The sequence below is a fragment of the Myotis yumanensis genome, unplaced genomic scaffold (genome assembly GCF_028538775.1).
Source record: "Myotis yumanensis isolate MYYU_CA2020_CCGP unplaced genomic scaffold, mMyoYum1.0.hap1 SCAF_10, whole genome shotgun sequence".
Lineage (NCBI taxonomy): Eukaryota > Metazoa > Chordata > Mammalia > Chiroptera > Vespertilionidae > Myotis > Myotis yumanensis.
The window spans coordinates 56,675,486-57,252,201 of NW_027223761.1; the positions used below are offsets into that span (position 1 = coordinate 56,675,486).

At 38.9% G+C, this 576,716-nt stretch overlaps 4 protein-coding genes, 10 non-coding genes and 2 pseudogenes across 18 annotated transcripts; 3 read left to right on the top strand and 13 right to left on the bottom strand.

Annotated features, from left to right (window-relative positions):
• The first annotated feature begins 23,376 nt into the window (after positions 1–23,376).
• TYR (tyrosinase) lies at positions 23,377–116,351 on the top strand. 2 transcript variants are annotated; one of them, XM_070425835.1, is made up of 6 exons: positions 23,377–23,426; positions 48,398–49,248; positions 55,634–55,850; positions 78,023–78,170; positions 108,020–108,201; positions 114,309–116,351. In XM_070425835.1, the coding sequence occupies exons 1-6, from the start codon at positions 23,390–23,392 to the stop codon at positions 114,542–114,544; spliced, it is 1,671 nt and encodes a 556-aa protein (XP_070281936.1). In that variant the 5' UTR covers positions 23,377–23,389; the 3' UTR covers positions 114,545–116,351. The 2 variants fall into 2 exon arrangements, with proteins under 2 accessions (XP_070281936.1, XP_070281937.1); XM_070425836.1 differs by lacking the exon at positions 23,377–23,426 and adding an exon at positions 37,729–37,808.
• On the top strand, positions 42,546–42,652 carry LOC139019188 (U6 spliceosomal RNA). The gene has a single exon (XR_011473067.1). It is a non-coding gene; the product is annotated as a U6 spliceosomal RNA (small nuclear RNA).
• An 11,112-nt stretch (positions 116,352–127,463) lies between the features above and the next one.
• On the bottom strand, positions 127,464–288,470 carry NOX4 (NADPH oxidase 4). 2 transcript variants are annotated; one of them, XM_070425837.1, is made up of 18 exons: positions 288,414–288,470; positions 287,676–287,771; positions 264,032–264,142; positions 262,377–262,461; positions 258,151–258,248; positions 254,713–254,740; positions 247,345–247,417; positions 243,099–243,179; positions 221,666–221,882; positions 218,669–218,833; positions 218,222–218,284; positions 206,305–206,365; positions 181,145–181,226; positions 155,192–155,311; positions 153,256–153,364; positions 145,834–145,902; positions 144,173–144,273; positions 127,464–134,966 (listed from the first exon to the last, which is right to left on the bottom strand). In XM_070425837.1, exons 1-18 carry the CDS (start codon positions 288,468–288,470, stop codon positions 134,846–134,848), a joined length of 1,737 nt encoding a protein of 578 aa, XP_070281938.1. In that variant the 3' UTR covers positions 127,464–134,845. The 2 variants fall into 2 exon arrangements, with proteins under 2 accessions (XP_070281938.1, XP_070281939.1); XM_070425838.1 differs by lacking the exon at positions 288,414–288,470 and having other exon boundaries at positions 264,032–264,138; positions 287,676–287,758.
• Positions 138,108–142,374, bottom strand: LOC139017630 (glutaredoxin-3 pseudogene; annotated as a pseudogene).
• Positions 288,471–326,794: 38,324 nt separating the features above from the next.
• On the bottom strand, positions 326,795–451,852 carry LOC139018468 (PHD finger protein 10-like). The gene is given in 7 exon segments (XM_070427051.1): positions 326,795–327,255; positions 327,258–327,416; positions 328,411–328,586; positions 329,556–329,675; positions 334,005–334,129; positions 375,939–376,028; positions 451,703–451,852. Coding segments are annotated over 7 exon segments (1,233 nt in total). The 3' UTR covers positions 326,795–326,842.
• Positions 328,703–329,500, bottom strand: LOC139018231 (mediator of RNA polymerase II transcription subunit 8 pseudogene; annotated as a pseudogene).
• A 961-nt stretch (positions 451,853–452,813) lies between the features above and the next one.
• On the top strand, positions 452,814–505,165 carry FOLH1 (folate hydrolase 1). Of its 3 annotated transcripts, XM_070426885.1 has the most exons (19): positions 452,814–453,047; positions 455,495–455,603; positions 462,287–462,473; positions 467,817–467,918; positions 474,059–474,184; positions 475,437–475,623; positions 478,223–478,316; positions 480,458–480,556; positions 480,854–480,939; positions 482,838–482,957; positions 485,189–485,271; positions 486,708–486,771; positions 488,868–488,935; positions 491,833–491,924; positions 493,190–493,280; positions 496,763–497,027; positions 497,316–497,397; positions 502,511–502,603; positions 504,722–505,165. In XM_070426885.1, exons 1-19 carry the CDS (start codon positions 452,930–452,932, stop codon positions 504,909–504,911), a joined length of 2,256 nt encoding a protein of 751 aa, XP_070282986.1. In that variant the 5' UTR covers positions 452,814–452,929; the 3' UTR covers positions 504,912–505,165. The 3 variants fall into 3 exon arrangements, with proteins under 3 accessions (XP_070282986.1, XP_070282987.1, XP_070282988.1); XM_070426886.1 differs by lacking the exon at positions 502,511–502,603; XM_070426887.1 differs by lacking the exons at positions 452,814–453,047; positions 462,287–462,473 and having other exon boundaries at positions 455,523–455,603; positions 504,722–505,163.
• A 6,879-nt stretch (positions 505,166–512,044) lies between these two features.
• On the bottom strand, positions 512,045–512,151 carry LOC139019197 (U6 spliceosomal RNA). Its single transcript, XR_011473075.1, has one exon. It is a non-coding gene; the product is annotated as a U6 spliceosomal RNA (small nuclear RNA).
• A 9,464-nt stretch (positions 512,152–521,615) lies between these two features.
• LOC139019083 (U6 spliceosomal RNA) lies at positions 521,616–521,724 on the bottom strand. The gene has a single exon (XR_011472986.1). It is a non-coding gene; the product is annotated as a U6 spliceosomal RNA (small nuclear RNA).
• A 5,425-nt stretch (positions 521,725–527,149) lies between these two features.
• On the bottom strand, positions 527,150–527,256 carry LOC139019198 (U6 spliceosomal RNA). The gene has a single exon (XR_011473076.1). It is a non-coding gene; the product is annotated as a U6 spliceosomal RNA (small nuclear RNA).
• Positions 527,257–538,949: 11,693 nt separating this feature from the next.
• Positions 538,950–539,056, bottom strand: LOC139019208 (U6 spliceosomal RNA). The gene has a single exon (XR_011473086.1). It is a non-coding gene; the product is annotated as a U6 spliceosomal RNA (small nuclear RNA).
• A 5,414-nt stretch (positions 539,057–544,470) lies between these two features.
• LOC139019199 (U6 spliceosomal RNA) lies at positions 544,471–544,577 on the bottom strand. The gene has a single exon (XR_011473077.1). It is a non-coding gene; the product is annotated as a U6 spliceosomal RNA (small nuclear RNA).
• An 11,685-nt stretch (positions 544,578–556,262) lies between these two features.
• LOC139019071 (U6 spliceosomal RNA) lies at positions 556,263–556,369 on the bottom strand. Its single transcript, XR_011472975.1, has one exon. It is a non-coding gene; the product is annotated as a U6 spliceosomal RNA (small nuclear RNA).
• Positions 556,370–561,802: 5,433 nt separating this feature from the next.
• On the bottom strand, positions 561,803–561,909 carry LOC139019210 (U6 spliceosomal RNA). The gene has a single exon (XR_011473087.1). It is a non-coding gene; the product is annotated as a U6 spliceosomal RNA (small nuclear RNA).
• A 5,435-nt stretch (positions 561,910–567,344) lies between these two features.
• On the bottom strand, positions 567,345–567,450 carry LOC139019207 (U6 spliceosomal RNA). The gene has a single exon (XR_011473085.1). It is a non-coding gene; the product is annotated as a U6 spliceosomal RNA (small nuclear RNA).
• A 5,452-nt stretch (positions 567,451–572,902) lies between these two features.
• Positions 572,903–573,008, bottom strand: LOC139019072 (U6 spliceosomal RNA). Its single transcript, XR_011472976.1, has one exon. It is a non-coding gene; the product is annotated as a U6 spliceosomal RNA (small nuclear RNA).
• Between the last annotated feature and the right edge of the window lie 3,708 nt (positions 573,009–576,716).

A 576,716-nucleotide genomic window follows, 5' to 3' on the forward strand; every position in this document is an offset into this window, starting at 1 on the left:
CAAAGATAAGCAGCTCTAGTCCTTTGATGTTCAGTAAGGCCCTCCAGCTCTAAAATTCTATAATTCTTTCCTAAAACCAAAGATTAAAATCTAACCAATTGAAAGGACTCCAACCTAAGACTTAGAGTGAGATGGTAAATTAAAAGTGAAAATTGACAAGAATAACAGAAACCTTTAAAATATTTAGTGTTATTTTTTTAAAGTGTGCCCTTATAGTGAAGACTTATTTATATTATATATGTTTCATAATAAACTATTATATAATAAGAAATATACTACATCATGTATATAATACCTGAAAAGAAAATTTTAATATATATATACATATATATATATACACATTAAATGTATATATATGTATATACATATGTGTACATATATTAAATATACATTTGTATATATATTAAATGTATATATGTATATATTAAAATATACATATATTACATTATATATGTATATATACACATATATATTACATTATATATATGTATATATACAAACATATTATATTAATGTGTATATATATATATTAAATCAATTAGGTTATATATAATTTAATCAATTAGGTTTGCATTGCAAACTATGCATTAACACCTTAAATAGGGTATGAATTATATTATAAATTATTTTAAAAATGATAATCTGATAGCAATATATATGTGTATGTCTATATATATACTAGAGGCTTGGATGCACAAATTCGTGCACCAGCGGGATCCCTCAGCCTGGCCTGCAAGATTGTACCAAAACCAGCTCTCTGACATCCCCTAAGGGGTCCCAGATTGTGAGAGGGCACAGGCCAGGTTGAGGGACCCCATTGGTGCACAATTGGGGCCGGGGAAGAACACGGGAGGTTGGCCAGCTTGGGAGGGACTTTGGGAGGGCTCCAGGGCGTGTCCAGCCCATTTTGCTTAGTCCCAATCTACCAGACCCCAGCAGCAAGCTAACCTACCGGTTGGAGCATCTGCTCCCTGGTGGTCAGTGCACGTCATAGCGAGAGGTTGAGTGGCCTTAGTATATCATTAGCATATTATGCTTTGATTGGTTGAATGGACAACTGGACACGTAGCATATTAGGCTTTTATTATATAGGATTTTATATTATATTATATTATATATATATAGGATTATTTATATTATATTATATTGTGTGTATATATGTATATGTGTGTATACACACACACACACACACACACACACACACACACTCTCCTGTAAATTAGAGATATTGCCATCAGTAAGTACTTACAATCTATTCATATCCAAGACTTGATCTATTTAAGGACTCTGTACATAGTTTGCAACTCAAACCTAATTGATTAAATGTGCATGTGTATGTTTGTATATGTGTATCTATACCTATACATAGAGCACGATTTCTTTTCTGTTATAATATATTGCATAAATATATATATATATATATATATATATATATATATATATATCCTATCTAATAAAAGACAAAAAGGGTAATTGACCGTACCTTCGCTACGCCTCCCATTGGCTAATCAGGGCAATATGCAAATTAACTGCCAACTAAGATGGGGGCTGGCAGCCACGCAGCTGAAGCGAGCAGGAGGCTTGCTTGCTCCAGTGATGGAGGAAGCAAAGGTTCGCTGCTTGCTGCAGCAACTCTGAGCTCCGAAAGCAACAAAGTTTCAATTATAGAAGCTAAACAAACCCTAGAAACCTGCTTTCAGCAGGCTGTGGCCCCAGAGCTGGAGGGAGAGGAGCTGGCTCTCAGCTCCAGTGACGGCAACAAAGTTTCAATTATAGAAGGTAAATAAATCCCAGAATAAAAAAAAAGAATAAAAGGAGTGATTGGGAGTTTCAGTTGCCGGCCAGCCTGAAAATGGCCCTCAGCCCCTCACCCAGGCTGGCCAGGCACCACAGTGGGGACCCCCACCCTGAAGGGGTTGTGACCAGCTGCAAACAGCCATCAGCCCCTCACCCAGGCTGGCCAGGCACCCCAGCAGGACCCCACCCTGATCCTGGACACCTTTCAGGGCAAACCAGCTGGCCCCCACCTGTGCACCAGGCCTCTTTCCTATATAGTAAAAGGGTAATATGCAAACTGACCCTAACAGCAGAATGACTGGGAATGACTGGTCACTATGACACACACTGACCACCAGGGGGCAGACGCTCAATGCAGGACCTGCCCTCTGGTGGTCAGTGCGCTCCCACATGGGAGCTCTGCTCAGCCACAAGCCAGGCTGATGGCTGCCAGTACAGCAGTGGTGGTGGGAGCCTCTCCTGCCTCCTCAGCAGCGCTAAGGATGTCCAACTGCAGCTTAGGTCTGCTCCCCGCTGGCAAGTGGACATCCCCCAAGGGCTGCCAGGCTGCCAGAGGGATGTCTGATTGCCAGCTTAGGCCCATCTACCGGGGAGCAGGCCTAATCCAGCAGGTGGTTATCCCCCGAGGGGTCCCAGACTGTGAGAGGGCACAGGCCTGGCTGAGGGACCCCCCTCCCCTGAGTGCACAAATTTTTGTGCACCGGGCCTCAAATATATATATATATATATATATATATATATATATATATATATATATATATATTTATTAACCCTGATTGGGTGGTTCAGTTGGTTGGAGAGTCATCCCATGCACCAAAAGGTTGGGGTTCAATCCCCCATCAAGGCACATACCTGGGTTTCAGGCTTGATCCCCAATCAAGGCATGTATAAGAGATAACAGATAAATGTTTCTCTCTTACATCTCTCTCTCTCCCCCACTCTCTTTCTTTCTCTTTCCCTTCTTCTCTCTCTAAAAACAATAAAAACTATCCTCATGTGAGAATTAAAGAACAAAAGACATTATGTGTATAATGCTTTTATTCAGTTAAGTATAAAACAAAAAAATAAAAAAATGCTACAGCATGAGTATACAAATTTGACCAATTAATCAAGACTAGAAACATTCAGACATTAAAGTGAATTATTGAATTATAATTAATGTTTCCATGAACAATTACAATAAGCAAATGAAATATATCCAGCAATGATCTTAAATAGCATTTAACATCAACATCCTTTCATTTGTAACAGACAAACTGCAATCAATGGTAATCATAAAGTACTTGTGTAATCCATCTTACCACACACCATGCCAGCCTGAGTGATGCTGATGAAGCCTCTGCAGGCTCTGCTCAGTGTATCTGGTATTGCAGACAATGCACAGGGTAAGGCTTGGGCACTTGTTCATCAGGGTGAAAAGCATTATGATCTTAACAACTCACAACATATTTCCTCGTAAGGAGTGAATTAAACTTTAGGAAAACCTTTTGAAAAGTCACTTGGCCTGGTAATTGAGACACTGGAGACCTGACCAGACAGTAAATGAAAAATTGACAAAAAAGGCAATAAAATTGCCCTGTGTTAGAACTGAACAGAAATACAAGACTAGAGAATAAAAGGAAAAAAGCGAGGAGGGAAAGCCGAGGACCAAGTTGTAATGGCCAATTACTTTTGAAAACAAGCATATTTAATATTTTATTTGGTCTATTCATATTTGATTTCAAGTTATTTGAGTTGCCTTAGAGAGTATCTGAACAGCTTACATTCTCATACTCACAACTATTCTATCCATTGCCCATAACCTTAGCTTGTCAAATTGCTTCTCTGCTTTGGGAGTGTGTTATTTTCCTTCAGGTTCCTCAGTGGGTCCCTGGTGAGCTAGCTATACTGTCTGTCCTGAATGTCAGTTGCTCTTAATTTTCCAATATTAAGCAATATGAATTTTCAATCTGGGCTCCCAATTTATTTGCTCCCAATTTCAAACATGGCCCATGTATGATTCCTAGATATTAATCTCAGAGAAGTAAAAAAAAAAAAGTGTTTTCTTGTTGATCCTAACTCCCTTGTGGTAGTACTGGACAGACAGACGGAAATTTAGCATTTTTATAAGTAATTACAATATGACAATGTGTCCCTAATCTGCTCCTTGAAAGAGCAGGCTAGAAAGGATGGAAAAGAGCTGGATGAGAAGACAAAACGAGAGTGGTTGACTATAACTATGAGTGATATTAACATCAAGAGAGTAAACACAGATAAAAGTCATTTAGGGTAATGGCTCAGACAAGATTACTAAAACAGATAGGAGAAGCTAAATAAACCATCAAAGAAAACATCAAAGCCAGAAGCAAAATTTGAAAATAGGAATTAGAAAGCCTGAGAATGGACAGCAGGAAAATCCGTGAGGGAACTGTTACTGGACAGAGACCAACCAGAAGTAGGTCTGCCTCAGGCTGGCCTGTAGCATGTGGGTTGACTTCCTGTAGGAAAGATTTTATGACATGAGTCCAGGTGATTTTGAGAATACGTTTATTAAAGCTGGGGACAACAAGACAAAGGAAGGACTTAGGGCAGAGGAAGCAATAAGAGAGAGCCTAGGGAGTGCTCTGTTATAGGAAAGAATGAGCCAAGGTGGGGTTGCTGTTAGCTCACTAGGAAGTCAGAGAAAAAGTGGGCCTTGGAGGCAGGATCAGGAGGTACGCCCAGGATGAGATGCTGTGCCTGCTGCTCCCTGGGTTGCAAGTCTAACAGGGACCCTTAGAGTTTAGGAGGAAGTGAAAAAGTTCATGCTGGGGAAGGGACATGGGTATGCTCTGGAGCAGTGGTTCTTAACCTTCCTAATGCCGCGACCCTTTAATACAGTTCCTCATGTTGTGGTAACCCCCAATTCATTGTTACAAATTTAACATAATTAAAGCATAGTGATTAATCACAATAACAATATGTAATTATACATGTGTTTTCCAATGGTCTTAGGCGATCCCTGTGAAAGGGTCGTTTGACCCCCAAAGGGGTCGCGACCCACAGGTTGAGAACCGCTGCCCTAGAGTGAGCCTGCACTGAGTCTTTGTCCTGAGGGGTTTTTTTTGTTGGTTTTTTTGGTGTGTTTTTTTTCCCCTGCAGGTGAGACTCTTGGGGGAGGGTTTCAGCAGAATATTCAGCAGCTTTCCAGGTGTGCTTTTAATATGCTGATGCATTAAAATGAGGTATCAAGGAGTTGGGATTATTCTTTGTCTGTTTTACTCTTTTACTTTTATCTTGAGTCTGTCTGGCTCTAATGGGGTTTTTGATATTTGTTCCCCGGACTTCATCTACCCTTGGGTTTAGCTGGCACAAATGGTATTAATTGGGTCTCTGTTCTCTATCTCCCCCACCAGAGTGATTTAAACTATGTATTCTCTGGTTAGGGAGATGTATAAACCACTTTCTCTCCAGTGCTCTAGATTAGGGGAGATAAAGTCTTGTGATTCGCAAGCTGGCTCTAAGCTTTTCAAATTGTTTGGCCATATTTAATTTTCTTGTCTCAGTTTCCCCGTTCCACTTGCCCATGAGTTTTCCAACTTCTTACTATCCTGCCACAGAACAATTTATTGATCCTGGGAAAAGCTCAGAAAGACTGTTTTTTAAATGGTCCTCTAGTTGCAGAGTTCATGAAATGGTTGAAAGCATTAAAATTTTGCATTTCAATTTAACATAGTAAGTGAATATTGATAATGTATCAAATAAATATATCATCAAAAATTAATCTTTCATTCAGTTGACAAAAATATATGAGGTATTTTCTATGTTTCATACTTTTGTCTAGGCATTGTGGATATAGCTATGAATACTAGATCCTGAATCCCTGGAATTTATATGCTAAAAAGGAAAATGGAAACAAATGTAAAATATAACATCAAGTTGTTGATAAATGGCATGAGAAAAAATAGAGAGACAAACTTAAGAATTTAGAATTGTCAGACAGACATTCTGAAAAATGAAAATTTGAGCAGAGAACAAAATTTAAAATAAAAAGAGTAAATCAAGAAAATATGTAGGGTACAAGCATTTCAGTCAGAGGGAACAACCAGAGCTTTGTCTTAAGCCCTTTTCTCATCCAGGTCCCAAATAACAGACATAATAAACCAAAAGGTAGCCTCAACAGAGATGAAAGAATAGATTTATTAACAGACAAGTAAACTCTCAAATATCCCCAAAGGTAAGATTTCTGAAATACTGGATTAGAGAGTGTGATTTAAATTGAAGTTATAGTGGGCCACCTCTCTCCTTGAGTCTATAAACCTTGAGGCATATTGATGGGGGATCAGGAATCTGTGGCACAAGCTATGCTTAGTACCCGCTCATGCACCAAATTGCCTCACAATGGAAAGATCAAGAATAGCAGGCCAAATTCTAATGGGGAAGTAGTGTAGTTAGGGGGTGGATCTTTCCCTGTCTGATGCTGTATTTATTGCATGAAAGCAATGCATATTAGAGAGGGCAAGAGAATGTGAGCACCCATAGTGCTTTAGAGCCAATACAGTGCAAAGAAGAGACCATATCTCACATGAGCTGTGATTGTGAATACGGAACACCAACTTTAGAGGAAATATGGCCTCTTGAGTGACGAATTCTCACCAGTCCAATTATTACTTATTCTTATTGCTGCATGGACAAGTAAGGGGAAAAGGTAAGATAGTAAGACAGAAATTCTCTTACAACATCTCCAGAGGGGCTAACGTAAATAAGTAAGTAGATAAATAAATAAGTAAATAAAGTTTCCTTTGATACTCTTTAGGGGTTTTTTTTCTTATACCAAAGGCAATAGTAATATCTATGGTCAATGAGGAATATTTATAAGCCCATTGGGGAAAAAAACTAGCAACAAATCAAACTTGCTCTGCACTCACCTTCATCCCTAATCTCTACTATCCTAATTTCTCCTCCTAGAACAAGATGTGGGTAGTTCAGTGTTTAGATTCAGATGAATGAATCTAAAATAGATAAAGAAAAGGTATCAATTATATTTTATTCCAACTTAATTTCCATCTTAAATTTCCTTGTCATGTAGACCAGTGTTTCTACCCAGAGCATGTAGGACAGTGAGTGCTGTGAGGTGACATAAAAGTATTCAAAAATAACACAGTTTTTGCAATATAAAAAATTCATGTTTAAGCAATATTAATGCCCTCCTATCAGTAAGGAAACTTAAGTCCAGAAATATGAAACACCCACTCTTTATAGTTTAAAGAAATTCAAATAAGAAGTTTTTAAGTACTTATATCTTAATATGCTCAATCTCAACCTCAAAAGTTTCTTTCAAATAATATCTGCGTTTCTCTGCATAACTATGACTCCTTAAGCATCCTCAAATTTGTAGTAATCCTATTTTAAGGCTCTTTTAAGTTCTACTTCTATAAAAAGTCCAAACATCAATCAGACTCAGAAAAATATCACATAATCAGCTCTACATCTATGCATGTTTTTTCTCTCTAAAAGTGCAAAAACAACATAATATTTTTAAAAATTATGCTAAGCAAATTTTTTTTCAGCAATAAAACTTACTACAGTTTAGATTATCATACCAAAGATCACAGGATAACACCTAAACGGTATTTGAGGAGATGAGAATTAGAGACAAAAATCATATGAAGGATCTCAAATGCTCTTGTATTCTTTCACAACTTAAAAATTTGCTGTAATGTAACATCTTGACACCAGGTCTCAATGAGGCTGCATTTTTTCTACAGTATCTCTCTACATCCAGCCTAAATGTCTTCTAACAGTAATATCTTAGTATCCTGGTATAATCCCAAGAGGGTCTTGGGATTAATGAAACCTGGTTTCCTTTGTAATACTTGCCTTCTGTAAAACCAAGCTTTCTTATTTATTCTGCATTTCCAAAGAATCAGAATCAATATATAACCACTCTTGAGCTGCTGCCATCTTTTTTTCCCCAGCATCCCTTGCAACCACCATCCTCCAATATACCAACATGCTGGAGAATAAGGGGAGGATTCTATACAGGTTCTATCTAATGGAAAAACTAGAATTAAGAAAATATAAACAAAATGAAAACCTTTAATCTGCCAAGCAAGTGCCCATTTACCTCAAAGCACAAGTCTCTCAAGGTAAAGGCAAACTAAAGAATGTGGCTTGGATATAAGTCAAATAGTCTTTTTATAATCTGCCCATGTTTATACTAGTAGTCTTGTTGGAACACCCACCTATAGAAAGGAACTGCCTTCATCAGCTGCAAATAATTCAGGCCTTTAACACATACCAGCTATTCATTGAGAAGGATAGAAGACAGAGACAGAGAGCAACAGAGAACATACACATATGAGACAGAGGAGGCAGTCCAGCCAGTGTGGCTCAGTGGTTGAGCATCGACCTATGAACCAGGAGGTCACATTTTGATTCCCAGTCAGGGCACATGCCTGGGTTGTGGGTTAGATTTCTTTCTATCTCTCTCTCCCTCTCCCTTACTCTCTAAAATAAATTAAAAAAAAAATTTATAAAAAAGAAAAAAAAAGGAGGCAAAAAGCAAAGACACACACACACACACACACATCCACATGGGATTGGGGTGAGAGACAGAAAGAGAAAGAGAGAGAGACTGAGGTTACTGTTTATAGAAGGCAGTATTAGGACCCTGACCAAGGATTCTTCCCACATGGAAGCAAGAAACAGGAAAATCCTTCCACCAATCTTCTTACTTAGGCAGAACAAGGAAAAAAAAAGATATATTATCTAATACTTAGGCAAAATAACTAACAGCTGGTTGACCAATGTTGCTCATTACATGTCAGAGTCTCCCAAAGTGGATTAACTACTCATTCTCTCACAAGCAGGGGTAGGTGAAGATGGAAGCTGCCTTCTCAGCCTGATGCCGGGACACAGGGTCTGCAGAAGTGCTCTCCTCTAAGAGCCCACGTGGGACTGTGGGAATGGGAAAAATATATTGTCTACCATACCCGTCACTCATTATAATTCTAGGTGGATCACTGCCATGGATGGTAGTCTGAAGCTATGAGCAGAAAGAAGTAGAAATGTTGGAGAAATTTTTGCAGAGATGTGACATTTATAAGATGTTTTGAAAGTTAAGTGGGATTTTTATTAGGCAGTCAAGTTGAAAAGGGCATTCCAAGTAATAAGATCAAAAATTTAGAGATATAAAGTACACAGTTCATTTGGCAAACAGTGATAATTCAGTCAGAAAAATCTCATGTTACTGGAATTGACACACAGAGAGAAATAAAAAGATAGCAAGTGTATATGAGTGTGTGGGTGTGTGTGAAAAAGGCAATTTGTTCATATATTATAGTTCTTTTGAAATGTCACACTGTGGATCTAGATTTTAATCTTTAGCAATGAGAAACCAATACAATATTTTTCAGTAGAAAAAATGACATAATATGATCAGTGATTCAGGAAAAGAATAATTCTAGTGGGCATGGGGAAGATGAGGATAGAAAGCTAAGACTGATGCAATCTCAATGGCCCAGGCAATTCAGTCCTCGTCATTGGTGCAATGCTCCCCATTAGGTATGGAATATTGTAATCTTTGTACGGAGCAGAACCCTTATGACAACTTTGGGCCTCTATTGCTCTTAGAAGTGCTCTGCATGAGGGCTTGGCACTAGCAGGGATCAATGTTTTACATAATGGTCCAAACAAAAGCAACAAGAAAGATTTAGACCAATGTTAACAAGGCTCAGAGATTTTTCGTGAAAACCATTTCCAATTGGTATACTTGATCACCCTTATTCTTTATACCTAATGACTAGATAGTTCTCAACCTGAAGTAGTATCACACCCTAAAAGTATTTAGTAATTTATGGTGGTGCTTTTAATTAACAGGGCTCAAGGATGCAAAACATTCCTGAAATGTGTAGGACAGGCCCTTCATAATAACTACCATTATAAATATGCCACCCAAAATGCCAGTAGTTATCCTGTGAGAAACATTGTTATACCAATTATTTTCCAAAGTGTGTTCTGTCAAACTTTTCAGTCCTAGAAAATACTATTGAAACACACAAATTAAACTGAAATGCATGGTTTTCCTCTGAGTAGGATACAAAGGTGGCTTCCTTCCCAGATCCTTGTCCAGGTGGATTCGAAGAATGAAGCCACGGACAAAAGGTGGTATAGGAAAGGTGGAAATTTATTGGGAAATAAGCACAGACTCCCAGGTGGGGAGGGAGAGACACCCACTAAGTCCCTCTTTCTAAGGTTCATAAAGGTTGTGGATCTTTGTGTCCTGATATCCCCTCTGATTGGTCACTACAGCAGCTTCAAGACTCAAACCCCCCTTTTTCTTCCCCTTTTGTGGTAGAATTTTCTATTCCCTGTGAAAAACTGTTTTCCTCTTTCTCCCTTTTGTTTTTCTATTCCCTGTGGCTTTCCCCTTATCTTCTGTGAATGAGTGTCTTCCTCTCCCTTTATTCTGTGAAGGTATGCCTTTTGGCAATTCCCAGGCTCCCAGCTTTGCAGCCCTCCCCCAGGGCCCCCTTTATTTCTAGAAATCCCTAAACCTGCCTATTTTACCCCTAAAAACTCCTTTCACTATCTATACTAATAAAAGGGTAATATCCTAATTAGACTGGGAGACCTTCCCGACGTCCTTCCGGACAAAGCCATGGTGGCGGGGCCAAGGTAGAGGCGGTTAGAAGCGATCAGGCCAGGAGGGAAGGGCAGTTGGGGGCGAGCAGGCTGGCAGGGGGGGTAGTTGGGAGCAAGCAGACTGGTGGGGGGGCAGTTGGGGGCAAGCAGACTGGTGGGGGGCATTTGGGGGTGAGCAGGCCAGCAGGGGGGCAGTTGGGGGCAATAAGGATAGCAAGGGAGGGCAGTTGGGGGTGAGAAGGCCAGGGGGGGAGGAGCAGTTGGGGACAAGCAGGTTGGCAGGCAGAGTGTTTAGGGGCGATCAGGCAGGCAGGCAGGTGAGCAGTTAGTAGCCAGCAGTCCCGGATTACGAGGGGGATGTCCAACTGCTGGTTTAGGCCTGATCCCCTGTGGAATCGGCCCTAAACTGGTAGTCGGACACCCCCCAGGGGGTTCCATATTGGAGAGGGTGCAGGCCGGGCTGAGGGACATCCCCCACCCATGCATGAATTTCGTACACTGGGCCACTAGTGAAAAATAAACCAACAACTCATAAAACAATGTAACAGTATTCTGTGATAAGCAAACTTGTTCAATTATGAATACCATACCTCTTCTTAGAGAGGAATTTAATACATTTGAAGTATTAAAAGCAGTGAACAGTTCTATTTAACTTAGCATAATCTAATGCTCCTTAAATATATTTCTCTGTAACATCTCATGGACCACTTTCATAAATTGCCTTAGAAATATAGAATCACGGGTCACATCCCAGATCTTGCATTTCTAACTAGCTCTGAGAATAAGACTGTTGCTAGCAGTCAGAGTGAGAGGGTATGTGGCAGTGAAACAGCTGCAATCCATAAAAGCTACAAGAACTGTCAACAAGGAAGTAAGACCACCCCCCACTGGATTTCTGAGTTGAAACCTACAGAGACCAGCTATATCCAACATGGTGACTAATCTCACCTAAGAGTAACCCCTAGCTCATTGTGATTCATTAGCATACTAATTGACACACCCTGAGCCACTGTGGTTGGAAATGGAAAGTCCATGTAAGGATGAAAAATGTCTGACAATGCTCCTCCGAGAAATCTTCACCCCTTTCCTGAATATTCCTCCCTCTTATTGAGTCCCCTACCCCCTGATTAAATGAACCTCAATAAAGAAGCAAATTCTGCTAAAGAGGGGCTGCTCTGTCTGTGGAGAAACCCCTTCTCTGCCTCACTGCTTCACGAATAAACTTACTTTCACTTTAAATGCTATGTTGGCTCTTATTTGAATTTTTTCCTGTGTGAAGCCAAGAACCCATAGGTCATGAACCTTTGTGTCCCCAGGCCCTTGGAACTCCTACATCAAGAGGATCACACAGGAGAGGTTCAGAACAGGCCTCCCCCAAAGGTGTCACTTTGGTATGTGGACTAACTGAAGGCAATCAAGACACTGCAGGCTCTTGAGAATCTTTGACTTATCTCCTGAAGCATTTAAATTAGGGGCCTTGCCTATAATAAAAGTTCTAATCAGAAATAACTTCTTTTGACCTATCTATATGTCAGAAAAAACTACTAATTACTGAAGCTCTTCTTATTGTCCTTCAATGACCTTCTTCCCCTCTGAATCCCCAAGACACTTTACTTCACCCTTGGCTCAGAATGTCACAAAATATCTCATTTTCCCCTTATCTCTGAACCTCTTATGAATGTGGGGTCTCTGACTCTCTTATGTATGTGGGTTTCCCATACATATGTGTGTAATTAAATTTGGTTATTTCCTCTTGTTAATCTGTCTCATATAAATTTGATTATTAGACCAGCAAAAAGAACCTTGACGGTAAAATTTCTTCTTTCTCCACAACACATTGAAAAGCAAGGAAGACTGTTGGTTCTCAATTCTGCTTGTGATTTTAATCAGTTGAAATATTTTTTAAAAAATACTATATATAAAATACTATATATATCTGAGACCCATCTCCAGAACTTGGTAAAGCTTATGCCTTAACTTAAAAATAAAACAAACAAAGAAACAAAAATCTCCCTAGGTGACATCAATATCCAGCCAAGTCAACAACCCCTACTTTAAACTCTTACTATCTTTTATTGAATGGGTACAATCCTATCATGACAGATGCCAGTGACATTTACTTATTTTAGTGTGTATTTACTCATTTTTAAACTGTCTGAGAATAAGTACAACTAACCAGCATGATAAGCAAATATATATATATATATATATATATATATATATATATTAAAATCCAGATTATAATCTTTTCAGTTCCATTTTTAGATCTCAGAGCAATCTCAGGCTTATGTGTTTAGAGTTGTATTTTTCCCATTTGTGAAATGGCAACATAAGCAGAAATTGATCTATCACATGATAATGATAATTTGAAAGAGAAACAGATCTTATGTTCAGTGAAGAGCTTTGCAAAAATCTCCAGGAAGAGATGTGTTTAGGCCTGCATTTAGAGAGAATACTGTAGTTAGAGAAACAGATGCAAGGAAGATAAACTGAAGATGTAGAGAAGAGTTAAGAGACTGTTTCACTGTCTAGACAAGACATTATGAAACTATAAAGAGAAATAAAGCAGTGAACTCTCAATGAAGGAAATGAATTCAAGAAGATGTATTTTTCAGTTAGCCTTGCTTAGATGTTTTAGAGGAGAAATAATAATTTTCCCTTTACCCTTCTAGGTTTCTGACTGGAACCACCTTGTAACAAAAAGACAGATTAACAGAAGAAAAATAAACCGAAATTTAGTAAGATGTATACCTCCTGTATACAAGAGAGAGACCCAGAAAAAACTGACCAACTTTCTAAAATGGCACAAGCTGTTAGGTAGGAAGTTAGACATGAGTGGCTGGGTGAGGCCTGCCCTGGGGACCTGACAGGAGTTAGACCAACACTGCCTTCAGGCCACCTCTCCATGGGCCACCTCTCCAGCAGCCAGCAGACCACCAGGGAGCAGGTTCAGAATAAGCTGGTTCTTGGCCAGCTCAGAGGAAAACTGAAGGACCTTAATGTGACCTTACTAGGGCCCTGGACCAATAATAAATTTGCATTATAGTTTTGATCTCCCCCCACGCCCCCCCTCCCGTGAGTTTTTCTGTATGTGTTATGGGTAAGGTCATGTACAGAAGAAATATATTTATACTAGAGGCTCAGCACACGAAATCGAGTGAGACCTGCTATGCCGCAAGACCCGCCGTGCTGCGCTCGCAGCCTCACCCACCCACTCGTGCCCCACCCACCCGCCTGCAACCCTGCTGTGGTCACAACCCCACCTGCCCGCCACCTGCCTTGCTTCGATCAGAGCCTATGGGCTGCGGAGGAGGGACCAAGAGGTTTTCCATGCACCTCATTATGACCAGTTGTTTGGTCATTTCGGTTGTGACACCTCTGTCCTTTTATTATTATGACTAGAGGCCCAGTGCACAAAAATTTGTGCACTCGGCGGGGAGGGGGGGTTCCCCCAGCCCGGCCTGTGCCCTCTCACAGACTGGGACCCCCTGGGAGATAACGACCTGCTGGCTTAGGCCTGCTCCCGGGTGGCAGAGGGCAGGCCCAATCCCTAAGTGCAGCCCCTGGTCAGGCTCAGAGCAGGGTCGATTGGGGAGTTGGGGCGCCGCCCCGTCATGCACAGAGCAGGGCGGATCGGTAGGTTGCAATGCCACCCTCAGTCACGCTCAGGGTAGACTGATTGGGGGGTTGGGGCACCGGCCCCCGTTACGCACAGAGCAGGGCCGATCAGGGGGTTGGGGCGCTGCCCCCTGTCACTCACAGAGCAGGGCCAATCAGGGGGTTGGGGCGCTGCTCCCTGTCACTCACAGAGCAGGGCCAATCAGGGGGTTGGGGCGCTGCTCCCTGTCACTCACAGAGCAGGGCCGATCAGGGGGTTGGGGCGCTGCCCCCTGTCACTAACAGAGCAGGGTCCATCAGGGGGGTTGGGGCACTGCCCCCTGTCATGCACAGAGCAGGGCCAATCAGGGGGTTAAGGAGCTCCCCCTTATCACTCACAGAGTAGGGCCGATAGGGGAGTTGGGGCACCGCCCCCTGTCACACACAGAGCAGGGCGGATCAGGGGGTTGGTGTGCTGCACCCTGTCACACACAGAGCCGCAGGGCAATCGGGGGATTGGGGAGCTCCCCCCCATCAGGTACAGAGCAGGGCTGATCAGGGGGTTTGGGCGCTGCCCCCTGTCACGCTGATCCCGGTGCCAGGAGCCTCGCTGCTCCCCTGATCCCAGTGCAGGGAGGCATATTACCCTTTTACTATATAGAATAGAGGCCTGGTGCATGGGTGGGGGCTGGCTGGTTTGCCCTGAAGGGTGTCCTGGATCAGGGTGGGGGTCCCCACTGGGGTGCCTGGCCAGGCTGGCTGAGGGGCTGAGGGCTGTTTTCCCGCTGGCAGTTGACTAAAAGCTTCCAACCACTCCTTGTTTTCTTTTTTTTTTCTTTTTATTCTGGGCCAGCTTTAGCTCTGAGGCCTCGCTGCTGAAAACATGGACACAATGTTGCGGTCCGGGGCTGACTGAAAGCCGGTTTTGTTTAGCTTCTTATTTGCAACATAGTAATAGTTGCTTAGAGTTGCAGTTGAGAGTCCGGCAAGTGAGGCGGGGAACGTTGGAGTCTGCAGTCCCTGGAGGAAGCAAGTCTCCCTGCTCGCTTCAGTGCATGGCTGCCGGCCGCCATCTTGGCTGACAGTTAATTTGCATAAGGATACGCTGATTAGCCAATGGGAAGGGTAGCGGTCGTACGCCAATTACCATGTTTCTCTTTTATTAGTGTAGACTAGAGGCCTGGTGCACAAAATTCGTGCACTGGAGGAGGGGGCTCCCTCAGCCCAACATGCCCCCTCTCACAGTCCAGGAGCCCTCAGGGGATGTCCTACTGATGGTTTAGGCCTGATCCCCATTGGTCAGTCTGGCCTCCCTCTGCAGGAGGCAACCAGGTTGATCAGGGGAAGGTGCCACCTTCATCACCCCGCTGCTGTTGCCACTGCTGGCCATCACAGCCACCTAGGTGTTTTCATCAACACAGACTCCAGTCCCTTCACCACAAAAAAATGTCTGTGTCTGCTCCAGGCTTGCTCAAGCCAGGCCAGGGTGGCTTGGGCAGTTCCCCATGTCTGTGTCCACACCCACCAGCTCCTGCCTGCGCGTGCCTCCATCGGGAGTGGCCTCCACCTCCAAGGCAGCATGACATTAGCGCTGGGGAAGCTTGTGTGCGCCTCTGCTGGGGGTGGAGGTCCCCGCCCCCATCCCTGCCCACCAGCTCCTGTGCATGCGCAGCCCGTTGACTGGTCGTGACTGGGACACCATTAGGACCAATTAGCATATTACCTCTTTATATATATAGATAACCCTTTTCTGTCAATCATCCCTAAATGAAAATGAAAGTCCCTCATTTAATCCATATAACCCAGGAATTTGGGGCCATCATCTCTCTCCACTGGCCTTCTCCTTGCATGCAGTCTATTAGTATCTTCAAAAAATTGCATTATGCTTTACTTTCATTTTCATTGACCTTAAAACCTTTTCAGTGTTGTTGCGAAGAACTGAGGTCCCAGCCAGTAACCCCAATTGGTAACAAAATCATCACCTTAAATACTATCTCCAACTAAACATAAAAGAAGAATTTAGGAGGTGGGGAGCCAGTTATGGGAATTTACCAGGAAAAAAATGGTAAATAAGGGTATGGTTGTTATGTAGATTTAAGTCCTACCTTCTCTACTCATAGGAGTTTCTAGAGATGGTAATACCCCTCCTTCTGTTACAAAGTGGGATACATCCTTACAAATAAACATTTCCTTTATAAAAGTAAATAACCCCTTTCAAAAAAGTGTAACTTCTACTCAGTTTTCAAAGTTTTTCTTATGTTTGCATTTCTTAAAAAATAATCAGCTAAAGATAATTTTTATGCCAAAGAGGCATATTTTGGGGTGGCAAATTCTGCTCCCATTCAATGTTTATTAGTCTCAACGGGGAGAATGAGAGTGGAAAATTCTACAAATAGCACCCAGGTTTTTTGCTTGAGAAGCTAAAATACAGAAAGAGAAACCATTTAGGAGATACAGATTTTGAAATTTTATTTTAAGAAGAGGTACTAAAACTGTCACCAAGCCCAGAAAACTAAGTTTGTCTGCCTGCACACAATAAATGCACAAGCAGAGATTTGCAGTAAAGAAAGGAATTAGTTTCTTAGAATTGGCCCACCTGGAGGTGGGTGCACATGTGCTCTGAAAGACCTGACTCACTGATGGCATGTAGGTTACAGGTCACATAAGGCAAAATTACAAGACCCTGAGAGTTAGGGGTTCAGGGTCATGTTCGGGGCTGATTGGACAGAGGTAAGACAAAGGTGTTAGGTTTGATCAAACAATTGAATCAGTATCCTCTCCCCTGGGATTTGACCTTTACACCACTTCACAATGGATATTCCACTTGCCTAGACTACATTACACTTGCTAAGACCATTATCTCTCCCCTCCAGAGAATTCTCCGCCCAGAAAAAGCCTGCCAAAAGTCCTTTTAAAACCCCCGACTCTGGTCACTGGGATGCTGGAGCCTTCTGGGGCTCAGCCACCAGGTGTGTGGATGATGGAATAAATTCCTAATCGCTCACAATTCTGGCCTCGTGCATTCCTCCTTTGGCAACCTAACTACAAAAGGTAATAAATCAATTCCTCAGGTCTTGAGGATAACTCTGAGGTCAGCTCCCATATCCAGAACCGGTTTCAAGGGGGTCCACCTGCCTTGGAGCTCAGGAGCGGAAAAAAAACCTAGTTTTGGTTGTTATCTGTAGCCTGCCAGGGGCTTAAATCTGGGACCATAGTCAGAACTGGGCTATTGTTTTCTGCTCCGCAGAGTCATGATCATCAAGGGTGGGACTAACGTCAGGTCAGTGAAGTGTGTGATGAGAGAGAAGAAGGATAAAATGACTGTGTGGCAGGCAGTTAGACAGACATGAGTAGAGCAAGGACAATGGGCAGGTACGGAAGTCACCAGAATGGAAAGTCCTAGGTCAGTGGTCAGCAAACTGCGGCTCGCGAGCCACATGCGGCTCTTTGGCCCCTTGAGTGTGGCCCTTCCACAAAATACCACGTGCGGGCGCGCACATACAGTGCAATTGAAACTTCGTGGCCCATGCGCAGAAGTCGGTATTTTGTGGAAGAGCCACACTCAAGGGGCCAAAGAGTCGCATGTGGCACGAGAGCTGCAGTTTGCAGACCACTGCCCTAGGTGCCTAATAATGAACAATCAATTGTAAAGTGGGACCTCATCCCCAGGGTGTTTTTTCCTTCCCTGGCAGGTCCCTGGCTATGCAGGTTGGATCCCCGGACATTTCCTCCCTAGAGATAACATCTATGCCTCAAATTGTATTTCAGCTCTAAGCTCAGATAAGCAACAAAACCAGCCCTGCCTGAAGTCAGGACCAGTTGCATCAAGTAATGACCCCCTGTCCTGGTGCCGGCCAATCAATCAGTGGAGACCACAACCCTGAAACGTCACACCTGGAAAACTGCTGAATATTCTATTGAGATCTTCCTCTGAGACCTCCACTAAATGCTCTCCTGCCCGCCCCTAGCACATCCGTGCCTTCCCTTTCCCTACTCCCTCCGCCCTCTCTACCCCAGCCACATCACCATTAGCTTCCTCACTCCCAAGCTACAAAGGCCTTTCCTTTACTCTAAAACCTGTTTCCTAAGCCCATTTCTTCTAGAAATTACTTCTTTTACCTCTGTGATTTACCAAACAAAAGTTCTAATTATTTTTTTCTACCTCTGTAATTTACCCAACAAATGTTCTCTTACAGTTTGGGTCTGGACTTTGAATCTTTCCTAGCCAGAACCCAAACACCGAGGTCACTGATCTCAGGTTTGGTCTGACCCCACTGGTCAGACACCTAGTGCCATTCTCATTACCTAAAAAATATTCACCTTTCCTGAACCTGTCTTGTCTTTTTGCATCTACAATAACATACCTGATAAACAAGCCTTTCTAATAACCTTTTCAATAACCGAGACTACAAACCCTGCCATTGTTATTGTCATTGTGTTCACTGTTGAATATTAACTATCCTGTACCCACCTATGTAAAAGAAGTATGTGTCTATTTTACTTTTTATCCAATCACAAGGGTACCCCCTCCCCTTTGCTGTCTCCTGCCTCCCTAATCTATCACCAGTGGATTTCATGTAACCCACTTATGCCTCCTGTTTTGATTGTAATGTATAAAATAATATGCTAAACTGCCATTTTCCAGCTCATTTTCTCAATCCATTGAGGTTTTGCTTCCTGGAAATTGTCGTCAGTTTGGCTCAAATAAACTCATAAAAATTCTTACAGGTTTGGACATTTCTTATGTTGAAAGGAGGAAAATAACAAAATCGGTCTGCAGGGAGATGTCAAAGAATGAAAACTAAGAAAAACTCATTGTTTCAGTCACTAGGAATCTACTGCTGACCTGTGAGAGATGAGCTTCCTACCATAAAAGGAACTTTAATCAGAGTAGAGAGTAGGAAACAAGTGGGATTTTAACTATGAAATGAAGGCCAAAAAAAACAATCCTGAAAAACTCAAGAGGTGGTTTTTCCATGGAGGGAAGACTTGATGAGCTTTGGGGCAAAACACAAAGACAGTGCAGGGTGTGATGGGGGTGGGGGGGTGGGGCATGGGAGGGGATACCAAAGAACAAAAGAGCAAGTTGTGAGAGAAATCAAAGAATAGGAAGAAGGGTAGAAAGTCTCCTTCCTATTGAAAGGGAGAAATTTTCCAGCTAAAGTAAAAGTTCCAGTCATCTGCTAAGAGAAAGAAAGTGTGTAAAAAACAGGTCTGGTGTATTCTTTGTAGAAAAGATGAAGGGGAATACTGGAAGTCCAGTTAAGTTCAGCAAATTTAACTTGTATTTGACCAGAGGATCACAGGCCTATTTGTTTCCCCCCTAGCAATGTCACTCTGGGAATGGAATCTAGGAAATATTATTGATGAATCTCACTGGACTTCCTGCTTATCTACACTAATAAAAGAGAAACATGCAAATTGGTGTCACTCCACTATGCCCACCAGCCAATCAGGATGATTATGCAAATCAACCCAACAAAGATGGCGGTTAATTTGCATATGCAGGCACAGAGCGAAGACTGAAGGCTCCAGCCGAGTGAAGACTGAAGACTGAAGACTGAAGAGGCTTGGCTTCTCTGCTGTGGCCGAACCAAAGGCCTGGGTCCAAGGTGCCATAGGAAAACCGGTGCTGGCAGACAGGGGAAGGAAGGCCTATTGCATGAATCTCTTTGTGCAACGGGCCTCTAGTTTTGAGTATAAAATGTGGGGAGAAAGTGTTATCAGTGCAAGTGGAATTTCTGGGTTTCCATGAGGAAAAGAATTTCCCAAGGCCCCCTGAGGAGGATGGGGTTTCATGGAAAGCTTTATTAAGGGGATTCCATTGGAAGGTCCTATCTCCATCCATCTTGCCATGGAAGAAGTCCAATTTTGTATTCAGTGGGGTCAAAATTAAGGCCACCACCCAGAATTTCTGCTCCATATTAAAGTGCTGTCCAGTCCAGTATCCTGCTAGCTTAGTTTGTGTTCAGGCTATAATCCATTGCTGTGCTGCAGTATCCAACCTCCCACCTGGCCACAGCCATCAGCCATGCAGCTTCTAGAGCAGGGGTGGGCAAACTTTTTGACTCAAGGGCCACAATGGGTTCTTAAACTGGACCAGAGGGCTGGAACAAAAGCATAGATGGAGTGTTTGTGTGAACTAACATAAATTCAAAGTAAACATCATTACATAAAAGGGTACGGTCTTTTTTTTTTTTTAGTTTTATTCATTTCAAAAGGGCGGGATCTGGCCCGCGGGCCGTAGTTTGCCCACGGCTGTTCTAGAGCCATGTGGCTATGGAGAGAGAACAGGTAAGCGCATAGGAGAGTGCAAGAGCGAACAAGCAAGAACAGAGAGGGAACTCTTTGGGGATTTTAACATTCCAAGATTTTGTGTTTTTCCAATGGGGCCCATCCCCTAGCCCCGTGGTCGGCAAACTGTGGCTCACGAGCCACATGCGGCTTTTTGGCCCCTTGAGTGTGGCTCTTCCACAAAATAGCACATGCGGGCACACGTACAGTACGATTGAAACTTCGTGGCCCATGCGCAGAAGTCGGTTTTCGGCCTGGACGAGTCTATTTTGAAGAAGTACTGTTGATATTTGGCTCTGTTGACTAATGAGTTTGCCGACCACTGCCCTAGCCAATCCATTGTTCCCCTGACTAGACTGACAGGCAATCATCTTTCCTATGTCACCCCAACTTCACTGCACATGTGCCATCTCCCCCTTTGTTCATTCCCTTCCCTCAGTGATCTGCAGGGAATGGACCCATAGTTCCCTGGGAAATATGAAGCTATAGCTTCTTTGTGAAGCTGCCCCAATGACCATGCTTATAATGTCTGACTTTCCCTTTGCTCTTTTTCTATTGTAGTAAAACCTCCATATAACAGACTAATTCGGGGGAAGGGTTGTCCGTTGAAGCCAAAAGTAATTCTTCTGAAACCTTAAGTTAAAAAATTGACAAATTAGTTAGTTTACTTTTTACTTAGGTAACATGTCTGTGTAATTAAAAGTAAGTATGTATGAAAAGTTTAAGTCACAGAAAAGTTTTCTATATGTATTATAGTAATTTTAAGTTTATACTGAATAGGTCCAGTCAATGCGTGCATTCACCAGGCACTGGGAATAAGCAAATGCACACAGCAGGGGTGAGGCTTAGCACCTGTGGGAACACAGGGGACACTCATTAAAACTGCTGCAGAAAGTCACAACACTAGACAACCGAACCAATAACCCGCCGAGATGCAGTGTGGTCACGTACTAATCATTCACCAAACACTGTTTACCACTGGTGACTCTTGGATTTCAAAATGTAGACTATAGCTGTAGATATGTAATATTTACGTTGGCAAATGATTACAATATTTTTCCAACATATGGCCCACTCACTAAAATTTGTTAAAAATAACAATGAATAATTTTTAAAAACCCATTAATTTAATTATAAGCAAGTCTTGTAAAATTAACAGATGTGTTAATTTTGACATATGGCAGACAGACCTGAAATTTTGTCCATTAAGTCATTATGAGTTTATGTGAGTCTGTTAAATTGGGGTCTGCAAAAGCAAGGTTTACTGTATTAACATTCATTGACTAATTATGATAATAACAGAAGGACTTATGAAATTAATAAGAATGTTTTCTTGGGCTGTGTAGCAAGATATGAAAAAAGAATCTCAATATCAGTATCTTCAGTATCCCATCCCCTTTATGACCACAAAACAGATGACAAGCGATATAAGCCATGAGTTCAGTAGCCACTCTAAAATTGGGATGAGTGTGAAAGCTCTTGCCATCTAAGGAGAAAAATAATCTGTCATCAGCTTGCTAGAAGAGAGATTGTTGACACCTCCTCAAATACAAAAAAACACACACAACAGGTTCAGGTGATTTATTACCTGTCATAACAGATTCAGGCTCAAATTCTGTATATACCTTAGTCAGTGTCAATCTGATCTGCAGAAAAGATAAGTGATTCTCTTGTAGGTTTATGGACAGGGAGGGAAAAAATCAGGAAAGGGGAAATGAACTATAAATACCGTAAAGTCATTTCTCTTTACTCCGGTATCTACTGTTAGAGCATGCTTGAATAGATGTTCAGAAAGTAGTGTGGCATTACAGTAAATTAAAAAACACATACATATACAGGGTAATTACAAAGCCCTCTATGACAGGCTTGGAGCATATCAATCTTTAAACTCTCAGGGACTATTTTGCACCACAATATGCAGTTTTTTCATCTCATGAGGTTTTACAAAAACTAAGATGAATAATTAAAGTTGATTTAATAGTAATTATCAAAAGTGTCCCTATAGTGATTACAAAAATAATCATCACTTACTTTTTCCCACTTACTGGGAATCAATTGTGTTCCTGTTACAAGTACTCTAAACTTCCCCTTTTAGTAGATGTGGCCTTTTTGAGGAAAGGGGACATCCTGAAATGAAGAAATATTATATGGTTGACCCTTGAAAAACACGGGTTTGAAATGTACAGATTCACTTATAAGCACACTTTTTAAAATAAATACTGTAAATATTTTTTTCTTCTTTTTGATTTTTCTTAATAAAATTTTCTCTTCTCTAGTTTACTTTATTTTAATGTTAATGAAAAGGGGCCGAGCTAATGACAAGCTCAACTGAGGGTGAGGGTAGGGGCACATGACAAGCCTTACAAGGTGGTGACCTGGAGACCAAAAGTAACCACACAGGTGGGTCTGAACATAAAAATTACTAAATAAGCAAGCAAGGTATGGTGAGTAGTGACATCTTAGGCTTACTATTCATTTCTTGATCAACTTTAGTCTTTACCTATAGCGAGACCTGTTTTTGTGCATCTAGTACAGCATACCTTTGAAATGTTAAGAGTGATTTTCTTTTCCAGATCTTTCTAAGACACAACTCTGGCACCAGAACACAAGGCCATCAGAGTAGGAGATCACAGAGCTCCTAATTGTTATCTTGTAGCCCACATACCATCTCTATATACTGTAAACCAGGGGTCCTCAAACTACGGCCCTCGGGCCACTTGCGGCCCACAGAAAACATTTATCTGGCCCGCCCGTGTTTTTGCCACCGGCCCTCAGGCCACATGCGGCCCACAGAAAACATTTATCTGGCCCGCCCGTGTTTTTGCCACCGGCCCTCAGGCCACATGCGGCCCACAGAAAACATTTATCTGGCCCGCCCGTGTTTTTGCTGCCAGCCCTCGGGCCACATGCGGCCCACAGAAAACATTTATCTGGCCCGCCCGTGTTTTTGCCTCCGCTGCCTGTTGCTTAGCAGCCGACTCGTCCTGGCCCGCAGTGCACATGTGTGGAATGTACCCTGCACTCTCTGACTCCCCTCCTTCTCTCTGTTTCTCTACTCCTCCTCTCAGTCTCGGGTGCGATCGGAGGAGTCACGAGCATGCCTGTGCAGAGCCTGCTGCTGCCTGAGGACCGAGGTAAGAACAAGTTAGGATTTATTTATTTTTTTTGAAGTTAGGAGGTCTATTTTATTTTTTTTATTTTTCAGTTAGTAGGGCCGTTTTTTTTGAAGTTAGGAGAGCCCTTTTTTTGAAGTTTTGTTTTTTTACTTCAAAATAAGATATGTGCAGTGTGCATAGGAATTTGTTCATAGTATTTTTTTAAACTATAGTCAGGCCCTCCAACGGTCTGAGGGACAGTGAACTGGCCCCCTGTTTAAAAAGTTTGAGGACCCCTGTTGTAAACATTAAATACTGTATTAACTATCCTGTACCCACCAGTGTGAAAGAAGTATGTGTGTCTCCATTTTACATTTTATCCAGTCCTAGAGATTTCCCTGATTAGCTTTCTCCCCCATCCCTAATCTACCACCAATGGACTTCATGTAATCCTCTTTACATCTTCTCCTTTGATTCTAATGTATAAAATAAGCTGCAAAACTGCCATTCTCTGGGGCATTTTCTATTGAGATTCTACTTCTGGGCAGGTTCTCAAGTTTTTGGCTCAAATAAACTCTTATAAAACTCTCCTATAGGCTGGACATTCTTCAGTATATAATACATATAACATAAAAAAATATGTTAATCGACTGTTTTTGTTATCAGCAAGGCTTCTGCTCAACAGTAGTCAAATAGTAGTTAAGTTTTGGGGAGTCAGAGTTATATGTGGATTTTTTTACTTTATGCAATCCATATAATACAAAGGATTAAGAGGAAAGATTTCTAATCCCAACTTTTCCACCACCCCCCCACCTTATCTTTCCAAGTCTTACTCCATTACCAGAAATGTGGGCCCTGGGCTTTGAACAATAAAGTTACTAAATTTTATTTCTTTAAGGTATTGATTCCTATGCAAGGGCAAGGGCTAAAAATATACCAGTGGTATTCTAAGACAATTGTTAGAAAAACAGTTCAAACTATTCAGATAAACTAGAGTTCTAATAGTAGTAACCACTCTCTCCCTGGAAGCACCATGGGAAATTTTGGAGGGCAGTTAGTCAATATTAATTCTGGATATGTTTCTTTAATATTCTTTAAAATGTATTTGGAAAACAAGGGGAAAACACAAAAAGTGAAAATCTGTAATAAGCCCAATATTTAAATTTTAGTTCTATAAAGAAGTCAAAGTCACTCTTAGGTTTAGACTTCAAAACATCCTTGCTTAAAGGATGCATATCTTTTCTCAAGGATGCTTACCTTTCTGGTAGTACCTAATAGTTAACTTTAGTTCAAGCTGTTGCTAAAATAAAAGCCTAAGGAGGCAGGTGAATGGGGCTGTTTGGTTCCTATAGCCAAGCAGTCCCTTGGCCCTCTCTTACACAGAAACGTGTGTCAGAGTAATCCATTCATCCGTCGCTCAGGGTCTGTTGGTCAGTCCCGGCGTGAGATGTGTTACAGTGTGTAAGGACTTGGTAAATAGATTATTTAGACCCTACATATCCAGGGTTTTAGGACTGTATGTGGGCAAAGAAAAAGAGAGGAGTACAGAATAGGGTGTCCAGGGGTAGGAAAATAAAGCATCTATACCACAATACCTGGTTAAACTTATAAGAAGTACAAAGGTAGGGGAAGTGTTAAGGACACTGAATTAGAGTTAGAAATGTTGTATTCCAACATAATAGCTACTTTAAAATATAGTCTCCTAAACTCAACTTGAGCAAGTCATTTTATCTTCTCAAATTTTAGTTGCTTTATATTAAAAATTTTAAAAATCAGTATTTCTAGCCCTACTGGTTTAGCTCACTGAATAGACCCTTGGCCTGCAGACTGAAGGGTCCCAGGTTCGATTCTGGTCAAGGGCACATGCCCGGTTGTGAGCTCGATCCCCAGTGGGGGTGTGCAGGACATAACCAATCAATGGTTCTCTCTCATCATTTATGTTTCTATCTCTCTCTCCCTCTCCCTTCCTCTCTGAAATTAATAAAAATATATTTAAAAGAAAAAAAATGGGTATTTCTTCATAGAGTTGTTGTGACAATTTTATAAAATAACACTTATAAAAGCAATTTTAAAGTGTAAATTCATAATAAATACAAGGGACTTTTATTAACATTGTGAAAATGAAAAGCAATGGCTTAGAATAATTTATATCCCATACGCCGGGCCAGAATTTAACCCAAAACTAAATCTTTTTCTTATTCTAAAATATTTAACCTATGAACTTTACTATCATATTTAGATAATGGGAATGTAAAAATTCCTAGAAAAATATAAGCATATCAAACACAGTAACTTATAAAAAGTAAAATGCATTGTGATCAAGTAAAATTTATCTAGAAATAAAAGGTTTAATCAAATATTAAACATCAAACTTTATAATTTACCATACACACTGATTTAAAAAGAAAAATCATACAATCATCTCAACAAATGTAAAATTAAATATTTCACAACATTCAACATCCATTCATGACTATCCCCACCCAAAAATATCCCTTTCAAATAACTGGAAATAGAAGGAAACTTCTGACTTTTTCAAGAAGGAAGTATCCTGACTTGTCTCTGGATCTTCTGAATGAGAAACTTTGAAAATGGAGCCTGGGATTCTGTATTTTACTGTGGTTTGCTGGTGATTGTCTTGCTGTCATGGCTGAATTGTACAACACTGAACTAAAAAGTAGGGGTTTTTGTTTTGTTTTGTTTTGTTTTTTCCAGTTTAAAAGGAGGCTTTTACTCCCTCTCTCTTCCCATCAAGTACCTCTTAAATATGTTTCTTATTCCCCCAAGCTTTCAGCCGATGCTTTTACCCAATATATACTAGTAAATGTTGACTTGCATAGAATGTTTTCATATTAAGCATCAGTGAAAGTATAGGAATTAAGAAGAAAGGGGGAATTTGTTGGGTCCTGGTATTTAATACTGCTCTATTTTTGATCACTCTAAAATTATACTCTGAACTGAGTATAAGGCTCACAAATTTGTGGAGAGTGGCAATGCAATAGTCACTGCACATGGAATCAAATTGTTGCCAGACCAACATCTGGTAGTGAGCAGGGAGGTCTCTTCATGGATAGAAGTTACATTAATTTAAACATCATTAATGGTTCAGAGCAACTATTTTCAACTTTTTTCATCTCATGGCACAAATAAACTAATTACTAAAATTCTGAGTCACACAGGAAAATATATTTTTTGCCGGTCTGATAAAAAACAGGTACAAATTTGATTTAGTCACACTGATAGCTATTGTGTTGGCTGTTGTAGTTTTTTTATTTGATAATCTAAGGGAAAATAAGTCAATGCCCCTGACTAAATAGTCAGGTACTGCATGTTTTAAAAATTCTTGTGGCATACTAGTTGAATATTGCTGCTTTAAAGGAAATAATAAAAAGGGGTGGGAGAAAAATCTTACAGTGGCATGAACTCTGGAGTGATTCATAAGAAAACATACACCAAGAAGTTGCTCTCTGTTTATAAATAATAGAGACAGGCAATTTTCAAAGCCTTCATATCCTGAAGTCTTTCAAGTTCCTCATAACAGGTGGGAAATGAAGAGTTCAATTAGATAGCATTAAACAAGAATAAGGAAGACTGGATTCTGATACTTGCTCTGCTCTTATCTGACTGAGTATAATTTTAGCTATTAAAAATGTTTTTATTGATTTCAGAGCGTGGAAGAGGGAGAGAGAGAAATATCATGAGAAACATTGATAGGCTGCCTCTTGAATGCCCCCTACAGGGGATTGAGCCACAATTGGGGCATGTGCCCTAACCAGGAATCCAACCAGTGACCTCCTGGTGCATGGGATGATGCTCAACAAACTGAGCAGCACCAGCTGGGCTAATCTTAGTTATTTTATTACACCTCTTTTGTCCCTAATTTCCTGATCTATAAAATTAATGAATAAAATGAAATTATCTTTAAGTTTCTTTCCTGTTCCAGGAAAATGGGCAGTGAATGAAGTATGTGAAACTGAGATTTGAGTGGATAACATATGTATCAGTAAGCTCTTGAAAGTTGACAATAAAATCTTAAGATATTATTTTAACCTCATTAGGCATAAACATTGCTCTAAGAAACAAGGGAATAGAAAGAGAAAGTGTAACCAAATTCAACTTTGGATCTTATGACAAAAACTAGAGGCCCGATGCATGAAATTTGTGCAAGAGTAGGCCTTCCTTCCCCGAGCTGCTGGTAACGGCTTCCCTCTGGCACCCAGGACCTGGGCTTCCCTCTGGCCGCCAGCAGGCACCCGGGACCCAGGATTCCCTCACAGCCCCAGCTTCATCCGGAAGGTCGTCTGGAAGGATGTCCAGTTTAATTAGCATATTATGCTTTTATTATTATAGATAATACAAAGGCAATAATACCAACAGTGTCATAGTAGTGATACTCTATTGTGGCACTAAGAAAAATGCAATGTAATCTAAATCTTGAAAAGCTTGAAACACTTGAAGAAGGAGGGGAAATTTTTTGTTGTCCACCCTGCAGTCACTGCTGTGTTTTGTTTTATTTCTCTTTCTATATCTCTGTTGGTTTGCAAATTGGCCGCCATACACAAAAGGCAAGGAGAGACTGATAAAAGAGGCAGGCCACTCCAGATAAGTAGGTGGCAGGTTTAGTAAGGAAGGGGATTTACATATGAGTCTTGTCTTGGGTGGCCATAAGACAAGTAGAGCTGCTAACCTAGCACCAGAAACTTAAGTTTATATAGAGGTCTTAACTGGTTCAGCCATACATACAATTCAGCCATATATACAATCCAGCCATATATACAATCCAGCCATATATACAATCCAGCCATATATACAATCCAGAGTTTAATAACACATTACCCTCTTGAGGTTGCATCCTTGAAAATGGACATTCTAAAAACAGGAGCGGTGGGTCAGGATCCTCCAAATTGCCCAGGTTTAGCTCCTGGGTCAACTAGAGGTCACGTTTTTTTGATGACCTCCTCCAAAAATCCCCATGGAACCTCTCATGGTGTAGGGATGGGAAGGATTGATGCTCAGCAAGTTTAAACAAAGAGACATCCTTTCCTCTGTTGAATTAAAAGTTATACTCTGGAGTTGTTTATTTATATTTTCTTTTTTTCACTTTTTTTCTTGTATTTCTCTTCAACCTGGTAAACTTCTGAATGGTAAAATAATAAAAATCAAAGCCAGTTCCAAAGCCTTATATTTTCTCAGATAGGCCTATAATCTGAGAGACTTGGGGGAACATTTTGGAAGGAGAATGTGGAAGAGTATGTCTTGTTGACAGTGCAATTGAGGTAAGCAGAAGTTGGTGATTATTGCAATCCTATCCTGTTTTAGATTCCTTAACCTCAAAGTCTCAGAACACAGACAGCATGGGGAGACTACCCACATATCAGCACATCATTACTTTTTATGGCTGAATAATATTCCAGTGTAGGGATATAACAGATTTTGTTTATCCATGCATTCATTGATAGATGTTGGATTGTTTCCACTTTGGTCTATTATGAATAATGCTATTATAAATGTTCATGTATATATTTCTGTGTAAACATATATTTTTGTTTCTCTTGGGTATATACCTAGGAGTAAAATTGCCTGGTTTATGGTAACCCTATCTATAATAATAAAAGGGTAATATGCTAATTAGACCAGACAGCTGAATGACCTTCTGGACGTCCATCTGGATGAAGCCACAGAGTCGGGGGCTAAGGCAGAAGTGGTTAGGGGCGATCAGGCAGGCAGGCAAGCAGGCGAGCAGTTAGGGGTGACCAAGCAGGCAGGCAGAGGCAGTTAGGGGTGATGAGGCAGGCAGAGGCAGTTAGGGGCAATCAGGCAGGCTGGCAGAGTGGTTAGGGGCGATTAGGCAGGCAGAGTGGTTAGGGGTGATCAGGCAGGCAGGCAGAGTGGTTTTGGGCGATCAGGCAGGCAGGCAGGCAGGTAAGCGATTAGGAGCCAGTGGTCCCAGATTGTGAGAGGGATGTCCGACTGCCAGTTTAGACATCCCCCGAGGGGTCCCAGAGTGTGAGAGGGTGCAAGCTGGGCTGAGGAACCACCCCTACTCCTGTGCACGAATTTTGTGCACCGGGCCTCTAGTGTTTAATGGAAAACAAGCTAGTAACACAAGGCCACATACTATATAATTTAACTCATTTAAAAGTACAAATAGGGAAATCTATAGACAGAAAGTGTATTAATGGTTGTGTAAGGCTGAGAGTGAAGGGGAAAGTATAGGGGAGTGATAGCTAAAAGGCATCTTTTTGAAGTGATGAAAATGCTCTAAAATTGACCGTAATGCTGGTTGCACATATCTGTACATATATTAAAAACCAATAAAGTATTCAATTCACTTTAGGTGAATTGCATGATATGTGAATGGTATCTCAATAAAACTGTTTAAATAATTGGGAAACACATTCTCATTAAACTAAAAAAAAAAAAAGAAGTATATAGGAGCCTTTTCTAATCAGAGCCATCAATCCATGATTAACCTGGTTGTTCCTTCCAAGAAATCTTCCCTGATTTCCTAGCTGACCTAAGTGAGGCTCCCTACTGCTGACCATTATTGTAGTTCCTTCCACTTGCATTGGATTGAATGTATCTGTTACTAGGCTGTCTTCACCTTAACTTGTTATCTTTTTGGAAGATAAAGTAATAACATATTAATGGTTGATTCCCTGGGGTCAAATACAGAGTCTGGAACATAATAGACAAAAAATAAATATGTTATATGGATGAATACTCCAAATAATTTTCCCCCACTGCAGAATTATAGAGTTTTACCATGAAAGCAAATACAAATATATAATTTTAAAAGGCCAATTCATTTAAAATGGTACTTGATTATCAGCTCCAGACATGGCCTCTTAAACTTATCACTAAAGTACTTACTTGTAAAGGACATAATTAAAGATGGAATTCACACCATTATTTAAAGGGACAATGACAATTTAGGAGCTAAGAATTTCAACTAATTATAATACTGATGGAGCTGGTTAAAATGAACCAATACATAAACAAACATCAGTAAGTGCCCTGTTCATACATTATCTCTTGAAGTAGAAGAGTCCAATCCATGAAAAAAGTTAAAGAGATCATTTATCTCTGTCCTATTGATTTAGAATTCTCCAACTGACAGATCCAGGCTTTTGTTAAACAGGAAAATGGGCATCCACCTTTCCATGAGCAGCCATTGCTTGGTGGAGGTTATGCTTGATACACAAGAATACCATTCCACACTCCACATCTCCAAATATAAAAAAATATCCATAAAGATATAGCAATTCCAAAGACACATTAGGGGAATGTTGGCATTTATTTGTATCCGTTAGCCAAATATAACTGGGTCACTTTGTGGAGAGTCTTAGAGACATGATATTCCAGCAAAACAAACTAAATATTGCCCAGCTGGTGTTGTTCAGTGGTTGAGCTATGAACCAGGAGATCACATCTCAATTATTCCTGGACAAGATGCATGCTTGTGTTGCGTGGCTTGATCCCCAATAGGAAGTATGCAAGAAGCAGCCAATCAATGATTCTCTCTCATCACTATCTATCTTTCTCTCTCCCTTCCCCTCTGAAATTAATAAAAACTATACTTAAGAAAAACTAAATATTGATATCAAAATTTTGAAAAAGAATTATATGTTTTTATTTAACTATTTTAAAGAGGAAGCAAAGGGAAAATTACATTGCAAAATTTCATAATAATCTTTACCAAAATTTTCTTAAAAGAACTACAAGCAAATGCTCATGATATTTCTTTTTTTCTCTATCCTACAAAGTTTTATAAAATTCTGATTTTTCCTATGAAAACAAAAACAATCTTCTAAGATTCCATATAAAATAAGTTATATGTGAAGAAATAAATAAAAATAAGGATGGCATCTCACTTCTCCATGAAATCAAATGTCTCAAGTCAATGGATTTTCATCTTTATATTTTGATAGAGAAAGCTTCCTATGCTACAAGTTTCTACAAGACAAAATATTGTTTGTATCAGTTATGGTTCACAGTTATATCTTTGCATTAGTCTATTTCACATTAGAGATTTCTTCAGGTATTGTGTGATCTTGGCTCACATTTCAACTTAAATTGCTAAAAAGCTTATTGAGTATGTTGGGTGCGGGTATAGGCTTAACAGAGAGGTCTCTGAAAAAGCTGTTTCATTTGGAAACCCCACATTGTTTTCTAGCACTGGTTAGATTTCTCAGAGAAAACTGCCTATCTCTTCCCAGAAATAGAAAAAAACAAACAAACAGCTGTTAGAAATCTAGGAGTTAAACTGGAGATGAGGGTTGACTTTTGGGGACCATCTTTGAATAGGTAGATGGGCTTCTTCCCAGTTCCTCTGTGTTCAGTGCAGTACTCCCACCTGCAGCTGGGCATTTCATCCCTTGGAGAAGATACAGAAAAGGTTCTCAGAGAGGAAGGTATCTTCTGTGCTTCTGCTGGCTGGCAGTGGAGTGCTGGAGGAGACACTTAGACTGTGGTTCGAGATCTTGGAATTAAACTGCATCTTCAAAAGACTTTCCAGGAATCATACCGTTTTCAGTGTTTCCTCCACACTCACTTCCAGAGTTACATTGTGTTGTCAATTCCTGCGTCTTGCCGATTTCCCTCAGTACACCTTGCATAGGTTTGTTGATTTCCTTCCTTCCAGTTTAGGGCTGAGCGCGTTGAGGACTGCTACCTTGCCATTCATCTTTTGCATCGCATCTTCCCAACTGTGTTACTGTCTCTTCTTTCACTCGTGTCCTTGTGAATTAATTCGTTTACGAATCCCCTTTATCATTTATTTGTACTAAATTTTATCAGGAAGTGAAATTGAAGTACGCTTCAGCCAAATCTATTGCTGTATTTATAATTATAAATAATCTAGCTACTAAGATGAATTCTAGTTGGTCACAATGCACTATTTTTTAAAATTAATTTGCTGGTTTTGTTTGCTAAAATTTTATTAAGATTTTTGCACTATGTCCATAAGTGATATTTCCTTTTGGTTTTCCTTTTTCATACGGTCTTGGTGTAGTTTCAAAATAAAGGGAACTGGACTGTTTTTATTATCTATAAGGATTTAAAATAGGAAATATGTGTTCCTGGATGTTTTGACAAAACATAACTGTGAAACTACCTGGGAATATTGCTTTTTAAAAAGACATGGATATTTTGCTACTAATGAATTACTTTAATTGTTTTAGAGTTTATTCAGATTTTCTATTTCTTACAAAGTCAGTTTTATTTATTATATTTACGCAAAAGGCGAAAGAATCTAAGCCTTTAAATTTTTAATCATAACTTTATTCGTGGAATTCTTATATGATTTTAATATATATATATATATCCTATCTAATAATAAACAAACATGGTAATTGACCGTACCTTTGCTACACCTCCCACTGGCTAATCAGCGCAATATGCAAATTAACTGCCAACAAAGATGGCGGCTAATTTGCATACTACAGGCAGGGCGGGACAGCGCGAGCCGCCAGTGCGCAGCCATCCAGGGCAGGCCCGGCCCCGCCTTGCTGCCCAGCCCCAGAAGCCCCAGGAGCCGGCCCCGCCTTGCCGCCTGGGACCCGATCGGCGGGTCCCGGGTGGCAAGGCAGGCCAGCCCCAGAAGCCCCAGAAGCCAAGACAGATTATGAGGGTGAATCTAAAACAAAACCCACTTTAAATATAAAGACACATATAGATTAAAAGTAAATGAATTAAGCTGCAGCCTGTTTTGCTCAGTGGATAGAACATTAGCCCGTGGACTGAAGGGTCCAGGTTCAATTCCAGTCAAGGGAATGTACCTCAGTTGCTGGCTTGATTCCCCAGTCCCTATCAGAGCATGTGCAGGAGGCAACCAATCAATGTGTCTCTCCCTTTCCCTTCACTCTCTCTAAAAGTCAATGGAAAAATATCCTTGGGTGAAGATGAACAAAAACAAAGTAAATGGATTAAGTAACATTAAAGAGATTATAAGAAAAATATATTCCAAATTTTGTTAGTTGTATAATAGTTATGTTTAAATTATTAATATCTAAGAAATTGGGTGAAGGGTACATGTAATATGCTGTAGTATTTTAAAGTTTTTTTACATGTATGAGATTATTTCAAATTAAAATATTAAAAAATAAAAATTAATAAAACATTAATTGAAATGTATCTGCATTACATGAAAAATCTCCTAATTGCTTCTGGCATAATTTATTAAATTGTGCTAAAATTTACAAGGGTTCAATTAAAATATATCTTAATTCTAAATGATATAATAGAAAATATATAATAGTGCAGTTATAAGCACTTATCTGAAAATAAAAATTTAAACAAGTGAATTTAAAGAAGGGATTAGCCAAAGAAAATATATGCACAACCCATGGACACAGACAACAGTATGGTGATGGCCAGAGAGAAGTGGGGGGCAAGAGCTGGTTAGAGGGGACAAAAGGGGGGAAATAGGGACATCCTATATCCTATCTAATAAAGACAAAAAGGGTAATTAACTGTACCTCCACTACGCTTCCCATTGGCTAATCAGGGCGATATGCAAATTAACTGCCAACCAAGATGGCGGCCGCCAACCATGCAGCTGAAGCGAACATGAGGCTTGCTTGTTCCAGTGATGGAGGAAGCCAAGGTTCCCGGCCTGCGGCAGCCCGGCTCAGAGCCCGAAAGCAACAATGTTTCAATTATAGAAGCTAAACAAACCCCAGATACCTGCTTTCAGCCGGCCACAGCCTCAGAGCTGGAAGCGCCAGTGACGGCAACAATGTTTCAATTATAGAAGGTAAATAAATCCCAGAATAAAAAAAAAAGAAAAAAAGGAGAGGCTGGGAGCTTCAGTCACCAGCCAGCCTGAAAACGGCCCTCAGCCCCTCACCCAGACTGGCCAGGCACCCCAGTGGGGACCCCCACCCTGAAGGGGGTGTGACCAGCTGAAAACAGCCATCAGCCCCTCACCCAGCTGGCCAGGCACCCAAGCGGGACCCCACCCTGATCTGGGACACCCTTCAAGGCAAACCAGCCCACCCCCACCCATGCACCAGGCCTCTATCCTATATAGTAAAAGGGTAATATGCAAACTGACCCTAACAGCAGAAAGACTGGGAATGACTGGTCACTATGACACACACTGACCACCAGGGGGCAGACGCTCAATGCAGGACCTGCCCTCTGGTGGTCAGTGAGCTCCCACATGGGGAAGCTCTGCTCAGCCACAAGCCAGGCTGATGGCTGCCAGTACAGCGGTGGTGGAGGGAGTCTCTCCTGCCTCCTTAGCAGCACTAAGGATGCCTGACTGCAGCTTAGGTCTGCTCCCCACTGGCAAGTGGACATCCCCCAAGGGCTGCCAGGCTGCCAGAGGGATGCCTGATTGCCATATTAGGCCCAATCCCCTGGGGAGCAGGCCTAAGCCAGCAGGTGGTCATCCCCCGAGGGGTCCCAGATTGTGAGAGGGCACAGGCCAGGCTGAGGGGACCCCCCTCCCCCGAGTGCACAAATTTTTGTGCACCGGTCTCTATTATATAGGGACATCCTATATAATAATAATAAAAGGCTAAAATGCACATTGACTGAATGGCAGAATGACTGGTTGCTATGATGTGCACTGGCCACCAGGGGGCAGATGCTCAATGCAGGAGCTGCCCCCTGGTGGTCAGTGCACTTCCATATGGGGAGTGCCACTCAGCCAGAAGCTGGCTCATGGCTGGCCAGCGCAGTGGTGGTGGCAAGAGCCTCTTCCACCTCCGTGGCAGCACTAAGAATGTCCAACTAACGGTTTAGACCCGTTCCCTTGGGGGCCTAAGCCTTTAGTTGGACATCCTCTGAGGGCTCCCTGGCTGTCAGAAGGATGTCTGACTACAAGCTTAGGCCTGATCCCCCGGGGAGTGGGCCCAAGTTGACAGGTGGACATCCCCCAAGGGGTCTTGGACTGTGAATGGGCACAGGCCGGGCTGAGAGACTCCCCCCGCCCCGGAACAAATTTTTGCGCACCGGGCCTCTAATATATATATATATATATATATATATATATATATATATATATATATAGTAAAGATGTATATATATGTTTATTGTAAAGATTAAGTTTATTATAAAGCATGCTGAGAATCTGCATCAGTTTTTTACTTCATGTTTCTACAACTACATATTATATTTATAACCCGGAGAGGAAAACAATCAAATGAATCCCTAGGAGTCTCATAACAAAAAGCTTATATGTGACATATTCTCATTTCTCCTTAATTTAGACACTAAAAGAAAATAAGGAGACTTTCATTACAAAAATAAGTCTGTTAACCCAGCCCTTGTGAAAAGATTCTAAGCCACTAAAGAGTGGCATAGACAAGGTAGACTGACTCTGCTGTAGGGCCCAGGCTGTCAAATCAAAGAAAAGCTCCCCTGTTTTCTGTCATCCTGATGTAGACTCAATGTCCTTAGCTCACCCTTTGCACAGTATGTGCATTTAGTCATTATAACACCAGGAAGTAAAACTGAATCATACAGTTAAAAGTATCTGAAAGCTGTCAGTGCTCTGTACATTCCTAGTTTGTAATAAACCATGTTTTCTTGACAGGGTGAAAGAAGGGAAGCATGTTGGGAAGACACAATTGGATTGATGTGGTATATAATGTGGTATAGCTAAAAGTTTCTATGGGAAACTAGCAGATTTTCCCACAGTCTCTCTTTCCTCAGGACTGCTTCATAAACTGTATTGATGTGGGGCAATTGGCTCATCCCAGCTTCTTTTATGCTAACATAAAGCCCAACACTTCAGGCTGCATCAGAGTTGCCTTCCTACGGCATAAAGGATATATTTTCTCTGTGTTTCAGTGCTTCTGATCATATGACATAAATATGACTTTGTGTATAGTAGCAATTTTTATCTGATGATATCAAAGGCTTTGTAAATATCAGATCCTTTAGGAGTTCAAGTGGTCACAAAGAATGGGGAATTGTATGTTTGAGAATTCAGTTACAGCTACAGACCACTCAGAGGATCAGGGAAAAGTTTCTTACTCCCTTAGACTGTCTGATTCTCTATCATATAAAATAGAAATAATATGATATAGAATCTAAGTAGCCCAAAGATATACTTGTTACTAAGCTCAACTATGAATAAATTGAGATCATCTGAGATGAAAGGGAAGTTGATAATTCAAAATTTTATTGTCTGACATTTTTAAAGAAGTACTTCATATAAGAAACAAATGGAATATATATATATATATATATATATATATATATTCCATATTTAAAAATTTTACCTGTCCTTCTTAAGTCAAATAATGACATGACCTTCAGAAAAAAGATATATAAAATACAAAGTGAAACGGGTATGGGATTTTTGAGGAACTGAGGGCTAGAAGCCTCCTATTTTAAAGACATTATCTAAGTTTATTCTCATAGTAATTCTGTGAGCTGATTTTATTATCCCTATTTTTCAAAAAGAAAAACTGAGGATCAAAATGAGGGTAATGGCTAGTATAGGGCAAAACTTTGGTCTTGAACAAAAGCCTATTGTTTTTTCTTATGTGTTTGATTTTGCTTTGATCATGATTGATTCTAGATAAAGGCTATATTATTGGTCAATCATTGGGTAAAGGGAGATGTTTGACAAAAATAACAGAATTTATATCTAAATGCTATGGGGACCAAGCTATATCCAATCTATTATTATAGAACTCTCAGGCTAAAGCCTTGCTAATCCCATCATAAATACAATATTATTTATAATGGGTTTAGGACTATGAGCCACTTTTATAGCACAAAGTTATTATAAAACTGTGCACAGTAATAAGAATTTTACATGTTATAATGATACACCTTCTAAAAAATGTTGGCCTAGTCCTTGAGGGTGATGAATTGAATTCCAATGAAAAAAGAGTTGGGTTTCAATAATGAAGAAGCATTTTGTGCTTTTGTTTGTAATGGTCTTTCTATAAATCTTCTTTTATCTTATTTTCACCTAAAATAATTCTATTCATTTGTCCACATAAGCTTTAATATCTATACACCGTGAGGTAATAGCATGCAGCCTTTAACTCACCTAAAAGTTCCCAAGTCATATCTATTTTTTACATGCTGGTATAGAAGTCATTTTTTCTCATTTCTCCTGCCCTGCCTCTTTCAGTCATAATCAATTACTGGAAGTCTTAAATTCATGTTGTCATCTTTGTGTTTTGCTTCTCCCTCTGCCTGAGCTATACTTTCTTCCCCTTCTTCTGTTTATTTATATCATTCTTCTGTCGAAATTCGATTCAGGCATTCTCTCTCCTCAGGCAACCTTTCCTGACAATCTAGTCTCCCCAAGTCCCTTCATAGATGATCTGGGTTATATGTCTTCACTGTGTTTCCATAATTTCCTTCACACAAATTCCAACATATAGATCTCGTAACCACACTGGTGTGTTCATTCCCTGGATCCATCAGTTATCAGTTGCATCTCCTCGGGTAAGTCATTTAACTTTTCTGAACCCCATTTCCTTGATCATAATAACCATTTCATACAGTTCATTGCAAAGATAAATGATATGAAAAACAGAGAGTAGGCATTTGTGCTAGATACCATTCCTTCGGCCTCCTAGGCCCGTTCTTTGCCTTCTTTACCCTGTTCTGGGCTCTAGGAGACTTACTGATAAGACCCTCAGTAAGGGGCTCCAGGCTCCTTTGGCTTGAGCTTGGCTTCATCCACAGAAGTGCACAGGCAGAAAGATCAGAGGACAGAGGAAAGTGAAGTCAGGGTCAGGGTATTTAGTCCCCAAATCCCTCTTTGCCGGTTAGCCAGAGGTTGTCTGTATCCTTCTGCAAGACTCAGCTCCTGCCAGCTGGCTCAGTCAATACAGTGACCTTTGTGTTCCAGTAATTGTTTCCTTCCCTTGCCCTTCTTGCCGAGGGTACTACATTATCCCTTGTTCACTTTCTTTAACCCTGCTCCCAAAATTGTAAATAGTTCTTTTATGAAACTAACCCTCAAAAAGTCAGCTTGAGTGTGTCAGCTGTTTCCTGCCAGGACCCTGACTGATACCACATTCAATATTATTAATGACATGCACTTCACAAGCTGTCCTGTAATTGTCTCTTGATTTCTCTGAATCTCTTGCCAGAATGTGAACTACTTTAGAGCAGAGACCACGGCTCATTTGTCACTGTTATTCTCTGTTGTCACACACATTGTTTGGAAAAATAAAAACTCTCAATATTTGATAATTGATTAAATGAAGAAACAAAGGAATATGTGTTATTCTGACTCCTTAAAAGTAGGACTGCCCTTTATTCTTCTGAATACAGTGTGAAGCACTGAGTAATACAGGATGGGGCAAAAGTGAGTTTACAATTGAGTACATCCCAAACAGAGTTTATTCTTCTATTATTATATATTTAGTATTGTATTATTCTTCATATGAACAACTGTAAACCTATATTTGCCTCATCCGTATAAATACATGTTTGCTGTAGTGAATGTGATTTTTTCCAGAAATAAAATTAGAAAGATGATTTAAAATTAATGTTTTCAGTGCAAATTAATCTTGGGAACAGTCAACAGACCATCAGATTAAATGTCATATGAAATTAACTTAAAAGGATAGGCAGGACTCTAAACTCTAAAGACAGCACAAAAGTTGGGATTAGGTAAAAATGTTTATAAGCCTATACTTAGCTCAGTAATGTATGTAACTACTTGAAAAAAAGTGAATTGAGAAGGGAAGCATTCTATAGGCTATTTAGGTAAACATGTTTTCAATCATTGTCTTATATAGGACATTCTGCATCCATTTGAAAAGATATCACTTGAAGCATAACCACTAGGTTCATTTCTGTTCTTCATCATAAGTGATAGGCAAACTATGTTAATTTAGTGGGAGTGGGAATAATGTTAGGAATTACACTCTTTATTCTATTTATCACAGGGATCACGAGATATGCAGGAACAATAGGAGCTGTTCAGAAAAAGACAATTGGTTTCAAATGGCCAATCTGAAATTGTGGGTTGTGATGGGAGCTCAGATTTTAAATGAAATAGTTTAAATGTTAAGACACAAGGAGATTGATTTTGTGAGTGTACTTTGTTATTTATACTAAAGCTATGGAAAAGCAGCATTATTTTAACATTTGGAAGTGGACCAGGTCAGCATTATCACTTCCATTCTAGAACTGTGAAAGGTTAAAATTAGAGAGGTTAGGTCAGCCATGGGCAAACTATGGCCCGCGGGCCGGATCTGGCCTGTTTGAAATGAATAAAACTAAAAAAAAAAAAAAAAAAAGACCGTACCCTTTTATGTAATGATGTTTACTTTGAATTTATATTAGTTCACACAAACACTCCATCCATGCTTTTGTTCCGGCCCTCCGGTCCAGTTTAAGAACCCATTGTGGCCCCCGAGTCAAAAAGTTTGCCCACCCCTGGGTTAGGTGCTTGGCAAAATATCACAGAACATGGCAGAACCAGAACTAATTTGAATTAATGTGTGACCCAGTGTTTTCCAGCTTACCAGGTTGACTCTTCTAACCCAGAGTTGACCAGTTGTCTACCTGACTCTATCATAGATCCATTTTTTTAAACCTATTTTCTTTCTAAGAGTTCTATGTGTTTATTTTCCATTATAATACATTTATTTATGTTGTTTTTTACCCTTTGATGATAATAATAGATTTTTTTTTTTATGAGGCACTGGCTGTGCTGTCTCTCAGCATCCCCTACAGTTCTGTCTGTCTTCCTACTTACCCATTTTTTATGATGTGTCTAAACTAATACCCATTGTTCCTGCAATGCATATTTTGCCCTTTGTTAATGCTATTTAGATCATTAAGCGATAGTAAGACTAGCTCTGGGTGTAGTAGAATAGTGCACAATCAGGAAATGGAAAAAGGTTAATACCCTCTGGATAATTTATAGACAGTCAATTGAAGCAAAGAAAATACAAGTCATTCAGCACTGTGGTAAGCACAATTTGCTTAACAGCCAACAGTCTATGAGAACCAATGTTGAAGGGAGATTTAGTGTATGATTGAGGTAATCTATTGCAAAAGATAACCTTTAAACTAGAACTGGAGATAACTAAGATCATCTATCTATACATCTAGAAGCTTATCAAAGATAAGGCAAGTACCCAAAGATGACCTTCATAATAGTTATGAGCATGAGAATATGGCAGAAGCAAAATATGACATCAAGATCAGATAGAAACAGGATTAGTACAGCAAAGTATAATCAGCAAGTAAAATTGCATTAACATAGAAGGTAACAATAAAATAGAGTATTTTTGTGAGATTTTAAATTATACAGACAGATATGACCTCTGCAATTTAATGGTAGTTTGATCTTAATTATTAACATCAGTTTTCATGACTATAGGTGGTTACATGTACCTTGCAGGCTTGTTTGATTACATTTTTAAAAATTGTATGTGAAATGCCTAGATCAAAGTGGACATCCGATAAGTAATTTTGCATGAAAATGATTGTTGAATAAATCCTACGAAATACTGGTCCTCACCTTTTGTTTAGCTAAACTTCTATCAGAGTACTGGCAAAATGTGTCCCTTTCTTCCATCAATCTCTTTTCACAGGGGCCTTCTCACTTTTAGCAGTTACGCTGAGTTTACTGCTGGATTCTGCTCTCCTGACTCAGTATCTGATACTATGTTCAAAATGGGAGCTAGTATCATTTATACTTTTTCCTATCTTCCTCCAACTCCGCCTTTCCTGTCTCTAAAATGGTACAATCTGATCTTAAAAAATCATTATTAGCCTAAAATGATATGATTTATTAAATCAGTATAGTGGTTTTATGGATACTCATTTTATTTTTTATCTTCTACATGTTTAAAATTTTAGAACTTTAAAATACATTTCACAAGATAAGGAAAATGAAGAGCAAATAGATCTATCCATTCATCAATCCATGCATTTGCCATCTAATGAAGATATTTTTAAAGTGCCAGACACTACACCAGGTACTTGGCATTAAATCACATTTTTGCCCTCAAAGGATTGGTCTGAAGGAAGCATCAGACAAATTAATAGATTATTGCAATGATGATTACAATGACAAAGGTGAACTTAGGTTACAATGAGAGGATAAAAAAAAAAAAGAAGTCCCTCACCCATCCTTGAAGGAGACCTGTAGTTACAGTGTGACTAGATTGTGCAAGTGAATAAAAGAGAAAAGCATTCTTAGAAGGACAAAGAGCATGTGCTAAACTCAGAATTCTAAGGAAGCATGACATCTTGGTGTAATGGCCAAAGTTCAGTATCTTAGAGAATCAGGTTTTAATTAGAAGAAAAGGGAAAGTGAAAATGTCAGGTAGAGAAGAAGGGGCGAATTTATAATAATGAAAACTAATTATATATAACTATTAAAGTAGTTATTTGTTAGTTCTTAACACTGAGAAGGTCTAAAAGTAATGAGAACCCTGTAGCAATGAACACTATAAGCACCCGATTTGTGGTTTTTAATAATAACAGTTAACATTTATTGAGTACTTATATGTGTCAGAATTTGTATTATGTGTTTAACATGTACTATAACATTTTAAAATGCATGTTAAACACTCCAAAGAGCTCCAAAGAGCCTTATGTGACAAGGCTAAGAATACTCTGGCAGTAATATCTTAAACTATGAAACAAATCGTAAGTATATGCTTCAAATGAAATTATTGAACAAATCATAAATATATCCTTATTATCCTTCCCCTATTTTTATTGCCATGGGGCCTAAGAACTAATAACTGGCAGACTTTGGATAAAAACTTAGGGAGTGCCTTCATACCTTCAAATCCAGGGGAAATTGAGGCTTGTGAATTACACAACTTTGTATCCCCCAGGTATCTAGTATAGGACCTTGGCATGGTCGATGTTCAATATTTATTGAATAATGAATGAGTCTAAACTTAAACTGTAGAGAGTTGATAGCTACATATTTTCCCTTCAACTCTACACATGAGTACACATAAACACAATCATGATAATTATTACCCAACATATCATAATGTAGCTTGGTTGATGTCTACCAATTAGCTGAATATTGGGCAAAGATGTATCAATTTTTACCTTGAAAAGAAACATACCAAATACATAAAAGTATAGAAGTCATCATGATAGTTAAAACAAATATGTATATAAGTTATGATTAGAGGTGGTTAAGGCACCAAATCATTATTCTGGATATTGATAAAGAACAAGAATTGAGTGATCGCTTCGGCAGCACATATACTAAAATTGGAATGATACAGAGAAGATTAGCATGGCCCCTGCACAAGGATGACATGCAAATTCGTGAAGCATTCCATATTTAAAAAAAAAAAAAAAAGAACAAGAATTGAGCATTTACCCTTCCTTTTTTGTATGTATGTCAGAGGAAAAGTTATTCTTTACAAAAAAATACAATTAATAAATGCATGTAAAAGTACAAAGTTCACTATTATTGTATTTTTAAAAAATGTATTTTATTGATTTTTTTTACAGAGAGGAAGGGAGGGGGATAGAGAGTTAGAAACATCGATGAGAGAGAAACATCGATCAGCTGCCTCCTGCACACACCCTACTGGGGTTGTGCCCCCAACCAAGGTACTTGGCCTTGACCGGAATCGAACCTGGGACCCTTGAGTCTGCAGACTGACACTCTATCCACTGAGCCAAACCGGTTAGGGCTATTATTGTATTTTTTAAATGAAACAATGGATGTAGGAAACAATTATCAGTAAATAATGAAACCATGAGGTAAAATTTTGTCATGGAATTATACAGTAGATAAGAATTGAGAATTGTTCAGACAGTCTGAAAGCACTTCAAACCACTGATAAAATTAAAAAAACTGCTACTGCAAAGGAACCATACAATTGGTTCCTCTGCTGTCTTTGAGAAAGTAGTACACAGCAAGACTGTGAAGTAACCCTTAACAAAAACAATAACAAAATTGACGCTGAATTTAACCAACTCTCTAGATCTAATTCCTAATTATAGAAAATGCAAAAGATTGTTATTGAAAACCTATGAGATGATAGAAAATACAGGATAAAGAAACATGTCTAGTGATACCATAGGGATAAAATTAGGCAACCCTGCAAAGTGGGGAAATTCTACAGGACAAAATCCAGTTTCTTCTCTATATAAGTTGCATATAAAAAGAAGAAAAAAAACCCCACAGATATCTTTAAACTTAAGAAATACACTAACCGAAAGCAATGCATAGACCTTGTTTGGATCTTGAAAAAAATTTTTTTCTTAATATAATTAAAGTAAATTAATCACAGACTTAAAATTAGATGGTACTACTAGTAAGGAATTATTGTTCTCTCTTTTTGTCTGAGATGCTGTACTGCTATTGTGGTTATATTTTTAAGTGCTTACTTGTTAACTATGTATACTGAGAAGTTATAGAGAAAATATGAAATTAGTTTTAAAATACTAAAGAACTTCTTTTTATTTTGGTGGGACAGGAGAAACAATGCCTAGAGAAAGGTAATAGTTGATGATTTTTTAATTGAATTTATTGGAGGGACATGAGTTCACAGAACCATACAGATTTCAAGTATGTAACTCAAATTGTTGAATCTTGATGATGGGTACAGGCTAACTCATTATTTTTTTTCTAGTTTGACTATTTTAAGTATTTCCATAATAAAAGTTATTTTTAAAATGGGAGTTATTCAAACTGAGCTGATTATGTTACTTATATTCAATAAATTGTAGCTACTTTTAAAATTGAACAAGCCTAGAGAAGAATGTTTAAACTATCATCAAATAAATAAGCAGAGACAAATGATCAGAGTGAGGGAAAAGAGCAAGGTTGACTAGGTCAAAACCAGTGAGTGTGTGAATGATCAATGCAAACTTCAGAAAATAGAGGACAATTGTGGCTAGACAATAGCTTAAACTTTCAAATTCAATATGTTTAAAATGAACCCATATTCAATTCCCATGAACATTTTACCCTTGATTATTTCTTATTTTAGTTAATGGCACAAGCCAGAAACCTAGATGTCAACCCCAAATCTTGTTCCCCTTCCCCTTTCATTCTTCTTGAATTCATCCCCTATATATCTCTCAAATCCACTCACTTCCATCTATCTCATGGATCATCACTCTGGTTCAATCCACATGATTTCTTGCCTGGATTATTCCAAAAATCTCTAACAGTTATTTCTACATCTACTCTTGCTCCCACCCCCCACATCTGTTGTCATCTCAGCAGCTTGAGTAGAATTTTTTAATTTGCACATGATAATTTCAAAACTCTGCTTTAAACCATTTAAGGACTATGCTCTCATCTACATATATACCTCCATACTTATATCACATCAACATAGCTTTGTGGGTTATAGCCACCCTAAATGTCCTTGAACATGCCATGATTCTTTCACTTTGGGGTCTTTTCTTATGATATAACCCTTTTATCTGGAATGCTCTCATATCCACTGTTCTCTTCACTCACCAGACTTCTACTCATCTTTCAGAGGTCACTTGAAATGTAACTAATCCTGGAAAACCTTAACTCTAATTCATGAGACTAGATAGGTCCTGCCATCTTCCCTCATAGTTCTGTCCATAGTAACAGCTTAAAAAGTCATTTAACCAGAGGGGGGAAACTATGGAAAATCTATGTACATAGTTATAAATATGATTTAAAATTACTAAAATTAAAATATTATCATAGACATTAACATGCTTCACAAGGTAGAAACCTCTCTATTGTGCTTACCATGGCATCCCCATTGCTCAGCATATGCCAGATAATAGATGCTCAACAAATATTTGCAAAGTATTTACTGAGCCTCTAATTTTGGTTAATAGAGATTGCATTAACTGACAGATTGACTCATATAATAATCCTCCAGGAAAGGATAGTGAGGAGATAGAAGAGGGCTAGGTAGTCAGGGATGAGACCATAGGCAGGAAAGACTAGCCCGTGGTCGGCAAACCGCTGCTCAAGAGCCACATGCGGCTCTTTGGCCCCTCAGCGTGGCTCTTCCACAAAATACCACGTGTGGGCGCACACGTACAGTGCGATTGAAATTTCATGGCCCATGCACAGAAGTCGGTATTTTGTGGAAGAGCCACACTCAAGGGGCCAAAGAGCCGCATGTGGCTCGTGAGCCATGGTTTGCTGAGCCTCAGTTTGCCGACCACTGGATTAGACCCAGTTAGGCAGGAGTTGCTAAGGCAATCCGGCTAGGTGGGAAGAAGGTGCATCCCAGAGATGTGAGCTTTAAAATGTATGGATGTTGATAAGGCAGAATTTTGTGAAAGAACCAATCAGAAGCCAGCAAAACATAAATCTACCCCTAGACAAAGAATCATAACCAGCAACTGCTTGGGCCCTCTCCCTGCTACTCTCTGCTGCAGGGAGTCCATTTATCTTTCAATCAACTTTGCTTTTCTTAACATCTTTTCTGTGAACTCATTCTTGATTTTGCCAGACACCAAACGCGGACCCGATCACAGCACTTTGGTTTCAATAGGACACCCAATTCTATAAACCAGACACCTAGAGGATGTACAACTATAGTTCAGAGAATAACCAGCCTAAATGAGGTTTGACCTTTAAGAAGTTTGTATTGACAATAAGACATGTACATATGGGCCAGAGGAGTTAGTGTCCTATATTTCAGAATAACAACAAGGTCTGTTAATTTAAAGAAATCAACCTTGTAAAAGAAATTAAGAGGACAAACTACATTTTAGCCATTCCTCTGAGCACACTTTGAAGATTAAGAAAACAGACTTGGGGTTGTAGTCACAGAAGCCCAGGGGTGTGATGGAGGCTTTCTAAGTTATTTACTGAGAAGCCTGATAGGGGGCAAGTGTAAAGCAAAATTCTTCATTAAGTTGAACATGAGAAGTTGAATTCTGTCTGCAAGTAGATGGAACAGAATTACAAAAGGCCCCATGTGGTTAAAAGTAATACAGATTCAAGACTCCCCAGAGACAAGGAGCATGTTTTAATCTCTTTGTGGCTGTGAAAGGAGGAAGAAAAAAGATTAAGCCTCCTTGTGGAGATCATGTGATGACTTCCTGATCCCAGCCAGAGGCAGCATTCCCATGGAAACTTCTCTTCCTTCTCACCCATACTGCTCTTTCCAACCAAAAAGGCTGCTTTGAGTCTCAGGAGAGTTGTATGGAGGGACCTTGACATTTTTCACCAGATCCACTCCAGCAGAAAAGGAAGAGAGCAGACAAGGCTGATATTTCAAGGTCACCAGGATAATGATGACCTTCCCTAGAACCCTGCAGCCAAGAGCCCTGGCACTGCTGCTTTCCTCCATTTTCACTTCTCTCACTTGTTCTTTATATTCCTGGGACCACCCAGCTTTGAGTATGGAGTAGGATAAGGAAAGTGAGAAGTCTCAGAGAGGCAACTTTGATTTGACTACTCTTATCCTCTAATTCACCTTAGTTCAAACTAGCTAGTTTTTAAGCCCCTCCATGGGGAGCCTATCTGAATCCAACGCTCTAACTCTGCCAATGAAACACAGCTCCCACCTCCATAGTTTTGCCTACCTGAAGTAATGTCTCAATTCTCATTAGTCTTTCAAACTTATCCCCACCATTTAAGGTTTTATTCAAGGCACTCCCTAAATAAAATGTGAATACTATTAATTAAAAAACAACTACTATGCAATTCTTTCAAGGATCCTCAGTTCACAAGATGTCCTACCATTAAAAGTCTTATGTACTGCCTGGCTGGTGTGCTTCAGTGGTTGAACGTCAACCTGTCAACCGGAGGTCATAGTTCAATTCCGGATCAGGGTACATGCCTGGGTTGTGGGCTCAACCCCCAGTAGGAGGTGTGCAGGGGCAGCCAATCAATGATTCTCTTATCACTGATGTTTCTCTTTCTCTCTCCCTTCCTCTCTGAAATATATTCTTTATATATATGTAAAGAATATATATATATATATATATATATATATGTATATATATACACACACACACACACACACATATGTAGAGAGTCTCAGGTACTTATGATCTATACTACTCATTTGAAAACTAGTGTAAGTGGTAAAGTTATATTTCTATTCATGCATTTTAATTTATCCAGTTCACTATACACCCAGAGAAAGAATTCCTGAAAGAATTTATATGATCAATAAATATTTGTAGAATAAATATAGGGTGTCCCAAAAATGTATATGCACACATTGAATAATTATAAAGGCTGTGTTTATTAAAATACATTTCATTTTTAAAATTGAGCTATCAGCTGTTAGAGTGTATATACATTCTTTGGGGGGGGACACCCTGTATAATAATTTTTTTTCATTCACTCACTAAATTGAAAACTTTGCAATGACTACAGCATTAAAAACAAAAAGAGTTTCCTTTGGAATTTTAAATAGTAAAAGTCCTCAAAATAAGACAGGTCATCTGCTTATCAAAGTGACTTATCCTTAGGAATTGTCAGAAAATGAGTACTTAGAGAGCTAGCAAGCAGCCAACTGCACCAAGATAATCAGGGAGGAGTAGCAGAAAGATTTTTGTCTTTATAGAAAATAAAGAAGCTGCAATATAATCACATATAAGAAATAATCTTTAGGCTCTGAAAAGATTTTTTTTTTCCAAAGCTGACCTGCAAATGCTGTGGCCTATTCTATTTACGGTCTCTGAAAAGCATCTACCTTACAACCATTATATCTAACACTTCCTGAGTTTTCTTAATAGGAGAAGCTCTGTTACTGACACTACTTCTTATTTTCAAATTCAAAGTATCATTCACTTCATAGTCAGTGAACTGGGTTTACATAGATCCGGCATTACTATCATTAATAACATTATTTTATTAGCATTCTAACCATGAGAAACTATTAATGGTGAACAGTGTTTCTCACTTTAACCTAGGGCTATCCCACTTGCAGGATACATGCCAACTCTAAAGAAAAGTTAGTCATGTGGGTTTCAGAAGATGAAAGCTTAAGATCATCAAACACTGAGAGTGTTTGATGCTGGAGGAGGGAGTGGCATTATATAGGACTTAGCCAAAACATGTGATAGTCACTGGAGGGTTAGCTGAAAGAAAATTGTGTTGCTCAACTGCACAGCCCAAACAGGCCTTGTGAGGACTAGAGGAAGAATGCTACCTGCTGTGTTGTACTGCCTGCTGTGGAGTTTCCAGACCTCCGAAGGCCAATTCCCTCGAGCCTGTGTGTCCTCCAAGAACCTGATAGAGAAGGAATGCTGCCCACCATGGAGCGGTGATGGGAGTCCCTGCGGCCAGCTTTCCGGCAGGGGATCCTGTCAGGACGTTGTTCTGTCCAATGCACCCCATGGGCCTCAATTCCCCTTCACAGGGGTGGATGACCGGGAGTCTTGGCCCTCCGTCTTCTATAACAGGACCTGCCAGTGCTCTGGCAACTTCATGGGATTCAACTGTGGAAATTGCAAGTTTGGCTTTTGGGGACCAAATTGTACAAACAGACGACTCTTGGTGAGAAGGAACATCTTTGATTTGAGTGTTCCAGAGAAGAACAAATTTCTTGCCTACCTCAATTTAGCAAAGCGTACTACCAGCCCAGACTATGTCATCCCCATAGGCACCCATCGCCAAATGAATAATGGGTCAACACCCATGTTTAAAGACATCAGCATTTATAACCTCTTTGTCTGGATGCACTATTATGTGTCAATGGACACACTGCTTGGGGGTTCTGAAATCTGGAAAGACATTGATTTTGCTCATGAAGCGCCGGGTTTCCTGCCTTGGCACAGATTCTTCTTATTGCTGTGGGAACAAGGCATCCAGGAGATAACAGGGGATGAGAACTTCACCATTCCATACTGGGATTGGAGAGATGCTGAAAACTGTGACATCTGCACAGATGAATTAATGGGAGGGCGCAACCCAGCAAACCCTAACCTTCTCAGCCCAGCGTCCTTCTTCTCCTCTTGGCAGGTAAGGTGTGCTGGACATACAGTATCAGAGCATAAAGGAGACTTAGTAATCACTTCTTCAGACAGGGCTGTGTAAACCTCCCTCCTCACCTCTTCTGCCAAGAATAGAAAAGGTCTCCCATTAAGAACTCTCAACATACCTTGTATTTTTCCTTTAGCGCACACTTCACAATTGTAGTTACATAGATATCTGTGAGCTTATTCGTCTGATATCTTCTACCAGGTTCCTAAGGTCTAATAAATAGAGTATTTGATTCATCCCCCAGAACCTAGGATGGTGACAGGCAAATGGTAAGGGCTTATTAAATATTTGTTGAAAGAATGGATGAATGAATGTTTAGATGATTAAATAAATAAATGATCTACATCAGTGTTTCTGAAATTTTCTTCACAACAAAATCCATACAGAGCACATATTAAAGTACAAATCCCTGGCCTTATCCCAAACCCTTTGGTTAGAATCTTTAGTGGAGGGTCCTAGGGAAGTATTATCATTTGCTAAATGTCTGGGGATTAATAGGCAGGAAAATTGGGGGAATATTCTTTAAATTAAATCTTCTTCTTAAAAAACATATAAGAACCCTAAGGCTCAAGTAGGTAAATCATAAAAACAGCTGTTTTGGCTGGTGTTACTCAGTGGTTAGAGCGCCAGCCCACACATCAAAGGGTCTCGGTCGCTGTATAATATCTGTGGTCACTAATGTCAGCTATTTACCAAGATTAATGAGTGTATTTGTGTAGGAAAGTCTGGAAAAAGAGGTCCTTGCAAAAAAGAAATCTATTTCAATAAGCCTTCAGACCTCCTGCCTTAATCTATAAAGTACAAAACTCTCATCTAGCTCTCACAACCTCTGCTACTGCTTAAAATATTGCTAACGTTGGATGTGGGGTTTTCAGTGAGTTATAATGCTTTCCTTAACTATGCAGCTTCACTTGACCCAGAAAGTCAGGAGGATTATCTAAATTACCAAAAAAAAAAAAAATTACAACATCTAATAGATGGATATTAACTGATATTTAATTACATGAGATGCATACTCCTTAGTGATACCAGAATTATATTTGTAATTATTTTCAAATCATTTATTAATTATCGAGTGGAAAATTGTTCCCTTTTTTTTGCTTTTATGATTGCAGCCAATTTTATTTCTTTTTTTTTTTAAGATATTTTATTGATTTTTTACAGAGAGGAAGGGAGAGAGATAGAGAGTTAGAAACATCGATGAGAGAGAAACATCGATCAGCTGCCTCCTGCACATCTCTGACTGGGGATATGCCCGCAACCCAGGTACATGCCCTTGACCGGAATCGAACCCGGAACCTTTCAGTCCACAGGCCGACGCTCTATCCACTGAGCCAAACCGGTTTCAGCCAATTTTATTTCTACATAAAAATTATTGGGTCTAATAAGTAAGTGTTGGACTAGGTTGTTATAACATTAGGTTCAATGTAGTTCTATGTTTAACCTGCTATGTAGTAACTGGTGTTAAAAAATGAAATAGGGTGTAGGGTGGACAAAGGCCATTGAAGAAAACTAAGCAAATGGTAGTTTAAATAAGGAAGGTGAAGTGAATGAACATTTGTATTCACCTACTGTGAGTGGTATCACTGTGTGAAGTGACAATGAAAACCAATTCTAGTTGTTTGTTTCCATTTATTCACACAACCTCTTGTGTTATAGTCCTTTTAAAATTAAGACCATTTCTTAAAAATATTTTAATTGATTTTAGAGAGAGAAAGGGAGAGAGATAGAGAGATAGAAACATCAATGAGAGAGAGACATGGGTTGTCAGTTGGCCGCCTCCTGCACACCCCCTACTGGGAATTGAGCCCAAAGCCTGGGCATGTGTCCTAACTGGGAATGAAACTGTGACCTCCACGTTCATGGGCCGATGGGCAACCACTGAGCTAAACGGGGCAAGATCAGTTATTTATATTGATTAATTCAGTAATTCTCAGCATTGAAATCATGTAGGGAGCTTCAAAAACCAAAACAAGCCCCAGCTGGTCTAGCTCACTGGATAGAGCGTTGGCCTTCTGACTCAAGGGTCCTGGGTTCAATCATAGTTAAGGGCACATGCTTGGGTTGCAGGCTCAATTCCTAGTAGGGGGCAGGCAAGAGGCAGCCAATCAATGATTCCCTCTCATCATTGATGCTTCTAACCCTCTCGCCCTTTCCCTTCCTCTCTGAAATCAATAAAAATACATTAAAAAAATTAAAAACAAAACAAAACAAAAAAAACCTAAAAGCAATTGCATGGGCTCCACGCATCGAATTTCTAACGAAAAATCATATTCAATTGGTCCACTGCGAAGTTTAGGCACCTGCATTTTAAAGCCTTCTCATGTGGTTTTAATGTGCAGCCAGCACTGAGAATCACTGATTTAATTAACATGAGATTGTTCTGATATTTCTTCCACTTCATAAACTCAGCTTCTGTAATAAACACACCACAGGAGTCAATGCTTTTGCCTGAATTGAACACTCAAATCAAGAACTGGACTATTTTGTGTGAGATAAAATCACAAAGCCTTCATACGAATTAACACCTTCCAAATCTGCTAGCTTGATTGTTCCTTTGATACAGAGCCTCCATTTCCCCTCCTCCCCCCACCCTTTGCTTTCAGTAGGTTTAACTGAAAGCAAGGGGGGGAAAATAGAGGTTTTAGAGATTCATAACATTTGTGAACTCTGAGACTAAGAGACCGGTCACCAGTATCTAGTATAGTGCCCACGTTTTATATAGGAAGGTAGGCCCCAAATGGCAGGATGATTTGCCCAAGGTCACCCAGGTGAGGACTAAAACCCAGTGCCTCTGATTCCAGTGCCATTCCAAGTCAACCATGTCGTTCCCAGTTAGACTCAAATTATATTCCAAATAAGCCACTAATTAATGGATGTAGAATTTGGGTTGTAGTCACTCTGACTCCCTTAAAAATCAATTGTACAGACAATTGGGGCAGATACACTAATGTAGTCCTTTCATTCATACTGTAATGAAAATATTCTACATCCTTACTCAAGTAGAATTAACTCTAACCCCTTTGTGCTAGCATTGTTACATTTTGCACATTTGGTCCATTACTTATTTAGTCCAGATCTATGGCACAGCATCTATAACTCTGCAGGGCATGTCATTATTTTTAAACCTATATTTGTCTACCAGGTTGTCCGCTGCTCCAAAGTAGAGGCCATCACTCATCTATTTTTATATCCAAAAAGCCTGGGACAATACTCTCTATACATGGAATGGGCTTTATAAATGTATTTAAATGGAACAAAATTAAAACTCACAGAAATGTTAACTCCAATGCTAACAAACAAAAATGAAACTGCATGGCTGGATTTCGTTAGAACCTTACTCACACTATTCTTTGCATTAGATAGTCACGGCTAATACAACAGGCCATTATAAGCAGCAATTTACTTAAAACCTGAAGAACACATTTTGTATAGTTCTATCTCCCTGGGTTTCTATATGTGTGTGTTTGCGTGTGTGCATGAGAAAACTAAAGAGAGAGCTCACACAATAGAGAAGACCAAGAGAGTTACAACATATCTGAGTGTTAATTAAAGTGGTTAATAATATTTAATGGTAGGTATTTCTATGAAATAAAATAATATTTTAAAAATCAGGTACTTAATGTTAGTTTCCTTAGAAAGCTTTTATTCAGAATTCACATATTTTTTGTATGTCTGTTCATTTATCTGTTTGTTTAGTGCCCAAATCTTTTTAAGTAAAAGCATGCTTGTTATCAATTAAAACAGTCTAGTATTTCCAGAGATGGAGGGGTTCTTAATAGTATTAAAGTACAAATACCTATGCTCAACACGATTAGATCCAGTGTTATGCAAGCAGCAGAAAAGCTAGCCATAAAAAGAAAAGGTAGATCAGGGGTAGCTGTCTTGATTGATTAAAATAAAGAGAAAAAAAAAACATTTCCTCAATGACAGACATGAGTGAAATGTGGCCAGGAAATTCACTCATCAGGTGAAAAGTACATCACATCACATGGAAGCAAACAGAAGGAAGAAAAAAAAGTCACATTTTAGCAGACAGTCATAGGTTTTATGTAACCATGGCAACAGCTCAATGAAATAACAGCTCTTTTTTTCTTTATGAAAAAAGATTCTGTGGAATGTCATATGTCTTCTGTTTTTTTCCAGTTAAAACTTCTAATGCCACAAGAAGACTCTTTGCTCCTGAAAACTTTTAATAAATGACAGTTTATTGCTATTTCTTTACATTTAAGAGAGCACTGTCTAGGTTCACCTTCTCCATTAATACATGTGTTTGTTCTATTTCCCTTTTTCGTTCGACTTGAGACACTTATTTTTCCCCATCATACATTATAAATCACTTGTGTTAAAATAGAAAAAGAACCCTGGCTTGTTTTGCTCAGTGGAGAGGGCATCGACCTGTGGACTGAAGGGTCCCGGGTTCAATTCCGGGCAAGGGCACATGCCTGGGTTGCAGGCTTAGTTCCCAGTAGGGGGCATGCAGGAGGCAGGCGATCAATGATTCTCTCTCACCATTGATGTTTCTATCTCTTTCTCTCCCTCTCCTTTCCTCTCTGAAATCAATAAAAATATATTTTAAAAAAATAGAAAAAAAACTATTTTTTGTCCGAAGTTCGCTGCCATTACCAGATGATATTAAACAATTTATTTAGAATCTTTGACCTTTGATTTTTTTAACAACCAAAAAAACCTGGGTTACAATTATCATATATGCTTGTTTTCTGTGTTAATGGAAAAACTAAATGCAATAGAAAACAGAATAAGATAGTGGAAAGGGTATATAATCTTTTGGTCATATAAACATGAGTTTCAGTAGACCAGTGGTCAGCAAACTCATTAGTCAACAGAGCCAAATATCAACAGTACAATGACTGAAATTTCTTTTGAGAGCCAATTTTTTAAACTTAAACTATATAGGTAGGTACATTGTTATTAACTTAATTAGGGTACTCCTAAGGCTTAGGAAGAGCCACACTCAAGGGGCCAAAGAGCCGCATGTGGCTCGCGAGCTGCAGTTTGCCGACCACGGCAGTAGACTATTTTAACTTACTTAATTACAAGATCCCAGAGAAATTATTTATTCTGAGACCTTTTCCTTTAAAATTAAAATAATATACATAAAGCATTATTATGATGAGATTTGATGAAATCTGTTAGTGCAAAATGACTAGTTTAGTATATGACATATTCTTTGAGTTCCATGTGTAGAAATTACTATTACAATATATCTTTATATATCAATTTTAGTTACTATAATAATGAATATTCAACCAGTATTATAGAGCCAGAGTTAAACAAATTTGGTGGCCTTCCGAATGATCTTATATTCAATAATAATTATAAGAGCTATTATTATTAAATACTATATACCTATCAGTATATACTAAGTGCTTTACACAGATTAGTTGGTCCTTCATAAAAAGTTGTTACAATCCCCATTTACAAATGAAAAAAATTGATACTCAGAGAGCTTAAGTATTTTGCCCAAGGTCATGTAGCTAATAAAGAGTCAATATTGGGAACCAAGTCTTTCTTACTGTGATCTATGTGATCCTAACATTAGTGCTAACACTCTCTTCCCCTGCCTCCCCTCTGTATCAAATATAAAGACAATGATTTGGGATTAAGTTTTCAAATTATTTCTGGAACATCCCTCTCGCAATCCAGGACCACTGGCTCCAAACTGCTCACCTGCCTGCCTGCCTGCCTGATCATCCCTAACCACCTCTGCCTGCCGACCTGATCAACCCTAACTGCCCTTCCCTGCTGGCCTGATTGCCCCTAACTGCTCCCCCCTGCCAGCCTGATCACCCCTAACTGCCTCTGCCTTGGCCCCTGACACGATGGCTTTGTCCGGAAGATGTCCGGTCTAATTAGCATATTACCCTTTTATTAGTATACATAGTGGGCATGTAAGCCATAAAACTGGTTGTTATAGCCAGAAAAGATCCGAAAGAGAAAAAAGAAGAGGGTACACCTCTAAACTCTGGGCCAGGCCAGATTTTGTGGCATAAAACCAGTGAAGTCACATGACAGTTAATTAACAAATATTCCTCAAGCTAATTTTCTCATCAAATAAATATCTTACAACAATTACATGAAATAGTTAATATTATCCCCATTTGACAGGGAATTTAACATGTTTTCTTAAGTAGATAAAAGATTACAATTCTTTTCTAGATTTTAACTTTCATGGTTTACTCTGCAACCCTCCGAAAGCTGCTTTCTTCAGCAATTGACTTTAAACTATTAATCTCCTAATGATTAGAAATCAAAATATGGTGACAAGGAACTTCAACGTCGCTACTTTCTCCTTTGACCTAGAGGTGGTGACAACTCCTTTAACATCAGGTGTTTTGTGCAGGTCATCTGTAGCCAACTGGAGGAGTACGACAGCCGCCAGGCCTTGTGCAATGGGACTTTGGAGGGACCATTACTGCGCAACCCTGGAAACCACGACAAAGTCAGGACCCAGAGGCTCCCCTCCTCAGCGGATGTGGAATTTTGCCTGAGTTTGACCCAGTATGAATCGGGGCCCATGGATAAAACTGCCAACTTCAGCTTTAGAAATACACTGGAAGGTAACCGCCCTCTTTTTCACTCACCTAAAATTTCTTTTTTTCTGAATATATCTTTACAATCTTATCCAACACCCTGAGTGCAGAAGAGCTTGAGAACTTAGTATTTTCTTAGTTGAGTAAGGGCATGTGGCACATGTACGTCAGTGGCCAATAACCCTAGCAGAGTCTGGGCAGCACACCATAATCCAACACATCAATAACTCTTCAGCAATATGCATGACTATACCCACTATGACAATAAACAGAGACAATGGCAGCCTGATAGTAAAGAAAGTCAGGTCTTTCCACTAAAAGATTACTGGTGCCAAACAAAATTATACATTTACAGAACTTTTTGTATTTTGGGGATTACAGATATAGGACTGTAGATCTATAATACTTTTTTTTTTAGTTTAAGTATTTTACCTAGTATACATTATATTGGACACTAGGATCTTTGAGGCAGGTCCATTCCTTTAACTATTATAAGGATAAAACCCACACACAGGGATTACGTTCCTATCCCATTATCCCTTAAGATTATTTGCTTCATCAGAGATTCCTTTTCATGGTCTCCTTTGGGTCCTACTTACTTCTCCTGCAGAGCTCTCCATCTTGCTTGCATCTTCCCTCCAGCACCTGTTCATTCTTCTCTGCTCAAGGCTGCCCAGTCACCTCGATTTTCATTATGGAAACAAACCTATAAACAAAACAAACAAACAAACAAAAAACCAAGAATATTAATTCAAGGCCCAGATTTAACTGGAGGGTTGGAAAGACATCAGGTACTGACGTGTGGCAAGAAAAACAAGTCAGGATTTGCACTAGATGGTCCACCTCCTAAAACTCTGGCATCAGCCATGTAGACAAACCTCACTCTCTTTCCTTACCTCGCTACCCTTAACTTTTTGTCTTGTTTTGCTTTTGTCCTTTTGGTTGCTGTGTTACCCTTTAACTTCTGTTGCTGAACAATGTAGTGTAGGTTCCCTGTCTCTTTCATTTCCCTGGATCTTTCCAATCTATAACTCCAGGCCTTACGCTCCCCCAGAAGCAATTTCAACAAGGAAAATAACACCCTAAAGAGAAATCCTGGTGCCAGCTGTTAAAATAAGAAGTACGATTATTTCCCTAAAGTAATATGCATGACTATCATTTTCCAAGTAATCACTATGTACAAGGCACTGTGCTAAACATTTGCATAGCACTATCTCACTTAACCCTTCCAATCACCCTTTGAGGAAGATGGCATCATCATTTCCAGTTTAAGGAATTAAGAGAGATATTAAGTAATTTGGCTACTATCGCCCATGTGTTCAGTGGCAGAGCTAAATCTGTTCTTAGATTTGTCAAGTACCAAAATCCAAGAGTCCTATCTGACGACCCAGAGTGCACGAGTTTCTTGAAGATGGACAATATAAAGTTGGCCCTTCAATAATATATGTGAAGGCAACGCGTGGTGCCCAGAAGTCTCAGTCACTACAAGCTGAGACAAAGGCACACACAAAAACTGACAGTCACCATCTGGGAGGATTGGGTATCCCCGTGGACAGTGCAGGGCTTAACAGAACCACAAATGCTGACTTAATGACACTGCAAAGAGGGGCTCCACACTTAAAGAGACTGGAGAAAGCATGAACTTTGTTCCTATTTTTGGGCTGGTCACAAAAATACAGTAGAGGAGCCTCACTTCTCTGGGCCTCAAATCAAAAAAGAAAAGTGGCTTGAGCTGTGTCAACTTAGCCAGCGGCTTTCAAATGAGTTTCTAATGCACAGAGATGAGTAGAGAACATGAAGTTTATTGCAAATAATTTGCTGTCACTAATAAACTGTGAATTCTTTTCTTCTTTCCCAATAATAATCAAGTATGCTTTCTTGAGGAGAGAAAAGGCATATTATACCACATTATCTGGCACATGATACGTGTTCAATAAATATTGATAACTGAATACATACATACTATCTAAGGTACTTCAAATTGCACCTCACCTACTGCTTAGCTTAACTATATCTGTTATATGAAACCAATGTCCTGGTAGGAAAATGTTGGAAAACATTGATTTGATCTAACAAGGGCTTTTCCTCACCAGGGAAACATTTTTTACTCTTTTCTTTAAACACTGATTCAGAAATAATGTTAAACTTACAGAAAAATTGCAACAGTAAAAACAGTACCAAAAAACTCACACATATACTCTTTACTCAGATTTCCGACTGTTCATATTTTATCTTGTTTGCTTTTCCTCCTGTCTCCCAATCTGAACCATTGGAAGTAAGTTACATAGAGCAGAATCCTTTAATCCTGGACATTCTAGTGTGTTTTTCCTTAGAACAGGAATATTCCCTTACATAACCACAGAACATTTATCAACTTCAGCAAAGTCTCTATTGATAGAATGCTTTACTCCAATCTGATATTTATATTCCAGTTTTCGTCAATAGACCTAATACTAGCCTTTATAGCATTTTTTCTTTCTTTGTAACAGGATCCTGTCTGGGGTTAAGTAGCATTTAGTTGTCATGCTCCTAAGCCTTCTTTAATCTGAACTATTTCCACACCCTTTTATTTTTTATGAGATTGACATTTTGAGGAGTACAGTCCCTCCCCACATTTTAAAATAGAATTTTCCTCAGTTTGAGTTTGCCTGATATGTCCTCATGATTGGATCCAAGTAATATATTCTTAGCCATAATTCTACACAGCTGATCTGTGTCTTTCTCAGAGGGTGTCATATCTGAAGGCACATGCTGACCATCTATCTCACATTGGTGCTCATCTGGTCCCAGATTTCACCTGTGAGTGCACCTTCAAGATGGTTCTTATGTCTCTGGTTTATATCTCCATCATTATGTTTAGCACCTTCTCTCTAGTATAACAAAATGTTTTAGAGTCATCTTGTACCATACTACCCCAGGCCTGGAATCAGCCACATCTCCAAGAAACATTGGTTCCTTTCAATGGGGAAGGAAGGATATTAGAGGCAAAGATCTGGAAGTAAGTTTTGCTTGTCAGAGAGGCGCGTTTGAACTCAAACCCAGACAGAGTGGGGGTTGGGATGACCTGGCCTACAAGGAGAGCCCAAGTAGATGTAGCTGTGAGGAGAGCAGGACTGGAGAAGCAGGAGCAAAGGCAACCATTGCACTCTGCCGTCTCCAGAAAGGCAGGCGGAATTGAATGATTGGTTTTGCTTGAACCTCACAGTTATTGCTCTTTTTTATTGCGAGCCTTGTGAGCAGTATGAAATGTATGTCCCACAGAAAAATTCTCAGTCAGTCCTGGATGGAGAGGCAGTTGTGTTTTTGTCTACTGAAGTTATTTATATATCCTCTTGGATTTATTGCTGGAGGGGAAAAATATAGTTAGGCCCCTTAATATACATTCACAGATCCCTACAGAATTATGAATCTAAAGTTTGTTTTATGCAAATGTCTTTCACATCTTCCCTGTAAAAGAGATATATTAAAAAACCCAATGTTTAAACATCATGATATAAGGTTCATATCTTTAAGAATATGTCTAAATACCTTGTCTTGTGAAACATTTCTATAGACAATTGAAGTCGTGAGAGGTTTTAAGCATTAAATTGATACGATTCTACCTATACTTCAGAAATATATGAAGCTAGTGGCCTTAGCAGAATGAAGAAAGATGAAATGGGGGACAATAGGTGGTGAGGGCTTATTTTAAGATAAGGATGAAGATGAGTTGGTTAGGATATAGAAACTCTTGTATACTCTATAGTATAGAATACTAGAAGCTTTTGGTGACTGATTATGAGGTAGAAAGGTGAGCAACGTATTAAGAATGATTCTGAAATGTTTGCCATTGATTTCTAATAATTTGTCCTAGTTTTCTCCTCTTAAGCCATACCCCATTAAAAAAAACAAAAATGAGTTTGTCTTCATATCTTCTAAACACCTGCTATTATGATTTTATAGAAACTTTTCTTTCCTGCAGCCTTTTCTAATTTATTGTGACTGTCAAGTATGTCACTTGGAAATATCTTAACTCTTCATTTGCTAGGATTTCTTGAGGAATCATCTAGAAAGTGGTAAATCAGCTCTGAACTTTAATGAAAGATTATAGAAGATTTGAAATTTTGAATGAAGTTTTAAGGTAACAGTGTGTATATCTGAAGATATACTAGTGGCAAGTCACAATAAGTCTCAAAGGATGGCCTATTTTTCAGACTCCCTGCCTGACAGATGGACTTTCTTTGGACATCCAGAAGTGATCACAATGACTCAAAAATAAATTCAGTTGAAACTGATTATGTAAACCAGAATGCCAAGAAGATTATTTAAGTAGGGTGAGACATTCTAGTAATGGGAATACTCAAGTCCTTTCCTACATATCTGTACCTATTCGGGGGAATGAAAAAGCTGAGTAGCTTGGTATAGATTGGTGTACACTGACTCAGAAGAGAGGTGGGGGGTGGGGGGTTTGACAGAGAATTCATCCGGACCAGAAAAACCTTTCCAAGCCTGGATTACTTAACTCCCCAGAATAACCACCTTGCCAATCTTGTTGGTATTCTAATCAGACAATAATTCTGATCATATTAACTACGATAATAACCTTTATGTACTATCCATTCTAATTTCTCACATTATATTATTTAATCCTTACAACAGTATCACAGTTTAATATTCACTGATTAAACTAAAACACCATCTTCAGTGAAGTAGTTATTCCAATGAATTTAGTGACAATCTGTCTCTTTACCCTTGAATGAGATGACTCAATTCATTTGACTCAAAGGATAATCTCTTTTCTCTTTATTATCTTTATTACTCAAGGCAAATAGGACCTGCCCTATAATATTTAGGAAATTCAAGCAAGTGTCCTGTTTTTCACTTTCCAAGTGGGTTTACTTTGAATATGATTCCTTAATCAGGAGATTACATTAACTTTTTTTAAAGTCTCACATAAAATAGGGGTTGCTACATGATGGAGAAAACTTTTTTGATGTGAATGAAGGGCTTGATATATCAAGGGCAGAAGTTACTCTCAAGAAAGAGTTAATACTTGTGTACTAGATTCACAAAAAGTGAGTGAATAATAATTTCTATAGACACAAATGCCTGCTAAAATGTCAATCAATGCCTTGTTTCCCAAAGCAGAAGGGTGGCAAGACCAGAATATATTTATTTTATCTGGTTGTTAGGAACTCTAGTCAGCATGCAGTGATAGCCTGCTAGAAACTGTAACTGTGTGAACATTAGGGGGCATTTTAATTTTTGCGGAGACAGATTTCTTTAGACTCAAAGACACTGTTTTTATATCTAGGCGGTAGAAACTCAGTTTTTGTTTTTCAGAAAGAAAAACAACAACTCTAAAACAGGATAGTTTGAAGTTCGGGGATATTATTGCTTGATACTCAGTAAACTTTTAGCTGCAAGTATGATAATGACATAACCTGAGCAATCTCTGTAAAAAAAATTAGAGTTTCAATTTTCATATATTTCTTCCATATTCTACTAGTAGTAAGGGCATGCAAATTGTTCTTACCAATGTGAATATTGAGAAAGAAAGTAAAGTAATTTATTTAAGGCATGTGTCACTTTTGCTATGAATTAAAAGGTGCTAGCTGTTAGAATACAATGCAATATACAGGTGTTGTATCATAGAATTGCACACTTGATACCTATATTATTTTATTAACTAATGTTACCCCAATAAATTAATTTTAGAAAAGAAAGTCATCTGGAACTTTGGAGAACTAAAAACTGCAGCAGAAAACCACAGTTTTCATTAGAACCATACAATTTTATAATGGACATGTAGTATTTGAATAAAAATTCAAAAAGGTAAAATGGATAAAAAGGTGTTGGTATTAGCTACTGGCAAACTCTATTTCAGGAAGCTACATGGGAGAGAGAAACACAGAGCATTCCCACACTGGAAAAGGGCCCTTTAAAGTGCATTGAAATGCCTGGCCACCTTGGGTCAGTGGTTGAGCACCAACCTACGAACCAGGAGGTCATGGTTCGATTCCTGGTCAGGGCACATTCCTGGTTGGTAGGCTCAATCCCAAGTAGGGAGTGTGCAGGAGGCAGCCAATCAATGATTCTTTCTTATCATTGATGTTTCTCTCTCCCCCTCTCCTTTCCCCTCTGAAATCAATAAAAATATATATTTAAAAAAATAAAGTGCATTGAAAGACTGATTTTGAAAGCATAAAGTATTATATTTAAGTCTCAATTCTAACATTATGAGCACCTCCTCCTTCATTTTATTTATTTTTATTTATTTTTTTCTCCTCCCTCGTTTTAAAACTGGATTTAAAACTTACATGTTGAGGCTATTGTGAAGATGTATACATACCTAGCTCCTACTATCTACACAAGAAATCTTTCCCTTTTCCCTACTCCTATCTTTTCTGTAATCTACAATTGTCTTCTCAACTTTCCTTATAATTTAGCATGTATTTATTCATAATAGATAGCTTTCATTTACTTTTTCATCATTTGAATTCACTGTTGTGGAAATGACTGTTTGTTAAAGCATAATCTCATTTTTCCAATAATTCGACTTACAACCTTAGAACATTTTTAAGGAGCAAAATAATAATGCACCTCTTCTAAGTATAGAATTTGGCACTGTACATATAGAGATCTTACTTCTTTGGGACAAATCTTGGAAAAAGATGTCACCACTCATTAGCAGTAAACACTAAGAGAAAAACCAAAATTCTATTTTTATGCATTTATTCATTTAGCACATATAAGAGATTCAGGATACCAAAGATAAATTAACTATATCCCGTGTATTTATAGAACTGCTTTGTAATATTCTACAGTGAATAATCTAAAATATTTTCTAAAATATTTTGGTTTCAATATCTATTTAGAACTCTTATAATATGTGGATAACTCAAACAAAGTTTTGCTTATGTGGGCTATACTTATAGCTACTCACCATTTTTAAAAACTTAAATTGAGAAAATTTGAAAATACTATTTATTGATTTATTAAAATGACAAAAATTAATCATTACATGCTAGTAAAAGTAACATAAAATATATTTCAAAAAATAGTAATTGATATGGCACTGCCTTATATTTTTGAAAAAAGAAGACATCTGGATTCTATGAATGCTTCTATACTCAATATTTTATCATATGGTATTTGGTTCAAGAACTTGATGAAAATCCAGCCTCACACAGATATAAAATTGGAATAAGGAGCAATAAAATCTCATACTTCAGTGAAAAAAGACAATCAATATATGATATTACTGAGATGACAGGGCAGGACATTACATAATGATAAATGAAGCATTCCACCAAGAAGACATTGCAATCCTAAATATGTATGTACATATTATTTTGGAGCTCCATATATATGAAGCAAAAGCTAATGGAACTGAAAGAAAAAATAGAAAAATCCACAATTATACTTGGAGACTTTAATAACCCTCCCTCAATAATTAATAGGACTTGATAGAAAATCTACAAGGATATCGAAGAACTCAACAACACCATATACCAAAAGTATTTAATTGATATTTATAGAACACTAGAGGCCCGGTGCACAAAAATTGGTGCACTCAGAGGGGGAGGTGTCCCTCAGCCCGGCCTGTGCCCTCTCGCAGTCTGGGACCCCTCAGGGGATGACCACCTGCTGGCTTAGGCCTCTTCCCCGGGGGATTTCGCCTAAGATGGCAATCAGACATCCCTTTGGCAGCCCGGCAGCCCTCGGGGGATGTCCACTTGCCAGCGGGGAGCAGACCTAAGCTACAGTCAGACATCCTTAGTGCTGCTGAGGAGGGAGGAGAGGTGCCCACCACCACCGCTGTACTGGCAGCCATCAGCCTGACTTGTGGCTGAGCAGAGCTCCCCCAGGTGGGAGCTCCCTGACCACCAGAGGGCAGCTCCTGCATTGAGTGTCTGCCCCCTGGTGGTCAGTGTGTGTCATAATGACCAGTCATTCCCAGTCATTCTGCTGTTAGGGTCAATATGCATATTACCCTTTTACTATATAGGATAGAGGCCTGGTGCATGGGTGGGGGCGGGCTGGTTTGCCTTGAAGGGTGTCCTGGATCAGGGTGGGGGTCCCTCTTGGGTGCCTGGCCAGCCTGGATGAGGGGCTGATGGCTGTTTTCAGGCTGGCCACACCCCCTTCAGGGTGGGGGTACCCACTGGGGTGCCTGGCCAGTCTGGGTGAGGGGCTGAGGGCCGTTTTCAGGCTGGCGGGTGACTAAAGCTCCCAGCCTCTCCCTTTTTTCTTTTTCTTTTTATTCTGGGATTTATTTACCTTCTATAATTGAAACATTGTTGCCGTCACTGGCACTCGCAGCTCTGAGGCTGTGGCCGGCTGAAAGCAGGTATCTGGGTTTGTTTAGCTTCTATAATTGCAACATTGTTGCTTTCAGGCTCAGAGCCGGGCCGCGGCAGGCCGGGAACCTTGGCTTCCTCCCTCACTGGAGCAAGCAAGCCTCATGTTCGCTTCAGCTGCATGGCTGCTGGCCGCCATCTTTGTTGGTGGTTAATTTGCATATTTCCTTGATTAGCCAATGGGAAGCATAGAGGAGGTAGGGTTAATTACCCTTTTTGTCTTTTATTAGGTAGGATTTTACCAAACAACAAAAGAACAAACATTTTTGAGCATCCTAAAAAACAACAAACAAAACCCCACATATTAGGGTAAATCATATTCTATACCATAAAACAAACCTCAACAAAATAAAATAATTGAAACCATAGCTTGTGTTTTCCTACCATAACAGTATCAAACTAGAAATCAATAATTTAAAGATAACAAAAAATATCATTCAAAAAATAGAAAAGAAAGAAAACCACACACTAACTACCCTCATGTAAGTAGATGTAAAAATCCTTAACAAAATATTAACAAATAGAATTTAGCAGCATATAGAAAGAATTCTTCATCATGAATGAAGTGGGGCATATTCAAAAACTGCAAGGCTAGCTTGATACCAAGTATTTTACATCTTGACTTTTTCAATCCTGGCTGTCATACTGTATTATAGTTTTTCAATGTGTTACTACTATTGGGGGAATGAAATAAAGGGCAATGAGATCTCTATTATTTCTTATACTTGCCTGTGAATCTAGAGTTATCTCAAAATTAAAAGCTTAATTAAAAAATTACTCAACAAGAATACAGACAAAACTTTTCAGGTGAATATTTGAAATTTACTTTTAAATGGGTGAAATAAGAGGCCACCATACTAAGAAACTTCCTTTGGTCAAGCAATTGGCAATACTTTTATGCATTGGCATTTATTGATTCAGAAAAGTTGATCAGTAGGCTAAGGTATTTTGGAAATAATAGGTGGTACATACCTTTTTAGAGCTTCAAAACACAGTATAAGGGATCTGTGAAGTTCTACAATATAGAGGTTTGTTTAACCCCAAATATTTCCAACTAAATTGACCATAAAACCCACCCACCAACCATCACCTTGTGTCTTTGATTTCCCCAAACACTCTTTAAAAATCTTTGGTTTTATAAATTTCCAGAAACTTACTTGGGAAAATCTGGTCTAAAATGAAAATATTTGTATCTACAAATACAAAGGATTACCTCTAGTCTCCATCTTTTTTGGTCCAATCAATTACATTCCAGAAACTATGAATAATTATCCTTTTCGTTTTTACTATTTTGTTTAGGCAGATCAAAGTGATTATTCATTTATTTAAATATAGACTTCAGTAGGGATTTATAGCAGAGCTATAGTTAGACCCAAGGAAAAACATGTGAGCTAGAAGCTTATCTCCAATGCTAAGTATATGGTGAGATGCCACTTTTCTGAAGATAAAACCCATCCAGTTCTTAAAATTCATTAAGGTTACTGCATTTTACAACTTTAGGAACACCATCCAAATTTTATTGTATTGTGATCTAGAGAATAAATTTATCATAAAACATAACTAGTACTCCCTAGGGTTTTGAATTTTTACTGCAGTATAAATCTATCCCCATAAAAACTGAAACCTAAGAAAATAGCTAACATTTATTAAGAGGTTACTAAATGTTAGGCAGTTTAGTATACAGTTTATACACCTTTTATAAACCACATCCTAAGTGGTAAGTTCTATTTATTGTCCCCATTATATAGATTAAAAAATATGTCAAAAAGGCAAAGTCATCTCTTTATAGCAACATAGCTCATAAGTGCCAGAGCTGGAATCTAACATTTAGAAATGTGATCAATATGCTACCATCCTTGGAAGAGATCATTTGAATTCAAGACATGAGACCCTCTCTGAGTAAGTCATTCACCTTCACATAACACATCTTTTTTTATCTATAAAATGGAGATAATTCTCTATCTGTGTCTTGAGTGTTTATGTGAGTATCAAATACAATGTTTGTTAAATGTGGAGAGCCTCTGTTATATTCAATGAAGAATATCTTTGTTAGAATTTATTCAAGGTATTAGAATTTTGTTCTTTTATCAATAATTTTAACTTAAACTATGTTGATTTTTCTTTTTCCTCCTGTAGTAAATTCAGAATATTGTGATAGTAACCTCACAGTAGGTGGCTTCCCAATAGAATCTTTGAAAGCTTGTGAATGTGGGATTATAACTTTAGTGCATAAATAAGTAGAAGAGAGAGTATTAATAAAAAGGATAAGTTTCATAGGCAAAAAATGCTTGCAACATGGCAACTGATCAAGATAAGCAGCATCATTTATATAATCACCAAACACAACTGCAGTTCTACGTATTCCTTCTGAGATTCCACGGGCCATTAGTTTCATAGGTTATTGCTGAATTAGTCTAGTTCTTCTTCTATTAATTAAGATTCACTTGAAAATAGTGGAAGAAAGAAAACCCAAATAATTTTAAAAAGATAAGATGTTCATTTTGTTCTCATGAAACAACACAGAGGTAAATAATCCAGGACTAGTAGTGCAATTCTACCATCCTCAACTCCCAGCTAGCTCTAGACCTTTGTTCTAATATCTTCATCTTAGTTAGCAGGAAGAGCAGAATGTGGGAAGAGGAGTGCATGCTCATTCCTATTTAAAGACATAAGTGAGAAGTGTCTGTTATCAATTCTGTTTTATCTCTATAGCCAAATAGGCATGGCCACACTTAGCTATAAAGGCAAACTGGAAAACGTAATCTCCAGCCAGCCATGTACCCTACTACATTTAGGAAATTCATTATTGGGAAAAAGAAGAAGAATTAGTAATATTATGGAAAAATGGCAGTTTCTTACACAATCCTCTTTCCTAGTGTTTGAAATAGGTGCAATTAAAGTCAAGAACTCTTACCCAGCAGTCTGTTTACTAAGTGTCAAATACAAAAACTTTAAATATATCATGGTAAATGAGGTGTCAACATATTCTTTTACTCCAGACATTCCAAGTTATTAAACTTGTAAACATTTATTATATAACTTAGGGCAGTGATGGCGAACCTATGACACACGTGTCAGAGGTGACACGCGAACTCATTTGTTTGATTAATTTTTCTTTGTTAAATGGCATTTAAATATATAAAATAGATATCAAAAATATAAGTCTTTGTTTTACTATGGTTGCAAATATCAAAAAAATTTCTATATGTGACATGGCACCAGAGTTAAGTTAGGGTTTTTCAAAATGCTGACACACCGAGCTCAAAAGGTTCGCCATCACTGACTTAGGGAATTGGAATATATTACAGTAACATGCCAGAATGTTATGAACTTAATATTTGTGTCCCCTTCAAATTCCTATGTTGAAATCTTATGCCCCAATGTGATGGTATTGGAAGGTGGACCTTTGCAATTTTATTAGGATTATATGAGGTCATGAGGATGCCACTGTCATGAATAGAATGGGTGCCATTATAGTAGTACCACAGAGGTCAGCTGTCCACCATGTAAGAAGTCACTATGATCCAAAAGTCAGCACCTTACAAGTTGAAAGAGGACCCTCACCAGAACTTGACCATCCTGGCTCCTACTCTCAGACCATCAGCCTCCAGAATTGTGAGGAATAAATGTCTGCTGTTTATAAGTCACCTAGTTATGCTACTTTGCTTTAGTAGCCCAAACTGACTAAGACATAGGAGCTGTAACAAACCACCAAATCTTAGTGGCCTAACCTAATAAAAATCATTCAATTTCTTATTCACACATGTTCAGTTTCGATATTGATATTTGGTGAGTGGTCTTTCATATGGACACTTCACTGACTCTACTATCCCCCAGGTCTCTGATGGATCTTCTACATCTTCTTGGGAGACAAGGGAACAGGGTGTTTACAGGCTCCTACAGAAGGAATATATGGGTCAAGCCTGCAAGTGACTACCTCCCTTCTGCCCACATTCCACCAGCCACAATACAGTCACAGGACCACACCTAAACACGCAGTTAGCTGTGCATCCGGGAGTCTGAGGAAATGGGTTTCATGAACATATTGAATGAATGTGTTGGATCTTTCTGTTTGAAAATTTCAGTATTTTCCCCTCCAGGATCCAGTAATTGATAGGGGTTTTAGTTTGGGGCTCGGATACCTCATTTACATTCTAGCCCCAATTCTTGGTTGGAAAAAAGATAACTTATTTTTCTCTCACGTGACATTGCTTCCCCCCCACTTCTTTCTACTTATTCAATATTTTTTCACTTATCCAATTTTTCACCAAGTAGAAAAAGGCCATGGAATTCTGTTTTTATTAGCCAGTATGTATTCTTCTTTCCCACTGGCATCTCCCAAAGTGCATTTCATAAATTGTGGTGGATAATTGTTTTTATTAACATGCTTTGTTTGATTGAAAATTCACTTATCTCTTTTCTCCGATCATCTCCTCCATGCTGAGCAACATCACAGATATCTTTCCTACAAGCTGCTTAGGCCTTTCTCTGTATACAGTCAAGGATCCCATCAGGAGGATATTGAGAGAATGGCCTATTGAATAAAAACATGAGCCAGCTTCAGACATTATCCATCTTAGTCACAAACCTTGGAATGTAATGGACACGTTTCAAAACATTTTAGCTTAACTGATTTTAAAGTTGTGTTAGCCACTGGAGCTCCATGTTTTAGAAAGAGAAATAAATATCCCATGTCTGTTTACTCAGCAAACATTTATAAAGCATCTACAGTGTGCAGGCACCTTGCAAAACACTAGGAATACCTATGAGTATAGTGCAGGTCCCTCTCTTTTGGAACTGACAGTCTAATTAAGAACTGAACCATGAATAAGTAATTGTAATCTAAAGGGTTACAATTTAATAATTTAATAAATGATTAAAAAGAGGGAAGTATAAATGTTATTAAATAGGGGGGCCTACCCAAGTGTTCACTGTCAGATCCTCAAGGATGTGTTGAAGCAGATCAGGGAAAGTGCTAAAAAGAAAAGGAGGAAAGTTACAAATGCTTTCTAATACTCTAACAAAATAGTCTTAATAACTTGACAATGTTATACAGCTAATAGGCTGCAAAACTGGATCATCAACAGGGGAGGTCATGTCCCCAAGTCTTCCAAATACAGTGTCCTAATTTTAAAGGAAGCAGAGAGTCAAGGTTAAGAGTCAGACTACCGGGGATAAAACCCTCATACCACCTCTTACTAGCCAGACGACTTTTGATGAGTTGAACTTGTCTTTACTTAGAGTCCTTCATTAACAAAGTGAAGATAAAAACAATACCTACCTCATGTGTTGTTAAAAAGATTGCACGAGTTAACATTGTAAATTACTTAGAACAGTCTCTGTAATAGGAAAATTTCATTAAATAATAAAGTCACTCTTGCATGCTGCTGCACTAATTTTCTAGCTCCATATAGAAAACAAATTTTAAATGGAGTAGACTAGTGTTTGAGACCTCCAGTTGGGGGGGGGGGGGGGGGGCGGAAATTGTTTCAGAAAAGCATTAGTCCTAAATTGAACTGCTAGACAAAATGTAACGAAATGATAGTACTTTCTACTTAGAATTGCTTTTTTAAAGCAACCTCTGAGATAAAATTATAGCCTTCTACAGATTTTTAAAATTCAGTGAGGAAATGAAATTTGACAGAAACAAAAATTGGTTTTATGGAGATGAACATCTGGCCTTATACACTGGTGGCACTACCAAAGGATTCTAGCCTTCTCTATGTTTTGTGACAGGGATATGATTGATCCAGGTAATAGTATGCCATCTGAAGTCCTGTAATAGGAAGCTTCTAAAGTACTCATCCAGCCCTGGACTCTCTGGCTAGTTGGTTGAGCATTGTCCCATGCAATGAAAGGTTGCTGGTTCGATTCCTAGTCAGGGCACATGCCTGGTTTGCAGGCTCAATCCCCAGTAGGAGGTGTGCAGGAAACAGCCCATCAATGTTTTTCTTTCTCTCTCTCTCTCTCTCTCTCTCTCTCTCTCTCTCTCTCTCTCTCTTTTCTTTCCTCTCTCTTTCTAAAAAGTCAATAAAAAACAGTAACAAATTTTAAAGTATTCATCCAAAGGAAGAGGAAGAGTGGGAACCACCATGATAGGGCTTTCTCTACTCTGATCAAGTATATTATAGAAAACTGTTCTGAATCAGAAGCCTCAGTTTTTTCAGAAAAAAAAAAATAAGGAAAACAAGGGTACTATTGAAACTAGAAAAAAATAGAAAAGAATATTGTCATCTTTATAGAGTTATTATGAGGATTAAGTTTCATAAGAACATAAGGGAACACTTAGCCCTAATGCCTACCACCCAGAAGTTGAAAGTACAGTAATAGCAGTAATTTGTTGCCATATGGTAATTAAGTAGTAACAAAGAAAAATAGAAAATGTATGAGTCATACTTCATTTATAATTAAATTGCGAAGATGAGGCTTTGTCATAAGGAAGACACTATTTGAAATTGAAGATTGATAAAAGAAAACCCATCTGTGAAAAATTCAGGTATTTTCAAGTGATTTTAATCAAAATGTCTTACAAATAATTATCCTTATTTTAATACAAATAAAATCTTTATTGTGTTTTCCTGCAACTAACTTTACTTAACACTAATTTTTTAGCCATGGACTACGTATGCTAATCCCTATATTCAAATTTATAGAAATGAAAGATAAAAACAAAGTAGTCTAATAAGAAAAACACGGGATTTGAAATGAGAACACTGAAGATATAGCTTTGGTATTAGCCATTCAGAAGGCATGTGACCTTTAATATGTCATCTAGATTACCCAAGTCAGTATCTTCATCTGCAGTATAAGCATGCTCATACTTACTCTATCTCCCTATGTGAGGAACATACAATAGTGTGCTGGAGCTGATACATCTGCTGTGAGAACTGGGAGCATCTTTTCCCAACTCTTTACTCAATCACATTAAGTTGGTACTTTGAAATTAACAATCATGGAATATCTACACCATGAAAATTGACAGGTGCTACCAATCAAAATATTCTCCATATTACGCCCCCCCCCCCCCATTTCTCCTTTGAGATTTAGTTATTAATCTCTTGCTAGTACACTACTGGGAATGTCTAATGAGAAAATGTGCCTGAAAGTGTTTTGTGAACTACAACATGTAATGCAAATATGCTATAATATTCATTATGAAAAATTATAGATATGGAACCTATGACTTGCATATTGATATCATTAAATGATCTTGCCTAATTAAAAGCAAAGATATGAATGAGATAGGGTACATTTAAATGATTTAATTGACTTGTATATTATAGAAATGGCCTATCAAATCAAACCAATGAAGGGTTGTTACATAGAACCTTGGAAAAGGTACTTAACCATCTGTTTGCCTGGGACTCATATGGCCTTTCTGAGGACTAGGACAAGCTATATAATTTGTAGGTCCCAGTGTGAAATGAAAACATTGTGCACCTTGTTAGAAAATTATTAAGAATTTCAAGATAGCAATAGCAGATCATTAAATCAAGTATGGGCAGTCTGGGTAGGGTACACTCAGTTGCATGCTTATGAAACTGGCATACCTAGGACATAGGACTTTCAGTGCTAAAACCAAACAGAGACTAGAATGGTTAGTTATCCTACCTTTGCTTCAAAAAACAGCATTAATATATTATTAATGTTTTAGCACACCTAATAAAAATACACCAAAGATATACCAAGTACTATCAATTCAATCATAAGTAAAGAGCAGGAAGAGAATATGACTAAAATAATACATCCTATATAAGCATAATATGCAAATCAACCAAATAGCCAAACGACCGGTGGAATGACTGGTCGCTCACTGACCACCAGGGGGCAGATGCTCAACGCAGGAGCTGCCCCCAGCCCACAGGCCCCAGGCCAGTCAAAGCAGGTTCCAGCAGCACCCCCCACACCCCCCAATCGCCCTGCAGAGGGAGGTGATCAGCGGCGGTGGCGGTGGAGGCGGGCAAGACCCCCAATTGCCCTGCTGGTTGCCCTACAGATGGGCCCTGATCGCTGGCCAAGCCTAGTGACCCTACCCATGCACAGATTCCATGCACAGGGCCTTTAGTATAGCTATAAAGATCTTTGCTTGTTTCAGTTGTACAAAGTGTACTAAATGACTGCTGTGTGTTTCAATATTCCCAAGTCTTTCCAAACACACAAATCTAATCTTAGAATATAGAAAGCCATTATAAAATTTTACCTTAAAACAAATTTCAGATACATTTTAAATGAAGAAAATGGACCATTATTCTTGATGTGTAAGATCATTCTATAGGTATGTTTATAAACTGAGAATAAGATCTATGAATATTTAAAAAAATCACTGGATGATGTAATTATACATATATACTGTGCATTTATAATATGTATGTAAAGAAAAAGCTTAGACATGTGCACACATACACAATGCACACACACAAACATGGAGGCTACCTAGAGGAGAAATTAATCTGATGTTTAAAATAATAAACAATTTAAGGTGATAACACATGAAGTAGTTCTGTTGCTCTCCTTTATTGCATTTATGGAGAAGACTGTGACTAATTCTGATGGACTCAACCGTTGTCTTTGTGCAAACAATGAAGACAATTAGAGCAGTAGTTCTCCAACTTAGTGCATATTAGAATCACCTTGAAGACTTCCTACTGACATTTTGATCCATAATTTTCTAGTAGGGTCAGTATATTTGCATTTCTAACAAATTTACAGGTGATATTTCTGGCTTTAGGACCATACTTTTGATGACCCCAGAATTTGTGGTGCTTTTGAGATCTTAACTATCATCTAACACATTATTATATGGTAGGAAACCATCACCAACCACTACATTTACTTCATTGCTCTGTTTCCACAATTGAAAGAATTTCCTGAGTCAAATTAAAAGTATTTTCTAACAAACATAAATGCTAATTAATTACATTTATGGCTGTAGAGCTGCCACTTTATTTTATAAAGCTTGAATTGGATTGAAAATTAATGCTTCCATTATACCTCAGGACTAGCTTAGATCCAAAATCTTTTTTTGATCTATAATTTTATATTTCTGCTGCAAGGAATTTAAATTACAAGCCTTTTAAAAGTACTCAGCCATCAAATTCAACCTCCTAAGATGATTGTGTGTAACCTTGTGAGGCTATGCACTTAGATTCTGAATTAAGTTGCACATTAGGAGAGTATATTAGGGGGAATGTAGCCAGTGGGTCTGACAGTCACTTCTCTTCAATCTTCAGACACATTAATGTACATTTTTGTATCTTATTTTTGGTTCCTGTTCTGCAATTAAGTCTCTGGAACTCCATGAAATGTTATAATTGGTTAGAGATGGACTTAAAATAAAATTAACTCAAATAAATTAAATGTACTGTGTTCTGAAGATTTAACTACGTACTTTTTTTACATTCCCAATAGGCAAGATAAAGTGTGACATTTAAAATCCAGCTTCCTTAGAAAGGAGCATACTGAATAACATAAGATGATGTGTGAAAATATCCATCCAGCACCTGGTACTTAGTAGTTCCTCAATTATTAAACATCATTTTCAAGAGTCTTCTTTGGAACAGTTATCAGTATGAACATATTTCAAGGCAGAAGTGCGTGATGTGGAATTTTAAAGGCAGAAGCATTTTTGGACTGTCAGAACATAAAAGGAAAAAATTTCAAGTGAAGGAAATAATATATTCAGATAAATAATCTATATATATAAAAGACTAAGTGACCCACTGTATGTCTGTCCGACTGGCTGGTACATCTGATGCACACTGGCAATTTAAAAATAAACATTGACTCTCGTATGCACAATACATATAAAGCTCTTGCTGGTGCCAATCGCGTGCATGTGTTACTATCTGTCATTGTCATTCATGAATTTGGTTGACACTTCCATTATAGAGAAAGAGCAAATAGCAACATTAAAATATTTCTTCTAATTAATTTCCTTTCAATGTGCACGAATCCATGCACCGGCCACTAGTATACTAGTATTCAATAAAGTTTTTAAAGTGTGTGTTCAAGTTTATAGGAGGGAGAGCAATTTAGCCTAAATTGGTGAATTTAAACCCTAGTTGCACATTAAAATCACATGGGGTGTTTTGAAAACTCTAGGTGCCTGAGCCCCACTCTATACCAATTAAATCTGAATCTCCAGGGATCAGAGATAGGCATCTATATTAAAAGACAAAGGAATGAATTAGAACACTCTCAGAGCACTATTGGGAAAGAAATGAAAAAGAAAGAGATGGATTGACAAGTTGAAGTTTTCTCTTGTTATCATCAACCTGAAACTGTGTTTATGAATTTCCCATAAGAATGTAGCATGCGGATTTGAAGGCATAACACTGTCACCATCCTTCACAAAGAGGTTTGAACCATTTTGGTATCTGTAACTGCTAACAAGGTCCCTGCTGGCTTATTAGATTTTCTATCCACGGGGAATCCTTGGACAAGAGTGAGGCAATAAAACATTCTGCACCTCGCTGTTAATGGGTGAAAAAAGCAAGTCAATAAACTCACTTCATAGTACATAGGCAAAGAGGTTCCTAAGGTATGTCAGCAAGTTGGTACAGACACAACCCAACTCTAGTGTACGAAAAAACCCACAGGTTTTGAAATCCATGAGATTTCAAATCCAATTCCTTGATTTCCTCTATTTCCTTGAATTTAGATGTGTTATTTAACTTTGATAAACTTAAGTTTTCTCATCTGCAAAATTGGGAAAATAATAATATTTATATCACAAGCAGTCCTGGGATTCAAATGAGATCACATACAGTAGAGATATTTGAAAAGCTTGCCGTGTGAATTATTACTACACACATGATGCCAAAAATTTCTTCTTCGACTTGCTCTTCAAAAAGAGAATAAAATCTCAGCAAGAGAAGCTACTGATTTGGTGTAGACATTTCTTATTTTCCCAAGATGATTTATCATCCAAAAAATAAATTGTGTAAAGAAGTAAAAGAGAAAATAGTTTATTCACATTTTTACATTATTCCCATCCATGACATTTTCTCTATTTTGTCACTTAAATACTAGAGTAGAGTGAAGGACCCTTATAGACTTTATGGGGAGAAATGTATCTTTCCTTCCCAATCTCTATAGATTGTGTAAGGACTAATAAGTATTTAATATTTGATTTTCTTTTAAATACAAAGATAGCCTTAACCGGTTTGGCTCAGTGGATAGAGCATCAGCCTGCGGACTCACGGGTCCCAGGTTCGATTCCAGTCAATGGCATGTACCTTGGTTGCGGGCACATCCCCAGTAGGGTGTGTGCAGGAGGCAGCTGATCAATGTTTCTCTCTCATCGATGTTTCTAACTCTCTATTCCTCTCTGTAAAAAATCAATAAAATATATTTTAAAAAAATAAAAATTAAAAAAATTAAAAACAAAAATCATCATTCTCCCCTTTAAAAAAAATAAATAAATACAAAGATATACAAGGCTCTTTAAAAAATATATATATGTATATATTTATTGATTTCAGAGAGGAAGGGAGAGGGAGAGAGAGAAATATCAATGATGAGAGAGAATCACTGGTTAGCTGCCTCCTGCATGCCTCACACTGGGGATCAAGCCCACAACCCGGATATGTGCCCTGACCAGGAATCAAACTGTGACCTCCTGGTTCATAGCTCAATGCTCAAACACTGAGCCACACCAGCGGGCATGATGTAATAGTTTTTTTTAAAAGTATTTCAAGAATAACATATAACATTTATGCGTAATTCTGTGGGAAAATAAAATAAAACATGAAATTACATGAAAAAAGGAATCCCCCCAAAAATTCAGATATAATAGTTATTTTAATATGAACGATGAATAATAAGATACATTTTCTAAAAGTGATATTAAGTTCTTAGTTTTAAATTTACACTTTTTGTAATATCCCTGAAATTTTATCCTCCAAAACTATTTATAATTATGATTAAAACAATTTGGAATCCACTTAAAATTACATGAGAGCATATATAAAATGTAGTTTTAAATTTTCATTTGGTGCTACTCAAGAATAAAAGCTTGAAGACCATTGCTCTATGGAACTTTGCCCTCCATGATATGTGATTTATTGCTACATAATAAAGGCAGTAACCATGCACTTAAGAGCTTAAGCTCTAGAACAGTGGTTCTCAACCTTCTGGCCCTTTAAATACAGTTCCTCATGTTGTGACCCAACCATAAAATTATTTTCGTTGCTACTGTTATGAATCGTAATGTAAATATCTGATATGCAGGATGGTCTTAGGCGACCCCTTTGAAAGGATCGTTTGACCACCAAAGGGGTGGCGACCCACAGGTTGAGAATCGCTGCTCTAGAATAAAACAGGCTTGTGTTCCAACCTTCACTCTTTTCATTTGTTTTGTAATATTAGACAAGTTACTTGACCTCTCTAAACCCCTTTTTAAAGTCTATATAATGGAGATAATGAAGGATCATTCTGAAGGTTATGTAAATCAATTATGTCAAACTCTTAGAAAAATTTCTGAACATAGTGTCAATCATAAAAGTTGTCATAGACAAGCAAATTCAGATGGAAGTGATTGTCCTTAGGCTACTAGTAAGTTTCCTGAGGGGCCAGGGCTTAGTATGATCTCTAAGAATGAATTCAAAAAGCTCAAAAGGAGGGGATAATAAGTCACCAGCTGAAGGGGCAGAAATACTGTGGGCCACAAAGCATTAAATGCAAAAGTCAAGAGCTATACCTTTAAAAATGAAGAGGTAGATTACAAAATAATTCTAATTGCATGAAATGTAGTTAGACCTCCCCTGTTCAAATTGTGGTGCCTTTACTGTGTCTATCTTCCATCATCACCATATAGTTTCTGCTTGCTTGATTTTTCTAAATTCTGAAATTCAATAATACGCCCTTGGCCATATTCCCTCAACTGGGTTCCAGTGTAGAATTTAACTTCCTTTTGACTTGAGTTCTGCTTATGTTTTATGTTTTGTCTGAATGGACTCAAATAATATCTTACTCGACCTCTTCCCAGTGAGTGAGTGAGAAAGAATATAAAATACCAAGACCTCTAATGTTGAAGCTTAACTGAAATAAGTTAAAATCCCAACTCTACCACTACCTCTGTAGCCTTGGGAAACTCAGCTCTTCTCTGAGCTTCAGTTTTCTCTTATTTACAGTGGGGATAATAATTTACAATTGATAGGGTTGCTGTAGATTGAAGGACATATATCACAAAAATGCATTTAGCCCAATTAACATTCAGAAAACAATAGCTCTTATTAAAATTATTATTCCCACTATTAGTATTCCTGATGCAATGGATGGAACAATTTCATCGCGTTCTGATGAACTTTGAAATGAGTATTTTGCAAAGCAAAGACATTCTGACCTGATGCCCGCAGAGTGTTGACAATGCATAGTGATGTGGAAGGTCACAAATATTATATTTTCTCTGAAACCAGAAAACAAAATTTAAAGTAGCCAGAACTGGTATGCAAAAGGACAAATAACAGGCTGAAATGATATGCTCTAAGTACTGTTACAGACTGAAGTGAAAATCACTATGCTGATTATCATTAATAAGGTCTTGCTACTTTTCAGTATCTAAAGGAGGAATAATAAGCAGAAGCAACAGGAAGGACCACAATTTGGCTCTACCTATTTCATCTGATTAACAGTTCTTTGTACCCAGGTTAATACCAATCAATTCCAGGAAGATTTATTAAATAAATACTCACTGGGTATTCAGAATGTAAAGAATCCCAATACAGAATGAATTTTATTATTTTATGACTTTGAATTAAGCTTTCACTTCTTATTATAAAACAAATGAAATAACTGCTTTTCAATCATTAAGGCAAACTAACTCCCCCCCCCCCCCAATTTTCTTTTTACCAACAGGATTTGCTAGTCCAGTTACTGGGATAGCAAATGTCTCTCAAAGCACTATGCACAATGCCTTGCACATCTATATGAATGGAACGATGTCTCTGGTCCCGTCATCTGCCAACGATCCCATTTTCCTTCTTCACCATTCATTTGTTGACAGGTTGGTGGACACTTCTTCATAAGTCGTGTGCATATTAGTGTGAAACGTATTGTGACGTTAGCTGTTACTTAAAAGCTAAGGGGCTGTGGTGGTCTCTTTTCTCAGATCAGGTTCTTCCAGAAATAGAACTTAAACTAAGGATTTGAATGTTTTATGAAAACGTTTTATTACACACAAACCAGTATGAGAAAGAGTAAAGCAGGTAAGAAGGAGGAAGAGTACAATTTCAGTTGAAGTTCCAGACTCAACCAGATCATGGTAGAGTATGAAGTATCCCCTCAGATTGTCTTGCTTTAAGACAAAGGGACTGAGTTTTTGTATTCCCATATTTAAGAACCTTTGGTACAGGTTGCCATGAGGTAGGAGCAGTAAAGCTCCCAGGCACTAGCTAATTCCAGGCAGGCTAAAGTCTTCAGCGTCCAATGGTCATCTTCTAAAGGTTTTGGTGGAAGTGGTTAGGATTAAAGCATGTAGAGTCAGGAAGGTGGGCACATAGCACTGGTGCAAACCTATCTGACACCATCTGGACAGGGCACTAATCTGCTATTTGTCACATATACATATGCTTTTTTTTCTCTCTCTCTCTTTCTGATAATGTATTGTTATTTCTTCATTTCCAACCTCAGACCTTCACATATAAGCAGATACAGTCTTTGATCTCAAACACTAGCCTGAGCATTATATGAGCAGTTCTCCAGATAGGATGCACTATGGCCCAACCATCCTGTTTAATGTGATTTAATTCTCCCATAGTTTTTTTTTTTTTTTCTCCCTTATTAACCTTCTCCCGGGATAGCAGAAAAGAAAGTAGGTAGAGAATGGTCAGTTCTCTTTTTCTAGAATTCAAGAAGAGAAAAGATAATAAAGCATCAAATTATGACAGACAAATGTAAGGCTCTTTTTTTTCGTCCCTTCTAAGGTACTTTTCTTGCAACAGCTAATGAATTAAAGGCACAGATTTATACCTACCATGAAAATAATGCTGCCATTTTCTTCATAAGTATAACAGTTTCTATTTTTTCCTGTTGTAAAAATAAGGAAACCGAAACTGAAAACTAAAATTTTACTCATCACCATTTCCACCTCACTCTTGTTCCTAGGAATGTGGATATAATATCAAATAAGAAAGTGACCATTAGCCTGGAAGATTATGAGAAAAATTTTTATTGCCTCTCTGGTCACTCTAATATTACCGAAATTCATTAATATCCAAGTCCAGTTTTATTTAGAAAACATTTTAAAAAAGTGTATAAATACCAAAATTACGATAGTAATATAATACTAAAACCACCCATACCCATATATAAAGAAGGGAGGGAGAGGGTTGAATAAACATCTTACCAGAAAAGATAGCTTGAACTCTTTTTACTGAGTCATTTTTACATTGTACTGTCCTGGAGAGTTTTGGGCATTTTTTAATCTTTAGTGTTATCTCATGAACTTTAAAGAATTCTAGATTTCCTAGACACCTTGATGCCCTAAGCAAGGAATCACAAACTATGGTTTATGGGTCAAATTTATGTTTTACCTTCTTTGTAAATAAAGTTTTATTGGAGGATAGCAGCAGCATTTATTTACATACTAGAGGCCTGGTGCACGAATTCATGCATGGGTGGGGTCCCTCAGCCTGGCCAGCAATCGAGGCCTATCAGGGGGCCGGCCCAGTGGCAGGGACTCCAGGAAGTTGGCTGGCCGGGGGGAGGAGCTGTGGGTGGTTGGCTGGCAGGCCCTGCCCCCAATCGGGGTTAGAAGGGCCCATCAGGGACAGGGCTGGCCAGGGGGAGGGACCGTGGGCAGTTGGGGCGGCCCATCATAGCGACCGGTGGAGCTCCCAGTTGGTTGAACTCCCACCCAAGGGGAAAATTTGCACATTAGCCTTTTACTGTATAGGAGAAGAGAAAAAAAAATTGACCTTTAGCTAGCCCACCAATTATATATATATATAACTGCTATATACTGAATTGAATATCTGGAAGCATGTTTGTTTAACAGAGATAAAGCCATTATGCAGATATAAGGCTTTTAGATACTATTCCGCCACCTCTGAAAATTAAAAATTTCTGTCCTCCCAGAATTCTTGGTTAAACCAATCTTAATATTAGATATCTGTGTGATTATTAAAATAACTCAAAAAATCAGCCCGTAGCAAAGTAGTGTCTCATTGAGACCGCACAGCCAAGCTAATGAAGATTCTGTGCATGGAGAGGGGAAAAGGAGCAATAATATAAAGAAGGATAAAGACCTCTGGATACCACAGAATACCGTGGCATCTGAACTTGCCTCCCACGTCTCTTCTCACAGAGACTCATTTCTTCAATCAGAGGTCTATTCACTGCCATTCAATTAGTCACAAATATATTTATTGAGCACCTACTATGTGCTAAATGTATTTGCCTGAATATTTTACATTCTTCCCTGCCTCCATGCAATGCTTATTCTATATTCCAAACCTGAAACATATTTTCCTTGCGTTATCTAATTTCTATACAAGCTTCAAGACTAGTTTTAATTTCACCTCCTCCATTAAGTATACCCAGACCATGTCTGTCTATAACCATATCTCCCATTAAAAGTGTGTTGGAACCAGCTTACACAGGCTAGCAAGATCTAATATGTACATCTTTTCCCAACTTTGCTTTAGTGACTTCAAGCTGTAGCTTGAAATCAGCTATGGTAGGAGTATTTATACAATGAAATTGGCAAATGCTACAAATCAAGGCTTTTATTCTGAGAGCTGGTTATTAAAATAATAGTCAACACACCACTGTTCCTATTTATTAACTCACATCACTTCCTCTCTCTACCCTTCATTTTGGACACATAATTCACATTGTTCTTGTTGGTTATGTTACTCATTTGTGTTTTATCTCTTCCACTAATCTGTGAACTACTTAATGGCAGGGCCCATGCCTTTTATTATATTCATTTTTCTCAGTCTTTTGTCTAGTACATAATTAGTAGACATATAATTAATTCTTATCAATAAAGGATTTTTAAAAACATTAGCAAATTACATTTATCATAGCTGCAAAAGGAACTGCGGAGGAGCCATTGTAATTGAAGAAATTATTTTTGCAACTCTTGAAAAGCAAAATGTAATAATCATTCAATGCTATGAACATGTTTTAAGATTTCAGCATGTCTCTAGACTTTTTGATATGGCTCTAAGCACTGAGGAAACCGAATCATGAGATAGGATCACTGGTCTGAAAAAGCAGTCTAATGGGATATAATCAAGTAAACAACTGTAGTATATTATGATTGCTGCACAGTCATGGAAGATATTCTTAGAAAGTCACATAAAAAGGAGGATTGATGAGCTGAGCCCTTAAGAAGAGGAGGCTTATAAGACAAGGATGGATATTCAAGGTTGGGAAGCACAACTTATAACTCATTAAAACCAATAAGAAAGTGGAAGTATGAGCTGAAGAAGAAAATGGAAGCATGGCATTTAAAACAAGAAAATAAGCCTCAAAGCTCATATGCAGAGAAAGCTATAAAAATTCCAGTGGACAAATAATCTGCCATCAAAAGGTACCCATGTTGGGCAAATAAAGACAGAAACTAAAAGTGTCTAATAACAACAACAAAAACAAAAAGACCAAAACTATATAAACTAAACCAAATTCTCTTTGCCACTTAAAAAAAAAAATCAGAGCATGGATCTAACATAATAATTTAAAATATATTTAAGTTTTCCTATGTTCTAGGCCCTATTCTAAACTCTTTATAAGTTTTGTTTCATGTAATCCAAAACAAGTCTACAATGTAGGTTCTAGTATTATTCCTACTTGATAGATTAAAAAGATTACAAGGCCTTGAACATGGAGAATCCCAAACCCTTGCATCTCTCAGTGAGCTTTGGTTTCTAAGCTGCTCTGAAAACCCCATGTTCTTGTCAGCCAAGTATCTAACACATGTTTCTTTACCTGCCACCCACTTTTGTTTAAAATACAGACAAGAAGTGAAAAATAATCCTTTATATTGTAGGCAAAGGCAATAAGCAATAAACCAAGGAAATAAGGCCATCAAAATTGAGAACACTTTGCTACAGTTTTTAAACACATTTTATAACTTTTTTTAACTTAAGCATTATAAATCAGGTCAAATAAAATTCACTTTCCTAATTGCGTCCCTTATTAGCTCTTTCATATTTTGGAACACACTGACATTTTAAAACAGATTTCAGATGCTCCACAAAATCAACACACATTTTATTATAATATTATGATGCTCTTAACATGAAACATGTTTATAATTGCTATCTTTAACTGAAACAATACAGGTTTTTAAATAAGAATGTCATTGTATAGATATGTCATAATTTAGTAATCACTTATTAAGGGGCATTTTAGTTGTTTCTCTTTTTCTAAACATATATATACACACACACACACACACACACACTCACACACACACACACACACACTCACACACACTCACACACACACACTCACACACACTCACACACACTCACACACACACTCACACACACACTCACACTCACACACACACTCACACACACACACTCTCACTCACACACACACACACTCACACTCACACACACACACACACTCACACACACACTCACACACACTCACTCACACACACACTCACACTCACACACACACACACACACTCACACACACACACACATATACACGTGTATATACAATTCTGATTTGTGAGTGCAGCTAAAGAACAAATTTTCAACACTGGAACTGAAAGGTGTTTATTCCATTTAAAGTTGTTAGATATTTCCAAATTGTCTTCCCAAATTGATTGTTCCAGCTATCTTCCCACAACTAATAGAGAACGAAAATATGTCTGTGACCCTGTACCAGGTGCTATAACCTTGTTAATCTTTGCTACTCTGGGAAGTAGAAAAATATTTGTTAGAATTCTTGTTGCTACTCTGGAAAGTAGAAAAAATATTCATTTGAATTTCTCTACTTCCTATGTATGTTACAGAATGTGTTTTTTCTAAAATGTCTGTTTAATTTTCCACTATTTTGCATTGGGTTTGTGTGTCTTTTTATTCCTGAGCTGTATAGGCTCCTCATAATTTTCTTTATTGGCCATTTTGTCATAAAAATTCCCAATACTTTCTGCAGTTCTTAATTATCTTTTACAGTTTTAGGGGTATGCTTTTAGCTATTCAGAAGTTGTTTTTATATGGTTCTTTTCATTCAATCTTTTGTTCGTGGCTTCAGAGTTCTTAACTTTTTGTATTTTTATCTACAAAAAGATTGAATTGATCTAAAGCTCCAAGGTCCTTTCTGGACTTTATAATACTCTGGGTAATGTTTTTTGAAAAAAAAATGACAGTAGAATGCATTAGTACAATTACAGGGCTTGAGCAGATTTTTTAGTGACAGCTTAATCATGCTTTTAGTTATGATTAATAGGTAACTGACAAATAGATGAGACCAATTCATAGTTAAAATTATTTTTCTCTACTATTCAGATTAAGGTCTGACAAGGCCCTCTGTGCTCTTCTCAAGGTTGTAAAATAATACCAAAACTTTCTGGCAAGGAGAGAGTGTTGAGGAACAATCAATGTAACAAAAAGAATAGGTTGGAGTTTGTTTATTCTTTTAGTCTAAGAAGATCAGATCTGGGCCATGATAAAGACAGAAGCATTTGAAACTTTAAACCAACCTAACAGCACAAGACCCCTCAAGCAAAGCTTGATGTTTTCACAAGGGAATGAAGAGCTTTTATGGCTATAGCTTCCTCAAGAAAGAAGGGGAACATTAGTGCTGAATGGTGCCCTGTAAATAAATGTCAAAGCAATAGAAAGGGGGCTTTGGCAAGATTTCCATTTCCTTGACAGGGCCTAGGTGGACAAAAGCAGGCAGGCCTCTGCATGCTGTGGTCATTCATCGGTTTCAAGGGTGGGGAATGTTCGGCCTATGCATCATATGAGATCAGCAAAATGATTTGGTCTGGCCCTGCCAAAGCATTAGGGGTGAGTTAATTAAATATTTGACCAAATATAGCAGGGTAATTTTTAAATTAATAATTTTCTATGGCCCAGGGATCCTATATAATAAAAGCCTAGTATGCTAAGTGTCTGGTCGTCCGGTCGGCCATTCAACCAATCAAAGCGTAATACGCTAATGATATGCTAAGGCCACTCAACAGCTCGCTATGCCATGCACTGACCACCGGGGACAGACAGTTGACCTGTTCACCAGTTGCTATGACATGCACTGACCACCAGGAGGCAGATGCTCCGACCGGTAGGTTAGCTTGCTGCTGGGGTCTGGCCGATCGGGACTGAGTGAGATGGGCCCGACACGCCCTGAAGCCTTCCCATGGTCTCTTCCTGGCTGGCCAATCTCCTGCGCCCCTCCCTGGCCCCGATCGTGCACCAGTGGGGTCCCTCAGCCTGGCCTGTGCCCTCTTGCAATCTGGGCTGAGGGACCCCCACCCCCACCCTTAGTGCAGGAATTTCGTGAACCGGGCCTCTAGTGACATTATAAATATCCAAATAGCCCTTGGCAGAAAAAAAGGTTTCCCACTCATTTAATTCAACAAACCTCAAGTGTCCTCTATGTGTTGCATGCTGTATTGGGCATGGGGATGCAGCAGTCACTAATACTATTCCTCCCTACCTAATGCCTCCCAGTGTAGGTGTGTAAATAACAAAATGTAACTTCTGCAGTAATAGTGGTTTAACAGGCTAGAGCAGCTGTGGGCAAACTACGGCCCGCGGGCCGGATCCAGCCCGTTTGAAATGAATAAAACTTAAAAAAAAAAAAGACCGTACCCTTTTATGTAATGATGTTTACTTTGAATTTATATTAGTTCACACAAACACTCCATCCATGCTTTTGTTCTGGCCCTCCGGTCCAGTTTAAGAACCCATTGTGGCCCTCGAGTCAAAAAGTTTGCCCACCCCTGGGCTAGAGTATGTGGGAGCAAAGAATAGAGCACCAAGGAAGTCAGGACCCCAAGAGCAGTCTTTTTCAAGCCTTGTGACTACAGCGCCTATCACCACACCTGGCACTGTAGGGATATTCAATGTGTAATCAGTTGTTAGATTCTGTTGTTTGGAACACTCTTATGACTGGCAGCTTTTTGAAGAATGAGTAGGATTTTGACCCGTGAAGTCTGATAATAAAAACAGTCAATTTATAGAAAAGAGAGGCACAGAAGTGTGAGGTTAAAAGAAACTTCAGGAAATAGGCAATAATTAACACGCTACTAAAATGCTAAAAACACAGCTGATATTTGAGTGTTTACTATGCACCAAATGCTAAGTGCATTGCAAGCATTTAATACTTAGGGCATTCTACCATTCAAGTGTTGTTGTCAACCCCATCTTATGAATGAGTGGACTGAAACAGAGAGGTTAAGTAACATGTCGGGATATGAACCCAAGCTCTTCATAAAGGATTTAGAGAGAGAAAGGTTTGCATATATATAAACTAGTTCTTATAAAGAGAGTCAAGTATAAGGAACCTTTTTAAAGTACACAATGCTTTTGTTCTTCACTCACTCTTTTCTCAGGGCTCTACAATATTGACAGCACCTCATTGGTTGTCCTGTAGCTTTTCTCTCAAATGCATGGGAATCCCGGTGAGGTCCGAATCTAAAGCAAAAGATTTCCTGGGATGGCAAGCCTGCGTCATCCTCGCTGCAGATTAATTACATTTTTTGGAATGACTTCTTGGCTGTATTTGCCACTGAGGCTTCCCCTCTGCTCTGCTCCGTAAGCATCCCCTGGGCCATCCTGCTAAGAAGGCTGCCTGACCCATGCCCACAAGCCAACTGCCTACCAACGTGGCAGCCCAGAAACAGTCCAGGCAGAAGGCAGGTCCCTGCAGCTTCAGGAATGAACAGCAGATTGCTTGCCTGCTGGGGATTGCGAGGCTGAGCTTGCTCAGAAAGGCAAAAATCCCAGGGTTATGGGAGGGGGTGAGCTCAGAAACCAGAGAAATGTCTGCAAGCCTGCTCTAGGAACCAGACAGATGGCCGAGGAGAATCTGTTTCTTGGTTTCTTTTCATACTGTTGGGTTGTGGCCAACTTTAAAAATGCTCCCTGTTTGTTTTCTAAAGCAGGTGAATTAATTCCCTAGAACAAGTAGCATTTATGCCATTAGAGTCATCCTTATCCAGTCTCACAATTTTTTCTGTTCTTGCTGCTATTGTTGAATTGAGTTCTTTCACCAATCTGTTTTGTTTGGACTTATTTGTAGGTTTATCTAATTCTCCCACTAAATCTTGAACTCCATGAAGACTGGCTCTATGTATTGATCATCTCTCGCATTTAGCACAGACCCAAGCACCTAACACAGATCTTAGCACATAGGAGACATTCATTAAACACTTACTAAAGTGCTGTATAATTGATAACTTATTTTCTTGTGGAACAAAATATTAATCTAAGGGAATTGAATTGTACTCTATTAGTTGATAAAGAAGCCATATGCTAATCTAAATAATGTTCCCTGTACAATGTAGAAAATCTCCCAACTCTTTGCCAGATTAATATGTTTTAGTATTAGGGAAGTTAAATTGTTTAAATTAAAGTATATTGACAACTTAAAAATCCCAATGAAAGAGGATAAAGAAACGTGAGTTGTCATCGATGTTTGTGGAACTTTTAAATCTGAAAAAGAATATTAAGACCAATCAAAACCCCTTATTTTACAAATAAGGAAGTCAGGGCCTAGAGAAGGTAGCTGCCCAAGGAAACAGTATTTTGCCAAGTAGAGGGAATAATGCGTCGAGGTCTTGTGGTACAAGGGAGGAGGTCCCAGAAACAGAATGGAATGTTTAACATGACAGGGGATATGTAACCAAGGGAGGCAGAAGCAGCATGACTATAGGAAGGTCCTCACAATCATTATTAGAGAGCCAAGGTCAGAACTGTTGAAATGGCAGCAAATATCAGGTTTAAGGGATGAGCAGGCTCTAAAATAAATTAAAAATCTGGAAATCAGGACACTGGGAATCAATAAATCATGTAATCAAGATCACAGATTTTAGCATCAGACATGCTTACTTTGAGTCACAGGGCTGCTACATCTCGCTGCTTACTGTCCCCTAAGCTTTCCTTTTCTCAGCCATGAAATTCTGCTAATAATAGCAGCTACCTGAAGTTGTAGGTTTGAATAATTATATAAACACATGCAAAAGTTCTTAGCACACAATTATAAGACAGCTGAGGTCCTTGACATTAAGATTCTTATATTCTAGTAAGGAAAATCACAAAGTAAAGAAATAAACACAAAATTCAGTTAAGTACTATAGCTTGATATAAAATATGTAATTTATAAAGAATTACTTGGAAAGTTTCCAATTTAGATAGGCTAGTCATAACAGACTTTACCAAGAAAGTGAGCTATAACTTGACACTCAGGTCATGAGAAGGAGTCAGATATAAAAAAAAAATTTCAGAAGTGCTTCAGAAAGTGAGAACAACAAATTCAGAAGGACCATGGGAGTAAGGAGCTTTGCTTGCCTCAAGGAGACAAAGCTAAAGATGCTAAACAAAGGGAACATGGTACAAGATGAGGCTGAAGAGATGAGCAGAAATCAGTAGAGGCCTAAGTATAGTGGAAAGACTTTAAGTCATTTCATCAGGTACTGAAATAATTTTAAGAAGACCTACATTTTTTAAAGTTATCCTGACTGCTGTATAAATGGATTGTTGGGGTGAGAACTTTAGTAGGGATGCAGATTACTCTATTGCAATGGTCAAAGTGTGAGATGATAGTGATTTCAAGGAGATGGGTGACAATGGGTATAAAATTGAGTCCATGTGTCATTTTACATTTTAGAGGTAAAACCAAGAGGATGTGTCAGTATACTAGGCAGTGATGTAAATATAAGTAATGCCAAAAAGGAAAGAAAAAAAAAGGTGCCTGAGCACATGCCCCTGGTGGGGGACTTGCAGGAGGTGGTCCATCGCTGTTTCTCTCTCATATGGATGTTTCTCTCTTTCCCTCTCTTTTCCTCTCTCTCAAATCAATAAAAATATATATTTTAAAAAAAGATGATTTCTAGTTTTAGAAGCATTAGCATTAGGGAAGAAAATGGGGCTGAAAACATGGGAGTAGGAGGTATGACCCTGAGAGCAGCAGTTTCAGTAGAATGGAACAATCAGGAGCCAGAGCAAATGGGTCCTGAACAGCTCTCTTAAAAGGTCTGACAAGAAAAGAAGCAGAGAAATGGGAAATGGAAAGAAAGGAGGAGTCAGAATTTTTTAATTTCTTTAAGAGGATATTAAAGAATGTTGTATGCTATTAGAAATGAAAAGAGTATAAAGGGAAAGACACAGTTATGCAAGGGGAAATCTGCCAGAGCAAGGTTCTTGATATTTAAATCCTAAGACCATTGGAGGGGTGGGCCTTTGTGATAACTAGAGATGGGTCTTCCTCTACGCCTGGACTGAGACAAAAGGTAGAAAGGGTGTATGTATGTTTGTAAACTTGGTGTTAGAAACATTAGGGCATTCTGATCTGATTACTTCTATATAATCAACAAAATATGAGGGGAGGTCTTCAGGTGTAAATGGGGTGGTTGACTGAGGGGATATGAATGGGAAAGGAAGAGTTTGTGGAAGGCTTGAAAAAAATATTAGATACATCATCTAGTATTTATATCATTCAACATGGCAGTGGTCTCTAAATTAAAGAAACATGCTAGTTGGACAATAGGAAATAAATAAAACATCAGATGTTTCACTTACTATCTGCTTGATATATGCAAGGTATTTCCATATGTACCATCATTTTTTTTCTTAAAAAGTATTTTTATACCCTTTTTTAAAAGTTTAAAGAGCAAAGCTCAGAAAGATTAAATATTTACCCAAAGTTTCAGAGCTCTTCGTTGACTGAAAAAGGATTTTAATTGACCAATATTAATTGAAAGTTCCCATCTTTGAGTTATATTGTTATGCCAATTAGGAGGTCACTCGTAATCACATCAGAAACATTATCTGTGGAGTGGTATATTAGTCTTCCAGGGCTGCCATAACAAACTACCTAGGATTCTGTGGTATAAACAGAATTTTTTTCTCAGAAGTCTTGAGGCTAGAAGTACAAAATCAAGGTATTGGCAAGGTTAGTTTCTTTCTCCTTGGCTTGTATATGGCCATCTTCTCCCAGTGTCTGCATATGGTCTTCTCTCTGCTTGTATCTGAGTCTTAACTTCCACTTTTTATAAGGTCGCCAGCCCACCCTAATGACCTCATTCTCAATCACCTCTTTAAAGACACTTCAAATACAATCATATGGTGAGGTCCTGTGGATTTGGACTTAGGCATATGAATATTTTATTTTTTCTTAATCCTCACCCGAGGATATATTTCCCATTGGTATTTAGGGAGGGTGGGAGGGAGGCAGGGTGAGAGGGGAGAGAGAGAGAAATAGAGAGAGATTGGTTGCCTCCTGCACATGCCCCAACTGGGGCCAGCGATAGAACCTGCAACCCAGGGAGGTGCCCTGAACCTGGAATCAAACCTTTGTTTGACCTTTCAGTGCTTGGTCTGATGCTCTAACCACTTAGCTACCAGCCATGGCTCAACACATGAATTTGGGGCAAGGGTTATAAAGCACAAATCAGCCCTAACCGGCTTGGCTCAGTGGATAGAGCGTCGGCTTACAGACTGAAAGGTCCCAGGTTTGATTCCGGTCAAGGGCATGTACCTTGGTTGCAGGCACATCCCCAGTAGGAGGTGTGCAGGAGGCAGCTGATCGATGTTTCTAACTCTCTATCCCTCTCCCTTCCTCTCTGTAAAAAAATCAATAAAATATTTTTTAAAAAGCACAAATCAGCCCATAATAGGTGGTGAAAATAATTCAAACTGTAGTAGGACAGATATAAAGTAAGAATTGAAAAATGTCAAATTAGACCAAGCTTTTAAAATTGGGATGACAAAATACAACTGAGAAATAGGACAGCAACTTGTTTGAAAGGAGGAATAATTAAGAAAAAGAGTTTTAGAATGGCCTCTTTTCTTTAACAATAAGAGACACCTGACTGAATTTTAACTTAATGGAAATTTGTTTAATAAATGAGAGAGAAAAAACACATTAAAAGTGAAGTACATTGAAATGCTTTAGAAAGCCTTAAAAATCTATATGACTTCAATTCTAAAAGATTCTGTAGGGTAAATTTTTCCATATTTTCCTTAACAGAAAACTAATCGAATAATGACGATATATAAACTATGCATAGGACATGCTATATTGAGAATCGCATTGGTCAAATTATTTATACAATGTCTTTTTATTATTTGACTTTTTTTATTAAGATACTTCAGGTTATATAAGGATTTCTGAAAATATAAAAAAAAATTCTGCTTATAGGAGTGGCAAAGCAGAGAACAGAGAAAACCAAGGATGTATGATACAAATGTTATTTCCACCCTGGAGTTAAGAAGGACCGAGATAACTGTTGTCAAGTACAAAATGTCACAATAATCTAGAAATAACAATGCGGATGAGAATCTGTTGGAAACTCAGAAAAGACAGATCATTAAACTCAAAAATGTCAAAATGGTAGCAATGAAAGGGGTTTTCTGTAGCCGTGTCCTTATACAAAGCAATCCATCAAGAGAAAGATACCTATATATTGATCAAAGGTGGAAAAAAGTGTATTTTTTAAAGCACTTTTCCCTTAAGAAAAGCACCAGCAAAACCCCATCAACTCAGAGAGAAAAAGACAAGCAGAACAAGTTTCAAGATTCATATTATGGGTTTTGCCTAGTGTCTGTCAGCTCAGCTTGGAGTTCGGTGGCAGAATTCTTAGCTCCCTCCCAGGGGCAGCTAATCTTTGCCTGGAAACAGGGCAGGAACTGGGGTGTAGGTGCAAATGTTTCCTCCCATTTCCTAGCAGCTGATATTTTTTCTTTATATAAAAACAAAAGCCTTAGCTGGCTTGGCTCAGTGGATAGTGTGTAGACCTGCGGACTGATGGGTCGCAGGTTCAATTTTGGTCAAGGGCATATACTTGGGTTGCAGGCTTGGTCCCCAGTAGGGGGCGTGCAGGAGGCAGCCAACCAATGATTCTTATCATTGATGTTTCCATCTCTCTCTCCTTCTCCTTTCCTCTCTGAAATCAATCTACACTAATAAAAGAGAAACATGGTAATTGGCGTACGACCGCTACCCTTCCCATTGGCTAATCAGCATATCCTTATGCAAATTAACGTCAGCCAAGATGGCGGCCGGCAGCCATGCACTGAAGCGAGCAGGGAGGCTTGCTTCCTCCAGGAACTGCAGACTCCAACGTTCCCCGCCTCACTTGCCGGACTCTCAACTGCAACTCTAAGCAACTATTACTATGTTGCAAATAAGAAGCTGAACAAAACTGGCTTTCAGTCAGCCCCGGACTGCAACATTGTGTCCATGTTTTCAGCAGCGAGGCCTCAGAGCTAAAGCTGGCCCAGAATAAAAAATAAAGAAAAGAAAACAAGGAGCGGTTGGGAACTTTTAGTCAACTGCCAGCAGGAAAACAGCCCTCAGCCCCTCAGCCAGCCTGGCCAGGCACCCCAGTGGGGACCCCCACCCTGATCCAGGACACCCTTCAGGGCAAACCAGCTGGCCCCTACCTGTGCGCCAGGCCTCTATCCTATATAGTAAAAGGGTAATATGCCTCCCGGTACCGGGATCAGCGGAGCAGCGAGGCCTCCCGGCACCGGGATCAGCATGACAGGGGGCAGCGCCCAAACCCCCTGATCAGCCCTGCTCTGTGCCTGATAGGGGGGGAACTCCCCAATCCCCCAATTGCCCTGCAGCTCTGTGTGTGACAGGGTGCAGCGCACCAACCCCCTGATCCGCCCTGCTCTGTGTGTGACAGGGTAGAACCATAACCTCTCCATCGGCCCTGCCCTGAGTGTGACAGTGGCGGTGCCCCAACCCCCTGATCGGCCCTGCTCTGTGGGTAATAGAGGGTGGCACCCCAATCCCCCTCCACGGGCCTTGCTCTGTGTGTGACAGGGTAGAACCATAACCTCTCCATCGGCCCTGCCCTGAGTGTGACAGGGTGCAGCGCCCCAACCCCTTGATCTGCCCTGCTCTGTGTGTGACAGGGGGCGGTGCCCCAACTCCCCTATCGGCCCTACTCTGTGAGTGACAGGGGGCAGTGCCCCAACCCCCCTGATGGACCCTGCTCTGTGAGTGACAGGGGGCAGTGCCCCAACCCCCTGATTGGCCCTGCTCTGTGAGTGACAGGGGGCAGCGTCCCAACCCCCTGATCGGCCCTGCTCTGTGCGTGACAGGGGGTGGCGCCGCAACCTCCCCATTGACCCTGCCTTGAGTATAACAGGGGGCGGTGCCCCAACCCCCCAATCAGTCTACCCTGAGCTGTGACTGAGGGTAGCATTGCAACCTCCCGATCCGCCCTGCTCTGTGCATGACAGGGCAGCACCCCAACTCCCCAGTCGGCCCTGCTCTGAGCCTGACCAGGGGCTGCACTTAGGGATTGGGCCTGCCCTCTGCCACCCGGGAGCAGGCCTAAGCCAGCAGGTTGTTATCTCCCGAGGGGTCCCAGACTGTTAGAGGGCACAGGCCGGGCTGGGGGACCCCCCCCCCCCGAGTGCACAAACTTTTGTGTACCAGGCCTCTAGTATATATATAAAGATCTGTGATCTGAGCAGTTTTTCTGCCTCTTCCTCACTAGCAGCCAATGAACAGCCTGCACTCATGGAGCCCAGAGCACAAATGCACATGCCCTTAACCTTCAAACCTGAGCAGGCCCACGTGTCTTCTATTTTGCCCCCTGTTCTTTCCCATGGACTTTCAGTATAGGCCAATGGAAAAGGGTGGGTAAAGGGTTGTGTACTCTGTGCCTTAGATTCCTAGGAATTCTAAACAGTTCCATAGCCCACAGGTAGCTTAATTAGTTAAAACTAGTTTCCCTCTGATCCAGTTTTATGGCTTTTATTCTTTCCTTTCATATTCTGCCAAAGTTGAAACAGGTCAGGTCACCTATCCTGGCTTTCCTCAACATGTCTTGCCACCCACTAGAATCTGTTTGCCTCATTTCCCTGTGACTCTAGCTAGCTCTCTGATGAGGCAAAAATGTGATTTTCAAACTGCAAATTTTTTCTTACTGTTAAATTGGAATGATGGTCTCTAGCAAGATTTTTACCTCTTATGCAGAAGCAGACTGATTGCTGACAAGTATTAATTTTCTCCCCTCTTCTCAGTCATAAAGTGAAGGCAATACCAGTGTCTGTGATAGGTGTCAAGATGGAAGTAATCAAGCAAAATCCTTGGGCAAAGAATAGGGAGTGAGGAATGGATCCTGAGAGCAATTGATGAAGCTAACACGTGACAGTGTGTTCAGATGCCGACTCAAGGCTGCTGTCAGAGGAACCTCTCAAAAGGGCTGGTGTTAACGTAGGAATCAAAGTTCACAAGTTAGTATTAGCACTCAGAATAATTCTCGTGGTGCATTATTATTATTATGGGATTCACATGGAAGAGCTGTGATTCCCTTCTTAGGCAGTCAATGAGCCCATGTGGAGGCAGACGAAAAATGAAAATACTACTGAATAGTAATATTTTACTTGTATTCTGATCTTTGGCATCTGCAACTGACATATATGGCTCAAAACTAATATTCATAGGTTGTTATGTCATCAGGATGCAATATGAGTAAGAAAGCCAGTGATCAAAATCTGCACTTATAGGTATTGAACACTCAAAATTTTGCTAGTGCAATTCAAGTATGTAGGTGTGTTGTTGTTGTTGTTTTTTCTTTCAGGTAATTTCAATTAATCCATTTTAAAATATGTCTTTTGGCATTTATTGCCCATTTGTAAAGATTCACTTTAATTATTTAAATTTGTAATTATTTTACAAATTTCTTAGTAAAAATTAGGAACTTTCTATACCACCACAATTTATACACTCCCCTCATGCTGAATATTTATATTCTTTTTCAAATTTGGCTATTTTGTAGGATATGTGTAATTTTTCATTTGAGTTTAAAAGCAGATGTATGCTTCTGTTATTGGGAAACTTATAGGTATGTTTGGTACAATTTGAGTATGTGAATATATGTTTCATGTGTAAAATGTGTGAAATCTAAATGTAATTACTAGCTGGGTTTTTCCTAAGTTATATGTAAAATTTTTCTTATCTTGTAAAATATTAACTTATCACCAATTAGCCAAGAAAAACTTAATTTTTTATAGTTTATTATAAAAAAAAACAATACGGATGTGTGTGTGTGTGTGTGTGTGTGTGTGTGTGTATTCTCTGTTAGTCAGGATTCTATGAGGGAAAATAGAAATAATGGCATTCATTTTAATGGAGAGAATTTAATACAATAATAGGTTAAATAGATTAGAGAAATAAAAAGTGAAAAAGGAAACAGAAAGAATGAGGGAGCTGACCAGTAGACGCTGAACAATGGATGAATGGATTACTGTGAAACAACGTTTGCTGTGAAAGAGAGGGCTAAGGAACTGCCTGGCTAAAGGAACCAGACAGCCTCAATTGCCTGTCTTGTTAGGCTTTTATTGTAGCAGCAGTTTGAGATAAAGTTTATCCTTTAAATACAATCAGTAGGGTAAGTTATATTGGGAGGACACATGTGTTTGTAGTGTCCTTTAAGCAAGGACACCCAAAGATTAAGCATAAGAATTCCAGTAAACACCTGGGGGTCTGCACATGCACAGACTTGTTTGGAAAGGTCAAGGAATAATTAGGGGCTCCGCCTTCGGCACTCCCCTAAGTTGGAATCCTGATAAACAGGGCGGGTGACCTTCCCCCACTTCCCTTTTCTCAGAATGTCCTCCTTACAAACTTTCCAACCAAGTCTCATGCTTACCCACAAAAGAACAAAGGGATATGAGCTGGAGGTACCAGTGCCATCCTTAGGGCTAGAGAATGATTATAGGTACTGGAATCTAGTGGCTTTTGAGGACCCTCCCAGAACTGGACTCAGACTTCTGATGAGGAGACATTGTTCAGTTACTGTTGGTATCTTGTGGCACTACTTAGTATTAAAAGAGGAGGCTCATGGAGCAGAAATTCAAACCTCTGAGTAGCGCTCTAGTGAGCTGGCATTGATACTGCAGGAATTTAGCAATTTCTTATAGAATTAGATCTTGGACTTCTGAGGGGGGATTTTAGCCCAACTCATGTTGAAACTTCTTAAAGGGAATGATGCTGATTCTGGGAATGCTGATAAAAAAGCTGGAGGTTGGACTCTACGAGTCTTCTTAGGATAAAGAGCAGTTGCTGGAATAAACAAGAAGAAACACGTTCTTCATTCTTCTCATCTATTGCCAGTGTCTGTCAGAGATCCAGCTAGCAACGGAGTCTCAGCCCCAGTATCACAATGTGAGGGAGAGTGCAGAGTCTTTGGGGCTGAAAAAAAACACTGGCTAATAACTAGCAGAGTCCACCCTCTGGCCATTTAGAATCAATACACACACAACCTCCTACACGTGGTTCAATTTCCTATTAAACCAATGCCATGCTTACACTTTTCTTCCCTTTACAGAGATTCTCACATTCTATCACCAAAAAGCGATAACGAAAGCCCCCAAAGCCATTATATCAATTTCTGATTAATCCTCACAGCATCCCTCTCTGAGAGATGTTACATAATTCTCCAGAATATCACAGTCCATATTGGATATTCTGTACTAAAAACAAAATTGTAAAGTTAAGTATTATTGATTATTCTTATATGAAAGAACAAAAAGAAAGGAGACATGAAAAAAGTTAACATACCAAAATATGTCTATATACATACCCAGACACAAATTAGGTAGTGTGTAAAATTACACTGAGAATAGACAGGGAAGAACATAAGCATGGCTGCTGCAGACCTCATTTCCATAACAGATTTTAATGCCCTGGTTGTTATTTATTATGTTTTCTCCTAGCCACACCATGTTCTGTTTGCCCTCAGCCAGTGTCTCTGCTAGCCAAGCCCCTAGCAGAGAATGGTCCTAACTTCGATGCCTAGAGGATCTGATTTCTAAGCTATTTTGCTTTTTTTGGTTACTATATATAGTCTTCCATTAAATTTTACTGTTTAACACAGAAATGCTAAAACTCCCCAGAGGATGCTCTGAATTTCATACTTAAACTTTCCTCCACTACTGTGTAGCAACCCTCCAAATATACCTTGATAGTCAGGACCAATCACTTCACCCAGTGTAGTATCCCTATTTATTATACACATGTTCAGTGGCATGCAGTGCCCAAAATGTCCTTCAATTGATCTTCAAATTCAATGCAATATTACAATGTATCCTTGTAGAAGCAGTCCTACTTGAAAAAAAAATACATAAAAAGCAGACAATTTCAAAGTCTGAATGACTGGGGAAAAATTTGTATGTGGGTTACAAGATGTAGTTGTGAAAGGAACCATTCCCATTTCTACTCTTATTTCTAGCACCTTCAGGGAATGCACATGGGAGAATACTTGTCAGTAATTCAAAGCATCTACTGCCTTTGTAGCATATACTGCCTTTGTCAGACATGACTCAACTCTTCAGGATGTTTTTGCCCGACCGGTACCCTAGCTGAATCTTGAATGGCCAATCCATTTTTTTATTAAGCCAGTTGCTTTTAGGGAATGTACTGCATGGCAAAGCTAAATTCCATATGAAATAGCACAGAGCTGCAATGCTTCTGCTGTGGAATGAGTTCTGCAGTTAGAAGCAAAGTTGAGTAGAATTTGTGATAATAAAGAAACATTCCATGGGTCCATGGTGATGCTGGCAGAAGCCCTATCTACAGAGGAAGCAAATCCATATGCAGATATTCATCTATTCTGGTGAAAGCAATTATTGTGTGCTTTCTGATGATAGGAGTCCAATGCAATCAATGAATGAGGTGAGTGAATTATTCCCTGCTCCCAAGGAATAGTGTGTCATCAGAACCTCACAGTTGGTCCCTAGTATTAGCATATTTGGCACTGCAGAATGGTTGTAGCTAGGTCAGCCTTTGTGAGAAGGAGAGCTATATTGTTGAGCTTATGCCTAGCCTCTTCTGTCACCATGGCTACTTTTTACCTGGGTTTATTGAGAAAACACTGTTGCAACTTGAGAAAGAGGATGAATGAAATCAACAGAACTTATCAACTTGTCCACCTTATTATTTATAACTAGAGGCCTGGTGCATGAAATTTGTGTATGGAGGAGGGGGTCATCCCTCAGTCTGGCCTGCACCTCTTGCAATCCAGGTCCCCTCAGGGGATGTCCAACTGCCGGTTTAGGCCCAATGCGGGATCAGGCCTAAACCAGCAGTCGGACATCCCTCTCGCAATCCGGGACCACTGGCTCCTAACTGTTCACCTGCCTGACTGCCTGATTGCCCCTAACCACTCACCTGCCTGCCCAATTGTCCCTAACCACTCTGCCTGCCTGCCTGATTATCCCTAACCACCTCTGCCTCAGCCCCCTCTATCGCAACTTTGTCTGGAATGACATCTGGAAGGTCGTTCAGCTATTGGGTCTAATTAGCATATTACACTTTTATTATTATAGAAGGGAGGGTGCATTTGGACCTGTAAGATAATAGCTTCATAACTATATGTTCTAAATATAAACTTTTATTATTCTATAACATGTATTTTCTCCTCAAATATAAATTCCCTTAGATATCCCTCCCTTGAGAATTCTTTCTATGGAGAAAGGCAAGTAAAATATTTTTCAAAGTTTCTTTCACTCTCTCAAGACTGACAGAGCCCCAGTATTTTGGTATATCATATTTGATTATGAAGTTCCTTACTATCTGCATACAGGTCTCTAAATGCAGAGAAAGGTGGTGAAGATCCTTTGAGGAGAGAATGAAAAGTAGACACCCTAACTGAAGTCACTGAAAGTTGAAGGCAAAGTACACTCACCTATCCCCCAGCGGGGGAGAATCCTAAATGGAACCATGGGGGATGTGCCACTGTTCCAGGGGACCATTGTGCAAACTGTTCTCTCTTCCTTGAAATTCTCTACGAGGTTGTCCCTCTCTCTCCATCCACCAACAGAGCCTCTAGCAACTCTTCAAGCCCCAGCCCAAACAGTACTTCTTTTTCCTTCCCATCAGTCAGAGCTGATCACATCCTTCTTTTTATTGTCTGTTACTTATCTTCACTGTAGTGCCTATTAAAACTGCTTGTTCATGTATCTGTATTCCCTTCCAGACTGTGGGTGCTTTTCAGTGCGGGAACACTATTTCTAAGGTCTTTAGGTACAAGACTCATGGCAGCCACTCAGAGATATTTGCTGGATTTTGTGTGGGGAATTGGAGTTTGGGGATTACCAAACACTGCCCCGATTTCAGATAGAAAATGTGCCAAATTCAAGGCTTCTGTTCTATGCAAAGGATGTCCAGGTACCACACACTATTAGCAGCTGGGCTCAAGGAAAAAAACTGCCAGGATGGTTGCCATGTCCATTCCAGCCCTCAGCATTCATTCCCTGTTTTCTGCCACTTGGTTATGGAGCAGAATGTGTCTCTGTAGTCCCTGTTTCTCCTTGATGTGTTTCTCATTTCATGAATTTCACTACAATCACTTGGGAAAATAGGAAAGAAGTGATGACCACCTGGGACATTTATAGGGATCCCAGAGTTCTCACTGTCATAGACCCTTCAAGTTTAGTTTACATTGACTCTTCCTGAGACGGTCTGCGCTTGCTCCTTCGATTGTCTATACCCTGTTATTCATTGTTTGCTTTATGGGCTTCACTAGTTTCTCGCCTTTCTAGACATTATTTCTTAGCACAGAACATAAGGATGCTTTCCTTTGCATCAGTTCCCTCCCCATGGTGGAGGGAGATACAGTACAAACAGAATAACCAAGTTCTTTTCCTCAAGTGGCAGTTTATATTTTTGACTACAGAATGGGTGACACTCAGATCACTGACCTTGGTGAGAAATACATTTGTCAAATGTTCACAACTGGCATAGAAGGTTAGAGGAACAGAAAGGGAAAAAGACTTGGAAATCTTGATATATGAAGATTTGGCTGCAAAAAAAAATAAAATAAAAGGAAGGTAGGTAGGTGGGTATATAGCTACTATTTTAGAGAAAAACACACAGAAGAAAATTTTTTTCAGGCCTTGATCTATCTTTTCGTGGGCGCCTTCCTTCCAGTAGTCTGAATCATTCGCTGTGATTAGGCTGTCAGGTTGCCAGTCTAGATGGGTCTGCTTTCTGAAAGTTGTTTTGTATGATCTTCTTTGTTTTTTAGGCAAGACTTGAACACATTATATTTTTTCTCATCTAAATTTCCAATGATAACTAGTATTATTTCTCCATAAATTACTCATGTATTTGTGTTCCTTCAGTTTCTATAATTGTATATCATACATATCCCTGGGTATCATGGATGCTTGCTGCTCATTAAAAAGAAGCATTTGAGCTCATGCTGAATTTTCCTTCTGCCAGATGGCACCCCTGGTGTTCAAACACTTGTGACCTTCTTTGCTTTCTTGTTTTATTTACAGATATTACCTTTGATTTTTCTTACATTTTTAGTATAGGCCCTAGGTACTTAGCTACCAGTGTTGGTCCCTTGCTTCCCATCTCTCCAATATAAACTCCATCCTGAACAACACTTCCCTATAAATATTTCTATGCACAACTTTTTTTTCATGTCATTAACTTTCTCAAATGGCAACAGTGACTCTCATTACATATGGAGTAATTCCAAATGCCTTGGGCTGACACCCATGTATTTTTGCTATTTTGTTCCTGTCTGCTCACATTTCTCTATATAATTAAATAAACTGGGCAAAGTTATTTAAACTCCCACTTTTTATTTGCTTGCTTGTTTTTTATGCCTCTTAATGTGAATACTATTGCCAGGAGATATTTCACTGAAGCTAAGAACATGTACTGCAACTAAACGGCCTAGTTTTGAATCCTGATTCTGCTACTTGCCACTTCCTGGCTGTGTAACCGAGGGCAAGTTTATTATCCTCTTTTTCTTTGGTTTTCCCATCCGTAAAATATGGATAATAAGAATAAAACATATCTCATAGGATTGTTTTGATGAGATGAGAAATACTTAGAATAGTACCTGATATATAGTTGGTATGCTAACTCTCACTACTGCTACTAATAACTCTGGCAGTATTGTTGGAAAAAGAGTATGAAGAGTACCTATTAGATGGAAATTACTACTAAATCAACTAGCTCTTTTTATATTATTTTATGTGAGCCTCAGAAGCATTTTTTTCAAATATATGTTTATTGATTTCAGAGAGAGAGAGAGAGAGAGACAGCAATGAGAGAGAGAGAATCATTGATCAGCTGCCTCCTGCATACCGCACACTGGGGATCGAGCCCACAACCCATGCATGTGCCCTGACTGGGAATCGAACTGTGACCTCCTGGTTCATAGGTTGATGTTCAACCACTGAGCCACAGCAGCCAGGCACTCAGAAGTATTTTCTAATGAAAAACAGAAACTAATGAAAAGGTTCATGTTAAATGAAGAGAAATTTTGAAAGGAAGTGGGCAGCCTAACCTTCTTAAGAAAAGTAATAGTTGTCTGCTTATACAGAAGTTCCCTTACTTTTCGTCTAATGATACATTGTGATCTCCAATAGATGGAACTAATACATTTTGATCAATTAATATTTAATGTAGATCCTCAGTAAATTGAATATATTTTATTAATATTGAATATAATATAATAAATATAATATAATATAATATAATATAATATATACCCACTATATTTCTAAAATTCAAATCCAATTATGGTCACTCTTTATCTAAAGTAACTACTTAGGTGGCAAATTAATTCTTAGGATCAAGTCCAAATTACCTACCCCAGTTGGTATACAGAAGGTCTTTCACAGTATGACCCTTCTCACCTATTCAGTCTCACTTCCTATAGATCCTACATTTCTTATATTTCATTCTGACCCACCAAAACCACTTTCATTTTTCAACAGCATCAGTGTCCAGGCTCCCTGTGGGTCTGTGTTTTAAATGTCATGCTTCCCCATAATCTATCTACTCACCACGTTTAAATGCATCCCTGCTGTGAAGCTTCCCTTCACTTTGACCACTAGCTGTTCCTGCTATAATTCCATACTTTTCATACACATGCTCCAGGAGTGTCCATTACATCACTTTGAAATGTATGTATCTCTTCATCACATCATGGGGTGAGACCCATGAGGACAGGGATCCATGCTTCCCCATCCTTGGAGCTTGATATGTAGTGAATACAAGACAGAATATATAATGAATAACTAAATGGACAATTTAGTGACAGGGGACAGGTAAGCTGCACTATCGCCATGTCATAGGTAAGAGCACGGAGGACTTGAAGGTCAATCAGTAATATCTATGGAGAGCTCAATGAATAGTCAGTTCCCTACATACATTCAGCTTCCTCTGGAAGGGAAGGCCCTTTGTGATACCTTTTCACCGATACATTCTTACTCGCTATGTTCTTGTGAGTGCAGCCTGGCTCATTTGATTTGAGTTCAATTTCTGCTTAATGCAGTGGTTCTCAATCAAGGTTGCCCATTATCATCACATGGGAAGCACCATGGCTTGCTTTTAATGCGCTCACAAAACAGTTCATAGCAGGGTGCCTTGGTACTTAATGACACCCGTAAGTGTTGATGGGAAAAGGAAAAGGAAATGGCCTAAAATGGCCTTTTTTCCTTAGACTTGTAGTTCTTTGGTTCTTTTTGGTTCATTATCACTGACATTTTGGTTGTTACACTAAATTCCCTCAAGTTTCATCATTAGCTTAAGTGATTTTAATCTGGTTTTCACTCCTTTCCCTATTCCCTAAGGACTAGTTTGCCCTTTCTACAACTAAGCAGAGAAGTTTTCAAGTATACATTTGAAATTATACTCAATTGAGGTTGCGCCCGGCTGAATTTCTTAGCTGTATAATAGGCTTTTCATTTGCAACTAGTCAGCCCTGACAATCTATGCTCTTAAAGTGTCCATTTCTTTTAAAGGTGTTGTTTTCCATTAAAAACTTCCTAATGCTTCTTAAATGAGTTCTAGCATTAGCCAGGAGCATGAAAAAAAGGACCTACTGGCACATTGTTATTTCAAACTCAGAGGGAGGCTCTAAATATTTCCAGTATTCACAGCACAGCAGGTCATGAATCTATTCAATGGTTGCTCTTTCGGCCTCCAAATTCAGCTGTTGGTTCATTTAATTATACGCTCATTTAAAATGGTTACTTCACTCCTTGCTTAAAATCCTCCACTGGCTCTTCATAGATTTCCGACTACTATTCAGACTTTCTCCCTTTCGTAATCTGTAGAAAGGCCCTACACTATCTTGGTTTAGCCACATGTACCCACATACATCCTTACTTGTAGCCCTTCTGAACTACTTGCAAGGCCCTGATGAAAACCTCTTTATGCTTGTGCTTTAGTCTTCCTACGCTGCCTTTCCCTTTCTATTTCTGTACCCAGACTTCTGCTACTCAGTTTTCAAAACTAAGGTTCCAGTATCTTCTAAGATGGGGCACCTCCTTGACAGCACCTGTACTGGTTTATATTATGTGTCAAGGTGTCTAGGCATGGCACTCAGCCATTTGGTCAAACATTATTGTGTGTTTCTTTCTTTCTTTCTCTTTCTTTCTCTCTCTCTCTCTCTCTCTCAACAACTCTGATTAATACACCACCCATTCCCCACTCAGACGCTATCTCGCTATCTAGTCTTTCTCTGTTCCTCTTTTTCTGCCTACTTGTTTATTTTGTTTCCACTCTCTCTTTAGTTGTATTTGCTAGGCTAGTGCACACCCTTTCCTGATCTTTTTGTATTGTATTCATCTCTGTTCCCTGAGTATAAACTGTGAGACCTGTGAGTCCTTAGAGCAAAGGAACAATTTTTGGTAATTACTGTGTAATTAACGCACAAAGAGCTTGCATTTCAAGATGAAGGTCAAGCACAGCCCCTTCCAAGTTGCCTTTGAGAGATATAATCTGCACATCAGTTCTTGATAGAAACACATGCATTCTCACAACTGCAGAACAAACACTTCCGTCACCCTATGAAAACACACAGAAGGCAAGTGCATTTTCTATAATTAGCAACAGACCACTCAATTCCAGTCTTGGTTGTGTTACTAACTACTGTGATGTTTAGATTAGAATTATTTACTCTGTAAAATGAGGGGTTTGGAAGGAAAGAAAACATAAATTATTACCTTTCAGGAACTAGGCCAAGCACTTTATGAATATTCTTTCATTTTATCCTTAAGCATTATTCTACTTTTCACTTTATTTCATTTTGGTTCTCATAACTATGTTAAAATAAATAGTTCCATCCCCATTCTACAAGAGTAGATTTCTTTAAATTGAGAGGACTTGAAGGAATTCTCTAAGTTTAAATGAAGTTATTTATTGTCATTTATTCATTAAGGTTTGGTTCAACAGATAAATGTTTCAAAACTAGAGCTATAGGGTAAAACAAATAATGGAAAAGAAGTGAAAAGATAGGAATCCACTCAGTATGTTTTGAGTAACTAGAATTTTGCCTGGATTTCTGGAGGCATCCCTAGGTGTAGTTTTCAAAGACAATGTGATTATCACTTCGTCTGCCCTGGCTTTTCAGAAAGATGACATCTGAGAAAAATAACCCCATACTCTCTTCTTTTTATTGTCTCCCTACACTCATAGCTTCCCTTATTTACCACAGGCTGATAGGGTCTCCATTTATATTTCCAGAGTAAATCTTGCTCTGAAATCCAGACCCAAATATCCAGCTTCCCACCTGACATCACCACTGGAATGTTCCAAAAGCATTTTCAAGCACAGCCCATCAACACTCAGGATGTTAACATCCCTTCCTCATGCCACACTTCTCCAGCGATCTACATCTTGGGAAATAAAGATATTGTTTCTCACAGCATAAGCCAGAAAATATGGAGTCTTCTGGCACATCTCCTCCCCCAGCTGTACTGCTTGGATAGCCACGCATCATCGCTTGGCCTAACCATAGCGTTCTCACTGGTTTCCTCATTCCATGCACATCAACTATTATAGTGCCCATCAGCCCCTTCTCCACAATGCAATCTGTGTAATCTTTTAAAAATGATGATCTGTGCCTCAGTTGGTTTGGCTCAGTGGATAGAGAGTCTGCCTGTGGACAGAAGGGCCCCAGGTTTGATTCTGGTCAAGGGCACATGCCTGAGTTGCAGGTTCAATCCCTAGTGGGGGCGGTGCAGAAGGCAGCTGATCAATGAGTCTCTCTCATCATTGATGTTTCTACCTCCCGCTCCCTTTCTCTCTGAAATCAATAAAAATATATTTTAAAAAATTATGATCTGTTTATGTTAATACCCACCACCCCAGATACAAACAGTGGCTTCCTAGTACTCTTAGGAAAAACTACAAATATTTCTCATGTAGCATCCGCTCCCTTTCACGATTCGGGTCCTATTATTCTCTGTAGCCTCATTTTGAATGATTCTCTCGTCACTCTCCATCGACATAATGGTCATTTTTTAGTTTCTTGAACTTATTATGTACCTCTCATCAAAAACCCTTTGCAAAATATATCCTAGTCTTCTGGAACACCTCTACCATTTCTCTAAATACTCATTCTTCAAATCTTGATTTAAGATACCATCAAAGACTTTCCCAGAGTCTGGAGAGTAAATGAGGTCTCCCTAGTTTAAATGAATCTTTGGTAAGAGGATATTCATACCCTCCCCCACCCCCCCAAATGGCAGTGTGATTATCTAAGTTAAACATTAGTATTCCAAAGTGAGGCATTTTAGACATGGTTCGATGAAATTAACCGATGATGAGAACCACCAATGGAGAATTTAATCAAGATTAATACCTTCATTTTAAAAGGTTGATAAGGTGTGTGAGCACATTAATGATTTCATCCATTAAACCTTTTGGTGCTAAGAATTGATGTCCTTGTCTTATCTAGGTAAGGAATTTTTTATTTCTGGGCAGAAGCAAGATTTATAAATTGAACTATAGTAGTCATTTTTCTCAATTGACAAAAGGCACAATTTTTGCCTTGGGCCTTTGTCTATTAACTCATTGTATATTGGGCTGTTCCTAAATCAGTCAGTTTAATAGGGATAGGGGAAAGATTAATTATCAGAGAACCTCCTTCCCATTAAAAATAGATTTATTACCAATTGAATACCAGTAAACATTGATTAAACACGGTTTAGTACAAATAAAATGCCTTGTAAAACATTATCTACAGTATAATTATTTTTTTTAAATATATATGTTATATATACATAGTTTTAAAACTAGATATAACAAAATATGGAGAAATTAAATGTAATTTTATGTTGTTCTCTTTTTTGCTTGTTTATATTTTTTGAACTGTATATAGGGTTGGGCAAAAAATAGGTTTACAGCTGTTCATATGAAAAATAATTCAATATTGAATAAATAATAATACAAGACTAACCTCTGTGTTTTGTATACTCACAACTATAAACCTACTTTTGCCCAACCCTGTATAATGAATAAATAACACTTGTGAATAGAACAATATAGAAGTTAAAACAAAAAGACTAATTCATAACATTTTAGAAACTGAACAGAATTGGGGGTTTATTTGTTAAGCCAGTTTCAAATTACTGGAGGAAATGGAGGCACACATAGAACAACTAATCTTGAATCCTCTCCCTTCACATTTCTGCCTAGCAAAATAATAACCATTCTTAAACATCCAGCTCACATATACATGGCTTCAGCATCTCTGTTACAGCAGGTCTCATGTCTCTCACCAATTGGAAAGTTCTCCAGGATAACATTAGTAATGAGGAGGAGAAAAAAGGGGGCTGGGATGATGACAGTTTCTGCTCACCATTTGTCAAGCACTCAGTCATGTACCCTAGGTTATTTTAATGAATCCTCACAATACCTGCATGTCATAAATATTATTCTCAGTTGGAAGATGCAGAAAAGGAAAGTCAAACAGGTTAAGAAATTTTACAAATTTCCCCTTGTCACAAACAACAAAACTCAGGTTTTTACAGTTTCATGTTTCTCTAAAACTTGACATACAGTAGGTACTCAGTCAACATTTTAATAATTGAGCAATTTAGGGAGCAATTGATATTTTCAGTGTCTATCTGTGGCCTGCTGATACCTCAGTTAATTCACAATTAAAAATCAACTTTGACCAGAGCTAGCATTTGAAGTCCAGATTCCCTTTGCAAATATAAGTGTTTCCATCACAGAAAAATGATCACCACTCTTGCTGTCTGGCCTCCTTCTTCTCTTCTTTATTGTCTTTCAAACTGTTCGAAATGTGTGGGGGGTGTTTTAAATTTTTTTCAAATTCCTGTTTCAAAGCATCACGTTCTTAAAAGACTTCACCCTGTGACCATGTACCAGCCTTTTACCTCCTACTTTAAACTAAGTAAAAATAGCTTTGCTTATTTTTCACTCTCATAAAAACTATCACATTGAATAATCCCTTTGGAAACAGACAGGACAAATATTATTACTTTGATTTTAAGGATGAGAAGGTTAAGTCTCCATGAGTTTCAGTGATTTGCTTAAAGTCATACAGTTCTTAAACCACAGAGCTAGAACTCCTGGGAGTTCTCTGACCCCAGATCTAGTGTTCTTCCTTCCGTGTTACATACAAAGCCTGATAATCCAAAGGCATTCTCCTTGTCACACTACTAATGACCCACTGTGAATTCTGTGAGAGCTTTAGCTTCTACTTCATTCTTACTGGACCTTTGTGGTCTCTTAATATTTTAGCTATTGCTCCAGAGTTTAATTGAATGCAAGAGAAACTAACTTCCCTGATTTAAATAGGAAAATAATTTGCTGAGAGGATATTGGATAGGTCAGGAAATCATGGAGAAGCAGGTTCAAAAACAGGTGGGAATAAGGGAGGAGGGCAGTGCCGAAACCGGTTTGGCTCAGTGGATAGAGCGTCGGCCTGCGGACTGAACGGTCCCGGGTTCGATTCCGGTCAAGAGCATGTACCTGGGTTGCGGGCACATCCCCAGTAGGAGATGTGCAGGAGGCAGCTGATCAATGTTTCTAACTCTCTATCTCTCTCCCTTCCTCTCTGTAAAAAATCAATAAAATATATTTTAAAAAAAAAAAAAAAAAAAAGGGAGGAGGGCAGCAGCCAAGTCATTTGCCAAAATGATGCTGTAGAACACAGGGTACCCCTGGACAGTAAGTACTTTCCTGGTGCCTCTGGCCTTGCTGACCCTAAAAACTGGATGTTGTTATTGCAATTGCCACTGACCACTACTCAACTGGTTTTCAATAGTCCTTGCTTCTTTGTGTCAGTATGTGTTGTTTCAAAGTCTTGGAAGGGTATTATTTATTGGCTGAATAGTAATCATTGGTCAAACTCTAGCTTAGGAGGAGTTGGGAAACCAAGTAAGTATTTTTAGCCTCTTGTGGGAGGTGAGCTTTTTCTCCTCCAAGATTCATTCAGCATATACATCACCAAGCATAACAAGAAGGTTGAAATAATTAAAGTTCCCAACCATGACCAAAAAAATGACCAATAATTAGTAATTCCATTATGAATTTCAATTTAGTTTTGTATGTTCTTTCTTTGGGCTAACTTTCTTTGACACGGGAACATATTTATTTTATACCTATGACTCAGTTGTCACTCAACCAATAATTACCCTTGTTCTGCAGCATTCTGAAGGATCTAAACCTATCATGTAAGTATCATTTATCTTCTAAAAAAATTCCTGTTTCAAAGTTTTCTCTAATATTTCTTTCAAACAAATGAGTTTCATCAGGGCCTGACAGCATGAACTGGTGCTTTACAGAATACTTGCAAAAAATGAAAAATATATTTGGCATCTTTCCAAAGATATGTCTTGTTATTTTACTTTAAGAAATCCAAATATTTTCTGTATAAATGATGTTTCTGAGTCTGAATAATCCTTTCCTCTGCAGTATTTTTGAACAGTGGCTCCGAAAGTACCGTCCTCTTCAAGAAGTTTATCCAGCAACCAATGCACCCATTGGACATAACCGGGATTCCTACATGGTTCCTTTCATACCCCTCTACAGGAATGGTGATTTCTTTATTCCATCCAGAGACCTGGGCTATGACTATAGCTACCTACAAGATCCTGGTAAAGTTCAATTTCTTTCACATAAATTGCTGAATAAAGTGTGACTGATTTCTTTTGAGAGAATACAAAACCTATGTTTGTACAATGTTATCACCAAATCCTTTAAATTGGGAAAGTGCATTACAGCCCCAAACTTATTACCAATTTATTACTACATGAACCAAGTTGCAAGGGTTTTCCAACTCATATTCATTCTGCTTAATATACATTTCATACAGGAAGGCCATGGAAAGAGACTAGAATTAAAATCAGTGGGGAAAATGGGCTTGAAATATGACTATCTGCTGACTGTGGTGTGACTTCAAGTCCATGAATCTCAGTTTTTAACCTGAAATACTGGGATCAAAATATCTCATATAGATATTTTGATTAAAGAGCCTAGTGCATGTAGCAGTTTTGAAATCATCTTTGGGAACTCTCTGCTGGGTTACCAAGAAAAAATCTGGACATTTTATTATTCAAACCCAAATAATAATAACAACTTATGATAACTGCTATGCTATGATTAAGATAGAGATAAAAAACTCTAGAATTGTAATTAGGTCTGTGTTTTAAATACTTTTTTTAGTAGATCTATATCAGTAACTTCTTGATAATGAACAGAGAGTAATGTCTCCCCTCACGCGAGAGTTTGCTACATGCAGATTCCATACATGTGTTATTAACCAACCTTATATTAGGTAAGTCTCATTATCACTAGAAAGAGGTGAGAATACCAATATGAAGAGAATTTAAGTGACTTTCCCAATATTAAACACCGATGTGTAGAGGAGTGTGAGATCAACACCGTACTACACAATGCTTCCGCTCTAAGAAGGTCAACATCCAAAAGCTGCAAAACAGCGTGTGGTTTGTGGGTAAGAGGCATTCAAACACGCATTGACGTTTTATTATTTTCATTGATAATTTGTGAAAACATAAATGGATAAATAAAATGAACGAATGAGTGACTTTTATCAACTCTTGTGCTAGACTTTAGTGACATAATGACTGACCTAGTTCCAGACCCCAAAGAGCTCTAAATTCAAAGTGAAAGTCAGACAACTGTGCAAGAAAGCATGAAACGTAGGCTGTGTTAAGTGTAGTAAGAGAGTCATAACCTTTACAGAGAAGAAAACAATGACTTCTGAGTAGTTCCATCTAGAAAGACAAGACAAGGCCTTGAAGGAATAGCAGGAAGGTTGCAGATAAAAAAGGGGCAGGGAATACCCTAAACTAAAAGGATAGCAGGAAAAATAAAGGTGGAAAGTGATATCATATATATCAAGTGCTAAATTCCCTTATTTGAGTAGTATGAATTATGGGAAATTACACTGAAGAGCTAAATTTAGCTATTCCACAGTAACTAACACATAGCATTTTTTTATGTTCCAAGAACTCCTCTAGGAGGCTGTGTACATTATTTCCTTTAACATTCATAACTACCCTGTGAAGTAGGTACTGTTAATTCTTTTTCCTTTTCAAGGTGAGAAAACAGTCTTAAAGAATATAAACAACTTGTCCTAGTCCATCTAGTATGTTGCATAGCAGAACCACAATTTAGGGCCAATGAGAGAATGTGCATTTTATCCTTTTCCTCTCCTTTGGGGAACTACTAAACAGATGTGAGTTCAACTGACCTATTTTGATTTATCTGAATATCATAGCCAATGGAAGGCACACTGAAATGGCTGGCAGAGAAGATCAGATCTTTGAAAACCTTAGGGGATTTTGCAAACTGTGGAGGTGTGGTAAGGGGAGTGGGTCATAAAGAGGGGCAGTCTCATTTAATGCTTTCCCTTTCTTGTGTAAATACCCATAGTACATAATGAGGGCAGCATACTGATAATGGCTTTCCAAAGAAAACGCTATGATTTTTATGATTTCCATTTTAGAACATGCCACTCTTTCATTGACTCGTGTTTTTGAATATGCTCTTCTCTTTGGCTAAATTCTGATGCTATTTATTCATCTGTCAAACTCTCGGATATCAAATCATTTATACATATATGTAGCCATGTTTATTCATTCCTTTACTAGAGTTACATGGCTCTTTTCCTGAGGATAAATCTTTCCCTTCTCCACCTTGGCTGGGAGCCCTACAAGATCAGGATTGATATCTTGAAAGCTTTTCCTAAGTACCAACTGGTATCTGGTATGGAGTGAAATCAACGAATTAGTTTGAGTTTAAGTGATATTTATCACAAAGGGTGGTATCTCTTAACCAATACAAGTAAAGCTTGTTAGAAAAATGTCATCCCTCCTAACACCCAGGTCATTTTTTGATATGTATTTTTACATGTGTCAAGTCTTCTATTACACTAGGTTTTTTTCTACGTGGTTTTATTGATTTATTTATCATTTCTGCATACATATGTTTAATAACTACCTTGAACAAGATGTAGTCTAAGATACTGTGGATACAGTGTCAAATAACACAGCCTCTATCTATACAGAGCTTACATCCTAATGGAAGAGAAAGGCCTTAAACAACTACTTACCTAATGACTCATTTAGAGATGTCCCATTTCTAGAGATCAACAAAGCGACGTTTCAGAGGATATCAGTATGAGAGGAAGAATTAATTATTTGATAAAGGGCTCCTCTTGATTATGGATTTTGGCCATAATGTTAGAATACTGGAAGCCTTAATAAACTTTAAACAGATCATGGTCAAATTAGAGTTTATAAAAGATCACTGTTCCTGCAGCATATAGAAAGTTTGTAGCAGTTGCAAAGCATATTTAGGGAGGCCAGTGAAAACACTATTATAAGTGTCTGCGGGAGAGATGAAGGCAGTTTGGCTTGCAGTGGTGGTGGTAGGAAAGGAGGCAGAAAGCACTAAAGAATTTGATATTATTTTGCAAAGAAAACTTACATAATTTAAAAAAAGGATTTTTATATGAGGTGAGAAAGAAAGAGATACTAGGGTTGCCTTTAAGCTTTCTGGGCTGTGAAAATAACGAATGGTGATGTAATTCACAGAGATAGTAACAACAAGAGCAGGGCCAGACACAGAGGGAACCTCTGTGTTGCTTTTGTTACAGAGTGAAAGGGAGTGATATGAGACAGCAGGGAAAATAAGTTGCTATGTCATTTCTATTCTGTTTGGTAGGTGAGTAAATTGAGACCAGAAGGATAAAGTGACTGATTTTAAGTCACAAAGCTAGTAAGTGGCAAATATTATATTCCAAACCAATTATCTCTCTATTACTCCATGGAAGAAAGGGTCCTCCTTAACCCACACATGTCTTTCACACACATGTTTCACCTCATTGCTCCTTCTCTTATGTCCAAATGGGTACTTTTTACTGAAAGGCAACCAAACCCATTGGAGGAGTAAAGGAAGAGGAGACTCAAGTCACAGGAAGGGCTCAACAGTATTTATCATTAATTTCTAGTTAAATTCTTTTAAAATTAAAGGAAATCATATTTATTATGTAACCTCTATTTACTCTGCATTTTGTCAGATATCTTAAATGCACTATATATTAAAGTGATTAATAGCAACATATACTAGGCCTTTGCAGTCCCATTTTCAAAATAATTTTAAAATATATTAAAAATTGATGAAAAAAGTTTTCACATTTTAAAATTTCTTTTTTTTCTTTTACCTTTGTTTGCTTTCATTGTTTAGATATAAATTACTATGATTCCAACTTATAAATCTTTTTTAATAATTTACCTCATGTGTGCCATTTGCAAGTGATTGTCCCTTCCTGATGAAAAGAAACACTAAATTTCAATATTGTTCGAATTATGCTTAATGAGTCCTAAGGTGTTTTAGAGGTATCTTAGTGACAGCAGGCAAAAGGACAGTGCCCGGGAAGAAGACAGCTAGCAGCAGTGGACAGGGTTTTAGCCCTATAGCCCCACTTATACCACAGGAGCTGCACTTTTATCTCCTGTGAATGAATACTGGGCTTTAATATACAATCAGTTTTTAATAAATTCCCCTGATTACAAAACAACACCCCTGTTTTAATTTTTCTGAGCCTTACTTAGTTTATGGTTCACAGTGAGACTCTCATTTTAAATTTTACTTTGTGTTGCTACCCAGATTTTTGTTTAGTCTATTAAACAAAAATTCCTTTTCTCCTTGGTTTGTGGATCTCATTTCGACTTTATGTAAGTCTTACATATAATTGTAACTCCAGAATATGTGAAGATGCTTCTCTATCTTTATTGTAGTAGGCATATAATTAACTTTTAAAAATAATTAGAACTTTTTGAAATTCAAAAGGCAGAAACTTCACAGGAATGAACTTAGATGAAAAGGGAATTTACTGGTTTATAAATTCAAGGAAAGGCAGAAATTGGGCTGACACTGAGGGACAGGGAGAAGCAGGGAACTAAGCACCCTAAAGACGGCCTCTCTCATTCTCTGACTCTTGTTATTCTCTGGCTCTGGTCTCTGCTTTTGGGAGTGTGCTGCCTTCTTCCTGTCTTCCACATGTTGAGTCTGTTATCAGCTCCTGAGCCATGGACTCTCAATCACAGCACAGTGAATCCTGAGTAATGATTATGATTGGCCCATCTTAAGTCAATGGTCCACCGCATATGAACTGCCTATCACGGAGGAAATGGGTCATAAAGGAAGGTTATAGTTCCTGCATCAGCAAGGGTGGACAGGTGGAGATAGGGAGCAGATCTAGTTTCAAATATCCAAGGCTTAACTAAGTTAATGTATTGCTCAAATAATAGTCTTGGTATGTTGTCCAGTTTCCATTTTATAATTTCAGGAACCAGAGCCACTCCTTTCTTATAGTTCCACAAGACCTGGGGTTTAACTTGGACCATGTGATCCATGATGGCTCTCCAAGACACTAACCACAATCCAGCGAAATAAGCAACAATAAAGAGGCATGCCATTTCTTTTTAAGGAAACTACCCAAAAGTTGCACATATTACTTTTGCTCAACACTTGAGTCACATAGCCATAATTTGCTGCAAGGTGAAGCCCAATGTGCACTCTTCTTTCCTTTGTATTACAAAATGGATGTAGAATATGTTATATTATCTGATAAACAGTGATGGGTACTTTAAAATCAAACAAAAGGATACCATACATTATTATTACCTTCAAGGAATAATAATGTAAGAAAGGAAATGTAATCATAGCATAATACTTGGTTCAACTTATGAATAATACCTAAATACTAAAAATAATAAAAATCATGATTTTGTTATATTGAAAAGATCAAAAAAAGAAGTTGTAAGAGAAGCATCGAACAGACTGACAAACATCAGAGGGAAGGCAGGGGAGGGTGGGAAGGGGGTCTAAGAGATCAATCAAAGGACTTGTATGCATGCATATAAGCATAACCAATGGATAGAGACAGTAGGGGGGTGAGGGCATGTGCTGGGGGGTGGGAGCGGGTGGGGAGAGGTCAATGGGGAAAAAGAAGGCATATGTAGATATGTCTTCACAATAAAGAATTTAAAATTTCAAAAAAAGTTGTAAGAGAACCAAACTCATTATTTACATTTGAGGAATTCCAGAGATAAACTTAATAATTAAGAGATAGCAATATTTGCTGTTATTTAGAAATTGGGAGACAAATACTAGAATAATAGCTTGAGTTTTAGTAAACTGTCTTGGGGCCAGGCACTGTGTAATTTACAGATTATATATTATCTATATACTCTAAAACATTCCAACAAGGTGATATTATTGTTTTCCTATTTTCCTGATGAAGACACTAAGGCAGTGGTTCTCAACCTTCTGGCCCTTTCAATACAGTTCCTCATGTTGTGTCCCAACCATAAAATTATTTTCGTTGCTACTTCATAACTGTAATGTTGCTACTGTTATGAATCGTAATGTAAATATCTGATATGTAGGATGGTCTTAGGCAACCCCTGTGAAAGGGTCGTTCAACCGCCAAAGGGGTCGCGACCCACAGGTTGAGAACCCCTGAATTAAGGTCTAGGAATATTAGGTATCACCTCCTTAAGCTCTTACAGCTGATAAGTATCAGGGCTGACTTTCAAACTCAAACATCTGACTCCAAAGTATTATGCAAGGATGATGATGATGGTGGTGGTGGTGGCAGTTTGGTGGTGGTGATGGTGATGGTGGTGATGACCACAACAACTGTAAAACATTGAATGCCTTTCTATTTCAGATCCAGACTTTTTTCAAGACTACATTAAGCCCTACTTAGAACAAGCGAGGCAGATCTGGCCATGGCTCACTGGGGCGGCTGTAGTGGGGTCTGTCCTCACTGTTGTGCTGGGAGGGCTCATTGGCCTGTTGTGTCGTCGTCATCGTCGAAAGAGAAAGCAGCTATCTGAAGAACAGCAGCCACTCCTCATGGAAAAGGATGATTACCACAGCTTGTTGTACCAGAGCCATTTATAAAAGGCTTAGACACTAGATTAGGGCCAGAAAGCCAGACCTCTATCTGATTCAGATGCTGTTCAAGTCCCCAGGGCCTGTCCCCACAGAAATCCCTGGTATTTGCCTGTGAAGACCATTATCAGAATTGTAATCTAATACAAAGTGAACCCCTCTTCTATCTCAGATAGAACACACCCGTGCTGGCCTTGCTGGTTTTTGTTCATCCTTTTGACAATTTTTCTCAAGCCCCATATTTTCAAGGAAAGAATGCTATTTGGTCATTCATAACTGTTACTTGTATCTGGATAAACTTATAAACTGTGGGAATCCTTTCAATTCTTTCCTTCTCATTGTTTAATGGTGTTTCTTTTTTATTGTCTTTGGCTTTAATAAAATAGTAACAAATTTATACTGAGTTCTTTGAGCTTCAGAAAGGCGTTTTTATTTTTCTCAGGAAGCATAATGTTTCCCTTACATTTTATAGTCCTGCTCCAAAATGTTTATAAACATTAAATATAAAACAACCTTCCACTCTTTCCTGCCATAGTCCTGACTATACTTTTGAAGGTCACTGAAAACAAGGGCCTTGCCCTTCAACAGATATGGCTATGTGCCTGTCTCAAAATGTGCTCGTTAAATATGTTGACAGTGTAAGAGACAGTAGATAGGCATAAGCAGCGTAGGAACAATAGGCCAGGTACACAAGGTCACCAGGGCAGAAATTCCTAGGTATCTGGCAACTAGCAAAATTGGAAAGCTAAGACCTCTCCCCCTGGTGACTTCCTCCCCTGGCATACTGCTCATCATGCAGTTCAGAGCCCTGACCTTTCATCTCACTGGTCATGTGATTAAGACCCTTCCCTGACCTTTCCTCCCCTAGCATGTGGCTAATCATGTGATAGACCCATTAGAAGAGGAACAAGGAGCCCAAAGAATAGCCTCATAGGATTCCCATAAAAGCCCTTGTGCGATTACTCCCTTAAGCACTAAATCCTCAGAACAATGAGGTTCTGATCTGCATCAAGTAATTTTAAGAACAAAGCCTCTGGTCTGTTGACCACAGAGACAGAGTTTTAGACAAACTAGAGAGAACATATAGGCCTCAGTTGTGTTTTAGCTCCAGTTCCAAAAAAGCAGCAAAACCAGAGGAAGTGACACCATGGCTGACATCAGGGCCACATGCAAAGACTAATGACCCCTTACCCTAGTGCCAACCAATCAGTAGAGACCAGGACCCTGAGAAAATACACCTGAAAAACTGATATTTCATTGAGATGCTCCTCTGGGACCTCCCCTCAGATCCCCACCTTTAGAGAAAGGATAAAACCCTCAGAGGGGGACCAGTGCTAGATCTTGCTCTCTCTGGAGAACACCTGTGCCTTTCCCCCTTCTTCCCAGAAAGTACCTTTACTCTCTTCCTCCTAAGCTCCAAGGGCCCTTCTTTTTCCTCTGTAACTTTTTTCATGAGCCCACACAGCCCAGTTGGCTGACTTCTTCCATGGCTCACTTCTTCTACCTCTGTGACTTTCTAAATAAACTTTTGCTGGTATTTGAGTCTTGGCTCTGAATACTTTCTTAGCCAAAACTCAAGGACCAAGGTTGTTGAACCAAGGTCTGGTGCCATTTCTTTGCTAACAACAATGACAATAATAATCCTATTAAGAGACCTTTTGTCTCTTAAGAAGAATTTTATTTAATTAGAGAATGTATAAAATGCTACAAAACATTTCAAGGTTGAGAACAATTATGTGAATATCAGTCTGTCTTCAATTTTAGTTAAATAACATTCCTATTTTTCTTAACTATTAAGACCCTACATTAAAATGTCTAGATAAGCCGAACCGGTTTGGCTCAGTGGATAGAGCGTCGGCCTGCGGACTGAGGGGTCCCGGGTTCGATTCCGGTCAAGGGCATGTGCCTGGGTTGCGGGCACATCCCCGGTGGGGGGCGTGCAGGAGGCAGCTGATCGATCTCTCTCATCGATGTTTCTAGCTCTGTCCCTCTCCCTTCTTCTCTATAAAAAATCAATAAAATATTTTTTTAAAAAGTCTAGATAATCCTGCTATCTGAATTCAACTGGGTCCAGATGAATTTCTAGAAATACTCCAATTTATGTGAGAGCCTGGGGGAGGAGGGGATGAGAGTGAGCTGGAAGAGTCTTATGGGGTAAAAAGGAGGACCTATGTAATACTTTAAACAATAAAGATATTTTTTAAAAATACAAGAACCAATAGATAGAAGTTATAAGTATCCAATAAAAGGAAAAACTATCCAATACTCAGAGCATTCAAAACAAAATCAACATTCTTGGAAAATAGTAAGTAGTTGCCACTGTAAGTTTTCACATATAGTGTGGATGGCTTCTTCAACATGAATTCTATAAAGAGACTTTAAGTATTGAGTCTATAGTAATGCTTACTTATTTATTTTTAAAATTAATAACTTATTATTATCTTCAGTTCCCTTCTACCTAGTTTGTATTTGTCTGCTCATTTTATTTTTTTCTTTCAGTTTGACTACTTAATTTTCAGCGTCATCTCTGAACAATGTCTTTCCACTCTGTATTCCATGCTTTGAAGACAGAATGATCCAATCCAGGCTCCCAGAAACCTGTGTGGGTCTGGCGCCTGAACCTCTGCATCTATGGGAGTATATTTAAGAGAACACACCTGTATGGTACCTTTCACCTAAAATTTTCTACAATCCCTGTAAAGTCTGAATTTTAGTGTTCAGATTATTTATAAATGCATTTTAAAAAGGAATTGACTGAAAATAAATGAGCTCTTGAAAATGCCTTTATCTAGAAAAGACTGATCTAAATCAAGATCATGTAATTTTAAATGGTTACATTTCATTTAGTCCCAGTTTGAATTCAAAGAAAAGTAGACATCATTCTATTATACACACACTAGAGGCCTGGTGCACGAATTCGTGCATGGGTGGGATCTGGCCAGCCTATCCTGATCAGGCCCATTGGCCACGCCTGCCAGGGGGAGGGGCTGCAGGCGGTTGGGCGGGCGGCCCTGCCCCCAATCAGAGAGGAGGGGGCTGATCAGGAGCGGGGCCAGCTTGGGGAGGGGCCGTGGGCAGTTGGCCTGCTGGCCCCACCCCCTGGTCGAATTCCCAGTCAAGGGGATAATTTGCATATTAGGCTTTGATTATATGGGATGATTTTGGCTAATTTTCATCTAGAATACATAGAAATGTACAAATATTGCTGACGTGATATCACTGGCTCTTAGAAATTACTAATAGTTAATAAACTCAGTAATAGAGCAGTATTCCTCTCCTAACTCTCATTAGTTGTCAGACTTACCATTGGCAATCTTGTTTAATTTCTGATGCCTATTGGAGAAAAGTCAGACAAGGGATGAGGAGCAGCGTATTTATTAACTCAGTAGGATCTGTGGGACCAGGGCAAATACTGGGAAGTCTATTCTCAACTTGGTGCATAACCAGGAAAAATACTTTTTTAAATAAATTAGCCAGGGCATCTAAGGAGTGGATTCAATTTAGAGAGAAATTGGAGAAACATAAAACCAGTAACAATGAGTGGGAAAGGAAACCTGGCTAATGGTCTGCAGAAGACGCTGGAGAAGCAGTAACCATGAATGTGGTTGCCTTCAGCCTGATCTCAGAACACAAGTACTTAGCTGGGTTTGATTTGAAGGTGAAATTTTAGTGTAGGGGTGTTTTTACAAAGTATCTTGAATATAATCCACTCAAGGAATTTTCAAGATCACTGACAGGAATCTGTATAAAGTCATTCTTTTCTCTATCATGAGGCAATTCCCTCCTTTATCACTGCACTTCAACAGAGAATACTGTTTTGTTTCTACAGAGGAGGGGTGGGGAACCTTTTTTCTGCCAAGGGCCATTTGGATAGTTATAATATTACTAGAGGCCCAGTGCACGAATATCGTGCACTGGGGAGTGTGGGAGTCCCTCAGTCCAACCTGCACCCTCTCCAATATGGGAGCCCTCAGGGGAGCCCTCTCCAATCTGGGAGTTTCTGTCTGTCTTTACAATCATGTGAGCGAATTGTCTGAGACCCCGACTCAGTTTGGTTTGTTGCTCACAGAATAATAGAGGCTTTTTTTTTTCTTTGCTTCATTGGTGGAGATTTCCTGGAAGTTTTAGTATATCTTCCCTTTAATTTTTCCTAGACACTCTGATTTTACTTATGTCTCTCACCTTTGCTTTCCCTCCATCCCCCACCGCAACAGTAACTTGTTCCAGGTTCACTTTGCTCTAGTGTCTAGGTACAGTGGTTCTCAACCTTCTGGCCCTTTAAATACAGTTCTTCATGTTGTGACCCAACCATAAAATTATTTTTGTTGCTACTTCATAACTGTAATGTTGCTACTGTTATGAATCGTAATGAAAATATCTGATATGCAGGATGGACTTAGGCAACCCCTGTGAAAGGGTTGTTCGACCACCAAAGGGGTCACGACCCACAGGTTGAGAACTGCTGCTCTAGTGTCTAGGAACAGCCGTGGGCAAACTATGGCCCACGGGCCGGATCCGGCCCGTTTGAAATGAATAAAACTAAAAAAAAAAAAAAGACCGTACCCTTTTATGTGATGATGTTTACTTTGAATTTATATTAGTTCACACAAACACTCCATCCATGCTTTTGTTCCGGCCCTCCGGTCCAGTTTAAGAACCCATTGTGGCCCTCGAGTCAAAAAGTTTACCCACCCCTGGTCTAGGAGATCCGTCTGCCACCAGAACTATGATTCCCAGCATTCCTGGTGCTCCCCGCACTCTGGGCTTCCACTTCCAGACCTGGGGCTGCCACCAGAACTACTATTCTCAGAATTCCTGATGCTCCCCGTGCTCTTGGTTTTCCCTTCCTGCTCTGTCTCTGTCCCATGGCCTCCCACTCTGCCAAGTCCTCCAAGCCGCCAGCTCTCCCTCTCTGCTCTCCATCTGGTGGCTTGGGGAGCCAAGTTCCCCAAGCTGCTCCATTCTCCGCCGGCTCTCCCACTCTGCTCTCCACCCGGCGCCTGTGTATGCAAATTAATCCACCACTTTTGTTGGGTTAATTTGCATACTCACTCCTGATTGGCTGGTGAGCGTAGCGGAGGGACAGTCAATTTACATGTTTCTCTTTTATTATATAGGATTCTCAGGCCATAGAAAATTATCAACTTCAAAATTAGTCTGCTTCGGTCAAACATTTAATTAATTCACCCCTAATGCCTTGGCAGGACTAGACCAAATGATTTCAGGGGCTGGACATTCCCACCCTGGCTATAGATGCTCAAGGTAACAGGTGTAGCAGCAATCTATAATAATGAAAACGTGATATGCTAATTAGACCGGAGAGCCAAACGACCTTCCGGATATCCTTCCAGATGACCTTTCAGATGAAGCCAGCGCTGTGAGGGCTGAGGCAAGCCACCGTGGATGTGAGGGCCAAACCCCTTGCATGAATTTCATGCATCGGGCCTCTAGTATTTGTTATAAAAGCACCACCACGTTTGATACCTTGGTTTCCTCAAGGAGGTACCAAAATTACATGAGTGATATTTCAAGACACCTGAAAGTTTTATTTAATTCTAATTAACATTATATTCTGTGGCATAGTTTTATAATATGGCTTTTATAAACTGATCCATTTTTGACTCTGCCCTTTTTCACATTATAAGTCACATTTTGTCACAGAGAAAGAAATAAGCAGCTGCCACTTTTTTGTTCTTCGTTCTGTGATTTACATAAAAAAAGGATTTTTGTACCCAACCTTTCCAACACGTCAAATATATAATTCTCCATCTGTAAAAATAAATATGTGATGGGTACAAGTCATTTCAGCCACTGTCTCTAGCAGGCTGACAAGTGGCATTGATTGTGAATGCTTTAACATAGCCTTTTCCTTGTTTATATGGGCTTTGATTTGTAGCAACCCTTTTCTTTGTCACCATAAAAGGGCCTCGTTGGGGCCACCTATTGTGAGCCTGTGCTATTTTGGAGGATGTATCAGGAGAACAAAGTTCCACTCCCCTTCTGATTAAACTTCTGAAAGTTGCTGAAATGCAAGTAAAAATCGCTTTTTGCTTGTTTGTTTGTTTTAATTTTATGTTGCTTATTTTTAAAAGCCTTTGCTAGTTTGTACAAAATAAAGAAGATAAAATTGCCCCTAGCATCCACTGGAGACCTTAAGGCAGTGGTTCTCAACCTTCTGGCCCTTTAAATACAGTTCCTCATGTTGTGACCCAACCATAAAATTATTTTGTTGCTACTTCATAACTGTAATGTTGCTACTGTTATGAATCATAATGTAAATATCTGATATGCAGGATGGTCTTAGGCGACCCCTGTGAAAGGGTCGTTCGACCACCAAAGGGGTCACGACCCACAGGTTGAGAACCGCTGCCTTGAGGACTTCCAAATCATTAAACTATAACTTTTAAATAGGAATAGTTTAGAATCTTCTTTTAAATAAAAGCATTATTAAAACTCTATATAGTCCATGTTTACCTAATTGTTTTGTGCCTTGCTTTCTTAATGGTAATATAAGAAATTATTCATATGACTTCATGTTTATCTACCAATTCTTGTAGGTTTCACAATCATAATCATACAGTTTTCTAATTCTGTATTTAAAAATAAATAACAAAAATGTTACAAGATAGTGACTGGTTATGATGCTCCAAGAACTGTACTAAGTGCTTCATGTACATGTGAACTTATTTAATCTTCATATTATTGATATGAAAATAAGTATTATTTTTGTGTATTCATATGAGGAGCCTGTGGCTTCCATAGGAGATATACTTTACCCAGGCTTACATGTCTGTTCAGTAGTTTAGGTAACTGAGGTGGGATTTGAATCCAGTGTCTCTTAGATGATTCATAATTATAAATTTCATTGTTGTTTGTATTCAATTATGTTGATGTGTCATAACTTACCAGGTTCTTGCTACTAGATAGTTAGGCTTTACCTAGCTTTTAAATTATGTTCAGTGTTATAAGGAATATCTTGGTACATTTGGCATCTGATTTCTCTTAAATTATTTTCCAGTGGTATGATCTCTGAGTCAAAGCATATAAATAATTTTATGGTTTTTCTAATGAATTGCCACAGTGCTTTTGAAAAGGGTTGGGTGGATTTAAAAATGCAAAGAAAATTCTAAACATAAGAGATCAAAAGGAATAAAGAAGAAAACGAAAAGATGAAGGAAGACTTGCAATTCTCTTTGAGAGGAGCTGAAGACCCTAATTGGAGCTTGAAATAGTGCTTCCTCTCATAAAATATATAGTTTTCAAATTAAAACCTTTATTTGCTGGATACTTTTCCCCTCACTAAAATTAGAAGGAAATTCAGACTCAGGCCATCTTAGAGAGATAGGGAATAACACGAATATAAATTGGTCCCAAAAGAAGATATTTTCAGAAATGTGTACATCTTGGCTAGGTAAAGAGGTATGTGCGCCTCAAGAATAATGCAGAAATAAAAACAGCAAAACCAGAAATCCACCCGTGGAAGAATAAGCGCAGGGCATCAAAACAGTGTGAATCAAAGCAGAGTCGGGTTCAGCTGATGGGATACACAGAGACCACATGACAGGGGTCTGGAAGGCAGGGAAGGCCCTGAAAACACAGCCCAGCCCGAGACCAGTTTGAACACCTTGTTTGTATCGCTTTTTGAACAAAAACTGCCCTCTGCTTGGGATCTGGCCAGTCTTATCAGATCATGTCATTTTTAACAGTCTTGCCAGAGTAATTGTAAAGAATGGATGTGTTTGTGTCCGTGTGCATGTGTTTGGAAATAAAGTACAGAAAGACTAACATTTTCCCACCTTTCTCCAATATCAAAAGGAACTTTGCTGCTGATTGTATCATTGCTACTGAAGTCAATTACCACAAACACAGTGGCATAAACGACACGGATTTATCTGGTAATTCAATAAACCAGAAGCCCCATATGGGTGCCACTGAGCTAAAATCCCGGCCACATTAGTTGTGATTTTGGGGGAGACGCTAGGGAAGAATTAATTTCCTTACCTTTTCTAGCTCCTAGAGACATTCAAGAGGTTCTCCAACAACCTTGTTTCATTCCATCTCGTTTCATTATAATGATGATGAAGAAAAAGACCAACTCGCAGCCGGGTCACTGCCCCTATGGAGTTTGCACGTTCGTTCTCCCCATGTCTGTGTGGGTTTCCTCCGCGTCCACCGGTTTCCTCCCACATCCCCAAGATGCGCCCGGAAGGTGAACCTGCGCGTCTACACTGTCCGGGTCTGAGCGAGCGTGGCCCACGGGAGTGTGCCCCGAGATGGAAGGCGTCTGTCCACGGCGGGCTCCCGCCTTCCACCAAGCTGCTGGGAGAGGCCGGGCGACCCACGTGACCCGGAACTGGGCCAAGCTGATTGGAAAAGAATTATCTTGTTTTTATAAACCTTTCTTAAATGTATGTGCAGCTCACATTTATTTTAATGTCTAATGTTAGAAGTGTTGTAGGTCTTTGTTTAAAAATTTGGTGACGTTTTCGTAACCAGAAATATGCCATAGAAACGTCACTCTTGTTTATATTAATTAGCCCAGGGTTCCATTGGTTTCATGCACAAAGTTTCTCTTAAAGTCGCAGATTACAAGAATCTCTGGAAGATGTTAAGTGAGGACTTAAAGTGCATTCCTTGTCTTGTGGCCTCTCTCCATCTTCAAACACTGGAATGTTGTTTTGCTCTCATCATTCTTTTGTAGTCACATCTCTCTGTGACTGACTACAGGCAGGGAGATTATCTGCTTTCACACATTCATGTTTCAACTTACCTGGTGCTCCTGCAGACTGCATCTCAAAGTCCTTACCTTTAACCATATCTGAAAAGCTCCTTTGCCATGTAAGGACATATAGTCATAGGTTCTGGGGATTAAGACAGGTACATTTTTGGGACGGGTGTACGGAGAGCTTATTCTGCCTATAATACTGACTTAAAAACTAACAAGGAAAATTGGCCAGGTGATAAAGTACTCTTAATGGGAGGTTAGCACAGCACAGGCTGTGATATTAAGTACATTAAAGATATACAAAAACCTTCAACATATGGGGGATCTGAAGTCAGACTTGATGAATTTGATTTCTGGCTCAATCTCTCATTAACTGTATGACCTTGTCTGAATTATTTTACCTCTCTGTTCCTCAGTTTTCTCATTTTTAAAATGTAAATAAAAATAGCACTTTGCTCAACATATTCTAAAGAATAAATGCAAAGCATTTACAATAGTGCATAATAAGTCCTCGGTAACTGTGAGTTAATAACTTTTCACAGAGCAGATTAAGTTACCATAAGTTAACTGTGTTTTAAAAAAAAGAGAAATGAAAATATAACCTTATATTTTGTGTATGCTAAATTGTTTTGCATTATCTTGAATATTAATATAATACTAGAGGCCTGGTGCACAGATTCATGTACCGGTGGGGTCCCTTGGCCTGGCCTGCAGGGATCAGGCTGAAACCAGCTCTCTGACATCCCCCAAGGGGTCCTGGATTTCGAGAGGGCACAGGCCAGGCCGAGGGACCCCACCAGTGCAGGATTGGGGCCGGGGAAGGACTGCAGAAGGGCTCCAGGGTGTGTCCAGCCTGTCTCATCCAGTCCTGATCAGCCAGACCCCAGCAGGAAGCTAACCTATCGGGTCAGAACATCTGCCTCCTGGTGGTCAGTGCGTGTCATAGCAACTGGTTGAATGGTTGAAGGAAGGGTCAGACACTTAGCATATTAGGCTTTTATTATATAGGATAACTATGTTCCCAGTTTATGTCAAATAAGGAGCCACTCCGTGTTCTTGTTTCAATTCTGGCACTGTAATCAAGTATCCTTTTCATGGTCTGATAGTGCCACATTTTTTGCTTGTTTGTGCTTTTTGCTGGTGATTTCATAGTTTAAACTGGCCCCCAAGTGCAACAAGGCTGTGATTTGCATTATGAAGAGCATACATGTGTTGGAGGTGGTTCTATAACAGGTGATCTGAGGCACGTAAGAATCTAATTGAGAGCAATGGCTCAGTATTTACTAATTCAGTGTGTGACATCTTTATAGAACAAAACGAGGGAGAGAGAGAGAGAGAGAGAGAGAGAGAGAATCACTTCTTATGTTCATAAAATCTACCTATAAGCCTACCATAAAGACACTTGGTTCTGCAGTATGTACTTTGATGAATAGCTACAGTGACCATGACTGTACACATACATTGACCTGTGGCTGGGCAGGGCCAGTGTCTGGGTGACTTCCCTAAACCCTGAGACAAAGGAAAACTCCAAACCAAAGATAGTAGGAGCTGAATGAGAAACAGACAGAAGCAAAGCCTGGGTTAATCCAAAGACCCAAATAAATAGGCCGTGCTAAGTGTAGCATAGGACCTGGGAGTTCTTAGGTCTATAGCTGGGCTTGAAAAAACAGGAAGAACAAACAAAAAACATGCCTGAGAGGCCTGACAAAGGTTCCAGGTTAAAGCGTTTACTAATCACAGTATGCCTTCAGAGAATGGCTATGGCGCCCTGCTGCCTGCTGATCCAATTTGGAGCAGAGCAGCCTTATATTGTTTTCATCTGCTTTGGGAGACCAAAATTTGTTGTTTTCCCCTCCTTCTAAGTATCCCATTAGAGCAGTGGTTCTCAACCTTGGCTGTACATTAGAATCACCTGGGAATCTTTTTAAAATCCTGATTTCTGGGCCTCACCCTCCGGAAATTCTGTTTCTTTGTTATGGGTTGAGGCCACAACATTAGTAACAAAGAAACAGAATTTCCGGAGGATGAGGCCCAGAAATCAGGATTTTAAAGATTCCCAGGTGATTCTAATGTGCAGCCAAGGTTGAGAACCACTGCATTAGAGATTTAAAATAAATAATTAACCATTTCTCACCACCACCACAAAAGAAACTCAAGGCAAATAGACAGGTATTTAAAAAACTTGAAATCTGAATGTTGATTAATCCAAACCTCCCAACAAAATTGTTTGTCAAACGAACCTGAAATTTAATTTCAGGAATCACCTTGTCAAAATGCAGGCAAGGTTTGAAAAATCTGTCATAATTAACAGTCACTTTAAGTCAAAAAGTACTTGTCACAATACCTTGGGTCTGTATTTGAAATGCAAAACCAAGTTTTGGGTGTTTTTTGAAAAAACTATTTTATTATGTATCTGTTTGTTTTTTCAACATCATTTTTTTAAATCGTCACCTGAGGGTATTTTTCCATTGATTTTTAGAGAGAATAGAAGAGAAAGGAAAAGAGAGAGAGAAATATCATCGATGTGAAAGAAACATTGCCTGGCTGCCTCCTGCACTCGCCCTGGAGCCTGCAATGGAGGCAGTGTGCCCTTGACCGGAACCAAACCTGGGACCCTTCAGTCCGCAGGCCGATGCTCTATCCACTGTGCCAAACTGGCCCGGGCTTGGGTGTTTGTTTACATCTCCCAGTTGATGACACATTTACCAGCAAGCTGCAAAGAGGGCCTCTGCAACACAAGCCACTTAAAAAGATTTCTTGCAGGTTTCATTGCCCAATAAAATGTCTGATGAGAAACTTTTACTGTCATACATTTTCATATTTTTGAGCTGTGGAAAGCATTCCTGACAGCCGGGTAATCAATATGAATTACAGGAACTTTGAGTCTTCAGATTGATATATTGCCCTTGATTTGTGCAACCCCCCAAAACATTTTTCCCAATTATCTTTTGTGTTCTTCCCACACTGGCTGCTGCTGCTGAGTATTTTTACAACACTAATGCTATTAAAGCATGCACTCAGGACCCCACTGTGACACAAAGCAAATAATGCACAGAGGCAATAAATGCAAGCTCATAACTGTTAATATTGCCTTTCAAATGCATTTGAACTTGACCTGTTGAAATGTCCATTAGAGAACGCACGACAGCTTTGCAAACGACGGGAGGCAAGACACCATCTCAGGAAAGCAGATTCTTTGGAAATAAATCACTTGAAGGACTGCAGTGTGGTAGGAACTGATTGAGAGCAATGCAGAACCAGATAGTGAAGTAACCTGCTTAAACCCTATAAGCAAGTCACCACTTCTAAAAGCCCTATAAATTAAAGCACTGCGGCATGATTTGACCTATGAATGATTTTTAGATTAAACAATAAATAATAAGTTAATATAAAGAACATAGATTTAGAAACAATGCCACGATGTCTTTTACTCTAAAGGAAATACCTTTTCATCCTGCTGATGCAAGAAGGCTTTTCAATTTTGTATACCTTATTAGGTTTATCCTAGGAACTAAAAGTGACCACAATCATGTATGCTGAAGCATTTGCATTCATCCTGTTCACTATCAAATTATAGGTTTACAGCCAACACAGAAACACAAAATGGAATGATCTTTGAGAAAATTCCAGTTTATATTTTTTTCTTAAAAAAAAAAAACTTGTATTGATTTCAGAGAGGAAGAGAAAGGGAGAGAGAGATAGAATTGGCTGCCTCCTGCACGCCCCCAATTGGAGAAAGAGCCCACAACCTGGGCATGTGTCCTGACCGGGAAATGAACCCGGAACCTCTTGGTCCATGGGACAACGTTCACCCCATGGAGCCACACCAGCTGGTCTGGTCTATATTTTTCAGATGGTACTGAAACACAGGTCTCTAGGACAGAACATATGGCAAACTGCTCATATCCCGCCTATGTAAATGTCAGACAAAACAGTTGCTCTACTATTATTCTTTACTTGTGTAATTCACAGATTTAAAAAAAGGGAGATGGTGATATATTGAAAAAAAACACAGTAAACAAAATCCCTTAAGCAGGAGTTACTACATGCATGTAAATATTTATAATATATTCAATGTTTAGGTAAAATTGAAAACTTTTAATGATCAAGTATAAAAACTCAACATTTGGACTTCATAATGAATATACTGTATTTTATTAGTTTTCTGTGCAGAAAATATGTATAATTGGCATCATAAAACTGTATAAATATTTTGATGTTTTAATGGACACAATTAGGAATTTTGAGAAGACCAAAAAGCAAACCAAAATCCCAAATTCAGGGTATTAAATTTAAAGATTAGAATTATTTAATTCCCAATGATAAATACAGTTGAAAATTATAAGAGTGTTGACATGCTTGGAATTTAGACCACTTTCAAAATTTTTCAAAATAACATTTTTTTAAAAAATTACTTGTTAAATGTCTTCACATGAAAGTCTAGTGTAATCATTTAGTCTTTCATTAGGATCAAAACAAGAGTAATTCAAAACACAAGCAAAACAACAACACATTCATTCCCCAAACCCTGGAGAAAATTCTTGATTAGTACAGCCAAAGGTGCACAATTAGTTTACAATAAAGGACATTTTAAAGTATATTTGTCTAACCTGTATTTGTTTAGCTTTTACACTGTGCTGTGAGCCAAAAAGAACGAAGGTTTTCTACAGAGAATGACTTACAACAATACAATTACATATAAAAATAAACATACTTTTTCTAGTTCTTCACAAGTACTGGACCTGAGCGCTGGCTTCCTCTCCAGCACTGTGTGCACTCAATTCCGTTCAGCCAGACAGGAATCAACTGCACACCTGGGTGGCAGAGTGTCTCCCATTGTGATAGAGGACCACAGGTCTTCCCATTGCAAACCTGCCATGATTGAATGCTTATTATGAATGTTGGAAAGTGTCATTTCACATTATTGCAGAATGTCTTTTTCATTCAGGCAATTTTTCTTCCAATCCATGGCAAACACTTTCTCTCTCTTTCTCTCTCTCTCTCTCTCCCTCTCTTGTTCTCCGACACACACATGTAATTTAAACATAAGTATCTACAAAATAATGTGAGCTTGGATGAAAATACATAATGTAAAGTATCTTTGGAAACAGTAAGAAAAATATGAAATTCTTTTTTTCCATCTAGGAAAAAGATAGCTTCCATGCAGTGCTTTTGTCTTTTCTATAATTATTTCTAGTTCTACAATATAGGCCTTCGTCTTAACTCAGTAGGCTGTCTCATAAACAGCTGCTTTTTACTCCATTAAACTTTAAATAAGGGGGGTAAGTTATATTGCCTTCCAGCAATTCCTAGCTCAGTTCTCATAGATCAATACAGCTAACTCTAGCCACATTGGGCCTGACCAAAACCAGTGTAAGAGGAATTCAGAAGGCAGTTACACTGGACAGAACAGGCAACTTTGTTTATCAGAACCTCAGAACAGATCAGTGGTACTGATTTGTTTGTGGGCGCTTCTCTATTTGCCCAGAAAACAATTAACTACTAAATAAGTTACAATGGACTGTGACTCATAAACACCTGTGTTTTCACTTTTACATAACTTTTTACTTTTACGGTGTTTTCAAAAACCCACTTAAGATTTATTTTACCTGGGAAACTTCTTTCTCATCACTCCTTTCCTCCTCTCCTCCACATTCTTGCCCTACCACCTCCACGTAAGTTAGGCAGAGCTTGATAGCATTCGCCTTTTTATGCACGTGGTCTAATGCTTTGCAGGGGTGAAGGTTGCAAGTCTGATCTCTAACCCGGGATCCTGTTCACGCCACACACTGGAGGGCAGCTGGATAAAATGACGACACTGGTAACCTGCCCCCAACCATTCCCACATTTCAAAGTGATTTTTACTTCTCCCATCTCTGAATTTTAACCTAATTTTATGGAATAGAGAAGAAAATAAAGACACTTTCCCGCTCTGGCCATTTGGTAAGCAGATAACGGTCACCTTTAATAAACGTAATTACATCTGGTGGGCACCCAGGTATGTGGTTAAAGATGCCACGCTGACTCAACAGCTGGTCTTTTCCTGAACCGGAGAGTCCCTGAGACTCTGGAGAATTAACCATGCATCACGTCAAAACACAGAGCAGGGAGTGCAACCCAGGTCACATTCCAATATATATATATGTGCGGCAAGGTATTTTACATTCCTTTAGGGCTCCGCTGGAGACGAAAGCCTGGAAGATTTAACTGCTGTCTCCCTGGCCAATGTGCTGGCTGCCATATATTTTTTAGCAGGCAAGCCCGGCTCTCGTTTGATGCATTGTGGAGATCTCTCACCACTACAATAAAATATACAGCCATCCTAAATCGATAACGAGGCTCCCATGAATGTGCTGATACAGATGAACAGACACCCTGTTATGATACAACAGAGAGAATATCTGTTTCTCAGTGTCTGCATTATTAAGAAGGTTTCATCCCCTGGGTGGACGGAGAAGAGCGGAAAAGAATCTGACCTTGCCATGACAGTGTTCATGGGTGGCGTGGGGAGCGGAACGGGTGCACGGCAGCCTCCGCTCCTTTATTGCCACATATATTAGAGCGGTTTTGTAGTGCTGCTTCTCATCAGAAGGTCAGGTTGCCTCTAGGTCAACCAGCAGCTCATCAAGGCTCAATCTTCTCAAAGAAGATTGTAATTCTGATGAAAGCTTCTCCTGTAATTCTCGTGGCAAAGAAAACGGGAAAGGCTCTCTAAAAACAAACCAAGGGCCGTGTTGTTTTACATTTCCCCAAACCAGAGGAATAGCCAGTCTTGTCACACATATGAGCATCTATTAAATTATGAAAAGAAAAGCATTATCATGTTCTGATGTATTAAAATAATTTTTCTGTCTTTGAGTCCCCTTTTCCCTCCTAGTTTTGCCCCTATGAGACATTTCTTATCTTTACCAGTTCTTAAGTTGTATTTTAACTCTCTGCATTAAGATTAGGAGTGATTTTGCTATAACGTGAAATAAACGTAGAAATCTATGTTTAGATTCTATAAACAAAAATTAAAGTTTTGTATAAGGAAAAATAAAAATCTGTATGTTCACATTAAAAAAATTACTGGTCTCTATTCTAAAGCAACATTATTTAACTCTGATAATTTCAACTCATTCACGTGGCCTTTTTCCTGTTCTCTCTTATTGGACCCTTTGCTAAGTATCAAAATTCTACTGTGTCTTTTCTTTGGAAAACTTTATCTAGCTAGCCTTGGAACTCTGTCTTCTGAGAATACTACAGAATGGAATAAAGCTGCTGGGGTAATGGAGGGGAGATGTAGACAGAAGGAATCAGTGAATTCTCACTGTCCGGGGTGGTTGAAGTAAACGCAGATCTCATTATGCTTGGTATCATTTATTTCCTGTCTCACTAGTTTACAAAAAGATGGTTCTTTTCTCCTGAATAAGAAGCATGATATGGTCCTGTGAGTAGAGAACAATAGTCATCTGTTTCAATAACAACAGTTCCCTAGGGGGTTAGAAAGTTGGTGAAGTTATGACTTTTGTCTATGAACCTAAATTTAAAAATGGCAATATTAACATTTCCCAGAAACTATATACTATTACAAATTTCCAATACAGAGTCCCAAAGAACAAAATCTTTTTAGCACAATTGTCCTGTTTTAAAACTAATATAGGAAAATAGATTTTAGTAGGAAAAGACATGACTAATGAATTTAGAATCAGAAGATATATTGGGAAGAAGAGTGTGATTTTCTGCTATGAATCTGGAATTAACATTCACTACCTATTTTCCAGCTAGCGCTAGAGTTTACAGGGAGATTCAAACTAACAGTACTACCGGTGTCTTATCAGATGCAATATTTCATGGGGCAGGGAAAAGAGCCTTTCAGTAGCAGAGATTACGAAAGCTGAGCTCCAGGTGACTGTGACAAACTCAGTGGGTGACTTGAAGCAAGTTACCATCTTCCTTTGGGCCTTAGTTTCATCAACTACAAAATAACAGTCCTCCTAACTTCAGCATTTATGTTTCTATAATATGACTGGATATGCAAGTGTTCTAGATAGCATAAGAAAAGGGAACTGTGCCATGAGTAGCCATTGAAAATGTGTCTTATTGGCTTGCTAGAAAAATCACTGTTCAGCTGAGTTAATCACCCTTAAGGAAAATAAAGTTTACCTGCTTTTTTTTCTTTTCAATATAATGAACATCCTTTAGCATCAGCATCATCTATTGATGACAATGGTGGCCCATTTGTGTCTAGCCAGCCTCTTTAACAATGCCTTATAAATCAATTACTTGCTTTGAATGCTCCAAGTAAACACTAGTGTTTTGTTTTGTGTGTGTTTTTTTTTCGGGGGGGGGGGCGGTTTTAAATAACATGGAGTTATTTAAAATATATGGAGTAAATCAATTCAGACTATGCTTTGTCTACATTGCTTTTATTTCTTTGTTTTAAGAGCTTGTACAATCAGTCACCCAACTAGCATTTAAAGTCATGATATGAAAAAACTATCAATCACTTCACATTTAACCTGAAATTTAAAAAAAAATAAATAAAAAAAAACTAAGGCCCAAATTTATGTGTGTGTATGAATTTATTTTTATTTTATTATTATTATTCATATGTAAAATCAAAGCCTTACCTTGCATAAAGCAAGAGACCCAAGAAGATTAAATAACAGTGGAAGAGCCCAAAGATGTTACTCAGTGGTTGAGCATAGACCCAGGAACCAGGAGTCACAGTTCAATTCCATGGTCAGGGTGGGCTGAGAGCTCATCCCCAGTGTGTGTGTGTGTGTGTGGGGGGGGGGGGGTGGAGGAGGGGGGCGGTTTACGCAGGAGGCAGCCAATCGATGATTCTCTCTCAGCATTGATGTTTCTATCTTTCTCCCTCTCCCTTCCTTTCTGAAATCAATAAAAACATATTTTAAAAAATTATATTGGGTTCTCTGTCCAGAGTTAATTTCTTAGTATAGTCCATAAAAATTGATAGTTACTTCCAAAAAAAGAAATCAAAGAAAACATAGGTAGAGTTTTAAAATACCTATAATGATGATAATTTTGTTCAGAGGTTTTTAAACAGGGGTCCTGGCTTTTGGAGACTGTGGGCCCCCAAGATTGTCTGTATATTTTGTATGTATGTCAGAATATTTCTTTTCACTCAAGGCCTCAAAAAGATACATTATCTAAAAAAGATTAATTGACTACTGATCTAGTCCAAATGAGAAGTCCCAGAGTGAGAAGCGATTTGCCATCGTCACACCATTAGCCAGTGAAATTGCAAGTCCCAGAACACAAATCCCTATGACTATTCATGCTGATTTGCACTCAAATAAATGATGTTTCTAAAACTTGCATTATCTGGTGAAGAAACTCTGCCTCCTTTATTTGTTGGGAAGATAGATAAAGTAAATTTATAGAGATTTTGAGGATACCATTTCAATTTTAACATTTATTGCCACTAAACTTACTGTTTTAAGACCTGTGTGACAATAATGAGCTAGAGAGAAAGGCCCCCTCAAAACAAAACATAAATAACTCTTCTACAGGCATTCCTGTCTATAGAAGCAAAAATTACCTACGTTAACACAACATTTGAACATCACCTGGAATTTAAAATAGGCAAAAAGGCTCATCTAGAATAGCAGACCTACTCACTCCAAAAGATTACTTCTTCTTCTGAAAAATCTTCCACCTGTTTTAGTGAAATTAGGTGTATTAATTAATCACTTCAATAAATTATGATCAGTAAAGAGTCAGTATTGCACATCAAGCCTGTACTAAATTTCTTTTTAATGGTTCTTTCTGTTATGTGTTTTTATGAAAATTATTAACTTAGAAAGTGTTGCCAAGATGCACTGTTTATTAACTATGTCTTCAGAGCTAAATCTGCAGGAGCATTGCACATTTCCCATGTCTTTTTCTGACTCACCTTCCACAGAAGGGAGAAGAAAGAATTCCAAAGAGAGGAAGAAACATCTGTAAGTAATGTGTTTATGGGAATTCAATGCTGGATGGTTTAACATGCTTGTTTGTTATTGGTGAATCAGAGCAAAAAAAAAATGACAGTAGCATCTATCAACTTATATTATGCAAAATTTTAACGAAGGCAAGAGAAGTTATGCTGCTGATTTCAGCAATGTGCTATATTTGATAGCAACTGATAAAGGATGACAAAACAAAATCACTGAACTGTAAAAATGCCTTAATTCTTAAGGTAGTGAAGTGACTCTTCCTGTGAGCCAGTATAATGGCCAGGGAACGTGAACTGATAGGATCACACAGAGTAAGCCTAACAATGACTTAAAACCCAATAATTCCCTATTGAGACCCAGAATACCAGGTGGTGCAGCAATAATGTTGCTTGATTCTGAACTTGAATTTGAGTAACTAATGAAATTTTTTATCTTGTGTAGGAAGTAGAATTCAGATTTCCTATTAGGGATGTGACTACACTTTTAATATCTTCAACATAACCAATGTGTGACAAAAGAGAGATCTTGTATCTATCTCAATGACCACTGACAGACATGATGCCCTTTGGTCTCAAAGTGCAAATAAACAAAGTACCTTAAGAGGTTGAAGCCTGGTGGGTGTGGCTCAGTGGTTGAGCATCAACCCAGGAACCAAGAGGTCACCAGTTTGATTCCCGGTTAGGACACACGCCCAGGTTGCAGGCTCAATCCCCAGTAGGGGGCATGCAGGAGGCAGCCAATCAATGATGATGTTCCTCTCTCAACAATGTTTCTATCTCTCTATCCCTCTTTCTCTAAAAATCAATAAAAATGTATTTTTAAAAAGAGATTGAAAACTAAGACAAACTATGCTGTGGGAAAAGTAAATAAAAATAGTAGAGATCACAATGCTGAAAAGGGAAAAAAAACTTATTAGGTCTATATCCCTTTATAACTTATAGTAATAATATTTCCTCATTACTATGCAACAGTGATTAAATAAATTGAGGATAATATGACTGATTAAATAATTATGCCTAATGCATGCCAAGGGAGGGAAGATTTCCCTAGACAGAGGGGGGATATAAAAATAGATACAACATCTGTAAAAGATTCATTCAGCATAAAGTCTAAAGACATCAAGTAGAGTTATTAGCTCAGTAGTGAGGAAAATTAGATATTGACACAAAGTACCCGTATCAATAGTCTTATGCTAAATCTTCAAACATCTAATATATTTGCATGGAGTTTTTCTAAATCAAAGCCACTCTGTTATTAGGTGAAAAATGTAATCTGAGTTTCAATGAATTTTTAAATTTTGTTCAATCTTCCATTTGTTCAACCAAAAACAATTTAAAGAGGACCAAGGCTATCAGCCTCACAGTGAGAAAGTGTAGCTCCTCACTAGGGAGCTCTTGAATTGGTCATAAAAATCAACAGCGGGCATCTGATAGTTTTAACTCACTTGAAAAGTGAATCATCACATCAGATATTCTTCAGAGCCTCTTTGGTGTACTATGACCTGTCATCTTGCCTCATTCTCTGCATTTCCATTTTAAATAATCATAAATAAGAAAGCCTGGCTACTCTTTGGCAGAGGATAGCTGTTTGAATTTCAAAGTGTTAGCAATTGCACTCATTCCTTCTTTAAATCCCAGGTTTTCAGCTGAAAGATTCTTTATTGTATTCAAATCTTGTCCCATACGAGTTGTTTCGGTTACTCAGTTTACGAAGAGTCTTAGAAATTGATCGGGGTCCACAGCAAAACACACCGACTGTTTTCCTGGGAAGGAAGAGGGAGAAAAAGGAAAATCAGTTGGAAAATTTGGCAGAACATAACAAGAAGTATGCTTTATGAGCATGTGCACGGTATTAACAAAGTTAATTTCCTGCTGCTAGGCCTACTAAAAGCAATTTTTTTTAGTTATTTCCAAATGTAGATGATCACCAGGAAGATATTTTATTTACCTCATGCTTTCCATACTAGAATTCAGGTTAAATTCAAAGAATATAACTATGAGCACATATTTGCTTATTATTAGAGCGTGAGCAGTCTGCCTTAGCCTTTTCATTACACGCCACTGGTGAGGACAGAAACTATACCAACAGCAGTAGTTGATGAATGTTCTTCCACACTAGATCATGTCAATGTTCTTTTACAGTTGTTTTATATATATTTTTCCTAAAGGTTCCATGAATTTGCATGGGCAGTGATGAATTTGAGAAGAGAAAGAAAAGGCATTACTGATTTGAAAGGATAATTTTAAGTGACTAATTTATATCTACATTGAAATAAAAAAACATCAATCTGGATACATTTTCTTTTTCATTTATGCACTGCAATAATTATAACAAATGCCAAGCAGCTTTTATTATTTGCTAACATAAAATTTTAGTAGATAAATTATACACATCCCTAACAAATAGTCTAAATAAATCCCAGAAAATGACAAATATTTCACAATAATCTTCTTCCATATTTGTTGACTTGCTGGAATTCTTCCTAGGACATGATTAACAATTCATATATCTTAGACAAATACAGTATGTCCTCACTGTCTGAAAATAATTGGTGCTGAAAAGAAAACAGTGAATTCATTTAAATGGGTACAAAAATTTATAACAAATACTGAAAAATGATTTTATTAAAAGTTTTCATCTTGAAAAATAAATCAAAGAACTATGAAAATTAAACTTTCCCTTGCAGTTATGATTGAATAATGGGGACTAGATTTACCCTACGGGATTAAAAACCTAGGGAAAAAAAGATATATGAAAAAAGTATTTGCAGAAACTGGACAATAGGTAGAAAAGAACAGTGAACTCCGAGAAAGAGAAAAAAGCAATGGGATCCAATAACGGTCTCTGCTTATTGCCTGGAGGCAAGCTACTGGCTGCAGCACTGATTAGTGGTCTCTCTGAGTTCAGGAGGCAAACAACAACATTTGTGCAGGCCAAATTAGCTAGAATGTAGAGAAGAACATGGAAGGGAAGAGATATCTACAGAAGAAGCTCTGGAGATCTATAGAGGATTATCTTTTAAGTGTTGGGTTCAATACTGTTTTGCTCATGTCTGAGAAAAAAAATCACATGAATCCCAGGAAAGAACTACCAGGAAGCAGTATGTCAAGCGCAATCCAGAATTTACACAAGCTTGAGAATAATTCATATACCCATAAGCCAGAATGGAAAGATCTATATACAATACATGAGCAATGGGTAGCGTTCTAGAAAGGTACCACTTTATTTGTTAAAAAAGTAGAGTGGATATTGGTAAAATCAGCCTCAGATTGCAGGCTGCTCTTGACCTATACTAACAAAGCTCAAAAGCAATCCTTGAAAAACTTAACCCAAGTAACGAAACATTCTGCCAAACACAAATCCAGCAATAGAGAAAAGAATAAATCAAAATTTGGCATTTGACATTTGAACTTCATAGTGTACAGCATCAAAAATTCAAAAATTACAAGGAATGCATAGAGCAAGAAATTATGAACTATAACTAGGAGTGTTAGGGGCTGATTTGTGCCCCATCTCAATTCATATGTTGAATCTCTAACCCACAGTAACTTAGAATGTAGCTATATTTGGAGAAAGGACTTTTATACATGTGACTAAGTTAAAACAAGGCTGTTAGAGTGGACCCTACCCAACTTGACTAGTGTCTTTATAAGAAGGGGAAATATGGATATACAAAGAGACACGAGAGGGGCACATGCATAGAAAAATGTCTATGTAAAGAGGCAATAAAAGGGTGGTCATCTGTAAGCCAAGGAGGGAGGTCTCATAGGAAATCAACCCTGCTGGCATTTCGATCTTAGACTCCCTACCCCCAGAACTGTGAGAAGATAAATTTCTACTATTTAATCCATTTAGTCTTCAGGATATTGTTATGGAAACCCTAGCAAACTAATACAAGGAGAAAGGTAGGTCAATAGAAAAAGGCCCAGAATGGTAGAAATGACAGAATTATCAGACATGGTCATCAAAACAATGATGGGAATCATGCTTTATATATTTAAAGAAAAAAATCAACATGATGAGAAGAGAAATAGAAGGTTTTTTAAAGACCTACATGGAAATTGCAATGATTAAAAGCAATATTTAAAATGATACATATACTATGGGTTAACAGAAGACTAGGCGCTGAAGAAGAAAACATATATAAGCATGAAGACAGCACTAGAATCTATCAACATGGAAACATACAGAGAAAGAAATATTAAAAAAATGATAACAACAAACAAAAATACAAAGCTTCAGTGACCTATGGGACAATATCAACTAGTCTAAACTATATGTAACTGTGGTCCCAACAATGACAGAAGGAAAAAGAAAAAAAAAACATTTAAGAGTAACTGATAGCCAAACCGGTTTGGCTCAGTGGATAGAGCGTCGGCCTGCAGACTGAAAGGTCCCAGGTTCTATTCCAGTCAAGGGCATGTACCTTGGTTGCAGGCACATCCTCAGTAGGAGGTGTGCAGGAGGCAGCTGGTCGATGTTTCTCTCTCATCGATGTTTCTAACTCTCTATCCCTCTCCCTTCCTCTCTGTAAAAAGTCAATAAAATATATTTTAAAAAAAAAAGAGTACCTGATAACATTTTTTCCAAATTAAATGAAAACAAACACATTGACTCAAGAATAAGAATTTAATGAACCCCCAAGGAGAATACACAAAAAGAAAATCACATAAGGCAACTTATAGTAAAACTATGAAAGCCAGTGACAAAGAGGAAAATATACAAACAGCTAGAGGGGGGGAAAGACACATTATAAATAATTAGCAAAAGATGAAAGGTGAACTTCTTTTCACAAACTATGCAAATCAGAAGGCAACGAAGTGCTATCTTCAAAGTGCTGAAAGACAAAAGGAAATGTCACCTATTGGATAACGATCAAATTCTTTTTTTAAAAAAATTGAATTTAAAGATGTTTAATGCATTCTATTTTTGGTGGAACAAAACATAACATACATTTATTTAGCACAACCTTCTGGGGTGCACAGAGCCAAGCTGGGGAAGAAGGCTTTTCTCCTCCTCGTCCATGTCTGAGGATTGACTCATAAGCTGTTCCACTGTAACTACTCCCTGCACTAGTTGGGTACCACATTTTACATTTATTTTGTCCTTTCCGTGGCAGCATCAATTCACCATTTTCTTTCAGGTCTTTAACCATGGTCAGCCCTCCAAGCTCCCCTTTCACATACAGCTGAGAGTAGGTTGGGCAATTGGAGTATGTTTTCAATCCTTGTGGAACTTCTTCATCCTCCAATATATCAAATGGCCCGTTTTCAGTATCAGTCCTATTGAATTTGTTTGCTGCATCCACATTTAGCTTCCTGTGTGTTTCCTTGCATGGAGCATCACAGAAGCTTTATTTGTCAGGACTGTGAGCCTTGCCTCTACTTCGGGAGCTTTGAGTAAATTGTATCTAGTTCTTCAGATGCTTCCAGCTTCTTAACTATGTCAAGTCCTCCTTATGAACTCGCCAGAAACATAGAGCTGGGGAGAGGGGGGCCAATTGACGTAGGTTTGGAGGCCCTAACGAACTTCCTCATCTGAGAATATACAAGCACTCCTAAACTGGATATTGTGTTTGTTGACAATTTCCACCATCCGCTTGCTGAAACCGCACAGTGAGGCTCCTGCAGAGTCCCTTTCATAAGCATCACTCAGGCAGCAGCATGAGTTCATTTCTTTAGGCGAAGGTTGAGGTCTTCTTTGGATGCTCATGACCACTGGGTGGGAAGTTGCCCACGGGTGCATGTTGTCGAACATTTTTGGCCAATTCTGGTGCACGTGCACCATCTAATCAGTAATTTTTTTCAGAATTCTTAAAAAACAGAAATAATTTTATATTTTTTAGATAATTCAGGTAGAGCTTCCAACTTCAAAAATACTTGTAGGTGTTCTTTGGCTAAGCTGCCATCACACTATTCATCTGATCACACTGTGGAGCCCATGGTGCCCAAAAATGGACCACAGGGGGACATGGGTCAGAGGTACAGCAGCTCCTCAAACTGTTATGCTGAGATGACCTCCACCGCTGCCACTGTGGCGTCAGCCACCCAGCCACCCCACTGCTACTGCCAGACGACTCTATACCAAGCAAATTTGATATCAAACAAAAATAACTTTCAAAAGTGAAGATGGAATACAAACTTTCGAACAAAAGGTGAGATAATTCATTGCCAGCCAACCAGCACTATAAAATATATTGAAGGGAACTCTTCATAATGGAGAATAAAATCAGAGGGAAATTTGAACCTACTACACTCTCTCCCCAAATTAAGAGGATCAAAAAGGTGAATGGTGAATAAATAGAATGTATATTTTGTCCAATTTTTATGTCTTTAAAATATGATTGATGTTTAAAACAAAAGCAATAGCAACACATTTTATAAGAACAAAAGCCAAAAAGATGCAGGGATGCTGGAAGTACATGCGGTGGTGTAACAGTATCTGAAGTATACTGTGATGAGTTAATGATGTACACTGTAAACCGAAAACAATGTTTCTCCAACTTCAGCTTTATCAGAATCACCTGAGAAACTTCACAGACCACAGATAGCTGAGCCCCATCTTTAGAGCTTTAGATTCAGCAGATCTTGAATAGGGCTCAAGAATTTTCTTTTCTAACAATTCCCAGGTGAAAATGGATCCAAAGAATGCAGTTTGGAAAACAATGCCTTAGAGAAATAACTCAAGGCAAACAGACAGGTATGGGTAATATGCCACTAGAGGAGAAAAAAAAACCACACACAGAATCATAAAAAATACTCAGTCCAAAAGGAAGTACACAATGGAAAGAAAAAAAAAAGGAAAAGAAAGAACAAATCAAATAAAAGGAAACTGCTAGATTTAAACCCAATCAAAGGGAGTCAAAATACTCAAAGAGAAAAAGATGGTCTCTTCAATAAATGGTGCTGGGAAAACAGAATATTTACATGCAAAAGAATGAAACTGGACCCCTATCTTATACACTCACAAAGTTAACTCAAAAAGACTTCAAGACTTAAATGTAAGACATGAAACCATCAAAATCACAGAAAACCTACAAAAATAGCTCCTTGAAATTGGTCTAATCAATGATTTTATGGATGTGACACCAAAAATACAAACAACAGAAGCAAAAATAAACAAGTAGGACTACCTCAAATTAAAAAACTATTATACAACAGAAGAAATGATCAGCACAACGAAAAGGCAACCTATGAAATGTTCATGTCTGAATTCTGACTCATTAACCATAGCTTTAAACTAATCATTATCTTTTATGGATCCTAGCTTCTTCATTTGTAAAATAATGATGAAGGCAAGGTGACTTCAAAAGCTCCTTCACCTTCCTTAACCATATAATACTGTCACATTCATTTTCTAAATTTAAAAAGTCATGCAAGGAAGGAACCACTCTCATACACAAGTGCAAAGTAAATTAAGTATACATTGATTTGGCTTTTGCATTTTGGTAGGACAGTATTGAAATGTGCACACCCTTTGATCCAGTAATTCCATTTTAAGGATCCTAACCTATTGGAATACTCTCACATGGGTATGAGAATGTATGTGCTGTATGTGCAAAGATAATTACTGTCACATTAAAAGACAGGAGGCAACCTAAATATCCATACAGGATAGTAATGGTCATATCATCCATATTTTAAAATACTGTGGAGGTATAATGCTATAAAAATTTCATGAACAATATATGGTATATCTGAAAAAGACTAAGCTGAAGAATTATATATTATAGATTCATTCAATTGTTGTTCAAATTAACTTTTATATTTTCAATATATATTTAAATGTATATGCATTCAACATATACTCATGCACTCATATATTGTATATGTATTTATATATGTATATGTACTTATATGTAAATACATACTTTTATACATGTGTATATATCTAAGTGTATGTGGTGTGTGTGTGTGTGTGTGTGTGTGTATGCCAAGAATTGCTTAATCCAATTTAAATTTGTATTCTATATAGTTTATTATATTAATACCAACTGTTTAATATTCTGAACATTAAATTGTAGCTCAGCATATAGTATTAAACTTATTTAATTTATATCTTTCTTCTTTATCCCTATCTCTATATATTGTTTATGCAATTTATGTACACAAGGTTAACCAAAATTACACTTCTAAAATGAACCCTTCTATTTAAACAGTACCTTTTTCTAGTTAATGAACCCTTAAGATATTGATTCATTCTTTTCCAAACTATGCTACATAAAAATCCCTTACTATAATGTGTTGCCCTGGCCAGTGTGGCTCAGTTAGTGTCATCCTGTGCACTGGAAGGTTGCTGGTTCAATTCCAATCAGTGCACATGCCTAGGTTATAAGCTTGATCCCCTGTGGGCGGCATGCTGGAGGCAGCTGATAGATGCTGTTCTCTCACATTCTCTCTCTCCTCCTCCCTTCCTCTCTCTCTAAAAAAAATCATTAAAAATATATTTTTAAAAAGTAATGGATTTCAGTTGCCTGCCCAGAGCAAATACAGAAAGTGAAAGTTGTGCAGAATGTGAACAGTAGGTGGTGCACATTTGCTCATCATAAACCAACTTGAACCAGCTTGCTGTTTAAAGACAATGAAAAACCAAATAAACACACAAAATCCCTCTAAATCACGAACAGCATAACAAATACAAATTCTTAAGAAATAACGAAAGAAACCAATAATCCAAGTCTAATTCCCTGTAAATGATCCTCTATTGTTTTGGGGTTTGGTTTCAAAATGAAGCAAAAAACAAAACAAAAAAAATCAATGTTTTCAACAGTATACTATGAAAACTAATAAAAGAATGCTTCTCAGAGGTCAGTTAAATGTCAGCAAAGAGGAATGAGTCGTTGGTGGTGCACAGCAAGACCCGGGTCAGTCTGACAAGATGATCACACATAGGTGGATGATATCGGGGAAAGATGAAAAGTACTATAACCAAAACAGGGTTCACCTTTAACTGGGGCCTTCCACGTTACAAAGGATCTCTGCTTTCTAAATAATGCTTCCTTCTTCAACCCCAAACTACTTCTTCAGGGGAAGGGAATACAGAACATGGCTGGTTTCAAACATGGCAAAAATCTTAAGCACATGAGTATATATTCCTTTTTAAATTTTGCTTTTGGGGCTCCACACCATAATTGCTAAAACAAAACCTCTGAAGATGGAGCCAAATGCCATGATGAATCTGATTTTTTTCAATACCTCATGAATTGGGATTTTATTAAGTTTCTCCACCTGGCCAGTGTGGCTCAGTGATTGAGTGTTGACCTAAGAAACAGGAGGTCACAGTTCAATTCCCAGTCAGGGCACATACCCTGGTTGTGGGATTGATCCCCAGTGGGGGTCGTGCAGTAGGCAGCTGATTAATGATTCACTCTCATCATTGATGTTTCTCTCTCTCTCTCTCCATCTCTGTTCCTCTCTCTGAAATCACTAAAAAAACATTTCCTTCTCCCCAAAATCTTCATCTCATAAGCTGTCTCATTCATTTGTAATCAAATATCCTTTTTATATTTATAAAATATATATTTAAAATTATGAATGAATCAACTACACACTAATAATTATAATGATAACTAAATCCAGAAAAATAATTAACACTAGATCCTTAGGGTAATAGGAGATTTTCAAAATTAAACAATCAATTTATGCACATTATTGTTGCAGAAAATGTTTAGTTAGCAACAAACAAAATTAGTTAAAATATAAAAATATATTGAATTTTGATAAAATTTTGCAGCTTTATCAGGATAGAAACACAAGTTCAAGTAAAAAACAAAATTGTGTTTAATTTCCAACTGCTAATGAAAGCTTATTTGTGTATTTATAATATACTAGAGGCTCAGTGCATGACATTCGACATTCGTGCACTGGGGGTGGGGGGGGTTTCCCTCAGCCCGGCCTGCACCCTTTCATAGTCCAGGACCCCTGAGGGGTCCTTAGTGCTGCTGCAGAGGCAGGAGAGGCTTCTGCCACCACCATTGTGCTCGCCAGCCGTGAGCCTGGCTTCTGGCTAAGCAGTGCTTCCCCTATGGGAGTGCACTGACCACCAGGGGGCAGCTCCTGCATTGCATGTCTGTCCCCTGGAGGTCAGTGCGCATCATAGTGACCGGTCGTTCCGCTGTTGGGTTGATTTGCATGTTAGCCTTTTAGTATATAGGATGAGGTTGGTATCCAGAAACTATGATATTTAGATTCCAGTAGATATATGTTTAAAACAGTTACATTAATATAAAATACCAACATCTACAATATGTTAGAAATTACAGCCTTAGCAACTACTTAACCTTATGATGAAACTATTTCAATGGCAACTTTAAAATGTGTGAATGGGTATATAGTTTTCAAAATTCTTTTAGATTAGAAGACAAATGGGTTGTCTACTCTACGGCCTAAAGTGAATTCTTTCCTTCAATAGTAATCTCTACCGATCATAGATAGTCCGTAACGCTAAGATTCTTTACAGTTATAGCTCCCAAGAAAAATAATTTTGTTTAAAAATATTCCTGACTTAGAGACTGCAAATAACAACTAAGAGCTTCAAATAATGTATTCATTCTGATAAAAAGGTACAAAAAAGTGACTTTTAAGTGCATGCATTGTTAACATATTTGTAGAGCTCCCTTGTTTGCCAACGTGATTTTGAAGCACTTTTCCCATGATCACCTGATATATGCTGTGGGAACGAACACTCATTTTAATATGGGCCTATGTACATTTAAAAGTAGGTGGAAGAGTCTAGTTCATAAATAATTTATAGACTATTTCTAAGCCAAATTTTAATTATTTGGGATGACACTTTCGTGAGGTGTTCCCTGTCTTGCTTCCTCTTTTGATAGTGATAAGTGAGTGTTTAAGTGGCTTTCTAATTTGTAAACCCATTACTAAGTCATCTTAAAAACTCCCTGTAATGACTTGGGAATATTTTAATTGGATCATTAACCACATGTCAAATTTGCTGAGGAATAGCACTTACCCTCTGTTACATTTTGCTATTTCATCAAACAGGAGTTTCCACTGAGGACGTCCAATATAAAGTCTTGAATTCAGCGCTTGATATTTTTCTCCAATTATTTTCTGCCACAAAGAAAGCATTACATTTTATATGACACAGAGTTGGCAAACTGCCCATTTCATTTCTCTAACCTCATTTCTGCTGGTGCTGTGGCTTCCTACCAAATTGCTGTGATCTAAAGAATATAAGTGGCAAATGGCAACCATGCCACTTATGAAGTACAGTAAGTTAGAACATCATTTCCTTCCTGTTTTCCTTTAAAATCCGTTCTCTTCCTGAATGCCATTATTACAAATGGCTGATTTGCTTCATTTTTAAACAACTGCAATGTTGAAGAATGCATTCTAATTGCCTACTTTCAAAAAGGGCCTCAGCACATAAATTTTATTGAACTGTTTTTGCACTACAAATACAGTTGTCATATTCGGCACATTAGATAGGTAAAATACTACAAACTGTAATCATAAATTTGGGGAAATGATCTTAGACAAGACAACCTAAGATAGAAGAGCTCCAAATCTCGGGTCTATTAACAAATAACTCATATAAACTGGTTTTTGCAATGAACAGAATATGAGATCTGAAGAATCAGAGTGAAGTGAGAATAGAGGAACAAGTGTCTGAGTCCCAGGCAGACAAACTGAGAACCAAATGCGATGTATACTCTATACCTACATTAGAGCAATACCATGAAGATAATGATATCGACTTGCTTCACGAGAGCAGTAAAATAAAATATATTTACATACCAAGTAGGGAAGAACTCTGACTAAAAAAAATAGGGTGAAATTAGTTTTGAAGTAACTGACAAGCATTCATAATTTGTATTCAAAATACTACAAAAAATGTATGATAGAAAATACTAAAATAAAGCGTGTGAAAGCAGTCATGCCCCGATTTACACAATTGTGCAGCCCTTCATGGTGTATGTAAACATCAATTTCTTCATCTATAATATGGGATAGCAATATCTCCTACCTCTTGAATCTGCTGGAATTCCATGACTGTGTACATGATTGCTTAGCACAGTGTCTCACACAGTGAATAAATAATGTGATTGCTACTGCTATTCTTTTTAGTTTCCCTTGAAAGGAAATAAAACTTTTTTGTGTATGATCTTATTTTTTTCCCCCCACAAAACCTCCTCTTCATGCATACAGTCACAAGACTGTTCAGTTATGATCTGGCATCTATAGGTAAAGAACTTGAGGCAATCGTGAAGAGGAGAGAGATGAAATACTCGTAAGGTCTGCTCTATCTCCCTGTGAGGTGGACAAAACAATCTCCCAAAAAACAAACAAAATAAAAATAGCAAAATATAGGGTACCCCCCCCAAAAAAAGTATACATATTTTAACAGCTGGTAGCTCGCTTTTGAAAATGTAATGTATTTTAATAAATACTGCCTTTATAATTACTCAAAGTGTGTACATACATTTTGGGGGACGCCCTATATGTTTAACTCTAAGGACAAGCCATGAGTTTTCTGGACACATTCCAAGAGGCCTTCCTGTGGGAAACTTCTTCAGACCACCTGCAGAAATGTTCTCCCTGCACAGCCCTGCAGTAAACCTCCTATTACCGAGAGACTCGTTTCATTTACAGTAACATCCAGCCACATACCTGCATCCCATCTGTTTGACTGAGGTGCAGCTGGATGTTGACATAGTCAGGTCTGTTCTCTTGCCAAAGCTGAGAGGACATAAAAATAAGCAGACATTAAAATTATTTCTGTAGACGTAGACTTCCTCCTATTCTAACACATGGGATTCTAGAATTTGTTAAAATGTATCTTGTCTAATCACAGTCAATATCTACAAGCAAATACATATAAAACTGCATACATATACAGGGGTGGGCAAAAGTAGTTTACAGTTGTTCCTACGGAAAAATACATGAAGGTTTTCATTATTACAATAGCTTCATTAACTTGTGTTTTACATACTCACAACTGTAGATCCACTTTTGCCCACCCCTTGTGTAGTGTGAAAGCAATGATTTAAAACAAACTTATATACTGGGACTCAAAGTAGATATTCTAGGAATGCAAAAGAAGTCATTTTGCTGATAGGGAGTGATTAAGTAGGGCTTCATCACCCCTCTGGCACCCTTTACAATCTTAAGGGCATGCAAGAAGTAACTGAGAGACTTCTATTGCCATGACTACCTGGCCCAGAGCTTTCTAGAAAGTTACTTAACTTTTTTAGGCTTCAGCTTCGTCATCAGGACAATTATACGGTTGAAGGACATTATTTCACAGATGGCAACTCTGAATTATAAAATCCTAATAAAAACATATTTTACCTTATAAGTGATGAGATGCTTATCAACACCCATAATACTTTGTTTTCCTTTGCATTTATTTATTTATTTACTTATTTACTTATTTATAAATATATTTTTATTGATTTCAGAGAGAAAGGGAGAGGGAGAGAGAGAGAGAGAAACATTAATGATGATAGAGAATCATTGTTTGGCTGCCTCCTAATATTTGACAAAGGAGGCAAAAACATACAGTGGAGTTAATCCAGTCTCTTTAATATATGGTGTTGGGAAAGTTGAACAGATACATGCAAAAAAAATGAAACTAGGCCACCATAATACTTTTATAATATAATCTCTAGTAATATCCCATCCAATAGCTGCCTCAAGTTATATCCAAATGCTAAATTCTTTTTAAGGCCCTTTCTGAACTGAATCAGGATTCATGGATTTTAACTGAGAAGAAACTGAGGGTTTTCCAAGTCCAGTAATGGGTAGCATCTCACAAAATACATGTTTTGTGCTGATTCTTATCTTAAACTAGAGGCCTGGTGCACAAAAAATTGTGTGCACTCGGGGGGGTTCCTCAGCCTGGCCTATGCCCTCTTGCAGTGTGGGACCCCTTGGAGGATGTCCACCCCAGTGGGGGCCCTCACCCCATGGAGGTTGGGCCAGCCTGGATGAGGGGCTGATGGCTGATTTCAGGCTGGCCACACCCCCTTTAGGGTGGGGGGTCCCCACTGGGGTGCCTGGCCAGTGTGGATGAGGGGCTGAGGGCCATTTTCAGGCTGGCCAAGCACCCTGGCGACGGAAGCTCCCAGCTTCTTTTTTTCTTCTTTTTTTTTACTCTGGGATTTATTTACCTTCTATAATTGAAACTTTATTGCCTTTAGCAGAGGCCTATGGAAAGCTTGGCTTCCTCCATCTCCAGGGGCAACCCACTCCTGTTCACTCCAGTTCCGTGGCCACGGCTAGCTGAAAGCAGGTATCTGGGGTTTATTTACCTTCTATAATTGAAACTTTGTTGCTTTCAGTGGAGCTCAGAGCTGGCCGTGGCAGGCGGGGAAGCTTGGATTCCTCCATTACTGGAGCAAGCAAGCGTCCTGCTCACTCAGCTCCATGGCTGCTGGCTGCCATCTTGGTTGGGTTAATTTGCATATAGTCGCTATGATTGGCTGGTGGGAATGGCTTAAGGCATAGTGAAGGTATGGCCAATTTGCATGTTTGTCTTTTATTCGTGTAGATGCCTACCAGGATGGTGCTCAAAGACTTCTACCTCAAAAACTGGTGTTTGTTGCCCGCAGCCCCCAGAAAGAACTATGAAGATTTGAATAATGTCCTTAATGATTTCAGTGTCTCCATTTTAACTTCTCCCTCACAGAAGATACATAATAATACATACTAAAGCAACAATTTTCTTCAAGTCCAGAGAGCAGTAAAAATAACAAATACATGGATGGACACAATCTTGTAAATGGATTAGGATTATAATATCATGCACAAAGATTATGCTTTTCATTTTTACTTCTCCTACCTGTCACTCTTCCTTATTTCCCTCACAAATAAAAAAAATAGCAGAATGTAACTCCTGAAAGGAATTTTATAGATCACTAATAGGAATGATAGCCATCATTTATTAAATACATCCCATAGATTCTTTGAATAAGCTAAATCTCACATCAGACTTCAAGTGCTGTTATCCTCATTTATACATTGAAGGCATCAATGGGGTTTATAAAAGTCAAGTGATTTACCCAAGGTCTCAGAGTCAGTATGAAGCAGAGCCAGTGTCCCATTTTATTTTATCTTTTTTGTTGTTAATCCTCACCTGAGGATTTTTTCCACTGATTTTTTTAAAGAGAGAGAACGAAAGGGGGAGGGAGAGAGAGAGAGAGAGAGAGAGAGAGAGAGAGAGAGAGAGAGAGAGACATCGATGTGACATTGACTGGTTGTCTCCTGCACATGCCCCAACACAGGTGGCTGGGATTCAGCCTGCAACCTACATATGTGCCATTGACCAGAATGGAACCCAAGATCCTTCAGTTCCCAGGCTGGCTCTGTAACCACTGAGCAAAACAGGCTAGGACCACTGTCCCATTTTAAATGGAACTCCAAATGCCTGATGTAGCCCTGCTTCCTTTTTTATTTCCCCAGTGTGATCTATAGAAGTGAAGAGATGTGAAGCGAGGCATGTAGTTATTGGCAGAGTTGGTATCAGATCACCTGACATCTAGCCCTGCACTCATTTCTAAACTCACCAGGTTGGACAATCCAGTCAAGCAAAAGAGCCACTTAAGGTGCAGCTTTTGTAATCATTTCAGATAGTCTGACACTAAGACTGAGCGGCTAGGGCAGCTAGATAATTATGTTCGAGGCATTCTAGAATGATGCATAAGAACTCACAGTTGGAAGATTGATATTATTATTTTTAGGTTAAAATATCTAATTTAATTTTCAAGTTAAAAATACCCTTGCAACCCAGTCAGTGTTGCTCAGTGATTGAGCATCAACCTATGAACCAGGAGGTCATGGTTGGATTCCTGGTCAGGGCATATGCCTGGGTTGTGGACTTGATCCCCAGTGTGGGGTGTGCAAGAGGTAGCCGATTAATGATTCTCTCTCATCACTGATGTTGCTATCTCCCTGTCCCTCTCCTTTCCTCTCTGAAATCAATAAAAATGTATTTAAAAATACCCATTCAAATAAGTGAGAATAAAAACTTTAAAAATTGAGATTGCAATTATATTTAGTAATTAATGGCATAAGCAAAATATAGCATACCATCCAATATGTCTAAAACGTATTTGGATTAAAAATTCAACTCAGAAAGTGTGGGCTAGAATAAAATACTATTTTTTATTTTTCAATTATAGTTGGTATTCAATATTATTTTATATTAGTTTCAGGTGGCTAGATACTAATTTAAAAATGATATATGCATCCCCATGTTCATGTTAGCATTATTTACAATAGCCAAGATATAGAAAAAACCTAACTGCTCATCAATAGAGAACTGGGTAAAGAAAATGTGGTATATACTATAGGCCAGCCATGGGCAAACTACGGCCCATGGGCCGGATCTGGCCTGTTTGAAATGAATAAAACTAAAAAAAAAAAAAGACCGTACCCTTTTATGTAATGATGTTTACTTTGAATTTATATTAGTTCACACAAACACTACATCCATGCTTTTGTTCCGGCCCTCCGGTCCAGTTTAAGAACCCATTGTGGCCCTCGAGTCAAAAAGTTTGCCCACCCCTGCTATAGGCAATGGAATATTACTCAGCCATAAAAAGAATGAAAGCTTACCATTTTTGACAACATATACAGTCCTAGAGGATATTATGCTAAGTGAAATAAGTCAGAGAAAGACAAATACCATTCAATTTCACTTATATGTAGAATCTAAAGAACAAAATAAATGGACAAACAAAACTAAACAGATGCATAGGTACAGAGAAGAAACTGATGGTTGCCAGAGGGGAGGGAGTTGGTGAAAAAATTGAAGGGATTAAGAAGTACAAATTAGCCTGGCCAGTGTTGCTCAGTGATTGAGCATCGACCCATGAACCAGGAGGTCATGGTTTGATTCCCAATTAGGGCACATGCCTGGTCTGTGGGCTTGATTCCCAGTAGGGGATGTGCAAGAGGCAGCCAATCATTGATTTTTCTCTCATCATTAATGTTTCTATCCTTCTTTCCCTCTTCCTTCCTCTCTGAAATCAAGAAAAACATATTTTTTAAATGAAGTACAAATTGGTAATTACAAAATAGTCATGGGGATATAAAGTGCAGCATAGGGAATGTAGTCAATAATATTGTAATAAATATATATGGTGCCAGAAGACTCTATATTTTCATTTAGTTTTCAAAAATACTTTTACCTACTCTCACTGAGACTGTATGTAAAGTCACTATGCATTATGCATTATTGCTTCTGGTCTCTCTCTCTCTCTCTCTCTCACACACACACACACACACACACACACACACACGCACACACACATACATGCATCAAATTGTTACTTTGCAAACAGAAAATAAAAACCTTTTCTTTTTAACATCATCCAAATGTAAATTGTTTTAATGTCTTCTGGGGGAGTTTTTCCAGTATTACTTAAAAATAAATTTTAATTCATTCACAGCCTCCAACGCCAGAAAATTGTCTCTGCATCAACCTAGAAAAAATACTCACAAATTGGAAAGTGGTAAGTTTACTCCTCTAGACAATTTTTCCTTCCTTAGCCTCAAAGACAGAACTCCCTTTCTCTCTTGCTACCACCTCACTGACCACTGGGACCAGTCTCCTTTGTTAGCCATTACACACCTTTCACTTCTCTGGAAACTGCAGTATCCCAGCGCTTGCTACCTTCACACACATTCCCAAGATGATCAGCAGTCAGATCAGTCTCGTTCATAACCTTGCAATGGCTACTCATCTCTCATTCAGCAGGTCTCTAGTGTGTCCCAGAAATGTGTCCCTTTTTTTTTAAGTTGTGATAAAACATATTATAAACTTACCATTGTAACAATTTTTAAGTGTACAGTTCAGTGGCATTAAATACATTCATATTGATGAGTAACCATCATTACCATCCATCTCCAGAACTTTTCTTCTCAAACTAAAATTCTATCCATTAACCAATAAATCTCCATTTGCCCTCCCTCTCATGCCCTGGTGACCAGCATTCTAGGAAATTGACTACTCTAGGTATCTCATATAAGTAGAATCAGATAATATTTGTCCTTTTGTGTCTAGATTAATTAAATTAGTATAATGCTTTCGAGGTTCATACATATTGTAAAATGTCTCAGAATTCTATTCTTTTTCAGGCTGAATAATATCCCATTTTATGTGTATGCAGAGTTTTCTTTATCCATTCATCCATCAATAGACATTTGGGATGTTTCCATCTTTTGGCTATTGTAAAAAATGCTGCTATGACCATTGGTATACAAATATCTGTTCAAGTCACTGCTTTCAGTTATTATGGGTATATTTCCAGAATGCATCTCTTTTTTTACATAAAATCCAAAGGCCTTATGTAATCTGTCCTTTTCCCAGAAAACACAAACGCTCTCTCTGATTGCTGTTCCTACTAATTTTCCTCTTGCTTACTCGGCTCTGCCCACCAAGTTCACTTTCATCTTGCTCCAGTCTAATACTATTGCATCAGAGTGCTTGCCTGTGAAGTTGGGTCCCTCTGCCCTAAAATTTTTTGCCCAAGATAACTGCCTGTTCATTCACTTTACTCAGGTCTCTGCTAAAATACCAATGTTGGTGGGCATTTCCAAATATTCAATATATATTAATATGCCCTCTAACATTTACTCTTTGTTGCTTTACCCCACTTTCTTTTTCTTCTTTGCCCTAATCAGAATCAGACATCCCATTTCTTTTTGGTTTATTGTCTTTCCTCCCCACTTAGAAAGTAAATCACATGAGATCAGACACTAGTTTTTATTTTGATCTCTGATGTAGCTCCATGTCCCAGAATAGTTTCTACTTCATAGTAGGCAGTTAATAAATATTTGATGAGTGACAGAATGACTGATTGAATGGGTGAATATCTGCACAAAATGGCATGTATGATATTCATCGCTATGCTCTTTATAATAAAATTATAAATACCCATCCTGAGGGAATCGTTAAATAAATTAGACACATTCATACTATGAAATACTATATAGCAGTGAAAAGAATGAGGTAACTCTATATGTACTACTATTAAAAATGTTCAAGAGAATAGTCATAAGTTTAAGAAAGCCAACTTCCAGAGCAATACAAATTATGCTAGAATTTATAGAACACGCGGGACTTCCCTCTTGTTACATAGACTGGGTGGGGAAAGTAGTTAGGGAAGATTTTGCTTTATCTGAATTATCTGGAAAAATTGCACCAAAGATGCAAAAAAAAATGTGTATTACTTGTACAGCTTGAAAAAAATGAAGATAGAGGGGGCAGGAGGGAGGGGAGTAAGAGATCAACCGAAGGACTTGTATGCATGCATATAAGCATAACTAATGGACATAAGACACTGGGGGGTAAGGGAGGGTAGGGGTTTGTCAAGGGCGGGGGGGAAAAAAGGACACTTATGTAATACCCTTTGTAATACTTTAAGCGAAAAATAAAAAAAAATAAAAAAAAATAAAAAATAAAAAAAAATTAAAAATGAAGATAGATATATTAATAGATAAATAATAGGTCACATGTAGGAGAGATGAAGAATGTCTGCTTTCATACTTATAAGAACTAAAACTTAGAATTTGAGATTTTGGAAATTCTGCATAATGTGCCAAAAGTCTGGTGATGGTCCATTTAGAATAGCAAAGGTGAAGATAAAAGTTAAGAGCTATTAGAACAAAAGATGTGAAATGTACTAGCAATGGCCTGCTGATGTTTCCCTCTATTTGCCTTCCCTCACCACCCCATATGCATGCATTTGCATACATCATACACATATATATGCCCACATTAATAGTGCATGCATTTCTATGTTAAAATATTCCACGTTAGAACGTATCAATCATCATTTCGAGGTTAAAACATGTCATAGATACATACACATAATCATAGATATCAGTATCTAAAAAGATGTGTACCAAGTAACAAATGTTATCTCTGAATTGTTTTTTAATTTAAAGGATTTTTCCTTCATACTACTATTTGCATATTTATTTTTATTTTTTCTGTAGCAATCATTTAGTACTTAGCAATTTGAAACATAATAACTATGTTTTTAAATTTAAACACTGCAAAATTAGAAACAAACCTAATTTTACCTTATTATGCAACACACAGAGTAAGTCTGCAAACCAACGGAAGGACTGGATATCTCTGCACACCCAAATAAAATACAGTCTCCTAAGCTTGTAAGGTTTCCAGTCATCCCTTTAAGATAAAAATAACACGGTAATGATTAGGATGGCAAAAAGTTAAGAATCCCTGCATCTTTGAAATTTTTATTTTCACTAGTAAGTAACCAACAGCAAAACAGCCATTTACATTCAAGCATCAGGCATAGCACTTACTGTAACTCCCAAAGGAATGTAAAATGAATATTCTGAGTCAAAGACAGGATATGCTCCATAAATTCAGTGTCCATACTTGTGAATATTATATGCATATCACCCATTTCCAGTTGAAGGTAATAAACTAAACTCTTGGATCAGAATACTTTTAGCCCTACATCTCAGGAAAAAAAGTTCCCTATTTTCTTTGAATTCAATCACACAGCAGGGCTCCAGTCTAGTCCTCATCACTCTTGCCCTGGTTTCCAGGCAAAGGGGACCAAAACCATTCCAGAAATTGGTTGTTTATCCCCTTCTTAATATCATTAAAGAAGGAGATTTCATAACTGCCTACTATGTAATGCATTCCAGTACCTCATGACTCCAAGTCTGGATTCCTACTTATAATTAGGAAGTAGACTTGAGGTTAAGAAAATATTCTTTTCTTTTCATAACTTTAGGTGTCCAAGTAACTTGCAATATGTTTTCAGAAACAAATGATTTCTGGCATGCAATATGGTTATTTTTCTAAGAACCTCCAAAAAGGCCCAAATTTATATCAAGAATTTAAAACTGAAGTAAAATATCATTAAACACATCATTTCAAATTACTGGTTCTTTTTTGGTACTCCATAAAACAGATTTTTAATGCAAATCATGTCTTGTAAGTGAATGTATGTAATAGAATTGAGAATAATTTCCTACTGTCATTTTGTTTATGTTTTCATGAGAATTACTAAATTAATTTTTTCTTATAATCCTAGGACAGAAATAACTGTAAAAGTCTATCCTGGTTAAGCAGTCTTACCTCTGAAATTAATAGTCTTCTGTCTTATTTATTTATTCATTTTTGTTAATCCTCATCCAAGGATATTTTTCCATTGATTTTTTTAGAGAGAGTGGAAGGTAGGGGGAAAGACAGAGAGAAAGAAACATGGACTTCAGAGAGCCACATCAACTGGTTGCTTCCTGCATATGCCCCGACTGAGGCCGGGGATCAAGCCTGCAACCGAGGTACACGTCCTTGACTGGAATCAAACCCAGGACCCTTCAGTCCTTGAGTTGATGCTCTATCCATTGAGCCAAACTGGCTAGGGTTCTTCTGTTTGTTTTAAATTTGCCAAGTAATAGATCAAGGAATGATGGGCTCATTCTGTCATCTCAGAAAAGCTCTCCCTGATCATATTTACGATAGCTTTAGCCCTTATTTCTATATCCCACGAATACCTCTTCTTATCATAGTTCTAATATTTTCTTAAGTAATATTATTCATGAATTTCTCACTGGTTTATTTTTATCTCCCCCTTTTGAACTAAGCTTTTTAAGGGAAGGGGCTCAGTTTCATTCATTGATGTATTACCTGTACCTACCTATAAGATAAATTGGCACATAGGTGCTCAAAAATATTTGTTGTGCACTTAACACTGATGAGACAGTAGAGAAATTAAGGCTGGTGGAGTAACTCTAATAAGGATAAAGACAGAAGAGTGCAGAGCTGCAGTACTGACATATTTCACAAAACATCATGCTGAAAGCCAAAGACCATATATTGAGAATCACTGAATTATTCCCTTCATCAATCAGTAAATGAAGTTCCTTCAATAGCAAGTACAAGGAATCTATAAGGAGACACTTCATATAAAAGAGAGATGTCTAAAATATCGACAGTTCTTTATATGGATGAATAAAATAGATCAAAATGACATACAGCAAGGTGTTGAGTATTGATGCAAATGGAGTTACTCCAATGCCTCCGGCCACGCAGAGGCTAACCTCATAGTTCAATGATTCCTCAAATGGACTTCCAAATGGGCCATCAATATATAGCCTATGGAGAGGAAGACAAAGGTGGAAAAGATGAAAATAAATAAAGTTACTTTATTGTTTCTCATAGTGACAAGCCTAAAAACAAGAAATGTTGTTTATGAACTGTCAATATTAACAGTACATCTGTTTCTAAGCATGCCTCTTTTGAGGGAAATATTAATTAATCATATAAAAATATACATTGGACCATGAGAGATAGCTAACAATTTAACGCTGATACTATTATATTACTACTAAAGGCCCGGTGCACAAAAATTTGTGCACTCAGGGGAGGGGGGTCCCTCAGCCCGTCCTGTGCCCTCTTGCAGTCTGGGACCCCTCAGGAGATAACGACCTGCTGGCTTAGGCCTGCTCCCGGGTGGCAGAGGGCAGGCCCAATCCCTAGGTGCAGACCCTGGTCGGGCTCAGAGCAGGGCTGATTGGGGAGTTGGGGCGCTGCCCCCTGTCATGCACAGAGCAGGGCGGATTGGGAGGTTGCGATGCCACCCTCAGTCACACTCAGGGTGGGGCCGATTGGGGGGTTGGGGCACCGCCCTCTGTCACACTCAAGGCAGGGTCGATGGGGAGATTGCGGCGCCACCCCCTGTCACGCACAGAGCAGGGCCAATCAGGGGGTTGGGGCGCTGCCCCCTGTCATGCACAGAGTAGTGCCAATAGGGGAGTTAGGGCACCGCCCCCTGTCACACACAGAGCAGGGCGGATCAGAGGGTTGGGGCACCACCCTCTATCACTCACAGAGCAGGGCCGATCAGGGGGTTGGGGCGCCGCCACTGTTACACTCAGGGCAGGGCCAATGGGGAGGTTATGGCTCTACCCCGTCACACACAGAGCAGGGCCTGTGGGGGGGGGGGGGAGTTGGGGCGCCTTCCCCTGTCACGAACAGAGCTGCAGGGCGATCAGGGGGTTTGGGCGCTGCCCCCTGTCATGCTGATCCCGGTGTTGGGAGGCATATTACCCTTTTACTATATAGGATAGAGGCCTGGGGGCTGGCTGGTTTGCCCTGAAGGGTGTCCTGGATCAGGGTGGGGGTCCCCAATGGGGTGCCTGGCCAGCCTGGATGAGGGGATGATGCCTGTTTGCAGCTGGTCACACACCCTTCAGGTGGGGGTCCCCACTGGGGTGCTTGGCCAGTCTGGGTGAGGGGCTGAGGGCTACTTTCAGGCTGGCGGTTGTTGACTGGAGCTCCCAACCGCTCCTTTTTTTTCTCTTTTTTTTATTTTATTCTTGGCCAGCTTTAGCTCTGACTCTAGCTCTGAGGCTTCGTATCTGGTTTGTTTGCCGTTCTATAATCGAAACAATGTATAACTTCAGCTCTGAGATCCCTGCAGGCTGAAAGCTGGTTTCTGGGGTTTTTTTTAGCTTCTATATTTGTTACAAAGTTTCTTAGAGTTGCAACTCAGAGGCCGGCAAGTCAGGCGGGGAACGTTGGAGTCTGCAGTCACTGGTGCAAGCAAGCCTCATGTTCGCTTCCAGCTGCCTGGCTGCCGGCCGCCATCTTGGCTGACAGTTAATTTGCATAAGGATATGCTGATTAGCCAATGGGAAGGGTAGCGGTCGTATGCTAATTACCATGTTTTTCTTTTATTAGTGTAGAATATTTGACTAAATTAAAATACCAACTGCTTTATGGTGTCTATATTCAATAAATAATGTTCTCTTTAATAGCAAAGTCAGTAGCAGAAGTAGTTACTGAAAACATTTACTATGTGAACAGGAAAGTACTAGAAAGAAAGAAAAGAAACTAATCTAGTTCCTCCTGTTGCCCCAGTTAGGTTGTAATAGTATAGAAACAGATGAAGAACAGTCTCAAAGGAATATTTAATTACTCTACTTGTGATTAAATATTTAACTGTGTGTGAGACAGTGAATCCTTCTTAACTGCAAAAATACTTGTTAATTGTTAACTCAATATTCATCTTCCCATTCTTTCCTAGTAACAAAAAACTCATTTCATCCAGGGAAGCAAAGTACCCAGACAAAAACACTACTAAGGGAGCCAGGCTCCCTTATCTATTTTGGTTGTGTGACTACCTTCTGGTTAAGGTGGTGTAAATGTAAGCGAAATTAGAAAAACTGGAAGAAGCTCTCAGTTGAAAGTTGCATATCTCTCTCTCTCTCTCTCGCTCTCTCTCTCTCTTACTTCTTTTTGTTTGTCAATCTTCACCCAAGGGTATTTTTCCCCTTGAGATTGGAAGGGAGGGGTAGAGACAGAGAGAATAATTGATGGGATCGAGCCTGCAACGGAGGTACATGCCCTTAACCCAGCAGTTCTCAACCTGTGGGTCGCAACCCTTTCACAGGGGTCGCCTAAGACCATCGGAAAACACATATATAATTACATATTGTTTTTGTGATTAATCACTATGCTTTAATTATGTTCAATTTGTAACCATGAGAATACAACCTGCATATCAGATATTTACATTATGATTCATAACAGTAGCAAAATTACAGTTATGAAGTAGCAACAAAAATAATTTTATGGTTGGGGGTCACCACAACATGAGGAATTGTATTAAACGGTCATGGCATTAGGAAGGTTGAGAACCACTGCCTTAACCAGAATCAAACCCGAGACCCCCTGTGGGAAACTGATATAGGGTTGAGCCTGGGACTGACCTGCTGGCAAAGTCACAAACAAGTCCCAGCTTAGAGGGCTCAGTCCTCTTAGCATAATTAGGCTTGACCTTATAACACTCCCCAGATCTTACCTGGGAAACTAATGGGCTGAGGGAAGTGCAGGGAGTGTAAACATGATCAAACAGGTGAAACTCACAAGAACTGTAACTATGGAAACAACTGCATTGTTTACCTCAGACTATAAAAGGTCGGTGCGGCCTGACTGAGCACAGGTGGAAGTCCTTCCTCTTGAGTTGGACTTACCCACCTGGTCCTCCAATATTTCCAAATTATCTCTTGTCTTTTCTATTTCATTTGTGTGCAGCTCCTCTTCCAGATATTGAACCCTGAACCACGCAGGACGTGGAGGGAAACATTTACGACAACCCCCCAGTCCATGGGGTGATGCTTTATCCACTGAGCCAAACGGGCCAGGGTGAAAGTTACACTCTTTATCACTCCCCATTTCTTTCCTTTTTCCTGGTGTCTAAAATGTTGACTTGATGGTCTAAATATTTATCTTTTATGACTACAGAATTATCAAACCCTCTATGGCTACCTAGTTCCAGATATCTTTATGTTAAAGAAAAATAAATATGTATATAGGGCACTGCCATTTTAAATCTTTTTTTTTTTCTGTTATAAAAATAACTTTGCTAAAAAATAATAACAGTCCTAAAAAGTACATTTATGTTGTCAGTCTTATGATATACATGCCTCTCATTGCTAGGAGTGATTTTAAGAGACCCCTTAAGATTAGGCATCTATGGGCTTACCAGTGAAGTGTTCAGTAAATGTTTACTAAATGAATGAATGAATGGATCGTCTTGTGACCTCTGAGGTCTATGGCATGTAGTCCATGGATACTATTAGTCATTGCCATGATCTGGTTTCCTCTGGACTACACTTCCTGGGCTTTTGGTAGTTATATTGAACCTTATGTCTAATTCTGACCACTGGGCTGTAAGTGGAAGCAATATCCGTTATTCCTGGAATGAGGCAAGGAAAACTCTGTCCCTCTCATGGAAACTAGAAAACAAAGCCAACTAAATCCTTGAAGGAAGCTGTCCTAGAAGGTGACTTGACCCTCAGGAGACACTTTATGAGCAAGAAATAAATGGGTTTCACCACATTTTCAGGGATTTTTCAAGGTTAACTAGTTACTACAGCAGAACATAGACCCTCTTGACTACTACATGTTCAGTACATACTTAAATCCTGCAAACATGCAAGAGTAGTGCTTTAAAAATACTCCATCTATTTTAAAAACTACTTATTGTACCTCAAGAAAAAATTACTCAAAGTTTAAATGCTTAAAGTAGTATTCCCAACATAGCAAAAATTCACAAAATACTGATAGATCATATACTCACAATATGCTTAATTCTTATTACATCTGTTTCATGCTTTAAAGCTTATTTACTCAACAAACAAACATATATTTAAAAGTTAATGATACAACATATTGGATTCTTAATAAAAATCTCAATATATCAGTGGCTCAAAAGCAACATATGTAAATTGATTCTACCACTTCCACCATGTGAGCAAATTTAGAACATAAAACATTAAGCAATAAAATTGGGATTAAAACTAAGTATTTCTAATTGCAAAAATAAGATTATTGTAAATCTCTACAATTATTTTGAATCCATTAGACTTAGTTCAATCTTCTCTTAAGCATTCATTACTTCATTCAACAAGTTTTATTTCCACTTGCAATGTACCTGATACTGTTCAGTGTCTGGGATACAAAAGTGAACAAGTTAGAACAAGCCCCTGACCTCATGGATCTTTGACTCTAGTGGGAAACGGGCTAGCTCATAAATAAAGATATAAAAAGATGTGTGATATAATGCTACATAGTGATATATGCTTTTTTTCAATTATTATTGAAGCTAGGTGATTTAGTGCATAAAAGTTCATTATTCGGTTCTGTTTACTTTTGCATTCACTTTAAATTTTGCATAGGCAGTTTAAAGGCATACTCAAAGAAAGTCTCTCTCTCTCCCTCTCTCTCTGTGGCGTTTGAGCAGAGATCTAAATGACATTAAGGAGCTAGACATAAAAGCACCTGGGAGAAGAATCTTTCCAGCAAGATATAAAAGCATCTGGGAAAAGTAACAGGAACTGCAAATAAACAAAGCATTCTTGGCTTAAGTATATTTAAATATATATGCTAAACCCTTCTCAGGAACTTTCAACTCAGTTTCTCTGCTCAGGCTACTGATAATTGTGTTTATGAATTTTCCTTTGTCGGAACTGATGCTCTGTTTGGGCCATTCCATGCCGGTTCCAGCTCTTTAACAAATATTTTAGCACTTACCCTATAAAAGGCATTCAAGTACTAGAGATTTTAGCAGTGAACAAGAGAAAAAAATCCCTCTCATTGTAGAGGGCTACTCTTTGATGTGATTATCTAACACATCCTCCATTGGCAAATACTTATCAAGTATCTTCTATATGCAAAATTCTGGAGCTAGAAAGTAACTCCTGTCCTTAGCAGTCTTGATGCTGTTCACGTCTCTATGTATGCCTGCTTTCAAAAAATCTGACACAAGGACATTGTATTTGACCAGCAAAGGATTAGCAAGAAGAGTCATTAGGCAATTATGTTTCCTATCTGTCTGGTTTCCAGCCCACATGCCCACACACACATCCTCCTATACCCCCATACAGCTACTCTTTGGTGTTTCAGAATAACTTTGGACAAGAGGACAAAAACTCAGAGGGTTCTAGCCACTTACGAAGGCTAGGATCATCAGTATGTTAATTTCCCTGTCTAAATCTGATTTCTTACATCTCTAAAAGGAGCAATTAGATATGATAACACAGAAAAAGCCTGCTAATAAGTGTAGAGAGCCACAATGATCCGAATTTTTTGTTAAAGCATCAATGAGCACCTAGAGTCTACTGTCATGCCATCTGAGAAGTCCAACATAAATATAAAAAATGGACTCAGTTCAGTATGAGATGAAAAATGTAAATGGGGATGTGGATTAAAGAACCATAGAGAATCATCTGTTTTTTTTCCACTGGAAATGTTTTTGCACAAGAATAAATAAAATTTTGATTTTTTGAGAGGAGGGATGAAAAATAAAACTACTAATAATTGATTACTTGGCAACACCTGTGTTTTTGAGGGAGGCAGAAATAGGAACTACTTAAGTAATTTTTTTACATATTTAAACTGATTCATGTGCAAAATCCATTGCCTTTAATTTATGAGCAGTGATTTTTCTCTCTATCTTAGTACCTTGTCTTTAAAAGAATGCTGTATTACTACTATCATTATATCTGTGAAAAGATTTCAGAAAGTAAAGGCAGCTATTCAAATCTGCAGCAACACAGTGGAGGGGAGATCAACCTGATACATTTTAAAGTTCAGTTGATGACTAGTGAAAAATTTCTTTATGAAGATTGTGAATCTAAGCGAATTCTAGGAAAAGGAGGAATCCTCTTCCCTGGCCCATTCAGAAATACATGAACATTTTTTGAAATATTGAAAGTAGAATCCTTTGAAGGTAGAATCCATTAAATGTTAATGAATTGAATTGTTTTAATGAGTAACATTGATGATCTGATACACCAGTTATATAAAATCTTTTCTCAGTGGAGAAATCTATGAGCTACAAATTAATTCAATTACATTAAAAATATAGCCAACACTTCCTATCACATCCCCCAAAACACACTGATATCATAATAAATTAAAATTGAACTTTTTAGGTAATCTGAGGAGAGAGCTGGTCATAACTCATAAAATTATTTTAAGAAAAACATTTTAATTAAAAAGAATAGATATTGGACAGCTTGGCATTTTGAAGCTGCGGACACACTGATTTTGGACCAGTATCACTGAGATAAGCACTGCTAAGGGTCAGAAACATAAATTACAAGCACAGGATGAACTAGGAAAATTAACAGTGGTGGGAGAGATTTACAAAGGTGGTTCTTGTCCCAGTCATGTTGGCAATAACCTTTCAGTAATTTGGAGATTCCAAAATGGCGGCAGAGTAAGTGGAAACTACACTGATACACTTCCAGGACCAAACTGGAATTACAACTAAAATACAAAAAAACCATCCTGAATAATCAACTGAAGACTAGATGGAAAGAACCCTAATGACCAGGGATGGAAAGTGGAGAGCACATAGACACTGGTAGGAAGGGCGGAGGCACAAAACTGCTGGACAGGCTCCCAAAGATAGCAACTGAAGTTCCGGAGTGATATTTAAGCTGAGGGGGGTTCCCACTGAGAACTCAGGAGTCTAAACCCCAAGCCTGGCTCCCAATACCAGAGCATCATAACTGAGAAAGGTGCCCACATAACATCTGGCTGTGAAAAGCAGCAGGGTTGCTGTATGCTAGGGAGAGATGGCTGGAAATACAGGCGCCCTCTTAAAGAGCCAACACATAAAATCCTGTGTGCAGCCACTCATCTTGGGTTCTGGCAGAGGGATGGTAGAGTTGATTGGAGCTGTGTGAGCAGAAGCCAGGGGCTAGAGCTTGAAAGGCAGACACCCTGGTTTCCTTTGCTGAATCATTCCCTCATACTACAGAGGACATCTTTGTCTGGCAGAACTTTACCATCCAGGCAACTTTTTGCCTGATAAAAAGCAATTGCCCCACCCAATTGGAAAAACGCTTGCCCCACTCTGAAGTTTCTGAAGCCCAAAAAGAGAATAGAAATAACAATCAGCCTGTAGACAGAAGAAATTACACCCCCCTCTTTCCCATTGAAAAACCTCTCCCCACAACTGTGGGCAATAGCCTGAGGCTACTCAAGACAACACAATCAGTTAGCAGGCAGAGGTGGGTCTCAGGATCTTTGAGTCTTTACCTGATCTAATTCTGAGCTAGGGGCTAGGAAAAGCAGACCTTAGTGTACATCATGGTCCTTTCCAAAGGTACCCAGTCCCAGTATAGGAAGCCACAGCTGTGAATTGCTGATAGCTCCAAGCAGGGTACTCAGGGCCAGACACAAACAGCATTTGAAATTGTACTGCACTAGAGATTGAGAGTCGTAGAAGATCTACCTAATCCATAGACACATAAAGCCAAACAGGCAGCCAAAATGGGGAGACAAAAAACACAAGCCCCAAATGAAAGAACAAGAGAATTCTCCAGAGAAGAGCTAAATGAAATGAAGATAAGAAATTAATCAGATGTAGAGTTCAGAATAATTATGGTAAGGATGCTCAACAGCATCAGAAAAGATATAGTAACTATGTAAGAAGACCAGTTGGAAATAAAGAATGACATAGCACTAATAAAGAACACATTGGAAGGAATAGATAGCAGATTAGGGGAAGCCAAGGATTAGATCAGTGGATTAGCAGACAGGTTAGAAAAAAATCATTCAATCAGAGAACCAAAAAGAAAAAAAGGAAAACAATTAAAAAACAGGAGGACAGCTTAAGGAAGCTATAGGACAACATGAAAAGTAATAATAGTTGCATCATAGAAGTTCCAGAAGGGGAAGAAAGTGAACAAGGGATAGAGAACTTGTTTGAAGAAATTATGGCAGAAAACTTCCCTAACATGGTGAAAAAATAAGTCATAGAAGTTCAGGAGGCACTGAGAGTCCCAAACAGGAAGAACCCAAACAGGCCAGATACATCTTAATTAAAATACCAAAAATTAGAGACAAAGAGAGAATCTTAAAGGCTGCAAGACAAAAGCAATTTGGTACCTACAAAGGAGCTCCCATAAGGATGTCAGCTGATTTTTCATCAGAAATTATACAGACCAGAAGAGAATGGCATAAATTATTCAAGGTAATAAAAAGCAAAGATCTGAAAACAGGATTACTATATCCAGCAAGGCTATCATTCAAAATAGACAGTGAAATAAATAGCTTCCCAGACAAAAAAAAAAAAAAAAAAAAAACTAAAGGAGTTTGTCACCACCAAACCAGCACTGTGAGAAATGCTAAATAAACAAGAAAAGCCCTGAGTTAATAGAAAGGAGAAAATAATAAAGATTACAACAGAAATAAACCACATAGAGACTAAAAAGAAACAATACAAAAGAACAATGAAACCAAGAGCTGGTTCTTTGAAAAGATAAACAAGATGGATGAACCTTTAAGAAAAAGAGACTCATCAAGAAAAAGAAAGAAACCAAAGGAATAAAATCAGAAACAAAAGCTGTGAAGTAACAACTGACACCACAGAAATACAAAAGATTGTAAGAAAATACTATCAGCAACTATATGCCAACAAACTGGACAATATGGATGGAATGGACAAATTCCTAGAAAAATTCAATATTCTAAAAGTGAATCAAGAAGAATCAGAAAACTTGAATAGGCTAATAACAATTGAGGAAATTGAAGCAGTAATCAAAAAATTCCAGCAAACAAAAGCTCTGGTCTTCACAGGAGAGTTTTATCAAACATTCAAAGAAGAGCTAACAATTTCCTCAAAAATCCAAGAGGAACGAACACTCCCAAGCTCTTTTTATGAGGCCAGCATTATCCTAATTCCAAAACCAGATAGAGACACTGCGAAGAAAGAGAATTACAGGCCGATATCCCTGATGAACATAGATGCTAAAATCCTCAACAAAATATAACAAATCAGATCCAGCAATATATTGAAAAGATCTTTCATGACCAAGTGGGATTTATTCCAGGGATGCAAGGATGGTACAATATTCGCAAATCAATAAACATGATGCATCACATAAACAAATTGAAAGACAAAAATCACATAATCATATCAATAGACACAGAAAAAGCATTTGATTGACTCCAGCTCCCATTTTTGATAAAAACTCTTAGCAAAGTGGAAGCAGAGGGCTCATACCTCAACATAATAAAGACCATGTGTGACAAACCTACAGCTAACATGAAATTCAATGGGCAAAAATTAAAAGCATTTCCTCTAAGAATGAAAACAAAACAGGGATGCCCGCTTTCACCACTCTTATTCAACATAGTACTAGAAGTGATAGCCACAGTGATCAGACAGGAGGAAAACATAAAAGACATCCAAATTAGAAAGGAGGAAGTAAAACTCTCATTATTTGCAGATGACATGATGTTGTACCTAGAAAACCCTAAAGACTCCACCAACAAAGTACAGTGGGTCCTTGACTTATGAGTGTCCCGACTAACGAGTTTTTCGAGATACGAGCCATCTCTCAGCCGATTTTTTGCTTTGAGTTACGAGCTAAAATTCGGGTTACGAGCCAGCTTTAGATACCCCACCGCTAGTTGGCACAGCGAACGGCACAGTGAACGCCACAACATCAGCCCAGCATCACGTGTCTCACTCGTTCACTTTATGATTTGACATACAAGTAATTTGAGTTATGAGCTCCGTCATGGAATGAATTAAACTCATAAGTCAAGGCCCCACTGTACTAGATTTAATAAATGAATTTGACAATATAGCAAGATACAAAATTAAAACCTAGAATTCGATGGCATTTTTTTAAACTGTAGAATTTAGTTCAATTATGTTGAATTACTTACCAAAATATTCTTATACTGTATGTCTCACTTTTCCATGCTTCTTACCTTTCCATTTCTTTCCTTGACTACTTTTACATTGCATTAGTCTCTGCTTTTAGTTTTCTATAAGTAAATTATGATGTTTCCCATGGTGAATTTATTTTTATTATGTTGCATGAGATTTATTGGTAACCCTGAATTTGAGCTATTATTTCTTCAAATAGTACATCTCCTGCACGCACTTTCTTGTTCCCTTACTTTTAGATCTCTAATGTAAAGAAATATGGGAACTTCTCACTCCTCCTATTACCTCTCTCTCAACCTTTCTTTCATATTTTCCATATCTTAGTCTCTTTGTGCTGCATCCTGGATAATTATTTCAGTTCTATTAGACAATTCATTCATTCTCACTATGGCTATGTTAATTTGGTAAGTTTGTGATATTGTATCTTTTATTTCTAGAAGCTCTGTTGGCTCTTTTCAAAAGTGCCTTGAGAAATTTCATTGTCCCATGTGTCTTAATCATTATTTCAATGCTGTTTTATTTCTTTAGTCATAGTAAGCATGTGTTTTATACTTTTTGAATATATGATTTCTACTAACATGTGCTCATGGTGTTTTGTTCCCTCATTTAAACAAATAAGAGTTCATATTCCTTGGTGCCTTATGTAAAGGAATCCTTTGAGAGTTAAAATGTGTCCCCTACAGGAGCATTTTCATTTTCCTCTTCTGGGCAACAGGAGAGCACCATAAATCTGAAATCACTTTAAACTAAACTTTAGTATCTGGGTTTATTGGGCTACATATACATTATGAATTCACTGTTCCAACTCAGGTGAGATGGAGCTTGTGGTTAGTAAATATCAGGGGAGATTTTTATTACCATTTTTCTCAGAGCCAGTGACAAAATGAGTCAATTATCCCACCTATCTCCTGCAGAGCAGACTATTTAGTCTCTACCTTATCTGGTGATGATGTCTCACTCAAGGAGTTTAGGCAATTTGCAGGGGTCTCTGATCTGCTCCCCAACTGTCCGGAATCCAGGACTTATCTCTGTCCACCACACATCCCCCATTAAAATCAGCCTTATATTTGGGGGAATAAATAAATGTGTTATAGTTTATAATTCCAAGCAATTTCCTTCATGTCCTACCTACTATTTAAAACATGCACTAACAAATATAAATGTGGCTTTGGTTTTGTTTGTTGGTTGTCAGATGGGAGGGGAATGGGGAGCTGGATGAAAAAGGTGAAGGTATTAAGAACTACAAATTGGCAGTTAGAAAATATTCACAGGATGTAAAGTATAGCATATAGTAAGAATATAGTCAACAATATTGTAATAACTATGTATGGTGCCAGGTGGGTACTCGACCTATTGGAAGGATCACTTTGTCAGTTTTATAAATGTTTAACCATTATGCTATACACCTGAAACTAGTATAGTATTGAATGTCTACTATAATTAGAATATATGCCCTCTAAGAGCTTTCAGAGATAATATTATTTCAGGCAGAGTTGCAACTGTGTTTGTGGGGTGTGAAATTTGGCTACATGTTACACTTAAAAATTCACTAGGGGTTGTCAGTTTATGATTCATGTTACAGCTAACTACCTAGTGGAACAGTTTGAAGAGTTGGGTAGCTTTTATTTGAAATAGTGCATATTAATATATATATTTCAGGCGATCAATGATTCTCTTATCATTGATGTTTCTATCTCTCTCTTCCTCTCTGAAATCAATATATATATATATATACATATATATATATATATATCCTATATAATAAAGAGGTAGTATGCAAATTAACCCTCACGCCCTCACAATATGGCTGCCTATGAATAGGCCGGCAGGGTGGTTAGTGAGGGATGACCAAACGACTGAATAGCAGGCTGTGTGGGGCGACCAGGCCGGCAGAGGGTTTCGTGAGGGATGACCAATGACTGAACATGATGACCAGGCCAGCGGGGGGCCATGAGGGACGACTAGGCCAATAGGGGGGCCAGTTGGGGGAAACAGGCCAGTGGGGGGAGCAGTTTGGGGCGACCAGGCCAGCAGGGTGGGCAGTTAGGGGCGACTAGGCCGGTAGGGGGGGAAGTTGGGGCAACTAGGGCAGTGGGGGTCAGTAAGAGGCAACCAGGCCAGCGAGGACGTGAGGGTTAATTTGCATAATACCTCTTTATTATATAGGATATATATATATATATATATATATATATATATATATATATATATATATTGATTTCAGAGAGGAAGAGAGAGATAGAAACATCAATGATAAGAGAATCATTGATCGCCTGTCTCCTGCACACCCACACTGGGGATCGAGCCAGCAACTTGGGATGTGCCCTGACCAGAAATCAAACCATGACCTCCTGGTTCATAGGCTGACGCTCAACCACTGAACCATGCCAGCTGCCCCCCCCCCCCCCCCCCGCCCCTTTCTCTACATGGCAACTTCTCCTCCTGCAAACAAGTGCATATATAGCAGGTCTTTATCTTAATTGCTGGCTAGTCTTAGCTTACACAAACTTTCAAACCCCAACTTTCTTTATGCCAGTATATTTAGTTTTGCCATTTCTCTTCCTTTAGTTTAGAGAGCTCAACTTAAATAAGAAATAGACCATGGTCTCGATCATTATTACACATCTTCACAGACAAAATAAAAAAAAGAAAAAGAGACAGAGAAGGTTGAGGAAGAGAAAAAAAAAGTGGAATGGAACAAATAAACACTACAAAACAATGTAGAATGTAACTCAATGCAAATAAACTAAGATTTTCAGTGCAAAGGAAAGGTGTGCTTTCAGATTTTCCTTTGTAATCAAAGATAGGTTGCCCTATCTTGTTTGCCTCAGTGGATAGAGCATCAGCCTGTGGACTGAAGAGTCCCAGGTTAGATTCCTTCCAAGGGCACAGGTATGGGTTGCAGGCTTGATCCCCAGTAAGAAGTGTGCAGGAGGCAGCCGAACAATGATCCTCTCTCATCATTGATGTTTCTCTCTCTCTCTCTCTCTCTCTCTCTCTCTCTCCCTTCCTCTCTGAAATCAATAATGTGTGTGTGTGTGTGTATGTATATATGTATATGTGTGTGTATATATATATATATATATATATATATATATATATATATATACTAGAGGCCTGGTGCACAAATTTTGTGCACTCAGGGTAGTCCCTCAGCCCGGCCTATGCCCTCTTGCAGTCTGGGACCCCTCAGAGGATGTCCACGTGCTGGCTTAGACCTGCTCCCTGGGGGATTGGGCCCAAGCTGGCAGTCAGACATCCCTATGGCAGCCTGGCAGCCCTCGGGGGATGTCCACTTGCCTGCGGAGAGCAGGTCTAAGCTGCAGTCGGACATCCTTAGTGCTGCTGAGGAGGTGGGAGAGGCTCCCGCCACCACCGCTGTGCTTGTAGCCATCAGCCTGGCTTGTGGCTGATCAGAGCTCCCCCTGTGGGAGCGCACTGACCACCAGGGGACAGCTCCTACATTGAGCATCTGCCCCCTGGTGGTCAGTGTGTGTCATAGTGACCAGTCATTCCCAGTCCTTCTGCTGTTAGGGTCAGTTTGCATATCACCCTTTTATTATATAGGATATAGGCCTGGTGCCCAGGTGGGGGCTGGCTGGTTTGCCCTGAAGGGTGTCCTGGATCAGGGTGGGGATCCTGCTTGGGTGCCTGGCCAGCCTGGGTGAGGGGCTGATGGCTGTTTTCAGGCTGGTCGAGCCCCCCAGTGGGGACCCTCACCCCATGGGGGTTTGGCCAGCCTGGGTGAGGGGCTGAGGGCCATTTTCAGGCTGCCCAAACCCCCTTCAGGGTGGGGATTCCCATTGGGGTGCCTGGCCAGCCTGGGTGAGGGGCTGAGGGCCGTTTTTAGGTTGCCCACAGCCCCTTCAGGGTGGGGGGGTCCCCATTGGGGTGCCTGGCAGCCTGGGTGAATGGCTGATGGCTGTTTTCAGACTGACCAAGCCCCCCGGTGACCAAAGCTCCCAGCCTTTCCTTTATTTGTTTTGTTTTTTATTCGCTCCAGCTCTGTGGCCATGGTGACTGGAAGCAGGTATCTGGGGTTTATTTACCTTCTATAATTGAAACTTCGTTGCTTTGAGTGGAGCTCAGAGCAAGCGGGAAGCTTGGCTTCCTCCATCATTGGGGCAACCATGCCTCCTGCTTGCTCCAGCTCCGTGGCTGCTGGCCGCTATCTTGGTTGGATTAATTTGCATATAGTCACTCTGATTGGCTGGTGGGTGTGGCTTAAGGCATAGTGAAGGTACGGTCAATTTGCATGTTTGTCTATTATTAGGTAAGATGAAGATAGGTGACTATGAGGAGAGATATTTCTTTTATCTACTCTCTTGTTTTCTGCTTAAGATGCTGAGTACTTCTCTCTTCCCTGGTGACAAATGTCCTTGAAGGGAATGAAAAGCCTTTCATTAGGCTTTTACCAATATGATGGGGTATGTTCCTATAAAAGTGTGGTTCTTGGGCCAACAGTATTAATTTTATCTGAGAACTTATTAGAAAATCAGAATTGTAGGCTCTACCTCAGACTCAATGAATCCAAATCTGTGCTCTATTAAGATCTCAGGTTAGTCGAATGCACATTAGTCTGAGAAGCTGTGCTCTCAGGAATCTTTTCAGGTAACTCCACAAATTTAATAAGATGCGATTTTTTGCTCTATTTTCCTTTTGCTTTCCGTGAATATTATCTTTGTTGAGACTTGATAAAAAGTGATGATTTAGTGGTTTCAAATGCTGGGGGATAATGTCTGCTACCTGAATATGAATCTTCCTCCAAACAAAAACTACAAATAAAACCACACATAATCCATGCCTTCAGCATTAGTAGGACAAAGAATATCTATCCTAGAAAAATGATCACTAAATATTAAGAGAAAAAAAAGGAGGTTGAAATAGAAGACAGGTAAGAAATGTCCAAAATAAGATACTGTTTACTAATTAGATTAAGTAGATGTTTGGGTTGGGGATATGAGGAGTTTCTTGAAAGGGAGGTTGGCTCAGTTTGCACGGACCTTTTATGCCCTTTGCTCTTCTTTCTTCTGCCTGGAATAAGGACATGACGGTGAAGGGGTCATCTTGAGATAATTAAAGGGAAAACAGAGACTTGAAGACATCTCAGATGTAGCATACTGACATTACCAATACCATGTCACTTATCTTGGTACTTTTAGTTACATGAGAAAAATTAGTTCCCATCATTTTTACTACGTTTCTGTTTTATGTAACTGAATGCTAATACATTTGATAAGCTTTTAACATAGTACCTAAACACAATAAGCACTTGATAAATGTTCGATATTATTAATAATAAAGCTTTATAATTTACATCCATTTAATGTTGATATAAATGCACATTTTTTTTGGAAGAATTATTTATCCTTATCTTTATCTAAGTAGCTTGGACTTAAAAAAAGTTCTAATTTTTTTTTTTAAATCAAAAACTATCTTAGACTCTTACCTCCATAAACTAAAATGAGATATAAGAAAAATTGAAACTCTTTACTGAAAATTTAATCCAGGGCCTATACTAAATGTTCTGTATACATTTTCACTCCTAATCCACACAAAAACTTTCTCAAAAAGGTTTAACCTCTTTTTTACTGAAGTGGAAACTAAAACTGAAATATGTTAAGCAATTTGCTCAAAGCCACCTTTCTATTAAGGGGAAAGACTATTGTTAAATTTATGTGCATCTAACTCCAAAGCTCATGTCCATAAAAAAATCACATATTAATCATTACAGTCAATTACACATTATTTTGGTTAGAAATAACACACCTTGGAAAATAACAAAAAAATCTGAAAACGGTACATTGTGTCAAGAACTCCTGGAAAACCCTGCTTTGCAGGCTGGAAGGGTTCAAGATTATCCTTCACAAGTCTTTCTTCATCTCTGGAAAAGATGAATGTAATTAAATGTTCCCCCAGAGAGGGTGTCATTTCAGTCTTAAACCATCCCATTCCCAGAAGATAATCATATCAATAAACACAACAAGAAGGAAGGGTGGAGTTCAAAAGTCTGAGAGTCTTCAAAATGTTTCTCCCCTTCACTGGTGGTCCTCAAATGCTGGTACACATCAGAATTTCCTGGAGGGCTTGTTAAAACAGAGTGCTGGGCCCCAACCCCAGGTTTTCTGAGTCCATTAGTCTGAGAATCAGTATTTCTAAAAATATCCCAAGCGACACTGATATTGTGGTACAGCAAGCAAGGAGGCCTGGCAGGGAGTGAGCTGGCAGAGGTGGTGATCAGGGTAAGCCCTTCACGTTTTTTGAATTCACTTGGTGGGAGGTGGGAGGTAGCAGTCCACACTGTTTGGATTTTAGGAACAACTTAAGAAAGGAAAATTCACCAGAAGAGTGCTAAGAAATCTCTGTAGTTAATGTTTGATCATTACTTAAGGCAATCTCGTGCATAAATAAAAGCAACATTGTTTGGAAAACTGCTATAATTGATGTTTGTTTCTTGGATTTCTGACTCATTCAATCAAGGTCTTATAAACAGAAGCCATGAGTTACTTAGGGTCTGTAGGGACAACTCTTTGGCAAGGAATTCCTATAAAACAGACATATTATCAAAATTATACTATCTTAACCATTATAAATTGGTAAATGTAATATAAGACAGGCTTTTAACAGCTACTCTAATAGTCATTCAAGCTATAGAGTTCATACATTATTTCTAAAATCACGGTTTAACTCTTATAACATCTCGCTTGTCTAGAGCTAAGAACGTTGTTGAGAAGCTACAACTTACTTGATGCAAAAAGGAGGCGTTTCTATCCAAGACCATTAAAATGGGACTTTAAGATTTTTAACAAAGAGAGAACTTAGGACCACTTTCTCAACTGATAGACAATCTCTGAGTCAAAGCAGAAAAACAATAATACCAAAAAGTGAGAAACATCCGATGCATGACAGCTGAGATTGTAGGACAGACAGAACAAGGAAGGTAAATAGCTCTCAAAGGCACTGGATGGAGCATCACACATGCTTATCTCCTAAAACAGTGGTTCTCAACCTTCCTGATGCCGCGACCATTTAATAAAGTTCCTCATGTTGTGGTGACCCCCAACCATAAAATTATTTCCGTTGCTACTTCATAACTGTAATTTTGCTACTGTTATGAATCATAATGTAAATATCTGATATGCAGGATGTATTTTCATTGTTTCAAATTGAACATAATTAAAGCATAGTGATTAATCACAAAAACAATATGTAATTATATATGTGTTTTCCGATGGTCTTAGGCGACCCCTGTGAAAGGGTCGTTTGACCCTCAAAGGGTTGTGACCCACAGGTTGAGAACCGCTGTCCTAGAAAGTGTTTACTTCCTCAGCTTATTTTGAGATGTCAGCTTCCTGACCATGCCGTTATAGGCTGGCTCATCTTGGCTTTATCCTTGAAGCAGTTCTCATCTGAGCCTAAAATGAGTTCTGTCAATACTGAGGCATCTTGATTGCATGCACTAAGAGTTCCTTCACTTATCATATGTCTGAGTCAAAATCCTTACATTGCAGCAGTGCTCAGTTTTGGCAGATTTTGACTTTTTTGTTTGAAGGACTTAGGGTTAAAATGCTGAGCTCTTAACCTGTGGAGTCTGCGCTAACTCCAGTTAGTCTCAGAATTACATTAAATTGCAGGATACCCAGCTGGTATCAAATAATTGGTTGGTGTGGAAAAAAACACACCCTCAAATCTGGTGTCAGAAGTATTGTATGTAGGAATAAAGGAGAGACGGGGAGTTTTTCCCATGCTACTACTTTTATCTCCATTTGAAATACAGAAAAAGTGATGCTGAGAGAGACTTGCCACTTGTTCCCGGTCATGGGGCCAGTAAACTGATGCAACTTAAGTGAAAAACCTTGAACTCCTTCCTTGAACTTTTTCCTTGCATGCTATCCTTTTTCCTTCCCTCCCCTCTCCTTTTCATCCCATTCATTCTCCCTCTTCCTCTTGTTCAATAGTCTTCACATTATTATGCCTCCTAACATTCTCAGACATCTATCTGCTCTTCCTTCTTACTATTACCACAGTATTAACCCTTTATCACTTCCCTCCTGAGTATGAAATTGTCAACTAGCTAGTATGCAGGCCCCATGTGTTGATGTATGTCCCTATCTGGCTCCATGATAAATCATGAAAATACAAATCTAATTATTTTGTTCATTTGCTTAAAATTATTTTATTGCTATCCATTATTCCACAATAAAGTCTAAGCTACTTTAAATGACATACAGTAGTCCCTGCCTTCATATCTCCTATACCCCTCCTTGAATATATGTTTGCGCATGTACAGACACACAGACATATAGTTTTTCAGCCATAGGAAGGTGATGTCTCCATGAACCATGCACTTCCATGGCTCCTCATGCTATTATGCTCCTTGCTTCATCTAAAAAGCCTCTTCATCTGGTTTCATACATAGCACCTTTCAAGATTTTACTTAAGGGGGAATTCAACTTCATATGAATAAACTACAGAGGAAGGCACTTTCTATTCTCTTCTCTCATTAAATTTAGTGCATTTCTTAACATGAGCACATCTTATCACATTGCTATAATTAATTTCTCCATTTAATTCTGATTCTGCTCCCCCCGACCCCATGACTTCAGGCCCCTCAAAACCACACACTATGTCCTAACTATTTTAATACTAGAGGTCCAATGCATGAAATTCATGCCAGGGGCTTGGCCCTCACAGCCCCGGCTTGGTCCAGAAAGATGTCTGGTCTAATTAGCATATTATACTTTTTATTATTATAGATTCTCAGTAATTGTGACTGCTTCTGGTTCACAGTAATTATTCAACAAATACCTGAAGAATGGATGAACAGATGAATAAATGAGAAGTAGTATAGAGCAATCAAGTATAATTTGGGGGCCAAAGAGACCTGGGTGTGAGATCCAGCTCTTCAATGGGATTTTGAATAAGGTACTTAATCCACTTAGATCCCGTTCCCTAATATGTAAAATTTGAACATTGAGGAAATAGTACTCCCTAACTCATAGGGAAATGGTAAGGATTAAGTAGAATAACGCATGTAAAGCATTTAACACAATTCTTGGCATGTAAAAGCTTTCATTAAGTGCTGTTATTTTTACTATGAATGGAGATAACTTAGTTCAAATATACTAGTACTGTAGACATGAGATTGAACAGAAATTATTGAAGAGGGATAGTTGTTTAGAAGAAGAGCTCAAAACTTTCTTTGAGGAAAAAAGGAAGATAAACTGAAGAATAGATGAAATTGGGGAAGGTCATTTGAGGCTCTTCAGTTTAAGCATATTGCCCAACATCACTGTTGAAAGCCTATTTTAAGCAGCCCATTGGAAAGGACATTGGGTTAAGACACTGCTTTTATTGCTCAAGAAATCAAGTGTTCTTTGGTGTCAAACCAAGCCAAACAGGAACAACTCTGAATTTGTCTTAAATAATATTCCTCTCTCTAAACAGTTCTGACACTAAGCATAAAGACAACTTGATCTTTATGAGAACCAAACAGAGATATGCAACATTTTATTCCTGTATTTTCACCATATTTTTATTTTTATTTTTTTACTTTTAATTTCTTTATTGATTAAGGTATTACATATGTGTCCTTATCTCCCCATTACTCCCCCACACTCATGCCCTCACTCACTGTTGTCTGTGTCCATTGGTTAGGCTTATATGCATGCATACAAGTCCTTTGGTTGATCTCCCAGTATTTTTATACACACGATGTTTAAACTTTCCAGAGTGAATGGATCATGTTTTGCTGGCCTAACTGCTAAAATGATTGGAAGTCATTTGTGATTAAAAGTATGCCAAATGTCCTAAACCATTTTACATCTCCAAGGACAGGGGTATTTGCAGCTACCTTCTAGTCTAAATGCATTTTAACCTAAGTCCTTCAAAGTTACTAGCAATGACACCAGCTAAGGTGCCGGAAGCCGGTCCATCCTTGCTGCTTGACACAGTCGCTGCAGGAAAGAAACATCTGCACAGCGTATGTTTCAAGGGACCTGGCATATATAGCATATTGTTCTTAATATGTTTGCTTTCCTTAGCGCCATGTGTTTTAATCAAGGTCACCTCTCTGAGAAAGGTTGTTTCCCCAGGTGGGGATTTTTCCCTGAGGTTAGGGAGGGGATACAACCCCTTAATTAAGTGCCAGGCGGGTAGTTAATCTACGTAATCTTTACTTCCTGGAATGGAGATAAGAAACGCCCTAACCCTTCTAATAGAAATTGACAGGATTAAAATAGGCTGGTATAAATACCGATGTAACAAGACATCAGTTCCTAACCAGAACTCCGACCAGAACTTTGGCTGGAGATCCTAGCTAGAGGTCCTGACTAGGCTGCTGATCAACTGAAGGCTGTCTTCATGTCATTCCTTCTTTGCCGACTCCGTCCACACCTTTGGGGACCCCTGGACCCGCTGGGGTTGGACTCCCGCACTAAGGAATGATCAACAAAACTTAAGATTCATTATCTCCATTTCTTCCCTCTAATTTATAGATCAGCATTTTCTTCTTTTAGATCACCCACCTGTTTCTGTCTCTCAGGAATGGCCACCCCTATTCACGCTCTGAGAATTTTCATGTCACGCTGTACTCAGTTACATGCTGATTAGAATGGACGTGCCTGGCTTTAGCAATGGGTCAAGTTCAAGTTCACGAAAGTAATAATGTGATTAGTGAACAATATGTTTTAGAAAAATGTTTCCCACCACCATTGCATGTAACATTTGTTTTTAAATGCCTTTCCCTTAAAACGTGGGTGAGTGCACATGCGCGCACGCACATACATTTCAAGAACTAGTTAGTTCTTCATGATTAATTTTCTTTTTCTATTCTTTTTTATCTTTCCCCCTTTTTAAATAAAGAATACCCTTTACCTTTTACCGTGTGCCATTATCTATTAGGTGTCTCTTGGTAACAAGATGCTTTAGGTTATAAATACTATGCTAAGTAGAGAACCCACCCCAATCCAAATTACCACAGTCCCTTCAACAGCTACATTAACCAGTGTCGAGTGAGTCTCACGGAAAGGCTGGCTACAGTACGCTCTGTGAATATCACTCTGTGACACTACGTAACATAGGGCAAATAACTTGCTTCTTCACCCATGTGTTAGCTCTGAAAACATATCTCTCATTAAGAAAAACTATATTCAAATAGGTATACTGTGCTGAGATAAAAGCAACAAATAATAACGCTTTGATTAAATGTTCAGCTTTCCAGAAATTTTTGTGTGTCACAAAATGTGAAGTTCCTTTGTTTTTTAGTTATCTTCAATAATGAATAAATGAGAATAGTATACTTGAGAGTGAATATTAATGAGAATAAAGGAGGATATTTAAAAGGATAAATAATCCAAAATTTGTTTAAATTAGAATGAGACACACACAAATCCCTGCCCGCTTGTATTTGTTAATTGGCCCTTACCATAGCTCTCTCTTCTCCTTCCCCAGCAATTTTCACATGGGCATTGCTTCCATGCCCATGCCCTTCCCTGGACCAAGGCAACACTCCCTGGGCACAGCACAAATAGAATTCTATTTTTTTTTTTTCTTTTTTTTAATATATTTTATTGATTTTTCACAGAGAGGAAGGGAGAGGGATAGAGAGTTGGAAACATCGATGTGCCCGCAACCAAGGTACATGCCCTTGACCGGAATCGAACCTGGGGCCTTTCAGTCCGCAGGCCGACGCTCTATCCACTGAGCCAAACCGGTTAGGGCACAAATAGAATTCTATTTCCCCCCTCTCTTCCACTAACACCTTCTAAAATTCTACTGCCAAACTAGACATTAAATGTGCAATCGGAAGATGTGAAGTTTAATATTATTTAACTTAAAGAAACAAACTCTATTTAATTTAAGATTTTTATATAAATACTAGAGGCCTGGTGCACAAAAATTTGTGCACTCGGGGGGCGGCGTCCCTCAGCCCGGCCTGTGCCCTCTCACAGTCTGGGACCCCTCAGGAGATAACGACCTGCTGGCTTAGGCCTGCTCCCGGGTGGCAGAGGGCAGGCCCAATCCCTAGGTGCAGCCCCTGGTCAGGCTCAGAGCAGGGCTGATTGGGGAGTTGGGGAGCCGCCCCCTGTCATGCACAGAGCAGGGCGGATTGGGAGGTTGCGATGCCACCCTCAGTCATGCTCAGGGTGGGGCCGATTGGGGGGTTGCGGCACCACCCCCTGTCATGCACAGAGCAGGGCCAATCAGGGGGTTGGGGCGCTGCCCCCTGTCACGCACAGAGTAGGGACCATCAGGGGGGTTGGGGCTCCGTACCCTGTCATGCACAGAGCAGGGCCAATCAGGGGGTTGAGCGCTGCCCCATCATGCACAGAACAGGGCTGATCAGGGGGTTGGGGAGCTCCCCCCTGTCACACACAGAGTAGGGCCGATAGGGGAGTTAGGGCACCGCCCCCTGTCACACACAGAGCAGGGCCCGTGGGGGGAGGGGGTTGGGGCGCCGCCCTCTATCACCCACAGAGCAGGGCCGATCAGGGGGTTGGGGCGCAGCAACTGTCACACTCAGGGCAGGGCCGATGGGGAGGTTATGGCTCTACCCTGTCACACACAGAGCAGGGCCTGGGGGCGGGGGGGGGGGGGGGTGGGGCGCCGCACCCTGTCACACACAGAGCTGCAGGGCGATCAGGGGATTGGGGAGCTTCCTCCTATCAGGCACAGAGCAGGGCTGATCAGGGGGTTCGGGCACCTTCCACTGTCACAAACAGAGCAGGGCGGATAGGGAGGTTGTGGCCCCGCCCCCTGTCACACACAGAGCCACAGGGCGATCAGGGGGTTTGGGCGCTACCCCGTCACGCTGATCCAGTGCCAGGAGGCCTTAAGGCTCCGCTGATCCCGATGCTGGGAGGCATATTACCCTTTTACTATATAGGATAGAGGCCTGGGGGCCGGCTGGTTTGCCCTGAAGGGTGTCCTGGATCAGGGTGGGGGTCCCCACTGGGGTGTCTGGCCAGCCTGGATAAGGGGATGATGGCTGTTTGCAGCTGGTCACACACCCTTCAGGGTGGGGGTCCCCACTGGGGTGCCTGGCCAGTCTGGGTGAGGGGCTGAGGGCTGCTTTCAGGCTGGCGGTTGTTGACTGAAGCTCCCAACTGCTCCTTTTTTTCTTTTTTGTTTTTTATTCTGGGCCAAGGCCTCTGCTGCTGAAAACTGGTATCTGGTTTGTTTGGGTTCTATAATCGAAACAATGTATAACTCCAGCTCTGAGATCCCGGCCGGCTGAAAGCTGGTTTCTGGGGTTTTGTTTAGCTTCTATATTTGTTAGAATGTTTCAAACTGCCAGCTCAGAGGCCGGCAAGTCAGGCAGGGAACATTGGAGTCCTCCTTCACTGAAGCAAGCAGGCCTCATGTTCGCTTCCAGCTGTCTGGCTGCCGGCCGCCATCTTGGCTGACAGTTAATTTGCATAAGGATATGCTGATTAGCCAATGGGAAGGGTAGTGGTTGTACACTAATTACCATGTTTCTCTTTTATTAGTGTAGATTACAGACCCAGAAATCTTTAATTAGCATGCTTTCATTTGATGCTTTAGAGAACTTAACCTCATAAAAATGTTAAATGGCCACCAAAGCAGTGTGTCACACTAGTGTTAGTAATAATCTAGAAATAGTGAATAAACAAACTTCCCTATGTATTAATAAGGGCAGGTTGATAAAAGTTATGCTGATATAAGAGCTATCCTCCAAGATGGGTCAATAATCTATTTCCCTAAGATTCTGGAAATGGGCAAACCTAGTTAATTCTGTATGCAATTTTAAGTGAATAATAATAAAACCTGCAGTTAGAGTGAAGTACTCCTATGTGTAAACTGGGTTTTAAGTATTTTTTTCATTTTCAAAAAATATATTTCTTTATTGATTGCAGAGAGAAAGGGAGAAGGAGAGAGAGATAGAAACATCAATGATGAGAGAGAATCATTGATCGGCTGCCTCCTGCTTGCCCCCACTGGGGATCGAGCCCGCAACCCAGGCATGTGCCCTTGACCGGAATGGAACCAGGGACCCTTCAGTCCGCAGGCTGACACTTTATCCACCGAGCCAAGCCAGCTAGGGCTTACGTATTTTTTTTGTTTAATTTATTTAATCTTCATAACACCCCTGAGTGTAGGCTTTGTTAACACCCCTTTGCACACAAGTGGAACTGAGGCACAGAGGGTTAAGTTGTCTCAGGTCACATCAGCTGGTGAGGCAGTCTGCTTCAGATTCCACACTCTCAACTGCTGTAATATGGTGTGTGTGGCATCTATAGATGATTTTTATTCTTTTAATCCACAGAAACCAAAAAGAATATATCTACCCCAAGGAACAGAGTGGCAAAAGATTGTCACATGGTGTCTCTCTTAAATATTAGAATGAATCACATCACTATCCAAAAAGTAACATAAGAACAAGAAGAAAACAGGTAAGGCCATGCAGCTAAGAAAACCTAGGGAAATAGCAGCAAACCGGTCACCAGCTGAGAAACCACTTGATTCCTCTCTTTAAGCAACAGTATCAGGAAGACAGTAGCCTAGAGGAAGAAAAGCAGGCCTCACTGGCCTTTGCAAATAACAGCCTTGGGAAAAAATGAAGGTAGACATGCATCAGTCACTTCAGGCACCTCCCTCCTCCCCGTCAATATGTCCACGGAAGAGGAATGTATTAATTCCAGGCTATCCAGGCACATGTATGTCCCTGTGTGTTGTAAGGGCATTGCAAGATTATTGCTAGAGATTAAATAGGGATTCATATATAAAACAATGAACAAATAATTTGAATTCTATATTTATTTTTGTTTTGAGAGTTAAGTAAATATTATTAAAGCTAGTTATTAGGGGGGAAAGTTACCCTAGAAAGAGAAATTCAGTGACTACTTGAATAAACTGCCCAACCAATCAAAGAAGGAATCATTTAGCATAGTGATTTTGATGAAAAATGTGTGAACCAAGCTTTAGCTCTTTAACTTGGTGACCTTTCTTTTTTATTTACGATATTAGTTTATTCATCCTTTAGCCTCTTGCATACTAGCTAGTAAAGAGTGTCAGACATTCATAGAGTAGAGGGAGCTTGGAGCTTCCCCAGGAAGCATCAAGATAGCAGCATCTACCAGCCTTTAGAAAGAGGATGCCTAATTGAAAACAAAACAAAAATCCCTGGTAACTCTTTATTCTCTGCAAAGATGAAGGACTATTCCTTCAGCCAAATAAGTACACCTGTGGCATCTAAGAGAGCCAAGGTCTGCCCCCATTTAGAAAGGACCAGGAGATAACACATCTCATAACTATAAAGACAGTACAGAGGAATCTGTGGAAATTGCTAAAATCACATCTAGCACATGGGTATTTGAAAACCACTTATACCATATGAATAAACCCTTGCATTTTTAAAGAATAGAAACAGGAAACCAGACGGACACTCAGAGTGTCTGTGTCTGTTGATACAGCACCAAGCAAAGAGAAACACACGGCCAGACACTAACGCAGACCGTTTGGTTTGCACTCTCAACAGTTCCCAGCCACAGCTGGCTGCACTTGCAAGCGAGTCTTTTTTTCTCTGACCCAGCTGTGCAGAGCCTGGGACATTATATTGCAAAAGATGCCCAAATTAGTTAGGCTAAGTTATTCTGGCTTTTTCAGAAATCTTAAGAAAGAACACATTTTGTCTTTGTCCTCCCAAATCTCTCCCATTACTTACTTGCCCACTCCCTTTTCAATACCCAGTCACTCCTATTGCTTACTTGGGATATTTTCTAGACTGAATGAAGGGCAGAATCTCAGAGTCTTGACTAGATGAAGGAAGTAGTAAATCTCGAAGTCGTTCTGTCAAAAGAAAAATGAACACCAAGCTGTAAAAAAAATGTCATGAAAATAATTTCAAAATAGAATTATTTCCTCTTCTCTCACATTTGTTAACTATTTGACTGTGCATCCTTTATTAGAAGTTTACTCACTGATCTCTATACTACTAAATTATATCTATTTCACTTTAATGATTATATATCTTTTTATGATTAAGATACCGCAACTGCGAATATAAAAATATCAAGTATTTACTAGTATAGACCAATAAAATCTTATAATTGAAAGATTAGATAAAATAGACATGACCAATAAATATACCAAGAGATGCACAATCTCATTAGTAACCTGTGAAATGCCAACCAAAATCACACACCATTAGATAGCATTCACGTTACATGGCATGGAATTGACAGACATTAATCTCACAAGACCAAGTGTTAGAAAAAATATAGATCAATGTGAGCTTCCTATGCTTCTGGTGGGAATGCAAGTTGGCCCAATAGCTCTGGAAAAACGATTTGGCATTATCTTTTAAGTTTAACCTTTGTACACACTATGAGCCAATATTTCCATTCCCAGATAGAAACTCTGAAGAAACCTTCAGATATGTCTTAGGCAGCAAGTAAAAATGTTCATAGCAGCCACTGTTCACAACTGCACAATATAAACAACTGAACTGCCCATTGTCAGGAGAATGGACAATCTGTGGTATATTCACACAATGGAATGTTAATTGAAAGAAAACTGAATGAGATCAGTTACAAATAAAAACATAGTGAATCATATTAGTATGTTGTTGAGTGGAAAATAGCAACAGAATACATATATAGAAGAATATCATTCTTCTGTTGAGTTAAATAAACAACAACTAAGCAATGTATTGTTTAAGTACGTTATATATGAAAAAACACACAAACAAACCAATGATAAAAGGGATGATACACACAACTCAGGATAATAGCTACCTTTTAGGCGGAGTAAGGGGATTAAATAAAAAAGCAAAGGTGTAACTATTAATATTTCACATGTATTAAGTGTAGCATCATAAATGAGTGAATGAATAAGTGAATGAAAGCCAGGAACTGGCCAATGATAATATTAGCCCATGAACCAAGAATCTATATTATAAAAGGCCTGTGGGCTTAATACCATAACGACCAAAGACCAGCGCATGTGGGTGAGGCTGCGCGATTTCTTGCACTGGGCTTCTAGCTTGATGAATAAAATTCTGTCCTTATGCAGTTGGTAATGAAGGGAGGAGGAGGAGGTTAAGAGAGAGGGAGGAAGAAAAAAAGGCAGGGAGGGAGGAAGGAAGAGAGAAGAGTGGGATAAGGAGGAAGGGAAGGAAAAAGAAAATGAGAAAGAAAGAGAAGGCAAAGCAGAGAAAGGAAGAATCCCAGTCCTACCTTAGATCTAGTTAGACTGTGCAGTTACCTGCACTGTGTAATCTACCACTCTACTACAGGTCCCATGTATCTAGGACTAGAGCTATTCATTACCTCCAGAGGCATTCCTAATGGGAGGCTTCCCTGATCCCGGCTTTCTTCCTCTCCTACCATATCTGGGATAGATGTCCCTACTCTACTCCTAGTATACTCTGTGCTTACACTCTTACAGAATTTATCACACTACATTTTTATTGTTATATGGTAGATACATATTCTAGTATCTATGGTACAGTGTCACCAGAATATGGAACATTATCTGTTGCATTCACATTAAGGTGCTAGATAAGTGTTAACTGAAAGAATATTTACAATTTCCACTTTTTGCTGCATACAGAAAACTGTTTGCCACGGTTAATCACAGTGCCTTTACAAGAGCACAGATGTTATCAACCATGAGAAGCAAGGAGACCTGTATTTCAGCTGTGATAATCACAACATCAGGCTGAGACAGAGCGTAACGCTGGAACTCCAGGCTTCAGTCAATCTGTCACTCCCTGAAGGTGAGCAATTTCCACAAAATACTGAAAATCTACACTTGAGGACATTCGCCATTTCCCAGTTACTGAATAGTTACATGTTACACATTTGTGAGCATCATGGCTACAAAGTATGGCTGAGAAGCAGGATGTGGATTTTTATTAAAACATGCTGAATCAGATATTTAGCTCACTTCCACTGTTCTTTGTGTTTTCACCACTCTGACAGTTGTTATAAAACACTTAAGGAAGAACTAAAAAAATCTAAAACACGTGGTTTTAATCCCCAGTTCACATGAAAACACAATTTATATTTTTCTCTTTTAGGTATACTTATTCTTTAATTTGAGTTCATATTTTTTTAAAAAATTAAGCTACATTATTGACTGATACACTGCAATTTTTAATCAACAGAATTAAAATTCATTTCAATGAAATGTCTAGTAATTCTTCTGATGATACTACCCTTGCTTTTCAGTCTACTTTCCAATTTATGTAGCTTTTCATTTAATGAGTTATTTGTAGTATTTCTCCTTCTCCTTGTTCCCTTCCATTTGTCCCCTTTTTAAAAAGAGTCTTATAGAATAAAACCTGTTACCCAACATCAAACATGATGAACTTTATAAAGATTCTGCTCAAATGGCTACATTGAATATGATATAACCTTCAGTGCAAATAATAAACATGAATTAAAATATTACTGTGTGATTCCCAAACTGATTTTAATGCAAAGAAAAAACAGAATTCTTAATGAAAACAACTATAATATAATATAGCTATAGGTTATTCCCTATTTATATAACCACAAAGTACATTTGATTATAAATCTGGAAGAAAATCTCTGAAGATAACTGAAACAAAACAAAATAAGACAAACAAACAAACAACTCCCCCCACATATACAAAGAACCTGCTACTGGGGCATGTGCCCTTGACCAGACTTGAACCCAGGACCTTTCAGTCTGCAGGCCGACACTCTATCCACTGAGCCAAACCAGCTAGGGCTCAATGGCAGTATTTCTTTTCTTTTCTTTTTTAATCCTCACCAGAGGATATTTTTCCACTGATTTTTGGAGAGTGGAAGAGAGAGGGAAAGACAGAGAGAAATGTCAATGTGAGAGAAACACATTGACTGGTTGTCTTCTGCATGTGCCCTGACAAGGGCCCTAGTATGGGAGGAGCCTGCAACCAAGGGTCGAACCCGGGACCCTTCAGTCTGCAGGCTGAAGTTCTATCCACTGAGCCAAACTGGCTAGGACTCAAATGGCAGTATTTCATCTTTTCTTATGACTGAGTATTATCCCACTGTATATATGTACCACATCTTCTTTATCCAGTACTCTACTGAAGAACATTTTGGTTGTCTCCATGTCTTGGCCATGATGAATGATGCTGCAATGAACACAGGGGTGCATATATTTTTGTGAATAAATGTTTTCAAATTTCTCTACCTGAAAATTATATTCTTTTAAAAATTTCTATTTTTATTATATTAATAAATTCTTAAATGTGAAGAGTTAACTCTATCTCATTTCTCAAGAATAAAAGTAAATGATTAAAATTGTTCTTAGAAAAATTCAAGTAAATTAATATTGTTCATAGTTCTTACATTAATCATTCTTTAGTTTCCCAGATTATGCCTATTAACTATTTAATTAGTATCCTGTTCTTTATTTGGTCATAGGAAAAACAGCTAAGTAAACTGCTGCTTCATTTGTTAAGTAGCAAAACTTTTAAAATAATACTGTCCTCTTAAGCAAAATGTCAACCAGAGGATTTTATTTCTTGTTAAGTCCAAAGTCTAATCCTTAAGAAAATGGTAGTTATCCAAATACTAGGGCTAGGTCTATTAACAGGGCTTCTTAAAACAATGTCATTAAAGCCACTGAATGAAGGAGAGGATTTTCTACATACTGATATTCTGATGAGCTGATTAATGATGTGATAAATGCCTGAACAGGATTTTCTAACAGTAGGAAATATATCTTAATGAACACAAGCTTTGGTAGACTTTCACCCAGTCTTCCTTTCTCCCATTCAATCAACAAAAAGACTCTGAGGCTACCAGAACTGGTTAACATATTGCACACAATTACATGAATTTGGGTTCCCTGAACAATCAATTGTGAGACATTATACTTAATTATTTAAAAACAAAGGCAAGGAAAATAAAATGCTCTCCAGTTTTAACCCAACTGTTTTGCACATTTACTGTGACAAGTTCTTTAATTTCCCCTTTGTGCAAAATAGCCCAGCTGTAATCCTCCTCAATATTCAGACTGTAGCAAATGAGATAAGGATTTGCATAACATGACAAAAAGGTATGCAAATATATTCCTGGGCTGAGAATAAAATACGATCTTCTTGCTACCACTATAAAAAAAGGAAGAAAGAAAAAGTTAAATACAGAATAGATATATAAAGGTGATGCTGATTATGCTATTCTTTTATAATCTAAAAGTCCTTTATGTCTAGATACATGATCACAGCCACCTAATTAATACCTTTAACAAAAACCTAAGAAATTGTTTGCTGGAGGAACTCAAGGTTTTACCAACTCCTAGTCATTTTTTCCTCCCAGGTAAATCCTTACCTTTGCCTCTCCACATGAAAATGAGTATTCTAACTTCTTGAATATCAGATTATAATGGGCAAGTAAAGAAAATCAGATAGCAACTCTATTTAGATTGACAACATTGCTCTAAAAAAATAATTAAAAAGAAGTTCTTGGCATTTTTATTAATAGATACAAACTTTCTTCTCCTCCTCTTACTGCTCATATTGTACTAAATTTGCAAGTTTTAATTCTTTTTCAAAAAGCACCGAAATGAAATCTTTGAGGGACCTGAAGCAGACCCATTAGAGACTTAACCTTAGGTTTTACAATGACTAGTATAATGTAACATAGAGAGCTACAGAATAAAAGTTTCCCAAAAACAAGACACTATTTCTATAGTTAAACTGAAAAATAAAACAAGATCAGTAAATGATTACACCATAATATTTATATGATTTTACAAGAAACACAGTTATCTCATAATACAGGCTGTGTTATAAGTGAGTACACATAAGAAAGGATCTACCAAAGAACGCATCTTTCTTTACTCATACAGTCTGGAGTACTTAGAAGCAACAGGTTACAATAGAAGATATCAAATTGGATGTCAGAAAGTGAATCCTCTACCAACTTTCCATCTCTGTTCTTAATTCCTTTTTTTTTTCAATTGAAAAATGAGTCAGATGAGTTCAGTGATCATTTCAACTTTGAATCCCTTGAAGAACAATATGCTTAAGGACAGGAAAGGAATCTTGCCAAAGTCACTGTTATGGAAGGAGGGTGGTCCTATATCTTGGTTTTCCTGGGACATTTCTGGTTTATGCTTTTTAGCAACCTGCTTAATTTGGTATTCGTCTCAGGATTTAATTTTTTAATTAAATGTTATTAATAAAATATGCTGGGGGTGCTATGGTTGATATAGAGGAGAACCCTCCCCCGCCCCAAAATTCTGCTTCAATTAAGTACTTGACCAGCTGTGGGGAGTGCAGTAAGCAGGTGGGCTGTGGCTGTCAGCTACATCAGGGTCCGCCTCAGGTGCTTGGGAAAACATACCTTTCCAAGAAAGGCTCCTATCCAGTGGATGAACAAGGCAGGGTATTTTAGCTCCTTGCAGGCAACTCTGATGGGTAATATTTGCTCCAGAGCTTCTTACCAGTTTGGTCCAGGCTTTGTAGACCAAAGCCTGGAACAGCCTGCCTGGCTGTTCAACACCTTCCTCCATCCAGTCTTCCTTCCTACCTCTTCCCTCCATAGGTGTTGATACCTTATATGCATTTTACATTCACTTACCAGTAAATTACTTCTCAAAGTCAGTTTTTGAGGAACCCAACCTGTATCTATCATGTTCTCAGCTACTATTAGGTGAGATTCATGTTCACATAGTTATGTCAGAATAAACCATTTCTTTCCCACCAATTTTCAGAGGTAATGTAACTAATACCTTTGTTGAAAAAACAGGTGCTCATCGTTAAAATGAAATGCTCTCAGACATAGATTCCTTTGTACAAGTAACAGCACTTAGTCTGGGCCAATGGGGGAAAAGTAAGCTAGTATCCCTGCAGGTCCACGAGGTGTACTAGCCAGTTGCACCATGCCCTGTGTATCTCAGCATTCTCAACTGAAATGCAGCTTTTACTCTCCTACGGTCTCTAGCTTATATTCTCCAGTTGGTAAGGGACAGGTACCTGTTTTATTTCTTTTTTTTCCGCTTTCCTCTCTAACTCAATTCCCTGTTCTTTCTTTCTTTAAAATTAAATCCAGAAGAAACTAGACTTAATTTTAAAGAAATAAAAATTCCTCTTTCTCACTTCTCCTTTTAGTTATTTTCTACCCATCCCTTATTGTATCACAAAAACCCCAAAATAGTTCCAAAAGACATTCTTTTCTTTAAGAAAGGCAATATTATGGAGGAAAGTAAGCTGCTAAAGGCTGGGGGTGAGGTCTCTGAACACATACACATTAATAATTTTTATACAAATACAAAAGAATAGGGTGTAACTATTAGGGTTAAAGAAGAAACAATGGCATGGATAAAGAAGTCAATTTAAGACTAACAATAAAACATGGAAAATATTCCTTTCTACCTAAAAGTACAAAATAACAAAAATAAATTAAGAAAAATCCTATATAATAAAGAGGTAATATGCAAATTGACCATCACTCAAACATGCAAGATGGCTGCCCCCATGTGGTCAAAGATGGCCACCACAAGATGGCTGGCAGGGGAGGGCAGTTGGGAGCGACCAGGCCTGCTGGGGAGGGCAATTGGGGGCAACCAGGCCTGTAGGAGAGGGTAGTTGGGAGTGACCAGGCCAGGGGGGGAGGGCAGTTAGGGGCAACCAGGTGGCAGGGGAGGGCAGTTAGGGGCAATCGGGCTGGCAGGGGAGCAGTTAGGCGTTGATCAGACTGGCAGGAGATGGTTAGGGGGTGATCAGGCTGTCAGGGAGAAGCAGTTAGGGGCAATCAGGCAGGCAGGCAAGTGGTTGGGAGCTAGCAGTCCTGGATTGTGAGAGGGATGTCTGACTGCCTATTTAGGTCCGATCCCTTCATTAAAGGGGTTCAGATCTATGAACTGACTCAAGTCTGGGAAATGGATAAAGGGCTGTGACTCTCTATTGAGATGATTCAGGTCATGCCTCTATCTGCTAACCCTAGAGTTTTCTTTTCATTTGTACAAATTAAATTATAACTTAGGAGGTCATCCACCTATTTGAATCCTAAGGACACCATGGTCTGTCAGTCAACACCAAAGGTCTCTACACATCAATCCATTCTGATCACTGTTTCAGCCATGCTGCCCATTATGGTAACCACACCCATCTCAACTCTATCAATTAAATGCTGCCTCTTAGCCCCTGCCTATCAGAAACCTCATCTTCTCCACTGCATTCAAGGAGCCCGCTTCAGTGATGGCCTCTTTCACTTGTCATTCTCAGCCCGCAATCAGCCACCATGAGCTTTTCCAGAGTTTCAGAATGCCTGTCATTAATATATTTCTCAAAGCTGCAGTGAAAGAATTCTTCATGAGAATTTAGCTAAGGGGTTGACAAGCTGTCATAAAATTCTCTCCAGCATTCCAGTCTCTCTAGGATGTTAGATAACTTCATCTACAATTATCTAAGAAGTCTATAAGCATATGCACCAAAGAGTAAAGAGTAAATATGTCTAAGGATTTCAGATGAAAAGAAAAAAGGGCCCTGGCCTATTTGCCTCAGTGGATAGAGCCTGTGGACTGAAAGGTCCCGGGTTTGATTCTGGTCAAGGGTACATGCCCAGGTTGTGGGCTTGATCCCCAGTAGGGGGTGTGCAGGAGGTAGCCAATCAATGATTCCCTCTCATCATCGATGTTTCTCTCTCTCCCTCTCCCTTCCTCTCTGAAGTCAATAAAAACATAATTAAAAAAAGAAAAAAGGCATTAACTTTTGTTTTATTGATATCTTGTTTGTATTTTTTTAAAATATATTTTATTGATTTTTTACAGAGAGGAAGGGAGAGGGATAGAGAGTTAGAAACATTGATGAGAGAGAAACATTGATCAGCTGCCTCTTGCACACCCCCTACTGGGGATGTGCCCGCAACCAAGGTACATGCCCTTGACCGGAATCGAACCCGGGACCCTTGAGTCCACAGGCCGACGCTCTATCCACTGAGCCAAACTGGTCAGGGTCTTGTTTCTATTTTTATAGTGCTTATTTAAGAGTAAGAAATTTTTTAAAGATAGATTTGTTATAGCCCAACCGGTGTGGCTCAGTGGCTGAATGTAGACCTATAAACAAAGAGGTCACGATTTGATTCCTGGTCAGGGCACATGCCTGGGTTGCAGGCTCCATCCCCAGTAGGAGGCATGCAGGAGGCAGATGATCAATGGTTCTCTCTCATCATTGATGTTCTTTCTCTCTTCCTTCCTCTCTGAAATCAATAAAGAATATTTTTTAAAAAGATAGATGTGTATAGTACATTATCACAAACATAAAATATCTTCAATGGTACTTGTGACTCACAGTCTCTACATTATGGCTGTCTGCTCCTCTACCTGCTGAGGAGGACACAACACTCATGCAGAAACACACACACACACACACACACACAGAAATAAAAACAGAAGGTACAAATTAATTTTCTTCATAAAACTTAGGAAATACTATTTAAATATATAAACAAAATATGCACGTCTTAAAATTTATTTTTTCAGCAAATATTTATTGATCATGTACTAAATATCAGCTACCAAGTTAGGTCCTTAATATGCTAAAACTCCAGGAAAGAACATATGCATTATCAAAAGATACACACACTAAAAATAAATAAGTGCTATGTGCAGACTCCAAGAGTCCAAAAGAACAGAACAACCAACTTTGCCTGGATACATTGGTAATTAAAAATGAAAGAATCAGCAAAGCTTTATTTTTAAAAAGTGAAAGAAACTAAAAAAGAAGTCCTTCTGATACATGGTGCTAGACGAAGTGAATAATTTTGCTAACATTTTTGCTGTTTTCTATATATTAATATCTATGGCAGAGAATTTAAAATTAGTAGTCAGACTAGAATTGTGAGCAGAAGGAAATGTTATTGATTAAACCATCCTTCATTTATCCACTTTCAACAAACTTCTAAGTACCTATTCTTTACCACACACTTATTCTCAAGGGCAGCCTTGTTTACCACAAGGAAATGTTAGCACAACAAAAGAATAGCAGTGCCATTACAGCTACTTGTAAAAGAATTTAGAATGTAATTACAAAATTACTTGAAAAGGGAATGAAAAGCTATTCTAGGGATTCAAAGAAATTAATGGTTTGTCAAAATGTAATGTATTATTTTCGCTAGGAAAAGAAATACGCACACTAATCTTAGAAAAACAAATCACTTCAAAAAATAAAAAGCCAAAGAATTAAAGGGCAGACTTGGTGAAGAACATATAAACCAACTCGAAAAATATAGAGTATCCATTTTCCTTTTCTGAAAAGTTTAAATCAAGCGAATGTTTTCTTTATCACCATGGTGATTCAGTATTGAATAACAATAGTTGCTATTTAAAATATTGCTTTCAAAGCAACCTCAAAGGTATTCAAATTAATACTAGTTTATTATTTTTTTCATTATTGATTAAGGTATTGCATATGTGTCCTTATCGCTCCATTGACCCCTCACCCCACACTCATGCCCTCACCCCCCTGTTGTCTGTGTCGATTGGTTAGGCTTATATGCATGTATACAAGTCCTTTGGTTGATCTCAATACTATTTTAGATAAATCAGAAAATCTAGTTGCAAAACAAGAACATTTCCTCTTAAAGACATAGATAAATCTTCTGTTGATAAAATTCAAATGAAAATGGACTGCAATTCTAGAAAAAAAATAATCAGCTCTGGTTATAGAAAACGACCTTTTCTATAAATATTGAGGTAAATGTAAAAGAAATATAAAATACAGAATGTTATACATGTCTTATACAAGAAAAACAAAACAAAACAAGCCCACCCTTGCAACTTAAGATGAGAACCTAATGAGCACAATTAATACATAATCAGAGCTAATTAATGAATGAGAACCTTAATAGGAGATAGAAACATAAACATAAAAACCCTATACTTGGCACATATCCTCCACCATATTCCCTGTGAAATCCGCTCAATTTTACCAAAATTGATCTATTATCATTCCTACTGTATGTGGAATTAAATGATCCATATTCTAGAACTTATTTCTCTGAAACGCATTACCGTATACAGTTTCACATCAGCAATGAGCTGAGAAAGGAGAAAACAACTCCCTCAATGCAATATATTGTAGGGGAAGAAACTAAAAGCCAGACAAGTTGGCTGGCTGGCCGAAGGTCATATGCAAGAGGCAAAATGATTAAAAAACAAAACAAAAACAAATCCCAAAACCCTCACAGTCCAGTGTTCTTTTCACTGCATCATACTGCCTCATTCTTGGGAGAGAAAATACTGTACTCCCTTTTCACCCCTCCTCCCTCCCTTAATTTCTTTTTGCCTGAGGATTAAATAATAACAGGAAAACACAGCAGGGTCATATACAAGCTGTATGCCTCCACAATTGGTGCTGTTAACATTGTAAGGTCTGAAGGTAGGCATGCAGTAAAACACAAAGGAAAATTATTTAATGGATCTTTTTAATTTCAGAGGAAGCACAGCGATAAAAGTCCATTTCTTTAATACTCATTATTCTGGCTCCTACTTGTTAAACATACTATTTTTAAAAATCAAAAGCAGCTTTTGAAAGAACCGTAGACTTCCTGGCCTCTAAATACATCAGTGAATCAATGTCTATTGCTGACTTTCTTATAAAATATAAATTCTCTTCTGTTGCCACTGAGGCTAACTACAACAAAAAATGATGGGGGTGGGGGTGGGGGTGGAGAAAAGAACAGAGATTCAAGAAAAGTGAAAGCAAAGAACAAAGGTATTTTTGGATAGACACATTATTGCTACTAAGCTTTCCACAATCCACCTTTTAAGGAAAATATTATATTTTCATTTGTCACAGCAAATGCACATTTTTAACAATGTAGGCATTCAACAAAAGGAACACCTCAAAGTGATCCAGGCTCAGCTTGATGCTAATTCAATTCCTGCTTTCTACATAAACCCTGAATACCCACTGCGTGCACATATTCAAAAAGGAACAGGCAATTTTATCCAAGATCCAAAGAAACTGGAGGTTTTCTTTTCAGTTTTTATAACGTTCTAACCCAGCGGTTCTCAACCTGTGGGTCGCAACCCCTTAGGCGGGTCGAACGACCCTTTCACAGGGGTCGCCTAAGACCATCCTGCATATCAGATATTTACATTATGATTCATAACAGTAGCAACATTACAGTTATGAAGTAGCAACGAAAATAATTTTATGGTTGGGTTACACCATGATGAACTGTATTTAATAGGCCAGAAGGTTGAGAACCACTGTTCTAACCAAAAACCCTGGGCAAACAAAATTAATAGCATATGATGTATGGTCCTTTGAAACCTAGCAAAACCAACCATGAGTGACAGTCTTCTCTGTTCTTAAATGCAGGACCTCCTGGTCAAAGCCCACACCTACAAAATGGTGGATTAGGGAAAAGCAAACATATGAATTCACTTCCTTTGTTAGGTTGTTTCATTGAACAAAATTGGGTTTTCTTGGACCCCTCTACCAGGACTGCTTGTCCTTCCTTTAACTCACACCTGTCCAAGATTTAATGGCCAGCTTAGATTCCCATTCCCTGAAGAGGCCTTCGCAGACTACACCTACCAGTAGTAATCAGCTTCAGCAAAATAAGGTTAGGTATTGAAATAGAGTATCTAACCTTTTTAAAATATATTTTTATTGATTTCAGAGAGGAAGGGAGAGAGATATAGAAACATCAATGATGAGAGAGAATCATTGACTGGCTGCATCCTGCACACCCCACACTGGGGACTGAGCCCATAACCAGACATATGTCCTTGACAGAAATCGAACCGGGACCCTTCAGTCCACAGCCCAATGCTCTAGCCACTGAGGCAAACCAGCTAGGGCTGGAATAGAGATTCTTCATCTCCTGTAGAATATAGAATAAAGTCTAATTTATTCAGTTTGATGCTCAACATTCTTTTAAAAAATGACTCCATGTTTCTGCAGCCTCTCGCCCAATACTTCACTGTGAATTCTAAGCTCAGCTGCATTAACATCAGATGTTTCCTAATGACATCATGCCTTTTATTGCAATCAGTGTTCTTTCCTCCTACAGTACACTGTCCTGCCTAGAAAGCTCCTACTTTAACCTGTTCTCCAGCACATGCAAGTGCACCTTACCATGCTCATATAAATTTTAAGATTTCCTAAGACAGAATATGTTGTTTCCCCTAAAGAACCCTAATCATATATCCTTGAGAGTAAAATGTTAATATTTTGCATCCACACCAGTAATGGATATTACCAACAAAGGCAATCTTTGTTAATTGATAGTATATAGTTATTCTAATTAACATTTATTTCAATACTAGTATGATTTACTCTGTTCACATAGTGTATCCATTTCTTTTCTCAGCTTATTTCATTTTGAACTGAAGTAACTCTTTACATATTGAAGATATTAATGGGTAATTTCTATATAAGTTTCTGTTCAATTTGTTTTTTATTTCTAACATAATTTTTAAATATTTATATAGTGAAATGTAGTGACTTTTCTCTGAGAATTCTTCCAATATAGGATGGTCTTTTACTTCTAGAATTGGTGATTATTTACAGACTAGAGGACCAATGCCAAAATTTGTGCAAGAGTAGGCCTCCCTTCCCCCGGCTGCCGGCACTGGCTTCCCTCTGGCACCTGAGACCCGGGCTTCCTTGGCAGCCCTGGCTTTGTCTGGAAGGTTCGTCCAGAAGGATGTTCAGTCTAATTAGCATATTATGCTTTTATTATTATAGATTAACATTTAAACTTAAAGTACTTAACCTATTGGAATTTTTTGTCATTTAAAGATTTAATTTTTTAATAGTTAAGTGCCAATTGTTTATTTATAAACTAACTAGAGGCTCGGTGCGTGAAATTTGTGCACTCGGGAGGGTCCCTCAGCCCTTCCTGCGCCCTCTCACAGTCCGGGAGCCCTTAGGGGATCTCCGACTGATGGCTTAGACCACCAGGGGGCAGCTCCTGTGTTGAGCATCTACCCCCTTGTGGTCAGTGCATGTCATAGTGACTGGTTGTTCCGCCATTTGGTTGATTTGCATATTAGCCTTTTATTATATAGGATAGTTCATATTGATTTATGGAGCTTCTTTTATCAAATGATATGTGTTTCCATATATTAAAGGTCTATTTCTCGGCTATTTTCTTTTGTTAACATATTCCTTGCTCTAGTATCATAGTACTTATACTATTTGCACATTATAGGAGGCAGTATAGTAAATTAACACATGCTTTTGCATGAGATGAGCTTGAGTTCAAATCCCAATGCATTCACTTAATAGCTTTATGTTCCTTGTCATATTATTTAGCCTTGTAAATTCTTAGCTTGCTTGTAAATTTTATTTCATTTTACAGCATATTTTAATAGGGCCAGTACTATCTTGTTATTCAAGATTTTCTAAGTTTTCTTGTTATTTTTAATTATTTTCTTATGTTTCTTTCAAATAAATATTGTTATATTTTTGTTTTGAGTTTTGATTTTGATTGAAATTGTATTAAGCCTATAGTTTATTTTGGGAAGAATGAACAGTTTCACCATATTCAGCTTTATATCTAGAAACACAGCATGTCATTCTAAACTATTGTACTTTTTAAAAATATCTTTCATTTTCTTCATATTGCTTGATTCTCAATACTCATTAAAGTTATATCAATTTTTTTCCTGTGACTTCTTTTTAATATGGAAAACATAATAATCACCAAATGAATATATTGGAGAGGCTCAGGGAATGTGAGAGGTTTTCATTGTAAAAGCCAACTCATCTTGTTAAATAATAAACAAATATATAATAAATTCAAGTAAAAACCTCCGTTTAAAAGATGGTTTAGAAAAATACTGCCATCTGTTCCTGCCCTATGGGGAAAGCAGGAATAGAAATAAGGAATATTTATTTGTGTAAATGCATTTACAAACCGCAAAAAAAGATAAAAAAGGTAAGTTCCCATTTCCATTGGGTTTGGATGTTGGCCCTGGTTGTCTTTTCCACTATGCTCGCTGCCAACTTTGAAAGCCTGTGGGTGAGTGCTGTATCTCAACCAGAGAGGACACAATACCCCAAACCACCACTGAACAGTCCGCCATTCCAGCACCAACAAGAGATCTGCGCTGTTACTGTGCAAGTGAAAGCTCAGAAGACTATGTCACAAATGACAAGAGGGGGAAGAAAGGAGGAAAATCACTTGACCATTCCTGAAGGACAGCCCCACATTTAAAACACATTTTCTTATTTGTTCCAATTGGAGGCCTAACTTTCTGCTAGGTATTATCATAGAACATACTGGGATATGCAAAGTTTTCTGTGTGAATTTTCTCTTCGTTTTCTTCCCTCACAATTATGTGGATAACCCCAACATGTTACTAGTTTCTCAATACTATGCTAACAAAAAATTATAATCACCTTCTACATTTAAGTTCTTCCTTACACCGCAACAAACCATTTTAACTCTTCTTTACTAACTCCACTAACTATTGTACTTCTCAGTCTAGGTCCATTTCTTGGGGTTCCCTAGCATTCCATGTCCATTATTTAATTGTCACCTCCAAGTTTTCTCAAAAATCTCATTTTATAGAAGAGTTTTGTTTCCCCATACTAATTATATATGTTTATGAAATCCCACTCTCCTTCTTCATTAAAGTTCAAAAATCATAATAAGAGCAGAAGTATTTTTGTTTCATACTATTCAGAAAGTTCATTTTCTCAATTGCCTTTGAATCCACAGAAGATAAGTACCTTTCTTTGGAATTAAGATATGTAATGTTTTTGGTGTGTTCATATGCATGACGTTAAAGAACCCTATCTGCTTCATTATAATCCATCAAGTCACAATTTTGCTTTAAAAATTACAATTTGTTTAGGGAACAGGAACTAATTCATTACTTCATTTGTAAAGTGCTTAGCAAGGGCATAAAAAAATTAGTACTTAAAAATGTTCCTCTCAATAATAATGTCATAAAACCCTTGCCCTCCTGCCTTCTTTGAAATTATTTAGTCCATTAACACTAAAATGACTTGGCAAAATGACATATGCCTTCCTGGCCACCTACTACATTACTGTCATATTTTTGACATTGCTTGAGAAATTACGTTACCAAGAAAATTCCTTACTATTCTTTTTTCCTTCATATTATTTATAGTAAAATAAAACAGAAAATGGTAGATAATAGAGAATTCGAACTTCTCTTAGGAACAGAACAAATCTTGATGAAAACATAACAATCTACAAAAACAAACCACTTTGCTGTAATAACTCTATTTCTAGGTCCAGAAATTATGTAATCTGCTTATTTTCAAGAATAAAAAATAACGTTTTTTATTGGCCAGAAAACAAAAATTTTGTGTTTTTCTTCATTTTGGGAGTTGTAAAATGACTGACCTAGAATAAAACTTTATGAATAGTGAACTCCAATAATTTACTAAGCAGTCTCTATATTTTCAGTGGCATTATAAGTGAGCTGTCATCTACTAAAAAATGATAGCATAGATTTCATGTTCATAAACTGAGAAACCAAGGAGAAAACAATTTATTTTATATCCTGAGAACAGATGGTCATTTAAATTGTAATATAAATTTTTCATTTCCCTGATAGAAAAATTTCATTGATTTCTGAGTTTATGAGGAATTTAACACCAGCTCATATTCATTGACTGACTTAGTATAATAGAAAATAAGTTATGCTAAATTCTATCAAGTTAATTAATTGTCTGCAATGATTTCCACATTCCTAAAAGTTTAGAATTAAATATAGTGATTCACTATATAAGTAATATACACTTGAAGATATAATATGTTAATCCTCATTTTGACCTAGATCTACTTGGATGGATACACAAGTAATTTGCATATGTATTTGCTAACTCATCTCTTTCTGCTAATCACAAGCCAGAACAGTATAAATTCAATCACTCTCAGAGTTTTGGGGGAATTTAGAAACAGGATGACTTTAGAAATAGGCCCATTGCCATGTGCTTCTTTTTATTACCAACTCTCTACTTTCTGATCTCCAATTTATTCAGTAATCCAAAGCAGTCTATACCATTCCCAAACTTATCCCTTGATTTTTCCCCATAAGATGGCCTTTATAATATTAGCAGTAATGCCACTCGCAAAATTATTGTGTGGTCCTAGTCCATTCCTGACACAGAACTTTTTTCTCCTCAGCTTCCTTGACACGATGACAAATCTCTAATTTGGCATCTTTGCTTCTAACCTGGTCTTTCTCCTTTCCAATCTGCATACAGCCATCACAGTAACCCATATAAAGTGTACATTGATTTCATTTCCTGTTTAAAAAGCCTTCCATTTTTCACCATTATCTTTAGGAGGAAAGACCAAGCTTCTTAGCGATTCCCTCAAGCTCCTCCATGACATGACCTCTGGATAACATCCCAGCCTGGCCTTCCAACACCATGACATTTTCCTGGCACTTCATGATCCTTCTCAGCCACTAATTCAAGCTATTTCTCTCCCTGGAATAAACTCCCACTCTGAGCAAGTCCTATCTATCTTTAAGACTCAGTTTGGCCTGAAAAGCCTCCCAAATCTTCCTCGAAGAAGCCATGGCATCCTCCATTTTGGTGGGCACAGTATTACACTGGTTTATATAGCTGACCACTGCCCCACTAACTTGTGAGTTTTCATGAAGGAGAGGATATGCCTCCTCCCCTCCCCCTCCCTCTCCCCTCTTTCTCCCCCTCTCCCTCTTCCTCTCCCTCTCCCTCTCCCTTCCTCCCCCATTTTCTCCCTTTCCTTCATAAATGTTTACATTTATTATGAACAATCCTTTCAATAGGCCCTTGAGTACACTGGTATGCAAAAAGAGTTACAGGTTCCTACAATGATAATGCTTATAGCCTATGGAGAAAATGTGTTACACCAATGTGCACACTTTCAATGTATAGTTACCAATGGAGATAAGTGCTCTTAAGGAAAGAAATACAGTGGTGGCAACATATGTAAGAAACAATACCAACAATTCAGGCTTCTCAGACAAAGTTACTTCTGAGATGTGATTTAAATATACTAGATACATGTGTGGGTAGGGTGGGCAGGAGTGGTGGAGAGTAAGAATACATGGATAAGGATAAAAATAAGGTGAGAGGAAGCAAGCAAAACAAAAGGCATTGAAAGACCAGTGTTGCTGTTGTGCAGACAAGAAAACAAATTGAGTCAAGGTGAGAAGGTTGACAGAGCCAGAGCACGGAGGCCCTTCCAGGCCATTGGAAGGATTTTTTATCTTTATGCTAGGAGAAATGGGAAGCTATTAAAGTGTTTGAAGCAAGAGAAGCGATTTCATTTGATTCATGTTTTGAAGTTTCTATGGCGACAGTGCAGAGAATGGGTTGGAGTTGACAACTATAGTGAATTTAATCAGGAGTAGAGCAATGCTGGTTAAATCCAACTCCCCACCTGCTTAATAGCTAATCTGAAGAAGTGGACCATGCCGGGTTGGGGAGCGGGGGAACCTCACAATTTTTTTGGCTTGTCTCACTTTAAATTTTGGACCATGTATCTCAGTAGACCTCTTGGCACAACCCATAAGGGCCTCCATGCTTCACGCATCAATTCACTATTTTGAATGGTACATGGCACCTTCTTCCTTATCCTCCCCCATCCTCAATCTCAGTGATAAAAAATAGGATTTCTCTTCTTCCTTCTATTTTCTGCTCTATTTTTAATGTAATTTTACATCCAAACTCCTTAGAATTTGTCCATTGGTGCTTTAGCAAATATTTAATAGCCAGGACTTACATTATTTTAAACCCCACTTTATGGTGCTTATCGATTTCTGTGGGATAAATAATCACACTATGAATGACTGAAAGCTCCCAAACTTGACTTTACTGAACGTAGAATTGGAAGAGAAGCCCCCAGTGACCCAATAAGCTGATAGGAGCTGGCTCCCACATACCTCTGGATTTGTCTATACTTACCATCTCCACTTCTCTTACTACCATTATCTCTCAAACCTACTTCAGTCAAGTTTTGTTCTCAACGCTCCGTTAAAAACACAATTCTCAAGGTCATTAATTTAGCCATTAATTCAGTTTCTGAAACACTGTCCTACGATGCCCAGGACTCAGACTTTCCTGGTTTTCCTTGTACCTCAGTGGCCACTCCTTCTTAGTCACCTTTGCTGAACTCTACATGTCAAAATGTCCAAGGGCACAGTGCCTAGTGCTCTGGGTTGCAGGCTCCTCCCTGACCCAGTCCCCAGTAGTGGTGCATGCAGGAGGAAACCAATTGATGTGTTTCTCTCTCATCGATATTTCTCTCTGTCTTTCCCTCTCTCTTCCACTATCTCTAAAAATAAGTGAAAAAATATCCTTGGTTAAGGATTAAAAATAAATAAAATAAAATAAATACGAACTGAAATTTCCAGGAGTACAACCACCATGTAAACTGCAGTAATATTGTATGCTATTGTGTCTAGAATTTAACCAAAAGATGTTCGCCATTTTGCAGTGCTCACAGTGTTTCAATTATATTGGGAGCCTGTATTTAGAACTGTCTTATTTGTGATAATTCTGCATGTGGGTACAAGTCACTTATTTCATTATGACTTCTAGTGCAGTCATGCTTGAAATTTGAAATATTGGATGCAAATCATTTACTATTTATCTTATTTTTTCATCTTTATTGTTGAGAGTATTACAGATGTTCCCCTCTCTTGTCCCCTTCTTGCCCCCCCACTATCTTGTGCCTGCCCCACCTCTGGATTTCACCACCCTATTGTCATTTATTTTTCATTTTAATAGCTTCTTTATAATAAGGTTAGCACAATAAATTTACTTTTATAATGTATTTGTAGATATAACATCTGTAGATTGTATATTAACAATGTAAAGTGGGCATATAAGATGTTATAAAGCAATGTTTTGGGTTTTACATGGTTGAGAATTCCTACCCTAGATGATCCTATCCAGCTTCAAGTTGTTAAGTCCATGAATGTACTAGTGATTCCCAGGTTTAGATTTCTAACACAGAATTCTCCCTGACCTCTGGGCTCACATATGGAAAGGCCTATTCAACTCCACTTCTTGGAAGTTAAGAGGCATCTCATATTCAAAATGTGCAAGACTGAACTGTGAATGTCCACTCTTGCCCTCCCCTGCTCCCCCTGCCCCCCAATATGCCACAGGGTTCTTTATCTCAATAAGCAGCATCACTGTCCACTTACTTAGCTAAAATCCTTGCAGTTACCTTTGATACCTAAATTTTCTTATACCCCACCTCTAATGTGTCAGCAAAACCTGTCAGATATACCTTTAAAATCCATTCATTTCTCATGACACAATCACTATCCTTTGTGTAACTAGTATTTTCTCTTGTCTAGACATCAGCAAGAGTTCCTCTTGTAACTCACTACTCAGGCCCACTCCCACCATATTCTCTATATAGTAGCCAGTTACCACTTTAAAATGTGAGTCAGACCCCAATCAAAATCCTCCAATGGGTTTCCATAACATCTGTAATAAAACTAGTGTCTGCAAGTATCTATCTTATGTGATCCATGGGTATTTCTCAGACTTTATTCCCTGTAACATTTCCACTTACTCAGTTCTTACTGCATTTCTTACCAGTCCTTGAACACAAACATTTGACTGCTTCAGGGTTTTTTGCATGTCCTCTTATCCTCCTATACATTACTCCTCTGGATTTTGTACTCTGTTCAGAGACACTCTGCTGATCTCCTGTAATAGTCTGGATCCAGCCAAACCTGGAATGACTCTACATATTTTAAATGGAAGGAATTTAACACAGGGAACTAGTGACTAGTGAGGGAAGGACTGAGAAGCCAAGTCAAAAGTGATAAAGAAATCCAGAGAGTAGCAGGAAGCTACTACCATCCATAGGAAGTAACTGGACATAGGGGGTAGGTGAGGCTACCAGAACCCATATTTAGAACCACCATTCCAAATAATGACATATCATTCCTACCCACACAACTAAAAAAGTTTGACCTACTTATTACAATGTTTAGATTTCTCACTTTTTCCACCTTCCTCCTAAATTCAGTCTTTTTAACCAGTCAGCCCAATACATTTAATAAAATCAATAAGCCAAAACATAAAAAAATAACCTCAGCCTGCCAACCCCCAGGTAGTATATATTAGAACAAAATTAATATTGATTCAGATGTAGTCTTCAAAACCAAGTCCTCTTATAGAGTCTGATAACCCCTCTGATCTCGTTTTCTACTATAATCTCCCTCAATGTCTGTATTATGGCTATAATGGCCTCCTTGCTGCTCCTGGAATATCCAAAGTAAAAATAAAAACTAAGAAAAAAATAAAAATGTTTTAATTAAAATTTTAAATTAAAAAGTAAAAAAAAAAAAGTGATAGGGACTTTGCACTTACTGTTTCCTTAGCCTGACTATACCTCTTTCTGAAATCCACCTTATTTGTCACCTCACCTATTTACATGTCTGCTCAAAAAGTCTGTAACTAAACAACCAATTTAAATGGCACTACCACCTTTCATCATTCTTACTTCCTTACCTTTCTTTATTTTTCTTCATAGCATTTATTACCCTCTAACTTGTTACATATTGATCTGTTCTTTTTGTTTATTGGAGGTCTATACTGACTAGAATACAGACCCTATCAGAGCAGAGACCTTTTTAGTTTTAGTCAATTTCCAGAGACTAGTGCAGAATCTGGCACATTGTATGTGTTTAATAAATATTTGATTATTTAGCAAAGTAACAAATAATTTAAACGTTATTTTCCACAAATGCCTAACCATTATAATTTGCTGGCCATAGCCAAAAAGCAAACAAACAAGAAAAACAGTATTTCTAGTCACTCCTTTGCAGATATTGCAATTAATAATTCATATTTATTATGGGTTTAGACTAAAGTTTATAATGTGTGAACATGAATTATGTAAAACTCATGATGTTTCGTATATTTGAATATAATCCATGATGAAGTCAGTATGTTCAAACTTAGTTTGTATCTCCTCTTTTGGCACGTCCTTAAAAAGCAGCTCAGTATTCAATGGGAGTATTTTGGTTTTTACCATTTTGCAGCAACCAAAAGCTAGTCACCGACATAAACAGTGTAAGGTGGATGCCATAACTGTTCCAAAATATGCAGTCATTATAAAATAATGACATTATTATTATTTAATAAGTCATTAACCGGCATACTAACTCCACTTGGAGTTAATCCAAATGACAAAAAAAAAAAAAAACACTTTAAATACTTCACACATACTATGTTTTAATCTTTTAATAAACAATCAGCTAGATAGGTGGTTCTCAACCTGTGGGTCGCGACCCCTTTGACAGTCGAACGACCTTTTCACAGGGGTCGCCTAAGACCATCCTGCATATCAGATATTTACATTACGATTCATAACAGTAGCAACATTACAGTTATGAAGTAGCAACGAAAATAATTTTATGGTTGGGTCACAACATGAGGAACTGTATTTAAAGAACCAGAAGGTTGAGAACCACTGAGCTAGATGAAGTTTGAGACATACCTGGCTAATAGAGTGATACTGAAGTAAGTAGAGACAGAGTAATTGCCTCCTTTTTGGCCCTCCCTTTAACTAAAGCTCTATCTAAGCCTAGTTGTACTATAAATATTAATGTATTATGTGATCAAGGCAAAGAGATGATATTATATGGCCCTGTTTTCCCACTGTGAATTCTCAAAGTTAACCATATCTTCTGATTGTAGCAAGATTTTCCAGTAAAAAATATGGGAATGGATACCCAAGATTTAAGAAAAGGCTGTTATGAGCTCTTCATTGCATTTTTATCCAGTTATTGTCAACACACTAATTACTGAATGGAACAATGACAATATTTTTTAATTAATTACATATGGATATTAGGTATATAATGCTCTTATAGTACAACTCAGACCCCTCAAGAGTAAGCTGCTATTTAGATGATTAAAATAATTATGGTGTAACATTATCTCAGACATTATTCAAAAATAATGATATCTAATGAAGAAAGAAATAAGCTATTTTGAACAGTTAGATCAAGCTAACAGGCAATCTGTCACCATACATCTGACTTTGATTCTAGAAGAACAACAAAATATTAATTCAATTCATAGAGAAATCTACTCTGATAATTCACTACAACTCCCCCGCCCCACCACCACCATCATCATTTCAGGGAAAAACCTGAACTACTTCAGAGGTTTGAAGAGACTTCTAAACTTCAATAAATCTTTCACACACTTAGGAGATGCAACTACAGGCCTGGGTAAAATAAAAGGCTAAACAACAAATACAAAACTTTGATACTGTGCTATACAGCTGCTCCATTTGCTGCATGGACACTCTACAGCTGGGTGTAGTTGATTAATCTTAGAAAAATCGTGCATGTGGTGGTCTTAAACCTGTTCATTAGACCTGTCCAGGCAGAACATATTTCAGGGAAGAGAAAGTCACTGTGGAATATTTCTAACTGATTTTTAAAAAGTAAAACTTGATATTTGAATTCTTAAGTATCTCCTTAGTATTTACTATAACTACTGTGCTTAAAACTGAGTTTTAATCAATTCTTTCAGAATAAAAACCAGTGATCCTTGATCTCAGGAGCAATGTCCCCATTTCCCCTCCATAATTATAATTCCATTGTTTAAAGGCCAGATAGTGGCACAATTATTTAGGGGTTCTCTGCATGAATGCTTGACATTTTTTTCAAATCAACAAATATTTAAAGTCAATAACCAAGAAGGTCTCTATTAATTGAAAAGCAACTGACTGGAACTGAACTCTGAATAAAATGATCTTGTTTATCCCTCAATGACATAGTACATGAAATAAGAGGATAAAATTTAAACTATTAAGTATTCCTAATAGAGATTAAAATAAATGATGACATAATTTATTTTAATGAGCTGCTGACAATAGAAAATATGAAGAAACTCAGTAGCAATAATTAGCAATAAACCATCATGAAGTTTCTGCTTACACTGATGAATTAAATTATACCTTCATTGTGCTTGTTTCCCTTCAGATGTAGAATTCTACCAATTACCGTTCATTACTGAAGTTAATCCTTACCATGTTGATATTTTAACCAGAAAAGAACTTCACTTATTCTTGGTCAAAGGGTACAAAACAATTGTGGTTACATCAAGTAGTTGTCATAAGAATTACTGTTTCCAAACTATACCAGTGTTTTTCTAACCCTGTACTATCATGAGCTCTTTGAATGCTATCACATGAACCAAGCCTGGTTTTTCATGATTCCAAGTAGGTCAATACTGCTCAAAGATCTTTTGACTTAATTTCATTGTTTTCCCATGAGATCCTATGTTACATATTTCTCCATTTTCTTCAACTTTCCAACACCAAGCCAGTTGTCCTTTCTATAGACAAAGAATTTTATACTATCATTTCTTAATTGTGTGATATAAGCTTTTCAATTGTTCTTCTTCCTAAAATATTTCTCTTTTATTATACAATACATATATTGTCTTTTCTTATTTTTACAAAAATTAGTTCCTCCTTTTCAATGTTAACTTCTCAACCTGAGCTTACAAATTCATTGCTTCTACTGCCCAGTTTCCATCCCCTCTCCGCCACTGACTCTCTTCCAGCTTCCAGCACCATAGAATCTTCCCTTGATTCTAACTGATTCAACTAGCAAGTTATTAATACTATTTTCATTATGATGCTCCAAATTCTTTAAAGGTTCCCTAGCATCTCTATGTTATTCTAATATCTTGTCTAGGCATTCAAGATCTTCACCAAGCTGACCCTAAGAGGATTTTCTAGACTATTTCCTAGAACAAAATCTTTGCTTTTGCTAGGCTGATTGACTTACCCTTCTTAAATATGGTTTAATCATTATCTTCCCTGGTTTTTGACAATGCTGTGAATTTCACTTAAACGACCTACTTCTTCCCTCATGTCCCTGATTTTCCAGGTTCAGCTCAAATTACATCTTCTCTGTGAACCTTTTCTTATAGCCCTAGACTACATGTTCTGATTCCCTATAGTTTTCAAAAACTAATTCCTAGTTTAGCACTCAATTATAAATATCTTTATTTACATCTGCATTCATGTTTATGCCTGCATCTTTTCCTCTGAGGAATCAACCTAAACAGTCAAGGGAATATTAAGAATGAATGTTTCTTTTATTTACATAGAACTCTTAATATAACCTCTCAAATAAAAAAAAAGTATTTATTGAACAAATGAGTAAAATACCACCACCAATAGGCCTGCTATTAAGAATGACCACTATTTCAGAGATGTAGTAGGTGGATACCACAGGAAAGGTCATGCAAGAACTGGAAGATTTGTGTGATATCAACCCCAAGTGTCAATTATTTTAAGAGTAAAACCAACCACCAATTTTAAAATAATGTTCTCTAAAACAAAGGAAAAAAATAGTTCAGTGTTCCCACTATTGCCAGTACATCTGTCAAGTAGGTGGAAACCTGCGATTTGCAAACACAATGAATAATATATAATTAAAATGTTCTACATCTTCTAGAATTTTATGCAATATACAGTACTTTCTAAGGCATGGGAACTCTGGCTCTTTTCATTAACCATGATTATTTTGAGATTAATCCATCTTGTTACATATAGCTATAGTTTGTTCATTAGTATTGTTAGGTATTATTCCATTATATGAGTATACCACAATTGTTTTTTTTTATCCATTCAGCTGTTAATAGATATTTGGATTGTTTCCAGGTTTTGGTTATTACAAATAAAGCTGCTGTGAAGATCTGAAAATAAAAATTACTAATATCTGAAATATTCTAATTCAAAAATTCATCTTATAGGAAGAAAACATAAATATCAAAACTGTATAAGTAAAGAAAACAAACAACAGCTTAAGAACATACATACATTTCTATACATGCTGGCAATTCTGCTACTTAGACACAAATTATTGTATGATTCATTATTTTCAAAGCATGTACCTTAAAACAAAATGTTCTACGTACCTGTCCAGTCTCCTACTATTTTAAGGTGGACCCCGAATGTTGCCTTGGTTTCAGTAGGACACTAAAAAAATAAATAAATACTAGAATAAATTCTGAATAATAATTATGTATTACTAGGTACGATTGAATTGCAACTTTTAGTCTCATTCCAAGTCCCCCAAATCAATATAAAATAGAAAGCAATGGAATAAAAATGTATATAGGTAGTCATTAGTGGAAGTAAAGAGCAATGTCAACTAGTCAATATGACAATATAAATTTCTCTAAAAACCTGTATTTAAATAAAACAATTTAATATAGTCTCAAACTGCTAGTATATTATATCTTACTATAAATCTTGCTTAAATATCTTCTGAGTTAAAATATTTAAGAGATCACAGCTTTTACTACAAAGGCAGAATGTACACTAAAAATTTTGATGTCTTTTTCTCTCCTGATATTATCATATGCTTCGCATTCTAACAAATTTTGGAGAACAGAAAAATATAATTCTCAATGTGACTTAAATATCCAATATCCAAAGAGGAAACTGATACTGAAAGCATTCCATTTCTTTCTATTTCATTCCTTTAATTCTCAGAAGCTATCTGGAGTGCTATCCTCAGAAGATACCTGGAGTGATATCCCCAGGCAGGGGCACCTGGGAGGAGAGTGAGTTATGGTAACAAAAATAAGAAAAAGAATCTTTGGCCCATGTTTGTAAGATCTAGAAAACACCCACATAGTAAAAATGAGAGAATAGTATAGTTCACAATAAGAAAATGCAGAATCTCCTTTTACTTTCCAGAATCCCAATCCCTTATTCATAATTCCAAAATTCAACAGTTCTGAAAAATGAGTATTTTTATAGCTCGGTGGCAATATCTGACTTGAAGTGATGGATGGGTAATGATGGGAGGCTAATACTTCTCTATAAAAATTATAGAGAAGTATTTCCCTACAGAAATATCATTTTGTTTAGAATGCTGCCTCACATCCTAATAGAGATCTTATATAAGGAATATGCACACCCTTTAAAATCCACAAGATTCTGAATTCTAAAAATACATCTAACCTAAAGGTTATAGATAAGGAATCACCTGTCTGTGACTACCCAGTGGTCATTGAGTATCATGTGCCAAGGACAGTGCTAAGTGCTTCAGTTTCAAACTATCACAATAACCTTAGAGAGTTGTCTTTTATAGCTAAGGAAATAGAGTTATTGAAATTAAAAATATTAACTTGCCCAAGATCATAGAACTAGTAAAAAGACAAGGCAGAGTTCAGATCCAGATTTATCTAACTACATAGTTCTTAACTATAAAGGTCACTATCTTCATTAAAATAAATATATGGCAAAAGATAAGGGTTGTTTGAGAAATCAAATGGAGAAGGAGGAAAGAACATATTGGTTGAAGATTAATTGAACCAATGTACAACAATATATATTAGAGGGGATATAGGCTGAAGTTAAAGCACAGATGCAAGAAAATGGCAGTGGTTCTGGAGGCCCCTGCCAGAGAGAATGGGTTACATAAAACAAATTTAAAATCCTCAAGCTCACCAAAACCGGTTTGGCTCAGTGGATAGAGCGTCGGCCTGCGGACTGAAAGGTCCCAGGTTAGATTCCGGTCAAGGGCATGTACCTGGGTTGCGGGCACATCCCCAGTAGGAGATGTGCAGGAGGCAGCTGGTCGATGTTTCTCTCTCATCGATGTTTCTAATTCTCTATCTCTCTATCCCTTCCTCTCTGTAAAAAATCAATAAGATATATTTTTAAAAAATCCTCAAGCTCATTGTGGTGACTAATTAACACAGGTCAGGTAGGCTGTTATGAGGAGAGGAGATAAAAGAAGATGAAGATACCATGGAGATATGTAAATGACTTATCACAGAAGTAAAGAGGCTTGGATATCAGTGAAAAAAGTAAATTAAAATGTAGGTATTAATCATATGCTCATGACAAATCACAAACAAACTAAAAAGCATATGATCTAATATATGTTCAGAGCTGGGCATTAATGTAACATAGATTTCCAAACTACAATTCTGCAATTAGTGTTTCTAATAGGATTGTTACTGCTTGCAGTAATAGGAAATATTAAAATAAATCAAATATACACTATTAAAATATTTCCTTTATAATTATGAGTCTAATATTTATTTAATTTACATCCTGATTTTTAATAATTCTGAGATCAATCAGTATTGTCATTAGTAAGTCTCCAAATAAAATGATGTGATATGTAAAAATCACCCACCATTTTTACTTCATACTACCTAAGACTGGCTAGAACCTCTATGCAGTAAAAGTTGTAGTTTGCAGAAAGCAAGAATCCCAACAGAGCTCCAAGATACCAATATAATTATCTATATGTTACTTGATATTTAACTCACTATCTTAGGTTATGTAAAAATCTAATCCAAGAAAATAGAATAGGAGGCAAAAAGGTCTGTCTTCACGTGACTAAGTGTGCATCTAGCTTGACTTAATCTCATAATGTATTATTCTAAAGGAAAACATAAACATTTGCCAAGTATTCATACCCCTGTTCTATTCTTTCAGCACAGACATTGTAAAAGATAATTACATACGATGTTTAACATCTCCTCAGGTCTTGTAGGAGCCTATAAAGCTTCCTCTTCTACTACCTGGACAAATGCATTAATACAGCTTTTTTTAAAAAAACATATTTTATTGATTTTTTACAGAGAGGAAGGGAGAGAGATGGACAGTTAGAAACATCGATGTGAGAGAAACACCGATCAGCTGCCTCCTGCACATCTCCTACTGGGGATGTGCCCGCAACCCAGGTACATGCCCTTGACCGGAATCTAACCTGGGACCTTTCAGTCCGCAGGCCGACGCTCTATCCACTGAGCCAAACCGGTTTCGGCAAGCTTTTAAGGCTAATCTGCTTTGAAAAGATAAAACACAATATTGTTTCTCTCAAATTCTTGGTAATGATGCCTTTAGAAATTTCCTCAGACTAGTTAAGAATTAAGAAGACAGATTTTAAGAGAGACTTTGGCCAATCAGAGAGCCTCCAATTTGAAGGTGGCCTGCACAGAGTAACTCAGAACGGTTTCAGCATGGGTGGTTTAAAAGTGACTAAAGATCTCAGAATCACATTTTAGTAGTGTTGCCAAATTAATGTTCATATTTACTAATGTTGCTTAAGGTACAATTTAGTGATTCTTTAATGTTTTCTTATTATCTTCTTTTTTTAAATGATAAATATGTGTTGTTGTTTTTTTTTTAAATATATTTTTATTGATTTCAGAGAGGAAGAGAAAGGGAGAGAAAGACAGAAACATGAATGATGAGAGAGAGTCATTGATTGGTTGCCTCCTGCATGCCCCACACTGGGGATCCAGCCCGCAATCCAGGCATGTGCCCTGACTAGGATTCGAACTGTGACTTCCTGGTTCATAGGTGGATGCTCAACCACTGAGCAACGGATAAACACCCAGTTATTTTCCTTCCTATATGGCCAACCACATCTGTTCCAAATTCTTTCCAACATTATATTCCATGTTTCTCCTTACTATCTTTTTAAAAATATATATATATTTTATTCATTTTTTACAGAGAGGAAGGGAGAGGGATAGAGAGTTAGAAACATCGATGAGAGAGAAACACCAATCAGCTGCCTCCTGCACACTCCCCACTGGGGATGTGCCTGCAACCAAGGTACATGCCCTTGACCGGAATCAAACCTGGGACCTTTGAGTCCGCAGGCCGATGCTCTATCCGCTGAGCCAAACCAGTTAGGGCATGCCTTACTATCTTTTTAAGAGTGTTTTGAAAACTTCTCAAAGGAAAGAAATAATAAAGTATTAATATCCATGGCTATCTTGTTTCTCCCAGAACATTAGTAAAGAAATATATGCTTATGCCAATTTTTCAGTTTAAAAAGTTGCAAGACAGTATGTGTAGTTAAGTTCATATCATTAAAATAAAAACGGATATTAGTGTTTTTTCTCTATACATAGAAATTTGTTGAAGAGAATATATAATACTCTATTACTCAACATTAACTTCTGGGAAATTAAATTAAAGATAGAAAGTAAGAACTCATTTCTTACACATCTATTTTTTAAAATTTATTATTAGCTTTTACAATGCTTATAATTTTAAATGTTTTAAATGTTAAATTTAAAAGTAGACATTAAAACATTGCTGAGTCTTCCTTTAGTCTCACGTAAGTTACCTAGATGAAGAGAATGGAGTTTGGCTCTTGTAGACCGTACTATACCACAACATCTAGTTAAGTCTAAGAAAATAAAGTGACAAAATTTATAACAACAGATCTTAGAAAATGTGTACTTTGCTATCCTAGAGGGAATAAAACACTTTTCCTTCAAATTATTTGCTCAATATGATGTTGAGATTTTAATGTGCTCAAAAGATTTTATAACAGTCCCACAAAAATACAAACAGATATTATGTAATTATCTTACATTTTGGGAACAAAATGTAAAAATGATGTCACTGCACAAGGATTTACTCAACATGGAAAAGAAATTTAAAAGCCACAATGTGTTTGCTTTTAAATTTATTAAACCAGAGGAAATGATCACAGAACATAATGTTCTTTAATCATTGTTGTCGGGACTTTATTGTTAGCTTTTTCTTCCAAAGATCTAGTTTCACATTTTCTATTCCTACTAGACATTTCCACCAGAAATTCACTCTAAATGTAATATATCTCAAATTGCTGTTGTTTTACTTCCCAACTTATATTCTCCTTCTCCTTCTCCTTCTCCTATATCTGGCCATAGAATCCAAAAAATCCTTATCAGAGCAGAGCCTCAAATCCCAGAGTAATATCAGGTATTTCTCTTTGTGCCAACATTCAATCAATTTTCAAGTCTTCTCAAATAATCTTCCCAAAGAAAGGGTCTGATCATAGCAATCTCCTATTGGTTAACCATTTGTGTTCCCCCTATGGACAAACACCCAGTTATTTTCCTTCCTATATGGCTAACCACATCTGTTCCAAATTCTTTCCAACATTATATTCCATGTTTCTCCTGATCCACTCTAATAATCTACCTAAACCAACATGGATCAACTAAAACATGTTCCTGCCCCTTCATTTCCGCACTTAACTAGTCTACCTTCAAAAAGGAGATCTACTTTGAGAAGCAAGCCCATCTTTCCTACATGGTAATGAGAAATCTTAGGTCCCAGAAAGAGGCTGGGTGTGGGCCCATGATTTTAAAAAATAACTGTTCGTGTCTGTATATGGAATAACTGGACCCCCAGATTCACCTCACTGCAAGCACAAGCCGGGCAATTACCCCTCCACAAACCCAAAGATAAGCAGAGGCGAGACAAAAAGGGCTCTAGATGCAGGAATAACTAGTACAGTGGAAAGGAGAGCCCAAATGCCTGCCATTCATCAGCTCAGTAAATATTTTTTAAAGGCACACTAAGTGCCATCTCAAATTTACCTGTCCAACACTGAGCTCTAGATACTCTCCTCATAATCGGCTCTCCGCACAGCCTTCCCTATCTCGGTTAACAAAGCTCTAGTTGCTAAGACCAAAAACTGAACGATAAGCTCGAGTCTTCTATTTCTTTCACATTCCATACGCAATCTATCAAGAAATCCTATTAACTCTAACTTTAAAATGTGTTAAGAATCTGACACTTCTCACCAGCTCCACTCTGGGACAAGCCATCATCATACCTCAACTGGATGACCACAACGGCCTCCTAAGTGGTCTCCCTGCTTCACTTCATTTAATATTAACATAGCAGCCAGAGTGATGCTGTTAAAAATTAAGCTAGACATGTCATTCCTCTACTCAGAACCCTCCAATGGCTCCCTCCTCAAAGCGAAAGCCAAACCCTGTCCATGCCCTATAAACCCCACATAATCTGACTCCTAAGGAATTCTCTGACATTATTTCCTACCACCCTTCCTTTTCCTTAGTGTATTTCCAGCAATAGTGACCTCTGACATCCCCTCTTACACACACACACACACACACACACACACACACACACACTCACACAGATGCAAGTCAAGCTATATTAAGTATAACTCAGGGTGAAAACTACCAGGTTTTTAAACAGATAAATGACATGATCTAATCTGCATCTTAAAATAATCATCCTGGCTGTTTCTTAAGATTACTTGATAGGTGAGTAAGGGCAGACAGAGGGAGACCAACTAGGTGGCCATGCAGATGGCAGTGGATTGGGTGTGTGAAAATTATGGACATATTTTAAAGGTAGAGGCAAGAAAATTTGTGGACAGATTGTTGACTGCAGTATTTTTCTTTTTAAAAAGAGGGTACAAGTTAAGTTTACGTCCAGATTTTCAGCCTGAACAACCTGGCAGTAACTGAAGAGGGTTGGAAGAGTATGGGTGGAATGGATTTGGAAGGCTAAAGATTAAGAATTCAATTTTAGACATGCTAACTTATGATTTTCTTTAGAAATCCAAGTGGAAGTTTTGGGTAGACAATTGGATATATGATCTTGAATTTTAGAGTTGAAGCTGAGCTGGAAATATAAATTTGGGAAACAATAACACAGAGATGCATTAATAAGATTGAATAGGATCACCAGAGAGAAAAAGGTTTCAGGGAATGGACACTGGAGTGTTCTAATATTTAGAGGTCATGGGAATGACAAGGAACAGTAAAAAAATTTAAAAAGAGTTAGAAAAATAAGGACAAAAACCAGGTGAATGGATGTCCTGGAAGCAAAATGAACAACACATGTTAATAAAGCAAGTGATCAGCTGTGTCAAGTGCTCCTGAGAAGTCAAACCCATTGAGAACTGGGAAATGACCATTAGATTTAGCAGTAGCATGGTCATGCTGACCTTGGAAATGTTTTAGTAGAGTGCTGTGGGCAAGCATTGGTGAATTTAAGAGCAAATGAAAGAAAAGGAACTGAAGAACTGAAAAATGGGGGAGAGGCTGGAAGGAGATGTGAGTCAAGAAAGGGCTTTTATCCATCATTTTCTCTTTGATACCTCGTTTAAAGGAGGCATCCAAAAATACCAATTGAATAAATCAAGTTTACTATTAAACAGCAGGTTTGCTCTGAACACATTGACCGATTAATGTTCATATATTCAGGCTCTCATTATGCACTGAAGAAATATATTCTTTTTCCCTGGAAAAGAGCCAGCCTTGAGCAATTAGATGATGTTTAACTTTCAGAGAATTCAGATGTCCCGTTATATTTCATGAACATTAGTGACCTTCTGTGGCAACTTCCACCACTGTGCATGGTCTGTAGTTAAGACACTTTATTGCCTTGCTAATCTGTCATCTATCCTAGTTGAGTTTCTAAGCTGTCCAAGCAAAAGATTTGTAAAGCCCTAGAGGAAAGCAATTTTTAAGAATTAGATAGATGAAAGCAAGACAGAAGATCCAAACCACTAAAGCAGATTTCCTGCTTATATTTAAACCCATGAAATGAAATAAATATTTTCAATATTTAAGCCATGCATGGCCATTCTTGTCTGGTTTTCATTGAAAACTGGAAAGACTATTCCCAAAGTGACTGGTTGAGAGATTAAAAACACAAAGCAAAACAATGATGGCAAGTGAAGGCATGCTATGTTAGAGTACAGACAATAACAAACCAACAGCTAAACTTGCCTCTGACTCATGGAAAAATATGTGAAATTAGGTTATCCAAGCTTAAGAGTCATGAGTCACACAATTTAGAATACAGCTGTCAGGAAAGTACATGTGTACTTCTGAATTAAAATAATAAGGAATGGATATAGATATATTTATGTAAGCTTCAATCTGTTACCACCATAAAAAAAGTAGATTGTGCATTATTTCCTTGAGAATCTCTGAAAAATATCAATAAGCATAACAAATGTCTGTCTCTGTGAAATACTAAGAGAAGCTACATTTTGTAGTAAGCAGTAGGTTTCATGCTTTAAGTTTGAGTTTTTTAAAATCATATCTGATTCCTACATCTAAATTAGATGATAGCATACTTTAATAGATTTGTTTTGGTAGAAAATCCAAACTTGGCAATTACAGAGCATAGCTGGAAAACACTTAGAGATCCAATACATAGTTGAAGAACAACACGTAAAATTCTACCCAGGTTTTCAGCCAATAAAAGTTCATCATTCATCCTAACTGCTAGTAAACCACAAGAGGCAAATAAATCATCCATCCCAGAAATAACTGCTCCTAAACCAGACTGTGGCCAGAGCTTGGTCAGTTAGTTCATGCTGCAGAATGAGGCAAAAAATTCAATGTAATCCGATTGTCTAGGTTCTACACTCATGATCTAAAACAACAACCATAACAAATAAAAATAAAAAGCATAATAGCAAAGGTGACGTGGGGAGTGGTGACACAAATAGAGAGGTGTCAACAAATTATGAAAGGTAAAATGTGGAGGAGACAGTGGGTAACAACTTCTGACTTACTGAGAACTTACTATATTAGCACTTATTATATCTTTTATAATTCCTACCCACAGTAACTCCATAGAGAAGTCACTATTATTAGCCACACTTTATAAAGAAGCAAACCAAAGGTAAATATGTTAATTTTCTCATCCAAGGATGTAGTACTAATAAGTGGGGGATCCAGTCCTCCAACCCGGACTGTCTAGGATTCCAAAATCCATGTTCTATTAGTATAGGATTACCTCCGCTCTCCCTCAGTCTTGACACCAAACATGTGCCTGCTGGTTCTGCCCTAGGAGATTTGTAGGTGCAATAGCAGAAAACAAGCACAATGTCCTAGGAAAACCCACCCAATTATCATGTCTTTGTGTAGGAAAAGAAATGTCAAGTGTAAAAATGCTGAAGCACCTTAAGGAATTAAAACTCCAACCTTTGGGTATCTAATAGAATCAGTACTCAAAACGTAGCTTTACCATGACTGAAATGGTGAAAATTACTTTCGTGCTTCTGTGCCTTAGCTTTTGTACTTATTTCTCATATTTTCAGTTTTAAAAATTTATTCTCCATTTAAAAAATGAGTTGAAGTTCCAACTACAGAATTTGTGAGCATTGCATATTTTATAGATTTGATTTTTCCTTCTACTGTCACAGTTTTCTAGCAGAGAACTTATTTGACTTTTAACTCTCCACAGTATTCGAAGAGCTTAGTACTACAGAAAATCCAAAACTTTCAATTGCATATTTCTCTTGAAAATGCCTCTTGGTAATTTCAGTACAGTTCTCTCCTAAATGGCAATACATTTTGGTTGTTTGACACCAACAACAAGTATATCTACAACCAATAAGAGTTTTAGAAATATGAATGCTCTGAACATCAATGAGTGGTGAGGCAAGAGAGAGACTGTGCAGAATAGCTGACAGCACGCCTTTCAGCCAGGCAGGTCTGTGTATCTCACCTGTGCCACCAACCAGCAGTGTGACTTTATTTCATCTCTTGCAGTCACATTATTTTCTACATAAAATATAATTTGCAGTACACGTGTCATAGAAATATAGTAAGAATTAAACAATATAATATTTTCAAAGTTTATGAAGGAACTTCTTAAGCATTTAATTAGCAGGGACTATTATCTTTGACAAAGATGGGGTATGTACACACTTTTTAGTGGGAATCAGCACGTAGGAAATTACTGTTTTGCTTTGTTTATATCAAAGGAACCCTTTCTAGTGAAAATATTTAAGAAGCACGCATTTTACATGTAAGTGCCAAATAGAACTAATTGCACAAAAGGAAGGGAATTGGCAGGAAAACATAGTGTGATTAATAAACAGAAACCCCTCTTAAATTTGAGCTGTGAGAGCCCATAGGAGGAGCACTCACTCACCACTTACATCCAATTACTCCAAACAGAAAGAGACATACTTTCCATGTCCAACAGGAAGATGTTTTTCTACTTAGCTACTCCAACAGGAAGAAGTAGGACCTTCTCCTTGCCCAGCAACCACTCAGCCAATGAAAGACTGCTACAACTCAGCCAATGAAAAGCCACTACACTTCAAACTCCCAGCCTCCTTCAATGGACTCTGTTTACAACCCCTCTGAACTCCCTTTTCCTCTGCAAAAGAAAGTTTATCTCTCTTGTTCTTTGGACATGCATATGGTTTACCATTAGACCACATGTTCCAAATTGCAGTTCTCTGTTGTTCCTGAATAAATACAATTTGCTGGAGAAATATCTGGTTGCTGTCTGTTTAAAGTTAACAATAGTAAATTAACAAAACAGCATAATGTAAAATTTATCTTAAAAATGTTTTCTCTACTAAAATCCATTTCTAGATAGCAGCAAGATTTGCCCCTTGGGGGATAGTATGAGTGAGCCAGCTATTAATTCTCCCAAATCTGGGAAGGGTACAAACCATTTCCTAGACCTATATAGAGTACGGTGCACATATGGTCAGATAAAAAAACTCATGAATATAGAATTCTAAGCATCCAATCTCTTTGCCTCCATCCAACTCACTTCTGAACTTAAATATTTCTTGATCTAATAGAATGTTGTCAGTTATTTTACTAGATGCCAGACTACATATTATTTTTTTCAAATTAAATTGGATAATAAAATTATCTAGGTTTCAAGTGTACATTTCTATGATATATCATCTGTATATTGAATTGTGTGCTCACCGCCCAAAGTCAAATCTTCTTATATGACCATATATTAGACCTCTTTTACCCTTTACTATCCCCCACCTCCCTTCCCTTTGGTAACCACCATGCTTTTCTCTTACTTATTAATAAATAAATTTATTACATACAAACAGAATGCAAAATTTGAAGCAATGAAGAAATTTTTTCCTTTAAAGAATTGCAATTATTTATTCAAATAACTTGTTTTTTCTCTAACCATTTGACACTCCCTTTCTGTTTCTTTTATCCTCTAAATATAGATTTTTCTGGCCTAGCTGTCTCCACAAGTACTATTTTCAAGAGGCATATTAAACTTATAGCAGTTTCCATCCTAGTAAACCCAATCTTACATCTCAGAACCAGTGTCAAACCAGTTATTTATCTGCCTCCCCACCCTATAATTTGTTCAATTTTATTTGCATATCTTAAGCACACACTTAAACATGCGGTCCCTGTTCTGTTACCTTAGTTAGAAATGGAATAAAATCTTAATCCCATCATCAATGGGGAATATTAAATAACTTATAAAATTTTATGTAGTCATTAAAAAGAGTGAGGCATATAAAACATAAATGAAAAGTTTTCCATAATATATTGTTGAGTAAAAAGAGAAAATGATAAAACAAATAAAAATTCATCAAATATGCCAAACACCTATATATGCCAAATTATAAAGTAAAATGTCTAGAGGAATATATGTTAAACTCTAAAGAAAATAATTGGAAAGGGAAAAATGAGGGAAAGTTCCAATTTTATCTTATTCAATTGTGAATTATTTACTTTTTTATTTCATGCCATTTTTAGAATGCATAAAATAATGTAAACAATGTGCTAAAATATTTGGTGATTCCATTATTTAGCTAGCCCCCTCCATTATTATTCCATTTTATTTTGTTTACCTTATTTTCCTTTTACTCCTCCATATACAGGACTATTACACTGGACTTTTTCTTGTCTAAACACTGCCTGGATTTTCTTATGCTGCTACCACAACTCAATCTCTTTAAAGAAGTTCAGTTTCTTTAAAGAAAATTATGCACAGATTATGTTTTGGTACATAATCCACAAAACAAAAAGTGCAATTATAAAAAATTATGCATTTTGAATAAAAAAGATTTAATAAATTTTAAATATGTTACTCTGAATTTTAAAATAGCATAAAATAATAAATAAATAGTTACAAGGTTTCTGTACAGATAAACATATTTCTCTGCAAAAAGATGGCTTACTTACACAAGGATCTTGTGACAGCATTGAATGATTTTTAGAAAGAGGTGGGAGTATAAAAAAGTAAGATATGCATTTCATTCTAAAAAAATTAAAAAAACAAGTTTCTTACCATTGTGAGGGTAAATGGATGATTTTCTAATGCAGACACACTGGGGCAATGTAGAGTGATATACTGAAAAGCAACAAAAAAAATTTTAAATGACCAAGAGAGAAGTTTTAATTTTCCAATATGGCACTTGTATGCTAATTTTCAAAAATTACATAAGAATAAAAGGTATTTTATGCCCTGGCTGGTTCTCTCAATGGTTAGAGTGTTGGTCCTTAAACTGAAGGGTCTTGAATTTGATTCCCAGTCAAGTGCATGGACCTGGGTTGCAGATTTGATCCCCAGTCCTGGTCAAGGCCAATTTATGTGTCTCTCTCAAATGGATGTTTCTTTCTCTTTATCTCATCCCCCACTTCCACTCTCTATAAAAAAAATCAATGGAAAAAATACCCTAAAAATAACACAAAAAAGAATAAAAGGTATTTTAAAAGTTGCTGAACAATGACTCACCTGGCCAGGTCTTGCTTTAAAATTTTCTTTGACCATTCGAATTTCCATAACATCTGAAGGGTGACTGATAACGGAGATGATGGTGACTGGCTTATTACTCCGGATGCACCTGTAAAGCCTTTCAGCACAATATAGGCACAAAGGTCCAGAAATCCAAAGCCAAGTCTACGGAGAATTTTTGAAATGCACTTTAAAAAACGCTTGCATTGTAAGACTCATATCCTGTCTAATTGTTTATTTCACACACTACAGTAAAAATATTGTAATCTGTTATCTACAATAATAAAAGCATAATATGCTAATTAGACCGGACAGCCAAATGACCTTCCCAACGTCATTTCAGACATCCTTCTGGGTGAAGCCATGGCAGTGGGGGCTGAGGTAGAGTGGTTAAGGGCAATCAGGCAGGCAGAGTTGTTAGGGGCAATCAGACAGGCAGGTGAGTGGTTAGGGGCGATCAGGCAGGCAGGCAGAGGTGGGTAGGGGTAATCAGAAAGGCAGGCAGGTGAGAAGTTAGGAGCCAGTGGTCCCAGATTGCGAGAGGGATGTCTGGGCCTGGCAGTCGGGCATCCCCCAAGGGGCCTTAGATTGCGAGAGGGTGCAGGCTGGGCTGAGGGACCATCTCCCCTCCCCGCCTCCCCGTACACAAATTTTGTGCACCGGGCCTCTAGTTTTAAATAATGTATAAACAAATAAAAGGTTCTTACAGCAAGTTATTCAAATAAGAGTAAAGTATAAAATAAAAGGTATAGTAATATCAAGACCCTATCCTCAAACCATTGCTCAGGCTCTAACTACCCTCAACAGTAAGTCATACATTGTTTCATATATCATTCTATATACACAACTCATATATAATGTATTTAGATTATACTTTTCTCTAAAGAGAGATAAAAGGGAAGTTAAGCCTGGACAGAGTGGCTTAGTGGTTGAGCATTGACCCATGAGCCAAGAGGACACCTGTTCAAATCCCAGTCAGGGCACATGCCCCGGTTGCAGGCTTGATTCCCAGTGAGGGGTGTGCAGGAGGCAATCGATCAATGATTGTCTCTCATGGGTGTTTCGATCCCTCTATCCCTCTCCCTTCCCCTCTCTCTAAAAATCAGTAAAAAACATTTTTAAAAAAGAAGCTAAAGCTCAAATAAATTTCAAGATGATTTTAGAAAAAAAAGTACCAGTCCAATGTTTGTTAAAAAAAAACACACAAGTAGATATTTTTAATGCATATGTATATGCATAATGCACATATACAAAATGTACAATATGTGAACATATTTTTAAATATGGTATAGGCTAGGCATGTTGTTTTCAACTTACTTTCAAATGATAAATCTAACATGAACATCTAAGATTATATTTAGAATCTGGAAAGCGTAACAATTTTGCACGTGTGCTGAGAGATTGCCCTGATCCCAGGATAACTGCATACTCTGGGGAGTCCAGAAGGCTGTGTAGCCAAGCTTTCTCCTACAACTGCACACTATATTTCCCTCAGCACTTGCCGACTCCTAACCCAAACTTACCTTAATGGTCACTTTCTAAAACTTACTTACACAGTTACCCCGGACCTTCCTCCTACCTCAGGCGGATCATGCCTTTTCCTGACATTTAGTTTGGCACCATGTGTAAGCATCACAGGACAAGTTCTGCAATGCAGCAGCAGTTAGGCAACTTTGGGACAGTTACCCTTTGAGCATCAAGTTGCACATAAGTAAAATGGGAGTCACGATACCTGCCCTTCCTAACATATTGCAAAAAAGTTTGGGCAATTGTAAAGCTTAATAGAAATCTAGAGGATTAATAATAAACACAAGACTAACACACATGCCTTAACTGGTATGGCTCAGTGGATAGAGCGTTGGCCTGCGGACTGAAGGGTCCCAGGTTCGATTCCAGTCGAGGGCATGTACCTTGGTTGCGGCCACATCCCCAGTAGGAGGTGTGCAGGAGGCAGCTGATTGATGTTTCTCTCTCATCGATGTTTCTAACTCTCTATCCCTCTCCCTTCCTCTGTAAAAAAATCAATAAAATATATTTTTTCTAAAAAAGACTAACACACACACATTTCAAATCCATCAACAAATCACTCTACTTTTTGACTCCTCTTTCTTCTTTTTTTAAAAATTAAATTTATTGGGGGTAATACAGGTTTATAACACTATATAAATTTCAGGTTTGCAACTTTATAATACAATATCTGTATACTCTTACCACCTGAAGTCTAGTGTCTTTCCGTCACCTTGTATTTGACTGCCTTTATTCTCTAATTTACTTTCTTCTTCTTAAAACAGACACTCAACATCACTATTTTCCCTATTTCCACTTTGTACAGATAAATATTACAGGGCATAATTCCCACCTGGGCAGCTCCCACACCCTCTCGGGGGGAACATTATGGCTCTTACTCAAAGACCTAGTTTTGCACTCTACTTCTGCCGCATGTTTGTTTGTAGAGTTTGCTCAAGGTATTTTATATATTCAAGCAGGAATTTCCTCATCAGAAAATTGAGGATGGTAGTAGTTGAGGATTATAGTAATAGTTATTGTGACTATTGAAAAAATTATGCATACAGTGCATTTTAGCACACTGCCTAGCAGATATTAAGCAGTCAATAAATTAATTTTAATTTATTATTTATAATATTGTACATATTGTATCACAAATATTATTAGTATTAGTTCTTTCACTATTGTTTTTAATATTCAACCTATTTTTCTCAATGGATGGGGAGCATGTCTTTGTTACCTTTCTTGTGGCAAACACCAGTGCCATAGTATGCAGAGATCATATGGTTGGTTATATTCCATAATGCTATAGGTCTTTCTCCTGGAACTGTCAGCTGCCTATCATGTAATGCAGTAACTTGCTATTGAAACATCCTAAATGTTCTGTTCTGTAAGAATAATTGCTGTATGTAACTTCAAAAACATGTTTGATCAATTGCTATGGAAATACCCATTTTGCAGAGACCATCAAACACAGAAAATTAATCAGACCTGTGGAAAGTTAGCTTGAAACCTGGGTTCTTCCTGACAAATCTTCACAGATGTGTTCCGGGTAACCTCATCTGGTTTTGAAAACCCTCCAGGAAAAGATTCATGAAAATGTTCTGAGAGATTTTCAGGTAAGTGAGTATTCCAGGACCGGGTTCCATTAAGATTGATGCAGCCTGGAGGGTGCGTATCTATATTGGTTTGATACTTCAACAACCCTCTAAAATTAAATTAAGAAAAAAACAGGAGGATGAAAAGAACAATTGAAATCAGGGAACACAGTATAAGAAAATAAATCCTTCTTGTTAACTTTATGTAGTATTTATTTAAAAAGTGTTTCTCATATATCTTACTTAAGAGCAATAGAGGAAATTTTAAAATTTTAATATATTCTTTACTATTTTACTAAACCAGAGATGTAGCTCCACTCCCCCTCCCACCCCCAAAATGCCACAAATGAATTGAAGGGACAAACACATTTGATCTTTCTAAGTATTTTTTAATTTGCTAGTATTTTTTCTCAAATCCATTAAACATTCATATAATCACAAGTTTCACTTCAATAAATGCTATAATGATGGGTACTTTGCTATATCTCCAAGCACAAATGAAAAAAACACAGGAATCATATTTGGTTTGGCTAATATTGAATAAAACAGGCCTTACTGGTTTACAGAGAAATGTTAAATATACATGACAGAAAACTGGAAGCTTGCATCTCTTATGGTCTGAAAACAATTAATACATAGTAATCAGGCCATAAACCATTTGTGTTTTTATTTCTCCATAAACAAGATCACATAAAAGGCTCAAAATAAGAAATCAGGCAGGCCAAAATCCTAAAATCCCATTCAGATTGTTCCATATTTTGTGACACTCTAAATATGATATTCAACTTTCTGTTTTCTGCATTTCTTATCAATAAGGAATAAAGTAAGATCTATATCATGGGGATAGTGCATCAAATTATAGATTGTACAGAACATCATTTTTTTTAAAAAAAAAGATAAGATTTTGAAAAGCATTGGAAGTTTTTCAGTGTGTTGCCATTTTATTTTAAAGATATTGAAATTTTTATTTCTAAAATTATGTTTCCTGGTTGGCAAAGGTATGTTTTAAAATTTCCCTTCGTGCTTCCAAGCAATTAATTTTAATACATTAATAAAGTATATTTTTATTACATCACAGTTATAATGATTTCATGAAGATACTATTGTAAAACCACAAAACGGTATTATGAATAATGAAACTAAATAGCTCCACATATAAAAGCTAGAAAAGCAATAGCCAAGACAGTCACAGTGGAAGGCACCACCTACTCGACTGATCATTCTCCTTTTTACCCTTTTGCTTATGTTTAATTCTCTTTCTTCTTTTTTGTTTATGTTCTTCCTTAGAAATAGTCACCATTAAAGAGCATGGTACATATCAGGGCATCTAAGTAGGGGGCTGTATTTCATAATAATCATGAATAGGCCACACATATATTTTTTTTAAAGTAAGGCAATAGACAGGGCCTAGGTACAGAATAAATTAATGGATAATTATATAAATGTGAGCCAAGTACATAATCCTTCATAGAGTTCTAGTCATATCATGTAATTGTTATGTCATTATGCTTGGAAAACCCATTAATTTGACTCAGCTTCCATTACAAGTAATGATTTATTAAAACCTATTGCTCCTATTGGCCATCCTGAGGGTGGAGGCTGACGAATGGGCAGGCCAAACATCTCAGGCATTTATTCTACTAGCCAGAAGTTGAACAAACATTGGCGTAACACACTTGGTACTAGTCTAGTTGGTTCTATAAAGTTCAAAAAGGAGTCAAATCTGGCCTCTAACCCTCCAGAAATTTATAATCTAGTGGAAGATACGTTGGAAGTAGCTAAATGTAAGTTAGACCACAGATAATAACTGGAATAGAGTGTTTTAGTAATATGTTATTAATGTATGGGAGATACCAGGACTAATACAGAACAGTTATATACATTTCACATTACCCCCATAACCACTGAATTAAGTAGGAATTATTATTCCCACTTTACAAATTAAGATACTATTTTAATAAATACCCAGGGACACACAACTGATAAGTGGCAGAACCAAGATTTGAACCCAGGTCTCACTCAAATTCTATGTTCTTTCGTTATACAGCATGTTAGTCCATTGGATCCTAACAACTTCCCTCTTTAAAAGGTAAAGTAGGGAAATATTAATATTTATTAAGAAAGCATGTCAGGATTTTTTTAAACATCCATTTCTCACTTAAATTTCAAATCAAAATTATCATACAAGGTAAATGTTTTTATTCTCATTACACAGATGAGTAGTAGTCAAAATATGGGATTCAGAAACCTCATGTCTCTAACTCTAAAAACCTTTCTCATGCAAAGCAAATTGGTTAAAGAAGTAATAATCAAAGAAAGGAGTTCAAATGAATAAAACCCTGGAAATAAGGTCAGATAGAGTGTGTGTGTGTGTGTGTGTGTGTGTGTGTGTATGGTATGTGTATGCGCATATGTGTATGTTTGTGTGTGTGTGTGTGTGTGTGTGTGTGTTAGAAGGGGGTATTCCTCCTGTGTGTGTGTTGGAAGGGGGCTAATTAACACCAGGCAAAGGAATGTTATTTATTCCTTCTCCAAAGTCATAACAGTGTTGTTCAGGTGAACATGACCCGGTGTGCTAATGGTTCTTAGAATGATAAATGTTGTCACTATGCAGCACAACTCTTCAGGTCAGCTCAGTCAAATAATCAGTGTTGCTGTTCTTGGTATACAAAGTGACCCATAATATTCTAGAATCCTTCTTAATTCTGAGGGACTTCGGCTATTTTAAGCTCCTCTCGAGGTAAATGGCATAGGCTACTTCTGTCTTAAAACCCCATTAAAGTGTTCTTTTCTTTGTCTCAGTTTGTAATTGTTGCCATCAAACTAACATGTAAAAGAGAAAAGGTCTATAGACAGACAATGACAACAAACAAAAATGTAATGAAGAAAATATCAATCAAGTATGGAATCGCAGGTAATTTGGCTAAATTAGGTGGTAAAGATAGAGATGGGTTCACAAGGAAGGACACCAGCAAATTCTGAGCTCAGTATTGAAAGGACAGGCACTGGGCGTGTCAAAGAGGTGCTTGATGCTTCAATGCCTATTTTCATAAACTTCACAACAACTGTGTGTGCAAAGATCAGTGGCCCCATTTTGAATGAGGGAAAACTTTTGGAGTTCTTAAGTAATCTGCCCAAGACCACACTGTCAATCGGTGGCCAAGTCAGAGCCTAAGGCCATGTGCCTGCAACAGGCCTACTCCCTGCAGAATTCCCATCCTGATTATGGACAATATTCGGACATTAAAGACCGATGTATGCACTGAACAAAAATTTATGGAAATACATGACCATTAAATCAATACTTTAATGTTATTCTTCAAGTTTCATTAAACACAGTAACTTACTTTTGCATTGTACTAGTAAAAAATAGGAGTGCTCATTTTTTTTGTAATAATCCAGAATTTCTTAGCATTTGTAGAGGACACATTTTAAACAATATACTATTTCTTTAAGATTATATTTCAATAGTTTCATTCAGAAGAAATTTGAATAGGAATGTAAACTAGATATTCTGGATACTTGGGTTGGTAAATGAAAATCAAATATCTCTTTAATCCATTTACTTCATTGTGACCACATTTGTTAAAATTGAATGTGTGTGGTTTTGATGATTTTTTGAATCACTGTACCTACATAATATAATTTAAGCAGATATAACTTACTTGTCTTCCTTCTGAGTTTAATGTTATCTTCCCAAATACAAGAGAGTTTTAAGTATCATGCAGCTCTGTGTCCATATGCCAAACAATCCTGATCTTTCTTCTTGCCCCACATCACCACAGAGATATTCATATTTTACATGTATTATTTTATTGTTTTGAACCTTATTAATTTAAATGATATAGCCCCTACCTTCAAGAAGCTTACGATTTAACTTTCTGCGATGGTGAAAAGAGTCTAAATCTGCGCTGTCTGATATGGAAACCATGAGTTACATGTGGATATTGAGCAACTGAAATGTGGCTAGTGCAGGCAAAAAACTGAATGTTTCATATTATTTCATTTTAATTAATTTAAATTGAATAGCCACGGCTATAATGGGTATAATCAGACGTGAAAGCAACAATAACAAAAAAGCAAAATGAGTAATGCCATGTAGATATACAGTGACCTCATAAGGGTAGATGAGATAATGAATTTAGTTTATGACATTCTGGAAAGGGCTTCATGGAGGACGTAATGAAGGATGCAGAGGTCTCAATGGTTAGAGAAAAGGAGAATGACATTGCAATATGAGGGAACAAGATGAACAAAGCAGGTGGTTTATTCCCAAATTAGAAGAGGGGATCACCTCTTATTCATTGATATAAACCCCCTATGTCCATACTCACTGCCAAACCTCGTGAGCTGAGCCCTCCAGCAAGTTTCTTGCACATGAGAAACCTTCAATGCACTTCTAGTGAATAGAAATAACCATATAATTTGGTTGAATATAATAAATATATCTAATAGTTAAAATATAGGCAACATTCTTGCACATGTGTATTGTATCTTTCGTAATTAAATGATATATAATTTGAAAGCAGAAAACAGGAAGGAAAAAGGATGTTAGTGAATGGTAAACAGAAAATCTTGCCAAGTAAAGGCAGTGATACAGTTGGGGGCAGGGAAAGGAGGCTCACAGAGCATGTGAGAACAGGAATGCTTATTACTTATTTTTAGTTATAGTGAACTATGTTCCAAAGGAGAGATTTTGAAGTCTCTTTGGAATTTCGAGTGTTCTATTAGGAGACATCAAAGATTTTGTCATGTATCAAAATACACGTTTGTGGATGCTATTGTTTTTGCACATAAGAGTTTCAAGATATGCTTTCAATACTCAACACTGTTTCAAAAATAGGTTTTTCTTCTTTATCCCCTTTTTTTGAAGAGATATTATAGTTATACTATCATGGCTGTGATAAAAATAATAAAAAATGTAGTACTCAGAATAAACCCTAGTGGTTACAGCATAGAACTCATAAAAAAAATATGTTGTGGCAAAAGTTGAGTATTACAAAATACCATCCCTGCTGAAAGGAGAATTGCGAAATCATCCCTACTTTAATTGCATGTGTAAATTTCTAATAAATGCAATGTCATTCACACTACTTTTGTTTGGGTGCTTTTATAAAGTGAAGAAAAAATCCTTGTCCCACGAGGAACCTAATTTTTACCTGGTTTCTGTTAGTCAAAATGTTTCTATTATTTACTGAAAAAGATAACTTGTTTCTCAAAGTTCTTTTAACTTTGCTTCAAGTACAAAAAAGAACTTAAGAAAATACACTCAAATTCAATATTTCAAAACCTAATGGAATTCACTGGATTCTGTACTCCACTAGAATGTACACTACTTCAGGTCAAGAATTTGTCCTGTGATCGACCCTGCTATTTTTCTGGTGCTATAACTGTGCCTGTAACTTATAGAAATGGTTCAATGAATATTCATTGAATGAATTGGTGAATGTATAGACAACATTTTGTGATGGTTGTTGTTGAAATACATGATTGAGGAGTCATCTGTTTTGTGTGTTTTTGTTGTTGTTTGTTTGTTTTAATTAGTACTCTTAGAGAGAGAAACGGAGAGACAGAGACAGAGACAGAGAGAGAAACATTGATACATTGATATGAGAGGGAAACATCACAGGTTGCCTTCCGTATGTATTTGGACTGGGGATTGAACTAGCAACCCAGGTATGTGCCCTGACTGGGAATTAACAGGCAACCTTCTGGTGCACAAGACAACACTCAACCAACTGAACCACTCCGCCTGGCAAGTCATCTGGCTTTAACAAACACAGAAGTGAGTTTGAACTCGTATTCTAACTTTAAACATGTCTAGATTTTGCATATGGTATTTAATAAAATAGAACATGTATGTACATTCACCTTGGTAGGAAATAGCATTAATTCAGTCTGCAGCTCGATCAGTGTGGCTCAGTGGTTGAGCATCAACCTAGGAACCAGGAGGTCATGGTTCAATTTCCGGTCAGGACACATGCCCGGGGTTGCTGGCTCGATCTCTAGTATGCGGCATGCAGGAGGCAGCCAAGCAATGATTCTCTCTCCCTCTCTCTCTCTCTCTCTCTCTCTGAAATCAATAAAAATATGTATTTTTTAAAAAAAGTCAGTCTGCAACTTACATCATCCCTCTTCACCCTCCAATATTGCCAAGTCCAATCTGAGAACTTAACCCTGCCCTGACCCTAGGCCAATTCTAACATCAGCAGACACCTGGACTGGGGATTGACCAGCAACCTAGGTATGTGTCCTGACTGGGAGTCAACTGGCAACCTTTAGAGCAGCATCTAGAAGTAGAGAGATTTCCTAAACTGGGGACCTAATGTGCCTCGAGGAAACCCTAATCACCTGTTCCCCTCAAACCAAAGCTTTTACTCTTATCCCCACTGGCTCTTGCTGCTATCTTCTTTCCTGGGGTTTTACTACTGACACCTGAGTGTGTCTGCAACCTGCAGCTTGAGTTGCGCATGCACTGTGTCTAGTTCTTACTGATGGCACTACCCAAGATGCAAGACGCGGCAACACAGACGGGCCAGCATCATGGGTGTGGCCTATGCAGTCTCAGGAGACCCAGCTCTTAGAAAGGTCCTGTGATTGGTTCAATTCTCTGTTGTCACCATGTTGAAACGCTTAATAATTTTTTATCAAGAGACCCCACATTTTCATTTTGCATTGAACCCCGCAAATTAAGTAGTCTGCCACAGGCACTAGGCAGCTAGCAAAACTAAACCTTGGAGTAAGAGCATAGGATAAAGACATGAACCTCCCCGAAATGTCTGAATTAAAATTGGTCATTTTACTAAGTTTCCCCAGCTGACAAAGAGGGAGGGTACCTGTTACTCTCTGCTTCATTAATATAGAAAAATAAAGATTTTGACCTTTGGAAAAGGAAAAAATAGGTAAGGATCCAATATCTCTCAGCATTCCTTCTGCTTTCAGGCTTTACTAAAATGGCAGTGAGAGATAAAACACTAATGTAATAAAAACATTTCTTAAAATAAATGTAGCCCTTGTTCCTTCTCCTTCCTCCCCAACTTCCTCATCCTGTACTTCCAGCTGGAACCACTTGTTATTATAAATAATGTCCCAAGAGAAAAACTGAGGTCAAATTTATGTAAAAAAATATTTCGTCTGAAGCTCACTATTTCAATCCTAAAGTGGGAATAAAGTAAACTCACAGTTTAGAAGATTAAAATTCATTAGAATATGTAGCTTATAGCATAAATGAATTTATGTACATGGAAATGCTCTGTATATAGTATATCTATCTATACCTATGGTATACTTAAGGAAGAAAATACCATGTAACCTTAATTCCCACTCCCACCTAGCTTCAGAATAAAATATCAGCAAAAATAAACCAATTTTACATAAAAATAAAAATTAATCCCACAAATGGGAAATTATAAGTAGGAAACACACACACATGTCTAAAAGGTCATAGTTTTAGAACACTATATGTATTAACATATGGGAAATATGTAAATATTACTATGGGAGGGGATTTGGATTTCATATAAGAAAGACAATTCCTCAGGAATTTTATTCAATCTATATATTTAAGTGAAAATTTCAAAACCCAAAATGTGAAAGAAAGCAAAGAGAAATTAATTTTTTCCTTCTGTGTTTCAAATAAGTTATAACCACAGAAGTACAGAAAAATTCCCAACAAAAATGTGCCAGTCTGAATACAACCAAAATAGTCAAGACTTAAAAGCTAATTCCTCTAGCACTGGAGTTGATATACTAGTTGCCATAATAACTTATTACCTAGATAACACTAAATATAAGTGACAGTCCCAAAATGGGAATCCAAGTTACACTTAAAAACACACAGATTATTTTTTATTACTACCTGCAATAAGAATTGGTGAAAATTGAAAGGGCATAAAAGGACAGCACATTCCTAGCTAAGATCCAATCAATAGAATTCCACTTCAGCAAATACTGAGTGAGTGATGACTTGTGAAAGGGATTCAACTGATAAAGACAGTCAAAACCATCCCTATCCTGAAAAACACTTTAGTTCATCTAGGATACATTACTCTGCTGTGTTTTCTCTTCCACACTGGAACTCACAGATACATCATGGGGGCAAACAGAAGAGAACACTGGAATTTTCCACTACTCAACTGCAGCATCAGCTATAACCTGACTTTCTCCCTTTTATCTAAGCTTTTATATAGTGTATAATATTCTGCACTTCTGTGTGTATGGTGTTTATGTGAAGTTATCTTTCCCCTGGACATTTTCAAGGAGTATACATGCAGGTTTCTTCTTTTTTCCTACACAATTCCCATTCCTATCCTTATTTTATGTTGGTAGACATGGCAAGTGCCCCCTGAGGCTTCTAACAGACTAGAAAAAGTGTGGAAATCTATACTCTGAGTGAAGAGATACAAAGACAGATGTAGCAATAAATAATACTGATAAGAGTGGTTCTTCCACTGCATTTTTATTGGCTGTAGCCCAGAATCTAGCCTTTAATTATTATTTCCAATTTATGTAGAAGAATTTTAGAGATTAAAAATAACACATAAGTGTAATTTTACTGTTATTTTTATTAATAAATTTATTATGTGCCATGACGAGGTTGTACATTTTAAGAAATGGTTATGGCCTGCCCAGTGTGGCTCAGCTGCTGAGTGTTGACGAGGAGGTCATGGTTGGATTCTCGGTCAGGGCACATGTCTGGATTGTGGGCTAGATCCTCAGTAGGGGGCATGCAGGAGGCAGCCAATTGATTCTCTCTCATCATTGATGTTTCTCCTCTCTCTCCCTCCCCCTTCCTCTCTGAAATCAATAGAAATATATATATTTTTTTAAAAAAAACAGTTATAAAGCAGTACTAAAAAGAGGGCATTTCCTTCTCTGTTTCCTTGGAGGACAAAATTTCACCTTCAAAATCTTGAAAGCTAAATAGCTTGTAACAAAATTTGATTTCTTACTCAAAACACAAAAGCATACGCATACACGCTCACCAGCTTATATAGATAAACTAGAGGCCCAATGCACGAAATTTGTGCAAGAGTAGGCCTTCCTTCCCCCAGCTACTGGCACCGGCTTCCCTCTGGCACCCAGGACCCAGGCTTCCCTCACATCTCCGGCTTTGTCTATAAGGGTGTCTGGTCTAATTAGCATATTATGCTTTTATTATTATAGATTGGAATGATAGCCTAGATATTCACATGACATGGATATATTTCATTGTAAACAAGAGCACCTTCTAAAACATGAATAAGTAATTCAAGAATTCAAGAAAAGGGTAGGAATTAAATGCTTAGAATGGATTCTGAGGTCAGACAGGTTCAATCCAAAGCCCTATCATGTACTAAGTGGGTGGTTTTGGGTAGTCATTAAAAACTTTTTTTTCAATCACAGTTCACATTTAATAACACCATTCTTTTTTTAAAATATAGTTTATTGATTTTTTACAGAGAGGAAGGGAGAGGGATAGAGAGTTAGAAACATCGATGAGAGAGAAGCATCGATCAGCTGCCTCCTGCACACCCCCTACTGGGGATGTGCCTGCAACCAAGGAACATGCCCTTGACCGGAATTGAACCCGGGACTCTTCAGTCCCCAGGCCAATGCTCTATCCAGTGAGCCAAACTGGCTAGGGCTTTAATACCACCATTCTGCATCAGTTTCAGATGTACAATAAAGTGGCCAGAAAACCATGCACTTCACAGATTGGTCTCCCTGCCACCTCAAGCACCCACCTGACCCCATACATATTTATCTTGATATTATTGGCTATATTCCTTATGCTACAATCCATATCCCTGTGGCTATCTGTAACTACCAATTTGCACTGCTTAATCCCTTCACCTTTTCATCCAGGCTTCCCTACCTGCTCCCTCTGACAGCTAAAAGTCTGTTCTCTGTATCTAATTTAACCTTCTGTGCCTCCTTTTCTCACCTATAAAATGAGGACAATAAGAGTGCTTACTTCTTGCCGAGGCCGGTTTTGCTCAGTGGGTAGAGCGTCGGCCTGCGGACTGAAAGGTCCCAGGTTCGATTCCGGTCAAAGGCATGTACCTGGGTTGCGGGCACATCCCCAGTGGGGGATGTGCAGGAGGCAGCTGATCGATGTTTCTCTCTCATCAATGTTTCTAACTCTCTATCTCTCTCCCTTCCTCTCTGTAAAAAATCAATAAAATATATTTAAAAAAAAAAAAAGAGTGCTTACTTCATAGTGCTGAATTTATGTATATGTATACACATAAAGAGCCAAGAACAGTACCTGGAATATCTATAATAATAAAAGTATAATATGCAAATTAACTGAATGAGCGAACAGCAAAATGACTATCTGGATGACCTTTCGGACGACCATGCTATGACACACACTGGCACCAGGCCAGCGAAGGCTGGTGCAATGCGATTGGTCGGGGGCTCCACCATCGCCCCACAATCAACCCACAGAGGGAGGCTCAGGCCACCCTCTGTGGGGTGATTGATGGGGGGGCTCCGTAATCAATCACCCCAGAGAGGGAGGCCCAGGCCACCTGGCTGGCGGCGCTGCAGTGAGTGGGCAGGGCCTCCCTCTGTGGGACAATCGATCTGGGTGCCCCGGGATCAATTGCCCCACAGAAGGAGACCCAGGCCACTGGCCAGCAATGCTGTTGCGGGTGTGTGGGGCCAGCCAGTGATCATCCTGCAGAGGGAGGCCTAGGCCAACCAAGCGATCGCACCCCACCCCACACCTGTTGCCCATACAGGGAGGTGACCAGTGGCAGAGGGGGCATCGCCACACAGATCGCAAGCAGTGGCAGCGGCAGGGGTGGGGCCAGCTGCTGGCAGCCAGGGGAAGGAAAGCCCCGATAGGCCCTGATCGCTGGCTAGGTCTAGGGACCCTACCTGAGGGGTCCTGGGTTGCGAGAGGGTGCAGGCCGGGCCAAGGGACACCCTGCCCCCATGCACAAATTCTTTGCACCAGGCCTCTAATCTATATATATATATAAAAGCCTAATATGCCAAGTGTCCAACCAATCAGTTGACTATTTGGCCGACTGCTCGACCAGTCGCTATGATGGGCGCTGACCACCAGGGGGGCAGATGCTCCGATTGGAGGGTTAGCTTGCTACTGGGATCCAGTCAATCGGGACTAGGCAAGACTAATTGGACACGCCCTGGAGCCCTCCAGCAGTCCCTCTCTGGCCTACCAACCTCCCATGGTCCCTCCCCAGCCAACTGGCCCCCATTGGCCCTGATCAGGACTGGGTGAGACAGCCCTGATGGCCCCGATTGCCGGTCAGGCTGAGGGACCCCACCCGTGCATGAATTTGTGCACTGGGACTCCAGTATTAAATATTATCTAAACCAGCCGTGGGCAAACTACGGCCCGCGGGCCGGATCCGGCCCGTTTGAAATGAATAAAACTAAAAAAAAAAAAAGACCGTACCCTTTTATGTAATGATGTTTACTTTGAATTTATATTAGTTCACACAAACACTCCATCCATGCTTTTGTTCTGACCCTCCGGTCCAGTTTAAGAACCCATTGTGGCCCTCAAGTCAAAAAGTTTGCCCACCCCTGATCAAAACCCTGAAAAATATTACAAATAGTATCATTGTTATCCTCTAAAATGATGGTGTGGAATGATTTACAGGTCCATATGGACATTTGTCTTCTAAGTTCTCCTTATAGTTGCCTTCATGTGAGAACAAAATTGACCCAGTGGTTCCTATTTTTCCCACAAACCCATTGGTTTTAACTCTGTATAAAACTTAAGCTAGAGATATATGTTAATGTCATATTTTAGCTGTCTAGAAAAATATCTATCTTTAAGAAGCTTTATTCAGTTAAATTATTTTTAACTTCTTTTGGGGCCACATACAGCTTTGGGAATTGAGAATATATATATTATTAATTGAGGATATATAAATATATCTTAATCATACATATGCATACATGTATATACAGCGTATATGTGTTTGTATTTCATAAATCCATGGATTCCCTGCGTCCCTTAAATAATTCCCAGAGATTATGAATCCAAGTTGAAAACACATACTCTATTGAAGAAATAGGACTTCATGGTAGAAATAATGGGCATAAAATTTATAATAATTTTGTCAACATATCAGAAATTAAGCATTTAGAAAGTATTCAGAAGACATCATCTGTAAGTGATGGATGGTATACAAAAGATTTAGCCATAATCATGGGCACGAAAATCCTCAACCACTGCCCACCATGTTAGAGGACATTTAATTACAATCTCTAAAGCAGGACAAAGTTAGGCATATTTACCGTGTCTATTATTTAAGGGCTCTGGACTCCCAAATACCCATGTAGAATATTTGAAGTAATGTCTCCTTTTGTGTTTCTGGCTCTAGGTCTACCTTAAAAGCGGTTCATCAGCCTCCCTAGGACTCTCCTCTATGCCTAGGAATAGCTAGAATAACCATAGGTACAGGTTTATCCACATCCACAGCTTAATTATTAATAGTAACCCATTTCATTCTCAGAAGTGTTGGCTTTGAACAACTAATCATGTAGTCACTTAAAATCAAGAGGCAAGGAAAAGAAAACTGAATAGAAAAGACAGGGAAAGAAATTTTTCTCCCTCAGGACTAGAATAGAATTTGCTTAACATAAACCTTGGGGCCTTCCTTTTCCCTGGGCTTCACCAAGTTCCCACTTGATGCTATAAGGAAGAGCAGGTGCCTCTTCCCAGTAGGAAGCTCACACAAGCCTCTCCTGCCAGGTCCATGTGGGTGAAAAGAGCCCATAATGCAAATGGCTTCTAAAAGAGAAGACCCTTGGGAATCAGCAACTTTTAACGCTTACTTATGTTGCATGAACACCTCTGCCCTACAATAGTATATTCTTAGTTCCCTCCTCCAAGGAGCCATGCAGAGGGAGGATAAGCCAGTACAATGAGCCTATCCTCATAAATATTTGTCTAACCCTGGTTAACTCCTGAGGTGAAACTCCTATGAAGTTGACAGTGCATCTGGTTCATGAATGCTGACAAAGGCTGCCCACTGTGTTCCCCTGGCTTAAAGGACACATCTTTTAGAAACATGCACATAGAAAGCCATTCCTTTAAAATTCCCTTAGACCAGCGGTTCTCAACCTGTGGGTCGCGCCCCTTTGGCGGTCGAACGACCCTTTCACAGGGGTCGCCTAAGACCACCCTGCATATAAGATATTTACATTATGATTCATAACAGTAGCAACATTACAGTTATGAAGTAGCAACGCAAATAATTTTATGGTTGGGTCACAACAGGAGGAACTGTATTTAAAGGACCAGAAGGTTGAGAACCACTGCTAGACAAAGTGATTCAAGTAGAATATAAATCATGCTCTAAAACAAACTCTTGCCTGCAAGTAGTCCCAAATGGCAGAGAGTTCTGTTTAAAGGAATAATCCAGGTAATCATTTATGAGAAGCCCAGCAGATCTGGCACAAGAAATTATTTACACTATTAATTGGCTCTCATTGCCATTCATACATTTGAGAAGGGCCTTCCTTTTGTCTTTTTCAGAATTATCACATTATAATTTCTCCCTTGTGTAAATACAAAAGTGAAATACAGTTACTACCAACAAAACACTCCAGATCTAAAGCCAGTGGGAGTGTTGATTACAGTGAGATTGTGAGGTTAGAGTGCCAAATCTTTTACAATGCATTCCCTTCACATGTCTTTGAAAGGAGTAGGGTTAGGCTCTCCAGGCTGAGGCTCTGTGATATTCATAACTGCTTTTCCCTCCAATATCTTTTTTATCAGAACGTGAGAAAAGCAGTATATAACTCCTCCTGATGAGATTTTTCAAATGAAAATGAAGAAAGAAATATTCAATTATATTCATGTCCGGAAAGAGGAAACAGTTTGGCTCCTCTCCCCGCAGATGTCTTAGGAATTGAAATGTCTTTAATATAGTAAACAAATAGCAACCTCTTAGAAAGATGTATTAAAAATCAGAAGAAAAAAATTCCTCAGGAGGAAGCTGTCTTGCAAATCCCAAGATAAATTATTTGTCTTTCAAAGAATATCCTTCCTTTTCTCTTCTTTATTGAATTTATTGGATGGCGTTGGTTGATAAAATGATATAGGTTTCAGGTGTACAATTCTATAACACATCATCTGTATATTGTATTGTGTGCTCACCACTCCAAGTCAAGTCTCCTTCCATCACCCCATGCCCTCATCTGTCTTCCCCTTTCCTGCTGGTAATTATCATACTGTTGTCAAGTTGTTAGTTTTTTGCTTAAGTGCTTCACCTTTTTTCAACCAGTCCCACAACCTCCCTCCCCTCTAACACCCGTCAGATTGTTGTCTGCATCTATGAGTCTATTTCTATTTCGTTTGTTAGTTTACTTTGTTTTTTAGATTCCACTTATAAGTGAAATCATAGGGTATTTGTCTTTCTCTGATTGGCTTATTTCACTTAACAGCCAAGATTTGGAAGCAGCCCAAATGCCCATCAGTAGATGAGCAGATAAAAAAGCTGTGGTGCACTTACACAATGGAATACTACACGAGCGTAAAAAAAAAAAAAAAAAAGGAAATCTTACCTTTTGCTACATACAGCATGGATTGGACCTGGAGAGTATTATGCTAAGTAAAATAAGCCAGTCAGAGAAAGACAATACCATATCATTTCACTTATACTTGGTATGTGGAATCTACTCAACAAAATTAACAAACAAAATAAAAACAGACTCATAGATACAGTGAACAGACTGACAGTTGTCAGAGGAGAGGAAGCTAAAAGGTTGGGTGAAAATGATGGAAGGGATTAAGAAAAAATAAATAAAACTGACACAGACAAAAGTATGGTGATTGCCAGAGGAAAGGGGGGGTAGTGAGAGGTGAAAGAGGGCAAAGGGGTGATAAATGGTGTTGGAAAGAGACTTGACTTTGGGGCTGTGTGCATGATGCAGTATGCAGATGATGTGTTATAGGACTGTACACTTGAAACCTGCATCGCTTTATTAACCAATGTCACCCAAAATAATTCAATAAAAAAATGTAAAAAAAATTGCTATGTTTTTTTCAAGAATTAAAATAAATTGATTTTCAAACAGTTAACTGTGGTGTTTCTTCACTTATACAGCTATTAGCATTGGTACAAATATAGATTTTTTCCTATCAGTATTTATTGAGTATGTGTATATTCTGCCTACATTTATTTGTTTACTTATATAAACCTAAGATAACCCTATAATGTAGGTAATTTTATTGAGCCTGTCTACTAGATAAGAAAAAGAAAATATTATCTGTCAAGGCCGTGCAGCTATTAAGTACTGTGTTGTTTAAGAGCCATGCTAATCTAATCTTTTGGAAAGGAAAATTAATGTATTTTTAAAAGATCCATTTGAACACTGAAAAGAAACACCTGAGTTTAGTGCATATAAAATGTGTTTTTTTTAGCGTGTCATGCAATTAATTGGCTTATAATGAAGAAAAAATCTAAAACATAGGTAACAGCAATGCAAACTAGGTGAACCTGAGGACACAAATAACCATGGAACAAGGATCTTGAATAACATTGATTGCAATATTTAGAATAAAGAAGGTAAGACTTCCACTTTGCAAACATCAGATCATATGCCCAAAGAGCCTGCATTCAGTTTTGTTCCCAGCTTTAAAAGTAATACAGGGGCCTGGCTAGTGTGGCTCAGTGTTTGAGTGTCAACCCATGAACCAGGAAGTCATGCTTAGATTCCCAGTCAGGGCACATGCCTGGGTTGTGGGCTCGATACCCAGTGGGGCGCAAGCAAGAGGGAGCTGATTGGTCATTCACTCTTATTGATGTTTCTATCTCTCTCTCCCTCTCTGTCTCTGAAATCAATAAAATATATATTTAAAATCAATACAGGGAAGCCGAGGCAAACTGCAGCCAGCATAATGTACTGGGTTAGAAATGTGGGCTCAGAAATCGGATAACTGGGGTCAAACCCAAGCTCTTTCTAATTGCCATGAGTTTTGGCAAGTTATTTCACCTCTCACTGTCCCTGTTCTCTCACAGAAATAACAACAGCAGCAATGCAGCAGATTTTACCAGGGTTGCTGGGAGGATTTAATGAGATAAACATTAGTAAGATACATGATAAGGGCTTAATGAATTTTACTATTAATATATTCAAAGGATGAGATTGAAATATCAACATGCAAGAAACAAATGAACAGAATTTAGAGGAGAGTGATTCAGTTTCCATAGCCTCTAGAGTCATAGATTTTTTAATCTATCTAGAAATTAAATTATGGTTCAAAAGATAAAGAACTTTGTGGAAATTACAGCTTCCCAAAGACAATGGGCTCTTCAGTATGGAGATTCATAGAGTCTTTGTCAAGATATCCTTTACCCTTCCTTCAAAATTTGAGATTCTCTAAAAATAAAAGTGACCTTGGAAAAGCATATGAAGCAATTGCTGCTAAGGTAGAGACATCAGCAAACAATTTCTAATCACTTCATTCTTAAAGGTAAAATTTTCTAAAATTTCTAACCCACATTGATCCTTCAATGCCCTAAGTTATAGAATTCTTGAAAACAAAATGTTTACATATGTAAAGTATTTAGTCTAAAGGTATCTTTAGCTATTTCAACTGATTGAGTTAAATTCCAAACTGATAACCAATGCTGGGAGGCTAAAGATCACACATTAAATTATTATTCTATACATTATTATAGTACTGACCATATTGATTAAGAAAGTAAATTCTCAGCAAACAGTGATTTTTCTGTTCAAACTTAAATTATACTCTTTAACAGGAATCTCAATATAAATACGAGTAACCTGTTTTGAATAACTGCACTTTACTCATGTAACCAAAAGCTAAAGAACGAAACTATCAAGTCATTTCATAGGTAAAGATATGTGTAAGTCCTCAACATTGGCACAGAGGTTAATAACTTCAAGAGATTTACTTACAGACAGAGCCTTTAGCAATGAAAAAAAAAACATGTTGAGAAATGTCCATTTTGAAAAGCTGCACAACTTATCAATAGTAGTTTGTCACGCACTAGAAGCTTTTATTCAAAATTAAGCTATATAGGCTATAAACTCTTAGTAATAAGATGAATAAATTCTGAGGATCTAATGTACAGCATGGTGACTATAGTTAATAAAATTATATTGTATACTTGAAATTTCCTAATAGAGCAGATATTAAGCATTCTCACAAGAAAAACAACACACACACAAGGTAAAAATACTACGTGATGTGATGCATGTGTTAATTCATTTGATTGTGGTAATAATTTCATAACATATGTATATCATAAAATGATATTTTATTTATTTATCTTGAAGACTGTATACTGTAAATAATATAATCTTATTAGTCAATTATACTTTAAAAAATTAAACTTTATTTAAAAATCTTCAATCTAGACTGCTCATAGCATTGTGTTTTTATTGCATAATACTTATTATAGTATTATGAAATTCTTTTTTATTTATACCCATAATATGTAAAGAACTATTACTTCAGTTGATATGATTACATTTAATTCAGCCAGTAGATTCCTTTCGTTATTTCTCTGTATAAAGTAACTTTCTGTTTATGACCCTTGATCTATAAAAAAATAAAATCAAAATTTAACTATGCCTTCTTTAATTTTCAAAAACAATGGAGAAAGAACTCTCAATATAATCTATTTAAACTTAAGTCTGTTTGAACTTCTGAACCTTTAAAAAAAAATGACTGTTTTGAACTGCAAAGAAACATGTTTTTTTTCAGAGTTTTAACTTAGTATAACATAAAGGCCAAAGAATGCATACATAATTAAATTAACAAATAATTGCATTTTTCTCAATCTGTTATAGATCTGTGTGTATGAGAGAGAAAGAGAGATCACAATCTCAGATACATCAAGATATTGACCCTTTTTAAAAATCTAAGACCAAATTCTCAAAAGTACTGATCTCTCCTAATAGTGAAAAAAAAAAAAGTAAGTTTTTCGGCCAGAATGTCAGGATTTGAAAACAGAATCCATCATTAAGTAAACTTCCACAAGTTACTTACTCTCTCTAAACTTCACTTTTCCCACCCGTAAAGGGGGGGTTGAATTATTATTTATCCTTAAAAAATCATGATACTTTAATGAGATAAAGCATCTAAATCATTTTGAATTTATACTTGGCATATAGTAAGCACTATGTAATTGTTTTCAATTACTGTTCATTAGTAGCATCTGCTTGCTCATAGTCCATTTTATGATAATAGCTCTGGGCAGGCAAACAGGCCACTTAAGGAAAAGAATGCAAAACAGATTTTCTTTACCATGAGCTTTCCTTGTATCCAAATTCTCCACAGAATGTTATCCCTACAAAGGAAAAAGCTCCCATTGGCCATGGCCCTTTCCTGTGTAGCAAGAATGGCTAGCTGGAAGTTGGGATTACAATGTGTGGCTATGTTTCTGATACTCTGCAGTTATATGGTCTAGAGTCCAGTGATGGCGAGCCTCTGACACGCATGTCAGAGGTGACACGTGAACTCATTTTTTTGGTTGATTTTTCTTTGTTAAAAGGCATTTAAATATCCTATCTAATAAAAGACAAAAGGGTAATTAACCGTACCTCCGCTACACTTCCCATTGGCTAATCAGTGAGATATGCAAATTAACTGCCAACAAAGATGGTGGCTAGCAGCCACACAGCTGAAGCGAGCAGGAGGTTTGCTTGCTCCAGTGATGGAGGAAGCCAAGGTTCCCCGCCTGCCACGGCCCAGCTCTGAGTTCTGGAAGCAACAATGTTTCAATTATAGAAGCTAAACAAACCCCAGATACCTGCTTTCAGCCAGCCGCGGCCTCAGAGCTGGGAGCGCCAGTAACAGCAACAGAGTTTCAATTATAGAAGGTAAATAAATGCCAGAATAAAAAAAAAAAAGAAAAAAGGGAGAGGCTGGGAGCTTCAGTCACAGGCCAGCCTGAAAACGGCCCTCAGCCCCTCACCCAGACTGGCCAGGCACCCCAGTGGGGACCCCCACCCTGAAGGGGGTGTGACCAGCTGCAAACAGCCATCAGCCCCTCATCCAGGCTGGCCAGGCACCCAAGCGGGACCCCCACCCTGATCCAGGACACCCTTCAGGGCAAACCTGCCGGCCCCCACCCGTGCACCAGGCCTCTATCCTATATAGTAAAAGGGTAATATGCAAACTGACCCTAACAGCAGAAAGACTGGGAATGACTGCTCACTATGACATACACTAACCACCAGGGGGCAGATGCTCAATGCAGGAGCTCCCTTCTGGTGGTCAGTGTGCTCCCACGTGGGAGAGCTCTGCTCAGCCATAAGCCAGGCTGATGGCTGCCAGTACAGTGGTGGTGGTGGGAGCCTCTCCTGCCTCCTCAGCAGCGCTAAGGATGTCCGACTGCAGCTTAGGTCTGCTCCCTGCTGGCAAGTGGACATCCCCCAAGGGCTGCCGGGCTGCCAGAGGGATATCTGATTGCCAGCTTAGGCCCAATCCCCCGGGGAGCAGGCCTAAGCCAGCAGGTGGTCATCCCCTGAGGGGTCCCAGACTGCGAGAGGGCACAGGCCGGGCTGTGGGACCTCCCCCCCTGAGTGCACAAATTTTTGTGCACCGGGCCTCTAGTATAAAATAAATATCAAAAATATAAGTCTTGATATGGTTGCAAATATAAAAAAATTTCTATATGTGACACGGCACCAGAGTTAAGTTAGGGTTTTTCAAAATGCTGACACGCTGAGCTCAAAAGGTTCGCCATCACTGGTCTAGACCTATGGTACAGAACAAATCAACCAGGACTTATGAGGTAGAGATCCATAAAATAGTGGTTTCTAAACCAGTGGTCTGCAAAATCAGGGAGGAGGAGGGGAGGATTTGAACATGTGCCCTGAAAATAATATACAATTGATGTATATGACCTAATGTACTGACAAAGTACACTATAAAACATTCTGAAGAAAGAATGAACAGCAGGTCTGAACCATTCTCCAACACTTCCCTTGGGTACACCTGAGATTAAGATAAATGGGGAATGCCAGATGTGTACCAGGCAACACTATTTCTTATTGGTGCAATGCATCTGGACCAGAAGGTTCTGTGAGTGAATTATAAAATCATTTTAGGACTCACAACCTCAGCTTCGTATGTGCAGTGTGTTCTAGCAACTGAAGGCATCCCTTGAGGAGACCTGGGCTGTTACCAAGATACTGGCTCCTGTGGAATGTGAGCCTTATCTAAGGCAAAGTAGCCCATGTCTATCCATATGGTCTTGTCATCTTAAAACAGAGTTACTACATTGGGGGTAAGGGATGGGAGATGGAAAATGGTTTCTGAACAATAATAGAGACTCCCACTGAAGAGGCACCTGGCTTTATCCTGTTGACATTCTGTGTTGCCTGCCCCGCATCCTTCTGCTACACGAAGTGAATGTCACCAGACAATGGCCTACTGTGTCATATTGGTGTGAGTGTCAACACAAAAGTAAAGTCCCCTCTGGTGATCATGAAGATGTATACATCCACAAAAAATATACCACTTTCTTCCTCTGACCTAATGGATTATTTCAAGCACCATACTTTTGAGAACATTGCCTGTGTCCACATACTTTTCAGAACAGTTGGGGTATATTCTTTGTGACAAGCTTAGGATACTTTCCTTTTTCCCTGTGTGATTTTTTAGTGTTTTGACACATCCTTGTCTTTGGTCATTGTAAATCTTTGGCTCATTGCAACTATTATTGCCTCTAGGCCATTTAAAACTAAAAACTGGTAACTCCATCATTACAAATTCCACAGTAGTGAGACATAAGGAATTTCTGGAAATACAAATACTAAAATATCTTCTGGATGTTCTTTACTTCTTATTTTCTTAAAGAAGTTATCAGGATATAGCTATAGGGGCTTTAAAAATTATAAACCAAGGGAAAAGTAACTCTTTTTCTTAATTTTAATATAGTTTGCTACTAGTTCCATTAAACATGCTATGCTAAAAATAAAATTATTTCTTCCATTCTTGACACTACCCTCAATTTCAAGTAACCAAATAATTTACCACTCCCAGTGAAAATTCCTGCAGGTATATCTTTCATTACCCCATTTTAAAAATTATTTATTTTATTGTATTTTACTGTTTAAGGTATTACAAATAGTAGTACATATATCTCCCTTTTTTTTCCTATTGACTTCCCCCTGGCCTCCCCTTACCTCCAGCACTTGCCCTCACCACTCCCACCCCCCGCTCCCCCCCCTCCCCCCCAGTGTCTTGAGTCTGTTGGTTGTGCTTATATGCATGCATACAAGTCCTTTGGTTGATCTCTTACTCCCCACCTCACCCTCCCCTACCTTCCTGCTGTAGTGTGACATGGTTTTAAAAAATATTTTTTATAACTTACCCTGAAACATGCAACATCAGCAGCATGTAGAAGACAAAGAAGAGATTATGAGTGTACCAGAAGATGTCATAGTTAGAAACTCTGAAAAAACAAAAAACTTAGTTTCAATGCCACTTCATATTCCATCTCACTGAAAAGAGTGTGTGTTTCAAACATGTCACAATTGAAAGTTCAAATATGAGATCATCTGAGATTTATCTGTCAAAGGATTTACATGCCATGCAAAGACAACTGACAAAAAATTATACATAACACTATCATATTTTTGTATTTGAAATAAAGACACATGAAAAAATTAAAATATGGTTTACTTTAAAGATATGATGTAAGGCTAAGGAACAGTTATTCTCGGCTCCTATGTCTATTTGCTGTCTTTTCTATAAATATTCTCCATTTTCAGATGACTTCTAAAACAACTAATGTTCCTATCACAATAAATATTTTGAGAGTAGTTTAAAGAAAACTCAAATTTAGAGAAATTAAGGAAATTCTCATTAAAGTTTTATATTATTTTCCTGGACAATGTACAACCTTGGTGCTACTGTCCTGCAGGAGAACAAGGAGCCTGAAAATAAAGGAGTATGATAAACACAATTTCTAGAATGTTTGAGACAAGTAAAAAGAAAAGTAACAGTTATTTTATTTCATATATCTGGGTGGATATTACTGTATTTGAATCTTAGAGATGGAGGGCAGATATTTGTAAAAACTTCTGAGAAGATTTGAATATAACCCTTCGATCCTTTTAAAGCCTTGACTTAAGCAATGGCCAATTGATTCTCATTTATTTAATTCAGTTCCTGCTATCACCAACAAGGTCATTAAACACCCTTGTCACATATGCCTTTTGCACATATCTAATTCTTTTATCATTTAAACTCCTATGAGTGGAATTGCTAGGTCAAAGGGTACACATATGCAATGCTTTTGACACACATTGTCCATTGCTCTCTGAAAACATGTTTATCAATTACAAATCCAACTTTAAGAGTGTCGTTTTCCTCAAACCCATGCTCCACTTATAAGTTTTCATTACTTTGGATAAGTGGAATTGGGTATTATTTCATTTGTGTGTTACACACTTTTAATTCTATCACTTATCAATTCATAATAATTATCCATTTCTATAGTGAATTTTCCTTAATTGTTGTGAGTACACTATTCCAAATTTAAGACTGTACTAGTTCCACATAACTGTAATAATTTGTCAAATAACATGTTTACATTTCAATTTTTATAACATATGTTGTTTTAGTTTACCTATTTTTAGAAAGTCAGATATTTTCTATATTTTTCTTGTCCATTAGGAGATCTGATAAATAGAGATTTAAAGTCTCTTCTAAGTTTTTAATGGTGTGATTTTTAATAGCTAACTGTAAATTATCTTGAATTTTATTCACTTACTCTTTTTTTTCATCCTAAATTTGTGATGGCACCTTTATTATTTAGTAGGTTCTTATACACAACGAAGTGTCTTAACAAGGCTTTCTATCGTCTCTATCATTGGTTCAATGTCTTGGTTATTTTTGCAAGTTCTATCTGCTTTCAGTTATGGAAGCTTAATCACTTTAATGTTTAGTGAGCCATATACCCCCTTTTATTCCTCTTTGGGAACACGTGCTTGGATATTCCCTCAGATGAACGTTAGGCTCACTTTGCTAAATTCAATAAGCAAACAGTATAATCTATCTTGGATTTTGACTTGAATTGCAACAAACTTATAAAATAATTGAAGAAGAACTCCATCTTTGCATTATATAGTCTTTATTCAAATCTCTACTGATTTCTCTCAGTGAGGTTATGTTTTTTCTCTATAACTTTCACTTAGTTTCTTCATAAACTTATTGGTAGATATTTTATGTTTTTGTTAAAATTATTAGTGCTATCTTTTTATTTTACTCAATTTTCAAACTGATAATAGCTATTATAAAAGAGATTTTTAAACATGTGTTTTGTAATCATTTACTCATTTTAACTCCTTTAGTTGATATAAATAAAATTTTCCATAATCCTCTTGAATTTTCTGGCTAGGCAATTATACCTACCTTTTTGGAAGTAATGATAATTTGTTGTTGCATTCTTTCTAATAATTCTAAATGTTTATAATTTAGAATTTAATAATTCTAAAAGTTTAATTTCTTATCATAATGCCATCCTTTAAAGAAATTAAAAACATCACTTTGTCTGTTTCATGATTTTCATAGGAATGTATCTCATATTTCACTGTAAGTATGAACTCAGTTCTGGCTTTTATACTTTTTAATTCTAAAAAGGAAATTAACTTTTAGTTAACTCTGATGAGAGTTCAGATTTAACAACTGCCATTTCTAAGTCTATTGAGATGAGAAAATATTTTTCTATTATTGTCCTCTGTTAGACAAATATATTACTTATATTAATAATTGACCCATGTTGAACCATTGGTGAATTACTAGACTACAATCAATGCCAGAAATCAAATAGTGAAGTCATATTTATTCACCTGATTTCTCTAATGTTTTATTTCCTTACTAGTAAAGAGAAAAAGTAAAAGATTATTTCCATGATCCATTTAAGAATTTCATTATTCTCAAAATGAAGCTTGAAGAAAAGCAGAGTTAGTTTTATAATCTCTTTTAAACAAATGAAAACATTAACAATTAAGACACAGTCACCAAATTATTTACGTAAAGGCTCACTTGAGAACAGAAAGTGATCTTTATATTCCTTTCTACAACACTATCTCTCAATTATGGATTCTTTTTCTAGATATAGAACATTTACATATCCTTAATCTTATAAGTAAATATGTTAGATACCCTAATTTTTCTTCAAGAGCTCCTAAAACTGAAAAAGTAAGTTTTTGAATTATTGACCTAACTAAAATTAAATCTCTCCCACAAAATAGGCACCCTGCTGCACTGTTAGAGGATGTGCCTTTCTGTAAGGTGATTTTTAATTCTTATAAAAAGTCATAAAAATGGGCTTACCATTTGACAGCCATTCTCTCTCTAAGAATTTTTCCATAGGACATAATTAAAAAGTATGCAAAGAATTATGGAGACTGTGTTTGTCTCACAATTGAAATACTGAAAAAATGGAATCAACCTGAAACACACAAAGATAGGGGGCTTGGAGAGTAATGTATATCTACATGGTAATATGCTGTGCCAATAGTAAAGAGAAAAAATGCTCATAACAAGATTTAAGAAAAAAGGAGTTTTAAAATAGCACATATAATAAAATGGTCCAATTTTGGTAAAATGCAGACTTGAAAAGACAGAGATCAGGAGTGTGAAAAGGGGAGAAAAAGAGTGATTTTGTTAGATGTATAACATGGGGCATGAGTGAGAAAAAGCAGGAAGAATGAAGTATACAGACATAATACCAGGAAGTGTATAGTGTTAATCTGATTGGTGAGTTCGCTTGTGAGACTTTAAGGTGTGCGTTTGTGAGATGTGTTCAGAAGTGCAAAGATAGACTCATTTGAGCATGGTGTGGAGGACGATTACTTTCAAAGTGTGTGTGTGTGTGTGTGTGTGTGTGTGTGTGTGTGTTTCCATTATATTTCACACCTCAATAATTAGAATGACTATTTTTGAAGATTATATATTGTTTCTTCTTTTTGCTTTCTTAAGCAAGAAGTTTCACCAGTAATGTAAGATACTGTAAAATATTGTGTAAAACAGATGTATCCACCAGAAAGAACATGTGAAAGTGTTCATAAAAATGTGTGTCTGCAATTGCTCAAAATCTCGTAACTAGAAGAATACTGTGAATGCAGATATTTCTGATTATTTTAGCAGATGTCAACTAACCATTTCTCCTAAGCTTTGTTTGGAATATTACATTAAATTACAGCAAAACGAACTCATAGCAGGAAATGAGTTGTAAACAAACTGTAAGTGCTATGTTCCTGTGCAGACATGTTTAATTCAATCCCATGTCTCATAGACACATGATTCTCCAGAAGAACGCTCCTGGAGAACTTAAATTTCTTTGTTTTAAAAAGTCTCCATACACAATTCCTTACCAACCTAGACTATTTGACTAAAACAGAGATTCTTTTTTCCAAAACAGGAAATGATGTATATAGAAATGTCTTTACATCACTCTTTGTTACCCACAATAGTCTATTCATCGGAATACTGCACCGGCTAAGCATTCTGGCTAATCAAGAGTTTTTCTACACATGAAAATGAAGATAATCTGAAGAAAATGAAATAATCTGACCCAAAAATATTGAGGTTGTTGCTCTGACACTCACCGGATAGCATATGTAGAAGCTGTAATCATCAGGAACAGCACCAATACCATAAAGACGCCTGTCAGGCCAGGAACTATAAAAATGTACATAAATACATTTTAACATAAGTCATACTGAGAAAAAAAAAGTACAAAAATCATTGCCTTAACATCCAAAGTATCATGCTGCTCTCTGGGAAGCCCAATTCAAATCAGATATCTCCTTGTATATCTTCTCTCAAAAGAGCACTTTTTTAAATTAGCACAATTTCAAGGAACTTAAGACAAAATAGTCCTTTCTACCTTTAATAGAGGGTTTGCTTTTGTATTTTCATATATTCTACAGGTACCTACTATATTAACTGCTAGTAATTAATACATGGGAAAGGATTGATATTCAACACCCTTACCAGTTTGGTTATCCCTATCATGGCAGTAAACTCCTATTCTCTCCTCCCCTCTTTTATGTAACTAGCAGCTCCTTCCATTTTAATTTCAAATAATTTCTTTTAGGCTTCTTATCTAGAATGAATTTTTAAAAATGAAGAAAACCTAAAGATTCCTAAAAACCACAACTTCAAGTGTAAAACAAAAAATATTGGAATTCAAGAAAAAGAATGACAGTGCTGATGTTTTCAGAACACTTGCAGAAATATTTCTTCTAGTAGGAAAACATGCTGAAATCAGTCCTTCTGATGATATAACATTTTTAAATGTGAAAACATGTTAGTTTTTTTTCCTCTTTTTTTTAATTGCTTAAAATATTACAACGAGTAGTACATCTGTCTCCTTTTTTCCCCCTTGACCTTCCCCCAGCCTCCCCTACCCTACAAATCCAGTGTTAGCTCATATAGCATGTCTAAAATGAATAGCTCAATATTCTATATCAAAAAGAGCTAAAACCAAAATATTCTCATCTCGTGTTATCTTTTTACTACCAAATAATCCTGTCTATAAATTACCTTTATTTACTCTTAAAATCATATAAGCAACAGTAACTTCTAACTGTCCTGAGAGATTTCATCTTAAATCCTCATAGAAAAGCTAATGAAACAATTCTGTCTCCAAAAGTATAGATATCTCCCCACTTCCCTGCTTTACCAAGGAACCACCTATGAAACAGAAGGGCCATCGTGGACTGTAGCAGAAGCAGAGAAGCTTGGTACAAAGTAAGAGCAATACAGTGCATTACTGTATTAGGATTCCAGAGGGTTAGAATCTGAAAAATTTAGAAATCTCAGTAGAAATAAGTTTCTACATGTAGAGGGCCACATGAGAAATAAGGGATTTAATCTTTGGATGGTTAATACTTAGTACTCTTTCCTCCACTCTTACCAATACACAAGTTGGAAACCAAACCACACTTGCCTTTCCCTGATGATATGCCTAATCCAAATCATCTCTTTTCTCCACTTCTTCCCCAGGGTACTCCTTTTCCCATCCACTTCCCTGTCGCCCCCAGGCGAGGACTTACTTTTTAGGGGTAAGATAACCACACTAGTTTACACTAAAAGACTAATAGTTCAGAACAATACTACTTAAAAAGAACAGCATGCCTACAAAATGGCCCAGTCTTCCCACTCCGAAGATATTTACCCAAGAGAAACAAACACATATCCACAAAAGATGTGTTCAGAAATGTTCACAGCCATTTTATTTTTAATAGTTAAGGTCTGTAAACAACTCAAATCTCCATCAACAGATGAATGGATAAACAATTGTGGTATTATTAGCTGTACGTGGAAAAGTAATCAGTGGTAAAACACACACACACACACAAAAAAGCCACAACCATGAATTGTTGATATATACGCAACGACAGAGATGAATCACAAAACTATTATGCTGAGTGAAAAAAGCCAGATCCTCCTAAAAGGAAACCCAAAGAACATAAACTCTATGATTCCTTTTATATAACATTCGAGAAAATTCAAATCATTCTTTAGTGATAGAAAGCAGATTAGTTGCTAGGAGGGATAGAGGGCAGGATGCATTATAAAGGGGTACAAAATTTTTTTAGAATAATAGATATATTTGTTCCCTTGATTTTGGTCATGGTTTTACAAGTGTAAACATATGTCAAAACCAATAAAGTAGAATAATTTACATATGTATAATTTAATGTACTTCAATTATAACTCAATAAATTTTAAGAAAAAAGAGGTCTTTCTAGCTTCAAGTAATTAAAATAGATCCTTATTTGACCAAACAAATAAATAAATGATAGAATCCCAGATGGCTCCATAATGTGAAATTTGTGGCTGAAGGCCTTTCCAGTTATTTTATTATTCCAGAGATTTATTAACGTCTGCTGTGTCTACATATAAGATTTCCTATGTGGTTCTAAACATGTCAAGATTAGTTATGGAATGTTTGCAAATCACTTCATGAAGAGGACACCTGAAAAAAACTGAGTGTGTTTAGAATAGAGGCATAATTTCCAAAGTGTATTATTGGAACACTAATTCTTTGGGATATTAATATCTATTACTTAAGGATTTTGAAACCATTCCTTGAGAAGTCACAGGGCACATTAGTGTTTTAAAGTCTCTGAGAGGTGCTCAAGCCAAGAAACCAGTTTAAATTTGAACAGATATTTCCTCAAACATTTAACTAGAGAACTTCTTTTATAACAGAAGGTGAAAAATATATTCAAAAGACCTGAGAGGGTAAAACAGTTGACTTCAGTCATTTAAAGATGAACTAGAAACCCCAGACAACTTGAACAATGGTATATTTATTCTGGCAATATGACCCTGTTACTGTCCTTTTAGGCCAAACTGTGATCTCACTGAATCTCATCTGTAAACTAGGGAGAATCAATTCAATGCTTTTGAATGTTCTCTCAGACTTATGAAGTTATCTATTTTATGCAAAGAATTCATCTTTTTTTCTATCTCCCAGAAGTATAAAAATACCAGAGTTTATAATTTACAAAGTAATAGACTTCAGGTCAGTGAAGAAGAAAAAATTACATATAACTAGCAATAAAAAAATATTGCAATTAGAGTGGTCCAAAAGAAGGGGTGGGGTGATATCTTAAGAAATTATGATTTTTTTTTTTTTTTGGTCACTGGAATTAAACAGAGTTTGGCCAAAAAATTATCTAGGATATTGTAGAGAAGGCCTATGCATCAAATAGTAGAGTTAAACAAGTGGCTTTCATTCTTTCAGTGAATATTTTCTGGGCATCTATAGTGTACCAGAGAAAAAATGAATCCTGCTCTACAAGAGATTTCATTCTAGTCTTGGAGACGAGACACACAGGTAATTGCAAGTAGGGCATTATGTGCTAAAAGAGAGCTAAGCTTTATGTGTTTTTGAGGTACATCAAAGGTTACCGTAACCTAGCCTGAAATGACAGCTTAGCTAAATCTGAGAATATTAGCCTCTATTCCTACACATAGTCCAAGAGTCAGGAAGCACAGGTTGGAAATTATTGGGTTAGTCTAACTTCACTGGGCAAAGTCACTTGCCAAAGTGAAGTACAGTGTGAACTCTTTGAGTCCGTCAAGTTATGAAGCAAAATCTATACTCGTTTCCTTAGAAAAAGACATGCATGAATTTTATTTTTAGTGCTTTTTATCTATGCATATAAGATCCATTAATTCATAGCCTTTAAATGAATTATTTCACTGTACTGCCATTTCTAGAAGAAACTAAGAGATCATTTTCATTTATACACAGATATGGTCAGAAATATACTATCTTGTATTTAATGTCCTATTCTTTCCAACCAGAACCATAACTGGAACCAAAATTGTATGTTTATGAGGGTTTTTCTAATAGGAATTGGATATTGTGCATTTACCAAATTTGGTGATAGGTAGTAAGTATTTTTGAGTGAATGAGTAATCCAATCTTTTAAATTTATTTTATTTCTTAAATTCTTAATTGCAATATTTTAAATATTTTTTAATTTAGTGAGTCTAACTATACCATATTTTGTGTCACTTGCACTGCCTTTATTTTCTATAAGATAATCTTAATTTCTCAGACCTAGGTTACACTGAAAATTTTTAAAGACAGAGAGAGAAAAGACTATGTAACATTAAACAAATTAAAATCCAAGAAACATGTCAATCAATACAAAAATATTCTTTATCACTAGAACAGCTGAAAGCATGTATGCACTTCTTCATCAGGAACTAAATATTTTCTAGGCGTTATGCCTGACAAAATTCAAAGATAGCTATAAAACAGTTTAGACAGAGATGTATTAGTAAAACAAAACTAGATTAAGCCTATTTGTAGAAAGCAATGTCACCTATCCCATTACTATCCTTAGATTTTGCCTTGTTCTCTTACCTGCTACTATTCAGTGGGGTTATTCAGATGCCAAAGGAGCTCTAGCCTCATGCTTAGAGGGGTCCCACCCCTCTTTCCAAGCTGAACCCCTGGGAAGTGGATGGCTTGCTTTCATTAAATGATGTGGACTGAGACACCAAATGATGCTAACATGCTGATTTTGGGTGATGCATGTGGTTTGCACTAACAGAAACTCCACAAAAATATATGCCTGGGTCCTTGCATGCCCTTGGGACAGCACTGTCCCACCCTGGAAAAGTTCATGTTCAAGTGGAAAAGACAGTCATATGTAAGGAAATAAATTATTTGACAACATAGTATTTTTACTATGTATCTTTAGAAACACAGATCAAGAAGAGACCAGCTCTGCCTAGTGGAATGCAGGAGGAATTTGTGCAAGGCAGCTGAGACTTAAAGGTTGAGTAGGAGTTGACCAGGTAATAAAAAGACAGTAAGCTAAGAGAGTAGGCAAATATAGGTGACAGTGAGAAGTTATGCTCCAGAGGTCTGTCGAGATGCTCCATAAGGGTAAAAGAGAAGCTCCCAAGGTCAATAGGAAGATTAATAAAGCACATTGCCAGATCCCAGCCCAACAGACTCTCTAGGATAGAGCCAGGAAATTTGTGTTTTTAAGCATCGTCTCTACTTAATCCAACATCACTCATGAAAATCTCTGGGAAAGAGCAGAGGTGATGGGGTTTCATGCATAGGTGGAAAGATCACCTGTTTATATAGACCAGTGATAGCGAACCTATGACACGTGTGTCAGAGGTGACAGGCGAACTCATTTTTTTTGGTTGATTTTTCTTTGTTAAATGGCATTTAAATATATAAAATAAATATCAAAAATATAAGTCTTTGTTTTACTATGGTTGCAAATATCAAAAAATTTCTATATGTGACACGGCACCAGAGTTAAGTTAGGGTTTTTCAAAATGCTGACACGCCGAGCTTAAAAGGTTCGCCATCACTGATATAGACACTAGAGCAGGGGTCCTCAAACTACGGCCTGCAGGCCACATGCAAATACAAATATTGTATTTGTTCCCGTTTTGTTTTTTTACTTCAAAATAAGATATGTGCAGTGTGCATAGGAATTTGTTCATAGTGTTTTTTAAAACTATAGTCCGGCCCTCCAATGGTCTGAGGGACAGTGAACTGGCCCCCTGTTTAAAAAGTTTGAGGACCCCTGCACTAGAGGCTCAGTGTGCGAAATCGCACAAGACCCAGAGCCGCCGCTTTGGCGGGACCCCAGACCTGCCATGTGCGAGTAGCTCGCCACTGCAAGCCACTGCGCCATGAGAGCTATGAGCCCCACCTCACCACGCAAGCCACGAGCCCCGCCTTGCCACATGAGCTGCGAGCCCCGCCTCCCCACCTCAAGCACTCGCAGGCCGGGGGAGGGACCAAGAAATGCTCCATGCACCTCCTGGTGACCGGTCATTTGGTCTTTCTGGTGTTTCAGCATTATGGCCACTGGCCTTTTATTATAGATATTAACTATACTAAGTGTCTTAATGTAACATTTTTATCATATAAAAACATTTTTTATATCTTTGTAAACTAAACATTTAAAAACATTTCAAATGTTCCAAGGCTTCAACTATGCTGTGTGCTATAGAAAATAAATTCAAAACAAAGTTTTTATTTATTTCTCTTACATTATTCCATATGAACCAAAAACTACATTGATTTATACATAAGGTTTTATTTTTCTGCTTTTTCTTCCCTCCATTTCTCATCCAACTCTTAGGACTTAAATAAAGAACCATGTTTCAATGAACAAAATTGTAAAAAAAAAAAAACTAAACTGCATTCCTAAAAGAAAAAGGTGAAATACTTTGCAAAGAGCAAATATCATAAGCCAGAGACAATATAAATATATATATACAAGACCAGCGACTAGAATGGTGGAATTACCAGAACGACTGGAACGACCAGTGGCTATGACACGCATTGCAGCAGCCAAAGAGCCTGATCTGGGCCCTGATCGCCCACCCATCCCCAGCTGGTCCGGCCCCCAATCGGCCCCCAACTCCACGAGTGGAGGCAGGACCAGCCGCCAACTGCCCGCAACCCTCACCCCCTGCCAGCCTGATAGGCTCCCATCGGGGTGGGCGGGCCAGACCTCACCCGTGCACGAATTCCTGCACTGGGCCTCTAGTATTTTATAAATCTAAACATCCATATAATTGTGATATGGATGGGGAAATCAATTGATTTATTGTTCTTTTTCATCATAAAATTATTGAAAAGAAAAACAATGCATTTGACAGGGCCATGCCTCAGTTCCATATACAACTCTGATCTTTAGTAGGATGTTACAGCCAAGCCTTTATGATACACCATCTCAACTACCCACAAGTCCTAATCTCTGAAATAGGTGCTAAAAATCCTCCAAAATACAGTTTTCTCCTTTCATCGGTATAAATGTAAAGTTGAAAAGAGTAAAATCTTGGTATAAATTTTACTAACATCACAGCAAAATTTTTGGGTATTCATATGTGCTTTGAATAACAAATTAACAGTCTAGACTGAGATTTCATGGACAATATGCTTGAGAAGAAAAAGTAAATTACAAATAAAAAGGGGACACATTATAAGAAAAATAACTGATTTTAATGACTGTTTCTCCTGTTTTATGGATTTGAAGATTATAAAATATCCTACTAAATTACTGAATTATCAAAGCTACAATGATACCCAGAATGTTTGGTGTTCCTTTCCAGCACCTTGAGGCCAGGAATCTATTCCACATGTATTATCTCTAACAGTACTTGCCACAGCAGTGTGCAGAAAACAGGTACTCAATAAGCATATGGCATTATATTGCTTTCATTGGGAGAACATATGAAAAACAAATGCATTTGTTTACTTTTTCTCTTCATTCTAACCACAACTGTTCGCCTTGTCCCTCTGTTGTCATTGCAACTTTATGCTTGAACTCCTCCTACTATTTGTTCTGATATGCAAACATCTATATGTTATATTTTAACATACATCTAACTGCCATACAATTTGATGATGCTTATTTTCAAAAATTTTCCTGAATCTTAAGAAAGAGCAATGAATAACAACTTACCACTTGTGAAGAGAAGTTTTCTAGGATCCTGAGAAAAAGGGGGGAGAAAATATTTGACTGAAAGATAAAACATTGGTAATATCAAATTCTACAAGGAATTGGGATGGGTATAAAGATCCATGATTTAAGCATTTAGAATACTATTCTCCCAATGGAAGTAAGGCTCAAGTTTTGTAACGGTTTCATGATGCTAAAGGAGATTATAACAAGTGCAAATTCAACTCAGAGAAGTCTATCCATCTGAAAAAATGAGAGGATGAGGAATGAGAGGGCTTAAGCTTTCATCTTGATGGCTAATTAAAAGCCAGGGGCTGTGGTCTGAAGTCCACTCTTTGACCAAATTGAAACTCAATATTTTAGGCTCTAATGTGGAAACATTAATACCAGGATTATCAAACTGCACCAACAATGTGTCAAGACAGTGGGAATCAAAAGTGGTAAAACATCCAGGAAGGGTTGTATACTGTAAATTCAGTGCAAAGACTACTAATTAAGAATTTATGTTTCAAATATTGTGAAAAGTAGTGAGGATAAAAAGCTTCCTGTTACTCAGAAATGTAAAACATTAATATTGTGTTTTATTTAAACTACTTATCTCATGGTGTAATGAACCTTAGTCAACTGCTTTTCTATCTTCTGGGAAACTTAGATTAATTCCCAGTAAATTTATGAATTTATTTTTTTCAGCCTAATGGTGCTTGATACTGCTCAACTTGTGAATTTCTGTCCTAAGCCTCCAATGAGTCTGGGATCAGGCCAGGCATATACAAAGTAGGAAGCCTTTGTCTGATACAATTTCAGGGGCACTGAGTAAGGACCACTGGCTTAGGAATAGCTCCTCATCCAGTTTAGGTCAATTGACTTCTACACCTGGTTAAAGAGTAATATAGAGCAACCAAATATATAAACAACTGCTAAAAATAGAAGAGGAGCTGAATGAAGTGTAATAAATAGCTATGGAAACTCAGAAGATGGAACAATTAATATAGCCACAGAAGAAAGATGGAATGTGAGAGTAAGAGATGGTTTCACAGATGACAAAATGAGGCAGATTCAACTAGGCCAAGAATTTGCAACCGTCACAAGTTCAAGGATGGGTCACAAGTCCAGGAAGACCTGGAGGAGGCAGAGTGGAAACACAAAGCAAGAACAATACAGTGAAGGGCACAAACCCATCCTTTTCAAAGACAATTCATGGAAGAATATATCTATTTATGCATACAATGTATGTGTGTGTGTTTTTCATCTTTATTTGGCACACATTGCCTTTATCTACAAGGTGCTCAAAAACATTTATTTTAAAAAAAGAGGGAAGAGAGATAAAAAGGGACAATGGAAGGAAATAACTAAAGAAAGGAGAAATACAAATTTAAAAAATTAGTTACCTTTTTTCATCCATCAGTTTGGCAAAATGTTTTTTTTAAAATGAGGTGTAGAAATAAGCATTCTGATAAACTTGGTAGAAGTGTGTCAACTGGTGAAGCCTTTTTGAAAGGAAATTTGGCAATGTCCATTAAAAATTAAAAATGAGTATGCCTTTGAAACCAAACGCTACTTCTATGAAAATGCCTAGCAGTAATGTGCCAAAAAAAATAATTTATTGGCAAGTGGATCATAAGAAAAACTAGAAATCAACCTAAACATCTGTGAATAAGGAAAAGGCTAAAAAGATATAATAGCCTGTTAATAAGAAGGGAATAAGATATATATTTCTGATATAGCAAGTCACATTACATATATTTATGGAAACAAGTAAATTGCTGAGAAATCTGGATCAAAAAATACCACTTAAAATATCTTAAGAGAAAACATAAAATAATTAACTGTGGCTATTTTGGGAGGAGAAGCTTTTATTTTTCATATACTTGATAGTTTTAAACTATTTTACACTGAGCATATATCCCTTTTAAAATAAAAAATAAATTTAATGACTACAAGTATTGAAATATTAAACAAAATTATATTACATTTTTAAAGTAATATAAGCAGTATAGTTATTAAAGACATACTAATTATAAAAACAAAAGAGAGAAGCAAAGAAGGCAAAGTTAAAAGAGGAAATTGCAGAGGATAGAGGGATGGATGGATGCAGTGGTAAGTGGGGAAGCGATGGCTCTGATCTGAAATCATTACATGAAAGAGCTTCCATTGTCCTGCTACAAAGTTGGACTTTTCAGTGGTTTTTAATGCCAGGTGCACACTGCAATCACCCAGTGAGCTCTCTAAAAATAACAATGCCTGCCCAGCTGGTGTGGCTCAGTGGTTGACCATCAATCTATGAACCAGGAGATCAAGGCACATGCCCAGGCTCGATCCCCAGTCGGGGGCATGCAGGAGGCAGCCAATCAATGATTCTCACTCATCATTGATGTTTCCATCTCTCGCTCCCTCTCTCTTCCTCTCTGAAAATCAATAAAAAAAATACATTTTGAAAAAATAACAATGCCTGACCCCAAACCAGATCAATTAAATCATACTGGTGGCTTCAAAAGCACTATTATAGTCAAAGGATTTATCAAAGGCTGCTTGCGATTTGGGTTTTGAGATTTGTTTCTATGTTTGTTGTTATTTTTTTTGTTTTGATTTGGGAGGGAGGTCAAACATACGAGCGGTATTAATCTAGCTAAAACTGGTGATATGTGGTAGAGTAAACAGAGTGAGAGAGTGAGAGGAGATGGGGAATAGCTCATTAAGTCACTACCAGCCTTAGCATAACAGGCAGGGTTCTGATCAAATGGAAAACAGAGCAGTGGGGTTTTAATGCCGTCTTGGCATGAAGCAAGGGCTGCCCGAGGACAGAAAGTACTGAGCAACAGGATCCAACCAGGGCTGTGCATATGCTGCTCATCAGGCTCTGGCCTGGCCCCTCCCACACATGATTTCATTTCATGGGCAGCCGCACATGGAGAAAGGCACCCCTAAGACAGGCACTGCCTGCTACAGAATTCAGCTCAAGGTCACCTGTTTCGAGGATTAAAAAAGAAAACAAATGACTGAGTCATTAAAACTCAATAATGTCCTTATTATCCAGGACCCTCAAATGATCCACCTGCTTTTCTGCCCTGTTTCCCCCAAGCATGGTTTCCGAGCGAAGGACTGTTACCCTGGAACGGCACTGTGGACAGTCTCCACTGCATGACAGGAATTAGACAAAGGCTGTGGGGAGGCAGCAGGCAGGCTTGTGTGGCAACCATCTGAACACTGCACATCATAGAAAGCAGACACTCTCCCAACTCCCATTTCCAGCAGAAGAGGCTGTGAAATAGTGACTACCTATATTTCCAATGGAAAAGGAATAAAACTCAAGTTGACAACTGCATTTAAGAGCACTCAAAAGAAGCGGCAAGGTACACATTTTCTGTGAAACTGGCATTCCCTCATTAGTCATCTCAGGACCATGACGAGTGGAAGAAAAATGAGGAGACAGACACCACCCACCTCATCTCGATATCTTGCTACATTCAGTTCAAGGAAATCCTCACGGTAGTTCTCTGAGAAACTGAGGACATTCACCAGGTGGGCAGCCACATGCACACCTACGGAATCGCAACAGGCACAAGTCAGTGGGACTGATTTTCAGGTCAATGGAGAGGAGTCAGTTCTTCCCTCTAAGTAAATACAGGATCAATCTTTGACCGCTTCATGAGCAATACAATTTTAAATTTAAAAGGGGGGTTTTAAAGACACGAGCAATCTTAATTACAGACAGTTTCAGTATTAAAAATCAAGTAAAGAAACTGAATTTCCAAAGGCTAGAATAAAAGAAACTTTGTAAGCCAAGGTTCTTGGAATGGCACTGTGGACAGTCTCCACTGCAATGACATGCACACACATTCACACAGGCAAGTAATATAATATGGACATTTATTTATTGATTTTAAGCAGCTCCTGGATGTTTTAGATGTTTCACACCTTTCACATCTCCCCTAACTCCAAACCTATTATAGATCTTGTACACTTCACTGCCATATAACCTAAAATATAGGTTCACTGAAAGGCTTTTAGCCAGTGAACATTTTTCACAATCTACAAATTCAAATCATAATGTCCTAGACCCAATAGCAAAAGTGTTTGGTAATGCCCAGCCAGTGTGGCTCAGTGGTTGTGTGTCAACCAGGAGGTCACGGTTGGATTCCCCGTCAGGGCACGTGCTCTGGTTGCGGGCTCGATCCCCAGTGTGGAGTATCCCACAGTGCAGGAGGCAGCCGATCAATGATTCTCTCTCATCATTGATGTTTCTGTCTTTCCCTCCCCTTCCCTTCCCCTCAGTTGGAGAACAACCACAAGACTGAGATAGTATAGAGTATTGCCATTTAATGATCAGTCTGCAATGGCACAATAAACAGAGTGCTCAACTGACTTGGAGCTCATACAAAATATAAAAGTGTTAGGAAATTGAGGTGAAAACCAATTCATTTTGGCATGCCAGGGAAAAAAGAAAATTATATTGAGGAGGTTGGACAAGGAAGGAGTAAGTGACTTGTGTATTAGATGACTCCAATGCCCTCCTCCCTTTCTAACCTTTTCTTATAGGTGAAATGTGGCTTTAATTAACAGTACATCATAAAGAACAACAGCTATTTAGTTGGGAACCTGTCTTCCTGGCTATTGTATTGGCATACGAGCACCTCGAATTACTTCTCTATAAAATGACAGAATTACTGCTCTGGCTGGTGGCTCAGTCGGTTGGAGTGTCATCCTGTAAACCAGAAGGTTGCAGGTTTGAATCTCAAGCAGGCACCTACCTAGGTTGTGGGTTTGACCCCGTGTTGGGGGCGTAACAGGAGGCAACTAATCTATGTTTCTCACATCAATGTTTCTCTCTCTCTCTCTCTCTCCCTTCTTCTCTCTCTAAAAATTATAAAAACATATCCTTGGAGGAGGAATGTTTTTAAAAAATGACAGAAATAAGAGACTTAATAAGTGACTCAAAATTGCTTAGGAAACCATTATAGTTTACACAAATACATGGAGGCAGTGATTCAAAATAAGACATGGCCTAGAAAGTACAAAACTCTACAATTCCCTCAAACCTAACGTTTGAGATATAGATAGGCCAAGAGCTCTGAGTTACTCACAAAGACAATCAAAATGAGAGAGGACTAGAATACTAAATAACCTAAAAATTATTTAAAGGATTTATAAGCTCCTTCTAGTGATCAAGTTAGAGAAGAGAAGAGGGTCTCATAAAAAGCTTACCAGGGCCCTAGCCAGTTTGGCCCTACCTCAGTGGATAAAGTGTTTGCCTGTGGACTGAAGGGTCCCAGGTTCAATTCCAGTCCCAGCACATGCCTAGGTTGCAGGCTCGATCCCCAGCCCAGTCGGGGCACATGTGGGAGGCAACCAATTGATGCATCTCTCTCATATTGATATTTCTCTCTGTATGTCTTTCCCCCTCCCTTCCACTCTCTCTGAAAATCAATGGAAAAATATCCTCGAGGGAGGATTAACAACAACAACAAAAAAAGTGACCAGGGAACTAGAAGTGGATTAGTTAACAAGCAATGGCAAGGTTTCAAAGAAATAAAACAAAGAACATTTAAGTGAGACTCAACTTTGGCAAAGGTATAAAACATTATTTAAGCAAAACTATCTCCTACAGCTTCACCACTTCAGAAATTAATAGTAAAAAAAAAAAATCCCTTTATTTAAAATTAAAGATTTATATGTTAACTACATACTTAATTGTCAAAAGCATAAAGGCTTCCTTTGAGGAATAGCCATTCTTTCTGAGTTCTCCTGAGTAAAAGTTCTAGGTCAGTGATGGCGAACCTTTTGAGCTCAGCGTGTCAGCATTTTGAAAAACCCTAACGTAACTCTGGTGCCGTGTCACATATAGAAATTTTTTGATATTTGCAACCATAGTAAAACAAAGATTTATATTTTTGATATTTATTTTATATATTTAAATGCCATTTAACAAAGAAAAATCAACCAAAAAAATGAGTTCGAGTGTCACCTCTGACACGCATGTCATAGGTTCGCCATCACTGTTCTAGGTGGTAGCTATATGAGATACATTCACCTTCTTTATAAGGCCTTTTAGGTCAAAAGAATTCAGAGCTTCTGATTTTAGTCAGCAGGGAGAAAGCTATGCCAGGCACTTTGTATAGATTTTCCATGTAATTTTAACAATAAAACAGTGAGGTAAGTAGAATCATCCCTGTTTTACAGATAAGAAAACAAAGGTTAGAAAGGTAATTTAGCTAAGGTCAGACCACTAGCCAGGGGCAGAATGTAGACCCCCTGGAAAACATGCTCATTCATGGCAATACTCTACACCAACTCAGTTGTGGTTATTCTGCAACTGAACCAAAGAATAAATGAAGCTATGAATGTGCCAGTGTTTCATGATCCCCCTCCCTAGCTCTAATCCATCCCTAACCCTTATCACACCCTCGGCCCTCATCTCTTCCTGATGCGTGCTCCATCCCCAGACTCGGCTACATCGGAGTTCTAATCCCATCCCTAAGCCTCTCCCCATCTCTCACCACCAAAGGGGGCAACTACCAATGGAAAGACAGATGTTCAGGAATGAGAAAGTAAAGAAATGCTTGGTAATAATTAAAAAGCTTAACCGTTTGAGTCCCAAGCAGCGCGATCGCGCTGCTGAGATTTTATGTCGAGAAAACATACGATTCGTTTGAGTCCCAGGGGGTATTGAAAAAACAAGGTCGAAGAATCCCAAACAGCGCAACCGCGCTTTCTCTAAATGAGTACGAAAAGACCCAAACAGCGTGATAGCGCTTGTTTTATTTTATGTCGAGAAATACCAAGCAGCGCAATCGCATGCTTGGGACTCAAACGGTTAAAGTTTAATATATCTTGGTAATAGCTGTATCCAAAGACTCCTGGTTCAAAATGGCCTTACATAACTATCCAGACCAAAGGTCCTTAGCACCAAAATAGCTCTATTCTACAAATAACAACCAGATGAAAATGGAAGGAGCTATGCCGCTGAGATAATTAATCCCTCAGACTGTAAACTATTATAACAAATTCTACCCTAAGAACTTCATATACGCATGTTCTCCAGGCAGAAGGGCAGCTGGGGATAAAACCTACATAATCCATCTCCAGAGTCTATGCACTAAATCATATATTTATTACTTTCTGCTCCAAAATATTTTAAAATATTATAGAAATACTCAGGATAAAAATTTATTTTAAAATGATTCTTAAAAATCAAAAGATTCTCACTTTATATTTTAACTTGGAATTGAGCAGGATGAATTTCCACAAACTTTTGAAATATGCTCCTCTAAGCAAGTATCATTTTCAAAGAAATATTTATCAACTATAATTTTGGCTGGTATCGTATTCAATGAATGTACATTTTGCAATCCAATTTTGATGCATTTACACTCCTATCATATCCTTATTTTCAGAGCTTAAAAACTTTTAGTTTGCTTCTTTCAATCTTTTTAAATTAAATTATTGACCTGTAGGAAGCAATCATTACCAGCTTGGAGGTCAAACTTAGCATAAGACACACGTATTTTCTGTAGCACCAATAGACAACCCTCTTTAAAAACATGGAAGAGAAAATTAAGCTGTGTAAGAAAATCACGAGTTTGTGACAGTAAATAATTTATAGAAAAATAAAAATACCATTTATAACATATGATTCTAACATAATATTCAACAGCTTTTGGTTTTCTCACCTGAGAAAATACAGATGGTAACACCACAGATGATATGGAATGTTCTGCTTTTATCCAACAACCTTCTGGTTCTCCTGCTTGGAACCTACATGACAACCATTTACTATTGTAAAAATGATGCAGTAAATAACGCATGTGTACAAAGCTTTTCACTACAGCATTTTTACAATATCAGTGTTTTAGAAACATGACAGAGGCCTATCAAGTTAAAAAGCAGTGAGACAAATTATGATATATCTAATCAAGGGAACACTCAAACTATTAAATAGAATGTGAGAAGACTTATTATTGATATGAAGAAATGTGCAAGATTTATTGTTAGCAAGAGTTATAAAACAGAAAATCTTATATTGCTTAAAATTAGTAGCATTCTATGTTAACATATCCGTAGGTATTTACCCCAAATTGTAATCAGCAGTTGTCCTGACAGAGAAATGCTAGGAGAAACCTTCACTGATTACTTCAGATATTTCTGGAATTTTTGAATTTCACTATATATATATGATTTCCTTTTGCAGTAAACATAAAGAAAGATTATTTTTTAAATAAAGCAATTCCATTTATGGTTTTAAATGCCTGTTTGGTCTTAAGAAAAATAAAATGTCAAGCATCTTTGAATAACTATGTTTCATACTCAGGGACAATTCTTTAAGACATTAAAGACTGAAGGACTTAGGTGGGCACTTGTCTTCTCCTGCCATTTATCTTCTTTCTTCATGCCAAGCCAATGGCCAGCCACAGAGATCACAACCTGGCATTTTACAATTAGGCAACCAAGAGTTATTTCCACAAATTGCCACAGTAAAAGCAAAGAGTTTCCAAACGTAATCACATGAAAAGGTTGAGAACTTTTACTGGAGTAAATCCAGTCATATAAAGTTCACAGCACAGCAAAGTGACCTCACATTAACAACTCGTTTTAAAATATCCGTATCTACCCAGTGGTGCCTTAGCATCTTAGAGAAGAAATAACCACAGCACAGCATGCACCACACACACACACACACACACACACACACACACACAAGGATACTGGACAAAAGAATTTCAAAGTGCTTTTCTGTTCTCTCAAATCCTTCATTTTACAACACTAAATATCCACACATGACACCACTACTTAATCAAGACGTTTTCTAAGCCTATTACGTGGCGCAAAACAGGTATGTATTTCAAGAGATAAATTGCCACCAACACTAACACTCACTCTATGCATTGCCCAAAAACCACAGGCCTTGAGTGTGTTTGCGGGCACTGAACTAAATGAAAAACAGGATCGCGGTGAGGCGGAGTGCTGTGGAAAGAGCTCAGGAGTAGGACTGATCTTAGCTCTGCCTTTCATAGGTCTCGTGATCTTTAAGTTATTTAAACCCTCTATGCCTCAGCTTCTGCATCTGCAATATCTGATTACAGAATCATTGTGAGGCTTCACAGCTATATATATGAAGTGCTTAGCATAGTCTATGACCCTCTGTCTTTAGTGCTGTTTTCCGGAATAGTTCACTAATCATCTTGGCAGGGAACATGGTCTTCCCTGTCATGTTTGAAGCAATCGCTCTAGCAGAAAATCAGAGCACAAGAACTAAGCAGGACTAACCTGCTGCTGTTGCACTGGATTGGCATGCTGCAATCTGTGACTAGAATTCTATGTTTCTTACCTTCTGGGATCCTCGAAGGTAAGCAAGGAGTGTCCGGCACATGGGTAACAGGATGAGGCTGCAGTTGAGGTTTAGAACAGATGCGGAGGCTCTGCTTAGACACAATCCTAGCTGAACAAAGAAAGCCAGGGTCAAAACACAGCCAAAGACACAGGTAAACTGAAAGCATGCTGCAGACCTCAACCTGCTCCCTTTAAGGATTGTGGTAAATGCCAAGTGTTGAATAACCTCCCACTTTTCCCTCACCAAAACCCCAAGAGAAACTGGTTTCTTTCTGCTCTGCACTGCCATGAAAGTTAGACCTCTCATTTCTACTACTGTTATTCTGGCCTGAGTACATTTTCCAGCACAAGGTCAATTTCTTGTTCCGCCCCACCATGCTGTTCTGGTATCCAGAGCCCTAGAGAGCCTCCATCTATTCTTCACTTCCACACTGCCGCAGTGTTGAATCCTTTGTTCGTCGATAAGATACCAAGAATGTTAAACGAAGCTTTGTGTTTATGCTTTCTATATATATTTAAGGTGTTTTTTTTAAAAAAATTGCAGTTGACATTCTCTCTCTAGAACACTCTGAGCCTCCACACAGCCCCCTTCCACACCACCACCTGCCTGTAAGCTCTTCACCTTACTAACTACCCATCTTTCAGGTTTCATCGTCAGCACAACTCTAGAGTTTGACCCTGACACAAAATTAGGAGAGGTTCCAGATCAGCTGTGTCTCATGCAAAGCTAATCAAAACCACATTACACTTTTCCAAAAAAAAAAAAATTGTTCCCCTTCGGTATTGATGCAATACTTTTTGACAACTAATTTTAATCCAATTCTTGCTAGATTGTCATCTGCTATTGTCTGGTACTACCCACATTCTTCATATGAATAGTTTATCACTTGAAAACAAGAGACGAGGTCATATCTGTACACTTGTCCAGAAATAAGCATAAAATTACTATTTTAAGGATATTGGCTAAGAAGTAAGTGCAACTCAGATGCTTTTCTTATGTTAAAATGGTTCGTGCCCTGAGATTTCCAACTTAACTCTTGGCAAAATAGCAAGTCTGTTACACATTCTTTATTGTCAGTATATGAAATATTATTCCTGAAGGGGAAACCAGGTAATAAGTAGTGTCAGAAAAGCAATAATTTTCATTGACTTATATAAAAAATTTAATATTTCCAGTTAGGCTATTTCTATACCATAAGTCAGAACACCTTAGGGAGACTGTTCATTACATGTACCAGTAACTGGACAAATAGAATAATCCTCTACAGACTATCTTAAAAAATGTTAAATATAATTTTCTCACCTCAATCAGAAATATCATTATCCTTTGAAAGTGATGGGTTTTTGTTATTTAGGACTCCAGAGAAATAGAGTAATTTTTATCTCTTTTGACCTGGCTTCTGTACATAAAAAATTTTTTAGCTCAAAGGATTTTAGATAATATTTTTGCCGGCAATATTAATTTAGCAGGACAATAATTAATTTAAAATATATCAGTTAAAAATCTACCATATTAAATTTAGGACTTAAGAGATACAAATAAGTTATCCAAATTTCCTTTGTGGTTCAGTGCGTTAAAGAAAATTCTTATACTTCATTTTCTAACTATTTTTGTGTGTCTGGAGTGTTTTATTATGTTGTTTACATTAAATCACTCAGCAATTTAATTCAAAGTGGCTCTAAGTGTCCCCTTGGGATAGATGGAGTTTATTTTGGCATTCCACTTCTTCCTTTAGATGCTGCAAGATCTAACCAGAAATTTTACCCAGGACTCATTTCCTCATCTGTTTGTTCTTGAATGTGCTTAGCTCTTTAAACTAAGATGAAAACACTTTGTTAGGTTATCAGAGTACAAATTCCCTCATTCAGAAGCTGTGGTGAAAGTGAGAAAAATGGAGACAGATCAAAATCAAGTGGCACAATCGCCGGCTTACTACCTGGGTAACATTCTACAAACCAGGGCATCTGCTTTGTTTATTATTCATTCATGACTCCTTAAGAATAAACTGCCTCAAATGGTTTCTGAAAAGAAATGACAGCCTAACTTATGCGCCCTTCCCACTCATGGGAATAACTTGCTTCACCATTCCTTGGGGCCTTAACCAGCTAGTCTAGTTTTCAAATTTCATTCAGGTTAGTTGTCACTAGATGGCAGTGTTACTTTCACATTTAAAATCCTACCTGTCAAGGTCTCTAAAATATAATGGAGAATACCGTATGTAGTTTTTAAAACTATAAGTATGATTTAGATAGATATTAATAAAACATAGCTTAGTTCTTGCTGTAGACGGAATGTCTGTGTCCCAAAATCCACATGTGGAAACCTAATGCGATGGCATTTGGAGGTAGAGCCTGTGGGAGGTAGTGAGGATTAGATAAGATCATGAAGGTAGAACCCAGGTTATAATTAGTGACCTTAAAGAGGAGAAAGAGACCAGAGCTCTCCTCCCTCTTCTACATGGAAAGACAAAGCAAGCCAAGAAGAGATCCCTCACCCGACAGTGAATCTGCTGGTACCTTGATCTTGAACTCCCCAGCCTCCAGAACCGTGAAAAATTAATGTTTGTTGTGTAAGCTACTCAGTCTATGGTATTTTGTTATAGCAGCCCAAATTAAGACAGTCCTATAAAAAAAAATTGTAAGACACTATGCCATTTGAAGCAAGTGATGAATATAACACCTAGGTATATCAAGTGGCTGGTTATTTTCCTAAAAATCTCAAACTCCTGGTTTCTTATCTTAAATCTGCCACTTAATAACTACGAGTCTTGATCTGGTTAACTACCCTAATCTGTAAAGTTGACAAAGATAAAATGTCTTTACCTTTCAAGTCAATATAATGTAATATACTTAGCTCTTAGGACTTTTGTGAAAAAAGTCTTTAAAAATGCAAGCACTATATAAAATGAATGTATCGCCTTAGGGTCACCATATCCCATTCTTTCTCTAGATGTTCTCTTCAGTACTTTATAGGATGTGTTCCGCTTACATCACTCACTCAACACATATTAGTGTGATTTGCACATATTGCAAGGCACCAGGGGTTCAACAGTGAACTAAGAACAGAAAATGCCTTTTGCCTTCGGATGCTTATATTTTAGCAGGAAAAGCAGATATTGAATCACAGAGTTACATAATCAAATGTAAATTGTAACAGTGGTCAATGCTGTGAATGAGATATACAGAGTATGAGCATGTGTGACAGGACATGAGATCTCAGTAGGAAGGTTAGAAACACTTCCGTGCTTAAGTTAAAAATGAACTGAGGCCTGGAGGGTGACAGCAGGCGTCATCTAGGAATAAGAAGGCCATCCATGCAGAAAAATAACAGCATGACAACTGATGTGTGGCAAATGGGAGCATGGTGTGCACTTGAGAAATTACTAGAAGGCCAACATGGTTGAACTGGAAATGGAGGGCGATACAATATAAAACTGGAGAAGCAGGTAGCAGTAGACCTTGCTGGACTTTGTGGGCCACGTTAAGAATGGGTACCCTTATCCTACAATGAATGCAGAGTGACTGAGTCTTAAGCAGGGAGGTGGTATGAAGAGACTAGTATTTGATAATGATTACTCTGAATGAAGTGTGAAGAACCAATTGGAAGTAAGTAATTTTGGCAATTATGTTACCTTATGTAATCACCACAAAAGCAAAATTTTGTTTGAGACAGGACTACATTTTATGGCAATTATATCTAAGTCTGATATAAAAAAAGGGGGAGGTTCAGTTTTGACTAAATATTTTACTAAATTTATTTTTTGCTAATTCACTAAAATATACTTCTGGAAAAACTCACACACACACACACACACACACACACACACACAAACAGCCTAACCCACATCCTACTATCCACCCAGTGTCTACCCACAACCCTGACCGAAGGTTGCATTTTCCCACAGACAGCAGCTTATCCCATCGTCAAATCTTCTCTTTTGTTTTCTTACACTTAGACGAAATCTGTCCCTGTAACTTCCATCCACTAGGTTACTCTAGATATTCCCAAGACAGACATTCAAACATGGAAGAGAAAAGTGGAATGATTTCCTAGTCCAATTTTGTTTTCTTTATGCTAAACAAACTGGGTGCCTATAAAATTCTTCATACAATTTTAAGACTCCCTTATCATCTCAGTGTCCTTGCCCAAGACACAGACTAAATGTACACAGCAGCACTGAAGATCATCATTTCGCTCACTAAGGACATGGTCTGCTTATTCAGTCTGGGGTAACTATGTCACATAATGGCTCATCTTGAGTTTGCAACATATAGATTTTCTTGCATGAAATATTACTAAGCAATAACCCCCTCTATCCTATAAGGAAAAAATGGAGGTGTGAGAGAGCACATATAAATGCAAGAACTTATTAGCTTTAGCCCATTATATTATACTAGAGGCCTGGTGCACAAAAATTTGTGCACTCGGGGGTAGTGGGTTCCTCAGCCCGGCCTGTGCCCTCTCGCAGTCTGGGACCCCTTGGGGATGACCACTTGCTGGCTTAGGCCTGCTCCCCAGGGTATTGGGCCTAAGCTGGCAATCAGACATCCCTCTGGCAGCCCGACAGCCCTCGGGGAATGCCCACTTGCCAGCAGGGAGCAGACCTAAGCTGCAGTCGGACATCCTTAGCGCTGCTGAGGAGGCAGGAGAGGCTCCCACCACCACCACTGTACTGGCAGCCATCAGCCTGGCTTGTGGCTGAGCAGAGCTCCCCGCTGTGAGAGCGACTGATCACCAGAGGGCAGCTCCTGCATTGAGCGTCTGCCCCCTGGTGGTCAGTGTGTGTCATAGTGACCAGTCATTCCCAGTCTTTCTGCTGTTAGGGTCAGTTTGCATATTACCCTTTTCCTATATAAGATAGAGGCCTGGAGCATGGGTGGGGACCAGCTGGTGTGCTCTGAAGGGTGTCCCGGATCAGGGTGGGGGTCCCACTTGGGTGCCTGGCCAGCCTGGGTGAGGGGCTGATGGCTGTTTGCAGCTGATCACACCCCCTTCAGGGTGGGGGTCCCCACTGGGGTGCCTGGCCAGTCTGGGTGAGGGGCTGAAGGCCGTTTTCAGGCTGGCCTGCGACTGAAGCTCCCAGCCTCTCCTTTTTTTCTTTTTTCTTTTTTATTCTGGGATTTATTTACCTTCTATAATTGAAACTTTCTGGCTGTCACTGGAGCTCTGTGGCCACAGCTGGCTGAAAGCAGGTATCTGGGGTTTGTTTAGCTTCTATAATTGAAACTTTGTTGCTTTTGGAGCTTAGAGCAGGCCGCTGCAGGCAGGGTACCTTGGCTTCCTCCATCACTGGAGCAACCAAGCTTCCTGCTCGCTTCAGCTGCGTGGCTGCTGGCCACCATCTTTGTTGGCGGTTAATTTGCATATTTCCCTGATTAGCCAATGGGAAGCGTAACAAAGGTACAGTCAATTACCCTTTTTGTCTTTTATTAGATAGGACTAGAAGCCCGATGCATGAAAATTCGTGCAAGAGTTGGCTTTCCTTCCCTGGGCTGCCAGCACCAGCTTCCCTCTGGCACCTGGGACCCCGGGCTTCCCTCCTCTGGCTGCCAACAGGCACCTGGGACCTGGGAAGCTTCCCTTTGGCCCCCACTTCATCCAGGAAGGACATCTGGAAGGACATCTGGTCTAATTAGCATATTACCCTTTTATTATTATAGACTAGAGGCCTGGTGCATGACATTTGTGCACTGAGGCCAGGGGTTCCTCAGCCCCGCCTGTGCCCTCTCATAGTCCAGGAGCCCTTGTGGGATGTCCCCATGGGGAGCGGGCCTAAGCTGGAATTCAGACATATTTAGTGCTACCATAGAGACGGGAGAGGCTCCTGTCACCGTGAGCCCAGCTACTGGCTGAGCAGCACCCCCGCTGTGGAAATGCACTGACCACCAGGGGGAAGCTCCTGCATTGAGCGCCTGACCCCTGGTGGTCAGTGCACATCATAGCGACTGATTGTTCTACTGTTTGGTCAATTTGCATATTACCCTTTTATTATATAGGACTTGTTATGAATCCTATATTCTGATGTATTTCCTTATTAATTTGCCTTAGCTGAAAGTTTTACAATCACATTTTCTACATTCTCATCCAAGTTCTTGACAAAGCTATAAAAATGTAACAAAATCCTACTGAGATAGTTTACTCTAGAGAGAACTTGCAAAGTACCTTTTCTGGTAAATTAACTTTTAAGTAAACATTTTTCTTTCAACTGGGCATTTTTGCAACAATTGGGGAAAATATAAAATGACATTCTACATGTAAATACCTATACATAACTATTATTTAAAGGGATCTGAAAAGGCCAGAGGAGTATTAATAGTAAGCTTTAATAATTAGTCATTTTTCTAGCTATCTCTTGGTAAGTCAACAATTAATCACTTCCAGGGAAAAAATAAGGATAAAAATTACCACAGAGGTTCATTTATAAAATATTTTTATATTCATATTTGGTATTTCATGTTAGTCTAAAATTATGTAAATTTGTACTCATTAAGGTCAATTTTTTAGACTCTTTTTCCACAAGAAAATATCTTTATTCAATCCAAATGAAGCCTACACAATACCTAATTCTTACCTATTTTATAATCACAGAACTGTGGCTCTTTCATGAGGACTTACAAGTCACCAGTCCAACCTTCTTTTTGCCTCCACTTACATCCTTAGTTTATAAAGAAGCAAGGGCTGGAAGCCTCCCTCCATGCTCTCTGCCATTTCCCTAACAGCACTTCACTCCCTTGAACAGAGATGTGAATGCAGACACCTTGTTTGGGGTTCTTTCCAAACCACAATACTTTCTTACTCATTCAGCTGCTTACACTTTTATTCAACAAGAACCTTTCCCTATCATTTTAGGTAAATCTTTACGCAAGATTTCCCTAATCTGACTGTACACTGAAATCACTTGATGGATTGTGTAAAGATAAACATACTTCCTGAAATTCTGATTCCTGAGATCTGGAGCAGGGCCCTCTAGAGGTACAACCCAACTTAGCAATCGCTGTTTATATTTTGATATCAGACAAATTTGAGTTTGACTCACCTTTACTAACTATGTGGCCTTAGGTGAATTTCTTACCCTGTCATTTTCCTCATCTATAAAAAAAAAAAATGACACTGCATCCACACCAAAGTTTTTTATATTCAACTAGAGGCCCGTTGCACAAAATTTGTGTACAGTTAGGGTCCCTAGACCTGGCTGGCGATCAGGGCTGATCTGTGGGGTGACTGGTGGGGTGATCGGGGGGTCCCCCACTGGCACCGCCTTGGCTGGCCTGGTGCCACGCACTCACTGGCCCCACCCCCTGCCATTGCCACCAGTTGCCTCCCTCTGCAGGGTGATCAAGGGGCCCCTGCTGGCACCTGCCGTGGCTGGCCTGGTGCCACCTGCTCACTGGTCGGGGCCTGCGGGCAGCTCCTGCATTGAGCGCCTGCCCCCTGGTGGTCAGTGCACGTCATAGCAACCAGTCATTCCACCATTCGATTGATTTGCATATTAGGCTTTTATTATATAGGACTAGAGGCCCGGTGCATGAAAATTCATGCACTGGAGCGGGCGTTCCCTCAGCCCAGTCTGCCCTCTCACACAGTCTGGGAGCTCTCAGGGGCAGGAGGCAACCCAGCGATCAGGGGAAAGCGACACCTCCATCACATCTCTGCTGCCGCCACTGCCAGCAGCACAAGCCTCAGCCAGCCCTGGTTACCTGAGCTTCGGGTGGCCCTGGGCAGCTGGGCAGCTGCCATCCAAGGCTTGCCTGCATCTCAGGCCAGCCCTGGGTGGCTGGGCAGCCGACATCCGAGGCTTCCATGCGCCTCAGGCCGGCCCTGGGCGGCTGTGGGGCCGAGGGGACTAGGTGCTGCCATCCTGTGGCTATGGGTGCCGCCATCTTTGAGGGCGTGGCAATTAGCATATTCCCTCCTTATTTGCTGTGGGCACTGCCATCTTTGAGGGTGGAGCAGTCAATTAGCATACTCCCTCCTTATTAGATAGGATGAACTTATATGGTATTTAGTGCATGCCTGACATATAGTAACAAATCAACTGAAGCTATTATCATCACCCTGGTCCCTGGTCATCCACAAACCAGACCTAGTTCCAGAATTTAATTGCTCTTCTGGCATAGCTTCCTGCATATGACTCTTCTCAGCTCCAGAGGGTGATGCTATAGTTATAGCTCTGGAAGCTGAACTTTATTCCACTCAACTGTATCTAAAGAATTCAAAGAAAGTTCTAATAGCTGATAGGTATTCAAAAACATGTGACAGGTGAATAAATGAATGAGCCTATGAAATGATCCTTCAATGTCCTCAGTTTGAAAACTAAGGAAAAAAAAGAATCAGAACTAAAAGTGATGACTACCTAGAGATCTATCTAGCTCATATCTAGGATCAGAGCTCGAGACCTGCTCTCCTCATCATACCATATTACCCAGGATAGATACTCTGCCTCCACTTCCCTACCTCCCACCATTCTGGAAAATGGGATTTACTCTATGAAACTAAGCAACACCCATTTGAATAATTTAGAATATAATGGACATTCCATGAGAACAAGATTGCACTTAAGAATTAAAAACTGCCCTTGCCGAAACCGGTTTGGCTCAGTGGATAGAGCGTCGGCCTGCGGACTGAAGGGTCCCGGGTTCGATTCTGGTCAAGGGCATGTACCTGGGTTGCGGGCACATCCCCAGTAGGAGATGTGCAGGAGGCGGCTGATCGATGTTTCTCTCTCATCGAGGTTTCTGACTCTCTATCTCTCTCCCTTCCTCTCTGTAAAAAATCAATAAAATATATTAAAAAAAAAGAATTAAAAACTGACATTTCAATGAAGGCCTATTTCAAAAGATTTAATATAAAACCAGTAATGAATAACATGTCATGCGCAACCAGAAAGCAGTTAATAATAACTGGAGTATTATTTCTTTTTTAAAAAATCCCAAAATAAGCTACCAATTCAGCTCTTGGGGTATATCTAAAAGTTCATGAATGTCCCTTCATGACATAATAAACTGCAATTCATTCCAAATGACTGAATGGATCATTAGGTACAGACAATTTACCTAAACTTCGTGATGCACACATACCGTAGTCCCTCGTTATCCACAGGAGATACATTCCAACACCCTCTGTAGTCTGCAGATAGTACCAAACCCTATGTACCAGTATACCATGTTTTTCCCCATACAGTTTGGCCCTCTGTACCTGTGGGTTTTGCATCCACAGACATGAAGGGCTAACCAAGAGACTTGAGCATCTGCAGATTTTGGTATTCTCGGTGGTCCTGAACTAAACCCCCACAGATACCAGGGGACAACTGTATGTACATACTTATGATAAAGTTTAACTTAAAGTAGGTATAGTAAGAGTTTAACAACAATAACGAAGAATAAAACAGGATAACTGTAACAATATACTGTAATAAAAATTATGTGAATGGGGCATTGTTAACTAAAATAGGGTTGTGTGACAACAAGCACTGCAATAACAGAACAGTTGATCTGATAACCTAGACTAGAGAGCTACTAAGTGCCTGACAGGCAGGAAGCGTATACTATGTGCATTCTCTGAACAAAGGGATGATTCACATACCAAGCAAGACATGGCAGAACAGAGATTTTATCATGTTTCTCAGGAGAATGCACAATTTAAAGCTTATGAATGTTTATTTCTGGAATTCTCCATTTGATAGTTTCAGACCTCAGTAGACCATGGTTAACTGAAACTGTGGAAAGCAAAACTACAGATAAGGAGGGGAAGGGGAACTGAATTTAAGCAGTAGACTCTTCTGACAAACTCTTCAGAGTTTAATTGGTCAACATGCAATGGCTCACACTAGTTCCACTCCTGATAAAACAATACAGTAAATCAAATGTAAGATGATATCCTATATAATAAAACCCTAACATGCAAATCAACTGAACAGCAGAACGACTGGTCACTATGACGTGCACTGACCACCAGGGGGCAGATGCTCAACGCAGGAACTCCCCCCTGGTGGTCAGTGCACTCCCACAGGCAGAGCACTGCTCAGCCAGAAGCCTGGCTCATGGCTGGCGAGCACAGCGGTGGTGGCAGGAGCCTTTCCCACCTGCCTCCACTGCAGGAGGGCAGTAAAGAGTGAGGGGTCCTGGACTGTGACAACCCCAGACTGCAAGAGGGATCCCAGACTGCGAGAGGGCACAGGCCAGACTGAGGGACAAACCCCCTTCCCCCACCAGTGCACAAAATTTCATGCATCAGGCCTCTAGTATTAGTATAATAGAGGAACTGTAAATCAAATTAATTTTTTTCTTAAAAATAACTAACATTGAATAAAGCCAAAGTATCACACCATGGCCTTTCTTTTCAAAATAAAATAACATACAGACCTACTAATTAAAATGCTCATGTAAATTCCTACAAGGATACTCAGTACAGTATGATCTATAATACAAAACCAAAAAGAATAGGACTAAAATGGCCAATGGTAGAAAGATGTAAAACAAATTATGGTACACATTATGGGCTACTATGTAGCTATTAAAAATAAGTTAAGCTTGCATAAGAAAAATTAATAATAATATGTGTGAGATATTACTGAATTAACAATATGCATGTATATGTGTGTACCAAAAATGCAGACATAGATATAGATGTAGACAATGACATAGACTATATGGATACAAATGGTTACTTCTTAGAAGTAAAGGAAATTTTCTAACTTTTTCAACTGTATCATCAGTATTCAGTATTCAAAAGCATGTTTTTTGAAGTGTAATGTATTTTATCAATTAAGCATAAAGAACTAACTGGACAAATAATAAAAATACACAAGAAATGAAATCAATGGGTTAGTATATTTGAAATCATCATCATAATAATAATGGCCATATTACCCAAAGCAATGTATAGGTTTAATGCAATCCCTATAAAAACTTTCATGGTATTTTTTAAAGATTTGTATGGAACCACAAAAGACCCTGAATAGCCAAAGCAATCCTAAGGGAGGAAAAACAAAAAGCTAAAGATATCACATTCCCTGACTTCAAATTTTACTACAAAGACACGATAATCCAAATGCATGATATTGGCAGAAAAACAGACACGCAGACCAATGAAATAGAATTGAGAGCCCAGAAATAAATGCACGTGTATATCGGCAAATAATTTTTGACACAGGAGCCAAAAACATACAATGGAGAAAAGAAAGGCTCTTCAATAAATGGTGCTGGGAAACAGTGGAAAGCCATATGCAAACAAATGAAACCAGACTACTTATCACCACACACAAAAATCAACTCAAAATGAATAAAAGACCTAAATATAAGACCTAAAACAATAAATTACATAGAATAGAACAGAGGTACTAAACTATGGACCTTGGTCTGAGAGGGGATTTTATGAATTTGACCGTAAAGAGAATTAAAAGCAAAATAAACTAATGGAACTATATCAAGCTAAAAGGCTTCTGCACAGCAAAACAAACCACCAACAAAACAAAAATGCAACCAACTAAATGGAATAAATTTGCAAACACAACCACTGATAAGGTGTTAATATCCAAAATATATGAAGAACTCAAACAACTGAATATCAAACATATAAATAATCCAACAAAAAAATGGGCAGAGGACCTGAACAAATACTTCTCCCAATAAGACATACAGCCAGCCAAAAGATATATGAAAAGATAATCAACGTCACTAGCTGTTAGGGAAATGTAATCAAAATTACAATGAGATAGCTCATGCCTGTTAGAATGGCTATTATCAACAGGACAAATAAATGTTGGAGAGGTTGTGGAGAAAAAGGAACCCTTGTTCACTGCTGGTGGGAATGTAAACTGGTGCAGCCACTATGGAAAACAGGATAGAGGTTCCTCAAAAAATTAAGAACAGATTTACCATATAACCCAGTAACCCCTCTCCTGGGTATCCACCCAAAAATCTGAAAACATTTAAACATAAATTCACTATGTTTATTGCAGCATTATTCATGGTGGCCAACACATAGAAACTATCAAAGTCTTTCGGTAGATGATTGGATTAAGAAGATGTGGTACATATATACAATGGAATACTACTCAGTCATAAAAAAGGATGAAATATTGCCATCTGCAACAACTTGGATGGATATTGAGAATATCATGCTAAGGGAAATAACTCAGACAGAAAAAGTCAAGAACCATATAATTCACTCATGTGGAATATAAAACTGAAAGCAACAAATGAACAAACAATACAGAAAAACAAAAACTCATAGACACAGAACAGTATAGTGGTTAAAGGAAAAAGGAAGGTGGGGGAAGTTAAAGTATAAAAGTTGTCAAATATATGGTAACATAAGGAGGTTTGACTTTGGGAGGCAAACACGTAATGCAATATACAGATGATGTATCATAGACTTGTACACTTGAAAGCTCTATAATTTTATTAACCATCGTCACCCCAACAAATTTAATTAAATTTTTTAAAAAAATAAAACCCGATAGGCAAAGTTTTTACATTATAAAACCAGTAAACTACCTTATAATACTTACACTATGAGTATATTTCTTATCATGACACTATTTGAACTAGCAGGAAATTTGAGATCATCTAAATGTTCAGTTTCTCGAAGAATAGATATCTGTAGCAGATACAAACCATAGAATATGAGGCGGCTATAAGAAGCAAAGGACCAAGAAACACACAGGCACATCTGTAGACTTTGAAAACATAATACTGGGTGAAAAGAAGCAAGAAACAAAATGAGTTCTATGCACAATATCATTCTTGTGGATTGAAAGAAACATATGCATAAATACCAAAAGAAGAATACATGTCAGCACATTATTAGAAAGGTTGCTAATGTAGAGCGAAAGGAATTGGAGCCTGGAGTGTGAGAAATAATGAATGAATGAATGAATGAATGAATGAAGAAAAGAGTAAAACAGGAGCCTTGAACTGACCCATGAAGATAATGTGCTATGAACTGAGATTATACGTTTAAATCCTCTGTCCCTAACATCAAAAACCTAGGTATTTTTAAATCTTTTGTTTTTACAAAGAGGATTCACTGCTAATCCTATATAATAAAAGGGTAATATGCAAATCGTCCGAACGGCAGAATAACCAAATGCTATGACGCACACTGATCACCAGGGGGCAGACACTCAATGCAGGAACTTCCCCCTGGTGGTCAGTATGCTCCCACAGGGAGAGCGCCATTCAGCCACAAGCCGGGCTGATGGCTGGCGAGCACAGCAGCGCACCTCCGTGGCAGCGCTAAGGATGTCCATCTGCGGCTCAGGCCTAAGCTATCAGTCATCAGTTGGACATTCCTGAGGGCTCCCAGACTGCGAAAGAGATCAGGCCGGGCTGAGGGACATCCCCCCTCCCCCAGAGTGCATGATGGGCCTCTAGTGTCCTATGAAATTAGTCTTCTCATGTGTACCTAAATCTTTGGTTTGCTTGACAGACATTTTTTAAAGGCCAAGAAATTTGGAGCTAAAATTTAAAAACCAATGCAAAATGAAAAGCAATTAATTGTGAACTTAGATATTCTTGAAATTATAATTAGAAAAACAAAAACAACATAGTGTCATTGGTAAAATATCTTTTTAAATTTTCCAAAGTTAGAAATAAACTTAGTTACTGGAAACCTTTAGTGATTAGCAAACATTAACAAATAGATTTCAACATAAAAACAGTCTTAATTCAACAATGTTTTCTGAAAGAAATGAGTCTATCATCATCATAAATTTGTTTACTACAACTTTGTATTAGAAAGAAGGAAACTATTGATGACAGCCATTCTTACAGGTGTGAGGTGACATCTCATTGTTGCTTTAATTTTCATTTCTCTGATGATTATTGACAGTGAGCATCTCTTCATATGTCCATTGGTCATTTGTATGTCTTCTTTGGAAAAGAGTCTATTCAGGTCCTTTGCCCATTTTTATTTTTTTAAATATATTTTTTATTAATTTCAGAGAAGAAAGGAGGAGAGAAAGAAACATCAATGATGAGAGAGAATCACTCATCAGCTGCCTCTTGCACGCTCCCTACTGGGGATCGAGCACGCAACCTGGGCATGTGCCCTTTACCAGAATCGCACCTGGGACCCTTCAGTCTGGAGGCCAACGTTCTATCGACTGAGCCAAACCAGCTAGGTCCATTTGCCCATTTTTAAATTGGACTGTTTGTTAATTTGGAATTGAGCTGTATGAGTTATTTATTAATTTTGGACATTAACCCTGTATCACCTATCAAAATGGCTATCATCAATAAATCCACAAACAACAAGTGTTGAGGAGGATGTGGAGAATAAGAAACCCTCGTGTACTGTTGGTGCAGCCACTATGGAAAACAGTATAGAGGCTACTCAAAAAGTTAAAAATAGAACTGCCTTATGACCCAGTGATTCCACTTTGGGTATTTATCGCAAGAAACCCAAACACTAATTCAAAAGAATATATGCACCCCTTTGCTTATTGCAGAGATTCACATTAGCCAAAATACAGAAGTTATCCAAAAGTCTATCAGTTGACAAGTAGATAAAAAAAGTGGTGCTACATACATGCAATTGAATATTACTAGGCCATAAATAAAAATGAAATATTACCATTTGTGACTTAGAGAGGGTATTATGCTAAGGGAAGCAAGTCAATCAGAGAAAGACAAATACAATATGAATTCAATTATAAGGCGGAATTTAAAAAACAAAATAAATGAACAAACAAAATTGAAACAGACTCATAAACATAGAGTATTTAAACATATATCCTCAGATTCATAGACTAAACCATCACACACTGATGGTTGCCAGAGGGGAGAGGAGTTGGGGGAATAAGTGAAAAAGGTGAAAGGATTAGAAGTACAAATTGGTAGTTACAAAATATAGTCAATAATATTATAATATTGCTGTACACCTGAAACTAATACAAAATAAGAATGAATGTATACTATAATTGAAATATAAAAATTTTAAAAAAGAAGGAGCCAGCCAGTGTTGCTCAGTGGTTGAGGGTAGACCTATAAACCAGGTCGCGGTTTGCTTCCCGGTCAGGGTACCTGCCCAGGTTGTGGGCTCAGTCCCCAGTGTGGGGCATGCAGGAGGCAGCCAATCAATGATTCTCTTTCATCATTGATGTGTGTGTGTTTTTTCTCTCTCTCCCTACCTCTCCTTTCCTCTCTTAAAATAATAAAAATATATTTTAAATAAATGATGAATAAAATTAAAAAGGAAAGTAACACTTTTCTAGGTGCTCACACTCATTTTTTCCTCATCCTATTTAATCCCCTCCTTTTAAAAAATCATACCAGAGAGAAATTAGGTGAAACTATGCAAAATGGCCATTTTTGTAAATCAAAATTTTTTAATACTGGAATTTTCACATAGTTCAATTTAATAATATAATTCTCAATTTAAAACTGAGAAAACTAAGGCTTTGAAGATTTCAATACTTAAAGGCATAGTTGCTAAGAGTTAAGGTCGCTATTTCAACTTCAGTCAATTTGTTTACAAAACATGTTCTTTTCAGTACATTATGTTACCATTGAATTTTCACAGGTATTACTATATTTGAAATTTAAGCTAATAGTTGCTTCATGCTTAGGAAAAAAGCAATAGTAGACACTGGGTTTTAACTAGAATTAGAATGAATGTCATTCAAAACTTTTAACAATTTAAATTTTATACATTTGTAATCTGTGAATTAAAAAAAAATTCATTTTCTTCTTTAAGGATGACACACTCAAGCTTTAAAACCAGTACAATCTAAGACATGTTTTCTTCAGGCAAACCAAAACTAAGGAAGTCTTGTAGACCCATTATGATCCAAGACTCTAAACTCTTCCAAGATTTTCATTTGAGTCATTCTCGCGCTGTTTTACATTTTCAAAAATATACAAGATCAAAATAGTTGAAAAGTTCAATGATGGGTTCCAGAAAGAATGAGCCAAAACCCAACCCCCAGAAAAATTCCATGTAGGTAACAAATGTCATTCCACCAATGCCAAACAGCAAATGCCATTTGTCAAGTAGAACTTTTATACTGTTCTACATTCCTGTGGTTTAATATGAGTCATTGTGTTCCAATTGAAATCCATTAATATAGACCACTGATGATATCTGCTTGGTTTTCCATTTAGATATTCTGAGCTATGAAAAAAAAAAAAGGAAAAAGAAAAATGTATCTTCACCTTTGTTGGCTTTATAAATGTGCTTTTGGGCCCATGCTTTTCAAACCAAGAGAATGAACAAAGCTCAGAGACACCCAAAGTAACTTATCTAATGAAACTTGGCCAAGGAGAATCAGTGGGAGGTAAAAGCAATCATCATCCTATCTGTTCTGTATTCTCAATAGGTGGTTCTTATTCTATTGTTCCACAACAGTCTCCTTTTAGGGTACCCTCACGAACCTTGAAATCCGTGTTCTCATAGGAGAGGGGGTTTACTCAGGATAAGATGCTAACTGGAAGGCATGTAAAAGAGAGTGTATTTGGGGGGACAGGAAGTTAAAAAAGAAAATCAAAATTATAGCAAGGGGAAAAAGAAGCTTGTTTGGATCACTGCCACTTCAGATCCTCCAATGGACCTGAGCTTTCCAGATTACATTAAACAAACTACTTGCAATTTTTTAAATCAACTGTTTGAAAATCCTATCATAGGAAAAAGGAATATGGTCAGAAAGGCTTTCACCATAGATCATTTCATTAATTAAATGGTGTTAATGCACCTACTTAAAAAAAAAAACAACCTGATATATAAAATGCTTTCACTTTGTGTACATTTCTCATCTCTTCTTGTCTCAAGCTACATCAGATCCCTAATATTCTTGATGTGTCTAGACCTTTAACAATTTCCAAATCCATGAAAGCCTTAAAAGTATGCATTTTCCCCCTGTAGAACATGTATTGGATTTATTCATCCGTAGATAAGAGTCATTGTCAAATTCAACTTTCCCATTTCTAAAAATGTAAACAAATTCTAGTGATCATGAAATGTCCATCTTTTCCTTACTCTATCTACTTTTTTTTAGTCCCATTATTAGAATGCAACAGAAACTACTTTTCATCACATGGCTTAACCTTATCACATTACAAAGTTACATTAAGACATGGAAACGAAGAGGTGAAGTAAGCTCACTCCCATCTAGGTAATTTACCTTTCTACTAAGGTCTCACTCTTAGTTCATGCCTTTGCAAAATCATTAATTATAATATGCCACAGGCCTTCCAGATCCCACATAAGTAGTCACCACTGTAAGTGTAAAGCATACTGGATGTTATGAGCCATGTAATGCTTTTCTGTCATGAATATGAAATCTCATTCCTTTGACCAAAGTATCTTTTATGACTCCTAGATGGGCTCTGATAATGGTACCATGGCTGGAGCCTTAAAATCTGGGAGGAATTAACAGAAAAGTCTGTGATAACAACCATTTTTTTTAAAACATCTGTGATGCTTTCAGTTCTTCAAAGTAGGTCTGTATCCATTAAGTCCTCTAATCCTCAGCACAGCACTCTGAGATAAGGGGGTTAGTTTCATCACGTTTCACTGGCTACAGACATGTTAAGTGAATAGTTGTATATGGCTATACAGGATGAGAGAAGAGAGAAGGAAAAAGAAAAGCAGCATTTGGGGACTCTTATTAGATAATGGGCTTTATGCTAGGAATTGTAATCCATGAGAAAGTTATTTATAATTTCCATGTTTTAGCTTCCTCTTATGTAATAGCACCTACCATTTAGATTAGATAAGGCACTGACACTGAATGTATAAAAAATTTAACACCATGTCTGGCCCATGAGAACATTTTAATGAATGTCGACTCTAACTATTATTATTATGTATTTATTTTAATTTTCTCTAGGTTTCACGATGATTTTGTGAAATAGCCATTATTTCCCTTGTTTATATATTGAAGACTCCAAGATTTTATGAAGATTAATAAATGTTCCTTTGAATGAAATGCATTCTACCTCAAACTGAAATTCCATCCAGCAATCGTAACCAAGTTGCCATAAAATGTGTGCCAATTACAAATTTCAGCAGATAGCTGATATCAGGGTCAGGGAGGAAGCCAGAGGTCAACCAAAGGAAAGAATGTTTCCAGTCCTACCATCTGCTATATGCTCACTAAGTTCCTTCCATCTTTACATTTCTATAAATTCTTTTAATATTTTACTTATAAATAATTTATAGTATTATGATTTAGTACTATTAATAGTATTATTAGCATTAAAACTAAACCATATTACTTAGTATATACAATAATAGCTATCTTTTGCTGAGTGCACATGCACCAAGTGCTAAGCATTTCACCTGCACTAACGTAAGAGGAAAGTTTAAGCCTAACTTTCTTTATAGATGATTTAAACTTAGGCTCAGAGAAATAATTTGTCACAATCATAAAGACAGATAAATGCCTGAGCCAAGATTCAAACTCCCATGTAGTTCCAAAGCCCATGATCTTGTCAGAAAGGAATTAGAGTTGTTTGATTTTCTTCCCCAGAATTACCTGGGCACTTTAAAAATCAATTTTATGATCAATGAAATGCTTAGTATGATGAACTAGAAACACTGACTAGAGATAGAAGACCTACCAACCACATTGAACTTTCCAGTGAGTCAATAAAGAAGACATTTAACTATACCAAGTTGATCTGTCAAATGAGAAATGAACTAGAACAATCCCCAAGGTCCCGATAACATTCTGAAAGTCAGCAAGCTCCTCTCCCTTAGACTAGGTGTTCCCCAGGGGAAAGCATATAATATGCAGCCTCCAGAACTGTGAGGAAATAAATTTCTGTTATTTGAGCCACCCAGACTGTAGTACTTACTAGTAGTTATGGAAGCATCGGCAAATTAATACAATAGGTATCAGGATACCTACTAACTGTACAAGTCTGACTCAAGCTTAAGAATAAAAATAGAACTCCCGTGCACTGTTGGTGGGAATGCAAATTGGTGCAGTCACTATGGAAAACAGTATAGAGATTCCTTAAAAAACTAAAATGTTAGATGATAAAAAGACAACAAAGAATTATGGCACATAGAATGTGATTAATAAATTGTAATACTTATAATTAGGTTGAACCACTTGAAATGGCTGATACTTGGCTATTTTTGTTCTATCAAATGGCAATTCCACATAGCTTAGCTTATTGTTGCAAAGAGGCTGAGAGCACAGTGGTTAAGAACCGGGATGTTTGGGCTAGAGTCCTACCTCTGTGACTCACTAGCAAGTCACAGAACTTTTCTATTTCAGTTCCTTAGCTGCAAAATTTAAATATCTACTCCATAGGATGGGTGAAAGATTAAATAAATTAATCAACACAAAACTCTTAGATTAATGCCTGATACTTAGTTCTCAATAAATGTAATGTTATTGATATTATTAATAATGAAATGAAGAAGGTACATTTGAAAATCTCTGAACTTAACTCCAACACCCAATTCTATGCTGTTTTGGATGGTGTTGATTAAAGAGGATTATACAGGGGCCATTTAGCTGTATAAAACAAAGAGGTTAAACATTAAGTGCTAAAATACTGTAGAATCAGGAATTATTTAAATAAAAATGTCTCATATTTCTTTAACAATTTGTCTGAGAAAAGTCTGAAACAACTGGAATACTGAAAATATGTTACGTTGGGGATAACTTAGTACTTTTCCTTAACTTCTTAAATTACTAAACGTCTTTAAATATCATTTCATATAAGATGAAAAGCTGCCGAAACCGGTTTGGCTCAGTGGATAGAGCGTCGGCCTGCGGACTGAAGGGTCCCAGGTTCGATTCCGGTTGGGGGCATGTACCTGGGTTGCGGGCACATCCCAGGGGGATGTGCAGGAGGCAGCTGATCCGTGTTTCTCTCTCGTCGATGTTTCTGACTCTCAGTCTCTCTCCCTTCCTCTCTGTAAAAAATCAATAAAATATATTTTTTAAAAAAAAGATGAAAAGCTAGAGGTCTATTATGTATAAAGTTTAATAGGTTCTTTCACAGGTTCATAGAGTTGTTCATTGTAAGAGACTAAGTATTGGACTGACAGGATGAACAGATCAGAATGGTAACAAACCCACTAATTGAGTGGCTGATAGTGAGCAAATCACTTCAACCTCATTTTTCTATTTGGGAAACTGAGGAAGAAATCTAAGATATTAAAGCTCTCTTCTAAATCTAAAAGTCTATGAGTCTCTATTTTAAAAAATATATTTTATTGATATTTTTACAGAGAGGAAGGTAGAGGGATAGAGAATTAGAAACATCGATCAGCTGCCTCCTGCACACCCCCTACTGGGGATGTGCCTGCAACCAAGGTACATGCCCTTGACCTGAATCGAACCTGGGACCCTTGAGTCCGCAGGCTGACGCTCTATCCACTGAGCCAAACCGGTTAGGGTGAGTCTCTATTTTAAACAGATTAAGAATATAATGATGGCATCAAAGTAATACAACCTATTTTGCCTGTCAATAAATAGGAAGTAAATTATTTTCAAACAACAGAATATTAAAAAATAAAAGGAAACAAAAAATACACTTAGTTAAAAATATCCCAAATTGAAACCACAGTACAGTATTCTGTGCAATAAAGGGGGAAAAGTTAATGATCAAGCCTTTTCTGAAATTGATAGGAGGCATATACTCCTCCTCAGCAGAATTCAAGCTGCCTAGGCTAGCACTGAAAACAATACTGACTTAAAATCCTAGGTCCATTGGTCCTTAGACTCCATTCTCTGACCTTAAGAAACTTACATGACATCAGATTTCTGTCTCTGAAATATGTTAATTATGATATAACTTCTAGGTCTCTTGAGAGGGTAAATTAGTTAATGTTTCTAAGTCACTTAAAGGATAATGATTGACCAGAGAAAGATCATCATTGTGAAATCAGAAAAACAAAACAAAACACTCAATGCTCAAGACATTCTTCTAATTAACATAGGTATCTCAATAAGAGCTTTAAAAAAATGATCTTTAAAAAAAGATCTTCATGACCATGACCATGTAGAAGATCTAAAATAATAATTGCAAGGCAAAGCAAAACAATTTACATTCTCATTATGGCATTATAAGAATAAGTAGGTTAAAAGTGAACAGTCCATATACATATGTTAGTTTTGGGGGAAAGATATAAAACCAAGACACATTGAATCTGATATCATTAAACTCATTCTCTTCTCCAATTAAAATGTTTATATCAATTAAGTGATATCCTTTAATTGTTAAAATGTCAGAAATACAACTCAAATAGGTGACTACAAATGTGAAGGTTTCTATAAATAGTATTCTCAGTTAAATTGCTTTGACATTTCAAAAAATTTAACAAATTAATTTTTTAGAGTTGGTCACAACACATTAGTTCTTCCATTAAAGTACGAGCAACTACATTTTCCAACACTTGAAAATAAATAAGTCTCAAAAACAGATTTAATCTTAAGTAATCAATGGAGTCCTTTATTTAAAAAATAATGTTACCCCAGTAAATGGAATTTTTAAAATAGTTGCTATAGGAAGATGGAGAAAGTTACTGTTTGGTTTGTTCATTTGTTTGAATGTTGCTTTGGCTTTCCTCAAAGGATTGCTTTTCCCTCTTACGTAATTCTAAGATTCCAATATTCACAGCATGTCATAATTAAACATCTTCTAGAAAGTACACAGTCTGATTAGAACATTAACTCAGGCATAAACCAGCCGTGACCATGCTGCCTCCAGGACTGGGTCAAATCAGTCTTGGAAAGAACAATCATGATGAAACTTGACATATTAATTCCAATATTTTTTTATCTTCCATCATTTAAGGTCTTCTTTTCCCTGTCAGTTCTTTTTTTTTTTAATATATTTGTATTGATTTCAGGGAGGAAGGGAGAGGGAGATATAGAAACATCAATGATAAGAGAGAATCATTGATCAGCTGCCTCCTGCACACCCTACACCAGGGACTGAGCCTGCAACCCAGACATATGCCCTGACCAGGAATCAAACAATGACCTCTGGGTTCATAGGTCGACAATCAAGCACTGAACCACACCAGCTGGACTCCTTGTCAGTTCTTACTCTTTAATTTTGGTGAGAACAATCTCTTAGCCTACTAGTAATAAAAATGGCTATCTCAGTTCTGAAAATTAAATACCTTTACCTTCATTCTCAAAGGCTCCCATTACCAGATTAGGGAAAAGTCAGAGATGTTTTTACAGTTACGTATCAATAACTAAAGCCCACAACTTACCCTCCAATATCAGCTCCTATTTTGAAGAGGGAGAGCAAGAGGACTACCTATATTCTGATGTCTTTTTATTGAACTGAGTTTTGGCTTGGTGCTTGCTTTCAAGTAGAATAAGTGCATATGGCCATGAGGGTGAGAATATCTTCCCCACAGTCTACACTGTGCTGCCCAAAATGGTGGCCACTAGCCATAGATGGCTGTTGAGCATGTAAAATATGTGTAGAGCCATCAAGGAACTAAATTTTTTAATTTTATAAATGTTATTAACATAAATTAAAATTTAAAAGCTGATAATCATTTGTGTTATTGGAAAAGTTTTAAATATGTCTGGAACAACTTGAATATGGGAATCCACTATAACATCTGTAAAAGTTTCTGATTTCAAAACATCGGTCAAGTATTTCTGATGAAAACTTACAGACTGAACTGTGACGGGCATATGTGTAAAGCTATATTTCAAAGAATTAAACAAAAATAATATAAAATACCTAATTAATAATTTTTTTCAAATATTGATCGCATATTGAGTACTTCAATCTATTATACTACTTTGGATATATTATTAGAAATAAAATATATTCTTTAAGTTAATGCCACTGGCTTCTTTTTATATGTACTACTAGGAAATTTTAAGTTACGGCGTATGACTCATCCTATATTTCTACTGGGCCGCACAAATAATGAATAAATACTAACCAGTGGCCTAAGTATCTGCGATGGGCCAGTGAAGTGGTTTAGAAAATCTGTATAGTATGAGAAAGAAGCAAAAGGCCAGACAGCAGTGTGTTCAGATCTGAGGGACTTGAGCAAGCCACTCTGTTTCCGTAGCCGGTATTGCTCCATGTGTAAAATGGGAAGAATAGTTTCCGGGCTTAAACTAAATATTTATAAAGTTATAAAGTGCCCAGTTTATCATCGGTTTAAATAAACTGCTGAATAAATAGTTTTGCAATGGAAAGCAGAGACTTCAAACAACTACTAAGAATTACCGGCTTCTCAGTGTCAATGAATACTGCCTCCGACACATACTTTGCGAGACCTAGAAAGGAAACACTACAGAAATCCTCTGCATGAGCTTACGGGCAGGCTGAAGTCTTGATGAGTGGAAAGTAAAAGCCTGTCATCGGTTGGTCCTTCTGGCCACACTGATCTTCCAGGGCACTTTGCAGCCAGCTGACAAGAAGAAGCAACTTTTCTTAGGCACTACTAGCCTCCTCTGACAGTTTCCTCCACTTCACTCCAGCAGACATTATCTTTGGTACTTAAAAGAGTCAGTCATTTAAACCCAGAAAAGTATAAATTATAAATCAAGAAAATTTGACCCACTTGAGAGATTAACAAATATTTCACAGTGAACAACCAACGTTTCTTTAATGAATGGAAGAACTGATGAAGGACTGCAGCAAGGTCTGCCTCCATTGAACGCATTGCACCGGGCCACCCAACTCCCACTTACCCCCAACATCTGGTGGAGGTAGTGGTATTCTGGCCCTTGGTTATACTGCAGGAAGGTTTTCCAGAAAAGCAGGACGTTCAGGGCCAGCCAGATCAGCTAAATCACACAAAAGGAGAGAGAAAACAAAAAGTAAACATAAACATGACCTGATGAGCGGAAACCTGAAGTACATTCCTTGGACACAATACTTTCAATGGAACCTCAATTAGTAACAGCGGAAAGCAATCTGAAAACCACTCCAAGAAAAACACATCTGACCTCACTCAGCCCCTGCACCCAAGAGGAAGCATTTGGGCTGTCAACAGGTCTCCTGGATGATCTGCAGACATCCCTTGCTTGCAGGGCACACACGGGACTCAGAAATGAGTGATAGCACCTGGTCCCCAGCGATGTGTATTGTTAAAATACACCATCAAGCGGAAGCATTCTGGGCAGAGAGCAAAGAAGGGACGATGTTTAAAGGGTTAAGAAAAGGCTGAGTTCATTACAGTGATCCCTTCTCCCTTCCTCCACAGCCGCTCACCCCTCGGGGCAGAGGAAAGGTCTCTGGCTTTTGCAGAAAGGGTGGCATCTTTATGATCTCCGGGTAGTAACCGCGGGAAGTTTTCTGAGTTGAGAATGTTCGAATTCGAGGCAAAACTTCCACTTCCAGCCTCCCACCCGCGCACGCTCGGAGAATGAATCAAAATCTGTCTCCGGGAGAGACCAAACGCGGGGACAGCCTGCCCGCCATCCTACCAGGCAGAGGTGTTTAACCCCTTCGTTGTCCAGCCAGCTCCTCCAGGACACAGCCATGCCGCCCCGCTGCGCCGAGCTCGCCGCCCGCCGGCCCGGGAAGGAGCGGCGGCGGCCGGGGCCGTGGGTACAGGAGCGCGGGCGGGGGCGGGCCGGGCCGGAGGCGGAGGGCGGTGGTCAAAGACCGAGTGGAAGCGCGAGGCCGGCGCGGAGCCAGCCCGGGCGGGGTCTGCGCCCCGAGTGAGCCGGGTCTTCCGGGCGCCGCGGCTCCGGTTCCAGACGCAGCGGGTCTGCGCGGGCCACTCGGCGGCCCCGGCCCCGCTCCGAGCGCGCGCTCCCCGGCCCGCGGCCCCAGCTGCGCGAAGCGGCCCGCCGCCCGGCCCCTTTGTCTGGGGCGAGCCCGTTGTTGTGGCTGCTGCTGCTCAGGATGTCCCGGCTGGGAGCTGGGAGCTGGGAGCTGGGAGCTGGGAGCTGGGAGCTGGGAGCTGGGAGCTGGGAGCTGGGAGCTGGGAGCTGGGAGCTGGGAGCTGGGAGCTGGGAGCTGGGAGCTGGGAGGCGGCCCGCAGCCCAGCCTGCCCAGCTCGGAAAGACAAGATGCGGAGAAAGATACTCCTACTTAATGCGGGGACCTGGCCTGCCTTCTCCTGCACACACACCTACTTCTTTTTGACAGGTCGTTTTCCAAAAAAGTTCAACTCCAAGAGCCTTGGTAGCGACATGAAGGCCGGAAATAGCCTTTTGTGTACTAGCGTCCCCCTTCTCCTGCCCACGCTCAGCAACTCACACCTAAAGCCTCACTCCACCCTCCTCTTCTATGTCCTCCATCCCTACTCCAACCCACACTGATGCAAAGCTTTTAAGAAAATTCTGAACTGAAAAAAAAAGATCAGAGGATGGATGGTTAAAGCGGATGTGATTCTCCAGGGGCTTTAGGGAAGCTCAGATTTACTCTATTTAGGAATTTACATTTCACTACCTAGTATCAGAGTTTCTTTAGTAACAGGAATCCTCTCAAACTTGTATCAGACAGCGGCAGGTGAGTGGTGAGAAGAGTGTGGATTGACACAGGGTATCTGTCTTACACTGCATATCAGTGTTAAGGAGTATTAGTGTTAGGGAAGAGGAAAAAAGTATTCATGTAGAAGAATACTTGGTGAAAAATAAGTGTTCAATAAATGTTTGTTACATAGGGAACTTGCCAACATGGAAAACTAACAAGTGGTGGAAAGACTAAATCATTTGTAGCCTAATCCCATGGCTTTCAAGCTTTTTTCTTTTTTTAAACAAAATACATTTTATAACACATACATAATATAAAATTGAAACTAAAAGTTCACAAAATCATACTTCCTTTGCCAAATGCATTGTGCTTATCTCCTTTAATTCCATGAACTGATTAATGACTGATTTAATTCAAAACTTGAATGATCCATATCAAATCCTAGTTACATTTTACCAAGTTCTCTTTCTAATGGTCTGTCCTCTCTTTTTGATAGATGGCTTTCTTGTGTCATACCTGATTAAATCCTGAAAACTGCCTCAAATCTTTCTGGAGTAAGAGAGTATATTATTTGTAAATAGCATTCTGCTCTTATTAAGCATGTGATACCTCAAAGGCCAGAAAAAGAGCACACAGAGAACCCAAGAGGTATCACCACTGGAGGAAATTCTGGGACACACTGGTGCTCCTCAAATTACACCCCTAAGTAACCATTCAGGGCTGTAATTTCAATAGACAGGAGGTGGGAGGGTCTACAAAATGGGTTGGTTCTTGTCATGAGTTGAGAGGAGTGAAGCAATTGAAGAATAGAATAAAAGACAATTTTAAAATGTCACCTACTTCCAGGATAAAGGAAATAAAAGAATCTAGTTCTTACTGTATACAAAGTGTCAGGCCCTGTCCTTGTTACTTCATATACAAAATCTCACTTAATTCTCACAATAGCCGCGTGGATGTCAGTGGTACCGCTTTAAAGGTAAGGAAGCTACAAGAGATTAAGGAACTTTCTTGAGGAGGAAGGGAAAAGGGGAGATGTTGGTCAAAGGGTACAAACTTCCAGTTATAAAATGAAGAAGTTCAGGAAATCTAATGTACAGCATGGTGATTATAGTTAACTGTATTATATACTTGAAAATTGTGAAGAGAGTAGGTCCTACATGCTCTCATCACAAAAAAGCAATGGTGACCATGTGAGATGATGGAAGTGTTAACTAAAGCTAGGATGGCAATCATATCACAAAATATGTGTATCAAGCAGCACAATGTTGCATGTCAATAATCTCAATAAAGCTGGAAAAAATATTATGTTCACTGAAATAATAATAATATTGCAATAAAGATGAAAAAATAAATAAAAAGAGAAAGTCACTTGCCTGAAAGGATAAAACAGTATCTGCTTATATCCCAAACAACCCCAAAACAGATACTTTGGTGAAACCCTTTTGTCAAATGACGGAATGCTAAACAAATGTTGATTAGTTATACGTATTACTATTATTTTATAAGAGGCCAGTAAGAGGGGCCCAGGATCCAACTGTTTCGGTTGCCTTACAAGGATACAATACTGGAAGGTATCCCCAGGAGACAGAGCTATTGCCTTATTATATAGGAACTCCCATTATTGAGTTTCTTTTCAATATAATGTTCTGTAGGCCAGATAGTATAGTGCAAGTAGTTAATACTGTCTCCCCGAAGATGGGAAGGGCCGTTCTTGAACGCAATGAGGAGAGAACTCTGCAGCTATACCAGTATTCCAAAACGCATAATGAAAAATATCACACTTTTGTCCGGAAAAGACTTCGTAGGAAAAAAAAAAAAAATCAAATGACAAATACCTTTCTCTTGGTTGAAATAATGGTAAGAGAATAGTAATCATCCTATGCTGCTGATCAACTCTGGCAGTGAGAGATGTTCTTAATCTATTGTTAATCGTTTAATAAACACAGAAGCTTTCTGTTTTTGGTAGACAATGTCCTTCAACGCATGAAATCCACGAGAAAAAAAAATGATAAATGTTTGTCTGCTTTTATTATTCTGCTTCTTTGTCAGCTCAGAAACATCTCTTTCTCATGAAGCTTTTTCTAACCCACCTCTCCTCAATCTCACACAGACCCTTCCTGTCATCCCTGCATTCTTCAGTGTATCCAAAAGACACTACACACATGATTACTATAGAAGAGAAAGAGTTCCTCCGCCTGGAGCCAGCAGAGCCACACACAGAACATGAAGAAACGCAGTGGAGAAATATTGGCTATTTCATTATGAACTAGAGGCTCAGTGCACGAAATTTATGCACAGGGGTGGTGGGAGAGGGCCCCTCAGCCTGGCCTGCACCCTCTCCAATCCAGGACCCCTTGGGGGATGTCCAACTGCCGGTTTAGGCCCGATCTGGATTGGGCCTAAACCGGCAGTCGGACATCCTTCTCGAAATCTGGGACTACTAGCTCCTAACCATTCGCCTGCCTGCCTGCCTGATTGCCCCTAACCACCTCTGCCTGTCAGCCTGATCGCCCCCTAACTGCTTCCCCCTGCTGGCCTGATTGCCCCCCGATTGCTCCCTCCTACCAGCCTGATAACCCCTAACTGCTCTCCCTGCCAGCCTGATCACCCCTAACCGCCTCTGCCTCGGCCCCTGCCACTGTGGCTTTGTCTGGAAGGATGTCCAGAAGATGCCTGGTCTAATTAACATATTACCCTTTTATTAATATAGATATTAATATAGATGGTGCTATTCAGGAGAGCTGGAGGCTAACATTCCAAAGCCCAAACTACCAGATGGATGGTGTGTAGGTTACAGATTATATAGGGCAAAATCACAAGACACAAAATCACAAAGGTTTCAGGGTTGTGATGGGAGCTTGATTGGTCAGAGGTGACATAAAAATGTAATAATCATCTCTTCAGATCTTGGAGACAATTCTGAGGTCTTTTCTGGGTCCCTCTGCCCCACATCCTGAGAAAGTAGCCATGCCATCATTCCACATTAGGGCCTAGTACAGCCGTGGGCAAACTATGGCCTGCAGGCCGGATCCGACCCGTTTGAAATGAATAAAACTAAAAAAAAAAAAAAAAAAAGACCGTACCCTTTTATGTAATGATGTTTACTTTGAATTTATATTAGTTCACACAAACACTCCATCCATGCTTTTGTTCCGGCTCTCCGGTCCAGTTTAAGAACCCATTGTGGCCCTCGAGTCAAAAAGTTTGCCCACCCCTGGCTAGTAGTTGAAACATAAGTTAAGCCAAGATGTTATCTTTAGCCTGCCAATGATCTAGACTAAATGGCCATTAGTCTAGGTACCAGTTATTGTCTTCTGCTGGGGATGGAGTGGGGAGGTGGTTGCTGATTACCCAGGGAAAGGCTAGGTCTCTGAGGGATATATATATATATATATATATACATACACATATATATACACATACATACATACATACATACCCAGTGTCCCCCCAAAATGTATACACACAATGTCTGTAGATTCTATTACACTTTAAAAATGAAATGTATTTTAACAGTATCTTTATAATTACTCAAAGTGTATATACATTTTGGGGGGGCACACTCCCTCTGGGGGGGTGGGGAGAGAGAGAGAGAGAGAGAGAGAGATGATTTCTAGACCTTAGGTTTAAAGTCATAAGGACCCTCCCTCATTTTTACTATCATTACTGCATTTTTCACAGAGTAATTTAGTTGTATGTATATGTGTGTCTACTTCTCCTCATCAACTGAACTCCTCAAGAACAAGGATCCTGCCTTATTCAATTTTAATCCAGTATCTCAGACAAAGACTAATACATAGCAAGAACTTAAAGAACATTTATTAAAGAAATGAATAGTGAAGTATATTGCCCTCTTTCTGTGCCTCTCACACTCTAGTTTCTCAAGTGTAACTTTCCAGTCATGTAAGAAAAGTTTCTTTTTAGCTTGATAATACTTAACTAGCAGAAAAGGACCCCTTGATATGGTGTCACCTACAGCACAGGTCACAGGATATGCATTTGAGACCAGTGGGAACCTAGATTAGTTTCCTGCGGCTGCTGTAACTAATTACCACTGAGTGACTTAAAACAGCAAAAATGCATTCTCTCACTGTTCCGGAGGCCAGAAGCCTGAAATCAGACCTCTGGCTCAAAATCAAGGTGGACAGGGCCACACTCCCTCCCGAGAGTCTAAGGGAGAATCTGCCTTGCCTCTTCCCAATCCTGGGGCTGCTGGCATACCTTGGCTTGTGGCTGCATCACCTCAGTGGTCCAATTGCCTTCCCCTCTTCTATCTGTATGTACATCAAATCATGAGCTCTCTCTTTCTTATAAAGGACAGTTGTGATTGATTGCATTAGGGTCCCCCCAGAGGATCCAAGATAATCTCCCCAGGTCAAGATCCTTAACTTAATCACACCTACAAAAAACCCTTTTCCTTATAAACTAACATTTACAGGTTCCTGGGAATAGGAACTGATATATTTGGGTGGTCATTTATTCAGCCTACTATAGCCTCTAAATTGACTTAACTGATGCTAACTTTCTTTCCATGATTAGACATGCCAACCTTAGAGTAGGATTTTTTAGGAAAATAAAAAAGAATGTAATCTTGCTATTTGCAACAACATAGATGGACCTAGAGGATATTAGGCCAAGTCAGACAGAGAGAGACAAATACTCTATGACTTCACACATGTGGAATCTTAAAAAGTGAAACAGAAACAGACTCATAGATTCAGAGAACAAACTAATGGTTGCCAGAGGGGGTAGCACGATGGGTGAAAAAAGTGAAGGGGAACAAGGAAAGATTTCAATCAAGAGAGAAAGTGTGGCAAAGTAAGTAAGAATTGATTGGCCACCACAACAACAAAAATACTTAGGACGGTGAAACAAGGAAGGTACAGAGAAGAAGAGGAGAGCATAGGCTGGGCTGCTTTGACTCACTGAGAAGTCAAAGAAAAGGGAGCCCTTGGATACAAGGTTAGGGGTTTAGCCTGGGATGAGCTGCCACTGCCCATTGCTCTCCTGGTTGCAAGTCCTATGGGGCCCCTTAGAGGAAAGAAGGGAGAAAGGGAACACATTGGCATGTTCCATAGGGAAGAGTACACACTGGGTCCTTCATTCTGAGCATATTTCTCTCTCTTGCGAGTTGAAATCTTAGGGGAGGTCTCAGGGAAGGGTATTAATAGAATATTCATCAGCTTCCCAGGTGTGCTCTTTCAGGGTCCTGGTCTCCACTGATTGGTCAGCACAAGGACAGGGGGTCATTAGTCAGTGCATCTGGTCCTGAGGCAGCTATGGCATCACTTGCCTGGTTTTACTGCTTTTCAGGGCCTAGAGCTGAAATACAACTAAGGTCTAGATATTTTCTTTAGGGAGGAAAAGGTCAGGGGGGTCCAAACTGCATGACCAGTGTTATGCTAGGGAAAGGCTGGTTACCCTGGCAGCAAAATTCTTGTTTTCCTAGTTTTGCCCCTTGCTAGGAATTCAGGGCAGAAAGCCCGAGTTCTGTAGCTGGCCTATCATCCTTGCTCTGCTCATGTCTGTCTAACTGTCTATAACAGAACCATGCCTGTTAGAACTCAGCAAGATTTCTTAACCTTTGTGACTTGACTGGAATTTATTATCTTTATTATCTGATATCTGGTTATCAGAAGTGGTTAGTATTAAACTGAAAAATGAATCTGTATGTTTTTCTTACAAACAGAAAGGAGGAAAAGAGGAAGCCTCTGTTCCCAGGATCCAGCAAACCGGTGGAGTACACAGAGAATCCTAGAGGTCTAGGAACTAGCAGTTACATTAAAGAGAAAAGCAAGCCTGGCCAGGTGGCTCAGTGGTTGCAGCATCATGCAGTACACCACCAAAAAGGTTGCAGTTCCATCCCAGTCGGGGTGGATACAGGAGGCAACCAGATGTTTCTCTCTCACATCCATGTCTCTCTCTCTTCCTGTTTCTCTAACGTCAATAAAGAACATATCCTCTGGTGCGGATTTTTAAAAGGGAGAGTGAGAGAAAAGAAAACTGCAGCAAGTCCCTGAGACCCTTGGCTGGAAAAGGGGGCCGGCCCCCCAAGGGAACAGTGAGAAATGGCCCAAAGGCAAGTTCCAGATAATGACTCATTGTCAGTTCTATACAGAATCATTCAGGAATGTCTACCATGTACTCACACACTTAGGTCAGCTCCTTGAGAAATACTGAAGCAGCTGGAGAGGCTCTTATGCCCTCAAGTATCAGATACTTGGTTGGAAAATAATGCTTACAAAAGTGAAGACAATTTAAGAATGCCAGAATAAAGACTCTGGATAAAAGTTTCTTGAATGAAACTGACTATGATGAAGTTTTGTTTAGAATTGTCTTGCATAGAACACTTTTCCAAACTTCTGGATTTAACAGACCAATAACATTTCAAAAAGAAAAAAAAAATCAGTGAAACCCAACATAGACTATCCTACCCAAATTTTTCTGCAACTAAGGGAAAATTTTTAAGTGAAAAACCAAAAATGCCATACACTACATGTTTACTAAAGAAAATTCATTTTTACAAACAAATTATAAGAAATACTGACCACCTTTGGCTTCCATAGGAATTCACTTCTCTCCCTCTCTCTCTCTCTCTCTCTCTCCCTCTCCCTCTTTATATTATAAAAAGTATATATAATAAAAACATAGACATTTTTATTACTCAATCTTCAGACTACTTTTTATTATTCAATCCTCAAATCTCTTCTATTAGCCTTCTAGAAGGGCCATTCTTATCTTTACCCTACTTTTACACATGAGACATGAGAAAACTGGGGACAGAGAGAATAACTAACTTGCCCAAGTCACCAAGGCATTAAGCAGTAATGCCCAGAAGCCAGTCTCCCTGCTCCTTCTTCTCCCATGTAGTCATTTCTGAACTAGGACTGCCATGTGTTCGGAGCTGCAATCCTTTAGACCTCACACAGAGCTGTAGTTTTTGATTTTCTCCAATCATCCAAAGTGTGCAGGGATGTGCCAGTGGGCCTTTGTACTGTCAAGTCAGCGCACATCCTCAAAGACTATCTTGTCTATTGTTCATGATCTTATTTGTTCTTTTTCCTGTAAGGCATTTTCATTAACATAATAATTCTAGGATGTTTGTGCTATTGTATTATTCTTAAAAATTGAACTAGAAGTATTCCTGAAGACCAAAATAGTATGTTCCTGCCCAGCCAGTGTGCCTCAGTGGTTGAGTGTCTAGCTATGAACCAGGAGGTCATGGTTCAATTCCCAGTCAGGGAACATGTCCAGGTTGCAGGCTCAATCCCCAGTGTGGGGTGTACAGGAGGCAGCCGATCAATGATTCTCTCTCATCATTGATATTTCTATCTCTCTCTCTCCCTCTCCCTTCCTCTCGGAAATCAATAAACATATATTTTTTTTAAAATAGTATGTTCTTACCACTTGCACCCATGGTTCTAGTTGCATCCTCAGACTGCTTTGAAATATTGAGGAAATAAAATTGAACTTCTTCCTTAGTCTCACTTCACTTTCTGAGCATAAAATAATTGTTGTAACTATTCAAAATCATGTTAAATGATATAAAGTTTAGAATCATAAAAACATCAGAATAAAACAGGCTTTGGAGAGCATTACAATTTTCACTTAATTGATTAGAGTGGAAGCTGAAGCCCTTTTTTCAGCCCTTTTTCACCAACCTCTCTCCTATCATCCCTCTTCCCCTACTCCTCGCCATACCACGAGGCCTTTGCACAGCCTGGTAGCTTGTATTTATATATTCATTCGTGAGCTTATTTGATTGTCAATCTCTGTCATAAAGTGGGAACTCCCCAAGGTAAAGTACATGTCTGAATTTGCTTATTTTTATTTCCTCAGAGACAGGTATAGAGCTTGGAACCTGTGTAAGAGCTCAGTAATTATTTTGAATTACAGAAATGAAAGCCAGGAGGAATAGATTTCCCAACTTCTCCTCCGGTAATATTTAAACACTGATATTCCCTCTTCTACACTGACATGGCATTCTGTACCTTAATTATTTTTCTTCCCCCAATAGATCCTGTTTTCTCACACCTTCATCCATCTGTGCATGCTATTCTCGCTTCCTGGCACATCCTACCTAGTGATACTCACTTAGTCCCCAAACTCAAGACAAGCATTATTTCCTCTTAAGAGGCCCATATGGATTGTTCCCAGCTGGGTCAGGAACCTCTTGCATGTGAGCATCTGTCCACTGTGCAGCCCTCTCTCAGAGCAGTTACCAGGCTGCATTTGTTGATGTATTTTCTAAGTTGTTTTTCCAACGAGGATGTGAGCACACTGAAGATAGGGAACCTTAAAACCTAGCTCACAGTTAATGCTCAAAATATACTTAATTAACAAATTAATAAATGGATGAATGAATGAATGAATGAATGAATAAAAGTCTAGCATGAAATAACAGCTCAGGTTATTTTCAAAATGAAAAAATCAGCACTCACCAAATCTTGTTCCAATTGTTCGGAGAGTAGCAAAGGTTTTAGATTAAGTTTGATGAAAAACAAGTTCAGGAACATAAGAAGAAAAGAACAAAATTGACTGTTGTCTTGTCTACCTTCTCCTCAACAATTTTCCGTGCAATTTAACCTTCAGAAAATCTTTTTCCCTAGTCTCCAAGAATTTGGGGCCGGACATTTCAAAGTATTTTTTGTTTTTATTCTCATTCTCCCATATTGACTCACTCTTATATTGACACAGCAACCAAAATGTTTATATGTACATTTACAGTATGTATATAGCCTATGATGAGAAATAATCAATATTTTTGAAAAATGTCACAAGGTATCAAATCTTAACAAATGGAATGATCTTATATCTTAGAGTTATATATTTGTGTTTTACAATTGAACCTTTGGATTAAGAGAAAAATTTGCATCCTAATTACTCTTTGCCTTTTCTCCAAGTTCCATCAAATTTATTTTTCTAGCCCGGCCAGTGTTCCTCAGTGGTTGAGCATCAACCTATGAACCAGGAGTTCACAGTTCAATTCCCAAAAGATCATGGTTCAATTCCCGGTCAGAGCACATACTTGGGTTGCAGGCTCAATCCCCAGTGTGGGCATGCAGGAGGCAGCCCATCAATGATTCTCTCTCATCATTGATGTTTCTATCTCTCTCTCCCTCTCCCTTCCTTTCTGAAATAAAAAAATATATATATTTAAAAATTATTTTTATGGAGCATCTTTTGAATCAGAAGACAGCACTGTGCCTCCTCTGATCTTTTACAATCCTTAGTTCAAATTTACATTTGTTGAATTATTACACGATGACATAATTATTTGCTATACAAATGTCTCCACATCAATGCGATTTCTTTGGAGTGGCAGAGTGTGCAAATCTCTTACTGTTCTCTTGTTCATTTTAGTAATAATTCACCCTGAGTTTCAGCTGGATCATAGCTGCCCGGCTAGTGATTACATGTCCTACCTTCTCTTGCAGCCAGGAGTAGGCATTGACCATGCTGCTACAAACAGGATGTGAGCAGAAAGGATGTGTACATCCCTATTCTATCCCAAAGGAAGTTGCTTGCATTCCACATTCCTTTTTCTCCTCCCTTTCCCACAGTTTGAAAATATACTTCCAACATGAAAGCAAGGGCAATACTTTGAGTGATAAGGAAGAAATAAGATCTTAAGAATCTGGATGATTTTGTGGGTAACTCATAGCTACCCTCTAAGGCTCACTTCTTGACTTGTGCAAGAAAGAAATAGAATTCTGCTTTATTTGAGGCACTATAATTCAGGGTACATCTGCTTTGCTTGTACTGTATTATTACAGAAATTGGCTCCTGGGAGTGGGATACAGTCATCATAAAGATAAAACTATGAGGCATTACTATAGTGAGTTGTGAAGCAGGTAAAGAGGACAATACTCAGGCTAGAAAGACGTCAGTACCCCTTGTCATGGGGCTGAAAAATATATGGTAACTTGGAAACAGACCACATTACTACCAAGCTGTAGCTCTAGGAGAATAGGCTACAGAAAGCAAGTCAGTTTTTTGTATGTTGGCTGCTACTTGGAATTTTTATCAAAGTGCTACAAGAGACATGAGATAAAGTTAGAAAAGAAATGACCCCCCCTTGCAAAAAGAGATGGAAGAGAACATGGCTTTATTAATGTAGAGTTTCGTTGCCTCTGAAATGCAATTTAATGGATTTTAATGCATAACTGGTTTGGCTCAATGGATAGAGCGTCGGCCTGTGGACTCAAGGGTCCCAGATTTAATTCCAGTCAAGGGCATGTACCTTGGTTGCGGGCACATACCCAGTAGAGAGTGTGCAGGAGGCAGCTGATCAATGTTTCTCTCTCATTGATGTTTCTGGCTCTCTATCCCTCTCCCTTCCTCTCTGTAAAAAATCAATAAAATATATATTTTTAAAAATGCTATTAGAGGGTTGGAAAGTTGACTTCTTAGGTATTTCTAAAGAGTGTGACATAAGATTATAATCAGAGCTAGGCTAGAGGCAAAGATCAGTTTAAGATTATTGGCTTTTGGGGGATGGGAGCGGCCAGGGAAAGGTCAACGGGGGGGGGGGGGGGGGGGGGGGAGACATATGTAATACTTTGAATAATAAAGAATTTAAATTTAAAAAAAAGATTATTGGCTTTTCAAGCAAGTTCCCAAGACTTTAGTTTTACATGGTATTAAATTAGCTGATATTAAGGTAAGGGAAAGAAATGAGTTGAGTAAGAAAACAATAAAATACAGATGACAGTCTTTTGCAGGTGGGGAACCTTTTTTCTGCCAATTGCCAACTGGGTATTTATAATATCACTAGAGGCCTGATGCACGAATATTCGTGCAAGAGTAGGCCTTCCCTTCTGCGGCTGCTGGCACCAGCTACCCTCTGGCACCCAGGACCCGGGCTTCCCTCTGGCCCTGGCTTCATCCAGAAGGAAGTCCGGAATGATGTCTGGTCTAATTAGCATATTATTATAGAGTCTTGGGCCATACAAAATTATCAACTTAAAAACTAGCCTGCTATGTTTGGTCAAACATTTAATTAACTCACCCCTAATGCCTTGGCACAGCTAGAACAAATTATCTCTAGGGCCTTATATGGCCTGTAGGCCAGACGTTCCCTAACCCTGGTCTATAGGATCTAAGGAAATTTGTCCAAAAAAGGTCTTTGAGTGTAGCTGAATGGACCTGAATAGAAGCAAACAGACAAAATGGTTGCTAAGGTTTTGAAAGAATTTTATTACCAAAGAAATCACAAGTCTGGTGTATAAGAGCCTATGATTGTTAAATTTCTAACATAATACTCAGTTCCCTAAAGTTCCCCAAGCAGAATGCACTCTTTCTTACCCTTTCTGATGTGGAAGATAGACAGGGAAAATCTTTCAAACACACAAAACCAAAGCCACAGGGAAACATGAACAAGGAAGACAAGTCAGAGCTAGGCAGATGAATTAACCAAGGCATTTACTCCACCAGCAGGAAGCTTTCATAGCTCTTGTCCAAGAGAATTTAACATGTGCTATGGGCCCAAATCTACTTTGCACTTTATATTCCTTACATTCATGAAAGGATGTTTCTTTCTTTTTATTTATTTAAAAACTAGAGGCCTGATGCACAAAATTCATGTAAGAGTAGGCCTTCGCAGCCACAGTGGCTGCCTGGATCCCTCCCTTACAGCTGCGGTGGCTGCCTGGATCCCAAGACTGCAGCTCCGGCTTCATCCTGAAGGGTGTCTGGTCTAATTAGCATATTATGCTTTTATTATTATAGATCATTGTGGTAAAATATACATAACTTAAAATCTATCATTTTCACCATTTTTTAATTGTGCAGTTCAGTGGCATTAAGTACATTAACATTGCTTTAACCTTACCACATTTATCCAGAACTTTTTCATCTTCCCAAACTGAAATTCTGTACCTATTAGACAATAATTCCCCATTTTCCCCTCTCCCCGGCCCTTGGAACCCCCATTCTATTTTCTTTCTATATGAGTTTGAATATTCTGGAGATCTCATATAAGCAGAATTATGTAATATATATCCTCTTGTATCTGGCTTATTTCATTTAGCATGTTCTCAAGGTTTATGAAGTATAAAGTCAGCATCTCCTTCCTTTATATGGCTGAATAATATTCCATCATATCTATTCTTGATTGAAATTTTCCACAGGTGATGTTATGTCTTTCTCAAGATATCACAACTGGGGTGTTTTAAATTCAGTGATCCTTTTCTTACTCTACCATTATATATTAGGGTTGGGGAAGACCTATAACTTGTGTTTAGTTGATGGGTTGCCAGATCATAAGCAGCTACTTCCAGACCTGATAGAGAAGACTATATTACAAATCTTTTCCTGGATTTTCAGTTGCATAGGAGAGGATTACTACATAGGATTTTAGGTGGGCTCTCTTGTAGAAGGTTTGAGTATATTTGTGAGAAAAGATAAGAATGCACAGATACCTAGGTGACTAGAAGGCAAAACTGTGATAGAGACGGCTAATTGTCCATGTATATTCATTCTCCTAGTTCACTTAATAATAGAAGCCCCAGAATTTTAATTAAGCATAGAATTCTTCAGAAAGATATTACATTTCCTAGCCTATATTTAAGGTAGGAGAGAGGTGACAACGTTCTAGACAAATAGTTGTTAGCAGACGTGGTATATTCAACCTTTTAGTTACATCCATTAAATAGAAAAAAAATGCTTACATTTCATTTTCTCTCCCTTTCCTCTTTCTCAGAACTAGAACAAAGATGGGCCATTGAACTGTCTTTTAGCAGGAAGATTAGGACCACACTCTAGGATAGTGGAGCATCATAACAGAAGTAACTGGCTCCCTGAATGATCTGGAGCAAAACCCCTGCTAGCCAAGATAGTACGGGTTTCTATATGAGAGAGAAAAAAAATCTACCACCTTGATGGATCCACTATATTTTTAGAGTTTCTATGTTTCAGTATCTTAGGCTATACCTTAAGTATTATAATTAGATTATAAAAATTTGAATTGATAATGGAGGAATATTTTTGATATTGAGAAACAGAGCCATATTATCATTCGCCAAAAAGTTTTCATTACAGTGGGGCCTTGACTTACGAGTTTAATTCATTCTATGATGGAGCTTGTAACTCAAATTACTCGTATGTCAAATCAATTGTGAACGAGTGAGACACGTGATGCTGGGCTGATGTTGTGGCGTTCACTGTGACGTTAGCTGCGCCAACTAGCAGTAGGGTATCTGAAGCTGGCTCCTAACCCGAATTTTAGCTCGCAACTCAAAGCAAAAAATCGGCTGAGAGATGGCTCGTATCTCAAAAAACTCGTTAGTCGGGACACTCGTAAGTCAAGGCCCCACTGAATATCTTAAGTTATTGATAAGTCAGTGACTATAGCTTAATCTTCATATTCCGAATATTTATCCTATTGCCTAACATGGTAATCAATGCATATTTCTTTCATAAATTAGTCAAATAATTCACATAACAACAATAGCAGTAAGAATGGTTGTAAGATTCAAATAGCTTTTTAAATGAACATTAATTCTGCCTGCATTACCTATTAATTATACTTGTTTCCCTAGGGTCTAAGCCTGTGCTTTCTCATCAAGATTTGAATTGAATTACTACTCATCATTTCTATCCTATCTCAATGAAAAAATGTCCTTGATCCCTGTTTATTTGTCCTAAAAAATTCTAATTGTTTATTTTAACAGAAAATTTAGAACAACGGTAGATTAAGTGTCTGTAAGAATGAAGATGTGCTTTCTTGTAAAAGATTTAAAACTTTCTTTTTATGTTTCCTGGTTGTCCCACAGCCAAATTTTCAGTGGCAAATTCCATACTGCAGTGCAGTATTGCAAAATATTATGAGGTCACACAGAAATAAATCCTCAAATAACCTCTTCCACACAAACTTACTCTAAACAAGGAAAATATGTAATTTTACTTTTGATAATTATTGAGTGGCAATATTCATTGATATGGTTATTAAAAGAATATAAATAAAGAATGTGTGTGAAGGACAGGGGAATAGCATAATTGGGACAGAACAGTCAACACAATGGAAGGAAAAGCTGCCACTCATTTTCCTGTTTATTATCACAATGCTTTTCTTCCTTCGAGCTCATTAGTATTGGATGTGCTATTGTTTTTCTCAATAAGTGAAAAATCAGATGGTAAAACTGAAAATGCTATGTTAGGAAGGCAGTGTGATATATTGGTCAGAGCAATGAATATGGAGTTAGAAGATACCACTGCATTCTGAGTCTGCACTAAATGTTTGTTTGTTTTTTACTTTAGATAAGTAATTTATCCTTTCTGAGCTTCAAATTCTTGATTTGTAGCATTAGCAGCATGTGTTCAATTATTACAAAGGTGTTTTCTGGTTACAGAGTTTTGTGATTCCATAAATTTTCCAATCCATTCTATAACATTAAAAAATCATCCAACATATATTAATTGAGCAATATATTTTGTGTTAGGCACCATGATAGATCAAAGTTAATGATAAATAATCAAGATGGACAAAATCCCTATCCTTCTGGAGATCACAGTCTAGTGGAAAGACAGAGACTATATTAATAATTATAACACTAAATAAATAATTGCATTTATGGGAAGTGCTACCAAGAAAGGCAGATAATGATATTAAGATCTAAAATAAACAAACCTTTTCTAGTCTAGAGTGCTAGGGAATCTTCACTGTTTCAAAAATGTTTAAGCTGAAACCTGAAGAACAATAGCCAGGCAAAGAGGAGTGGGAGCAGAGGGGAAGTCCATGAGCAAATCCACTGTGGTGGAATAGGGTTCTTGGCCCAATCAAGTTATTGAAACCAAGTCAGCGTTGCTGGAGCACACAGAGTGAGGGAGACAGTGGCACAAAAAGAGACTGGAGAGGTAGGCAAAGTCAGTTCATTTGAAGCCTAAAGACAAACATATTATGAATTTGGACTCTGTACAAAGATAGACAGGAAGAGATATAAGCATTTTAAATAAGGATGCAATGTAATCAGTTTTGCTTTGAAAACATTACTTTATCATGGAGGAATACTAGTATTGTTATTAGCAATTGTGGATATAAACGAGCCCAGATCAGAGTATTGTAGCAGATAGGTGAGAAATGACAGTGATTTTAATAGGGTTCGAATAGTTAAAATGGAAATAAATTCATAGATTTTTTTCTATATATTTAGAAGCTAGGATCAACCAAAACTGGTTCATTGGATACTGGTGTTGAAGAAGTGTGAGATTTCAAAGGTCATTCCATATTCTGGGGCATAGATGTAGATAACACATACTAAACTGGGTTAATACTAGAAAGGTGATCACTTTGGAGAAGGCGGGGGTGTGATTATTTCAATTTAGAAAAATGTTGACCAGAATTTAGATACAGAGGTCAAAATTTTAATAGAGATATCTGGGATTTATAATATATATTATCTCATATATATATATATATATATATATATATATATATATATATTAGAGGCTCAGTGCACAAAAATTTGTGCACTCGGGGGGGGGGGGGGGGGGTCCCTCAGCCCGGCCTATGCCCTCTTGCAGTCTGGGACCCCCTCAAAGGATATCCACCTGCTGGCTTAGGCCTGCTCCCTGGGGGATCGGGCCCAAGCTGGCAGTCAGACATCTGTCTGGCAGACTGGGAGCCTTTGGGGGATGTGCACTTACCAGCAGGGAGCAGACCTAAGCTGCAGTCGGACATCCTTAGTGCTGCTGAGGAGGCGGGAGAGGCTCCCACCACCACTGCTGTGCTGGCAGCCATCAGCCTGGCTTGTGGCTGAGCAGAGCTCCCCCTGTGGAGCGCACTGACCACCAGGGGACAGCTCCTGCTTCGAGCATTTGCCCACTGGTGGTCAGTATGTGTCATAGTGACCAGTCATTCCCAGTCGTTCTGCTGTTAGGGTCAATTTGCATATTACCTTTTTATTATATAGGAGGATAGAGGCCTGGTGCACGGGTGGGGGCCGGCTGGTTTGCCCTGAAGGGTGTCCCGGATCAGGGTGGGGGTCCCGCTGGGGTGCCTGGCAAGCCTGGGTGAGCGGCTGTTGGGAGCTTGAAGGCTGGTCACACCCCCTTCAGGTTGTGGGTCCCCACTGGGGTGCCTGGCCAGCCTGGGTGAGGGGCTGATGGCTGTTTGCAGGCTGGTCACACCCCCTTCAGGATGGGGATCCTCACTGGAGTGCCTGGCCAGCCTGGGTGAGGGGTTAATGGCTATTTTCAGGCTGGCTACATCCCCTTTAGGGTGAGGGGTCCCCACTGGGGTGCCTGGCCAGTCTGGGTGAGGGGCTGAGGGCCATTTTCAGGCTGGCCAAGCCCCCCGGTGACAGAAGCTCCCAGCCTCTTCTTTTTTTCTTTCTTTTCTTTTTTATTCTGGGATTTATTTACCTTCTATAATTGAAACTTTGTAGACTTGAGTGGAGCTCAGAGCCGGCCAGGGCAGGTGGGAAGCTTGGCTTCCTCCATCACCAGGGGTAACCCAAGCCTCCTGCTCGCTCCAGCTCCGTGGCCACGGCTGGCTGAAAGCAGGTATCTGGGGTTTATTTATCTTCTATAATTGAAACTTTGTTGCCTTGAGTGGAGCTCAGAGCTGGCCGCGGCAGGCAGGAAGCTTGGCTTCCTCCATCACTGGGGCAATCAAGCCTCCTGCTTGCTCCAGCTCCATGGCTGCCAGCCGCCATCTTTGATGGGTTAATTTGCATATATTCACTCTGATTGGCTGGTGGGTGTGGTTTGAGGAGTAGCAAAGGTATGGTCAATTTGCATGTTTGTCTTTTATTAGTATATATATAAAGAAGTAATATGCAAATGAGGTCTGGACTCTGTAACGGTCACGAGCAGCTCAGGAGGAGGGGCCAGGCACGGCCCTGATCCTGAGAGAGCAACACAGAGGGGCTCCTGCTCCGAGCCTCCGTGGCATGGCTGGGGGTAGGCACCCAGTGCACGCGCGAGCACACACACACACACACACACACACACACAGGATGCCTGCTCTGAGCCTCCAAGGCGCGGTCAGGGGCAGGCCCAAGTGGATGGACACACACACACACACACACACAGGGCACCTGCTCTGAGCCTCTGCAGCCAAACTGTGGCTTAGGCCTGCGCCCCATGGGGAGTGGGCCGAGGCGTCAGTAGGACATCCCCTGAGGTCTCCCAGACAATGAGAGGGGACAGGCTGGGCTGAGGGACCCCCCACCCCCAGTGCATGAATTTCGTGCACCGGGCCTCTAGTATATATTATAATGTTAGGAGCTGTTAACATGCATATTGAATTAAAAAGATAGGAGCAGATTACGTTGTCAAGGTAGAAACTATAAAAAGAAAAGAGAGAAGAGAAAGGAGGAAAAGGGAACAGGGAAAAGGCCCAGGACAAAAGCACTGGAGCTATTCAGTATATGGCACACAAAAGAGGAAGAAAAAAAACAAGGAAACTGAGAAGTAATTAGAGAAGTAGCAGAGGTCGGTGGGAGTAGAGGTGGGAAAGAAACACTTATTGTCAAGAAGCCAAGGTAAGAGGGTATATGATCAAGTACATGGAGAGCAACTGAAAAGTCAAATAAAGTGAGGACTAAAAGGATCTACTGGTATAACTGACACAGGGGTCATTGGAGAGCTTAGCAGAAGTAGTTTTCACTGAGTGATAGAAATCAGAAGTGAACGGACTGAGAAATTAATAGGAAATAAGAAATGAAAGTGGATATTTTTAAAAGATGTTTCACTGCCTTAATTGGTTTGGCTCAGTGGATAGAGCGTTGGCCTGCGGACTGAAAGGTCCCAGGTTCGATTCCAGTCAAGGGCATGTACCTTGGTTGTGGGCACATCCCCAGTAGCAGGTGTGCAGGAGGCAGCTGATCGATGTTTCTAACTCTCTATCCCTCTCCCTTCCTCTCTGTAAAAAATCAATAAAATATATTTTTTAAAAAAAGATGTTTCACTATAAAGGGGTGAATATAATTGGATAGTATCTGACAAGAGAAAGTCCAGGGATACTTTTTTTTTTTAATGATGGGAGAATGTGTTTAAATGTTGCTATTAAGGATCCAATAGAAAGGTAAATAATACAAAAAATTATAAGATATAAATGGACTAGATGATAGGAAATTTGCCTAAAAACGTAGAAGAGAATGAGATCCATAACACAGGGAAAGTTTAATTGGAGGAGGGACATATCCTTTAACAGAATGGAAGGAGAAAAAGATGCTGGGGATGCAGGAAGATTTATACATTTGGAAACAGAAAGTTGAAACTGTCCCATTATAAGGGTTCCCACTTTTTTCCGCAAAATAGAAAAAGTTTCACCTGATGAAATTGCTGGAAGCGAGGCAAGAGATCAAAAGTTTAACAAAAATGGAGAAAGCTTAAAATAGTAGTTTTAGAAATTAGAAAAGATAGCTAATTACAGAAACACAGGAATACTGCCAGGCCCTATTGAGATACTTAAAACGGGCAGTCACAAATCATAGAGCAAGCTCTCTGCTTTGTTGTGCAGTTTTATTTAAGTGATTTTTAGGAGGATGCAGCCAGAAACCCAGGGAGAGAGTTGTATTTACTCAAGAGTGATGCTTTGCTGGGCACAGATGCAAGGGGGCATAGAGATGAAAAAGATGCTAGAAACCATGGACTACATAATGTATGCAGACATCTAAGAGGGGAAGAAGAGGATGGTGGTGGATAAATATAAAATAGCTGGGACAGTACTGGATGCCATAGAATTCTGGATGGCAAAATTATTATTAATGTAAATAATTCGAAAGCTGATCTCCAAAACAATGGATATTGTGGTCGGAGAATTACAAAATTAGAGCCTTTTCAATTGGGCCAATTTTGAGTAGTTTAAATGCCCAGTTTGTGGCCAATGTAGGGGTTACTGGAAATGAAAGTGAGAAGGATGTCACTGGATATGAGAAGGGTAATCTGTCGCTACACTTTCTCAGCCTCTCCTATTCTCAAATAAAAGACTAACAAAAATTTAGAGAGTTTATTTTGAATGAATGCCAAAGCATGCTGCACAGAGTGACTATTCATCTTCGGTCAGCACTGGCCAAGGAGGAAACATGAAACTATGAGGATCATCAACAGTTGTCCAGGGGCCTAGCTGATGTGGCTCAGTGGTTGAGCAGCGACCTATGAACCAGGAGGTCATGGTTCGATTCCTGGTCAGGGCACATGCCCAAGTTGCAGGTTTGATCCCCAGTAGGCAGGTGTGCAGGAGGCAGCCAATCAATGATTCTCTCTCATCATTATGTTTCTATTTCTCTCCCTCTCCCTTCCTCTCTGAAATCAATAAAAATATATTAAAGAAAAACAAAAACAAAAAAAATCAGTTGTCTCGAGGGGAATACTTTCTAAAGGAGATGACACCTGAGCTGAGTCTTACAGGATAAGTACTAGTCAGCACAATAAAAGGAGGAGGCATAAAGACAAGTTTCAGATAAGAGAGCAAGCATGTAAATCTAGTGTATATTCATAAACTATTTCTTTCATTCAAGGAAAGCTCAGTATGTAAGCCACCTTAAGGAATACAAAGATGTCTCAGAACAGTTCTCAAATGAGGAATATTTTCTTAAATATATTTTTATTGATTTTAGAGAGGGAGGGAGGGAGGGAGAGAGAGAGAGAGAGAGAGAGAGAGAGAGAAACATTAACAATGAGAATCACTGATTGGCTGCCTCCTGCACAACCCACACTGGGGATCAAGCCTGCAACCCAGACATGTAGCCTGACTGGGAATTGAACTGTGACCTTCTGGCTCATAAGTCGCCAGTCAACCACTGAGCCATGCTGACTGGGCTCAAATAAGAAATCCTATATAATATCCTATATAATAAAAGCCTAATATGCAAATTGTCCCCTTGGGTGGTTGTTCAACTGGGAGTTTGACCATTCGACCAGGAGACCAGGAGTTCAACCACTCGGGGGCGGTGCGGAACATGGTGGCGTCAGCGACATGCTGCAACCTCTCGCCAGCCACCTGGGGGCAGGGGTGATGGGGACAAAGGTGTGGTGAGAATGCGGGGTGTCCGCCGAGCTCGCTCTCACTCCCGCTGCTACCCTCTCTCGAGACACCAGGGCTCCTGTGCTGGGGAAGTCCCTGTGCTCAGATGCCAGGCAACTGCAAGGAGCCTGCCCTGCACCCACGTGGCCTCTTCTGGGTAAGCCGGGCCACAGCCATCAGAAACGCAAGGGCCAGTTGGGCTCCCCATGGGTTCACCCAGGAGCTGGTCTGCAAGGCTGGGCAGGAGAGAGTGTGCTGCCCACCTGGCTTCCCTGCAGTGCTGCTGGGTGGCCCAGAGGCCCACGCTGCACTTCGGCCTGCGGTATTCGGCCACACTCACTGCATTTCTGTGTGGGGACTTGGGCAGTGTGACTCAGGAGGAGGGTGTGCATGGGAGCCCTGGGGCCCAGGTGTTGCCCAGGGTCCAGAGGTCAGCTGGGACCTGCCCTTCCATGCCAGATGATCATGCTTCAATTGCCGGCCTGACCTAGGGACCGTACCCGTGTACAATTTCGTGCACCGGGCCTCTAGTATTTAATATGATGTCTTGCTGCTACCTAGATTGATACTTCCTAGATTTAAGCTTAAGGATAAGGATCAGGACTAATTTAAACATCTCTGTTCACTTAGTATCTAAATAATAATTTGGTGTATAGTAGGTATTCATTACATAATTGTTGAATAAATGAAAAAATATATTCAATTCCTAGTCTAAGTCCAAGCATAAATTAGATTTCATGGTACTTGTTAAAAGAATGCTACATTTTGAACTAATGCAGAAATAGATTTATTACTTTAAGCAATGGTCATACAATATTTGAGCACCTCCAATTTCAGAGAATTTGCTGTATTTTAAGGACAATTGGTTTTTGGACAGTTCCAGATATTAGAAAGATCTTCCTGATACTGTGTCAAAATATCCTGACTTTAATTACCACCTTAATTTCTCTTCTTACCTCTGAATTCTAAAGCAATAGAGATTATGATTAATTCTTCTTTGACATGGCAACAGCTTGAACACATCAAAGTAGCTATATCACATATCACCTTTCCTTCAAGCCCCACCTTGCTTTCAAATCAAATCTCTTTTCCCCAGGCTAAGAACAGAAATTCCTTCTTTCTTTCCTCAGTAACTCTTTGCTAGCTGTAACTCATCTTTTAAGTTTCAGATTAAAGATGTGTGTGTGTGTGTGTGTGTGTGTGTGTGTGTATGAAGGTATATAAATGACCTTCCATTAAAAGTCATCCTTAAACTTATCCCATGCTGCCATCAGTACCCTAAATAGTTAGGATTATCTCACTTTAGAATGTCTCTTATGTAATATTCTGCTTTAATGGACTTACTTTCATTTACTCTTCTCTATTTTCTGCAGTGTCCAGCTTAGTATTTTGCACACAGTAAATACTACCTAATTCATAGTTGAGTTCAAGAGAAGTAAACTTCTAGAGGAAATTATTTTCCCCAAAAAATATCAGTACTGGGACTTTACAAACAAAAAGGATTTCTTAGAAAAGTCAGTTTAATTCAAAGGTCGAAGAATCTAAACAAATTGGAAATAAAATCCAAATAGTTAAGCATTCTTTCTCAATTAACCCAATTTAAACCTTGTGTCTGTCAGTTTATATAGAGGAAGATTTATTTTTTTGCTAAACACTCATTCATTTAGAATACATACAATCAGGAAGATCAAATAAACATGCTTTTAATAATGGTATAATGCAGTAACTGTTGGTATACAAATTAACCTTCCCCTGATCCCCAGGATACCCTTGGATCTAAGAATCTTTTTTTTTTTTTAATATATTTTTATTGATTTCTGAGAGGGAGAGGGAGAGAGAGATAGAAACATAAATAATGAGAGGGAATCATTGATTGGCTGCCTCCTACATGCCCCTACTGGGGATTGAGTTTGCAACCTGGACATGTGCCCTTTGATGGGAATCAAACCTGGGACCCTTCAGTCCGCAGGCCAACACTCTACCTACTGAGCCAAACCAGCTAGGACAGAGTCTTAATAACATGCAGTTATATAAACCACTCAACTCCAAAGCTTTATTACGCAGAAGAACAACCTGAGGCTCTAAAGTGTCTTGCCCAAGGCCAACAGTTGGTATGTTGAACTATGGATGTGACATGTCCTATGTGTACTAGCTCTCTGAACAGTGCTGCTCTCTGGCTGGCCTGTGAGCAGATGGCCAGGTCACACATGTACTCTTTGCTCAGAGCTTGCCAATACACTTGATGGTAACTTTAAGCATTAGCACCATTTTTTATGAACTTTTTTCTTTAGATTATCTAAAATTATTTATATTGAGAAAATAACAAGAGTTACAAAAACAAAAAAACAAAAAACAAAAAACAAAAAAACACTGTAATGTTTGTAATGTGCCCAGGACTGGGCCAGATTCCAACTGCTGAAATAAAACATAATCATGTAACAAATGACATGGCATAGATTCCCATATTCTCAGACTTGATCAGAGATTGCCCAAATAGGGGCATTTCTTCAGGAAGATTTATGACGCTAAAGTCACAGAAAAAGGGCAGGAGAAAAGAAAACTAATAGCCACAATCTACCAGGCACTGTGGAAGGCCTGTTTTAGATGCTGTATTATATGATGCTCACACCATTCTTAAAGGTAGCTATTATTCACCCCATTTTACAGAGTGAAAAACTGAGGCTATAAAACATTAAGCCATTTGTCAAAGCAACAAAGTAATAGAGTTATTTAAACCCAAGGTTTTATGACTGCATAAGGTTTCCATTATATACACAGTCTCCCAGACAGGGAGAACCAACACAGAGGAAAATTAATGTCTTTTTAAATTATTATTCAGAAAGTGTAATTAGGATACAAATTCAGATCATGATGTCATTCAGGACTTTATAAAAATATGTCTCTTATAGTGCTTTTATTTTTTGAAATGATGAATGCCATAATTCTTTTCCACAGAAAAATAAATAATAGAATCAGAAACAATAAGCAGAATATACTTGTAAAGAATAAATCATTCTGAGCAAACCTAATTACATTTTTTTTCCAACAGAATTACATGCCCGAAAGATAATGGAAGCACAAAAGACACAATATATCTTGATTACTAATATAACTGATAATGTCTCTTAGACATTAACCAGCACAATTAATTGAAAACAGTGTCATTCTGGAATGAGATTTTACTTCATAGAAACAAAAGGGCAATGTCATAAACTGGCAGGGGCCTGTCTGGGCTGCCTGCCTTGCCCAGCCCCAACTGCCATTTGTAATGGTATTTCTAGGGGCAGCAATTGTCTGGAATTACAAAGCAGACAAACCCTTCTGTCTAGGGCTGGGATGCCTATCTAGGAAACCCACCTTGCACCAGGTGGAGATAAAAGTGGGGGCCATGGAGAAGTTACAAACCAGGGAAATGAACAGCAATTGTAGAATGAATACATAATGATTCGGGGGAGGGATGTGCAAAACTACGTGAAGGAACCATCATGGCCTCAAAAACCTTGTTACTGGATTTAAACATAGCTAAATAAGCAATGCAGCAGTAGGAGTCAGCTCTCAAAGCACAGCAAAAGGAACCACCGGGACATAAAGTGAATCATTTTAGACCCAGTCATTCAGGGGTTGGAGGGAGAACTAAACCATGAGTGTGTCTGTGTCTCCCGATTTTAACCAATTAAACACCTCTGATGTCACTCTGTATAAAGATGTACAATGTCGCCCCAAACTTCCCACCTCCTTTATGCCAGACACTGCTAGGCCTCAAAAGTCAAAGAGATGACCTGGGGGTGGTTGGTAGTATAAATGTGCACAACCTTTAATAATTAAGAAAATTAGAACCCACAGAGGAGTAAATAAAGACATCTTCCTGCATTCTTCCCCAAAGCCTGTGGCTCTTATGAAGAAAGTAGATGTTGGTTTAATCAGAAGGCCACTGTGCACTGCACCTGTTGGGCCTTCAGCCAGGAAAGCGATGGCCCATCTTGCCCTTGGTCTTACCCTAGGAGACACCCACATAGTCTAGATTTTACACAAACTGACAACTTGAGCTACTAATTAGGAAGAGGAAAATAAAATTCCTCATAAGTCATGCAGAGCAAAGAAGCTTATGTTTGCTGTTTAGAGGTATAAAAATGTGCCAGGATATAGCTTCTAGCTGTCTATACTAAAGATAGACAGACTCACCCTCAGCAAAAATATAAAGTCCACAAAATATTCTTCCATATCCCTGGAATCCTGTTCTGCCTGACAATGAGTGTGATAGACTGAAACTACTACTGCTTCAGATCAATGGTTCTCTAAACTGGGCACAGGGGAGAGTCCCCCAAAGTCACAGTGCTTCTTGCAAAACAACGTGAAAGATTTTCTTTTAATTACTAGAAAACCATATGACTTGTACTGAATCAGATGCCATTTTATACTTGAGTATAGTGTTGATACATAATAGCAGGCACCAATGTAAAAGTCAGAGAAAATAAAAAAATAAAAACCAAGAACTTTCTGTAAACTCAAAGGATTGATATAAATACGTTTTTTTTTTTTCTGAAAAAGGGTTTTGGTCATCTTAGCAGTAATATGCACCTCGCTTACATGCTTCTTATGCATATTACTTGAAAAACACTGGCTTGGATCCAGAAAATGCTTAATTTGTGAAAATTCCACTCCAGAATTTAAACTTTATTCATTTCTAAAACAAAGTATAAAGCAATGGGCTCCCTTTGGGTTTGTGGTCCACTTTCTTCAGTATCTATGGGCATAAATAAATAACACTGAATTTGTCCAACTTCTGAAACTGGAGTAGCACCTCCCACTCCACTAAGAAAAAAAATCTAAAATCACTGCTCTGTATTTTTGCCAAATTGGATAATCCAATACTAAATGAAAAGTTGTATGGTGTAATAGAGAGAGCAATGGAAAAGAAAATGAGAAGATCTGTCCTTAATGAATTGTATGACATGAAGTATTTCATTAAACTGCAGGACTTCAGTGCTCTCACTGACTGAGTAAGAAGACAAGAAGACTCAACAAGAAGACATCTAAGGTATATTCTACTTTTTATAACTTCCTAATTTGTTATTCAAATAATTTTCCACTTAAAGGTGGGGGAGGGTGGGTGGGTGGGAGGTAATCAACCCAAGACCTTGTATGCACATATGCATAACCCATGGACACAGACAATAAGGCAATAAGGTGCTAAAGGCGAGGTGGGGGGGGGGGGGGATTAGGAGGTAGAGGGGTGGGAGGGATCAATGGGGGAAAGGAGGGACATATGTAATACTTTCAACAATAAATAATTATTTAAAAATAATAAAATAAAACTTTACTGAAAAAAATAATCATTAGAATTTTTTAAATGATCAGATTGTAAAGAATATCTCATAGTCCTTACATAGCATTACAGTATATTGCATTCATTCCTTCAATAAATAAATATTTAATAAGTGTCTGCTATGTTTCTAGGTATTCTGTTAAGCTGTGGGTATAAAATGGTAATCAACATATTTCAAGTCCTCAACTAAATAAAGATGTAAGGGAGACATGTCAATGGAAAAAAAAAATTCTGAACCATGTGAGGAGTGCTGTGATTTGAATAAATTCAAAGTACTTTGAAAACACAGAATAAAACCACTTCAGCTAGTTTTCAGAAAGTTATGGAAAGGTTTTGAAGGTAGATGATATCTTCTATATGAAATTGTGCTATGTATAGTAGAGAGATTAGCAGATGCAACCAAACAACCCCTGGTTTCAAGGTGCTAATGGCTTTGGACAGAAGATAAAATGTAAGTAAATGACATATTGAATAAAGAATGACATAAAAACTAACCTATACAAATTATTATCATTTTAAAAGTGTGGAAATTTCCTCCAACTAAAGAAATCAAGAACTTCTTCAGGGACACTGTGACACATCAGCTGGTATTCAAAGGACAAGGGAATACATTTCAAAAAGAAGAGATTTAATTAAGCCAAAATTTTCAGAGCTAGGGAATGGCTATCCATGTCACTTACCAAATCCTGCATTAGGGAACGGGACTACCATGGTGTACATATAAGGGAAGTTCAAGGGTATGTTTTTCATGTGTCAGATATATTTATATTCAGAGAAAATTATATAATCAATGCTCTCTCTATTCCTTGACTCTCATTATCTCTTCTCCTCTATGCATGGTGACCTAATTCTTTTCTACGACAGGCATCCCTGGGCAAACATCTTTACACCTTAATGCAGGTCGATATCATCGTTCTCTTTGTCTCTCTCTCTCTTATATCTAATATAATATTCATATTCAGATATAATGAAGGACTCCACTATTTCTTTGCACATTACTCATACCAATCACTGTGAAGTGTAAAATGGGTTATGATGGTTGGCCAGGACTGAGTCCATACAATTATGGTCATATCAGGGGCAGAAATAAAATAGTGGGGACTAATATAGTTTTAAGAAATATTAATCATGCTCTGTTAACCTTGGTTGCTGTGTTCTCACTAGGGAAAGAATATTCTGACCTGGCTGAGAGTTTTATGCCCTGGGACATGGGAGTTAACCTTGGAGATTAACAACCTTGTTGATGAAACAATGGAGTCCCTGAGGCACCTGCCCTTTGCAATCCCCCAGCCCACATTGCCTATAACCTGTAACTATTATACCTTGCTTACTTCCCCATGCCTGTAATTCCTACTTTCCCATGTAATCTTTGTCCTTCTACCTAATATGAACAGCTGGCTTCTGGGGAGGGGAGGGGAGCAGAGAAGATTTTTATGGATGACCTGCTGCTTTCCCCATACTGCAGGCATTATTGGAATAAACACTCATACATGATTCAACCTTGTCTCTGTTTAATTGGCTCAAGTAGTGACAGGCAACCTGCATCCACTGGTTATCCAGTTTCATTGAGAGAGCAGACAGTGCACTGTGACTTATTGTGAGAAATGGCTCACCTGTCTGAATTCAAATGACGGACTTGGAGACATAAATATGGCGGAAAAGAGACATTTAATACACTTTGAGAATGGGCATCGGTCCCATTGTATGGGCACACATGGAGTAACAAGCATAGCCTATTTATTTAGTCCCTCCTCCACTTCCTCACTGGCTGAGTACTATGGGGTCACCTGTTTCCTCACACGTTACCTAGGTCTTGCTATCTCCCATTGGGCCACTTAAAAAATTGGGCTGAGGCCTTTTCTAGTTGCCTCCATCGCCCCTGTCTAGATGAGAAAGACGCCTTGAGGTTTTCCACCATGATGTTGGCCCATGTGCAGTTCTTTGTTCCTCTTCCCTCCTCCCTACATGCTATTTGCCCTGGGGGAAATTTAGTAACTTCTATGCTGGAGATGTATCACAAAGATCCATTTCCTACACTTATGCTCCCTTTAGAACAGGAAAGAGTTGAGAGAGAGGTAGTTCTCTAGTAGGAGGCAGATCCTGGGTAGACAAGAAGACTTATACACTACAGCTGTTGCCCTGAGTTGAGAAAAATAAAAAATAAAGGTAAAAGCCTTAAAGTTTTCTTCCCCTTGTTACATGTGAAAATACATACTGTCATGTCGATGCTTGATAAATACATAGATTTTTTTTATTCTTTTTTTTCTTTTTAAATCTTTGTTGTTGAAAATATTACATATATCCCTCTTTTTCCCCAATTGACATCCTCCAGCCTGCCCCCACCCCTCACCCCAGGCCTTCACCACCCTTTTGTCTGTCTGTGTCCATGGGTTATGCATATATACATGCAAGGTCTTTGGTTGATTACCTCCCACCTACCTACCCTCTCCTGCCTTCCCTCTGAGATTCCCCACTCTGTTCCATGCGTAAGTGGAATCTAATTAACAAAATAAACTGATGAACGGAGTGGGTCCAGAGACATGGAAGCAATAAATACTGATTTTAAAAGAAACATAGTAATGATTCCTCAAATGTCAAACATTCAATAACATTTCATTACATAGCCCCACCAAAACAAAATATTTAGGAATTATATTTCAAAACATGTTTTCCTCACCCCATCAGCAAACACAAACATACACTTCTAAAGTAAAAGAACTCTGTAAATAAAATGTGAAATGAAGATGTCGAAAAATACTAAAAAATGATAAGACAATTATGAGAGCTTTTGCATGTGAACTATTAAAATACTTAAGAAATGGATTCAAGATTTGTAAAAGAGTTTCCACAAATTAAAAGTAAAATTTTATTGAATATAATAATGATATTTACTAAGGAAATTAGAATCAACCCATAGTAGTTTATCCAGTTTATTACAGGGTACTTCTCAGCAGCCACAACTATCCAGAATGTAGGAAGAAAACAAAGCCCTTCAAGATATTTAACTAGATAGCCCTAGACCTAATGCTCTTGGGTAAGAGGAAGGCTTTACTCATAGTTTCATGTCTTCATATGAACGTCACTTACAAGTTTAAGTTAGCTATATGGTTTACTGGAATAATAGATTAGACCCAATAGATGAGAAAGTGAACTCTCAAGTGGCAGGCATATTGATAACTACAAGGAAAGGCAAAATGCAGCCCAGTATGAGAGAAGAGGCTTAAATGAGAATAGAAAAGCACAAATAGTCTGAGGGTGAAAGGATGGCACCCAAACATATGGATTAGAAGATGCCCTCTAAATGACAGCATTTTGTTTGTGTAGAAGATATATAATGAGGCTCTGTTATTTAATTGTTCATTATTTGAGCATCCTTCTCTGTTGTTTTCCCTCTAGAGAGGTTAAAATTAAAAGAGCTTCTCATCAGATAGTCCACCCTAGGTAATTAACTGAGAGGAATAAAAACATCTGTCCACACCAAAGGCTTGAACATGAATGAATATAGCACCTTTATTCACAATAGTCCCAAATTAGAAACAACCTCATTGTCTGTCCATGAGTGCATGTATAAACAAAACATGACATATGATAAAGAGAAAACTATCCATCGATAAAAAGGAACAAATTGCCAATACATCTAAAAACACAGATGAATCTCAAAATCATTGTATTGAACAAAAGAAACTAGATGCAAATGAATAAATATAGTGTGATTTCATTGATATAAAAATTCACAAAATACAATCTAATCCACAGTGTTAAGTACTCTAAAGCCAAAGGGAAGGGAAGATGAAATGCAAAAAGGCCAAGTTTTATTTTAGATTTCACATTCATGTCTATAACCCATTTCAGTTTAATTGTTCTGTATGGTATATGTTGAAGATTGATGTTCATTTTCGCCCACTGAAATATTTAATTATTCTAGAAACATTTGTTTAAGAATCTCTTTCCCCATTCAATTATATTGGCTTCTTTGTCCAAAATTTACCATATGTGAATCTATTTTGGGTATTCTATATTCTTTTCCATTGATCTTTATGCTAAGATCATATTGTCTTGTCTAATTTAGTTTTACAAGAAGTCTTTTTTAAACAATAAGTCCTAAAATCAAATTCTATAAATCTTCATCTTGTTTTTTCCCTTTTTAAAATATTTGTTAAGTGATATGGATCATTTGAATTTTTATATACATTTTAGAATCTGCTTGTTAATTTCCCTACGAAAAAACCTTGCTATAATTTTAATTGTGATTGAGTTGAATCTTCAGATCAATTTGAAAAACATTTCAACAGGACTCTAGCTTCCAATTTGCAAATATAGCACATCTCTCCATTTACATGGGTCTTATTAAATGTTTTTATTTATTCAGCATTATATTTTTAAATTCTCACCTGAGTGCTGCGACCTTAGCAGCGAGGTTCAGGACCTGAAGGAGGGGCTGACGCATAAATGGAAATGCTAGAGAAGAAATATGAATTTAGAAGGCATTTGGGGACGGGGTGGAGCCTCTTTCTTGAAGGGACACACTGTGACCTGGACTAGTCCATTTTTTATTCAGTTTTAGATGCACATCTTGCCCTCAGTAAATCACGGCAAACAGGTAGCAGACAGTCTCAAAGGTCAGTAAAGATCAGGAAAGACCAGTAAACATTCACTTGAAGGCTATCAAGTCAGATTGCTTTGAGCCACCACTATCTACTACACGAACAATTAGTGCTTAGCGTCAGCCCTGCTAACACTCAAGGTCCATCGCCTCCCGTGTTGCTTGGTGCACACTCATGACAGTATTGGCAAGCGGTGGTTTCCCACACCTGAGGATATGTTTATCATTGATTCTAGAGAGAGAAGAAGGGAGAGAGGAAGAGTGAAAGAGAAATGAATGTGAGAAAGAAACGTTGATCAGCTGCTTTGCATACGTGCCCTGACCAAGACTGAAGCCACAATCTGGGTCTGTGCCCTGACTGGGAATCAAACCTGCCACCCTTTATTACAGGGGAAGACACTCTAACCAACTGAGTCACACTGGCCAGGGCTTATGAAATTTCTTTCAGCAATGTTTCATAGATTTTATTGTATAATTCAGATTTTACTGCACATATTATGTTAAATTTATTCCTATTTCATGTTTTGGATGCTACTGGAAAAAAAAAATTACATTTTTTCTTTTGTTGTCCAGTTGTTATTTTATAGAAATACTATTGATTTTTGTACGTGGGCCTTATATCCTGACCTTACTAAATTCACTTATTAGTTTTAGTTGCCTTTTGTGAATGCCTTATAATTTTCTACATGTATAATCATGTCATCTGCAAATAAAACAGTTTTGTGTTTTTTTCATTTGGTGGGCCCTTATTTCTTTTTCTTGCCTTATTAATCTGGTTATGACCTTTGGTCAAGACCTCGTAAAATGTTAAATAGAAGTTGTGAGAGAGAATATCTGTCTTATCTCTAATATTAGGAATAAAGCATTCTTTTTTTTTCTTTTTTTTTTTTTTAGCCATTAAGTATGATAACAGTACTGGGGTTTTCTAGATTCCTTTTATTGGCGTAAGTTCTTTTGAAGTTATAATTTTCTAAAGTGCTTATATAACAAATGAATGCTAAATTTTATCACATGTTTTTCTGTCACTATTGAAATGATCACATAATTTTTCTTCATTTCATTAACTTGGTGAATTACATTGATGTTAAATGTTAAACCAACCTTGTAATTCTAACATAAATCACACTTGCTCATATTATATTAGACTTTTGATATATTGCTTGATTCAATTTTATAATATTTTGTTAAGGATTCCTATGCTTTTTAAAATATGCAACATCATTATATTAGGAATCATATGAGACAAGGTTTTACATTCTTTATTGTGATATAGGCGTGGTATCAGGTGATTTTTGATGTGACTAAGGCAACATTGAGTTAAGGATTTATTCTATTTGAGTTCAGGGGAAAATACTTTTCTAGTTCACTTGAATTTATAGTTACTTTATTATCAAGTCTCCTGATGTAGGAATATCCCTCTGTCCACTGTACCAATGCATCCAACTTTGTGACCTTAAGGTACAGGGCTAAAAGTCTATTATAATGTGATCTTACTCTAACACTGGGGAAATGGGCACAGTGGAGGAGAAAGGTTTGGATGCAGAAACTAGTGTGTGGAAATCCTTCCAAAAAGAAATATTTGGCTCACAATATTTTTTTTCCTCTCCAAAGCCCTTTTTACAGTCAACTGAGTAGTTTGGCCTTTCTGATGCCTCCAGACTTATCAAGGTGTTTTGTGAAAGATCATTTTCTTCTAGAGCAGCAGTTCTCAACCTGTGGGTTGTGACCCCTTTGGTGGTCGAACAACCCTTTCACAGGGGTCGCTGAAGACTATCCTGCATATTAGATATTTACATTATGATTCATAACAGTAGCAACATTCCAGTTATGAAGTAGCAACGAAAATAATTTTATGGTTGGGTCACAACATGAGGAACTGTATTTAAAGGGCCAGAAGGTTGAGAACCACTGTTCTAAAGGGTAACATTTTAGAGGAAAGTTTAAACACAATAAATAGTTTTTAGACCTTTTATCTTCAAATGGGAGTATGAGGACAAATGTACATTAAGGTTAACAAAGTGAGGAGCTATATATATAATTTAAAAATAGAGTTTTTGAATCATACAGACCTGAGTTGAAAATCATACTTGTACTCCTAATTAAGTGGCTTTGACCATGTTTCCATGAACTTTGGTCTACTCTATAAAATAAAGATAAAATATAAATCTCTCAAGTTTGATATATGGGATACATATAGCATTTGTCACTGTGCTTTGAATTATACTGGCTATTGTTATGTAATAGGGCAAAATATCCTATCTAATCAAAGAGAAACATGGTAATTAGCCGTAACTTCGCTACCCTTCCCATTGGCTAATCAACGAGATATGCAAATTAACTTCCAGCCAAGATGGCAGCCGGCAGCCAGGCAGCTTGAAGCGAACAGGATGCTTGCTTGCTTCAGTGACAGAGGAAGCCGACGTTCCCTGCCTGCCGCTGCTGGGCTCTGAGCTTGCAGTTTAAGAAACAATGTTACAGAGGAATCGAAGATGGCGGCATAGGTAAACACCGGAGACTGCCGCCGTGGACAACCACTTCAAAAATACAACTAAAAGTCGGAGCGGACATCAACCAGAACCACGGGAAGGCTGGCTGAGGAGAGACTCTTCAACTAGAAGCGAAAACAACAGCATTCCGACGCTCAGCGGAGGCGCAGTGTGGAAAATTTAAAGGTACGGCGGTGCGGTGGTGAGGGTGCGCGCGCAAAGCGGGCTGGCGGCTGAGGGCGCGATTGTCGTTTTCAATCAGGAGCGAGTCTCAGACTCTGGGCTACAGATCTGGGCGAGTCTCTAGGGACCCAGACTCAAACGGGAGAAGCGGGACTGTCTGGCTACGGCCCCTCCGAGGTTTGCAGCGATTGCTGGGACAGAGAGGCAGAGCCCCTGGGGACGGACTGAGAGCGGCCATAGCGGCTCCCTCCCCCCGCCCTGTTGAGCCCGCCCCGCCCAAACCCTGCGCACAGCCATTTGCCGATCGCCTCAGGCAAAGGCTGGACTAGCGCCTCCCCTGAGGACTGAAGTTTTCCCACAGCTGATTTCCACAGCCAGTCGGCCTGGTGGTCAAATCCCTCTAGTGTTAACTACAACAATTAAGGCTTGGCTAGAACAAGACTGCGCACAGAGACCACAAGGGGGTGCACCAAGAAAGCATAAAAGATGCGGAGACAAAAAAACATGACAGAAATGGAGGATATGGAGCTAAGAATCGCAATTTTGAGGGCTTGCCATAAATTTGTGCAGAGCCTCATGAAAACTAATGAGACCCTCGATGCTACGATAAAGAAATTAGAAAGTAAGCATACACGGACTGAAATAAAGAATATTATACCCAATAGCAGACCAGAGGAGCTCAAGAATCAAACCAAAGATTCGACAAAAAACACCCAATTGGAAAAGCAAAATGAAAAAAGAATCCGAAAGTGTGAAGATAGTGTAAGGAGCCTCTGGGACAGCTTTAAGCGGACTAATATCAGAGTCATTGGAGTGCCAGAAGATGAGAGACAGCAAGATATTGAAAACCTATTTCAAGAAATAATGGCAGAAAACTTCCCCCACCTGGAGAAAGAAATGGACTTACAGGTCCAAGAAGCGCAGAGAACCCCAAACAAAAGGAATCCAAAGAGGACCACACCAAGACACATCATCATTAAAATGCCAAGAGCAAAAGACAAAGAGAAAATCTTAAAAGCAGCAAGAGAAAGAGGCTCAATTACCTACAAGGGAATACCCATACGACTGTCAGCTGATTTCTCAACAGAAACTTTGCAGGCCAGAAGGGAATGGCAAGAAATATTCAAAGTGCTGAATACCAAGAACCTACAACCAAGATTACTTTATCCAGCAAAGCTATCATTCAGAATTGAAGGTCAGATAAAGAGCTTCACAGATAAGGAAAAACTAAAGGAGTTCATCACCGCCAAACCAGTATTATATGAAATGCTGAAAGGTATCCTTTAAGAAGAGGAAGAAGAAGAAAAAGGTAAAGATACAAATTATGAACAACAAATATGCATCTATCAACAAATGAATCTAAGAATCAAGTGAATAAATAACCTGATGTACAGAATGAACTGGTGACTATAATGAATCAGGGACATAGAAAGGGAATGGACTGACTATTCTTGGGGGAAAAGGGGTGTGGGAGATGCGGGAAGTGACTGGACAAAAATCATGCACCTATGGATGAACTCAGTGGGTGGGGAGTGAGGGTGGAGGGTGGGGTGGGAGCTGGAAGGAGGGGAGTTATGGGGGGAAAAAAAGAGGAACAAATGTAATAATCTGAACAATAAAGATTTATTTTAAAAAAAAAAAGAAAAAAAAGAAACAATGTTACAAATATAGAAGCTAAACAAAACCCCTGAAACCTATTTTCAGCCAGCTGGGCCTCAGAGCTGGAGTTGAAACAGTGTTTTGATTATAGAACCCAAACAAACCAGATACCTGCTTTCAGCAACCGAGGTCTCAGAGCTGGAGCCGAGCCTCAGAGAGAAAGCCAGCTCTCAGTTCCAGTGACAGCCACAGAAGGTAAATAAATCCAAGAATAAAAGAAAAAAGAAAAAAAGGACAGGTTGGGATCTTCAGTTGCCCGCCAGCCTGAAATCGGCCCTCAGTCCCTCACCCAGACTGGCCAGGCATCCCAGTGGGGACCCCCACCCTGATCCAGGACACCCTTTAGGGCAAACCAGCCAGCCCCAACCCATGCACCAGGCCTCTATCCTATATAGTAAAAGGGTAATATGCCTCCCAGCACCGGGATCAGTGGAGCAGCGAGGCCTCCCAGCACCGGGGTCAGCGGAGCAGCAAGGCCTCACTGCCCCTGTGTCAAGCAGAGCCGCGAGGCCTCCCAGCACTGGGATCAGCGGAGCCTCCAGGCCTCCTGGCCCCAGGAGCAGCATGACAGGGGGCAGAGCCCAAAACCCCTGATCGCCCTGCGGCTCTGTGTATGACAGGGGGCGGGGCCACAACCTCCCTATCCGCCCTGCTCTGTTCTGACAGGGGAAGGTGCCCCAACCCCCTGATCGGCTCTGCTCTGTGCCTGATATGGGGTAGCTCCCCAAACCCCTAATCAGCCCTGCTTTGTGTGTGACAGGGTGTGGTGCCACAATCCCTCCATGGGCCCTGCTCTGTGTGTGACAGGGTGGAGCCACAACCTCCCCATCGGCCCTGCCCTGAGTATGATAGGGGGGAGTGCCCCAACCCCCTGATTGGCCCTGATCTGTGGGTGACAGGGGCGGAGCCCCAAATCCCTGATGGGCCCTGCTCTGTGTGTGACAGGGGGCGGTGCCCCAACTCCCCTATTGGCCCTACTCTATGTGTGACGGGGGGAGCTCCCCAACCCCCTGATCAGCCCTGCTCTGTGGGTAAAGGGGGCGGCGCCCCAACCCCCTGATTGGCCCTGCTCTGTGTGTGACAGGGTACGGAGCCCAACCCCCCTGATGGGCCCTGCTCTGTGCGTGACAGGGGGCGGCACCCCAACCCCCCAATCAGCCCAGCTCTGAGCCCGACCAGGGGCTGCACCTAGGGATTGGGTGTGCCCTCTGCCACCCAGGATCAGGCCTAAGCCAGCACATCGTTATCTCCCGAGGGGTCCCAGAGTGTGAGAGGGCACAAGTGGGGCTGAGGGACACCCCCCCCCCCCCGCCAGTGCACAAATTTTTGTGCACCAGGCCTCTAGTCCTATCTAATAATAGAGAAATATGGTAATTAACCATACCTCCGCTACCCTTCCCATTGGCTAATCAGGGCGATATGCAAATTAACTGCCAACCAAGATGGCAGCCAGCAGCCAGGAAGCTTGAAGTGAACAGGATGCTTGCTTGCTTCAGTGACGGAGGAAGCCAATATTCCCCGCCTGCCGATGCTGGGCTCTGAGCTTGCAGTTTAAGAAACATTGTTACAAATATTGAAGCTAAACAAAACCCCAGAAACAGGGGGCAGCACCCAAACCGCCTGATCACCCTGCGGCTCTGTGTGTGACAGGGGGTGGGGCCACAACCTCCCTATCCGCCCTGTTCTGTCCGTGAAAGGGGAATGTGCCCTAACCCCCAAATTGGCCCTGCTCTGTGGGTGACAGGAGGCAGTGCCCCAACCCCCTTATTGGCCCTGCTCTGTGTGTGACAGGGTACGGAGCCCCAATCCCCCTGATGGGTCCTTCTCTGTGCGTGACAGGGGGTGGTGCAGCAACCTCCCCATCGACCCTGCCTTGAGTGTGACAGGGGGCAGCACCCCAACCCCCCAATCGGCCCTGCTCTGAGCCCGACCAGAGGCTGCACCTAGGGATTGGGCCTGCCCTCTGCCACCTGGGAGCAGCCCTAAACCAGCAGGTCGTTATCTCCTGAGGGGTCCCAGACTGTGAGAGGGCACAAGTGAGGGTGAGGGACAGCCCCCCCCCCCCCCCGCAAGTGCACGAATTTTTGTTCACCAGGCCTCTAGTTAAACTATAATTATCACAATCCCCTTCTTCCTTCTTTTCATGAAGTATGGTTTCTGATATAGATAACTTGTTTTATGAGCAAATAGAAGATGAAGATACAAATGAAAAAAGCCAAATTCCACAAAATGTGGAGAGACTTGGAGAAAGTGTAAAAAAGGGAGGAAGAAAGGTGTGCCTTTTTGAAAGTTAGGGATGATGGATGAGCAGGATTCTTAGAAAGTTTTGTGTTTTAATGTACCATCTAACCTCTTTCTCAATGTCCTCAAGAGACCCTCAGTAGCCCAGCTGGTGTTGCTCAGTGGTTGAGCATCTACCTATGAACCAGGAGGTCAAGGTTCCATTCCTAGTCAGGGCACATGCCCAGATTACAGGATTGATACCCAGTGTAGGGCATGCAGAAGGCAGCCAATCAATGATTTTCCTCTCATTATTGATGTTTCTGTCTCCCTCTTCTTCTCCCTTCCTCTCTGAAATCAATAAAATATATATTTGTTTTTTTTATTTTTTTACATTTTATCTGATTATACTTTTTAAATTAAATTCTATATTGTTGAAAGTATTACACATGTCCCCTTTTTTTCCCATTGACCTCTCCAATAAAAATTTTTTTTAAAAGAAATCCTCAGGCCGAACCAGTTTGGCTCAGGGATAGAACATAGGCCTGCGGACTCAGGGGTGCCAGGTTCGATTCCGGTCAAGGGCATGTACCTTGGTTGCGGGCACATCCCCACTGGGGGGCGTGCAGGAGGCAGCTGATCGATCTCTCTCATTGATGTTTCTGGCTCTCTATCCCTCTCCCTTCTTCTCTGTAAAAAATCAATAAAATATATTTTAAAAAAAGAAAAGAAATCCTCAGTAAAATACTATGTTCTTTTTCAAAGGTTTCTGGAATTGATTTGTGTTTATTTTTAATATGACTTTGTGATAAGACTGCTTTAAGGCAGAAACAAGAAAATTTATTTTTTTAATTTTTATTTATTTATTTATTTTGTTTTCATTTCAAAAATCTTTTATTGGCATAAAAATGAGAATTGGAAATAAGCTGGCACCAAATAATTCACTTAAATGCATATTACAGTATTGGGGTCGAGAAACTATTTTATCCCTCTTTGCTGTTTTTCCCCCTTCTGCCCACTTTCCTGGGTGTTGGGGGAGCTCGCTGACAACAGTCACAAATCCAGCGACCTGATGGGATAGCACTGAGGCCCACACAGAACCTTTGGTAGCCTCTGTCACACACATCACAGAACATCATTTCCTCTTCATGGTGGGGCTGTCCACACACAATGCAAGTTTTACATTCCATGCACTGCCATGGGTAGGTCTTAATCACAGAAACAAGCTCCACGGTCATATCCAGGCAAGAAGGATGGCCGCTGTTCTCACGCTGGGAGCAGTGTATAAGAGGTTCAGCCTTCCCTTTCTTGTTGGACTCCTTACCCTTCAGACAAATTCCACATAGAGCACTGGGAATGACCTTTGGCGAAGTGCCCTTGTTCCTCCTCTTCTCGCCCCATGCCCATCCTCAGCATCGTCTGAGTCGCCCTCGCTGTAGAGCGCAGGCGGCTTTGGATCCAGCGGCGGCTCGTAAAGAGCCATGTTCAATGGCAAGTAGCGCAGCTCATCCGGCGAGTACCTTTTGTAATATTCCTGGAACTGTTCGGGGATGAGGGTGTTCCAATTTCTATAGGAACATATGCACAGGTGACCCAGAGCGTTTCATTTGGATATACCAATACAGACGTCAAGGGGAACTTACTATTAATTAATATGGCCGAGCTTAACCAAAAACTAAGGAGAGAGAGAGAGACACAGGAGATAAACAATGCAAGAAATCACACAGGTTTATTTACCAGAGAGCTGATGGGTTTCAGTCCTTGGCAGGCCACCCGGAGACACTCGCTGACAGAGGAGACACACGGAGGTCATCAAAATTCGCTGCGGCAAGGAGCTCGGTTTCTTGACTCGAAGAGAGGCCTCTAGCAGTTTGGGTTCAAGGCAGAGCAGGAAATGGCAGTTTCGCAGTTTGGCAGTTTCCAGGGGGGAGGAGATCATCCTGTCTGTGGAGGGCAGACAAGCGTCTGAACTGCAGCAGATTTGCTCTCCTTAAATCCTTGAAGCTGGGCATCTTCAGTGTCTCCTATCGGGTGCCATACACGGGTGCCGCCCTGTTATCTAGGTATACACTCAGGCGGGAAAGTTGTGACTATATTCAAAGCTTATTAATCACACACACATCTTATTTTTGGAGTTGTTTACAAGTTTTGGTCTAAAAATAAAATGGGGTCTACTTATGCTAACTTATGCTAATACAAAATGGAGTCTACTTTATGCTAACTAAACTTATTACTATAACAGGCTTCTTCAGTGTCTCATATCAGTGTGCTCCGGTGGCCTTCTGGGCTTATCAGGATATACACGCAGGGGGTTACAAGGTACTTATCAGGAGTTAACATGCTGGGAGTTGTTGGTCAGGAGTTACAAGTTATTTGTCAGGAGTTAACTTGCAGGGCGTTACAAGTTACTTATCAGGGTCTCACACACACACACACACACACACACAAATTAAGTTCCTCTTCTAAGTAAAGTTTAAAATTCACTCTAATAAAGAAATGAAATTTGATTATACTATCTTATACTAACTAAACTAATTACTATAACAGAGGGCCACCGGGTAGGAGCTGACCTTGATCTGCTCTGTTGGTAACACCTTGTACTTCCCTTGAGGCACCTGGATGACTTGTGTCTGTAAGTCGAAGTATGCCCTCCTCTCCTCCATGCGCTCCCAGTTCAGGCTGCTGTTGAACTCTGTGGCTTTCTTGGCGGCTTTCTTTTTTTTTGGTCTGTTGCTGAAAGCCCATGTTCTTTTATTGTACCCATCTAGGTCAGTTTGGGCAAAAGGCAATTTCACTGCCTAGCTCTACAAAGAGCATCTGGGAGTTGAGGTCGCTGGCCACACTCACCGCTGGAAGGGATGCATTAAAGCTGACTTGAACTTGGTTTTTATTCCACTTGGCATTTTCCCTGGTTGACCTGCTTGGGCCATTTGTACCCCACTGAGAATTGATTGCAGCTGGCTTGGAGCACCTGTCATTTGCACCTGCTGCAATCCTGAGGCTCCTGCAAGGATTGTTCCAGCTCCTGGCTGGCCAGATCCACTGCTGCCTGAAGGTCTCCAATTAGACAGCCCTTTTCCAAAGGCAACAGCTGCCACCAAGGCATTGGTGTCTGCAGGGTTAAAGGTCTGCTTGTTTGGCCGGAGACCTCCACTCTCTGATTCTCGTTCCTCTTTGCTGATTTTCTCCAAAAGTTTTGAGCACATTTTATTGAAACTCTGGATCTGCTTCTGAGCTACATCAGCACCGATGCGGGCAGCATCTGTTGTCAGTTGCTTCTCTTGCTCTTCAACCTCAGGGTCAGGCTTGGTTCTCAGATGGTCAGGGACTACATAATGGCTGAAAACAGGTACTCGTCCTTCCGTCTGCCGCATAAGATCTTCATCACGGTCTGGGGACAACACCAGAGGGATGATGACCTGGTTACGGAACAGTGGTGTCTTTTTATGCTTCAAGACCTTGTTCAGAGTGTTCAACTGTCCAGAGAGCAAGGCAAAGCTGTCCAGGACAGAGGGCCAGGTCAACCGGTCATACTCATTCTCTAATTTGTAAATGAAACTCCCCAGTGAATTCTTCAGATCAGCCACTTGACTTAGCAGTGCATCTAATGACGCTTCAAGCTGCTTCTCCTCCCTCTGCATAGTGGCGGCTGTGTCTGCGGCAACCACCCTTGGCAGCTTTCTTGATAAACTCTGCACTTTGCTGGCTTCCACTTTCTGCCTATTCTGCTGCTGCATTTGCGAGTACTCTTTGTAGTGGTCCGTGATGTGCTGGCGTTCTTTCTCTTGCAGAATAACTGAATACTCAGCAGCACCTCTGAGAGAAAGCCACCCTCGAGTTCCACTTGCTGCCAGTCAGCCCAGTTTCTCCTCGTATGAGTTTAGGTCCCCAGAGACTAGCCTGGAACTGGAGTTCAGAGCAGTCAGGAGCTTGAGACTCCCGATTTGTTGGGATCCATCCCCAACAGATCCAGGGGTCCCCAAAGGTGTGGACAGAGTCGGCGAAGAAGGAATAACACAGAGACAGCGTTCAGTTGATCAGCAGCCTAGCCAGGATCTCTAGCCAAGATCTCCAGCCAGGTTCTGTCTAGGATCTCCAGCCAGGTTCTGTGTCTTATTGTCTTGTTACATCTGTATTTATACCAGTTTATTTTAATCCTATCAATTTCTATTCCAAAGGTTAGGGCATTTCTTATCTCCATTCCAGGGAGTACAGATTATGTAGCTTAAGGGTGATTGTTCATAGTTAAAGTGATTAACTACCCACCTGGCATTTAGTTAAGGGGTTTTATTCCCTCCCTACTTCAGGGAAAAATCCCTACCTGTGGAAACAACCTTTCTCGGAAAGGCGACCTTGGTTAAAACACATAGCGCCAAGAAGGTGAGCAAACATATTAAGAACAGTATGCCATATACACCAGGTCCCTTGAAACATATGCTGTGCAGATGTTTCTTCCCTGCAGTGACTGTGTCAAGCAGCAAGGATGGACCAGCTTCTGGCAGATGATGTGGATCTTCATCCCATGTTGACAATCTGTATGGTTCACTTGTTTATTAAAAAAAAAAACCATGCCGAAACCGGTTTGGCTCAGTGGATAGAGCGTCAGCCTGCGGACTCAGGGGTCCCGGGTTCAATTCCGGTCAAGGGCATGTACCTGGGTTGCGGGCACATCCCCAGTAGGAGATGTGCAGGAGGCAGCTGATCGATGTTTCTCTCTCATTGATGTTTCTAACTCTCTATCCCCCTCCCTTCCTCTCTGTAAAAAATCAATAAAATATATTTAAAAAAAAAAAAAAAAAAAAAAAAAAAACCAAACCACCAAAGCTACCAGGATCAACATAAGAATGTCCAAACATTTCTGCTGGGCTCTGGGACTGTGAGACGCTGGGAGGGGAGGATTCTCGGCCTCTTTCCCTTCATAAGGTCCTTCACCGCGCCTCCCAGTCAGCTATCCAGCAACTGCCATCTTGAAACCTCGTGCCCTGCCACAAGCCCATATTTTTAATTATTAGCTGTATGGTCGGTCAGTGCAGGCCCTCTTCCAATTGCAGACTTCTGACTTCTTGTGTTCTCACTTGGGGAATGTGAAGAAAGTTTAAATGTATTTCATTTACAGCCATCATCAAGTTAACTATACCCCATGTGTCAGTATAGAGCACACAAAGAAAAGAACACATTGGGCAAACAGAAGAAAAGTGGCCTGAATATATGGGCCTTCAATATATCAAATAAATAATAATATTAAAAGACATTTAAGAAGGTAAAGTATCTGGGAACAGATCCTAGACAGTCCTGAAGCCAAAGGTTATTTGTTAAGAAAGCCACAACTATTTTGCTTGCATATTCTATTTCATGTTAATTCCAGAGTGTCTCCTGAGATGTTTAGAAGTGCAAAGTCCTTTAAGAAGTTACCAAAAGAACAGAACACAAAATATAAACCATCAATAATTTTTTAAAAAGATAAACTGTGTCCAGAGGGAATATATAAACTCTAAAAACCTGTCTCCAGAGAGTTTAATGCTTTCATTTTTTTTCAGTGACTCACTGGAAAGCTTTCATTGGTAAAAATATACCCAAGACGGGAAAATAATCAGGGCTGTTTACCAAAGCAGATACAATGTTCAAAGACTGGACATGATAAACTGTGGAGAGTAGTCATAGCACATGGCTGCCATTTCACTGGATTTTGATGTTATTATAAGACCTACCTGTGGTTTTGTTGTTTGTTTGTGTGTGTGTTTTTTTTTTGGGGGGGGGGGGGGGATGAGCTTACTTTCATATAGGTACAAAAGAAATGAAAATACATGAGAACTAATAATGGCAAATATCAGTTTTTAGCACCCACTGTTTGCTAGTTATTTTATATACTCTATTGTCAAGCATCACAGTAATTATGAAGAATATGAATTACAATTCCACTGTTATAAATAAAAAAATACAGGCAAGTTTACTTTAAATAGAGGTAAAATAATCTATGCAAGGTTACATGGGTTGATGAGACAATATCCTAATTCCATGTTAGTTTCAGGTTCAAGCTCTGGGTGTGGTCAGTGGACTCTTTATGGAGTGTCTAGCTCACCAAGACCCTTAATTATTTCCCCCTATCTCCTTCCACACACATACATTCTTAGTTGATCTAGGCTGGCTCTTCCAGAAGTCTGTTTCTCAGACTGCAATTTACTTCACTGTTTCATGTACCCCACTCCTCTCCTTCTGGGCCAGAGTTAATTGATTCAGGGGTAGGCTAAAATAATTGGAGTTCCTTCCCTGGCTTTTTGAAATTAATGACAAATGAGTAAAATTAAGAGGAATGTGTGTGGTTTACAGACCAGGAAGCAAAAGGAGCCAAACTATAAAGGAAGAGAAAAAACATCTGTTCAGAGAAAAGTCGATGTGAGAAAGCAAGATTTCTGTCTGGGCTCTCAGAATCGTTTCTATCCCAGAACCCACTCCCAACCCATCCTATAGCTCAGCTGTATTCTTCCCAAGGGTTCCATGATATTTTCTTGTTTCATTATAATTTCTTGTTCTGTTTAGCTTAAGTTAGTTCCAGCTGTCATGCATTACTTGCAATCCAACTGTTCTAATACCGAATATGCTACAGTTGATTTTCATAGAGAGGATAAAAAGGCAAAACTTCACTAGCCTCAAAGATCAAGTTGACTGCAGTGTCTTATATCTTTCTTTACAAAGAGCTGACTAAATCTCCAACTCTGCAGGCTTCACCCACGTGCTGAGGACCAGACCTCTCTCTAGACAACAGTGATGTTAAGACACCTAGACCAGTAACTCAAGGGAGCCAGCATTAAGACCCATGCAAGCTTTGGGTAAAACACACCTGATTTTGAATCCCAGATGCTATCTTCCCAAGTGATCTGGATAAAACTCACCTTAGTTTCCCTAAACCTGAGATCAGTGGTTCTCAACCTTGGCTGCACATTAAAATCACCTGGGAATCTTTTTAAAATCCTGATTTCTGGGCCTCATCCTCCGGAAATTCTGTTTCTTTGTTACTAATGTTGTGGCCCCATCCCATAACAAAGAAACAGAATTTCTGGAGGATGAGGCCCAGAAATCAGGATTTTAAAAAGATTCCCAGGTGATTCTAATGTGCAGCCAAGGTTGAGAACCACTGTCTTAGATGTTTAAAAAATGGAGATAATATTATGTATCTCAAAGTATGGCAGTACAAATTAGAAACAGACAAATACCATGTTTGACATATAGTAGGCACTCAAAAAATGGAATTTTTTAATTACTTGCCCCAATTCTGATATTCTTATCCAAGTGACATTGATTTTCTACATAATCTTCCTTTATAACAGAGTCTTCCCTCTTTTCCTTCCTTTATTCTCTTTCTTCCTTTCTTTTCCCTGCCTCAATCATTTGTTTGCTACCTGAGACACAAACTACTAAAGATATAGCTGCTGTCTTTAATGGTTCACAGTCTAGTAAGAGGCATTTCACAGCAATACAACGGCACAGGCTGGTAGCACAGAGAGGGAAGCCCCTGTGCTAAACTGACACAAAGTAAGAATATCTAACTCAGACCGGAGGTTCAGAAGGAATTACCATATGCCCCAATTTCCCGAGTTCTCTGTGCAGAGAAAAGCTGCTCAGCAGAGCTGTTAGATCTGCTCCCATCCATTGTGAGTGAAAAATAAAATTCTATTCTGAAAAGGGGCTAAGATTTGGAAGTTCTTGTTATAACAACTAACATTAACACATTGACTAACCTAGTTCCCAAGAGCCAGGTCTCTGAGCACAAGCCCCAGGTGATGGATACCTACCCGTAGACTCAGGAACCACTTTCCTGTACAGATTCATGACTATTGTTTGTTGTAAAGGTTGATGATTCAACACATCCTGACTTCTTCCCTTTGATCCATTCCAGGCCGCTTTTCTTCTCCATGCTCCACACCTTCCCCCAACACAGGCCCCCAGGGTGATGTCTGATTGTATCAGCTGACTCACCTCACAGTGTCTGCCTGGTCTGCAGGTGCCCAGCCATGTTGGGAGGACAAATAGAACCAAGTTCTTGTTACAAAAAGGGCAGCTTTCATTCTACTTTCGCATGTGCTCCAAGTCTCAACTTCTGTTTTTATGCTTTTCTTAATTCTCCAAGGACTCGTTGGCTATGCTCACCCCGTGACACTGCTCTGCGATGGGATTAAACAGGAAGACTCCTTCCTGGAGACTCGGAAGAATGGTGTTTGTTGTGGGCATAAGCCTTTGTGTTTCTGCTTTGGTGTTTCCCACTTCCTCTCTACCTGTATTGGCACAATTTATAAAGTTAATTCTTTTCTTTACTCTTCCCATCTCCCCCCCTCCACTTCCCCTTCTTTTCAACAAGAACACGCTATCTCCACAATTTCTTGGGATGATATTGATGAATAAAATTACATAGGTTATAGGTATACAATTATATAATACATCATCTGTATATGGCATTATGTGTTCATCACTCAAAGTCAATCTCTTTCCATCACCATATATTTGATCCCCTTTCCTTTTCCTAACTTCCTCCCATCCATTTCCCTTTGGTACTCACAATACTGTTGTCTGTGTCCATGAGGTTTTGTTTCTTTTCCCTTGTGTTTCTGTCTGTGTTTTTAATTTGGTTATATTTCTATTATTTTCCCCCTCTGGTTTTCATATATAAAGTTTTACATATGTCTCCTTCTTCCCGATTGACCCCTCCCCCTGCCACTCTAACCCCCGAGGGCAAGCCCCCATCACTCCAGTGTCTGTGTCCATTGGTTATGCTAACATGCATGCATACAAGTCCTTTAGTTGATCTCTAACCGCCCCCCGCCGCCCATTTGTCTCTGGATCTATTTTTGTTCATCAGTGTATGTTAATCATTATATCCCACATATGAGTGAGATCATGTGATATTTATCTTTCTCTGACTGGCTTATTTTGCTTAGCATAATGCTCTCCAGTTCCACCCATACTGTTGCAATGGTAAAAGTTACTTCTTTTTTATAGCGGTGTAGTATTCCATTGTGTAGATGTACCACTGTTTTTTAATCCAATCATCTGCTGATGGGCACTTAGGCTGTTTCCAATTCTTAGCTATTGTAAATTGTGCTGCTATGAACATAGGGGTGCATATGGTATATCCTTTCTGATTGGCGTTTCTGGTTTCTTGGGATATAGTCCTAGAAGTAGGATTACTGGGTCAACTGAGAGTTCCATTTTTAAGTTTTTGAGGAAACTCCATACTGTTTTCCACAGTGGCTACACCAGTCTGCATTCGCACCAGCAGTGCATGAGGGCTCCTTTTTCTCCACATCCTCGCCAGCATTTGTTATTTGTTGATTTGTTGATGATAGCCATTCTGACAGGTATGAGATGGTATTTCATTGTTGTTTTAATATGCATCTATCGGATGATTAGTGACTTTGAGCATGTTTTCATATGTCTCTCGGCCTTCTGTATGTCTTTTTTTGAAAAATGTCTATTTAGGTCCTTTGCCCATTTTTTGATTGGATTATTAATCTTCCTTTTGCTAAGTTGTATGAGTTCTCTGTAAATTTTGGAGATTAAACCCGTTATCTAAAACACCATTGGCAAATATGTTCTCCCATACAGTGTGCTTTCTTGTTGTTTTGTTGATGGTTTCTTTTGCTGTGCAGCAGCTTTTTATTTTGATGTAGTCCCATTTGTTTATTTTCTCCTTAATCTCCATTACCCTAGGAGCTGTTTTGGTAAAGATATTGTTATGACATATGTCTGATATTTTGCTGCCTGTGGAGTCTTCTAATATTTTTATGGTTTCCCATCTTACATTCAAGTCCTTTAGCCATTTTGAGTTTGTTTTGTGTATAGTGTAATTTAGTGATCTAGTTTAATTTTTTTGCATGTATCTGACCAAATTTCCCAGCACCATTTATTGAAGAGACTGCCATGACTCCACTGTATGTTCTTGCCTCCTTTGTCAAATATTAATTGAGCATAATGGCTTGGGTCGATTTCTGGGTTCTCTATTCTGTTCCATTGGTCTATATGACTATTCTTGTGCCAGTACCAGGCAGTTTTGAGAACCTTCGCTTTGTAATATAGCTTGATATCTGGTATTGTGATCCCTCCAATTTTTTTCTTCCTTCTCAAGATTGCTGTGGCTATTCAGGGTCTTTTTTAACTCCAGATGAATTTTTTGAGAGTTTTTTCTAGGTCTTTGAAATATGCCATTGGTATTTTAATGGGGAGTGCATTGAATCTATAGATTGCTTTGGATAGTATGGACATTTTAATGATGTTGAGTCTACCAACCCATGAACATGGTATGTTCTTCCATTTGTTTATGTCTTCCTTTATCTCTTTTTTCAATGTCCTGTAGTTTTCCAAGTACAGGTCTTTTACCTCCTTAGTTAAGTTTATTCTACGTATCTAAATTTTTTTGGTGCAATGGTAAATGGGATTGTGTTTTTATTTCTCTTTCTGTGAGTTCATTATTGGTGTATAAAAAAGGCCATAGACTTCTGGGTGTTAATTTTGTATCCTGCTACATTGCCGAATTCATTTATTAAGTCTAGTAGTTTTTTGATGGATTCTTTGGGGTTTTCTATGTACAGTATCATGTCATCTGCGAATAAGGACAATTTTACTTCTTCATTTTCAATTTGGATGTGTTTTATTTCTTCTGATCACTATGGCTAGCACTCCCGGTACTATTTTGAGCAGGAGTAGTGAAAGTGGGCATCCCTGTCTTGTTCCTGCTCTTAGGGAAATGGATTTAGTTTTTGCCCATTGAGTATGATGTTGACTGTAGGTTTGTCATATAAGCCTTTTATTATGTTGAGGTATGATCCCTCTATTCCCACTTTTCTGGGAGTTTTTATCAAGAAAGGGTGTTGGATTTTGTCGAATGCTTTTTCTGCATCAATTGATATGATTATGTGATTTTTGTCTCTTAATTTGTTTATGTGATATATCACTTTTATTGATTTGTGGATATAGTACCATCCTTGCATCCCAAGCATAAATCCCACTTGGTCATGGTGATCTTTCTAATGTAATGCTGGATCTGATTTGCTAGAATTTTGTTGAGGATTCCCTCTGGTTTTCTTTTTGTATATTGTGTGTCTCAATTGTGGATTTTTTGTGTAGTTACTATTAGGTTTATGCAAAAGAAAATTTCACATATATAGTAGTCTTTTTTCATCTAAATGCATATTATCTCTAGTTTCCTTTGCAAATTCAGATCTTTACTCCCTCTCATGTTATGTATGTTTTTGTTGTCACAAATTATTCCTCTTTATGCTGTGAGTTCATTTCTGATTACGCTAACTATTGTCTTCTATCTTTTTCAATGTTTTTACCTCCTTTAACATGTTATAATTAAATGAATACTACCCTATTCTAAAACAGGGTTACAATATCCGGCTTCTGTCTGTTAGTCATCTTACTCCTAGTTTTGTATTCTTTTGTCTTTTTTGTTTCAAGTAGAATAACCCCCTTCAGTATTTCTTGTAATAGAGGTATTGTGGTGATAAATAACCTCAGCTTTTGTGTGTCTGGAAAAGTATTTATTTCTCCTTCATATCTAATAGATAACTTATCTAGATATATTATTCTTAGCTGTTAATTTCTCTGTTTCAATAGTTTCAATATTTGATAACACTCTTTCCTAATTTGCAAAGTTTCTTCTAAAAAATCTGATGATAATCTAATGGGATTTCCTTTAAGATTACCATCTTCTTTTCCCTGGCTGTCTTGAGAATTCTTTCTTTGCCATTAATTTTTGACAGTTTTAATATAATATGCCTTCAAGAAGGCTGCTTTGAATTGAGATAATTAGGTGTTCTGTTTGCTTCTTGCTTCTTTCCTTAAGCTTTGAAAGTTATCATCAGCTATTTCAGTGATGGCGAACCTTTTGAGCTCAGAGTGCCAGCATTTTGAAAAACCCTAACTTAACTCTGGTGCCGTGTCACATATAGAAATTTTTTGATATTTGCAACCATAATAAAACAAAGACATATTTTTGATACTTATTTTCATATATTTAAATGCCATTTAACAAAGAAAAATCAACCAAAAAAATGAATTCGCGTGTCAGAGGTGACATAGGTTCGCTATCACTGAACTATTTGTTTGAATAGGCTCTCCATAGCCTTCTCCCTCTCTTCTCTTTCTAGTATACCCATTATTCTTATATTGCTCTTTCTCATAGAGTCAGAAAGTTCTAATTATTTTTACTCGCAAGTCTCTCTCTTCCTCCGGGTCATTTTTAAATTTCTATCTTCAATATCACTAATTCTTTCTTCCATCTAGTCAGCTCTATTTCCTAAGCTCACTAGTTTATTATTCATCTTTTTTACTGAGTTCCTCAGATCCAAAATTTCTATTTGGTTCTTTTAAAAGTTTCAATCTCTTTGGTAAAGTACTATTTTTGTTAGTTAATTTTATTTCTGAGTTCATTAAACTGCTTGTGTTTTCTTGTGTCTGGCTGAGTTTTTTTTCAGAACTGTAATCTTGAATTCTCTGAAATTTAAATCATACATTTCTATGTCTTTAAGTTTATTTTCTGGAGATTTTTAACTTTCTGAGCTGTCTCATTACCTTGGGTTATTCATGGTATGTGATGGATTCCTTCTCTGCCTAGGCAATTATGGGAATGAAATCTGCTTATTTATTTATTTATTTATTTTTTTTTTTAAGAGTGGCACTTCTCTATGTAGTACATTAATAAGAAGTTTTTCTTTTGTTTTCCAGTAGGTGGCACTGAAGTGCAAGTTTTTCAGTTTCTCTTGCACTGCTATGGCTTCTCAGACCTCTGTTGGGCAGTAGAAAATGCCCTGCATTCCCTGGGGGCGGGGGCGGGGGGGGGGTTAGGTTCTCCTCTGTGACCAAGCAGCTTTGATCTCAGAGCACCACCCCTACTGGGAAATGGAATGGGCAATCATGAAATCCCAGTACTGCAGCCAAGTGCAGCCAAGACAGGTGGGGGATAGGCTGAATTGGGAGATGCTGGGTGTTGCATTTGTCGCTTTGCTCTAATTTTTCAATTACAGTTGATATACAATATTACATTTGTTTCAATTGTACAAACCAGTGTGTAGATATTTATATAATTTATGATGTGATCATCCCAATAAATCTAGTGCCTGTCTGACACCACACATAGTTATTATATTATTGTCTATATTTCCTATGCTACACTTTACATTCATCCCCATGAATATTCTGTAACTACCAATTTGTACCCAACCATTTTTTATGAGTGTAAGATGTTACAAACAGACTTATGATCATAGTATTCTTAAATTTTATTGTAACTAGTTATCCTACTCCATTTGGAATTTTAGTTATTTGCCTTTTTGCTTTTCAACTGCCTTTCACCTAAACACTGGACAGAGAGAGCAGGCTGACAGCTCTGGGGGTAGGGCTGGATGTGGGGTGGAGGGTTTGAGGGGGAAAAAAAAGAGAAAGAATGTATGGACATGGACAACAGTGTGGTGACTGTAGGGGATGGGGGGGGGAGTGGGTAGAGGTGGAGAAAGGTATAGGAGTGATAAATGGTAATTGAAAAAATAAAATAAAATAGAGGAAAGAAAAGAGAGAGAGAAATATATGACTTCTCCAAAGGGGAGCTTACTGATTTCTCAGTAACACCTAAGATCAAATAATTGTCTAAAAACCAGCATTATTAGTTTATCGACTAAAGAGGTAAAAGGTGATCTTTCCCACCTCCCTCAAAAAGGACCCAAATAACAATGACGCACCAGATGCTAAAGCACAAAGCTTCATCACATCCTTAGCGTAACGTATGAACATGATCAGCCATTTTCCCTCCTTTCCTTCTGCTTTTCACGTTCTCTACTGCCTTCCTCTCTCTCACCTTTTCAGAGTAGGCACTGTATTACTAACATCTGAGGATATAAAATGATTATGATAAAATTTAAACAAATGTTTAGCTAAAAGTACAGTATTTAAGTGAATCTAAGTGAACAATTTTAACAAAATTATTTGGAAAACCACATAGCAGCAATATAAAAAATTAAATATAGTCACACTATGTCATAATATATTACAGAGCTCTTTTTTCTAAAAACACCATTGACAAATCAATAGACAAAAGAAGCTCATGTTTATTCCAGCTATGGAGGAACATAAATTTCCAAAGATGAAAGTGCTGAGTGAAAAGGAATAAGTATTTTACAATCTTTTAGTTCAGACCTAAATTTTCTTTTATCTGGAAAACTTTACTAAGTCCTTCCTTTAAGCTGCTCCTGGGCTATCTTTCTAATCCTGTTTGTCTCCTGTTCAGTCACCTTTGACAAAACCCTATCACTCACTCAATGAAGCCCAATAACCCAGCAGTCTTTTTTTGATCTGGTCCTTTTCTCTCTCTCTGCACTTTCATAGTAATAGTGATGTCTCTTCCTTCCCTCCCTTTCCCGCTCTCACTTCAGTTACCGAAAGACCTAGAATTGTAGGGTTCCTGCAAGGAATAATTGATTTAGACATTTCAAGACTTCAAATAATACCTAGTACATCAAAAGCAATTCAGCAAATGGTACTGTAAATACTATTAACATTACTTCTAGTTTTATTAGCACTGTTACTACTAGTCCTCCTCCTTCTATAATACCTACTACTTTTAACCTCCTCCTTATTAGTTAAGAAGATGATTATGATTTATTAAATCCTATGCCTAGTATAGCATAGGTATTGCCATCCCCATTTTTCACTTAATTGACAGCTCAATTCAATTTCCTAAAATTTAAAAGTTATGAAGCCAGAACTCAAATACAGTTGTCTGACTTAAAACTTTGCTTATTATTTTGCACCATAATTATTTCCAATAAGACAGGTGTGTTGGTGAATCTTCATTTTGAAAACAATGACATAGTTTTGCAGAATTTAGAGATGTACATCTGAACTTATAAATGGGATTGTGCCCGCTTTTGAAATAACAATATAAAAGTAAACTGAACTGGTGTCAAATATTTGACTGGAACCCAAAAAAAGCAAGACATGTCCGGAGCCAACAAGAGCAGCTTGGCTCTTCATATTCTGCATTTTTGCCATTGTTTAAAAATATAAAGACAGCATGTAACATGTTGAAAGTAAAATGTCAGCCAACATCCTTAGTCAAAACTGAGAACTGTTTTATTTTCATGATGTTCTCAAATGATGTTATACAAACATCATGACCTACTGAATATATTATTAAATTTTTATATTGAGTGTCAAAATATATGATATTTTAATTTAAAAAGCATACGTATATTTCATAGAATAAAATGTTCCTTGAATTTCTATTACACAATACTTATAAACATCCTTACATATATCCTATGTAAAGAATTGTACTAAAAACACAAATGTTTCCTTTTTTTTTCTCCTCTAGCTCATTATAGGTGAATTTAATTTTGAATTGTAAGTTTACAGAAAAAGAATAGATTCCTTCCTCAAGATTCCCATTTTTATTGATTCATTTTTATTTTTTTAATCCTCACCCAAAGATATGTTTATTGATTTTAGAGAAAGAGGAAGGAGGAGAGAGAGAGAGAGAGAGAGATCAACTGGCTGCCTCCCATGCATACCCAGACCAGGGATAGAACCCACAACCTAAGTATGTACCCTGACTAACTGGGTCTTGAACCTGAAACCTTTTTGGTGTACAGGAAGATGCTCCAACCATCTGGGACACCCAGCCTGGTGCCAAACTGCCATTTTTAGATCCAGTGATGTTACTTAGAGATGTTCACTTACAATGTCAAAATTGGGGGGAAAATATGTCACATATAATTTTTTGCATTCTGAGGTCTGTTCTTAGTCCTGGAAGTTGAACTTGTACTTGAGCATACATGATATAGGAGGCAAGGGGCATGTGTGTTTTCACCCCCAGCTCTAACTCAAGTTTCTCTTCCATCTTTTTCTCATTGTAGCTTCCCTGGACTAACTACCTAAATTATTCTTATAATTTAAGAATATCTGTTTTATTTTCCTCTTTTAGTGCTGAACTAGTACTGTACATGGTTTGAGCAATTAGAGGTTTTGGGGGGTTTTTTGCTTCTTTTTTCTAAGCCAGTTATTTTCATCCAGTATGCTGCAATAATTTTTAAAACACGCAGTAACTGACGATTTAGTCAGGGGCACAGACCTTTTTTCCCCCTTAGATTGTCAGATAAAAAATGACAACAGCCAACTCAACAATAGCTTTCTGGTGTGAATGCCCTGTCTTGAACCATAAATACATATGATAGAGTTGCATTTTATTGGTCACTTTGCATAATAAGGTTGTGTCTGACTAGTTAATTCTTAGCACCAAAAATCCTTATATATAAGTACTAGAGGCCTGTTGCTTGAAGAGATTCGTGCAATAGGCCTTCCTTTCCCCTGGCTGCTGGCACCGGTTTTCCTCCGGCACCTGGGACCCAGGCCTTCGCTCTGGCCAGGTTCCAGCCGGAGCTGGCCCCGGAAATGTCAGGCCTTGCTGCTGGGGCCAGCCCTGGAGCCATCAGGCTTCGCTCCACCGCTTGGAGCCTACGTATGCAAATTAACCGCCATCTTTGTTCGGTTAACTTGCATGCTCTCCTGTTTGGCTGGTTAGCGTAGCGAAGGTACTGTCAATTTACATGTTTGTCTATTACTAGGTAAGACTAGAGGCCTGTTGCACGAAAAGATTTGTGCAATAGGCCTTCCCTTCCCCTGGCTGCCGGCACCGGTTTTCCTCCGGCACCCAGGACCCAGGCCTTCGCTCCGGCCAGAGCCGCCTTCAAGCCTTCGCTGCTCCAGCCAGAGCCACCTTCAGTCTTCGCTCCGCAGCTTCACGCCTACATATGCAAATTAACCGCCATCTTCGTTGGCGGTTAATTTGCATATCTCGCTGATTAGCCGATGGGAGGCGCAGCGAAGGTAGAGTCAATTACCATGTTTATCTATTATTAGATAGGATAGGCAACTGACTATTTAAAAAGTCACTTTGGAGCAAAAAGGGAAGGCAATTATTATTATTATCATCATCGTTACTTTTATTATTTTGTAAGTCAGTCAAAATTATGCCTTTTTTGTCAGATCTGCCAAAAATATAATATATATTTGGTGTGCCGCAGAATTTTAGTAACTCATTTATGTGTGCCATGAAATGAAAGGGTTGAAAATCACTGCTGTAGGCCCTCTGTGGTTCCTCTACAAGTTTAGCACTTCACTCAGCATGGAATAGAGATTGCCCTCACACGTAAGTCCATAAACACGGGCAAACTCATCCAAATGCATTTCTCTGCCTCCATGTGCTGAACAGATTCCAATATTTGCTTGTATTAGGTTGCTTTCCATAGGCTTTATGTAGTTGTTTTTTAGATTTTGTCCAGAATTTATAACTTTAATCTATAGACAGATTAATCCTACAAAATCTACTGTTTGTGCCTTGAATAGGAAACTTCTCAACATTGTTTTGTAACTTACTTCTTTTATCATTACATTTATGGCAATCATCTTCAAAATTTCAAACCATCAATTGGACTCTCTTAACAATTATCCTTTTTAGAAGCATCTGATAACATTGATATAAAAGTATTTCTGAAATTCTGCCTTTAATAATGGAGCCAACCTATTAACAGATAAAGCTTCACTTTTTAAACATACCAAGGAAAACTTGGAATTGAAAATAGATTAAATTAATTTGGAAGGCTCATTTGGTCTGATGGAAAAGCATGCTTCGCAGAGTGATATATAAATGCCCTTCTGACCTACTATTTTGGTTCTGATTACATATTATTATGCAGCAAATTATTCCAAAACTCAATGCCTAGTGACTTAAAACAACAATTTGTTTTCTTAATTTTACAATTTTCTAGATCATGAATTAAGAACAAGGCACCGCAAGGATAGCCAGTCTCTGCTATCTTGGGGCCAGGGGTTATGGACTCAATGTTTGTGTTCCCCAAAAATATATATGTTGAAATTCTACCCTCCAGTGTGATGGCATAAGGAGACAGGTTCTTTGGGAGGTAATTAGGATTAGATGAGGTGATAAGGTTTGAGTTCTCATAATAGGATTATTGCCCTCATAGAAAGAGTCTAGAGTCTGCCATGTGAAGGCACAGCGAGACAATGGCCATCTGCAAGAAAGAAAGAGAGCTCTCAACAGGAACTGAAGTGGCTGGTATCTTGGTCTTGAACTTCCCAGCCTCTAGAACTATGAGAAATAAGTATCTGTTGTTTAAGCCACCCAGATTAAGATGTTTTGTATGGCAGCCCTAACTAATTGAGACTCTAGGTCTTTCCAAATATCCCCTCCCTTCCTCCCTGTCTTCCTTCCTTCTTACCCACTCCTTCTTTCTTTCTCTTTCTCTAGCTTCCCATGGAAGCCTCAAGTTAGATTTTTTTACATGATAACTTGGGGCTTAAAGAAAAAGTGTTTCAAGATATAGGAAGTAGAAGCTGATAGATTCCTCAGGCCTGAGACCAGAAGCTGGCACAGCATCACCTTTTCTATAATCTGTTGGTCAAAGTAGTCATGGAGACTACCCAGCACGAGGGGAAACCCACCAAAAATAGACATGTATTTTGTACCATATAATAAATGACAAAATCACTACTTTAAGAGCCTTAAAACTACTCTTTATATATCCTATGGCAAACTGTTCTCCATCTTTATTGAGAAGGTGAGTATTTCTCTTTCTACTGAAGAATATGTCATTGTAACATATGAAGTTTGTGTCCAATAGGCATTGCTCTGCTTCCTAATAATTGCCCAAGAATGACTCAAAGTAAATAATTTTAAAATGAAAATAAGTATTTCTGACAGATGTCATCTAATATTTATTTGGCTTGTAGCCAACAGTTCTATACAGTTGGTCAATCATTCAGAAAACTCAAGGTATTCTTTTTAACCAATTTATTTAGAACAACTTACTTAGTACTCATTCTGCTTAAAGTTATATATGTATTTAAGGATTTATTGATTAAAACTATAGAACAGATTTTTGATTGTCACCCAACATTCATTCTTCCTTTATTCCAAAGTAATATAATATAAAGCCAGGCACATATTGTTCAGGATAAAGATTATGTCCCAGTTTTCCTTGAAGCTAGGTATGGCCATGAGAAGATATATTCAAGGAAATGTAAGATGAAGTGGAATGGGATAGCTTTGAGGAATACTTTATGTCCTTTTCTTTGTATTTCTTTCCTTCATCCTACTGCCTAAAACAAGGATGCTGTCATCTTGCTCATGCAATGAGCGTCACAACTTAGGCAAGAACTCAGATCCTCTATTACTAAAATATTAAAGTATTAACAACAACAACAAAAAATAATCCAAAGAAGATATGAGATACAAGAAATATTACTATTTGAAGTGAAATCCTAAAGAGAAGCTGATCTTCACTGAATAAGAAGTTAAAGGGCTCTAGAAGAATGCCATCAAGTAGAAGGTAGACTACATTTAAAGGTATGAAATTCCTTACTTTTCATTCGCATAGTATAAATAGGAAGATGGAAAAGCTAAGTAAAGGGATAAAAGCATTTACTAAAAATCATTCACTAAGACACTAATTTGAAAGAATATATGCACTCCCTATGTTCATTGCAGTATTATCCTATATAATAAAAGTGTAATATGCAAATTGACCGAACGGCAGAATGAACAGTTACTAATGACGCGCACTGACCACCAAGGGGCAGACGCTCAATGTGGGAGCTGCCCCCTGGTGGTCAGTCTGCTCCCATAGGGGGAGCACCACTCAGCCAGAAGCTGGGCTCACGGAGCCTCTCCCGCCTCCACTGCAGGCGGGTGGTAAGGAGCAAGGGGTCCTGGACTGCGAGAGCCTCAGACTACGAGAGGATGTCTGACTGCCAGCTTAGGCCCAATCCCCATGGCAGGTGGACATTCCACGAGGGGTTCCAGACTGCAAGAAGACACAGGCCGGGCTGAGGGACCCCCGCCTCAGTGCATGAATCTTGTGCACTGGGCCTCTAGTTTATAATAACCAAGATATAGAAGCAGCCCAGGTGTGCATCAGTAGGTGAGTGGATAAAACAGCTATGGTACATTTACACAATGGACTACTATTCAGCCTTAAAAAGGAAAAGAATCTTACCCTTTGTGACAGTATGGACAGTCCTGGAGAACATTATGCTAAGTGAAATAAGCCAGTCAGAGAAAGACAAATACCATATGATTTCCCTCATATGTGATATTTAATGAACAAACTGAACTAATAAACAAAATAGTAACAGACTCATAGAGAATCTATTACTATTGGCCAACATGGCTCAGTGGTTGAGCGTTGACCTATAAACCAGGAGGTCATGGTTTAATTCCCGGTCAGGGCACATGCCAGGGTTTCAGACTCGATTCCCAGTGTGGGGTGTGCAGGTGGCAGCCAATCAATGATTCTCTCTCATCATTGATGTTTCTATCTCTCTCTTTCTTTCCCTTCCTCTCTGAAATAAAAATATTTTTTTAAAAAGAGAAAGAGAGCAGGCAGACAACTCTGTTTGGGGGAGGTTTGGGGAGTAAGAGCTAGAGGCATTGAGCAAAAGAAAAAAAAAGAGAAAGAACTCATGGACATGTACAAAAGTGTGGTGACTGTTGGGGAGAAGGAGGATGGGTGGATGTGGAAGAGGGTATATGGGAAATAAATGGTGATGGAAAATAAATAAATAAATAAATAAATAAATAAATAAAAATTATTCAGCCTATTCATCAACATTTTTTAAGGACTGACAAGATGTAAGAAAGGAGATTCCATGTGATAGTGGCAGTTAGAATATTATTGTTTAAATGGTAAAGATTTAGTGATGTAGGATTACACAGTTTTCTCTGTAGAGTCTACACATTACTTGGCTTTGCAATAAGCAATATTTTATTATATGTATTGGTTTTCAATTTTCAAAATTAACGTAGAAATTATTATAGTCTTCTAAATTTCATAAGACAATTTTGGTTAAAGAAAAAACATAGTTTAACCATTCAGAGCTCTCTAGATTAGGCTTACATCTTCCTGTTCCCAAGATATATGTTTTTTTATTGCCTGGTCTTCTGGACTAGATTATAAACTCTGTGCTGGGAAGTGTAAATGCTTTTCAGCTTTTTTTTCCTCCTCCATAATAAAATTAAAACAATTTCTTATATGCAAAATACAGAACTGAAAACTACTAGGTAGGTCAGAGGGTCAGAGCACTTTAACAAAATGACCAAAGAGAAACCTTAGAATAAAGTGTTTAAAAATGGAATAGGCAGCTTTGCATAGCAGCATACTCAAAATATTGAAGTGGAGTCTAGATGGCCTTCTTTCTGGGACTTCTGCATGGAGGAGATGTGTATTGAACATCTATGAAGTTTTAGAAGCGATGTTTCTTTACTTCATAGTTTTTCGTAATCAATACAATGATGCTGTTAAGTATGTAGGACTACCCCAATTTTGCAGTAGAGGCAACATGAGGCTGAGAGGGGTTCAGTAATTTGCCTTAGGTCATCCAGCTAGAATGAGTTAGAGCCTGAATTTGATGTCATATCTTCCCATTTGATGTCTTATCTTCCCCCTCAAACTCTCTTTTAACTCATCATTTTATGATAGTTTGAAATTTACACACACACACACACACACACACACATATCCTATGACCCCACCCAATTACTGAATTTACTGAATTCAGACTTGATAGCAGCATCATCTAATCCTGATGCCCTTTGTGTTATGAATAAGAAGATACTTATTTATCAAAGTCTCATGAACTTTTAAATTTAGATTAGCTGATAATTATGCTCTTATTGATGTGGACTTGAAGTTAAATAGGAGGAAACCAAAATGACTTTTGTTTTTGTCCTGTTTCTGTCTTTATGTAACCTGACAGTTATTGCAAAATGAATGCTATTCCAAACGATTTTTCCACAAAAGGTCATCCTATCACATGCTGTGCATTTAATTCTGTGAATATATTTCTGCCTGGCCTACCATTGTGGAAATGAGACTGCTTGTGTCTAATTGAAAATTTTCAAAGAAATCTGTTCAGAGTCTAAATTTGGTAATCTACCTATCAAACCAATAAAAATGATCTTTCTCATTTTATATTTATAAACTTCTTTGCTATTACTTCTAAGTAAAAAATCTTTGGCAAATACAATTTCAGAGACTTCAAAAAGAATAATTCTATCTGCAGATTATAAAAATATTATACACTCATTATAGAAAATTTAAAATCCACAAAATTTCCAGTGACTTTTACAATATACCTATATTCAGTTTTAATAACCTCCAATATCAGTATGAATGTTGTCACAATAGAAAAATTTACAGATAACAAACAATAAATTATCAGGCTTAACATGTTAAAATTCAGTTATAAATATGATGGAGGCACTGCAGCCCTTGCACTGAAATGGTCTAATTAATCCTCCAATTTAGATAGCAAAAATATGGTTTTAAAAGGACCATTGTTGCCCAGCCGGCATGGCTCAGTGGTTGAGTATTGACCTATGAAACAGGAGGTCATGGTTTGATTCCAGGGTCAGGGCACATGCTCTGGTGGATCCCAAGTGGGGGATGTGCAGGAGGTAGCTGGCTGATCAACAATTGTCTCTCATCATTGATATTTCTTTCTCTTCCTTTCTGAAATCAATAAAAAAGTATATATATATATATATATATATATATATATATATTATTTCATCTCTTTCCCACAACATTAATCCATCATCATGATGAGAAACCAGAGGCTTCTATTTACTGTCATATAGCTACTCCTACAAAACAGAGACTTGAAACCAGTCTTCTGACTTGAGAATCAGAGCTTCACCCCCATTTCCTAAACCATACCCCACCCCCCGCCTGATCTGGTAAATCAGGTGCCTTCCTGGAACATTTAAGGAGCATTCATAGGCTTACGTACTCCCATTACTTCCTCTTTTGGCCTTTCAGTGGTTTATTATATATCCACCATTAGAGTTTTTATTCTGAATTAAAAATATTAGAAAATCCATATGAATTTCAAACATTTGGGCTGTTAAAAGTAACATTAATTTATTAGCCTGGCAGAAATTTATTCAACAGGCTTTTTAATGCATTCCAACTTCTAACCCCAATGTTTTAGCTTAGGCATTCATAATTTCTTTCCACATAATCATAATAGCAATCATTTATTCATTCAATAAATATTTATGCCTACTAAATTCAGTCACTGTGTTAGCTGAAGGTAGTAAAAAGAAAAATAAGACACATTTCCAGTTCTCATATGATGTCAATAAGCCTATGTGAAATTATAGCAGCTCAAAGAAAGAATCCTAATTGGTCTCCAGGGCTTCGTTTTTGCCCTGTGCAATCTATCCTGCACCTAGCTGGGCCAATCTTTCTGATATGAAAAATTTTGATGATCTTTTTTTCGGTTTAAAACTTATCTTTGACTGTCCACTTAAGCTGAGCATAGACTGAAGAGAGAGACTCAACTACACCGTGTATTAATTGCAGGACCTAATCAAGGTACAAAATCTTTTCAGTTCCTTATGGTTTCTAAATCATTTTCTAAGTCATTTTTCAGTGCCTAGCTCCTGTGGAGTTTGTGTGAGAGGATTAAATGAATTACTGTAAATAAAGCGCATAGCAAAGTGTCTGACACAGTAAGTATATAATGAATGTTACAACAATGATATTTGGGACACATGCTCAGAGGATCTAATTTGATTGGTTTGAGATGGGTATCAGCATGGGTGTTGTTTAAAGCTTCCTAGGGTTGAGGATCACAGTGGGAAGTGTTCAACTATAGAATGTAGCAAAAGATCCCTAACATTTCTCTATACCCCTTCATGTATGAGAACAAGAACATAGGGACCTTAACTGTCCCCCTCTGTCCCCATAGGACAAGGGTGGGGAAGTTAGGGACAAAGAGACATGGCAAAAACCTCACACAGCAAAAATAACTAACCAGAGAAAAAGCCTTGGAAATTTAACCTCTAAAATAGATGGTTTTTTGAGACAGAGGGAAACTAAATATATATAATTTTTGGAGAAAAGGGTGACTGATTCTAGAGACAATGAAAAAGAGTGGGATTTGGTAGAGAAAAAAGAGCAAAAGGGTAGATGGTATGGAGAAGAGATCAGGGAAGTTGGAATATGAGGAAGGCACACTGGACCCTCACAGCGAGGCCCTCCCTCCAGTGGGTACAAAGGGAGGAAGGTTTTTCGACTTTCTCTCTGGCCACCTGTCCCAATTCGGCTTCCTCCTTCCAGGCCACCTCCTCCAGACACTTGGGGATAAGTATGTGAACACCTCAAGAACCTTAACCCAAATCTTTTCTTTTTATTCAGAGGTGGGTGCAATGGTATCTTCACTAGAGAAGAATTTTTTTATTCCATGAACTGGAACCTCTGCTGTGTTTGCAACCTACAGACACCAGTTGGGGAAGCCATAGAGCTTAACTCCAGACTCACCCACTCTACTGGTAATTCGACCAAAGTGTCCTTCCCTATCTGACAGTTCAAAAAAAGAAAAAGAAAAGAAGGAAGCCTCATAAAGTTTTGTGTCTTAATCCTCAAACCTGTTTCTTTTTTAAATTGAAAAATTTTCAACAAGAAAAATATATTTATATCATCTATATTTATATATATATTATAACTATTTTGTCTCCTTCTGAAGAACAAACTTAAAAAATGGAGTCATTGTTTATTGTAATAGCTGTGTAGAAATCATCTTATCTATTTCTTTCTGTTATTGCTTTCTTTATATCCTCTACTATTATTTAACATTACAAAGCAATGTTACTGTATATTTATTAACAATAAATATCTGCAGACTAAGTCCATGTTTTGAAGATCATCTTTGATTTTCTGCAACTTAATTATTTCCAAAACAATGACCTTTTCTCGATTTTTATCCTGTTTTGTTCTCTGCTATATTTCATACCATTAATCAGCCAACCTTTGAAAGTCTTCTGTCTTAATTTTTGTGGCAAACCGTGTTCTCTTCCTTTGTGTTAGTATCATACAAAATGCTTTATGTGTATTATATATGATGCTGTATTTTCAAACTTGTTTTTAACACAATCCATGACAATAAATATACTTTATCTTATACTCCAATTCATCACTTACACACACACACACACACACACACACACACATATATATACATTGTGTGTATCACTGGCACAAAGTGTTATGAAACACTTATTCTGTGTGTGATACATTCTACTTTTTTTCCTCATATCATTTTGTAAAAGTGCTGATCACTCCTCACTAAATTGTAAAATTAATTTCCCAATTAACAAGTCACAACCTATAGTTTGTAAAACATTACCATTATAAGTAAACTTATAATAAATTTCTGAAGCAAGTATTATTAGTTCCATTTTACACATAATGAAACTGAGAGAAATTTATAACTTTTGAATCTAGAAAATGGCAGATATAGAGCTTGAATTCAGTTCTCCCAGACACCAAAATCCATAACCTTATTTACTCTATTATCTGGTATTCATCACGGATAATTGTTCTCTTTTTAATTTATCCTTTGAAGAAGGATAAAGAATTAAGTTCCTTTAATTTTTTTTTCAGTTTGTTAACTTGGTCTCTTTCCATTTTTATTATGATGACCCTCTTATAAATCACTGCCTCCCATTCAGACTATTACTGTAGTTTCCTAATTATTCTTCCTGGTTTCAGATCTGTCACATTCATCCTAGGTGAATTACCAACTGGATCAAAGAGAAAGAAGAATGACTCAATTATGTTTATTTGTGTTTCCTCAGTTGCAAGCACAGATCTGGATACTGAGTAGGTATTTAATAACTACTTAAAGGTTGTCCCCTTGAGTTTATATGATTCAGCTCCAACTTTAGATCAAAGGCTGCAGAATCTAGATGCTCTATCAGGTTTACTGGGAATAAGCTGATGCAAGTTCATTCTCTGACCCATACAACAAACTGTCAAGTGCTCAATGTTGAGTCCAAATCACTAAGGCAATGGAATTCTCAAGATTTATACCTATTTGTTACATATTATAATACTACTCCCAATACCTCATGCCCCAAATCACCATTAGTAACATCATTTTAACACCAGTTCCAAATGTCTGTAAGAATTTTTAGAATCAACCTGCTTGGTTTTAATTCTAGCTGATGAATTTGTGCACCTATTCACACCAAAACAAAACATGCCAATTAACTTCTTCCATCCCACAGTGCTCTATCCCACATGATCAGAATCTCAACTTAGGCAAGAAAACCAATATCAAGACAGGGCTATCTACCCTAGAAGAATTCTATCACAGCAATGTCAGGGAAATGTAATTAAAACCAAATTGTCTCCCAACCCAGAAATACTCTCTACAAAGGTAACAGAGAAACAAAAATGGTTTATTGAATAAGCATTAAACCAGATGGGACATATATCATGAACAATCCACAAAGAGATAGCCAAGACAGAAAGAAATTTTAACCTTCTGTATGCCAAGGAGAAACAATCCTTTATATACATGCCTTCAAGATAAGTAATTTGTACTCCAGTAAGAGAACATGACAATACCTCCTAAATTTATCCAGTAATTGGTGGTGACCATTGTGTTAGCTATGTAACTTTATCTAGAAGAGAAGAAAAATTAACTTCTCATATCTTTTTGACAGGAAGTAGCTTTGTAACTTGGAGACAGACATCTACCTACATTTGACTTCTACCTTCTCACAGAAACTTGGAGATAGGGGAACTACCTCCCTGGGTGTTTATCTTTAAAAGAGAAGGCTCCCAGGTACTTGAGAAAGCATCAAGCTGACAAAAGGCCTTATCTTGTTTTCAAAAGGATTTATGTGTTTCAAAGAGACAAATTTTCTGAAGTAAAGGCTCTAAGAAAAGGAAAGGATTGGGTTTCTCTTCCCTATTTTTAACAGGAGGAATTAAGCCTCATATTTTAAATTTTTATATGTCCTTATAGCAACTAATACCTTAAAAAAGTATTAAAGGACAACCTTTATTGAAATATTTGAAGAGAAACAGCAGCAAGAAAGAGGAAGAGTAATTTATTTTACTATACGAATATGAGTATGAATGTTTTCTGTTATTTTTAGCCCTGGCTGGTTTGGCTCAGTGGATAGAGCTTCAGCCTGCAGACTGAAGGGTCCCAGGTTCAATTCCGGTCAAGGGCATGTACCTTGGTTGCGGGCACATCCCCAGTAGGGGGTGTGCAGGAGGCAGCTGATCGATGTTTCTCTCTCATTGATGTTTCTAACTCACTATCCCTCTCCCTTCCTCTCTGTAAAAAATCAATAAAAATATATTTAAAAAAATAAAATGTTTTATTTCAATATATTTTTAAATGTTTTATTTATTTAGCCCCCCCCCCAAAAAAAACACTATTAAAAATTCTTTCTGTCATGATTTGAAATTCCACACTTATAAACTATTTTCACATATGTATTTGTGAGTCTTCTATTCCTTGCAAGTTATCTATATAATTAATTAATACTGAAAATAATCGCTTCTCGGCCTTTTGGCTAAGATCAAGTGTAATTAATACTGAAAAACAATTGCATTTTCAAAATTACTATGTTCACAATATGCTATAACTTCTGAGAGCTCTACTCTTTCTCATTACCCTTCTTTACTATTGATCCCTTCATATTTTTAGATTTTTAACATTTTGCAAAGTGTATTTAAAAGCAGATTGTCCAGATTTTTTGAAAAGCCTGCTTTTAGACATCTATATCTATATATGTATTTATATCTAGAGGAGGGGAGAGATGTAGCTATAGACAAAAAATATAGATTCTTGGAAGGAGGCATGCAAGAGATTTCTATGTGTTACTTAATTCAATATCCTATCTTTAGAGTGGATTAAATATCCTTCTAAATCCATGATTCTCTCTTATAGTCTCATGGATTCTAAAAGTGCATGGTTTACCTTGGCATTTAGTTAGCATTACATAGAAAGGGTTTTATAGAATTGCATTTAAAAAATTGATCTGATGCTTCTTAGCATATTGTAATTAGAAGGCAAATACACAGACATGACAGAATTTATCAAGTGATTATTTAAGACACCAAAGTCAAATTATATGCTTTATTGTTCATCTGATTCTGTTGCCCATTTAAATTTAGTGGAAAGATAATCCAAAAAAGGATAAAATAATTTAATGTCAAGTACTACAGAATAACTACTATGCTTTTTATGTAAACAGACAGAACATTTAAAATTTATATTTTTAGAATTCAAAATAATATTATTTTAAAAGCCTGAAAGTGTGCTACAAGGTCCATAATGGGAAACAGTGATTTCCTGTCCCACTCCTCCTTAGCCTGGGGCTCTTCCTCCAGAGGTAATTAATTCCATTCTCTTTTGCTGTTTCTGCTGGAATTTATCTCCAGAATTCTAAAAGAATGATTTCATTATTATTGCTTAGCCTTTTATTTCCTGTTATTGTTATGAAATACTTCAAAGAGGAAGTGATACTTAGATAGAATGTTAAAAGATGACATGTTTTTCCATGTCTCCAGTGGGATCTTGAGGTGGAAAAAACATGGCAAGTATAAAGAGCAGGATGAATGGAGGTAGTGATGAAGTACAATGAGGGGGTTCTAATATATGGTGACAGGAGATGTGATTTGGATGGTTTACACACAGTACAATATGTAGACCTTGTAACATAGAAATCCATAACTGAAACCTATATGATATTAACCAATGTCGGCCCCAATAAATTTAATTTAAAAAGAGGGGGGAACAAATATAAGGAGTAGGATAGTACTGAAGTACAATGAGCATCCTATGGGACTTCTGTAAAGTTCTCCAAAATGAAACTCTTTAATTATTAATCAGAAGACTAGTATCTTACCGTGTGTGTGTGCGTGTGTAAATAGAGAGGAGTTGATATGTATTATCATATTTAATAGCCATTTTAATCTGCATATTAACATATTGGTCCTGTTCTGACACTTCTAGTGGTTGGTTTACTCATACAAGCCTTTAGATGAACAAAAGAATATTTAAACAATGACCTAGGAACAAGGAGTAAATTCATATTCTTTAGTAATCTGTGGGACTCAATAAAAAAGTCTGCGTGTTACAAACCTTTGTGAAGGTAAATGCCATCCCTAAAATACAGACTATTCTTTCAAGAACAGGGTGGTCAGCAAAAGCTTCTTTCTCTTATCAACTAATTGTTGTCCTTGTGTACCTGGGACTCAGCGCCGAGCCCACCATATAGCAAACATATACTAAACATTTACCAGCTACATAAATAAATTGATCAATTGTATAAATAAGGATGAGCATAGCCCTAAGCCGAAGGAGGTCTGGGATGAAGGCATGGGGAGGTCAGAAGGATATGGGTATGTGGGTGTGTGTAGGGGGTGGGGAACAGAAAAGAAAAGGAACCTACATCTTTAAGAGCAATAGCAACATTACAAAACCAAGGGGAGACATTTGAAGGAAGATATCCTAGTAAAAGAGGAGGTGAGATAAAGAAACAAGTTAAAACCATTCACTAGAAAAAAAAGGGATTCGGGGGAAAGGAATTGACAATACAAACATATAGTCTGCTTTCTATTCATATACATTGAGCTTTGAATATATATAGCTCAACTTCCATGTGAGACAGATCAAAAATAAGTGCAGTGAACTCTCACAAGCTTGGCTCTGAACCATGAAATCCCTTGGCAGTATAGTGGGACAGTAGGGTTGGGGGTGGTGAGAATCAACCCCAGTAACATTGCTCTGGGCAGAGGTTCATGCAAATGTACGTGATATTTTAATGAAGATGTGAGGTTGCTAATGCTAACCTCACACATGCATTCACATTACCATGACAACCAGTGGCTCTCCAGAGTTCAGATATAGAGGAATGACTTGCTTATGCCTAAACATGTAACTTGGTTTTTCATGTGGCTAACAAAGATTACACTGAAAAAAAAAAACAAAAAAAAAAACCTCGAGCCAAATCTGACAGATATGAGAAAAATTCATTTCTGAAAACAAATGTTTAAAATAATTACTGCCTATATCGGCTGCCTAATTCCCAGGATAAATCCCAAGGTGTGTGGTAATACAAAAGCCCAGCCTGTGAATTTTTTGGCCCTGAGTGCTAGAATGCTGGAGCAAAGATGACTTTGCAGCATGAGCTTCAATAACAATTACTGCCAGGGCAGTGTTGGAAGCACTTCACTGACAACTACTTCTCTGGGAAAGGAGAGACTTGAGCCAGGCTAATTAATTACATCCCTAAAGAAATCTTTTCTCCTGGAAGACTTCTTGGTTTTGATTCATGCCACATCGCTGGCACATCACTGAGTAGTAAACTGCATCTTTTAAACACTAATCATGTTCCCTGGTCCCCTGCCTGCCCTCTGTTGACTTTTTAAACATAAACAACTGCCAGGTACTCTCAAAATGTAGGGAATAAGAAAAATCAGGTTTCACCCCCCCCCCACTTTTTTTTAGAGCTGAGATGAACCAAATTCATTGGCACATGTAGATAGGTAGCTGTATGCTGTGTTCCTTGAACTTCATCTCCCTCACCATCTACCCAGGCTACCCCCTGAAAGGAACGTACACTGTAAGAATGATTACATGGGACTGAAGGATCCTACATGAGAGAAGAGTGTGTGACTCTCAATTATCCAATTCAGCTTCTTGCAGGGGAAAGGGTGACCTGATTCTGTCTCTAAGGGCAAGGAAATCCTCCTTGACAATGGCATGGGGATGGACAAAAAGGAGAAGAGACTTGTAGCAATGAGAATTGGCATTTCTGACAGCTTTCCATTTCTGTTTCATACAGAGCCTGATGTTTTAATATATGATCTTGTTTTATCTTTATCTCAACCCAATAAGAAGGGTTGTGCAGTTTACTTCCTATATTGGGAGGCAAGAAGTCTTGGAGGCTGACTATGACCACTAGAAGGAAGAGATACCTCCTTGCCAAGCCACCTGGTAGAGCAGCGGTTCTCAACCTGTGGTTCGCGACCCCTTTGGGGGTCGAACGACCCTTTCACAGGGGTCGCCTAAGACCATCGGAAAACACATATATAATTACATATTGTTTTTGTGATTAGTCACTATGCTTTAATTATGTTCAATTTGTAACAATGAAATTGGGGGTCACCACAACATGAGGAACTGTATTAAAGGGTCGCAGCTTTAGGAAGGTTAAGAACCACTGTGGTAGAGGAACTGCATCATCTCAGAGCAGGTGCTCTTTGCGAATGCACACAACATTTTCTTAAAAGTTAGCAATGGCTCTGCACCCTGTGAAGTTTGAATTATTACCCCCCTGTAAGAGATAAGGAAACCAGACTGCAGAGAGATTAAGCAAACTACTGAAGGTCACTTAGTAAATACTTAATATCTTGGTGGTTCTACTTTCAAGACCCCTGCTCTTTTCATTCTACCAGGCTTCCTGAGTTCAGCCCTTTGGTAATTTGGTCTGGGGTTGGATTGAATGGCTCCCTAACTACAGTTGTTACTGCCTACCTGAAGGTTCTTAGTTTGAGCCTGTTAGCCAACAATAATGCCTACCTCTTCTTCTGTCCCCACATTATCACTGGCTTCAATAGTACCCCAGAGCACCTCGGGTACATTAACCTATCATTTTAGACAAGGTATCTATTATTCAAATACCTATGGAGAGTCCATCTTTCTCACTATGCAGATAAAATAGATTAAATCAACTAAAGAATATATAGATAATAGTCAAGTACAGCAAAATAATTAGAAAACCATCAGTTTTGAGAATGCAGACCTCTATTTTAAATACAATTAATTGTAAGTTTTATATAATTTTGCTGTTTTTAACAATTGGCTTCTGAAATTTAAACAAGTGGCTCTCATAAGCTGGTGTGAGGGGGCTCTGGCACACCACTGGCATGTGAGCAAAGAGTGGACACAAAAGTACCACAGATAGCCCTAAGCAGTTTGGCTCAGTGGATAGAGCGTCAGCCTGCAGACTCAAGGGTCCCAGGTTCAATTATGGTCAAGGGCATGTACCTTGGTTGCAGGCACATCCCCAGTAGGGGGTGTGCAGGAAGCAGCTGATCGATGTTTCTCTCTCATCGATGCTTCTAACTCTCTATCCCTCTCCCTTCTTTTCTGTAAAAAATCAATAAAATATATATGTTTTTAAATAAAAGTACCGCAGACAATGGACAAAATGCATGGGAAGTCTCAAAATTGAGGAAGAGCTTGGTATATTAAACTCATTATTAGCAGTCCTCCCATACTGATTCTGTCTCACCTGTTATGGGTTGAATTCTGTCCCCAAAAAAGATATGTTGAAGTCCCATTTCTGGTATCTATGAATATGGGCTTATTGGGAAACTAGAGGACCGGTGCACAAAATTCGTGCAATGGCAGGGGAGGGGGCCCCTCAGCCTGGATTGCGAGAGGGCACAGGACAGGTTGAGGGACCCCATCAATGCACGATTGGGGCCAGGGATGAATATGGGTGGTTGACCATCCGGGGAGAGACCAAGGGAGGGCTCTAGGGTGTGTGCAGCCCGTCTAGCTCATTCTTGATCAGCCGAACCCCAGCAGCAAGCTAACCTACTGGTTGGAGAGTCTGCCCCCTAGTGGTCAGTGCACGTCATAGCGAGAGGCTGAGCGGCCTTAGCATATCATTAGCATATTATATTTTGATTGGTTGAATGGACAACCGGTTTACCAGACACTTAGCATATTAGGCTTTTATTATATAGGACTAGAGGCCCGGTGCACAAAAATTTGTGCACTCGGGGGGTCCCTCAGCCCGGCCTGTGCCCTCTTGCAGTCTGGGACCCCTCGGGGGATGACCACCTTCTGGCTTATGCCAGCTCCCTGGGGGACTGGGCCTAAGCTGGCAGTCAGACATCCCTCTGGCAGCCTGGGAGCCCTCTGGGGATGTCCACTTGCCAGCAGGGAGCAGGCCTAAGATGCAGTCGGACATCCTTAGTGCTGCTGAGGAGGTGGGAGAGGCTCCCACCACCACCGCTGTACTGGCAGCCATCAGCCTGGCTTGTGGCTGAGCAGAGCTCCCCCTGTGGGAGCACAGTGACCACTAGGGTGCAGCTCCTGCATTGAGTTTCTGCCCCTTGGTGGTCAGTGTGTGTCATAGTGACCAGTCATTCCCAGTCGTTCTGCTGTTAGGGTCAATTTGCATATTACCCTTTGATTATATAGGATAGAGGCCTGGTGCATGGGTGGGTGCCGGCTGATTTGCCCTGAAGGGTGTCCTGGATCAGGGTGTGGGTTCCGCTGGGGTGCCTGGCAAGCCTGGGTGAAGGGCTGAGGGCCGTTTTCAGACTGGCCCACCCCCTTCAGAGTGGGGGTTCCCACTGGGGTGCCTGGCCAGCCTGGGTGAGGGGCTGAGGGCTGTTTTCAATCTGGTCACACCCCCTTCAGGGAGGGGGGTCCTGCTGTGGTGCCTGGTCAGTCTGGGTGAGTGGCTGATGGCTGTTTGTAGACTGGCCTAGCCCCCCATCAGGGACCCTCACCCCATGAGGGTGTGGCCAGCCTGGGTGAGGGACTGATGGCTGTTTGCAGGCTGGCCACAGCCCCCTCAAGGTAGGGGTCCCCGCTGGGGTGCCTGGCCAGCCTGGGTGAGTTGCTGATGGCTGTTTGCAGGCTGGCCACAGCCCCTTCAGGGTGGGGGTCCTCACTGGGGTGCCTGGCCAGTCTGGGTGAGGGGCTGAGGGCCGTTTTCAGGCTGGCCACACCCCCTTCAGGATGGGGGTCCTGCTGGGGTGCCTGGCCAGCCTGGGTGAGTGACTGATTGCTGTTTGCATGCTGGCCAAGCCCCCCAGTGGGGACCCTCACCCCAAGGGTGTCTGGCCAGTCTGGGTGAGGGGCTGATGGTTGTTTACATGCTGGCCACAGCCCCCAGCCACCCAAGCTCCCAGTGGAGGCTGGCTGGAAGCAGGTATCTGGGATTTATTTAGCTTCTATAATTGAAACTTTGTTGCCTTGAGCAGAGACAACAGCTGGCCAGGGCAGCCGGGAAGTTTGGCTTCCTCCATCGCCAGGGCAACCAAGCCTCCTGCCTGCGCCAGCTCCATGGCTGCTGGCCGCCATCTTGGTTGGGTTAATTTGCATATAGTTGCTCTGATTGGCTGGTGGGTGTGGCTTGTGGGCGTGACTTGTGAGTGCAGGGGAGGTACAGTCAATTTGCATGTTTCCCTTTTATTAGATGAGATAAGGTCTTTGCATATAATCCAATTAAGATAATGTCAATGAGGGAGAAGGCCATGTGATGAGAGAGACAGAGATTGGAGTGATGCACAGGCAAGCTAAGGAACTTCAAGGATTGACAGCCACCATCAGACTGGAGGAGAAAACAAGGAAGGATTCTCTCCTACAGGATTCAAAGGGAACATGGCCCTCCCATCCCCATGATGTTGGAACTTTGATTTTAACACATTTGATTTCTATCCTTCAGAATTCTAAGCCATCCAATTTGTCATACTTTGTTACAGCAGCCCCAGGAAAGTAATACACTATCTACCTCTCAAAGTTTGTTCTAGCCTGCTCCCAGTGCCTCTTATGTCCATTTCGTAAAGTTTTAAAATGCATTTAACCAATAGGCAAAGACATAATGATAATTCTGCACTTCTTTAGTATGCAAACAGAAGAAGGCAAAGGAACACAGGCAGGCAGTGCAACCCTCATGTAAATAGCTAGGAAACATGGATTCTGTCACTATTTTGTCAGAAAACTATTCCTCCATCCATTAGCTAGCTGACCTTGAGCAATCTTTGTAACCTTCCAGGATATCCATCTTGTAGTGTTGCTGTGGTGATGGGAGCTAATGTTGCTTTCAAAACATAGGTTCTTGGAAATGGAACTAAAATAATGGCAGTGAAAATAAGAACTGCTAATGTTTGTTGTGATATACTTAGCAAATCAATTAATTTCTCTAGGCTTCAGTTTCTTTGTATGAATATTTTTATTTATAACACAGGAATATTTTTATTCATTTGCTCAGTAAGTACTTATCAAGCATCTACATTATACCAGACACTGTGCTTTGTGCTGAGGACATATAGCAGTGAACGAACCCCTGCCCTATGGAGCTGCCTTCTAGTGGGAGAGATTGACCATAAACATAAACAAGTAAATATATGGAAAGTCAGATGGTGATAAATGCTATGAAAAAAACAAAACAACAGAACCTGGCAAAACAGGATTTAGAGTGGCAGGAGGGTGAGCAGTAGCCTTTGCCATTTGACATGGAGTGGTCAGGAACACCATGATTTTGGAGATGATGAAGGAATGATTCACGTAGGTGTTTGAGGGAAGAACATTGCAGGCAGAAGGAACAAGAAATACAAATACTCTGAACTAGGGCAGCGCCTATTTTGTTGAACAAACAACAGGGTGAGTGTGATTCAAATTTAAAAAGTTACTGCTAAAATCCTCTAGGCCAGGGGTGGGGAACCTTTTTTTCTGCCAAGGACCATTTGTATATTTAGAACATCATTCTTGGGCTATACAAAATTATCAACTTAAAAATTAGCCTGCTACATTTGGTCAAACATTTAGTTAACTCACCTCTAATGTCTTGGCAGGGCCAGGCCAAATGATTTCATGGACTGTGGGTTGGACGTTTCCCCACCCCTGCTGTAGGCATTAGGACATTTTCATCCAAGGCATTAATTAATCAGCACCTATAAACACTTGATACATGCTAAATACTATTTTTAGATTAATTATAAATATTCCTTTTTAAAGACTGATGAAAACGGTAACAATGTAGATGTAAGTACATGTGAGACAAATAGCTGAAAAATGAGAAAACAATCGCAGCTTGGGGGAAGTGAGAGTAAAAAAAATAGGAACCTAGGGAACACTTTCTTATGCCTCAATCCCACATAAGCCTCCATGTAGGAAGCAGAATGTGAAAGTCCACTGATAAAGGCAGAGAGCTGGGAAAGTGGTCTCTAAGAACAGTCCAAACAAGATCTTGGAGTAGTGAAAGGTTGTCATAGGCAGTCCACGCCTCATTACCAGCCTTCTTCTTCTCTACCCACTTGAGCACTCACCAATATCAAGCAATACATCTGAATAAATCTCTTATGTCCATCCATACTTTCCTCTCAGTTCTCCTCCTTCCCCACCTTTTTATTATCACTAGTCCAGTTCAGTTGCTTATCACTTTACTGACCTCTAAATCATTAGTCTCCTTAATAGTTTCCCTCTCTCCAACCTCCCCCTATATTCATCACTGTCCACACCAGTGGTTCTCAACCTTCTGGCCCTTTAAATACAGTTCCTCATGTTGTGACCCAACCATAAAATTATTTTCATTGCTACTTCATAACTGTAATGTTGCTACTGTTATGAATCGTAATGTAAATATCTGATATGCAAGATGGTCTTAGGCCACCCCTGTGAAAGGGTCTTTCGACCGCCAAAGGGGTCGCGACCCACAGGTTGAGAACCACTGGTCTACACTGACATAGGCATTCATCATTTGTAGAAATGAGCAAGGTGAAGTGGTTGCATGCAGGACACTTAATCTTCTGGAAAGACCAGGGAGTTTCCGGAGCCCTTAGCATCACAAGTGCCACTTAAGGGTTGCAGTGGTGTTTTGGTTAAAAAACACTCAGTGCACTGAATATTGTTTCTCCCTCTTCCACAAATATACTGGGGTTTTTTTGTTTGTTTGTTTTCTTCATGTGTCATTTCTCAGTGGTTTCCCTTATCTAGAAAAGAGTAGGTAGGGGGGGAAAAAATTCAAGCTAAGGGTCAATTCAATTTCTTTTAGTCCTTAAGGGCTCATAAAAACATCTCAGGACAACAGGTAAAATAGAACAGGGCTTAAAAGCCAGCAAGATATGGTTCTGGTAGACTATTTCTTAATATTTAATAAAGATTCTGATTATCTCAGCTGTTAGTAAGGAAACTAAAAGAAAAAGGTGGGTTTTCTTCTTGTTCTTGTTGTTTTCTGTGGCTGGGCAAGAGAATCAAAAACAGAGAAGCCAGTGTGGTAGTAGCCATGGTAACTGAAGTAAGACAAATCAAAGTAAAAGATGATTCTCAGGGAAAGTGAATCAAAGCTCATTTTTCTATCAGTCTCTGAACTGCAGATGTTCTAGATTGTTTTCCTTTACAGCTAACCAATCTCCCTATTTATAGTCTTTTATTGGTACTCCCCCACCCACTGATGCCAACATGAACAACCTGCCCATATTTCTCTCCTCTGTTTAAAAATCAACTGATTTTACTACTATCATCTCTAACATAAAGTATGGCTAATAAGATTAATCAAACTTGGTCTCAATTTCAGACTTTGTGTCTTAACCTCATGTAATCCAAGAACTAAACACATGAAACCATGATTTGCTCCTCATCATCTACCAAGGCCCAGTTAATAGCCCCTGCAGAATGGACCACTCCTTCATCTATAACCTCAGGACATTAGTACTATTATGGAAATTTTTACCTATGTTTTATTTATTTGTTGATTTTGTCTCCACCTCTGGATGATAATCTCAGAAGAGTCCCCATGTTTATTTGCAACACTCCACTGTCAATTACCACGGTTCCTACAACAAAGTTAAATCCCAACATATACATTTTTTTAAAAATATTTTTTTATTGATTTCAGAGAAGAAGAGAGAGGGAGAGAGAGAAAGAGAAACATCAATGGTGAGAGAAAACTACTGATCAGCTGCCTCCTGCATACCCCACACTGGGGATTGAGCTGGCAACCCGGGCATATGCCCTGACAAGGAACTGAACTGTGACCTTCTGTTCATAGGTCAATGCTCAACCACTGAGCCACACCAGCTGGGCCTAACATATACATTTTAAATAAATTAGTGGTCAGAGAAATTAGTCTAGGGAAATCTAAGTATTATAGCAAGTAAAAGTTGTTCATCTTGAATCAGTGAAGCAGATAGAAAGGCACTAATGAGTTCTTGTCAAAGAAATGAGTAACGAGTAAATATAACATGGGCAGTAATTTTGAGATAGAGAAGGAGAGTCTTATAAGTAGCGAAGAAACTATGCAAATGAAATGAAGTGAAAAACGAGATCAGAGAATAATTACAATGAACAGGTAAGTAGTAAGACTTCTGGTCTATAACAAAGATCATTATGAAGGAACAAAGAGATAATTTTGAAGTTTAGTATGCTTATTGCCACACTTCCGCTTTATCAGTTAGAAATATGAGATGAGCTCAGCAGATTTTAATGCATGCTTGCACATTGGAGCTAGAACTCCTCAGCCACAAAGATAAGCCCAAAGGAGAAATTAATTCCTGGAAAGACAATGATCTTACTGGATGCAAAAAAAAAAAAAATGTTACACTGAATTGATTGTTCATTCCTTGCTCTAATACAAGAGAAACGGCAAGAAATTGACCTTTTGACTACTATCTAATTTTATCTATCTTTTCCTGTAATATATTTATGGATGCAGGAGGTATAAATTTAATCAATACCTCAACATAGTAATTCTCATGTTTGCAGTGAGTTTAGTTCAGCTTCATATATTCGTAGCCATTCTTAAACTTATTTATCTATCTATTTATTTATTTATTTATTTATTTATTTATTTATTTATTTATTTTAATCCTCACCTGAGAACATACATATTGATTTTTAGAGAGCGGGGAAGGAAGAGAAAGAGTGCACGGGAGAAACATCGATGTGAGAGAAAAACATCAATGTACTGCCTTCTCAGGGCATGCCCTGACTGAGCCACGATGGAACTCACAACCTAGGTATGTGCCCTGACTGGGAAATGAACCCATGACCTTTTATTGTACAGGATGACACTCCAACCAACTAAGCCACACTAGTTATTTTCAAAGGGAATATTGCTACACTAGAAGCCAGTGTGCTCACTTTGACAGAAGCTATGCTAAGTTTCCCTTCAATATGCTCCAATAATCAACATGGATTTATACACCAGCACACTATCTTTAGTCCATTGCTGTTCATGAGGGGAAAAAGTATGGAAAGCCCTATACCAATGATGGTGAACCTATAACATGCGTGTCAGAGGTGACACGCGAACTCACTTTTTTGGTTGATTTTTCTTTGTTAAATGGCATTTAAATATATAAAATAAATATCAAAAATATAAATCTTTGTTTTACTATGGTTGCAAATATCAAAAAATTTCTATATGTGACACGGCACCAGAGTTAAGTTAGGGTTTTTCAAAATGCTGACACGCTGAGCTCAAAAGGTTCGCCATCACTGCCCTATACCAAATTAATTTGTGAGCAAATACAGTTGAAAAGTAAAAGTTCAATTTAATTAAAAGAACACTGGACTAGGACTCAAAACCTAGGCTCCAATTTTGGATTGGTCACTATATGAATCTGGAAATATTACCTAAATTCAGAAGTTTCTGGTCCTTCTTTGTAAATATTGAGATAGGTGGTTAGACTCAACTTAAGTTGAAATATTTTTAGGGATGGTGAGGAAGAATGACAAACAAGCAATGGATTTGAGGACAGATAGTAAGTATTTCATTCAAATAGATAATTATGGAGACACAATTAGGGTAGGAGATAGAAAAGAGGAAGGCTAAGAAGAGGTTGATATTCTGGGAGGACAACAGGCAGTTCAGGAGAGTCCTGATAAGATTAAAGAAATGCTATGAAAATGAGAAAATTAAAGGAGTTTATTAGCCCAGAGTGGTATATCAAGGGATTTCCCTTGATATTTTTCAGCTTTTTATATTTTTTCTAACACCAGAAGTTTCTACTGCTTACGGCGTCAGGAGGGATACTTTGTAGGTGTTGTGTATGCTATATGTCATTGACCCAGCTCCACCTCCTGGCAACCTTATAAATGAGTGATGTCCTCTACTGTAGACTCATGCCCATGGCTTCTTATATGGAGTCAATTCATCTCATTTTGTTCTTCCTCTTTTTCTACTGCTTTCTATTTTTTTCAACTTCTCATGATGTGCCTGAAGTACTACAGCTTCAGTTTTGTCATTTTTCGCCTCTAGTGATGTTTCAGTCTTAATTTTCTCTAGGACCCACTGTTCATCTTGCTGGTGTTCAGGGTATCTATAGAACTCTTCTCCAACACCATATTTCAAGTGAATCATTTTTTTCTCCTATCAGCCTTCTTCACTGTCCAACTTTCATGTCTGTGCATAATGATTGGGTACATGAGGGTGTGGATGACTTTAGCCTTGGTCTCTAATGGCACATTTTTGCTCTTGGTGATCTTTCCTAATTCTTCCATTGTTGCCCTTCTGAATCTCAGCCTTCTCTTGTTTTCCTGGCTTCTCTTGTTTCCGTTTGAATTAATGAATGAACTGAGATCAGCAAAATTGTCAACAATTTCAATGTCGCCGAAACTGGTTTGGCTCAGTGGATAGAGCGTCGGCCTGCGGACTGAAAGGTCCCAGGTTCGATTCCGGTCAAGGGCATGTACCTGGGTTGCGGGCACATCCCCAGTGGGAGATGTGCAGGAGGCAGCTGGTCGATGTTTCTCTCTCATCGATGTTTCTAACTCTCTATCTCTCTCCCTTCCTCTCTGTAAAAAATCAATAAAATATATTTAAAAAAAAAAAAAAAACAATTTCAATGTCTCCATGGTCTACGGTAAAGATGTGCATTTCTTCCGTAGTCATAATTTTTGTCTTCTAGATGCTATTAAACTGCAGTCCTGCTTTGTCACTCTCTCTTTTTACTTTCCTTAGAAGCTGTTTCAAATAATTGCTACTTTCTGCCAGTAATATGGTGTCATCTTCATATCTTTAGTTATTAATATTTCTTCCACTAATTTCACTCCTTCCTCTGAGTCTATCCAAACTTTTCATATGTAATATTCTGCATAGAGATTAAACAAACAGGGAGATAAGATGTACCCTGGTCTGACACCTTTGCCTAAAGCAGGGGTGGGAATATCTTATACAGGCCTACGATCTGTAAAAGACTCACAAAAATATTTGGTCTGGCCGAGCCAAGGCAATAGGGGTGAGTTAATGTCCATGGAAAACCCTGCACATGTATGTTTATAGCAGCTTTATTCACAATTGCCAAAACTTAGAAGGAACTAAGATATCCTTCAGTCGCGGAATGGAAAAATAACCGATAGTACAAAGACAATGGAATCTATATAATAAAAGCCCAAGCGACCTTTATGGGGGAAGGACCAGAATGACCAGTCACTATGATGCGCACTGACCACCAGGGGGCATATGCTCAATGCAGCAGCTGCCCCCTGGTGGACAGTGCACTCCCACAGGGGGAGCATCGCTCAGGCAGAAGCTGGGCTGACAGCTGGTGAGCACAGCGGCAGTGGCGGGAGCCTCTCCCACCTCCATGGCAGCGCTAAGGAGCAGCAATCTGAGTGGTAGGGAGCAGCAATCAGGCGGGCAGTAAGGAGCGAGGGGTTCTGGACTTCTAGAGGGATGTCCAACTGCTGGCTTAGGACTAATCCCCATGGGGAGAGGGCCTAAGCCAGCAGGCAGACATCCCCTGAGGGGTCCCAGACTGAGAGAGGGTGCAGGCCAAGCTGAGGGAAGCCCCCCAGTTCATGAATTTCATGCACCAGGCCTCTTATATTAGCAATAAAAAAAATTAGTTATCCAGCCAAGAAAAGACATGGAGGAAACTTAAATGCATATTACTGAGTAAAAGCAGCCAATTAAAAAGGCTACATATTGTATGACTCCAACTATATGACATTCTTGAAAAGGCAAAACTATGGAGATAATAAAAAGATGAGCAGTTGTCAGGGGCTGTGATTTAAATAGAATGTACAACACCAAGAGTGAACAAATTACCAATCCAGGTGCTGTCATTTGCACAAACCTCTGATCATTCATTGTCATAGTTAACTAATGTATAAAATAAAGTCATTAGAAAGTCAATATTTAATATGTCTTATAGTTCCCATAGTCCATAAGTCTATGAATTCTCCATGTTCCTATACAACTCCATCTCCCTGGCCACAAATACTGGTCTTCTTTTGGGCACATGATCCAAACTGAACAAGTGGTTATCTTCTCTGAAATGTTTAGACTTAGAAACAGGCATAACAGCAGAGATCAAATTCTAAGAAGTAAAGCTTAGCAACTACTTTTTGTCAGCTTTGCTGTCAAGGGAAGAAAGTTTGACTAAAGAGAAAGAGAAATTTAAGTAAATTGCATTTAAATAGCAAAAACAAATCTGTAGTTTTGACAATCTATTCTTATTTGTTTCATTCTCTGTGATGCCATATAAGACAGACTTAGATTTAGAAGATTAAGTCACAGGATATACAGAAATATTGGATTTAAAAAAATATCTATTGTATGAGCCAATTTTCTTAAGCCACTTACATATCTTGCTGAAAAAATAGAATGCTAGAAAGGGCTTAGATTAAAGATTTAGATAAAGAGATCCAAGCAAGAGTTCTTATTTGAAGATCATTTATTATGAATCAGGAACTTTACAAATAGTACTTGCCACTCATAAAATAACCCAGAGAGATAAGAATATCATCTCAATTTTCCATAGGAGGAAATTGAGACTTAGAAAGATTAAATCAATTGCCAAATTTATGCAGCTAGTAAATCACTAAGCCGGAATTCAGCTCTGGCCCATTATGACTACAGAGCCCAGCCTTTTTCCAATATTTAGCACAGCACTGTCTCAAGATGTCAATGTATGCCTTAACCTCGGCAGTTACTTTATAATGTGCCTGGAAATACAGGCATAAAAGCCATATATATGTGTGTGAATTACATTAATATATATATGAATTACATTAACATATTAATAAAATACTTAAAAACAAATTCAGAAAAATTTACTTTCCCAAGGAGTATGCTCTCCTCTGAGGAATGTGTATTATTTTATAATCTGAAAATTGCAAATTTCTGATGGAAACTAAGCTTGAAATTATGTATTAATGCACATCTGTTTATTTTGTGGGAGTTTCCTTGGTGAGGTTTGGATATCTTAATTACATAATATCAATACGTTTTCTTGGGGCTCTGGGGGATGAATTTTTGTGGCCCACATTGATCTTCAGAGTTGGATATCCCAGGTCTGCTCTCTTTGAGTAATATTCTAAGTTTTACTTATATCATTGCTAATAAAGATAGCTACCATTTACTACCATTAATAGAGTACTTTTAACTCCCTGAAATATAAATACTGCTATTGGCATTTTACATGTAGGTAAACTAACATACAGGAAGGTTATCTTAAATGAGATCATATACTGTGTAAGTGGTATAATCAGCTAACCAGCCCTAAGCTGTTTGACTCTAAGGTGAAGACTCCACAGCTTCAAACCACTTCCATTAATGTTGGATCCACAGTTATTAATGAGGGCAACAGAAAAAAAATTTAAAAATATGTAAACACATTAAATCAAATCCAGTAATGACTCCTTAGAACATGACCTCAAAATCATATATTTACATACTAATATAAATATGTATACACAGCTTCTTTTAAAAACAATACAGTGAGCCCTAACCAGTTTGGCTTAGTAGATAGTAGATAAAGCGTCAGCCTTCGGACTGAAGGGTCCCAGGTTCGATTCCGGTCAAAAGCATGTACCTTGGTTGCAGGCACATCCCCAGTAGGGGGTGTGCAGGAGGCAGCAGATCAATGTTTCTCTCTTATCAATGTTTCTAATTCTCTATCCCTCTCCCTCTCCCTTCCTCTCTGCAAAAAAATCAATAAAAATATATTTAAAACAAAAAAAAACAATACGGTGAAAACTTTTATGTCCACAAATAAACAACCTGCACACATTTATAGCAGTTTTAGTCATATTTGCTAAAACTTGGAAGCAACCAAGATGTCCTCCAGTAGTGAAAAAACAAACTGTTGTAAATCCATACAAACTTACCGAATAATAGACAAACATGTAAATTGACCATCCCTCTGATACACTCACCAGCCAATCAGGAGAGTATGCAAATTAACCCAACAAAGATGGCGGTTAATTTGCATACTTAGGCGCCCAGCGGCCTGGGTCCCGGGAACATCATCGGCACCCAGGTCACTCCGAGGTAGGCCCCGCGTGGACCCTGAGCCAGGGAGCTCCTGGGCAGGGGCGGAGCCTGAGGGGGGCCCCTGGCTAAGCCTAAAGCCTTGGCCACAGGGGTTAGGCCTGGTCAGGGGGCGAGCCAGCGATTGGAGGGGTTTTGGGGTCCCTTGCCCAGGCCTGACACCTGGACCAGAGTTGTCAGGCCTGGGCAAGGGGCCAATCTGGCGATTGGAGGGCGATCGGTGTGAACTACAGAGGAAACACCTTTTCTGACCGCTCACTGGCTAAGCTTCCTGTATGCCACTGGTAATATTCTTAGTAACTTGGGTAATAAGAATCCAAAAAGGTGATCTAGGGTTTTTCACCACACTCCTGGCAAAAAAAAAACGAAGTTCCGCAGCTGAAGGGCTAAGAAATATCATATCCTGCCCTAGCCGGTTTGGCCCAGTGGATAGAGCAGGGGTGGGTAAACTTTTTGACTGGAGGGCCACAATGGGTTCTTAAACTGGACCGGAGGGCCGGAACAAAAGCATGGATGGAGTGTTTGTGTGAACTAATATAAATTCAAAGTAAACATCATTACATAAAAGGGTACGGTCTTTTTTTTTTTTTAGTTTTATTCATTTCAAACGGGCCGGATCCGGCCTGCGGGCCGTAGTTTGCCCATGGCTGGGATAGAGCCTCAGCCTGCCGACTGCAGGGTCTGGGTTCAATTCTGACTAAGGGCATGTACCTAAGTTGCAGGCTCCTCCCTGGCCGGGGCCCAGGTCAGGGCTCATGCAGGAGGCAACCAATCAAAGTGTTCCTCTCACTTTGATGTTCTCTCTGTCTTTCCCTTTCTCTTCCACATTCTCTAAAAATCAATGGAAACATATCCTCAGGTGAAGATAAAAAAAATAATAAAGAAATGTCATATCCTATGAAAGACACATCTTGAAAATGCCTAAAGAAAGTTGTCATTTTTTCATGGTGAAGGGACTGGAGTCCTTGTTGATGAAAAAACCGTGGTGGCTGTGGTGACTGGCTGTGGCTGCAGCAGCGGGGTGATGGGGCTGGTGCCTTCCCCTGATCAGCCAGGTCGCCTCCCATATATATGCTTGAAGGTAATTATTTTTTTAAATATGATGAGATCTTAGAGAAATCAAAGGTATTTCTAATATAACACATTCTAATATCTGAGAAAAGTTATCCTCAGCACTGCATAAGCTCAGGTGAAACTTAATATTGTTTATATTTAACATTTCTAATGGTTATTAACTAACAGACCTCCAGTGTTGTAAGAGACATGTGAGGTCAGCAGTAATTTCCTTTTTGAGAAGGATAAGTACAGTAACATTATAACCTTAAAAAAAAAACTGATTAGCTAACATAATTCCTTTTCTGTGTTGACGTACCATGTGATATATTTGAAAAGATTCACTGTTTCTTTTCTTGTTACAGCAAACAAAATTTTTTTTAGCATTATTTTCTGATAAACTTTCTACTACCAAGGCTTTATCCTAAAAGAAAGACCTAATATTTTCCAATAAAAATAATTTTATAATAAAGTCATCTCCTTCATAGTGCAGGTTTTCCCCTGAGCAATGCCTATAACTTCACTAGCCCTGTCCCATCTCTCCTCACATAGATGGGGATTGGTTTGGTCCCTCTGGTGTCTGTCTCTCCACATGAGTGAGCATTCTCAGGACTGCATTTTTGTTACCCAGAATCTACTACTGTGCTTTGCACACATAGGGTAAAGGAATAATGAAGTAATTAATGAAGAAAAGATGGATAAACAACTATTTATATCAACACACAACTGAATATGTATCTGAAATCGACTAACAGTTCAAATCAGCAAGGAACCTGACTTTCTGTCTTTTCCTTTCTTTCTGGTATTTTTAGGGTAGAATTAATATAAGCCAAACACTGCCTCTCCTCTTGGGTAGTGAATTCCTACTCATTCTTCTTAGGGCAAAATTTTGACTTTTTTTTTGTGAAGTCTTACAATCCATCAGACAGCACTTTATTCCTATTCCTATTAGTACTTATCACATGGTATTGTCATTTTTCTCCTCTAGCATTATCTAGACCAGCCGTGGGCAAACTACGGCCCGTGGGCCGGATCCGGCCCATTTGAAATGAATAAAACTAAAAAAAAAAAAAAGACCATACCCTTTTATGTAATGATGTTTACTTTGAATTTATATTAGTTCACACAAACACTCCATCCATGCTTTTGTTCCGGCCCTCCGGTCCAGTTTAAGAACCCATTGTGGCCCTCCAGTCAAAAAGTTTGCCCACCCCTGATCTAGGCTCTAAGTCAAAGTTAACTATGAATCTTTATGTATAATTCCAAGGTTATTCACTGTATTTTTACAACTTTGGATTTAAATTTGCTGCTCTTGACACATTCTCTATATTCATAGATATACATGATGGATATATCTATATCTATATCTATATATATATCTATCCACACATACATATTTTATTATTATCAGTTTCACATTATAGGTAATTAACCTTTTAAATCGACTTGTTTCTTTTTATTCTACCACATCAAGCAATACTATTGCAATGTAGTAAATGTCTCTGAAACCTGTAATAAATAAACTATAAGCATATCGTGTAGATAATAATATACTGCTAAGTTTTGATTATTTAATTCACATGAAGTCCAATGGTTTGAATGTCAATGAACAATGGACAGTCTTAAGCTAACTGAGATCACCATTATAGGTAAGTAATGAATATTTTATATTTTAAATATTTCAGCAGTTGAAATGTCCAAAATAAAATTATCTGCCTAAAAATAAGTGACTAAAGATAGATAAATGGACAGTATAATTCTATGTATACAATTCTCTCTTTCATCTTCTCTATTTCATATTCTCCTATAAAATGAAATGGGAATGGGGAGTATGAAGACAGACACCTGGAACACATGGTGGGGAGAGAAAGGATCTAGCAAAGGCAATTGTAAAAGTTCCAAATAAAGGAAATTGCAGAGTAGATGACAACCAGGTCACAAGGCTTCTTTGAAGCCATGCAATAATGAATTACTAATTAATAATGAGAACTTGCTTCTTCAGCAAGTGCTTGCCTGAGGTAGGTCAATGTGGAATGACACTTTTCACCTAGGTATGGACTGCAGGTTTCTGCACTGAGGATACTAACTAAAACTTTGTTGCTTGAAATGACTAGCAGTGATCTTTGTGAAATAAAATGGTTGGCTGATTTTATTCTGTTTTCTTTCACTTAGGAGGTCACCTCAGGTTGGGAGGGAGACTTCGCTTGAGCAGCATTTATTTTTGCAACAGTCTGAAGGAGTTGCCTCTGTGGGAAGTCATTTATTGAGCATGAAGAATAAACACAGTTCCTATCTACATAGAATAAAAGTGATAGTATCAATGACAGCATAAATGCATATGAAATTAAAGCATTTAGTTGCAGTGTGGTCCCATATCAGGAATATCATTATCTGTAAACCTTCTAGTTGTTATAGGAAGTTAGACATGAGCAGAGCAAGGACCATGGGCCAGGTACAGACACTCACCAGGGTAGAAAGCCCTGGATGCCCAGCAAGGGGGAAAACAAGAACTTTGCTCCCAGGGTAACCTATCCTCCCCTAGCATATTCAGTTTGGACCCCTGATCTTTCTTATCACTGGTCATGTGGTTTAGACCCCTGACCTTTTCCTCTCGAAAGATAACATCTAGGCCTCAGTTGTATTTCAGCTCCAGGCCCAGAAAAGCAGCAAAACCAGACAAGTGACACCATGGCTACCTCAGGACCAGATGCATTGACTAATGACCCCCTGCCCTTGCACAGACCAATCAGTGGAGACCAAGACTCTAAAAGAGCACATCTGGAAAGCTGATGAATATTCTCTTGAGACCCTCTCCTGACATCTTCCCTAAGATTTCCACCTATAAAAGCCAGATAAATAAGCTCAGGATGAAGGACCCAGTGTGCATTCTCCCCTAGGGGAGCAAGCCCATGCCATTCCCATTCCCCTTCTTTCCTTTAAGCCCCCCACCACACACACACACACACACACACACACACACACACACACACACAAAGACTTATAACCAGGGGAGCAATGGGCAGTGGCAGCTCGTCCTGGGCTAACCCCCAGGACCTGTCTCCAAGGCCCCATTTTCTCTAACTTCTCAGTGATCCAAAGCATCCCAGTCTAGGCTCTCCTGTTACTTCTTCTGTGCACCTTCCTTATTTCACTGTCCTAAGTATATTTTTGCTGCAGCCAGTAAATCTTACTTACATTGCTACACTCTGTCTCTAAATTGAAATGTTTCCTTTTGCTGGTAACATATTGATATCTCACCAACCAATACATGGCTAAGAAATCTTATCTAATAAAAGAGAAACATGCAAATTGACCATACCTCTGCTACACTCAAAAGCAATGCCCACAAGCAATGCCCACCAGCCAATTAGGAGCGAGTATGCAAATAAACCCAACCAAGATGGTGGCGGCCACAGAGCTAGAGCAAACAGGAGGCTTAGGTTGCCCCTGGCGATGGAGGAAGCCAAGCTTCTCGCCTGCCCTTGCCGACTGTGGGCTCCGCTCAAGGCTACAAAGTTTCAATTATAGAAGATAAATAAATCCCAGATACCTGCTACCAGCTGCTGTGGCCTCCGCTCAAGGAGGGTCTGGGAGCCTGAGTTTCCCGGGGCCATGGCCAGCCGGCAAACAGCCATCAGCCCCTCACCTAGGCTGGCCAGGCACCCCAACAGAACCCCCCATCCTGAAGGGGGTGTAGCCAGCCTGCAAACAGCCCTCAGCCCCTCACCCAGGCTGGCCAGGCACCCCAGTGGGATCCCCCTTCTGAAGGGGGTGTGGCCAGCCTGAACACGGCCCTCAGCCCCTCACCCAGACTGGCCACACCCTCATGGGGTGAGGGTCCCCGCTGGGGGGCTTGGCCAGCCTGCAAAGACAGCCATCAGACTCTCACCCAAGCTGGCCAGGCACCCCAGCGGGGACCCCCACCCTGAAGGGGGTGTGGCCAGCTTGAAAACAGCCCTCAGCCCTTCACCCAGGCTGGCCACATCCCCCAGGGGGGCCCTCACCCCATGGGGGTGTGGCCGGCCTGAAAACCACCACAGGCCCCACGCCAAGGCCGCCCCACACCCCAAGGGAACACCCACCCTGATCCGGGACACCCTTCAGGGCAAACCAGCCAGCCCCCACCTGTGCTCCAGGCCTCTATCTATACTAATGAAAGGGTAATATTTTAATTAGACTGGGAGACCTTCCTGGAGACCTTTGGACATTCTCCTGGACAAAGCCATGGTGGCAGGGCTGAGGTAGAGGTGGTTAGAGGCCAAGAGGGGAGGGCAGTTGTGGGTGACCAGGCTGGTGGGGGACAGGGTCATTGGAGGAAATCAGACCAGCAGGGGGCCAGTTGGGGGCAAGCAGGCCAGTGGTGAGGGAAGGTGGGAGTGAGCAGGCCAGCAGGGGGGGCAGTTGGGGGTGATCAGGCTGGCTGGGGGGGGGGGGGCATTTTGGGGCAAGCAGGCCGGTGGCAGGGAGCAGTTGGGGGTGAGCAGGCCGGCAGGCAGACTGGTTAGGGGAATCAGGCAGGCAGGTGAGTGGTTAGGAGCCAGCAGTCCCAGATTGCGAGATGGATGTCCAACTGCTGGTTTAGGCCTGATCCTTGTAAACTGGCAGTAGGACATCCTTCGAGGGGTCCCAGATTGGAGAGGGTACAGGCCAGGCTGAGGAACACCCCCTCCCCCATGCATGAATTTCGTGCACCGGGCCACTAGTAAATTTAATTAACAGGCAATATGTTAAACTAATTTTACACCTGCAGCCTGGGTATGGAAACTACGAGAAACTGCCCAGAAATGTCTCCCTGCCTTGCTCCCAATCATTAGGGAATTTCCTATTCCTACTCCCATCTGGAGTCTCAGTCTTGGAAACCACATACACACGTTCTGTATTTTAAGATCTCAGTAGAGAGCTTTGCTATTGATACGTACCTCTTCACCCATTATTCTCCACCTCCACTTTTACCAGAGGCAAGCACACGTAGTTTATTTAAAATAACCCTAAATCTCTTGCCACCCCTTATTTAAGAGGTGAAATTCCTTTCTCTACCCTTATTTTGGGCTGGCCTAATGACTTGTTTCGACCAAAAGAATAGGGCAGGAGAAGCCCTATGTAAACAAATGTTAAGATAATCTTACTTGATCTGCAGCTTCTTCTCTTGAGCTATTGGACACTCCTTCTCGGAATCCAGTCACCAGGTAGTGAGAAGCCCAAGTCTTGTGGAGAGGCTACATAGAAGAGAATCATGAGACTGGTTAACAGCCCCATCTCCATCTAAGCTCCAAGAAAAGAGCCAGCACCAACTGCAGCTATTTGAGTGAACTGTCTGGGAAATTTTAGCTCAGTAAAGACTCCAGATGACTGCAGAACCAGCTAACATTTGGCCCAGTGTGGCAGACCACACAGCTGAGCCCAGTTAACACAGAATAATGATAAGTAATTAAAAGTCATTGCTGTAAGCCATTAAGTGGTGGGTGGTGTGCAACATAGCAAAACATAACTGAAACACTAATTGAATTAGTATGTAAATATTTTATTTATTAAATTTCCTAAGGATGTTTGCTTGCTAAAATTTTGAGTTTTTGCATATTGATTTATGATATTTATTTAATGAGAATGGATGGACTTAGAAATCAATGAGACCAAGTTTAAATAAAGATTTTACACCTTAGTAACTATATGACTTTGAGTTAGGTATCAAACTTTCCTAATTTCAGCTTTTCCCTTTGTAATAAAAGGGTAAATAACACCTACTTGTTACAGTTGTTGCGAGGACTAAGTAAAACAGTATGTACAAAAGAAAATCTCATCATAATTTGTGATCCATGGTAGGCACTTCAATACCTGTTTCCTTTTCATTTACTACAACCACATTATAGCAACATATTTATTTTTGTTTTTCTTACTTCAAGTTAAACATACTTCCACCTTGCTACCTCTCAAAAGACAGAAAAAGGCAAACCTCAAAAACAAACAGACTAACAAATGATTGTACTTGATGTTTGGAAGTTACCAGGCTGTCCTTCTAAGTTCTTTCTATTTTGAAGTGTGGCTTTTCCAACTCTTGGTGCAGGTACAAAGGAATTCCACTAGAATAAACCTGAATTGCCAACCTTTTCATAGCATCAAGTGGCTCCTGGGGAGCAGGGATAGTGTGGCTACTAATTACACATTTCAGCTTCCTTAGCATTAACAGCTATTCATGCCCTATTTCCCCATGTCCTCCATGGCCCATTCATGGCTTCACCAGCTATTGAGATTTTCCTTGGTAATTTGATAATCCAAGTCATTGCTTCTCCTTCCAAGAATATTTTTCTTCTTCTCATCACAACTCTTCTCACAAAACATTCTGTAGGTCATTGTACCTATTTTGAAACCCAGTGTAATTATCCATCTCCTTTAGGAAGCTTTCTAAGTAGAGTCTATTTCATCTCAATCTCTTCTTTATTTGAATTCAGAAAATTTAGATTTCACTGATCGGGTAGGGACAATTAATAACGTAATGTCTTGTGACATGTTCTTATGTCATTATGTAACTGTTCCATGAATATTGTTATTTATTCAACCAGATTGAAAGCTTCTTGAGAGCAAAGTCTAACACTTACCAAATGTGTGATATTTAGCAAGTTACTTAACCTCTCAAAACTTAACAAGACAGGAGAGGAAGCAAGATGGCGGCGATATAGGCAGACGCGTCCCAGGTCTTGTCCCGGAGCAAACGGAGTAAGCAGCTGAAACTAATAACACCCACCCCGAATTGGCAAATTTACTCAGCTGGTGAGACGGCTTGCAGCCTGGAAGGGCAGACCTCCCCTGGAAAGGTTAAAAACCAGGGATCTGGGCAGGAAAGTTTGCCAGACCTGAGCCCAGAGGGTCGGAGGGAGACCGCATGGCAGACAACCGCGTCTCTTGGGACAGACACAGACCCTGACCAGGGTAAGGAGTTCCGCGGGTTTGCTGGCGCCAGGAGATTTGAGATTTGGATTTTGTGATTGCGGAGAACTGAGACTAAAGGGGGCATCCTGAGGAACTGATCAGACCGTGCAGTGCCCATAAGAGAGGAGCGTTTCCCAGACCATGCAGTGCTGGTAAGAGGAGCGTTTCCCAGACCGGTAAGAGGAGCGTTTCCGCGGCCGGCCGGCCGGCGTTTGTCTGTTTCTTTGTTTTCACTGAACCCTGCTCATAGGACAGTTCGGATACAGACACTCACCTGTGCTGAAGAGAGGGTGAAGGTGCAGACGAGGGGAATCTGGGGAGAGGCTGAGGAAAGAGGGGGAGCCGGAGGAGGTGGCAGCGAATTGAGTGCTGAGACCCCCCTGGGCCCAGGACTGGGGCAGCCATTCCTCCAGAGGGTGGAATTCCTCCCCCCAGCCCCCCAGGCAAGGAGCACAGCCACACCCAGATTCCACCCTGTATGAGATAAAGGACTAAAACAAGCTGATTAGTCCCTGGGAGTTACCAGGGTCTGGCCTATAGAGGGATTTTCAGTCCCACCAACAACACAGAGCAGGGTAAGGATTAAAAAAGGATAGAGAAGCTGTATAGCCTCAGAGGCCAACCCAAAAACACTGCCACCCAGAGGTTGAGCCACAAACTGACTCTTAGGGGAATACAAATTAAGGCAGACTGGATCACAAATACGGCCTGCTTTAAAATCAGGACTGTGATTTACAACACGGAGGAACAGTGTAATGCAGGCAACACTCTCCTAAATACCTGGCAGGACCAAGGCGAACCAGGCTGAAGAGTAGAAGAACCGAAAGACCATCACTACTGCAAATTTTTTCTTTTTCTTTTTAATTTTTTCACCTTTTTACTAAGAAACCAATTTTTTTTTCTCTTTTTCTTCTTTTTCCATCACCTGATTTTACCCTTTCAATTACCACATTTTTATTTTTAACCAGTATTATTACTCCTACCATTTTACCATTTTTTAAAGTGCCATTTTATTTTCTCTTTATTTTCTTTTGGGATTAGTGTTCTCCATTCTATTTTCATCGTTCCTTTAGCATTAATTTTCCCTATCTCAATTCCACCTCTTTGCTAAAACCCTCTTCCTTACTTTTCCCCTTTTGGTGTCCTGTTTCTCTTACCCTATTCCTGCTCCAGACCTTCCCAATTCCCTCTTTTTACCCCCTGTCTAATTCCACCCTACTTATATATCCTATTTCCAATCTACTGCTCTAAATCCTTATACACCTATTCTTTATCCTTCTTCACTTTCCAACCATTTTTTTTTCTCTCTTATCTTTCTATTGTTTTCTTGATTGTTGAATATATTGGGCTTTTTTTTTTTTTTTTTTTTTAATTTGTTTGTTTGTTTTGTTTTGTGTTTTTTCTTCTTTTTTAGGACTGGTTGTGAGGTTGTTTTTCTTTTTCTTTTTCTTTTTCTTTTTTTTTCTGCTGGTTTTTCCCTTCCCTCCCCCACCCCACCCCAGTTATTTTTGTGCTTCTGTTTTCCCTTACCCCTCTGGATATTATTGGTGGTTTGTAGTTTGCATTCATCTCCAGGGATCTGTTGCTGGAATTTGTTGAGATTAGTGGCAGTTCTATTGGAGTTTGCTCCTCATACGGGGAGTCTCTTCCCCACTTCTACTTCATTCTCTTTTTTCGCTCTCTTTTTTCCCCCCTCTTTTTTCCCAATTCTATTTTTGCACTCCTTTTTTGTTTGTTTTTTTCTTATTTTTCTTTTCTGTTCTCTCTTTTATCTTCTTCTCTTCTTTCTCCCTTATCCCCTAATTCTCTTAATTCGGTTGGTCACCTTTATTTGGAGTTATTAATATTGTGAATATACTTGTGTTCAGTGCCTGGTACGTTGTGCCTTGCTCTGTTGTATTTTGTGCCTTTAAATCAACGCAGCAGATCCAAGCAACAGCAGCCCCCTGATCACCGCAGCCTCCTGATCACCACAGCCTCCTGATCACCACACCCTCTGTCTGTGGAACAGCAACTGTACGTGAAGCCTCCCCCCACCAGCCAGAAGAGCCAACACAGCTGTGAACAACACCCACCAGAGGAGCTGCTGCCAACTGGAAAGCAGCTGCTACCGCAACCGTCTGAGCAGCAACCACAACCCAAGGAGCCCCTGCCACCCAGGGAGCAGCCACTGAACACCTCAACATCTACATATGTCAGCGAGATCAAACATGGGTAGGCAAAGAAACCCCCAAAGGAAAGAAAAGGAGGACTCGCCAGAAAAGCAGCTAAGTGAGACAGAGATATGCAACATGACGGAAAAAGAATTCAGAATAAGGTTCCTAGAGTACATGCACCACATGTTCAAGAAGCAAGAAGAAACAGATGAAAAACTCAACTACCTATGCAAGAAGCTAGAAGAAACAGATGAAAAAATCAACAACTTAAGTAAGTCCCAAGAAGAAATGAAGAGTGACATAGCTTCAATAAAAAACTCCATTGAAAGTATCAACAGTAGACTGGGAGAAGCGGAGGACCGAATTAGTGAATTAGAAGACAAGGAAGCAAAACACACTCAAACTGTACGGCAAATGGAGAAAAAAATTAAAAGACAGGAGGAGAGCCTAAGGGAGCTTTGGGACAACATGAAACGAAACAACATACGAATAATAGGGGTGCCAGAACAACAGAAAGATGAACATGGATTAGAAAACCTATTCGAAGAAATAATATCAGAAAACTTCCCTGAGGTGGGGAAGAAAAAAGTCACACAAGCCCAGAGAGTCCCAAACAAGGTGAACCCGAAAAGACCCACACCAAGACACATCATAATTACCATGGCAAATGTTCAGGATAAAGAGAGAATCTTACAGGCTGCAAGAGAGAGACGGAAAGTAACATACAAGGGATCTCCCATTAGATTATCAAATGATTTCTCAACAGAAACACATCAGGCCAGAAAAGAATGGACGGAAATCTACAAAGTGATGCAAAGCAAAGGACTGAATCCAAGAATACTCTATCCAGCAAGGCTATCATTCAAAATTGAAGGGGAAATAAGAAGCTTCACAGACAAAAAAGGGCTAAGGGAGTTTATCACCACCAAGCCAGCCATGCAAGAAATGCTAAAGGGACTGGTGTAAAAAGAAGAAATATCAAGCTCAGAAAGAAAACAGCCACACACACACACACAAAAAGAAATGGCTACAAACAAATACCTTTCAATAATAACTTTAAATGTAAATGGACTAAATGCTCCAACCAAAAGACATCGAGTGGCTGAATGGATAAAAAAACATGACCCATACATCTGCTGTCTACAAGAGACCCACCTCATTAGAAGGGACTCACACAGACTGAAAGTGAAGGGATGGAAAAATATCTTTCACGCAAATGGAAAGGAAAAGAAAGCTGGGGTAGCAATACTTATATCTGACAAAGTACATCTCAAAGTGAAGGCCATAACCAGAGATAAGGAAGGCCACTTCATAATACTAAAGGGATCAATACAACAAGAAGATATAACCCTGGTAAACATATATGCACCCAATGCAGGAGCACCCACATACATAAGAAAACTTCTGGAAGATATCAGGGGAGAGATCGACAACAATACAATCATAGTAGGGGACTTTAATACACCACTGACATCACTGGATAAATCCGCTAGACAAAAACTCAGCAAAGAAACAGCAATCCTAAATGACTCACTAGATCAGATGGACTTAATTGACATCTTCAGAACACTTCACCCCACAGCTGCGGAATATACATTCCTCTCAGGTGCTCATGGGACATATTCAAAAATAGACCACATATTGGGTCACAAGCAAAGTCTCCACAAATTCAAGAAGATTGAAATCATAAAAAGCTTCTTCACAGACCACGATGGCATAATGTTAGAAATAAACTACAATAAAAACAACCCAAAATACTCAAACACTTGGAAGCTGAATAGCATGTTATTAAATATTGATTGGGTTACCGATGACATCAAAGAAGAAATTAAAAACATCCTGGACACTAATGACAATGAAAACACAACAATCCAAAACCTCTGGGACACAATGAAAGCAGTCCTGAGAGGGAAGTTTATAGCTCTACAGGCCTATCTCAAAAAACAAGAAAAAATGGTAGTCAATCATCTAACTCTACAACTCAAAGAATTAGAAAGAGAGCAACAAGAAAACCCCAGAGTGAGCAGAAGGAAGGAGATAATAAAGATTAGAGCAGAAATCAATGAAATAGAGACCAAAAAAACAATACAGAAAATCAATGAAACCAAGAGCTGGTTCTTTGAAAGGATAAACAAGATTGACAAACCCCTAGCCAGGCTCACCAAGAAGCAAAGAGAGAGGTCCCAAATAAACCAAATCAGAAATGATAGAGGCGAAATAACAACAGACCCCACAGAAATACAAATGATTGTTAAACAATACTACGAGCAACTCTACTCCAACAAACTGGACAACCTGGAGGAAATGGACAAATTCCTAGAAAAATACAACATTCCAAAACTCAATCAGGAAGAATCTAAAAACCTCAATAGGCCAATAACTATGGAAGAAATTGAAGCAGTCATCAGAAAGCTTCCAGCAAACAAAAGCCCAGGGCCAGACGGCTTCACAGGGGAGTTCTACCAAACATTCAAGGAAGAACTAAAACCTACCCTCCTCAGACTACTACAAAAAATTCAAGAGGAAGGAACGCTTCCAAGCTCATTCTATGAAGCCAGCATCACCCTAATACCAAAACCAGGTAAAGACATCACAATGAAAGAGAATTACAGGCCAATATCCCTCATGAACATAGATGCCAAAATCCTCAACAAAATCTTAGCAAATCGGATCCAGCAGTACATCAGAAGGATCATACACCATGACCAAGTAGGATTCATCCCAGAGATGCAAGGATGGTACAACATCCGTAAATCAATAAATGTGATACATCACATAAACAAATTGAAAGAAAAAAACCACATGGTCATATCAATTGATGCAGAAAAAGCATTCGACAAAATCCAACACCCATTTTTGATAAAAACTCTCAGAAAGGTGGGAATAGAAGGATCATACCTCAACATAATAAAAGCCATATATGACAGGCCCACTGCCAACATCATACTCAATGGACAAAAACTAACACCATTTCCCCTAAGAACAGGAACAAGACAGGGATGCCCACTCTCACCACTCCTGTTCAACATAGTACTGGAAGTATTAGCCATTGCAATTAGGCAAGAAGAAGGAATAAAAGGCATCCAAATTGGAAAAGAGGAAGTAAAACTGTCCTTATTTGCAGATGACATGATATTATACATACAAAACCCTAGAGACTCCATCAAAAAGCTACTAGACTTAATACATGAATTTGGCAATGTAGCAGGATACAAAATTAACCCCAAGAAATCTGAGGCATTTCTATACACCAACAGTGAACTTTCAGAAAGGGAGATCAGAAAAACAATCCCATTTACCATCGCACCAAAAAAATTAAGATACCTAGGAATAAACTTAACTAAAGAGGTTAAAGACCTCTACTCAGAAAACTACAGGACGTTGAAAAAAGAGATAGAGGAAGACATAAACAGATGGAAGAACATACCATGTTCTTGGATTGGTAGAATCAACATCATTAAAATGTCCATACTACCCAAAGCAATCTATACATTCAACGCACTTCCCATTAAAATACCAATGGCCTTCTTCAAAGATCTAGAACGAACTCTCCAAAAATTCATCTGGAATAAAAAAAGACCCCGAATAGCTGCAACGATCCTGAGAAAGAACAAAGTAGGTGGGATCTCAATGCCAGATATCAAGCTGTATTACAAAGCCACTGTTCTCAAAACTGCCTGGTACTGGCACAAGAACAGACATATAGATCAGTGGAATAGAATAGAGAGTCCAGAAATTAGCCCGAACCAATATGCTCAATTAATTTTTGACAAAGGAGGCATGAACATACAATGGAGCCAAGATAGTCTCTTCAATAAATGGTGTTGGGAAAATTGGACAGACATATGCAAGAAAATGAAACTAGACCACCAACTTACACCATACACAAGAATAAACTCAAAATGGATAAAGGACTTAAATGTACGACAGGAAACCATAAAAATTCTAGAAGAATACAAAGGCAACAAAATCTCAGACATATGCCAAAACAATTTCTTTACTGATACAGCTCCTAGGGCAGTTGAAACTAAAGAGAAACTGAACAAATGGGACTACATCAAAATAAAAAGCTTCTGCACAGCAAAAGAAACCATCAACAAAACAACAAGAAAACCCACCTCGTGGGAAAACATATTTGCCAACGTCATATCGGATAAGGGCTTAATCTCCAAAATTTATAGGGAACTCATACAACTTAACAAAAAGAAGATAAACAATCCAATCAAAAAATGGGCAAAGGATCTAAATAGACACCTTTCAAAAGAGGACATTCAGAAAGCCAAGAGACATATGAAAACATGCTCAAAGTCACTAATCATCCGAGAGATGCAAATCAAAACAACAATGAGGTACCATCTCACACCTGTCAGAATGGCCATCATCAACAAATCAACAAACGACAAGTGCTGGAGAGGATGTGGAGAAAAAGGAACACTTGTGCACTGCTGGTGGGAATGCAGACTGGTGCAGCCACTATGGAAGGCAGTATGGAGGTTCCTCAAAAAATTGGAAATGGAACTCCCATTTGACCCTGTGATCCCACTACTAGGAATATATCCCAAGAAACCAGAAACACCTATCAGAAAGGATATATGCACCCAGATGTTCATAGCAGCACAATTCACCATAGCTAAGATCTGGAAACAGCCTAAGTGCCCATCAGTAGATGAATGGATTAGAAAACTGTGGTACATCTACACGATGGAATACTATGCTGCTGTTAAAAAGAAGGAACTCCTACCATTTGCAACATCATGGATGGAACTGGAGAGCATTATGCTAAGTGAAACAAGCCAGTCAATGAAGGAAAAATACCACATGATCTCACTCATTCATGGATAATAAAGACCATTACAAACTTTTGAACAATAATAGATACAGAGGCAGAGCTGCCTCAAACTGATTGTCAAACTGCAGTGGGAAGGCCAGAGAGAGTTGGGGGGCAGGAGGGAGGGGAGTAAGAGATCAACCGAAGGACTTGTATGCATGCATATAAGCATAACTAATGGACATAAGACACTGGGGGGTGAGGGAGGGTAGTGGTTTGTCAAGGGCGGGGGGGGGAAAAAGGATACTTATGTAATACCCTTTGTAATACTTTAAGAGGAAAATAAAAAAAAATAAATAAATAAAAAATAAAAAATAAAAAAATAAAAAAAAATAAAAAAAATAAAAAAAAAAAAAAAAAAAAAAAAAAAAACTTAACAAGACAGAAAATGGGGGTCATAAATCCGTACTCTCTAGGTTACTTGAATTTAATAAAATAAAGAAGTAAAATACATAGTTTAGCACATAATCATGTTGAATATATGCTGTTTAATTTTCATGTGCAGTTTTTGAATATGTCTAACAAATGCCTGCTAAACATGTTGGTTGAGTCCTTACTATGTTCATAGTGTAAATTAGAAAATACTGTTGCACAGGCTGGCCTGATGCATATGAAAAATAGGCAACTGTGATAGAGGTGATACATAGAATACCACCAACCAGTCCTTGGTTCCGTGATTTTTTTTTCTCTTTCAGACATATTCTGATAAAATAAAATATTCCTTGGAGTTATAACTTTAAGCCATTAAAACATTAATTTTGATTGTTTTAGTTCCAATGCAGGAAATAAAATCACATGAATGAGAATGATGTCTGGCTCTCAGATACAGGCCTAAAATAAGAATCCTGGGCAAATGAGGACAACATAAATTCTCAAAAAACATCCATGAACAGTGGTGAAGAGCAGCGAAATAACCAATGTGAGGAGAGTGGGGAGAGAGTAGGGGGGAAATGAGCAAAATAATCATTAAAGTCAGAGTTTGCCATTTTTATGACCTCAAGTAGACTTAAGTTTGAAAAGGACCTAACAATCATGTAGTCCAACTACACAAGACACGAAGGAGAAGACGTATTATTTATATCAAAAAGAATAGCTTTTCACAGCAAGAGTATTTTCTATGCTGGTCAAAGCACGTTGCCAGCTGTTTGCATAGCTATTAAGGGCCCCTTTATGTGGCTGCTGCACATTTTCTCTTGGTTCCAACCTTGGGAACATTTGTAAGAAAAAGAACACCAGAAGCTAGTGCTTGCTTGTTGGCAGCACTTGCGTACATCCTTGTCTTTTGTGGCTCTGTTTTATAGTTTCTGTAGAGTCAGGGCCATTATTCAAAAGTAAAAGAGTTGGTTGCCACCTGGGTTTAAATGGCCTCAGTAAGGGATATGGAATTTGAACAAGAATAAGTTCCTGGTCTTCTTCATTTGTTCTCAGATACCTTTCCATTAACTAATAGGAGGGGACTAAATGTTATATTCCTGGTTATAAGAATTTAAATTCTAGCCTGGCTGCAGTGGCTCAGTGGTTGAGTGTCAACCTATGAACCAGGAGGTAACGGTTCAATTCCCTGTCAGGACACGTGCGGGGTTGCAGGAGGCAGCCAATCAATGATTCTCTCTCATCACTGATGTTTCTATTTGTCTCTCCCCCGTCCCTTCCTCTCTGAAATCAATAAAAATATAATTTTTTTAAAAAAAAGGAATTTAAAGTCTAGGAGCAAAAAAGCACAGTGTGGTTACCATGAAGGATGATGAGAAAAACAGTGCCAATGTGTATGAATGATCTAAGCCCCGGTGCAGAGGTCACCAAGGATAGCTGCTAATCACACAGAGCCGAGTTTATTAAGTTTGCTGAGCAATCCACAACACAACATTAACAAGGATAAACATAGTTCTCAAAAGGAAACATTTAAGGAAAGGTACTTATAGGATTATGGGGTGGAGAGGAGGTAGACATAGTGGTTTTGAGCAGAAGTTGGTAAGCATGGCCTGGACAGGGGTTTGTGAGAATTTATAAACAAGACAAATTAGTGGGACAGTCAGTGGTCTTCTCTTTGAAACACATGAGTTCAGAGTTAGGTTAAACCAATTCACCTGCGGTCTTATTTTGGAACATATGGACCTAAATGGGGTGCTGTTAAAGTAATTTGGGCTTAAGTAGTTTATGTTGCTTGGCATGATTTAGTACAGCTTGTATGCAAATCATATTACAGTTTGTGTTATAAACTGTCATTTATATTTTAACTTCTCAGAATGTATGTAATAAGCTCTTGAAAGAGACTTCCAGCCTCACTACATTGGGGGGTTTCTAACTAGGAAGAATTGGGGGAGGGGGATACAGCAGGTCATCCAATAATGTTGCTTCATTCAATGTCATTTCGTTAAAATGTTGATGAGATGCTATAGGAGCTTAACTCTTGTCTCTATCAATTAGCCTATGGTAAAATTGGTCTCATTATATGTTTTCTCACATAAAACAGGGGTGGGAAATGTCTGGACCACAGGCCATATAAGGCCCTGGAAATCATTTGGTCTGGCTCTGCCAAAGCATTGGGGGTGAGTTAATTAAATATTAACCAAATATAACAGACTCATTTTTAAGGTGATAATTTTGTATGGCCCTCAAATGATGTTATATATATTCAAATGGCTGCTGGCAGAAAAAAGGTTCCCCACCCCTGACATAAAGCCACAGAATCTATTGACACTAAGTGAGGACATACTGTACTTTTGTGTTTGAAGGGAAGATTCCAAATTCTGGGGTGGAAAACCAATGCTGTTTTTACTTTACTCATTCCATCTAGGTGTCTTACTGAAGAAATACCTGGGAAAAATACATCAGATACTGGAAAACTTGAGAGTGGTTTCTATTTCTGAAATATATAAAATATATTTTAATATAAGAAATATTGCCAGCCCTAACCAGTTTGGCTCAGTGGATAAAGCATCAGCCAGCAGACTGAAAGGTCCCAGGTTCGATTCCAGTCAAGGGCATGTACCTTGGTTGTGGGCACATCCCCAGTAGGAGGTGTGCAGGAGCCGGCTAATCGATGTTTCTCTCTCATCAATGTTTCTAACTCTCTATCCCTCTCCCTTCATCTCTGTAAAAAATCAATACAATATATGTATATATATAAAAAGAAATATTGCCGACCAGCTGGCATGGCTTAATGGTTGAGGATCAACTTTTAAACCAGGAGGTCATGGTTCAATTCCCAGTCAGGGCATACTAGTATGTCTGGGTTGTGAGCTTGATCCCCAGTGTGGGGCATGCAGGAGACAGCCTATCAATGGTTCTCTCTCATCATTGATGATTCTATCTCTCTCCCCTTCTCCCTCTCTGAAACCAATATATATATATATATATATATATATATAGAGAGAGAGAGAGAGAGAGAGAGAGATTGATATATATTTATATTTTAAATAAATATTGCCAAGAACATCTGGCATTGTGAATGATTCAGCCATAGTTTATCAGTCTATTTCCTAACAATGTCATCACAGTGACTGGAAATGCTGGCACATTTGCCTTTGAATCTAAAAAAGGCATTGTGTGCATACCAGAATATGACAGAAGCAATAATATACCATTTGAGGAGCAAAACAAACAGGGTTTTTAGAATGTGTGTGATGCACTGCTAAGAGATTGAAAAATCTGATAGAGAAGGTAAGACAGCAAACAGAAGTAGCAAATACACTGCAATACCAAGGAAACCCCTAATTCTGTAACAAAGAAATAAGCAAGAAACATAGGAATTCAGTTTGCAATCAAACTAATATAAATATCCCTGAGGAAACTCAGCTATGAAAAGGTTTCCAGCTTTATTATAACAGTCATATTAAAGAAAATTAATGCCTCAGTCTCCTTATTAAAAATAACATTGTTCAGATAGAAACAAAAATTTAGTCCTAAGTAATTAAGTATATTTGGCTATTATCACTTGAATAAAAATAATATTTGCTGGTTTCATATACTAGTAAAAACAAAGTACAGTGTTTAGAACTAAGCCCAACAGAGAGGAAATCAGTTGTAATTCCAAATAATGGCATTTGCAAAAATCTATTACTATTGTTTATTTCAATAAGAGTATAACTTACCAAAATTTGGTGAGAACAATTCTTCTTTATTTTTTTTTCTCCATGGCTAAATGAACTTGTGTTAAAAGTGTAATCATGACTCAAGTGTTCTTTCGAGTTTACAATTCGTTCTTACATATATTTTTTAAAAAGTTGATCCTCACAATAGTCCTGGGAGGGCAGAGAGAATCACATGTGTATTAACTAAGAATGTTTTCATTTCAAGAAATTCAACTCAAACTACTTTAAAAAAAAAGAGAAGGTAATTGGTTTATATAACTAGGAAGTACAAAAGTGGTGGTTGCTTCAGGTATGGCTGGATCCAGGGACGTAAAGGAAGTAAAACTCTTTCCTTCCCTTTATAGTGCTTTCTTTGTATTGTGGCTTCATGTTCACTCTCCACTGGGTAAGATATATGGCCTCAGCAGCAGGCCTTAGCCTCCCTCCAAAAGGTAGAAACCCTTTTTCTCTGACATGCACATATCAGATTTCATAGTAAGTGTCTGAGTGGCCTTGCTTGGGGTCAGGTTCTCATCTCTGAATCAGTCACTACTGCCAAGAAGCTGAGGCACTTTGCCATGTGGTATGCCTATAGCTGGGAGTTGGGGTGGGGGGGGGGGGGGCGGTAATTAATTAACAGCTAAATAGAGAAGAATTTACTTTCCAAAGAAATAAATACTGAGCACACAAATAATGTATGTCCAATATAATCTCCAATGTACAAATGTGAAAATGTAGGCCAAGGGAAATTAAGAAAACTATAGACAAACAGTGAGATAGAATAAAATTTAATCTCTTTTAGTTGAATCATAAGGTTCTTCATAGTCTAACTCCAGGTGGTCTTTCCAAGTTAACCTTCTCTACTCTCTTGGGTAAAGCTCTCAAACAATAAGCTTCTTTCATTTTCTTAAGGAGGCATGATTTCCCTCCTCTCCAGGCTTTCTTTCTCTTCCCCCTTGCTCTCTCTTCCTCTCTTAATTTTAACTTCATTAGGAAGTCTCTATGCCTTTCTTCTAACACCTTTCACTTTTAGCTGCACTGCCATCAGCTCTTACAGTTCCCTTCACTTGCACAAACATAACACTTATACCACATGTTTAACTATTGTCCACCTGCCTGCTAGCCGGCTAGACCATTGGCTCCAGGAGGGTAGGTGTTTCCTCCTACTGCACTCTATGCCTAGCAATGCCTGGCGTACAGCAACTGCTCTATAAATATCTACCGAATCAAAAAAATGAGCACAGTCATGAGAAGCAAAGTTTTTTTTATTGCTGTTCCAGAGCTCATTAAATCACACCACACAGTTTTACTCAAGTGCAGCAAAGTTTGAAATAATTAAAAGACACAATTGTCAAGATAAATTCAGCAATTTTACTCTGGCTGTAGAATTCAGTTCCTGGTTGTGCAGTGCCCTTGCTGGGCTCTTAATGATCTCAAGTGTCTCCTGCACATTCCTTAATGAGAAAGAGCACTCTCCAAGAGTAAAGAGTAAAAGAAGTATTAGCCATAAGTAAGTTTTAATTATTTGTAATTCTAACAAGAAAGTCTCTGCTACTCTCTACCTAATTTTTAAGTAAGCTCAAGCTTAAGCAAATGAGGTAGAACCCAATAGTAACCATTTTATGCTGGCAGTTATAAAGGTGGGGGTATAGTTAGAGTTAGAAGGAAATCATTTTTTCTTTTCTGAAAAAATCTTTGTAGCTTTGGAATCGTCACTAAAACTCTGCCTCCCCGTTTTCTGGTCATCTTTGTAGAAAGGAACAGGGTTCTTCATTCCTTTCTGCCTGAGAAACTCAGCCTTCCTCTTTGTAGAACAGAAATTCTCTCTCATTCAGTTCATTCTATTTTTTTTAACCTCTGGCTTTCCCAACCCATTTCCATTTCCATTCCTTCAACATGTCCTGTGTACATAGCATTTTTTAAAAAACTAGATAAATTCTTTAAAATGTCTGTTTAGCTGAACTTCACCAATATCTTGGGATCTTCATGGGAACAGTTGCTGTTTTTTAACCTTGTTCTCAATCACAGATAAAGCAAACATTTGACACCATTTCACTTACTTGTTAATCAATACCTTCTCTTAGCCCCATCCGCACCCCTGAATAGCTCTTTGTTTTATCAGTCTTACCATCAGAGACTTTACCACAGTGGTTCTCAACCTTCCTAATGCCAAGACTCTTTAATACAGTTCCTCATGTTGTGGTGACCCGCAATTTCATTGTTACAAATTGAACATAATTAAAACATAGTGATTAATCACAAAAACAATATGTAATTATATATGTGTTTTCCGATGGTCTTAGGTGACCCCTGTGAAAGGGTCGTTCGACCCCCAAAAGGGTCCCGACCCACAGGTTGAGAATCGCTGCTTTACCAAACTGTATTTGTGGTGGACATAGCTGGTATTTTCTGTCCAGCACCTCTCTCTCTTGGGACTACTTGCCACCCATTCACATGTTTTTATAGCTTTTTAAAAAGTCAGCATTATTGTTTATAAATTATAAACAATAAAATTTAGCAATTTTAAGAGTCTAATTTAAAGGGTTTTGACAAATCTATAATATTGTGTAACCACCATCAAAATCATAATATTGAACATTTCCATCCACCTGAAAAGTTCCCTCATGTTCCTTTGCATTCACTCCCCTTTTCCCATCTCTGGCAACCATTCATCTTCTTTTTCTCACTATACTTTTCTATTTTTCAGAATTTCATATAAAAATTATAATAAATATAGTTTTTTGGGCCTAGTTTCTTTCATTTACCATAATCTTTTTGAGATGTATATGTGTTGCTGTGTGTGTCAGGATTCCTTCCTTTCATATGGTTTTAATGGCCTTGATTTTATATGACTCTGTGACCCAAATCCTGATTGATTGGCCCAAGAATGATGGATCACTGGGCCAAGCTCAAGCAGAACGAATGTCAATACAGTCTCTCTGATGCCTAAAGTCAGAAAAGTAGAACTTAAAAACTGAAGACAGCAATATATCCATATGGAGAGAAAGCTGATTTAAAATGAAAGAATAGATACGAGGAACAGAAAGAATTCTAGCATCATTTGAGTCTCTAGTTCCAGGTCTTGAGACTAGCTGTGTTCCTGTCTTTCCTGCAGCTTGGTTGTTTAACATTTGTTTTGATTCTACATCGATAAAGCAATTCCCTTTTTTTTCAACACTCAGTTGGAATTGGCCTTTTTGTCGCACAGAATTCGACTGTGGCTGATAGTTTATTGGATTATTATAGCCTCTAGAAAATGAGCTCCTTGAAGATAAGGGCCATGTCTTATTCACATTTGCATTTCCATCACCTGGCCACAGGCAGTTAGTGTCTATTAAAAAGTTCAGCTAACCTGAATCAAGCCATATATGGTCATTATTATTTGTTGAGCACATACTAAGTGTGTGACACTGAGTATAATGTTAAGGGAAGAGATTCCATGTGTGTCTCCCACCTACCTCTCCAATCTCATCTCACAATAACTTTATTCTTCCCAGCCACATTAGCTACTTCTATTCATGGGTGTTCAAAGGCTGGATTATTCTTCCCAATCTTTCTGCCTCTTACTTCACTCTTTCAGGAAAGTGTTTTCATAGCTTGGACTTAAGACTTGGTCAACTCTCCCATATATAGATCCTCAGAGGACCATGCCAGGTATCTCTAGATAGCATTGGTTAGAACTATAGTTTTACATTTGTTATTGTGATTACTTGTTTAATTTTTGTCCCCTCTTGTAATTTAAAAGCTTAATAAAGCCCTAGGAATAACATGGGCCCAATATATATTGCTGAATGTATGGATGTAGAAATAAGGTTGAAACTTGCTTTAAGGAGCTTATAATCAAGATAGGCTATACATATATTTCAAAGGCATTGAATATTTATTTTTATTTGGTAAATCTGGAAAGTATAGATGAGTCATAGAGACACTTAAGAAAGGCTTTGTCAAGGAGACAGTACATGAACCGAATCTTATTTGAAAGGTATTAATAAGAGTATTCATCTACTTTTGTTCTAGAAGCAAATGTTCCCATTATCTAAGTGGATTATAGCAGCAAACATTCATTTCTTACTCATATCATATGAGGACTATGATATGGCTGGAGTGCTAATGAACTGTACGCAACTTGGCTTGGCTGAGCTCAATTCAGCTACCCCTGTTTTCTTATTCTGGAATGCAGGCAAAAGGAGTAACCACTATCTGGGATATACTGTTTGAATAGTGGAGGGATGGAGCTAGAGGCACTGAGCCACACTGTGCACACACATTCTGCTCAATTCCATTTGCCAAAACAAGTCATGTGGCCAAGGCCAGAGGCAATGGGAAAGGAAGTTTACTCACCTACCATAAGTGGGAAGGGGAATTGTAAGAACCAATAAGAACAAAAGGACAGATGAGAAAACGCTCTGGTCAACAAATGTTTTGGGGGACTTCAACTTATTTTTTATTAAAGTTACTATTTTAGAATAGTTTTAGATTTATAGAAAAGTTGCAAAGGCTATATACAGAGTGCCCATGCACCCACATTCAATTTCTCCTATTAACATTTCACATTTATATGGTACATTAAATAACATTGGTGATTATTTGTTTAATTAATCAGAACAATTAAACTATTTAATTATTTGTTTAATTAATGTTATGACCAGTATTATATTATTAACTTAAACCCATACTTTATTCAGATTTTCTTAGATTTTACTCATTTCTCATTCACTGTTATAAGATCTCATCCAAGATATCATGTAACTTTAGTCATTTAGGCTCCTTTAGGCCGTGACAGTTTCTCTATTTTTTGTTTTGCTTGTGATGACTTTGGCTATTTTAAGGAATACTGATCAGATATTTTATATAATGCCCCTCAATTGAATTTTAATAATATTTTCATTATAATTAGAATGGGTTTCATCATAATTAGAAGATCACAGAAATGAAATGCCATTTTTATCAGACCACATTCAGGATGCATACTACAAATATGACTAATCACTGTTGATGTTGACCTTGACCACATGGCTGAGACAGTGCCTATTAGCTTTATCATTTGTAAAATTTCCCCACCCTATTTTTATACTGTACTTTTTGAAAAAATATCACCATGCACAGCCCATACTTAAAGAATAGGGACTTTTGCTCCACCTCCTTGAGAGTGAAGTATTCACATAAATTATTTGGAATTCTTCTGCATGAGAGATTTGTCTATTTTTCCCATTTATTTATTTATTCAATCACTTATTTGTATCAGTAAGGGCTCATGGATATTTATTTTATAAACAAAGTTTTATGAAGAAGTTAGCCTCAGATTATTTAGACCAAATCAATTAATCATTATATCAATGCATCAAAAATAACATTTCTGGATGTACTAATTTTATTTTGTTTTGTTTCACTTTTCTATATGTTTGTACGGAAGGCTTTCCTAATGGCATATAAACTTTGAAAGACCACTGAGTGCTATACAGATAGATAGAGAAAACTTAAAAATGACTTCTTTAAAATGCAGGTATGTATTTTTCACCTGGTGAGGTAGATTTAGCTGCTGGATTTGGAAACCAGCTGCCACTGCTACAGAGGAACAGTTGAACTGAAACTGGTAAGTAAAATTGTGAGGTCAAATTTGGATCAACATAAGAAAACCTTTTACACAATTCACTCAATGCACCCATTCAATAAATAAATATTTATTAAGCAACTAGAATGTGCTAAGCATTGTTCTTGAACTAGGACTATAATAACACTGTACAAGATGAAAAAGCCCTTTCCTTACAGATTTTACTTTTCAGGTAAACAACAACAACAATTGAACTGAAGGAGAATAATTTCAGAGATGATTAAGTGTTCTGAAGAGAATAAATAGGCTCCAGCCAGTGTGGCTCATTCAGTGCACCAAAAGGTCGCTGGTATAATTCCCGGTCAGAGCACATGCCTGGGGTGAGGGTTGGGTCCCCTGTTGAGGTACATACAAGAGGCAACCTAGTGATAATTCATTCTCTCTCCCCGCCCCCCCCCCCACTTTCCTCTCTGAAATCAATAAAAAACATTTTTATTGATTTCAGAGAGGAAAGGAGAGGGAGAGCGACTGAAACATCAATGATGAGAATCATTAATTGGTTGCCTCCTACATGCCCCCTTCTGGGTGTTGAGCCCACAACCTGAGCATATGCCCTTGACTGGAATAGAACCTGAGGCCCTTCAGTCCTCAGGCCGACGCACTATCCACTGAGCAAAACCAGCTAGGGTAAAATGTATTTTTTTAAAAACAGAATAAATAGGCTTCTATGATAGGATATATTGATAGAGATGTTAGAAAGGCCATTAAAGATAATTTCTAAAACTAATAAGAATCACCTTATCAGGTAGCAAGCATTCTATTGCCATAAACATTCCCACTGTATAATATCATTAACATTGAGAACATTCTACCTCCCCAGCATTTTATATATATTTTTTTTTATTATTGATTTCAGAGAGGGAGAGAGAGGTAGAAACATCAATGATGACAGAATCATTAATTGGCTGCCTCCTGCACACCCTGTACTGGGGATCGAAACCAGAGCAGGTGCCCTTGACCGGACGGAATTCAACCTGAGACCCTTCAGTCCACCGGCCAACGCTCTCCACTCAGCCAAACCGGCTAGAGCTAAACATTATTGAATTTTTCGTGTTGTTGTGTGTTTTTTAAATCTTCACAGGAGGATATATTTCCATTAATTTTTAGAGAGACTGGAAGAGAGAGGGAAAGACAGACAGAAACATTGATGTGAAAGGAACACATCGACTGGTTGCCTCCTGCACAAGCCCCTACCAGGGCCCGGGCCTGGGAGGAGCCTGCAACCAAAGTACATGCCCTTGACCGGAATCAAATCCAGGACCCTTCAGTCCACAGGGAGACGCTCCATCCACTGGTCCAGACCATCTAGGACCTCCCCAGTATTCTTTAAATGCTTTACAACTCATTGACTTCTCAAACCAGCCAAACAGGAAATCTCTGCCAGCCAAACAGGAAATTGTGGAGTATCTATTCCCTATCAGAAGTGTTCTGTGTTCAGCAGGAATTGTTAGGTCCTTGTATCACAGCCCATTCATTGGCCAAGGGCCACTCCAAGGATGATGTGACCTCCACTCAAAGGCTGAGGCCACCCTGACAATACTAGCAGCTAGAGGTTGTCAGTTAACTTCACTGTCTGCAAATTCATTCTTGAAGGGAAATTTAGTCTGCACATCTTCCTGTCTGCCCCAGGGGCTTTTCTGTATTGGGTAACAGCAGCGATTTTCAACCTTTTCCCACTCGCGGCACACCAACTAATTACTAAAATTCTACAGCACAACAAAAAATGTAATTTTTGCCTACCTGCCAAAAAATTGTTGTATTGGCTATTTTTTTGTGGTTGTTTTTTTTTTTTGTGGGTTTTTTTGTTTGTTTGTTTGTTTGTTTGTTTTTTACAATCCAAGGGAAAAGAAGTCAGTGTCCCTAACTAGACAGGTATTGCATGTTTTGAAAATTCTTGTGGCACACCAGTGGGCCTCCCGCTGCACACCAGTTGAAAATCATTGGGTAAAAGCATCATCTAGATAGGTGTTTCCTGAATTCCAAGAAGCACACTCACTCCCTCCACCTGCAGACACAAGTCTTCCTCAGGGACATTGGTTGCCATGCAGCAGCTCCTCCCTTCCCTCGAGTCCTCTTTTCCCCACTCCTGGAATCCAGAGTGTGGAGTTTCAGAGACTTGTCACTTCCGAATATAATTGGATTAAGAAACATAAATGATCTTCCGAGATTCTTAATTTATATATTCTCTATTAAATACCTTTGGAGGAAATTTCCATTGACATAATTAAAGAATAAAAAGAATTCCTTTTTTCAAAATGAAGTCTAAACTGTGATCTCATTGTATCCTCCTAGCTCCTGAAAAGATATATTTACAACTGCTGGTATCTTAGGGCATGCCTGCTTCTGGCTAGTACAAAAACAGACTGCGATACAGTCTAGTATTCTCTGTGGACATCTGAATGACATATATTATAGAAAAATCAATGGTTGACTTACTAAGAGACTAAATTTCAAAAGAAATGCTGAAAATACATGCCCTCTTCCACTTCTATATTAATTACATATACATGAAATATTACAGATAATAAATGATAAAGTCTTTTAGGATTATAGTAAAATATGCAAAAGATTAGCTTATGGGCGGGGGGGCTGTCACATTTTACGTGTCATTCTACAGAGTGAATATGAGGCACCATATCTGTCAGATTTTATTTTTCCAAGGAAGAGATCTTGGGCTTTCACCAGATTGTAAAGTAAATGGGCTCAGTATAAAATATAAGAAGAAAAGTTTAAAGTAAATGTACAGAGAACTATGGTAACCCCTTTTTCTAAACAAAAATTGGGATGAGTATTCTTAAGTGGTTTGAAAACCAAACAGTATACTAGAAATAAATTCATCTGTTTTGCAAAACTGTAGAATGTTGAAATAACTGACATTTATTGAATAGACTAGGATTATAAATATTGATCTAGTATGACAATGGCCTATAAGATAGGTTTTACCATCTTCATTTAGCAGATAAGGGAAAGAGACAGAAAAATTAAGTAACTCGAAGAGTAAGGGACAGAGTCAGGTCTCTAAATCTGGCACCAGAGTCAGTGCTGTAATCTCCACTTCCTGTTGTCTCTCCTACAGGGCAATCTGAGCACACGCATGATGAACACAGAGACAACCATCTGGACAAGAAAAAACATGTTCCCCATTTCCAGGAGTGCTATCTGTAGACTCTTCTACAAAGGGGTTGTCATCCCCTTTGGGATGTGCCTCAGATTAGAGTGCCCCTAGCACAGTCACATCCTTCCAGGGACTCCCCACATTCAATGGCTGAGGTGGGGTGGTCACGGCCCAATAGTGAGCAACTTGGATTGGCCATTTTATTTCTGGAGCACCCTGTGGGGTTTGTCAGGGCTCTCACCAGGTCTGCGTGGCAGTGACTCCTTTGTCTAGTGCTGCTTCCTTTCCTTTCCTACCACAGGTCCGGATCACTAGGGCACTTCCTAATAAAATGCTGTGCCCTGAACTCTGGGTCAAAGTTGGCTTCCTGTATAGACCAACTATGACAACATGCCTGTAGGTGAGAGATTATGGGAAATGAAGGAGATTTTCTCAAACTCCAGATTCCCCATATACAGTAATAGAGATGAAATAATAATGATTAACTTGGCAATAGCTATACAGGGAGTGAGCAAAAATAGGTTAAAATTGTGAGTATGCAAAACACACAGCTAATAAAGCTACTGTAATAAGAATCTGCATGTATTTTTCCATACAACAACTGTAAACCTACTTTTACCCACTCCTGTATGTATCCAGCATTATTCCTAGCACAAATATTTTAAATGAAAGTATTTTCTCAAACACTGTGTGAAAGTGGTACTAATAGCATCCCTATTTTTCAGTTTTATAAAGGAAACTAGGCAACACAGAAATTAACTTGGCTAAAAAGGACTTTTTCCCTTTTCCTGGGTCCTTTCATGTCCACAATGCCATGATGAGAATGCTCAAGCTCATATATATGTCTACATGTCACCAACTTTTTTTAAAGTTAAAAACCAACAGATCACAATCAAAGAGGATATGAGTGAATCTTGTAGCCTTCCAGTTATCTACACACTTAAATAAATCCTTAAGTGAGAAGTCAGTAAGTCTAAAGGGACAAATAAAGAGACAGCCTTTTTTACTTTGCTCCAGAGCAAAACTCTCATACTGAGACATTTTCTAAGAGTCCCAAATAAGGTCAGAGAGTCCCATTTGGGAGATGGTACTGACAAAGCAAAGGGAAATTTCATCAAAGGCCTGAAAAACAGTTTGAAAGTAAACTGGGCATACTAATATTCACAGGGTTGGCATGGGTGCTCGTGGTAAGTGGTATCAACCAAATATTTTAGGTTCAAATAATTTACTTAATCATGCAATAAGGATTTACTTAGCAACTACTATAAACCGACCAAGCCAATTTCTTAGAGCTGCAGAGACATAGTCTATTATAGTCTGTGTCTCTAGCTCCTGATGTTAGACAAAAAGCCCTTTGATGCCAAAGTCTATACCTTAGTCACTATATTGCCTCAGCACCTTTTGCAAAGTGTGATGCAAATCAGGCAACAGCAAAATAAATTTTTATATAGTAAATATATTGAGTGAACCTACTTAAGGACATTAAAAACAAGTAAATATTTTCAATTAAGTACTGTACATTTCAGGCAAACAAAGAGTAGTGTGATGATCATAATCAGGCTCAATGGTGCCACTTGCACTGTCCAGTAAGCATTCATTGCTCATATTAAAAAAGAAGAAGAAAGCTTTCATATGCAAAACAGCTGGGAAGCATTAGGTTAAGTCTTAAAAGGCAGAGAGAAAGAAGTATTGCCAAGAAATTAATGTTAATAAAAACATAATTTGTCTTACGCTGCATTTGATGTGTCACATACTTTGATTTCTTAGAGTATGTATTGACATTTTAATCAGCTAAGCACAAAGATGCTACACTTACGTTTATAGTCATATTTTTTTCTTTTCAATAAGGGTAAGAAGCACCACTTCAAATTCAAACAAGATTAAAGCCGACACTAAAAATGTCAGTTCAAATAGAACATGATACATATTGATGAAACAAATCTTAATTCCTTCAAGATCAAAACAGAAATACAACACTCCTAGTTGTTTCAGAAAGAGTCGGAATGTGTAATTCATTTTTGTGTAATGGACTTCATTTTTATTACAGTGTTGTCCTACCCAAATGCAGATGATGAGGGTGGATTAGAAATCCCTTCCAAACTACTACTGGTCAAGGAAACGGTCTTCTGATGTCAAGGGTTAGGAATGTCCTGGGAAGCTAAGTGAGGAGTAGCCACAGCACAAACAGTTCAGGTGAACTCAGCAAATTGCCTAGCATAGCTGCTCAGCCCTTCTACTAGAAGGTTCTCATACATGGAGCAGGCAAGTGACGATGGGCTGTCCTGTCCAACAGTGCTAAGAATAGCTAACACGGAAACTCACATAGGTGATGTGTAGTAGCCAAGCAAAGGACCACCAGCTTAGGGTTACAAACCTCACCTTAGCATCCACACAGCTTCCTAGTGTTGATAACTGATATGTATTTGACAATCTCTTGATGATAATTATGCTTTGCTCTTCATACCACCTTTCTTCTCAGTCCCCTTTGACTTATTCCAACTAGATCTACCCCTAACTTTCAGTTCATGAAGTTCTTTTTTTAAAAGTATGTTTTCATAGATTATTTTAGAGAGAGAGGAAGGGAAAGGCATAGAGAGAAATATGGATGAGAGAGAAACATTGATTGACTACCTCCTGCACGCACCCTACTGAGGAATGAGCCCCCAACTGAGGCTTGTACTCTGACCAGGAATTGAATTGGTGACTGCGTGGTACATGGGTCAATGCTCAACCACTGAGCCACACTGGCTGGGCAATTTCATCTGGTGTCCACCAAAAGTGGAGTTAAACTGAGACAACAAGAGACTTAAGCAAACAGGATTTTCCTATTAATAACCAGAATTTGATTCTATCAAGAAATATTTTGAGTGTTAGGTACCTACTCTTAAATTAGTTTCACTCTCAGGTCTCCTATTCAATGTTCTATAGATTCATATTTTTGCTAGTAAGTGTTGGGTTAAAGTAAGAAGTATAAGTAGAAAACTAAAAGAGTTGTTTCACTATAAACTTTGTAAGTGATTGAGATGCACACATAAATATTTTATACTAATGTGAAATAGAGCCATACTAAAATTGGGAGAGGGATACTCTCCTTACTATTCCAGGAAGAAATGCAACCCAACTTCAGCTTATTGATTTTGAAGACTATAGTGAGCACCAATTTGGTGCCTCCAGGATGTAGCATACCAGAATACCTGTATTCAGTAGTGAGTGCCCATTGCATCCAATTTATCCTTGGAAGGGAGCTAAAGCATTAAGAATAGGGAGGGAATTTGAAGCAAGGAGGCTGCTAACCAACTTAATCTATGACATTTTGAAGTAGAATATTTGTAGGGATATTATCAGGAGATGGGCTGAGAGCAGGTAAAACCAAGATTGAAACATATATTGCATACAGGTGAATAGGAAAAGATAATTTAATGAATCTTAAAACTGTTGATAATTTAAAAACAAACAAACAAACAAAAATACTGTTGATAATAGAGACAACAGCAAACAACCAGAACACAAGCAAGCATTGAATCACAGTATAACTCTGGCCAAAATGGCTATATTGAGGGGTGAAATGGGATTAGGTATATAATTCTGAGTTTGATTGCTTGTGCTTGGCTGCTGTTAAGATATATCTTTTGCAGAATGGGCTTGCCAAAGATAAGATGAAACAAGAGATAAAATTTAATCTGCTGGGATATACTGCCAACGGGAAGAAACAGAGGTACTTTTAGGATGCTATGATATCTGATGACTTATGGTTCTGCCTGTGCTTGGACACTGGAAACACAAAGGCACTTTGCCCATAAAGATGGACCTATTGTAGAAGTATAGCAGAGGGCATCAGAAGGCTAGCAGGCAACTTTAATTCTCCAGAAAATGAGCATTCACTGCAAAACAACTATTATGGGATATATTGTGTTCAAAGGCCAAGGATGTCTGCATGCATCATAAGAAGCTGAGTGTTGAGGATTTAAATGTGGACTTTGACTTGATGTCTGAGAAATCTACCTCCTGACTGTACAAAGGGACAAGTGCTCACCACTGCATCGAAGATATATATGTTGTTAAAGTTCCTTTTCACTGACTATAAATCTATCAACTGTCTGAATGCTAGCTTGAGTTAAAAATATTACTATGCTTAGTACTTCTAATTTTTGTAGCATAAAACCATGGTAAAAGTAGATAACGCTAATACCAACGGAAACTGAATGTAATAAAACCCAATGATGGACTGCAATACTCCTGGGGAAAACATATAAATACGTAATAAAGTTGTACTACAGGAAAGAGAGGCTCTTGAAGACTTAGTGAGAAGAAATGTTCCAAAGGGAATTGAAGGAGAATCTTCATTAAAGAAAAGGAGATTGCAATGATGAGAATGAAAAAACTGTGATCTCAAGATGTGACACTTGAGAGAATTTTGCTTCTGGACCACATATCTTGAAAGGGCATATGGTTACTGGAAAATAGCATAAGGCTATACCTAGTGGCCAGTGAATACCTGAAAAGCATGGGGTACAGAGATCATAGGATAAACACCGTGAAGGCCATGAGGAGAGAGAGTTCATCATGTGTACCTGGAACATTGATTAAGTGATTTTAACAAGAAGAAAAGAAAAAGAGAAAGAAAGAAAAAAGACCTCTGCTGAAGGGCCTCCCTTTGTTCTCACACCCCTAAGTAGTTAACTCACTCACAGGCTAGGAACATGGGAGTGAGGCTGCAGAGGCAGGGACGAAAAGAGGAGAAGGTATTCACCAACTTTCTATGTAATCCTCTCAGTTAATCAGAAAATGGGTGGGGTTTGTTTAAGCATGCTGATGTACCTCTGTTCCTGTAGTGCCTGATACATGCAAGTATAAGAATACTGCCTACTTTCTTATATTATATATGAACTATTAAAATACCAACCAAAATGAGATCCTTTAAAAATTTTGCCATCATTTTGCCTCAAATTCATAAAATGAGCAATAGAAATTATAAGCACAATTATAATACTCTCTCAGCACACTTTGGAAATGTGTGACAAGGAGCTAATATTTTACCCAAATTAATAGGAAAAATAAACTTCATCCAATATTTAGATATATTGACCATACCTAAATATTGGATGAAATTTAGGTGGCAAGAGGTTACAGGTTGGGTTCCCTGAGAAGCAGATTTTGAGAAGCAAATTAGTTTGCAAAATGCCCATTAAGAAGTGCCCTTGGGGTCCCCACCAAATGCCTGAGGAAGGAGATGGAAACAGTAGGGCAGGGAGTCATGGATCTGCAAGGAAAACTCAACAACAGCTTCAGCTGACCCCATGGGGAGCTCTGTAGCTACAAAGACTCTCTAGTGTTGTCCCAAATTGGGTCAACACAGCCAGGCCTTTACACCCTGATACTGATTAATTATTTTATGTGGGTTACTCTGGGAAGAGTATATGTTTGGGCAAGGCGGCTATGTAGCTGGGACAATCTCTGAGAGGGTTGATAGCTAAAGGTTGTGATTGACAGCACACTCAGCTTCAGAACATTGAGTCCTTCACTGATGGGGGATCTGGAAAGTATATGGTATGTTCACCCCCTGGGATGTCTGCGTATTCAAGATTATAGCAGATAATATGGGGAAGATAGATGAATAAAATATTTAAGATTCGTTTCTGTCCCTTAAGTAATAAAGTAAAAGACACCATGTCACACACACATTCAAGAGAAAATAGAGCATATTTGAAAGTCAGTTCTGACACTTGCAATTTGTGTGAGCTTAACCCTTCTATGCCTATCATTTTTATTTGGAAATTATAGATAAAACTGTATTTGTGCCCAGTGTGGCTCAATGGTTGAGCAGTTGACCTATGAACCAGGAGGTCATGGTTCATTTCCCGGGTTCTTGGCTCCATCCCCAGTGTGGGGCATGCAGGAGGCAGCCAATCAATGATTCTCTGTAATAATTGATGTTTCTATCTCTTCCCCCTCCCTATCTCTCTGAAATCAATAAAAATATATATTTTTTAAAAACTGTATTTGTTTTCTTTAGCTGATGTAACAAATTACTACAAACTTAGCAATATAGAACTGCACCAATTTATTCCTTCACAGTGTTGTAGGTCAAACGTCCAGATGGGCTTGACTGGTTTCTGTGCCCTGGATCCCACAAGATGGAAATCAAGGTGTCAGCAAGGCTCTATGGGAGAATCCGCTTCCTTGCTCATTTAGAATATTGGCAGAATTCAGTTTCTTGAAGTTGTAGGTCTGGGGTCCCCATTTCTTTGCTGACTGTCAGCTGACAGCCACTCCCAAATTCTCAAGGTCACACATACTCCTTGGCTTCTGGCTTCCTTTCCTTCATCTTCAAAGCCAATAAAAGTGGGTCAAGTCCCTTTCATGCTTTGAATCTCGCCTGCATCTTCTTCTCTCACATCTCTGATTGACTTTACTGTGTTCTTCTTCCATTTTTAAGGACTCATGTGATTGACTGGGCCCACTCAAATAATTCAGGATAATCACCCTATTTTAACGTCTATCACCTTAATTTGCATAACTTATTTTACCATGTAATATGTTTACAGGTTCCAGGCGTTAGGGTGTGAACATTTTGGGGAGTCTATCACAAGCCCTAGTGTTGTGTGAAGAGATAATGTTAAATGACTATATCGGACATAGTATAAACCCAGCAGGCAGAGGTAGGTAGAGGCAGACAGAGGCAGGTCTCAGGGTGCCTTAGGCGTTTTGCTGACTTGCTCCTGGTGGAAGCCAGCCATTGTGCACACCTTGGTCCTTCCCATGCACACCCATGCCCAGCATAAATAGCCACAAAATGTGGATCATTTTGAAGCTCCAAACATGTTGGCCACCACAGGTGGCATCTGATATTTACTTGCACCAAAATCTTTCCCAAGAGTCCCCAGAACCAACACACCCAGACCCAACCTACTCAGATCAATTGGATCTTGATTTGTTGATTTCAGAAAACATCAGATCAAGATACAATTAGCTTCACAAGCAGCACATTAAAGAGAGCTCTCCACAGGCTCCAGACCCTACTGAGGTAAATTCCACTTCATGAAGTCAATACCCACAGAGTTCATACACTGTGGTCAGGGTTGATCCTCACAGTCAGTCAGCTTGAGGACTACCCCATGAACAAATGGGCCAATAACAAGCAAGAAGACTTAATTACAACAAGAGGGCCCACACAATTCATACAAGGGACATTCCTGAAGCACCAAGCTCAGGTGATCATGGAGACTGTACCACACTGGGTTCCATAGGACATCTACTATGTAAGGCCAACCTATGGGAGACATAGTAGATCTACATGATACACAGAAACAAACACAAAGAGGCAGCCAAAATTAGATGATAAAGAAACATGTCCCAAATGAAAGAACAAGAGGATTCTTCAGAAAAATATCTAAATTAAATGGAGGCAAGCAATCTACCTGATATAGATTTCAAAAAAATAATTATAAGAATGCTTAAGGAACATAAAGGAGTAATGGATGAAATCTTTAAACAAAGTGATAGTAAACATGAAACCATAAAAAAGATAGTAAACATAGAAACCATAAAAAAGAATCAGTCAGAAATGAAGAATACAATATCTGATATGAATAATACACGAAAGAAATAGACAGTGGATTAGACAAAGCAGAGGATCAAATCAATGATTTGGAAGACAAGGTAGGAGAAGACACCCAATCAGAGAACCAAAAAGAAAAGAAAATTTTAATGAGGACAGTTTAAGAAACTTTTGGGACAATATGAAGTGTAACGACATCTGCACATAGGGGTACCAGAAGGAAAAGAGAGACAGAAAGCGATTAATAAACTATTTGAAGAACTAATGACTACAAACTTTCCTAATCTGGTGAAGGAAAAAGACACACAAGTCCAAGAAGCCCAGAGAGTCCAAAAAAAATGAACCCAAAAAGGTCCATACCAAGATACATCATAATTAAAATGACAAAGGTTAAAGACAGAGAATCTTAAAAGCAGCAAGAGAAAGACAGTTAGCTTCAAGGGAGCTCCCATAAGATTGTCAGTTGTTTTTTGTGTTGTTGTGTGTGTTTTTTTCAACAGAAACATTTCAGGCTAGAGGGATTGACATGAAATATTAAAAGTGATGAAAACAAGAACCTACAACCAAGACTACATTAACCAGCAAGGCTATTGTTTAAAATTTAAGATAAAATAAAGAGCTTCCTAGACCAAAACAAACAAACAAACAAACAAAAACAACAACAAAAAACTAAAGGAGTTCATTACCCCTGAACCGGTATAACAAGAAATGTTAAAGGGCATTCTTTAAGAAGAATAAAAATGAAAAAAAAAAACACACAGAGGAATATTGTTATAAAGAATAAAATGATAATAAGTACATACCTATCAATAATCACTTTAAGTGTAAATGGCTTAAATGCTCCAATAAAATGACATAGGGTAACTGAATGGATAAGAAAACAAGATCCATACATATGCTATCTATGAGACCCATCTCAGAACAAAAGATACACACAGACTAAAAGTAAAGAGATGGAAAAAAATATTTCATGCAAATGGGAAATAAAAAGCTGAGGCAGCAATATTTATATCTGACAAAACAGACTTTAAAACAAAGGCCATTATAAGAAACAAAGAAGCATACTACATAATGATAAAGGGGAGACATCTAGCAAGAAAACATAATCCTTATAAATATTTATGCACCCAACATAGATTGCCTAAATATATAAAGCAAATCTTGATGAACATAAAGGAAGTAATGCAGTCATAGTAGGGGATTTTAACACCGAATGACATTAATGGCTAGATCTTATAGACAGGAAATAAACAAGAAAACAAGAGCCTTAAATGACAGATGGATTTAATAGGTATATTCAGAGCATTTCAAAATATACATTTTTAAAAGCACTTGGAACATTTTCTAGGATAGACCACATGTCAGGACACAAAACAAGTCTAAATAAATTTAAGAAGACTTAAACCATATAAAACATCTTCTCTGATCATAATCATATGAAACTAAAAATTAATCACAATTAAAAAATACCCAAAGACATGGAGGCTAAATAACATGTTACTAAACAATGAATGGATTAATAATTAGATCAGGAAAGAAATCAAAAGATAGTTTGAGACAAATGCATATGAGAACAGAACAACCCAAAATCTATAGGACACAGGGAAAGCAGTGCTAAGAAGGAAAATCATAGCATTTCAGGCCTTCTTCAAGAAACAAGAAAAACTTCAAATAAACAATCTAATATTACACGTAAAGGAACTAGACTATGAACAACAAACAATGCCAAAGTGAATAGAAGGAAGGAAATAATAAACATCAGAGCAGAAATAAACAAAATAAAGTCTGAAAAAAACAATACCAAAGATCAATGAAACCAAGAGCTGGTTCTTTGAAAAAATGAACAAGATTGATAAACCCTTAACCAGATGCATCAATAAATAAATAAATAATTAAAAGAGGACCCAAATTAATAAAATCAGAAATGAAAGAGGAAAAGTAACTGACACCATAGAAATACAAAGAATTATAAGAAAATATTATGAACAACTATATGCCAACAAATTGGACAATGTGGAAGAAATGAATAAATTCCTAGTAACATAAATCTTACAAAACTGAATCAAGAAGAAACAGAAAATCTGCCCTAGCCAGTTTGACGCAGTGGAAAGAGCAGACCAAAGGGTCCCGGATTCAATTCCAGTCAAGGGCATGTAACTCAGCTGCAGGCTCCCTGCCCTGGTTGAGGGCATGCAGGAGGCAACCAAATGATGTGTCTCTCTCACATCTGTCTCTCCCTCTCCCTTTCACTCTCTCTCTTAAAAAAAATCAGTGGAAAAAATATCCTCTGGTGAGGATTTTTTAAAAAGAGAAGAAATAGAAAATCTGAACAAACCAATTGCAACTAATGAGATTAAAGCAGTAACCAAAATATTCCAACAAACAAAAGTGTGAGACCTGATGGATTTATAGGCGAATTTTACCAAATATTCAAAGAAATTGAAGAAGCTACAAATAAGTGGAAGCATGTACCGTGACCATGGATAAAAATAATTAACATCAATAAAATGTCCATACTACCCAAAGTAATTTATAGTTTCAATACAATTCCTATCAAGGTACAAATACACCATTGGAATTTTTCAAAGAACTAGAACAAATATTCCAAAAATCTATATAGAACCACCAAAAAAAAAATAGCCACAGTAATCTTAAAAAAGAAGGACATAGTTGAAGGAATCATACTACCTAATATAAAATTATACCATACAGCCATAGTATTCAAAACAGCATGATACTGGTATAAAAACAGACATATAGATCAATAGAACAAAATAGAGAGCCCAGAAATAAACTCACATCTTTATAGTCAACTACTACTTGACAAAAGAGGCAAGAACATACAATGGGGTAAAGACAGTCTATTCAATAAATGGTGTTGGGAACATTGGACAGAAAACAATGCAAAAAATAATGAAAGTAGATTACCTTCTTATACCATAAACAATAATAGACTAAAAATGGATTAAGGACTTAAATGTAAGACTCAATACCATAAAAATTCTAGGAGAAAACATAAGCAGTAAAATCTTGAGCATTTCTTTTCATAATATTTTTTCTGATTCATCTTCTCAGGCAAGGGAAACAAAACCAAAAATGAAAAAATGGGACTATGTCAACCTAAAAAGGTTTGCACACCAAACAAAACCATCAACAATATGATAACACAATCCACTGAATGGCAGAACACATGCACCAATACATCTAATAAGGGGTTCATTTCCAAAATACATAAGAAACTTATAAAACTCAACACCAACAAAACAAACAATCCAATTAAGAAATAGGCAGAGTACCTGAATAGAGACTTCTCCAAAGAAGACATACAGATGGCCAGGAGACATATGAAAAGATGCTCAGTATCACTGATCATAAGAGAAATGCAAATTAAAACCACAATGAGATATCACCTCACACCTGTCAGATCATCAATAAATCAATAAATGACAAGTGTTGGTGAGGATGTGGAGAAAAGGGAATCTTTGTGCACTCTTGGTGGGAATGCAGATTGCTGCAGCCATTGTGGAAAACAGTATGGAGTTTCCTCAAAAAATTAAAAATGGAACTGTCTATGACTCAGCCATTCCACTCTGGGAATATATCCAGAGAAACCTGAGACACTAATTTGAAAGAATATGTGCATCTCTATGTTCACTGCAGCATTATTTACAAGAGTCAAGATCTGGAAACAGCCCATGTGCCCATCAGTAGATGAGTGGATAAAAATGTTGAGGCACATTTATACAATAAAATACTACTCAGCCATAAAAAAGAAAGAAATCTTACTTTTGCAACAGCATGGGTGGATATAGAGCAGTGGTTCCCAAACTTATTTGGCCTACCGCCCCCTTTCCAGAAAAAATATTACTCAGCGCCCCCTGGAAATTATTTTTTTTAAATGTTAATAGCAATTAAACAGAAAGATATATGTATTAATGTTTCTACCTTTTTCGTAAAATATAGTAAAGAAAGGTGTAAATTAGAAACATTGAAGTTTGAAATTATGAAACTATTTATTGAACTCAGGCAAAGGCTAGATTAGCACCTCCCTAGAGGACAGAAGTTCTCCCACTGCAGGCACAGCTGATTCTCACAGCCAGTTGGCCTGGAGGTCAAATCCCTCCCAGTGATACCTAAAACAATCAAGGCGTAGCTACAACAAGACTGCGCACAAAGACCACAAGGGGGTGCACCAAGAGTGTCTACCTCAGGTAATTGAGACACTTAGCACAGAAAGCCACTCTATCGACACAACGAAGCATAAAAAAAATGCCGAGACAAAGAAACAGGACACAAATGACAGAACTGGAAGAAAGCAGGCTGCTGGATATAGAATTCAAAACCACACTTTTGAGGTCTTTCAAGAGTCTTCTAGAGTCTGCCGATAAACTTAATGAGATCTACAAGAAATCTAATGAGACCCTTGATGTTGTGATAAAGGACCAACTAGAAATTAAGCACACACTGACTGAAATAAAGAATATTATACAGACTCCCAACAGCAGACTAGAGGAGCGCAAGAATCAAGTCAAAGATTTGAAATGGGAAGAAGCAAAAAACACCCAACCGGAAAAGCAAAATGAAAAAAGAATCCAAAAATATGAAGATAGTGTAAGGAGCCTCTGGGACAGCTTCAAGTGTACCAACATCAGAATTATAGGGGTGCCAAAAGAAGAGAGAGAGCAAGATATTGAAAACCTATTTGAAGAAATAATGCCAGAAAACTTCCCCTACCTGGTGAAAGAAATAGACTTACAAGTCCAGGAAGCGCAGAGAACCCCAAACAAAAGGAATCCAAAGAGGACCACACCAAGACACATCATAATTAAAATGCCAAGAGCAAAAGACAAAGAGAGAATCTTAAAAGCAGCAAGAGAAAGAAACTCAGTTACCTACAAGGGAATACCCATACGACTGTCAGCTGATTTCTCAACAGAAACTTTGCAGGCCAGAAGGGAGTGGCAAGAAATATTCAAAGTGATGAATGCCAAGAACCTACAAACAAGATTACTTTATCCAGCAAAGCTATCATTCAGAATTGAAGGTCAGATAAAGAGCTTCACAGATAAGAAAAAGCTAAAGGAGTTCATCACCACCAAACCAGTATTATATGAAATGCTGAAAGGTATCCTTTAAGAAGAGGAAAAAGAAGAAAAAGGTAAAGATACAAATTATGAACAACAAATATGCATCTATCAACAAGTGAATCTAAAAATCAAGTGAATAAATAATCTGATGAACAGAATGAACTGGTGATTATAATAAAATCAGGGACATAGAAAGGGAATGGACTGACTATTCTTGGGGGGGAAAGGGGTGTGGGAGATGCGGGAAGAGACTGGACAAAAATCGTGCACCTATGGATGAGGACAGTGGGTGGGGAGTGAGGGCGGAGGGTGGGGTGGGATCTGGGAGGAGGGGAGTTATGGGGGGGAAAAAGAGGAACAAATGTAATAATCTGAACAATAAAGATTTAATTAAAAAAAAAACAAAAAAACAAAAACAAAAAGTAAGTTTTGCTCTGATTTTGGTGCTGCTACTCATTGATTGTGTGATTTTGGGTTTGCAGTTTCTTCAGCTATAAAAAAAGGTATTTAATCACACAAACTTTAAGAATTCTCTTGATCTAGAATTCTGTATTATAAAAATATAAATAATGCCTGCATTGGGGGCAAATTCCTTTTTTCTCTTCTTTTTAACCACCATTGGTTTTTCATATGTACTTATATTTTATTAACTTATTGCATATGTGATGCCATCTCTAAGTCTTTTTTAAGAGGAAGGAGCATAAAAATAAATAATTGCTCAATATAAAGAGAACTGATGTTTAATAATAATCATTATTTCTTCATAAAAACACAAAGTAATTAAAATTACATTTTTCTCTGGAGTTGTAATGTTGCAGTGCTGTGAAAGAATGAAGAGATTTCCAAAATAAGGAAGCCAAGTTAAGTGTCACATTGATAATTTGAGGAAGTCCATGCATATGACACATTTAGAACTCTCGAATTACCTTCTCTGATGGACAGAAGAAATAGTACAGAGAACCTAAAAACAATTACGTTACGTCTAACTCTGAACTAAGCTTAAAACTGCACATAAACATGGCTGTATCTAATGTCCTTAGGATTAACAATACTTCAAATTAAATAATGAAAGCTTAACTCAGGAGATACAGAAGTGCCCAGTTTTACTGTGTAACCAATACATTGAAGACAACAATAATGAACACCTCTGCTTTCAAGCACAGAAATAGCTTCAACTGACTAATCTAATTCTTCAACTTTATTTTCCCTCGGCGATCAATACTTTGATTTAAATGACACTTTTGGTGTTGAATTAAGCCTTAAGTCAGAAGACCTGTGTTAAAATAGTGGCACCTCCTCTGACTAGATTTGTGACATTGAGCAAGGCCACAAACTCTGTGAACCTCAATGTGATCATTTGGGATGTGAGATTAACAAAGAATTACATCTCTCCTGTGTTCTTCAAATGATTATGAATAAGATACAACAAAAGAATTAATTATAAAATTACTTGGTAAAGTAGTTATGTTTATAATGATTTGATAAATTATGATAGATAAAATAAAACAAAATGTAACAATATATGCAAGTGATATTCATTACACTGATTAACTTCATATTTTATTCAAATGTTATTAAATAAACTACAGTTTTAAAAAATAACTTAAGTTTCAAGGATAAAATGATCTACTTGAGAAGATGTACATTATACATAAGAAGACTTTACATTCTTCTACTAACACCATGGGAACTTGTGTAAATCTCTAAATCCCGGAATTCAGTTTTCTTAGCTGTAAAGAGTATTGGTTTGGTGGCGTCCATGCTTTCTTGAAACCCCTAAAGTATGATTTGAAGAAAAGATTTGGAAGAAAGCTGCCATATGAAAGTGAGATTTGGCATTAATAAAGAAACCTTTGCTAATGCATCTTGCTTAATTGCAAATAAAAGGATCAAAGAGAAGGGTAGTATCTTTAAATCATTTTCTAATAGTGGATAGAATGGCTGACTAAAGAACCTGCAAATGAATAGCGCTCAATAGTGACTTAAAAATTTATGATAACCATGACAACCAAACTCCTTATCACTTATTATGATTTCCTTTCAAAATGTAAAGTGCCATAAGACACCACACAGGACTGCTATGTTTTCAATTAGACTCTCAACTTTGGCATGTGCACCCTCATAAATCCATTAAATGGGCACTGTACTTTGCACAGTGCCATGTGATGCTGTTTCAGCAACCACAGCACTAAAATTCTGCAAGTAGCAGTCCTCGGCTGTCAGGCAGAACAGGGCAAAGGTGCCTGATTTTGAGGGCTTTGGAACCCTACATTTTTTGAAATCAGTGATGTAATAAAAATGATTCCTTAGATTGTATAATGTTTTGCATACTTTATCTCATGTGATGCTGCCAAGTAGGTATAGTAGGTAGGATTCTCCATTGTATAGATGAGGAAAAGGATACATGTTACTGAGGTGATATAGCTAGAACTGATGCTAGAACTAGACCTCATATTTTCTAACACACAGACCAGTCTTTTGCTTTGTTTTTTTCACTGTTCCAGTCTTGTCAATAATAATTATGGCTAGTCTGACCAGTGTTCCTCAGTTGGTTGAGCGTCATCCCATGAACCAGGAAGTCAGGGTTCAATGCCCAGTCAGGACACATGCCCAGGTTGTGGGCTCAATCTCCTGCAGGAGGCAATCAAAATTTCTTATCCATGTTCCTATCTTTCTCTCCCTTTCTCTTCCTCTCTCTGAAATCAATAAAAATGTTAAAAAATAATAATTACGGCTATTATTTACCAAGCACTTACTATGTGTCAAGCACATGTTGAGCTTCTTTTTTTTTTAACTAAATCTTTTTTTTTTAATTGATTTCACAGAGGAAGGGAGAGGGAGAGAGAGCTAGAAACATCAATAATGAGAGAGAATCACTGATTGGCTATCTCCTGCCTAGGCCCACACTGGGGATCAAGACTGCAACCCAGGCATGTGGCCTGATGGGGAATCTAACCATGACCTCCTGGTTCATAGGTCAACACTCAACCACTGAGCTGTGCTGGCCAGACCATGCTGAGCTGCTTAGATATTCCATTTCATTTAATCAATGCCAAACCCCAGAGAGTAGACACTTTTATTAACTACATTTTATAGGTAAAGAAACTGAAGCTTGGGGGAGAAGTAGAAAAACCTTGCTCCAGTCACATAGCTAAGGGGTGGAGCCAGGACCCACACTCATGTCTGCCTGACTTCTACCTCTCTCCTAGGCAGCTTATTTGTCTCTGGAAGTTGCCATTGCAAAAGCTTCCCCTTCAAGTTTTCCTTGAGACAAAAGGCAGTTTGACTTAAAAATATGAAGGCAATGCAGTGAAAGGACCTGCACTATTGCCTTTTTAGGCCTCTCTTTTGATATCTAATATTAGAATGTGGTATTATTTTATATAGTCCATACATGCTGAGTTTAAATTCCACACCCAACATTTTGGAACAGAACTCTCTATCAAGCTGCTTTTCCTCACAAAACACGATTGATAAGTATTTATATCGTTCTATGTATATTTACTCTTGTGGCTTCATCTTGCTTGATGTGCTCGGGGAAGACCTGGACAACATTAAATACTCTCAAACCTTTATGTAATTCAGACTGCTCATCTATATTGATATATAATGATTTTAATATATTTTTTAGAATCCACCATACTCTTGAAAAATATTAATTTCATCACTCACTACAACATTCATTCTGTCCCTTGCTTTTTTACTTCCTTCCTACCTGCCTGCTTTCCTCACTCCATTCTTTTCCTCTTTCCTTCCCTCCATCACTCATAGAATAAAAATTCAGTGTGACTACTGAGTACAAACATAAGGTGGGGGAAACTCTATCTGAGGCAAGGGCCCATAAGTACACAACTAACAGATAAGTGAAAAGTAGCAACACATCCCAGACTGTATATAATGTAGATTTATGTAAATTAGCAAAGACCATGAAGAACAGTTCCCTAAGAAACACCTGCCCTGACCTTTGAATAGTACCAAAATACGTCAAGAAAAAGGAAGAAGCCAGTTAGCATTTTACACATTTCAAAGAGAAAGCAATGGATAATATGCATTCAGCCTCATGTGCTGGCAAATCACTCCTCTCACTTACTAACCAATAAGCACAGGCCCTGTGCATGCTATTCTCCTTTGCAGTCTTATACCTCTGTTTCTTTGTCTCTGCTGCCCCCTTTTGAACAGTCTCCCAAACTCCCATCCAAACCTCCTGAAATTTTTTGAAAGTCAGTTCAAGGGTAAGTCTGTAAGTCCTTTGTGAGCCTTCTTTGGTTCTGCCCTGCAGGTTAGGCTTGCCTTCCTCCAGTTCCCCACTGCACACTGTACATCACTCCATGGTACCAGTCATCGCTTTGCTATGTCAATACCTGCTCCTGCTGTGTCCATGTCACACTGAGTTACTTGTTATCTAAACCCCAGAACATCAATAGTGTGGCGCATTAGTAAATACTCAATATATGTTCCTGGAATGAATACATTATTAAAAAAAAACATTCGTGACCTTGGTCTATATAATTTGGGTAATAGAATAGTGGCCCTAAGTGTTAAGGATTCCAATTCAGGGTAGTCTCAAAAATACTTCCTCTGGTCTCGGCCTGGTGGCTCAGTGTATGGAGTATCCTCCCATACATCAAAAAAGTTGCAGTATTGATTCCCAGTCAGGGCACATACAGGAGACAACTGATTGATGTTTCTCTCTCACATTTATGTTTCTTTCTCTCTTGTTCTTTCTCTCTCCCTTCCTCTCTCTAAAAAAAATCAATAAACATAACTTCAGGTGAGGATTTTTTAAAAATACTTCCTCTGTGGCTTAACCCTGAGTAAAAGACATACAAAAGGAATAGTTTGAAATGAGAATGAATGGTGAGAACCCTCATTGCAGAATGAACTATATGCAATGTAAATATCTAACCAATACATAAATATTAGAGAAAAAGATCAATGAGGCATTTATACAACAGTTTCTGAGTCTTCTACCAGGAGCTTATGATTGCAGGCTGCTGTGGAACACAATGAATAAAATATTAAGCTGTGTGCATTTTAGGTAGGCGGGTGGGTGGGCAGCACAGAGAACTGGTAACAACAGAAAAAAAACATTCAGAAATACCAAAGATAAGGAATTCATTTCCTAGCGAGAGTGAAACCCAAAAAAAGAACTGTTGCTAACAATGTCACACTTACATGACATCTGAAACAAATTTTGTGCAATATTTTTATAATAAAAATGAAACATTTTCTGGATAGAAAAGAGATTTCACACAACATATTAACCAACATCTGGAGACTGTGGAAGCGAGAAAGAACACGAAGGTTTTTCAGCATCACAGTAGGGAATAACGCAGGGGAGCCTGTGCTTAGAATAAAACTGAGTGTGTAATAGGTACCCAGAATTCTCATGTGAGCTGACATTCCCAGTCACCACTGGAGATGAATGACCCCTTCCTACACTCCAAGCAACAAGAGGAGGGAATGGAACATCACAAGTTAGAGCTGGAAAGTTGTAGGGACCATCTTTGTTTGCCACACTTATTTTCAGATGAGGAGCTCTGTCAAAGTTCAGAGAGTCAAAGAACTAAAAAATGTCAGAGATGAAGCTAAATTACAACATTTCTGATTCCCAGCCCAGTATCTTTCATCTACACTAAACTATGTCAAAATCAGTAAAAATATAAAATACTAAAACTACTAGGGTTAGCGTTCAGAAGAATTTCTGTAAGGAAAAAGATTTTGCTCTATGTTTCAGTGTTGAGTCTTTGTTTCTTATTTACCAGAAACAGTGACATGGACCACAGACTCCTAGCGACACCTTGTGTCTAAATCAGGGTGATACAAAGAATAGCAATAATGAAAACTAAGCACCTATTTTTATTTATTAACACTTCTGTGGTAATTAAATCCAAAGCTTGGAGAATATTTTTATTTTCTAATATATTTTTATTAATTTCAGAGAGAAAGGGAGAAGGAGAGAGCAATATAAACATCAGTGATGTAAGAGAATCACTGATCTTTGGTCAGCTACCTCCTGCATGCCCCATACTTGGGACAGAGCCCACAACCCAGGCATGTGTCCTGACCGGGAATTTGAACTGTGACCTCGTGGTTCATAGGTTGACGCTCAACCACTGCCTCATACCCGCCGGACTGTTATAATTTTTTGAAGATGGCTTACTTGGTTCCCTTCCTCATTAACATGTCTAAAAAGCTGTCTACACTCTTTTTGTAATAACTGAATTATTGGCAATCTTGTGCCATCTGAGTCTAAATTACATAGTGTTTTCAACAAAGATTTAAGAAAACCAACAATGTGATAAAAACAGTTTCAGCAAGAGGAGAGTGGGGAGAGGTGAAGGAGGGTAAATAGTGATGGACAGAGACTTTACTTGGGGTGGTAAATACACAAAACAGTGTACAGATTATGTGTTGTAGAATTGTGAAACTGAAACCTGTATAGTTTTGTTAACCGGTGTCACCCCAATAAATTCAATACAAAGGAAAACAACAGCTCCAGCGACTGGAGAAGCAAAGATAGATATCTATTGGAGAGTCAGCCTGCGGAATGAAAGGTCCCCGGTTCGATTCTGGTCAAGGGCATATACCTTGGTTGTGGGCACATCCCCAGTGGGCGGTGTGCAGGAGGCAGCTGATCTATGTTTCTCTCTCATTGATGTTTCTGACTATCTCTCTCCCTTCCTCTCTGTAAAAATTCAATAAAATATATATTTTTAAAAAGATAGATATCTATTATCTCTTTCCTTAGGAACATCACTGCCTACCTGGGGAAATCAACTCATTACGGGGAATTAAAGTACAATGTGATGAGGGCTAAAATTAAGATATGTATAAAATATGCTGAGGAAGAAGTGACTGGAAAGTCAGGAATGCTTCGAAGAAAATGTGACCTTTTTAACTTAATATTTAAAGGGTCTGGGAATCTATATGACAAAAAGCAAAGGGTCTCAATTTATTATATTAAAAGATATCTATATTGAGAGAGAGAGCATCTGGCATCTAAATGTTTTTAATAAATTTCATTTATAAGTATGACTGTCACCGATATGTCTTCAATATTAATCAACGTGGTCCTTATAAAGAAAAACAGTATGCCACTGGTCAATAATACAGGGATGTTCCTAATATTCTCAATATTTCTTATTTCTATATCTGGTAAGTAGAAGAGCTGGGGGGAAAAAAAACAAACCCAAGTTGCTGATTTTGAAGTATTCAAGTATTACTTTTATTCTTCATGGTACTGGAGATAAAACAGTGAAATCCATGCTGTCACTGTACTTACATTCTAGAGGGGAGGACTGTCAATAAATAAATAAATAAAGTATACAGTAAATCAGATTACTATAAATATTATAAAGAAACATTAGCTCTGGCCAGGTGGGGTTTTTTTAATCATAAATAAATGCTGAATTTTGTCAAATGATTTTCTGCATCCATTGATATGATCATATATTTATCCTTCATTTTGTTTATGTGGTATCACTTAAATTGATTTACAGATATTGAATCTCAACATCATAAAAGCCATATATGAAAAATCCACAGCTAACATATTGCTCAATGAGGAAAAGCTAAAAATGTTTTCCTTAAGATCAGATTCAAGACAGGAATGTCCATTTTCACCACTTTTATTCAACATAGTATTGGAAGTCCTAGCCACAGCAATCAGAAAAGAAAAAGAAATAAAAGGCATCTAAATTGGAAAGGAATAAGTAAAATTGTCATTATTTGCAGATGACATGATGCTATATAGAGAGAACCCTAAATATTTCATCAAAAAACTATTAGAACTGGTAAATTAATTCAATAAAGTGGTAGAACATAAAACGATAAAACTAATATTCAGAGATCAGTTGAATTTTTATACACCAATAACAAACTATCAGAAAAAGAAATTTAGAAAACCAAACTTATTTATGATTGCATCACAAAAAAAGAAAAGAAAAGAAGAGTCATTACCAGGGGTCCCCTAAGGATGTAAATGCATCAACTGCACACACATACATCAACTAACAGAATAGAGACCCCAGAAATAAAATCATACTTATATCATCAATTAATCTATCACAAAGAAGGCAGGAACATACAATAAGGTAAAGACAGTCTATTCAATAAATGGTGTTGGAAAAGCTTAATAGACACATGCAAAAAAATGAAACCAGACCACCTTTTTACACCATATATAAGAATAAACAACATGGGTTAAAGACTTAAATGTAAGACTCAACAGCATAAAACTCCTAGAAGAAAACATAGGCAGTAAACTCTGCTGACACTGCCCTTAGTTATATTTTTTCTGATATATCTCCTAGGACAATAGAAACAAAAGAAAAAATAAAGAAATTGGACTACATCAAACTCAAAAGTTTGTATACAGTAAAGAAAACTCTCCATCAACAAAAGCAAAGACACCTACTATCAGAAGATGTTCACTGATGATACATCTGAAGAATTATCAAAAATTTACAAAGAACTCATATAACTTAACACACACAAAAAACCCCAATTCAATAAGTAGGCATAGGACCTGAATAGACCTTTCTCCAAAGAAGACATACACATAGCCCATAGACATGAAAAGATGCTCAAAGTTACTGCTACTAATCATCAGAGAAATGTAAATTAAAACCAAATTAGATATTTCCTCACACCTGTCAGAATGGCTATCATCCATAAATTAATAAACAAGTGTTGGCGAGGATGTGGAGAAAAGGGAACCCTTGTATATTGTTTGTGGAATTGCAAATTGGTGCAATCACTATGGAAAATAGCATGAAATTTTCTTAAAAATATAGAATTACTTTATGACTCAGAAATTCCACTTCTGGATATTTATCCAAAGGAAATCAAAACATTAATTCAAAAATATATATGCACCCCTATGTTCATTGCAGTATTATTTATAATAACCAAAATATGGAAGCAAACTAAGTGCCTATCAATAGATGATGGATAAAGAAGAGGTGGCATACATATACAATGTAATATTACTTAGCCAAAAAAAAAGAATGAAGATTGAGTCTAGAGAGAAAAAAATGGCGGAGGCTTAGACGGACGTGTTGGTCCTTCGTCCCGGAGCAGATAGGGGCGAGCAGCTGAAACGGGTAACAACCAGCCCGATCAAGCTGGGGAGGTTCAGCTGAGAGACAGTCTGCAGCCAGGAAAGACAGAGAACTCCTGAAAAATGCGGATGGTTAGAGATTGAGGCTGAAACTTCCCCCTGGGCGCCAGCGCAGCGGCGAGACCACGCCATCTTGGGAAGCGGTTACCTACCGGCATCCAGAGATCGGCTACTAACCCAGCGGCTACTAACCCGGAGGCGGCGACTTGCGGGCGGCGCGACTGCGGGAGCCCAGAGGAGGCCTGCGCCCCTCCACGGAGGGGCGGACACTCCTGGGCGGCCAGCAGAGGCACAGCGACCACGCCATCTTGGGAAACAGAGCTGCTTGAGACTAGGATCCTGGCCTCAGCACCACCCAGTCTGATCTCAGACGCATACCAGGACCCTGCAGCCACTGGGGACAGAGACCTGTGACCACAGCTACAGACCTGCAGACACGGAAAGTTCGGAGATCCCTGCTGCAGATCCGTGAGTAGCAGAGCCCATCCCCCCTTCCCCCAGGATCGCGGGCAGTGCCAGAGTAACTAACTGATAGACCTACCCCTTGCCGGGGCCTCAGCGCTGCAGAAACTTTGGCCTGAAAGTGCACGAGCACCTTAGAACTGATCCTATGCGCACTTCGGGCTTCAGAGCCCTGGGCTGGGAGCAAAAACGCGCACAGCACCAGGAACTAATCCTGTGCGCACTGCTGGCATCAGAGCCCTGGGCTGGGAGCAAAAACGCGCACAGCACCAGGAACTAATCCTGTGCGCACTGCTGGCATCAGAGCCCTGGGCTGGGAGCAAAAACGCGCACAGCACCAGGAACTAATCCTGTGCGCACTGCTGGCATCAGAGCCCTGGGCTGGGAGCAAAAACGCGCACAGCACCAGGAACTAATCCTGTGCGCACTGCTGGCATCAGAGCCCTGGGCTGGGAGCAAAAACGCGCACAGCACCAGGAACTAATCCTGTGCGCACTGCTGGCATCAGAGCCCTGGGCTGGGAGTAAAAACGCGCACAGCACCAGGAACTAATCCTGCGCACTGCTGGCATCAGAGCCCTGGGCTGGGAGCAATCGCGCGAACGGGAGTTTGTCCGCCTAGCACAGGCCCAGAAACCCCGTTTCTCAGGGCAGGAGGCAGCACCAAGCACCAGTGACTTGACTGTGTTTCTTATCACCTGCGCCTGAGATCCTGATTTCCTGTGCATTCATACTAAGAGCCAGTGAATCCAATTCCTGGTGCAAGGGCACACAGGGACCCTGATTCTCAAGGTGAGGTTGCGCGAAGCAACAGAGACTCTGATACTGAACTCTTGGGGAACTCTGACTCCTGGCGCAAGCTAGGGGGCTCTGCTCTGGTGCTAAACACGCGTCAGGGGGGCCTCTATTTCAGCACAGTGCAGGCAGGGTCCCTAATTCTAAGGGCACGCGCGAGGCCACATTGAGTGTTGGCAACACTGACACAGAGCGAGCCTGGTTCCCACCAACCAACAACAACCACATATCTTAGTGTCAGAGCTCTTCAGTGACACTAGGGTGGTGGGAGCCTCCCACTGCGCACGGCCCAGGCCCACGCAACTCAACCTTTGAACCATCAGGAGATAATCAGAATGAAGAGACGACACAATACCCAGAGGAAAGACAATGAAGAATCACCAAGAAAGGAAATTAATGAAGCTGAAGCGTGCAACATGACAGAAAAAGAATTCAGAATGATGGTTGTACAATTCATTCACCGGATGGATGAGAAAATCAACAACCTATGCAAGAATCAGGAAGAAATGAAAAGTGATATAGCCACAATCAAAAACACCATGGAAAGTTTCAACAGCAGACTAGAAGAAGCAGAAGACCGAATTAGTGAGTTAGAAGATAAGGCAGAGAAACAAGCTCAATCTGAACAGCAACTGGAGAAAAGAATTAAAAAACAGGAGGAGAGCCTAAGGGAGCTTCAGGACAACATGAAACGAAGTAACATACGCATAATAGGGCTGCAAGAAGGACAAGAAGAGCAGCAAGGATTAGAAAATCTATTTGAAGAAATAATGACAGAAAACTTCCCAGATATGGGGAAGAAAAAAGTTACACAAATACAGAGAGTCCCAGGCAAGATGAACGCCAAAAGACCGACACCAAGACACGTCATAATAACGATGGCAAATGTACAAGACAAAGAGAGAATCTTAAAGGCTGCAAGAAAGAAACAGAGAGTTACCTACAAAGGGTCCCCCATCAGATTATCAAACGATTTCTCAACAGAAACACATCAGGCCAGAAAAGAATGGACGGAAATCTACAAAGTGATGCAAAGCAAAGGACTGAATCCAAGAATACTCTATCCAGCAAGGCTATCATTCAAAATTGAAGGGGAAATAAGAAGCTTCACAGACAAAAAAAGGCTAAGGGAGTTCATCACCACCAAGCCAGCAATGCAAGAAATGCTAAAGGGACTGGTGTAAAAAGAAGAAATAAAAAGCCCAGAAAGAAAGCAGCCACAAAAAAATAGAAATGGCTACAAACAAGTACCTTTCAATAATAACTTTAAATGTAAATGGACTAAATGGTCCAATCAAAAGATATCGAGTGGCTGAATGGATAAAAAAACATGACCCATACATTTGCTGTCTACAAGAGACCCACCTCATTAGAAGGGACTCACACAGACTGAAAGTGAAGGGATGGAAAAATATCTTTCAGGCAAATGGAAATGAAAAAAAAGCTGGGGTAGCAATACTTATATCCGACAAAATAGACCTCAAAGTGAAGGCCATAACCAGAGATAAGGAAGGCCACTTCATAATACTAAAGGGATCAATACAACAAGAGGATATAACCCTGATAAACATATATGCACCCAATGCAGGAGCACCCACATACATAAGAAAACTCCTGGAAGGTATCAGGGGAGAGATCGACAACAATACAATCATAGTAGGGGACTTTAATACACCACTAACATCACTGGATAAATCCGCTAGACAAAAACTCAGCAAAGAAACAGCAATCCTAAATGACTCACTAGATCAGATGGACTTAATTGACATCTTCAGAACACTTCACCCCACAGCTGCGGAATATACATTCCTCTCAGGTGCTCATGGGACATATTCAAAAATAGACCACATATTGGGTCACAAGCAAAGTCTCCACAAATTCAAGAAGATTGAAATCATAAAAAGCATCTTCTCAGACCACGATGGCATAATGTTAGAAATAAACCACAATAAAAACAACCCAAAATACTCAAACACTTGGAAGCTGAATAGCATGTTATTAAATATTGATTGGGTTACCGATGACATCAAAGAAGAAATTAAAAACATCCTGGTCACTAATGACAATGAAAACACAACAATCCAAAACCTCTGGGACACAATGAAAGCAGTCCTGAGAGGGAAGTTTATAGCTCTACAGGCCTACCTCAAAAAACAAGAAAAAATGGTAGTTAATCATCTAACTCTACAACTCAAAGAATTAGAAAGAGAGCAACAAGAAAAGCCCAGAGTGAGCAGAAGGAAGGAGATAATAAAGATTAGAGCAGAAATCAATGAAATAGAGACCAAAAAAACAATACAGAAAATCAATGAAACCAAGAGCTGGTTCTTTGAAAGGATAAACAAGATTGACAAACCCCTAGCCAGGCTCACCAAGAAGCAAAGAGAGAGGTTCCAAATAAACCAAATCAGAAATGATAGAGGCGAAATAACAACAGACCCCAAAGAAATACAAATGATTGTTAAACAATACTACGGACAACTCTACTCCAACAAACTAGACAACCTGGAGGAAATGGACAAATTCCTAGAAAAATACAACATTCCAAAACTCAATCAGGAAGAATCTAAAAATCTCAATAGGCCAATAACGATGGAAGAAATTGAAGCAGTCATCAAAAAGCTTCCAGCAAACAAAAGCCCAGGACCAGACGGCTTCTCAGGGGAGTTTTACCAAACTTTTAAGGAAGAACTGAAACCTGTCCTCCTCAGATTACTACAAAAAGTCCAAGAGGATGGAACACTTCCAAACACATTTTATGAAGCTAGCATCACCCTAATACCAAAACCAGGTAAAGACAACACAATGAAAGAGAATTACAGGCCAATATCCCTCATGAACATAGATGCCAAAATCCTCAACAAAATCTTAGCAAATCGGATCCAGCAGTACATCAGAAGGATCATACACCATGACCAAGTAGGATTTATCCCAGGGATGCAAGGATGGTACAACATCCGTAAATCAATAAACGTGATACATCACATAAACAAATTGAAAGAAAAAAACCACATGGTCATATCAATTGATGCAGAAAAAGCATTTGACAAAATCCAACACCCATTTTTGATAAAAACTCTCAGCAAGGTGGGAATAGAAGGATCATACCTCAACATAATAAAAGCCATATATGACAGGCCCACAGCCAACATCATACTCAATGGACAAAAACTAACACCATTTCCCCTAAGAACAGGAACAAGACAGGGATGTCCACTCTCTCCACTCCTGTTCAACATAGTCCTGGAAGTATTAGCCATTGCAATTAGACAAGAAGAAGAAATAAAAGGCATCCAAATTGGAAAAGAGGAAGTAAAACTGTCCTTATTTGCAGATGACATGATATTATACATACAGAACCCTAGAGACTCCATCAAAAAACTACTAGACTTAATACATGAATTTGGCAATGTAGCAGGATACAAAATTAACCCCAAGAAATCCGAGGCATTTCTATATACCAATAGTGAACTTTCAGAAAGAGAGATTATAAAAACAATCCCATTTACCATCGCACCCCAAAAATTAAGATACCTAGGAATAAACTTAACTAAAGAGGTAAAAGACCTCTACTCAGAAAACTATAGGACGTTGAAAAAAGAGATAGAGGAAGACATAAACAGATGGAAGAACATACCATGTTCTTGGATTGGTAGAATCAACATCATTAAAATGTCCATATTACCCAAAGCAATCTATACATTCAACGCACTTCCCATTAAAATACCAATGGCCTTCTTCAAGGATCTAGAACGAACTCTCCAAAAATTCATCTGGAATAAAAAAAGACCCCGAATAGCTGCAGCGATCCTGAGAAAAAACAAAGTAGGTGGGATCTCAATGCCAGATATCAAGCTGTATTACAAAGCCACTGTTCTCAAAACTGCCTGGTACTGGCACAAGAACAGACATATAGATCAGTGGAATAGAATAGAGAGTCCAAAAATTAGCCCGAACCAATATGCTCAATTAATTTTTGACAAAGGAGGCATGAACATACAATGGAGCCAAGATAGTCTCTTCAATAAATGGTGTTGGGAAAATTGGACAGATATATGCAAGAAAATGAAACTAGACCACCAACTTACACCATACACAAGAATAAACTCAAAATGGATAAAGGACTTAAATGTACGACAGGAAACCATAAAAATTCTAGAAGAATACAAAGGCAGCAAAATCTCAGACATATGCCAAAACAATTTCTTCACTGATACAGCTCCTAGGGCAGTTGAAACTAAAGAGAAACTGAACAAATGGGACTACATCAAAATAAAAAGCTTCTGCACAGCAAAAGAAACCACCAACAAAACAACAAGAAAACCCACCTCGTGGGAAAACATATTTGCCAACGTCATATCTGATAAGGGCTTAATCTCCAAAATTTATAGGGAACTCATACAACTTAACAAAAAGAAGATAAACAATCCAATCAAAAAATGGGCCAAGGATCTAAATAGACACCTTTCAAAAGAGGACATTCAGAAAGCCAAGAGACATATGAAAACATGCTCAAAGTCACTAATCATCCTAGAGATGCAAATCAAAACAACAATGAGGTACCATCTCACACCTGTCAGAATGGCCATCATCAACAAATCAACAAACGACAAGTGCTGGAGAGGATGTGGAGAAAAAGGAACACTTGTGCACTGCTGGTGGGAATGCAGACTGGTGCAGCCACTATGGAAGGCAGTATGGAGGTTCCTCAAAAAATTGGAAATGGAACTCCCATTTGACCCTGTGATCCCACTTCTAGGAATATATCCCAAGAAACCAGAAACACCAATCAGAAAGGATATATGCACCCAGATGTTCATAGCAGCACAATTCACCATAGCTAAGATCTGGAAACAGCCTAAGTGCCCATCAGTAGATGAATGGATTAGAAAGCTGTGGTACATCTACACGATGGAATACTATGCTGCTGTAAAAAAGAAGGAATTCTTACCATTTGCAACAGCATGGATGGAACTGGAGAGCATTATGCTAAGTGAAATAAGCCAGTCAATGAAGGAAAAATACCACATGATCTCACTCATTCATGGATAATAAAGACCATTACAAACTTTTGAACAATAATAGATACAGAGGCAGAGCTGCCTCAAACTGATTGTCAAACTGCAGTGGGAAGGCCAGGGAGGGTTGGGGGGGAGGAGGGAGGGGATTAAGAGATCAACCGAAGGACTGGTATGCATCCATATAACCATAACTAATGGACATAAGACACTGGGGGGTAAGGGAGGGCAGGGGTCTGTCAAGGGCGGGGGGGAAAAAAGGACACTTATGTAATACACTTTGTAATACTTTTAGCGAAAAATAAAAAAAAAAATAAAAAAAAAAAAAGAATGAAATCTTACCATTTGTGACAGCATGGATGGATCTAGAGAGCATTATGCTCAGTGAAATCAGTCAAACAGAGGAAGACAAATACCATATAATTTCAGTTATAAGTGGAATCTAAAGAACAAACAAACAAACAAAACAGAACCAGACTCATAAATACAGAGAAAAAACTGATGGTTGCCCAATGGGAGATGGTTTAGGAGAATGAATGAAAATGGTGAAGGAAATACAAATTAGTAGTCACAAAATAGTCATGGGGATATAAAATACAGTATAGGGAATATAGTCGACAACAATATAAGAACTATGTTTGGTGTCAGGTGGGTACTAGACTTATTGGTGGGATCACTTGGTAAAATATATGTCTAACCACTGTATTTTATATCTGAAATCAAATGAAAATAAAAGATTGTGATTTTACCATTTAATTTAGCACTATGAAAGTCATGGGTAATTGTAAAAAGAGCTACTTTTTCTTTTCCTTTCGTTCGTGTGTGTGTGTGTGTGTGTGTGTGTGTGTGTATGTAGACCTTTGAAGTAAATTCAAGTGAAAATGGAAGAAGAGAAAGGGGACAGAGTGAATTCAAGAAATCTCTTTCAAGAAATTCTGATGTATAGGGTAGGAGAAAAATTAGTTGATAGTTGGAGGTTACTTTAAGGAAGGGGATTATTTTTTTTAAAAGAAGATGTTACAGTATTTATATGACTCCTAGGGGCCCAGTGCACAAATTCATGCACCTTGAAAGGAACTGTGGGCCGCAAGGCTTCAGGGGTACAGGGGCGAGTCTTGGCCCATCCTCCGTGCCCCTGCCCGGCCCTTCCCACCACGGCACCCATTCCCATGTCTGCCTGCAGCCCGCTCCTGCCGCCACCCCTCCCACGCACTGACAGGGCTGCCCTGCTCACACCCACTGACTGCATGGAAAGATTGGGGCCAGCGCCAGCAGCAGTTGCAAGCGGGGGCTGCTGCCCCAATTGCCCCTCAGGAGCAGGGAGAGGTGGAGAAGCCCTCAGGAGCAATTGGGGCCAGCAGTCACCGCTCACACCTGCTGACGGCACTGAGGCCGACAGTGAGTGTGAGCAACAGCTCCGATGCTGGCAGTGGGTGTGAGCGGGGCCGGCGCCACCAGCTGGTGTGAGTGCCAGGCAGGACTGTGGCACACGGGAGCAAAGAATTTTCAGTAACCACCAGAGTCTCACCCTGATGACAGTGACCAGTGCCCTGCCTTGGTCTGGCGCCCCCACTCACTTGCTCCACCATCCCGCTGTGGCCAACGTCCGCCAAGTTCTGCACTCTGTCGCCTGCTGCCCACGCCCACCATGTTCCGCGCGTGCTCCCTGGTGGCCAGCGCACATCATAGCAACTGGTTGTTCAGTTGTTCGGTTGTTCAGCTGTTTGGTCTATTTGCATATTAGCCTTTTATTATATAGGATGGGAAAGACCCAGTTGAGAAAAATATTGCTTAAGGAAGAGAGAAAGTCCAATTGCAGATGTGAAAGAGAATGAAACCCAGTACACAAAGGTTATCAGATATGATTGTGGCCATTTCATTCAAGGTAACACAAAGGAAGAGATAATTCATGTATAGAGAGGACAGGAAGAGAAGTGATCTATTGATTATTCTAGGGTACAACCAAGACCTGGGTAATTAAAGGAGAATGAAAGTTCTCTGAGAAAGATATTGGAATTTTGGAATTTTAATCCATGGACATTTACAAAGATTTATGACAGGAATGTTGTAAAGACTGATGCTAATACACACATGAAAAAATCCTAAAGCCATAGAGAAGAGTTGTAAGTAATATAATCTGATGATATGAGCATCAAGTTGGAAGATTTTGAAGGAAAACAAAGGGAAAAAATCCGGAGTGTCAACTAGGAGGAGTTGGGACAACTTCTGTACATCTAGATCCAGCGACAGAAAAGGCATGGCAAACAAACCAGCAACCACGTGACAGCACATATTTCCTAGGCTTATTGCTATTTTTCTTTCAACGATAACTTATTGGAATGCTTGCTATGTTCAGGGAAATTAATAGGGACTTAAATAAAGACTCCAGCATGATTTGATCCCTACGTTTACTTTAATAGGTTTCACTTCATTCACTTCTATTGGCATTCAGCATGTTTTAGAGAAAGGCTTTTCACATCCCTGTGTGATAGCCAATTTCCAACTCAGAACACCATATTGTGCTTTCCTACTATTTCAATGGAAGAAGCTATTTTTTGGCTTCCTCTCTATGGAATTCAGCAGAAAGAATGGTGACTGCATGTTTCCAGAGTGGGAGACTCAAATCAAGTAGTGCTTTATATTGTCTCCGGATGGGGACACTTCAAAGTGCTTTAAGTCTCTTCAAAGTGCGTTAAGAGTCTGTAGAGGAAAAAGTACCAATAAGACTTGCCAGAACTTAATCATGCACCCTAAGCAGCCAATCACTCAGATATAATTGGTAGGTATTTTATTTAAATCTTTTTTAGTTGCTCACCTGTCATCATCCCTGTACCTCCTCGGGTTCTTTCTCGCAGGCTTACAAATTGTCTTCTTTAAATGTGTTCTCTTTTTCAATTCACACAACCCTAATGATTCTTCTTTGTCAAGAGTCATTCACTCTGACAGTTCAATTAAATTCATGCATATGCTTATTATGAGTAAGATGTCGGATCCTAGAGGGATAGAGAATGAAAAGATGAATAAATTATGGTCCCTGCTGGCAAAAGGCTTGCAGTGAGAAGGAAGTTTGGTTCACACTGCCTCCCTAGTCCTTTGGCTGGGCAGGAACATAATATTGTCTCAAGCCTCCTCACATTGACAATCTCCTGGGTTGGTGCCTAGCAAAAGGAATTATTAAAAAGCACCTCAGGTACTTCTTGTGGACATTAGGCCTATATTTGTCATCTGTATCTTCCTTTTAATAAGTGCTAAGGGATCCTGCTTCCCCCAAATTTCTTTCTTCTTCAGATTTCAGGTTATGTTACTACTTTGTAGAAGTTTTATTTCTCCCTTTGTCTACTGACAGTAAACTTCACAATCTTTAATTAAGAATACAAAGTATCCTAAAATCTGCCTGCCACCTATCTTCTGATTGTGCACTTTGGGAAATAGTACTCTTTCAAAACTAGAGCGTTAGAGTCAGAGACCTCATTCCAAGCCACAGTTTTCCCTATGAATAAGTCTTGGTGGTGTGTAGTATGGTAGAATAACATGAATCCAAAGCAAGGGTTGAGCAAACTTCAATATCCTTGTTATAGTAATCATTATGGTACTTAATGGTAGGACCTTAGAATGTAAGACTTAAAGCATGTAACCCTGTGTGGACTGATATAGTAATGTTAGATATAGGAATGCTGTGTGGGACCCAGGAATGCACCCTTGTAGCTCTGCTTGGTACTGATAAACAACCTATCTGATGGGAACGCTCAAAGCCCGTACACACCCATAGATTAAGAGATCCCAGATGGATCCACATATGGCAGCCGCTAATAACACACACACCAACGAAGACCATGTCTACAGAGGGGTATAAGATCAGTTAGTCTGATGGACCCAGCAGCTCATAGCTCTCCTGTTGCCAGAGCGTGAGGACCTGTGTGTGCTCACATCTCGGTTCCCAGCATGAAACTCTGCCCAATTAACTGTGGATCGACGAAGGAGCCAGCAGCCAACAGCGCCGTCTACCCCCTGTGAGTGTGTCAGCGAGCATCGCCGGGTGGATCCTTCCCAGCATCTGAGACCCATCAGGAACTGGTAAATAAACCTCCTGTGTGCTTGCATCTGACCTGTTTGTCTGTGTGTAATTTCTCCGGCTTGGCTCAAATCTTGGTGCTGTCTCTGTGAAAGTGTCTGGCCAGAAAGTACTGGCGCAAGCCTCAAGCGGATGGTCCAGACCACCTGTGCATGTCCCACTTAGGAGCAGCACCTATATGGGAACCCCCCGCACCTCGACATAGGTGACGGGCCTTAAATATATAAGAAATAGAAGCTTATTTGGGACAATCCTTATCTGTAAACTGGGACAACGACAAGCAACTTCAAAAAATGAGAAGGTAAATTAGGTAATGTAAATCTGTACTCCAGTCCCTAGAACTAAATAATAATAATAAGTAATGACAATAATAGCTATCATTGCTATCCCATTCTAGTTATTCTCTTTCTCTATGCTCCAGGCAAATAGACTAGTGACCCAGAGGTTCTTGATTTTCCCATCATGACAAGTGCAAATGGGCTCTCTCCCTACCCTGCATCAAAATCAACTGTGCCTTGTAAGCTGAGGTCAAATTCCCTCACTTGAAGGACTTTGCAGACCATCCCTTGGCTAAGATTATCAGTGCAACCTACTTATACACAGCTGTTGCTTTCCTATTTGGCAATTATCACCTACTTGAATGTATAAAATTTCTGTTATAACATGTTGTTGGCCTTCTTTTCCTTCAATCTATTGATTATGATGTACGATTATTTTCTCTTTGTGTATGCTCCTAATGCTCTACCTCACAGTCATCTTTCAGACTATTTGCTCCATGAGTAGACATCATCATCTGTGCTCACCACTGTATGACCCATGTCCTGGTTGAGTGACTTGCCTACTTACATCAGGCACTCAATAAATATTTGATAAAAAATTTTAGGTTGTGTCTTACAGTTTGTATCCCTTTCAAAACTACCACAGAAAATGAGACAGGCAAGGTGACTTCTCTTGATGAATGTATACTCCAATACAGAACAGAAATGACAAAGAAAATGTCTGCAGTTAATAAGGTATTGTTTTTGTTTTGTTTTGTTTTAATAAGTTTTTATTGATTTCAGAGAGGGGAAGGGAGAGGGAGAGAGAGAAAAGTCAATGAGAGAGACTTATTAATTGGTTGCCTTCTGCATGCCCTCTACTGGGGATTGAGCCTGCAACCTGGGCATGTGCCCTGACCAGGAATCAAACCATGACCTCCTGGTTCATGGGTCGACACTCACCCACTGAGCCACATCAGCCGGGCAAGATATTGTTTTAATCAGAGCACTGTATTATTTTCCCAGGGCTGCTATAACAAAATACCACAAGTGGGCGACTTAACTGACAGTTCTGGAGGCTAGAAGTCCAAAACTAAGGTGCTGACAGGATGGGCTCCTTCTGAGAAAAGGATCTGTTCCATGCCCCTACTCTACCTTCTGGAGGTTTGTTGGCAATCATTGGCATTCCTTACTATGTAGAAGCATCACCCTGATCTCTGCATTCTTCTTCACAATGCATCTCCTTATATGTCTATGTCCAAATTTCCCCTTTTTATAAGGACACCAGTCATATTGAATTAGGGCTGACCCTCATGATCTCTGTTTTCACTTTATTTCCTCTGTTAAGACCCTCTCTCCAAAGAAGGTCACATTCTAAAGAACTGGGGGTTAGAACGTCAATATAAATTTTGGGGGGAAAACATTCAACATATAATAGGTACATAGAAGCATAGAAGTGACATTTTTATAAACAGTCCAAAAAAAAAAATTTTTGATGTGGCTGACAAAAGATTCACAAAGTACAACTGAATGAAAAATATAAAAGGATATAGGGGAGATGTGTTAAATTAGCATGCTTCCCTAACATGTTGTGGAGCATAAAGTGATTAATCAAAGATAATTCTAAACTAATTCAAAAGGAAGATATTAAATGCTGTTATATGGGAAGTTCCAAGCATCCATATTTTCATGCAATGTAAGGAAATTTTTCACCTGAGATCTCCATGAATAATATACTTTTTCTATGAAGAGTATAAGGTATAGGCAGAACACTGATCAACTCACACAGGGAGAAACAGAGACAAGAAAAAGGGAGGTACCCTGCACATACACACCAGGGTATATACAGTGAAATTTGAAAATTATGGATGTACATATATATGGTTAATTTATTTTCAGTACAAAGAAACAGAATTCAAAAGGGTTTAGTAAAATAACATACTGTGAAGACATATAGAAGAGGATTTGCATAATTTAGGCCAAGCAATAAAGAAAAATTTAACCAACCAGAATAAAAAATGAGTATCATAGCCATTGTTGGTTAAAAGATTACTAAAATAAAATAAAATAAAATATTTATACCAGACTAGGCCCAAAGTTGAGCAACTCCAGGGTGTGCCATCCATATCGAGCACCATTTGCATCCTATGGGGAACTGTGTAATGTTGGAAAGGCCATTAAAGAAAATTTCTAAAACTAATAAGAACCACCTTATCAGGTAGCAATCACTTTACGACCTCTCCTGAATGTGGGGTCTCTGACTCTCCCGTATATGCTAATCTGTCTCATGTCTATTCAATTATTGGACAAGCCAGAAGAATCTTGAGGGTTGAGAAAAGTTTGTTCCTTCCCCTCAGTGCAATCAGTGTGCTTTGTGTTTAGGCATAAGTAGGGAGTATTTCAAGAAAGTGTAATACTTCCTGGAATTTGTCATCCTAGATAAACTCTATCATTCAATTAAAACTTTTATAGTCAAGCTAAGTAACCAAATAGAAGAGAAGTCTGCCTTTATTATCATTATTACTAGAGGCCTGATGCACTGTAGCCAACCTCCCGCGTCCCCCCCTGGCCTCCATCGTGCACTGGTAGGGTCCCTCAGCCTGGCCTGCTCCCTCTTGCAATCCGAACACCTCGGGGGATGTCAGAGAGCTGGTTTCAGCCTGATCCCCACAGGCCAGGCCGAGGGACCCCATTTGTGCACTGGGCCTCTAGTATGGATATAAGATCTTTGGTTAATCTCTTCCCACCCTCCCCTCTCCCCTCTGAGATTCATCAGTCTGTCCCATGTTTCCATGCCTGTAGTTTCTGCTCCTGCATTGAGCATCTGCCCCCTGGTGGTCAGTGCATGTCACACTATCAGTTGGCTGGTCACTTAGGCTTTTATATATAGAGATTTGTTAAATATAGGCAGCTGGATGTTTTAGTTCTACTAAATAGCAGTCCCCACAGCTTGGGCCTTGTAAGACTAGTATATTTATTGTCATAGATATGTAACATAGCTGAGTTATACCCTTCATTCAGAGTCTCTGGGGGAACATGGTGCTATATAATGGGGTGTAAATCCAAGATTTTTAAAAGGGCATAGTAGTATTCTCATTTTTAAGTTTCTCTTTTACCTTCCTTCAACTGAAAATAAGGCCATAAATATTTATTTCCATTTCCATTTTTATTGTTGACTTTACATTTGAATCAGAGGTGTTGCCCTTAAGAGATTATCAGAAGATGGAGTAAGGTATTGATAGAAAGACCCCTTTCTGGAATTTGTCATCCTAGATAAACTCTATCATTCAATTAAAACTCTGCACAGAAGAAACTAATTTGGGTTAATAAGCAAGTGGAATAGATATTTGTGCTAGCTCATAGTTTAATAGATAGAACCCCATTATCATTATTATTATTGCATACTTTGGGTTTGTACATTCTGGGCACTGAATTTTTGACAGCAAGGGTAAGAGAAGCCAGGCTGGTATGGCTCTGTGGTTGAGCATCGACCCATGAACCAAGACGTCACTGGTTTGATTCCTGGTCAGGGCACACTCCCAGGTTGTGAGCTTGATCCCCAGTAGGGAGTGTGCAGGAGGCAGCTGATCCATGTTTCTTTCTCATTAATGTCCTATCTCTCCCTCCCTCTCCCGTGTCAGTACTCTAGATTGATACATCTATAAACACATTTCATAATTTCTAGAAATATATATATACTAGAGGCCCGGTGCACAAAAATTTGTGCACTCAGGGGGGTCCCTGAGCCCAGCCTATGCCCTCTTGCAGTCTGGGACCCCTCGGGGGATGTCCACCTGCTGGCTTAGGCCTGCTCCCTGGGGATCGGGCCTAAGCTGGCAGTCAGACATCCCTCTGGCAGACTGGGAGTCCTCAGGGGATGTCCACTTGCCAGAGGGGAGCAGGCCTAAGCTGCAGTCGGACATCCTTAGCGCTGCTGAGGAGGCGGGAGAGGCTCCCACCACCACCACTGTGCTGGCAGCCATCAGCTTGGCTTGTGGCTGAGCAGAGCTACCCCTGTGGGAGTGCACTGACCACCAGGGGGCATCTCCTGCATTGAGCATTTGCCCCCTGGTGGTCAGTGTGTGTCATAGTGACCAGTCATTTCCAGTCATTCTGTTAGGGTCAATGTGCATTTTACCCTTTTATTATATACGATAAAGGCGTGGTGCACGGGTGGGGGCCAACTGGTTTGCCCTGAAGGGTGTCCCAGATCAGGGTAGGGATCCCGCTGGGGTGCCTGGCCCACCTGGGTGAGGGGCTGAGGGCTATTTTCAGGCTGGCCATGCCCGTGGGCTAGAGGCAGGTATCTGGGATTTATTTATCTTCTATAATTGAAACTTTGTTGCCTTGGTCCGGCTCAAAGCCTTGAGCAGAGGCTACGCTGGCTGGAAGCAGGTATCTGGGATTTACTTATCTTCTATAATTGAAACTTTGTAGCCTTGAGTGGAGCACAGGGCAGGCGGGAAGCTTGGCTTCCTCTATTGCTGGGCAACTCAAGCCTCCTGCTCACTCCAGCTCCGTGGCCACCGCCATCTTTGTGACGGAATGACAGAGTGAGGGATTGAGGGTGTGACGGTTAATTTGCATATCGCTCTTTTATTAGATAGGAGATATATATATATATATATATATATATATTTCTTCATAGCACAAAAGAAAAATTGAATATTGCTAATATTTGTGAAGAAAGCACTTACTATTTGTACTTAACCTTGACAAATGAGCCTTGGAGCCATAGAAGCAGTTTGTGTTTTTAAAAACACACTAGTGTTCCCCGGCCCCCTTTTTTTCAGTCTTAGGAATTGGGGATGACAAAAATAGGTGGACTTCAACTGAACCTAGAGCTGCATTTCTGGTTTCACAAAGATTTGTAAGATAACATTATCTCTCAAAATTTGGGTTGAAATTTAAGTGACATCATAGGTTGATCTACATGTCTAACTATATAATCTCAATTTGCTTCTTTCCCTCTGGGTATATAGTTTTATTTAACACTAGAGGCCTGTTGCACGAAAAGATTCCTGCAATAGGCTTTCCGTTCCCCTGGCTGCTGGCACCAGTTTTCCTCTGGCACCCGGGACTCAGACCTTCACTCTGGCCACCGCCTTCCATCTTTGCTCTGGACACAGTCTTCTCTGTGGCTGTAGCCTTCAGTCTTTGCTCCTCGCTCCAGCGGGAGTCTTCAGTCTCCCGCCGGGGCTGCTCCTGTAGCTCCTTCCACCCTCCAACCTCTCCCTCATAGCTTGATCGCTGCTTCGCCTGCAGATGTCGCCCAGGGGCTCCTGGGTTCCAGGGGGCCACCTTGCCTCTGGCTTTCTGATCAAGATCATGGCAGCAGGCAAGGCGGCTCCTGGGTCCCGGGGGGCTGCCTTGCCTGTGGCCCGGCTTTCCGATTGCAATCACCAGCTGGGGGGCAGGCAAAGGCAGCCCCGGTTCTCCAATCCAGGGCCGGGGGACAGGGCAAAGGTGGCATTCAGGAACGCCTTTGCCCTGCCCCCCAGCTCTTGCCTGCCGCCTGGGTTTCTGATCATTGTTCTTCCGTCCTCCCCCTTTCGCATCCTATCATTGCGCCTACGTATGCAAATTAACCACCATCTTTGTTGGCGGTTAACCGCCATCTTTCTTGGCAGTTAATTTGCATATCACCCTGATTAGCCAATGGGAAGTGTAGCGAAGGTATGGTCAATTACCCTTTTTGTCTTTTATTAGATAGGATATGGAGGGAGATCAAAATAAACATTCCTATCGGATTCTGGCATTAGTTTCCAATTTAGCCAAATTTTTTATTAAAAAACAAGTTATTAAATCCTTTCAAATGTCTCATCATGTTTCAGCTGGGACAAACAGTAAATATTTCTGGCAGTTTTAAACAATTCAGTGAACCTAAATGAGTACAAGGGTTACTATCTTGTGGAGTCTTTCCCTCTGAAAGTCAGTGAAGGAAATGACAGCCTTCATGTCCCAGTTCCCCAGTAAGACACAAGGTCTTATTTCCATAATGCAATCAGGTAGAAGAGATGCAATCCATTAAACTTGACATAAACATTTCAATTTTTATAATTTATCAATTCTCACATTTCTTTTCTCCTTTTTTTTTTTTTTTTTTTAGTCTAATTGTAGGCTGAGTAAGAGCTTCACCAATGGGTTTTGTTACTACAGTCAAAAATTCCCATATCAAGGAGTTCTCTATCGCCTCATAATTTTAGCTCAAGAGTAAAAAGACCCCTGGCTGGCTTGGCTCAGTGGTTAGAGAATCAGCTCTTGGATCGAAGGGTTCCGGGTTTGGTTCTGATCAAGGGCACGTACCTTGATGCAGGCTCAGATCCCTGGCCCCAGTCATTGTGTATGTAGAAGGCAACCAATAGATGTTTCTCTCTCTATGTCTCTCCCCCGTCCTTCCACTCTCTCTAAAAATCAAAGGCAAAAAAATTATCCTAGGGTGAGGATTAACAACAACAAAAACCCACAAAACAACAAAAAAGAGTAAAAAGACTTTGGGTCCCGAGCAAGGGGTTTAGCTAAGAGATCTGGCTGGCCCTTTTATCAATTTTAAACTCGATTTAACTAACCTGATCATTGCCCCAAATGATTGCAGGTTAGGTTTCTCATTGTAATCACTTTCTTCCAGTCTTTTAAATATCTCCATAGTCGGATAAATAGAGCAGACTTATTTGGGACCCTTAAATTTGGGGGAACAATTTGGCTCATTTAGCCTTTGGTACTGCTATGCTAAAACATTTGTGTTAACCCCACCAATATTTATTTTATTTAGCCAATTTTTCCTGTAATTAGCACATTCCTCATAATAGTAGCCATTATAATTTTATATTATAATTTCCTTGAGGGCTAGAAGCAGTTTGGTAGGACCCTAGTCATAAATGGAGTTTAGCCCACATTTCCATCTGACCATATTTTAGAGCTTCCATTCTGACAGCTACCTAGACAAGTTCTTAGAATATAAGTTTTTAAGATTGTCTTTGAGTAATAGTTTGCCATTCTTTTTCTTTCATTTTTCTTCTGAAGTGTAGGACAACTGTACGTTCAATTCCAGATTTTTATAATATCTGCAAATAGATAAAGGCAAACAGGAAGGGTATAAGTAGACTCTGATTTTTGTTTCAATTTCTGTTCTTGCATCTGATTAAGAGAACCTTAATGGCTAGCTATTATAACAATGAGAACTCTCTAAGAAAAAAGTTTATTTATTTTTAATTTAGAAGTTTTTCCAATTAAAATGATCCATTGTCTGGCCTTAATTGTAGAATCTATAGCTACTCAAGCCAATACTATGGATGCAAGAAGTATCCCTAAAGGAGAGTGGAGTAAGATGTAACTCAAACAAAAAGTTTACTCCCAGAGTTAGCCTAAGAAAGATGAAGAGCTCTGTCTTTAAACAACTGTTCTAAAACATAGAGAATAATGTGCTTTTCCCCCTTGAACAGAATAAAATTTAAAGTTCCCTAAGCTTAGATCCACAGCCTATTCAGCTGCCTGCCAGATGCATAGCCATCATCTAACTGGTATCTCTGGGAAGAACAGAATAGACACAAAAAATTCCTTGAGAGCTTGTGATGGCCAGGAAGAGAGCAAGATCTGACTTGGCAAGTACATCCGATGAATGATAGAGATCAGAGAGAAAATTTTCTCACTAGTCGTAAAGCCAAGCTCCCAGGATATATAACAAGAAGAAAGGGGAGAATCATACCTGACTAATAGCCACAAAGTTGAGACTTCTGGCAAACTAAATATAACATCTTGACCCAAGTTACATTTCAGTTCCTGAGCCCTAATGTGGAACAACCCCTTGGCTACTTTCCTATGAGACTGGAAACAGGCCTCAGAACGGTTCTGAAAGCCTGAAGAAATGATTGATTACTCTTACCTCACCTCCAACCAATCAGCTCCCAGCAGGATTCCAAACCCCTAACTCTTGATGTCTTGTAATTTTGCCCTATATAATCTGTAACTGAAATAGTAGGCATCTAGATGGACATGAGCAGAGTAGGAATCATAGGCCAGATACAGAAGGCCACTGGAATGGAAGGCCCTGGTGCCTAGCAATGGGAAAACAAGTACTGTAGCGTGGGATCTCCCACCAGGGTGACCTTTCCTCCCCTAGCATATCACTGGTCATGCAGTTTAGACAGCCTGACAATTTATGTCACTGGTCATGTGGTTCAGACCCCTCCTTGATGTTTTGTCCCCGGCATGTCACTAGATATGTGGTAAACCCTCTAGGGAGGAACAAGGGGGCCAGAGAATAGCCTCATATGACCCCAAAACAAGCCCTTGCATGACCACTCCCTTGAGCATTAAGCCCTCAGGACAATGAGGTTTGACCAGCATCAAAAAATCTTAAGAACAAAGCCTCGGGTCTGTTGGCCACAGAGACAGAGTTTTGATCAAACTAGAGATAACATTTAGGCCTCAATTATGTTTCAGCACTAGACCCAGAAACAGCAAAACCAGAGGAGGCAATACCATGGCTGGCATTGGGACCAGTTGCAATGACTAATGACCCCTTACTCTAGCGTCAACTAATCAGTAGAGACCATGACCTTAAAAGAACACACCTGGAAAGTTTATGAATACTGTATTGAGATCCTCCCAAGGCCTCCCCTAAAGTCCTCGCCTTTGGAAACAGATAAAATCCCTTAAGACAAAGAACCCAGCTTGAGTGCTTGCTCTCTGTCTCACAAGCCCAGGCCTCTCCTCTTTTCCCCCCTCAAGGTACATACCTTTGTTTCTTTCTCCTAAGCTCCAAGGGCCCTTCTTTTGTCTCTATAACTTGTTTCCTTTGTCCATGCAGCCCAGCAGACTCACTTCTTCCTCTGTGACTTTCTCAATAAACTTTAGCTTATATTTGAGTTCATGCCTTTGAATTCTTTCTTAGCCAAACTCAAGGACCAAGGTCTAACATCTGGTGCTATTGGCCATTAATATAACCTGCATGTCATCAGAGCATTCAGGTTTTTGAGTATTAGCTTCCTGTTCTCCAGGTGGCACCATTCATAAGAAAATACTCAGTATTTCCCTATGGCAGTTTTCCATGTTTAGTGTTTGGCTCTGCTAGTGCTGGATGGACACACTCTTTCTGTTCTATAACAAAATAAACTGGTGAATAAAATAGAATCAGAGGCATGGAAACATGGAACACACTAATGAATCTCAGAGGAAAGGAGGTAAGGGGGTTGGGAAGATATCAGCCAAACATCTTACATGCATAGATGCATTACCTATGGACACAGACAATAGGGTGGTGAAGACCTGCGGTGGGGGTGACAATTGGGTGGAGGGGAGCAATGGGGGAAAATACAGGGACATCTGTAATACCCTCAACAAGAAAGATTTTAAGATTTTAAAAAAAGTCCTTCTGGAAGTAACCTGCATTTTTTCTTTGTGCCTTTGAAATGTTAATGTTCTACCTGGTCTTCCCAAAGAACCAAGGGCCATTATTTTGAAAACTTCATGGAGGTAATTTTTGTCAGAAAGAAGAAAAAGAAATGGAGGAAAAGCTATTTGGAAACTAGATGGAGAAAAAGTCTTCAAATCTTCTTCACAAATATTACAAGTTTAAGCCATCTGAGCAGGTGCGTTTTCCCAGAAATACAATTTGAATTCTGGTGTGTGTGGGAGGAAATCAATTGATCAGTCTCTCTCACATTGATGTTTCTCTCTGTCTACCTCTCCCTTCTACTTTCTCTACATCCATGGAAAAAATATCCTCAGGTGAAGATGAACAAACAAACAAAAAGAATTTAAACTTCATTTGGTAGGGAAAAGGGATAAAGACAAAGATTTTCATGCAAGAGAAGGATATGATCTATTTTTTTAGGAGAACACAAGTAGTTGGGTATGAGCAAAAGAGTAGGACCCAAGGCTACTTTGTTTACTATCATATCTGCTGCATCTGGCATAGCTCCTGGTGCAAAGAAGATACTCAGTAAATATTTCATAAATGAATGGATAAAGAATGACTTAGGTTTTTATCCTGAAGAACAATGGTGAATGTTGTCAGACAGGCCAGACAGGGAAGCCTGCCAAGAAGCTGGGGTTGAGGTTGGGGAGGTGGAGAGTAAATTTGTTGGGGGGGGGGGGGGTGATGGTTAATTTTGTGTAAACCTGATTGGGCTGGAGAATTCCCAGAAAACTGGTAAAACATTATTTCTGTGTGTGTCTATGAAGATATCTCAGTGAGAGATTGGCATTAGATTTAGTAGATTGAGTCAGTAATAGAACAAAAAGGTGAAGGAAAGGTAAATTCCCTCTTCCGCTTCTTGAACTGGGATGTCCATTTTTTCCTGCCCTCTGAGATTGGAACAACTAGTTCTCAGGATTTCAGGCTTAGGATTTACACCAGAGACTCCCCCACATACTAGTATACACATACACACCCCTTCTCAGGCTTGTGGACTTGGGCTGAATTATATCACTGGCTTTCCATTCTCCAGCTTGCAGAGAACAGATTGTGAGACTTCCTGGGCTCCATAACCACCAGTTCCTGTATATCCTATAGGTTCTGTTTATCTGTAGAACCCTGACTAATATGGGTAGGTAGTAGACCAACTTTTCTTTGCCCATGTGAAGTTTGAGTGGCCTAATAGACTTCCAAGTGGAGGTCTCAATTAAGCAAATCAGTATTTAATTATGGATCTTGGGGGTGAAGTCTAGGCTGACACTAAACATGAAAAATGAAGGATTCTATTAAGATCAGTGATATTTAGCAACACCAGCTTCTGTAAAATATAAATGTGTTGGGTTAAAAAAAATAGTTTATTTTTTACTTCTCTAAAGTCCAGCTGGGCATTTTTTTAAAATATGTTTTTATTGATTTTTAGATAGAGAGAAAGAGAGAGGGATAGAGAAAGAGAAACATCAATGAGAGGTAAATATCATTGATAGGCTGCCTCCTGCACACCCTCTACAGGGGATCAAGCCCACACCTTGGACATGTGCCCTGACCGGAAATCTAACCAGGGACCTCTTGATTCATGGGTCGATGCTCAACCACTGAGCTATGTCAGCTGGACCAATTGAGCATTCTTGATTGCTGGTCACTCCTCCACGCACTGATTCAGGAATTGATGTTTTTTCCATCTTGAGGCTATACCATTCTTCAAGGTTTCTGACTCCTCCGATAGATCCCATGCATTCAGCCAATGATTGTGGTGAAAAGAGAGAGTGGAGGATTGTATAGGAAGTTTTTAAGGGCTAGGCTTAGCAGTGGCATGCATCATTCTGATGCCATTGTAATTACCTGGTTGTTATTTAACAGGAAAGGAGGGAAGAGAAGACTAGATATAGACATGCCATTTATACAGCTTTGCCAAAAAGCTACATTTAACACTGTCCAAGTCTGTTCCCCACTGGTTGATGGGGGAAGGAACTGGGCAAAGGCAGATTAGAGGCATGCCCAGTGAGGTCTGTGTGACATGGTAAGGTGCTTGCCCATCAATCACACCTGAAAACAGGTAATTGGCCAGGATGGGCGTGGCCACTGCAAGTGCTGGAATCCTGAATATATAGACTTCCAACAAAGGAAGTTCACTCTCCTCTCTCTCTCTCTCTCACACGTGCTGGACTCTCTTGGGACCCCTGCTGCAGGGACACACTCCCCTGTGGCCACATGGCTCATGTCCATGTGGGGCTCCACACATGGGTTAATAGATTTTAATCTGGCCTGAATACCTGGCTGCAACATGGAACAGAAACTCTGGACACTGGCCTTGTTTCCGGCTCTGCTGGAACCCCAGCTGCACCTTTTTCAGGATTGGCTTAAGGGGCAGGGACTAAGGAACCCGAAAATGGGTGCCACATCCCATCTTCCCGTGGGGGCTTCTGAAAATGCTTATTTCAGCTCTGCCCCGAGAACCTCCATCTCATTCCCACTTATGCCTAGGAAATCTGGCCCACTAATTCCTCCAGTATCAATTCCTCCTGCATTTTATTAGCTCTTACACAGTAATATGGGCCTGCCTAGATTCAGAATAGAACTGAGGTTTTAGCCTCTCTCTATATGCCTAGGAAACAGGGAAATGTGTTTGGTGAACTTCTAGCCAGTTTCTGCCAGAGACAGAATTTGAAATTTCTCAAGAGATATTACTAAAAGAAGAGAGCACAGGGCCAAAGGCAGAGCCTTGAGACACCTCCACATTTAAAGGGCTGGTAAATGAGGAGCAGGCCAGGAGACTGAGAAGGAATGGCAGTATGAAAGGAATGACAGCGTCTAGGAGAGAAAGTGTTAATTGGAGAACCACCAGTTAAATTTGCTAAACTCTCTGAGTGTCTAAACTGTGACACTTTTTTAAAAATGTCCTTGAGGACAGTTTTGGAAAAAACTATTCAGAATTTTACTTTGATTTTTATAACCAATATTTGGTTGACTGAAATTAAAATTTTAAATTTAATTTAGCATAGATATCTTATTCTGCTTATAAATCTAACATTTTTTAACATTTATAACTTTAGTCTTATTATGCCCATTTAGTTAATTAAATACTGTCAAACATTTCAAATGCACTTATACATTTAATTTAGTCTATTAACTTTTAGTCACTTCAATCGTCTGTCTAGCAAATCTCTCAAGTACTTGAAGTTAATTCTTATAAGTGGAATACATTTAATTTATAATTTTGGGGAATCTTAACTATTTTATTCATTCCAGTAAAACTGCATATAAATAAGTAAGTAAGTAATTTCAATTTAAGACCCAAAAGATAAACTCAATTACTGTATTATATAGCTTATATTAGAATCAAAGCTAACTGAATAGGCCAAATTCTCCCAAAAATTAGACATCACAATTTTTAAATACTAAATATTCATACATTTTTTACAATTAATGGATTTAATAACTTATCCATTTCTATGTTTAAATCTAAATAATTAGAGATAAAATATGCTTTCTCACAAGGGAAACATTGGTGTTATCACAGTGTCTTCAAGGACACTCTTAGATGTTTGAAATTTGCAATATTTACATGACCTGGGATACTGACATATATGCCTGTGACACAGTAACTATATCAACTCACTAAATAATCTTGTAGATCTTGTAACCCATGTAGATTTCATGAGAAAGTTTAGCTATTACTTAATTCTTCTTCTCACAAAACTCTGCAACCCTACTCTGGTGATTATATCACTGGATTTGAATATCTTTGGTTCTAATATTTAAAACTAGAGGCCCAGTGCACAAAATTTGTGCACCGGCGGGGGTAGAGGGGTAAGTCCAGCCTGCACCCTCTCCAATCCAGGAAACCTCATCCCTGCGGGACCTGGCCTAAACCAGCAGTCAGACATCCCTCTCTTAATATGGGACCGCTGGATACTAACTGCTTGCCTGCGGGACCTGGCCTAAACCAGCAGTCAGACATCCCTCTCTTAATATGGGACCGCTGGATACTAACTGCTTGCCTGCCTGACTGCCTGACCACCCCTAACCACCTCTGCTGGCTGGCCTGATACCCCTAACTGCTGCCCTGCCAGCCTGATTGCCCCTAACTACCCTCTCCTGCCAGCCTGATCGCCCCCTAACTGTTTCCCCGTCGGCCTGATCGCCCCTAACCACCTCTGCCTAGGCCACTGCCACCATGGCTTTGTTCAGAAGGACGTCCAGAAGATGTTCAGAAGATGTCTGGTCTAATTAGCATATTACCTTTTAATAGTATAGATATCTTCCTAGATAAATCTAAATACTTCTGATCTTCATGGAAACCTACACTTTTGTCATGTTTCTTCTATTTGGTAGGGACAGATGTTTTCTGGATCTAGCTAACTTGCATGGTTATGCAGTTCCATCAAATTCAGTTATTTCACAGAAAGAGAGAGAGAAAGAAAGAGGGGCTATTGGCTTGAGAGATAGAAAATAATTGACCATTGACTTGAATAGAGCATTTTCAAGTAGAGTGGTAGATATTATAAAAGGGGTAAAACTAAACACTTTACCTATAATTGTGTATGTAACTGAGATAGATTTACCACCAAGTATGTATGATTACAAAGTCACAACTTTGAGAAGATATACTTGGCATATTTGCATTTGTAAATCTTTGTGTCTTTTCAATATTTGTTGCTGTTGTTCATTTTTTTTAATTAGATGAATACTCTAAATGAATCTAAGATTTAACATTTTAGAAGCTAAATCATCATTATTTTCTTGGTTATAATTTGGGACTTTTAGATACTTCAGTTTTTAGAATTGCCATCTACTTTTTTTTTACTGTTGTAAGAATGCTTAATGTGAGAGCTATCCTTTTAACATATTTTTAAGTATAAAAAACAGTATTATAATTTATACTGCACAATATTACCTACAGGCATAATGTTGTGCATCAGATATCTAGAGCTTATTCACCTTGCAAAACTGAAATTGTACAGCCCTGATTAGCAACTCCCTGGTAACTATCATTCTATTCTTTGCTTCTGTGAGTCTGATTATTTTAGATTAGAGGCCCAGTGCACGAATTCATGGTGGGGTCCCTTGGCCTAGCCTGCGGGATCAGGCTGAAACCAGCTCTCTGACATCCCCTGAAGGATCCAGAATTGTGAGAGCGTACAGGTCAGGCCAAGGGACCCCACAGGTGCATGATTGGGGCCAGTGAGAGATACGAGAGGTTGTCCAGCCGGGGAGGGACCGCGAGAGGGCTCCAGGGCATATCCAGCCTGTCTTGCTCAGTCCTGATCAGGACCCCAGCAGCAAGCTAACCTACCAGTCGGAGCATCTGCCCCCTGCTGGTCAGTGCACATCATAGCAAGCGGTTGGGCGGCCTTAGCATATCATTAGCATATTACGATTTGATTGGTTGAATGGCTAACCGGACACTTAGCATATTAGGCTTTTATTAATAGGATACTTCACATAAGTTGAAGCAGGCAGTATTTTCCTTCTGTGACTGACTTATTTCAGCTTGATGTTGTTGCTTTGCATATTGCAGGATTTCCTTCTTTTTAAAGGATAAACAATATTCCATTGAATGTATCTACCACATTGGGTAGATACAGTTTTCACTTTGCCCCTTACAAATCACATTCATCTTGCTTCTTGCCACACTAAAATCTAACATGCTGTGTGTGGAGAATGCCTTTTCATTGTTCAAGTACTTAAGGGCCACTCTTTCCTTTTCAATGTGTAATCACCACAAAATTTCTGTTGTTACTTTCCAGGACAGATTCCAGCTTTGATTCAATATATTAAACTTTTGGTAAGCTTAAAAATAAAAATTCCACTTTTCACATCTATTCTTTAAAATATTATATAGTAAAGCTACTAAAAATAATAAAGGAGATAATTTATGCACTGATATAAAAGTCTGCATTATTGAGTAAAACAAACAAATTTTAAAATTATAGGCATACATTATATATACATATAAATTTCTACAAAACAAAAAGAAAAAAAAAGTAGAATACCCAGTAAAAAATTTGACAAAACACTTGAACAGTCACTCTAAAAACACAGAAGTACAAATGGGCAGCAAACATAGGAAAATCTGCTCCATTTCATGATCCATTAAGGGAACAATTTATTTGATAAAAATATGGAGGAACTGGAATTTCATATACACTGCTGGTAAGAGTGTACATAAAAAGTAGGCCCATTTTCTAAAGCTAAACATAAACATACTTGTGACCTCTAGATAAATATACACCGAAATAAATACATATGACCTCCAATAGATATGCAAAAGAATCTTCCTAATAAAAAAAAAGAAAAAAAGAAGAGTCTTCATAGAAGCACACTTTCTAATAGCTAATAATTGGAAACACTCTAGATGTCTGTCAAGAAGAGAATGGGTGAATAAATTATAGCATATTTATTCAATTGGTGAGTCCATAGCACTGAGAATGAATTATTGCTACATGGGAAATATGGTCCAGTGGTACGTGGAAGACTGGTCCTACCAGGTTATAAGAGGCAATTATGGGCATCTCTTTCCAACTGCACATTCAGTTACACCATGTTGTTAGCTTGAAATCTACTGTGGCGGGAGTATTTGAATACTGGGAATCAGGAAATGCTACAAATCAGGACTTTTCCCCTCCTTGGCAGAGCAGATTTACTAGCACACCATTGAAAGTATCTTACAAACATAATTCTAAGTGAAAGAACACAAATACAAACACACACACACACACACACACACACACACACACACACATATACATTCCATTTAAAAAATAGGCAAAACTAAACATTGGTGTTAGAATGCACAACAGGAGACTAGTGGGGATCCTGAAGTGGGAAGAGTAGTGAAGTAAAGGGGATTTAGGCCATCTACAGTTCATAGTGATGTTCTATTTCTTTTTTAAAAATATATTTTTATTGATTTCAGAGAGGAAGGGAGAGAGAGAAAGAGATAGAAACATCAATAAGAGATTCATTGATCGGCTGCCTCCTGCACACCCCCTACTGGGGATCAAGCTCACAACCCAGGCATGTGCCTTGACTGGAATTGAACACGGAACCCTTCAGTCTGAAGGCCAATGCTCTATCCACTGAGCAAAACCAGCTAGGGCTATTTCTTGATCTTGATGCTGAATTACCAATCTTTTCACTTTGTAAAAATTTATCAAGTTGTGATAAATTTTCTTGTGTACTTTTCTCAAGGCATGCATACATTAATTAAAGGTTTTCTTAAAAATAAAGACATAGCATAATCTCATTTTTGTGTTTTTAAAACTTTATTACTGAAAGTATTGCACATGTCCCCTTCATTTTGTGTGGGTTTTTTTAAAAATACTGTATGTGTGCATTTAAAAAAATGTCTAGGAAAGATTAGTACAAAAATGTTTACAGTACTTCTGGAAGGTGAGAGGGTACTAAAAGATAACTTGAGCTTCTTCCCATACTTCTATATACATTTATTAAAATAATAAGCAAGTTTTATTCTAGTAATAAAAGTTAACAGAAAAACTACATTTTATTTAATGATTACAAACATTTTTTTTCATCAAAAATGTCCTTTTACTATCCTATTCCATCATTAGGTTGGAAAGAGTATAGTTAAGTTTCTTAACTTTCTCAAAATTCCAAAAAAACCCACAAAACTTGTCTGCAAAGATTCCCCTAGTATAAGTCAAGTTAGCATAAGAAGAATGGGAATTAATTATTCTGAAAGAGTAGACTTCAAATGAATCATTAAGAAATATTCTCATTTATGCTCCTACCTTATTGTTTAAATCAATTTTCTTGATTTATAATTTAAATATAATAAAATGCATAGATTTTAACTGTATAGCCCAAAGAGTTTGGCAAGTGGATATACTCATATAACCAGCCTCCAACGTAAAAGGATTGAAAAATTAAAAAACATTATATATATACTAGAGGCCTGGTGCACAAAAATTTGTGCACTGGGGGGTGGTCCCCCCAGCCCGGCCTGTGCCCTCTCGCAGTCTGGGACCCCTCGGGAGATAACGACCTGCTGGCTTAGGCCTGCTTCTGGGTGGCAAAGGGCAGGCCCAATCCCTAAGTGCAGCCCCTGGTCAGGCTCAGAGCAGGGCCGATCAGGGGTGTTGGGGCTTCGTACCCTGTCACACACAGAGCAGGGCCGATCAGGGGGTTGAGGAGCTCCCCGCTGTCACTCACAGAATAGGGCCAATAGGGGAGTTGGGGCACCGTCCCCTGTCACACACAGAGCAGGGCGGATAAGGGGGTTGGGGTGCTGCACCCTGTCACACTCAGGGCAGGGCCAATGGGGAGGTTATGGCTCTACCCTGTCACACACAGAGCAAGGCCCGTGGAGGGGGGTTGGGGTGCCACCCTCTATCACCCACAGAGCAGGGCCAATCAGGGGGTTGGGGCGCCACCACTGTCACACTCGGGGCAGGGCCGATGGAGAGGTTATGGCTCTACCCTGTCACACACAGAGTAGGGCCCGTGGCGGCGGGGGGGAGGGGGGGGGCGGTTGGTGCGCTGCACCCTGTCAAACACAGAGCCGCAGGGCAATCAGGGGATTGGGTAACTCCCCCCTATCAGGCACAGAGCAGGGCAGATAGGGAGGTTGTGGCCCCGCCCCCTGTCACACACAGAGCCACAGGACGATCAGGGGGTTGGGGAGCTCCCCCCTATCAGGCACAGAGCAGGGCTGATCAGGGGGTTGGGGCGCCTTCCCCTGTCACGAACAGAGCAGGGCGGATAGGGAGGTTGTGACCCCGCCCCCTGTAACACACAGAGCTGCAGGGCGATCAGGGGGTTTGGGCGCTGCCCCCTGTCACGCTGATCCCGGTGCCAGGAGCCTCACTGCTCCGCTGATCCCGGTGCTGGGAGGCATATTATCCTTTTACTATATAGAATAGAGGCCTGGTGCATGGGTGGGGGCTGGCTGGTTTGCCCTGAAGGGTGTCCTGGATCAGGGTGGGGGTCCCCACTGGGGTGCCTGGCCAGTCTGGGTGAGGGGCTGAGGGCTGTTTTCCGGAAGCGAGTGACTGAAGCTTCCAACCGCTCCTTGTTTTCTTTTTTTTTTATTCTGGGCCAGCTTTAGCTCTGAGGCCTCGCCGCTGAAAATATCGATACAATGTTGCTAAAGCCCGGCTGAATGAAAGCCAGTTTCTGGGGTTTTGTTTATCTTCTTATTTGCAACATAGTACATAGTTGCTTAGAGTTGTAGCTCAGAAGCCGGCAAGTGAGGTGGGGAACGTTGGAGTCCGCAGTCACTGCAGCAAGCAAGCCTCATGTTCGCTTCCAGCTGCCTGGCTGCCAGCCACCATCTTGGCTGACAGTTAATTTGCATATACTCACTGATTAGCCAGTGAAAAGGGTAGCAGTCGTACGCTAATTACCATGTTTCTCTTTTATTAGTGTAGATATAATATACACACACACACACACACACACACACACTGAGTGACCAGATTATTATGACCACCTGACATTTGTAGGCAAATTAGCTATAATTTCGCACTGAAGTTTCTAGAGTGCCAGACCATTATAAATAGGGAAGCAGGTTGTTTACCACAACAGTAGAAGTGATTTTTTTCTGAAGATATGGGTAAACAACACGATTTAACAGCCTTTGAATGTGGGATATATGTGTGTGTGTGTGTGTGTGTGTGTGTGTATACTGAGTGGCCAGATTATTATGACCACCTCATCAGTACTTCATTGGGCCGCCTTTTGCCTTCAATATTGTGGCGATTCTTCTTGGCATTGGCTCCATGAGATGTTGAAAGGTGATGCAAGGAATCTGACACCATGCCTGATGAATAGTACTGTTCAATCTGTGAGATTTGATGGTTGTGGAACCAGCTGCCTGATGGCTTTTAACTTTGTCCCACAAATGCTCAATTGTATTGAGATCTCGTGATTGTGGGGGCCACCTAAGCAAGGTAAAGTCTCCCTCATGTTCTTAAAACCACTCCTGCACAATACGAGCACCGTGGCAGGGCACATTGTCTTGTTGGAAGAAGCCATCTCCATTGGGATACGCCATCAACATGATAGACAGAACTTGATCAGCACAATACTTAGGTATGTTGTGCTATTCAGGCGTTGTTCCACATGAATTAAAGGGCCCAAATCATTCCAGGAAAACATGCCCCAAACCCACGGTCGGCAAACTGTGGCTCGCGAGCCACATGCGGCTCTTTGGCCCCTTGAGTGTGGCTCTTCCACAAAATACCCCGTGCGGGCGCACATACAGTGCAATTGAAACTTCGTGGCCCATACACAGAAGTCGGTTTTCGGCCTGGGCGAGTCTATTTTGAAGAAGTACTGTTGATATTTGGCTCTGTTGACTAAGGAGTTTGCTGATCACTGCCCCAAACCATAACACTGCCCCCACCAGCTTGAAGGGTTGTATTCATGCATGTGGGCTGCATGCTTTCATGCTGTTTCCGCCAAATACTCACTCTGCCATCTACATGATGCAACTGAAAACGTGATTCATCAGACCACATGACTTTTTTCCAATGCTCGACTGTCCAATCCTTGTGTTCCTGTGTGAACTGGAGACGTTTTATCTTGGTAACTGCAGACAGCAAAGGTGTTTGAACAGGCCTTCAGCTTCCATATCCCATACAATGCAGTGTACGGCTAATTTGCCTACAAACATCAGGTGGTCATAATAATCTGGCCACTCAGTGAGTGTGTGTGTGTGTGTGTGTGTGTGTGTGTGTGTGTATCCATCCCACATTCAAAGGCTGTTAAATCGAGTTGTTTACCCATATCTTCAGAAAAAATCACTTCTACTGTCGTGGTAAACAACCTGCTTCTCTATTTATAATGGTCTAGCCCTCTAGCAACTTCATTGCAAAATTACAGCTAATTCGCCTACCAATGTCAGGTGGTCATAATAATCTGGCCACTCAGTGTGTGTGTGTGTGTGTGTGTGTGTATTCACTTGGAGGAGTTGGTTCTTTTATCTTCCTATGCTATGCCTTTTATATATAATTTAGAGTTCAGGAACGCTGTGTTTAGACTTTAAGTAGCATTCAGGAAATATTAAATTTTTTTTCCTTGAGGAAGTATTTTTGAAAAGTAAATATGTATTCGAGGCTGGGATAAAAGTAACTAAAATAACTTACCTTGTTTTCTCTTGAACAGATCCCAGAGATGAGTATAACATTCTTTCATTTAGTTCATGTCTGTAGAAAGACAGATACATCTTATCTGCATTGTCATTTCTACTAATATGATCTCTTTCAACTTGTAAAAGAAATCTTAGTATTATGCATAGAATATTTTATTTTTACTATTTGGAATGTGTTTATTTACTATTTTAATAAAAATGGGTTTTCCTTAACCTTAGGTTACTATAATGATAATGTATTGGTTGTAAACATAGGAGATTACTGAGTACATATATGAGGGTTTATTTAAAATGGTCTGTTCAAATACGCTATTGATTTTATATGAATTTTTAAAAATATATAGAATGACTGCATTTGTCACTCATTCAGTTATCCAAATGCTAGACCTCTTTGCTAACCTTTTAAACTACTATGTGAAAATGGAATTTTTATTATTCCTATTTTATAGATGAGTAAACAGAACTAGCAAGACTAAGTAAATTACATAAAAGTATATGACAGGAAAAGAAATGGAGAATGCTGTCAAAAAGAGTTCAAAATGTAGACAGGCTATAATGCTTCGTTAAAGATTTTAGAATCCAGCCCTAGCCAGTTTGGCTCAGTGGATGGAGAATCTGCCTGCAGACTGAAGGGTCCCCAGTTCCATTCCAGTCAAGGGCATGTACCTGGTTGCAGGCTCCTGGCCCTGGTAGGAAGCAACCAATTGATGTATCTTTCTCACGTCAGTATTTATCTCTGTCTCTTCCTCCCCCTTCCACTCTCTCTAAAAATCAATGGAAGATATCTTCTGATGAGGTTTAAAAAAAAATTAGAATCCACATGTAGTTCTGAATTGGGGATTTAAAGTCAGAATAGAGACCTTGGAAAATTAATCTGGCCTGTTAGAGCTCTCCAGACTTCTCCCACCTGAGTTCACAGGAAAATTCCAGGATTTCTTGGTCCATGCTGTTTTAAACCATCTCACCCTAACAAAGTTAGATAATATACACTCTCTCCAAGGCTGGTTAGCCTATGACTATTTTTCTGATTTAAAAATACTGTAGTCCCCCCTTATCTGCAGCAGATATGTTCCAAGACCCCCCAGTAGATGTCTGAAACCACAGATACTATCATACCCAACATATTGTTTATCCTATGTATACATACCTATGATAAAATCTATTTTATAAATTAGACACAGTAAAAGATTAACAACTAATTAAAAAAGTATAACAATATATTGTAATGAGTTATGTAAATGCGGTCTCTCACTCAAAATATCCTATTGTACTATACTCACCCTTCTGCCGATGTTAGCAGACACAATGCCTACGGGAGGATTTGACGTGAGGTAAATGACGTAGCGCGGTGACGTAGACGTGGTGACGTAGACGTGGTGATGCAGTGTTTCGTGACTACTGGCCTTCTGAAGATTCATCAGGCTGATCATGGAGCCATGGCAGACTATGTCTTGTCTTCTACTCATAAATTTAATACCTTTCCTATCTTAAATAATTACTTATCATGCACTGTGGCCGTGATTTTTGCAGTTTGAGCTGCAGCAGCAAAACTAGCATGAATTTCTTTTTCCTTCTTCACAACTTCACCGGAAGAAGACTCTGTTCTCACTGTAGAACTTAACAATCTGAGTATAGGTAGTTTTTTCATGTAATTATAAGGACTTTCCCAAAAAGAATTAAAAATCTCTAATATGTGGTTATGCAAGCCATATGAGGTTTTTTTGTTGTCACTTCTATTATTTCTCTTTTATATATGAGGAAACTAAGGATTAGTGTAGTTTGCTTTGGTAAGCATTAGATCACATTATACTTCCCCAGGTCTTCACCGCCCTATGGTCTGTGTCCATGGGTTATGCATATATGCATACAAGGTCTTTGGTTGATCTCTTCTCAGCCCCCTCCCCACTCCCCCTTCCCTCAGTGATTCCTTTTTTTCTACTTGATTTTACTCACTATAGTGCTATAAAGTATTTAATAGGATTTCAGAGCTGGAAAAAAACATTTGAGAGACCATTTAGTTTAGTCTAACAACTAGCCTGGAGCCAGGTCCCTCCCTGCACATTTTTCTGGACAGACAAAAGAGGAGCATTCTATTAAATTATACTGGCAATCTTTACTTGTCTGAGAATCAGGTTTTGGACTGGACGTGAAGAAAGGAGACTAGCTGCTTCCTCCTTCCCTTCCTTCCCCCCCCCCCCCCCCCCCCTTTCATTTTTGAATAAATGAGAGCTAGAACTTTTCAAGATAAACTTTTCTAAGCTTTTTTCCCGAGGGGCGGGGCCGGATTTTCTTTTCCTGGCCACGTCTATTGCCTCCCTCTCGCTGGGATTGGCTGAGCATCCGCCAGAAATACCTTGAGGGCGGAGACACTAGACCCCGGTCCCGGAGTGGATGCTAGCCTCCTGGGGAGTAACTGATTGATCCTCTGGGCCTCGGCGGCAGGAAGCCTCAGACCCTCGGCCGGGCCGCAGCAGGGGCACAGGTCCCCGGAGCCGCCGCCCTGCGCGATGTGGAATCCCCTTCCCGAGACCGACTCGACCTTCGTGGCCCTGCGCCGGCCGCGCTGGCTGTGCGCTGGGGCGCTTCTGCTGGCCGCCGGGCTCTTCGTCTGCGGCTTCCTCCTCGGTAGGGGCGCGCCTGCCACCCACACCCCGAGCTTACCAGGCCGGGACCCGCCGGCGCACTGCGATGTGGGGTCCCGGGACAGCGGTTTGGATTGGGGGAAGGTGGGAGTGAAGCCCCGCGAGCGAGGTGGGGTTCATGGGGGCGGTGTAGGGCTGCGCTCTGGACAAGCTCTTGCAGGACAGTCACCCAGGGTAAAGGAGTAGGAGGGAGAGACCCTGAACCCGGACTTCCGAAGGGCCACCCGCTGGAACCCTGGGAAGCTGGTATGTTTTAGGGGGAGCAGCAGGTCTCAGGCCGTGGGAGCGGGTGATCCAGGGCGCTTGGCAGAAAATGACCCTTACCTGTTCGGGGTCTGTATCTACTCCTGTGCCGGGAGCTGCTGCTGGTATGCTTTAGATAGACACCAGGGCCCTGCTGCAGGAAAACCCGGCTCATTCTTTCTCCCAGGGGAGTAACTAATAGAGAAACAGTTGGGAACTGGCTGGCATGCTTGTCAGCTCTCTGAAGAGATCTCTGGGAAGAGTTCTTTTGCGTTGTTGTGTAGGGATTTGCAGACCCGACCCAACTCCTTCAGAAAACCAGGGGCAGCACAGACAAGCTCAGACTGTTTTAAATTCTAATTTTGCCTCTGCCACTTCTCAGCCTTGAACAAGTTACCCAGTCTCTTAGCCTCAGTTTCCTGACCTATAGGATGACAATAATATCTGCAATGTATTGGGAATAGTGAATAGAATAGCATCTAAAGTTCCCAGCACACTATTGGGGTATTGGCACTTTTCTCTATTCCTTCTACTGCTTCTCATTGGACATTAACGTGCAAGACTAGCCTAAGATGTTGCCAGGTAGTTTTGCCCATGCTAATATATTTTTATTGATTTCAGAGAGGAAGGGAGAGGGAAAGAGAGAGAAACATCAAAGATGAGAGAGACTCAACGATTGGCTGCGTCCTGCATGCTCCTTACTGGGGATCCAGCCCACAATCCGGGCATGTGTCCTGACCACTGGGAACGAACTGTGACCTCCTAGTTCATAGATGGATGTTCAACCACTGAGCCACACCAGTGTGGCCCTTTCCTGGATTTAGACGACCAGTGCAAAGACCAGCCAGCTAGGTTAACTCAATTTAGCTCTCTTGCCTCCTGTGTTACCTTAAGGATCATTAAAGAAATTTCTGAGCCACTTCCCACTCATACTGACACGTGGATATTAGTAACTGCCTAGGGTTGTTGTGGGGCTTAAGTGAGATAAGTGCTGAGTAAGGTCATACTTCAAATTAAGTTTCAATTTTCTCCATTGTAAAAATGGCAAGATTGGCATGGGGATTAAAACCTGCATCTCTTCAGGGCATTTTATTTCTACTTTAGCCCTCAGCCCCATCTTGGACTCATTGCTCAGTGGCTGACACATTACTTTCCCTCGGATTTTCTGCTCTCCCCTCCCCCACAAGCCTCCCTCCCCTTCATCCAGTTCATTCTCCAGATCTGAGTTCCAGCATTTAATCCTCAGTGTGTCCTTCCAAGACCCCTCAGCTAATCCTTTGTTTTATGTACAGGTGGAACTGGATTTCTACTTGCTGCCAACCATTTATTTCAGTATGCTTCTGTGTGTGTGTGTGTGTGCGTGCGTGCGTGTGTGTGTGTGTGTGTGTGTGTGTGTGATATAACTGGAAAGCTGAGTGCAGATTTTGGTAACTACTTTATGCCCAGATCATATTATTTCTCTGAATAAATCCTGTAATCCTTTCTCTGAGTTTAAAAGCCAACTACAAGGGCTCCCTTCTCTACGACTTCTGGCTACCCATTGCCTCTGGCCTGTGTGCACTGGGTGTCTTGCGGAGATGTTGGGGAAATTATCATTTCACTGTGGCTTTCTGAAGTTGAACATCTCAAGCCTACTTCAACTGAAAACATAAAATCTTAGCTTATTGTCCTTTAGTTTTTGAGCCAAAACAAATTACAGGTCTGAGTTTCCTTTAACTCTTTGAAATAACTTATGTACTTGAAACATATTCATAATTACTTCATTATAAACTTTGACTAAGTGCTCACTCTGGATCAGCAGAGACCAGTCCCTGGGGATAGAAACTTTAAGGAAAAAGAAGATGGAGCTCCTTATAACCTTAATTTTCAAAAGATCTTGTTTATCCTCATTAGTTGAAACATTTAATTTTAGTATGGATTTTCTCATAAAACATTTTTAGAATAATAGCAATCTAATCATTGAAATCAGATACAAATATGTAGAAATTGATTTATAATTTAAAAGTCTGTGTGCATGATTTTTTTTCCTGTAGAAGTAGGCAAAAGAAATTAAATTTCAGAAAATTTCAGTGAATGTTGGAGGTCATTGGCAATTTATAGTTTACATGTGGTAGATACAATAATAAGGAAAAATAGGGCCTGTCTATGAGCTCACTTCTCATTTCTATATTTGTATGTATTCTACAGGATGGTTTATAAAATCCTCCAATGAAGCTACTGACGTTGTTCCACAGCAGAACATGAAGAAGGCATTTTTGGGTGAACTGAAAGCTGAGAACATCAAAGCATTCTTATAGTAAGCATATACTTGAAAGTTTATATGGACAGTTTGTTGGAAAATTTAATCTGTTTCAAAGTTTTGATCCAAAATTGTGTGTGTATATATATATATATAGGAACTGACTTTTTAAAAGCTTTATTTGTTGAAGATCTTGTATCACATTTTATCTGGACAGGATTTTGTATAGCAGCTGAACTAGACCAGTATGGATGTTTTAAAGCAGGCGTCAGCCAACTCTCTGGGAAGGGCCTGCTTTTATAGGCCAGCTGATCTCTGTCACAAACCCAGCTCTGCTACTGTAGCACAAAAGAAGCCATAGAAACTGCATAAGTGAACAAGTGTGGCAGTTCTGATAAAGCTTTAGTTATGGACACTAAAATTGGAATTTTATATAATTATGTCACAAAATATTATTCCTCTTGATTTTTCACCTATGAAATGTGATAACCGGTCTTAGCTGTGGGCTATACAAAACCAAGAAATGTGCTGGATTTGGTCTGTGGAATTTATTTTCTTCTGTTTTAGAGGAAGATAGTGTATTTTGGTCAAAATAATAAATGTGGACTTAAATTCAAACTTTACTTTACATTTCATCTTTGCCCATTGATAGCAAAGTAACTGAGTGAATACTTAACCTTCCTCAGCCCTCCTTTCTGCATCTATAACATGAGGACAATGATATAGCTGTGATGAGGATGAACTTAGAGAGCATATATGTGACATAGTTTACAATCTAGCTTTCTATTTCCTGAAATAGCTACCTAGTATAGAGCCAAAGAGATAACTGAGTAAATTAAAAATGTATTTGTAAAGCAACTAAAAATAAAACTCTTGTATAAAATGAATATATATGTGCATATACAGTTGACTACAATTTTAGCTTTTCAAAGCATGACGTTCATTTATTTTTAAGTATGTCTTTATTTTAGAGAGAGAGGAAAGGAGAGGGAGAGAGTGCTAGAAATATCAATGAGAGAGAAACATTAACATGAATAAGCTGCCTTCTGCATGCCCTCCTCTAGGTATTGACCCCGCAACCCAGGCATGTGCCCTGACTGGGAATTGAAGCAGTGACCAGTTGGTTCATGGGCTGACGCTTAACCACTGAACAACACCGGCTGAGTGAAGTTTATTTTTTTAAACAAATTTGCTTAGTGCATGTGTTAAAAAATACTTAAGTCCCTTATAGTGATTAAAAGATTATTTAGTGAATACAAGTTATAATTTTATATAAGAAGAGTTTTATATAAATACACACATACATGTGCATAGGTGTGTACACACATAATCCTATGGACACATATGCCTATTTTAATTTTGATAGAATTAAAACTATGAGTAAATATTTGCTGAGGCACCTCCCAGGTCTTTGGCAGGGCCTTTTCAACGGAGAGACCCTGAAGCTTAAACTTTGGAAATCCCTCCTCTGCCTCTTGCTATTTCACTGTAATTAATTATAATAGCTATCATTAAAATGGAGGTCTGGCAAGGGTGAATATTTATTCTTAGAGCTGCTGTCCCTGCTTCCTTCTCTCTTTCTTTTCCTGTGGTATGGATTGACCAGCAAAGAAGAAAAATGAATGCCTTTTGTTTATTACTTTTTTTTGACCCTCGAGCAAAATTGAAACAGTCAGCATCTTGATTATTCTCTATGGCCCTGCCCAGGCTGTTCTCACCGTTCAGAATTCAAGGATGTTTATCATTAACACACAAAAGAAAGAGATTAAGAGATCCCTCGTTCATCCCTCCAAGGACTGCAGAATCTCCAGAAGCCTTCTGAACTCTCCAGATTTCCAATCTGCCCATACAAATTGTTAGCAATTTTAAACAATTTAGAATGATTACTATTTTTTGAAAAAAAATTGATATTCTTGTAGGATCAACAAATTACTTGTGACATACTTCTCAATTGGTTAAAACAACAAATAATGTCAAAACTGCTGCTTAATGTCAATTATCTAATTGAGCCCCAAATTTTTGAGAACTATTGAGGTGGCTACAGCCTCCCATGTGCAGATGAGAAATTTCTGACACGGCCAGGATTACATAAATTAGTGGCAAGACCTGAGATACACCACTTGTCTGATTTTATGCTGATTCTTTTTCAGGTTCAGCTTTGCTCTAAATGAGTGGGTTCAACCCTGATCATAGCACATGGTTGGTGAGGACGAAACTGATAAAAGAAGTTTCAATCATATAGCAAAGTGTGATAAAGTCTCTCTCTTTTTTTTTTTTTTGATGTGAGCATGTTCAAGACTCCTCATATCAACTCTTCTTGCTTGTAGGGACAGAGTTGTAGCTGTGACTTTAGGAAATATGCCTAATCTGTGTCCACTTCAGTTATGTCACAGTTTGTGATCTGTGTAAAATAGAAGAAAATAGCAACATGTTAGCTGTTTTGCTGTTTTCTTTGCAGTAGGTATACACTGATGAAGGAATAGATAGACTTTTCAGCTGCCTCTTAAATTTCAGTTCTTTTTCCAGAGTAAGTAAAAGGAAGGAAATAATAAAGATTAGAGTGGAAATAAATGACTAAGAGGCTAAAAAACCTCCGCAACAATATAAGAGATCAATGAAACCAAGAACTGGTTCTTTGAAAAGATAAACAAGCATCAAGAAAAAAAGAGAGCGGACCTAAATAAATAAAATTGAAAATGAAAGAGGAGAAGTAGCACCTGACACCACAGAAATACGAAGGATTGCAAGAAAATATTATGAATAACCACCTGCCAACAAATTTGACAGCCTGGACAAATGGATAAATTCCTAGAAACATACAATCTTTCAAAGCTGAATAGACCAATTACAACTAATAAAATCAAAATAGTAATAAAAAAACTCTTACCAATTTAGAACAAATATTCCAAAAATGTTGGGAAGCATGAGAATTGGTTGGAAAGTTTGTAAGGAGGACATTCTGAGAAAAGGGAAGTGTGTGGAAGGCCGCCTGCCCTGTTTATCTAAATTCTGACTTAGGGGAGATATAGGGGAGTGTCGAAGGTAGTGCCCCAAATTATTCCCTGACCTTTCCAAACAAGTCTGTGTACATGCAGACCTCCAGGTGTTTACTGGAATCCTTATGCTTAATCCCTGGGTGCCCTTGCCTAGAGGACAATGTAAACACATATGTCTTCCCAAGATTACCAGCAGTCCTTGGACTACATCGAAGATCCATTCCTATGGCGAGCGACCTAATGCGATTTTCGCTGTAAGTCGGAACCCACCTACATAAGCACTTATGTCACTCACATGGAGCACATACACAGCAGTAATGAAGTGAAACAGTAAAAAAAAAAAAAACAAAAAAAAAAAATTAAAAGAAAGATAATTCCTGACCTTTACTTGTGGTAAATAAATAATAAAAAAAAAAAACCGTAAAGCACATATGTACTTACATCAAAATGACGGAACATTTTTAATATATATAAATATTGTAAATGGAAGATGGCGATGCAACCATGAAATGACGTACGTTGAGTCCAATGTAACCCGAGGACTGCCTGTACTCACCCTACTGATTGTATCTAAAGAAAAAAATTCTAATAAAAGCCTAAGGAGGCAGGCAATCAAGGCTGCCTGGCTTCTTCCGCCGGGCCGTCCCTTAGCCTTTCCCCTACAGTGAAACCATGTTGGAGTAATCTGTTCATCTGTTGTTCAGGGGCTGTTGGTCATCCCCAGCACAAAAATTTATATGGAACCACAAAAGGCCCTGATCAGCCTCAGCAAGCTTGGGAAAGAAAACCAAGGCTGGAGGTATCACATTACCTGATATCAAACTATACTAGAAGGCTATAGTAATCAAAACAGAATAATATTGATACAACAGGCATTTAGATTCATGGAACAGAATAGAGAGCACAGAAATAAACCCTCAAGTTTGTTGTTATTTAGTATTTGACAGAAAGGCAAGAATATCGATTGGGGTAAAGACAGTCTCTAATAAATGGTGCTGGGGAAATTTGACATGTACATGCAAAAAATGATACTAGCTTATCAACTTATACCATACACAAGAATAAACTCAAAATGGATTGTAGACTTAAATGTAAGTCAGGGAACAAAAATCCCATATGTAAAAAGGCAATAAAATTTCTCAGGGCAATATTTTTGCAGATATATCTCCTGGAGCAAGGGAAACAGAAAAAAAATAAACAAATGGAACTACATCAAACCAAAAAGCTTTTGTACAGCAAAACCATTAACAACATGAAAAGGGAACCCACTGAATGGGAGAACATAATTGCCAATGATATATCTGATAAGAGGTTAATTTAAAAACATATAAAGAAATCAAACAACTCAACACCAAGAAGACAGACAACCCAATTTAAAAAATGGGCACGGGACCTAAATAGACACTTCTCCAAAGAGGACATGCAGATGGCTAAGAGACACGAAAAAATGCTAAAAGTCACTAATCATCAGAGAAATGCAAATTAAAACCACAGTGATATATCACCTCAGGCCTGTCAGAATGACTATCTTCAATAAATCAATGAACAAGTGTTGGTGAGGATGTGAAGAAAAGGGAACCCTTGTGCACTGTTGGTGGGAATGCAGGTTGCTGTAGACATTGTGGAAAACAGTTTGGAGTTTCCTCAAAAAATTAAAAATGGAACTGCATTATGTCCCAGTGATCCTACTTCTGGGAATATATCTGAAGAAACCCAAAACACTAATTTGAAAGACTATATGCACCCCTATGTTCATTGCAGCATTGTTTACAATAGACAAGATCCAGAAACAGCCCAAGTGTCCATCAATAGATGAGTAGATGAAAAAAGCAGGAGTACATTTACACAATAGAATACTATTTGGCTGCAAAAAAACCCAAAAAACAAAAAACCTTTGGGACAGCATGGATGGACCTAGAGATTATTATGCTAAATGAAGTAAGTCCATCAGAGAAAGACAAATATCATATGATTTCATTAACATGTGGAATCTAATGAACAAAATAAAGTGACAAACAAAATAGAAATAGGGGCATGGATATATGGAGCAGACTGACAGATAACAGAGGGGAGGTGTTTGGGGGTCTGTATGAAAGAAGGTGAAGGGACTAAGCAAAAACCAAAACATGTGTACATAACACATGGATACAATGGTCTGGTGATAGAGGAAAAGGGGGGGTGGGGGGGAGATGGAGGTGGGCAAAGAAGGGGTGGGGGAGAAAAGAGCCTGTACTTCCAGTAACGGGCACACAATGCAGTGTGCAGATGATGTTTAGTTGAGTTCTACACTTGAAAACTATATGGTTTTGTGAATTAATGTCACCCCAGTAAATACAATTTAAAAAATTGTGTTCTTGCCTGGCTGGTATGTCTCAGTGGTTGAGCATCCACTCATGAACCAAGAGGTCACCAGTCAATTCCTGGTCAGGGCACATACTTGGGTTTTTGGCTTGATCACCAGTAGGGGGCATGCAAGAGGAAGCCGATAGATGCTGATGTTTCTCATTGATGGTTCTATTTCTCCCTCTCCCCTCCTCTCTCTATAAAAATCAATTAAAAAAATTGTGTTCTTTTGTTACTATATTTTGAAATTATACAATATAAATCCTATGTAGGTTGTTAAGGCCTTAAAATTTACTGAATGGGGATTTTAATACTATTTTTGTAAATACAATTTGAAATATTTTAACAAAAGTATAACAAGTAATCACAGGAATTTTTTAAATTGAGAGTTATTTTTTTTGGCAGTTGGTTTTTCAAATTAAAAGTTCAACTACACTGTAGAATTAAACATTTGAAGTTGGGATCATCATAGCTATATTGCCTATTAATTTTTTAAAATTGCGTAAGAATGGCAGATTGATTTTAGTAAAACCTCCATATTTAAAACCAGAAATTTATGAAGCTCAAGAAGTTAATGAGCTAGAAATAAATAAATATCTTTACATGATATCTGTTGCTTTGACATGTGGAATTTTCCTTTTTCTTCTTTTTTTTTTCATTAAGGAGTTTAAGTTGAAAATACCAATGAGCTGAATCTTCAAGGAAATAACAAATTTCCAGGCAGAAAATATTTAAAACACACAAAAACACCAGCATCTGCACATATGTTTAATGAGAAATTAGTCTACTCATGAAAATTATATCTGTTAGTCCTGGTTAAAATAATTCTCACCATTGCTTTTTAAGTATATTACTATGCATGATGGATAGAGTTCAAGAGGTTCACTTTAAGCTTGTAAATATGTTCACATTATTCCTTACTAGTCAAAAGGTTTCTCACTTGAATATAACTTTCAATATTGAAAATACTTGCAATTACCAGTAATTCTTGGCATGTCACAGCTTGGTATTTTGGATGAAAATATTTTTCTCTCTCAAATATTTTTTACAGCAACATAAAAACAGGCAATTCTATGAAAGTTCCAAGAGTCATGGCTCTTAAGGAAAGAATATGGCACTTCCCTCATCTGCTATTCAGGGATATGTCCACTGGGTCACACGTAACAATTCTCTGCACAGATCAGTTTCTCCACTTTTTCCCTTCAATGAGTACAAATTAGAGCATGAAAACTTCAAAATACACTCTGAAAATCTACTTGCTGCAATAATTCTACCATTTTCCTTTTTCAATGTATCACATTTCAAAGTATTTTTATGTAAATCTGCCTTAATTGGTTGTTGATTTGAGATAAAGTCTGGCTAAACATTAATTTCTAACTACTTTCAATTTTTGTTCGCCAGTAATTTTACGCGGATTCCACATTTAGCAGGAACAGAACAAAACTTTCAGCTTGCAAAGCAAATTCAATCTCAGTGGAAAGAATTTGGCCTGGATTCTGCTGACTTAGCCCATTATGATGTCCTGTTGTCCTATCCAAATAAGACTCATCCCAACTACATATCAGTAATTGATGAAGATGGACATGAGGTAAAAAAAAAAAAAAAAAAAAAAAAAGATTAGGAAAGAAACTCCCCCATCTATTTTTTTCAAATACTTCCTATGAAAGAATGCACTATACATCTCTAGTTATTGATAGAAATCAATATTATTGAAACTGGCAAATGATGCCTTGAATATTTCATTACCAGTATCAACTTTCTTATGCTGTTTGAATTTAATGCTGATGTTGGAAAGATTCTGAGAAATTGATATTTGGTAACAGTTGCTATTTTCTATTTTTTAGTATTGTACACTAACTTAAACTATGAGATAAAAGTAAGCTCCCAAGCAACTAAAATTGATACATTTCTGAGAGGTTCAGACCATAAAAGATACTGCACAGGTTGGGGGTTGCTAGGAAAATCAGAGACCCAGTGTGCAATTTGAGCCAGAAAGTTTTTATTGGTTCTTAATGATTATGTCTCATATGGTCATATGGTCATGTGTTCAGCTCCGTACCCAGAACTCAAATGTATTTGGAAGGAAAGTCTAAAGCATATCTAGTCTAAAGAATTTACAATCTTGTTTGCAAGTTAGGGCACATACTTAAAGAGAAGACAGCCCTGGCCAGTTTTGCTCAGTGGATAGAGCATTGGCCCATGGATGGAAGGGTCCTGGGTTTGATTTCGGTAAAGGGCATGTACATTGGTTGCAGGCTCTATCCCTGGCATCGATGTGTCTCTCTCACATCGATGTTTATTCTCTCTGTTTCTTCCCTGCTCTTCCATTCTCTCTAAAAATCAATGGAAAAAATAGCCTCCATTGAGAATAAACAACAAAAAAAGGGAGGGAGGGGTAGAGGCAATCCACATAATTGAGCTATTTCTTATCATGAAATATATTCAGTATGAAAGCTCAGAACTCATATATTCATTGCTAGTTAGCACACCTTAGTTTTAGAACTACCATACCTAACTAAAATAGACCTCTTCAATCCAGATAGCTTCCTTTAGTTCTTTTCTTAGCTGGGGCTCCTAAATTATATATAGCTTCAAGTTTGTTTAGCTTGATTAGTGATCAAGCTTGATCAATATTGATGTTAAAAATATACATACGCTTAAATCTCTGTCCTGGTCTAACAAATTTGGGGATTGTTTATGTACAATCAGGAAAATAGCTAACTTCCAGTCCTTTTTTTCCTTCGTTAACTCCCAATTTTGACTGTAGCTTTGCTTTTGTTATTCCATTTCATTATTTTTGCCATTACAAACATTTATGCAAGTCCTAAAGCCTGTTACATAATATAAGCATATCACATGGAAGTTTCATTTTGGAGGTTTTCCTGAATGGTGTTAGTTGCCTAAAGCTTCTTAATTTTTTATATCACTAGTTTATTTTCACTTATGTTGTTTAAAAATTTATCTTTATTGTTGAAAATATTAAAGATGTCTCTCTCTTTTTCCTTTCCCATTGACCCCCTCCACCCAGGACCCCCCCCCACCCCACCTTCCCAGACCTTCACCACACTATGGCTATGCAAATCCTCCTATATAATAAAAGCCTAAGATGCTAAATGTCCGGTCAGCTGGTCATCCATTCAACCAATCAAAGCGTAATATGCTAATGATATGCTAAGGCTGCTCAACTGCTCGCTATGCTATGCACTAACCACCAAGGGGCAGACACTCCGACCAGTAGGTTAGCTTGCTGCTGGGGTCTGGCCAATCAGGACTGAGTGAGATGGGCTGGACACACCCGGGAGCCCTCCCATGGTCCTTCCCCAACTGGCCAACTTCCACATCCCTCCCTGGCCCTTATCGTGCACTGGTGGGGTCCCTCGGCCTGACCTGTGCCCTCTCGCAATCTGGGACCCATCAGGGGATGTCAGAGAGCTAATTTCAGCCTGATCCCACAGACCAGACCGAATTTGTGCACTGGGCCTCTTGTATATAAAAAAGGACTAATATGCAAATTGACAGAACAGCGTAACAACCAGTTGCTATGACATGCACTGACCACCAGGGGGAAGATGCTCAATGCAGAAGCTGCCTCCTGGTGGTCAGTGCGCTCCCACGGGGGGAGCTCTGCTCAGCCAGAAGCCAGGCTCACAGCTGGTGAGCACAGTGGAGGGTGGCGGGAGCCTCTCCTGCCTCCACAGCAGCACTAAGGATGTCTGACTGATGGCTTAGGCCTGCCCCCTACAGCCTAAGCTGTCACTCAAACATCCCCCAAGGGCTCCCAGACTGTGAGAGGGCGCAGGTCGGGCTGAGGGGACCCCTCCTCCACCCCCACAAGTGCAGGAATTTCGTGCACTGGGCTTCTAGTATGCATATAAATTCCCTGGTTAATCTCTCCTCCTGTCCATCCCCCATCTTCCCTCTGGGATTTCTCTATTTTCATTTATGTTTTTATCCAAGTTACACCTGCACATAAAGAATTACATAATCACATAGTTCTCCAAAGTGCCTGGCTTCCTTCCTAGTTCCCCCTTCCCTGAGGCAATCACTATTCAAACCTGAGTTGATTCTTTTGATATTTACCACTGTTTCCTTAAATAGCATGCTTATATTGCTTGTGTTTCAGATTCAGGCATAATCTTTTGACATCCTGATAGTTCAGCTCCATTTTCCTCCCTCTGTCCTAACTACAAACGCTCTCTTACTGTCTTCCCAGTAAGGGGAGAGGGAGAGAGAAAGAGAAACATCCGTGCCAGAGGGAAACATTGATTATCTGCCTCCTGCACAACCCCAACCAGGGATTGAGCCTGCAACCCAGGCATGTGCCCTGACCAGGAATTGAGCAGGTGATCTCTTGGTGTATGGGTCAACGTTCAACCATTGAGCAACACTGGCCAGGGCAAACTGTAACTTTTATTCTCCTTTGCAACACAGACAAGTTGTACCTCCCACAGGCAACAGATATTAGTGTTTTGTAGATTCCAAAAGTATTTTAAGTATATATAGACACATTCTTTTACCTTTGTTTATGTAGATATAATATATAATATAAATTGAACTACATATTGACTGGTTTATCATAACAAGTAAATAGAAATTTGTAAGTCAAAATTTTTTTAAAAAATATATTTTATTGATTTTTTACAGAGAAGAAGGGAGAGGGATAGAGAGTTAGAAACATCGATGAGAGAGAAAGATCCATCAGCTGCCTCCTGCACACTCCCCAGTGGGGATGTGCCCACAACCAAGGTACATGCCCTTGACCGGAATCGATCCTGGGACCCTTGAGTCCACAGGCCGACGCTCTATCCACTGAGCCAAACCGGTTCGGCGCAAAATTTTTTTAGTTATGCTCAGAATGGTTAAAATTATATTAATGAATTTAGGAAAGTGAACAATGTTCACTGGTATATAAGCCTATATATATGACCTTTGAAAAAGTCACCCAAGAAAGTTATTTCCTTGACTTTAAAAAACTTTTTGTAGTTGTTAGGATAACTCATAAATGTTTTGAAATCCGCTTGCTCAGTAGTGCTATAAAACTGAAGATTAGTATAAAGGCAAATCAAGTGAGACAAGCTTGAATATTCCCTTGGCTGAAAGACTTGCTGATGTAGTGACTTCGTTTCTAGATGGATTTTTATTGCACTTTAGTATATTTTCTTTTATAATCCTTCCCAGTGATTCAGATGAGTTTGCTCCCTTTGTGGATATCAGAAAAATTATGAGAAATATGGAAGATGTGAGGATTTTTGGAGGATAGTAGTTTGGTTTTATGTTGGGTTCTGTCAGCCTCAGGAGAGGTAGCTTACTAGTGCTCTGGTTAGTACAATATGTTAGCCCAGATTCACTCCCCAACTCCCATCACCCTTTGTACTGCTGCACTGGCAAAATGTTCAAAAGAAGTGGTGATAGCAGATATCCTTGACTGGAGGGAATGTTTTAATCATTAATTTTGATATTTGCTGTAGCTATGTTAAGTAGGAATCAGATTTTTCAAATTTCCAAACTACAAAAAGGCATAAAACTAATATAATCAACCTATCAAAAAAAAAAAAAGAAAGGAAGGAAAAAAAGCATTAGGGGAAGAAAAGGGAGAGTAAAAATCATATAATAAAAAGGTGTAAGTGACCTTATATACTGTATATCAGTAACTACAAAATCATATAATTAGGAATTCTCCGGGGCAATTTGTTTCCCCTCTACTGCAAGCCATCACTTTTTGTAGGACAGGTTTACTTCTAGTTTATTCTTTTTTTTTATTGTTTAAAGTATTACAAATAGTAGTATATATGTCTCCTGTTTTTCCCCATTGACCTTCCCCTGGCCTCCCCGATGGCCCCCCCTCAGCACATGCCCTCACCCCCCCCCCCCCACCAGTGTCTGTGTCCATTGGATATGCTTATATGCATGCATACAAGTCCTTCTGTTGATCTTACCCCCACTCCCCAACACTTCCCAGCCTTCCTGCTGTAATTTGACTGTTACTTCTAGTTTATAACCCTAAAGGATGTTGCTTTTTTAAAAAATATATTTTTTTATTGATTTCAGAGAGGAAGGGAGAGGGGGAGAGAGATAGAAACATGAATGATGAGAATTATCCATCAGATCGGCTGCCCTATACTGGGGATAGAGCCTGAAACCCCTGCATGTGCTCTTGACAGGAATTGAACTGGAGACCCTTCAGTCTGCAGGCTGATGATCTATCCACTGATCTAAACCAGCTGGGGCAAGGATGTTGCTTTTTGAAGACCCAGCTTTTATGCAGAGGTCTCCTGTTACACTCTATTATTTGGATGGGCTCTGGACTTGTTTTTTAATGCCTTTGCCCTCCCATAGAGTCCCAGGTTTTGATAGATCCAGCTAAGGGAAAAAATGATTTTATTGCTCATCTCAGAATTCCTGCTTTCATGTTATTCTTTTAGCTTCTGATTCTTTCCTAAACTTTTTTCCCCCCAAATTCAGTGATACACTTAAAAATATAATACTTTATGTTTGGTTCAGTGTTTTAAATTCTTTTCAGAGTGAATGTTGTTTATATATCTAGATACTATCAGATATAGATCTCCCTCCCCAAATGTAATTTTTGTTATTGAAGTGAACTTAATATTTAATGTGTTCCTAAGTTATTAACTTTGCATTGTTCTAAGTGACTTTGATTACCATACAATGTTACTTTTTATTTTTGGAATAAAATGTTTCTCCTAAAACAAAAGCTGGTATATATACAGATTTTCTCAGGGTCTATAATTTATTCATCTCATAAAAGCCTTCCATAGCTTCCAGCACAGTGCTAGGTGTTTGATATGTATTCTCAAAATACTGGAGGATTGATTAACCCTCTACTGACAAAAAAGATAATACACGGTTATTCTTATTTAATTATAGAATCCAAATTTTACCTGATTTACTTCTGATTATTCTATTTCTCTAGATTTTCAACACATCATTATTTGAACCACCTCCTCCAGGATATGAAAATATTTCAGATGTTGTGCCACCTTACAGTGCTTTCTCTCCACAAGGAATGCCAGAGGTAAAAATCCAATGCAATAAAATAATAATAATAATAAAAAACCCAGCACCACCTCATACGTCCAGGCAATAATTAAGGGGGCATTAAAAGGTTTTCTGATATAATCCAAATTCATCCTTTTCCACATTTAGGAAACTAGAATTTCTTACTAAAAAATAGGAATATTTATTATTGTGTTCATAGTGCTTTTTAAGATAAAATTTACTACAATGATATGCATAAATCAAAATGTACATTTATTGACTTTTGACAAATGCCTATACCTGTGCAATTCAAACCCCATCCACATATAGGCTCTTACTTCCAAAAGTGCCTTTATGCCCCTTCTCAATCAACTCCACAGACCCCGGGGCAACCATCGTTCTGATATTTTTGCCACTGTTGATTAGTTTTGCCTATTCTAGAAATTCATATAAATGGAAATGTATAGCATGCAATCATTTGTTTCTAGTTCTTTTTACGAGGCATAATCTGTGAGATTCACATTTTAGCATTTATGTGAGATTCACATTTTAGCATTTATCAGAAGTTTGTTCCTTTTTATTGCCAAGTAATTCCTATTGTATGAAAATACAATATCTTACTGTTGTATAGCACTGAAATTTTCAAATAATTCGAATAATCATATTGTTGCCGTTTTCAAATGAAGAACATGAATGTTCATTCTAGAGAGTTTTGTGATTTGCCCAGTAAAGCACTGTGCATACAGTCATTTGAAATTGTACAACTAACTCCCAGGTATTTACACAGTATTTTGTTTTTTATGAGAAAACTATATTTGAAACAGTTGAGTATAACCTATTAGCATCTTTTTACAAGTTTTCTTTCCTGCTATAGTATTTAATATGAAGTAAATTTAAGTTTGGACCTATTGAGTTTAAGGTACCTAGGTTATATTCACAAGAAGTTGCTAATTGACAGTTGGGTATATTGAAGCCTCACTCAATAGAGAGGTAAGGGCTTGGGCTATTATTAGAAGCATTCTGGGTAAAAAAAAAATCACATTTAGAATTAAATTGATATTTACAAAACTATTTTCACCAATCAGGATTTATAGGGACAAGTTAACATCAGATAATGCCATATTTTAATAAGAAAATTAAAATTCATATTATTTTTATTATTTTCAAATGTGTTTGATTAATTAACTTATTTATCAATTTAAAATGTCACAAACTTAGAAGGATTTCTTGTTGTTGTTTGAAACTTACTTTGAATGAGTAATTGATATTTCATCTAATGATATAATATTGGAAAAAATTTCCCTAAAATTAGCACATAAACAGAATGTTTGCAATTATTTAATAATTTTATAATTGACATGAGATAAAAATAAGGAATATAACAGTCAGCAATATTGTTTCTTAAATATTTGTTATTCATCTCATATTGGTTTAAATATTGCAAACTTCTAGTTTTATCACCTATTTGTTACTTACATTGACCTTTATTTAAAATAAATCTTTAGTTTTGATATTGTATAATTGTTATTTTTATACAATTTGGATTCCCTTTATTAATCACCTCCATTATTTATAGTGATATGTTTGTATAAGTGGAATATTAAAAAAGCACAAATACATCTTTATTATAAAAATAGCATAATATTACCAGATTGGAGTTAAATGTGTGTGTATGTGTGTGTACACTAATGATATATAATAGCAAAAAATATAACAAATTTAATTTAAAATAGACATAAAAATAAATAAAATGGCCATAAAATATAAAATACACTTTAAAAATCTTAAAGTTAAATGAGTATGAACTAGTTGAAGAACACTGAAATTTATTGAGCAGTGAAAATATTATGTATAAAGAAACATTGTATTTCTGGATGGGAAGACAGGGTTATAAAGAGGAAAGTATACCCACATTAGTTTGGGGTTTTACTGTATAATCAGTAAAACTCCCTAAATAATTTTGAACTTTGACAGAATTATTCTATTCATAAGAGAGTCATAGAGATTATTAATTCACATTTTTCAAGTATACTTAAGCTATTCCAGATTAATGGGAAGACCAAAGGAGCATGTGATTCTTCATGGGACTGCTGTTTGTGTTCAAATATTAGATGAGTTTGCTGGCTGGTGTGCCTCACTGGGTCCCCTGTAACCCAGCTCAAGGAGTGTTAATTCTTTTAAAATTATGTCTGTTTGTCTGTATGCTTAAGGTATTTCCCTGTCAGTAATTTTGGATCTTCATCTGAATCCTCTGGAGTATGAAATTCTGGGTTTTGCTTTAGCCTATTTGAAATTAGCAATTTGACAATGTCCATAAAATGCAGTCTAATCGAGGGGTTCTCAAACTTTAGCATGAATCAAAGTAATCCAGAGGGTTTGTAAAACTCAGGTTCTGGTCCCTCCCCGCTGAGTTTCAGTAGGTCATAGGTGAAGGTTGAGAGTTTGTTCCCTCGGTCTCAGGTGATGTTGATTCTGAGGGTTCAAGAACTATGCTTTAAAAACCACTCGTCTTGCCTCCCAGTTTTGTGTTCTATTAACAGGAGCAGAAAGATGGAAGCTTGAAAGAAATGGAAAATTCTAGGCTAACAGTGCAAGATTGTATTTATTCCCAGTCATAGAACAATGGTGCAGTGTAAATTTTACAAGGTCATTGTCTGAAAACAAAGCTTTTTTCTAATTCACAGTGGCAACTTACATATCTAGAACACTGTTTTCATTTTCAAAGTCTACTGTCATTTTAAAGCTACTGTCTTCTTTAGTCCCTTCTCTATTATAATTTGTTTTATGGAAACTGCAGATTTATCAAAAGATAGCCAAAATTTACAGAGATTTAAAAAAGTAGTCTTTAAATATGGATAAATTTCAGGTAGGATGCTTACACTAAAACAAAATTCACTAAAATCAAATTGCTTCATTACTCTGTAGTCACAATTAGAATAAGTGTGAACTCCAAAGAGGCCTAACAGTGATAAATCAGACATACAGAACTGTCATTAATAGTGCATTAACATTGCTTTGATATTAGGAGAAATAAAAGTAATCCTTTTACCGAAGCAAAGATTCAATTGCCACCTTCTCAATAGACTTTCCTTTCCTCTTTTTATTTAAAAACGGTCCTGCCTGAGTCCCAGTTCATTGTTTGCCTACTCTATTTACATTTTTTTAAAAATTTTTCTACAGCAGCTATCACCTTTTAATATACTGTGTTATTTACTTAGTAACTTTATTGTTTATTATCTTATCTCTCCTTCCACATGCATGTAAGTTCCTTCAAGGCCAAGAATTTGGCATACCTCTAATTCCTAGAACTCTACTGAGCACATAATAAAGTCATATATATATCTTCCACAAGTTTGTCAAATCTTAGAATACACTTGGAAACGACTTCATTTGAGTATCTGTTATAAATATGTGGTGCATATGTCATGAGAAATGTAGTCAAAGAGGGAAACAAAGATGTTAGAAATCTCCTAAGACAGGGGCTTCAAGCTAGAATGTGTGAAGACTTTCCAAAGGCAGGCAGGGGACCATTTTAAAGAGATGAGTTGCGTCATCCATTTCTCAGTGTACTCTCTGGTGGAAGTGGGAACTAGCCTGTGGTGAGATCCTGCTGGTACTCTGTCACCAACTCCTTATTTATAGTCATTTTTTCTCTTAATAATGAAAGACATCATCCACCCGTTCTAAAACAATATAAAGCATATTTTTGATTTGTCAAAAAAAAAAAATCCCTGGAGCTCCACATAAGGAGATGGTGGTGCAAGATTCTAACAGCTGGCTGGGTAACAAATGATTTGACAAATCAAATGATTTGCAATGAAACAAAATTAAAGCTGAGCCTAATTGAGTTTCCTACTGGCATCGTTAGAATTAACTTGGATGATAGATCAGAGCATGATTTGGGGGTTATAACTTGGAAGGAATTTAAGTAATTTAGTGAAGGTTTCATGACAAAATTTTTTCATTCCTATCCTAAGGTTTCTGAGAACTTTTATCTAAAAACAGGAAATGTGAACAGAACTGATGCTGAGTCCTGTCTCATTCTAGCCATAGTTTGTTCATTCACAGATCCATGGCCCAATTTTTAATATTTCATAGCGTCAAGAGATATTTTTCAAGTACAATTTGATGCTTAAGTACTATTTATAAAAAATTGTAATGATGTTGCTAGACTCAGTTAGATACTACTATTATTATAACTTACTTCTGGAGAATTTTCATTACACAGATAGCCTGTCATAGGAAATACTTTTTTGTTGTTTTTTTTTGTTTAGCCCTCACCGAAGGATATTTTTCCATTGATTTTTAGTAAGAGTGGAAGGGAGAGTGAGTGGGGGAAAAAGAGAAAGGAAGAGAGAAACATCAATGTGAGAGAGACACATCCACTGGTTGCCTCCCCCCCATGCACCCTGACCTGTGCTGGGAATTGAACCTGTGACCTAGGTATGTGCCCTTGACTGGGAATTGAATCCTCAACCCTTCGGGTGTGTGCCAATGCCTTAACCACTTCCTAACTCTGGCCAGGGAGGAAATACATATTTTTCAAAATTCAATTTACATGTTAATCAAGGGAAGTTTGCCAGTGATTAATAAAAGACTCAAGCATACCCAGAGACTGAAGTGGAATTTAACATGCTAGATGTTAATTAGGAAGTGTTCTCTTGGGATTGATATTTTTGGCAGGGAGGGGAAGGAAGCTGGATTATGCAGAGGGAAAAGTTTCACCTCAATGTCAGCTCACGGACACCCTCAGCTTACATGACGGGCAGCTCTGGAGTCAGAATTGCCCGTCATATTGGTCCTGGGTTGGACTAAGGTGTCCAGGTCTTAACACTTCCATGTCAGTCAGTCATTGAATGTGTTGCATTCTAAAAAAAAGGACATGACTTTGAGCAAGGTGGCTGTCTGTAGCAAACCTTGAGCAAGGGGCTGACTCCAGAAGGCTGCCTGCTGAGAGCCTTCCCTGCAGCTGGAGCAAGAATCTCTCACCGAAGGGAAATCTGGCAGCACATGCCAGTGCCCAGCACAGATACATTTTACTTTAGAGGAGAATGTTTTGGGGGAAGAGGGACAGAAGTTCAAGGGGAAAAACAATGATAAAATTCTGACTAAAGAGAATAGTGTATTTCTGTATTTTTAAAATGATGATATTGAATAGTAAATCATAACAGTCTTTAATATTTTTGGACACAAAAAGTGAGGAAAAATTTCTTGAAAAATGTTAATACCTATATACTGAAAATTGCATCATTTACAACTCCTTAAAGGTATGAAAACAAATTTTATTTTATTTTATTTTAAATTTTTTTATTGATTAAGTTATTACATATGTGTCCTGATAAAAAATTTTAGATGCCAACTTAAAAATATTGTATTTCAAAGTCAGTATAGGAAGTAGGTGAGCAAAATACGTTTGAAGACTATTGATCTAATCTAATAGACCATTTTATAAATGAGAGTCCAGTCATAAGCCACTTGGGACATGTTCTGGGAAGTGCATTGTTAGGCGATTTCGTCATTGTGTAAACATCATAGAGGGCACTTACACAAGCCTAGGTAGTAGAGCCTATGACACTCCTAGGCTATATGGTATGTCTCTGCCGTCTATGCCGTCCCTGGTTGGCCGAAACATCGTTATGGAGCATGTGACTATATTGAAACTCAGAGATGTTGTAAGACTTGCACATAATCACACTAATGATATGAAGCCAGACCTTAGAGCAATGATATTACCTGACCTCTGACCTTTCCCCCTTACCTGGTGGTTATAAGGACCCATTAAGCTACCGTTTCTGAATATACTCCAAAGAGAATAAAGCTCTCATCAAGGACTTCTTAGCCTAAGGTGTCTGGACTCCTTTAAATTGCATGCAGCAATGTGTATATTTATATACATTTCCTTCCTGAGGAATACTTCTACGGCTTTATAGCTGCTATGGAGGAGACAGATAAATTAAAAAACAAACAAAAAAACTTACTGTTAAATTCCTATGTCTAATCCAGCTAATCGCCTTCTGAATGCAAGTTCTTTCTCCCTGAATCTTTTATCTGAGGCTCAGGCTTCTCTGACCCTCCTGTGTGCTCTTGCTCTTCCCTATTTTAAAAGATGTGAAATAGTGCAGAGCAACTTGCTTGTATTCAGTTTTACTTGTTCTAAGTCATGCATGATCTCAACAGGGTGATCTAGTGTATGTGAACTATGCACGAACGGAAGACTTCTTTAAACTCGAGCGGGATATGAAAATCAATTGCTCTGGGAAGATTGTTATTGCCAGATATGGGAAAATTTTTAGAGGAAATAAGGTAAAAATCATCTCCTTTTTGTTCTCCACAAATTTAAAGTTACATTGTGTCATGTGTGTAGAATCATATCCTTAAAACTTTTTGAGGATTATGATCCTCTCGTGTTCTATAACATGCCCACTTTATAGCGAGGACACCTCTGTTAGCTCATAGACCGGGTTTTTGTTTCTTTATTATTTTTTTTTTATTATTGATTTCAGAGAGGAAGGGAGAGGGAGTGAGAGATAGAAACATCAATGATGAGAGAGAATCATTGATTGGCTGCCTCCTGCATGCCCCCTACTGAGGATTGAGCTCACAACTTGGGCATGTGCCCAGACTGGGAATCGAACCTGTGACCTCCTGGTTCATAGGTTGATGCTCAACCACTGAGCCATGCTGGCCGGGCTAGACAGGGGTTTTGAGGGGCCATTGCAATGTGGCTAGTGTGATAGATCCGGGAGGATAGAGAAGATTTTTTCCATGCCTACAAATTATGCCTATGGTCTATGTGCTGAATTTGTTAACCTTTATTTGGCAGCTTTTATTATAATATTAACTTTGAAGTTATTTACTACCTTTAATTTTAACACATTGCGGACCAGTAGTTTTATTGCTAGCTTTACCCAGTGGCCAGATAAATTTCTATTGAATGAGTACAAAAAACGTTTTACATAAATGTTAAAGGAATGCTTTAAAATTAAATACCCACTGCATTTCAGAGGTATGTGTTACATGTTCGTACAAGCTAATATCTTTTTTAAGAATTCCCGTGATTGGCCACAAGCCTTAGAACAGAAAACACGAGAATTCACGTGATCCATCCACAATGTGTTAATATGAATTGTTATAGGTAATGTTAGAAACCAGTTTATAAAGTTATGATCACTTGATTTGTTGTATATATATTTACATATATATATATTTTTTTCCTCTTTCATTGGAAATTAAATTTCAAAGGTATTCCTTTCAACCATAGAATAAATGGGAATCTGGCGGGATTGTTGAGCTTGTAGACTAGTGGAAGAAAACTGCAAGTGCTTGCTACCACTAATGGGTACATTATCCGCATGTGCTCCTTTTAGGGCTGACACTTTAGAGCCTGTAGTAGGGTGGGAAAAAGCCAATTCTCTGTGAATTATTCTTTGTTGTTGGTCTAACGATAAAAGATTAAAAGTAAAAAGTTTGGTTACTTACTTAAGGATAATTTTGAGAATTGATATCACCAGATTTGGAACAACCAACCTGAAGTAAGAGACATTGTGTTTCACAGGTTAAGAACGCCCAGCTGGCGGGGGCCAAAGGAGTCATTCTGTACTCAGACCCTGCTGATTACTTTGCTCCTGGGGTGGCGTCCTATCCAGACGGTTGGAATCTTCCAGGAGGCGGTGTCCAGCGTGGCAATGTCTTAAATCTTAATGGTGCAGGCGACCCTCTCACACCTGGTTACCCAGCAAATGGTGAGCAACCAGGCCCTCATTCTCATAGGAAACTTAACACTTTATGAAAGGACAACATAGCATGTCTTCTTCTTATTCTCTTTGCATCTAAGAAAAAAATTAAAGAGTTTTGAACTCTGAATATTATCAATTCAGTTCCCTTATCCCTTGTTTGGAATCCTTGGGCCTGATGGGTTTTGGAATTCAAACATTTAAAAGTAATACGGTGCATATACCATACATTGCGTAATACTCAAATACAGGCTGGGACAATACAGGAAGCAAGCATATACATAGTTTTGCAGCAAAACGTATGAATAATCACACCAAGCTGGGTTAAAGTAGTATGAGTAGCCTGTATCTGCTTACGTCAGATTTTGCTGTCAGAGGAAATTACGTCAAATCGGCTTGTGTTGCCAAGTGACTCTCCTCCAAATGCATGGTTTTCACAGTTTTGGAATTTCACAATCTTGGACAAAGGATAGAAGAACAGAAGTTCAAAACCCCCTGAAACGAGACATTTAGAACACAGAGTCCAAAAAAATGCTTTATATTGCATTTTGCCATATAAAGACAATAGTGATAACTTTCAAGGAGTGTTTCCTAAAGGCCAACTCTTCACCTGCGTTAACAATCCTTCAAGCGTGGTAGTATTGTTCTCTCTATTTGGCAGAAGACGGACATGAGGTTAGGAGTAGGAAGCAGTGTGCCCCAGATTATGACACCACTAAATGAGGAGTGGGGGTTCAAAGGCAGGCAGTCTGGCTCCAGAGTCCACATGCTTGTCTGAGGCTGAAATAGTTCCCTGTACAGCTGTAGATCATTAACAAAGGGAGCGAATTCATTTGAATGTGCTTAGTTTGTGTGGTTTAAAACTAACTGAGGTGTATAACTTGAATAAAATCTGTTGCCAAGTATCTGGTGGGTTTTTTTGTGTTGTTTTTTTTTAATTCTTTACCAAATTGTAGATTCCTCTAAAGCTTACGTACCCTGACTTAGTAAATCACATAAATATACTGTGTCTTATGTCACCCTCTAATTTAACATGATATTTTTTTAGGAAGGAAAGTCATGTTATTGAATTACCATTTCTTTTTTAAAAACATATATTTTGACTTTTATTTATTGATTTGAGAGAGAAAGAGAAACATCAATTTGTTGTTCCACTTATTTATACGTTCATTGATTGATTTCTTGTATGTGCCCTGACTGGGGATCAAACCCATAACCTTGGCAAATCGGGACACCGTTCCAACCAACTGAGCTACTTGGCCAACGCCTGCTCTATTCTTTAAAAATTCTATTATTTATTATGGAACAGTTCAAACATATATATTATACATAACATATAACATATAATGCATGATAAGAGATAATTATCAACAGTCAATTGTTAATCTTGTTTCATCTGTTCATCCTATTTATTTGTTTATTTATTTTTATTGCTCTAGAGAATTTTAAAACAAATGTCACGTGACATATTGTCATTTTACTCATAAAAAGAAAAAGATTTTCCCATCATGTGAAGTTCTCAGTGGATAATTTAAAATTTTGGAGAAAAAAATTGCTTTTATTTATTTTTTTAATCTAAAGAAATGACAGAATGTATGTTTCTATTTTGAAGTTGAGTTTATAAGCACTAAAATTCACAGATCTTTAGAGTTCAGTTCAATAAATTATAAAAATTGCATACATCTATGTTACTCAATATAAAATATAGAACACTTCCATGAGTTCAGAAAGTTCTGGTTATTTTTTTTGTACCCTCAGAAGCAACCACTTTCTGTTGTCACCATTGGTTAGTTTGCCTGGTTTGGGGCTTAATATAAAATGAATGAAACAGTATGTATTCTTTTATGTCTTGTTGCTTCTACTCAGTATAATGATTTGAGATTTATCCATGTTATATTAGTAATTTGTTCCTTTTTTGTTGTTGTTAATCGTCACCCAAGGATATTTTTTTTCGTTGAGTTTTAAAGAGAGTTGAAGTGAGGCAAGTGGAGAGAGAGAAAGAGAAACATCTATGTGAGAGAGACAAATCAATTAGTTGCCTCCTGCATGCACCTTGACAGGGACTGGGGGTGGAACCCACAACCCAAGTTCATGCCCTTGATAAGGAATTGAACCCGAAACCCTTTGATGGTCAGGCCGACATTCTAACCACTGAGCGAATGGCCAGTGCAGTAATTTGTTTCTTTTAACGGCTGAGTAGCATTATATTGTGGGACTATATTACAGATTATGTATTCATTCTCCTGTTGACTGACACCTGGACTGTGTCCAGTATTTGGCTAAGATATATGGGGCTATTATGAGCAGTTTGCATGAGTCTTTTTGTGGAGATATGATATGTTTTCATCTTTTTGACTGAGAAACAGAAATCCTATGCCATAGTGCACATTTCTGTTTAACATTGCTTTTCAAAAGAGTTATCCAGTGTGACTGCACAATTTTACACTCTCACAAGCACTGAATGAGAGTTTCCCCCATCCCCATTCTGGCTAACATTTGAAATTGCCTGTCTTTTTATTTCAACAATTCCAGTAGATACAATATGAAAATATGTTTAACATGACTTACAGAAAATATTTTGAAAAGGACTGTCTTTTTATTCTTTCAGAATATGCTTATCGACGTGAAATCCCAGAGGCTGTGGGCCTTCCAAGTATTCCTGTTCATCCGATTGGATACTCTGATGCACAGAAGCTCCTGGAGTAAGTTTGTAAGAAACAATCAGATGGCGTACTTCTCTTTATTCTCTTTAAAGTCTTCAACTTTTAAACTTTTATCTCCATTATTTGATACTGAAATTCCCCGAGGTGGGTGAAACACTTAATTGTATCACCATTTTATAGAACAATGGTTCTGTTCTGGAATTTACTTTACATATCAGTATGTCCTGTGTGACAGCCATGAAAATGAGCCTTTTGGATCTCCAAATGCAGGGAGCATAACTGATCAATTGCTCCAGCCACTGTGCCTTGAAATGCATCACCCTGTTTGTGTCAGGGCCACACTTCGCCCAGCTGCTCCCAGTCAGTGCCTGAGTGCCTCAGGGATGCTAAACCAGGCCCATTATGGAAAGCACCGGACTCTTCTGATGGGAAATTTTGGCCGAGGACTCCCCAATATCCTTGCTTAACTCGATCTTACCACCCAGCACTCTTTTCTTCTCTTTCTTTTTACCCCATATCAGACCTGCATATGAGTCCAATGGCTTTCTCAGTCTTCCCTACATCCCTTGCTGTTTTCCTCAGGGGTCTCTCCACTAATAAATCTCCTACTCATCTAATCCTCTTACTGTCTACTTCAGGAGGACCTGGAATAACTCACTGATAACAATTTCCATTTTGTTTTCCTTTCTATTCCTCTTCCCCCTATGCTTTCATTATTGAAATGCCTCCAAATGTGTTATTGCTTAACCTGGCATGGGGACCCTTTTTCCTTTCTCACCCTGCTTTCTCTCTTTCTGCATGTCCCTCTTCTTCCTTATCCTTTAGGACCGGAGAGAACACTGACTTCTGAAAGTAGAATTGCTACCACAGTGTCTGGCCAGTTAGTCAGACACTGTGGTCCCTACTGTCTTTGAGTTCAAGACATTCTTGATCATTCTATTTTAGTGACTATAAGAAAACCCTATATAACCTAGTGCGGTGCCCTCATTTTTTACAGGTGAGGAGGCTGACATCAGAGAGTTGGAGGGATCTCTCCAATTTAAGGGCACATTAAATAACAGCACTCTGGTCTTTTTATCTTTTTACCTTAGCTTAACCACATGGATAAGGATTCAGGGCTGGGTACAGATTTTTAGGGCAACATAGATTATGCTTTTGTCTAAATATGTTTATAAAGTCTAAATATTCATGGTATTTAAAAGATAAAAGTGAATAAAATGAAAGCGATTTTAGCATAACTTCTGATAGTGGAAAACTATAAGCTACACAAATCTCCAATAATTGACAAGTAGTCAATTACATCACAAGCTATGATAGTACTGGAAGCCATTAAAATGCACATTGTACAGGAATACTTCCTGATATGGAAACATGCATATGCTCTATTATTAAGAGAAAAAATAGATTTCAAACAATGTATAGTGTAATTGAAATTATGTAAAAGGAAATACATTTATACAGTTCAAAATTCAAAGGGGTATACAGTAGAAAGTTTCCCTTTTACCCATTTCCACCCCAAAGGTATTCAATGTTATTAGTATAGAATATATCACTGTAGAAATATTTATGTATAACCAAGCATGTGTATATATTCTTCACCTGCCTAATATAACATCTTTTGCATACTTAATTCTTTTCTGTTTTGACTATTGATTATGCTTTTTTGCCAATGTAAAAATGACTACTCATGTTATTTGATGGTTTGTATGTAAAATTGTATTGTATGACTTTGCTGTGTTACCTAATCTAAGCCTCAGGCTCCTCATCTGTGAAGTGGAGATGATAGCACTGACTTCATAAGAGTTGTAGTAAGGATTTATTTTTTTTAAAGATTTTTTAAAGAGAGAGAGAAACATGGATATGATAGTCAAACATCCATTGGCTGCCTCCTGCACACCCCTTATTCCCCTACAGGGATGGAGCCAAAACCCAGGCATGTACCTTGACTGGGAATCGAACCAATAACCCTTCAGTGCACAGGAAGATGACTAACCAACTAAGCCATACTGGCCAGGACTGAAGTAAAGAGTTAAATGGCATATTATCTGCAAAACACTTTGCACTCTTGCTGACTCATAGAAACTATCATGAACAGACACTCAAGAAAGCAAGTTTAGTGACATTTTAACTTGCAACTTCAAAATTACCTTCAGCTATTAATACTTTTTTATGTTCAACAGAAAAATGGGTGGAACAGCACCTCCAGACAGCAGTTGGAAAGGAAGTCTCAAAGTGCCCTACAATGTTGGACCTGGCTTTTCTGGAAACTTCTCTACACAGTTAAGAGCCTCCTTTTATTTTAACTCTCTTTAGGGAGAGGACACCTTTTTTTTTCATTAAAAAATATGCAATTATAGAGGATGACTAAGAAAAGTAAAACCTATCTAGTATCAGCAGGAAACAAAATCACAGGTTGAAGAGACTACACTTACATCATTATAGTTGGACAGGTGGCCAATGTAATTTTTGCCTCTGTGCCTTTAGAAATCTTATAAACAATAATGTAAGATTTAAAAATTGTGGGTGGTAATCTGTCAACCAGTAATTTTTTAATGTGTTCTTTATATTTGCATTAGAAAAGTCAAGATGCACATCCATTCCAACAATAAAGTGACAAGAATTTACAATGTGATTGGAACGCTCAGAGGAGCAGTGGAACCAGGTAAGTTAATCAGCACGTAGCAAATGAGCAACTTTTCTTTGCCAGGTACGTACTGCTCCAAGCTTTGGGTCTATCAGGTGAGCAAAGCAAAGCAACTCTTTGTCCCAATGGAACTCATATAAATAAAAAATACATAAATATGAGCTAATTTTGTACTGTGATATATGTTGTTAAAAAAAAAAAAGAGAGAGAGAAGTGAATGGTGGGGCTAGGTTGATAAAGTGTGCACGCTTTGCTTAGAGGATCAAGGGAGGAGGCACAGGGAGAGATGGAATTTAGGTGTTTTTTTGGATTTGTTTACCACATAGTTTTGCATGGATAAATATCTTCATGATAACTATAAATATCTATATAAAAGATAGCACTAGAGCCCTGGCCCCTGTGACTCAGTTGGTTTGATTTCTGGTCAGAGCACATTCCTGTGTTTTGGGTTGAATTCCCAGTAGAGGGCGTGCAGGAGGCAACTGGTTGATGTTTCACACTCACATTAATGTTTCTCTGTCTCTCCCTCTCCTTTCCTCCCTATGAATGAATTATAAAGTCTTTAAAAAGAGGTAGCACTCAGAAAATTAAAGTAACTTTGAATTAATATTTTTTTTTACATTGAAGTTGATGAAATATATAGACACATGATTTCCCAAGGATTTCAGATGATCTGGGGATTAATATATCTTATAAAGAGTCTTACTTCATTATGTTCCAGTTCCTTAAAAATTATTGGGTTATATATTTTTTACCAAAACAGATCTAATTAAATTGTATATCTTTCTTACAAGCAGCCAGTGCTTTCAGTGATCAAGAATGTTGATATGCTCCAATGAAAACTAAACAATATATAACTGGCTATTTGTTGAATTTTACTGAGTACCTATTTTTTTTTTCCAGCTCTATGCTAAGCATTGGGGACGGTGGGATAAAAAAAAAAAAGACATCATCTGGAAACAAGGAGCTAATGGCTGGGGGGCAGGGGGCATACATTTAAGTGTGGTAAATGCTTTTTCAGATATGAAAAGATTGCCTGAGGGCTGGGTAGGGAAGCAATTCCCTCTTCCCATGGAAACTAGGAATGGTTCATAAAGGGGGAAAATCTTTGACCTGAATCTTAAAAATAAATAGGAGTAGGAAGTGGAGGACTTGGTATGTGGCCACTGTGTTCTCTTAATCTGGAAATAGTGCTAAGTAGGTAAGAGAGGAGTAATAGAGAATTATGTAAAGATGTGAATAGGATAATGTTATACTTAATTATCATTACATATATACTTGTAATTGCTATAATACTATACATTTGCTTATCACTCATATTTTCTTCATATATCAAAATCAGAAAAAAATACACTATGTGTTTACACACGTGTTCAGGAACCTTGCTATCTTCCTCTGAGTCTTTCTTTAAAATTTAATTTATTGATGAGCCCTAACCGGTTTGGCTCAGTGGATGGAGCATCGGCCTGCGGACTGAAAGGTCCCAGGTTCGATTCCGGCTAAGGGCATGTACCTTGGTTGTGGGCGCATCCCCAGTAGGGGGTGTGCAGGAAGCAGCTGATCGATGTTTCTCTCTCATCAATGTTTCCAACTCTCTATCTCTCTCCCTTCCTCTCTGTGAAAAATCAATAAAATATATTTTAATTTATTGATGAGAGAGAGAACGGGGGGGAGAGAGAAACATCAATTTGAGGTTCTACTGATTTACACATTCATTGGTTTATTGTTGTACATGCCCTGACTGGGGATCGAACCGGAAACCTTGGCATATCAGGACGATGCTCTAACCAACTGAGCTACCCTGCCAGCACTTCCTTTGAGTCTTGATGCTCTGTGATCACATGCTCTGGAGTCACTTGCAGTGTGCTTTGTTACTGACTTGGAATGACAAGTAATTTTGCAATGATGCTTTTTAGACAGATATGTCATTCTTGGAGGTCACCGTGACTCATGGGTGTTTGGTGGCATTGACCCTCAGAGTGGAGCAGCTGTTGTTCACGAAATTGTGAGGAGTTTTGGAATTCTGAAAAAAGAAGGTAATGTAAGTGAAGAGCAAAAATACCTACTTCTTTGAGTTTCAGTTTAGTTCTCTGTTGAGTGAGTGTAAAAATGTCACCTCATAGGTGTGTATGAAGGGTGAACTGACAGGATACATGCAGACTGTGTCATCGGAGTAGCATAGAGTACTAAGTAGTAGCACAGAATAGCTTTCAATGAGCTGGGCTATCTTACTTATGTTGGTTAGTTAGTTATATTGCTTATTCATGCTTGCATTTATATAGTAATATTTACTTTATTGATATTTATATATTAAACTGTAATCTGAAATAAAGGGATTACACCATAAGTGATTGCTCTTAGCAACTAAGAAGATGGAGTTGGTTTTCCTCACAGAAGAGTACACACCAGAATTAGGTCAGAAGCCAAAGCTTCCTGGCCTGGGAACTGTGAGCAGAAGTTCCTGGGCTCTTCCAGCCTCACACCTCAGGTCAAGTGTACTAAGCAACGGAGGAGATCAAAGCTTTTCAGAAAAATACTGGTCTTCTCGACTAATGAGATACTGTCAAAAATTCAACATCTGCATATTCGTAAACCCCAAGCTTTGGATTGCTCTCCAGAATTTAGGTTTATATTCTTAGCACCATTACTTCAGTCATTTTAAATCTTCATATAAAATCCAAATCAAGTTTAGTTTAAATAGTTGCTTTTTAAAATAATTATTATACAATGAAAGCAGAAAGTCCACTCTGTTTACTGACCCTGTGAACAAGGTGTCTTGGGGCTGTAAATGTGATCCCTATTTTTTTTTTTTTTTTTTTTTAGCAACAAGTAAACAACCGTAAAAAATATGTTAAATTTGCATATCAGAGAAATGGTGCTTTCACATGTGTTGTCTATTTGGAACTCGTAGACGCCAGGGAGAAGTTAACCTACTTACTTCTATTCTCACTTTACAATGAAGATAACCAAGGTTTACAGAATCAGGGAACTCACTTAAGGGTCTATACCTAGTGTGTGGCAAAGACAGAGAACCAGGGCTTAAACTCAAATTTCTGGCTACCAGTCCACAAAACCATGATGTCTCTTTTTAAAATAAATTGTAAAGGTGCTTTTTTTCCCCACACATCTATGTTATATTTTTAGAAAACAAAATTATGGAGACCTGAATTTGCATAGTTTATGAATTCGATAGTGTTTAATATTATTACAAAAACTTTCATGATTTTGTAAGACTTCCTGTGTTAAGCACAAAACATCACTGGGATCATTCTAGAGCGTGCCAAAGAATGCAAAGATGAAGAATAATATTAAGTGAAATTTGAATGATGCTATTAAGAAACATGACAAAAATGCAACACTGAACTCAACTCATATAGGGATACGTCTTCTGAATAAGCACAAATGAAATAGTTACTAAAATAATGGAAACTTACCTTTTTTGGATCACTTATTAAGTGCTATATTTATAAATACTAACCATTTAATCCTTCCAACAATCAAGTAGTATCTTTACCTTGTTGTTCCTGGCATACCAATGAAGAAACAGAGGTTTAGTAAGTTTGAATGGCTTTCCCTTGGTCATACTGCTAGTTAGTGAAAGAACCAGGGTTTGACATAAGATCTTGCTTTCACACCAGTGTTACTCCAAGCCAGTGGTCGGCAAACTCATTAGTCAACAGAGCCAAATATCAACAGTACAACAATTGAAATTTCTTTTGAGAGCCAAATTTTTTTAAACTTAAACTATATAGGTAGGTACATTGTTATTAACTTAATTAGGGTACTCCTAAGACTTAGGAAGAGCCACACTCAAGGGGCCAAAGAGCCGCATGTGTCTCGCGAGCCGTAGTTTGCCAACCACGGTGTCCAAGCTATACTATCTTCCTGTTGAATTTTATGTAGGTTTCAGTAGCCACAGACATTGGCATTGTTAACTGAGCTTCTGTTGAGGAATCCTGGCACAGTTGAGCGAAATCATACAACCAGCTGACACTGAACAATCACATGATGCCCGAACAACAAACAGGAAGAGCTGTCAAGGATTTTCTCTGTTGTATCTGCTCTCTAAACACAGACCACATCGAGCACTCTCTTCTTCCGCTCTAGGCAGCTGCGGGTCACAGATGGTTTCCTATGCTCGGCCAATGTTTATAAACCTAAACAATCCATGGTTTTGTTTGTTGTTGTCGTTCCTGTTGGGCTTGGCAATGTCTTGGATAAAGTTTGCATTTTTTCAGCACTTATATGTATATACATACTATTTTAGGCTGGAGGCCTAGAAGAACAATTTTGTTTGCAAGCTGGGATGCAGAAGAATTTGGTCTTCTTGGTTCTACCGAGTGGGCAGAGGTTAGTTGATTGTTTGCTACAACATATATATTTTCATAATGAGACAACAGTTTGAACTTAATTCTCAAGGATGTGAATGTAACATGTGAATCCAGTGAAGCAATATATCTGTGTTCAAAACTCAACAATAAAGATATCTGTGTCACCAAAGAACTAAGTTCCATTTGAACATTTCAGAGCCAGTTAATGTCTGTTGTCAAAATAACTTTATTTTCTGGGAGTGTGATAGGAACTAAGTAAATTCACTAGAAACCCAACAGTAAAATAAGATACTATGTTTCTATTACCTTTTCCAAATTAGCTCCTAGAGCTGAGCACGTTGAAATAACCCCTGAGCTTGTGTAGTAGGTATATCTTTCACAGCTATCTTCTTTATATCATAATGACGTACTCTGAATTAAATCATGCTTAATTATCTTCTCTATATCATAATGACCTACTCTGAACTAAATCATGCTAAGAGTGAGGCATAAAGTCCCACCACATAATATTTGAGGACCCTTGGAAAGTAATTTTTACCTGCATGTATTGTTGGCTTTGTGTAATAGGCATTAGCTATAAATACATGCAAAGTTGACACCGATTCCATTCACTTCAAGTCATGCAATCAATATTAATTGGGCTCCTATTATACTTCATAAATTATGGGAAGCCCTGTAACCTTCAATTTTCTTTTGGGGAAAAATAAAAGTAGTATTTCTGTAGACAAAGTTTATGTTGGCATCAGGAAGAGCCTAACTATGTTAAGATTGTCATTTGTCTCTTTCAAACTGTTTTCACCATGTAGAGTTTCATTGTTTTTCTGTTTTCTTTCTTATATTCAAGATGCTTAGGAAATTGCATATTTAAGAGATTCAGAATCCATTTGATACCTTAAATGAAAAGAAACTGGTACACTTCCTTTTGTTTTAAAACTGCAATGGTCAATGTTGACCAGTAGGTGGTGGCATCCTACAGGAGAACTTCATATTTCAGGGTAGATGATATTGATATTCACACATTTTTAACGGGTATATTTGAAATAACTCATTCCCTGTGGGTCAGGCAAGATTCTGTACTTAAATAATGAGACATTCATGACAAGACTTCCACTGAAATGATCTCTTAGGTCATTCATATTTACTAAGAGAATTTCTTGAGGGATAAACTATACTATGGTTAAGAAATCAACTTCCTTTCCTTTTTCCAGATTAAGAATGTGGACAATCTTAGCTTACATTTTAGCTTTAAAAATGTTTTACTTGTTACTCTTACCAATATTTTTTATTGAAATTCCTTCAAACGAATAATTTTGACAATCTTATATGTCAAATTTGTGGATAATGTGGGCCAGTCCAGTTCAATTCAGAAACCTGCACACATTTAATGGAGGTGTGCATTTTTTAAGGGGGAAGGTATGGCTGTACGTTTATGCTTTTCCTTCTTTCATATTATAGGAGAATTCCAGACTCCTTCAGGAGCGTGGTGTGGCCTATATTAACGCAGATTCTTCTATAGAAGGTGAATATCATTGGTCTCCTAGGAAAAGATGGGATCACAGAAGGAGGAGCAGTTTAGTTCATACACTAATAAGAAGGAAAATTGATTGGCATGTGGTTAGGGCATCTGCTGTTGCTTTGTCAGGCTCCTGCCCCTGACTCAGCAGCTTTGAGCCCCAGAGAGCTAATTTGGGAAAGCTGCACTCTGCTTCATCAGGCATATTACCTTGTATAGAGTAGGACTTCAGTAAATACCTGTTCAATGAATAAGTATATCATGGAACCAAAGATTTCAATGGTTTTAGAATGAGGTAGCACAAAAGGTATGATTTCGTTCTTGTTCTCAGACTAATGGATGTTTATTTATTTAAAAAATGTTTTTCAATTACAGTTGATATTCACTGCTAGTTTGAACATACTGTGATTAGACTTTTATATAACTTACCAAGTGGCCCCCCAATAAGTCTAGTGCCCATCTGGCACCATATATAGTTAGTACAGTGTTATTCACTATATTCCCTGTGCTATATTTTGCATTCCCATGACTATTATGTAACTGCCAATTTGCACCTCTCAGTCCCTTCACCTTTTTCACTCCGCCCTCAACCCCTTTTGATGAAGGCATGTTGGCCTTTACTTTTTCTTCTTTGTTCACATGTGTGAGCTACGTTGTCTCCTAACTTAGTTTACACAGTGCATTTCAGTTATTCTTTCCTCCTCGTCTTAGGTTCATGGCTAAGGGCCTGGCCTTCTTCCTGTCATCATCACTTCCTAGTTGTGTGACCTCAGATTGTTACTTTCTGTGTCTCAGTTTCCTTACCTGTATATGGAGTTACTAAAAGCACATACCTTGAAGGCTCGTGTGAGGGCAAAAGTGGTTTATATTTGCAAAACTCCCAGACCTTTGTCCTGCACAGAGTGAATCTTCAAAAATGTTAGCTTGTATTATTATTACCCTTACTTAAAAACACGTGGTAAAATGAGACACTTGGCCACACTGAATAAATACTCCATAACTCCATATATTTTTCCAAAGTAGCATACCCTTCTCTTTATTGCTAGTCTTTTTTAAGATTTGATTTTTAGTATGATTTTTAAATTTTATTTTTTTATCATCCTGTCCTTTTTAATGCAGATTTTTAAATCATTGGATTTTACTGATTATGTCATTCTCTGTTGTAAAATGCTACATTGGCCCGGCTGGTGTTGCTCAGTGGTTGAGCATCCACCTATGAACCAGGAAGTCACAGTTTGATTCCCGGTCAGGGCACATGCCTGGGGTGTGGGCTTGATCCCCAGTGGGGGCATGCAGGAGGCAGCTAATCAATGATGTTCCTCTCTCATCGATGTTTCTCTCTCTCTCCCTTCCTCTCTCTCTCTAAAAAAAAAAATCAATAAAACAGCATAGTTTAAAAATAATAATAAAGTAAAATGCTACATTGTCTCCCCATCATGTTCAAGATCAAGAACAAATGACACAAACGTATATAGAATTTAGCTCCCACAAATCCACAGTGTAGTTTTCTTAAGTGCATTATATGTAAAAGTTTTATACTCATAATAACCCTGTGAGGTAAATATTGTTATCCATCTTGTACAGAAGAGGGAACTGAGATTCAGAGGGATTAAGTAACTTTCCCAAGATCACCCAGATTGTAAAGGGTGGGGCTGAGGCTCAAGGCAAACTGTTCTGTTTCAACTTTATCTTTCTAACCACTACATTCTTCCTACCTTATACGGGTTTTTGTTATCACAGCTAAATGTTTCTGCCTCTTGCCTTTTTTGTTCAAAGAAAACCACTCAGAAAACATGAAATTAGGCCAGAGGTCTAAGTGAAGTGGGAGAGTAAGTCATGCAGCTCTCATGCCGAACACTGTTCCAGGCTGAGGGAACAGTGTGTACAAAGGTCCCGAGAAGGAGTCTGTGTGGGCAGAGTGGGAGGTGAAGGTTTGGGCAGGTGACCTGAGGTGGCTTCATCTTTGGCACTGAGGATGATGAGTTTTGATTGGACTCAGGTTTTAAAAGGATCATTTGACTAAGGAATTAAGAGTGGTCTTTGAATGAAAAAATAAAATTAAAAAAATGAAATAAAAAATAATCAAACTTCTCGTCTTTCAGGAAACTACACTCTGAGAGTCGATTGTACTCCACTGATGTACAGCTTGGTATACAACCTAACAAAGGAGGTACAAATAATTACATATAATTTGAGAAAATCTGAGTTCTGCAAATGCTATTGTCTTGAGATACCATTATTATGTTAAGCATCTGTGTTGTTTTACAACTTGTTTTTTTTTCCTCATTTAGCAAATATCCACTCCATAGGACATCACATCTAATAAAATGTTTACACACATTATCCCATTTCTCCCCTCATCACCCCAAAGAAACGGGTCTACACTCCCACTTGAAAACGAGAAAACTGGGGCTTAAAAAGCATTAGCCAGTGAAGTTACAGAACTTGTCTAGTAGCTAAACCGAGACTTGGTTCTGGGGTTTAATTCCTTAATTTTAAAACTGGTTTATACTCCTTAATATAATGAATGATATCAAGTAACTCCGGATGCCGGAAGACAAAGTTTCTGATTGAGGAAGGACATAATTAAATACACACCAAGTGCTGGCGGCCAGGGACAAAGCAATCTGGGGAAGAGGCTAGGTGAGAACATGCACCCCTTTCCTGACTTCCTGACCTGGGCTCCATTCCACGGAGTCCTACTGGGCTGGGCTGACAGCTCAAGTTTTCTTATGCTGACGGCAGCTCCAGGTACTGAACTTGGTGGACAGGTGATGCCTGAATCCATAAAGGACAGGCAACTCTTTACTTGAGTTCTCCTGCCTCATAAAACCATTATTCCTGAAGTTAGTCAAAATGAATGAGTTTTTGGATTGGCAGATTTTTCTTGTTACTGCTAATTTGCATTGGAAAGGGAAAACAAAAAGACTTGTCCATTTAATAAAATTACTAATTGAAATGTAATTACCAAGAAAAGCTTAATGCCATAGCCAGTTTGACTAAGTTGATAGAGCATCTGTTGACCCATGGACTGAAGGTTCTCAGGTTTGATTCTGGTCAAGGGCATGTACGTCAGGGTGTGTGAGGAAGGTAACCAATCGATGTCTCTCTCTCTCTCTGCCTCTCTCTCTCTCTCAAATCAATGGAAAATATCCGTGGGTGAGGATTAACAACAACAAAAATCAACAACAACAAAAAGAAAAAATACAATATTTCCCCTCAGGTAGTGATTTTATGTAAGACAAATATCACTAAACTTTGGTTTCAAAAGCATGGAATTTAATCTTATAAATTAGCATTTCCTATAGGACTAGAAAAAATTAATTTGAAAAATATATTTTATGTTGTTACTTAAAAGCTCCATCATTTACCTGCAGTTTTATCAATTCTCATAAAGTGCATAACATTTTAAATATCTGAAACAGCGTATTTTAGTCAGTTCCCACTGTTCATGTAGCTTAAAGTAAATGCTAAAGACACCTGGCAGCTGTATTTGTTCACTAGACAGGTGGCCCTCTGGGACAATTGCATTAACACTACTTTCTAGGTCAACTTTGAAATGATGTGATGATTGACAATTTTGGGTTTTGTTTGATTCTGTTTTGTTTGTTTTGGGAAAGTAAATTGCAACATTTCAACTTTTAGTAATAAACAGAGAATTTAGTCTTATGTTTTTACACTGTTCCAAATTTGCATTTCTTAGAATAAATGGAGTGATACTGTCCATTATACCAAAGTGTTGTAAATTTATCAGCTTCAGGAAAATTTTGTTGCTGTATTTATTGATAGTCTACAAGTTAAGATGTAGCATAACTTCTCTCTCCTCACACTTATGAGAATTTGTGTCCCCATAGATCTTCGTATGTACCTCTGTTACAGCACTAAACACATTGAATTCAATATTCTTACTTACATTTCCCATTAGTGGAGAGTTTAAAAAGTGTCTTATTGAACTTGGTATTCCTGGCCTTCACAACAAGTCTTAAACAGCATAGATACTCTATAGGCTTTTAAAAATCATATTTGTTGAAAATTAGAACATAGGAATTTTATTAAATATAAAATAAAAAAATTCTATACCATGTATTGTTCAATAACCTATGAGTAACTAGGGAACATTAATTAAAGTTTATTTGCTAAGTGGTTTTGCCATCACATTTCATGTTCTGAGTCTAGAATTCAACAATAGGTCATATTTTACTCCGTTTTTCTCGTCTGTAAAACCAGAAAATTATTTAAAGCCCAGTATTCAATTACAATATATAATCAATTAATTAAATAAAATATTAATGCATTTATTTTGTTATGCATTACTTAATGACTTTAGCAACTGTGTTGGAAAAGAAGCAATTTTAAAAGAAACACCTTCCCGTAACTAGCTTACTTCTTTTCCATTTCTTTTTAATAAGAGGAGAAATAATGTTTTTGAGAGTAGCCCCCCTTAATTCAGAAAAAGAGGTAAATATTTTTTGCATAATATAACCATTCCTTTGAATACAGTGGCTTGGTATACTATGTGTAGCCTCTTTCCCATACATTCCATGTATTGTTTATAGTAGTTGTACTTGTATATTTCAAGTAATGAGCATTTTCCCATATTGTCAGAAACTCATTATTGTAAATCTTAATGACTGCTAAGATACAAATTGCTTCCCTTGTTTTTGTTTGTTTGTTTGTTTAATCCTCACCGGAGGATGTGTTCATTGATTTTAGAAAAAGAAAAGAAGAGAGAGCGCAGGGTGGTGGGCTGGGGGGGGGGGGGGGTAAAAAGACACCTTGATGTAAGAAAGAAACATGGATTGGTTGGTTGCCACTGTTCGAATCCTGACTGGGGATTGAACCTGCAACCTAGGTATGTGCCCTGACCACGAATCAAACTCCCAAAACCTTTTTGGTGTTGGGGTGACACTCCAACCAACTGAGCAACCTGGCCAGGGTACTTCTCTTGTTTTGCTGAGTATAGTTTAGCTACTCATTTCCTGGTTAATGGACATTCAGATTTTAAAACATCTGATTCATAGGTATTCTCTCTCTCTCTCTCTCTCTCTCTCTCTCTAACTTGTGCAGCTCCAAAGTCCTGATGAAGGCTTTGAAGGCAGATCTCTCTATGAGAGCTGGAATAAAAAAAGCCCTTCACCAGAGCTCATTGGCATGCCCAGGTAAACCATCAAACAAGCAAAGAGACAAAACTCTCTACCAAATTTAGTATGGGATCGTGTTGGAAATAAAAAAGTATTTTTTTCAATCATTAATAAAAAATTTATTTGTTTTAAAAATTCTCTAACATTTGATAAAGGAAAAGTGATGTTGAGGTTCTCAAATAAATATTACTATGTCTGGGTTTGAAGATAAATCTGTAGGTCATCAAGAGATGCTTTCCTTTTGAATAGATAGTATACATGCATGGTAAATAGAAGAATTTAATGGTGGAGAGTAAGTCCCCTCATATTTTCCCTAGTGACTCTATAAATTATCTTATTTTCTGAGCACCATACAATGAACAAATATTTTAGTTACTCTAAGAAAAATATAGACACTATTGCAGTTCTGGTTGTGTAAATCAAAATCAATTTAAACTGTAATAGGATATACAAAGCATTTATTTATTTGAGTAAAAAGGACCCGCAGTCCTCAGGATATTAAGGTTAGAGATTTTAGGGGAGGTCCCAGGGGGAAGATCTCAATAGGATATTCAGCAGCTTTCCAGGTGTGTCCTTTCAGGGTCAGGGTCTGATTGATTGGTCAAAGCCCGGACTGGGGGTCATTATTCAATACAGCTGGCCCAAAGGTCAGCTGTGGCATCCCTTGTCTGGTTTTGCTGTCTTTCTGGGCCTGGAGCTGAAATACAACTGAGACCTAGATGTTATCTCTAGGGAAGAAAGCTCAGGAGGCTCCAACTGCAAGACCAGCCTTATGCAAAGGGAGGATAGGTCACCCTGGGAATGAGATCCCATCCTACGATTGTCCGTTGCTGGGCATCTGGGCTTTTCTGCCCTGGTGACCTTCTGTACCCAGCCCATTGGCCCATTGACCTTGCTCTGCTCATGTCTGTCTAACTTCCTACCACCGAACCTAATGCTATCTCCAGATATATAGTGTCAGTATTGAGATGACTGATAGGACACCCTATTGGTTTCTTGAAAACTTGCTTGTTGTTGATGTGGGGATAATCCCCTTCCTCCTGTCCCACTCATTGGAATTGGATCCAGGAACCCAAAAGAACAATGGTCACCCTAACAAAATATTCTTGGAGTAGATATTTTGTGATCAAAACTAATATTTCTCTTAAAAAATTTTTCTATGTGTCTAAGGTGATACATTTAAAAATTATATTTAACTTTTACTATAAAAATAATGTTTAATTAATCTTTAATCTGTACTTGATGAAGAAATCTCAAATAATCCTGAATTTTATCCCTACAAGGATTAGCAAGTTGGGATCTGGAAATGATTTTGAGGTGTTCTTCCAAAGACTTGGAATTGCTTCAGGCAGAGCACGGTATACTAAAAATTTGGTAAGTCTGTCCATAAGTAATTCAGGATTATTTAGAATATATTTTAGCTAAACAAATCATTCTGAATCAAGAAAAGTTACTGAAGCACTAGAGAAGTGGTTCTCAACCTTCCTAATGCCGCGACCCTTTAATATAGTTCCTCATGTTGTGGTGACCCCCAACCATAAAATTATTTTTGTTGCTACTTCATAACTGTAATTTTGCTACTGTTATGAATCATAATGTAAATATCTGATATGCAGGATGTATTTTTATTGTTACAAATTGAACATAATTAAAGCATAGTAATTAATCACAAAAACAATATGTAATTATATATGTGTTTTCTGATGGTCTTAGGCGACCCCTGTGAAAGGGTCGTTCGACCCCCAAAGGGGTCGCTACCCACAGGTTGAGAACCGCTGCACTAGAGGAATAGAGGAATTTGAAACAGAATGGAAAAGTCTTAATGGTCGAGATGTTATTACTCCTGGGACAGTTCCTGTATCTGCTATCCTGAGCATTATAATTTGAACTTCCATATACTCCCTTAAATATATTTTCCATTTCATTAGTGGTATTGCATTCATCCAGTTATTTAAACAAGAAATGTAGGAATTGTTTTTGATTCCTCTCAACCCATCGTCATTCAAAACCACTCTTATATCAAGACCGGCAAATATTTGAATTTTTATTTGATTATATCTCCAATCATTAAATGTGAAAGTTATAATAACAAATGGCATAATACAAGCCATAGTTATTTTTATTGTTGTTGTAGATAATGATAGTGACCATTTTATAGTTTTTACTTTTCTGAAAGTAACATAGGTATATAGTTCGTAAAATGTCACATAGTACTTAAAGAATTGATAGTGAAAAGCAGTGGTTCCCCTATCCCACTTACATGCTGTCTTTCAACTAATCAGTATATACTAGAGGCCCAGTGCATTAAATTTGTTCATGGGGGGGCGGGGGGCAGGGCAGAGGTCCCTCAGCCTGGTCTGCACCCTCTTGCAATCTGGGACCCCTCGGGGGATGTAGGACTGATGGTTTAGGCCCGATCCCACAAGGCCAGCAGTTGGACATCCCTCTCACAATCTGGGACCGCTGGCACCTAACCACTTGCCTGCCTGCCTGGTCGCCCCTAACTGCTCACCTGCCTGCCTGATCACTCCTAACTGCCTCTGCCTTGGCCCCTGCTGCCACAGCTTCATCCAAAATGATATCCAGAAGGTCGTTTGGCTGTTAGGTCTAATTAGAATATTACGCTTTTATTATGATAGATAGATATATACTAGAGGCCTGGTGCATGAATTCATGCACAGGTGGGGTCCCTCGGGGTGGTCTGTGGAGATCGAGCCCCTGCTCACGCCCCGAGCCTCACAGCCCCACAGCCCCACAGCCCCGCCTGGCACCCTACCTTGGCCTGGCGCCACCCCCTCACCTGCTCCACTATCCTGCCTGTGGAGCAATCAATCAGGGCCAGCCCCCCACCCCCGCCTGGCTCCCTCAGTGCCTGGGAGCTGGGTGGCAGCACCACCCCCCAATGCCACGGGACAATTGGCAAGGCGATCAGGCCCCCACTTGCACCCACGTTGGCCTGGCACTGCTTGCTTACATGCTCCACCATCCCACTGCAGTACTGCTCTTGTTGGCGCACATCAGGGCTGGCAGCACCTCCCCTGTTGCCCACTGCCAGCGCCACATCTCCGACACCCACCATGTTCTGCACCGCCCCCTGGTGGTCAGCGCATGTCATAGCTAGCGGTTGAATTCCTGGTCTCCTGGTTGAACGACTGCCCGAGGGGATAATTTGCATATTAGGCTTTTATTATATAGGATATATATTTGTTTTATTGGTTTCAGAGATGAAGGGAGAGGGAGATAGAAATATCAATGATGAGAGAGAATCATTGATTGGTTGCCACCTGCACACCCCCCACTGAGGATTGAGCCTGCTACCAGGGCATGTGCCCTTGACCAGAATCAAACATGGGACCCCTCAGTCCACAGGCCGATGCTCTATCCACTGAGCCAAGCCAGCTAGGGCCAACTAATCAGTTTTATGCATTATCCATTTACATCTTACTAGGGATGATAGACATTCAGTTTTCTCAAATGGCCTCTACTCTCAACCCGAAAATACTTAATCCTGAACATATTTTCTCGGTATATAGTGACACTATATTTGTGGATTAGAAGACTTCTATTGTTTTCTTCTATGTACCCATAACTAATTTATCACAAACTCTTCAAATATTCAAACACATCAAGTGATGTGGCACATTTCATTATTCCCCAACATTTGTTCTCTGGTTCCTCTGGGTTCTCTGGTTGTTCTCTCTGCCTGGGACGCAGCTCCTGCCTGTGAAATTTTCTTTCAAAGAGAAATCTGAGGGTACCTTCATTTATCTCCTCTGTTGCATCTTCTGTTCTCTGGATTTTGTTTCCTCCTCTTTCTTGTATACTCTCTACTTGTTTTGGAGCACATCCTTAAGGCACTATGAAAGCTAAAAACCGTGTTATTTATGCCGCACACAATTCTTCCATAGTTTAACTGGGCATCAACTTTTGGTTGAAGATGCTGTACCCTCAGAAATTTGAATTCATGGCTTCATTGTTTTCCAGCCTTCAGGATTGCTGTTGAGATTTTGGGCCATTTGATCCCAGTTCGTTTGTCTCTGATATTTTTTAAAAGAAGATTTTCAGTATCTTCTCTTTTTTTCTTAGTGAGTGGGAGGGAGTGAGGTGAGGAGAGAGAGAGAGAAGCATTGATGTGAGAGAGACACTGTAATTTTAAATTTATACTGAATAGCTCTCATAAACGTGTGCATTCACCATTCAGCATGAGCAACCAAATGCACAAGGCTGGGGGGTGGCTTAGTGCACATGAAAAATCGGCCAGCAAGTTTAAAACTGCTGTAGAAATCAGTTCAGTGACAACTGAACCAATTAATGTGTAGGATGCGGTGTGATCATGTAATAATCATTCCTCAAACATTATTTACGAGTGGTGACACTTGGATTTAAATAGGTAGACTATAGTTGTAGATATGTAATATTTCTTTACATCAGCGAAATTATTATAGGGCTGTTTTTTTTAAAATGTATGGCCCATTTTCTAAAATGTGTTAAAATAACACCGTCTTAATAACAAAAAATTAACCTGTTAATTTAATTATAAGCAAATCTAGGTTAAAAGTGTTTTAAAATGAACAGGATGTTAATTTTCACATATCACATAGGGACAGGAAATTTTGTCCATTAAATCCAAAGTCCGTTAAATCAAAGTCCATAAAATTGAGGGTTTACTATAGTAAAAACTTGGGACAGGTTTTCATATAATATTAACCTGTTAATAAGTGGCTTATTGAAGTACTTAAATACTTTGCTGTATTTATTACTGACCAAAATAGCCTAGTTAATATTAATAGTAAATATGTATTTTATGTTAAACTATCTTACAAGAGATAAATTTTGTTCTTTGCTTTTTTTTGTAGGCAATAAACAAATTCAGCAGCTATCCACTGTATCACAGTGTTTATGAAACCTATGAATTGGTGGAAAAGTTTTATGATCCAACTTTTAAGTATCACCATGCTGTGGCCCAGGTTCGAGGAGGGATGGTATTTGAACTAGCCAATTCCATTGTGCTCCCTTTCGACTGTCGAGATTATGCCATAGTTTTAAGAAAGTATGCTGACAAAATCTACAACATTTCAATGAAACATCCGCAAGAAATGAAAACATACAGTGTGTCCTTTGGTATGCTATACATTTTCAGAATTCATTTTCTGTATGTTTCTGTGAATCTCTAAAATATGATGATGTACCTGAGGTCCATTTTTCATTTATTATTATTCTATATGATCAAATACTTTCTTTACATCTATATGATCAAATACTTTCTTTACAAGTGCATTTTTCCCACTTGTGCTTATCTGGAAATATATAAAATGTTAATACCTTGTAAAATACAAAGAACAGCTTACACTATTTTTCTCTTTGCTTCAGCTCTAGAGCAATACTATTAGGTCCTAATTTCTCTTTCAGATTCACTCTTTTCTGCAGTGAAGAACTTTACAGAAATTGCTTCTAAGTTCAGCGAGAGACTGCAAGACTTGGATAAAAACAAGTATGTTCCACATATACAAGTTTGGTGTTGAAATATCTTTGCAATTTTTTGCTGCTTCTGTCCCTTCACTCTAAGCATGGAGGCTGCCATGTCTCTCAAAGAAAGACCCACTTCTGACATCCTGATTGGCAATGGTGCTGCTGAGAAATGCTGGTGCCTCCTTCACTGCCAACTCATTAGTGCAACATCCCCAGCTGACCATTGAAGGGCCTCCACTGTGTGACCAAAGCCTTCTCCAGCTTTCTCTCTTGTGCTTTCAGTTTCTCTCCATCATACCTCATCCTGAACACACTTTCTTTCTCCTTCTCCTTAAAGTCATTATCTCTGCAAAGAGTTATTTTCTTTTTTTTTTTCTTTTTTTTTTTCGCTTAAAGTATTACAAAGGGTATTACATAAGTGTCCTTTCCCCCCCCCCCCCCCCCCGCCCTTGACAAGCCCCTGCCCTCCCTTACCCCCCAGTGTCTTATGTCCATTAGTTATGGTTATATGGGTGCATACAAGTCCTTCAGTTGATCTCTTAATCCCCTCTCTCCTGTCCCCCACCCCTCCCTGGCCTTCCCACTGCAGTTTGACAATCAGTTTGAGGCAGCTCTGCCTCTGTATCTATTATTGTTCAAAAGTTTGTAATGGTCTTTATTATCCATGAATGAGTGAGATCATGTGGTATTTTTCCTTCATTGACTGGCTTGTTTCACTTAGCATAATGCTCTCCAGTTCCATCCATGCTGTTGCAAATGGTAGGAGTTCCTTCTTTTTAACAGCAGCATAGTATTCCATCGTGTAGTTGTACCACAGTTTTCTAATCCATTCATCTACTGATGGGCACTTAGGCTGTTTCCAGATCTTAGCTATGGTGAATTGTGCTGCTATGAACATCTGGGTACATATATCCTTTCTGATTGGTGTTTCTGGTTTCTTGGGATATATTCCTAGAAGTGGGATCACAGGGTCAAATGGGAGTTCCATTTCCAATTTTTTGAGGAACCTCCATACTGCCTTCCATAGTGGCTGCACCAGTCTGCATTCCCACCAGCAGTGCACAAGTGTTCCTTTTTCTCCACATCCTCTCCAGCACTTGTCGTTTGTTGATTTGTTGATGATGGCCATTCTGACAGGTGTGAGATGGTACCTCATTGTTGTTTTGATTTGCATCTCTCGGATGATTAGTGACTTTGAGCATGTTTTCATATGTCTCTTGGCTTTCTGAATGTCCTCTTTTGAAAGGTGTCTATTTAGATCCTTTGCCCATTTTTTGATTGGATTGTTTATCTTCTTTTTGTTAAGTTGTATGAGTTCCCTATAAATTTTGGAGATTAGGCCCTTATCAGATATGACGTTGGCAAATATGTTTTCCCACGAGGTGGGTTTTCTTGTTGTTTTGTTGATGGTTTCTTTTGCTGTGCAGAAGCTTTTTATTTTGATGTAGTCCCATTTGTTCAGTTTCTCTTTAGTTTCAACTGCCCTAGGAGCTGTATCAGTGAAGAAATTGTTTTGGCATATGTCTGAGATTTTGTTGCCTTTGTATTCTTCTAGAATGCAAAGAGTTATTTTCTTCCACTTCCACCTGGGAAAATTCTATTTATCTGGGATGACAAATATTGTAAAACCATTATTTTAGGATTAATTCTGTATAAAGTCACAAAAGTAAAATGTAATTTGAACATTTTTAAAAAATATATATTTTATTGATTTTTTACAGCGAGGAAGGGAGAGAGATTAGAGAGTTAGAAACATCGATGAGAGAGAAACATCGATCAGCTGCCTCCTGCACATCTCCTACTGGGGATGTGCCCGCAACCCAGGTACATGCCCTTGACTGGAATCGAACCTGGGACTTTTCAGTCCACAGGCCGACGCTCTATCCACTGAGCCAAACCGGTTTCGGCAGAACATATTTTTAAGATGGGAAGTAAATAATATGAAAGCATTAAGGAATTTTTTAATGGTAGAAATTTGAAGGTGAATATATCTTTATATTAAACATATTACAATGAAACACATATCAAACCCTCGGGGATTGGTGCAAGAATACATTGAAAGAGCCATGGCCAGTGTGTTCAGTGGATTAAGCATAGTCCCATGCACCAAAAGGTTGTTGGTTTGATTCCCAGTCAGGGCACATGCCAAGTTTAGTGCTCCATCTCCAGTAGCAGGAGGCAGCTGATTGATGTTTCCCTCTTCCTCTCCCTGTTTCTTCTTTTCTCTCTGAAATACAATAAAAAATCTTAAAAATCAATACATAGAAAGATCAGAGTAGACGGTCCAAAAATAACCTAGTGATATATAAGGATGTATTTGTAATGAAAGATACATAAAAGGGTCAATGGGGAAAGAAAGACGTATTAAAAATCATGTCGTATAAGCTTTTTTAGGAACTGATAAAAAAGTGAATTCAGCCCTCTCTGGTTTGGCTCAGTGGTTAGAGAGTTGGCCTGTGGACTGAAGGATCCGGGGTTTGATTCCGGTCAAGGGCACATGCCCAGTTTGCAGGCTCGATCCCCAGTAGGGGGTGTGCAGGAGGCAGCCAATCAATGATTCTCATCATTTATGTTTCAATCTCTCTCTCCTCCCTTTCTCTAAAATCAAAAAAAAAAAATATATTTTTTAAAAAGTGAATTCAAAGACTTCACATTGTATGCATACATAAGCAACAGGTGTGGAAGAACTCTACTAAAATTAAAAATTTTGGAAGTGAAATTTCAAGTTTAGAAGCCACAGGGAAATGACAATACCACCAGATTTGAGAACAAAGCAGTGGTTAATTATATAAAATTTAATTATCAAATACAAAGGTAAAAGAGTGGGAAACCTCTTCGAAGTCCCCGAGGGACAGCCTATCTCCTCACTATTGCCAGAGGATGGCAGCGGGGGAGCTCACGTTGTCCTCACTAAGATCCCTCACATCCCCCCAAAAAGCTTGGGAAACCTTTTTCGGCAGATTTGAAAGGGGGGTAATATAAACATAAAAATATTTTTTTGAAAACTGATAAGAAAATCCAAAATATCAAAATTGGAAATATTGGCAATGGACAATATAAACACATCTAAAAGAGGATACCACCTGTATAGAAACAGATATAAAAATATTCAAATTTATTAATAATTCAAAAACACAAAAGAAAATAATGTTATACTATGTGCATATCAAATTAGTAACTATTTTAATCGTGGTTGTACCGATTGCTACAGGCTATTCACTGAAGCACTGTAAATTGTTTTAACCTTCTGAAAAATATACATATTGCTGAAGTTTTTAAGAACCATCACATAGTTGTTACACTTTGCTGTAGTATTTCTGTTTCTTGAATCTTTTTCTTAAGGAGTTTCAAGTTTGAAAAAAAAAGGCTTCTCAAAGAAAAATATGGATTATAATCCTCAATAATTAAAAAATTAATTTTAATACTTCAGAGGAAAGAAATTACTTGAACTAGATACCCACCAATTTAAACATTTTGTAAACATTAAAATTGATAATTAAAAAAGAAATATAAGATATTTATAATAAAGTGTGAAGTAAACAAAAAGTATACAAAATTGTAAATTAGTTGATTACATTTTTTTAACTTTTTTTGTTGCTGTTGTTAATCCTCACCTAAGGATATTTTTTTCCCATGGATTTTTTTTTTTCATAGAGAGTGGAAGGGAGGGGGAGAGGCAGGGAGAGGGGAGAAACATGATGTGAGAGAGACACTTCTATTGGTCAGGAGCATCTTGGCAGGAATTGAACCCGAGACCCTTCAGACTTCAGGCTGAAGGTCTAACTACTGAGAAAAACTGGCCAGAGCTAGTTGATTACATTTTTATTGAACAAACAGAACAAGTCAACCAATTTGTGTAATAATTGTGTTACCCTGGACTATTATGGAGATTTTATTCATTATACTTTGTAATATTTTCCAAATATTTATGTGCCAAAAAAAATCAACAATGAAAAACAAATTTTAAAGAGATCCAAACACCATATATTCTATGAGCTGATTTTCTAGTCTTAAAATAATGATATTTTCTTCCTCTGGCAAACCACCTATGGCTTGGATTATGGCTTTCAAGGACACTCGGCTTTCACTTCCTTGAGTATTTCTATTTGTTTTATTTGCTCTAAATGATATTTTAGGCACAGTTTGTGTCTCTATGTTATATTCAAAAAGTCTGAACAGTGACAGCAGCGCAGTGCAGGTCATAATAGCAAATGCTGGCTAAAATAAATTAAACTGGATGTTGAATTTTTCAACTAAAACTAAAATCTGAGGAGACACTCCTTTAATCCTGCTTTTCTTGAATCAATTTCTCGACCCATCAAAGGATACAGTGTTGACTACTTGGTACCTTCATGCTCACATAGTACTCAGCCTGAAGACCTGTCATTCTCCCGTCTCCTTGGGAGGCCAGCTGCTTCAGGAGTGAAAGGTCCCGTTCACAGAACCCTGCTGTTCCAACCAGTACCTCCCAGGGTTACTTCACATTGACTCTCTCTGTAAAAGAAATATTTGATGGTTTTCAGTGGTAACCACAAGATCAGAGAGAGAGAGAGAAAGAGAGAGAGAGGTTTGTGTGTATTGAAATTACATCTATGAGTAGATTAATAAGATAACAAGATGAAAAAAGTTTGGCTCAGGGAATAGAACATCTGCCCATGGACTGAAGGATCCTGGGTTCAATTTCGGTCAAAGGCCCATATCTCGGTTGCAGGCTCGATCCCCAGCCTTGGTTGGGATGCATGTGTCTCTCTCACATTGATGTTTCGTTTTCTCTGTCTCTCCCCCTCCACTCTCTCTATTAAATCAATGGGAAAATATCCCCAGTTGAGAATTAACAACAACAACAAGAAGTTTGCCTGTGTTTGAATAACCGGGTTTATCAATTAATTATTTCAACATAATTAAAAGTTACTGTCATTTTTTCCATTGGCACACATAACTGTTTCTGTAGTTTTATAAGCCTCACCAAAATAGTATTTTATAAACTTTTAAAAATGTAACTACATTATTGTTCTTAATGGGAAAGTATAGGAATTTAAAATATATTAGCATTTTCAGTTTTGTTCTAAATTTTTTGTTTGCTAGGTAGTGCACTCATTTTCATGATGTTATAACTGTATTCATTTCCTTTTTAGCCTAATGTTATTGAGAATTATGAATGATCAACTGATGTTTCTGGAACGAGCATTTATTGATCCTTTAGGGCTACCAGACAGGCCATTCTATAGGTAAGGGGGGAAAAAATGACACATTAAAACTCCATTTCTATCTTTTGCACTGTAAAAAAATTATCATAATTGATTTTTTGCAAGCAAATAGAAAAGGCTAAAATACTATATGCAGCATATGATGACTATACTTTTCTTCTTCATATGATATAATATGATCAGTATGTATGTTTCTTTTTAGTGTCTTGTTTCTGATTATACTAGTAAAAGAATATATGTTCATTATAAGAAACTTAGGAGACCCAGAAAGTCCCAAGGAGAAAATAAAAATCTCCCCTTTTCCATCAGTCAGACATAAAATTGTGTTTATATCTTGATGTGTATAATTTTAGCCCTTCTCTCATTTTAAATATATTTGTGTTTATGTATATACATAAGACATAATGAATATATACAGGGTTGGGCAAAAGCAGTTTTATAGTTGTAATGCAAATAAATAATACAATCATAAATAATAATATAATAATAAACTGTGTTTCATGTACTCACAACTGTAAAGATACTTATGTTCATCCCTGTATTTATAATTAAATATATACAATATATAACAATAATTTACTCAAATATTTACTCTAATATTGATACCATGTTTTGTTTGTTTTTTCTTTCTAATTTTGAGAGATGTAATTATTTCTGTCCCCAGGTTGGTCTTACTAAGTATTGCAGAATGAATTATTATTGACAATTACAAATGGCCCAATCTTTCTGTAGGGATTATCAAAGGATTGGAATTGGCAGTAAGGGCATTATCCAGACAGGGTGACTGGTTCCCTGGTGGGATGATTATGCAGGAGGCAGAACTGGTTTTTTTTGTTTGTTTTTTTTTTTATTGATTTCAGAAAAGAAAGGAGAGGGAGAGAAAGCTAGAAACATCACTAACGAGAGAAAATCATTGATTGGCTGCTTCCTGCAGGCCCCACACTGGGGATCAGATCAAGCCTGCACCCTGGGCATGTGCCCTGAACGGGAATTGAACCGTGACCTCCTGGTTCATAGGTCGATGCCCAACCACTGATTCATGCTGGCTGGACAAGACAGAACTGTTTTGAATGATTCCTCATGCTTTTAGCTAGGCATTCTAACATGTTTGCCTGGCTTCTTTTTTAAAGAAGAGGAAAAGCAAAATAGTAACTTGGCTGCTAACAAATAGGACTTTGATAATCAGAGTTTTGCTACATTTCAGGGGATAGAGTGGAATGATTGTGCCTCTTTTCTTCTTCATTTAAAAAATTTGATTTCAGAGAGGAAGGGAGAGAGAGAGAGAGAGAGAGAGAAACATCAATGATGGTAGAGAATCATTGATCGGCTGCCGCTTGCATGCCCATCAGTGAGGATCCAGCCCGAAACCTGGGCATATGCCCTGACCTGGAATTAAACTTTGACCTCCAGTTTCATAGTCGACTCTCAACCACTGAGCCATGCTGGCGGCTCTTTACTTTTTATGTTGGAACTTGTTCTTCCCGGCCAGGGCTACTATAGAAACTGACATAACTCTCAACAAAACATCTCCCCTCTTGCCTAGATCTGGTTGAAGATTACAGAACTGTTTTTAAAGATTCCTCATGCTTTAAGCTGAGGAATGTCTAACATGTTTGCATGGCTCCATTTTAAAGAGAAGGAAAACAAAATAGTAAGTTGATTGGTCACAAATCGGACTTTAATAATAGTTTTGCTGCACTTCAGAGGATAGAATGGAATGGTGAAAAGTCAGCACTTTTTTTGCCATGTGCCTTGAGACTGATCACCTAGTCTCCCAGGACTCAATTTCCCCTTCTTTGAAGTGCTAATATTATCTTGTCTCGAGTTTATTTTTAAGCGTTGTAAAATTATAGGTAAATTCTTTCAGGTGTGGCCCATAGTAGGTGACAAGCTGTTTTTGCTATCGTTGTTATTTTTCTTGCTCAGAACCACTTTGTCTTTCTAAAGTTAAATTAGCTAATTAATGCACAGTCATTCCAAAGACTAGTCTTTGGAGGTGGTTGAACTTGGAAGTTGAGACGTGGCTTACTGAAGTCATAAAATTAGAATTATGCGATCCAGGAATTGTAGCGTGCTCCTGTTTTCCCTTGAATATGTCACTGGGCAACTAACAGATGGTAAACCATTTTTTATCAACAGGCATGTCATCTTTGCACCAAGCAGCCACAATAAGTACGCAGGAGAGTCATTCCCAGGGATTTATGATGCTCTGTTTGATATCGAAAGCAAAGTGGATCCTTCCAAGGCCTGGGGAGAAGTGAAGAGACAGATTTCTGTCGCAGCCTTCACGGTGCAGGCTGCAGCCGGGACTCTGAGAGAAGTAGCCTAACCCCCTGCTGTGGAGAACCCATATTGAATTAGTATCTGTCACTCAGAAAAAATCCTCATGGGTGTATTGACAAACTAAAAAATTAAAGTTGTGTGTATCTTAGTATTTGTTTTCTTCTCCCTATGGGTCAAAACATAGAGATAGATGATTTTTATTCTCTAATTACAATAGATTATCCTGGAGTAGAAGTATGTGTTAAAACAGTGGTTCTCAACCTTGGCTGCACATTAAAATCGCCTGGGAATCTTTTCAAAATCCTGATTTCTGGGCCTCATCCTCTGGAAATTCTGTTTCTTTGTTATGGGGTGAGGCCACAACATTAGTAACAAAGAAACAGAATTTCCGGAGGATGAGGCCCAGAAATCAGGATTTTAAAAAGATTCCCAGGTGATTCTAATGTGCAGCCAAGGTTGAGAACCACTGTGTTAAAACGAAGGAGAACAGCCTAATATGTCAAGACTTATGTGGAATTATCAGGGAATCAAGTCTAATTCAACACTTTCAAACCTACTCCTGGCACTGCACACAAAGATAGCATCAGTTTGGCCCTGGCCAGTAAGCTCAATGGTTAGAGCTTTGGCCTGAGCAATGAAGGGTCTCGGGTTTGATTCACACTCTAAGGCTCATACCTGGGTTGCAGGTTCTATCCCAGGTCCTGGCCCATGTGTGTGTGTGGGAGGCAACCAATTGATGTACCATTCTCAGATCAATCTCTCTTTCTCTCCCTCTCACCTTCTTCTCCCTCACTACCTTCCACTCTCTCTAAAAGTCAATGGAAAAATATCCTCAGGAAAGAAAGAAAGAAAGAAAGAGAGAGAGAGAGAGAGAGAGAGAGGAAGGAAGGAAGGAAGGAAGGAAGGAAGGAAGGAAGGAAGGAAGGAAGGAAAAGAAAGAAAGAGAGAGAGAGAGAGAGAGAGGAAGGAAGGAAGGAAGGAAGGAAGGAAGGAAGGAAGGAAGGAAGGAAGGAAGGAAGGAAAAGAAAGAGAGAGAGAGAGAGAGAGAGAGAGAGAGAAAGGAAGAAAGAAAGGGAAAGTGAGAGAGAGAAAGAGAAAACATGTTTGTGTAAGAGCACACGGGAAAATTCATAGTTCTGCTCCAGGTCAGAGGCCTTAAGCCCTGCCTGGTCGCCAAGGTTGAGAGGATAGACAACATGTGTGGTGAAAAATAATAAAGAAAATAACATTTGTAACCCCTCCCAACAGAATGACCATACAAACAGAAGGAACATTACCAATACCCTTGGTCCCCACCATGTACTGCTGCCTGGTGTGCCTTCCTCTCCTGGCAGAGATACCCACTTTCTTGAATTTTGTTGCTGTTTCCCATTATTTATAATTTTACCACGCATGGCTAGATCATGTATGTGATTTTGGCTTTGTGTATTTTTTGAGCTTTTTTAATAAATAAAATTATACCACGTGCATTAGTCTAGGACTTGAGTTTTTTCACTAACCTTGGGAGGCTGGCGAATGCATTATTGTGGCTGTAGTTCACTATATTTCACTGACACAGAGCATACACTTGCATGAATATTACATTTATGAGCCAAGGTTCAGGCAAGACACAGAAACATCAATAAGGAAAGTGACTCTAAAGAATGATTGATCATAACAACACTGCAGCAACGAGGTGCTGTCTAGTGAAAGGAAAGAGAACTCCAAGACAAGAGAGTAGCAGATACAAGGAGTGGTCACTATCCCTAGGTCCGAGATGGAGCAGCCAATGAAGCCTTGCCCCACCCTGGTCCTCCCAATTATTAGAGAAGTACTATGGAGCTGCACTAGGAGAACTTGCTTTAAATCCACCCCAGAACCCCCCAGAAACCTGACTCTAGACCACGGTGGGAGCTGTTGACAGAGAAGTGTCTTTCAGAGACACTTGACAACAAAACCAGCCAAGGGCAGCACTGGAAGAAGAAGATCCTGCTGCTGGTTTTGCTGGCCACTGGGAACTGCAAGTACCAGGCAAGCGCTGTAGCAGCAGCTTTACTACAGGATGGACATGCTGGTGAAGCCATGTCCACGGCAGGGCCTGAGGCTGGAGAAATCTTTTGCATGCAGGAGCCTTCCAAAGAAACCCCGTCCTGTCCTAGCTGGTTTGGCTCAGTGGGTAGAGTGTTGGCCCCTCGGACTCAAAGATCCTGGGTTTGATTCAGGTCAAGAGCACATTTCTTGGTTTCAGGTTCCATCCCGGGCCCTGGTCCACGGGCGTGCAGGGGCAAGCAATCCCTGTGTCTCTCTCACATTGATGTTTCTCTCTCTTTTCCCTCTCTAAAAATCAATGGGAAAATATTCTTGAGTGAGGATTAACAAACAAAACAAAACAAAAAACAAAGGAGAAAGAAACCCTCATCTTTCAATGTCTCTCTAATGCCGTACACTCACAAAGTTTAACATTAGATTCCTTGGCAAGGAAAATATATTTAAAGCGTCCAGATCCACTTGCAAAGATCAGGCAGTGAGGAGTAAATTTAGAAGTACTGTAGTAAGTTGGATAACTGGCACATAACAAAATGTATTGGTTCAATTTTCTGCTGGTGGGCATTTGGAATGTTTTCTATATTTTGCTCTATGCCTGCCAATGCATTTGTAATAATAAAGTATCAGATAGGAATCTTACAAGTAAGTAAAAGTCCATGTCTATATGCTATATCAAAGGGATAGTACTGTATATCTCCATCTTTTTTTTAATATTAGTTCATTGATTTTTAGAGAGAGGAAAAGGAGAGAAATATTGATGTGAGAGCGCAACATCTATTTGGCTGCCTCCTGCATTTCCCCCTACTGGGAATTCTGGGCCTGATCCCTTGATCAGGAATCTAAACAGCTACCTGTAAGTGCACGGGACCAGGCCCAACCAACTGAGCAACACCGGCCAGGGCTATATCTCCATCTTATTCTAGGGGCTACATTAATCCACAAATTTAATGCCTCATACTCACCTGATAGGAAAATTTATAAAACATACACTGCTTTAAAAACCTGGAAAGCTTATAAAGACCAATATAGATAGAATTTCAACTCGTTACTAGGGCCTATCACTCTGATTTCTCATTTTAATTCAGGCACTGTCCACTACATTTACTTGAGTAAGTCAGATCTTTCTGGGTTTTCGATAAATGGTTTGGGCTATTTGTGAAGCAATCAATTTAAAAAACCAAATAGTGAAATTTTCAAATAATTTAAATTCAATTTATGTTTATTCCAAAATATATACTTAATTTTTAGCAAATTACTATTTATATTTTAATCAGGTAACTTTGATTTAATTTCTATTCAATCCAAAATATATTCAAATGGCATAATTATTTCCAGATGCAATAACCATTGAATGTGAACCATAAAAGCAGAAGAAAATGGGAGTGTAGATTAATAAGTCTAGATGACCTACTAAATTTAAAAATTGGAAAAATCACAAAGTGAATGTAAACAAGTAAAAAGAGCATACAGGGAAAAATATTTTTCAAAAAATATAACAAAGTGTAACTATAACTAATGTAAAGACACTTTATATCAATAAGTTCAATATTAATAATTCAATTCCAAATCCCTACCAAAAGGGTGCGTGACTGTGTGTGAGTGTGTGTGTGTATCTATGTGTGTGTCTGTGTTTGTGTGTATCTGTATCTGTGTGTGTTTAACTTAGGAGAAAATACATAAAAGGAATAAAGACATAAAGCCAAGCCAGAAAGAAGTATAGAATGAAAATGCATACTGTTAAGATTTCTACCCTTGAAATTTAGTCACAACCATAAGATAGAATGAAATCTATTACCAGGAGAAGCAAAATAGAAATAAAGATAAAAAATAGGACAATATGATTTTAAGTTTAGATAAAGAGTAAAGAGGATTATTGAACAAGAATAAATTAGGAGAATGAGAAGGTTAGGTCACAGAAAAGATTAATCTCCCTAATGTAGTGACTCTGAGTTGAAAGGACTCCTATAACAAGAGACGCTACTCAGTCTGACCCATTTCATCAAAAATGTTTTGATTGCTTCTTGTTTTTCATAGTTATAGGAAGTTTAGACAATCTTCAGGGAAGTTCACCAGCTCATTGCAAACTTCTGATCTATGAAACCATGTGCTCTGCGATCTCAGAAATTTTCTAAGTCACTTCAACTAATTTATGCTTCAGGACACGGGTCCCATGACCCACAATGGTTATAGTTTCAGACCAATAACTCAGCACCCATAGATGGTACTGCTATTGATTCTCTCTCATCATTGATATTTATATCTCTCTCTCCTCCTCTCCATTATTCTCTGAAATCAATAAAAATATATTTAAAAAATACGTGATAAGCCTTGGCTGGTTTTTCTCATTGGTTAGATCCTCTGTCTATGGACTGAAGAGTTATGGGTTCAATTTCTGACAAAGCATATGCTGTGGTTACAGACTCAACCTCCAGAGCCATTCCAGGAGTGTACAGGAGACAACCAATTGATGTGTCTCTCTCACATCCATGTTACTCTCTTTCTGTCTTTCCCCCTCCCTTCTGCTCCCAGTTAAAAATCAATGGGAAAAATACCCTCAGTTGAGGATTAATGAAAAATCTCTCACAAACAAACAAAAAACAAAAGAGAGAGAGAAAAGACTGTTGAAACACGAATGGAAAACCCTTAGTTTGCTTTAAAACAGATTTCAGTACTGCATTTATTTTATTTTTAAAGGTATAATTTGTTACATGGTGCTGTATCTCATTATAATTTGTCTTTAGGCTTTAGAAATATGAAAGGGAACCAGGTCTCCAAGAATCAAAACAAGAAAAAGAAAATTAATCTTTGCATTTAAAAGAGGGGATATAATGCAAGGAACTGGCTATACTGGTGAAGCCAATGTTTAAAAGCCAAACAAGACACAGTGAGAAAATCGGACATTGGCATCAGCAGGGAGACACTACCACCCTAGACCATGGAATAAGGACATTAAAGGTTTTACCAGCCCTCAGGGCCAAAATCATGGAGGGATGTTGGTACCTTGAAGATGGTGCTCCAGGTAGAGACAGGGTGGAGAAATACAGTGCTTCTCCCTTCCTCTCACCCTCTAATGTCCTTCCAGTGTGCGCTAGACGCCACTTTGTGAAAAGCTTGGGAGTCTCAGCCTGTGCTGTCGGGCTACCTGTGATAAGGAGCAAGGAGGTGAGGAAAGAGGCTGAGCAGATACAAGTCCCAGCTAGGCACAGTCCATCCTGTTGGCACAGCATTTATTCTCCTATGTGGTTCCCATGCAACTGCATGGATTAAAGGAAAAACAATGATGGAAGTATATTTTGGAAATATTTTTAATTGAGTAAAATTAAGGATGCATCCAAGTAAAATTTTGATTTGCAATTAAAGCAATGCTTAGAGAAAAATGATTGGTGTTTCATGTTTCTTGGGATATATTCCTAAGAGTGGGATTACTGCAGTTTCTACAAACAAATTAAAAATTGAACTCCCATTTGACCCAGGAAAACCTCTGAAATATTGTAAATGGAATCCCAAGTCAGCTAATGAGCAGTACGTGCATCGCAGCCCTATTGGGAAATGTGGTAGGGGTTACTGTCCTCTGAAGAGATAAAGCATCTGAAGAGGCGGTAACCTATTTCCCAGAAAAATGTTCACCTGAAACCCAGTTCTGATAGAGCTTGAAGCTGCTGCCTTCAGGGGGTTTCTACCAGCGTCATGAGAAAGCCAAGTTGATAACTAGCTTAGGGCTGGGTCTGTTCTGGATCTTCCAGTCAGCATGGCTCCTATCAGCTGAACATCAGATGACCAGTGAGCCTGATGGGGGCTGCTTTTCATAACTGGCTGTTTACATCTCTCTCTACATGCCCAAAGAGTCCTGAAAGCAATTTGGTAACTTGTTCACCTTCTGCTAGAAATACTCACCAACTCTTCCCTCTAATCATACTGATGTCAACTAGAATTCATCAGTGGTTGCTAATAGCAAAGTCAGGCAGCTCTGCTCAGGATGTGGAGGTGCCAAACTGTGAAAGGAGCCTTGCACTGGTCATGTTAAAATCCTTGTTGGAGTTCAAATGGCTGTGTTGCTGCTTCTGCCCTGGGTTCTCACAGCATCCCCACTCTGTCTCCACCCTGCCATGGGAAGTCAAAGAAGGTCCCTTTTTAGTGAACTGAAATCTAAGGGAAACTCTAAGCATTACATTACAGAGCATTAGTTTTCTTTTGAAAATAGCTTTTGGTCCTTCTGTTTTTATTCCCAAAGTGTCTGATATTTGAAATACTAGTATTTTTTTTTTTTTTTTTGCTTAACAAATAATACCTTTTTTTCAAGATCCTATTAGATTTTCATTTTTTACATTTTTATCTTTACATGTTGTTGTAGTTACTATGCTACCTAGAAAAACTTAGGATGGCTTACTGTCTGTATTATTTGAAGAAGGAATAAGATTGCAGGGCCCAGGTTTTAGAATTTTAAAATGCTATGTGATGCAATCACACATCCAGGAATTAATATTGCAAGGGAAGGTTGGACAAGTCCCTGTAAGGGACAGCACCATGTACGAGACTGCCCACATAATACTTGATATGAACTAAAAAATGAGAACAGTAGACATTTCATTCTCTATACCTTATGTAAATGACTTGCCACCCTATTGAGAAATGTTTGAGGCATTTCCCCAAATTAACTTATTAAATGTCCTCATATACACATGTACATGTATCTTTTTTAAAAAATATATATTTTATTGATTTTTTACAGAGATGAAGGGAGAAGGATAGACAGTTGGACACATGGATCAGCTGCCTCCTGCACACCCCCTACTGAGAATGTTCCTGCAACCAAGGTACATGCCCTTGACCAGAAGGGATCCTGGAATCCTTTAGTCCCCAGGCCAACACTCTGCCCACTGAGCCAAACTGATTAGGGCCATGTATCTTGATAGGATATGCACTATTCCCTTTCTTTTCCTTGTTCTGCTCAGGAAACAGTGACTGAAGTGCCATTGCTGATCAATGAACCATGGGTTAATTTACATTTCTATAAACTGATTAAGAGGGCAGCTACTTCAACTCTTTCTAGTATATGTGGGCTTTGATGGATTTTATTATTTGTTTTTCAATAGTTTTTAAAAGGTGAGACTTTTTATTTATTATTTATTTATTTATTTATTTATTTATTTACTTAAAAACATGGAATGCTTCACGAATTCCCATGTCATCCTTGCCCAGGGGCCATGCTCATCTTCTCTGTTTCATTACAATTTCCGTATACGTGCTGCCACAGAGAGCACAAACTTAGTTTTATTTAGATTTTTAATTTTCATATTCCTTGCAAGGTTACATTACTTTCATATAATCGGGCTAAATTCTCAAAGATTTGATCATTTAGGGAAACAGCTTACATGGCCAGGGCATCACTGATTTCCTAACCTGTGATAGATGGCAACAAAATAGAAATAACATGGCACCTCTGTTAAAAATGATTTTCTACAGCATCCATAAGATGGTGACTACAGTTAATAACACTGTAATCCATATTTGAAAGTTTCATGAATCTCATCACAAAACACATTTACATTCTTTTAGGCTGTTAGCCCCCTGGGTTGTTTTCTTTAAGTTCTAAACTTAACCAGCAACCCTATTATTCATGTAATCCACTCAATGTGGCAAGTGGGTGTGGCCTTAGGGAAGGATAAAAGAAGCCATTTCCCTCTCCAGGGGAGACTGACAGAAGTGGGAGCTGCCAGTTGAGGGCAGAGAGTTCCTACTGACCCTGACATTGACAGAACTTCCAGAGGTGAGACCACTCATCTTAAACTCTGATGAGTATGGAAATTAAAGTGAATACCTTCATGTCTATGTTCTCTTATACAAATACTATTAATTTACGTGTTGGACTGCTTGGATAGACTTCAAGCAAACAAGTAGATTTCTTAGTTCATAGCAATGATATCAATATTTAAAGTATCTGAGATTAGAGCACTTGTAATATGTTGATATTTGCTATAATATACTGAGTGGCCAGATTATTATGACCATCTGATGTTTGTAGGCAAATTACCTATAATTTCCCACTGAAGTTGCTAGAGGGCCAGATCATTATTAACATCTGAATAGCACAACATACCTAAGTACCATTGTTGATCAAGTTCATCCTATCATGTTGATGTCATATACCGATGGAGATGGCTTCTTCCAACAAGACAATGCGCCATGCCACGGTGCTCATATTGTGCAGGAGTGGTTTCAAGAACATGAAGACTTTACCTTGCTTAGCTGTCCCCCCAAATCACCAGATCTCAATCTAATTGAGCCATCATGCAGCTGGTTTCACAACCATCAAATCTCCTGTGCCACTAGTGTGTGAATAGAACTGGACAGTGCTATTCATCAGGCATGGTGTCAGATTCCTTGCATCACCTTTCAGCATCTCATGGCGTCAATGCCAAGAAGAATCGCCCCAGTATTGCAGGCAAAAGGTGGGCCAACGAAGTACTGATGGGGTGGTCATAATCATCTGGCCCATCATAATAATCTGGCCACTCAGTGTAGATTACTTGATTATTTTTATTTTATTACCATTTGCTACTGGAATTTTATTTTGGTCTTAAAAGAGATTTCTTTATTTTTTCTGAAGTTTTGGAAATCTAAAACTACCTATAATGTTCAACACATTGTATACATATAAGTCTTCATATATATTAACCTACAAAGTACATGTGCAATTCATTAGAAAAACCTTGTTAAGGTCCTATTTGCTCTTTCCTCAAAACCTAAAGTTTCCAGGCTCCATTTGAAACTTTGAAATAGATCTGAACAACTCTAGGGCTTCCCAGGAAGTGGAGATGGATACAATGGAAGATTATCAGAAATAAAGATGAACCAGTCATGCTTCATTAACTGCATCTCCGGATTTTCTAGTGTATAGATAATCCTCCATGTTGTTGTTGTTTTCTCATGTGTGTGTTTTTTTGATTGCAGATTGATTTAAGAGGAGAGAGAGAGAGATTAGAGATAAACATGGATTGGCTGCTGCCAGTATGCACTCTAACTGGGTATGGAACCCACCAACTGGGCATCCACTGGGACTGGGAATCAAACCCATCACCTTGTGTATTTACAAAACAACACTCCAACCAGTTGCGCCTCACCGGTTAGGGCATTATTTAAAAACAAACAAAATAAAAAACAAGTGATTACTTTTTGCTGGTTATCACTGTAGCTTGAACATTGACCAATTCAAAATTTGAAGGTGTTATGATGGACTAAATAAACTGACATGAAAAACTTTGTTTTCGGGAAAGGGGCGGGCACACCACTGAGGGCCCCAGTTTTTCACTCTTGGTGGGACCCGCAGCCCTCCGCCTGGTGCCTGCTGCCCCCCTCTGTGAGGCCTCCTGCCCTGAGCAGCAGCGCCATGGAGGCAGCAACCCAGTGAGCTCCCAGACACTACCCAGGCCAGGTTCCCTGGTTATGAGGGCATTTATGGGCCCTGGAGTGAGAACCAGGCAAGGTTCAAGTGGAAACCCCAATCTAGAGCCCTATTGCTCTTGGTCCTGCTTCTGCAGCACAAACTGGGAAAGGATGCTGTGGGTTGTTCTGGTTTACCATCCTGAATTCTATCCCTACCAGGATCAGCAAGTTGGAATCTGGTAGTGATTTTGAGGTGTTCTTCCAAAGACTCGGAGTTGCTTTAGGCAAAGGGCAGTGTACTAAAAATTGGGTAAGTCTGTCCATAAGCACTTCAGCATCATTTAGAATATAATTTAGTTAAACAAATCATTCTGAATCAAGAAAAGTGACTAGACCTTTAGTCACTAGTGGAATAGAGGAATTTGAATCAGATGGATGATGTCTCAATAGTTCAGATGGTGCTCCTACTGGGGAACAGTTCCTGAATCTGGTACCCTGAGCCTTGTAACTTGAACTTCCATGTACTCCCTTACATATATCTTCCCTTTCATTTGTAGTATTTCATTCACTGAGCTATTTAAACTAGAATTGTATGAATTGTCTTTGGTTCCTCTCAACACTTTGTCATTCAAAACCAATCTCATATCAAAATCTGCAAACATTTGACTTTGTATTTGAGGACATTTCCAATCAGTGAACATAAAAGTTATAATAACAAATGGCATAATACAAGTCTTACTTTTTTATTATTGATGCTGATAATGATAATGACAATTTTGTAGCCTTTACTTTTGCGAAAGTAACATAGGCATAAACGTCATAAAATGTCACACAGAACTAGAAGAATTGATAGTGAAAAACCATCGGTCCTCTATCCAACTTACCCACCTTTGATTCTGTTCAACAGACCAAAGTGCTTTCAACTGATCAGTTCTATGTATCACCCATTTACCTCTGACTGGGGAAAATAGGCATTCAGTTTTCTCACATGGCTTCTTCTCTCAACCTCCAAATACTTAACCCTCATCCCATTTTCTCGGTTTATAGCTGCGCTACACTTGTGGATTACAACACTTATACTGTTTTCCTACATGTACCCACAAGCCATTTACCACACACTCTTCATCTATTCAAACACATCAGGCGATTTGAGAACAATGCAACGGTTAATTATATGAAAAGTAATTATGAAGTACAAAGGTAAAAGAGTGGGGAACCTCTTCTGAAGTCCCTGAGGGACAGGCTGTCTCCTCACTAATGTCAGAGGATGGGAGAGGGGGGAGCTCACATTGTCATAAGTGTTCCTGCTCCTCCCCGCCCGCCTCCCCAAAGACAGTTCCTCCTTTTCCTGTCTTTTTCCACATTTCAGCAAATGTGGAAAGGGAGCAATATAACCATTATAAAAATATTTTTTTAAAATTAGTAAGAAAATCCAAATGCTCAAAGTTGGAAATACTGCTGGTCTTATCCATTGCCAAGATAAACAAATCTAAAAGAGGATGCCACCAGTACAGAAACTGATATTAAAAATATTCAAATCCATTAATAATTCAAAAATACAAATAAAAATAATGTTCTATTATTTGCATATCAAATTAGAAACTATGTTTTAAAAAGTATATTTGTATTGATTTCAGAGAGGAAGGAAAAGGAGAGAGAGAGAAACATCAATGATGAGAAAGAATCATTGATTGGCTGCCTCCTGCACGCCCCCTTCTGGGGATCAAGACCACAACTCAGGCAAGTGCCCTTGACTGGAATTGAACCCAAACCCTGCAGTCTACAGGCTGATCCTCTAACTGAGTCAAACCAATTAGGGTTAAATTCTTAATGTTAACTCTAGAAACACACGAATTCAATTTGAAAGGCTTTAGAAAGAATTCCTTATGAAGGTGCTACTATTACATTCTTTGTTAGACTGGTAATTAGAGCACTTTTGATATCATGTCATTATTTCACCCCTGACTCAGTTGCCTGTATAATTGGTCAGCAGTAGCACATGAAATTGTGGATAGATGAGAGTCTCATACTCATATTAATCTAAATGTAGTAAATAGCACCGTTTTCCCATTTAATGAAATGCAGTTTCTTTTACTATTCATGGGAGCATTAAGCCTTTAGATTCCCAATTGCCCCCAGACAAAGAAGAGCCACTCAAATGCCTTTGTCTTATCACCTTTGAGTATTTGTCAGGAGCTAAAACACTGGCTGCAGTATCACCACAGGACTCCTTATCCAGATGCCTGTAAGAAGGTGTCAGAAGGTTCTTTACTCTGTTCGTTCATGTCTTAAATTCACTTGACTAATCACAGGTGGGGAGATAGAAATGGGGTAAAAATTATGCAACTCACAATAATTTTGCACCCAAATAGGCTAAGATTGTTAGTGTAAGGCAAGGCAGAAGCCTGAGCCAGCAGTCTGCTCCAAGGAGGCCTTACAGCTCTGAAGTCCTGACAAAAGCCATCTCAGAGGCCCTGTGTCTCTGTGTCTCCAGCCAGGTGCGGCACTGACCCATGAGCCAAGCTCACAGCAAGGTCACCAGGCTCTGGCAGTCCTTGGCAATGGTAGCACCCCACTCCTTCAGTGCCCACGTGTGGCATGGCAGCGGTTTCTCCAGCAGGAACCCCATGGATGTTTAGGAGCGCCAGCAATGGGCCCTAGTTGGGGTCTGGTCTGTGTTGAAATAGCTCCTGTGTGGCCTTTTATAATTAACTAGAGGCCCGGTGCACAAAAATTTGTGCACTCCGGGGGGAAGAGGGTGTCCCTCAGCCCGGCCTGTGCCCTCTCGCAGTCTGGGACCCCTCTGGAGATAACAACCTGCTGGCTTAGGCCTGCTCCTGGGTGGCAGAGGGCAGGCCCAATCCCTAGGTGCAGCCCCTGGTTGGGCTCAGAGCAGGGCCGATTGGGGAGTTGGAGCGCCGCCCCCTGTCATGCACAGAGCAGGGCAGATTGGGAGGTTGCGATGCCACCCCTAGTCAAGCTCAGGGTAGAGCCGATTGGGGGGTTGGGGCACCGCCCCCTATCACACCCAAGGCAGGGTCATTGGGGAGGTTGTGGCGCCACCCCCTGTGATGCACAGAGCAGGGCCAATCAGGGGGTTAGGTCACTGCCCCCTGTCACTCACAGAGCAGGGCCCATCAGGGGGGTTGGGGCTCCGTACCCTGTCACACACAGAGCAGGGCCCATCAGGGGGTTGGGGAGCTCCCCCCTGTCATGCACAGAGCAGGGCCGATCAGGGGTTTGAGGAGCTCCCCCCTGTCACTCACAGATTAGGGCCGATAGGGGAGTTGGGGCACCGCCCCCTGTCACACACAGAGCAGGGCGGGTCAGGGGGTTGGGGCGCTGCACCCTGTCACACTCAGGGCAGGGCCAATGGGGAGGTTATGGCTCTACCCTGTCACACACAGAGCAAGGCCCGTGGAGGGGGGTTGGGGCCCCACCCTCTATCACCCACAGAGCAGGGCCGATCAGGGGGATGGGGCGCCACCGTTGTCACACTTGGGGCAGGGCCGATGGAGAGGTTATGGCTCTACCCTGTCACACACAGAGCAGGGCCCATGGGGGCGGGGTGGGTTGGGGCGCCGCACCCTGTCAAGCACAGAGCCCCAGGGCAATCAGGGGGTTGGTGAGCTCCCCCCTATCAGGCACAGAGCAGGGCTGATCAGGGGGTTGGGGCGCCTTCCCCTGTCATAAACAGAGCAGGGCGGATAGGGAGGTTGTGGCCCCGCCCCCTGTCACACATAGAGCCACAGGGCGATCAGGGGTTTTGGGCGCTGCTCCCTGTCATGCTGATCCCGGTGCCGGGAGCCTCGCTGCTCCACTGATCCCGGTGCTGGGAGGCATATTACCCTTTTACTATATAGGATAGAGGCCTGGTGCATGGGTGGGAGCCGGCTGGTTTTCCCTGAAGGATGTCCTGGATCAGGGTGGGGGTCCCCACTGGGGTGCCTGGCCAGTCTGGGTGAGGGGCTGAGGGCTGTTTTCAGGGTGGCGAGTGACTAAAGCTTCCAACCGCTCCTTGTTTTCTTCTTCTTTTTTTTTTTTTATTCTGGGCCAGCTTTAGCTCTGAGGCCTCGCTCCTGAAAACATGGATACAATGTTTCGGTCCGGCTGGGTTTCAGTCTGCTGGTTTCTGGGGTTTTGTTTACCTTCTTATTTGCAACATAGTACATAGTTGCTTAGACTTGCAATTGAGAGGCCAGCAAGTGAGGCGGGGAACGTTGGAGCCCCCCAGCAAGCAAGCCTCATGTTCGCTTCAGTGCCTGGCTGCTGGCCGCCATCTTGGCTGACAGTTAATTTGCATATACTCACTGATTAGCCAATGAAAAGGGTAGCGGTCGTACGCTAATTACCATGTTTCTCTTTTATTAGTGTAGATTAATATTATGTGTATTCAATATGGAAGGTAATGCACTATGTGCTTTAGATGAATTATTTCATGTAATTATAAGGACTTTCCACCCCCACATTAAAAATCTCTAATATGTGGTTATGCAAGCAATATGAGGTTTTTTTTGTTGTCACTTTCATTATTTCTCTTTTATGAGGAAACTAAGGATTAGTGTAGTTTGCTTTGGTAAGCCTTAGATCACACCATTCTTCCTTTTAGGTCTGGTCAAATAAGTGAATCCATACCCCTCCCCCGGGAACTGACTATTCAGGCCCTTTCATTATGGACATTCCCTTTTACTGAGACAATACTTTACTTGCTGAGCTCACATTCCCTTATTCCTCCCCTCGGACCTGCACAGAGATTTCTCCGCCCAGAAAAAGCCCATCAAAAGTCCTTTAAAAACCGCCAACTCCTGTCATTGGGTGCTGGAGCCATCCAGACTCAGCCACCTGTTGTGCGGATGATTCAGTAAATTCATAATCCCTCACCATTCTGGCCTCATGAGTTCCTCCCACTACTCCCCCCCCACAACTGCCCCCTCACCCCCTGCCTAACCTCCTCAGCCTTCCCTCTTAGGTTTGATAGTCTGTTCCATGCTTCTGGGTCTCTAGACCTATCTTTGTTAATCTGTTTATGTTGTTCATTATATTCCACAAATGTGTGAGATCATGTGATACTGACCTTTCTCTGACTGGCTTATTTCCTTTAGCATTATGCTCTCCAGGTTCATCCATGCTGTTGCAGATGGTAAGAGTTCTTTCTATTGTAGGCATAGTATTCCATTATGTAGATGTACCATGGTTTTCTAATCCACTCATCTGCTGCTGGGAACTAGGCTGTTTCCAAATCTTAGCTATTGTAAATTGTGCTGCTATGAACATAATGGTGCTTATAGTTTTTTTGATTGGTGTTTCATGTTTCTTGGGATATATTCCTAAGAGTGGGATTACGGGAGTTTCTTCAAACAAATTAAAAATTGAACTCCTATTTGACCCAGGAAAACCTCTGAAATATTGTAAATGGAATCCCAAGTGTGCTAACGAGCAGTACGTGCATTGCAGCCCTATTGGGAAATGTGGAAGGGGTTACTGTCCTCTGAAGAGATAAAGCATCTGAAGGGGCAGTAACATATTTCCCTGAAAAATGTTCACCTGAAACCCAGTTCTGATAGAACTTGAAGCTGCTGCCTTCAGGCTGTTGTACCAGCATAATGAGAAAGCCAAGTTGATAACTGGCTTAGGGCTGGGTCTGTTCTGGATCTTCCAGACAGCATGGCTCCTATTAGCTGAACATCAGATGACCAGGTGAGCCTGATGGGGGCTGCTTTTCATAACTGGCTGTTTACATCTCTCTCTACATGCCCAAAGAGTCCTGAAAGCAATTTGGTAACTTCTCCACCTTCTCCTAGAAACACTCACCAATTCTTCCCTCTAATCATGCTGATGTCAACTAGAATTCATCAGTGGTTGCTAATAGCAAAGTCAGACAGCTCTGCTCAGGATGTGGAGGTGCCAAACTGTGAGGGGAGCCTTGCACTGGTCATGTTAAAATCCTTGTTGGAGTTCAAATGGCTGTGTTGCTACTTCTGCCCTGGGTTCTCACAGCATCCCCACTCTGTCCCCACCCTGCCATGGGAAGTCAAAGAAGGTCCCTTTTTAGTGAACTGAAATCTAAGGGAAACTCTAAGCATTACATTACAGAGCATTAATGTTCTTTTGAAATAGCTTTTGGTCCTTCTGTTTTTTATTTCCAAAGTGTCTGATATTTGAAATACTAGTATTTTTTTTTTTTGGCCTAACAAATAATACCTTTTTTTCAAGATCCTATTAGATTTTCACTTATTTTATTTTTATCTTTACATGTTGTTGTAGTTACTCGGCTACCTAGAAAAACTTAGTTAGGATGGCTTACTGTCTGTATTTATTATTTGAAGAAGGAATAAGATTGCAGGGCCCAGGTTTTAGAATTTTAAAATTCTATGTGACGCAATCACAAATCCAGGAATTAATATTGCAAGGGAAGGTTGGACAAGTCCCTGTAAGGGACAGCACCATGTAATAGACTGCCCACATAATACTTGATATGAACTAAAAAATGAGAACAGTAGACCTTTCATTCTCTATACCTTATGTAAATGACTTGCAACCTATTGAGAAATGTTTGAGGCATTTCCCCAAATTAACTTATTAAATGTTCTCATATACACATGTACATGTATCTTTTTAAAAAATATATATTTTATTGATTTTTTACAGAGAGGAAGAGAGAGGGATAGAGAGTTGGAAACATCGATGAGATAGAATCATCAATCAGCTGCCTCCTGCCCACCAACTACAACATGGACATTCCCTTTTACTGAGACCATACTTTACTTGCTGAGCTCACATTCCCTTATTCCTCCCCTCGGACCTGCACAGAGATTTCTCCGCCCAGAAAAAGCCCATCAAAAGTCCTTTAAAAACCTTTAAAATGGCTTTTATGGCAGTAAAGGGACCAGGAACATGGGGTCAGAATGTACAAAAGGGCTTATAAATACTCAAGACACTTTGAAGTATGAGGCAAAAAGTTTCTCAAATATTTTCTTGATAAGCCTAAGGAAAAAATGGAAGTTTGAAAGAACCTACAACCAAGGTACATGCCTTTGACCTGAAGCAAACCTGGGATCCTTTAGTCACCAGGCCAACACTCTGTCCACTGAGCCAAACTGATTAGGGCCATGTATCTTAATAGGATATGCCCAATTCCCTTTCATTTCCTTGGTCTCCTCAGCAAACAGTGCCTGAAGTGCCATTGCTGATCAATGAACCTTGGGTTAATTTACATTTCTATCACCTGATTAAGATGGCAGCTGCTTCAACTCTTTCTAGGATATGTGGGTTTTGATGGCTTTTATTATTTGCTTTTCTATAGATTTTAAAAGGTGAGATTTAATTATTTATTTATTTATTTAAAAACATGGAATGCTTCACAAATTTGCACGTCTTCCTTGCCAAGGGGCTATGTGCTCATCTTCTTTATTTAGTTCCAATTTCAGTGTACATGCTGCCAGAGCGAGCACAAGGTGAGTTTTATTTAGATTTTTACTTTTCCTATTTCTTGCAAGGTTAGATTACTTTCATAAAACCAAGCTAAATTCTCAAAGATTTGATCATTTAGGGAAACAACTTACATGGCCAGGGCATCACTGATTTCCTAACTTGTGATAGGTGGCAACAAAATACAAATAACATGGCACCTCTCTTAAAAAGCATTTCTACAGCATCCATAAGATGGTCACTCCAGTTAATTACACTGTAATCCACATTTGAAGGTTTCATGAATCTCATTTCAAAACACATTTCCAGTCTTTCAGGCTGTTAGCCCCCATGGTTGTTTGCTATAAGTTCTAGACTTATTGATTTCAGACAGGAAGGGAGAAAGAAAGAGAAATATCAATCATGAGAGGGAACCATTCATCAGCTTCCTTCCTTATATCCCCTGCAGGGGATTCAGCCCTAAAGCCCAGTATGAGTCCTGACCTGGAATTGAACCTGACCTCCTGGTTCATAGGTGGACACCCAACCCTTGAGTCACATCAGGTAGTCTACTCTGGGACCTTGTACAGGGCTTGATTTAACTGGAAAAGGGACCAGGAACATGAGGTCAGAATGTACAGAAGGGCTTGAAAAGACTCAAGACACTTTGAAGTATGAGGCAAAAAGTTTCTCAAATATTTTCTTGATAAGACTAAGGAAAAAATGGAAGTTTGAAAATCTTTTTAGAGTCAGAATGTGTAAGCCCTTTGATCCTCTATCTGTGCAGGACTATGTGGCCCTTATGGAGGTGATGATCAAAGCTGAATATCAGAAGTTGCATCTATTTCTCTGTGAGGAGGAGCGACTCTATGTTGACACAATGGACAGAGAAGCAGAGGAGATCTTCCAACAACTGTAGGAAAGCAAAGTCAGAATGACCCAACAGACAGCAAGCCTCAAAGAGATGTTTAGAGAGCAGATGGACATGTGCCACAAGCCAGATGTGGAGATGCTTCAGGTGAGAGGGGAGGGTCTATCAAGAGAGAGGAATCCTTTTCTGAACAATGTGGCTATGATGCCTGCATACACCATTACCTTCAGCTAAGTGATTCTGCTCCCGGACTCCCATCATGGTGTCCATCCAGTCAGGCACTTATTTTCTTGTATCCTGGTAATCTTTGGGAGCTCTTTGCCTAAGTAGCTGACATAGGATAAGGTGATTTCAGTGTAATCTGAAGCACCACCTCCACAGACAGATTGTCCAAATTCAGTCAATCTCTCAGCATGGCAACATTAACTTTGCTGTTACAATTTTCTGTTTACATTCACCTGATCTGTTGTCACTCTCTGTTACTGCCATAAAAGCAACTGGCTAAAGACATTGAAGTTTTGACCCTTGCCTGACCATGATTTCTAGAATTTGGCAATCAATTTTAAAGCATTCTCTGTTTTTCATTGGATGCCCTGTTTTGCTTTCATTGTTATAAATGGTCAGATCTATCCTTGGGAATAACACTGGGAAATTAGTTACATTGGAAACCTAGATCTCGTTGCATCACTTCCTTCTCTGCCTGACCTTCTGCCATGCTCAGAACACCTTGAGGAAGCTCTGTGTGTTTTAGTTTCAGTGCTGTTATTAAGATGGCCTCTGGTTGTTCCTTAAAGGGGAATAGGAAAAGGCACATTATTAAAACAAACTCGAGAAAAGATATAAAAGGACACACTTTGCATGTTTACTTTCTTTTTCTGTTTGTTTTGCAGGTTTTGGGAACTGTGTTGGAAAGGTGAGCTTACACTAATTCTTTCTGAGAAAGTCATCCTCTTCTGGATGAGGGAGCTGTACATGTTTTGAGCTAGAAACCTTGTCCTCTGTAGGTATTTCCTGTTTTCTTTCCAAAGTGGCCCTGAGGCCTTCTGGTCTCAGAAGTTTCCTTTCCATGTGCCTGAATCCATATGTACCTGAAAACATCTGATCCCTGACTTTTCTTCCAGCACATCACCCCTATCCTCTCCCTATTTAGCACAATAAACATCACAGGAGTGATTCTTAAGGAATCACAGAGAAGGTACCTCCACTGCACAGGTGGAAGGTGAAAAGAGCAGGAACAGGAGCTTTGCTATGAATGTATGGGGGTTGATTTTGTTCCCAGGACTAGCAATGCCTCATCCTGCTCCATCACTGCAGGTCAGACCTCAGGGGAATGACCTGTTGTTGCCCCCTAAAAAGTTAGACCTTCAGGACCAGGCTGGCAGGCAGGAGTTAGGTTTCTTTGCTTGAGAAAAAAAAGGGGGAGAGCTTCTGGCTTTGTGGACTCTCCCCTTTCAGACACTAAATGTCTCATTGGTGGCGACACTGGGACTCAAGTCCCAAAGGCTCTGCCTGGATGTTCTGCTCCCTGTCAGATACCCAAGGGTTTGCATCCCCTGAGATGGAGTAGATGGAGGAACTGATTGTCAATCATTTTAGAAATGTAATAATATCTGAGGAGAATGGGAAAGCTGATATTTGATATAATTTATAAATTTAGAAAAAAAGTAAGGTAACATTTCTTATGTCCCTAAGAGGGTAGACTATCATGTATACCCCATTAGCTCAGAGTGGGAGGATCCTGATGAAATATCATGGATTTAAAGCTATAATATTTAGAATGGTTGTGTGACTAAACTTTGCCTCAAAATGCCACTGTGGTCATTGTTTATAGGACTGAATTGGTGCTGAATCAAAAGCCTCAGCCAGTGAATCCTGAGCTCACCTCATGGTGCTGCACTAAACTCCTAGACATGCTGAACAGGTTCAGAGGACAGAGCTTGCCCGGTGGCATTAGGCATCAATTTTTTGTGATTCTTAGGTTTATAGGTTCTTTTCCTATTTTAATTGTATCTTTTCTGTCATGAAGGCAGTCCATCACTTTCCAAACTCAGTATCTTCTTCCCTTGTGAAGTCACATCACAATGAACTTTGCAACTTATTGAAAATACAAAGCAAGATAACTATTTTTATTGATGTTTGGAATACATAGAGGAAGAGAAGAGCAATGAGGTTGACCATGTGGTCATGAGGAGATAGAATATTTAGTTCTCAGAGTAGCCATCAATATTATATATTTTATCAGTTACTCCACTTTTGAATGTTTAAATATGACATTGATAGATTTAAATCTGTTGTATATTGTAAGTGCATAGATCATACATTTCCCTAAGAATATTTATTTTTTATGAAATCAGAAAGTCCAAAAAGGGACTGAAAATATTATAAGCAGAATAATCCCTCACCATTGTGGCCTCATGAGTTCCTCCCACAATTGCCCCCGCACCACTTGCCTAACATCCTCAGCCTTAGCTCTTAGGTTTGATGGTCTGTTCCATGCTTCTGTGTCACTAGACCTATCTTTGTTAATCTGTCTTTTTGTTCATTATATTCCACAAATGTGTGAGATCATGCGATACTGATCTTTCTCTGACTGGCTTATTTCGTTTAGCATAATGCTCTCCAGGTTCATCCATGCTGTTGCAAATGGTAAAAGTTCTTTCTATTGTAAGCAGCATAGTATTCCATTAAGTAGATGTACCATGGTTTTCTAATCCACTCATCTGCTGCTGGGAAGGAACTTAGGCTATTTCCAAATCTTAGCTATTGTAAATTGTGCTGCTATGAACATAGTGGTGCTTATATTCTTTTTGTTTGTTGTTTCATGTTTCCTGGGATATATTCCTAACAGTGGGATTAATGGAGTTTCTTCAAACAAATTAAATATTGAACTCCCATTTGACCCAGGAAAACCTCTGAAATATTGTAAATGGAATCCCAAGTGTGCTAACGAGCAGTACGTGCATCGCAACCCTTTTGGGAAATGTGGTAGGGGTTACTGTCCTCTGAATAGATAAAGCATCTGAAGAGGCGGTAACATATTTCCCAGAAAAATGTTCACCTGAAACCCAGTTCTGATAGAGCTTGAAGCTGCTGCCTTCAGGCAGTTGCTACCAGCATAATGAGAAAGCCAAGTTGATAACTAGCTTAGGGCTGGGTCTGTTCTGGATCTTCCAGTCAGAATGGCGCCTATTAGCTGAACATCAGATGACCAGTGAGCCTGATGGGGGCTGCTTTTCATAACTGGCTGTTCACATCTCTCTCTACATGCCCAAAGAGTCCTGAAAGCAATTTGGTAACTTCTTCACCTTCTGCTAGAAACACTCACCAACTCTTCCCTCTAATCATACTGATGTCAGCTAGAATTCATCAGTGGTTGCTAATAGCAAAGTCAGGCAGCTCTGCTCAGGATGTGGAGGTGCCAAACTGTGAAAGGAGCCTTGCACTGGTCATGTTAAAATCCTTGTTGGAGTTCAAATGGCTGTGTTGCTGCTTCTGCCCTGGGTTCTCACAGCATCCCCACTCTGTCTCCACCCTGCCATGGGAAGTCAAAGAAGGTCTCTTTTTAGTGAACTGAAATCTAAGGGTAACATTAAGCATTACATTACAGAGCATTAGTGTTCTTTTGAAAATAGCTTCTGTTTTTTATTTCCAAAGTGTCTGATATTTGAAATACTAGTATTATTTTTTTGGCCTAACAAATAATACCTTTTTTTCAAGATCCTATTAGATTTTCACTTTTTATATTTTTATCTTTACATGTTGTAGTTACTCTGCTACCTAGAAAAACTTAGTTAGGATGGCTTACTGTCTGTATTTATTATTTGAAGAAGGAATAAGATTGCAGGGCCTAGATTTTAGAGTTTTAAAATTCTATGTGACGTAATCACACATCCAGGAATTAATACTACAACGGAAGGTAGGACAAGTCTCTGTAAAGGACAGCACCATGTAATAGACTGCCCACATAATACTTGCTATGGTCTAAAAAATGAGAACAGTAGACATTTCATTCTCTATACCTTATGTAAATGACTTGCAACTTATTGAGAAATGTTTGAGGCATTTCCCCAAATTAACTTATTAAATGTCCTCATATACACAGGTACATGTATCTTATTAAAAAATATATATTTTATTGATTTTTTACAGAGAGGAAGGGATAGGGATAGAGAGTTTGAAACATCAATGAGATAGAATCATCAATTAGCTGCCTCCTGCACACCAACTACTGGGAATGTACCTGCAACCAAGGTACATGCCCTTGACCTGAAGTGAACCTGGGATCCATTCGTCCCCAGGCCAACACTCTGTCCACTGAGCCAAACTGATTAGGGCCATGTATCTTAATAGGATATGTACTATTCCCTTTCTTTTCCTTGGTCTCCTAAGGAAATAGTGCCTGAATTGCCATTGCTGATCAATGAACCTTGGGTTAATTTACATTTCTATCACCTGATTAAGAGAGCAGCTGCTTCAACTCTTTCTAGGATATGTGGGCTTTAATGACTTTGATGGCTTTTATTATTTTTTTTTCAATAGTTTTTAAAAGCTGAGATTTATTTATTTATTTATTTATTTATTTATTTATTTATTTATTTAAAAACATGGAATGCTTCATGTATTTGCATGTCATTCTTGCCCAGGGGCCATGCTCATCTTCTTTATTTAGTTCCAATTTCAGTATATGTGCTGCCAAAGCGAGCACAAGGTGGGTTTTATTTAGGTTTTTACTTTCCATGTTTCTTGCAAGGTTAGATTACTTTCATAAAATCGAGCTAAATTCTCAAAGATTTGATCATTTAGGGAAACAACTTACATGGCCAGGGCATCACTGATTTCCTAACTTGTGATAGGTGGCAACAAAATACAAATAACATGGCACCTCTCTTAAAAACCATTTCTACAGCATCCATAAGATGGTCACTACAGTTAATTACACTGTAATCCATATTTGAAAGTTTCATGAATCTCATTTCAAAACACATTTCCAGTCTTTCAGGCTGTTATCCCCCATTGTTGTTTTTGATAACTTCTAGACTTATTGATTTCAGAGAGGAAGGGAGAAAGAAAGAGAAATATCAATCATGAGAGGGAACCATTCATCAGCTTCCTTCCTTATATCCCCTGCAGGGGATTTAGCCCTAAAGCCCAGTATGAGTCCTGACCTGGAATAGAACCTGACCTCCTGGTTCATAGGTGGACACCCAAACCTTGAGTCACATCAGTTGGGCTAGTCTGGGACCTTGTACAGGGCTTGATTTAACTGGAAAAGGGACCAGGAACATGGGGTCAGAATGTACAGAAGGGCTTGAAAAGACTCAAGACACTTTGAAGTATGAGGCAAAAAGTTTCTCAAATATTTTCTTGATAAGACTAAGGAAAAAATGGAAGTTTGACAATCTTTTTAGAGTCAGAATGTGTAAGCCCTTTGATCCTCTATCTGTGCAGGACTATGTGGCCCTTAGGAAGGTGATGATCAAAGCTGAATATCAGAAGTTGCATCTATTTCTCTGTGAGGAGGAGCGGGTCTATGTTGACACAATGGAGAGAGAAGCAGAGGAGATCTTCCAACAACTGCAGGAAAGCAAAGTCAGAATGACCCAACAGACAGAAAGCCTCAAAGAGATGTTTAGAGAGCAGATGGACATGTGCCACAAGCCAGATGTGGAGATGCTTCAGTTGAGAGGGGAGGGTCTATCAAGAGACTGGAAGCCTTTTCTGAACAATGTGGCTATGATGCCTGCATACACCATTACCGTCAGCTAAGTGATTCTGCTCCCGGACTCCCATCATGGTGTCCATCCAGTCAGGCACTTATTTTCTTGTATCCTGGTAATCTTTGGGAGCTCTTTGCCTAAGTAGCTGACATAGGATAAGGTGATTTCAGTGTAATCCGAAGCACCACCTCCACAGACAGATTGTCCAAATTCAGTCACTCTCTCAGCATGGCAACATTAACTTTACTGTGATAATTTTCTGTTTACATTCACCTAATCTGCTGTCACTCTCTGTTCCTGCCATAAAAGCAACTGGCTAAAGACATTGAGGTTTTGACCCTTGCCTAGGCATGATTTCTAGAATTTGGCAATCAATTTTAAAGCATTCTCTGTTTTTCATTGGATGCCCTGTTTTACTTTCATTGTTATTAATGGTCAGATCCCTCCTTGGGAATAACACTTGGAAATTAGTTACATTGGAAACCTAGATCTGGTTGCATCATTCCCTTCTCTGCCTGACCCTCTGCCATACTCAGAACACCTTGAGGAAGCTCTGTGTGTTTTAGTTTAAGTGCTGTTATTAAGATGGCCTCTGGTTGTTCCTTAAAGGGGAATAGGAAAAGGCACATTATTAAAACAAACTTGAGAAAAGATATAAAAGGACACACTTTGCATGTTTACTTTCTTTTTCTGTTTGTTTTGCAGGTTTTGGGAACTGTGTTGGAAAGGTGAGCTTACACTAATTCTTTCTGAGAAAGTCATCCTCTTCTGGATGAGGGAGCTGTACATGTTTTGAGCTAGAAACCTTGTCCTCTGTAGGTATTTCCTGTTTTCTTTCCAAAGTGGCCCTGAGGCCTTCTGGTCTCAGAAGTTTCCTTTCCATGTGCCTGAATCCATATGAACCTGAAAACATCTGATCCCTGACTTTTCTTCCAGCTCATCACCCCTATCCTCTCCCTATTTAGCACAATAAACATCACAGGAGTGATTCTTAAGGAATCACAGAGAAGGTACCTCCACTGCACAGGTGGAAGGTGAAAAGAGCAGGAACAGGAGCTTTGCTATGGATGTATGGGGGTTGATTTTGTTCCCAGGACTAGCAATGACTCAGCCTGCTCTGTCACTGCAGGTCAGACCTCAGGGGAATGACCTCTTGGTGCCCCCTAAGAAGTTAGACCTTCAGGAGCAGGCTGCCAGGCAGGAGTTAGGTGTCCTTGCTTGAGAAAAAAAAAGGGGAGAGCTTCTGGCTCTGTGGACTCTCTCCTTTCAGACATTGAATGTCTCATTGGTGACAACTCTGTGACTCAAGTCCCAAATGCTCTGTCTGAATGTTCTGCTCCCTGTCAGAGACCCAGGGGTTTGCATTCTCTGGGGTGGAGTAGATTGAGGAAATGATGGTCAATCATTTTAGAAATGCAATAATATCTGAGGAGAATGGGGAATTTGACATGTGATATAATTGATACATTTAGAAAAAAATTAGGTAACATTTCTTATATCCCTGAGAGGGTAGACTATAATGTATACCCCATTAGCTCAGAGTGGGAGGATCCTGATCAAATATCCTGGTTGAAAAGCTATTATATTTAGATTGGTTGTGTGACTAACCTTTGCCTCCAAATGCTACTGATGTCTTTGTTTATAGGACTGAATTGGTGCAGAATCAAAAGCCTCAGCCAGTGAATCCTGAGCTCAGCTCGTGCTGCTGCACTAACCTCCTAGACATGCTAAACAGGATCAGAGGTCAGAGCTTGCCCTGTGGCATTAGCCCTCAATTTATTTGTGGTTCTTAGGTTTATAGGTTCTTTTTCTATTTTAATTTAATCTTTTCTGTCATGAAGGCAGTCCATCACTTTCCAAAATTAGTATCTTCCTCCCTTGTGGATTAACATCACAATGAACTTTGCAACTTATTGAAAATACAAAGCAAGATACATATTGTTGTCGATGTTTGGTATACACTGTGTTTCTAAACCCTATTTCAGTTATGGTTTCCTACATTATGGATTCCAGGGAGGTCTCAGAGCATCATCTCCCCCATGTCATCTATAAAAGGGACATAAAACTGCTTTAACTGATGTGAGAAGTCAGCTCCAATAACCGCTTAATTTTATCTTCCTTTGTGAAACATATTTATTTCTCTGAACATGAAACTTCAGTATAATTTCATAAAAATGCTCATTTTCAAGGAATACTCATCTCTTTTGTTGTGTCGCCTAGCATTAGCTACAGCTTGTAGCTTGCTTTTCTACACAACTCTCCACATTATTCAAAACTTATCACATAATACAATTAAAGTTGGTAAGTGATAATTCATCAAAAAAAGCTAAACAGAAAATGTTACCAGTGTAAAAAATGCAGAGGAAGATGAAAATAAAGAGAGAGGGGAATAAAAGAATGAAGACAGATAGAGAAAATGGAAAGAACAGATCACAGGTATCATAGAGTTTTGGGGGCTTGTACCTGATTTTGGGCTTTCTGTCTTTTTCAAATTGATACAATTAAACACACACACACACACACACACACACACACACACACTCACACACACACACACACTCTCACACACACACAAACACACACACATGAATACAGAATGAAAACCAGGCTCCACGACCTGCTGGCTGACATCTATGCCACCACTCTCTGCTGGGGCCTCCGCAGCATGGCCACCACCAAGCAGTTCAGATGCTCCTGCAAGTGGAGCCGGGGGAAGGGACCCCTTCCACGTGCTCAGACACATCACCCAGCGCTGCTCCTGGGTCCACTCTGAGTGCCTGAAGAGCCTGAAGGCACTTCACCTGAAAGGATGGGCCAGTGGAAGTGAAGTTTGGTCACAGATGCAGAGAGCATATTCCACAAGTTGAGTGTGTGTTGCAGAACCTGCTTCGTGTCAGGGGGACCCTGGAGGCCAGGCTGAGATCTTGATACTGGGTGGCCTTCTTACCAAAAGGATGTGTTCAAGATGACCCTGAACTTGGCTTCCTATCATAGCCAACTCAGTGTGCAAAGCTGAGAGAACAATGCTGTCCAGGAGACAGAGACCCAGAGCTCCCCTGGCTGCTGTCTGGGAGGCAGCAACCCAGAGAGTTCCCAAGCACTACCCAGGCCAGGTTCCCTGGTTATGAGGGCATTTATGAGCCCTGGAGTGAGAACCAGGCAAGGTTCAAGTGGAAACCCCAAACTAGAGCCCTATTTTTCTTGGTCCTGCTTCTGCAGCACAAACTGGGAAAGGATGCTGTGGGTTGTTCTGGTTTACCATCCTGAATTCTATCCCTACCAGGATCAGCAAGTTGGGATCTGGTAGTGATTTTGAGGTGTTCTTCCAAAGACTCGGAGTTGCTTTAGGCAAAGGGCAGTATACTAAAAAGTGGGTAAGTCTGTCCATAAGCACTTCAGCATCATTTAGAATATAATTTAGTTAAACAAATCATTCTGAATCAAGAAAAGTGACTAGACCCTAACCTTTAGTCACTAGTGGAATAGAGGAATTTGAATCTGATGGATGAAGTCTCAATAGTTCAGATGGTGCTCCTACTGGGGAACAGTTCCTGAATCTGGTACCCTGAGCCTTGTAACCTGAACTTCCATGTACTCCCTTACATATATCTTCCCTTTCATTTGTAATATTTCATTCACTGAGCTATTCAAACTAGAATTGTATGAATTGTCTTTGGTTCCTCTCAACACTTTGTCATTCAAAACCAATCTCATATCAAAATCTGCAAACATTTGACTTTGTATTTGGCGACATCTCCAATCAGTGAACATGAAAGTTATCATAACCAATGGCATAATACAAGTCTTACTTTTTTATTGTTGATGCTGATAATGATAATGATAATTTTATAGCTTTTACTTTTGAGAAAGTAACATAGGCATAAACTTCATAAAGTGTCACACAGAACTAGAAGAATTGATAGTGAAAAACCATCGGTCCTCTATCCAACTTACCCACCTTTGATTCTGTTCAGCAGACTAAAGTGTTTTCAACTGATCAGTTCTATGTATCACCCATTTACCTCTGACTAGGGAAAATAGGCATTCAGTTTTCTCACATGGCTTCTTCTCTCAACCTCCAAATACTTAACCTTCATCCCATTTTCTCGGTTTATAGCTGCGCTACACTTGTGGATTACAACACTTATACTGTTTTCCTCCATGTACCCACAAGCCATTTACCACACACTCTTCATCTATTCAAACACATCAGGCGATGTGGCAGATTTCATTATCCCTCAGGGAGCTGTTCTCTGGCTCCCCTGGGTTCTCTGGTTCTGCTGCCCAGGGCACAGCTCCTGCCTGTGAAATTTCCCTTCACAGAGAAATCTGAGGGTACCTTCATTTATCTCCTCTATTTCATCTTCTGTTCTCCAGATTTTGTTTCCTCCTCTTTCTTGTATACGCTCTACTTGTTCCTTTGGGAACTTTTTGAAAAAGGTGTATGAAAGCTAAAGACCATGCATTTCTGAAAACGTTATCTATGCCACACACAATTCTTCCATAGTTTGGCTGGGCATCAACTTTTGGTTGAAGATGCTGTACCCTCAGAAATTTGAATTCATGGCTTCATTGTTTTCCAGCCTTCACCATTGCTATTGAGATTTTGGGCCATTTGATCCCAGTTCCTTTGTCTCTGATATTTTTTAAAAGAAGATTTTTAGTATCTTCTCTTTTTTTCTTAGAGAGTGGGAGGGGGAAAGTTGGGAGAAGAGAGACAGAGACAGAAAAACATTGATGTGAGAGAGACACTGTAATTTTAAATTTATACTGAATAGCTCTCAAATGTGTGTATTCACCAGTCACCAGGAATAAACAAATGCTCACAGCTGGGGAGTGGCTCTCTGTATGTGGAAAATCAGCCAGCAACTTTAAAACTGCTGTAGAAATCAGTTCAGTGACAACAGAAGCAATTAATGCATGGGATGCAGTGTGGTCACGTGGTAATCATTCCTTGATTTCGGGTGGTGCCACTTGGATTCAAGTATGTAGACTATATTTGTAGACATGCAATATTTATTTATGTGGTAAGATGACTACAGTGTTGTTATTTTTGTTGGAACATAAGGCCTATTTTGTAAAATTGGTTCTAAATAACAGTGAATTAATAACAAAAAATAACCTGTAAATCCAATTATAAGCAAATCTTGGTTAAAAGCATTTTAAAATTGACAAGATGTTAATTTCCACATGTGACATAAGGACAGGAACTTTTTGTCTATTACATCCAAAGCCCATTAAATCATTGTGGTCCCCAAAATATAGAGTTTACTGTAGTAAAAACCTGGGGCAGATTTTCATATTATATTAACCCTTTAGTACATGGCTTATTGAGGTACTTAAACACTTTCTTTTATTCATTATTGTCCGAATAGTCTCACTAATATTAATAGTAAATATGGCACTGTATTTTATTATAAGCTATCTTACAAGAGATATATTTTATTCTTTGCTCTTTTTGTAGGCAATAAACAAATTGAGCAGCTATCCACTGTATCACAGTGTTTATGAAACATATGGATTGGTGGAAAAGTGTTATGATCCACCTTTTTACATATCACCATGCCGTGGGCCAGATGGAAGGAGGGATGGAATATGAACTAGTCAATTCCATCGTGCTCCCTTTCGACTGTTGAGATTATGCTGTAGTTTTAAGACAGTATGCTGACAAAATCTACAACATTTCAATGAAACATCCACAGGAAATGAAAACATACAGTGTGTCCTTTGGCATGCTACACATTTTCAGAATTCATTTTCTGTGCGTTTCTGTGAATCTCTAAAATATGATGACCTACCTGAGGTCCATTTTTATTCATTGCTGTTCGATATGATCAAATATTTTCTTTATGTCTATATTTTTTTAAGGTAGAATTTTGTGGGTGAACATCTATGTTCTTTTAAACACCTTATGATCACACAAATATCAAATCCTTGGGTATCAAGGCAAATTACATAGAAAGAGCCCTGCATCTAAAGGTTGCTGGTTTGATTCCCAATCAGGGCACATGCCTGGGGTTCAGGCTCCATCCCAGGTAGCAGACTGTAGAAGATCTATGTTTCCCTCTTTCTCTCCCTCTCCTTCTCTCTAAAAATCAATAAAAATCTTAAAAACTTCATGGAAATATAAGAATAGATGGTCTAAAAATAAGCTAGTGCTCGATAAGGATGTATTTGTAATGAAGGATACATACAAGATCAATGGAGAAAGACATATTCAAACATAATGTTGTATTAGTTTCTTTAGCAACTGATAAACAAGTGAATTCAAAGTCTCACTTCACACTGCATCCAAGCATAAGCAACAGGTGTGGAGGAATTCTTTAGTTAAATTTTAAAAATTGGAAGTAACATTTCAAGTTTAGAGGCCACAGGGAAATGATAATACAACCAGATTTGAGAACAATGCAACGGTTAATTATATGAACAGTAATTATCAAATACAAAGGTAAAAGAGTGGGGAACCTCCTCTGAAGTCCCTGAGGGACAGGCTGTCTCCTCACAAATGTCAGAGGATGGGAGAGGGGGGAGCTCACATTGTCATAAGTGTTCCTGCTCCTCCCCGCCCGCCTCCCCAAAGACAGTTCCTCTTTTTCCTGTTTTTTTCCGCATTTCATCAAATGTAAAGGGAGCAATATAACCATTATAAAAAATATTTTTTTTTTTAATTAATAAGAAAACCCAAAAGCTCAAAGTTGGAAATACTGCTGGTCTTGTCCATTGCCAAGATAAACAAATCTAAAAGAAGATGCCACCAGTACAGAAACTGATATTAAAAATATTCAAATTCAATAATAATTAAAAAATACAAATAAAAATAATGTTCTATTATGTGCATATCAAATTAGAAACTATGTTTTTAAAAAGATATTTGTATTGATTTTAGAGAGGAAGGGAGAGTGAGAGAGAGAGAGAGAAACATCAGTGATGAGAGAGAATCATTGATTGGCTGCCTCCTGCATGCCCTCTTCTGGGGATCAAGACCACAACTCAGGCATGTGCCCTTGACTGGAATTGAACCCAAACCCTGCAGTCTACAGGCTGATCCTCTAACTGAGTCAAACCAATTAGGGCTAAATTCTTAATGTTAACTCTAGAAACACACGAATTCAATTTGAAAGGCTTTAGAAAGAATTCCTTATGAAGGTGCTACTATTACATTCTTTGTTAGACTGGTAATTAGAGCACCTTTGATATCATGTCATTATTTCACCCCTGACTCAGTTGCCTGTATAATTGGTCAGCAGTAGCACATGAAATTGTGGATAGATGAGAGTCTCATACTCATATTAATCTAAATGTAGTAAATAGCACCGTTTTCCCATTTAATGAAATGCAGTTTCTTTTACTATTCATGGGAGCATTAAGCCTTTAGATTCCCATTTGCCCCCAGACAAAGAAGAGCCACTCAAGTGCCTTTGTCTTATCACCTTTGAGTATTTGTCAGGAGCTAAAACACTGGCTGCAGTATCACCACAGGACTCCTTATCCGGATGCCAGTAAGAAGGTGTCAGAAGGTTCTTTACTCTCTTCTATCACGTCTTAAATTCACTTGACTAATCACAGGTAGGGAGATAGAAATGGGGTAAAAATTTTGCAACTCACAATAATTTTGCACCCAAATAGGCTAAGATTGTTAATGTAAGGCAAGGCAGAAGCGTGAGCCAGCAGTCTCCTCCAAGGAGGCCTTACAGCTCTAAAGTCCTGACAAAAGCCATCTCAGCGGCCCTGTGTCTCTGTGTCTCCAGCCAGGTGCGGCGCTGACCCATGAGCCAAGCTCACAGCAAGGTCACCAGGCTCTGGCAGTCCTTGGCAAAGGTGGCACCCCACTCCTTCAGTGCCCACATGTGGCATGGCAGCGGTTTCTCCAGCAGGAACCCCATGGATGTTCAGGAGCGCCAGCAATGGGCCCTAGTTGGGGTCTAGTCAGTGTTAAAATGGCTCCTGCGTGGCCTTTTATAATTAATTAATATTATGTGTATTCAATATGGAAGGTAATGCACTATGTGCTTTAGATGAATTATTTCATGTAATTATAAGGACTTTCCCAAAAATAATTAAAAATCTCTAATATGTGGTTATTCAAGCCATATGAGGTTTTTTTTGTTGTCACTTTCATTATTTCTCTTTTATGAGGAAACTAAGGATTAGTGTAGTTTGCTTTGGTAAGCTTTAGATCACACCATTCTTCCTTTTAGTTCTGGTCAAATAAGTGAATCCGTACCCCTCCCCCAGGAACGGACTTATCAGGCCATTTCACTATGGACATTCCCTTTTGCTGAGACCATACTTTACTTGCTGAGCTCACATTCCCTTATTCCTCCCCTCAGACCTGCAGAGAGATTTCTCCGCCCAGAAAAAGCCCACCAAAAGTCCTTTAAAAACCACCAACTACTGTCATTGGGTGCTGGAGCCATCCAGACTCAGCCACCTATTGTGCGGATGATTCAGTAAATTCATAATCCCTCACCATTCTGGCCTCATGAGTTCCTCCCACTACTCCCCCCCACAACTGCCCCCTCACCCCCTGCCTAACCTCCTCAGCCTTCCCTCTTAGGTTTGATAGTCTGTTCCATGCTTCTGGGTCTCTAGACCTATCTTTGTTAATCTGTTTATGTTGTTCATTATATTCCACAAATGTGTGAGATCATGTGATACTGGTCTTTCTCTGACTGGCTTATTTCCTTTAGCATTATGCTCTCCAGGTTCATCCATGCTGTTGCAGATGGTAAGAGTTCTTTCTATTGTAGGCATAGTATTCCATTATGTAGATGTACCATGGTTTCTAATCCACTCATCTGCTGCTGGGAACTAGGCTGTTTCCAAATCTTAGCTATTGTAAATTGTGCTGCTATGAACATAATGGTGCTTATAGTTTTTTTGATTGGTGTTTCATGTTTCTTGGGATATATTCCTAAGAGTGGGATTACTGGAGTTTCTTCAAACAAATTAAAAATTGAACTCCCATTTGACCCAGGAAAACCTCTGAAATATTGTAAATGGAATCCCAAGTGTGCTCATGAGCAGTACGTGCATTGCAGCCCTATTGGGAAATGTGGTAGGGGTTACTGTCCTCTGAAAAGATAAAGCATCTGAAGAGGCGGCAACATATTTCCCAGAAAAATGTTCACCTGAAACCCAGTTCTGATAGAACTTGAAGCTGCTGCCTTCAGGCAGTTGCAACCAGCATAATGAGAAAGCCAAGTGGATAACTGGCTTAGGGCTGGTCTGTTCTGGATCTTCCAGTCAGCATGGCTCCTATTAGCTGAACATCAGATGACCAGGTGAGCCTGATGGGGGCTGCTTTTCATAACTGGCTGTTCACATCTCTCTCTACATGCCCAAAGAGTCCTGAAAGCAATTTGGTAACTTGTTCACCTTCTGCTAGAAACACTCACCAACTCTTCCCTCTAATCATACTGATGTCAGCTAGAATTCATCAGTGGTTGCTAATAGCAAAGTCAGACAGCTCTGCTCAGGATGTGGAGGTGCCAAACTGTGAGGGGAGCCTTGCACTGGTCATGTTAAAATTTTTGTTGTAGTTCAAATGGCTGTGTTGCAGCTTCTGCCCTGGGTTCTCACAGCATCCCCACTCTGTCCCCACCCTGCTTTAGGAAGTCAACTGAAGGTCCCTTTTAGGTGAACTGAAATCTAAGGGAAACTCTAAGCATTACATTACAGAGCATTAGTGTTCTTTGGAGATAGCTTTTGGTCCTTCTGTTTTTTATTTCCAAAGTGTCAGATATTTGAAATACTAGTGTGTGTTTTTTTTTGGCCTAACAAATAATACCTTTTTTCAAGATCCTATTAGATTTTCACTTACTATAATTATATCTTTACATGTTGTTGTAGTTACTCTGCTACCTAGAAAAATTTACTTAGGATGGCTTCCTGTCTGTATTTATTACTTGAAGAAGGAATAAGATTGCAGGGCCCAGGTTTTAGAATTTTAAAATGCTATGTGACGAAATCACAAATCCAGGGATTAATACTGCAAGGGAAGGTTGGATAAGTCCCTGTAAGGGACAGCACCATGTAATAGACTGCCCACATAATACTTGATATGAACTAAAAAATGAGAACAGTAGACATTTCATTCTCTATACCTTATGTAAATGACTTGCAACCTACTGAGAAATGTTTGAGGCATTTCCCCAAATTAACTTATTAAATGTCCTCATATACACATGTACATGCATCTTTTTAAAATATATATATTTTATTGATTTTTTACAGAGAGGAAGAGAGAGGGATACAGAGTTGGAAACATCGATGAGATAGAATCATCAATCAGCTGCCTCCTGCAGACCAACTACTGGGAATGAACCTACAACCAAGGTACATGCCCTTGACCTGAAGCAAACCTGGGATCCTTTAGTCACCAGGCCAACACTCTATCCACTGATAAAAACCAATTAGGGCCATGTATCTTAATAGGATATGCCCTATTCACTTTCTTTTCCATGGTCTCTTCAGCAAACAGTGCCTGAAGTGCCATTGCTGATCAATGAACCTTGAGTTAATTTACATTTCTATAACCTGATTAAGAGGGTAGCTGCTTCAACTCTTTCTAGGATATGTGGGCTTTGATGGCTTTGATGGCTTTGATTATTTGTTTTTCTATAGTTTTTAAAAGGTGAAATTTATTTATTTATTTATTTATTTATTTATTTATTTATTTGAAAACATGGAATGCTTCATGAATTTGCATGTCATCCTTGCCCAGGGTTCATGCTCATCTTCTTTATTTAGTTCCAATTTCAGTATACATGCTGCCAAAGCGAGCACAAGGTGAGTTTTATTTAGATTTTTACTTTTCATGTTTCTTGCAAGGTTAGATTACTTTCATAAAATCGAGCTAAATTCTCACAGATTTGATCATTTAGGGAAACAACTTACATGGCCGGGGCATCACTGATTTCATAACTTGTGATAGGGGGCAACAAAATACAAATAACATGGCACCTCTGTTAAAAATGATTTTCTACATCATCCATAAGATGGTGACCACAGTTAATAACAATGTAATCCATATTTGAAATTTTCATGAATCTCATTTCAAAACACATTTACAGTCTTTTAGGCTGTTAGCCCCCATGGTTGTTTTCTATAAGTTCTAGACTTATTGATTTCAGAGAGGAAGGGAGAAAGAAAGAGAAATATCAGTGATGTGAGGGAATCATTCATAAGCTCCCTTCCTTCCTGCAGGGGATTCAGCCCTAAAGCCCAGTATGAGTCCTGACCTGGAATAGAACCTGACCTCCCGGTTCATAGGTGGACACCCAACCCTTGAGTCACATCAGGTGGGCTAGTCTGGGACCTTGTACAGGGCTTGATTTAACTGGAAAAGGGACCAGGAACATGGGGTCAGAATGTACAGAAGGGCTTATAAATAATCAAGACACTTTGAAGTATGAGGCAAAAAGTTTCTCAAATATTTTCTTGATATGACTAAGGAAAAAATGGAAGTTTGACAATCTTTTTAGAGTGAGAATGTGTAAGCCCTTTCATCCTCTATCTGTGGAGGACTATGTGGCCCTTAGGGAGGTGATGATCAAAGCTGAATATCAGAAGTTGCATCTATTACTCTGTGAGGAGGAGGGCCTCTATGTGGATACAATGGAGAGAGAAGCAGAGGAGATCTTCCAACAACTGCAGGAAAGCAAAGTCAGAATGACCCAACAGACAGAAAGCCTCAAAGAGATGTTTAGAGAGCAGATGGACATGTGCCACAAGCCAGATGTGGAGATGCTCCAGGTGAGAGGGGAGGGTCTATCAAGAGACAGGAATCCTTTTCTGAACAATGTGGCTATGATGCCTGCATACAGCATTACCCTCAGCTAAGTGATTCCGCTCCTGGACTCCCATCATGGTGTCCATCCAGTCAGGCACTTATTTTCTTGTATCCTGGTAATCTTTGGGAGCTCTTTGCCTAAGTAGCTGACATAGGATATGGTGATTTCAGTGTAATGCAAAGCACCACCTCCACAGACAGATTGTCCAAATTCAGTCAATCTCTCAGCATGGCAACATTAACTTTGCTGTTACAATTTTCTGTTTACATTCACCTAAGCTACTGTCACTCTCTGTTACTGCCATAAAAGCAACTGGCTAAAGACATTGAAGTTTTGACCCTTGCCTGACCATGATTTCTAGAATTTGGCAATCAATTTTAAAGCTCTCTCTGTTTTTCATTGGATGCCCTGTTTTGCTTTCATTGTTATAAATGGTCAGATCTCTCCTTGGGAATAACACTGGGAAATTAGTTACATTGGAAACCTAGATCTCGTTGCATCACTTCCTTCTCTGCCTGTCCTCTGTCATCCTCAGAACACCTTGAGGAAGCTCTGTGTGTTTTAGTTTCAGTGCTGTTATTAAGATGGCCTCTGGTTGTTCCTTAAAGGGGAATAGGAAAAGGCACATTATTAAAACAAACTCGAGAAAAGATATAAAAGGACACACTTTGCATGTTTACTTTCTTTTTCTGTTTGTTTTGCAGGATTTGGGAACTGTGTTGGAAAGGTGAGCTTACACTAATTCTTTCTGAGAAAGTCATCCTCTTCTGGATGAGGGAGCTGTACATGTTTTGAGCTAGAAACCTTGTCCTCTGTAGGTATTTCCTGTTTTCTTTCCAAAGTGGCCCTGAGGCCTTCTGGTCTCAGAAGTTTCCTTTCCATGTGCCTGAATCCATATGTACCTGAAAACATCTGATCCCTGACTTTTCTTCCAGCACATCACCCCTATCCTCTCCCTATTTAGCACAATAAACATCACAGGAGTGATTCTTAAGGAATCACAGAGAAGGTACCTCCACTGCACAGGTGGAAGGTGAAAAGAGCAGGAACAGGAGCTTTGCTATGAATGTATGGGGGTTGATTTTGTTCCCAGGACTAGCAATGCCTCATCCTGCTCCATCACTGCAGGTCAGACCTCAGGGGAATGACCTGTTGTTGCCCCCTAAAAAGTTAGACCTTCAGGACCAGGCTGCCAGGCAGGAGTTAGGTTTCTTTGCTTGAGAAAAAAAAGGGGGAGAGCTTCTGGCTCTGTGGACTCTCCCCTTTCAGACACTAAATGTCTCATTGGTGGCGACACTGGGACTCAAGTCCCAAAGGCTCTGCCTGGATGTTCTGCTCCCTGTCAGATACCCAAGGGTTTGCATCCCCTGAGATGGAGTAGATGGAGGAACTGATTGTCAATCATTTTAGAAATGTAATAATATCTGAGGAGAATGGGAAAGCTGATATTTGATATAATTAATAAATTTAGAAAAAAAGTAAGGTAACATTTCTTATGTCCCTAAGAGGGTAGACTATCATGTATACCCCATTAGCTCAGAGTGGGAGGATCCTGATGAAATATCATGGATTTAAAGCTATAATATTTAGAATGGTTGTGTGACTAAACTTTGCCTCAAAATGCCACTGTGGTCATTGTTTATAGGACTGAATTGGTGCTGAATCAAAAGCCTCAGCCAGTGAATCCTGAGCTCACCTCATGGTGCTGCACTAAACTCCTAGACATGCTGAACAGGTTCAGAGGACAGAGCTTGCCCGGTGGCATTAGGCATCAATTTTTTGTGATTCTTAGGTTTATAGGTTCTTTTCCTATTTTAATTGTATCTTTTCTGTCATGAAGGCAGTCCATCACTTTCCAAACTCAGTATCTTCTTCCCTTGTGAAGTCACATCACAATGAACTTTGCAACTTATTGAAAATACAAAGCAAGATAACTATTTTTATTGATGTTTGGAATACATAGAGGAAGAGAAGAGCAATGAGGTTGACCATGTGGTCATGAGGAGATAGAATATTTAGTTCTCAGAGTAGCCATCAATATTATATATTTTATCAGTTACTCCACTTTTGAATGTTTAAATATGACATTGATAGATTTAAATCTGTTGTATATTGTAAGTGCATAGATCATACATTTCCCTAAGAATATTTATTTTTTATGAAATCAGAAAGTCCAAAAAGGGACTGAAAATATTATAAGCAGAATAATCCCTCACCATTGTGGCCTCATGAGTTCCTCCCACAATTGCCCCCGCACCACTTGCCTAACATCCTCAGCCTTAGCTCTTAGGTTTGATGGTCTGTTCCATGCTTCTGTGTCACTAGACCTATCTTTGTTAATCTGTCTTTTTGTTCATTATATTCCACAAATGTGTGAGATCATGCGATACTGATCTTTCTCTGACTGGCTTATTTCGTTTAGCATAATGCTCTCCAGGTTCATCCATGCTGTTGCAAATGGTAAAAGTTCTTTCTATTGTAAGCAGCATAGTATTCCATTAAGTAGATGTACCATGGTTTTCTAATCCACTCATCTGCTGCTGGGAAGGAACTTAGGCTATTTCCAAATCTTAGCTATTGTAAATTGTGCTGCTATGAACATAGTGGTGCTTATATTCTTTTTGTTTGTTGTTTCATGTTTCCTGGGATATATTCCTAACAGTGGGATTAATGGAGTTTCTTCAAACAAATTAAATATTGAACTCCCATTTGACCCAGGAAAACCTCTGAAATATTGTAAATGGAATCCCAAGTGTGCTCATGAGCAGTACGTGCATCGCAACCCTTTTGGGAAATGTGGTAGGGGTTACTGTCCTCTGAATAGATAAAGCATCTGAAGAGGCGGTAACATATTTCCCAGAAAATGTTCACCTGAAACCCAGTTCTGATAGAGCTTGAAGCTGCTGCCTTCAGGCAGTTGCTACCAGCATAATGAGAAAGCCAAGTTGATAACTAGCTTAGGGCTGGGTCTGTTCTGGATCTTCCAGTCAGAATGGCGCCTATTAGCTGAACATCAGATGACCAGTGAGCCTGATGGGGGCTGCTTTTCATAACTGGCTGTTCACATCTCTCTCTACATGCCCAGACAGCCCTGAAAGCAATTTGGTAACTTGTTCACCTTCTGCTAGAAACACTCACCAACTCTTCCCTCTAATCATACTGATGTCAGCTAGAATTCATCAGTGGTTGCTAATAGCAAAGTCAGGCAGCTCTGCTCAGGATGTGGAGGTGCCAAACTGTGAAAGGAGCCTTGCACTGGTCATGTTAAAATCCTTGTTGTAGTTCAAATGGCTGTGTTGCTGCTTCTGCCCTGGGTTCTCACAGCATCCCCACTCTGTCTCCACCCTGCCATGGGAAGTCAAAGAAGGTCTCTTTTTAGTGAACTGAAATCTAAGGGAAACATTAAGCATTACATTACAGAGCATTAGTGTTCTTTTGAAAATAGCTTCTGTTTTTTATTTCCAAAGTGTCTGATATTTGAAATACTAGTATTATTTTTTTGGCCTAACAAATAATACCTTTTTTTCAAGATCCTATTAGATTTTCACTTTTTATATTTTTATCTTTACATGTTGTAGTTACTCTGCTACCTAGAAAAACTTAGTTAGGATGGCTTACTGTCTGTATTTATTATTTGAAGAAGGAATAAGATTGCAGGGCCTAGATTTTAGAGTTTTAAAATTCTATGTGACGTAATCACACATCCAGGAATTAATACTACAACGGAAGGTAGGACAAGTCTCTGTAAAGGACAGCACCATGTAATAGACTGCCCACATAATACTTGCTATGGTCTAAAAAATGAGAACAGTAGACATTTCATTCTCTATACCTTACGTAAATGACTTGCAACTTATTGAGAAATGTTTTAGGCATTTCCCCAAATTAACTTATTAAATGTCCTCATATACACAGGTACATGTATCTTATTAAAAAATATATATTTTATTGATTTTTTACAGAGAGGAAGGGATAGGGATAGAGAGTTTGAAACATCAATGAGATAGAATCATCAATTAGCTGCCTCCTGCACACCAACTACTGGGAATGTACCTGCCACCAAGGTACATGCCCTTGACCTGAAGTGAACCTGGGATCCATTCGTCCCCAGGCCAACACTCTGTCCACTGAGCCAAACTGATTAGGGCCATGTATCTTAATAGGATATGTACTATTCCCTTTCTTTTCCTTGGTCTCCTAAGGAAATAGTGCCTGAATTGCCATTGCTGATCAATGAACCTTGGGTTAATTTACATTTCTATCACCTGATTAAGAGAGCAGCTGCTTCAACTCTTTCTAGGATATGTGGGCTTTAATGACTTTGATGGCTTTTATTATTTTTTTTTCAATAGTTTTTAAAAGCTGAGATTTATTTATTTATTTATTTATTTATTTATTTATTTATTTAAAAACATGGAATGCTTCATGTATTTGCATGTCATTCTTGCCCAGGGGCCATGCTCATCTTCTTTATTTAGTTCCAATTTCAGTATATGTGCTGCCAAAGCGAGCACAAGGTGGGTTTTATTTAGGTTTTTACTTTCCATGTTTCTTGCAAGGTTAGATTACTTTCATAAAATCGAGCTAAATTCTCAAAGATTTGATCATTTAGGGAAACAACTTACATGGCCAGGGCATCACTGATTTCCTAACTTGTGATAGGTGGCAACAAAATACAAATAACATGGCACCTCTCTTAAAAACCATTTCTACAGCATCCATAAGATGGTCACTACAGTTAATTACACTGTAATCCATATTTGAAAGTTTCATGAATCTCATTTCAAAACACATTTCCAGTCTTTCAGGCTGTTATCCCCCATTGTTGTTTTTGATAACTTCTAGACTTATTGATTTCAGAGAGGAAGGGAGAAAGAAAGAGAAATATCAATCATGAGAGGGAACCATTCATCAGCTTCCTTCCTTATATCCCCTGCAGGGGATTCAGCCCTAAAGCCCAGTATGAGTCCTGACCTGGAATAGAACCTGACCTCCTGGTTCATAGGTGGACACCCAAACCTTGAGTCACATCAGCTGGGCTAGTCTGGGACCTTGTACAGGGCTTGATTTAACTGGAAAAGGGACCAGGAACATGGGGTCAGAATGTACAGAAGGGCTTGAAAAGACTCAAGACACTTTGAAGTATGAGGCAAAAAGTTTCTCAAATATTTTCTTGATAAGACTAAGGAAAAAATGGAAGTTTGACAATCTTTTTAGAGTCAGAATGTGTAAGCCCTTTGATCCTCTATCTGTGCAGGACTATGTGGCCCTTAGGGAGGTGATGATCAAAGCTGAATATCAGAAGTTGCATCTATTTCTCTGTGAGGAGGAGCGACTCTATGTTGACACAATGGAGAGAGAAGCAGAGGAGATCTTCCAACAACTGCAGGAAAGCAAAGTCAGAATGACCCAACAGACAGAAAGCCTCAAAGAGATGTTTAGAGAGCAGATGGACATGTGCCACAAGCCAGATGTGGAGATGCTTCAGTTGAGAGGGGAGGGTCTATCAAGAGACTGGAAGCCTTTTCTGAACAATGTGGCTATGATGCCTGCATACACCATTACTGTCAGCTAAGTGATTCTGCTCCCGGACTCCCATCATGGTGTCCATCCAGTCAGGCACTTATTTTCTTGTATCCTGGTAATCTTTGGGAGCTCTTTGCCTAAGTAGCTGACATAGGATAAGGTGATTTCAGTGTAATCTGAAGCACCACCTCCACAGACAGATTGTCCAAATTCAGTCACTCTCTCAGCGTGGCAACATTAACTTTACTGTGATAATTTTCTGTTTACATTCACCTAATCTGCTGTCACTCTCTGTTCCTGCCATAAAAGCAACTGGCTAAAGACATTGAGGTTTTGACCTTTGCCTAGGCATGATTTCTAGAATTTGGCAATCAATTTTAAAGCGTTCTCTGTTTTTCATTGGATGCCCTGTTTTACTTTCATTGTTATTAATGGTCAGATCCCTCCTTGGGAATAACACTTGGAAATTAGTTACATTGGAAACCTAGATCTGGTTGCATCATTCCCTTCTCTGCCTGACCCTCTGCCATACTCAGAACACCTTGAGGAAGCTCTGTGTGTTTTAGTTTAAGTGCTGTTATTAAGATGGCCTCTGGTTGTTCCTTAAAGGGGAATAGGAAAAGGCACATTATTAAAACAAACTCGAGAAAAGATATAAAAGGACACACTTTGCATGTTTACTTTCTTTTTCTGTTTGTTTTGCAGGTTTTGGGAACTGTGTTGGAAAGGTGAGCTTACACTAATTCTTTCTGAGAAAGTCATCCTCTTCTGGATGAGGGAGCTGTACATGTTTTGAGCTAGAAACCTTGTCCTCTGTAGGTATTTCCTGTTTTCTTTCCAAAGTGGCCCTGAGGCCTTCTGGTCTCAGAAGTTTCCTTTCCATGTGCCTGAATCCATATGAACCTGAAAACATCTGATCCCTGACTTTTCTTCCAGCTCATCACCCCTATCCTCTCCCTATTTAGCACAATAAACATCACAGGAGTGATTCTTAAGGAATCACAGAGAAGGTACCTCCACTGCACAGGTGGAAGGTGAAAAGAGCAGGAACAGGAGCTTTGCTATGGATGTATGGGGGTTGATTTTGTTCCCAGGACTAGCAATGACTCAGCCTGCTCTGTCACTGCAGGTCAGACCTCAGGGGAATGACCTCTTGGTGCCCCCTAAGAAGTTAGACCTTCAGGAGCAGGCTGCCAGGCAGGAGTTAGGTGTCCTTGCTTGAGAAAAAAAAAGGGGAGAGCTTCTGGCTCTGTGGACTCTCCCCTTTCAGACATTGAATGTCTCATTGGTGACAACTCTGTGACTCAAGTCCCAAATGCTCTGTCTGAATGTTCTGCTCCCTGTCAGAGACCCAGGGGTTTGCATTCTCTGGGGTGGAGTAGATTGAGGAAATGATGGTCAATCATTTTAGAAATGCAATAATATCTGAGGAGAATGGGGAATTTGACATGTGATATAATTGATACATTTAGAAAAAAATTAGGTAACATTTCTTATATCCCTGAGAGGGTAGACTATAATGTATACCCCATTAGCTCAGAGTGGGAGGATCCTGATCAAATATCCTGGTTGAAAAGCTATTATATTTAGATTGGTTGTGTGACTAACCTTTGCCTCCAAATGCTACTGATGTCTTTGTTTATAGGACTGAATTGGTGCAGAATCAAAAGCCTCAGCCAGTGAATCCTGAGCTCAGCTCGTGCTGCTGCACTAACCTCCTAGACATGCTAAACAGGATCAGAGGTCAGAGCTTGCCCTGTGGCATTAGCCCTCAATTTATTTGTGGTTCTTAGGTTTATAGGTTCTTTTTCTATTTTAATTTAATCTTTTCTGTCATGAAGGCAGTCCATCACTTTCCAAAATTAGTATCTTCCTCCCTTGTGGATTAACATCACAATGAACTTTGCAACTTATTGAAAATACAAAGCAAGATACATATTGTTGTCGATGTTTTGTATACACTGTGTTTCTAAACCCTATTTCAGTTATGGTTTCCTACATTATGGATTCCAGGGAGGTCTCAGAGCATCATCTCCCCCATGTCATCTATAAAAGGGACATAAAACTGCTTTAACTGATGTGAGAAGTCAGCTCCAATAACCGCTTAATTTTATCTTCCTTTGTGAAACATATTTATTTCTCTGAACATGAAACTTCAGTATAATTTCATAAAAATGCTCATTTTCAAGGAATACTCATCTCTTTTGTTGTGTCGCCTAGCATTAGCTACAGCTTGTAGCTTGCTTTTCTACACAACTCTCCACATTATTCAAAACTTATCACATAATACAATTAAAGTTGGTAAGTGATAATTCATCAAAAAAAGCTAAACAGAAAATGTTACCAGTGTAAAAAATGCAGAGGAAGATGAAAATAAAGAGAGAGGGGAATAAAAGAATGAAGACAGAGAAAATGGAAAGAACAGATCACAGGTATCATAGAGTTTTGGGGGCTTGTACCTGATTTTGGGCTTTCTGTCTTTTTCAAATTGATACAATTAAACACACACACACACACACACACACACACACACTCACACACACACACACACACTCTCACACACACACAAACACACACACATGAATACAGAATGAAAACCAGGCTCCACGACCTGCTGGCTGACATCTATGCCACCACTCTCTGCTGGGGCCTCCGCAGCATGGCCACCACCAAGCAGTTCAGATGCTCCTGCAAGTGGAGCCGGGGGAAGGGACCCCTTCCACGTGCTCAGACACATCACCCAGCGCTGCTCCTGGGTCCACTCTGAGTGCCTGAAGAGCCTGAAGGCACTTCACCTGAAAGGATGGGCCAGTGGAAGTGAAGTTTGGTCACAGATGCAGAGAGCATATTCCACAAGTTGAGTGTGTGTTGCAGAACCTGCTTCGTGTCAGGGGGACCCTGGAGGCCAGGCTGAGATCTTGATACTGGGTGGCCTTCTTACCAAAAGGATGTGTTCAAGATGACCCTGAACTTGGCTTCCTATCATAGCCAACTCAGTGTGCAAAGCTGAGAGAACAATGCTGTCCAGGAGACAGAGACCCAGAGCTCCCCTGGCTGCTGTCTGGGAGGCAGCAACCCAGAGAGTTCCCAAGCACTACCCAGGCCAGGTTCCCTGGTTATGAGGGCATTTATGAGCCCTGGAGTGAGAACCAGGCAAGGTTCAAGTGGAAACCCCAATCTAGAGCCCTATTTTTCTTGGTCCTGCTTCTGCAGCACAAACTGGGAAAGGATGCTGTGGGTTGTTCTGGTTTACCATCCTGAATTCTATCCCTACCAGGATCAGCAAGTTGGGATCTGGTAGTGATTTTGAGGTGTTCTTCCAAAGACTCGGAGTTGCTTTAGGCAAAGGGCAGTATACTAAAAAGTGGGTAAGTCTGTCCATAAGCACTTCAGCATCATTTAGAATATAATTTAGTTAAACAAATCATTCTGAATCAAGAAAAGTGACTAGACCCTAACCTTTAGTCACTAGTGGAATAGAGGAATTTGAATCTGATGGATGAAGTCTCAATAGTTAAGATGGTGCTCCTACTGGGGAACAGTTCCTGAATCTGGTACCCTGAGCCTTGTAACCTGAACTTCCATGTACTCCCTTACATATATCTTCCCTTTCATTTGTAATATTTCATTCACTGAGCTATTCAAACTAGAATTGTATGAATTGTCTTTGGTTCCTCTCAACACTTTGTCATTCAAAACCAATCTCATATCAAAATCTGCAAACATTTGACTTTGTATTTGGCGACATCTCCAATCAGTGAACATGAAAGTTATCATAACCAATGGCATAATACAAGTCTTACTTTTTTATTGTTGATGCTGATAATGATAATGATAATTTTATAGCTTTTACTTTTGAGAAAGTAACATAGGCATAAACTTCATAAAGTGTCACACAGAACTAGAAGAATTGATAGTGAAAAACCATCGGTCCTCTATCCAACTTACCCACCTTTGATTCTGTTCAGCAGACTAAAGTGTTTTCAACTGATCAGTTCTATGTATCACCCATTTACCTCTGACTAGGGAAAATAGGCATTCAGTTTTCTCACATGGCTTCTTCTCTCAACCTCCAAATACTTAACCTTCATCCCATTTTCTCGGTTTATAGCTGCGCTACACTTGTGGATTACAACACTTATACTGTTTTCCTCCATGTACCCACAAGCCATTTACCACACACTCTTCATCTATTCAAACACATCAGGCGATGTGGCAGATTTCATTATCCCTCAGGGAGCTGTTCTCTGGCTCCCCTGGGTTCTCTGGTTCTGCTGCCCAGGGCACAGCTCCTGCCTGTGAAATTTCCCTTCACAGAGAAATCTGAGGGTACCTTCATTTATCTCCTCTATTTCATCTTCTGTTCTCCAGATTTTGTTTCCTCCTCTTTCTTGTATACGCTCTACTTGTTCCTTTGGGAACTTTTTGAAAAAGGTGTATGAAAGCTAAAGACCATGCATTTCTGAAAACGTTATCTATGCCACACACAATTCTTCCATAGTTTGGCTGGGCATCAACTTTTGGTTGAAGATGCTGTACCCTCAGAAATTTGAATTCATGGCCTCAGTGTTTTCCAGCCTTCAGTATTGCTTTTGAGATTTTGGGCCATTTGATCCCAGTTCCTTTGTCTCTGATATTTTTTAAAAGAAGATTTTTAGTATCTTCTCTTTTTTTCTTAGAGAGTGGGAGGGGGAAAGTTGGGAGAAGAGAGACAGAGACAGAAAAACATTGATGTGAGAGAGACACTGTAATTTTAAATTTATACTGAATAGCTCTCAAATGTGTGTATTCACCAGTCACCAGGAATAAACAAATGCTCACAGCTGGGGAGTGGCTCTCTGTATGTGGAAAATCAGCCAGCAACTTTAAAACTGCTGTAGAAATCAGTTCAGTGACAACAGAAGCAATTAATGCATGGGATGCAGTGTGGTCACGTGGTAATCATTCCTTGATTTCGGGTGGTGCCACTTGGATTCAAGTATGTAGACTATATTTGTAGACATGCAATATTTATTTATGTGGTAAGATGACTACAGTGTTGTTATTTTTGTTGGAACATAAGGCCTATTTTGTAAAATTGGTTCTAAATAACAGTGAATTAATAACAAAAAATAACCTGTAAATCCAATTATAAGCAAATCTTGGTTAAAAGCATTTTAAAATTGACAAGATGTTAATTTCCACATGTGACATAAGGACAGGAACTTTTTGTCTATTACATCCAAAGCCCATTAAATCATTGTGGTCCCCAAAATATAGAGTTTACTGTAGTAAAAACCTGGGGCAGATTTTCATATTATATTAACCCTTTAGTACATGGCTTATTGAGGTACTTAAACACTTTCTTTTATTCATTATTGTCCGAATAGTCTCACTAATATTAATAGTAAATATGGCACTGTATTTTATTATAAGCTATCTTACAAGAGATATATTTTATTCTTTGCTCTTTTTGTAGGCAATAAACAAATTGAGCAGCTATCCACTGTATCACAGTGTTTATGAAACATATGGATTGGTGGAAAAGTGTTATGATCCACCTTTTTACATATCACCATGCCGTGGGCCAGATGGAAGGAGGGATGGAATATGAACTAGTCAATTCCATCGTGCTCCCTTTCGACTGTTGAGATTATGCTGTAGTTTTAAGACAGTATGCTGACAAAATCTACAACATTTCAATGAAACATCCACAGGAAATGAAAACATACAGTGTGTCCTTTGGCATGCTACACATTTTCAGAATTCATTTTCTGTGCGTTTCTGTGAATCTCTAAAATATGATGACCTACCTGAGGTCCATTTTTATTCATTGCTGTTCGATATGATCAAATATTTTCTTTATGTCTATATTTTTTTAAGGTAGAATTTTGTGGGTGAACATCTATATTCTTTTAAACACCTTATGATCACACAAATATCAAATCCTTGGGTATCAAGGCAAATTACATAGAAAGAGCCCTGCATCTAAAGGTTGCTGGTTTGATTCCCAATCAGGGCACATGCCTGGGATTCAGGCTCCATCCCAGGTAGCAGACTGTAGAAGATCTATGTTTCCCTCTTTCTCTCCCTCTCCTTCTCTCTAAAAATCAATAAAAATCTTAAAAACTTCATGGAAATATAAGAATAGATGGTCTGAAAATAAGCTAGTGCTCGATAAGGATGTATTTGTAATGAAGGATACATACAAGATCAATGGAGAAAGACATATTCAAACATAATGTTGTATTAGTTTCTTTAGCAACTGATAAACAAGTGAATTCAAAGTCTCACTTCACACTGCATCCAAGCATAAGCAACAGGTGTGGAGGAATTCTTTAGTTAAATTTTAAAAATTGGAAGTAACATTTCAAGTTTAGAGGCCACAGGGAAATGATAATACAACCAGATTTGAGAACAATGCAACGGTTAATTATATGAACAGTAATTATCAAATACAAAGGTAAAAGAGTGGGGAACCTCTTCTGAAGTCCCTGAGGGACAGGCTGTCTCCTCACAAATGTCAGAGGATGGGAGAGGGGGGAGCTCACATTGTCATAAGTGTTCCTGCTCCTCCCCGCCCGCCTCCCCAAAGACAGTTCCTCTTTTTCCTGTTTTTTTCCGCATTTCATCAAATGTAAAGGGAGCAATATAACCATTATAAAAAATATATTTTTTTTAATTAATAAGAAAACCCAAAAGCTCAAAGTTGGAAATACTGCTGGTCTTGTCCATTGCCAAGATAAACAAATCTAAAAGAAGATGCCACCAGTACAGAAACTGATATTAAAAATATTCAAATTCAATAATAATTAAAAAATACAAATAAAAATAATGTTCTATTATGTGCATATCAAATTAGAAACTATGTTTTTAAAAAGATATTTGTATTGATTTTAGAGAGGAAGGGAGAGTGAGAGAGAGAGAGAGAAACATCAGTGATGAGAGAGAATCATTGATTGGCTGCCTCCTGCATGCCCTCTTCTGGGGATCAAGACCACAACTCAGGCATGTGCCCTTGACTGGAATTGAACCCAAACCCTGCAGTCTACAGGCTGATCCTCTAACTGAGTCAAACCAATTAGGGCTAAATTCTTAATGTTAACTCTAGAAACACACGAATTCAATTTGAAAGGCTTTAGAAAGAATTCCTTATGAAGGTGCTACTATTACATTCTTTGTTAGACTGGTAATTAGAGCACCTTTGATATCATGTCATTATTTCACCCCTGACTCAGTTGCCTGTATAATTGGTCAGCAGTAGCACATGAAATTGTGGATAGATGAGAGTCTCATACTCATATTAATCTAAATGTAGTAAATAGCACCGTTTTCCCATTTAATGAAATGCAGTTTCTTTTACTATTCATGGGAGCATTAAGCCTTTAGATTCCCATTTGCCCCCAGACAAAGAAGAGCCACTCAAGTGCCTTTGTCTTATCACCTTTGAGTATTTGTCAGGAGCTAAAACACTGGCTGCAGTATCACCACAGGACTCCTTATCCGGATGCCAGTAAGAAGGTGTCAGAAGGTTCTTTACTCTCTTCTATCACGTCTTAAATTCACTTGACTAATCACAGGTAGGGAGATAGAAATGGGGTAAAAATTTTGCAACTCACAATAATTTTGCACCCAAATAGGCTAAGATTGTTAATGTAAGGCAAGGCAGAAGCGTGAGCCAGCAGTCTCCTCCAAGGAGGCCTTACAGCTCTAAAGTCCTGACAAAAGCCATCTCAGCGGCCCTGTGTCTCTGTGTCTCCAGCCAGGTGCGGCGCTGACCCATGAGCCAAGCTCACAGCAAGGTCACCAGGCTCTGGCAGTCCTTGGCAAAGGTGGCACCCCACTCCTTCAGTGCCCACATGTGGCATGGCAGCGGTTTCTCCAGCAGGAACCCCATGGATGTTCAGGAGCGCCAGCAATGGGCCCTAGTTGGGGTCTAGTCAGTGTTAAAATGGCTCCTGCGTGGCCTTTTATAATTAATTAATATTATGTGTATTCAATATGGAAGGTAATGCACTATGTGCTTTAGATGAATTATTTCGTGTAATTATAAGGACTTTCCCAAAAATAATTAAAAATCTCTAATATGTGGTTATTCAAGCCATATGAGGTTTTTTTTGTTGTCACTTTCATTATTTCTCTTTTATGAGGAAACTAAGGATTAGTGTAGTTTGCTTTGGTAAGCCTTAGATCACACCATTCTTCCTTTTAGTTCTGGTCAAATAAGTGAATCCGTACCCCTCCCCCAGGAACGGACTTATCAGGCCATTTCACTATGGACATTCCCTTTTGCTGAGACCATACTTTACTTGCTGAGCTCACATTCCCTTATTCCTCCCCTCAGACCTGCAGAGAGATTTCTCCGCCCAGAAAAAGCCCACCAAAAGTCCTTTAAAAACCACCAACTACTGTCATTGGGTGCTGGAGCCATCCAGACTCAGCCACCTATTGTGCGGATGATTCAGTAAATTCATAATCCCTCACCATTCTGGCCTCATGAGTTCCTCCCACTACTCCCCCCCACAACTGCCCCCTCACCCCCTGCCTAACCTCCTCAGCCTTCCCTCTTAGGTTTGATAGTCTGTTCCATGCTTCTGGGTCTCTAGACCTATCTTTGTTAATCTGTTTATGTTGTTCATTATATTCCACAAATGTGTGAGATCATGTGATACTGGTCTTTCTCTGACTGGCTTATTTCCTTTAGCATTATGCTCTCCAGGTTCATCCATGCTGTTGCAGATGGTAAGAGTTCTTTCTATTGTAGGCATAGTATTCCATTATGTAGATGTACCATGGTTTCTAATCCACTCATCTGCTGCTGGGAACTAGGCTGTTTCCAAATCTTAGCTATTGTAAATTGTGCTGCAATGAACATAATGGTGCTTATAGTTTTTTTGATTGGTGTTTCATGTTTCTTGGGATATATTCCTAAGAGTGGGATTACTGGAGTTTCTTCAAACAAATTAAAAATTGAACTCCCATTTGACCCAGGAAAACCTCTGAAATATTGTAAATGGAATCCCAAGTGTGCTCATGAGCAGTACGTGCATTGCAGCCCTATTGGGAAATGTGGTAGGGGTTACTGTCCTCTGAAAAGATAAAGCATCTGAAGAGGCGGCAAAATATTTCCCAGAAAAATGTTCACCTGAAACCCAGTTCTGATAGAACTTGAAGCTGCTGCCTTCAGGCAGTTGCTACCAGCATAATGAGAAAGCCAAGTGGATAACTGGCTTAGGGCTGGTCTGTTCTGGATCTTCCAGTCAGCATGGCTCCTATTAGCTGAACATCAGATGACCAGGTGAGCCTGATGGGGGCTGCTTTTCATAACTGGCTGTTCACATCTCTCTCTACATGCCCAAAGAGTCCTGAAAGCAATTTGGTAACTTGTTCACCTTCTGCTAGAAACACTCACCAACTCTTCCCTCTAATCATACTGATGTCAGCTAGAATTCATCAGTGGTTGCTAATAGCAAAGTCAGACAGCTCTGCTCAGGATGTGCAGGTGCCAAACTGTGAGGGGAGCCTTGCACTGGTCATGTTAAAATTTTTGTTGTAGTTCAAATGGCTGTGTTGCAGCTTCTGCCCTGGGTTCTCACAGCATCCCCACTCTGTCCCCACCCTGCCATGGGAAGTCAAAGAAGGTCCCTTTTTAGTGAACTGAAATCTAAGGGAAACTCTAAGCATTACATTACAGAGCATTAGTGTTCTTTGGAGATAGCTTTTGGTCCTTCTGTTTTTTATTTCCAAAGTGTCAGATATTTGAAATACTAGTGTGTTTTTTTTTTTGGCCTAACAAATAATACCTTTTTTCAAGATCCTATTAGATTTTCACTTACTATAATTTTATCTTTACATGTTGTTGTAGTTACTCTGCTACCTAGAAAAATTTACTTAGGATGGCTTCCTGTCTGTATTTATTACTTGAAGAAGGAATAAGATTGCAGGGCCCAGGTTTTAGAATTTTAAAATGCTATGTGACGAAATCACAAATCCAGGGATTAATACTGCAAGGGAAGGTTGGATAAGTCCCTGTAAGGGACAGCACCATGTAATAGACTGCCCACATAATACTTGATATGAACTAAAAAATGAGAACAGTAGACATTTCATTCTCTATACCTTATGTAAATGACTTGCAACCTACTGAGAAATGCTTGAGGCATTTCCCCAAATTAACTTATTAAATGTCCTCATATACACATGTACATGCATCTTTTTAAAATATATATATTTTATTGATTTTTTACAGAGAGGAAGAGAGAGGGATACAGAGTTGGAAACATCGATGAGATAGAATCATCAATCAGCTGCCTCCTGCAGACCAACTACTGGGAATGAACCTACAACCAACGTACATGCCCTTGACCTGAAGCAAACCTGGGATCCTTTAGTCACCAGGCCAACACTCTATCCACTGATAAAAACCAATTAGGGCCATGTATCTTAATAGGATATGCCCTATTCACTTTCTTTTCCATGGTCTCTTCAGCAAACAGTGCCTGAAGTGCCATTGCTGATCAATGAACCTTGAGTTAATTTACATTTCTATAACCTGATTAAGAGGGTAGCTGCTTCAACTCTTTCTAGGATATGTGGGCTTTGATGGCTTTGATGGCTTTGATTATTTGTTTTTCTATAGTTTTTAAAAGGTGAAATTTATTTATTTATTTATTTATTTATTTATTTATTTATTTGAAAACATGGAATGCTTCATGAATTTGCATGTCATTCTTGCCCAGGGTTCATGCTCATCTTCTTTATTTAGTTCCAATTTCAGTATACATGCTGCGAAAGCGAGCACAAGGTGAGTTTTATTTAGATTTTTACTTTTCATGTTTCTTGCAAGGTTAGATTACTTTCATAAAATCGAGCTAAATTCTCACAGATTTGATCATTTAGGGAAACAACTTACATGGCCGGGGCATCACTGATTTCATAACTTGTGATAGGGGGCAACAAAATACAAATAACATGGCACCTCTGTTAAAAATGATTTTCTACATCATCCATAAGATGGTGACCACAGTTAATAACAATGTAATCCATATTTGAAAGTTTCATGAATCTCATTTCAAAACACATTTACAGTCTTTTAGGCTGTTAGCCCCCATGGTTGTTTTCTATAAGTTCTAGACTTATTGATTTCAGAGAGGAAGGGAAAAAGAAAGAGAAATATCAGTGATGTGAGGGAATCATTCATAAGCTCCCTTCCTTCCTGCAGGGGATTCAGCCCTAAAGCCCAGTATGAGTCCTGACCTGGAATAGAACCTGACCTCCCAGTTCATAGGTGGACACCCAACCCTTGAGTCACATCAGGTGGGCTAGTCTGGGACCTTGTACAGGGCTTGATTTAACTGGAAAAGGGACCAGGAACATGGGGTCAGAATGTACAGAAGGGCTTATAAATAATCAAGACACTTTGAAGTATGAGGCAAAAAGTTTCTCAAATATTTTCTTGATATGACTAAGGAAAAAATGGAAGTTTGACAATCTTTTAAGAGTGAGAATGTGTAAGCCCTTTGATCCTCTATCTGTGGAGGACTATGTGGCCCTTAGGGAGGTGATGATCAAAGCTGAATATCAGAAGTTGCATCTATTACTCTGTGAGGAGGAGGGCCTCTATGTGGATACAATGGAGAGAGAAGCAGAGGAGATCTTCCAACAACTGCAGGAAAGCAAAGTCAGAATGACCCAACAGACAGAAAGCCTCAAAGAGATGTTTAGAGAGCAGATGGACATGTGCCACAAGCCAGATGTGGAGATGCTTCAGGTGAGAGGGGAGGGTCTATCAAGAGAGAGGAATCCTTTTCTGAACAATGTGGCTATGATGCCTGCATACACCATTACCTTCAGCTAAGTGATTCTGCTCCTGGACTCCCATCATGGTGTCCATCCAGTCAGGCACTTATTTTCTTGTATCCTGGTAATCTTTGGGAGCTCTTTGCCTAAGTAGCTGACATAGGATAAGGTGATTTCAGTGTAATCTGAAGCACCACCTCCACAGACAGATTGTCCAAATTCAGTCAATCTCTCAGCATGGCAACATTAACTTTGCTGTTACAATTTTCTGTTTACATTCACCTAAGCTACTGTCACTCTCTGTTACTGCCATAAAAGCAACTGGCTAAAGACATTGAAGTTTTGACCCTTGCCTAGGCATGATTTCTAGAATTTGGCAATCAATTTTAAAGCTCTCTCTGTTTTTCATTGGATGCCCTGTTTTGCTTTCATTGTTATAAATGGTCAGATCTATCCTTGGGAATAACACTTGGAAATTAGTTACATTGGAAACCTAGATCTCATTGCATCATTCCCATCTCTGCCTGACCTTCTGCCATGCTCAGAACACTGTGAGGAAGCTCTGTGTGTTTTAGTTTTACTGCTGTTATTAAGATGGCCTCTGGTTGTTCCTTAAAGGGGAATAGGAAAAGGCACATTATTAAAACAAACTCGAGAAAAGATATAAAAGGACACACTTTGCATGTTTACTTTCTTTTTCTGTTTGTTTTGCAGGATTTGGGAGCTGTGTTGGAAAGGTGAGCTTACACTAATTCTTTCTGAGAAAGTCATTCTCTTCTGGATGAGGGAGCTGTGCATGTTTTGAGCTAGAAACCTTGTCCTCTGTAGGTATTTCCTGTTTTCTTTCCAAAGTGGCCCTGAGGCCTTCTGGTCTCAGAAGTTTCCTTTCCATGTACCTGAATCCATATGTACCTGAAAACATCTGATCCCTGGGTTTTCTTCCAGCTCATCACCCCTATCCTCTCCCTATTTAGCACAATAAACATCACAGGAGTGATTCTTAAGGAATCACAGAGAAGGTACCTCCACTGCCCAGGTGGAAGGTGAAAAGAGGGGGAACAGGAGCTTTGCTATGAATGTATGGGGGTTGATTTTGTTCCCAGGACTAGCAATGACTCAGCCTGTTCCATCACTGCAGGTCAGACCTCAGGGGAATGACCTCTTGGTGCCCCCTAAAAAGTTAGACCATCAGGAGCAGGCTGCCAGGCAGGAGTTACATTTCCTTGCTTGAGAAAAAAAAGGGGAAATCTGTCTGTGTTTGTGGACTCCCAGCTTTCAGACACTAAAGGTCTCATTGGTGACGCCTTTGAGACTCAAGGCCCAAAGGCTCTGCCTGGATGTTCTGCTCCCTGTCAGAGACCCAGGGGTTTGCATCCCCTGAGATGGAGTAGATGGAGGAACTGATTGTCAATCATTTTAGAAATGCAATAATATCTGAGGAGAATGGGGTAGTTGATATGTGATATAATTTATAAATTTAGAAAAAAAGTAAGGTAACATTTCTTATATCCCTAAGAGAGTAGACTATCATGTATACCCCATTAGCTCAGAGTAGGAGGATCCTAATGAAATATCCTGAATGAAAAGCTATGATATTTAGAGTAGTTGTGTGACGAACCTTTGCCTCAAAATGCCACTGATATCATTGTTTATAGGACTGAATTGTTCAGAATAAAAAGCCTTAGCCAGAGAATCCTGAGCATACCTCAAGGTGCTGCACTAAACTCCTAGACATGCTGAACAGGTTCAGAGGTCAGAGCTTGCCCTGTGGCATCAGGCCTCAATTTATTTGTGATACTTAGGTTTATATGTTCTTTTTCTATTTCAATTTTATCTTTTCTGTCATGAAGGCAGTCCATCACTTTCCAAACTCTGTATCTTCTTCCCTTGTGAAGTCACATCACAATGAACTTTGCAACTTATTGAAAATACAAAGCAAGAAAGCTATTTTTATTGATGTTCGATATATATAGAAGAAGAGAAGAGCAATGAGGTTGACCATGTGGGCACAGGAAATAGAATATTTAGTACTCACAGTAGAAATCAATATTATATATTTTATCAGTTACTCCACTTTTGAACGTTTAAATACGACATGGATAGATGTAAATCTGTTGTATATTGTAAGTGCATAGATCATCCATTTCACTAAGAATATTTATTACTTATGAAATCAGAAAGTCCAAAAAGGGACTGAAAATGTTATAAGCAGAATAATCCCTCACCATTCTGGCCTCATGAGTTCCTCCCGCAACTGCCCCCCACAACTGGAGCCTCACCCCCTGCCTAACCTCCTCAGCCTTCCCTCTTAGGTTTGATGGTCTGTTCCATGCTTCTGTGTCTCTAGACCTATCTTTGTTAATCTGTTTATGTTGTTCATTATATTCCACAAATGTGTGAGATCATGTGATTCTGATCTTTCTCTGACTGGCTTATTTCCTTTAGCATTATGCTCTCCAGGTTCATCCATGCTGCTGCAGATGGTAAGAGTTCTTTCTATTGTAGGTATAGTATTCCATTATGTAGATGTACCATGGTTTTCTCATCCACTCATCTGCTGCTGGGAACTTAGGCTGTTTCAAATCTTAGCTATTGTAAATTCTGCTGCTATGATCATAGTGGTGCTTATATACTTTTTGATTGGTGTTTCATGTTTCTTGGGATATATTCCTAAGAGAGGAATTACTGGAGTTTCTTCAAACAAATTAAAAATTGAACTCCCATTTGACCCAGGAAAACCTCTGAAATATTGTAAATGGAATCCCAAGTGTGCTCATGAGCAGTACGTGCATCGCAGCCCTATTGGGAAATGTGGTAGGGGTTACTGTCCTCTGAAAAGATAAAGCATCTGAAGAGGCGGCAACATATTTCCCAGAAAAATGTTCACCTGAAACCCAGTTCTGATAGAACTTGAAGCTGCTGCCTTCAGGCAGTTGCTACCAGCATAATGAGAAAGCCAAGTGGATAACTGGCTTAGGGCTGGGTCTGTTCTGGATCTTCCAGACAGCATGGCTCCTATTAGCTGAACATCAGATGACCAGGTGAGCCTGATGGGGGCTGCTTTTCATAACTGGCTGTTCACATCTCTCTCTACATGCCCAAAGAGTCCTGAAAGCAATTTGGTAACTTGTTCACCTTCTGCTAGAAACACTCACCAACTCTTCCCTCTAATCAGACTGATGTCAACTAGAATTCATCAGTGGTTGCTAATAGTAAAGTCAGGCAGCTCTGCTCAGGATGTGGACATGCCAAACTGTGAGGGGAGCCTTGCACTGGTCATGTTAAAATCCTTGTTGTAGTTCAAATGGCTGTGTTGCTGCTTCTGCCCTGGGTTCTCACAGCATCCCCACTCTGTCCCCACCCTGCCATGGGAAGTCAACTGAAGGTCCCTTTTTAGTGAACTGAAATCTAAGAGAAACTCTAAGCATTACATTACAGAGCATTAGTGTTCTTTTGAAATAGCTTTTGGTCCTTCTGTTTTTTATTTCCAAAGTGTCTAATATTTGAAATACTAGTATTTTTTTTTGGCCTAACAAATAATACCTGTTGTTCAAGATCCTATTAGATTTTCACTTATTATATTTTTATCTTTACATGTTGTTGTAGTTACTCTGCTACCTAGAAAAACTAAGTTAGGATGACTTACTCTTTGTATTTATTATGTGAAGAAGGAATAAGATTGCAGGGCCCAGGTTTTAGAATTTTAAAATGCTATGTGACGTAATCACACATCCAGGAATTAATACTTCAAGGGAAGGTTGGACAAGTCCCTGTAAGGGACAGCACCATGTAATAGACTGCCCACTTAGTACTTGATATGTTCTAAAAAAAGGGGAACAGTAGACATTTCATTCTCTATACCTTATGTAAATGACTTGCAACCTATTGAGAAATGTTTTAGGCATTTCCCCATATTAACTTATTAAATGTCCTCATATACACATGTACATGTATCTTTTTAAAAAATATATATTTTATTGATTTTTTACAGAGATGAAGGAAGAGGGATAGAGAGTCGGAAACATCGATGAGATAGAATCATCAATCAGCTCCCTCCTGCAAACCAACTATTGGGAATGTACCTGCAACCAAGGTACATGCCCTTGACCTGAAGCAAACCTGGGATCCTTTAGTCCCCAGGCCAACACTCTATCCACTGAGAAAAACCAATTAGGGCCATGTTTCTTAATAGGATATGTACTATTCCCTTTCTTTTCCTTGGTCTCCTCAGCAGACAGTGCCTGAAGTGCCATTGCTGATCAATGAACCTTGGGTTAATTTACATTTCTATCACCTGATTAAGAAAGCAGCTGCTTCAACTCTTTCTAGGATATGTGGGCTTTGATGGCTTTGATGCTTTTATTATTTGTTTTTCAATAGTTTTTAAAAAGTAAGATATATTTACTTATTTGTTTGTTTGTTTATTTATTTATTTAAAAACATGGAATGCTTCATGAATTTGCATGTCATCCTTGCCTACGGGCCATGCTCATCTTCTTTATTTAGTTCCAATTTCAGTATACATGCTGCCAAAGCGAGCACAAGGTGAGTTTTATTTAGATTTTTACTTTTCATGTTTCTTGCAAGGTTAGATTACTTTCATAAAATCGAGCTAAATTCTCAAAGATTTGATCATTTAGGGAAACAAGTTACATGGCCGGGGCATCACTGATTTCCTAATTTGTGATAGGTGGCAACAAAATACAAATAACCTGGCACCTCTGTTAAAAATGATTTCCTACAGCATCCATAAGATGGTGACTACAGTTAATTACACTGTAATCCATATTTGAAAGTTTCATGAATCTCATTTCAAAACACATTTAAATCTAATAGGCTGTTAGCCCCCATGGTTGTTTTCTATAAGTTCTAGACTTATTGATTTCAGAGAGGAAGGGAGAAAGAAAAAGAAATATCAGTCATGAGAAGGAACCATTCATCAGCTTCCTTCCTTATATCCCCTGCAGGGGATTCAGCCCTAAAACCCAGTATGAGTCCTGACCTGGAATTGAACCTGACCTCCTGATTCATAGGTGGACACCCAACCCTTGAGTCACATCAGGTGGGCTAGTCTGGGACCTTGTACAGGGCTTGATTTAACTGGAAAAGGGACCAGGAACATGGGGTCAGAATGTACAGAAGGGCTTAAAAAGACTCAAGAAACTTTGAGGTATGAGGCAAAAAGTTTCTCAAATATTTTCTTGATAAGACTAAGGAAAAAAATGGAAGTTTGACAATCGTTTTACAGTGAGAATGTGTAAGCCCTTTGATCCTCTATCTGTGCAGGACTATGTGGCCCTTAGGGAGGTGATGATCAAAGCTGAATATCAGAAGTTGCATCTATTTCTCTGTGAGGAGGAGCGACTCTATGTTGACACAATGGACAGAGAAGCAGAGGAGATCTTCCAACAACTGCAGGAAAGCAAAGTCAGAATGACCCAACAGACAGAAAGCCTCAAAGAGATGTTTGGAGAGCAGATGGACATGTGCCACAAGCCAGATGTAGAGATGCTCCAGGTGAGAGGGGAGGGTCTATCAAGAGACAGGAATCCTTTTCTGAACAATGTGGCTATGATGCCTGCATACAGCATTACCCTCAGCTAAGTGATTCCGCTCCTGGACTCCCATCATGGTGTCCATCCAGTCAGGCACTTATTTTCTTGTATCCTGGTAAACTTTGGGAGCTCTTTGCCTATGTCGCTGACATAGGATATGGTGATTTCAGTGTAATGCAAAGCACCACCTCCACAGACAGATTGTCCAAATTCAGTCAATCTCTCAGAATGGCAACATTAACTTTGCTGTGATAATTTTCTGTTTACATTCACCTAATCTACTGTCACTCTCTGTTACTGAAAATAAAAGCAACTGGCTAAAGACATTGAGGTTTTGACCCTTGCCTAGGCATGATTTATAGAATTTGGCAATCAATTTTAAAGCGTTCTCTGTTTTTCATTGGATGCCCTGTTTTACTTTCATTGTTATTAATGGTCAGATCTTTCCTTGAGAATAACACTTGGAAACTAGTTACATTGGAAACCTAGATCTGGTTGCATCATTCCCTTCTCTGCCTGACCTTCTACCATGCTCAGAACTCCTTGAGGAAGCTCTGTGTGTTTTAGTTTAAGTGTTGTTATTAAGATGGCCTCTGGTTGTTCATTAAAGGGGAATAGGAAAAGGTACATTATTAAAACAAACTCTAGAAAATATATAAAAGGACACACTTTGCATGTTTACTTTCTTTTTCTGTTTGTTTGCAGGATTTGGGAACTGTGTTGGAAAGGTGAGCTTATACTAATTCTTTCTGAGAAAGTCATTCTCTTCTGGATGAGGGAGCTGTACATGTTTGGAGCTAGAACCTTGTCCTCTGTAGGTATTTCCTGGTCTCTTTCCAAAGTGGCCCTGAGGCCTTCTGGTCTCAGAAGTTTCCTTTCCATGTGACTAAATTCATATGTACCTGAAAACATCTGAACTCTGGGTTTTCTTCCAGGACGTCACCCCTATCCTCTCCCTATTTAGCACAATAAACATCACAGGAGTGATTCTTAAGGAATCACAGAAAAGGTACCTCCACTGCCCAGGTGGAAGGTGAAAAGAGCAGGAACAGGAGCTTTGCTATGAATGTATGGGGGTTGATTTTGTTCCCAGGACTAGCAATGACTCAGCCTGTTCCATCACTGCAGGTCAGACCTCAGGGGAATGACCTGTTGGTGCCCCCTAAGAAGTTAGACCTTTAGAAACAGGCTGCCATGCAGGAGTTAGGTGTCTTTGCTTGAGAAAAAAAATGGGGAGAGCTGTCTGTGTTTGTGGACTCTCCTCTTTCAGACACTGAATGTCTCACTGGTGACAAATTTGAGACTCAAGTCCCAAAGGCTCTGCCTGGATGTTCTGCTCCCTGTCAGATACCCAAGGTTTTGCATCCCCTGAGATGGAGCAGAGGGAGGAACTGACTGTCAATCACTTTAAAAGTGCAATAATATCTGAGGAGAATGGGGAAGTTGATATGTGATATAATTTATAAATTTAGAAAAAAAGTAAGGTAACATTTCTTATATCCCTAAGAGGGTAGACTATCATGTATACCCCATTAGCTCAGAGTGGGAGGATCCTGATCAAATATCCTGGATTTAAGGTTATGATATTTAGATGGGTTGTGTGACTAACCTTTACCTCAAAATGCCACTGTGGTCATTGTTTATAGGACTGAATTGGTGCAGAATCAAAAGCCTCAGCCAGAGAATCCTGAGCTCACCTCGTGGTGTTGCACTAAACTCCTTGCCATGCTGAACAGTTTCAGAGGTCAGAGCTTGCCCTGTGGCATTAGGCCTCAATTTATTTGTGATTCTTAGGTTTACAGGTTCTTTTCCTATTTTAATTTTATCTTTTCTGTCATGATAGCAGTCCATCACTTTCCAAACTCAGTATCTTCTTCCCTTGTGAAGTCACATCACAATGAACTTTGCAACTTATTGAAAATACAAAGCAAGAAAGCCATTTTTATTGATGTTTGGTATACATAGAGGAAGAGAAGAGCAATGAGATTGACCATGTGGTCACAAGGAGATAGAATATTTCATACTCAGAGTAGCCATCAATATTATATATTTTATCAGTTACTCCACTTTTGAATGTTTATATACAACATTGATAGATTTAAATCTATTGTATACTGTAAGTGCATATATCATGCATTTCACTAAGAATGTTTATTATTTATGAAATCAGAAAGTCCAAAAAGGGACTGAAAATGTTGTAAGCAGAATAATCCCTCACCATTCTAGCCTCATGAGTTCCTCCCACAACTGCCCCCTCACCACTTGCCTAATGTCCTCAGTCTTCCCTCTTAGGTTTGATGGTCTGTTCCATGCTTCTGTGTCTCTAGACCTATCTTTGTTAATCTGTCTATGTTGTTCCTTATATTCCACTAATGTGTGAGATCATGTGATACTGATCTTTCTCTGACTGGCTTATTTTGTTTCGCATAATGCTTTCTAGGTTCATCCATGCTGTTGCAGATGGTAAGAGTTCTTTCTATTGTAAGCAACATAGTATTCCATTAAGTAGATGTACCATGGTTTTCTAATCCACTCATCTGCTGCTGGGAATTTAGGTTGTTTACAAATCTTAGCTATTATAAATTGTGCTGCGATGAACATAGTGGTGCTTATATTCCTTCTGATTGCTGTTTCATGTTTCTTGGGACATATTCCTAAGAGTGGGATTAATGGAGTTTCTTCAAACAAATTAAAAATTGAACTCCCATTTGACCCAGGAAAACCTCTGAAATATTGTAAATGGAATCCCAATGTGTTCATAAGCAGTACGTGCATTGCAGCCCTATTGGGAAATGTGGTAGGGGTTACTGTCCTCTGAAGAGATAAAGCATCTGAAGAGGCGGCAACATATTTCCCAGAAAAATGTTCACCTGAAACCCAGTTCTGATAGAGCTTGAAGCTGCTGCCTTCAGGCAGTTGCTACCAGCATAATGAGAAAGCCAAGTTGATAACTGCTTAGGGCTGGGTCTGTTCTGGATCTTCCAGACAGCATGGCTCCTATTAGCTGAACATCAGATGACCAGGTGAGCCTGATGGGGGCTGCTTTTCATAACTGGCTGTTCACATCTCTCTCTACATGCCCAAAGAGTCCTGAAAGCAATTTGGTAACTTGTTCACCTTCTGCTAGAAACACTCACCAACTCTTCCCTCTAATCATACTAATGTCAGCTAGAATTCATCAGTGGTTGCTAATAGCAAAGTCAGACAGCTCTGCTCAGGATGTGGAGGTGCCAAACTGTGAGGGGAGCCTTGCACTGGTCATGTTAAAATTTTTGTTGTAGTTCAAATGGCTGTGTTGCAGCTTCTGCCCTGGGTTCTCACAGCATCCCCACTCTGTCCCCACCCTGCTATAGGAAGTCAACTGAAGGTCCCTTTTAGGTGAACTGAAATCTAAGGGAAACTCTAAGCATTACATTACAGAGCATTAGTGTTCCTTTGAAATAGCTTTCGGTCCTTCTGTTTTTTATTTCCAAAGTGTCTGATATTTGAAATACTAGTATTTTATTTTTGGCCTAACAAATAATACCTTTTTTTCATGATCCTATTAGATTTTCACTTTTTACATTTTTATCTTTACATGTTGTTGTAGTTACTCTGCTACCTAGAAAAACTTAGTTAGAATGGCTTACTGTCTCTATTTATTATTTGAAGAAGGAATAAGATTGCAGGGCCCAGGTTTTAGAATTTTAAAATGCTATGTGACGAAATCACAAATCCAGGAATTAATACTGCAAGGGATCGTTGGACAAGTCCCTGTAAGGGAAGGCACCATGTAATAGACTGCCCACATAATACTTGATATGTTCTAAAAAATGAGAACAGTAGACATTTCATTCTCTATACCTTATGTAAATGACTTGCAACCTACTGAGAAATGTTTGAGGCATTTCCCCAAATTAACTTATTAAATGTCCTCACATACACGTGTACATGTGTCTTTTAAAAAATATATATTTTATTGATTTTTCACAGAGATGAAGAGAGAGGGATAGAGTTGGAAACATCGATGAGACAGAATCATCAATCAGCTGCCTCTGACACACCAACTCCTGGGAATGTACCTGCAACCAAGGTACATGCCCTTGACCTGAAGCAATCCTGGGATCCTTTAGTCCCCAGGTCAACACACTATCCACTGAGCAAAACCGATTCGGGCCATGTATCTTAATGGGATATGCACTATTCCCTTTCTTTTCCTTCATCTCATCAGCAAACAGTGCCTAAAGTGCCATAGCTGATGAATGAACCTTGGGTTAATTTACATTTCTATAACCTGATTAAGAAGGCAGCTGCTTCAACTCTGTCTAGGATATGTGGGCTTTGATGGCTTTGATGCTTTTATTATTTGTTTTTCAATAGTTTTTAAAACGTGAGATTTAATTATTTATTTATGTATTTATGTAAGTATTTATTTATTTATTTAAAAACATGGAATGCTTCACGAATTTGCATATCTTCCTTGCCAAGGGCCATGCTCATCTTCTTTATTTAGTTCCAATTTCAGTATATGTGCTCCCAAAGCGAGCACAAGGTGGGTTTTATTTAGATTTTTACTTTTCATGTTTCTTGCAAGGTTAGATTACTTTCATAAAATCGAGCTAAATTCTCAAAGATTTGATCATTTAGGGAAACAACTTACATGGCCAGGGCATCACTGATTTCCTAACTTGTGATAGGTGGCAACAAAATACAAATAACATGGCACCTCTGTTAAAAATGATTTTCTACAGCATCCATAAGATGGTCACTACAGTTAATTACACTGTATTCCATATTTGTAAGTTTCATGAATCTCATTTCAAAACACATTTACAGTCTTTTAGGCTGTTAGCCCCCATGGTTGTTTTCTATAAGTTTTAGACTTATTGATTTCAGAGAGGAAGGGAGAAAGAAAGAGAAATATCAGTGATGTGAGGGAATCATTCATCGGCTTCCTTCCTTCCTGCAGGGGATTCAGCCCTAAAGCCCAGTATGAGTCCTGACCTGGAATAGAACCTGACCTCCTGGTTCATAGGTGGACACCCTACCCTTGAGTCACATCAGGAGGGCTAGTCTGGGACCTTCTAGAGGGCTTGATTTAACTGGAAAAGGGACCAGGAACTTAAGGTCAGAATGTACAGAAGGGCTTATAAATAATCAAGACACTTTGAAGTATGAGGCAAAAGGTTTCTCAAATATTTTCTTGATAAGACTAACGAATAAATGGAAGTTTGACAATCTTTTAAGAGTGAGAATGTGTAAGCCCTTTGATCCTCTATCTGTGCAGGACTATGTGGCCCTTAGGAAGGTGATGATCAAAGCTGAATATCAGAAGTTGCATCTATTTCTCTGTGAGGAGGAGCACGTCGATGTTGATACAATGGAGAGAGAAGCAGAGGAGATCTTCCAACAACTGTAGGGAAGCAAAGTCAGAATGACCCAACAGACAGAAAGCCTCAAAGAGATGTTTAGAGAGCAGATGGACATGTGTCACAAGCCAGATGTGGAGATGCTTCAGGTGAGAGGGAAGGGTCCATCAAGAGAGAGGAATCCTTTTCTGAACAATGTGGCTATGATGCCTGCATACACCATTACCGTCAGCTAAGTGATTCTGCTCCCGGACTCCCATCATGGTGTCCATCCAGTCAGGCACTTATTTTCTTGTATCCTGGCAATCTTTGGGAGCTCTTTGCCTAAGTAGCTGACATAAGATAAGGTGATTTCAGTGTAATCCAAAGCACCACTTCCAGGGACAGATTGTCCAAATTCAGTCAATCTCTCAGCATGGCAATATTAACTTTGCTCTTACAATTTTCTGTTTACATTCACCTAACCTGCTGTCACTCTCTGTTCCTGCCATAAAAGCAACTGGCTAAAGACATTGAGGTTTTGACCTTTGCCTAGGCATAATTTCTAGAATTTGGCAATCAATTTTAAAAGGTTCTCTGTTTTTCATTTGATGCCCTGTTTTAATTTCATTGTTATTAATGGTCATATCTCTCCTTAGGAATAACACTTGGAAATTAGTTACACTGGAAACCTAGATCTCATTGCATCATTCCCTTCTCTGCCTGACCTTCTGCCATGCTCAGAACACCGTGAGGAAGCTCTGTGTGTTTTAGTTTAAGTGCTGTTATTAAGATGGCCTCTGGTTGTTCCTTAAAGGGGAATAGGAAAAGGCACATTATTAAAACAAACTCGAGAAAAGATATAAAAGGACACACTTTGCATGTTTACTTTCTTTTTCTGTTTGTTTTGCAGGATTTGGGAACTGTGTTGGAAAGGTGAGCTTACACTAATTCTTTCTGAGAAAGTCATTCTCTTCTGGATGAGGGAGCTGTACATGTTTTGAGCTAGAAACCTTGTCCTCTGTAGGTATTTTCTGTTTTCTTTCCAAAGTGGCCCTGAGGCCTTCTGGTCTCAGAAGTTTCCTTTCCATGTGCCTGAATTCATATGTACCTGAAAACATCTGAACCCTGGGTTTTCTTCCAGGACGTCACCCCTATCCTCTCCCTATTAAGCACAATAAACATCACAGGAGTGATTCTTAAGGAATCACAGAAAAGGTACATCCACTGCCCAGGTGGAAGGTGAAAAGTGCAGGAACAGGAGCTTTGCTATGAATGTATGGGGGTTGATTTTGTTCCCAGGACTAGCAATGACTCAGCCTGCTCCATCACTGCAGGTCAGACCTCAGGGGAATGACCTCTTGATGCCCCCTAAGAAGTTAGATCTTTAGAAGCAGGCTGCCAGGCAGGAGTTAGGTGTCCTTGCTTGAGAATAAAAATGGGGAGAGCTGTCTGTGTTTGTGGACTCTCCTCTTTAAGACACTGAATGTCTCATTGGTGATGACTTTGAGACTCAAGTCCCAAAGGCTCTGCCTGGATGTTCTGATCCCTGTCAGATACCCAAGGGTTTGCATCTACTCCTGAATGGAGTAGGTAGAGGAACTGATTGTCAATCATTTTAGAAATGCAATAATATCTGAGGAGAATGGGGAAGCTGATATGTGATACAATTTATAAGTTTGGAAAAAAAGTAAGGTAACACTTCTTATATCCCTAAGAGGGTAGACTATCATGTATACCCCATTAGCTCAGAGTGGGAGGATCCTGATGAAATATCCTGGATTTAAGGTTATGATATTTAGATTGGTTGTGTGACTAACCTTTGCCTCAAAATGCCACTGTGGTCATTGTTTATAGGACTGAATTGGTGCAGAATCAAAAGCCTCAGCCAGAGAATCCTGAGCTTACCTCATAGTGCTGCACTAAACTCCTAGACATGCTGAACAGTTTCAGAGGTCAGAGCTTGCCCTGTGGCATTAGGCCTCAATTTATTTGTGATTCTTAGGTTTATATGTTCTTTTTCTATTTCAATTTTATCTTTTCTGTCATGAAGGCAGTCCATCACTTTTCAAACTCAGTATCTTCTTCCCTTGTGAAGTCACATCACAATGAACTTTGCAACTTATTGAAAATACAAAGCAAGAAAGCCATTTTTATTGATGTTTGGTATACATAGAGGAAGAGAAGAGCAATGAGGTTGACCATGTGGGCACGAGGAGATAGAATATTTAGTTCTCAGAGTAGCCATCAATATTATATATTTTATCAGTTACTCCACTTTTGAATGTTTAAATTCGACATTGATAGATTTAAATCTGTTGTATAATGTAAGTGCATACATCATGCATTTCACTAAAAATATTTAATATTTATGAAATCTGAAAGTCCAAAAAGGGACTGAAAATGTTATAAGCAGAATAATCCCTCACCATTCTGGCCTCAGGAGTTCCTCACCCAACTACCCTCCGCAACTACCCCCTCAGCCCCTGCCTAACCTTCTCAGTCTTCCCTCTTAGGTTTGATGGTCTGTTCCATGCTTCGCTGTCTCTAGACCTATCTTTGTTAATCTGTCTATGTTGTTCATTATATTCCACAAATGTGTGAGATCATGTGATACTGGTCTTTCTCTGACTGGTTCATTGGGTTTAGCAAAATGCTCTCCAGGTTCATCCATGCTGTTGCAGATGGTAAGAGTTCTTTCTATTGTAAGCAGCATAGTATTCCATTAAGTAGATGTACCATGGTTTTCTAATCCACTCATCTGCTGCTGGGAACTTAGGCTGTTTCCAAATCTTAGCTATTGTAAATTGTACTGCTATGAACATAGTGCTGCTTATATTCTTTTTGATTGGTGTTTCATGTTTCATGGGATCTATTCCTAAGAGTGGAATTACTGGAGTTTCTTCAAAAAAATTAAAAATTGAACTCCCATTTGACCCAGAAAAACCTCTGAAATATTGTAAATGGAATCCCAAGTGTGCTAAGGAGCAGTACGTGCATTGCAGCCCTATTGGGAAATGTGGTCGGGGTTACTGTCCTCTGAAGAGATATAGCATCTGAAGAGGCGGTAACATACTTCCCAGAAAAATGTTCACCTGAAACCCAGTTCTGATACAGCTTGAAGCTGCTGCCTTCAGGCAGTTGCTACCAGCATAATGAGAAAGCCAAGTTGATTACTGGCTTAGGGCTGGGTCTGTTCTGGATCTTCCAGTCAGCATGGCTCCTAATAGCTGAACATCAGATGACCAGGTGAGCCTGATGGGGGCTGCTTTTCATAACTGGCTGTTCACATCTCTCTCTACATGCCCAAAGAGTCCTGAAAGCAATTTGGTAACTTCTTCACCTTCTGCTAGAAACACTCACCAACTCTTCCCTCTAATCATACTGATGTCAACTAGAATTCATCAGTGGTTGCTAATAGCAAAGTCAGGCAGCTCTGCTCAGAATGTAGAGGTGCCGAACTGTGAAAGGAGCCTTGCACTGGTCATGTTAAAATCCTTGTTATAGTTCAAATGGCTGTGTTGCAGCTTCTGCCCTGGGTTCTCACAGCATCCCCACTCTGTCCCCACCCTGCCATGGGAAGTCAACTGAAGTTCCCTTTTTAGTGAACTGAAATCTAAGGGAAACTCTACTAAGCATTACATTACAGAGCATTAGTGTTCTTTGGAAATAGCTTTTGGTCCTTCTGTTTTTTATTTCCAAAGTGTCAGATATTTGAAATACTAGTATTTTTTTTTTTTTTGGCCTAACAAATAATACCTTTTTTTCAAGATCCTATTAGATTTTCACTTATTACATTTTTATCTTTACATGTTGTTGTAGTTACTCTGCTACCTAGAAAAACGTAGTTAGGATGGCTTACTGTCTGTATTTATTATTTGAAGAAGGAATAAGATTGCAGGGCCCAGGTTTTAGAATTTTAAAATGCTATGTGACACAATCACACATCCAGGAATTAATATTGCAAGGGAAGGTTGGACAAGTCCCTGTAAGGGACAGCACTATGTAATAGACTGCCCACATAATACTTGATATGTTCTAAAAAATGAGAACGGTAGACATTTCATTCTCTATACCTTATGTAAATGACTTGCAACCTATTGGGAAATGTTTGAGGCATATCCCCAATTTAACTTTTTAAATGTCCTCATATACATATGTACATGTATCTTTAAAAATATATATATTTTATTGATTTTTTATAGAGATGAAGGGAGAGGGATAGAGAGTTGGAACCATCGATGAGATAGAATCATCAATCAGCTGCCTCCTGCACACCAACCACTGGGAATGTACCTGCAACCAAGGAAGATGCCCTTGACCTGAAGCAAACCTGACATTCTTTAGTCCCCAGGCCAACACTCTATCCACTGAGCCAAACCGATTAGGGCCATGTATCTTAATAAGATATGCACTATTCCCTTTTTTTTCCTTGTTCTTCTCAGGAAACAGTGCCTGAAGTGCCATTGCTGATCAATGAACCTTGGGTTAATTTACATTTCTATAACCTGATTAAGAGGGCAGCTGCTTCAACTCTTTCTAGAATATGTGGGTTTTGATGGCTTTGAAGGCTTTTATTATTTGTTTTTCAATAGTTTTTAAAACGTGAGATTTAATTAATTAATTAATTAACCATTATTTATTTATTTATTTAAAAACATGGAATGCTTCATGAATTTGCATGTCTTCCTTGCCAAGGGCCATGCTCATCTTCTTTATTTAGTTCCAATTTCAGTATACGTGCTGCCAACACGAGCACAAGGTGGGTTTTATTTAGATTTTTACTTTTCATGTTTCTTGCAAGGTTAGATTACTTTCATAAAATCGAGCTAAATTCTCAAAGATTTGATCATTTAGGGAAACAACTTACATGGCCGGGGCATCACTGATTTCCTAACTTGTGATAGGTGGCAACAAAATACAAATAACCTGGCACCTCTGTTAAAAATGATTTTCTACAGCATCCATAAGATGGTCACTACAGTTAATTACACTGTAATCCATATTTGAAAGTTTCATGAATCTCATTTCAAAACACATTTACAGTCTTTCAGGCTGTTAGCACCCAACGATGTTTTCTATAAGTTCTAGACTTATTGATTTCAGAGAGGAAGGGAGCAAGAAAGAGAAGTATCAATCATGAGAGGACATAATTCATCAGCTTCCTTCCTTATATCCCCTGCAGGGGATTCAGCCCTAAAGCCCAGTATGAGTCCTGACCTGGAATTGAACTTGACCTCTTAGTTCATAGGTGGACACCCAGCTACCGAGTCACATCAGGAGGGCTAGTCTGGGACCTTCTAGAGGGCTTGATTTAACTGGAAAAGGGATCAGGAACATGGGGTCAGAGGTACAGAAGGGCTTGAAAAGACTCAAGACACTTTGAAGTATGAGGCAAAAAGTTTCTCAAATATTTTCTTGATATGACTAAGGAAAAAATGAAAGTTTGACAATTGTTTTAGAGTGAGAATGTGTAAGCCCTTTGATCCTCTATCTGTACAGGACTATGTGGCCTTAGGAAGTGGATGATCAAAGCTGAATATCAGAAGTTGCATCTATTTCTCTGTGAGGAGGAGCGCGTCTTTGTTGATACAATGGAGAGAGAAGCAGAGGAGATCTTCCAACAACTGCAGGAAAGCAAAGTCAGAATGACCCAACAGACAGAAAGCCTCAAAGACATGTTTGGAGAGCAGATGGACATGTGCCACAAGCCAGATGTGGAGATGATCCAGGTGAGAGGGCAGGGTCCATCAATAGAGACAGGAATCCTTCTCTGAACAACATGGCTATGATGCCTGCATACAGCATTACCCTCAGCTAAGTGATTCTGCTCCCGGACTCCCATCATGGTGTCCATCCAGTCAGGCACTTATTTTCTTGTATCCTGGTAAACTTTGGGAGCTATTTGCCTAAGTAGCTGACATAGAATAAGGTGATTTCAGTTTAATCCAAAGCACCACCTCCACGGACAGATTGTCCAAATTCAGTCAATCTCTCAGCATGGCAACAATGACTTTGCTGATATAATTTTCTGTTTACATTCACCTAATCTGCTGTCACTCTCTGTTCCTGCCATAAAAGCAACTGGCTAAAGACATTGAGGTTTTGACCTTTGCCTAGGCATGATTTCTAGAATTTGGCAATCAATTTTAAAGCATTCTCTGTATTTCATTTGATGCCCTGTTTTACTTTCATTGTTATTAATGGTCATATCTTTCCTGGGAATAACACTTGGAAATTAGTTACATTGGAAACCTAGATCTCGTTGCATCATTCCCGTGTCTGCCTGACCTTCTGCCATGCTCAGAACACCTTGAGGAAGCTCTGTGTGTTTTAGTTTCAGTGCTGTTATTAAGATGGCCTCTGATTGTCCCTTAAAGGGGAATAGAAAAGGTACATTATTAAAACAAACTCGAGAAAATATAAAAAAGGACACGCTTTGCAATATTACTTTCTTTTCTATTTGTTTTGCAGGATTTGGGAACTGTGTTGGAAAGGTGAGCTTATACTAATTCTTTCTGAGAAAGTCATTCTCTTCTGGATGAGGGAGCAGTACATGTTTTGAGCTAGAAACCTTGTCCTCTGTAGGTATTTCCTGTTTTCTTTCCAAAGTGGCCCTGAGGCCTTCAGGTCTCAGAAGTTTCCTTTCCATGTGCCTGAATTCATATGTACCTGAAAACATCTGAACCCTGGGTTTTCTTCCAGGACGTCACCCCTATCCTCTCCCTATTTAGCACAATAAACATCACAGGAGTGATTCTTAAGGAATCAAAGAGAAGGTACCTCCACTGCCCAGGTGGAAGGTGAAAAGAGCAGGAACAGGAGCTTTGCTATGAATGTATGGGGGTTGATTTTGTTCCCAGGACTAGCAATGACTCAGCCTGTTCCATCACTGCAGGTCAGACCTCAGGGGAATGACCTCTTGATGCCCCCTGAAAAGTTAGACCTTTAGAAGCAGGCTGCCAGGCAGGAGTTAGGTTTCCTTGCTTGAGAATAAAAATGGGGAGAGCTGTCTGTGTTTGTGGACTCTCCTCTTTCAGACACTGAATGTCTCATTGGTGACGACTTTGAGACTCAAGTCCCAAAGGCTCTGCCTGGATGTTCTGCTCCCTGTCAGATACCCAAGGGTTTGCATCCCCTGAGATGGAGTAGATGAAGGAACTGACTGTCGATCATTTTAGAAATGCAATAATATCTGAGGAGAATGGGGAAGTTGATATGTGATATAATTTATAAATGTAGAAAAAAAGTAATGTAACATTTCTTATATCCCTAAGAAGGTAGACTATCATGTATACCCCATTAGCTTAGAGTGGGAGGATCCTGATGAAATATCCTGGATTTAAAGATATGATATTAGAGTGGTTGTGTGACTAACCTTTGCCTCAAAATGCCACTGATGTCTTTGTTTATAGGACTGATTAGGTCAGAATCAATAGCCTCAGCCAGAGAATCCTGAGCTTACCTCATGGTGCTGCATTAAACTCCTAGACATGCTGAACAGTTTCAGAGGTCAGAGCTTGCCCTGTGGCATTAGGCCTCAATTTATTTGTGATTCTTAGGTTTATATGTTCTTTTTCTATTTCAATTTTATCTTTTCTGTCATGAAGGCAGTCCATCACTTTTCAAACTCAGTATCTTCTTCCCTTGTGAAGTCACATCACAATGAACTTTGCAACTTATTGAAAATACAAAGCAAAAAAGCTATTTTTATTGATGTTTGGTATACATAGAGGAAGAGAAGAGCAATGAGGTTGACCATGTGGCCACGGGGAGATAGAATATTTCGTACTCAGAGTATCCATCAATATTATATATTTTATCAGTTACTCCACTTTTGAATGTTTAAATTCGACATTGATAGATTTCAATCTGTTGTATAATGTAAGTGCATACATCATGCATTTCACTAAGAATATTTATTATTTATGAAATCAGAAAGTCCAAAAAGGGACTGAAAATGTTATAAGCAGAATAATCCCTCACCATTCTGGCCTCAGGAGTTCCTCACGCAACTACCCTCGGCAACTACCCCCTCAGCCCCTGCCTAACTTCCTCAGCCTTCCCTCTTAGGTTTGATGGTCTGTTCCATTCTTCACTGTCTCGAGACCTATCTTTGTTAATCTGTTTATGTTGTTCATTATATTCCACAAATGTGTGAGATCATGTGATACTGGTCTTTCTCTGACTGGCTTATTTCGTTTAGCAAAATGATCTGCAGGTTCATCCATGCTGTTGCAGATGGTAAGAGTTCTTTCTTTTGTAAGCAGTATAGTATTCCATTAAGTAGATGTACCATGGTTTTCTAATCCACTCATCTGCTGCTGGGAACTTAGGCTGTTTCCAAATCTTAGCTATTGTAAATTGTACTGCTATGAACATAGTGCTGCTTATATTCTTTTTGATTGGTGTTTCATGTTTCATGGGATCTATTCCTAAGAGTGAAATTACTGGAGTTTCTTCAAAA

Excerpts from the sequence above, each read along its gene's own strand:
- TYR (XM_070425835.1), top strand. The coding sequence starts at position 23,390 with ATGCCTGTGCAGAGCCTGCTGCTGCCTGAGGACCGAG. Across the intron at positions 23,427-48,397 it reads GCTGCTGCCTGAGGACCGAG|CCCAAACAGGCCTTGTGAGG; the intron begins GTAAGAACAAGT and ends TCAACTGCACAG. Across the intron at positions 108,202-114,308 it reads TAGCTACCTACAAGATCCTG|ATCCAGACTTTTTTCAAGAC; the intron begins GTAAAGTTCAAT and ends TTTCTATTTCAG.
- NOX4 (XM_070425837.1), bottom strand. The coding sequence starts at position 288,470 with ATGGCTGTGTCCTGGAGGAGCTGGCTGGACAACGAAGGGGTTAAACAC. Across the intron at positions 218,285-218,668 it reads TTAAAGCAAGACCTGGCCAG|TATATCACTCTACATTGCCC; the intron begins GTGAGTCATTGT and ends GTTGCTTTTCAG. Across the intron at positions 153,365-155,191 it reads TCAATACTCAACACCTTGCT|GGATGACTGGAAACCTTACA; the intron begins GTATGTCATTTT and ends TTTATCTTAAAG.
- FOLH1 (XM_070426885.1), top strand. The coding sequence starts at position 452,930 with ATGTGGAATCCCCTTCCCGAGACCGACTCGACCTTCGTGGCCCTGCGC. Across the intron at positions 474,185-475,436 it reads AAATTTTTAGAGGAAATAAG|GTTAAGAACGCCCAGCTGGC; the intron begins GTAAAAATCATC and ends TGTGTTTCACAG. Across the intron at positions 497,398-502,510 it reads CAAGACTTGGATAAAAACAA|CCTAATGTTATTGAGAATTA; the intron begins GTATGTTCCACA and ends TTTCCTTTTTAG.